Below are 567,876 nucleotides of genomic sequence, written 5' to 3' on the forward strand. Positions count from 1 at the left end.
AATGACAACACTACAAAATGACTCAACACCAGATTAGAAAAATAGCCAATATTTATCTGAACAGAACAAGAGCCAAATGACAAAAAGGTAACATACACAAGTCAAGTTATGAATTTTCAAAGATTAAACACAATAACGCATAGAAACACAAATGCTTCGATTAGGTGATTTTGCAGCGTTGTGGTTGAGTCGTTCCCAACAATCCGACTCCAATGTCGCTTGTCACGGAGTCGCACGGACCCCAGGTACAGTACTTTGTGAAAATGAGGCAGGGGGTTGGAGACTGCATGATGTGAGGGCAGGCAGAGCCCATTCAGGTGTAAGTGACCACTCCTCCCACCACTCTAGCTTAGGTGGCTCATCAGATTATGCAGGCTGCACCCCTGCTCCCTTTGTGTGCCTGTCTAGAGGAGATTCACAAACAGCCCAACTGTCAGTCTGACCCAGAATGGTTAAAGCAAGAAAATGACTACTTTCTAAAAGTGGCATTTTCAAACTAACAATCTAAACACCAACTCCACTGAAAGATGTATTTTTAAACAAACTCCATATCTCTAACTGCTCTCAAAGGGAAACTGCATTTAAAAGATTTTTGAAGGCAGCCCCCACGTTAACCTATGAGAGGGATAGGCCTTGCTACAGTGAAAACCGAATTTGACAGTATTTCACTGTTAAGACATGTAAAACGTATTAGTACGTGTCCCACCTTTAACATACACTGCACCATGCCCATGGGGCTACATAGGGCCGACCTTAGGGGTGCCTTACATGTATAAAAAGGAAAGGCTTAGGCCTGACAAGTGAGTACACTTGCCAAGTCAAATTGGCAGTTTAAAACTGCACAGACAGACACTGCAGTGGCATGTCTGAGCCATGTTTACAGGGCTACTCATGTGGGTGGCACAATCAGTGCTGCAGGCCTACTAGTAGCATTTGATTGACAGGCCCTGGACACCTTTAGTGCACTTTACTAGGGACATACTAGTAAATCAAATATGCCAATCATGGAAAAGCCAATTCCACATACAATTCCACATAGGGTGCACTTGTACTTTAGCACTGGCCAGCAGTGTTAAAGTGCCCAGAGTAACAAAAACAGCCAAAACTGAGACCAACACATAGCAGCAACCTGGGAAGCAGAGGTAAAAAGTTAGGGGAGACCACACCAAGGATGCCAGATCTAACAGTTATCGTTTGTCTAACAGCACTGAGGTAGCAACAGCTAATAAGATATACTGGGAAATGGTAGTGGATTGGAAGGATAGAGGGCTCCTGGAGTGGGAGGAATACCACTGTCTCAAATGTGACCATCCTATAATCCCCATGCAGTATCTCTTGCCTAAACTACACAAAGATCCTGAGAGACCTCCAGGTCAACCTATAGTTTCATCAACTGGGTCATTCATTACTGGAAAATACTTCAAAATATATTGATCATTACCTTAGATCATTTGTATCTGCACTACCCACCTTTCTATAAGATACAACTAATTTTTTGACAACCATAGAAGGTATACATTGAGAGGATGAGTTTACACTGACGACGCTTGATGTCAAGAGCTTTTACACCAGCATTCGGCACCATTTGGGTATTTGAGCATGCAGGCATTTTTTGAAAGGCAAGTCCATCTTTCTCCTCCTACACTCTGAAATGTTACTGGATATAAGTCACTACTGCTTGACTTACAATTTTTTTTTCTTTGATAATCAACTTTACACACAGGCACAAGAAACTGTGATGGGCACCTGCTTCGCTCCAAGCTACGCAAACTTGTTCATGGGCTAGTGGGAGGAGCAGGTAGCCAGCAGTTGGAAGATAATGTTGTATTATCGACCAGGTTAATACCATGAGCAGGACTTTCAATAAACATTGGCACATACTCAAGACTGATGAAATACTAGCTACATACATGCAACCTTCGTATCACATTCAGGAAACGCTGCTCATTACGTGACAGTTTTAGTCACAATCAAATTACACTCACCATGTAGCAGCAGATGGAAAAGGGGTAGATTTTATTGCTGCATGAAATGTAAAGCCTGTAGTAGCAGTTCGAACTGCTCTCAAGTTCAGATTCCCAATACTACCAGACATTGCACTATCAAGAAAATCCTTACATGTAACACTGTATGTGGGTGTAACATACATAAGGCCAAAAAGCATGTCTTAGAACACATATGAGCTATATTCCACAATGACAAACAATACCCAGTGTCTCTGCATTTTGCAGAAACATATTTTCATAATGAAAAACAACTTCCATTTGTAGTCATTGATGCAGCTGAGGCAGACTTCAGAGGTGGCAATAGGGAGAGAAAATTGTGTATCCTTGAATCCAAATTTATCCTTGACATTGATACCTTGACTCCCTATGGCCTTAATTCTAGGGAGGATTTGGGTTAATGCTTTTGGCTTTCAGTATGTTTCATTAATGTCATTTCTATCTTTCTGCTAAGTTCTCTTGGGTGGAGTACTGTGTTGAGTAGTATTTTGATTGATTTTAATTGTGTGTTTTGTATTTTTTCATTCAGGTATCTACATAGGCCAGAATAGAGTGCAGTCAGCCATGCATTCCTTTCTTCATCCCTCTCAACTCACCTCTTCAGGACGAATGTTCACATTAACAGGGAAACGTATTCCCTCATGGGCTAGGGGGTTATTGGTGATGGTTTCACTTGGACATGGATTTGTGAACTCTTTTGCTATCTCGGGTGGTGGACTCATGTATGGTAACAAGCTCCCTCATAGGCGCACCCAGTTATTATTTTATTTTTAGTGGTTATCTCGATGGATATATCTTCACCAAAATGTTTTGGAATACATTCCAGCAATCTCATGGACGAGTCTTCAATATAGACCTGGGTCAGTGTAATGTGCAAAACTTAAAGCAGCTTGGGGTGGAGATAAGCGCAGTATTCACCTCTACATGTTGAATGTACATTTGCAGCTCGCATTCCTTCACTGGATCAGATCTACGATTTGTTGATTGTGGCATGATATACTCTTGTTACAATTTGGCTTCTCGGGCTGGGTGCTTCCAGAATATGCTCTATGATTGTGAGTAGCACTAATTAGACATATTGTCCACTATTTACTGTAGTGGGAGTCTTGGTACGATCTACTCCATTACTTATGGCTGGATCCTTATGTGTAGCGGCTTCTTGATCTTTCAAGAAAGTGCATTTAGTGTGGGACTGCATAATATAGGTGCTAGTTAATCACAGCTGCATGTGTCGTCATGTAGGCAACAGACTGAAATTCGCAGTCGATTTATGGCAGATTATTTTGCTTCAATTATCTGTATAATTACCATTTTGATTTTTCAGTATTTTAAGTTTTCGTGCATTCAAATGCAATATTGTGCACCTTTAAATGAGGCCTCCTATGTGTTTGATGCAAGCGGGATACTTGATTTGATTAGTCTGTTTTCACTGTTTATGTCACTCATAATATGTGCAATGGATGCTTTGATTAACTAGTACCCATGATCAAGGCTTCAGCTGAAACATGCTCCACAAACCTTTGCAAAACTGGTGGGGTCCAAAACATACTTGCAAGCAAATGCATTTTACATAGACATTTTGTATTCGAGGTAGCACAAAAACTGTCAGTCCGATTTTGATGAAATGTTTGTGGTTAGAACGGAAAAGGATAAGTATTTTTAGGGCTATTAGTATTTTAAGCTATGTGATATCTGTTAGCGCAGTAGTTTTGAGGTAGTTCTGAGGTAGTACCGCAGTAAATATCAATGCCAACTCATTCTCTGGTTAGATAATGACTGTCTTTATAAAAATTGTATGCAGCTATGTTGTTTTCAGGCCACTTTGCGGTGTTCTAGCTTAGGGCCTTTACTAAAGGTAAGTATTATGCTTAACATGTTTCTGTACCTATTACCACTTAATTTAAGTGCCAATAGGTAGGGAAATCTAATTGTGTCTATGGCCCTCATTACATGGAAGACCACCAGTGATGGCGGTCTTTCGCCCACTATATCACGGGTACTGCAGGATTTCCACCAGACATTGGGTGGAAATCCGGCAGTAGTCATGCTGGCGGGCAAAGGCGCTCTGGCGCTTCCACCACCGGGCCCACCCCACCATTAGGACACTGCCCGCCATAATGTGGGCCATAATAATACAGCCTGGTGGTGTTTGGCTGGCACACAACAACCCCCACCCTCCAGCCCCCTCCCCTGTCGGACGATCACCTTACCTGTTCCAGGGAGAAGGTGGTCCGGCAGGGAACGGGAAGTGGTGCTTCCACCGCCGGCAGCGCCCCACCAGAAGAACACCACCAGGCCGTATTATGGTCCATAATACGGCAGGTGGTGTCTTACTGGCGGGGCGGGCCAGTGGTGGAATTGCCAGAGTGCCTCTGCCTGCCACCACAACTACTGCTGGATTTCTGCCCAAAGTGTGACGGAAATCCGGCAGTACCTGTGATATGGTGGGCGGAAGACTACCAGCACTGGCAGTCTTCTGGCACCCACGGCTTTGGAGGTCTTCATGGAAGATCACCAAAGTTGTAATGAGGGCCATAATTTAGCAAAGGCACTGCAATACTTATGTAACATTTAGCAAACTACGTAGAGCAACTAAGCTTTACACTACTTTGCTTGGTACATGTACAGAAATGCAATGTAGCACACATTTCTGACTTGCATTACTCTGCACACCATAATCTACAGTCCTCCAAAATGTCAAGTCCATCCTTACCCACTACATTGTATAGCACTCCAGTATACACCACTGAACTCTATGCTATTCCAATTTATGCCACTGCAGTGCACTACAATGGACTCCAGTCCAGTCTACACTGTCTGCAACTCCACTGTAGGGTACTGTACTATACGCTATTCCACTGTTTGCCACGCCACTGTATGCCATGGCATACTACTCTATTCCACTTTATGTCACTCCACTGTATGCTACTCAAATATACACCAAACCACTCTGCTCCACTCCATTTTCTGCTATTCCATTGGACGCCACACCCTCTGTATGCCACTCCACTAAATGGTATTTCAGTTTATCACACTGCACTGTACTCCACTCCAGTCTATCCCACTCAACTGTATGCCACCCCACTTACGCTACTCCATTGTACTCTATTCCACTGTACACCACTCCTCTGTACTCCACTGCACATTGTACTCCATTCCAGTGTATGGCACTCCACTCTACGACACTCCAGTCTATGCTATTCCACTGTATGGCAATCTATTCTTCTACAGTCCACTGTACTCTATTAGACTCTATGGTACTCCACTAAATGATATCCCAGTATATGCTACTCCAATGTACTGTACTCCACATCATGCCACTACAGTGAATGCTGCTGCACTCTAAACGGCTCCACTATGCAACACTCAGCACCATTCCCTAGACCTGCACTCTATAAAGCTATCCTGCACCTTGAGGCACTCTACGAGACTCTACTTAACTCTATCCACGTACTCTCCACTGTGTAACACTACAGCCCAATCTGTGTCCGTACACTCCAATGTACAACATTGAAGTCCACTAGACAACACTTTTCAATACTCTGTGATACAGCATTCCTGTCTACTGTATGAGACACCACCCAAGAGTTACTCGACTACAAGCTATGCAACAGCACTACAGTCCACTTCAAGCCTCTCTGGTCTATAACACGCTAATACACTGTAATATAATTTAATCCACTCTACATTACGCAACTTCACAGAACTCTACTCAACTGTATGAGACTTTACCTCACTCTACAACACATTTTTGTATTCTGTACAACTCCACTCTACAAGACTCTACTACACTGGATTCCAGACCAGTCTACACTTCTCCACTGTACGCAACTCCACTGTAAAGTACTGTACTATATGCTACTCCACTATATGCCACTCCACTGCATGCCATGGCACACTATTCTATTCCACTGTATGTCACTCCACTGTACGCTATTCAAATGTTAAACAAACCACTCTACCCATTTATAGTCTACTACACTGCACTCTATTCCACTGTACAGCACCAAACTCTATGACACTTGACTTAATGACACTCTCCTTCATTTTACTTTAAAATACTCCAATTAACAAGACTTCATAAAAAACATTCAATACTACGATTTGAAACATATTTTCATTAAAAACATAAAATTCATTGAAATATTGAAATTATATGAAAATCCCAAGGGCTAGAGATAAGTTATAGTTAGAAAAACCTTATTTATTCTTTTCATACAAACCATACTTAAACTACACAAACATTAGAAATTCTAAAGGTATAGTTATAACTTAAATTTAGAATTTACACACCATCTTCTAATTACTATAAGTAGTACACCTACATAGACAGAGCTACTTATAACGAATTTTAACTTAAAACTCCATCTTCAATTTACTATAAGCTGTGCACTTCCGTACAGATTAGAGACTCCTTCCCGTACATGTATTCATATCTACTGTAAATGTATCAAGTTAATGCTAGATTGATAAAATCATTGCTACTATTAACAAAATTCCACACAGTAGCCTTTTAAAGAGGAAAACATTATATCTTGCTTATCTATGTACTATCAATATATAAACAGTGTCAAGACATAATAAACCTAGAATCTTTATAGGAAAGGGATGCTGATGAATACAGTGATTGTGGCCTTTCTTGCTCATGACCCCCTTTTCTCCTGAATATGAGGTGACATTAACCTGAGGATCTTCAAACACTAGGCCCTTAAAACAATAACCTCGTGCCCTGACCTGACAGGAAACACATGCATTCAGTGCACCGACAGAGATATTTCGTATGCGACAAATAATATACTTGCTTATCTGTGGAAGCCACAATCTCTCAGCACTGACTCAGTTCAATTGCCACTAATTTGACTGTTGCCATCACATTATCACCCTAGTTGTTCTTTTCCTGTCATCACTCCCCCAGCTATTTAAATGTGTATCTAACTTACAGAATTAAATTTACTTTTTTACTCCAACCAGGAATTCACAAATGAAATCCTGGCAGGTGTAAATCCATATTCACCATTGAAAATTCCACTCCAGAAGTCGGAAGTGGGACGCCCTCGGTGTGGTTTGCCTTGGAAGTTTATGGACATCGACAAACATGTACATTTGTGGGTATTTAAAAACTCCTGTCCGTCCTCATCTCATCCTGAGACTGATCGGAAATTTACACTAGCACAGGCCTGAAGTAAATTCCCCTCCAGAGTGGAAAAGGGAACGGCTTTTCCCCCCAGGTTTGCCGCGGTTGTGAGCAAATGTCTATTAAAAAGCAAAATCTAATTCCATTCTTAGGATCTCACACCTCAATCAGGCCAGTGATTCTGATGTGGTCACATTTGTGCTCCTAATTCGGTAACACCACGCTTTTTGAATTTACAAATTTCACCAGGTAAAATGCTAATTGAATTTGTGACGGGAAATTATAGCTCACTCCATATTTTGCACCTTGGTATAGTGAAACATGCAGTATCACCATACAATTTCTAAACCTAAGGTTCCAGAACTCAGAATGGGGAGATAATGGCAAGCAGAATAAGAATCTACTGGTTACAGTTTTACCTCTCAAACTAAGGACGATCTATAAATACACCCTTACAGTTATCGCAAAGTGTATCTTCCACAACATTTACTTCTTGCTAAATGGGAGTTATGTATAAAATAATCCCTGCTAAATTTGCCAATATTTGAAAATATTCTACATAAACTTGAGTTCATGTAAGTAAAGTCCTTCATCTTTTCACACCTCTACTTGCGCAAAAAGAGTGTTAAACAGTGAAAAACATTAGATACTGAAAAAACACAAATCTTTTTTTGGGATACAGCCTTCGGCTTGAGCCTTTAACGCTGGAGCAGGCCTTTAATGGCCGGTATAGGCTGCTACAGCAGGGTATAATGCTATGGTATACACATAACTTTATTGTATGCACCTTTGCACTTTTTGCGGACAAGAGGACATTAAACTGCATGAGATCACTTAATTGAGCTACCAGAATACGCGGCATTCCAGGATATGTGAGTGTTTTCTAACAAGTGAATTTAGAAGTTTCTATACTGTGTTTTCCTGTCTGCTCATGACAGCATGAACTATTAGGTCAGAGACTCTGTGATGGTTTCCTGAGCAGAAAGAATGAAGCGAGAATTTAACAATGCCCTTGTCTGAAAACACAGCTGAGGCGAAACATTCTTTCTAGGAAACTCACATGATTTGACTTGGCAGCTCTGTTGTGCAAAATCATTCAGGAAACTATTTTTGGGGGTGAGGATCACCGTTTAACTAATCCGCAATGATCCTAGCTGGCAATTGTGAAAGTGGCACGCGAGAAGTCGCCTCATTGAGCAGCCAATGAGCCAATTTTCTCATATCCAAGAGGAGGAAGCTCTGTTGTGAAGTTATCTTATTATCTCAGTAGTGTCCATTAATAGCTGGACAGGCCTAGCAGGACACATGAAAACTCCCTGTTGCTGAAATACAGTGGGCTTCCTGCATTTGTTACTGGGGCATCCACCTTTGTCAGTGGCTAATAAGCTATTAGCTGCTGTGGAGAAATAACGCTGTTGGACAGTATGCAAGCCCCTTGAGTATAACAGCATTTCATGAGCTCCTCTTCTGAAATACTTGTAAAACCTGGTACCACGAATGCATAGTAAGCAACACAGACCCCTAGACTGTTGTGGTTCTGGAACTGCAGATCCAGCAAATCTTAAAAAAGAAAGCAGGCTCTGGATTAAGAAGGTAGTGGGAGTATGCAGCGGCATTTCGAACACCCCCTCAGCCCTGAAGGTGTGGAGGGTCCCTCGGTGTTCTTTACATGAAGGGGGCCACCTTAGCTTATCTGTGCAGTGTGTATCTCTCTAAAGCAGCTGCAGTGTACTGCCTGCTTTGAGCTCTGTCAGCGCTGGCCACCGATTTAAAAGAAACAAAATAAAACGTATTTGTGTCATTTCAGTCCAAGCCTGCCAGGCACTTTACAGGAGTGATTGGGGGGTTTCCTGAGATAGAGCGTTCTCCATAGGGCACTGCACATTGTGGAGGAACGAGGCAACACAGAGCTTGCTCGAGTAGACGTAGGGTTGCCATCTTTCCCAGATAAAAATACCAGGTCGCTCTTCATATTTTAAGAGTCTGGAAAGTCCTACACTCGATTGTTAAGTAAATTGTATATGAAATATTCTGTATTTATTATAGCATTGCCTTTATGTCTTTGTTTGCTTAATTTATCAGTCAGAGGTCATTAGGACTGCTGTAGAACAAAGTCTAAAGTGTTTTTTTTCTTACTTTAGCTTTTTAAGGTGTGTACTGATAAGGGAAAAAGCATAAGCCCAAGATAGTAAATGTTAATCATTACAGGTGATTTCACAGTGTTGCAATTAAAAGATCTGATGCAAACCCTGAGTTCTTATTTCCCTCGGACATACTTTGAATAACTTTGAATAATGTGCCACGCCGAAGTTAAAAGCAAAATGCAATACATACAGTTTAAAAATGATTGACAAATATGTACAATAAAGCAAGGCATTGGAAAATGAAAGTGACCAGCTTTACTGAAATATTTACAAGGGCTTCATGTATTTTTGTAAACCAAAGCAAAACCTTTGTGTTACATAAACTAATTCAGTGAATTCAATATTTAAATAACCACATTAAGTTTCAGGATTCTAAAGCAGAGATCTCAACCTCTCTCTTGTTATTTCGCTTTTCCCATTACAGACTGGCCTGCAAGTACCAGAATGCAATGCATGAACTCCTTATAGCTCAAATGGAAAAAATGTGAGGTCACAGTGTAATGTCTTATTGACAATTTCTTGCACACATTTGGAGCGTGGTAGCCTTTTCCTTCATTCGTTTCCACAAGATACGTTTGTGTTTTCGTACTGATAGCTCCCATAGCAGCAATGTACAGCTGCCTATGTCATTTTAGCTTCTAAAATAAAATCCTTTCTTTGTGTATAACAAGGCAGTCAGCGATACTAAGGCAGTGTCTAATGGGCTGCAAGGATAGGAACCAAGAACATGATTTGATTGGGCAGGTAAGGATAGTGGGAGGTGGTTGTAAGGGAATTCTTGTTGAAACGGGAGACATGATATCGTGAGAGTGAATTGTTAGGTAAAATTCCTGATACAATTAGGGTAAGTGTCAGGGGACTTGAACCTGCATCAGCGAAAATTCCTCCTACATGTGCATAAAAATTATCTGCTCAATTCAAAGACAAAGTTTTCTCTAAGATGTCACTCAGTGTCACATGTGAGGCTTGAAAATGTCACACATTAGCTGCTGTAAACAATGAAATGTCACATATAAACTGACTTAGCTCCTTCGCTGCTTGTTTCCCCCCTCAGGTGCCAGGCCTTTTTTTGGCTATTTGTGGTAGCTGGCTCTTAGGCCCTCAACTTTTTGTCCACATAAGCTATCGACGCCAAATTTGCATCCTTTTTTCCAACATCCTAGTGCTTCTAAAGGTAACCAGAGTTTGTGAGTTTCCCTGGAGGAGACCAAGAAATTACCCAAAATAAAGCTAAAATTAGTTTTTTAGGGGAAGAATTGGAAAAAAAGGTGCTGCAGAAGAAAGCATGTAGTTTTTTTCCCTGCAAATGGCATCAACAAAGGGTTTGCTGTGCTAAAATCACCATCTTCCCAGCCTTCACCGTCCTCCCAGCATTCAGGAATAAGCAGACTTGAATCAGAAGAGCAAATTTTTTAACACAATTTTGTCATTTTACTGGGACATACCCCATTTCACCTATTTTTTGTGCATTAAGCCTCCTTCCAGTTAGTGACAGAAATGGATGTGAAACCAATGGTGGATCCTAGACAGCTAAACATTTCTGAAAAGTAGAAAAAATCATAAATTTAGCAAGGGGTCATTTGTGGAGATCCTTCAAGATTTTCCTACAGAAATAAAACAAATATTGAAATTGAGTCATTTCCGTCTATGTTTTCTTCTGTAACTTTTTCCATCTATGTCATATTTTGTTAAAGCAATATACCATTACGTCTGCTGGGGTTTTCTGGTTGTGGGGATATATAGGGCTTGTAGGTTCATCAAGAACCCTAGGTACCCAGAGCCAATAAATGAGCTGCACCTTGCTAAGGGTTCTCATTGTATACCGGGTATACAGCAATTCATTTAGTAAAAAATTAAAATGGGCACAAGATAAGGTGTTGAAAACCAGTGGTTATTTGCACATCTCTGAATTTGGGGGTCCCCATACTAGCATGAATTAAAGAGTATTTCTCAAATAGACTTCTTTCTTACATTTGGAAGGAAAAAATGTAGAAAAGGACAATGGGCAATAACACTTGTTCTTCTATTCTGTGTTTCCTGAAGTCTCACTACAAAAATGGTACCTCACTTTTGTGGGTAGGCCTAGTACTCGCGACAGGAAATGCCCCAAAAAGCAACATGGATACATCACATTTTTACATTGAAATCTGGCATGTTTTTTGGAAAGTGCCTAGCTGTGGATTTTGGCATCTAGCTCAGTTGGCACCTACCGAAACCTAGCAAACTTGTGCATTTTTAAAAACTACACACCTAGGGAAATCCAGGTGGCTGGGGTGAATTGTGGGGCTCTCACTAGGTTCTGTTACCCAGAATCCTTTGCAAACCTCAAAATTTGGCAAAAAAAACATTGTCATCACTTTTCGGTGATGAAAAGTTCTGGAATCTGAGCGGAGCAACAAACTTCCTTCCATCCAGCATTTCCCCAAGTCTCCTGATAAAAATGGTGCCTCACTTGTATTGGTAGGGCTAGTACCCGCAACAGGAAATGCCCTAAAACACAATAAGAACACATCATATTTTTTTAATGAAAACTGACCTGTTTATTGCAAAGTGCCTACCTGTGGATTTTGGCCTTTAGCTCAGCCGGCACCTACGGAAAGCTAGCTAACCTGTGCATTTCTGAAAGCTAGACACCTAGAGGAATCCAGGATGGGGTGACTTGTTGGGCTCTCAGTGGGTTCTGTTACCCAGATTCCTTTGCAAACCTCAAAATGTGCCAAAAAACATATTTCCCTCACATTTCAGTTGCTGCAACGTTCTGGGATCTGAGGGGAGACACAAACTTCCTTTCACACAGCATTACCCCACATCTCCCAATAATTTTTGGTCCTGGGCTCAGCAGCCACCCAGGGAAACCTACCAAACCCAGACATTTCTGAAAACTAGACATCGGAGGGAGCCCATGGAGGTGTGACTTGTGTGGATCCTCAGTGTTTTCTTACCCAGAATCCTCAATAAACCACACATTTAGCTACAAAATCACATTTCCGTGTGGGAGCACCGCACCGGCACACATTTCCTACCACCCAACGTTCCCCTAGGTCTCCCAATAAAAATGATACCTCACTTGTGTAGGTGGGTCAAGTGCCTGAGACAGGGAAGGGCTAAAAACATGTCAAAATTGAGAAAGAATCAAAGCGGGTCCAAAAGGGCAGTTTGAAAAAAAATGTTTTCAGGCTGACAAGTGGGAAATAATTTTTATTGGTATAGATGCAACAATGCTGGGTGGTAGGAGGTTTGTGAATTCCTGTGGATTCCGGAAGTTTCCATCAAAAAATGTAGGGAAAATGCATGATTTCAAACAAAGTTGGAGGTTTGCAGGGCATAGTGGGTAAGAACATGGTGTGGAGTGCATGTGAAGCACACCACCCTGGACTCACCCAGATGTTCAGTTTTTAGATGTGTCTAGGTCTGGTAGATTTTTCAAGGTGGCAGGTCCCAAAGTCCAAAAAGTGCAGCCTCTCACCATTCCAAGTGGGATGATATTGGAAATTAGCCAAGCTGTCTTGGCCCAAATGTAAAATCAAAACCCAAAATAATCAAATGTCTTCTTGCTTGCCATTGGGATAAGATCCTTTAGTTTGCGGGGGGCTGAAAGACTGTTACCCCCTTCAGCTGCGGTGGGGGGCCTAACCATGCCCATACTGGTTGGCAGCCCTCACCCCTCTATTTATTTTTAATTCCCTGGCTTCTAGTAGGCTTTCTGCCCCTTTTCGGGCAGCGGATAAGGGGTAATTACCTCATCTGCCCACCGGTGGGCAGAACAACTTTGTCCCCATTTATTTGGGGTGGGGGTATGGCCATACCCCCACCCTCTTTTTTTAAAATAAATCTTCCCTGCTGTCTAGTGGGCTTTCTGTCCTCCCTTGGGCCTTACAAAAATAGGCTTACCTGCCCACAGTGGGGCAGAAATGGGCATCAATAATGTGACCCCATGGGGAGTGACCCTTGCCCAAGGGGGCGCCCCTGACCAAAACACACACACACCGGTGCCCAGGGGGTGTGGGTGGGTGACCCACGGGGAGTGCTAGCGCTGCTCCAATGGCCAGGTGCAGGACATAACGGTTGCGTCCTTGGCACAGAAGCACTGCAGCCAAGGACATAACCATTACGTCCAAGGCACCGAAGGGGTTAAGCTTGGTAGCCCTGTTTGACATAGTTAAATGTAGGCATGGTGTCCCCTGAATATGAAATTAACTAAGGCGAGGAGTTCTGAAGGGACATGCTATTTATTTTAATCCAAGGAGATGCATTGAAAAGGTGACCAAACCTCTTCAAGTGAATGTGAACACCTCAACAAGTAATTTAAGTTTGTTACCAGGGCCGCTGGAACTATGCAGCATGGAAAGACAACATAATGTGGCAAGGTTGAATAAATTATAGGGCAAGAAAAGACAAATTACATGATGTGCTGTGTCACATTTTGTGATAGTATTACTTCATAGTTTTGTCATTTACTAATATGTTTATACTGCCTGGGGAAAAGGTTGACCTACTTTGAACCAGTTTAACATACAAGTACAGTAAAAAGCAACAGAAAGGTGGCAGGTCAACATTTGCATAGGACCTTCAACTACATGGCAACACAGCACTTAGATTTTAGGAACTGTTGATCTGTCTAAGTTTGAAATAAATGTTGTTTTGCTAAAATCTGCAGCTTATGCAGCAGATGATGAGTTATGAGGCAATTGCATAATAATGGGGTAAAGGACGCAGTAGAATCCCATACTTCCAGTGGTCCTCTCAATTAACCATATTACCCCTATTTACATGGGCCATTACATACATCTGCATTATGTTCTCTATGCTTTTTATTATATACGATTCTCAAAATACCACTAGCTACACTGTCATTGGTATTTGACTAGATGAACAATATGTCAAAAGTTCAGAGACGTTGTAGTGTCAGTAGTATTTTAGAATGCTCACCGCTCTCGATTGCCTCGCGCTGGGGATTCTGCACGCCCTATGAGGTATTTGAGAACGGTGTGCAGAGAGACGGTTTGGAGTGGATTGAACAGCAGCGCTGTCTCCCTTCTGCGATGTTTATTAGATAAATAAAGAAGTAATTATTTAATACCCTCGCATTGGCAGTTCTTACAATTGGCGACGAGTGGAAAAGAATTCTACTGGTATCTTTCATGACGAGTGTGCTGTGAACACCTGCTTCTCCGGTTAGTCAAGCGCTGGGCAGCACTCACGCTGCAGCAGAAAATCACCTGTTTCTTCAATTCAGTGCTGGGCAGCATTCACGTTGCTGTTGAGGACCGTCTTCACCGGGTGGGTGTGTACTGTCACTGGCACTGCCTTAATGTATACGTCATACTAATTAAGCAGCCATTTTGGATTGGTCACACGTCATTTTAAAAGCGGCGGCCATTTTAAGTTGGGACAGTTCGGATTACAGAGGGGCAGCCATTTTAAGTCTGATGTCAACTATGCGGCAGACATCTTAATTTGGGACAGTTCGTACCAACTTAAAAAGGCAGTTTTTACTGATTAGTATTCTAGCTGTCATGTGAACTCTTTACAAAGATTATAATTCAAGAAAAATTTGAATTTGGGAATTCGTTTATTATTAGTTTGGACACTTTATATAAACCATCTATAACTTACTATTAGCAATTATAGTAATCTTTAGAAGGGAGACAGTGCAAATATATGGCGGCTAACAATCCTTGGAACTTATCACCTCCACAATCATTTATTCCTGTTGCTGGTTCACCAATAATAAAATAGTAAGAATGGAGCGAATTTTTCAGGAATTATATCTCCGCCATTGAGGAGGAAGAATAACTTTCAGCTGAAAAAAATTATAGGATTCTTTTGCATTGTTTAGGACCAGGTGGTCTGAAAATCTTTAAAAACATTAATAAGAAACCTAGGCAAGCAAGGGATGGTGACCTGTATAAGAATGCGCTTGAAGATTTAGATAACTATTACAGACCTAGCGTGTGCATTGCTGTGGTTCGTTATAAGTTTTTTCATCAGAAACAAGGGAAGGAGGAACCGGTAGAGGATTATGTATCTGCCTTAAAGAATTTAGCAATTAATTGCAGATTCTGTGATTTACATGATGAGCTTATTCGTGACCAGATTGTTATGCAATCGTCAAACTCGAATATTCAAGACAATCTGTGGGCCAAAGGAGAAAGCTCTTTGCAGGAAGTCATTGATATTGTAAAAAGAGCAGAATTAACGGGAAGGTGTGCGAAAGAAGTTTTAAGTGAAAATAAAGGTGAAGAGACCATAATTGCAAGAGTGAAGGATAAAAAACACAGTAAAGATTCTAAAAAGAGAAGCATAAGAAGAATAGGAATAGAATCTAAGAATTATCATTCGAATGATAGAAATAAGAGTTACAGATGTGCCAGTTATGACCACTTGGCGAATGATAAATTGTGTCCGGCAAATAAACAGAAATGTTTAAAATGTGGAATTGTAGGTCATTTCCAAAAAGTGTGTCTAAGAAGAGTGGAGGTAGCAAAATCCTGGATCTCGAAGACACAAACTCTTCAGAGGATGATGATTTGAACATGTGTATTTTGTGTGTAAATTCTTCTGATGAAGATACTATTCTTTGCACGAAACAAGAAGAGAAAAATAGAATGAAAAAACCAAGCTGTGAGATTATGCTGGGAGGTGTGACTTTGCGTATTGTAGTTGATACAGGGTCTCCATATACTATTATTAATCAAAATGTGTGGGAAAAGAGTTTCAAGCTTGTTGTGGGTGAAGAGTTATGCTCACCGGACATAACTATCAAGACATTTACTGGTGAAATTATCGAATTGTTAGGCTACAAGGAATTGGAATTCCAGTATAAGGACAGACAAATGACGGGAAAGTTGTATATTGCAGTCACTGGTCCTTCCGTTTTGGGATGATTTGATCAGAGGAAATTGGGCATAATATTGGATCCAAATAATCCTGAACCTGTATTGTCCATAGGAAAGGGATCAGGAATTGATCAACTGGTTCTGCAGAGATTCTCTAAAGTATTTACGGGGAAGATTGGAAAAATTAAAGGCTTTATGCACCTTATTCATTTAAAAAAAAAAGCTGTCCCACAAGTGCATAAAGTAAGAAACATTCCAATTCCCCTAAAGGAAGATGTGAAGATGCAATTGGACAAACTACAAGAAGAGAAAATTATAGAACCCATTGAATCTTCTGAGTGGGTGGCCCCGTTAGTCGTGGTGAAGAAAGCCAACGGGGGTTTACGATTATGTATTGACTTAAGAGATCTTAATAAGAATATACTAGTTGATCAATTCCCCTTACCGCATATTAGTGAAATGCTATCACGCACTAGAGGAATGAAATGGTTTTCTACTATTGATTTAAAAGCGGCCTATCATCAGGTACGGTTACATCCCAGTAGTAGGGACTTGACTGCTTTCATTACACCCTTTGGGTGTTACAGGTTCCGGCGAGTACCATTTGGCTTGGCGTCAGCAGCAGCCATGTTCCAGAGGTTAATGTACTCAATCCTTGCAGGAATAGATAATACGATGGTCTTCCAAGACGATATCCTGGTGATGGGTAGGTCAAGGGATGATCATGACCAAACTTTATTAAAAGTATTGAATACGTTGGATGAAAAGGGTCTGACAGCAGAATTTAGTAAATGCAAATTTGCTTGTGACCATGTCAATTACTTGGGGCATGTTGTATCTGCTCAGGGAATTAAACCAAAGGAAGAGTTATTGTCTGCAATAAGAAAGGCACCTAATCCTCACAATAAGGATGAGGTCCGTGCTTTTCTGGGTTTAGTGGAATTCTATTCCAAATTTGTTAATAACTTTTCCACGAAAACGTATGATTTAAGACAATTGCTTAAAACAAAAAACAAGTTTTTGTGGACAGATGCGTGTCAAAATGCTTTTGACATGTTGAAAAATTATATCTGCAATGCTCCACCTTTGCAAGGCTTTGATTCAAGTCTTAGCAGTGTTATTACAACTGATGCTAGTTGCAAAGGAATAGGAGCAGTTCTCACCCAAATTAATAAGAAGCGGTATGAAGACACCATTGCTTTTGCCTCACGTTCATTGACTACATCTGAGGAGAAGTATTCAGTTATTGAGCGTGAGGCGCTTGCATGTGTATGGGCAATGGAACATTTTAGACAGTATGTGTGGGGTACTACAGTCATTTTAAGATGTGATCACAAACCTTTGGTGAAAGTTTTAACCACGAAGGGGTTGTATAAAGCTTCGCCTAGGCTTGCCAGAATGTCTGTGCGTTTGTTTGATTACAACTATGTGGTACAGTACTTACCTGGAGTGAAGAATACGGTCGCAGATTTCTTAAGCCGCATGCCTTTGCCATCCAATGATATTGAAGAGTTTCAGAACACTGTTGAAGATGGGAAAGAAGACATGTGGGTGTCTATTGTGGAGGAAGGTATATGCAAAGGTATCACGCGAGATGAATGGAATACTGAGCAGAATTTGGATGAGGTAATGAAAGAATTGAGTGTCTTAATTAATAAAGGGTGGCCGTTAAAGAAAATGATTAATACAAATTTGTTACCTTTTTGGGAGGTAAAGGACGAATTATCTATGGAAGAAGGTCTATTTATTAGGAATGGGAAGGTAATACCTCCCTTCACCTTAAGAGGGAAAATTCTTGAGATTTGCCACAAAGGCAATCTAGGCATCGGTAAAACTAAGAATAGAGTGAAACAGTGGTACTGGTGGCCGGGGATAGATAAGGAAGTAGAAAGGTTGGTGAGAGATTGCCCCGTTTGTGAAAATGCAGATAAAACGCATGTGATGCTGAAACCGTCTTTACATCCCATTCCTTCTCCCAACATGTCGTGGGAAAGAGTAGGTATTGATGTCATGGGACCAATTGGTGAAGGTGAAGAGCAGACTTTCTTGTTAGTACTTGTAGATCACTTTTCTAAGTGGCCAGAGGTAGGAATTGTAAAGAAGGCTGATGTAAGCAGTATCATCAAATTTATGGATAAAACTTTTGTAAGAGAAGGTTTACCAAAATGTATTGTGTCGGACAATGGGACACAATTTACGTCTTCTGCTTTCCAAGATTATGTGGGAAGGAATGGGATAAAGCATCATATTACTTCAATTTACCATCCTGCAGGTAATGGTTCTGTAGAAAGTTTCAATCGTGTACTTAAAGGAATGATTCAGTGGTCCAATTGCAATAATTTAGTTTGGAAAATAGAGTTATGGGAAACACTGTGGGCTTTTAGGATTACTGTATGTAACAGTACAAATTCTAGTCCGTTTGAACTCATGAGGGGTAGAACTCCCATGTCAAAAGATAATGTTGGTTGGCTTAAAGCTCCAAAAAGAGTAGAATGGAGTCCAGAAGAGGGAAGACACATATTGGGAAAGCTCAGGATAAATATAAGAAATATTATGATGACATACACAAGTGCAAAGAAGTTAGGTTGTGTGTTGGAGATATTGTGAGAGTCAAGAGCAATAAACACACTATTAAAGGACAAAGTTAATTTTCTTCCCCCATGAGGGTAATTGCTGTGTACAATAATTCAGCACGACTCAATGATGGTAAAGTGTGGCATATATCGGCTTTGTCACTGTGTAAGAATTCCAGAGTTGACTCGGGAACGGTGATTGGTATTCCGAAGAGTCGTATGTGGAAAGAATGGTTGGAAGAGGGGAATGAGGGAAGAGAAGAACATGTTCATCAATATCAACATAGAGTGGACTCAGGGAGCTCTGATGATCGCCATCTTCCATCGAATGACTTGAGATCACCTGGCAGTTCCAGAGACTCTAGTGGCTTGGATAAAATCGGCTATAGGAGTGGAAGGTGTAGTAGATTTGGCAGGAAAATTGTGATACCAAAGAAATTAAAAGACTAATATTCATAGCAATGTTCTATATATACGCGTTTTGGAATGTTCAACTGTTTATTGTAAACCCGAAGAAAAAGACTATTATTTATAGTAATGTTTTACTGTTTATTTGTAGGCAATTGTTTTATTTATAGGAATGCATACATTGTTTATCCTCATATTGTTTTTACTGTAAAGAGAGAAGATATGTAGTGTCGGTAGTATTATAGAATGCTCACCGCTCTCGATTGCCTCGCGCTGGGGATTCTGCACGTGCTACGAGGTATTCGAGAACGGTGTGCAGAGAGACGGTTTGGAGTGGATTGAACGGCAGCGCTGTCTCCCTTCTGCGATGTTTCTTAGATAAATAAAGAAGTAATTATTTAATACCCTCGCATCGGCAGTTCTTACAGACGTACGCTGCCTCTAAATCTGACGTTGGAAAAGTGGTTTTCAACTGAAACTGTGGGATTTCCGGTAGTGTTTTCTAGTTGTTGACATGATATCGCAAGGAAAAATACATACTGACCCTTGCTGTCCAACTGCAAGCTTGCCGATGGCCAGGAGGCCGAATTTTCTCATTATGAATATTCTCTGATACTTAGAAACCTGTTTTGGTAGAGATCTGACTATTTATTCTCATAGAGGCCTTTTAGTTCACAAAGTCAATAGCAGACGTTCTTCGGCTGCATAATGATTGGAAGCTAAAATCTGTTCACATTTTCTTAGAGTAATCAAGTGCACTTAATATTTACCAGTTTAGAGACATTTTCTTATTTCAGCTTATGTGTGATGTACTGTGTATGTGGACTTTTCTAAAAAACTTCAAATATTTTGAGACTTTGAAAATAAGCAAAAGACATTCGTCTAAAGCAAGTTTAAGTTGACTTAAACTAAAGAAATGGCTAAGAGGTGTTCAGTTATTCCTAATTGACTGCTTAGACATTGAGATGTAGCTTATGCATTAAAGTCTGATTCAGTATGTGTTGAAACAAGAGTCGTAAAGTTTCAAGTGCACTTATTTTTTGGTTCAAAGATATTTTTGTTGGCATCTAGACAAAATATCTGAGAAAAAATATCAGGTGGACAAAATATTGTGTCAAAAATATCGAGGGCAACAATATTGTGAGAGTATAGGTATGCAACGATTTTCAGTATATAACTCCACATAAATGTACCTTGACAATATATATATATCTTCAAGGTAGTAGTAGATGTGGACTTAAGAAAATTGACCATTTTTACTTACATTTTCGATAATTTGGTCCTCAATATTTTTGACATTCCTGATCACACAATACTTTTGTTTCCAATCTCCTGTCAGTGATCCATTTTTGTTACTCAGAATGTGTGTGAAGTTCTGTTTATCTGGATTTTTTAAAACAGAATTACAATTTTGAGATTCTGTAAATGTACAAAAGGCATTCGTTGTAAGCATGTTTAAGTTAACTTAAACTAAAGGAATGATCAGGAGGTGTTCAGGTCTTCCTTACAGACTGGTTAAACATCGAGACACAGTTTATGCATGTTATTCTGATTCATCGCGTGTTTAAAGAAGACCCTTAAAGTTGGGAAAGCATATTATATTCGACTGTCGAAAAAAGTAATTTTCTGCATATATGAACACATATTAAACCTTACATTTTGTTGCAGTTGTCATCTGAAATATTTAATGGAAACATAGCTGGGAATGTGGTTTAATAATTAAAGGTGTGTAAATGTCTTATAGAACAGATAGGAGCTTCTCCAGTATTATTGTAGACCTTTATATATTGTTCTCCTTTTCTCTCAAGCTCTATTTTTCTGATGGACTATATTTTTTCTTTGTTAAAAATTACGCCCCTGTGAGTGGACAAAGGTAGCCATTCTGTATTGTGGCACTGGCCATAGATCAGACTCTTTAGTCAACCTAACTGTGGGAGGTCAATGGGCATGTACAGCAGGATTTGGAGCCTACAGAATGAGTGGTTGTGTGCAGTCCCTTACACAGGCCAGGCCCTGCTATCAACCTCTGCTGAGTTCTGCCAGAGGCTGTATCAGCCCATTGGGAGTTGGGTGAAGGGCCTGGCCGAAGACAGGCCCTGCAACAAAACCCTGCTGTGCACTTCCAAAGGTCTTGCACTGAAGGGGTTTGTTGCCAGTTGACTGTTGAGTATAGGATATGGCTGAAGACAAACCCCACCTGCGCCTGGCTATGGGATAGTGAGTTATTATTTGGGTTGGACGAGTACTAGATGTCACACAATTTAAATAAAATAAACCTGTGCTCAATCCCTGGTGACATAACAGAAAGCAGTCAGGCTTTAATCAAAGGTCATGTGTAATGTATTTAAGCAGTGCATACACAGCAGGAAACGTTACACAAACATAAGACAAGTCCACAAACAATTTTTAAATAAATAGAAAAATAAGGGAAAAAATTGACCAAATCCCATACAAGTCCCATGACAAAAATCCCATAAGGGGTATTGGAGATATAATTTTTACAGCTTTAAGTGAAAATACGGTGAAAAAACAAAACAAAGCGACAATGGTTGTCAAAGATCACTATAGATCGGGACCCGGGCATGCTTTGATGCTGATCGCAATGGAACCCTGGTCTGACATATCACGTAGATTGGTCCTGGTTAAAGTCTGGAAGTCAAAAAGTTTGAAAAAGTTTTAAAGTCCCAATCCAAAACCTACTTTGCCATTTTTTTTAAGCCAAAGGGCCTGATTTAGATCTTGACTGTGTTCCAGCCGAACCGCCACGGCGGTGAACCTGAAAAGACCATCAAGTCGACGGGGTTCCACCTGCCATATTTAGATGTATTGCGGCTGAGCTGCTGACCGTCATGACGGAGTGCTCTTCCCAGCCGTTAAGCTGGCCGTATTTAGATGTTACAGTCCTGCAGGCAGCGTACTGACGGGGATTTGCTGACAGAGGGAGGACATTGCTGCACCCAATGGACGTCAAACAATGGCAGTGGCTGTGGAATACCGGTAAGTCTCACACACACACACACACACACACACATACTGTACCATAGCCATATATGTCCCCCCTGCACAACACACCACACAACAACAACAACCAACAAAACTACACACTCATATACACAAACACACTGACATCACAACTACACACAGCACCCACCACACAACAACACTCACCTGACTGTTGCACACAGCAACACAGCAACATCAATGCCATATGTAGGTGGCACACAACCACATCACCCACTACACCTCCCTCTACCTGAGCCAGCCAATAGCATTGCACACACACATACATATACTGACTCACACACAACTCGAAGCACAACACAACAGGTCCCCTCGCAATGTGCACACATGGACAGTGACAAGGGTAATTGTACCGTCATTGTGGTGCCAGCATTCACTTGGCAGTGAAGACTGACACCATAATGATAGCTGAGTATGTGTGCAATATGTGTTGTGTAGCTATGTGTCCCCATCCTTGTCTGACCCACTCGTATCCCCGACATATGCATGACAAAGTAATTTTAAAAAGTTATTGTGCTATGGATATGTCTGCACTGGTCCCAGGCTCATGTGAAGTAACCCCCAACGTACACAGCCATTGTGGGTTCCCTACCTTTGTGTCCAGCGATGGGGGAGTGTTTTCTCCGTGGCCAAGGGGAAGCAGCATTGGAGGGTGTTGTCCAGTCGTCTCTAGCTAGAAACCGAAGTGGAAGCAGAAAAAAAGGTGAGTTTTCACCCATTTCCCCCCCAATTCGCCAAGTCAGAAGTGAAAGTCAGACAAATACACTTTGCTTGGTGGTAAGGCATATCCATATCTGCACGGTGGTATGTGTGACAGGAGTCCCACCGCCAGTCACTATTTGCTAAGGCGCCATGACGGCAGAAGGGAATCCTTGGCTGAGTCAGCAGGACCTGGGCGGGTTATTGTCTGGACCGCCAACATCTAAATCAGACGGGCGGACCGCCAAGCCAGCAGACGGGGTTTCTGTTGAAAAAGTGGCAGCAAACCCGTTACCACCATAACTAAATTAGGCCAAAAATCTTCTCCAAACCGGACGAGGCTGAAATTATAACCATTGCTGTGGAACGGAAGATTAGATATTCAAAGCAAGTTGGTCCTGCTGGATCTCTGGAGCTTTTGAGAAATCAAGTTCAAAAAGTTTTAAAGTCACAATGCAAAAAGAGACTCTTTTGTTTATTAGTAGGTCCTGGAGCTTTCCAGAGGGATGTACCTGAAATTCAATCCAATGCCATGGAACTGATGTATTTGTACTTTTCATGACGGTCTCCTAGGCTCTGGAGCAAAAGTTTTCAAAAGTTTTCAAAAGTTTCCAAAATTACTTGATGCCCACACAATCACACGAGTGCAGTTCTAAGGCCCCCAGGACTTCAGGAGAATGCACTTCGAGAATCTCATGGTATCAGGCAGAGGCCAACAGCAAAGTCCAGTCCAGGTGCTCTTACCACTGGTAAAAGGGGCACTTTACAAAAAAAGGCCTTTTGAAGCTTCTTGTGCCCTTGTAGCCATCCAGAGGGTCAGCGAACTGTCTATTAAAGTTCACTTCCTTGTACTGGGTATTCAAGGGGGAGCATGTCTAGTCCTTCAGGGCTCCTCTCAGGTCACACACAGTCCACTTCTGTTTTTCAGGAGGTCTAGAAAGTGTTTATCGAGAGGTATCCTGGGGATACCCTTTTTATGACTGTCATCAGGTAGTGGCTAGGGGTGACTCCAAGGCACCCCCTAGCCAATGGGGTATAAGTGCCCGAGGGCAACTCTACCCTTTTTTTCAGAAGTGATTGTTTGCCTAACTGCAAACAATCCCACAGTGTATCTTGCGCTCAAAATTCAAGATAGGGAAACTCCCCCCCCCCCACCCCCACCCTTTAAGAGGTTGTGTTTCCAGGGGTGAGGCCAGTGTAATGAGCGGTTCCCTCCTCTGGGGGCACTCAAAATCAGTTCTAGGGGTAGCTTTCTTCCCAATATGCTTAGTGCCAGCCTGGGTAGGGGCCAAAAACTGGGGCCTTTCCAAGTATGTCCTAACATTTGTTTGTGACAGGGCAGGCCACTTTGATGTAATTAACTTCTTGGACCCACCCTAACTGGTCTTTCTGCCAGGGTAAAAAAACACCTCCCTACTCCTAGGACATTGTCATTGCTCTGGGAGCAGTATTCACACTTCTTTCACATCTAATTCACAGGCAGGGCACATGCTGGAGAGCTAATGCAAATTAGTCTCCAGTAGCCTCAGAGAAGGTAAAGATAACATTCTGAAAGTTTAATGTCTAATATATTTAATAAAAAATCTGACTTTACCGGATTGGATTTTTAATAAATAATAAAATAAGTCTTTAAATGGCACCTGTAGCTGGTACAGGTCAAAGGTCAATCTATAATTGGACTTTTCCTATGTGCCAGCTACATCCTAACCAGTAGTGATTCTCATTTTCAGCCTACTTCCTAGGGGCACATGCCATTTCTAATGTCACACATGTGCTACTCGAAAGTTTTATGTATCATACGTTTGGGCAAGCAGGATGTACTTAGGGATGACATATTTATCAAGGGCTTGCAATGGCCTTGCATCACGGAAGGTGACATAATGGTAATGAAAGTCCTTATGTCAGATTTACTGTGCCACACAGAACCACCTAATGTGGCTCTGCGTGGCATAGTAAATCTGGAGTAATGCAAGCTAGTGCAAGTCGCTTCCTTGCGTTACTCTGCACTGGGACTGCATTCTGTAGATGAGGCATGGGTGTTTCCATGCATCCACCTATAGTTTTTGATGCATTCCCAGGTTTTCTAACTCTAGTAAACCTGGGGATGCATCAAAATGCTATGTCTTTCCAGGGGAGGCATAACAAGAAGAGATATCTTTACTTCTCCTCTTCTTTCCTCTTTCTATGTGTGCTGCAGAAAGAGGAAAAAGCCTCAGAGGATTGTTTATGTGCACAAAAGTGTCCCTTCCTGCACAAATACAAACCTGCCTGCAATGCAGGCACCCATGAATGATGGCGCAAGAGTGCCTGCACTGGCCCTGGGTAGCAATCAGTGCACCAGGGCAGAAAAAGAGCAGGAATATTACATATCTTAGTAGATATGGTGCATTCCTGCTCTCTCCATTTGACATAGCACAGGGCAGCATGTTGTTGTGCTGTGTTGCACTGCTTCAAATGTTAGTAAATCTGGCCCATAATATGAAACATCCTGTTTTGCTACCTTTCAAAAGGGTAATCATGACTGGTGTGCTCAGCAAGTTTCAAGATGCTACTGCCAGGCCACACCTGGTAGACCTGAAGCAATATTTTCACTAACAGCATGAAATAATTGGTCAGAGGCTGTGTGATGGTTTCCTGAGCAGAAAGAATGAAGCGTGAACTTAACAATGCCCCTGTTTGAAAACACAGCTGAGGCGAGACATTCTTTCTAGGAAACTCTTATGATTTGACTTGGCAGCTCTCTTGTACAAAGCCATTCAGGAAACTGGTTTGGGTGACTGGAATCACCGTTTAACTAAACCCCAATGATCACATCCGGAACTTTTGATAGTGGCACGCAAGAAGCCGCCTCATTGAGCAGCCAATGAGCCAATGATTCTGATTCCCATGAGGAGGAATCTCCGTTGTAAATTTAACTTATTATCCCAGTAGTGTGCATTCATGGCTGGACAGGCCACACAGGACACAGGGAAACTCCCTGTACCTAATATACAGTGGCCTCTTTATTTATTATAAGGGCACCACATTAGCAAATAAGCAATTTGCTGCTGCGGGGTAAGAATGCTGCTGGGTAGTATGCAAGCCCCCTAAGTATAACAGCAATTCATGAGCTCTTCTTATGAAATACTTGTAGAACCTGAAGCTTTGTAGTCAACATATGATTGATTATCTTATTACAAAGTGAATCTCTCCACAACATTTAATAAATAATTTGACAGAATGAACCTTCTACAGGCTTCCATCCCAGCTGCTTCTCAGACATTTCTAAAAAGTGTTGGACTCAATCATTCATGGCATACCAAAAATAGGAGTATACAGGAGGGGATTTCAAATGTAAGAAAAGCCTGCAGAACCAGCACAAGTGTCACTGCATGGTACCACGAATGAAGGGGCAAGCTAGGCAGTCCCTAATCTATTGTGGTTCTGAAACTGCAGATCCAGCAAATCCAAGTTAAAAGAAAAAGAAAGCAGGCCCTCGATGTCAGGCATAGGAGACAAGTGTTCAGACTAGGTAAAACGGTAGCAGCAATACGTTGTGTTAGTTAATACCTTTACATGAATTATCAGATGATAACTGATGTTAAACTTAGAATGGAAGAAACATGCTGTATTGGATCAGAAGAACAAACTGTGAATAGTTTTGAGACATGTATATTCCCTCCAAATCCCTCAGCAAATGAAATGTCAAGCACTGGAAATGTGGATTTCAAAGTAAACTGTGAGATTTCTGGCATTATGGTCTAATTGTTGACATAGCATCAAACCTTGAAAGACGTTCTGACTTCCTGACTGTCAAGTTTGCTGATGGCCCAGAAGCCGACTTTTCTCGTCCTGAATATCAGTGGTGGCTGCCACTAAATGGGGGTGGCGGGTAGGAGAAAGGGGGGGAATGGGTTAGGTTGGGGGGTTAAAAAAATGAATAAATAAAATATACATTTACCTCCTGGAGACACGTCTGTCTCTACAGCATCCCTTGTTCTCTTCCGAGCAGCACACAGGCTCCCAGCCAATCATGACGCTGCTGTCACCAGCATGACAGCAGCATCCTGATTGGTGTGAGTGCCCTGCTCCAGCGCTCACAGAGGCAGTAAAGGCCTGTGCATTTTCTCCTCCCGGCTGTTCAATACAGCCGGGTGGAGAAATGGAAAGAGCGTATGTCTGTTTCACCGGCCCAACACGGCCGGCCAAACAGACTTCCGCACTTATTGTGCACAAAAAGCTCCACCTCCAGCCCTCCTCCGGCTCCCTCCAGTTCAGCACCGCCCTGCCCAGGAAAAATAAAATGATATAACGGATGAGGTTTCCATGATGCTAGTGTTAGGGGTAATTGAGTTCTCCAGCAGTCTTTGGGCCAGCCCAGTGGTCTTGGTCCCAAAGGCTACTTCCCCCAGTGCCACCTCAGAACTGAGGTTCTGTGTGGACTACTGTGGACTCAATGCCATCACTAAGTCTGACACGCACCCCATCTCCAGAGCAGTTGAGCTCATAGATCGGCTAGGAGCTGCTAAGTTCCTCAGCAGTCTGGCAGTTTGCCTTAACCCAGGGGGCATTTTCCACCTCAGAGGGGCATTGCCAGTTCCGGGTTGTGCTCTTTGGGATCAAAAATGCCCCTGCCACCTTTCAGAGGTTGGTCAATCAGGTGTTTTCTGAGCTGGAGGATTTCAGCGCAGCCTACCTGGATGAAATTGCAGTGTTCAGCTGGGAGGAACACCTGCAACACCTCTTTGGAGTGTTGAAGGCCATGCGGAAGGCAGGCCTCACTATTAAAGCCAGTAAGTGCCAAATACAGCAGGAATCTGTAGTTTACCTGGGACAGGAGGTGGGGAGTGGCCAGGTGGAACCTCTGCAACCAAATATTTACACTATCCTGCCCCCCCCCCCAGACCCAGACAGATGTGAGAGTCTTTCTAGGCCTTACTGGTTACTGCAGAAGGTTTGTCAAGGAGTACAGCACCATTGTTGCCCCCTTGACAGAGTTGACCATCAAAAAGTTGTCCAAGAAAGTGATCTGGAATGAGCCTTGCCGGGCCAGTTTTGATGCCCTGAAGGCAGCCATGTGCACAGCACCCGTGCTGAAGGCACCCAACTTCTCTAAGGAATTAGTTGTGCAGACTGACGCTTCAGAGCATAGTGTGGAGGCAGTTCTAGCACAGCTGTTAGGACTCACACTCACACATGCACGCTTCTTGCTGGACCCTCACAAAATAAATCAGCATGTATGAAGAACAATGAAACGTGTCATGAATGTGTTTACATAACATAACATGTGTATTTGTAAAGCGCACGTTCACCCGCAGGCATCTTGGCGCTGAATAATAGATGTTTATTGTTACCCAACTCAATGGTACTCATTTTATCGACCTCAGAATTTTGGATGAAAGGCTGAGTGAACCTGTGACCATGAGGTCAAACACAGGCCCCTATAGTGGACACATTAGTCCATTAGTCCACTGAGCCACCAGACCCGGTTTACAGCACAGCACTTCCCTGTAACTTGTGAGGAACACTACATTGCATGTTTGTTTATATTTATAAAAGCAAGTGTTGTTCCATTTGTGAACTGTGTGCCAAGTGTTTATGGAGACATCGAATTCCTTCCTATGAATCATCAGAAGTGTTTGATGACTCATCACCAGCATGTGTGTGATGACTCATCACCAGAATTCCTTCTAATGAAACCTCAGAAGTGATTGAAGACTCATCATCAGCAAGTGTCTGATGACTCAACACCAGTTTATAAATAGAACTGCCAAGGTGTTTCCTGTTCTTGACTTTGAGTCTTCCTTCGCTCGCAGGTGTTCCTGGTTCAGATGGAGTTTCCGTGATTCTTTCTGGAGTCGTCATTTCAGTGCGAGGCATCATCGGAGCTTCCCTCTCTGGAATGGATTACTTACACAGCGGCTGGAAAATTTACAAACAGCATTCCTTCGCCCTCAAATAATCGAAAACATTCCAGGAGAAGTTGGTTTGTGAGTAATCTCCCTCTCGGTCTCCTGTTTTCAACCTTCTCGAGATTAGTGATATTTTGGTGCATTATAAAAAACATTTGTCGATGCTGAGAAAACCGTGATACAAGACTATTTTCCAAAGACAGCTTGAGAAGTATTTTTAAAGGCAGCATTGAAGTCGAGTGTTGTGAACTCCTGAAAGCATCGCTCGATATCTATGCAAATTTAGACGTTTATTCTGATTATTTTTGGAGCGAGTGTATTGTGTGAAAACGAATAACAAAAGACAAATTCATAAGTTTGATTTTATAACAATGTTGTTGTGAGTTGCAAAAGCATGTTTAATAGTTGAGCATTCAAGTGCTAATAATTATTGTGATTTTGCTGAAAGGCTTGGTGATTGCTCAATCGAATTATAATAATTAATGTTATGTTGCTGAAATACTCTGTGATATTTGTAGTTCTGTTGTTTTTGATTTTTTTTTGGTCTTAGAAATTCCTGCACCAAACCCTGAGACAACTTTCTTAGAACAACTGTGACGCTCCTTTGTGAACCAGTGTTTTTGTTTCTCTTCCCTTCCCAAATCCCTGTTCCCTATCCCTTTCTCCCAGAGACTTCTCGCTCATTCGCTGTTCAGTTCAGATACAAGAGAATAGTGTTTAGAGGTAAGGGTTTTATTCTCCTCACTCCCACGGAACCTAGAATTCAGGTGAGTGGACATGATCTTGTCAGAAAGCCAAGCACACTAAAATTAAGTCCGCCCAAGCAAAGATGTCTCAGACAGAGGTCAACATGGAGGATCTTGCGCGGGCTCTGACGCAGGTTCAAGCTGAGGTAGCGCAATTGAGGGAGGAAAATTATTCCCTTAGAGAACAACTTGAGAGATACAAGATTAGAGGGGAATCATGGTTAGGTCCAATTCCTAGAACAGACAAACCCTTTCTCAAACCACCAACCTTTGTTCCTAATGAACCTACTACACCTGAAGAATTAACACCCATGAAACTCACTGTAATGACCCCTACACCAGTTCCAATAGCTCCACCAGAAAGACCCACTGGTGATAGTAGTAAATTTGATGTATTCATGAACCAATGTCACGTGCAGTTTTTGTGCAGGCCAGAAGCTTTTCCGGATGATGCCACAAAAGTTGCGTTTGTCCTTTCGTACCTTGCAGGGAATGCTGCTAATTGGTCTATCTCCTTAGTCAAAAATGATGACCCTCTTTTGTATAATTTCCCAGAGTTTCAAGCCCAAATAAAGAAACTTTTTTCTCGACACACCTTTATACAATCCAGTGATACTGAGGTATTGAATTTGAAACAAGGGAATAAAGAATTCTTAACATACGTACCACTTTCAATAGATTAGTATCAGAAACCCAATGGCCAGATAGTAAAAAAACTCATTATCTTATCAGGGACTCGGAGATGAGTTGAAAGATATTTTGTCTCAGATAGTAGAACCCCCCGAAGATTGTGGCAAATTTATCGATTTAGTCGTAAAAATTGATCATCGATTAAATGAAAGAAAAGTTGAAAAAGGTAGAGGAGATAATACACGTATTATTGTTGTATGTGCTGAGAAATTAAGAAGAGACTAAGAATTAGGAAAGTAGTGAACCAATGCAAATAGGGGGTATCCATTCGCCGTTATCCATAGAAGAAAAAGATAGGAGACGGTTTTTGAACTTATGTATCTATTGTGGCAAAGCAGGTCATTTTGCACGAGAATGTCCCATGAGACCCAAGATCAAGGCACCAATACCCAAAGAGACAGTAGCTTCAGTAAACCTTTACAGTGAAAGTTCGGAAAAACTAGATAGCCCAAGGAAAAGTGAGGTCTATCATTTGGGCAAAAGACAAAAGACCTCAAAGGGTTCCAGATATACTCTTCATAGACCTCCACTTCTTTTCCTAATAACAGTGACCAGGAATTTCCAAACCCAATTAAGAAAAGTCTAATCTATTCTTCTTGATTCTGGGGCAACAGGTAATCTTTTGGATATTTCATTAGACAAAAGATTAGGGATCACTTTTCTCCCCGAACAAGAACCTGAGGCCATTCGGGCCACTGATGGTTCTGAATTATCCTCAGAATTAATAACTTATTATTCTGAATCTGTCTGTGACAATGGTCACTCAGAATCTATTAGCTTTGATTTAATTGACACACCTGCTTTCGGAGTTACCTTAGAAGTACCCTGGTTGCAACAACATAACCCAAGGATATATCGGGATTTCAGGACTGTGTTACTAAATTCTCCAATTAGTCTTCAGAATTGTTATCAAGCGGCAACAAGCTGGGATTCTCCCTTGTTATGTTCGGTCTCATTATCCGCTAGTGACAGTTCGCTCTTGGCAATTGGCTTCATTCGCCATTCTACTTCCCCTGTTTCGTCTCCTTTGTTTGTTGTCCCAAAGAAGAACGAGGATCTTATGTTCTGTATTGATTATAGAGCCCTTAATAAGGTGACCATAAAAAACAAGTACCCGCTTCTCCTGACTCCGGTCCTTCTTAACCAACTTCACACAGCCACAATCTTTACCAAACTTGACCTTCGCGGAGCTTATCACCTTATCAGAATCAGCGTGGGCGACAAATGGAAAACGGCTTTTCACACAAAATACGGTCTTTTGAGTATTGTGTGATGTCGTTTGGTTTTGTAACGCCCTGCGGCATTTCAGTTCTTTATAGACGACATTCCTATTGAATTCTTGAATCACTCTGTCATAGTCTATATAGACGATATTTTAATCTACTCACACAATGAAAAAGAGCAAGAGAATCATGTTTCTGCTGTGTTTCGCAAATTATGTGAACATAATTTGTATGCCAAGTTAGAAAAACGCCAATTTCATGTTCCTCAAGTGGAATTTCTAGGGTTTGTTTTGCCAAGACAAGGGCTCCAAATGGATTAAAAAAAGATTGATGCTATTTTAGAAGGGCCACAACTCACAAATGTAAAAGAAATCCAGATCATACTTGGCACTGCTAACTTCTTTTGAAGGTTTATCTCCTTCTTTTGTGACACTGTGGCCCCACTTAAGTGGACTCCTGAAGCACAACAAGCTTTTGACTCATTGAAAGAGAGTTTTACTACTGCACCCATATTAAGGCATCCTGACCCCTCTCTACCGTACTATGTAGAAGCAGATGCTTCACAAGTGGCAGTAGGTGGAATCATTTCTCAGCGAGATACTGAAACTGGGAATATGCATCCAATAGCCTTCTTCTCTAAAAAGCTTTTACCGGCAGAACAAAACTATACAGTAGCCGAAAGAGAACTTCTAGCAATAAAATTGGCCTGTCAAGAATGGAGAAATCATTTGTGGGGAGCACGTTTTCCAAACACTATTTATTCAGATCATAAGAACTTACAGTTTTTAGATCTGCAAAAGCACTTACCCCATGATAAATTAGATGGGTTTCTTTCTTTAATTAATTTGATTTCATAATTACTTATAGACCCGGTACACAACATTTTAAGGCTGGCGCCCTGTCACGTCTCCAAAACACCACAACAGAATCAGATACAAGACAAAAAACACTGCTTCCAATGATTCCCCCAGAAAAAATTATAGGTAGTTGTTCGGACGAGCTCCCATTTCTGGACAAATTAAAACAAGAATTGCAGAAGGAAAATATGGAACAATGGTTAGCACATCCAATCCAATCAATTTCTGACAATCTATTTTATCATGATCAGGCTTTGTTAATCCCTAAGAATCTGAGAGGGCTGGTTATTCAATGGTGTCATTCGTCCTCCTTGAGTGGACATCCAGGAGAGCATAAGACTAAGGACTTCTGCACACGACGGTTCTGGTGGGGTTCCCTAGATGCCGATATAAAGGCGTTTATATATACATGTCCCGGATGTGCTTGTAACAAATCCTCACACACCACCCCCATAGGAAAACTCATTTCTCTGCCAGTACCACCAGCTCCATGGCATATTATTAGTATGGATTTTGCAACCGATTTACCAAAGGATAAGGGGAATATGTGTATACTAGTGGTAGTGGATTTATTCTCAAAGATGTCCCATTTCATTCCTTTCTCTAAAATCCCAACTGCTAAAGAACTAGTTGAACATTTTATAATGCATATTGTCCGGCTTCATGACCTGCCAACAGTAATTATCTCTGATCGAGAACCACAGTTTGTGTCTAAATTTTGGCAGGAACTATGTTCTTCTCTTCATATTGACCATCGGTTATCCTCTGCACATCATCCACAAACTGATGGTCAAACAGAGAGAACTAACCAAACCATGGAACATTTTCTATGTTGTTTAATTACCACCTTAACTAGCAGTTGGTTGCAAGCACTTCCCTTAGCTGAATTTGCATATATTCGGCTCATAACATGTCACCTTTTTATTGTAATCTATTCTATCATCCCAGGTGCATACCATTCCTACCATCCCAAAGGGTACCTGCAGTACATGCACATTTATCTGAATTACAAAACATCTGAAGTAAGACCAAAAAACCCTAATTGACACCAAGGAAAAGATGACATGACAAGCAGACAAACACCGTACATCTGCACCGACATATGCAGAAGGTGATCAAGTATAGCAAAGCACCCATTATTTATCCATACCAGGGGTTCGTAAACTACAGCCTCGGTTCATAGGTCCCTTCACCATCGCCAAAGTTATCACCCCTGCAGCTATGAAACTGAACCTTCCTAGTGAACATAAAATGCATCCAGTATTTCATGTCTTGTTGCTCAAACCATTTCTCCCCACCACTCAAACTATTACCTCACTACCTTCCATACTTAGGGATAATCATGAAGAATTTGAAGTCCATCGCATTGTTGATTCTTGTAGACAAGAAGGAAGTCTCTTTTATCTAATAGACTAGAAAGGGTTCCCACCCAACAGCAGTCGTGGGAGTCAGCCGCCCATGCCCACGCCCCACAGTTGGTACGTTCCTTTAATGTACAGTACCACTCCAAATCACAGCCAGTGAAAAGGTCTTTGGGGGCGGTACTGTTAGGACTGATAGGACTCGCACACTCACACACGCACGCTTCTTGCTGCACCCTCACAAAATAAATCCCTGTTCCCTATCCCTTTCCCCCAGAGACTATTTGCTCGTTCGCTGTTCAGTTCAGATATGAGATAATAGCGTTTAGGGGTGAGAATTTTATTCTCTTCGCTCCCACAGAACCTGGAATTCAGGTGAGTAGACATGGTCTTGTCAACAGCTAAACGAAGAGGGCCTAGACCAGCATGTAGCCTTCATTAGTAGGAGGTTACTTCCCCGGTAACGGAGGTGGAGTGCAATTGAGTGAGAAGCTTTTGCTGTGGTCTGAGCACTGAAGAAGCTGAGACCCTAATTGTCTGGGACTCACTTCCTGGTCCAGACAGACCACAGGCCCCTCAGATGGCTAATTCAAATGAGGGGTGAGTATCCAAAACTGTTAAAGTGGTCTATCTCCCTACAAGAAATGGAATTTACAGTGGAACTCTGCCCTGGTAACAGAACACATTAATGCTGATTGTCTGTCCAGATTCTTCCTCCTTATTGATGAGAACTCCCACGAGGTTCAATAGTTCTCCCCACTTTCAGCTGGGGGGAACATGTTAGACCTGGCAACCTTGGTACAGTTTCCTCTACCTTTTTGCCTCTGCTTCCTGCAGTTTTGACTGTGTGTTGGACTTTGTTTTTGCTAGTTTCGGTACTCTGGACACTTTACCGCTGCTGACCAGTGCTAAAGTGCAAGTGCTCTCCGTGTAAATTGTGATTGTAATTGGTTATCCCTGATTGGCATACTTGATTTACTAGGCAATCCCTAGTAAAGTGCTGCATTAAAATGCCCAGGACCTGTAAATCAAATGCTACTAGTGGGCCTGCAGCACTCATTGCGCCACCCACATGAGTAGCCCTGTAAACATGGCTCAGACATGCCATTACAGTGTCTGTGTGTGACGTTTTAAACTGCCCACTTGCCAGGCCCAAACCTTCCCTTTTTGTACATGTAAGGCAGCCCTAAGAGAGACTCTGGGTAGCCCAAGGGGCAGGGTGCAGTGTATTTAAAAGGTAAGACACATGCTGGTGTGTTTTACATGGCCTGACAGTGAAATACTGCCAAATCCTGTTTTCACTATTGCATGGCCTGTCTCTCCCATAGGTTAACATGGGGACTGCCTTTAAATATCCTTTAAGTGTAGTTTCCCATTGGGAGCAGATAGAGAAGTGAGTTTGGGGTCTCTGAACTCACAATTTAAAAATACATCTTTTGGTAACATTGGTTTTTACATTGTCAGTTTGAAAATGCCACTTTTAGAAAGTGGACATTTTCTTGCTTAACCGTTCTGTGCCACTGCCTGCCTGTGGATTCCATGTCTGGGTCAGATTTACAGTTGGGCTATTGTGACTTCCGTCTATAGAGTGACACAAAGGAAGCTGAGGAGTGTCCTGTACATCCTGATGAGTCTTCTGGGCTAAAGTGGGGAGGGACAAACTGACACTTACACAATGCAGTCTCCAAACCCCTGGTGTGTGTCTGGGGCCAGGCCTGGGCAAGGTAGGATCTTGTGAACAACAGAGACTTTCCTTTGAAGTTTGCCTACTTCAAAGGCAGAAATTAGTATAAGTAGTGGACTCAAAAATACACACTTTTAGAACATGTCTGGATCAAGAGGAACCTCTGGCAAGGAGAAGAGCTGAAGAGCTGGAGGAGGAGTACTGTCCCTTTGCTGTGTGTGCTCTGCTGGGTTGGTCTGCAGTTGTTGCTTCTGCCATGGAGAAGACAAATACTGGACTTTGCTGTGTATCCTGCTTGTGACGTTTCTGCAAGGGCTTAGACTGAGCTTGCCTCCTGTTAAGAAGTTTCAGTGACAGCAAAGACTTCACCTATCAGCCTCTGGGTTCACTTGCTGTGAACCCTAACTTGCCAGGTCGTGCCTATTCCAATTTCTGGGCCCTTGGGAGTGAATCTGGTTAAAAATCAAGAAAAAACAAGTGCACCGACTCCGGATGATGCCAGAACCGATGCCGCTGCATAATCCCACGACACTGCTTGCAACTGAAGCCGTGGTCCCTGCTGGAGTGCGACGAACCCAACCGACACTGCAGGCCCAACGCCGCTAATGCCTCACTGAAGTTCCACGACTGTGAGTCCCGAAGAGCAGTGTAACCAACGTCTGTGACACCTGACTCCACTGTGGCACCTGCAGCCCTGTTGTAGTTTAGTAGCGATTAGATTAAGCATTAGCAGAAGACATCTTGTATTTGTAACTATTGTGAACATTTCGCGGAATCCATTTTGTATTCATGGCAGCCATTTTCTCTGCCACATGCTGCCATGTGCTCACCATGTGCTCTGTCCTACCTTTCTGTTAACTACTCTTGAAATCTGCCTAGTGACAAGTTATATTTAGCATCCCCCACTTTTGCACATGCTCAGTAAGGTCTGCAGCTGTTAGTCCTTGAAAACTGTTAGCTCCTCCTACCTGTCGACTGTGCATTTTCCACATGACCTTACATGTATACAAGTCTTGCTTCTATAATTGTACCACCTCCTTTTAGCCCCTGCATGGGTATAAAAGGACCATGCTCTCTCAGTTCAGTGTGCTACTTCAGACATTACCTAAGGGTGCTGTTTGAACTGTAGTACCACCTCATGAGGTTAATAAACTTTGTCTTTTATTTCAGTTCCTGTGCCAATGTCTTCCTACATGGTCTAAGGACTTTGTGCAGAGAAAGGTGAACCCCTTGCACTAGTAGGCCTTGCTGAGGCTTACTTCACAAATTGGCGCCCGAACATGGACTCATCAGTGACTCGGATGCCCAATGGATTGGTCGCGCGAAGGATTGGGATCTCGCTGCAGACGATCAATGCCTGAGGAGACCCGAGTCTTGGCAACCATGGCGTTTTTCTCTTCTTTCTGATTTGACAATCCAGGTGGCGCCGGTCCTCGACTGAGATCATTTTTGTTCATTCTTCATGCAGTGACCATTTGGTCGATTTTAGAACTTGGCAGTTGAAACCTGGACACCCTGTGATTGGTAAGAGCCGTTTTACGGCACTTGCTGTGGGTTTTGATGCCTTTGTTTGGTAATGAAGTGTAGCACTACTTACTGTGGCTCTAGTGTTTTGGGTGACTAGTCAATTTGTGTCTTTTGAATTGATATAGAAATTGCAATTTATATAGGCAGGTAATGAGGAGAATTTTCTCCAATTTAATTTTGATTTGAACGGCACCTTAAGTGCTACTTTGATTATAATATTGCATATTTTGCACTATTTTTGGCATGCCTGTTTTTAGCGCACTTCGTAGGATGTGTTGCTTTTGTGATGGTACCAATTTGAGACTGGAAGAATCGCAACCGGCACCCCCAGAGGGGATGCCAAATAGAGATATGTATGTTAAACATGGTCTTTCTTCTATAATGTACAGCACGTTATGGAATAAATACACTTGTGCGGATCCTGAGTTATGTTGGCCTATGCATGGGTCATTTGATTTGCGAAAGATTGAGTATGTGGAACAATGTATGTGTAAGCGAAAGTCTAGGCAAGATATGTTTGACTGTGTACGAATGTGGGAGAAAGAAGTGTGTGGACGAGTGAAGCCTGAGCAAGCCTTGCTTGAGAAAGAGCAGCGGAAGAATGTATATGTGAAAGAATTGGAAATGAGAAAGAAAGAAATAAATGAGTTAAAGGAGCTAGAAGAGAAAGAACGTAAATTACAGGTAACTGGCCAATACACCGTTAGGCAACCTCTCTATCCTATCCTTAATAAACCAAATGATGATTTATTGTTACTAGATCGCCCTCCACCTCCGTATGTCGTCCCTTCTGCCCCTCATGAGTTAGCTAAGGTCTCCAGTTCGGAGCAACAGAAGATGCAAGACAGTCGCTCAATGTTGCCTGCTGACCGTGCGTCTGAGCTTAGATCTATTGCTCGTAAAACAATTCGTAGCGTTGTCTCTGCTTCTGAACTTTTAGACAACATGAAAGGGTGGACGGAAAAAGAGCAGCTATATTTTACTGAAGCATTTGGCTCAGAAGTTATTGAACTATATCGGAAATATTCTGATGAGTTAGAGCCCGAAAATGTAGCAGCTGATCATAAGCAAATGCGTGATGGTCTTTTAGTTTTCTCCCAGGTGGCTGATGCAATCAGCCGTTTAATGAAATTATGTGTTACGGCAGTCCATTTGCAAGAGGAGAAAAGGGCTGTGGATGTAGTTGCACGGACATCTCAGACCGATGGGGTGCAAGCTTCCATCTTCGGAACAGATATGACTATGATAGTTCACGCGAAACCAATGCGGGAGGCCGCGCCTTTGTATGTTCCTCCTAAAGGATTGGGTACAAGTGATGATAAAACTTCTGTTGATGCTAAGGGTTATTTTATTTATAATTGGGTATACACTCCTTAGAATAGGGCAGATGTAATGGCACTTAAAACAGCATTACCTGACCTGCGGAAAAATCCAGCCGCCTTTTATGAGGAAGTTGAGGGAGCAATTAGTTCTTGCACTATGACTTTGGCTGACATTGATTTATTTTTCGGATTGATATTACCGCAGATATGTGGAGAACTGTTCGTAAAATTGATGATCGTGCAGTTTTTGGGGCGTCATGGAAAGAATTAGAACAGATGGACGGGGATAGGGAACCTGCAAAAAAGCCATATCAGTTGATTCTAGATCTTCTTGCAGCCATATTAGTTAAGTTAAAAACGATTATTCCCCCTAAAAAAAGATAGATTGGACTGTTTTAGCGTCTTGTAAGCAAAAGGCAGATGAATCGGTCTCTGATTTCTTTACACGCTTTGAAGAAGCATTTCATGATTTTAGCGGTCAGTTATTGTCAGATGATACGGGCAGACATTTGTTTGTTGATAAATATGTTGCAAATCTGTTACCAGGAATAGCTAGTCGTCTAAAAGCTAGTGAAAGTTCATGGACTACCTCTACTCCGGTTTCTCTTTTGACTATGGCTCAGTATTATGAACGTCAGGAATTAGAAGCAAAAGGTAGCGAGGATAAAAAGATTAAAGAATTAAAGACGAAGGTTATGTTGGCTCAAGCTTATGGTCCGCCTTTTAGAGGTAGTGATAGAGGTGGACGTGGATCTTATGGTTCTTCTTACACTCGTTCGAATTTGTCTGTTGATCAGTGTGCGTATTGTAAGAAATTTGGGCATTGGGCTGCCGATTGTCCAGTACTACGTGTTCAGCAGTGTTCACGTGGTCGGGGACAAATGAGAAATCGCTCAGGATATTCAGGACCTAGAAGAAGCACAAATTATCATGCTAGGGTTGATGCTAATGTACGAGGGCAGGATGGGTTTAACACTTTTGATAGACGGAACCAATACCAGATGTCTAACTATGTGCAGCCTGATTACCAAGACTCTGCTTATGCATAGGATTGCCTAGGATGGGGTAAGGAATCAGTTGAAGTTCCAGTAGATCAGAGGGGTCCCTATGTTACAGCACATGTTTTGGGTTCTACTGATCAGTTTCTGGTTGATATAGGAGCTACTCGTAGCGCCTTGTCTAAACAATTGATTCCAAGGGCTCCCCTGTCTGGCTTAACCATTACATCGATAGGTTTCGATGGAACACCTTCCCCTAGCCCATTGTCACAACCACTTGCATTCCATGTTGATAAATTTACTGCTCCATGTCCATTTTTGCTTTCTCCAAATACACCAGACAATATTGTGGGTCTTGATATGCTCAAGTATTTCAGGGCTACAATACGATGCTCTCCTGAAGGAGTGCATGTTATTTTAAATGATAATCATCCTGTGATGGAAAGAGTTTGTCTTGTTAAAGAGGATATTGCATTAGCTTCACTCCCTAGTACTTTGTGGGCTACTTCAGATACTGATGTGGGACAAATGATTATTCCACCGGTACATATTAGTGTCAAGGAGGGAGCTGTATTGCCACGTTTGCCTCAATACAAAATTTCACAGGAGGGCGAAGAAGCATTCACACAAATTGTACATGATCTTATTGCAGTTGGAGTTGTTGAGGAAGTTCTGTATAATGTTTGTAACAGTCCGATTCTTCCTATTCTAAAAAAGGATACTGATACTAGGATTTACTGATTCATTATTGATTTACGAGAAGTCAATAAGATTGTGATACCACAATATCCTGTTTTATCTGACATCACGACTCTCCTCACTTTGGTTCCCCCGACAGTAACTACGTTCTCTGTGATAGACTTGAAGAATGCTTTCTTTTCGATCCCTATTCATCCTGACAGCCGATATTTGTTTGGTTTTACTTTGAATAAATGATCACATAGTTTTTGCAGAGTTCCTCAAGGCTATACGGAGAGTCCAAGTATTTATAGTCAAGCGTTAAAACGACAACTTGATTCTTTTGTTTTGCCTGAAGGTGTGGCTCTCATACAATATGTCGATGATATTTTGTTGGCGGCTGATACCCCTGAGCAATGTGAAAAGTGCACTTTGTCCTTACTTTCTTTTCTTGCTTCACACCATCATAAAGTGTCACAAAACAAATTGCAATATTGTAGACCAAAGGTAACCTATTTAGGTCACCTTTTGTCTAAGGAGGGCCATGCACTTACATCAGATCGTATTCAAGCAATTTTAGACACACCAGTACCCTCTACTCAGAAAGATATTCGGGCTTTCCTTGGTGTTACTTCTTTTTGTAGGCAATGGATATTAGGGTTTTCACACATTGTCAAACCTTTGCTAGCACTTTTGACTAAATATACTCCAGTGCCCCTCCCATGGACAGATGAATGTGAGACTGCTTTCAGGCAGCTGCGACAAGCCCTTTGTTCCGCACCAGTGTTAAGTACTCCAGATTACATGAAGCCTTTTGCACTTTACGTAAATGTGCATTGTCAGTTTTAGTACAGACACATGGCGATAAGCAGCGTCCCTGTGCATATTTTTCAGCAGTACTTGATCCTGTCGCTCGAGCGTTGCCTGGGTGTTTTCGTTCAGTTTCTGCAACAGCTGTGTCAATACGTCAGAGTGAAGGGATAGTTTTGTCACATAAGCTGTTGGTGTTAGTACCCCATGCGGTTGATGCTCTTTTAAATCAAACAAAGACACAACATTTAACTAGCGCCCGTATCACAGGATATGGGTTGACATTGCTGGCTCCTCACATTACACTGAAGAGATGTGCAACATTAAATCCAGCCACTTTGTTGCCATATCCGGTGACTCAGCCTCAGTCACAAGAAACACATGATTGTATATTCCTTACCGAAGAACAGACAAAGGGTCGTATTGATTTACAAGATACGCCCCTTTTAGATGTAGACGGGGAATTGTGGGTTGATGGGTCTTGTTTGAAGTTGCCAGATGGTACAACCTCAGCTGCATATGCAATCACCACAATACACACGGTAGTGGAGACAGCTCGTATACCACAGAAGTCAGCTCAAGCATCTGAACTCATAGCTTTGACACGAGCATGTGAGCTCAGTACTGACTTAAGTGTGAACATTTATACAGACAGCCGCTATGCTTTTGGAGTGGCTCATGATTTTGGTTTGCTTTGGAAGGAGAGAGGCTTTCTCACATCCCACGGGATGCAGATAATGCACGGAGAATTAGTTCATAACCTCTTGACTGCATTGACATATCCAAAGAAACTAGCTATTGTGAAATGTAGTGCACATAAGAAAGTGACCGATAAGATAGGGCAAGGTAATGCTCTTGCAGACTGCGTAGCACGTGAGACTGCGATGCAGCGAAGTACTACTTCTATGTATGTAGTGAAGTCACAAGCTGAACGTTGGCATAATGCTAGACAAGACGTATTAGATATACAGATATCTGCTTCTGTGAAAGAACGTGAGCAATGGTCTGAAGATGGAGAATTGGATGATGAGGGCTGTTGGCGGAATAAGCAGATGGATAAATGGAAATTGCCTATAGCTTTTGTACAACCTATGGTTCAGATGGCACATGGGCTGGCACATGTTGGAGCTTCAACAATAACGAAGTTGCTTACGCAAGTTTGGGAGCATCCAGAAATTTCCAGTACAGCTAAGAGAGTAGTACAGTCTTGTTTGATCTGTTTACAATACAATCCTGGAAAAGGGACACGTACTCCTGCGGGAGGGTTTGCTACACCAACTGCACCTTTTGAAGTTCTACAAATGGATTATATTCAGCTTGAACGCTGCAACAATTTAAAGTATGTCTTGGTGGTGGTTTGTGCCTTCAGTAAATGGATAGAGGCGTACCCCACAAAGGATAATACTGCCATTACCACAGCGAAGGTGCTTTTGAAAGAATTTTTCCCTAGGTTTGGTGTTTGCAGACTTTTATGGAGTGATAATGGACCTCATTTTGTTGGGGAAGTTATTTAGTATGTCCTAAAAGGATTAGGGAAAACAGAAGTTCCATGCGGTTTTCAACCCACAATCAGCAGGGTTGGTGGAAAGGTATAATGCTACTTTGAAGCTGAAGTTAGCGAAGATACAAGCTTCCACATCCTTAACTTGGCCGGATGCATTACGGTTTGCATTATTGTCTATTAGGTCAGTGCCACACTCTCGACTCGGCCTTAGCCCATACGAAATAGTATTTGGGAGGCCAATGAATATTTGGGGAGTTCCTAAGCCAAAATCCGTATATGATGTACCTTGTGTCCTGATGAATGATTATTTGGCACAGTTAACCGACAATTTGGTTTCTATTCATCAACAGGTTCGAGAAGCACTTCCTGACAGATCTACAGGTGAAGGCCATGAACTCCGACCTGGTGACCAGGTGATGATTAAGTCTTTTGAAAGATCAAGCAGCTTGGAACCAAGGTGGCGAGGCCCAGAACAGGTGCTCCTTGCGACAAGGACAGCAGTTCGAGTGACGAACCGAAAGAATTGGGTCCATAGTACTCACTGCAAGAGAGTGCTACCTACCTTGGTGGAACCTGCTGTGCTGACCGATCATCGAGAGATTTTGACTACGGAGAAAGGCCGTGCTATATCACCTGACGAATCTGCAGAGAACTTCCCGGACCATACGACTTCTGGAGTGTCGCGATATAATTTGAGACCGAGGAAAGAATCTGAAAATTTTGGGAAATTAACTGGTTGAGCTACCTCCCTGAGTTAGTGAAACGGAGAGCCAATGTGGCAAGGGGGGAATCAGCCATGCATTAGAGTAGTGACACCCGTATTGGCCCGTGGTGAAGAAATCAGCGGCTGCCCAGGGATAAGAGCTCCAACGATTGTTTTTAATCCATTTCTGAAAGGGTCGATTATCACTGTTGCTAAAATGAATAACAAACTTATCATTAGTACTATGGGGTTTGTTGTTGTTTTGGTGGTTACAGCAACAATCACCTGGTTTGTTGAAAAGAAGGCTCCTGCTCGTGAGTTTTTTGTTGCCACTACTCCAGTACCAGAGGATCACTATTACTTTACGCTTCCCTATCAGGAGCAGAAGCACCGTCAATCGTACTTCAATAATACTTTCATTCAGATGTTGCATCATACTCATAATGCTACAAATACTACTAACTGTTGGGTATGTGGAATGATACTTGCGCATCAAAAGAAAGGAGGAACACCTTTCATTCCTCTTCCTTTTTCACACAATGGTTCTTGTCAAGCTTGGCACACGCTTTTGTTTGCATCTGGAAAACGTACAGAGGGCGGACGTCTTTTTCGCCTTAATAAAGTATGCTACCAAGACAATGATGGGTATCCCCAAGCCAAAGGATCTAAATGGGAATGGGAAGAGTATCATCCGGACAATGTTTCAATACCATATGTCTTCACAAATATAAGAGACTCTGACAAGAAAGAACAATTTGTGATTTCTGTTACAAAAACTAAAGCAGATTTATGTATACCTAGCATTGGGCGAATTCCAGTAGGGATAAGCGATTGTACCTTGATTTTAACTATTGAGGGTGTAAATAATAGTTGTTTTACAGCTTCACATAATACATATTTTGTTTGTGGTAACTATGGATATTACCAACTACCTATTGGGTGGTCAGGTGTGTGTTATGTATCTTTTCTATTACCCCCTGAGTTTTTGGCCCCTGCATCATATCACTGAGATTTAAAACTGTTCAATGACATCATTAACAATAGATATAAAAGGGCAATAAGTACAAATGAGGTAGAGCAAACGGATACTAGCCTGCAACAATATGTTGATTTTAATTTAGGATTGTTCCCCTTTGTGGGTGCTGCGTTAAACAGTAGGAAAGTGAGACGATTGACTAGGGTTGTGGAAGCTGTTACCAATCAGGCAGCTCTGACACTTGGGAATATTACTGAGGAACTCCAAATTGCGAGGATTGTAGCGCTCCAAAATCGTATGGTACTAGATGTGATATTAGCTGACCGAGGTGGTGCATGTCGCATCATCGGTAGTAGTTGCTTTGTTTTCATTCCCGATCACTCACCTTCAGTATATGATGCAATATCTAAATTGCATAAAATTGCTGCAGAAATCCACACAGAGACTGGTACTTTTTCTGGATGGTTTTGGGCTCTTGTTTCCGCCTGGGGCTGGAAACTACTGACTATCCAGTGTGTAATGATTGCAATATTTTTCACATGCTGTATCTGTATTCAGTGTGGTCCAATGTTCTGCTCCATGTGTATTACTGCTTGTATGCCTACCAAAAGAAATATTACAGAAATGAAAGCACAACATATGTTAGATAAGGAAATAGCTGAAATGATGAGCATAAATATACAAGATGAATATTTAGATTATCCCATAAAGACGAATATCTTCAGCTAATGCTGAAAGGGTCGTCTGTTGTAGTTTAGCAGCGATTAGATTAAGCATTAGCAGAAGACATCTTGTATTTGTAACTATTGTGAACATTTCGCGGAATCCATTTTGTATTCATGGCAGCCATTTTCTCTGCCACATGCTGCCATGTGCTCACCATGTGCTCTGTCCTACCTTTCTGTTAACTACTCTTGAAATCTGCCTAGTGACAAGTTATATTAAGCATCTCCCACTTTTGCACATGCTCAGTAAGGTCTGCAGATGTTAGTCCTTGAAAACTGTTAGCTCCTCCTACCTGTCGACTGTGCATTTTCCACATGACCTTACATGTATACAAGTCTTGTTTCTATAATTGTACCACCTCCTTTTAGCCCCTGCGTGGGTATAAAAGGACTATGCTCTCTCAGTGCAGTGTGCTACTTCAGACATTACCTAAGGGTGCTGTTTGAACTGTAGTACCACCTCATGAGGTTAATAAACTTTGGGGGTCATTCCGACCCCGGCGGTCAAGGACCCCCGGGGCCGGGGTTGGCGGGAGCACCGCCAACAGGCTGGCGGTGCCCCGCAGGGCATTCTGACCGCGGCGGTTTGGCCGCGGTCAGAACAGGAAAACCGGCGGTCTCCCGCCGGTTTTCCGCCGCCATGGGGGATTCCGACCCCCTCACCGCCATCCTGTTCCAGGCGGTTCCGCCCGCCAGGAACAGGATGGCGGTGAGGGGTGTCGTGGGGCCCCTGGGGGCCCCTGCAGTGCCCATGCCAATGGCATGGGCACTGCAGGGGCCCCCGTAAGAGGGCCCCACTTTGTATTTCAGTGTCTGCTTTGCAGACACTGAAATACGCGACGGGTGCCACTGCACCCGTCGCACATCCTCCACTCCGCCGGCTCCATTCGGAGGCAGCATCCTCATGGAGGGGTGTTTCCCACTGGGCTGGCGGGGGGCCTTTTGGCGGTCGCCCGCCAGCCCACTGGGAAACCCAGAATACCTGCGGCGGTCTTTCGACCGCGCAGCGGTATTCTGGTGGTTCCCTCCAGGCGGGCGGCTCCCGCCGCCCGCCGGGGTCAGAATGACCCCCTTTGTCTTTTATTTCAGTTCCTGTGCCAACTTCTTCCTACATGATCTAAGGACTTTGTGCAGAGAAAGGTGAACCCCTTGCACTAGTAGGCCTTGCTGAGGCTTACTTCAACAAATTGGCGCCCGAACATGGACTCATCAGTGACTCGGATGCCCAACGGATTGGTCGCGACGAAGGATTGGGATCTCGCTGCGGACGATCAATGCCTGAGGAGACCGGAGTCTTGGCAACCACGGCGTTTTTCCCTTCTTTCTGATTTGACCATCCAGGTGGCACCGGTCCTCGACCGAGATCCTTTTTGTTCATTCGTCATGCAGTGACCATTTGGTCGATTTTAGAACTTGGCAGTTGGAACCTGGACACCCTGTGATTGGTAAGACCCGTTTTACGGCACTTGCTGTGGGTTTTGATGCCTTTGTTTGGTAATGAAGTGTAGCACTACTTACTGTGGCTCTCGTGTTTTGGGTGACTAGTCAATTTGTGTCTTTTGAATTGATATAGAAATTGCAATTTATATAGGCAGGTAATGAGGAGAATTTTCTCCAATTTAATTTTGATTTGAACGGCACCTTAAGTGCTACTTTGATTATAATATTGCATATTTTGCACTATTTTTGGCATGCCTGTTTTTAGTGCACTTCGTAAGATGTGTTGCTTTTGTAATGGTACCAATTTGAGACTGGAAGAATCGCAACCGGCACCCCCGAGGGGACGCCAAATAGAGATATGTATATTAAACATGGTCTTTCTTCTATAATGTACAGCACATTATGGAATAAATACACTTGTGCGGATCCTGAGTTACGTTGGCCTATGCATGGGTCATTTGATTTGCGAAAGATTGAATATGTGGAACAATGTATGTGTAAGCGAAAGTCTAGGCAAGATATGTTTGACTGTGTACAAATGTGGGAGAAAGAAGTGTGTGGACGAGTGAAGCGTGAGCAAGCCTTGCTTGAGAAAGAGCAGCGGAAGAATGTATATGTGAAAGAATTGGAAATGAGAAAGAAAGAAATAAATGACTTAAAGGAGCTAGAAGAGAAAGAACGTAAATTACAGGTAACTGGCCAATACACCGTTAGGCAACCTCTCTATCCTATCCTTAATAAACCACATCATGATTTATTGTTACTAGATCGCCCTCCACCTCCGTATGTCGTCCCTTCTGCCCCTCATGAGTTAGCTAAGGTCTCCAGTTCGGAGCAACGGAAGATGCACGACAGTCGCTCTATGTTGCCTGCTGACCGTGCATCTGAGCTTAGATCTATTGCCCGTAAAACAATTCGTAGCGTTGTCTCTGCTTCAGAACTTTTAGACAACATGAAAGGGTGGACGGAAAAAGAGCAGCTATATTTTACTGAGGCATTTGGCTCAGAAGTTATTGAACTATATCGGAAATATTCTGATGAGTTAGAGCCCGATGATGTAGCAGCTGATCATAAGCAAATGCGTGATGGTCTTTTTGTTTTCTCCCAGGTGGCTGATGCAATCAGCCGTTTAATGAAATTATGTGTTACGGCAGTCCATTTGCAAGAGGTGAAAAGGGATGTGGATGTAGTTGCATGGACATCTCAGACCGATGGGGTGAAAGCTTCCAAATTCGGAACAGATATGACTATGATAGTTCACGTGAAACCAATGCGGGAGGCCGCACCTTTGTATGTTCCTCCTAAAGGATTGGGTACTAGTGATGATAAAACTTCTGTTGATGCTAAGGGTTATTTTGTTTATAATTGGGTATACACTCCTTGGAATAGGGCAGATGTAATGGCACTTAAAACAGCATTACCTGACCCGCGGAAAAATCCAGCCGCCTTTTATGAGGAAGTTGAGGGAGCAATTAGTTCTTGCACTATGACTTTGGCTGACATTGATTTATTTTTCGGATTGATATTACTGCCAGATATGTGGAGAACTGTTTGTAAAATTGAGGATCGTGCAGTTTTTGGGGCGTCATGGAAAGAATTAGAACAGATGGACGGGGATAGGGAACCTGCAAAAAAGCCATATAAGTTGATTCTAGATCTTCTTGCAGCCATATTAGTTAAGTTAAAAACGATTATTCCCCCTAAAAAAAGATAGATTGGACTGTTTTAGCGTCTTGTAAGCAAAAGGCAGATGAATCGGTCTCTGATTTCTTTACACGCTTTGAAGAAGCATTTCATGATTTTAGCGGTCAGTTATTGTCAGATGATACGGGCAGACATTTGTTTGTCGATAAATATGTCGCAAATCTGTTACCAGGAATAGCTAGTCGTCTAAAAGCTAGTGAAAGTTCATGGACTACCTCTACTCCGGTTTCTCTTTTAACTATGGCTCAGTATTATGAACGTCAGGAATTAGAAGCAAAAGGTAGCGAGGATAAAAAGATTAAAGAATTAAAGACGAAGGTTATGTTGGCTCAAGCTCATGGTCCGCCTTTTAGAGGTAGTGATAGAGGTGGACGTGGATCTTATGGTTCTTCTTACACTCGTTCGAATTTGTCTGTTGATCAGTGTGCGTATTGTAAGAAATTTGGGCATTGGGCTGCCGATTGTCCAGTACTACGTGTTCAGCAGTGTTCACCTGGTCGGGGACAAATGAGAAATCGCTCAGGATATTCAGGACCTAGAAGAAGCACGAATGATCATGCTAGGGTTGATGCTAATGTACGAGGGCAGGATGGGTTTAACACTTTTGATAGACGGAACCAATACCAGATGTCTAACTATGTGGAGCCTGATTTCCAAGACTCTGCTTATGCATAGGATTGCCTAGGATGGGATAAGGTATCAGTTGAAGTTCCAGTAGATCAGAGGGGTCCCTATGTTACAGCACATGTTTTGGGTTCTACTGATCAGTTTCTGGTTGATACAGGAGCTACTCGTAGCGCCTTGTCTAAACAATTGATTCCAAGGGCTCCCCTGTCTGGCTTAACCATTACATCGATAGGTTTCGATGGAACACCTTCCCCTAGCCCATTGTCACAACCACTTGCATTCCATGTTGATAAATTTACTGCTCCATGTCCATTTTTGCTTTCTCCAAATACACCAGACAATATTGTGGGTCTTGATATGCTCAAGTATTTCAGGGCTACAATACGATGCTCTCCTGAAGGGGTGCATGTTATTTTAAATGATAATCATCCTGTGATGGAAAGAGTTTGTCTTGTTAAAGAGGATATTGCATTAGCTTCACTCCCTAGTACTTTGTGGGCTACTTCAGATACTGATGTTGGACAAATGATTATTCCACCGGTACATATTAGTGTCAAGGAGGGAGCTGTATTGCCACTTTTGCCTCAATACTAAATTTCACAGGAGGGCGAAGAAGCATTCACACGAATTGTGCATGATCTTATTGCAGTTGGAGTTGTTGAGGAAGTTCTGTATAATGTTTGTAACAGTCTGATTCTTCCTATTCTGAAAAAGGATACTGATACTAGGATTTACTGATTCATTATTGATTTACGAGAATTCAATAAGATTGTGATACCACAATATCCTTTGGTATCTGACATCACGACACTCCTCTCTTTGGTTCCCCCAACAACAACTACGTTCTCTGTGATAGACTTGAAGAATGCTTTCTTTTCGATCCCTATTCATCCTGACAGCTGATATTTGTTTGGTTTTACTTTGAATAAATGATCACATAGTTTTTGCAGAGTTCCTCAAGGCTATACAGCGAGTCCAAGTATTTATAGTCAAGCGTTAAAACGACAACTTGATTCTTTTGTTTTGCCTGAAGGTGTGGCTCTCATACAATATGTCGATGATATTTTGTTGGCGGCTGATACCCCTGAGCAATGTGAAAAGTACACTTTGTCCTTACTTTCTTTTCTTGCTTCACACCGTCATAAAGTGTCACGAAAAAATTGCAATATTGTAGACCAAAGGTAACCTATTTAGGTCACTTTTTGTCTAAGGAGGGCCATGCACTTACATCAGATCGTATTCAAGCAATTTTAGACACACCAGTACCGTCTACTCAGAAAGATGTTCGGGCTTTCCTTGGTCTTACTTCTTTTTGTAGGCAATGGATATTAGGGTTTTCACACATTGTCAAACCTTTGCTAGCACTTTTGACTAAATATACTCCAATGCCCCTCCCATGGACAGATGAATGTGAGACTGCTTTCAGGCAGCTGCGACAAGCCCTTTGTTCCGCACCAGTGTTAGGTACTCCAGATTACATGAAGCCTTTTGCACTTTACGTACATGAGAAAGATGGATGTGCATTGTCAGTTTTAGTACAGACACATGGCGATAAGCAGCGTCCCTGTGCATATTTTTCAGCAGTACTTGATCCTGTCGCTCGAGCATTGCCTGGGTGTTTTCATTCAGTTTCCGCAACAGCTGTGTCAATACGTCAGAGTGAAGGGATAGTTTTGTCACATAAGCTGTTGGTGTTAGTACCCCATGCGGTTGATGCTCTTTTAAATCAAACAAAGACACAACATTTAACTAGCGCCCGTATCACAGGATATGAGTTGACATTGCTGGCTCCTCACATTACACTGAAGAGATGTGCAACATTAAATCCAGCCACTTTGTTGCCATATCCGGTGACTCAGCCTCAGTCACAAGAAACACATGATTGTATCTTCCTTACCCAAGAACAGACAAAGGGTCGTATTGATTTACAAGATACGCCCCTTTTAGATGTAGATGGGGAATTGTGGGTTGATGGGTCTTGTTTGAAGTTGCCAGATGGTACAACCTCAGCTGCATATGCAATCACCACAATACACACGGTAGTGGAGACAGCTCGTATACCACAGAAGTCAGCTCAAGCAGCTGAACTCATAGCTTTGACACGAGCATGTGAGCTTAGTACTGACTTAAGTGTGAACATTTATACAGACAGCCGCTATGCTTTTGGAGTGGCTCATGATTTTGGTTTGCTTTGGAAGGAGAGAGGCTTTCTCACATCCCACGGGATGCAGATAATGCACGGAGAATTAGTGCATAACCTCTTGACTGCATTGACATATCCAAAGAAACTAGCTATTGTGAAATGTAGTGCACATAAGAAAGTGACCGATAAGATAGGGCAAGGTAATGCTCTTGCAGACCACGTAGCACGTGAGACTGCGATGCAGCGAAGTACTACTTCTATGTATGTAGTGAAGTCACAAGCTGAACGTTGGCATAATGCTAGACAAGACGTATTAGATATATAGAAATCTGCTTCTGTGAAAGAAAGTGAGCAATGGTCTGAAGATGGAGAATTGGATGATGAGGGCTGTTGGCGGAATAAGCAGATGGATAAATGGAAATTGCCTATGGCTTTTGTACAACCTATGGTTCAGATGGCTCATGGGCAGGCACATGTTGGAGCTTCAACAATAACGAAGTTGCTTACGCAAGTTTGGGAGCATCCAGGAATTTCCAGTACAGCTAAGAGCGTAGTACAGTCTTGTTTGATCTGTTTACAATACAATCCTGGAAAAGGGACACGTACTCCTGCGGGAGGGTTTGCTACACCAACTGCACCTTTTGAAGTTCTACAAATGGATTATATTCAGCTTGAACGCTGCAACTATTTAAGTTATGTCTTGGTGGTGGTTTGTGCCTTCAGTAAATGGATAGAGGCATACCCCACAAAGGATAATACTGCCATTACCACAGCGAAGGTGCTTTTGAAAGAATTTTTCCCTAGGTTTGGTGTTTGTAGACTTTTATGGAGTGATAACGGACCTCATTTTGTTGGGGAAGTTATTAAGTATGTCCTGATAGGATTAGGGATCAAACAGAAGTTCCATGCGGTTTTCCATCCACAATCAGCAGGGTTGGTGGAAAGGTATAATGCTACTTTGAAGCTGAAGTTAGCGAAGATACAAGCTTCCACATCCTTAACTTGGCCGGATGCATTACGGTTTGCATTATTGTCTATTAGGTCAGTGCCACACTCTCGACTCGGCCTTAGCCCATACGAAATAGTATTTGGGAGGCCAATGAATATTTGGGGAGTTCCTAAGCCAAAATCCGTATATGATGTACCTTGTGTCCTGATGAATGATTATTTGGCACAGTTAACCGACAATTTGGTTTCTATTCATCAACAGGTTCGAGAAGCACTTCCTGACAGATCTACAGATGAAGGCCATGAACTCCGACCTGGTGACCAGGTGATGATTAAGTCTTTTGAAAGATCAAGCAGCTTGGAACCAAGGTGGCGAGGCCCAGAACAGGTGCTCCTTGCGACAAGGACAGCAGTTCGAGTGACGAACCGAAAGAATTGGGTCCATAGTACTCACTGCAAGAGAGTGCTACCTACCTTGGTGGAACCTGCTGTGCTGACCGATCATCGAGAGATTTTGACTACGGAGAAAGGCTGTGCTATATCACCTGACGAATCTGCAGAGAACTTCCCGGACCATACGACTTCTGGAGTGTTGCAATATAATTTGAGACCGAGGAAAGAATCTGAAAATTTTGGGAAATAAACTGGTTGAGCTACCGCCCTGAGTTAGTGAAACGGAGAGCCAATGTGGCAAGGGGGGGGGGGATCAGCCATGCATTAGAGTAGTGACACCCGTATTGGCACGTGGTGAAGAAATCAGCGGCTGCCCAGGGATAAGAGCTCCAACGATTGTTTTTAATCCATTTCTGAAAGGGTCGATTATCACTGTTGCTAAAATGAATAACAAACTGATCATTAGTACTATTGGGTTTGTTGTTGTTTTGGTGGTTACAGCAACAATCACCTGGTTTGTTGAAAAGAAGGCTCCTGCTCGTGAGTTTTTTGTTGCCACTACTCCAGTACCAGAGGATCACTATTACTTTACGCTTCCCTATCAGGAGCAGAAGCACCGTCATTCGTACTTCAATAATACTTTCATTCAGATGTTGCATCATACTCATAATGCTACAAATACTACTAACTGTTGGGTATGTGGAATGATACTTGCGCATCAAAAGAAAGGAGGAACACCTTTCATTCCTCTTCCTTTTTCACACAATGGTTCTTGTCAAGCTTGGTACACGCTTTTGTTTGCATCTGGAAAACGTACAGAGGGCGGACTTCTTTTTCGCCTTAATAAAGTATGCTACCAAGACAATGATGGGTATCCCCAAGCCAAAGGATCTAAATGGGAATGGGAAGAGTGTCATCCGGACAATGTTTCAATACCATATGTCTTCACAAATATAAGAGACTCTGACAAGAAAGAACAATTTGTGATTTCTGTTACAAAAACTAAAGCAGATTTATGTATACCTAGCATTGGGCGAATTCCAGTAGGGATAAGCGATTGTACCTTGATTTTAACTATTGAGGGTGTAAATAATAGTCGTTTTACAGCTTCACATAATACATATTTTGATTGTGGTAACTATGGATATTACCAACTACCTGTTGGGTGGTCAGGTGTGTGTTATGTATCTTTTCTATTACCCCCTGTGTTTTTGGCCCCTGCATCATATCACCGAGATTTAAAACTGTTCAATGACATCATTAACAATAGATATAAAAGGGCAATAAGTACAAATGAGGTAGAGCAAACGGATACTAGCCTGCAACAATATGTTGATTTTAATTTAGGATTGTTCCCCTTTGTGGGTACTGCATTAAACAGTAGGAAAGTGAGACGATTGACTAGGGTTGTGGAAGCTGTTACCAATCAGGCAGCTCTGGCACTTGGGAATATTACTGAGGAACTCCAAATTGCGAGGATTGTAGCGCTCCAAAATCCTATGGTACTAGATGTGATATTAGCTGACCGAGGTGGTGCATGTCGCATCATCAGTAGTAGTTGCTGTGTTTTCATTCCCGATCACTCACCTTCAGTATATGATGCAATATCTAAATTGCATTAAATTGCTGCAGAAATCCACACAGAGACTGTTACTTGGACTTTTTCTGGATGGTTTTGGGCTCTTGTTTCCGCCTGGGGCTGGAAACTACTGACTATCCTGTGTGTAATGATTGCAATATTTTTCACATGCTGTATCTGTATTCAGTGTGGTCCAATGTTCTGCTCCATGTGTATTACTGCTTGTATGCCTACCAAAAGAAATATTACAGAAATGAAAGCACAACATATGTTAGATAAGGAAATAGCTGAAATGATGAGCATAAATATACAAGATGAATATTTAGATTATCCCATAAAGACGAATGTCTTCAGCTAATGCTGAAAGGGTCGTCTGTTGTAGTTTAGCAGCGATTAGATTAAGCATTAGCAGAAGACATCTTGTATTTGTAACTATTTTGAACATTTCGCGGAATGCATTTTGTATTCATGGCAGCCATTTTCTCTGCCACATGCTGCCATGTGCTCACCATGTTCTCTGTCCTACCTTTCTGTTAACTACTCTTGAAATCTGCCTAGTGACAAGTTATATTTAGCATCTCCCACTTTTGCACATGCTCAGTAAGGTCTGCAGATGTTAGTCCTTGAAAACTGTTAGCTCCTCCTACCTGTCGACTGTGCATTTTCCACATGACCTTACATGTATACAAGTCTTGTTTCTATAATTGTACCACCTCCTTTTAGCCCCTGCGTGGGTATAAAAGGACTATGCTCTCTCAGTGCAGTGTGCTACTTCAGACATTACCTAAGGGTGCTGTTTGAACTGTAGTACCACCTCATGAGGTTAATAAACTTTGTCTTTTATTTCAGTTCCTGTGCCAACTTCTTCCTACATGGTCTAAGGACTTTGTGCAGAGAAAGGTGAACCCCTTGCACTAGTAGGCCTTGCTGAGGCTTACTTCAACAGCCCCATGGAGTGACCGTGACCCTGTGAGGTCGCCCAACGTGTCTTGACCCACCGGATTCATCCACCCCAGTGGATCATCAGGAACCGACACTTCGCACCAACACTGTTTCATCTCCCCTGCTCCGCAGCAAGGATTCGATGCTTCACACCGACACCTCTGCTCCACTGCTCCACCGCACCTGATCCAGGATGCTTCGCTTCTCTAACTCCGTACACTGGCTTGTTTCCTTACTTTCAAAAGGTACTGGGGGTCGGTGCGATTCCGTGATCGGGGCATTGCCATCAGTTTGTTGGGAACAACTCCATCACGACGCTGTGATAACACCAAATTGAATCATATGTGTTTCTAAGTGCTATATTCAAGGTTAATCTTTGAAAATTCATAACTTTGCCTCTTTATGTTCGATTTTTGTTGTTTTGGTCTTGTTTTAATCAGATGAATATTGGCTATTTTTCTAAACTGATGTTGAACCCTTTTGTTGTGTTTTCACTGTGTTACATACAAATACTTTACACATTGCCTCTGAGATAAGCCTGACTGCTTGTGCCAAGCTACCAAGGCGGCGAGCAGGGGTTATCTGAGCTGTGTATCTCCCTTACCCTGACTAGATTGAGAGTCCCTGCTTGGACAGAGTGCAAACTGACTTCCAATCAGAGACCCCATTTCTAATAGCAGCCCACTGGTTCTACCCCCACTTCAGGCAGGAAAACGAATGAAAAATATAGAAAGAACGGGGGAGTTGCCACCCTCAGACTGCACCACCCCTCAGGTGTGGCAGGCAAGGTGAGCACTTCATTGCATTTTCCTCCATCTTGGATGGTAGGAAAAATAGCCAATTAGGTACAGGCTTGTGCGCTCCTTCACAGGAGGTGGACGCTTAGGCCCATATTTATACTTTTTTTGTGCTGCGTTTCGTCACTTTTTGATGCAAAAGCGGTGCAAACTTACAAAATACAATTTTATTTTGTAAGTTTGCACCGCTTTTGTGTCAAAAAGCGGCACAAATGCAGCGCTAAAAAAGTATAAATATGGGCCGTAGTGGGTGTAGCCACCCTAAGGTAGGTAGCCCATTGGCCACTACCATGTTCCCCTCTAATGCCCCCTAAATACAGTATTTAGGTGGCATCCCATGACCAAGATCTCAGATTCAACGGACACAAGAAGATCAGGACAAGGAAAACCCAAGGCATAAGAACTGAAGCCCTGCTGCACAATAAAAAAGTCCCCAAATGCTGCCTTCTGCTCCAAGACTCGACAATCGTCGCTGTAGTGTCACCTAAAAACCTGAAGGACTTTAAAAAGAAACAGAGCACCTTCACCCTACTAGAAATCACCAAGAACCACCCTCAGAGTCAAGATATCACTCTCCTGCACCCTGCAGGCAAGGAACCAGTGAAGTTCAGTTCACAGATCTACTGCTGACCAATAAACCAGACGTGCTAGCCCAGCGTAAAAAAAGTACAACAGCTCCAAAGGACCCTATCTGCCTCCCTGCCAATTTGGTGGCACTAGGCCCTTCCAGGGCTGTGGCGTACCTGTACTCGGGGTACCAGACCCCCAGGGACGGACACCCAGAAGCAGAATCCATTCCGGACTCCCAAAAGCACACAAGCAAGCACCTGTCAAGGGACTTCAGGGCACCCGAGATCCAACCCCTGAGTGGCTCAACTGACCTGCAATCCATCCTCAAAGCTGGCTGCTCCTGACCACAAGGACTCCAAGGCTCACAATGCCTGGATGACCTATCTGCTCTGGACAAGGCCTCCCTGGCCCCTGCACTGACCAACCAGCTGCGCTCCCATGGTCCCAAAGCCCTTGTGACCTCCTCCGTCCAAGGAGACCTTTTGGACCTACTTTTAAGTCCCTCTGTGCAGTGTGTTTCCAAGTGGCCCCCTTCTCCTTTGCGCACCAGCTCCTGGATCTTCAGCCGCTGCTCCCCCTCTTGACCCGGCAACCCCCCAAACTTCTCCATTGGACCTCTCCACGACCTCAGACTAAAAATAGAAGGTGACACTTGTGATAGCATTCTCTGATTTTATATGCATTTTTCTATTTGTTCCCTTTGATTCCTATAGTGTGTAGTTACACATAAAAACAGCACATTTTCTGAACTTTAAAAATTCTTAATTTAAAAATTACTTACCTTGTAATAAAGTTCTTGGTCTTAAATATGTTCCTAATGTCTGTGCTATTTTTGTAAATTGGTCTTGAGTTATTCTTCTGAGTGTGTGTCTTCATTTATTGATAATGTGAGTGCAACAAATGCTTAGCACAACTCCTGGATTAGCCTAACTGCCCACCCACACTATCAAAAATATAGAGCATTAGGTGATCACTTTTTACCTCTGGATACCAAAGTGGGGTTTCTTGGACTCTGCCCATAGCATGTCACTTTCATACACTATATAGCGAGACAGCCTCCTACAGCTACTTACACAGTCAGTAACTCAGCCAAACAGCTCTCATACTACTAATCACCCACTCATACAGGAACTTACAGACCGAATCACTCACTTCTAGTTACACACTCATACAATTACTCACACAGTCACTCACCCACACAGCCAGATACACCCCCAGTCACTCACCCTTACAGCAACTCACATACCCAATATCTCACTCATACAACCTCTCTTCTTTATGCATACACACATACAATTTATCTTTTTTTAACCAGAAAAGGTGGTTCTAGCAAGAACTATTTATTTTCTTCTTTTTTATGGAACTGTCTTTTTTTTACTTTTTAAAATTAAATAAAATGGCAACTAGAAACTAAACATTCCAAGGAAAAGGTCAAAAACAGGGTAACAGTGTGAATAGAAATAAAAATTTACAATTTTGTTTTTTGCTGCTTCCAACAGCACAGCAACAGACTGCTCACCTACAGTGAGTATCTTCTTGCAGTCTAAACAAAAAGACCCTACTATCCTGAGTTCTGGAGTTGTTTCTCGGAGGCACCTCTCAACTTCAGAAGGGATTTCTTCACCTGCAGTAGGTGTTGGCACAGTAGATGTTGAAGACTTCCCAGGTCTTCTTTTCCTCTGTGGTCTTAACAGGTGTCTCTCATGGTACATTTCTAAATGGGACAACATGCTTGTTGTCCCACAAAAATATTTTTGGGACGTGCCCCTGGAAAGGGTTTTGATCACACAGGGAGCACTTGACATATTTTGCTACTGTTTTCTTTTCCCCGGAGGGAATTGTAAAAAAACTCCAAAGCAATGGATTGCCTCTCGGGAGCAGGTTCTGCTTCAGAAGAGAAAAGTTCAAAGAAAGTGTTCAACAATAAAAATAATGACAGAAATACAAGTTTAAAAATTAGATTTATAAAATACTAATCTCAGACATTTACTACAAAATGTGGCTATACATATTTTGCACTTTTTGAACAGAACACCGAATTTGCATATATTCACGACACAGGGACATACATCGCACTACATTTTCCGATAAATTTGTGAATAATTAAAACAATTTAAAAAACAAATACACTGAGCACACCACAAAATAAAGTACTCAATAGAATACTTTTGTATCCTCAAACAATTTACAACAATATATTATATACTAATACATCACAACACTAAAAAGATCTAGGAAATGAACCTGATACATATTATAGGCCTGATAATGTTCCAAAATATTTAGCATGGTAATATATACCTTACTAAATTCACAATCACTTGCCTTTCCCTTATTCTCACTGCTTTCTCATCACACTCACTGCCATTATATGCATGCTCACTACGTCTCTTTACCTCCTTCTCACTGCTTTCCCGTCCCTCTGAACCAAGATTTGTGCATGCCTGTTCCTACACTTTTCCTTCTTCTCAGTCCTTTCTTCATGCTTTCTGCCCCATTTTGTATTGCCTTTTAGTTGTCTTACACTCATCACTCACTAGGTCATAAGCAGTGCATTGCGGGGACGTAAGTTATAGTTATGGCTGGTAAATATAGCTGCTGGATTTATATGGTTCTGTGTGAGTAAATTCAGTACCTACCTATAACATCCCTGTCCCTGTAACCTTTGTTTTTTTCAGTGAATTTGTAAGGTTTATTTTTACTATATTTCCTAATTATAACGACCCTGTAACTTTTGTTGTATGTACGTATATATATATATATATATATATATATATATTTATATATATATATCCTTTCATGATTAGAGTGACGCACAAATTATGCAAAAAAGAAGATAGAACTCTGGGTAATTCCCAAGTTTAGGTGGACAGCAGCTTCAGTACGGAACACCCTGCAACATTAGCAACACTCTAGATTTGCTCACCTCAAATGTCTGTTTTTCTAGCAAAGTTTTTAAGAATAGGATTAGCACAGTGCTATCTATGCCAAACTAGAAAGGGACAAAGTCCTATGCCACTTGTACCGCAAAATTGTCAAGCATAGGTTTGGCAGAATGCCATCCTCACTGATGACAAAAGCCTTTTACCACTCCACGCACAGTATTACAGCTTCGGATTGATATAATACCATCCACGCCAACCTGTAATGAGCTATAGAATCCCCTGACATATGTTTCGCTATCATTATAGCTCATCAGAGAGGTTTAGCTTTGTCCAGGCACAAGGGAGCGCCCAGTACAAGTCAAAACAAAACCTTTTCAGGGTTAGAGTGATGCATTAATCCTGCAAAAAAGAAGCAAGAACTCTGGGTAGTTCCCAAGTTTAAGTGGAGAGCAGCTCCAGTAATGAGTACTCTGCAACACCAGTAACACTCTAGATTTGCCCACCTCTGATGTCTCTCTTTCTAGCCTGGTGTGGATAGCACTGTGCTAATCCTAGGCTTAAATTTGCCAGAAAACAGACATTTTGTATATATGTGTGTATATATTTATATATATCGGTACCCATTACAGGGGTGGCATGTCGTACGGCAGAGACAACCATAAAAACATTACTTCCAGCAGCCACAAATGTAACTGAAAGACGGTCACTCAGGCATGCAATGTGCATCAAAAGTTTATTGTGAGACGCGTTTTGACTTCAAAAGTCTTGTTCACTACACACGTGTGGTCATATTGAAAGCATTTATAATACACAAGTAAGTAATAGAAAAAGGACTCCTCTATATCATGTATAGCCTAAGATAGTACATATCTAGCTGGTGCTGCCGTTTTTAATTTCCTTTCTTTTTCTCCTTTCGTTTCAGCTTATGTGCAGGAGTCCTTTATATATATGTACGTATACATATATATATATATATTTAACATGAAGTAACTCCACAACAAATGCGAACCAAGCTTCTCCAGATTCTCTTCACATGTGTGACACCGGCACCACCAATCCAAGTCTAAAGATACTCTTTATTTCATTAAATAAAGTATAAAATGCTAAGTGCTAATTCCAGAAACAATGGCAACACGTTTCGGTCTGAGCTTTCAACTGGCCATATAGAGGTATTTGCACCACAAGTGTATTTAAATCATGTGACCACCCACCATGCACCAATTAAAATCCACTTTTTACTTTTTATTGTTAACTCTATCATTATATCATTATCTCTCATTTATCATTCTACTTGTAATTTCTCCTTTTACCTTTCTTTTGTTATGATAATGTTTAGTTATTTAATGTAATATGACACTTACAATAAATCTTAATTATTCTTGTCCATGTCCCCTTCTCCAATTTTAGCCATTTCTAAAAGAAGGTGAAGTACCAATTTCTACATAATTACATACCACGAGACATGGTAAAAGAATAATTACAATTAATACCTCAACTATTTTAACAGTAATTTCTCATCTTTCTACCTCATATTAAACAAGCTGAGTATGATTTTTTTTTCAAGTACCTATTGCTATTTTCCGTAATATTTAAATCAAGGTCAATGTTCTTATTTCTTGCAGTGAACAGATTATTGTCTTGAAATCTGGAAGTTATGAGCCAAAGATCTCATTAGCCAATGTTTTTCAATTTTTTCTTTTTTACAACTTACATATCACCATCCCACGAAGTGTTACAAACATCCCTGGGAGCCATAGAAAATGCAAAGGCCATAAAGTCCTGATCAAGAGTCTAACTATATCTAAGTGCTCAAACCATATATATTATATCTACCAAATGTACAGTTTGTTTTCTCATGTACTCTTCCCATAGTAAAATTAATACAAAACTATGTCGGTAACATGTCTTTTTCAGAATATCCGTCAATAGAGTACATCTACATCACATGTTTTTAAAGTCACTTCCTATTCTTAAATGATATATTCATAGATCAATCTTTAATCTTTTTTCATTTATCAGTGGCAAATATTCATTTGTCTCATCTGTTGAAATTGACCCAATGGCATATCTTTGATAAGTGTCTGTGCAATTTTGCGTCCATATTAAACCCCAGGGCATTTCACTTCCAACCAAGATGATCCATTTAGATTCCATCCTCCTTAGTGTTAGTTCATGATCTCCTCCTCTAGCTTTAGGTTTGATATGTTGGATACCATAGTATTTTAGCCCTTTTTGTTCACCTTGGTGTTGTTCCCAAATATGCTCTGGCATTGAGTATGTTGGGTCCTGATTGTTTATTGCCCTGAGGTGTTGTAGTATACTTTGTTTCAATTTATTCCCTGTGCTGCCCACGTATTTATTTTACCTCAGATGCACTCCAATACATAAACCACATAAGAAGTTTCACAATTTATCCCTTCCATGATTTTCATTACTCTACCATCAATTGTATTAAACTGCATCGTGTTCTTCCCAAAGGTACATGCTTTACACTTTGTAAATTTCCAAAAACCTTGTAGAATCAGCCAATTTGATCAATTTTTCTTCTGAGGAGCCATATAACTACTTGTTAAGTGGTCACCCAATGAGGGTGCCCTCCTATAGGTGATTGATGGATAATTAGGCAAGGATTTATGTAATGTCTCATCCAATAATAATAGTTTCCAGTTATCTTCTAACAGTTTCTTTCTCACTTCACTGCATGCATCAAAGTGCATTATGTATCTCACATAATTTATTTTTGAGTCACCTTGATTATTTTTCATTTTTGGTGTCAATAATTCATCCCTTTTGCCCTGCATTGCTCTCCTTAAGGCATCATTCAAAACTGATGTTGGATATCCTTATAATGGAATCTCTCATACATGTTGTCCATTTGAATTTTCAATTCCATTTCCTCTGTGCAGTTATGCTTCACTCTCAAAAATTCACTACACGACCACTCCATTTTACAACCATCGGGTATCCAGTATTAGCTTTTAGCAGACTGTTTGCACTTGTTGGTTTCCTATGCATTTTTTGTGAAAACTTTTTCATTTTTAATATAAACCCCAATGTCTAAGAAATTGATCTCTGAATTGTTCATTTCATAAGTAAATTTCAGCTATTGAGGGTTATCATTGAGGGAAGTTATGAATTGCACTAGAGTCTCTTGTCCTCCTTCCCTTATAAGGAAGAGATCATCAGTATAGAGTACCCACAAAATAATGTGATCTAGTATTTCTTGATTGTTCTCTTGCCACACTGTTTCTGACTCCCACATGCCCATCAAAAGATTTACATATGTTGGTGCAAACGAAGTCCCCATAGCCGTTCCTTGTTCTTGAAAATAATATTTTCTATCAAATATAAAGACATTGTGGGTCAAACAGTACTGTAACATTTCTGTTAACATTTCTGTATGTTCCAGGAGTCTGATAGATCTAGATCTTAAAAAGTATTGACAGGCTTCCAAGCCATCTTTATGTTTGATTGAAGTATAAAGGGAAACAACATCAATCGTAGCCATTAAGTAGTTATCTTTCCAGGGTATGTTATTAATTCTATCCATAGAGTCCCTTAATTATGATGGGAGGCTTGAGACATTGAAATAGAAAAATGTCTATAACTCTGGAAGTATTCGCAAGTAATGATCCAATCGAACTTACAATTGGACGTCCAAGTGAATCGGATCGATTTTTATGAACTTTGGCAAGAAATATATTGTGGGAATAATTGGGTATTCAGTTGCAAGATATCTATATTCTTCTTCCTTCAATAGTCCTTTGTCCAGCCATGTTTGTAGTTTCTGATGATACTCTACAATATATGTCTCCATGGGGTTACTTTTCAATTCACTGTAGTTTTCATTATTTCTCAATTGTCTTTTAGCTTCTTTGACACAGTCAATACTATTCATCAGTATGATATTCCCTCCTTTATCTGATGGTTTAATGACAATTGTGTTGTCTTCACATAAATCTTTCAATGCATTCCAATCTTCCTGTGTCATATTCATATATCCACATTTCTTTGATTTCTTTGAAAATCCTACAGCCATCTTTGTTAATCCAGCTGTCATTATTTCATGAAAAATGTCTATCTTATTGCTAGCTGGAAGTTGGGGGCAAAATTGTGACTTAGGTTTACATTGACTGGAAATAGTTGCATTCATTGGTAAACCCATGGAAAGACACAGTTCATGATCAGATAAGTCTTTATAATATATTTCCACTGGATTCACTTCTGATTCTTGTTCTAATGCCGACAAAGTTCTTAATGGTCCCAAATCAGATGTTTCCAGCGGAGATATCCATCGGGATTAAGTTATCTTCTGTCTCTTAGTTTTTGATGCATAGATTTCTTTCAATTTACATTTTCTGGAGAATTTATATAAGTCAATTCTAGCAGCTGCTAGGTCGATAGATGTAACTGGACAAAAACGTAATCCCTTATTCAATAGTTTCCGATGTTTATTTTCAAGACATTTGGAGGAAAGATTAATCACCACATTCTCTTCTACTATTGCTTCTTCCACTCTTGAGCTACTCCTCACTTTTTGCCCCTTCCTCTTCCTCTGGGATCTCCTTGTGTTTTTAGCGCCATCTTGTTTTGTGTTCCTCTTCCATGTCTTCTTGTTTCCATATGATTCAGTCGCATTTCCCCCAAGAAGTCCAATTTCGGTCCTCCCACTGTTGACGACTTGTCCCTCAAGCTCACATCAGAGCTTTCAACACTTGAAGGAGCTTTATCTTTTCCAATTGATCTATCCATATTTTGTTTGCAATAAAAAGAGTCAAAACATTTTGCAAATGTGAATATTCTTCCTGTAGAGTAATCTATCGTATCCCTATTAAATGTCTTTGCTTTTTTCAATTGTATCTCCTTTTCATATTTCTCCAATCTTTTCTCCATTTCTTCTGTCATCTTTCTTACACCTTCCGTGGCTTGTACAGACTGTACTTGATCTTCAATATCCTTAATTTTCAGTAGAGTCTTCTCCAATTTACACTCTGCTTGTATTATAAGAGTCTGCATCAATTTCATAGAGTATTCGGTTGTGTCTGTTTGCCACTGTCTAAGTAAATCCAAGTCCATATCATTTGAAGTGGGTAATAAAAAAATTCTTAGTCCTCTTGCAACTCTTCCATTTTCAATATATTTTTGTAAAGTGGCTCTCTCCCACCATTTATTGATCTCCATTATTTTTGCCTTCGTGTGCATTTGTCTCTCCTTCCTCGAATAGAGTTTTCATAATTTGTTCCTGTTTTAAAATTCTTTCAGCCATCATTAACGATCTATTCATAATTCTATATACAAGTAACTCAAAACTGGATGCACTCCACACTTGTATTTAACATATACTTTTTCGGTTCCTTTTTTCGGGTTTGGAATTGGCATTCTCAATTAGTCATTAAATTAGTCATTAACAATTTATTGCATATTATATTTCACATCTAACGAGATTCGAGGTACACTCCCAATGTTTTAAAAAATCCTTCTGGATATTTTCATTTATTTGATAGCACTGTTCATTCATCTGTTTTTTTTAAACATGCAGACTTTAAGGCATACATTTCTTGGGTTCCATTTTATGAATATTCTTTTATCCTTGTTATTTTAAACAAGCGCAGTCATAAACATCATATCATTTTACGAGAAAGCGACAGAGCGATTGCATTTGTTTTCTATTGGCAACGTTTCCCAATATATATATATATATATATATATATATATATATATATATATATATACAGTATATATTGGGAAACAAGTTAGCCAATATAATAATTTTAATATTGTATTCATTCATTGGCTATCTTCTGTATTATGTGCTATGTATTCATTCTGTGTTTTGCTCTTTAATGTACACAGTTTGTAGTAGTCACTCAGGTTAACTGTTTTTGTAATGTGATGCATGTCCACTTTATAAGTTTAGCAATTGGTTAAATGCACCCAGTGTGCACTCACATAGGTTCAGATCATATAGATTATATATCCAAGCGCATGTTTTATTAATCTTTTATCTATATGAATCCTTGACTCATGTGCTACCACAAATGGCAAGAGTAGCTGCAATAAGTCTGGAGACAGCCTTGGCCCCTCAATATCTTGTAAGGTGGTTACTGCTAAAGCATGCAGTCATCCTGAACTGGCACTAAATGAAAATATATTCATAGTTTTCATAAAAGACACCCACACAAATGTGATCATGTTCACTACAAATTAAGAAACAGCAGATATCTTACACCTTTGACCCATCCAGCTGTCAAACAAAAAAAAAAGGGGCAGATTTTTTAAAAAGTAAAACCAAAGTTGTTGTACTACATTACGCAAGGAGGAGAGAGCCTTGCTGAACCAGATCTGCTATGATGTGCTGCTGTTGTTCTCTTTCTCAGTGCAGAAACACAAACAGTCTGCCTAACACCCCAAACACACATCTTTGCACCATAACAGAAAGGTGTATTTTTTGTTTAGAAGAGGTTTTGGACTAGAAGATTAGCCTTCTAGTCCAAAATAGTATTCTTAGACTTGCTTTAATACTTTTACATGTTACATGTGTGCTGTACAGTGCAGCACACATTCAATTTGTGAGAAGTTAGGAGAATAGAAAACATTTATCTTCGTTAATGCCTACCTCAAGGAAGCATTATTTGTAGATGGAGAGCTCTGTGCTCCATTTTAGTAATTAGGGCATTCCATCAAAAACAGTGGGCAATAGCATGGGAACGCTCATGTACCACCCCCTGGACTCTTCTTGGACAAAAAGCAACACAAAGGAGTATAAACCTGTATGTGCATACCTTTAGGGGAATTTTCCATCACAAAAAACAGTTTGGCACTGGAAAGTAAAAATTTTTATCATATGTTTGTGCTGGTTCATGTCACTGTGTATCACTTTGCCCTATACAAAGTGTTGATAAATCTACCCCCAGAGTGCCTGTTGGAAAACTTGCCATTACTTTAACCAATTTCGTGCTCATGCACAGAAGTCTCCAAAATGTAGCAAAGAGACCTACCCAGCTACATTCTTCTGCCAGTTCATGTACACCGCATCAGTGCTGCGGCTCATTGTCTGTGGACCTAAACACACATCTAAGTATGATTTAAAGGAACTCTATTATCACCCTGATAACAATAATTTAAATGATACACTATAGGAGTAAATGTGCATAGACTATCAAATCACCAGCTACTCCTTTAAGGAAGGGATCTGCACTGTCTTTCTGGCCTTCATTGTGTTGCTCTACAGATGTTTACTCACTCATACATCCTTCAGGCTAGACAAATACTAGAGTGAACAATCTTAGTACTTGTATAGTATATTAGCTACACAAGGAATTGTTTTCTTCGGCGAAGTTTTTTATAGCTGCTATTGGGAAGCCAGTGCTTAATCTGTAAAAGTCTATGTGCTGGGTCCAAAGTCTGGCTTAGAAGCAGACACTCTGATGCTATTGAAGGTCGAGTTCTGAATATCCAGGCATGTGGAGTCCTGATTCCAGATCGCACCTCATTTGTCCACCACCAGACACTCCCTTCCTAATATCTCACTCCTGCATGTTATTTTTCATTACTTTCTCACTTTGTCCCTATTTGTCTGTCTTTCTCTTCATCCTTCTTTCCCCCGTTTGTGTTTTTCTCCCTGTTGCTCTGGAGCAATGTATGTAGGCTGCATCTGCAACCATAGTCTTAAACTGAACACTAGCAGCTACTGCTCAATTTATTTTCCTCCTACCTTAAACTACTGCCTGTATCAGCAATTCAAAGACAAGCCGGTGCATTTGTTATCTGTATGCCCATTTTTTGTACAAAGCAGAAAATAGTTGCTGAAAGCTGTGATAAATGAACATGGGACTGAACCCAAAAACGTTTTTGACTGGTGTTATTTTATGTCCTTGGTGGTAAGTTGCTATTGTATGTCCTTGGTGGTAATTTAAGGCAGACCTTGCAATAAAGGCTGTTCACCACTGCATTGTGGAAACAGGATTTGTGAAGGTACAAGTGTGTAAGAAGAAAACAAGAAGTTTGTGTATATTTGATATGAGGTTTTTTGTTGTGGTGGGCTGTGGTGTTTTTGTGTTGCATTATTACAATGCCGTTGTGTCGTACTGTGGTTGGTGTCCTTCTTTCTCTTAGTTGTATTGGGATTTATCCTGTTATGTTTCAACGTTTGTTATGATACTTTTTGTATTTTTTTCCGTTATGCTTTGTTGCTTATTTTCTATACGGCATTAAAATGCTGTTACATTTTCGGCAAAGAGCAGCCTCTAACTCTTCAACTACTCAAGGCACCAATTAGCACAAAACTGTAGCTTAACTTAATGCCCCAAGCGCTCACTTCCTGTGATAAGGCCCATGATATGAGAACTTGGATGGATGCTCATCGTTTTACGATGTGCAGCTAAGATTTGATTATGACTTGTAATGTGGTTAAGCTTGTTGATATTGTTTTAAAATCTCTGACTCAGTGGCGTAGCAAGACTGCAGAGGGCTTTAGTACAAGCAAACAGAAATGGGCCAACCTTCATTAACATCTCGGCCCCTCCCTGCACAATCCATCTTCAAACACCACTAACATAGTGTTCACCCCCCGCTTCATCACCCTTTACCTCACCTATACACACAACCATCCCTCCACCTGTGCCCTTTCATTTTGAGAGGTAAAGCCATAACTATTCAAAGAGAAGGGACAGTGAAGAAACAACACACACGGTGCTATTGTTTTGACTAGATTAAACAATCAGTATGTACATGGGAATAATAGTTTAATAATTGTAAAGTACTTTGCAGCAGTCTTCACTCTTGACAGTTAAAGTTCCCGCTAATGATCATTTTACTCACTATCATATACATATATGTAGTAGCAGACTGCACAAAAGCAAATAAATATCAGCTAGATTAGCCCGTCACCCCAAAAAATGCAAAGTTATTTAGAACTCACACATAGCGGGTCATTCCGACCCTGGCGGTCGGTGGCCGCCAGGGCCACCGACCACGGGAGCACCGCCAACAGGCTGGCGGTGCTCCTACGAGCATTCTGACCGCGGCGGTTTAGCCGCGGTCAGACGCGGAAAGCCAGCGGTCTCCCGCTGACTTTCCGCCGCTCGTAGGAATCCTCCATGGCTGCGGAGCGTGCTCCGCAGCCATGGAGGATTCCGACTCCCCCTCCCGCCATCCAGTTCCTGGCGGTTCTCCCGCCGGGAACCGGATGGCGGGAGGGGGAGTCGCGGGGCCCCTGGGGGCCCCTGCCGTGCCCATGCCTATGGCATGGGCACGGCAGGGGCCCCCGTAAGAGGGCCCCTAAAAGTATTTCAGTGTCTGCAAAGCAGACACTGAAATACGCGACGGGTGCAACTGCACCCGTCGCACCTTCCCACTCCGCCGGCTCTATTACGAGCCGGCGTCATTGTGGGAAGGGAGTTTTCCCCTGGGCTGGCGGGCGGTCTTGTGAAGACCGCCCGCCAGCCCAGGGGAAAACTCGGAATACCCTCCGCGGTCTTACGACCGCGGAGCGGTATTTCGGAGGGGGGAAGCCTGGCGGGCGGCCTCCGCCGCCCGCCAGGCTCGGAATGAGGGCCATAGTCTTTGTCTTTCCAGATATTGGCATGATGTCTGTGCCTGTATACCAAGGAGAAAGCACACTAGGTAATAATAAGGATCGAGGTGGAGGTCATTTCACTAAGATTTATAGATAATTGTAGCAATACATTTACCTGTCCTTTTCATACTGTCTACAAAGGAAAGCTTGCTTGACATGTTCATAATGCATCGGTCAGGTTCTGTATATTTTGGGCCTCATTTATGAGGCCCTAGTGGCACACTGTGCCACCAGAATGTCATGGTTGTGATGCTTCGGTTGTGCAGTGTGCCAGCCCATATTTACAAAGCCACCTTGTGTGTTTTTTCATGGCCTTCTAAATATGGACCCCTTTGACCCCCTTCACACATAACACTGCATGAAAGGCGCATTTCATGGGTGTTCAACACCCATGGAACCCGAAGGAATCTGACGCATTTCCAGATTTACAAGTCTGGGAATGAGTCAGATTCGTACGCCACGTCAGGGGTGGCGTAAGAGTGATGCAACAGGGAGAAATATGTTTAGTTCTCGTAGTTTTTTCCTCTTTCTATGTGTGCTGCAGGTGCTGCATGCTGCAGCACATACAGAAAGAGAAAACACTTTTTGTGATTGTTTTTGTGCAGGAAGGTGTCAGTGCACAAAAACAATCATCCCCACAACGCAAGCACCATTGCACCATGGTGCAAGCATGCTTGCGTTGGTGAATGGCAGCAATTTGTGCACCACCGTAGGGGGAGAGGACACAAATGCGCCATATCTTGTAGATACAGTGCATTTCTGCCCTTTCCAAGTGGCGCAGGGCGACGCAGCAAAGTGCAGCAAGGCATTTGCTGCGCCGCCTTGTGTCCCTGGCCTCGTAAATGAGGCTGTTCGTTTTTTTAGTATGACTTGCTAAGGTACTAGAAGGCCTCTAACAAGGCAGGTTAAAATGGTTAAAGTCCAGGCTGCAGAATTCCATGCAAAACTTCAAATCATTTTCAGTCTCAAAAATGAAAAGCACAGTTCTCTTTTCAGTTTGTTTGCATTGTGTACAAGGCCGTTAATTAAAAATACTTCCCTTATTTGTCCTAAATCACAAAAATGCCGTCTCACAAAACATATCCCAATACAATTGTGTCGCTTTTCAGCTATATAGCAAGTGATAAATTCACCTATGATCCAGGTAACGTTACAAACCACATCAAACACCACCCACAAGCTATCACTTTCATGCAGTAGCCACTCTGTCATGCTTGCATGTTTTATCTCCCATTTCTTCCGATTACCGCCATGGTCATCTGCCACTTCTCCACTCCGGCCGCCAGGGCGGTGACGACTGCTGGGCTGGAGACTTCGGTCTCCAGCCCGGCGGCCGTCACCAGACCACCGGCGGTATCACAACCCTGCATACCGCCATGGATTACGGGTGGTTTGAAACCGCCACGAAATCCATGGCGGTAGGCACCATCAGTGCCAGGGAATTCCTTCCCTGGCACTAATAGGGCTCTCCCCCACCCCGAGTCCTCCCCCCACACCCCACACACCCCTGCCACCCCCCAAAGGTGGCAGGACCCACCTCCCCACCCCTACCCCCAATATGCACAGACACACACCCTATCCCCACCCCCAACATGCACAGACACACACCCCTACAACAACACATACCCGCACACATACAAACTGACATGCACACAGACCGACCCGCACACATTTCCCATACACAAAACAAACCCCCGCATGCATACACGCACTCACACACCCCCTCTACATACTCACACGCACACCCCCATGCACGCACACAACACCCCCCACCCCTCTCCCCTAACGGACGATCAACTTACCTTGCCCGTTGATCCTCCAGGAGGGGACGGGATCCATGGGGGCTGCTCCGCCACCAACACCCCGTCACCAGAACACCGCCACACCGATTCATGGGACGTGATTCGGTGGGCAGTGTTCTGATGATGGGCGGTGGAGGTGGAGCAACCTCCACTTCCCCACCGACTGCCAGTACGGCTGCTGGCGGCTCTCTGTCCGAAAAAGGATGGAGGGCTGCCAGCAGTCATAATATGCCGTGCGGAAAACCGCCTGCACTGGCGGTCTTCAGCACGGCGGTTCCTCAGCTGTCTTTAAAAAAGACCCCCGAGGTCGAAATGAGGGCCTAAGTGTTCGTAAATCTTTTTGTTCCAGAACATTTCAGTAGCATTTTTAAGTAAAACATATATAATCATACATAGTTACAAGTGACAAGGTTTGATCAAAGCAGTTAGGACAGCTGGCTAAAGTTAAACACAGTGCTCACATTTGTTTATCCTCATGGGGCGTGCTCTTCGTCTCTCATTCATGCGTTGAACTCATGGTTGCTCGAATCTCCCTCCCCTTTTCCCTTCCCTCCCTCTGCCAGCCCTAACTACAGGAAGGTGAAACAGTCACCAGTGTCCGTCTGAGAAGGTAAATTAGTTATGTGTCAATCATCCTTCTCACACTTTGTTTGAGGGCCGTCTCATAGTAAATGCATTGTATAACTGAGTGGCATTGTTCATCCTCGCCTCGTCCGTGAAATAGGTTCATCGTTGTGGAAGGGCCAAACTGGACATCCCTTCAGTCAGGTACCTAACCAAGGGCTTTCATTGGATTTCAAATGCTAAATGAGATCCCTGAATGTTGTTCATTAGGAGCTCTATAAGTAGCATCACCCATTGTCATCGGTGCCATGTGTAGTTGATGGAGTTTCTGTCTTTTTTCAGTGGTGTGCTGTTGTACATTTTGCTGCGCCCAGACATTGCAGGCACATGTGTCATTTTTCTTTAGTCACGCGAGTTAGGGTAGTGGGTTTCAGGCCCACGAGTATAACCTCAGGAGTAGCTGGGATACAGAAACTTAAGACCTTCTATAGTAGTATGGAGACCTCTCGCTGGATCTAATTAGCAGACAATCCCACCACAAATGAAACGATGCACTGAGCATGCCACAGCCCCTCCAGCACCTAGAGGAAGTATTGTGGTACATGTGGGGCAGTCTATGGGAAGTGTAATTCTAGCTGAACCAGACTTTATAGTGTATCTCCCATCCATGAGTAGATGCTGATGAGGTGTGTATGTCCCTGTCTAGTTTTCCCTAGCTCTCAGACTCTGCTGTTGTCCCCAATTCTCGTTCCTATTCTGTGTTATTTCACCACGTCTGTGGTGTCTCATATGCCAGAAGTAGCCTATATATTGCAGAGATTGTGCCCCACATGCTAATTAATTTGGGGAACTAGGGTATAAACGGAGTTTCTGCTCGAGTGGCTTGTGCACAGAGTATGGGGTGTGTGACCCACTGCCGAACCTACACATACTGCAGCTGGAATGCTATTAGCAGTTCTACATTGCTGGAACATTTTAGGTGTACTGAGGTCATATATCATTTTACAGCTTCCCTCTCTTCAGGGAAAGGAGGAGCAGCCATCAGAGCAGGTGGGAAGTCTAGGTTGAATTGCATTGGTGTGTAAGGGTTAGACAGGACAGCAGGCCATGCACTGTCATGTATTCATTACATGTTCTTAACAATGTCACAACAGACCGGATATCACAGGGGTTGACAAACTCTGCATGGTACATCTGCCTCCAGTTTTTCTGAGAGAGTGTAGTGGACCAATCCACTACCAGTAACAGTTGTGTGGCTGCATAGTAGTGTGGGATAATAAGAGTTGTCAACCCTCTTGTCTGACGAGGTTGAATCATAAGGTTTTGGGAAATTATCAGGGCTCTACCATTCCAGATAAAGGCCATCAATTTGCACTGGATGTGCTTTAGGTATGAAAGTTTGAGCCATATTGTGAGAGCTTGAAAAAAGTATAGGAGGTGCTGGAGTATTTTCATTTTTAGAGAATTGATGCTTCTAAACCGGGAAGCATTAAGCTCCCTAGGTTTGGACATCTTTGGATATAGTCAAAAGGAGAGAAGGGTAATTGGCTTCGAAGGGTTGGGACACCTGGCTCATGAGTCAGACTCCGAGACATTTAATATTGGATTGGCCTCTCGAAAAGGGAAGCAAGGTGACAGGTTGGCCATCTCATCACTCTCAAGTGTCAAATTTAGGTTTCTAATTTGTCAAGATTAACCTTATATCCGGCGGGTCTTTGAAAGTCCTCAGGTATAGCCAGTACTGTTGGGTGTGAGGTGTGTGGGGAGCATAGTGTCAAAAACTCTTCATCAGCATAGAGGGACATTTTAAATACACACGAACCACATTTAGAGGGTCATTCTGACCCTGGCGGCCGGTGGCCGCCAGGGCCACCGACCACGGGAGCACCGCCAACAGGCTGGCGGTGCTCCAATGAGCATTCTGACCGCGGCGGTTCAGCCGCGGTCAGAAGCGGAAAGTCAGCGGTCTCCCGCTGACTTTCCGCTGCTCTTTGGAATCCTCCATGGCTGCGGAGCGCGCTCCGCAGCCGTGAGGATTCTGACCCCCCCTACCGCCATCCAGTTCATGGCGGGAAAGCCGCCATGAACAGGATGGCGGTAGGGGGGGTCGCGGGGCCCCTGGGGGCCCCTGCCGTGCCCATGCCAATGGCATGGGCACGGCAGGGGCCCCCGTAAGAGGGCCCCGAAAAGTATTTCAGTGTCTGCCTTGCAGACACTGAAATACGCGACGGGTGCCACTGCACCCGTCGCACCTTCCCACTCCGCCGGCTCGATTACGAGCCGGCATCCTCGTGGGAAGGTCGTTTTCCCCTGGGCTTGCGGGCGGTTTTACTGGAACCGCCCGCCAGCCCAGGGGAAAACTCGTAATACCCGCCGCGGTCTTTTGACCGCAGCGCGGTAATTTGGAGGGCGGGATCCTGGCGGGCGGCCTCCGCCGCCCGCCAGGGTCATAATGAGGCCCTTAATCTCCATCACTGCCTGTGCCTGCTGAGGTAAAATTGTTAGAGGCTCAACAAAGATGGTAAAGAGGAGGGGTGACTCTGGATGAAGCCCCTGAAAAGTTGGATGGGCTTACAGAGGTGGCCAGTAAAGGACTCTCTAACAAGGATTGGCATAGTTGGCCAACACCATCCTTAAGAATGTGGTGGAGCTGGTGTATCTGTCTCTCCCCCAGTTTCCTCCCAAGTTCCCCGACATTATTTTGGAACTAGAAAAAGAAAAAAATCAAGTCAAACAGTAACCAAGAAGTGCACTAGGCATACACAGATGGGAGAAACGCAGAGGGCAGAAGAGTTACAGTGCCCCTACTGCCCTATGCACTGGGGCAAGAGGCCCCTCTCCACACCTTGACTGGGTCCAGCTGATCAGAATGGTTCTGATCAACTAGAGTCCGACCGTCACCAAGAGTTATGGGTCTCCCTCCAGCCTCCACTGGTTGGTTGAATGCTATAAGTGTAAGTGTATGTCTCTTGTGCTTGTCACCATGGGGAGGAGGGAGGGCCTTCATCACCCTCCTCTGTTCATTGAGACACATGGTCCACCACAGAGGTACGCCGCTGTGTCCCCCATGAAGGCTCCCTGATCTGCAAGTCCCCTTCCCGACGTGCCCCCTGCTTGCAAGGCAGCAAGCTGTGGCTCCCCACTGACCAGACTCAGCGGATATGAGTAGCTGGAGCGCAGTGGCCCTGTAAGCCAAGTGTGCAGAAACCACAATCTTTGTAAGCCAAGTTCTGGCAGGCCGGAGCCAGTCATGATTCCCTAGGGCCACTCCATAAGTCTGATCCCAGGCCCTCAAAGTATCATTCTGAGATGTCCCAGGGGGATTACTTGGGGCTTAGGATCCAGCTGTGCCCAGGAGGCTTAACAAGAGGCTTGATCATTTGCACCTGTTGCCCTCTTTCCATCCCCAAGGAGGCACGGGATGCTAGAATGAGTGTCTTTGGCAATGCCCAGTATTGCTGCTGCTCGACAAACTTCTGTTATCATGTGACATTTTTCGCCCAACTGAAAGGAGTAGCCAAATGGATATGTTCACTTGTAGCGGATGCCGTCATCTCTAAGTTTTTTTGTGATGGTCCGAAATGCTGCACGCTGCTGGAGAAAACCTGGGATAGATCTTGAAAGACAGTGCAGGAGAAGTTCTGAAAGGTCACTTTGTTTTTTTCCCTCGCCTGTTGTAGGACCCTCTCTTCTTCTGAGTGATAGTGAAAATTGACAAGTACGTCCTAGAGGAATTGTTGCTTTGACTTTTTCCTAGGGCCCACTCGAGGCACCCGATCCACCATTATTTCGGGGTGGGTGTCCCCCATCAGTGAGGAGAGCATCCCCAACATGAAGCTCTCCCGACATCTAGGATCACCTAGCTCAAGCCTCTGATGTGGAGATGTTTCCATCTTGAGTGGTTTTCTAAGACCTCCAGTTTCTCCAAGGCTATCTTGAGTTGCTCTTCAACAGCTGAGCAGGTCGCTGCCATGGTGCCATGAGAAATCATAATTGATTCTAGGTGTGCTTCGGTCTCCACAATGGCTTCTCCCACTGAGTCCAAATCCCTTCTGTGGTCCATAATTTGGTTGGCCAGGTCTCTGCAGAGTTCCACTAAGCTCTTTGTGAATTCCTGCTTAAGTTCATCACCGAGCTTTGTCTTGAACACCCGGAGGTATATAGTATATTCAGTCCTGGGACACAGCCGCTTTTGAGTTTTGATTATCATACTCACCTACATCACTTGTTGACCTCACCGCACGTACCTTTTACCCACTCTTTTAGGACTTACCAAGGTCCTTACATCCTATGGCGTACTAAGATGTACTTACCTGTTCATGATGGACGAGAACATATCTAACTAATACTGTGTACAAGCTGGGATCGACATACGGAATCAGATCCCCACCACTATTTCTTTTAATACAGGTAGCCTTGCTCTCTTTTTCTCTTACGCACTACTTTTTCCCCTACTACCTTACAGCCAGTCACTTACCTCTCTTTTCCGTTCATCTCAATTGACCTTTTCTCCCGTCTTCTACTTCCCTCTTTCTTTACCCTAGGTGCCTCTTTTACATGCAACGCTCAAGGTACTCCTACCTCATACTGTCAAATTAGGTAGGTGTTTCTACCCTCTTATATCACTACTGTTGAATATTTTATCGTAATCACTGTAGTTCTACACTGGGTAGCCAAGTTTTATTGGGACCATGGACATATAGCTTATAGTGCTTTAAGTCACTTGAAACTCATTTCTTGGTTTAATATATGTTTAGCCTTGTACATCTGTTGTTATTGGGTTCCACATTAATTTTGTCATTTTTTTACGATTATTCTTTACATATTGTTACTACACACTTTTTCTCACTGGTGTTGTTTGCCATGTCTATACACATACGTTCGTTCTCTTTTCTAACAAAAGGTTAAAGAAATGTAAATTTTGGTTTTCTGTTCCAGTCTACATGTACACTTTTCAAACTTGGTACTGTATGTTTTCTACAGCCTTGATGAAGTCACAGTCATGACGAAACACGTGTTGGCTGTACCTGTTACATTATACCTTGGGATCTATGAACAATAATCCAAGTAAAAGACCTACTGGAACACCGAGTTGAAGACTGACTGATTCTGTCACCAAATAGCTACATATGAGCTTACTCTCATACTTGTCTCCATTTTTTGTTTTTTTTTGTACACCTGTTGAGTGCTGTGGTCATTTTCTGTTCATTATATACTGTGTATTTTATACACTAAACTGTGCCTTTTGGCAGTAGGGCACTTGGCCGTGTGCACCTTTTCATAGTATAAATCACCACTGCGGACACTTTCAGAGGTGCATTTGTCTACCATTTACTGCCCATGTTCTTGTTTAATTTAATTTGCGATGTTATGGTAATTTGCACTCCTTGTCCATTGACCCTTGAAACTTACACCAGCTGTTGAATCATTTATTATAGACATGGCTTCTTTCGATGACGACAGAGACACTCTAGCTGCCGAATTGTTTTCTAGCAAACCTAGGCCTACCAACCCTACTCCCAACATACCGACTCGGGACGTCCTTAAACAAATGTTTGTCAGACTAGAACGTTTGAGAAAACAAGAGTTTTCTAGGTGGTGGGACGCAATCACGCTTAAAAGATACATTGACCTGAAACAGGTTCCCCGGGGACTACGGGTGATTATCTTTCCCTTCTTTGACAACCTAGACCCAGACCTTCTAGGCGAATGGGAACATCTCATTTCATCCTCCTCTATTGGGATGATGAACATATTGATTAAACAAGCTGGTAGAAAACGTGAAAAATTGCTGATTGACATAGCAACATTGGAACTAGAGATCAAAAACCTCAATCTACCAGAAGCAACAGAAAAGCACTATGGCATTCTTAGAGAAGTACTTCACAAACACCATCTGTATATAAAGGATAAAAAACAGAAAAAAACTGATTCGAGATTAAAACGATTACCTTAATGGACGAATCTACACATTTGCACGCAAATGTGGCCAGATTAGAATTGATGGTAACCCCAGGACATCCGATACTTACCCCACTGACATCTCAGCCCCTAATAGCTTGACTGACGTGTCCAGCATTTCCAGTAGTGACGTGGACTCTGCTATGGAGGGTACTTCTAGAGACAAGCACACACACACGGGTGCCCACCCGTCTCCTTTTTTAGAGGAACTTGCTCACTACAGGAAGGGCACTCGGCAAAACTACAACAAGGCCAATCCCTACACAAAGCTACAAGGAGGGGAGGGAAAAAACACAGACATGGACAAAAGGGAGGGCGTGACTTCATGCTCAGTAACCAAGAATCAAAGATCATGAGTGCAAATCCATAACACACAACAACACTATAAATAATGACGATATGCAGGTCATCAATCTTTCTACCCATGTTCTCTCTTTTGATGAAATAAACGTTTTGAGCAAAGGCTTGGGGTTTTGTCCTGTTTCCAAACATGATTTCAACAATATCCACATTGACTTATTTAAATTCATCCGTTGACTCAAACTCCCAAAACAATTCTTGGACAAACCAATGTTTGAAAAAAAACTGCTGCAATAGAACTATCAGGGACATCCAAGACATACAAACGATTATGCACCTCGACACCCCTACTTCCTTCACTCCCAATCTTGATTCACTTCTGGAAGATCTCAACATACAACCCAATCTTGACATCAACAGTGGACTTAGACCTACTTCCACCTTCGTGCCTAATCTACCACCAGATAATAACATCAACATCTTCTACAGAGCTGTTAACACGGATATACTGAACCTTGATGACAATCGGGGCGTGGCTTGGCCACCGGGCAAGATGGCCGTCACCCTGTGAGGCTCTGCCGGGGCCAGGCAATTTATCCGTCAAAATCCATCCTAAATGCGGTGAAGGAGCGGACCCCTGGGGCTTCCCCCCGGGGACTCTGCCGGCGTTATTTGAGCTGGGTTTGGCTGCTGTCGGGGCCCGGGGAGCAGAGGAGCATCAGGAGGCCTGGCGCCGGCTGCTCTCAGCGCGCGCCGGCTTCTGTGGTGTGCGAGGGGGGAGTGGAGGCAGCGGCCGCCCCCCCTGATCGAGGGGCGCGGGGACAGGAGTGCAAAGGACTTAGGGAGAGCCTGATCGGCGGTCGCTTCGGTCCGCGGCTCCCCCTCCCCCCCTCCTTTTTTCTCCGGCGATTGGTTCCGGGCGCGTGCCGCGGCTTGGAGCCCTGGCCTCGTGGCCCGCTCCCGCCCCTTGGACGGAGTCTCCCTCGGGGGATCCCGGTTCCCGGACCCACGGCGGAGGAGCGCGGGGCCTGGCTGACGGATAGCGCATATCGAGCGCTGGCTGAGTGCGCCGGGACTGGATAAGGTGCGTGCCTGAGACCTGGGCCTGCTTGGGGACCTGTTTGGAGGACTTGGATACTGCCCCCGGCTGCCTGTACATAAACTTTTCTGACGCCCTGCGGACCGCGCTTGGAATCCTGCACTGTGCTGGGAGCATAGAACCAGGTAGGGGGCGGATTGGGGGCGAGGCGGGGGTCGAGGGTCCTGGCTGGCACGGCGCTGTGCTCCCAGTGCCCCCATGGGCTCGAGGAGCTTAAACATCCTGGACTTGTAATTTGGTGGCTGGCTGGCCCCCTCCCCCCACCCCCCCTGTGCTGTGTCGTGCCCCCTGAAGTTGGCGGAGCTAATCTGGGCTCACATATAGAAATGAATGGACTTGGGAGCGGCGGAGGCCGCTGGGCGCGCCGGGGGCCGCCTGGTAGCTTGGTGGAGTGAGCGAGACAGTTGAACAGTTGTTTTTACCGGCGTTAGAGACTTGTAGTCTCGGGCAGGTGCATCCGGACTGCGCCAGTTGCACTATATGGTAATACTGCAAGATGGGCAAGGCAGATAAGCGACAGGCTAAACTCTCCTTCTCCGGAGGAGAAAAACGTGGCGCCACTTCCGACCCCCGGCCCGGAGATGCAGACGCTGAGGAGGGGTCTTCAGAGATGTCTGTGAGAGCCATGTTCATGGAACTCAAGACCAGTTTGGCCGGGATAGACGCTAAGCTGGATCATGTAACGGAGCGGCTTGACCACATTAGAGCCCGGGTGGATGACCACGACGCTAGATTTGAAACTCTGGAGACTCGCACATCTGAGATAGAGGATGCTCGCAGTGGCGATAGAGAACAGATTGCGCAGATGGAACGTCTTCTGGAGGTGATACGAAACAAGAATGAGGACCTGGAAGCCCGGTCCCGTCGTAATAATATCCGTATCGTGGGGCTGCCGGAGGCAACAGATATGGGTCGCATGGAAGACTTCGTCGAGAACATGCTACAAGAGCTGTTTGCTGGCGAGCTCTCTTGGCTGTTGGTGATTGAGAGGGCACATCGATCCTTGGGCCCTCGGCCTCCGCCTGGCACTCCTCCGCGCCCAATCATTGCACGACTATTGAATTACAGGGACCGAGACACGGTGCTCCGGCTAGCTAGGGAGAAAAGTCCCCTAATATTTAAGAACTCCGAAATTAACTTCTTTCCTGATTATACTCCAGGTGTACAGGCACAGAGACGGGCTTTTCTGCCGATAAAGCGTGTGCTCAGCCAGGCTGGAATAGGATTTGCTCTGTTATACCCGGCTAAATTGAGGGTGCGGCATGAAGGCAAAGTGCTATATTTCACGGATCCAAAGCAGGCGAATAAGTTTGTAAGACGATTGCCTAAACAGCGAGGAGCAGGGGCGCCGGGGGGGGTGAGCCCCGAAAACGCCTCACTTAGTGACAATGATTAAGTGTTAGACCTGGGACCTCGTTGCTTCTGGAACTGTGGAGAAGTGCGGGTCCGCTCCGCGATCTGCCCCTGCTGTATAGCTGATGTTTGCCCGTGACCCCTCTCTCCCATACCTTCTGGGTGGAGAGCTGAACGGCGGGCCTCTGCCCCCACGGATGATTCCGGTTCTCTTTTGTTACATGCCTGCAGTTTGGGCTATAGGGATGGTTGGGTGGGACACTACTAGGGTCCGATTGGGGGGCCTGGGTGGGAGGGGGGAGGAGGGGGCAAATTGGGAAATGATCTTGGTTCTTTTTTTGTTTGGTTTTTGGCAGGTGGAGGGCTGTGTCCATGTGCGGAGCTGCATGACTGAGGTTCTGGATGGGGGATGATGCTTCTTCTACTGTGAGATGCTTGACGTGGAATGTGCGGGGACTTAATGACAACCGAAAAATCCGGCTGGTGATGGCTTATGTTAAACGTCATGGCATTGATATTTGTATGCTCCAAGAAACGCATCTGATGGCGTCGACAGTCGGCAGGCTGAAGGCTGGCTGGGTTGGTGAGGCTCATCATTCGGCATACTCTAGCTACGCCCGGGGGGTTGCAATCATTATCCGTAAGGGGCTGCAGTGGCGCACGCGTGAGATCATTACTGACCCCAATGGTAGATATGTAATGCTGAGCGGAATGTTGTTAGACAGGGCTTGCCGGCTAGTGGCAGTATATGGGCCAAATGTGGATAACTCGGAATTCTTCCTGGAGGTATGGCGCCAAGCAGAGTCGCTGGGAGCTGGAGCTGTGATTTGGGGCGGTGATTTTAATGTTGTGCTGGATGTGTGGCTGGACCGCGAGAGTGTGGCTAGGATGCAACATGTTTCGGCAGCAAGGGCATTGACAGCAGTAATGGATAGTGGCGCGCTGGTAGATTTGTGGAGGCAGAGACACGCAGGAGTGCGGGAGGGCACTTGTCTGAATTACTTTCATAGCAGCTGGTCCCGTATTGATCGATGGCTGGGCACTAGAGATGTGGAGGTCTGGACTAGAACAATTAACCATCTCCCCCGTACACTGTCAGACCACTCACCGGTATTATTAGACCTGGCGATGCCTAGTGAGCTACATTCAATGGTGATGTGGCGGCTGCCCAGTGGTGCTCTCCGGGACGACACCTTTCGAGCGGAGATACGAGAGGCTATTCGGCTATTTTTTGAGGAGAACCGAGGGTCGGTGGACTCCCCTGGCACGGTATGGGAAGCATTTAAAGTGGTGATCCGTGGGGAGTGCCTAGCAAAGCAGCATGGGATAGTGAAGGCACTAAGACGGGAGATGGCATATATTGAAAGGAGGCTTGAGGACCTGGAGCGGAGACTTGAGGCGACATGGTCAAACGAGGTACTTGCGGAAATCAGACGAGAGGTGTCACTGTATTAAGAGGCCTCTCTTAGAGAGGTTTGCTTCCTTGGGAGACATGCGCGGGCTCGTAGGTATGGAGAGGGTGAGAGAGCTGGGAGGACACTTGCGGGGTTGCTGCGCAGCCCCTGGGCCAGCAATTACGTCTCTGAAGTGTTAGACACCGAGAGTGGCAGGGTGACTGGAACTGGAGGCGTGATGCAGGAATTTACTAAATTTTACTCGCAGCTATACGCGCCTCCGGAGGGTCTCAGAGAGGCAGATATGAAGGAGTATTTTGAGAGCATTGCGTTAGTGTGGTTTGAAGAGGCACACAGGATGTATCTGGATATGCCGTTCACGGTAGAGGAGGTGGTGGCGGCGATCCAGAGCCTACCTGGGGATAAGTCTCCTGGCACTGATGGTTTGTCCCCTGCCTTTTATAAAGAATACGGGGACATCCTTGCCCCCTATCTGCTGGAGGTGTATGAAGAGTCCCTGGCGGTGGGCTCCCTTCCGACCTCCCTCCGGGAGGCCTTAATAATAACCATCTTGACGCCTGGTAAAGACCCGACGCGTTGCGATTCGTACCGTTCACTCTCCTAGATAAACATTGACAATAAGATTCTTGCAAAAATGATAGCGACCCGACTACAGCCACTACTTTCTAGAATGGTGCTCCCAGATCAATCGGGCTTTGTTCCCGGGAGATCCACGAGCCACAATCTACGCACCTTCTTTGCGGTGCTGGGATCACTAGAGACAGACGATGATGTGGCTGCAGTGTTTCTCGATGCGGCTAAGGCCTTTGATTCACTGGCCTGGGAATATATGTTTGCACTCCTGAATCGAGTGGGCCTTAGCGCGCGTTTTGTGAATTGGATCAGGTTGCTGTACACTCTGCCTACTGCCAGGCTTCGCCTCAACGGGGGTATATCAGCCCCATTCCTGGTCTCGCGGGGTACACGACAGGGCTGCCCGGTGTCTCCACTTCTTTTTGCGGCTGCTATGGAGCCACTGGCGGCGGGACTGCGTCAGAAGTATAGCAATAGTGGCCTACGGTTCCGGCAACGCCCTGTCTTGATATCTTTATATGCAGATGATATTGCGATATATGTGCGCAATCCCGGGCAAAATCTAGATATCTTATTAGATGAAATTGTTCGCTTTGGGAACTTTTCTGGGGTCACTATAAACTGGCCGAAATCAATGATTCTGCCACTAACCCCTAGTGTAGAGAGATTCGACTCGCGATGCCCTTTGGTCTGGGCGGACGGGCCAGTGCGCTATTTAGGTATACACCTATGCCGTGATGTGGAGACGCTTCGACTTGCTAACTACGAAACAGCGATGACATGGCTAGAGGGCAAGGTGGAGGCCTGGAGGGCCCTTCCTCTCTCGCTGACCGGCCGCATTGCTATTGCTAAGATGGTGGTACTCCCTAAATTTCTGTATCTATTCGTAAATCTCCCCCTACCACTTACTAAAGCTTATTTCCGGTGCCTGAGATCTGCGCTTGTGCGGCTGGCCTGGGCGGGGCGCCAGCCCCGCATCGCTTGGGAGAAATTGACGTTGCCATTTGAGCGCGGCGGATTGGCAGCCCCAGACCTGGAGTTATATTATCACAGCGCTCAAGCACATTTTGCGTATTTTTGGTTGAATCCGACCCGATATATGCCACACCTAGCACCGGAGAGTGACTCTGTCTGGCCTGACGGCTTGGTATGTGTGCTCGGCGGGCGGGTTCTCACCCGCCCCAGAGGAATAGACACGGTCTCCTGCACTGCGGGAGCATGGAAGGCGTTGATGCGGCGGGCTGGGTTGTTGGCTCCTTTTGCACCATCACTACCTGTTATGGTGGTGGCAGATGGCCAGATGTTCCGTGATGGAGGGGTGCGCGGGTTTCTACGGGACGCTGATTTGCTGGTGCTGGGAGACTGGGTGGTGGATGGCCGGCTGTTGGATGTCCCTGACGCACTCTCGAACTGTGACGGCTCTCCGTTGCGGCGCTTTTATGCTCTCCGCGTTCGCTCCTTGCTGCGGGATCGGTTCTTTGGAGAGTCGACCGCTCCCTCTGAGTTCCGGGCTTTGGAGGCACTCTGTAGCACGAAATCCCCCTCCAAGCTGATAACCAAACTGTATAATGCTGCGCAGGAGCAGGGTGGTGACTTGGTGATGCCCGCCCGGGCTGCATGGGAGAGAGACGTGGGGGAGCCTATCCCAGATGCGATGTGGCGCAGCTGTTGTGCTCATATGAGGACATTGTCCCCGAATTATAGGCTGCGCTTGCTGCACTTCAAGTTTCTACACCGAATATATTATACACCTAGGAAGTTACACTCCATGGGATTGGTGGTGGACACTCGCTGCGTCCGCTGCGGAGCTCCGGATGCGGGCTTTTTTCACCTGGCATGGGAGTGTGTGGAAGTATATAAGTACTGGGAAGAGGTGCGACGAGCGATTGCTGAAATGATAGGGGAAGAGATACCCCTCTCTCCTAAGATAGCGCTGTTGGGATATATGGACGAAATGCAGAGCCCGCATAGACCTTTAGTGAGCCTGCTTATGCTGCTGGCCAAGCGAAGAGTAGCAATGTGTTGGGGCAGAGGGAGAGCCCCGCGCAGATCGGACTGGCTACGAGATGCGGCTTTCTGCCATGACCAACTGTTAGTATTTTGGGAACTCATGCCAAAGAGATCTCGTCCCAAAGATATTTAGAGCCCTTTAAATGAATACTTGGCTATGCAGACTGTGAGTGCTGTGTGACTGATGTCCCCCAACTGAGTGTTTCAATCCCCCCCCGAGTCATGCGAGTTACCTTGATGTGCGATAGCCCTGCGTGACGTGGTTATGCCCTCCACCTGCCTGCTTTTAGAGGTTTTTGCAATTGGTATCTAGTTGCAGTTCTTCCTGTACGACGGTGGTTGATTAATATCATTGGCGTGTTTCTGTCGTTCTCCCTACATGGTGCGGTGGAATGCTGCATCTTTCCGATATGGTGGGCCTTTTTTCTTTATGATTTCCTCTTCTGGAACGGACCCCTGGATACTGGCGGATGGCTAGAGACGCCGGTAGAGTCATACTTGAGATATGTGACACCACTGTAGTTATATGATGTGTAATGACTCTCACATATCCTTATCCACTCGTTTGGAGCTCTGCTGAATTAATGTATGTTTTTTCTTGGTTTGTGCTTAACTGAATAAACAATAAAAAAAAACAAATTTTTTTTTTTTAAAAACCTTGATGACAATCACAGAAGTAAGGGTCTCAACTATAGGAATAACTTGAGCTCCACTGAACGCAGGGCTCTCAACCTACTTTCCGCCCAAAATGACCTTGTAATAAGGGAGGCTGACAAGGGAGGGAACGTGGTAGTTACGAATAGGACCGACTACATTGCAGAAATAAACAGACAGTTAGAAGACACACATGCGTATACACGACTCACGGACATCCCCTGGCTGACATAACCAGAGTTATAGGTGACAGACTCTCAAATTGGAAACATCTTTGTCTTATCTCAGACCTCGAATACAGATACATGTACAACACAACACCTAGGGCACCCTGCATCTATGTACTTCCTGAAGTCCACAAACCAGGTTTGTTCCCTCCTGGTAGACCTATTTTCTCTGGTATTGACTCACCCACTGAACACATCTCAGAGAACATTGATCATTTCCTTTAACCTCTGGTACGTAACTTACCCTCCTTTATCCAGGACACCAAGGGTTTGTTATGCCAATTACAAGACATAGATTGGAATGAGGATTGTTGCTTTGTTACCCTAGATGTCAACTCTCTCTATACATCCATTCCGTTAGAATGGGGTTTGGAGTCCTTATCAATAGCACTGTCCAACAGGGATGCTACTCTCTATGAACATACCAAGATGCTCTTAGACCTCACAAGATTAATTCTTGAAAACAATGTGTTCTTACACGATGGACACTGGTACAAACAGTCCCAGGGGGTAGCAATGGGTTCCAAATTTACACCATCCTACGCCAACCTCTACATGGGTCAATTTGAGAAACGCCATCTGTGGCTTAATTGCCCTGACAATATTACCCAGTACATCCTCTTCTGGGGTAGATACATTGGCGGAATTCTGACCATTTGGACGAGTAACAGGCAGGATCTGAGCAAACTCATTGAACATTTGAACACCAACGATTACAACCTGACTTTCACTCACAAAATTGACAACACTCACATTGAGTTCCTTGATCTGTGCTTATACATTACAAACAACAAAATCTCCTCCACAATTTTCAGAAAACTCATTGCATGTAACTCCATCCTACATGCTCACAGTGCACACCCCAACGCTCAGATTAAGGCCATTCCCTATGGTGAAATGATCAGGACTAGGCATAACTGTAGAGACAACGAGATCTTCACACAGGGAATGAATCTACTGACAAAGTGTTTTCTCAACAGGGGCTACTCAAAAACAACTATTGACATAGCTAGGAAACGCATACTTTCCAAACAGCAAAACTTCTTATAAGGGGTCAACAGAAACCCCAAAAGAACCTGAAAAGGACTATCTCCTTTATCACCAAATATAGTCCAGTTAGTGGGGTTCTGTTCAGTATACTGAGAAAACATTGGCATTTACTACTTCTGGACTCCAAATTGGGAGGGATCATTGGACAGACACCATCCATCACACATAGCAGGGGGTGCACCCTGAGAAATATTCTCTGTCCTAGTCTTCTGACACCCCTCTCCCCGGCCAACTCCCATATGTGGCTACCTAACAAACCATGGGTTTTTTTCAAATGTGTCTGTTGCATTTCCTGCCAATTTGCACTAAATAAAACTTTGTCCTTTACATTCAATACAACGACCACCTTCCATATTAGGGAATTCATCAATTGCAACACTAAGTACACTGTCTATGTTATCGTCTGTGTATGCAGATTAATCTATGTGGGCAGCACTTCAGGCCCCCTCAAAGAACGCATACAGGAAAACATCAGGGTCATTAGAAACTGGACCCCAAGCTATCTGTTGGCTGTCCATTTCAACTCTTCACATGATGAAGCAGACTATCCTGAAATCAGATTCTTTGGGGGAGATAGGACCAAGAAATTATGTAAATGTGAGGCCAGATGGATACTTCAGTTACGAGCGGTTGAGAAGGGCCTTAATACTGATAAGGAGCTTCACGTTTTCCTTTCGTGAAGTGACTTCACCTTTTCAATGTATTCTAACTGTTGTTGGTTTAATCTGGTCACATATTGTACTGACTGATCCTTTATTGTTCAATGCTTATGATACACATATACGTCCAAGTATGCTCTCTATATGACTATTTGACATTATGCTCATACCTTATCTACTCACTTAACCACTTGTACTTGTACAATATTTTCCAGTGGATTACTTACATATTATTTACTGATCAGATAAATGTATATCACTTAGCAACTATAATCTCCTCTTTGCTGCTCAAATTCTTTTCCATTAACTCCACTGGTGCTTTATTACTATATGCAATAGTAGTGATTACTCTGTGGGTTTAACTGTATTGGTTGTATAACATATCTGTTTTATTATTTCTATTGTCAATTTTATTTTCCCTACATGTTGCAACTACCGATTTTACTTAGTGTGTTTCACACCATAGACTCATTCTGTAAGATGACCACTTTTCTCACTTGGGGCCCTTCATTTTCAAACGTTTTTCACCTCTTTACACCGGATTCTTCCACATACTCTTTATCCACATACGTTCTTCCAACATTGCTACCGTTTTTGGCCCTTCTTCGGCCTCCCAGACTTACGGTTGACATTCAATGCCTTTTTCGAGACGTTCGCGACTCCATTTTTTATTTAAATACCGCCCGATCCACTCACTGCAGCTTCGCCCGCCTTACCACTAGGAAACTCACTTTGGAGCTAACGGTAAGTTACTTTTAGCTCGATGGTTGCACTACGCCCCAAGCACTAGCACGCTTGCCATTTACGCCCTAAGCCCCAGCACTGTGGTTCTCTCCACCAGTGCTATCTACCGCACAGCACTGCTACTCTGACACCAATTCCTAAATGTTACTGAGTATTGGCAGCACGCCGTGGCCTTTTAGCTTTTCGGCCCTTGCGCCAGTATACCGTTATTTTAGTTGTCTTGATACAGTTCTCACTGCTGCACTACCTTTAAACCTATGAAGTTCTCCATTTCGGGATATGGTACGGCAACACGCCGACTTCTGCGCTTTTAGCGCGTTATCCCTACCCTTCTGTCCCTCAATTATTGGTTTCATGCCTCGTGTCCACTGGGCCTTTCATCTTTTCATATCGTATATCCAGTCCTGGGACACAGCCGCTTTTGAGTTTTGATTATCACACTCACCTACATCACTTGTTGACCTCACAGCACATACCTTTTACCCACTCTTTTAGGACTTACCAAGGTCCTTACATCCTATGGCGTACTAAGATGTACCTACCTGTTCATGATGGACGAGAACATATCTAACTAATGCTGTGTACAAGCTGGGATCGACGGAATCAGATCCCCACCACTATTTCTTTTAATACAGGTAGCCTTGTTCTCTTTTTCTCTTACGCACTACTTTTTCCCCTACTACGTTACAGCCAATCACTTACCTCTCTTTTCCTTTCATCTCTATTGCCCTTTCCTCCTGTCTTCCTCTTCCTTCTTTCTTTACCCCAGGTGCCTCTTTTACATGCAACGCTCAAGGTACTCCTACCTCATACTGTCAAATTAGGTAGGAGTTTCTGCCCTCTTATATCACTACTGTTGAATATTTTATCGTAATCACTGTAGTTCTACACTGGGTAGCCAAGTTTTATTGGGACCATGGACATATAGCTTATAGTGCTTTAAGTCACTCAAAACTCATTTCTTGATTTAATATACGTTTAGCCTTGTACATCTGTTGCTATTGGGTTCCTCATTCATTTTGTCATTTTTTAACGAGTATTCTTTACATATTGTTACTACACACTTTTTCTCACTGCTGTTGTTTGCCGTGTCTATACACATACGTTCGTTCTCTTTTCTAACAAAAGGTTAAAAAATGTAAATTTTGGTTTTCTGTTCCAGTCTACATGTACACTTTTCAAACTTGTTACTGTATGTTTTCTACAGCCTTGATGAAGTCACAGTCGTGACGAAACACATGTTGGCTGTACCTGTTACATTATGCCTTGGGCTCTATGAACAATAATCCAAATAAAAGACCTACTGGAACACCGAGTTGAAGACTGACTGATTCTGTCACCAAATAGCTACATATAAGCTTACTCTCATTCTTCTCTCCCTTTTTTTTTTTTTGTACACCTGTTGAGTGCTGTGGTCATTTACTGTTCATGATCTCCAAGACCCAATCAGCTGGACCACACTGCTTCACCCAGTGATTAGGTGATCAATGTGGCAGGGTGGTGTTGTCTCGCTGGAGTGCAGTGCTACTCTCTCCCCATAGTACCAATTGTGCTTTGCGCTCTCTCTTCACCCACCTCAAGAGGCCTCACCTGTTTGCTTGTGTGCTGGGCTGTCTATCGGCATTTGGGCATCAGTGTTTCACGCTCATATGGTGTCTCGCTCTGGCCTGCTGCCTGTGTCTCTCAGCCCGCCAACTCCAGCTCATTGCTCCTCCAAAGGGGTCCCAGCAGCTCACCATGGTGGTGTCAAGACCCCAATGGGCCGCAAGGATGCCAGGCTGTGCCGGGGCTTATGGATGCGCTGTCAGGCCTCCATGGCACTGGAGTCTCACTCTCAAGGCCGGGGCTGCATCTCACAGGCGGACACACTGATCGCAGTGGCCAAACAGCTTCACCTCTCTGCCAGTCTTAGGGCTGGCTGCAGGAGTTTAATGCTCCCCTAACTTTGTCCGGGCAAAAGCATGGGCATTAGGCATAGTTCGGGCACAGGAAATGCCCCAAATTCGAATGACCAGCAGGAGTGATGGCAAAGGGTATTTCACTGCTTCACCATCTTGGCCATGCCCCCGAGTAAAACTTCCTATTAGTGTACAACCATGTTTAATAAATGGTAAAATATGGCTGTACATTTATAAAATGTCTACAGGGTCATGTCAGTAAAATTAATTCTGTAAGTAGCACAGGAATTGGGCAAATAGGGCCTGATTATGTGTGCCCGGAGGGATATTCATTATTCATCAAGCCCAATAAAATTCTACAACTCAGGGTTCAGAATTTCATCACATGTAATAAATACCACCTGTTCCAAGATTTTTCTCTTTAATGGAAATAACATACAGAATTAATTCCATGTGTTCTGATAATTACCAGGCCTTTTCCCCACATTAAACTCTGGCAGGATTGACCTGACAACAGGTTCTGGCAGGTTTGTCCAGCTGAAATTTAGCAGGGGTTCAAACTTTATCGTACCCAGTAATTATTGTGGCCAATAAACATCCCACCACTTACAATTGTGATCCCTGTGCAAAATACTCCAATTATCAAGGCTTTCATGATCAGGTCCATAGATTCCATTATCACTTTCATGAATTATCACTCCCCACTGCTCTGACCAAATATTTGTATCAAGCAAAACTTCACACATTATTTCCCCTTTACACACACTCAATTACAGAACTAGTCCCAACACCAACACGCTCACTGCACTCTTTGAACACGCAGTCTGTGGAAGTGCCTTTAGTGAACCATTTTTATGGGAGACTAGAAAGGCCTGGGGCTAAACACAGTTTATAAAACATTCTTACCTCTAGAAATGCTAATGAGGAATGTGGGTACCTACAGCGTAACTGCCCAGAACCATCTAGGGTCCAACCTATAAAACGCTGATATAGTTGATCCACTCAGCATTAGCTCAGAACCCTGTAAAATCAATGGATAGTCCATCCTTGTGCACGGCTGGTGTTGAAGGCAGTCCTGACATCAACAATGGTGCTCCAGGTTTTCTCCCTGCTGCCTTTAATACAGGGGAGAGGCCTTAGAGTCCTTATGAGTACAAATGGAGAAGGAGAAGGCATTACTTTGCAACTACTTCTGAGTAAAGGGTCTCACATGTTTAGAAACATTTTCACTCTCTCAATATTCAAAATGGTTGCCATTGACCTAAATAGGGTCACCCACCTTTCAACCATATCACCCTCAAAAAGGGTTTATCTTCATTGATTGTTATGGCATCACTTGGCTGAGGACGATGTGACACATGCATAGAGCACATGTACATTTTTATGTCTACACAAACATGCTCCAGTCACCCAATTAGATTTGTCTTCTCCCCTGAAAAAGCATTATGGAAACAACAACAAACACAATGTTCAAGGAGCCCTTGCAAAACCACTGTGTATAGTATACAAAGCAGGGCCAACTTTAGTGTTGGTAACGTCCAGCACAACAATCTTTGTTGGTACCCCACCCCAAAAACCTCCCATTCAACAAATTCCCTCACTGCCATGCTATAGCACTACTCATACCAATGTAGGGTGTCAAAGCACTTTACATTACACACACATTTTACAGAGCCAATGAATCAACGTGTGTAAAGCAGTCTATAGGAAATGTTGCACAAGACAATGAGGATTATAAGGTGTAGGCAGTATATTTTAAGAGTACTTGGTCTGAAATAGCACAAAATCAGAATTTAAAATGTAACACAGTGGTTGGGTTTACTAATAAGAATGTAGTTCTACCCAAATTAATCATTTTTAGCAACATTAGGATAATGAAAGACTGGGGAAAAACATAACGTTCTAACCTACACCATGCAGCTTGCAGACAGCTCTTTGATGACAGTTCACAGCTCACTATGCTATATCAGGTTTGTAACTTATGAAAACAGTAGTAACCGATGCAGCGATATACATAAAATACAGTTCTGTGATCTGTATAGTACACGTTCTTTGCAGCAGGCATATTAACCCTTTAAACTTTATCACAAGTGGATACTGCCACTAAACAAAACTCAGGGCCTTATTTATACTTTTTGGTGCAAAACTGCGCTAACGCAGTTTTGCACCAAAATATTTTGCACTGGCTTCCACTATTTTTTAGCACCAGCTGGGCACCATATTTATGGAATGGTGCAAGCTGGTGCTAAGGGTAGGCTAGCTTAAAAAAAAATTACGTTAGGCAGGTTTGAGTCAAAATAAATGATTCTGACCAGATTAGCATCATTTTTTGACGCTAAGGGGCATATTTATACTCTGTTTGCATTGAATTAGCGTACATTTTTTTTTACTCTAATTCAGTGCAAAACTAACTCCATATTTCTACTTTGGTGCTAGACCCATCTAGCGCCAAATTTATGGAATTAAAATCATTTTTTGGAAGTGGAAACCTAACTTGCCTTAATGAGATGCAAGGTAGGCGTTCCCGTGCAAAAAATGACTCTATGGCCTTAACGCCATATTTATACTCCCATGCAAAAATGGTGCAAGGGAGGGAGGAGGGGTCAGAAAATGGGGCAAAGCTTGCTTTGCCCCATTTTTTAAAGCCTGGGTCAGGGCAGGCGTTAGGGGACCTGTGGGCCTATTTCCATGGTGGAACACCATGGAATAAGCCCACAGGTGCCCTCCCCAGGCCCCAGGGGCACCCCCACCCACACCAGAGGGACTGTGGAGGATGGGGGACCCCATCCCAGGTAAGTACAGGTAAGATTACATTTTATTTTTGAAAGTGCCATAGGGGGCCCTGAAATGGGCCCTCATACATGTCACAGGGTGCAATGGCCATGCCCAGGGGACCACTGTCCTCTGTGCTGGCCGTTGGAGTGGTGGGTATGACTCCTGCCTTTTCTAAGGCAGGAGTCATGTGGCATGGTAGGTTGAGCACCATAAAATGACGCTAATCTGGTTAGAGTCATTTTTTTTACTCTAACCTGCCTAAAGTCATTTTTTGGTGCTAAACCCTCTTCTTCTATACTGCCAGCCCCACCCGACTAAAGTCATTTTTTTTTACTCTAGCCTACCCCTTGCACCGGCTTGCACCATTCCATAAATATGGTGTCCGGCTGGTGCACAGAAATGGTGCAAGCCGATGCTAAACTTTTTGGTGCAAAACTGAGTTAGTGCAGTTTTACAGCAAAACGTATAAATAAGGGCCAATATTTTGTACGTTTGCGCCACTTTTGCGTCAAAAAATGACGTTAATGCGGTGCAAAAAAAGTATAAATCAGGGCCTTGGTGCTAGACGAGTCTAGCACCAAAGTATAAATATGGAGTTAGATTTGCACTGAATTAGAGTATAAAGAATGACGTTAATTCGGTGCAAGCAGAGTAGAAATATGCCGCAGAGTATAAATATGCCCCTAAATATGGAGTTAAGGCCATAGAGTCATTTTTTGCATGGGAAGGCCTACCTTGTGTCTCATTAAGGCAAGGTAGGTCTCCACTTTCAAAAAATGACTTTAAATCCATAACTTTGGCGCTGGAGGGGTCTAGCACTAAAGTATAAATATGGAGGTCGTTTTGCACCAAATTAGAGTTTAAAAAAATGACACTAATTCGGTGCAAACAGAATATAAATATGCCCCTCCATCTCTCTCCAGCAGAAACATTAACCACCAGTTATCTTGAAATTTTTATTGTTGATGGAAAACTGCTAGACACACAAGGAACTCTGCATCAGATGCTTTTTAAACTTGTGTTATTTCTAAACACAGCGCACCCCCTATAACCTGCCCTGATACGAAGTACTGAGAGCAGACAGCATGTTGAAGATCATGTCCTCTTCAACAATGTATTCACATTTTTCTTTTAAAATCTTAGAAAATAAATGATGTGGTATTCAGTGCTTTAAATGGAAAAAAAATAAGTGCAGGTACTCATTACATTGAGCTGGGGGTGTGGCTAGTGGGCGGGGTTAGAGGTGGGTGAGATATGATGACATGAGGATGCTTCTATGGAGTATGCATTTTGCCCATGCATTGCCCTTGATAGTTGTCTCAAAGGTCCCCATTCCATTGGTTATAACTTGTGTTAGTACAGTAGTGGTGCAATGTTTTTGCACAGTTATGTTTTGTTTTTATGTGCAGATTTACCATCGTTATCAGCTCTGTTGTGTTCATGGTTCTTATCGCCATCTGGCCCTTTCTGCCACACCAAACACCCCAAGATTCCCCCAAATGCACCTTGGCTCGCTTAACAGTAAAATACTCTGGAATGAGGACTCAACGAGCTGTGACTGCTGGTGAGATCTGCTGAGACCTGGACGTCACAAATGTGAATATTGGTAAAGAAAAGGTCAGAAAATTGAGTGATATTAAATTGGGTATTACTGGTACAGACAGTGCTTAGATTTGGCAAACATGAAGCATGAATTGATATCCAACAGTAACTTATATATCTACTCATCCATTCTCTACAAAAACACACTACAGATAAGCAGGTGCGCACATCAGGCAACGTGTCAGCTGTAAGACATGCTTCACAGAAAATGAATGTAGAGCAACTCCACAGCCCCTGAAAAGTGCAGCCAGTGAGGCATATTGCTTTGTCCCTTTCTCTCTTATTTCTTACTTATTATCATACAAACACATCTCTCTTTCTCGTTTTTGTCGCTCTCCCTTTTCACCATCCCCTTTAGTTTATTCACATCTCTAGTCTCTCAAGCCCTCCCCCACACACTTCTGCTTCTCTCCCATTGTCTCTATTTCCTCTCGCTGCCCCACTCACTACATATGTCTCTCTATCTCTTGTCCCATTAAACTCTCCTCTGCTCCTTCTATCTCTACCCCCTCACTCTTCAAATTCTCTCACCTTCTTCTCTCTTCTCTCCCATGGGCAGAAGGCCCCACGGTCGGAGAGCTTGGAATGGCAGATACTGGGTACTGCAGGGTCCAGCACATGTGCAGAGTCCAGCAGGGTGGAGGTCAGGAGAAGAGCAATGCTGTCCTCTGGTGGAAAGGTCATTTGACCTCAACCCAGCTCACCCCGGCTCAAAGGAGGCGGCTTAGCCACCTCCAACACCTCATCAATGTCCCAGCAGGTGGGCGGAGCGGGATTTGCAGGGTCAATTGAGTCAGTGGAAAAATAGTCAGACCACGGTGAAAATGGACCTGATTACCTTAGTTCAAACGTGGTCACTCATGCTCAGTCCCTCTCCCCTCCCACTCATTCAATCTGCACACATCAGTGTGCCCCGGGTAGCCAGTGTCCCATAGCAAGACGACCCAGCATGGAGTCCTGGAAGGGGGCTGGTGAGGACAATGAGAGCTTCCATCTGGGTGGGTATGGAGCAGAGGTCCACTTGCCCATGCAGCAGACCTCCAGCAGACCATTCAGGCTCCCTCGGGCGCTTGCCACAGATAAATGATACACATAGGAAGCCCTCAAAGCACGGCCCATTGCTCAGTGCCCACCTTATCAATCTGGCCCTTGGGGCCGTGGCCAAGATGGCGGCCGGAGCGGACGCTTGAGCAAAGAGCTCCGCTCGCGGCCCACCTTCTTGCTGATTATCCTGGTCCCTGCCTGGCACAATATCGATGAGGCTCCCCCCCGAACCAGGGGTGACCCTCAAGTAACCAGATCTGCCCGCAGTTTGCCCTGCAGCGGACTAACAGGTCCGACGGAGAGAGGTGTGCCTAGAGCCCCGGACCGGGAGCCGAGCCAGCCCGTCCGAGGCTGAAACGGTGTGCACGCGGCGGCGGAGCGGCTCCGTTTGGCTTCCCCGTGGGGCCGCCAGGAACTTCAGGGCAGGTGAGCCCGGGTTGCGGCGCCACCATACGTTGGGCTTTCTGGCCGGGGAGCGGCCGCGGGAGCTCCGCAATACCCGGCTTGGCCACGGCCTGGCGGAGCGGCCCTTAACCAGCGGGACGCGCGGAGGAGGAGCACGGCCTTCCTGCTGGTGTTTGGCGCCCCAGACACCTCGCAGGGGCACTCACTTCACCCGGAGTCACCGCGGTGCGTGTACTGGACCCCATTCCTCGTGGGCTCGGCCTTCGAGCGCGCCGGCACCAGGATCGGGCGCTGATCCCACCACATCGTTTTGCCCCTAGCCTGGGGACACAGACAGAGTGCAGGTACCTGAGGGGGACTGGGACCCTGACACTTCTCCTTGGCCCCCCCGCTGTCAGCGGGGGCTGGGGCCTTCCATGAGGGCCAAAACACATTGAGCGACCGCCCCTCCCCCGCACTGAGAAACGGAGCAGTAACGCGCTAGGCCCTCAAGGTATTAACCAGCCACGTGCTGCGGCTCGGGAACCAGGCCTGATCCAACAAAGGGGGAACAAATTGAAACAAATTAATGCAAGAGGTCGGTGCGTTGTGCAGGAAGCAAGACAATAATAATTTGAAGGCTTAAAACGATTGCATCGGGCCGTCATAGCAAGCCACAAGCAAGTAAAAGTAGAATCTACTGCACCTGCTCCGGGCCAAAGGCGGCCAACTCTCAACCCGACACAGAGGATGGGGCCGAAAGCATAATTACAAAAGGGCCTCAAGCAGCAAACAACTACACCAGACTTTGAACAGCTCTAAAAGAACGCAATCACGTTTGTACTACCGGTGACACTAAAATCACCCACTCTTAAGGTGCAAGGCCCCATCCTCGCCTTCCCAGAGTACGCAGCTGGCTCCTCGCGGCCTCGTCCTCCCTGGCCACACAAGAAGCACCATGGTCAAACCTAAGCACCCCAAAACAGGGACCTCCTCGGAGGGAGAACTCCCCCCTTCCGCAGGCCACTCGGACATGCAATCTGAAACTCTGCTCCAACTGAACGAAACACTAGGCACGCACTCTTTGCAGTTCGACAAAATCATGCAGGCAATAATGGAAACCAAAACCTCGCTGGAAGGGAAAATTGATGCAGCGGTGCTGGAGGTCTCCCTACTCCGTGCTGACCACTGCAAGCTGACAGACAGAGTGCACAACACTAAACTGTCGCTAAAAACTGTTCAACCGGAGATGGCAGACATGAAAAACAAATTCAAACAAATGGAAACTGAGCTGGCGCAGCTGCAGCGCAGGGCTGAAGAGGCTGAGGGACGCTCAAGACGCAACAACATCAGATTCCTCTGCATCCCTGAATGATTGGAACTACCAAATACCGAACACTTCTTAGAAACCTGGCTGAAAGAAATAATGAAAATTCAGGATGCCACGAAAATGCCAATGATAGAGAGAGCACACAGAATCACGGGCAGGCCCCCGCGGCCCGGAGCTCCACCTCGACCCATGATAGCTTGGTTCCTTAACCATAGAGACAGAGATTCTGTCCTTCAACACTTTAGAACCTCTAATCAAATCAGCCTGGAAAACAGTAACGTGTCTGCCTACCCGGACTATACGATGGAAGTACAACGCAGAAGAGCAAATTTCATAAAAATTAAACAACTCCTGCGACTAAATAACATTAACTACTCTCTTATGTTTCCAGCCCGCCTGCGTATCATCAAAGACGAGAAAACGCTCATGTTCCCTACCCCAGAGGATGCATGGACATGGATTCACGCCAAAGGCCTGATCAGCCCTCCAATGGAAAAGACAACAACTGAGGAGTGGATAACCCCCAGTGCCAGGAGGAAAAAACAAAACAAGGCAACATCGCGTCCAACGAAGTCGCAAATGGAAGCCGACCAAGCACAAATACTAAAGGAGACCAGCACCTTCACCCGATCACAAACCGACACCGGAAGCGAGACAGACGTCACTGACAGCGGATCCCCTGGAGGGGAATCCAGTGCATCCTTCTCCCCCCTTCTGGCCACTCCTGACTTCACCCCGCGCTCTGCGGACGAACTCTAGACCCCAAGTGCGAATTCGAACGGTACCGCCAACGCGACCCTGGTGGAGATTCATGCGCCCCCCCCGCCTCCCCTGTGGCCACGCGGGGAGCTTGGCAATCTCTTCTGGACGGGCCTGACCGCCTGCCACCTCGGCCGAGAATTAAGCGATAACTAAAGCAGACGAGACCACAACCTGAACTACGCAGGGACAGAACTATCCTGGAGACGGGCCTTTCGTCGCCCGGCTACCATAAACCCACGCCACCCGACACCCCATCCACTCCTGAATGGAACTTAATCTTACAGACTGCAGTTTAGGCACCGGTTGTGCCACTATGTTCACCTCCGGATTTTACCCGAAATATCCTTTTGCTTGTTATTTTTTCCCTCTTCACTTTCTTTATTCTCTCTCTATAATGTTTTTTATTAGACCAGAGGGGGCTTTCGGGATGGGGCGGGTGGCGGGAGGGATTCGTGGGAATGATGCGCATACTAGACTAGCTGCAATTAGCAGACGTGCTTCGAATTGGGTCCCCGAGTCCACAAAAGCAGGTGCGCTACAACCTAACCCAACATGATAAACAAGGAACCAATATACAATATAATGACTTGGAACATTAAGGGAATGGCGGGCTTAAGAAAACGCAATAGGATACACGCACACCTAAAACGTCATCATATCCACATTGCACTTCTCCAAGAAACACACATCACCCCGGAGATGTCCCCTGGCTGGAAAGGAGGTGGGGCGGACAGATTTATGGATCGGGAAATTCATCATTCGCCAGAGGGGTCCTGATATGGATAGCCCCGGGGGTCCCGTATATTATACAACACAGCGTCACTGATGTGGAGGGAAGGTACAGACATTTAATAGGCCGCTTGGACGGGGAACTAGTGACACTAAACGGACTGTACGTCCCGAACACCAGACAGAGTGAATTCCTACAAAGAACGATCTCACACTTATTGAATGACCTTCCCTCTACATGTATTTGGGGCGGTGACATGAACTGCGTTTCACAAACAGACATGGATAGATCACCCCCCCCCATTGCTGCCTCTCTAGTAACCAAAAATTTGCAGATGTTACGCCAATGGATGTCAGATCGCCGTCTCACAGACATTTGGAGACATATACACCTTCATGACCGCGAATACTCCTACTACTCCCCGGTACATCTCCTCCACACCCGCATACATCTTATCCTCACCTCTCAAGACATTACCCATAGGATCACAGGTGTCGAGTATACTGCCAGGGTAATCTCCGACCATTCCCCTCTTGTCGCCCATATTAGATGGGGCAGACCGCGCGCATGTATACCAACCTGGCGCCTCCAGACCCAAGTACTACAAGATCCCCCATTTCGGACAGAATTAGCCACACACATTTCCTCTTACTTTACCCAAAATAGGGGGACAACGAGCTCCAGATCAACAGAATGGGATGCACACAAAGCAGTCATAAGAGGAGCATGCATTTCAGCAATAGTCGTTGCACGTCAAACACTGGTACGTGAGCTCGGCAAACTGGAAAAGGAAGTACACTCTTTTGAGAGTGACTTCGCCAGGGGCGAGATTACACAAACAGAGCTAGCTAGGAAGCACTCGCAATGGTACGACGCTGACAAACGATTAGGTCTGTTCGATTATCGCCACTACCTGACTCGCACACATGCTGACGGCGACAGATCGGGTAAACTATTGTCATGGCTCATACACAACGACCGCCGGAACTCCCCTATAGGAGCCACCCGACTAGATACAGGTCTAATTGTAAACACCCAGGCCGATATCAACACAGCTTTTAAGGAGTATTATAGCACACTATATAAAGCTCCCCCCACCCCACCAGAATCACCACTGAATGAGTTTTTCAGCGGCATTGAGCTGAATTGCCAAACTGCTGCACAGTTAGCGGACCTGGAAAGACTGATTGATATCACCGAGATACAACAGGCCCTAAAACAATGGAAAAGCACCCGGTAGCGATGGACTACCCATTGAATACTACAACACGTTCCCGACTCAAACACTAACCCATATCTAGAGATGTTAACCGAGGCGCTAGAACGGGGCCAACTACCTGACACATGTCGTGAAGCACTGATAGCAGTGCTTCCTAAACCGGGGAGAGACCCTCTGGATGTATGCTCATACAGACCACTATCGCTACTGAACACAGACTGTAAACTACTCGGTAAACTCCTAGCCAACCGCTTACTCCCATGCATGTCAAACCTGATACACCACGATCAGTCTGGCTTTATACCTGGCCGGAGCACATTTATCAACATTCGAAACTTACTGCGCCTAATGGCAAATTCACAAATGGATGACTATGCTCAAGTAGCAGTCTCTCTGGACATAGAAAAAGCATTCGACACGCTAGGTTGGCCCTTCCTGATGGAAACACTACATCGCATTGGATTCGGACGGATATTTATTAGTTGGGTTAGAGTACTCTACACTAACCCAACAGCGAGAGTCAAAACAGGCAACATGATTTCTCAATCGTTTAGTATCGAGAGAGTCACCAGACAGGGCTGTCCATTATCCCCACTCTTATTTGCCCTCGCGGTTGAACCCTTAGCAGCTCGACTACGGGTGGCAGCCCCTATGTGGGGCGTCCGAGATGACCACATATATTGCATAGTGTCTCTATACGCTGATGATGCACTCATTTTTCTCCGGGATTATACAGAATCCCTGCCCGACTTGCTGAAATTACTACGCAGGTTTGCCACGCTGGCTGGACTGAAGGTGAACTGGTCAAAATCGTGCATTTTCCCCTTGTGCCCTGTCCCCGAAACACATAGACTGCCCTCTAACCTGGGAGATCTGAAATGGTGCTATACCACCTTCAAATACCTGGGTGTAAACACTTACCACGACGCACAAGACCTCAGAGACGGCAATTTAGGACAAGCGATCAGATCAGCTAGCGGCTCCCTGCCCTTTTGGTGCTCACTCCCACTATCACCGATGGGCAGAGTAGCCATGGCGAAGATGATAATTCTGCCCCGACTGTTGTATTTCTTCCTGGCCCTCCCACTGGTTCTCCCAGCCTCCTTCTTTAAGCCACTTAATAGCTTATTGATAGATCTCATATGGGGCAACGGAAGGCGACGAGTGGCACTATCAAAAATATACCAGCCACTAACATCGGGCGGAATGGGAGCACCAAGATTTGAACTGTACTACGCAGCTTCCCAATTACAATGGATATCCACTTGGCTAGGCCGCCCAGATGGCGCTGAATCACAAGTGATTCTTACATCATTAGGAAATATGGGTTTAATACAATACTTGATGAATCGTGAATCTCCCAAACACCCACGCAACATTTTACTGAATATTGCGCATTGGATATGGGGCCACCACGTGCTTACTGGCAATAAAACACCACAGTATTCCCCCAGATTGCCAACTTGTCAATATAACAGCTGGGGTTGGCCTGAGGGGATGGCTTGAAAGGGGAATAAGCACCATCGGTGACATCTATAACGAAGGCCGCCTCCTAACCTTTAATGCCCTAATCGATAAGTATAACCTGGGTCGAGGAGGCTTTCTAGCATTCAGAGCAGTGCGGCAGATACTATGGTCCCACTGGAATAGCGGAAACTCCGAACCAAATATTTCCCCCAGATTGCACGAGTTGCTAGGAAGCATAGAAGACCCAATAAATGTATCAAGAGCATATAAAATCTTAACTTCCTGCCTGGATAATAAACAAGAACAAGCAAAGAATAGATGGGACGCAGTACTAGCTGAACCCTTGTCGCAGCCAGCTTGGAACCAGGCTTTAAAAATGATAAAAGAGGTATCACGCAACCCGCGCTTTCGTTATACCCAGTTTAATTATTTACACCAAACTTACCTATCACCTCATCGAATAACCCGCATGTTCCCCCAATCGATGCAAGCATGCCCCAGATGCGCCACTCCCGAAGCCCCCTTTTATCATATGACATGGGAATGTCTCCCAATCCGGAAAGTATGGTGCGACATAACAGAATTGCTTGCCGACTGGACAGCTGTTACACTGTCCCCTACCCCAGAGTTATGTTTGCTGGGTATAGGCTCAAGTCTTAAAAATCGGAAACACACACTCAGATGCATAGCGCTAGCGTTGGTGCTGTACAGACGCCTCATAGCCATGCACTGGAAGGCCCCAGCCGCACCGGGTATCGAACAATGGCGAACTGAACTACTGCGCTGGGCCAGGGCCGAGGCCGGTAGGCTGCAGCTCTTAACAGTAAAAGGCATTCCGGTCAAAGGTCTTGACACCTGGAACTCTTTCGTTGCAATAATAGAAAGCAAAGACGACGAACGCCCGCCCTGAATACTCTCTCATAGTACTAAAAGTCACGAGACAACTGTACCATATACCCCCAAATAACAGCACTCCCCCATGAACAGTACGCAACCGCCCCTCACTAGCTCTTAAGCTAATTAACATATAGTGGAACCCAACAACGGCGCAAGTTCTTGAACTAGTAACACAAAACAAAATAGGCCGGAGGCGTGCAGAGACAAAGCACTGAAGGGATACATAAAAAAAAAAAAGAATAATACAAATATATATATATATATATATATATATATATATATATATATATATATATATATTTTAAAAAAAATGGAGACAAGGACTCATAGCAATTGCAATAAGATAGTACAACCTTACAGGGGGACCTCCCCCAATAGCAACACCAGACCCCCTAATGACCCCCGACCCTCCGCTCTTGCGCCTTGCGCTCCCCCCTCACTGCCCTCGCCTCCCCGTCCCCCTGGGCCTCCTCCGCCCCGACACTCCCTCTCTGTATCTTTTCACTATCCCCGCCCCATTAGTTGATTCTTAGTGCAACTGGGTGCGGTAGTAAGATGCTTTGCCCGAGCAGTGCCCCCTTGCCCCGGCTCGCAGCGGCTCGGATTCCCCGGCAGCGGCACAGGCGGAGGGCACATTAGCTCGGGCATGGTAAAAACAGCCGCCTTGCGCAACGAGATGAATACACCCCCTTGCAAAATGTTATTCCCCCTGTTATGTTTCAGTTGTGTAATTCTGTTGTGTGATATAACAATAAAAACACATTTAAAAAAAAAAAAAATCAATCTGGCCCTTAGTCACCGGTACTCTCTTTGGGAGTTGAGAAGTGCCGGTACTCAGCTCTGTAAAAATAAGAAGTGCCGGTACTCAGTGTCTGTGAGTACCGGCCCATTTAAAGCACTGGTGGTATAAGGCTTGCTGTTGTGAATTCATAATAATGACAAATGTAGTAAACTAATCATTGATTGTTACTACAAACAGTTACAAGAGGTTGTCTTCTTACAGAGATAATTGCTGTCTTTTTCATTAACCTCTGAACCCCTGAGATTGAGCTGGGTGTCACCCTATCCCTCACAGATCTTATTTATCCTCTGCTGGCTGAGTGTGCGAGTGGCGCGTTCTAGACTCGATCAAGTAGAATGCTGGTGACATGTATCTCCACTTCTCTGCTGCTGGGACTTTGCGCAATAAAAGCACACTCAGCACTGCTGCAAACTCAGCCGAAGATTTGAAGATGTGAAGTTCCTTTGGAAATGGCAAAGCGGAAGAGATGGATTAATATGCATGGCATTCTCCTGCTATTAAGTCAGTCAGTCTCCTGAAGGTTTAGGCTGTGTGACAGCCTTTTCTTGTCTGAGAAGTGGCATCTAGAGCCTTCCACCAGCTGCACCAGCAGTACCTACACCACTGTTCTATGAAGAGTTGCAGTGCTTAATTTGAGCCGGTGGTTTTCGGTGCAGGGCACCAGCCCTTATTTTTGAGGGCTGGCACTTATTTTTCTGATTCAAGCATTTATTGCGACCAAAAAAACACATATGGGAAAGGCGGAGTAAGAGAAATTTGAAAAAGTGTCAACAGGGAGAAAGCAGAAAGCTGCAAGAGTGAGTTGAAGGGGCAGGGGGTGGCTGTAAATAGATTAAAGAGGCCGGAGGTGGTTTAGCTGCCTCAGTATTCTGTGCTCTGATACTGAATTGTAGTAGCCGCATGTTTCAGAGCAGAGCTTTGGACACCGGCATGTTTTTATTGACAAATTAAGATCTGAAGAGTTGACAATGTATTGTCTTTTAGGCTGTTGTGTCTTTTATGCTTTGTAAGATATTATAATTTTCGAATATATATAAGGGAGAAAGTACCCCCTACCATACATTATAAGAGTATTGAAAGTCACCAAGTAGTTCCATGACCTTATAGAGGAATGAGGCCAAAGACTGAGTTCCATTATAAAATATGGAACTCCTCAGTGATTTGCAATATCCTTATCATGTATGGTGAGGGATCTCTATTCCATATAATACATGGTCACACCATAATTTTTTCCACAAACGACTTAAATCCTTTGTGCATAGCTCTTTTATATCAAAGAGTGAGCATTTTTGCAAACACGAAGAATAAGAGCCTCTAATGCAAAATTAAAATACGTAAAAAAAAGTTTCGATATTTATTGCAAAAAGATATTAGAAACAAGTCAATACAAGTTAGTTTTTGAAAAAAGCTGCAGTAGCTTGAATGTGTGGAACATGCAGAAAGATTATAACTTTTCTATAATTATCTAAGGAGTGCACAAAAAGAACATGTTATTTCTGCGTGTCACAGTAAGCTAGAAAAATAAAGCATAACAATGAAAACAAACTTTTTATTTTATTTTCTGTTTATTGCTGCTCCATTACCTGATCTGCCTCGTTTGTTGCTGGAAGCAGGCATTATGTTGTCACCATTGAGTTCTGCAGTCTATTCTTGATAATCGTCATTTGGGTGTGTCATAACTCACAGTTTATAAAGAAATTAGGGATTTGCATTTATACAGGAATTGCAGAATCCCATGTATTTTATGAAACATACTATTTTCTATTATAAGCCAACTCTGTGATTAATATTGTTTTTAGTTTTTGTACAATAAGCTGGTGTTTGACTTTTGATAAGGTTTTATTTAACCAATCAATAACCTTTGGCTGGACTACTTAGAAGAGTACCTATTATGTATTGAACATGCCCAAATAGCATTGACCTAGACCCATATTCTGAATATGACAAAGCTTGACTTGGATGTATCAGCAGACTTGCAACACCACTGTAAGAAATGTGGGTGTCGGTTTACTGGGGTGTGGGACCTAGTCAAGCAGAAACCACAATCTTTGTCAGGGTGAGGCACAAGACAACCCTAAATTAACCTGTGTTCAACTCTCTTGTAGCTTGGCACAGAGCAGTCATGCTTAAATTAGAGGCAACGTGTAAAGTATTTGTGCAATACTTCAAACAATAATAAAGTGAAAACGTCACACAAAACTGATCTGACACCAAGTTGGAAAAATTGAACATTCTTTAATAAATAAAATAGGACCAAAACGACAAAAATCCAATTAGTAGAACCGATGGTTTGTAACTTTAAAGCTTTTAGTGAAAATATGCCAAAAAGCACAAAGTGCAAACTACGGATATCTGGTCACACCGTACCAGGACCAAGTCACAAGTTCAGGCCGACCTTCATGGAGTGTGGGCAGGAGACAGGCACAAAGGCTGCTGATCAGAGTACCTAAAGCCTGGTTTGCAGAGGGTTGAGAGGATCCGCATCGAAAATACGCCCCACAGCCAAAACAATACATCGGTTCTAAGATGTTGTGAGGCTGCAATGCAGAGGTATGCACCACTGTCGAGGATCTCGTTGAAGAGGGCTTGCGATAAATGTGAAGGCCAGCATCAAGGATGCATCACACAGTTCTGAGGCTGCAATGCAGAGTCTGGCATAGTAGTCAAGGCTGCCCTCGAAAAGGGATGTGAGGGCCTTTGCTTACGGTGCTTTACACAGTGGCAAATTCAATGGGGCTGCGAAGGCAAATCAGGATCAATCCACGCAGCAGGAATATGTTCTGCTCAGGTTTTGCTCCACACAGCAAAGGGATGCATTGGTCCTGCTGGATCCAAAGGAGCTGGCCGAGCACCTCAAGCCCACTTCCAAGGGTCCACGAATAGGGTTACACTACTTAGCAGAGTAGACTCACAGATAGCAGAGTCCAGGTGCAAGAGTGTTGGATGCCTATTGTGTCCCTGAGGCTTCAGATCAGGAGAACAGACAACTAGCCCTTGGAGCCATTCTGGGTTCTGGATTCATGAGATGCAGGTTAAGTCCTTCTCGCCCAGGCAAGATGGAAGCAGATATCAGGTCAACATAGGAGGGCAGCTGTCCTTCACATCATCAGTCCAGCAGAGTGGCAGTCCTTTCAGCAGCACAGTAGTCTGTCTTCACGGCAGAGTATCCAGTGGTCCAGGAGTGTACTCAAGTGGTGGTGTTTTGGGTCCAGCATCTACACCTAACTGTGCCTTGTAAGTGGTCAGAAACATCTAGAGGAAGTCCTTTGAAGTGAACAGATGCCCTGCCATCCTGGCCCTTGCTTTAGACTAACTACAGGGATTATGCAGCCCTTTGAGTGGAGATAAGACACAGCTACTGCAAGTGTAAATAGGGCTAGGCCCAGCTCTTACCTCCCATTCTGTCAATGAGTGGACACCTAAGCTCCCCATTCTGTGTGGCTCTCTAGGAGGAATACACTAATTCCCACCAGTCAACTATACCCAGTCATGTGACTCACAGACAGACTGAGGGTACTAAATGGCTAAGGCAGGAAAATGGCAGCTTTCTAAAAGTGTCACTTTCAAAATTGTAATTTAAAATCCAACTTCACCATAAGTTAGGATTTTCTATTACAATTCCAAATACACCATGAACTGGGTACCAGTTCCCATTTGGAAATTACAGCTTATTAAATGTAATAAGGTAAATCCAATTATCCTATTGGAGTGGTAGGCCTTGCAGTAGTGAAAACCAAATTTAATATGTTTTCACTACTTGGATTTAGGTGCAGAGATGCCAACTGGAATCAGGGATCCCATCGCACTCAACCCCTTGGTATTCCTAAATCTGGGATTGCGTAACAAGGCTGGAGGTTGCACACACATCCAAATGGCTGTCACAGACATTACCCTGGATCAAGACTTTCTTCAAATAAAAACAGGGGTATCTTAGCATGTAGCGTGCATTTGTCAGGGACCACTAATTTATACTAACAGTAAACCTGTCCTTATTTCCCACCTCCTCCTGCTTATTTCCATAGATTTCTACACAACGCCAACTCCAGCCATGATCCTCATTACACTGATAAGATCATTATACGTCAGGTACTGAGATCTCCTTTCACTGTACCAGGTCTTTCACACCATGTCAGTTGTCTAACAGAATGTAATGCTGCAGAGCAAACAGTAGATCTAGTTATTACAAAATTATATATAGATATTTTGCCAAGCACTGCTAATTACCCCAGACATTACGGCACTCATTACATCTTTTATAACATCATTGATAATATCACTGTAATATTTTTAGTAACATTATTGATGAGAGAACTGTGCATGGTGAGGGCACGAGTTATAGGTAACTTAGGGCACAAGTTATACTTATTTGAAATAACTATAACAGCTTAATTCCTATGGATTTGTATGTTTGAAATGTGACCCCAACTATAATGTCCCTATAATCTTTGTTTTTTTAAGTGAATTTCTAAGGCCCTCATTACAACCCTGGCGGACGGTGTTAAAGCGGTGGTAAGACCGCCAACAGGCCGGCGATAAAAAATGAGCAATTACGACCGTGGCGGAAACCGCCAACAAAGACAGCCACTTTAAAGATAAACAATGTACCGCCCACACTATTATGACAGGCCAATCCACCACCTTTTCCGGGGCGGATTCACCGCGGATAAAAACACGGCGGAAACAGGAATTTCGAAGGGAAAACGCTCACCTCATCACACTCCACGAGGAACGAGGACACCATGGACCCGGAACTGCAAATTCTACCTGCGATAGTCTTCCTGCTCCTGTACCAGGAGCACGAACGCCGGTGGCGAAGACCAAGGTGAGTACTTCACCTACGACACAGGGGGGGGGGGGAAACAGGGACACGCAACACCCCCACCCTCACCCACTACAACACACACACTAATACATGTTGATACATTACAGTTACACCCCTCAAGCCCCCCGGAAGAATGCAAAGACAAAAGGAAATGATTGTAACCATTGTAATCTATTAAAATACAGTACTACAAAATATATATACACTATAAACAAATATATACACCAATATTACAAGTCCAGGTATTGCACCATTTATAGTCCGTGGACCACTGGGCCCAAAATGCATGGGCGAGGCCCACACTCGATACCAGATCAAAACAGAGAGACCACTGCAGGGGCATCAGATAGAAATACAACAGGCACCTCAGCGGGAAGGGAAGGGGGGGCACCTCAGCCGGATGAGTGCACGACGCCAGATCCACTGTTCAATCCTGGGGAGTGCAAAGCCACAGTCTCTCAAGTCTCTACATTGGGTGGGTTGCCCACTGCCATATCCTGGGGAGTGCAAAGCCACAGTCTCTCAAGTCTCTCCAGTGGGTGGTTTGCCCACTGTTCAATCCTGGGGAGTGCAAAGCCACAGTCTCTCAAGTCTCTCCAGTGGGTGGTTTGCCCACTGTTCAATCCTGGGGAGTGCAAAGCCACAGTCTCTCAAGTGGATAACAGTCTCCACTGGTTCTGGAGGGGGACTGGTGCCCAGAATGCTTCATCCTGTGAAGGACAGAGGTAGTGGATGGATGTCTCCACTGGTTCTGGAGGGGGACTAGTGCCCAGAGTGCTTCATCCTGTGAAGGACAGAGGTAGTGGATGGATGTCTCCACTGGTTCTGGAGGGGGACTGGTGCTTAGAGTGCATCACTCACCCCGTGACGGACCCAGTTGCGTCAGTGCCCCTGCCGCTCATGGGCTAGCGGTGCTTGAGTTGGCGGTGCCCTGTTCAGCAGTGCTTGAGTTGGCGGTGCCCTGTTCAGCGGTGCTTCATTTGGCGGTGCCCTGTTCAGCGGTGCTTGAGTTGGCGGTGCCCTGTTCAGCGGTGCTTGAGTTGGCGGTGCCCTGTTCAGCTGTGCTTGAGTTGGCGGTGCCCTGTTCAGCGGTGCTTGATTTGGCGGTGCCCTGTTCAGCGGTGCTTGAGTTGGCGGTGCCCTGTACAGCGGTGCTTGAGTTGGCGGTCCTTCATGGCACAGCGGGCTTGTGCTGGCGGTCTTTCATGGCCCAGCGGGGCTTGTGCTGGCGGTCCTTCATGGCCCAGCGGTGCTTAAGTTGGCGGTGCCCTGTTCAGCGGTGCTTGATTTGGCGGTGCCCTGCTCACCGGTGCTTGAGTTGGCGGTGCCCTGTACAGCGGTGCTTGAGTTGGCGGTCCTTCATGGCCCAGCGGGCTTGTGCTGGCGGTCTTTCATGGCCCAGCGGGGCTTGTGCTGGCGGTCCTTCATGGCCCAGCAGGGCTTGTGCTGGCGGTGGCCTCCTGGGTAGCTGGGCTGGCGGGCCCTCCTGGGCAGCTGGGCTGGGGCTGGCGGGGCCCTCCTGGGCAGCTGGGCTGGCAGGGCCCTCCTGGGAAGCTGGGCTAGGGCTGGCGGGCCCCTCCTGGGCAGCTGGGATGGGGCTGGCGGGGCCCTCCTGGGCAGCTGGGCTGGGGCTGGCGGAGCCCTCCAGGGCAGCTGGGCTGGGGCTGGGGCTGGGGCTGGGGCTGGCAGGGCCCTCCTGGGAAGCTGGCATGGGGCTGGTGGGGACCTCCTGGGCAGCTGGGCTGGGGCTGGTGAGGCCCTCCTGGGCAGCGGGGCTGGGGATGGCGGGGCCCTCCTGGGCAGCTGGGATGGGGCTGGCGGTGGCCTCCTGGGCAGCTGGGATGGGGCTGGCGGTGGCCTCCTGGGCAGCGGGGATGATGGCGGTCTTCTCCACCTTGCTGCTCTTCCCAGACTTGCCGGGTTTCTTGTGGCCCTTCCCCACCTTGGGAGGTGTAACAGCTGACTCCATACTCCCACCGGGACCCCTGGGAGCAGCTTTGGTGGCTGGAGTCTTCCCCCTCTCCCGCCGGGCACTGGCCAACTTCTGATGCTTCACAGGGGGGGGGGCTGGCTGTGCTGTGGCTCTGTGCCACACTGGTTGTCCTGGTGGCTGGTGCACTCCACATACCTGTGACTACATGCACCACTGGTCCCGGAGATGTTGTGGCTGAGGTGCTACTTCGGGACCTATGAGATGGATGGGGTGGGGGAGGTGTGGGAAAAAGGTCAAGGCTGGACAGGAAAATTCTTTTGGACACACTGGGACGGGTAGCTGGAGGGGGTTTGGGAGTGGAGGAAGAGGTGGTGGTAGCAGGAGGTGTACGTTTGGTGACTTTGGGTGCAGGTGCATGCGCTGGAGGCTGTCGTGAGGTGGATGGCTGTTGGGTGGGTGTGTGCCTGCGTTTGTGTATCTTGGGAGGGGGTGTCACAGACACACTGGGAGAGGACACAGGGGATGTGTGAATGGTAGTAGGGGTGGTGACTGCACGTGAGCGGGGTGTGCTGGTGGGTGTGCTGGTGAGGGACGTAGTGGCTGTAGAGGTAGTGCATGCAGGTGTATGTGTAGACGAGACTGGGAGGGAGGAGGGAGACGACGACGAGGGGGACACAGTGGAGGCAGTGGATGTTGGTGTGTCTGCATGTGTGTGATGCTTGCGTGAGTGCCTGTGGGATGTGTGGTGCTTATGTTTGCCTGAGCTTCCCTTGTGTGGCGAGATGTGTGCAGGCTGGTCTGATGGTGTGCTTGGGATAGGCAGAGGTACAGGGGATTGGGTCTGGGTGGAGGAAGTTGGAGGGGCGGAGGCTAGACACAGGGACAATGGCTGCCATCAGTGCTGAGGCCAGAGTTTGAAAAGCTCGGTGAAGGGCCGCCTGACCAGAATCAATGCCCTCCAGGAATGCATTAGTTTGTTGCAACTGCCTTTCTACACCCTGGATGGCATTCAAAATGGTAGACTGCCCAACAGCGAGTAACCTGAGGAGGTCAATGGCCTCCTCACTGAGGGCAGCAGGGGTGACGGGGGCAGGGCCTGAGGTGCCTGGGGTGAAGGTGATGCCCACCCTCCTGGGTGAGCGGGCACGGGGCGAAGGCTGAGGGGCTACTGGAGGGCAGTGCTGGTGGGGGGGTGGCGGCTGTACCTGTAGATGCGGGGGCACAGATGTTGCCGCCACCACAAGGGAGCTCCCATCAGAGGACGAGTCTGTGTCGCTGGTGTCAGCTCCTGTCCCCGCCGTGGAGCTCCCCTCGCCCTCAGTCCCACTGGTGAATTCAGAGTCCGTAGTCTCGCCCTCCAGAGCCATGTGGGATGCAGCTCCCTTGTGCTCCGGGCCACTGCTCCTCCGCCTGATGATGCTAATGCACACAAGAACAGGGAGACCACAAAAAGGGGGGGGGGACAGAATAAAGACATGTTGAGTGCATGGATTACCGCTTCTGTTGGCGGACAAGACAGACACAGAAGCCCCCTGCACTACGCTGCGCTCTTGGGCTCTACAGTGCAATTCCTGGGAAATGGCCTACAAGGCTATGGACGACATCTGCAAACATAGATGACACAGGGGCATGAATAGCTGTATTTGGCACTCTACAGAGGAGGGGTGGGGGGCCACAGGGCCATGCCTTATGGAGGGGCCTATCCTACGGAACTCGCCCTGGCCTAGGGAAACCCACAGCCCTCCTCCATCACCCAGACACCTCCACTGCGCGCAAAGTCAGCTGAATGAGTGTACTCACCCCCTTGTGTCTGCTGTGATGCCCTCAAGCGCCCATCCAACTCCGGGTAGGCCACCGCCAGGATCCTGAACATTAGGGGGGTCATGGTTCGAAAGGGCACCCCTCCCACGTTGAGAGGCCATCCTTAGCTGAGCCTCTGCCGTCTTCTTGCTCCAGCGGCGAATGTCCTCCCATCTTTCCCGGCAGTGGGTGCTCCGTCTGTGGTAGACCCCCAGAGTCCGGATGTCCTTGGCGATGGCACGCCAAATATCTTTCTTCTGGTGGGCGCTGACCTACATGAAATGTACAGGGGAAAAAGAGAATTCATTACCAACTTCACCATAAAGTGAGTGGCCCCATCCCTACCCTTGCCATGTGGCACATGCACCCACCGTCTTTCATGCACGCAGCACTCTGCCCCCTTCCTTCTTCCATCCAGCCCTCTCCACACAGGCATAGCCCATACAACATGCTCCCTGTGTACTTACCTGTTTGTCTGGAGGACCGTAGAGTAGCGTGTACTGGGGGAGGACCCCATCAACAAGCTTCTCCAACTCCTCCGATGTGAAGGCAGGGGCCCTTTCCCCAGATGCACGAGCCATTGTCTCTTCCAGACTGAGGTCACAGCAGCACTTGCAGTGTAGGTCCTCTCCTGTTGAAGATCAGGTATCGAGTGATTGAACAGATAGAAAATGGCGGTCACGTCCGCGGCGGTCATGTCCGTGGCGGTGCGTACCATCACTGCCGGCGTACATCGTCATTGGCTCCTGGGACCCATAGGGTCCAATGTTAACCAATGCAGCATTGCGCCGCGGTCTCCGACCGCCTAACGCGGCGGTGTACAATGCCAGAGCAGTTACCTCACATCCCATTGTCCCACTTTAGAGGTCAGGCAGCCGCCATTTCAGGGGCCCACCTGACCTCATTTTATACTGCGTCACACATACCTAGGCCTAGTCTCAACACACATACAGGCCACCTTTTGTGTATGATTGGTGTTCTTTGTAAACTGTGGGTACGTACCTCTGAGTTGTTTGACTCTGTGGTCGCTGTTGTCCTTCATAGGCACCGGCCGCTGGGAAATGTGAGGAGATGGCGGCATCCTCCGGTGTACCGACCGTTGGTGGACCTGTCGACAATGGAGGAGCGACATTTGATAATCACCTACAGGTTTGACCGTGCCACAATCCACGAACTGTCTACCCAGTTGGAGCCAGACCTGATGTCAGCAATCCGCCATCCCACAGGAATTCCCCCTCAAGTGCAGGTGCTGTCAGTGCTCCATTTCCTTGCAAGTGGGTCTTTTCAAACAACTGTGGCAATGGCATCAGGGATGTCCGAGTCTATGTTTTCCAACGTATTGTCCAGAGTGTTGTCTGCCCTTCTGAAACACATGCGGAGCTACATCATTTTCCCTCAGGTGTAGGATTTGCCTACAGTGAAAGGTAATTTCTATGCCCTGGGACATATCCCCAACATCATAGGTGCCATTGATGGGACCCATGTGGCTTTGGTCCCCCCCCACAGGAGTAAACAGGTGTACAGAAACCGGAAGAGTTATCATTCTATGAATGTACAGATGATATGTTTGGCAGACCAGTACATCTCCCATGTGAATGCCATGTTCCCTGGCTCAGTGCATGACGCCTACATCCTGCGGAATAGCAGCATCCCTTATGTGAGGGGTCAACTCCAGAGGCACCGTGTGTGGTTAGTAGGTGAGCCCCTGGAAGCATGGTTGTCTGGGGTTATCCCTACAGGTTAGTGTGTGTCTAACAGTTGTCCCTCGCTATTTGCAGGTGACTCTGGGTACCCCACCCTGTCATGGCTACTGACCCCAGTGAGGAATCCCAGGACCAGGGCAGAGGAACGCTACAATGAGGCCCATGGGCGAACTAGGAGGGTGATCGAGCGGGCCTTCGGCCTCCTGAAGGCCAGGTTCAGGTGCCTGCATATGACAGGTGGATACCTATTCTACTCACCAAAGAAGGTGTGCCAGATCATCGTGGCCTGCTGTATGCTTCACAACTTGGCTTTGCGGCGACAGGTGCCTTTTCTGCAGGAGGATGGTCCAGATGGCGGGGTTGTGGCAGCTGTGGAGCCTGTGGACATTGATGAGGATGAAGCAGAGGAAGGAGACATGCAGAACAGGGATTCAGTGATCCAGCAATATTTCCAGTGAAACACAGCTGAGAACACATTCCTGCCTACTACATGTACTTTTACACTACTATCTCTATCCTGTCTGTCGTTTTCACCCAGTGTATGGTCACTGAGTTGTCACTTTCCCTTACGGTTTCACAGATGTGGGTACCAACGTGTGTCATCTGCTTACATTCCTCCTGGACTAGAGCTGTGTGACATAGGTATGTTGACATTACTATTTCAAGAACATTTTGTCACTGTAATTGCAAATACACTATTTCGAAATCACAGACAGACTCCAGATAATTTTGTGCTTTAGGTGTGTTTATTTAAATGAAAAATATTGGAGGGGGAAGTTAAATGGTGAGGGGTGATGGCGAAGGAGTGTCCATGGCAGAGACCAGTCTATTAGTCTCACAGGAGCATTGCCCATATGGGCATAGGAAGTGGAGCTGTGGCAGTTTAATTATGGACAGGGTGACAAAGTGGGACAGTGGGATGACAATCAGGGTGGTCTCATTTCTTGGCGGGGGTCTTGGCATCGTGCTCTGACTTTGTCCTGGATCTCAGGGACCGTTTGTGGGGTGGTTCTCCCTCTGCAGGGGGTGGGGTGCTGGTGTGGGGGTCCTGTGGCGGGGCGTCCTGTCCACTAGTGCCGGCGGAGGTGGTGGGCAGTTCATCGTCCATGCTAGTGTCAGGGGCCCCTTGGAGTGCCACAGTGTCCCTCCTGGTGTTGAGTACTTCCTTCAGCACCCCTACCATGGTGCCCAGGGTGGAGCTGATGGTTCTGAGTAACTCCCTGAAGCCCATATACTGTTCCTCCTGCATGCGCTGGGTCTCCTGAAACTTGGCCAGTACTGTTGCCATTGTCTCCTGGGAGTGATGGTATGCTCCCATGATGAAGGAGAGGGCCTCGTGGAGAGTGGGTTCCCTTGGCCTGTCCGCCCCCTGTCGCAAGGCAGCCCTCCCAGTTCCCCTGGACTGTGTGCCCACTGCCACTGCCCCCAGGTCCCTGTTGTTGTTGGGGTGGTGGGTTATCCTGGGTTCCCTGTAGTGGTGGACACACAGCTGATTGACGTGTCCTGGGGACGGAGGTATGGGCCCGCTGGGTGGGTGCTGTGCTGGTGTTTCCAGAGGGGGAAGGTCTGTGGTGGCCTGTGCCTGTGTGAGGGGAACCGACTGTCCCGAGGTCCCCGATGGTCCGGGCTGGTCATCTAGATCAAGTTGGACAGAGGTGCTGTCATCACTGTGGGCCTCTTCTGTGGGTGGATTGGACATGTCTGGACCCTCCTGTCTGGTGACGTTGGGTAGGGGTCCTGCAGGGGTGGAAAGGCATGATTATTGCATCTGTGTGTGGCATGGTGAGCAATGGGTGGGTGACTGTGTACCCCAGTGCTGGCATTCCTGTGTGGGAGCTTGTGTGATGATGGTTTAGGAAGGTGTATGGCTATGTGCAGTGTGCATGCTTTGGTGATGGGTGTCCATGCTTTGTTGTTGCATGCAGGGCTTGGAGTTGGGATGGCTGGTTTGTGATATTGGTACATTTATGAAGAGTCGGAGTGATAGGTGTGAGGGCGAGGGTGGGGGTATGTGATAGCATGCAGATAGGGTGGGGGATGTAATAGTTAAGATTTGACTTACCAGAGTCCATTCCTCCACCTACTCCTGCGAGGCCCTCAGGATGCAGAATCGCCAAGACCTGCTCCTCCCATGTTGTTAGTTGTGGGTGAGGAGGTGGGGGTCCGCCGCAGTCCACTGAACCGCCAGGTGGTGTCTTGAGACCACGGAATGCACCTTCCCCCGTAGGTCGTTCCACCTTTTCCTGATGTCCTCCCGATTTCTTGGGTGCTGTCCCACTGCGTTGACCCTGTCCACTATTCTTCGCCATAGCTCCATCTTCCTTGCTATTGAGGTGTGCTGCACCTGTGATCCAAATAGCTGTGGCTCTACTCTGATGATTTCCTCCACCATGACCCTGAGCTCCTCCTCCGAGAACCTGGGGTGTCTGTGCCGTGCCATGAGGTGGTGTAGGTGATGTGTGGGGTGGTGTGTGTGGTGATAAGTGTGGTGATATGTAGCGGTGTGTTGTGTGAGGTGCGTGGAAGTTGTGTGGGTGATGGTGTTATGTGCCTGTGGATGCTGTTGTACTTGCTGGTGGTGTCTCTCTCTGTGCTTCGTTCTAAATTTTTGTCGTAGGGGTTTGTGGGTGATGTGGGTGTGTGTTTTATATTGTATTGGGTGTGTGGGAGTGGTGTGTGTATGTGTCTCAGGTGTGTGTATTTCGAATTGTCCAATTTGGTTGTGTATTGTAAATGTGTGTGTATTTTGAGCGCGGCGGTGTGTACCGCCAATGGAATACCGCGGTTGAAAGACCGCCGCGTGGATTCGTGTTTCGTAATAGTGTGGGCGTATTTCTGTTGGCGTGACGGTGCAGGTTTTGTTTTCGCCAGTTTGTCACTGACCTTTGGTGTGGCGGACTTGTGTGGGTGTCTGAATGTTGGCGGGTTCCGAGATGTGGGTCATAATAGCTGTGGCGGAATTCCACAGCCGCGGCGGTGTGTTGGCGGTCTTCTGCACGCCGGTAAGCGGCTTTTACCGCCAATGTTGTAATGACCGCCAAAGTCTTTTTAAATTCTGTTTCCTAACTATAACGTCACTGGAACATTTGTTTCTTAAGCGAATTTCTTTGTTTTTTTAAATTCTGTTTCCTAACAATAACGACCCTATAACCTTTGATTTTTTCAGTGAGTTACTATGTTTTTTTTTTAAAGTTAAGTAATATTAATTACTTTACATTAATCTAACCACGGCTGTGCCCAGCCTTCAGCCTGTGGAGAACCCCCACAACCACCCAACCCAACTGAAGCCACGTCCCAAAATTGCTGCCAAAACATCCTGGTTGAAATGTTTGCAGCCAATCAGATCTCTGCACGAGAATGCGGTGATTCATTAATTATATGCACTTCTTGATATACAAATATGTATTTTCTGCAAAATCTTGGACGTTGCTGAATGGATTTACACCAAATACCAAAAAGTGTGCTTTCTGGACCATGAGCTACCTTTCTGCCAAATTTGTTGTAATTCCGTTCAGCGGATCAGGCTGTAGTCATGTCTGAAATCTCTATAGGAATTAACATGGGAAACCCACTTTTTTGGATCCCCCTTTTTCTCACCCCCTGGCTTGATGGATCACCCCCAAAACTTTCCATGCACAACACCCAAATTGACACTTAAAAAAAATGTTTTATGAAGATTAGTCAAACGGTGCCAACGATATAGCCAAGTAAAAAATGATTTTTCTACGGAAACTAGGTCCTAACTTCAACTACCTACTGGCAACCGCAAGTAGGATATATATATATATATATATATATATATATATGTACATATCGCCAAGCACTGTTAATTTCCGCACACATTATGCCACTCATTTCTTCTTTTATAACATCATTAATAATATCACTGTAATATTTTCAGTAACATATCTGATGAGAAAACTGTGTGTTAAGAAACACTTTTTCTATGGAAACTAGGTCCTAACTTCAACTAACTACTGGCAACTGCAAGTAAAATATATATATATAAATACACTTAAAAAAACAAATGTTACAGGGATGTTATAGTTAGGTTCTGAATTTACTCCCACAAAACCATAGAAATTCAGCGTTATGGTTAACTCAAGTAACTATAACTCGTGCTTGAAGGTAATTATAACTCACGCTCAAAGCTTGACAACATGATCAAGATCACACGTCGTGTTTATATGAAGCTAGTATAGCTAGTATCTTATCCCAGAAACTCATTGAAAACTATCAATAAAAGGTTTTCTAATCCCATTGTGCCTATAAGGACCAGGTATTACTGCCTACTAAAGTTGACTGCCTTCACTTGGGCTGTCACAGTTCTCAGACAACATTATCTCAAGGCAGAAGGCAATCTGCTTGCTTCTCCTTAACTTCCTGAAAAGGGGAAGACTTATTTCATGATACCTCCTCCGCTCTGCCATAACATACACCCTGATTAAAAAAACATAAATAAATAATGAGGGAGTCTGCTAGCCCATGGCGAGCTCCCAGTGTGGCGGGCTACTAGACTAATGGGCTTTTACACACAGGTGACCAGGGAAGTAACCAGAAAATTAGGATACGCCCAAGCTCTGATGGCACCAAACAAGTGAGGGAGGTGAGCCTGAAACTCCCTAAAATGGCTCCATTGTCTCTTGTCTCTTTTAACCAAGACCTGATCTAATGATCATTTCACTCATCCATCCACCTCTAATTCTTTCATCCATCATTCAATCTTTCACCATTCCATTTATCCATAGGCCATTCTATCATCCATCCATACAAACATTCATCATTTATGCGAGCATCCAACTATACATCCATCCACCTACCCATCCATCAGTGACTTATCCATCCATCAAAAAAAAAACTTCAATACATCAAATGATCCTTTTGTCCATTCATTCATCCATCCACATTCCATCTTCTGTGATTTCCATTTACTTTGCTGTCCATCCTCTCAGATTTCCATTTACTATCCTCTCAAGTTATTAATTACTCAGCCATCCATTCACCCACCCATCCTCTTAGAATTCCTTATTCGCTGCCATCCTTTCATCCCCCCATTCGTACTCTCAGATCTGCATTTACTTTTCTATTCTTCCATCAATCCAACCTCTCATATTTCAATTTTCTGCTGTAGCTGATATAGTGGGGGTGGTCTCACGTTGCCCCTGGGTAACCTGTTAAAACAGGCTACGTGCACAAAAACTGTTCTACCCTCCTGGGTTGTACTAAGTAACCACAGCCTCAAAGTACCACCACATTAACGAATGAGGGTAGACTCAGCGGAAAAAATGGACTTACATGCACTGGTCAGCAGCTTATCTAATGCCTATGACCACTTCTGGTATTCTTCGGGAGAAGATCTGTGGGAAGCAAGATAATGACCTTTGCACAAGATGTGTTGAAGTAGTCTCCAGTTCAAGCTGATAATCCCTTCCTACGCTATTTATCACATCTCATATTGATAGGCGTCTATGTTAACCAGTGCAATAGACGAAACCAGGCCCTTATAGGACTTTGGGGCAGGCTGAGATGTACAACAGAAGTCGGTATCTGGCTTAAAAGAAATCCCCTCCCCCTTTCCAATAACCAAACCCGCCTAAATACAGAAGGATAAACGTCTTGGTCAGCCCTTCAGAGCTTCAAATCAGTCTGTACTCGCACTTTCTGCAGCAGCTACATTAACCATTGGGGTTAGAGAGTAGTATAAAAGAGGAATGACTTGGATTGTATACTCATTTTAATTGCTCTTTTGAAGAAAAACACCTAACCTCTTGCAGACGTGCAAGAGACCTGCTTGCTCCCGGTCGCCTTTTGCCTTCCCTTCTCCCTTGGAAACACACACAGGAGGCGTTACTGGCCACATTTATAAATGGCAACAGTTTATTACAACACAATATAATCACATGGTTAAAAAAACATTGCACACGTGGTCATACATATGCCCCATGTTCAGACATTTCTTTCCTATCTAATTTCTTTAGTCCAATCCTTCCTCTCAATCTGCTGGTCATCCGTTAAATTTCACAATCTCTTATGTGTCATGACCCACTGGGGTTTCAGGGTTTCAGCGTATGCCGGCAGCTAGGCTTCTCTTGCTGCCAAGTCCCTGTGGGTGCCTCCCGGCCTTGCCCGGGCTGCAAGAGCTGTGTCCGCCCACTACTGCCTCTTAACCAGTCATTGATTGCACCCCTCTTGTCCTTGCCCTTAGGCATCCCAAGGGCACTGTCAGAATGACTCTTGATCTTCGATTACTGTGCTTCAATGGGCTGACTGAGTGTCTCTCCCCTCCACAGGCATCCTGAGGTGAGGATGGGACACCTGCTCTTAGATGTTGGGTGGTGGGTTGCTGTTCGGGTCCATTTGTGTGTAAAAGGGGGCAACCTGCCCCCCTTTTGAACTGGACCTGCTACTTTGTGATTGGCAGCTTTCAAACATGCCCGCCAATCACAGCCAAGCCCGTTCCAGGCTTTCTCAGCCTCCTGCTCTACTGGCCCCCACACCCAGGTAGGCGTTTGCTGTGGACCCCCATCAGCTCTGGCTTTGCCTACCCAGCCCACGCACTAACCACTCCCAGACGTGCAAGAGACCGGCTTGCTCCCAGCCACCTATTGCTTTCTCTTCTCCCTTGGAAACACGGACAGGAGTCGTTAATTATACCCACTGGGGTTTCAGCACATGCTGGCAGCTAGGCTTTCCTTGCTGCCAAGTCCTTGTAGATGTCTCCTGGCCTTGCCCAGGCTGCAAGTGCTGTGTCCACCCCTGCCGCCACTTTGACTGGTCATTGCTTGCACCACTGTTACCCCTGCCACTAAGCATCCCAAGGGCCCTGTCAGAGTGACTCTTGCTCTTAGATTACAGTGCTTCTATGGGCTGAGTGATGTCTCTCCCACCACACCGCACATAGTTCCACCATGGTGGGCAGCTCCCCACTTCGTATCCATAGGAGAAATCGAATAGTTCCAACTCCCCTACTATGTTGAGCAGTAACAAGTCCATCCCCACTCCTGACAGATGCCCCCCATCGGCCACGTGATACCCTAGTGTCTTTAAGTTCATGAGCCTGTGCCTAAGGGAGCCCCACAAGTATGCCCTGCAAAGTTTGGACATTAAAATGTTCTGTTTTCTCCTTGACCGTTCCACCACCCTGAGACCCTTGGCCCCTCTCCATTCTGCGCTAGCTATGATCTCTGACTGTAATATGTCTGCTGGGCGCAACAGCCTTCCTTCCACCATACGCCCTGAGGCCATAGCACCGAACAGATGTTTCCTACCTAGGAAGGTGAGGTTGTTCCTGCTGAGGTGTATTACTACTGAGTCGGGTATGCTTTCCTTGGCAAGCATGTTTTGTGAAGTTGGTAGCAGCTCATTGCATCTCATACCTGGGCGACCCAGCCATACCACTTTCGCGTTTCACAAACACAGCTCCCAGTAGCTACTTCTCGCCTCTGCCCACTGCTTTGCTCTGGTTATAAAGGAGTGGCCTAGGATCCAAACCACGCGGGGTCCCTCGCTTGGGCCTGGCTTAGAAAGAAATGACACTTATGAGTTTGTGGGTCTTACGTACCTCTTGAATGCCCCAAATTCCCAGCGCTCTATGCGCTTCATGCACTTCTTGCTCAAACCAAGTGCTGCCACGGAGGTTGCCGCCCATACACAGAATGAGTAGGACCCAAATGAGTTGGTGTGTAGGCCCATTTTGGCTAAGGCCAATCTTATGACGGCGATTAATTGGAAGCAGCCTAGATAAGAGCAGCCTTTGTTCCCAAACAGAGGCTGCCCAGGTGAGATTCCTCTTGCAGTGTAGTCGCGCAACCTACAAACAGGGCAGATGTCCCCCCTTCTAAGCAATTCAGGCTTGACGATTTCCCCTTTCACCCTGATCGGCTTTGGACCTCGGCGGTGTACCACCACGTACCCCTGACCCATGATCACATCCTCCCCCAGATGCATGCTGTGCCAGGGTGTTTTATGGACGGAGCGATGAGTTCACTCACCATATATGCTCCAAAGAAGGCTAAAGTGAATGCTGCTTTGAACAGCGTTACCTCATAACCCCGATTGCAAACTTCAGAGAGGGTTCACAACGGGCTTTTGAGTACTGAAAAGTCAATGGGGCATCTCTGATCCTGCTCTCTGGGTGTAATCTTCCTCAACCTTTCATGGCTGCGCTGCATGTGAAGGAGTTGTTAGGGTCCTTTCCTCCGGCCAGCTTGGCATAATATGTCACCGCACTGAGGTGTGCTTGGGCCCAGGCTCTGGCTTTTCTCACAGAGTATGACCACACTATGAACCCCAGTACATCCCGGTGTAAAACTACACTCTGCGTGGACACCCTCATTGCCCTCTGGAAGGTTTCCCACCACTTACGATTCTTCATGTTTGTCTTTGGGGGCGAGTGTGATGTTCACTAAGATCCTCAGGACTGCTCCACCAGGTCCCACAGATAACCGGGTATCGGTGTCATTTCTGGCTCCGCTTGTGGTGATAGCTCCCTGAATCTCTGCCATTGAAAACAAGACAGCATGTCAGCCCTGCTGTTCTCACTTCCAGGGATGAGCCTAACTCTGATTGCTATATTCCCCTGTAATTGGCAGCCCACCATGTGTCGTAACAGCCGAATCACACCGTGCATTGTGCTGCTCCCAAGTTTATTGCCTGCACTACTGCATGGTCATCTGGCCATAGAGCGATCTGTTTGTTAATTAATTGCGTTCCCCGGACTATGAAAGCTACTATGATCGAAAAGAGGTCCAGGAGCGTGATGTTTTTTGTTCACCCGCTGTCATGCCAGCTTGGGGCCAGCTCGCAGTGGTTCACGTGGGGCCTAGAATTGCACCAAAGCCTTTGCCACCACTGCATCCGTGAGATACTGCTGCCGGAAGGATGCCCATGGGTCCCTCCAAATCAAGATCCTCTTAAAATTGACAAGAAAATCTAACCATTGCTCCAAGTCCTGCCTCACCTCTGTGGTCAATCTGACTCTGTGGTGCTTCTTATTCTGGCCCTGATAACCACGCTAGATACCTGGTGAAGGGCCTGCCTGTGGGAATTTCCCTGCTGGCAAAGTTGAGTCTACCTAACAACTGTTGTAATTCACGCAGGATGGCCTTTTTCTTTCTGCTGAGTGTCCCGACGCAATGTTTGAGCTCTGCTACCTTTGCCTGTTGGAGCCGGATACCTTCCATGGTGTCCAGTTCACTTCCCAGAAATATCAATTTTGTGGCTGGCTCTTCCATTTTGTCGCTGGCACCCACAGCTCATGTGTCAGCTCTTTGAAAGACTGCAGCAGTGACCCACATTCAGAAGTGCCCCCCCATACTAATGAATAGGAAATCATCTAAATAATGTGCAGACTCCACTCTTGGGATCCACGACCTGAGGACCCATTCCAGGAACCCACTGAAAGCCTCAAAATACACACAAGAAATAGCACAACCTATTGGTAGACACTTGCTGTAGCAGAAGCCCTCCCCCAGTTTGAACCCAAGGAGGTGAGTGCACCGGTAGAAGCCGAAAAGTGGCTTCAATGTCTGGTTTTGCTCAAAGGGCCCCCTATCCTGCATCCTTTATCAGGTCAATAGTATCATCCACTGTTGCGTAAAAGACAGAGCAGCTACTCTGGCCTATCCCATTGTTCACAGACTCCCTCCCCGCTGGTATGATAGATGATATTTCAGTCTGTATTTCTTGTGTTCCTTCTTGGGGACTAATCCCAGGGGTGGGAGCTACAAAACTGTCCATAGGAGGGTCAGGGAAGGGGCCTGCTACCCTACCCAGAAACACTTCTTTTCCACCTTCTGTCTTGCTACCTCTAGATTGTCCCTGACTGGGTTCAGATTTTGGCATAAGCGTTGTTTAAGTGGGCCCTGGTATGGTGAAGCCTGCACTAAAGCCTTCGGCTAGCAGCTGTCTGTCCCCCTTCTTTGGATAGTTGGCTAGGGTCCTTAGCAGTCTGCTAATCTTGATAGGAGTTGGGAGGTGAGGATGCCTGTTTCTGCCCCTCCCAACTCCCTTCTTCCCTTGGAGGGGGGCTATTTCTTGGTGTCTCTGTGGTCTCCTGCCCATGTTTGTTTCTTACAATCTACTGCTGGGTGCCCCCCCACATCTGCTACAGCAATGTCTGAACTTACAGGCCAGCCCCCACTTGCACTCATCCTTGTTGTACCTGAAGCATGTTGCTGGCCCGTTCATGTGAGGCTTAATCCCTGCTGGGGTCCTGCTTTTTGTTTCCTTGAGAAATTATACCTTCCTTTTCCACCAGGTGGACAAAAAACAAGTTCTCGATTGGTCACTGCTTCCCTGGCAGCTACCATGTGGTTGGTGAACCCTTCTGCATCCTGCTGGTCCCGCGGCCAAATACATGTGCTGGCTAGCTTCCCCTGCTCTATTGCTTGTGATGCACCCTAAGACCACACCTTCATGGGGTCGTCTTCCTTTTCCTTGGCAGGCCCCCCAGTCCCTGTTGTTCTCTTTGTCCGTGCCTTACTCCCTCCCGCTAGATGGCCAAACTCACAGAGGGCCAGTCCCACCAAGGGTCATTCACCAGTGGATTTTTATGGTGTGCCTGCAGCAGCCAAGGAGCCACCCACCCCAGCCGTGGGCCTGCCAGGCTAGTGGTCACTGGGTTTTGCCCATCCATGTGTGCCTGAGACCTCTGCTGTGTCGTGTTGACCACCCCCACTTGTGTCCCAAAATTGTAATCTCCTCGCTGGCCCCCCACGCCGTTCTGTCCACTCCCATCTCGCTGCGCACAAGGCTTACCATTCTTATGCGCCTTATGCATGTTTTCCCGAACTGCGTCAGCCGATGTACAGGCTTCAGGCGACGTGGGTCCCCCTGATGTGAGGACTTCCTCGTCACTAGTGTTGCCACTTTCCTTGTTGCTGCTCCAAGCAGCTGTTGGTGTGAGGTGCTTGAAAGCCTCTCTGTCTCTCTTGGCTTTACTCCCCTGCATTGCCCTGTCGCTCCCTTTCCCCCATTCCTGTGGCACTACGTCTTTCTCTGGGGCCGCCGTTCTGCTTCACACCCCTTGTGCCTCGGACCAAGGGTGGCACTGTTGAGCGCAGGTCGTCCTCTATGGGCTTTATGACTTGCACATTTAGCCATTCTTTGCCTTGTCTGGCCACCAACTGCCTTGCTGCTGCTAACATCTCCTGCAGGCCATCATCCAGCTCAGGTGGTGTGGTCACATGTGCCCTGGCCTTCACTTGTTGCTTGGGTAGTCATTCTAGCGAGGCTGTGCCCTTTCTGAGCCCACCTGACCCACATGTCACTGCTCTTAAAATGCAATTCCTGCTCTCCTTCTGGTGTCCTCCGCCACTGCGGCAGCACAGGGCCGGCTGCCAACGTAGGCCCAGGCAAAATCCCGCAAAGGAGAAAGGCAAAGGGTCAACAGCGATCCTTGGGGTTAAAACCCAAACAGGCAACGAGTCTTGCAGCAATCCCTTACTGATCGGGTCAAGTTGTGTGTGAAAGCGGGACAACCTGCCCCCATTTGAACTGGGCCCGCTACCTTGTGATTGGCGGCTTTGAAACATTCCCGCCAATCACAACTGAGCCCTTTCCCGGGCTTTTTCCAACTCCTGCTCTGCGGGCCCCCTGCTCCCATCAGGTCCGACTTTGCCTTCCTACCCCCCCCCCTTTCTGTAACAAAGTTCTTTAGGAAGGACATTGAAAATGGTTGCTATAAATTTTGTTTTTCATAGTCTACAAGGAATCTATTCCATTATCATTTTATTTGCAAAAGGAGGAAAACTTATAAGGTCACCATTGAATGCCAGGGTAGGATAGACAACAAGGATGCTACATTGAGTACGGGAGTCGCAACGAAGTGCTACTTGCTGTAAGCTCTTCAATGCCTCGTCAGGGGTAGTGAGTAGTATTTCAATGCAATTTCCCGCTGACCTCGCAATACCAATAGGCACTACACTGGGGGTCGGCAAAACTCAATATCCCATCCAAAACTCTTTCATACACATTGCAACAAGAGTCCACCTGACAGAACACCCAAACATCCAACTTACAAGTAACAGGTCTCAGGCATGACTTACAGATAACTCTCATAAACAGCAGTTCTGCCAACCAACTCCAAGCCCTGACTACCGCTAACCACCAGAAAAAGACACATTTATGCCACTCCCCCCTTTAATAAAAGCTTGCACTGACTCCAGTATCACCAAACACGCACAGACCAGGTAAGGCAGTTCCCTTACAAACCGTCCGCAGCCACAACGTGTTCCTTCTACATGTTAATCCAACTAATAGTCTCACACCGCACCAGTGTATGGGACAAGAACACTGTAGATGTCTCAGGAACTGCAGCCTCTGGAGAGCGACTGAAAACTCGAAACAGCATGAATTGCATGACAAGTAATGGCGCTGCAAAGTCACACTGCTAGTATAATGGGCTCTATGAAGGAACAAAAAGTTATTTCCCATGCAACTGCCTTCCAACAACAGACATCTGGAAAATGTGCACATTATGGAACCCCTAATTTGCAAATCTGGCTCTGCTTGAAACCTGATGTAGGGGTCTGTGGGCAGCACGAACAGGACAGGCTCCAAGCAAACTAGCTACCAATTCCATCAAGCAGACACGAGAGCTAGGAAGCCAGGTCAGCACTAAAGCGAGATGTATGCAGGAAGCAGTTGTCCATCAGCTGCCGGACACTTACATGGTCTTCCTCATGCAGCCCCTCTTCTTGCTCCCCTTCTGCTGTAGGCCGGTGCTGGAGGTATGCTCCAGAGGGCCTCGGTTGTGCTGAAGGGCAAAGAACATGTCACTCTGCATACTGAACCCAAAGGATCCAATGAGTAAAGAGAGGGACAAGGGTGGGTGAAATTGGTGTCATTTTTTATAGATAGGAGGAATGTACATGTATTCTCGTTTGTTTTGACTGAACGAATGAAATGCATTCGCCCTGAAACCAGTGCAGTGCTAGCAGCCCGTCTGTGCTGAGGTACCTCTCACTTCTCCCGATCTCAGCAATTTCACCCTGCACACAGGCCACCTTCACTGCGCAGCCTGCGCACATCACAGTGCTGCTTCCCAGGTGGCCTGCGCTGCACCCAATCCGTGCACTGAAGTGCACCGAGGTATAGTGAGGCCAACAATGCAGTCTATACTCAAATGTACTGATCCTGGAATTAAGCGATTTATGAGACTTCATTTGCATCTTCCTAGTGCTGTGTATAACCTCACCTGCAGAACAGGGCCTATGTAAAATTCAAGTGGTGTAAGCTGCAGTTTATCACTCGCGGTAACCGCTCTGAGAGGGCTTTCACCGCTGGACATTTAAAGTATTGATATTTTCACATGTGCTAATTGGTGAGTTGTAGGTTGCAGAAGCACTGGCCTGTGGCACATGTAAAGAAACCATCCGGGAGACTGCGCTTGTTTTTTTTTTTTTCTGCGAAATCCATGAATCCACCACAGGTTTTGCTGAAAATTAAGAAGAAATTACTTTTTTGTCCTGGTGGATTCCTAGGGAGGTCCCAGAACAAAGGCTAGGGGCTTGAGGTATGCCTACCCTGGCCCTTTTTCTTTTTTTGGACTCAGCTGAAGCCGACTCTCAAAATGGCTGCCAACACTTCCTGGTTGAAGTGCTGGCAGCCAATCAGATTTCAGCACAGGGACTGTCGGATCCACAGAGAATTTGCATCCCTAGATATCTATATTTTTTAAACTTTAATAACTCTAAAAACCACTGAACGGATTTACACCAAATAACAAAAAGCACAATCTGTGCACCAAGATCTAGCTTTCTGGCAAATGTAGTGTAATTCCGTCAAGCGGTTCGGGCTGCAGGCTTGTATAACGACCCTATGGGAAAATGCATGGGGAAAATGCATTTTGCCCCCCCCCCCTTTTTCTCGGCCTCTGCTTGATGGATCACCCCAAAATTTTCAAGACAGTAGCTGAACCAATTGTTGTAGTATGTTTAAAATTGTTGTGAGAAGTCGTCAAAAGGCGCAAAAGTTATTGGCAAAACAAAAAATGCTTTTCCTGTTGAAACTAGGTCCTAACTATAACTACCTACTGCAACCACCAGTAGGAGATCTATCTATCTATCTATCTATCTATCTATCTATCTATCTATCTATCTATCTATCTATCTATCTATCTATCTATCTATCTATATATCTATCTATCTATATATCTATCTATCTATCTATCTAATAGATTATATAGTATACATACACAACTATATGTAGGTGAAATGTGAACCTTACTATAACGTCCCAGTAACCTTTGTTTTTTTCCCAGCAAATATATATATATATATATATATATATATTGAGTGAAAAAAACAAAGGTTACAGGGACGTTTAAGTAAGAAATAACATGAAAAAAACATAGAAATTCACTTAAAAACCAAAGGTTACACGGAGGGTAGGCTCAAATTTATAAATGTACAAAGCCCTAGAAATTCCCCTGTTAGAGTTATTTCAAGTAACTAGAACTCATGCCCCTGCCTTGCACAGTTTTTTATAAGTCATTTTACAGTAAATGTTACAGTGATATTAGCAATTATGTTAGAAAAGATGTCATGAGTGCTCTAATATTTGTGATAAATAGCAGTCCCCACATACTTAATTAGCATAGTCCTGAGGAGGTGGTGGTCACCGGGACATTTGAAAGGCCTAGGATGGGGGGCCCCATGCGCTCCTCCTTTTTCTGTGCACACAATGCTCCTGGACCCTGGCCCACCCAGGGACAACATTACAGAGAAAACGGGAGACCACGTTTTTGTTTTTAAATCATGGCGAAATTTGCAGATCGGCCGTGATTTTCACTGTGATTTTAATTTAAAAAAATGTTAATCCTTGGCAGAGTCCCAGGGGGACCTCTGGGCAAAGGCTAGGGGCTTGGGGTAAACGTACCCTGCCCCCTTTTCTTTTTGTTTTTGAGACCCGGCTAAGCTGTGTCCCAAAATGGCTGCCAACACTTCCTGGTTGAAGTGTTGGCAGCCAATTGGATCTCTGCACGAGATCTGTAGTCTTCGAGAAGCCTTTGCGCCTCTAGATATACAAATTTGGTTTTCTGTTATATATGAAAAATTCCTGAAGGGATTGACACCAAATAAGAAAAAGCACTCTTTCTGGACCAAGAGCTATCTTCCAGTCAAATTTAGTGTGCTATCTTCCAGTCAAATTTGGTGTAATTCCATCCAGCAGTTTGATCTGCAGTTGTGTCTAAAATCTCTATGGGAATTAAAATGGGAAATGCACTTTTTTTGACCCCCCCCTTTTCTCAGTCCCCATTTGACAGATCATCCCAAACTTCCCATGCACAACAAGATTATTGAGCAAACATTTTTTGCTTTTTTGGGAACATTTTGTGAAGATTTGTCAAACGATGGTAAAGATCTGTGCAGGTCTAAATTGCTTTTTCAAAGGAAACTAGGACCTAACTGTAACTACCTACTATAAGTATACATTACAAAAACCTACTGGCAGTGGCCAGTAGGTAGTTATAGTGAGGACCTACATAGGAAAAGCACATTTTTTGCCAATAACTTTGGCGATGTTTGACAAATCTTTACTAAATTTTCAAAAAGAATACAACAGTTGGTTCACCAGCTGTCTTGAAATTTTCATGATGATCTGTCAAGTGAGGGCCGAGAAAAAGGGGGTATCCAAAAACATGGTTTCCTCATGCATTTTCCCTTAGGCATTTTGAATGCGACTCTAGAATAAACTGCTGGACGGAATTGAACCTTTAGGTCCAGAAAGAGTTCTTTTTGTGATTTGATGTAAATCTGTTCAGTAGTTTTAGATATATTAAAGGATAAGGAAATATAGATATCTAGGGATGTAGATCATCCGCGGATCCAACAGTCCCCCTGCTGATATCTGATTGGCTGCCAACACTTCAACCAGGAAGTGTTGCCAGAATGCAGCAAATGAAGTATTTGAGAAACGTTTTTGAAATCCTTCCTATACAAAGGAGAGCTCTTCCACTATTCATATGGCTGTGTAACGGGTGCCGCGACTGGAGAATCATTGTTACCGGTGCATAACTTTTCTTCCAACGCAATATGTAAAGTTGTATGAAGTTGTAATAGTATCTTCAAAAGGAGGACAGCCTTGAGAGTAGAATGATGTCTCCCTCCAGAATGTTTGTCTCACCTGTGTGTTAAAATAACTTATACGTCTGACTGGTTGGTACATACACAGTGCCATAGCAGTTTTGTGAACACAACTTGAGGTTGTTGACTACTTTTTCTCGGTAACCTTCTAATGTGAAATTTGGTAACCAACATTTCTGACGATTTTGCTCATTGCAATTTCTATTTGCAAGATCACATACTAACTAAATAAATACATAAATAATAAAACTGGGCGCTGTGGAGGGAGCCTATTAACTGTAGGCACAAGGGAGAAACAGATTCAAACCAGCACACGTAGACTATTTCTTTTTATTGTTTGCAGTCGAATAAACCTTTTCGAGCGGCTTAGGTATCCGGGGGAGGACAGAACCTCCTTAGAGCTGTGCAACCAAAGAAAGGGAAAATAAACTATTCCAAATATTTTTTAAAAAGTTACAAAACAGGATGGCACTTAAGCAGTAAGCAGTTTAAACACATACTTTATCATGTCATTTTATTATGTTCGTAGTGTGTGTCTAAAATGTATTCAGCATCCATCTAACCCCGAAAATCCGCCTTCGGGACACAGTGCCCTGAGATACTTACATTGCTATGTCCCTCGTCACAATGCTTAAGGTCTAGATTACAACTCAGGTTTAGCAAGGAGGAAATGGCAGGCCTAACTCGGCCTCATGCAAATGGCGAGCTTGCATTTGAGGTTTGTTTTTACAGCATTAAAACTGAAATTCCTTCAGTGATATAAAGTGTCAACAATATTGTTCGTATTATTTTTTAAAATGCAAATAACGCCCCCCGGTCTCCTCTCCCCTCTTCGACGCATGGATTCTTTTAACAGGTTCTGTAGCACTTGAAATATTTTTCGCCATTGTTCAACGCTTCTGTATTTCGAAATGGCGTTCTCTGATATCATTGGTTGAAAGTTTATGCACAGGTTTATTCGTGATAGCGCTTGACAACACAGTCATGGGGAGGGGGGGTGATGTGTGTTGTACAAGCTGCAAGGTCACAGCTGGCATCGAGTTCGAAGGACAGTCTGTTGTAGATCAGACGGATGATATGTCTTCTGAAAGAAACTAAAATATTCACGTGCCAATATAAAAGTCACCTTTGCTGTTGCATAGCAATCCTGCTGTCTTGATGATCACCAGGTCACTGGTGGAAGGCCGGATGTGCTGGGATATCGTGTTAAGATATGAAGTTTCATCTTTTGCAACCCCAACATTATTATATGTCCTTTTATGGGTTACTTGCCCTATATCCAACAACTCTACCTCAGTGATGGTCCTCTTGGTGTGTTGCCACAGTAGTTCATCCATTGAATACCGCTGCGCTATGCATCCAGTATGTGCCTGATCTGTAGATTCCTTCACCGTGAAGGAGATCCACCACCAGCCAGTGATCCTGTGTCTCATTAATAACGTGGATTTATGGGAGTGGAAAGCGGGAAATCTGCCAAAATGTTCAGTCGATCCGTTCAGAAGATTCTGCGTGGTGCCGCTTGCTGCACCCGGTCACTACTACAGTCTACCTCATTGCCCACTTTCATTACCCTGCACCTTTCAATGCCATCTCTTCAGAATGCCCTCAATACCTAATGCTGCTTGGGTCACCAAACATGTATTACCTTTCCCATTCTAGTCCGCACCAACATGTCAAGTCACATCCTGCCCCCAGGGAAGTTTCTGCACACTCAACCATTTCCATATCACAAAATTCTTTAAGAAGGAGACAATTTCCACTGCTTACTTGTGATACAATATACATCAACTTACGCACCCCAAATAAAATGGCTGTTGTAGAACTGCCCTACAACATGCCTACTTTTGGAGTCATTTTCTTTAAATTTATGAAAATTAACAAATGAACAATGAATGACATATGAACGTAAAATGCCATATAAATTCCACTGGATGTTAATGTGCCTCATTGAGTCTGCCCATTGAACCAGGAATTCATGGGTGATAAACCAAGGAAAGTACGTAAGGGATCCTAGGGGAAGAATGAGGGTGTGACATAATTTTAGAGACAAGCACCACCATGATTTTTGGGATTTCTGGGTGTTGATATATGCAATCCTTTGTTGATTCAGTCCAAATGGTCAGGATCAAACTTTGATCCATTGGCCAAAATACCAACTTACTTCTAAAAAGGATAAATATAGTGCTGAACAGGGAATTGTTCTCACTTCTAGATCAGAGATGTTCATTAATGCTTACTCAGAAACAGAAATGCAATGGAGAAAGCATCTCCTCTCATTACGGAGCAGATTTTAGGGCAGTGCAAGGCTTCTTTCAAGATCAGCTTCTTTTTCGTTAAGAGCTCAAACTCCCAGGCAGTGTTTTCTTTTATCCGGGCATCAAATAAAGTGTGAAGTATAGTGGAATACAACATGGCCTCTAGGGTTATAACTGTAAAAACCTCTACACGAGATCAGTAATCCCTCTGTATTCGTGAAATTGCCTTGTGGCTATCTACATTGAACCACTGGGGAATGACATGATGGGTGATTAAGTGAAAAAAGAAGCCAGTTGTAAGTAAAGCAGGCGTGATATGCATCCCCCCACAAAGTAACTCTGACCATTTGGTGGAAGCCCTTCACATGCTATGTCCCACCATGCTTCTAAAACATTTTAGCAGAGGAAGTTATCGGTCATTAACGCTATGGCACAGTGAAAAAAATAATTCAATCATATATGAATTCAAATTCAGTTAGAAGTCTGTGTAAGGCACATCTGTTAATAGTTAAAAAAAGACCAAAATTAGTTCATGAAGTTGACAATATTCTGCATTTAGTTTCTGTCTTCAAGTAATCCTTTGTTCTCATGTACCCCCTCTTTGGTTTCATTGGGAAGAGTTCCGTTCTCCATCTCTGCCTGCTGGATAAAGTCTGACAAAATGGCGGTCTCCGAGTTGCATATGTTTCCATTCTCCTCCTCCTTGTTTTCCTCTAAGTTACAGAAGTTCTCGTAGATCTTCCGCACATCTTCAGGGATGTTCTTCTTCAGGTCTTTGTTTTTCCGCTTTGTGAGCTTCACCGAGTTCGAACCAAACTTGTTGATGATGTTGTCCTCTGAGGCCCCCTGCCCATGCTTGTTCAGCTGTTCCATCCCTTTCAGGCGCAGGTTGTTAGGCCGGTTGTTGATGCTCTCCTGAGATGCTGCTTTAAAGCGTCCAGCATCCAAGTCAGCAAAGACAGACCGCTTCTCTGGAGACAACATGTCCAACGAGTGTGCCCGCTGGTCCAGCCCCAGTCGTCGGCGCTCCATGCTACGGATGGTAGCAGCCCTCTGCAGCTTGTCATGAATCTCTACACTCAGCCGTCGACGTGTTTCACGGAACTCAGCAGTCACGTTAGCTTTCCATTCAGCAGCATGAGCTTTGATTTCTCCCACCTTAGAAATACAAAAAAACATACATGTAAGGCAGTTAAAATTAAATTGTAACAAATACATTCATAAACCATACCTTTATGGGCAATAAGGGAAGGGCATCACATTTTGTAATAGAAACCAGACTTCTCCCTCCGAAATAGCACCTACTCATATTTGTGTTTGGTGTCACTTCCAGGTGAGAATCAAGAATTTGAAATATTATTACATACACCTTCACAAAAAAAGCAGAAGGAAGTAAAATAAAGAAGTCACTGTCAGCCGCGGCCTGCCTTATGGGTGGAGGGGCCCACCCCTCCCCATCTTTTTTGCAGCAAGAAGAGTGTCTGGCAGGCTTAGCAAAGGTCAGCCTGACAAGTATTCTTGTTCAGGTCAAGCAGCCAGGTGCTGTACTTGGCTTAAATGCACAGGTGCCTACTGCCTAAGCTGAACTTTTCCATGCTGAGGATTTTGCAGCCCTGTGGGTATGACCTCCTCAGCCTGGTAAAAGTGCCTTGGGACCCTCCTTCTCATGACAAGGGGGATATCACTGATAGCCTTGGACCAGAGCAGTTCAGTTTTAGGCCCTGAAGTGCCCTAGGTCGAGTGTCCATCACTGGCACCTCATCATAGAGTGGTGTGGGGTCAGCTAGTCTTATTGTCCTCATCCCACACTATGATGAGTCAGGGACCGCCGCCTCCTCAAAGGTCAGCCAATGAGAGAAGGTCTGAATCCTAACCATCCTGGGACTCTGAGGCTTCCTTCTCAGAGCGGTGCAGTAGGTAAGTGTTATGTTTTTTTTAATGTTTGGTGTGTGCATATGTATGTATGGATATTTGTGAGTGAGTGTTGTGAATGGGTGTGTGCATGTGTGGGTATAAGTGAGTATGTGTGCATGTCTGGTACACCCACTCCCCTTGCTTCTCAACTTACTGGCCCCCACTTTTCATTGTAATAATGTAATATTCTTGCTGATGTGTGTGTTGTTTTATTGAACAAGTGGATTCTAGTCATAGATCACTGAAGAATAGTCATGCACACCTTTGAGAGTGGAGGGCAGGAAAGATCTTGCTGACATCGTCAGTTGGCTTAAAAAAGACTATGCATTTGCGAATGCCATGGGATTATTTGAAATCAATTCACCCAATTGTCTTTAGCAGTGGAATTGACATTGTGCACTCTTTAACCCCTCCCAATGACATCACACACACGCTTTATTCCATAATCTATCTAATAACCCTAAAAGAACAAATGATTGAGTTAAAACCTTCACGGGTTCAAATTTATGTATTGCATGTTCTAAAGAGATATTTGAAGAAGATACATAACTCTAAAGCTATTTTACCAGGACTGTGACTTGCAGTCGGTATATAATACAAGGGTCCCTGCAACAAACATGGTCTACCCTTTGTCAAAAGATGGGCAAACATTATGTAGACCAATTTAATTTCAAAGTTAATTCAGGTTCAGTTATACTATACCTCTTCTTTAGTTTTCTTAGATATCACGCGAAGCCAGTCTCCAATCATACTCAGGACAGCAGCGAAGTAAGCAAGGCCAACTAGAATCCAAAACCATACCAAGGGCTTGTACCACTCTCGATAATTGATGTTGGAATTTCCTCCTAAAACACAGATAAGGACAGTGCATATCAGTATTGTAAGCAGGTATTCATCAAGGAGGACTAGACTTGCGATGCCGAATGGTCATGTGGACAAGCCATACATTAATATTACTCAATTTTTCCACACAAGTGGCAGAGACCAAAGGAATCCAATATAAAACAGAGTGCCGGTGGCATTTGGGATAAAGTACTGTAGCAGATTTGGCATTCATTATGAAACGATTTTTTCCTAAAAACTGTTTCTACCCTTCATCACTATGCAAAATAAGCCTATATACTAGCAGGAAATTAGGCATGGACTTGGGACAAAAATAGTTGAAATAAAATGTTTTATGGAGAAAGTTGTATATAGCCATATAAATTGCATTATGTAAGGAACTTGGGTCAAGCACATAAAAAAAGTAGTACTTAATAAGTATATCCCATTGTATATCCTCTAATATGTTTGTGGACAAAATGGATTGTGTAAGGGGATGTCACTAAAAAACATTGATCACTTAATAATATAGGAATATCCCACTGTACAACCATTAAACGTTTGGGGATATTATGGTCATTAATGCAATCAACGTGCTTTGCTCACTAAAAATATGTCCATGTTCCATTGTACAAATTGCTTATTTCAGTGCACTAAGGCTATTAAAGCTACAGATCAGGACACTGTACTTCAACACTAAGGGAATTATTTCCTTTTGCCATTGTCATGACTACTCCAGATCCGTGTTAAGTTAAACTCTTACCTCACTGTGCATTGATTATACACATTAGATACAATACCTTACACCAGCATTTCCACAACAAGGATTCAAATCATTGCTGGTTAAGCACTTGCCTCCTCAATAGCAGATTCCTGGTATTATATTCATGCTTCACAATACACCCACTGTTCATATTTGATACAAACATGAGCACCTTTATACCCACAGCATTGCTCCAAGATATATAAGTTGGTGGCTGCCACATCAGAAACACAACCACATTCTCTCACAAAATCAAAATATCAAACATCTATTAGATGTTAATTTAGAGCCTGATTTAGAGTTCAGTTGATGTGTTACTCCACCACAAATGTTACGCATATCTTGTTTGCCCTATTACAAGTGCATTGTATTCATGGCACTTGTAATACAGCAGAGGGGATATCCAGCACGTTTCTGACAGAGTAGCCCTTCCAGCTAACCCTATATTTAGCCTTTAGTTAATACAGCCGTGTGCATAAAGCACCGAAACAAAGCCACATAATAGGCAAAGATGCCTTGATAAAGTACCAGCCACCAGAAGATTAAGAGCAATGGATACACATACAAGTATTGCCTGTAGATCTCAGCAGAATGAAACAAATGGCAATGACCATCGTCACTCAACCCCTGGATTGGTGTACATAATTGTCAGCATAGATCTATAATAAAATCTAGCCATTATAATCTATCAATAAACAATAAATTATTCTACTGTAACATCCTGCTAAACAGACGGCGCTCTAATCAATACAAAACCAAACAAAGACAAAGTCAGTAGACCACTTTAACTCCTGTTGATGATTATCCCACAACCGTAAAGCATCAAAGCACTACCGGATTATACAAATCATAGTAAAATGTTATACATATGCCTATAACAGTAGAGAACGTAATCCTTATGTGTTCAAATTGTTCAGATGAGATGCATTTGGTAATTTTGGAGCACAATTGTTTGGAACAAAAGCAACTGGACATGAACTCGAAATTACCTTTTCGAGATTGATTTTTAACCGAACGGACTGCATGGGTAATTTTTTGAGTGGAAGATGCATTTCATATAATTATGCATAATTTTGCCATAATTTTGCGTAGTTAATTAGCACACAATTATACGAGTTACCACACCGCTAGTACACATGGAAATACTGACTTTCAGGACACCCATAAGGGATTTTTTGCCGTTTTTAATGCCACCATTTTTTAACAGAAAACTTTGTCTTGGAAAAAACCTGTGTATATGCATAAAAGAGAACCCAGAAGACTGAGGAAGATTTTAAAAACATAACAAAAAGTTTTGGGCAAGGGCTTATAATTTGCACACATGATGGGATCACTTTGCCTACTGGCCATCATCTGTTTATCCTAGAAAGGCCTCTAATCCTGTTATTTTTCTTGACTATTATTATTAGGGATTAAAATTAATATAATAAATATTATTGTTAATACTTTTATTGTTATTATCTCAAGTGTCTGTAGCAGAGAACGGACTGAAAGTATGTCCAAAACAGCTAAAAGATAGCAACCGGGAGATGGAAAAGTTAGCAGTCTGGAATATGGAGAGGAAAAATGCTGCATGCTTGACTTTTTTACTTAGGAAACCTAATCGGTCACATGTGGGATTCTGGAGACTGACAGTGGAAATCCATGTAACAGAACTTGGGAAAGCCTGCAATTTTCTTTCCCCACGATGAAGGCCTAAGGCATGGTACACTTTATGTGAATTGAATCTGCAAAAAACGGTCTTCTAGTAGCTAAGCAACTTATTTGACATTTCTTTGGGCAATCCCTTCATCTGGTTCAAAAAGTAACATCACTTGGAGGAATTGCCAGGGTTTGGTGTTGTGGGAAGCATAGATTTTGTGGTTCAAGGGGTCCCTTCCAGTATAAAAACTATGAGCCTGACTTAAAAAAGTGGCGCTGCACCCAGTTCAGCTGCACTTTTCTTGCACCCGTTAGCACCCCCCCTAATGCCACCATGTGTGTGCCGTACCTAAGATATGGGGCGCGATGGCGGAAGTTAGGGGAACTAGTGTCAAAATATTTGACGCTAGTTCGGAACTTTGCAGGATTAGCATAAAAACTGTTGATGCTAATCCTGAAAAGCCCATTGAGGCCCATTATAAATAATGGTGCGCCTCCTTTTAACGCCTGCTCTGAGCAGACATTAAAAGTGCCGGAAAAATGGCGCAAAGAAATCTAAGAGATTTCTTTACGCCATTTTTTCGGCCCCCCTAACGGGGTAATGCCCCTTTGCATACATTATGCCTGATGAAGGCATAATGTAGTGCAAAGTGTTACAAAGCGGCGCAATGCATGCATTGCACCTGTTTGTAAATTTGGCACATTGATTTTGGCCTCGGTCCACATTAGCGTCACTAAGGTGGCGCAAGGAGGCGCTAGGAGCTCTTAAATCTGCCCCTATGTTTTAAAACATTTCCTACTTTGTCTCCGTGCTGTACAGTGCAGCTCAAATGCAAAGGGGGAACAAAAGTGGAGAAATGAAAGCATTTCTCCTCGTCACGTCTGCCCCGAGAAGGGGCTGGATTTGGTGAAATCCCTGTCCACAACACCCATGTACCACCAAGGGAACACCCCCTTGACTCAAATTTGCTTTACTCTCGATTACATTTAACACAAAGGTGACTGGGTTTACATCAAAAAAAGTAACGGGAACCTGACACAAAGTCTTGGTAAATTTGGGCACTAATTTTGAACCCAGAGAAATATGCTTTAAAACCACAAACTACAGTGTCATTGTCCCCTCCCTACTTTAACTGTGGGACGCCTGTGCAGCAATAACAGCAATCCGTTTAGTCTATTCGTAGCAGATCACCCTTGCAACGTCTGTAGAGTGAAAAACAGAAATATCGCGCCTGTTTGTGTAATGAGGTTGCCGGGCAGTTCGCGCCCCGCTGCGCACTACCTCTTTTCGTCCAGCTCACATCCTAAGCGACCGACATTCTGCCCGCAGAGCTGTGAGCCGCACGGTGTGGGGAAGGAAAGGATGAGCAAATGGGCTCTCTATTGTTATCATGTGGCCCAAGCAGACTTAGATCATCGACTGCTGGCACTGCAATGCAGTACATGGGAGGCGCTGCACTGTTGCCAAGCAAGACGCGATGTACTGTGCGAGACAGGGGACGTGTCAACTGTGACTCGGTGTGCTAGACAGTCCATCCACTGGAGGACGGGGGTGCAAACACGGCTGGGAGACAAAACAAGAATCTTAAATAAGGCCACTTACTGGGCAGCCAACTTCCACGGATTGCAGTCCCTGGAAAATGCAGCAGTGATGTAATGCTGTGTGAATATTCATAGGCAATTCTTATGTCTGCAGTATAGAGTGGGGGGGCATGGGAGGGGATCAGACTTTCAAAGCCTAGTTGGTCCTGCATGCTGGACTATGAGTTGTGTTACCTTTTCTATCATTCAAAGCTGTGTCTTAATAGAATGACTGCAATCTTCTTAGGTCAGTCCAATTGTTCACTTAGAATAGAACATCTATCCCACATGTAACCTCGGTTATGCCTTAAAAGAGGTCTCAACAGCACTTTAAATTAACATAACGTCCTACAGACACATTAGACAGAACTGTCTACAAGCAAGCACAACAGTGGAGAAATATCATCTAGTTGATTGCCAATGTGCTCGCAACAGCACTTATCCTTAAATATCAACACACACACACTATCGGCACAACATATTACAACATTTTACACACATCCAACACAGTATCTATATGGTATTTAGGTAGATAATACACACACAACATAATTCACCCATAATTCACCCCCCTTAGAAAATGCACATTAATACAGAAGCCATAAGACCCACCTGACATTCCAGTTAACCCAACAGATGGATATTAGGGCTCATCAGCAGCACACAATACCTCCAATTCATTCTCACCAACACGCTCGTTGGGATATGCATAAGCCAAGTTAGCCACAATCAATTGACCAGAGCTGCAGCTGTCCTCAAACATCTTATAATGCGTCTAATTATCAACCACAAACATGCTCCTACTCCCTGCTACATTGGACAACGAACTGATCTCAGTCTGCTTTGAAGTCCAAGAAACGTGAGTGTGAAGGAACCACACAAAATGAAATTACAAAGATATGCAATGGTTAGCACACCAAGTTACTTCATATAATGTAACATATATCGTGCGGTATACTGATTTCATTAGGTGTGTCTGCATACCAGTCCTCCGGTGTTGTAAAACATTACTTTGTGGCAGGCGGGTAAGGGTAGCTCAAACATACAAAAAGCAGAAAAGTGGTGAGTGGTGAGTGGTATGTGGAGTGGAATGAATCTCCGTCATTAGTACATATCGAGGGGATTATACGAAGTAAGCAAAATGCAAAGCTGAAGACTAGATACTAGTTTCCAACAGGCCCAGAGATGGACCAGGCTGCCCTTTTGCCATCAATACCTACAGAGCTATGCATAACTATGCCTTGGTTTTTCAAAACCTCAGGCATGGTACCAAAGGCATTACAAGTCTGTTATGCCAGTGCTAAGCCTTACCCTTGAGTTGGGTGTTGCTCTGAAAGCACATCATGCTCTAGGTTTCTGGCTCATGGGTAGGGGTAAATGAGTGCCTGTATGCATTAGGAGGACAGAAATACTGAATGTGATGAAAGTCACTGTGTGGTATGTGCCTGCGTTTTCCAGGTACCTTGATGTGGGATTGATTTTTCTTGCGAAAACAAGAGTGTTACAGATCAGATGGACAGCCTCTCGGCTATATCAAGGCTCTTTGATACTTTTGCAACTACATACATTTTGGGACCATGGCTTAACGGGTGTGCTCTTGAGTGTTGGTTAAGCCACTTAATGGCTCTTAACTGTCTTCCTCTGCAGTTGTAGAGGACCTTTATGGTGGCCTCATGGGTTTTGGATTTGTGTCAGTTTTTTTGTGATACAGTAGACAAAAGAAAACGGAGATGGGTTATTGGAAAGGATTGTTTGATGTTGAAAGTAGCTAGGCTCGATCTACGGCTGCTCTTGAGACCCATTCATGGCTTCCGTCAATCATAAGTCCTATGATCTCACCTCACACCTTGGAAAAACAAGTGCATTGGCCCTAGCATTGTTTTTAAAACTAGTTAGCTAATGCCCAAATCTTCCTCATGCTTCCTAGGTGGGAGATACATTTGTGTTCATTTATTCTCTTCAGCACTTACAGGGTGTGCAAACTACAGTGGCCTTCCATTAAATATATTGGACCTTAGAATTTATGTTATTTTACAAATTAAGCACTAGCTGGAGACTACCCTCAAAGACTGGCTTCGCCAAAGGCAAGAACGTCACACTCCCAAGCAGAAGAAATCCAGTCAAAAATGGTTTACGTCACCACATTTTGCCCACACATGGAAAACATTGTAAATAACTATTCAGAATCATGAGGAGTCACCGCAGATAAGAGACCTTGCACATCACTTAGTTAACAATTGTTATAACAAAGCAAAATTAATTCTGAGAGGCTTGTTGTTTCATAAAACAGCCATCCGAGGGATTAGGCTCACTAGGTGCTCCATTAAACTTGATTAAATACCTCGTACTGGGGATCCAGTTTAGCTTTCATTGAGGTTATGCGGGGTTCTTCCATTGTGCGTCCGCATGTGTACATAATGGAGGAGGATTGGAGATCCACAAAGACAGGCCGTTCCCTGCTTCTTCCACCAAAGAAATAAGGCCCACCAGGTCCCATCAAACCAATGCATAGTGGCAGCAGGACAAGCCTGCCTAGCCCAGGTTTAACTCATTCTTCTTCCAGGCTGTCTCAGAGATTACCCTAGAATCTAGCTCCTAAAAGGAGGGAAATGTTTGCAAATCCAGGCCACGCCTGGTTGTCTCGCATTCAAAACAACAGCCAAATTGTCATGGACTTAGAATAAATACTATAGCCTTAGGTTACGGAAGAACAACAAGACCTGTGTGCACCTGTTATTGCTTACTGGACATCATGAGATGTCTTCTCATCTTTTCCGCTAGACTGTGACAAGTCTGAATCTCCTCCCAAGACCATGCTTTCATGCATGACCCCTGCCTGATGTCATGCTTGCTTGCTTCACCAAAGACAGCCCAAGGAGCTTGGTTGATGTGACCCACTGCACTAAAATGGCAACCAGGCTCCTCTTCAGAGATGGGGGGTACCTGCATTGAATTTGTCTGCAACTGCTGGTGAGTTTCCTCCAGAAGCACTTAGCATGCCTTGATGTGACACGCCCGTCCTTTGATGTTTACTTGATGGATTGTGGGGATGCTTGTTACCTCTCAGTATTCCCAGTGCCCACTAGACTCTGCCATGAATGCCATCAGTATGGCCTTATCACTCACCGCAGCACTTTGCAAGAATGAGTGTCACTGAGGCACACTTGGGAGTGCCCCAAGCACTGTCCATTGGTTCAGAACTCTGTTGATGTCTGTGTCTGCTGGATCCCTCTGCTTGGACTGTATAATTCTCGATGTTAAGGTTTCTGTGACCTGCCAGCCAGTAACTTTATTTGGACGTGGAGCCCTCCTGATCTACATCCAGCAGCAAGAGTGACTCCTCTGAAAATTGGAAACAATGACCTTTTGTCATTATCTCAAATGGACCCTGTGACATACAGGTTGTAAAGTCTCCTGGAGTTCCAAGCTATAAACGGGAGAACCCATGTCCCCCTGTTCCGCTCCTATATTTACCCGTGTTGACAAATTCCAACCATACTCAGCGGTTTAGAAATGCAGACTTTTGAACTTTGTGGGCGACCAAATCTAGTCAGGTGGCTGCCCCGAGACCCCCACTGGTCACCAGAATCAGAATTTTTTGACTGAGACCTGTAGATTATCTAATATCAGCCATGGTAGTTCAGGTACCCTCCTGGTTCTTTAGGCAACCAACTGGGGTGAGTTGAAAACAAAACAACTGGACTTTTATTATCTTTTAAATTAACACTGACAAACTCTCAAACTCTGAATTTGATTTGGGGTTGCTTCTCAAAATAATCCTTTAAGAAGACACAAATTTAAAGAGAGAATTTGTAGCAGGTTCCAACATAAATTTTTGAGTAATCCCTAAATGGTAACCGAGAACCACTGCAACCAACTTCAATGCAGAACATTTCAGCACTCCGACAGCCTAGAAGCTCTCCGTGGTACTGAAACTCCTTTGGATATCTTCAGCCCATTGTTGTCTATGACAGATGCCCAAACGAGGCCATAATTCATTGGGGTGAACCAGATCGCAGACCAGTACCCATTCATGAACCACACATCATAAACATTGCTAAAAATAAATTCTTTATTTTAACTTTTTAACTGTTGCAACTAAAGTCGATAGACTACCACCACTCTTTCTAATGTCACAGTTCTACAATTCTAGTATGTGTATTACTATGAACACAGGCAGCCTTCGAAACCGATAGGTGGCCCTTAGAAGTATGCAGATCTGCAAAATGTTATCAATCAATCAAAAAAATGTATAGAGCGCGCTACTCACCCGTGAGGGTCTCAAGGCGCTAGTGGGGGGGGGGGGTTTACTGTTCGAACAGCCAAGTCTTGAGGTTTTTTCTGAAGAGTAGGAGGTCTTTGGTTTTGCGGAGGTTGGTAGGGAGGGAGTTCCAGGTTGTGGGGGCGAGGTAGGAGAAGGCCCTGCCTCCTGTGGTGGTTCAGTGGATGCGGAGGACTGTAGCTAGTGCGAGGTCGGCTGATCGGAGGTTGCGGGTGGGAGTGTGAAAGTTCACTCTCTTGTTGAGGTAGGTCGGGCCGGTGTTGTGGAGGGATTTGTGGATGAGGATCTTGAAAGTGATTCTCTTGTCTATGGGGAGCCAGTGAAGAGATTTGAGGTGTGGTGAGATTCGTTCATGGCGGGGGAGGCCAAGGACGAGGCGTGCGGCTGTGTTCTGGATTCTCTGGAGTTTGCGTTTGAGTTTGAGTGTGGTGCCGGCGTACAGGGCGTTACCGTAGTCAAGTCTGCTGCTGATGAGTGCATGGGTGACTGTCTTCCTGGTCTCTGGGGGAATCCATTTGAAGGGTTTTATTACAGTGAGAGTGTGTGGAAGCAGGAGGAGGTTAGTGCATTGATTTGTTGTGTCATGGAGAGGGAGGGCACCAGGATGATGCTGAGGTTGTGTGCGTGGTTTGCGGGGGTGGGTGCGGGTCTAGGGCGGTGGCCCACCAGGAGTCGTCCCATATGGTTTTGTTGGGGCTGAATATGATGCTCTCTGTTTTGTTGGAGTTAAGCTGAAGGTGGTTAGTTGTCATCCAGTTGGCGGTGTCGAGGAGAGCAGCGTGTAGGTTGGTTTTGGCGGTGTTGGGGTTGCGGGTGAGGGAGAGGATGAGTTGGGTGTCACAAATATGACAAAGGGAAAACCAAATCAGAAGAGTGATCAGTAAGTACCCCTCAAACATAGTGGGCTTTTACCCTGCATTACTTGAGAAGACATTTTGAAACACTTGGGGCAAAAACATTCAAATACACCCAACACTTTCATAAAGGTAAAAACGAAATAACCTAATTAACTGTACGGCCTTTCTAGCACAGAAAGATAGAAAGCGAGGAGTCACAAAAGAAATAAATAGGAGCTGAATATGAGGAAAGCATGTGATTGTTCTCTTGGGGAACCCGTATCCTGTATCCCAATGGTTACTCTTTGGTGGTAGTGACGTTTATTGTGTATGATTAAAATCGTAAAATAATATTTACATGACAAAAAAGTAAACATTCGATTTTGATTGACAAGACGATGGAGGACGGAGGTAAGGTATACAGAAACTAGAAACAGAAATTAATCACAACATCCAAGGTCAAATGAAACAATTATGGGAATGATGTAGAGTAGTACAATCAAAAGTTTTGCAATATATGCAACATAATTTGTGAAGCGTTTTGGCAGTGTCCCTTCTAGACTTCATTGCAGTACTAAAGATGCAGTTACTTTTTTCAGCTGGTGATTTTATTTTCCTGTTTGATTCCTCGTTAAGAATTAGCCACTTGTATTTTTACCCGGTCTAACAAAAAGGATAAATGTAAGTTAGATGTTCAACTTTTTCTCAGCAAACTCCACATATGTGTCGTAGATGATTTTGTTTGGATATTTCCCTCCTGGAGCTCTGCAGTCATAGAATGGAAAAATACAGTAGCTGAAAATATATCGCGCTTTATCTCTCCTCTAAAAAGTAAACACCCATCCGTGAAGGTAAATATTAAATAATGTGAGTATTGATTCTCTAATGACTTCATTTAGTCAAACTCAGACGACCAGTGCCTTCTATGGTCCTCAGCCGTTGTCTACATTCAGCATTGAACAGTATTAAAAATTAGTCCCAATGGCACTGACTGCCTTTCTTCACCAGGAATCTAGCTGTCAGAGAATATCAGGAAGCTTAGGGAACAGACAGAACGCTAGACTCATGGCTGGTTCTCAGGCAAGGATGGTCTAAGCGGCTGGCTGTGGCAACCACAGCAGCCCTACTTACAGGGGAGTGTGCAGTAAATTAAGGCCCATATTTATGAAGGGCCTAGTGCCAACTATCGCCATTTTTTTAATGCTAACATGGCGATAGTGTGGCATAAACACAGCGCCATACTTACACAGTGGTGCAATGCATGCATTGCGCCACTTTGTAAACACTTGTGCCACATTATGCCTGCACCAGGCATAATGTATGCAAGGGGGCCCGCATAAATGGCGTAGTGGAATCTCTGAGACATTTTTAGTGGCATTTTTAATGCCTGCAAAGAGCAGACATTAAAAGGAGGCACACCATTATTTTTAATGGGCCTCCATGTACTTTGCAGGATTTGCGCCAACACTGTTGGCGCTAATCCTGCAAAGTACAACAAAAGCGTAAAAAATTATGACACTATTGTCCCTAACTTGTACCATGGTGTGCTGTATGTTAAATAAGGTGCACACATAGTGGCATTAGGAGGGATGCAATGGGGCACAAAAAAAGTGGCGCTTCATTATTTGAAGACCCACTTTTCTTAAATCTTAAATTTCTTAAACAGTTCTACTAGGACGTCAACAACTCCTTACATCAGCCTTTACTATCTTGAAAGGTGATGGTTTTCAGGTCTACTAGAGGGCTTTTCATAATCCATGGAGATCTCCACCATATATCTGAGCTATACTTACTACAAATACTTTTCCATAGTTGCTTATGTATTAATTATTTTATTTTAGAGCCCTCCCCTTATTTGAAGTGTTCATGGCACTCTTAACTGATTAAACCAAAGAGACACCTACGTAGCCTACAAACACCCATATATTTACTACTTTTTTGAATGTCAAATGGCGCGTGTGTTGGCACTGCAGAAACAGGAGAACATTTCAATGTAAGAAAATGAGCCATTAGTTGTGTGACCTGCACAACTAATGGGTCTACATTTGTCCTCCACCGAGGACTAAACACCCCATTGTAGTGACTGACTCTTTCAGGGTCTGAAGCAGAGCAGTCCAAGGCCTACTCAAGGGAGGTGGTCTGGGATAGTAATCACCATTCGAGGGCACACAATAATAACACTCAATGAATGATTGTCCAGTCTGTGCCTTTTCTTTTGAAAAAGGAAAAGGACACTTATTACACCTACAATACTCAGGACTACACAGTAATTTACAAATATACATAAGACTGATGGAAATAATTCTTGATGGCATTGAATAATCACTATTGACTCTCAAAAAGGGGTCTAGTTCAACAAACCACATGTCAAAACATTCACTTAAATGCAATAATTAAATATAACTTGGACTAAACACACTTAATACTTGCAATAAAGCAAGTATACTTTGCTTACAAGTGGCTGCCAGCATCATTATTCCATTAAAGTATTTGCAAGAAGAAGTTCTATGCATGTCTGAATGATTTGTGCACTCATAGTAACTTTTAACATGAAAAACACAACTAAAACATAGCTGCTAGAGGGCATCACACTTTGACTACAATAGCTCCAACTGTAGATTTTGCCCCTATTGAGTGTTGCGCATCATGAAAACTCATGTTAACCAACTTTAGGTCACAGCGACTGTAGCCATAGACATTGCCCCTAGAGAGAGCTGCACCCCCAGCTGAAGAACACATGTCCCAGCTTAAACTGTCTTTGAAATCCTTGGAGGTTATTCTTTTGAAGTTCCACACACCTTAGTGTGGGGATTCCTAAAATCCTTTTTGGGGGGAGGCTGTGCTGCCCCTGCACCTTCCTCCACACTTTTTAAATATTTTGGTTGGTGACCCAATAATCCTGGGACCACTGCAAAGTGAAATTTTGTACAAAGCTGGGCTGGTCCTGCAGGGCATTATGGGGCGCTCCTTGGAATGCATGCAAATTAAATTAGCGTCTCTCCCACTGCCCTCAGGGAGAGCCTTTGTGTTTGATCTTTGCCACGTGATATCATTCTATGTGGCCCTTTGCATTGTTTAGGGGTGCCCTGTCCCCCCAGGCACCCCACACTGCCCTGTTATTGGGGGCCAGCTCAGTGAGCCCATCCCTCGTGATCCCTGCCAAATACCCGTAAGGACAGCACTCCTTTGTGCTGCCACAGGAGCCAGCATGAGTCTTGCTTTGCCCCCTTCTGTGGGCAAGGCTCTGCAACATGTGGCAGCAGCACGCCCACCACTGAGCATACCAGGATCCCTGGATGGGGTCCTAGTCTCCTCCTCCTGCTCCTAATGCGGGTAAGCATAATAACACTTCCCCACCCTTTTCTTGAAGTCCGGGGCCTGGAGATGGGGTCCCGAGCCCCCAGATCGTTGAGCCATCCTAGGGGTTCATTAGGTGCTGGGGAAGGGGCCCCACGCATTCCCCCTCCCAGCTAGGCATACACCGTACATCCTTCATGCAGCGAATGAGAGTTTCTTCATGAATGCTGATACCACTGCCTGTTTGAAGGTTACAGTAACCTACAGTAGCCTTGAGAGGTTATTGACGAAAACTGTGCCAATATGGCTGATGATGTATGACACTTCTTTAAAATATTCATATACAGAATCCAGGACTCTGAGAAAGGCTTGGTGGCCCTATCACGTACTCATCCAGATAAAGTAGAAGTGTGATGAGTGTGTGTGTGTGCCTGCATGCATGAGTGTGTGTGTTTGTCTATGGTCAATAGTAGGGAACAAGGCCCATAAACGACCAGTTTCCACCAAAAGCACATCACCAGACATGTTTCAGAACACTTAAAAAGTCAAAGACCAACATTACACAGTAAAATGTCCTACCTACTTAGGAGCAGATTGTACTAAGTTTCAGTCTTTAAGGACACAGAAAGCTTCCTGTTTCTCCAATGTAGGCAGCGGGAGTGCATGTGCCTAGTCACAACTGTTCCTCTCTTCTTAGGTGTGGTAAACAAAGCAAAAATGTCTCAAAGTAAAGATAAGAGCATAGAAAAAGGGAATATAAAGGGTAGAGAAGTCTTCGTAATCTTCCAACATCATGAGACCCGGCTCTTCTTCAGTCCTCATTATGAGTGCCCCGGGTGCTAACTCCTGTTACCGCAAATACTGCAATTCTGAGTTGGAGACAAATAGCACACAAATTACTGGCCACTTGAAATGAGAGGCGGTTGTTGCAAGTGTAAAACACTTGTTTTACTTGCCTCAAGTTGTATTAGTTGCATTCTAAAACTGACATACAAGACAGATGATTCAGTTTTTTTAGTCTTTTTGAACCTTTCACTTATTCCAAGACAAGCACTGAAGTTCATATCCATCAATAGTGTGGCAGGTGCAGTGGCACCGGGGTCCAAGCAGTGAGGGGCCTCTGCAACTCTAATATGTCTGCATTTCAATAGAAACCAGGAATAGGAACGCTAAGTTTACTTGCTTGCATTAGGGCACCTGGCTCGCTTGCTAAGCCAATGCAATGCAAGCCACTGCTTGGTCATGATCAGATATCCTTTTGTTGTCGTCCTGTTCCATAATTCTTTCGCTCTGCCTTTAGTCTAATATCCATGAAGAATGTATCTGATCCTCATGGAAGTCCACTTACTATGGCTGAGCACGAGCCGGCGCGAGCAGGTAGCCAGACAGCTCTAAATGCTAATCACTCAACAGGGTGACTCATCCTCCCTTTAGGTCCTTAACTGTGTTCCGACTGAATAGCTATGCAAGGTACACGGTTTATATGTCTCCTGGCAGGAGTGAGGGCTGTGACTCAGTCCCTATCAATCTCGCTCCTTCACGAGTCCGTGGTTTATGTTCGAAATAAACCTGGTGCTAACAGCATCTTTTATTTTCCCATTAACTTTCTGCAGATACGTGTCTCAATATGGGTACGGAAACATCCATTCTCGGTAGGCAATCCCAGAATATTGTATGTCTGTGTCGATACCTACTGACGGCAAGGTTGCTGAGAACACCAGGCTTTAAGTTTACTGCAATACGTTAAAGTGATGAAGAGTTCAATACATGTGTCGTCTATCTAGCATTACTGTTAGAAATGGGGTCTTTGGTTGACAGTCAGGTTACCCCCTGTTCAAGCAAGGACCCTCACTCTAGTCAGGGTGAAAGAGAATCACTCTCAGCTAATCCCTTCTTACCCCATTGGAAGCTTGGCAGAGCAGTAGGCTAAAGTGCTAGGTGTAAAGTATTTGTACCAACACACACAGTAACTTAATGAAAACACTACAAAATGACACAAAACTAGTTTAGAGAAATAGGAAATATTTATCTAAACAAAACAAAACCAAAATAACAAAAATCTGACATACACAAGTCAAGTTATGAATTTTTAAAGATTAAACTCAAAAATAGCGATTAGAAACACAAAATGCTTCGATGAGGTGTTAACACGACGTCATGACGGAGTCGTTCCCAAAAAGCCGACACCAGCGGCGCCGGAGACTGAGTCACGTAGACCCCCAAGTACAGTTCCTTTGGTGAAGAGTGAAAACAAGTAGATGTGCGACGTCGGGGATTGTGGCGTCTGTGCGAAACGTTGGATCTGCGCACTTCAAGCGGCGTCAGTCACAACGAGGTGCGACGACTTCCACGGAGTCGCGGACTTCAGCGGGGCTGCAGCGGCATCGGGCCTGCGAAGATCATCACGTTCCAGTGAAGATCACGGAGTCGGGTGCAGGCGGCGTCACCGGATTCAGCAGCGGCGTCGGTCCGAAGTCGATTTCCTTGGATTTCCACCAGCTTTTCTTTCAAGGGCCCAGGGACTGGATAGGGCAACACTTGTCAGAGCAGGAGTCTCTCCAGAGACAGAGTGCTGACAGAGAGAAGTCTATGCTGTCCCTGACACTTCAAACAACAGGAGGTAAGCTCTAAATCAAGCCCTTGGAGATTTCTTCACAAGATGGAAGGCACACCAAGTCCAGTCTTTGCCCTCTTACTCTGGCAGAAGCAGCAACTGCAGGATAGCTCCACGAAGCACAGTCACAGGCAGGGCAGCACTTCTCCTCAGCTGTTCAGCTCTTCTCCAGGCAGAGATTCCTCTTCTTTTCAGAAGTGTTCTAAAGTCTGTGGTTTTGGGTGCCCTTATTATACCCAATTTCTCCTTTGAAGTAGGCCTACTTCAAAGTAAAGTCTTTTGAATGTGAAATCCTGCCTTGCCCAAGCAAGATCCCAGACACTCACCAGGGGGTCGGAGACGGCATTGTGTGAGGACAGGCACAGCCCTTTCAGGTGTAAGTGAGCACTCCTCCCCTCCCGCCGAGCACAGATGGCTCATCAGGAAATGCAGGCTACACCCCAGCCCCCTTTGTGTCACTGTCTAGTGTGAGGTGCAACCAACCCAACTGTCAAACTGAACCAGACAGGGAATCCACAAACAGGCAGAGTCACAGAAATGTTATAAGCAAGAAAATGCTCACTTTCTAAAAGTGGCGTTTTCAAACACGCAATCTTAAAGTCAACTTTACTAAAAGATGTATTTTTAAATTGTGAGCTCAGAGACCCCAAACTCCACATGTCCATCCACTCCCAAAGGGAATCTACACTTTAATCAGATTTAAAGGTATCCCTCATGTTAACCTATAAGAGGGACAGTGTAAAGATGAGGACACACGTAATCTTGTATTTCTTAAGTTTATTTTCTCAAGCTGGTCCACACATCCTTTCTCAACCATCTCCCATATCAGAATGCCTCAACCTCCAACCCCCAGGTTCCATCTCCCCACATTCTACATTCCACCCCTCAACCTTCCACTATACTCCTAAGTTTCTGAATTACAGGTTTGGCATTAGCCTTGACTTTAATTCTGTGGCTGTAGTTGATCAATTTGCCCAATTTACTAGTGAAAACTTGTGGAAACTTAGAAGTAATCCACTCTGTTGCCTCCCTGGACTCTATCACTAATACAGGTTCACTACACCGGGGATTCAAAATTACACCCAATTTTCCTTGGTCCCTCCATCCTAGGACATTAACCCTCTTAACTGCAACATACAATTTAATATTGGCACGTCTCTCTTTAAAAGTGATTCCAGTTTCAACAAAACCAGTCACATCAATAGTCCTCCCTTCAAAACTTTCAGCAATAATATCTGGTTCCTTCAAATCTGTCAATTCCCAAATTCCCTCAAAGACTTGCTTAAAATAATCTTGTGTAACAATTGTCCAAGGTGACCCCGAATCTGCCATTAACTCCAGCCTCCTCCCAGCTATTTGTACCTCACATCTAGGTCGTTTTATCTGTTCGCACCGTATTTCATCCCCATGCTTGAGTGACAACACCATGCCCTTTTGCTCATTATCACCCTTCAGCCAATCATGACCATCTTTACCACTACTAACACACGCCATCTTCCCTTTGGCTACATAGTTACTTTTCTTGAAATCTTTACATACCCGAGCAAAATGTCCCAACCTTCCACATTTCATACATTCTTTTCCAACTGCCGGACATTGGGGCGACGATGCAAGATGGTTCACACTACCACAACGGAAACAGGATAGTTTCTCCATCCTATCTTGTCTCACCCATTTCTTACCCACACCAGTATTCTTGAAACCAGGATTACCACTCGAATTACCACCCATCATTGCACCCACCACCTCAGATTCTATATTATTAACTTTATCGACATCCTGTACAGATCTCATCCACTTCTCAGATTGCTCTAGAGCTTTCGCAGTAGAGATTACATCTTGCAATTTAGGATCCCCCATAACCCACAGATGTTCTTGGATCTTCCTGCTTTTCACATGCACTATAATTTGATCCCGAATCATCTCATATCACCAAAATTGCAATGTATAGATAATCCTCGTAGTGCTGTTAAAAACTCATCAAATGTCTCATCAGAATGCTGTGCCCTAGTATAAAACTTGAATCTATTTAATGCCAGACTTGCAGTAGGTTTGAATCTCTTCTCCAATCTCATTAGTGCTTCCATGAAAACGTCCACTTCTCCCTCCGTATGATCTGGTAACAGTACTGGTGGTAAAGTTCTGAAAACCATCTGCCCCTCAGAGCCTAAACAATGTAATAAAATATTTTTTTTCCTATCTTGTGACATTTCGACATCATCAATAGCTTTCATATAAGTCAAAAACTCTTCCTTCCACCTAGTCCAATGCAATGGTGGTTCTCCCTTGTTCTGTAAAAACTTTGCAGGAGGTTCAAACTGCATCTTTTCTCCCTTTTCCTTTTAATAAGTATACTTATATATAAAAAGGGGGAAGAAAAAAAAAAATAGGAAAAAACAAAAAATAAATAAAAATAAATTTATGTAAGTGACTTTAGTTGTTCATAAAGTTAATGAATATTTGTCACAACGATGTTCCTTTTCCGCATTTTTCCTTTAAAGACCTTCTTTAGTGACAATAATAGAAGAAACCATCCGATAGTCCTCTGTTTATGTCTAGAAGACAAAGTCCCGGCTCCGCCCAGAACAATATGCAGAGAACAGCACAGACGGCAGGAACAGCAAGAAACAGGTGTACTCCAAAACAGGGCTGCGCAAACAAGTAAGGTATATTGCTAATGTAATCCTCATGTAATCCTCAACACAGCAGTCTTCCACTTAAATTCAATCCGGTACGATGCGAAGATTCGCTACTGCGCGTAGAGCACAGAATGTACAGCACGCTCTAGGATCCAGAAAAGGATGTCGCGCGGCGCGTTGTTTAAATTAGGCCGCGTGACCAAACCCACAACGGCAGTTCAAACTGGCAGGCAAAGGCAGCGAAGAAGGAGGAACAGAAAGCACTAAAATAAAATAAAAACTGAAAGCCCACCTTCACTGCCGTGCCTCCATATCGCGCACTCGTTCAATTCATGTGTTTCCTTCTGTTGAAATTGCGTGAAGTACTACTCCTTCACCTCCTCCGTAGTGTGCGCCTGGAGTACATCCTGTCAAACCTTTAAAAGTCCACTACTTCTTTCATTGAATCTTCCTTTCCCTCGTCGCCAAAATGTAAAGATGAGGACACACGTAATCTTGTATTTCTTAAGTTTATTTTCTCAAGCTGGTCCACACATCCTTTCTCAACCGTCTCCCATATCAGAATGCCTCAACCTCCAACCCCCAGGTTCCATCTCCCCACATTCTACATTCCACCCCTCAACCTTCCACTATACTTAAACATACAACAGACAGGTCTTGCAACAGTGAAAAACGAATTTAGCAATATTTCACTGTCAGGACATATAAAACACATTACTATATGTCCTACCTTAACCATACACTGCACCCTGCCCTTGGGGCTACCTAGGGTCTACCTTAGGGGTGCCTTACATGTAAGAAAAGGGAAGGTTTTGGCCTGGCAAGTGGGTACACTTGCAAAGTCGAATTTACAGTTAAAACTGCACACACAGACACTGCAGTGGCAGGTCTGAGACATGATTACAGAGCTACTCATGTGGGTGGCACAACCAGTGCCACAGGCCCACTAGTAACATTTGATTTACAGGCCGTGGCACCTTTAGTGCACTTTACTAGGGACTTACTAGTAAATCAAATATGCCAATCATGGATAAACCAATAATATACAATTTACACAGAGAGCATATGCACTTTAGCACTGGTTAGCAGTGGTAAAGTGCTCAGAGTTCAAAAGCCAACAGCAACAGGTCAGAAAATATAGGAGGCAGGAGGCAAAAAGATTGGGGATGACTCTGCATAAGCAAAAGAGTCCAACAATTACCATTTGCAATAATCTCTCGTAAACAAAATATTGCTTGCATGCCCATACATTCAACACTTTAACACGTTTTTCTTTAACAGTTTGTGCTTGGGCACACATGTTTTAACCCCTTCAATGCGGGCGTCGGCCACTGGCTGACGCCCGCACTACCTCCCTGGTGCGGGTCACGACCAGTGGCCGACACCAGGGAGGGGGTCGCACCCGAGGATTTTTTTTTTTCTTACCCCGGGAGACACGGAAGCTTCCGTGTCTCCCCACCGGCCTCCACCCGCCCCTTTGTGACGTCAGCGTGCCGCGAGGCGCGCTGACGTTACAAAGTTGTTTTCCCCATCGGAGCAGGAAGCAGCCTTGCGGCCGCTTCCTGCTCCAATGGGGAAAACGGTCTTCCCCGCGTTCGGGGGCCAGGAAACACTTTCAGGAAGGCCTCGTAAGAAAGCCAGGAAACACTTTCAGGAAGGCCTCGTAAGAAAGGGTCCCCTTTCTTACGAGGCCTTCCTGAAAGTGTTTCCTGGCCCTCGATCACGCCCCCCCCAGGGGATTTTTTTTTTTCCCCCCACAAAAATGAATAAAAATAAAAATAAATGGACAGGGGGTCGCCCGTGGGCAGGGCGACCCCCTGTGGGGGCAATATTTTTTTTAGATGTTGTAGGGTTTCCCTGGGGGCCATTTTGGCCCCCAAGGAAACCATACAACACCTAAAAAAATAGATATATATATAGATCTATATATATAGATAGATATATCTATGTAGATATATCTATGTACATCAGAGGTCTTCAAACTGGGGGGCGGGCCCCCCTTGGGGGGCCCCAAGTGATCTCAGGGGGGGTGCCAAACTCTGGCCAAAAGAAATATTATACAGATAACATGCCTTTGTTTTAAGCAGAAGCATGTTATTGCAGTTTTAAAAAGGTAACAGTACTTAACTGCAATGTTTAAATAGGTTTAAACCTATTTAAACATTGCCATCTTTCTACAATAATAGTAAAAAATTCAGAGGGGGGGCCCAATGATTTTTTTTTTTCAACTGGGGGGACGCGGCATTAAAAAGTTTGAAGACCACTGATGTACATGGATATATCTATAGATATATCTATGTAGATAGATATATATATAGAGATAGATCTATATATATATCAAAGAGATTTATAAAGCGCGCTACTCACCCGTGAGGGTCTCAAGGCGCTGTGGGGGGGTACGGGGGGGTAAGGCGCTGGGAGGATCACTGTTCGAAAAGCCAGGTTTTGAGGCCCTTCCTGAAAAGAAGTAGGTTTTGGGTCTTGCGAAGGTGGGTTGGGAGGGCGTTCCAGGTTTTGGGTGCAAGGTAGGAGAAGGATCTGCCCCCGGTGGTGGTGTGTTTGATGCGGGGGACAGAGGCGAGAGAGAGGTCAGCTGAGCGGATGATTCGTGTGGGGGTGTGGAAGGTGACTCTCGTTGAGGTAGGCAGGGCCTGTGTTGTGGAGTGATTTGTGTGAGAGGATGAGGATCTTGAAGGTGATCCTTTTGTCTATGGGGAGCCAGTGGAGGGATTTGAGGTGTGGAGAGATGTGTTCGTGTCGGGGGAGGTCGAGGATGAGTCGTGCTGCTGAGTTCTGGATGCGTGTAGTTTGCGCTTGAGTTTTAGAGTGGTGCCAGCGTAGAGGGCGTTTCCGTAATCAAGTTTGCTGCTGATGAGTGCGTGAGTGAAGTTTTTCTGGTCTCTGTGGGGATCCATTTGAATGTTTTTTCAGTATACGGAGTGTGTTGAAGCATGAGGGGGTGAAAGCGTTGATTTGTTGGGTCATCGAGAGGGAGGAGTCTAGGATGATGCCGAGGTTGCATGCGTGGTTGGCGGGGGTGGGTGCAGGGCCTAGCGTGGATGGCCACCATGAGGGGTCCCAGGTGTTTTTGTGTGGGCCAAAGAGGATTATTTCGGTTTTGCTTGAGTTGAGTTTCAGGTGGTTGGCTGTCATATATATATCACTTTTGGCAATATGTGTGTGGTTTCCCTGGGGGGAAAAGGGTCAGACTTGTCTAGTGGCCATAAAGAAGTGCAGAAGGTTTATATGCCTACTGCAAAGAGCAAATCTGTATTTTATGTAAATAGCTGAGTACATTAGCAAAGTCAGCCATTACCTGCGCTATAATACCAATGAAATGTATGTGCGGGGTGGAGGGCGGCTATGGAGAGATGAAGGGCACTTTTGCTGGGTGGTAATGAGGGAATCCGAGGAGGAGGGAGTGGGAGCACCAATAATGATTGTTGGACTGGGCGCAGGAGGTGCTAAAGACTGTGACGAATGGTATGTGACAAGGTGTTTTTTGAGTGTCTTGAAAGAACGTGCTGATTGGGGGAAGAAGCGCAGGTAAGGTGGCCTCTACTGTTGCACGTATCTCACACACACCATCGATTTTGTGACTGTCTACGTAGGCTGGTGTTTTAGAGCAACAGTTTAGCCAATAGCAGAGATGGCATCTTGATGGATGACTGCTGCCTGCACTCGGGTTATAGAGGACAGCTCTGACATAGGATCAGGGACTGAGACATCAGATACTGAGACAGCATCTGAAGGATAGGACAATGGCGCAGACTCTGGGAGTGATTTTTCAGTCGGAGGAGTCCCATTCGATAACTCCTCTTCCAGTACATTATGAGGGAGGTGATGGGGACAGTCCTGCTGTCCCTTCGCAAGCTGTTTGTGCAACGGGGTAATAGTGGGTTAGCCCAACCCAAAGAGCAGGTGAATGCTGCGGCGGTAAGCAGAGAGAGAGAGAGTGCTCTCTTGGGAGCTCCCTAATTTAGTTCAGCCCCAAATTCCACCACCCAAATCGTATTGTGGAGACATCAAAATTATCTATGTCAAAACAAACTGGTTTTGTAAGGCAGGCACCTGTGTTTTTGGTCCTGGGTTCGGCGGCCATATAGAGAAACACACTAAACCCAAACATTTCTGCAAACTAGACATTCGGGGGAGTCCACAGAGGTGTGACTTGTGTGGATTCCCCAAAGTTTTCTTACCCAGAATACCCTGCAAAGCTGAAATGTTGAATAAAAACTCTATTTTTCTCGCATTTCTGTCACACAAACTACAGGAATATGCTGGGATCCACAAAATTCCTACCACCCAGTGACTCCTCACCTGTCCTGATAAAAACACTACCCCACTTGAGTGCCTACACCTAGTGCCTGCGTCAGGAATGGATCACCCCAGGGTCAACAGCTGCCTCATGTAAGGACCAACATTGACCGTTGTGTGATCTATTCCTGTCGCGGGCACCAAGCCTACCCACACAAGTGAGGTATCATTTTTATCGGGAGACTTGGGGGAACGCTTGGTGGAAGGACATTTGTGGCTCCTCTCAGATTCCAGAACTTTCTGTCACCGAAACGTGAGGAAAACGTGTTATTTTAGCCACATTGTGAAGTTTGCAAAGGATTCTGGGTAACAGAACCTGGTCAGAGCCCCACAAGTCACCTCATCTTGGATTCCCCTGGGTTTCTAGTTTTGAAAAATGCGCTGGTTTGCTAGGTTTCCCCAGGTGCCGGCTGAGCTAGAGGCCAAAATCCACAGGTAGGCACTGTTTTCTATGAAAAAATGTGATGTGTCCACGTTGTGTTTTGGGGCATTTCCTGTCGCTGGCGCTAGGCCTACCCACACAAGTTAGGTATCATTTTTATCGGGAGACTTGGGGGAACGCAGGGTGGAAGGAAATTTGTGCCTCCTCTCAGATTCCAGAACTTTCTGTCACTGAAATGTGAGGAAAACGTGTTTTTTTGCCACGTTTTGAGGTTTGCAAAGGACTCTGGGTAACAGAACCTGGTCAGAGCCCCACAAGTCCCCCCATCTTGGATTCCCCTAGGTCTCTAGTTTTCAAAAATGCACAGGTTTGGTAGGTTTCCCTATGTGCCGGCTGAGCTAGAGGCCAAAATCTACAGGTAGGCACTTTGAAAACAACAGCTCTGTTTTCTGTCAAAAAATGGGATGTGTCCACGTTGTGTTTTGGGGCATTTCCTGTCACGGGCACTAGGCCTACCCACACAAGTGAGGTATCATTTTTATCGGGAGACTTGGGGGAACGCTGGGTGGAAGGATATTTGTGGCTCCTCTCAGATTTCAGAACTTTCGGTCACTGAAATGTGAGGAAAATGTGTTTTTTTAGCCACGTTTTGAGGTTTGCAAAGGATTCTGGGTAACAGAACCTGGTCAGAGCCCCACAAGTCACCCCATCTTGGATTCCCCTAGGTCTCTAGTTTTCAAAAATGTACAGGTTTGGTAGGTTTCCCTATGTGCCGGCTGAGCTAGAGGCCAAAATTTACAGGTAGGCACTTTGCAAAAAACAGCTCTGTATTATGTCAACAAATGTGATGTGTCCACGTTGTGTTTTGGGGCATTTCCTGTCGCGGGCGCTAGGCCTACCCACACGGGTGAGGTTTAATTTTTATCGGGAGACTTGGGGGAACGCTGGGTGGAAGGAAATTTGTGGCTCCTCTCAGATTTCAGAACTTTCTGTCACTGAAATGTGAGGAAAACGTGTTTTTTAGCCACGTTTAGAGGTTTGCAAAGGATTCTGGGTAACAGAACCTGGTCAGAGCCCCACAAGTCACCCCATCTTGGATTCCCCTAGGTCTCTAGTTTTCAAAAATGCACAGGTTTGGTAGGTTTCCCTATGTGCCGGCTGAGCTAGAGGCCAAAATCTACAGGTAGGCACTTTGCAAAAAACAGCTCTGTATTCTGTTAAAAAATGTGATGTATCCACGTTGTGTTTTGGGGCATTTCCTTTCGCGGGCGCTAGGCCTACCCACACAAGTGAGGTATCATGTTTATCGGGAGACTTCGTGGAACGCTGGGTGGAAGGAAATTTGTGGCTCCTCTCAGATTCCAGAACTTTCCGTCACCGAAATGAGAGGAAAACGTGTTTTTTTAGCGACATTTTGAGGTTTGCAAAGGATTCTGGATAACAGAACCTGGTCAGAGCCCCACAAGTCACCCCATCTTGGATTCCCCTAGGTCTCTAGTTTTCAAAAATGCATAGGGTTGGTAGGTTTCCCTAGGTGCCGGCTGAGCTAGAGGCCAAAATCCACAGTTAGGCACTTTGCAAAAAACAGCTCTGTTTTCTGTCAAAAAAATGGGATGTGTCCACGTTGTGTTTTGGGGCATTTCCTGTCGCGGGCGCTAGGCCTACCCACACAAGTGAGGTATCATTTTTATCGGGAGACTTGGGGGACCATAGAATAGCAAAACAAGTGTTATTGCCCCTTATCTTTCTCTACATTTTTTCCTTCCAAATATAAGAGAGTGTGTAAAAAAGACGTCTATTTGAGAAATGCCCTGCAATTCACATGCTAGTATGGGCACCCCGGAATTCAGAGATGTGCAAATAACCACTGCTCCTCAAAACCTTATCTTGAGCCCATTTTGGAAATGCAAAGGTTTTCTTGATACCTATTGTTCACTCTTCATATTTCAGCAAATGAATTGCTGTATACCCAGTATAGAATGAAAACCAACTGCAGGGTGCAGCTCATTTATTGGCTCTGGGTACCTAGAGTTCTTGATGAACCTACAAGCCCTTTATATCCCCGCAACCAGAAGAGTCCAGCAGACAAAACGGTATATTGCTTTCAGAAATCTGACATCACAGGAAAAAGTTACAGAGTAAAACATAAAGAAAAATGGCTGTTGTTTTCAGCTCAATTTCAATATTCTTTTTATTTCAGCTGTTATATTCTGTAGGAAAACCTTGTAGGATCTACACAAATGACCCCTTGCTAAATTCAGAATTTTGTCTAGTTTTCAGAAATGTTTAGCTTACCGGGATCCAGCATTGGTTTCACACCCATTCCTGTCACTAACTGGAAGGAGGCTGAAAGCACCAAAAATAGTAAAAATGGGGTATGTCCCAGTAAAATGCCAAATTTGTGTTGAAAAATGTTGTTTTCTGATTCAAGTCTGCCTGTTCCTGAAAGGTGGGAAGATAGTGATTTCAGCACCAGAAACCCTTAGTTGATGGCATTTTCAGGGAAAAAACCACAAGCCTTCTTTGGCAGCCCTTTTTCCCCATTTTTTGGGGAAAAAACGAAATTTTCACTGTATTTTGACTATTTTCTTGGTCTCCTCCAGGGGAAACCACAAACTCTGGGTACCATTAGAATCCCTAGGATATTGGAAAAAAAGGATGCAAATTTGGCGTGGATAGCTTATGTGGACAAAAAGTTATGAAGGCCTAAGTGCAAACTACCCCAAATAGCCAAAAAAGGGCTCAGCACTGGGGGGGTGGGGGGGAAGGCCCAGCAGCTAAGAGGTTAAACTTACCAGCCTGTACCGCATTAATAACATGAAAATAAACAGACTTCCATATGCTACACGTCACATGTTCATTATTTGGTCATAAGAAGGAATAACAAGGACGAAATGCACAAACACCTTTTCAACTTCACATTGTAATCTTTCTCTGACAGTAACAGTGGTAGAACGTGTGCACACCAACACACACACATACATGTTTTTTAGGGTTTAGCCTGCGTCGCAAGCGCTTTGGCATGCGTATCGCTAGCGAGACGCTTTAGGAATTAGAAAAGGGCTCGGAGCCCCGACCACGTCATGTCAGTCTCTTTCATTGGTTCGTGGGCTTGCCGGTTAGAATCTGCTTGCTTTGATTAGTGGAAGCCACACATACGTCATGCCTTTTCTGGTGGTTAGCCCTCCTCGAGCGCAGCAACCAAGTACAGAAAACATGCGAGGCTCGCTGTTTCCCATCAGGTTTGTGGACTACTTTTTCTCTATTTTCGCAGCACGATCTCGCTTGGCAGAAGTCGAGCGATTTGCATAATATCGACCCTGTTACACAGTTAATTGCACTTTTGCCGGTTACGTACATAATTGCACTTTTGCCGATAGGTTTCATTACGAGTGAACTATAGCAGTGCGATTGTGCTGTTTTTATTTTTTTAACGTGGCAAGAAAAATCTGGCTGGGAGTTTACAACTGGTAAAAGCTGTAACTCGGACAAATGCGAGACCCTAGTGCATAGCAAATGCTTGTTTCATTTACTTTTATGGTGAACTAGTTTAAAATGCACTTTGATTTACACACTTATCGTGTGTGTATTTAACTCACATTGCCCACGGCTGCGCTGCACATGCATGTGCTTGACTAGGACACAGGGGCGTAACAAAAATCCCCCCAGCCCCCAAGCTCCAGGGGGCCCATTAGCACAACACCTGGCCAGAGTGAGTCCTGAGGGGGGCCCTCTCCATGTTCTGGGTGGGGATTCCAGTTTCGTTACGCCACTGTTAGGACAGGAAGCTGGTGGTCCACGGGTAGCCAACCAGGGGCTGTGTTGAGAGTCAGCACTCAGACCCCACAGCGGTGTCTCAGTGAACAAGTGGCTGCAGGGAAGCAGCAAGCTGTATTCAAGCAATCCAAGCCTCACAATCATTTAGACTTGGTTGCTTAGAAACGCCCACAAGTAGGAAGTGATGTCTTTAGCACCACTGACTTCCTGGTATTTTGGTGTGGGCTAATATGGAGACTGTGGAAGAGGTAGCTGTTGCTCTTAGGGTTAAGGCAAAAAAGACAACATGTCCAGAAGTTGGTGGATGAGGATCTGTTACAGATTTGAAGAACAGATTTTAAGGATTTAATTGGCAAAGCTGTTGAACCTGCTTTAAATATGTTCAGGGGAAAGAATATTCAGATATGCTGGCACATATTCGTGATATCCTTGGTTTGGATGCTAAATCCCTGAATGAACATGGGTTTATTCTCAGTACAGTACATCTGTTGTGGATGATCTGCCATCACATGACATTATTAAGGACATCGTAGTGGGAGAGTAGAAGGATGTTGATAAACAGAGTATTCCTCGTTTTTTGAACAAGCAATAGCTCCTTGCTCAATTTGAGAATCAGTATCTGCAAATTATGAAGGTGAATTAAATTTTTTCATCCATGGCCTCTTCCTGCTTCTTGTCATTGTAGGAGGCAACCCTTTCTGATCCAGTTGAGAAAAAGGTGGAAGCTGCAAATCAAGAGGGTTTACGTGGTCTCTAATTTTGGGATACGGGCCAGCACATATTCCACCTATGCCTCCCAGGTTCTCCTTACAGATTTTGAAAAACTGTTTGTCTCCGGGAAAAGGGTGATCCAACTCCTATTTAGGCTCAGATCCAGATATTTGCCCACTTCATCTCAGATGTCACTGAGACTTGAACACCATGGTTCAGATATCTGTTAAGGAGAAGAAAATATTGAAACCGTTTCAGTCATTTTGAAGAAAAAATCCTTCTTGCAAAGACACAATTTTCAGGATGCTTTGGAGAATTCGTGTTCTTTTCGAGGTCAGGTTCGTGATCAGGGGCTACATTTGCCAATAAGTCATGACCAAAGGTCAACAGTCCCAGGTAATGATTAAAAAATGACTATCTCAAAATTGGGGCCAGATTGTTTCCTGCACCAGTGACTCAAGCAGATATCAGATCAATGGGTTCCCTCTGTCTTCCACCATGGATATCGAATACACTTTGTGGGCCTTTCACCTGCTGGAAATTTTGAAGCTACTCCATTTTCCAGAGATGTACAAAACAAGGATGTGATGTTGACAGCAGTAGAGAAACTGCTTCTCAAACAAGCAGTTTTATGAGCAATACCAGCCAAGGAGGGAATGGGGTTTTGCTCTATTCTCTTCTTAGTCCACAAACCAGATGGTTCCTTACACCTGATCCTGGATCTGAAAAACCTGAACACATTTTTAAAGTTAGAACCATTTCAGATCAACACTTTAAAATCCATCATTCCCGTTATTCAGTAGGGTGATTGTTTAGCAGCTGTGGATTTAGAGGAGGCATATTGTTATATCCAGATCCACCCCAGCAGCCAAAAGCTTCTGAGATTTTCAGTGAACAACATTAATTTTCATTTCCAGGTTTTGATATTCAGTCTGTCAATGGCTCCTTGGACCGTCACCAAGGTACTGGGTCCGGTAGTAGGGAATTTGCAACTCTAGGGGCTTTTAGTGTTTCCATACCTCGAAGATTGCCTGATTTGTGCTTTCTCTCTTCCTAAGGCACTGATGGTAGTGGAAGTGACAATTGTCCAACTTCAAAAGTTGGGGTTCAGACTGAACTTTTTGAAATTGCAACTGACCCTGTTCAATGGTTGCAGTTAATCAATGCAATTTTCGACACAAGGATGGGGCAGTTTTTCTCTCATCAACATGAATACACACTCTACAAACGCACCTGAGAGCACACTTGTCCCAGTGGTCAGCCCCATCAAGGTGTTGGTTAAAGGCTCAGGTTCTAATGGCATCCACTACGGGTCTTTGGGCTCATCTACACCTCAATCTTCTCATCAACCACTTATTGACCCACTGGGATCTATCCCTTGCCAGTTACGACTTACTGGTCCCCCTTTCTCTGGCTCTGACTCAGGAATTGAGTTGGTGGTTACAAACTCCCAAGTTAGAAAAGGGAGTCAGATTTCAACTCCCTGTCCCAATATTGTTGACAACAGATGCCAGACTATGGGGTTGTGGGGCCACTGTGGGGTCACTCGAAGCAAAGGCTAAGTGGTCACTGTAGGACAGAGTTCACTCACCCAATTGGAGGGAGTTGGCAGCAATTTGGGAGGTGATCAAGGTTTTTCATTCTTAGTTGCTGGGTGCAAATATAGATTTGCTCTGCTTTGCTCTTGGGCAGAGGTCAATCTCATTGCCATGAGGGCAATTTATATCTAGAGAGAGCTCAATTGTCATGCCGACAGTCTGAGTTGCAATCTGCCCTCCTCAGTCCTTTACCATCTTTCTCATTCAATCTTTCAATGTTCTCCTTTTTGTGGAACCTTGGATTGATCTCTCTGTAGCACCCCACAAAGCCTCTTGTTTGCAATCAAGCTTGGGCAGTGGATGCGCTTTTGCTCCCTTGGCCCGCCTGTTGTCTGTATGCATTCCCTCTAATTCCCGTCCTCCCCACGGTGCTGCAGAATATTCAGGTGAGAAGGTATCAGTGATCTTGATAGCCCCCTTTTTGGCCTCATTGTCTTGGGTTCCTGCTACTGTTTCAGTTGTCCCGGGGGAGGTTTGTCAGGTTACCAGTGACTCCCTCCACTTTACAGTTTCCAGTTCTGCCACTGGCACAGCTTCTTCAGCTAAAATTTAAAACTTGGCTCATTAACAGTTAACAATAGAGAAAATGGGTTGTTCTTCACTTTTGGCAGCCGATATACAACTGTCCCAGAAGAAATCCACTTTAGCATCCTAAGAAATGGAGTATTTTGTGAAGTGGTGTGTATTCACTAGGGAGATCCAGTCGGTGGGGATCCTTTTCAAATTGTTGAGTTTCTTAGGGATGGGTTTGTAAAGAATCTAGCCCGGTCTACTTTGGCAGCTCAATAGGTGGCAATTAAAGCCTGTTGTGGGTCTAAAGGGGAATTGGATTTAATTGTTCCTTTAGTTCTTCATCTGCTTTAAAACATTTGGCTTCATTGCTCAGTGACACCGGTAATTGTTCCTTCATGGAAGTTGTCTATAGTGCTGCAGGGAATACAAATTTTCCCTTTGTAACCCTTTGTTGGGGCAGATATGATGTGGGTATCGGCTAAAACTGCTTTTCTTCTGGCTATTACTTCTGCCCGGAGATTAGGTGACTTAGGTGCTTTGTTGATGTCATATCCCCATCACAGATTCTTCTTGATAAGATCATTTTGCAGTTGGATCCAACCTTTGTCCTTAAAGTGTCATCTAGGTTCCATTTGCAACAAGAAGTGATTCTCCCGATTTTTAAGGAGGAAATAAATTCTCTGGTGCCATCCTCTTTGGATGTTAGGAGGGCCTTCCAAATATACTTCCAATGCACAAAGGATTTTCAGCTTACTAATTCCCTAGTTATTTCCTTTGGTAGTGCCAATAAGGGAAAAAGGTAACTACTTCTGCGCTCAGCAGATGGGTGCAGCAGGCAGTAAGTTAGACATACAAATCCTCGAGTTTGGATACTCCAGTTCAGGTCCAAGGGCACTCTACCTGGTCTGTTTTGGCTTTCTGGACTGAGGCAGCCGGTACATCTCTTCAAGAAATTTGCAGGGCAGCCACTTGGCAGTCTCATCATACTATTCTTAAGCAATATCATCTTGATGTGTTGCATTCTTCTATGGATGATTTTGCTGTCAGTGTTGTGAAGCAGCAATGAAATGAGTATGATTAATTAAACTTGATTTTCTTGCAGTTTTGGTGTCATGCTTATTCTTGTTGGATTGTGTAGTCCTCATACAGTTTTGACTGGGCCAAGGAGGACCTATGAGGGAGTAATGAAGTTTACTAGCAAGCAATGATTTCATTACCTTTTACATGCCCTGTCATTTTATACTTCATATTCTCAAGTTTCTGTAACAGCATGTAGGATTACTAACATAATGAAAGGAAGCATATAGGCCCTTGCAACGAGAGTCCAGAGAAATGATTACGATGGTTGCAGCCAAAATAAGGGCCATATTTATGAGGGGTGTTCCATTGCACTTGCACCATGCAACATGATACATGTGCGATGCAAGACCAAAATGTGATTTATGAAGCCATGCTAGGCCCTGAGTGGTTTCATAATCTGGAGTAATGCAACGCACAGCAAATTTCTGTGTTGCATTACTCTGCCCCATGGAATCGCTCCATGGGTGTTGTGCGTGTTCCCAAGCAACATCCATGGATTTTCACATATTCCCAGATTTACCAAAAGTGGTAGACTTAGGAATGAGTGTGCCAAAATGCTACACCTTTCAGGTGAGGCGTAACAAGGATTAATATCGTTATTTCTCCTCTTTACTTCCTTGCAATCTGTAGCACACGTACAAAGAGGAAAATGCCTCAGGGGATTGTTTTTGTGCAGGAAGGTGACCCTTCCTGCACAGAAACAATCCTACTTACAAAGCAGGCACTCATGCACCACAGTGTATGGGTAACTACATTGGCACTAGGCAGCCGAAGCGACACCAGCGCAGGGAGAAAGACAGGAATGTGCTGTATTCTTTTAAATACAGTGCATTTCTGCCCTTTCCCTGTGATATAGCTCATCAAGGTGCACTGCATCACTTTGCGATAAATATGCCTCTAAGGGCGTCATTTACAAGAAAATGACGCATCTGAATCGATGCACCAGTTTTCTTGCACCAGCCCTGGACCCCTTAACAATGCCATGGTAGCGCTGTATGGATGATACAGCACCCATTGGCACTCTTTCCACAGATGCATCAGTAATTCTGACACATCTGTGGCGCCAAATCTTGCTGGACTAGTGTCATGAAATGACACTACCCCAGCAATGCATGGAAGGCCCCTCATGTTAAAAAGTCCTGCATCAGTTAAACACCTGCCCTGCCTGAGCAGGTGTTAAAATTTCGACTCAATAAATTTCACTTCATCAGTTCTGTATGGCTTTTAATGGGGGAACGCCCACTCTGCATACATTACACCTGGTGCAGGTATAATGTGGTGCAGAGCTTTACAAACTGATCCAATAGTCTCATTGTGCCAGTTTGTAAATGTTGCGCAATGTAGGAAACTGCTTCCGCTGCCACGGAGTCAGAAAAAGTGATGCTTTAGCTGCGCAAGGGGCTTGTAAATAAACTCCCTGTCTTGCAATGCCATAATTTGTTGGCACCGTTCCTGCTGCACTCGCAGCACTGCAGCTTTTGGAGGTGGAAATGAGAAATAACGTCGCACTGTGCCTGCTTTAGGCCACAAGCGCGCATATTCCTTCGCAGCTTTGCCAGCGCAGACAGGAGGGTTTTCTTTAAAGTACGGCACGTAAAAGATTGACTACTTACGCATATTTTACATTCCTTTTTCCTGCATGGTTATTTCTTGTATAGCTGCTCACTCGGTTGATAGGTTGCTAGTCCCTAGCGAACAAGGAGAAAACTGAGCTGCAAACCGTTTCAACACATATTCAATACCTCTCAATTAGCGGAAAAGCCCGGTCGTGTCTGGCATCGCTGAATATAAGAAAAATAATGTAATTCGAACGAAGGGATACAGACCCTGCCAGATTGCTCCAAAGGTTCAGCGACAATGGAGGGCCCTATACAATATTTCTGTTCATGTCAACAAATAAGATATGGCTTATGAGACACCGCCCATGAACCATCTAGGAAAAAGCAACGTACACAGCTGTCATTTCCGTATTATTTAAGGTACTCGATACGTTTACTCTATAACAGCATCTGTCTCTTTTGTCATGACAAGAAAGTGCTTTGAATTGTATTACATGATTGCTGCAGTGTATAGAGTGGGCATTTCAGAAAAAGTAACTCAGGATACTAGTCGGCCTCCAAATTCAGGTTGAGCCTTCAGATGTCACTCAAAAGGACAGGGCAGCGGCGAATCCTCCGCTATGGCAGAGCAGTGTCAGTCACCCCCGCCAGCAGCAGCTGCAAACCTTTCACGAATAAAAGATAATAAACTATGGGGCATATTTAAGAGCCCTTGCCCCCACGGAGGGTCACTTTTAGTGATGCTCCGGTGGCGCTAAGCCCTGTGCTGTATGTACAAGGTGGCGTTAAGCCACTTTTTGTGGCTTACCACCACCTTGTAAATATGGCCCCTTCAGCACGCAGCCTTTTGTGTTGAAGGAGCATACAATGCAACATCCATTGCATTTTGACATTGCCTCAGATTTACAAGAATTTGTAAACCTGAGGCCGTGTCAAAATCTAACGCCACCCCAGGGGTGGCGTTAGCAAGACACGATGAGGAGGAATACTTTTATTCCTCCTCGTTTTTTACTTTTTCTATGCATGCTGCATTCTGCAGCACCTAAATAAAGAGCAAAATGCCAGACATGTTTGTTTATGTGTGGGAAGGTGTCCCTTCCTGCACATAAACAATCATTTCAAAATGATGCTTTGGCACTGAGGAAGTGCCAAAATCTAATGCCTCCCCAGAGGTGGCATTAGCAAGGCGCAATGAGGAGGAATACTTTTATTCCTACTCATTTTTTGCTTTTTCTATGTGTGCTGAATTCTGGGCACCTATAGAAAGAGCAAAATGCCAGACATGATTGTTTATGTGTGGGAAGGTGTTCCTTCCTGCACATAAACAATCATCTCAAAATGACGCTTTGGCACTTCAGTGTGTGCTGCATTCTGCACCACACACAGAGGTGTCAAATCGCCATTAGTGACAATAAAACCCCCTCAACGCAGACATCATTGCACAATGGTGCAATAATGCCTGTGTTGGTGCAGGCAGCTTAATTTAGCACAGGGGACAACACAGGGGTGCGCCAAATTCCATTAAATATGGCACATTCTGCATTGTGAAAATGACGGAGAGCGGCCCTGGCAATTTTGGCAGTGTTGAGCTCCATCATTTTCTTCTAAATATGGACCTATGTTGCTTCATTGTAAAAGGGGCGAGCCATGGGGTGTGACAGGTATGGAATGCTGCGCATGTATGTTTGGCCAGCCATCTCCGGCCAGCCAAATGCACATGCGCACTGTTCTCTCTCCAACCCGGCACTGTGTTGCTGCGTTGGAGACAGCAGGCAGAGGCTCCCACTTTGCCTCGGAGCGCCAAGCCAGGGCACTCCGGCATATCCTAACGCTGCTTTCATGCTGCCAGCAGCATGCAATTAGTATTAGGACTGACCGCAGGCTGGGAGCCTGTGCCTACTGTGAGGACCGAGGAGCAGCACAACTGAGGCGGCAAGGGAGGAAAGTTTTTTTTTTTTAAATGATCATTGTTATTCTTTGTTTGTCCTTCCCTTCTCCCTCCCACCTGCCACACGCCACCCCATCCCACCTTTTTTCCTCTCCCTTGAGCCATGAGTGGGAGAGAAGAGATGATTTCAAAATAATGTTCTATTCTTTTCCTGAAAACTTGTCCTTCCTCTTGGTTACGATTTTCTTGAACATCGAAGACCTTTTCAGAAATGTTCCCATTCACTTTGAATTAGGTATTTTGTTCCATCACAGACAGACAACTTTTCAAGGTTTCAAAATTGTGAATCTTTTCGATGGCTTATGGACCAATTTTAGTGCACTATAGAAATAGGATGGATGTAATCTGGAATTTTGGGAGGAACTATTTTTATACCTTAATGTCGTAGCCAAAATATAGAACACAAAAATGTCAGAGGTAAGTGCATATAGGGAAGTTTAGATTTACTCTTCTTAACTCCAGGGGCAGCTCCTCCGCTAGGGTGGAGGAGCGTCACCCCCCTCGCCAGCAGCAGCAGCTGCCAAACTTCTGCAATACAAGGATAATAAACTGTGTTTATTATCGTTGTATTGTAGAAGGGGCAGGCCCTCGGGGCTGACGAGCCCAGAGGGGGAGAGCTCAGCACTCCCTCTCAGTGCGCATGTATGTTTGGCCGGCGGTCTCAGGGCGGTCGAACATACATGCGCATTAGCTCTGTCCAACCTGGCACCGCAGTGCCGGGTTAGAGAGAGCAGGCAGACTCTCCCAGTCTGCCTGGGAGCACCCTAGCAGGGTGCTTCGACCAATCGGCACGCTGCTGTCATGCTGCCAGCAGCATGACAGTGGAGCCTGTGCCTGCAGCGAAGGAAAGAGGAGCTGTGTGATGGCAGCAGCAGATTCAGGTATGTTTATTTTTGTTTTAATATTCATTTTTCTCCCCCCCCCGTGCCGCCACACCCTACAAGCCGCTCCTGCTTAATTCTACATTTACGTACCTTAAAGATATATATACATAGTGTCTCTGTACATATATGGAGAGGTTAGGCACAGAAAATCTATACCTACTTAACTGTCAACACTTTTGTCTTTGATATTGGGGCTATGATATTAATGTTTGACGATGTTACCTTCTCACTATTCAGGACCCACATTCAAATAGGGGACAGATTTACCCCAGGAAATACCAATTTGTGCATGCTATTATTAGTTCAATGTCTGCGCATGCCACGGTGGAATGCATGCGAACAGAAAAAAATGTCCTATAGAAGTACTTCAAGGAAATTGTGAACACTTTCCATAAAACGCTGTCATTGTAAAAATGGGTTTAAAACACGTTTGCGGTTGGCTTTATTTTTACTATGGTACCCGTAAATAGGTCATTATTATGAAGGACACACAGACACACATACACAACACACATTAAGCACACACATATACATACATTCACATATCTATAAACATACAGAAAGGACCTTATGGGCAGCACCTTTCAGATATTGGCTACTTTGGTCTAGCTAGTTTTAGTCATAATGGCTAAAATGGCTGTCCAGTGTGACTGGTATCATTCCATGGATGTAAGAACCATATAATTAGCTCCACACATTTATTTTGCCTCTCCCCACCCTCCTCATCCATTTCTTACCAACCCCTCATGCACAGCTCTTGTTTTTTTCTAGGATTTTATTTTTTTCAACGAGCTGCACCTGCAAAGTTCTGCCTATCCACTGGCTTCACTTTTCGCACTTTTGTGTCCTTTACTTTTCAATTTTTAGTTCACTATTGTAAAGGTGAAACTCATTGGCTTTGCCAGTGCTTGTGTTTTTTAGGACCCTTGACCTCCATGACGAACCCCAATCCTCTCATTTACTGTAGCAAATGATTTCAGCTACTTTTGTGTGTCTGGGCGTCATTTCAGGGAGCTTCTCTCAGATGAATCGGCACAAGGGCTAAAGATGATCTCAGGGGGTCAGCCCACCTGGGACGTTCTGCTATGAAGGGAGGTGGGACCCATGGACACAAGGCATGCACCGGGCTGCTGCGATATCGCGCGTCACATTTAAAACAAAGGAGAGTTTTCATCCAATAATAAAAAAATGTCACCCTGGAGGAATGAAATCACTTCACATACAAATGCCGTTGCCCTCACCACTCAATGACGTATATTGGTGATTAGGACACTTTTAGGGTATTGGGACACCTCGAGTCATCCAACCCTGCTACAACTCACTGCAGTAAATCTACTGTGCGAGGTGGTGTGCACAGTTCATGAGCGCAACAGTACTGCTATACCCGTATTTAAACTCCTGTTTAGGCCAGCCCGCCTCTGACTTTTTCCTGAGCGGGTAGAGCCCAAGAAAACGACAATGACAGTTAATGCCAAAGAAGATCAACATTTGTTAGTATTTGTGTATTTGGTACTCTTCAGACCTGCCATCACTCAAGTCTGTTTACTCCTGCACAATGCTCATTGTTCATTCAATAGAAAAGATGCCAATGGGGTTTTTCTTCCTGGGGATGATGCTGTGGCCATCCCAGAATGGGAATGGAGTGGGCCCTTGCATCTATAACCTGGGTTACAGATATTTCATCGCAGAAGTTCTAAATCCACCTATGCTCTGCTTTGCGGTATTCTGAAGTTAGACATTCACTAGTTTATGTGTGTTTGATTGTAGAACTACTACTTTAGAATCATCATTTTGAATGCATTTAATTTACTTGGCGCTCTTAGATAATTCACCCGAAGCGTCAGGTTAGTTAGTGACCTCTGCTTGGTTATTGCAGCCTTCATGAACTGAATCAGTGTCAATGCTACCCAGATTTTACATCCCTTCCAGCAACTGTAAAGGTAGGATATTTTCTCATGAATCCATATACACACATGAAACTGCTGTACACCCCCTCAGAGGTACACACGTTAAGGAGTGCCACATCCCCCTAATATAGTTTTAATATTGTTTAACAGTTTGCCCTCGATTTCACTCATGAATCGCTCACCTGCTACAAAGTCACCAAATCCGATTGTTGTCAGAGTTACAACCACATAGTATAGGGAGTCCAACGCCGTCCAGTCTTCAATGTGCTTGAAAATGAATGCGGGTATGGTCACAAACAGCACGCAGCCCGCCAAGATGAAGAGGATGGTAGAAATCACCCGGATCTTAGTCTGGCTCACCTGCTTCTTCTAGAAAAATAAAGATAAGGACTTAGACACCTGGGGTCTTCTTTACAGGAAACTTTTCAAGCATTGTTCTTACCATTAAAAGCCAGAAAATTGAACACGCACATCATGCACTTCACCTTACACATCCACAGGGGTCTAAAGTAATAAATACATTTGTACCATTGCTAGTGAGTTCTAGGATATATATATATATATATGCCACCATGCTGTTCCTGCACTAGAGAATTTGATTAAATAAAATACAATTAGTATGGAGTCTGGTTGTGCTGCCAGTTCTCTTTAAACAGACCAGGATTCTTGAAGTTGAAACTGTGTGGCTTTGAGACGTTATTGGGAAAAATGTGTTTCTGCATATATAGAATAGCAGTCGGCTGGATTTCCCTTACAAACAATCCAGGAACAGAAAGAGGAACAGAAAGAGGCCACGGCCACTGCAACCTGCAAAAAAATTAATTTTATTCACACCAGCAAAAATACCCGCAGCATTTTCGAAACTATGTTTCTTTGTTCACTGGTAGCAAGAAGACCAATCAGATCTGAGCATGAGATCAGGAGGGTTCACGGAGCCTTCGCGTCCCAATATATAAAAAATTCAAATTTCTTTAATATCTCAAAAAATACTTAATAGATTTACACGAAATAACAAAAACCGTGCTTTTTGGACCAAGAGCTACATTTCTGGCAAATTTGGTTTAATTCCGTGCAGCAGTTCAGGCGGAATTCTTGTTAAAAAAAAACCTATGGAAAAATGAATGAGGAAAACGTGTTTTGGGACCCCCTCCCTTTTTTTCTCAGCCCCCACTTGATAAATCACCTCGATTTTTCTAGATAGCAGCTGAAGTGACTATCAAATTTTTGGGGAAAAGTTAGTGAAGATTTATCAACTGGAGCCAAAGATTTAGGAAAGTAAACAAATGTTTTTTCTATAGAAACTAGGGGCCAGATGTACCATCACGGCCCATTGCGATTCGGTAATAGCGATTTTTAAGAAATCGGTATTACCGACTCGCAAAGGGCCATGTATCACATTTGCGAATCGGTAATAGCGATTTCTTAAAAATCGCAAACGCTATTACCGAATCGCAACTTGCAATACCGGCCCCATTCGCAGCTATGGGCCTGTTGGCCCAGAGCTGCAAATTTTTTGCATTTCCAAAATTGCGATTTCTGAAGCAGAAATCGCAATTTTGGAAATGCAAAAGGCCAGGGTGCTGGGGGCCTAAGGTCCCCTCTCCTGCACCCCGAAAACTTTTTTTTCAACATGTAAGGTACACACATGCCAAAAGGGCATGTGTGTTTTACATGTTAAATTTAAAAATGCAGTTTAACTGCATTTTTAAATTTTGCACCAGGTTACCACCTGGTTGCAAAGCATGGTAATTTGCAAGTGCAAAATGCCATTTTTGGAAAAATGCAAATTTGCGATTTTTTCCAGCATAGCCTTGCGACCTGGAAATTGCGAATCGCAAATTGCAACTTGCAATTTCCAGGTCGCAACACAAGAAATCGCAATTTTACCGATTTCTTATTTGTGGTCTGCGAATGCATTTCATGCATTGCAGACCACTGTTTTGCACTCGCAAACGGCCGAATTTACCGATTCGTACCGTTTGCGAGTGCAAAACTTTTTGATACATCTGGCCCTAGGTCCTAACTATAATATATATTTATATATATATATAGTTGAAATACTATCGCTTAGCTTACCTTATGGTCACTTATATGTGCACATATTTGTTTCCTTGCCTTGGGCAGTATTTCAAAACACACTAAGACGGAACACAGAACTATACAATTGAGCGAGTGTCGTGTGTAAGGGGACTGTTAGGGCAGTACAGATTTAAGACTACTTCTTGTACTAAAGAACCATTAACAAATCCAATAGTGTGCCACGTAATGTAATGTAAGGTGGATTTGTAGGAGCTGTTTGTCACTCATGAGTGTATCACATTCCATGCAAGATTTAAAAAACAAAAGCACTGCTGTGTGGGATGTTTGATTTCCACACAGAATAAAAAGCATTGCACAGCTCTGCTGGGACTTTTCATCACTAATATAGCTTGAAAAGCTGTAGAGGAATAAGCTAGCCCGTGTCCAGTGAGCTGGCTATGGTAGGGGCAACCAAACGAAAAAACAGGAAAATGTTACATCACCAAAGGTACCTGTGCCTGGCCCTAATATGGCCTGGACACTGGACATAAACGTTTTTTCGGTGACGGATGAACTTTTTTTGGCAGCTCATAGTATGTGAGGATAAGCGCTAAATTGTACAGGCCCCTGGAGTCTGAGCCCCAAAACTATTTCTATGGGATTAACAAAAAAGTGGTGGCCTAGCACTTTATTAATCCTTGCTTGACCTACGCAAAAAGGGCTATGAAGTCAGAGACATTTAAGGCATACCCAAAGTGGGCTCTGGCCAATGGCCCTCACCTTCAAAGGGGCCCCTTCACCATCCTTTCAGGACAGCTTCCACACTGTCTAGAGTTAAAAAAGAACCCAGTCTGGTATCTTAATTTTTTTGAGCCAGTCCAGGCTGTCTTGTAAGTCTGAGCCCTACCTGAGAGATGTACAGAGGTAAAGAATATACCTGTTTTTATATGGGTTTGATTCAGCAAGCACTTTAACCTTTGTAAGTGCGAAATCCCAGCCCTGCTGCACAGGCCTTTACCTTTATTCAGCATGTGCCACTGTGCAGTAGAGCTTGTCACGTTGTGTGGTCCCTCTGTGACTACAACGTCCTTGTGGAGCTGCTGCTTCCAGCCGGTGTGATACCAGCTTGCTGACTGCTGACACTGAACACCCGTCACTCACAGCACAGCCAGTGCAGTAAACAAAAGCGCCCAGGAGCACCAAGTGCCCGAATGGGACTTAACAGACTACCTACAGTGTAGACTTTGGGTAGAAGGCTTGGTCGGCTGCTTTTCTGACAGGTAGAAATGTGCTGTGCAGAGCAGGATAATATGATCCCTCCATGATTGCACCATCCACGTGAAGCTGTTGTTGGGCCCGGTGCGATCAATTCCGAGCACCACCTGACTCAAAGTCTCTGCTCCTTATATAGTATGGACTGGCGTGCAGTAAACAACAAGCATTTACAATGCATCGGGTCTCGCGTTTGCTCATGTTAGAGCTGATCGCGTTGTAAACTCCTAACCCGACTTTTCACCTATCGGGCAAAAGTGCATTTATGTACATAACCCGAAAAAAGGGAAATCAAGTACGTAAAGCGCTCGACTTCTGCCAAGCGAGATCGGGCTCGTAAATTAGAGAAAAAAAAGTCCACGAGCCCGATGGAAAACAGCGAGCTTCGCATGTTTTCTGTACTTGGTCGCTGCGCTGGAGGAGGGCTAGCCACCGGAAAAGGCATGCCATATGCGTGCCTTCGACTAATGAAAGCAAGCGGATTTTATTAGGGAAGCCCACCAACCAATAAAAAACACTGATGTGAAGTTGACAGGGCTCCGAGCCCTTTTATAAATACAAAAGAGTCTCCCTGCTAAACGCATGCGCAAGCGCATGCAATGCAGGCTCGACCTTAAAAAAGATAACATCCTCCTTATTCTCAGGCCCAAAAGATGAGACTCCAGTCCTCTGCAAAACATGAGCGGGCTTGTTTCCGCTAATAATATTTATGATTCTCTGGTGCTTTCCAGCCAGGTAGATACTGTTTGCTCTAGGGTTGGGCCCTTATGTAGGATGTCCAAGGAAGAGGGCTGTCAATAATTCGGCTGAAGTCAACAAGGGTTTGAATGAGCTGAAAACGGATAAAAAGTTCATAGTTGTTCTGAGTGAGGGACCCAAAATATGTTTGGCCCTGGGTCGCCCAAATCCTTAAAATGTCCCGGTATGTTAATTTGTTCAGAGGTAAGGAGTTTTATTTTCGAATAAGAACAAAGTGGCCATTTTGTGGTATTTGTTACAATGATACAATTGTTTTTACTGATTAATGAATTAAGAATTGTTTTGACTGTTTAAAGAAATAGGAGCCCGCTCGGAATCTATTAGAGGTACTCCCACAACATAAAAGTGAATTGTTTATAGGTTTGTCCTTCCAAGATTACAAATCGCCAAATAATGGCAGTTATGAAGTTATCTGTGAGCAAATAAGATGTATGTAGGCATGCTACCCATTAGAAACAGAAGCAATTAAACCTTGTAAACATAGTTACACTGAATATTCAGATAATTTAGGAAGAAAACACTTTCTAAGTTTAAAAAAGAACCTGCGGTTAGGTGCAGATCAGATGCAGGAATTTATCACAGTGTTGTGAAACGCTCTTGGCTTCATAACATGAAGTCTTTGGTTTGACTACCGGTTTCCAATTTAGTCACAGTTGTCCATGCTAAATAAAACACTTGATACCCCCTGTAACATTAGCTCGCTTTTAACGTGCACACTGCAAGAAAATATTGTAATATATTCCGAGGCAGTATGAACCTTCCAACCTAATTTGATCCTTGATTTGTCCATCTTCCTCGAAATTACCTGCACAGCTCTCAAGCAAACTGCTTCCCATTAAAATGCACCTGGCTAGAAGTGAAATGAAACGAGGACTCATTGACAGCAACAAATACATTTGGATTCACTTCACGTGAAATTACTTTGCTCTGGGAATTAACAGGTGGGAGTTCAATTAAGCAGCACCTGCTCGCTTCCCCCCTCCCACCACCACCACACATACCGAAAGGGAAAGGCAGATTCATCCAAAGGTTAGAAAAAGAGCTTTAGGAAAGGGGAAATGTATCCTCAGGACAGACAACCAAGAGATAAAAAGCAGAGGGAGGGGGAAGGGTGTAGAAGGGTGTAGCAAGAAGGAGCTAAAAAAGAGGATGGTGGAGGAAGAGAAAGTAACTGAATAGAAAAAAGGATGAGTAAGAGAGGGAAATGTAAAATGAGTATAGAAAGAGCATGAGATGTTAGAGTGAGAGAGTCGAGCAATGTGGAGTAGAAGAGATGTTATAGAAGGAGGCGGAGGCATGCTAGGTCTTAATTATGAATAAGGTTTAGCCATAGGAAGTAAACAGGTGTAGAGGTGAGGAGCAGGTTGAAAGTAGCCCTGCCATAAGCGGGTCAAACAGAGGAGATGAAGCTAAAGAGAGACATAAGGCTATAGAATTAGTAAGTAGAAATAGAGAGGGAGGGAAAAGCAGAGAGAAGGGTGAAGTGTGAGGAAGAATGAGACAAAGAAAAAGAGAGAGGTTGACTGGAAAACGCTGACAATGAGAAACAAATGCGGAGAATGAACACATTTGTAGACAATCTCACTGAGACATATTTAGGCAACAGGCCAAACAAATAGTCATAGAGACACGAAATGCAAACATCCATGACAAGGGGCATTCATCATCCTGCAACTTTGCTTGCTTATCCTAGCGTTACCAACCAGCAGCAGATGGTTCCCCGCTTTGAACAGCCAGCCTAACCAAGCATCGTGGACCTTTGACTATACTGACCGGAGATCAGCAGCAAAGACTGACTTAAGGCTATGTCTTCCAGCCAAGCCACTTTGGATGGCCCTGAAGGGAGTAGCCATTTATAGAGACAAGTTAGTTTTTTTACTGTTGTTAATAGTTCTCAGAAGAGTCATGTTTTTTTTTTGTTTTTTTAGGAGGAGTTTTGTGTTTTTTTGGATGAGTTACTGTTTTCTAACTTTTGTGGCATGTATAAAAAAAAAAGTCTTTACTGATTATATTTCTGGAAATATTTCCCCATATGTCATTCCCAATGCTGGGACTCTACCCTGCACAGCAGATGGTAGTCTTGCACCACATGCAATACAGAATCAAAATGGTCATAAGGGGATATCGTTGCTCCTGTAGCACCACTTATGGCACATGCTGGTGAATTTCTGGTTCCTCATCTTAAACATGCTTTTTCTTCTGATCCTGCAGGAAGCTTCCATACTCCCTCTCGTGCATTGACTATAAGAGTTGCATCATTGTAGAAGTGCCAAAGAAGTAGACTTCAGTCTGTTCCCTACTGAGCTCCTGATCACAGAGCTTGCAGGTAATGACATTGGCAATCAATTTCATCTCACCAGGCCAGGTAATGGCTAAAGAACTGACTTTTTCTTCACCTCTCTACTCTCCCCGTGTCATTGAACTTATTATTCATCCTCCTTTAGTGCAGCAGAGAGGGTCCTGTACTATCCTTGGACCTTTCCTTCCCCCGTCTATACCATTTCTGCTTCAAATTGAGCAGTGAATATTAGTATCCCCTACTCAGGTCTCGTGCTCCTCAGAAAATGGTGGATGTTTCTGCTGTTGTCCGGGAAAATGCATGTTTTTGTGGTGGAAGGTTAGTTGAACTTTCAACCAATGAATTCAAAGTCTGTGGGCTCATTCTGAAGACGAATGACACGGTGCATCACAAAAAAGCTGAGCTCACAATATTTGCACCCCATTTCTGCAACTGATTCTGATGTTAGCCCGTGTCTAAGTGGAGCTTTTTATGAAGAGGATTTTTACTTTTTAAAATTTTTAAATCATCAAAATGTGTCAATAGTTTGCTAACTGTTTTTGAGGCTGTGAACTCACCACATGGAAAATGGTGCCCCACCTCTGTGGCCTCTGTACTAAACCTGCTGAATGTGAATAGGTCTTATTGCTGGTCTGCAAGTATCATTGTTCATGGACTCAACGGTTATCGCCATGGGTCTGGCAGCCACAGAAATCCACAAGATAAACCAGATTTCTTGGCGGGCATTGTTTTTCATCTGCACACCTGGACTAAATGGCACTTTAAATGCACCTCCCTGAAGAATAATACTGATATACAAAGAATGTTACAACACAAATGAAACCGCAGAGAAGTGAATTGCTAGACACTTCAAATGAAAACTCTATCAACCAATGCTCAAAAGCAGCACACTGAAAAGGAAAACACTTACAGGAATTGTCCAGTAGAATACAGGTTAAATCTTTAAAATTTTAACTTGCTGTAAATTAATAACATGCCATAACAAATTAAAATAACTTTGCTGCATATTTTTAAACTTCTCTGGGTTCAAGTAGTTGCATACCAATTCATAGATGCTTCAGTTAGATGAAGGGTACACTGCATGCATGATTAATGCAACAACTGCAAAAAGCTACTCAGCAGTTGCCTTTCAACGTTTCAATTAGAAATTGCAGCAGAAAGGAGAAGTTTAAAGAACATTGGAATGTTGGGGTCTCCATTGCAGACAATGGAGCGCTCATGGCTTTTACCGGCTGGTAAAATCCCAGAGCGTAAACATTCGGCTCCGTGAGGACTTGTTTTATTTATAAGAACATTCTTCCCTCTAGTGGCAAAATTTTCTAATAGACTTAGAGCCTACCGTAGCGGGCTCTACTGGCCATTAAAGGCCCGCTCCCTTGTTAAAGGTGCTCGCCTTCGGCTCCGGCCTTTAACGCTGAAGCGGGCCTTTAAAGGCCAGTAGAGCCTGCTGCGGCAGGCTCCAGGGCTATATTAAATGTCAGTCTCAGTACACATCCTCAATCTCCTAAACGGAACTCAGAAATTGCACTTCCGATGATGATGACCTCATCCCTTCTATTATCGCTGAAGTAGTCCACACCAAAAATTGAACTACCTAAATATTATGATTATTATTATTTTTATTATTATGATTATTATTATTATTATTATTATCAATATTAATATTACTATTGTGGCTACTACTAATACTAATACTACTACTATTTTCATTATTATTATTATCATCATCATCATTATCAGTATTAATATTTTCATTAGTATTAGTATTATTACCTAACATAATAAAACTCACTTGTCTGGCATTCAAAGGATCAAAGGTTGTACCTCCTCAGTTAAGGTAAGAGCTGGTGTACTTGAACTAATATACATCTATGTGCAACAGGTGATCAGTCCACAGAGCCATCTTGTCTACCAGACAGGGTGTACTCAGTCTTAAACTGGGAAGGAGTTTATCACAGAGACCGGGACATTTGTATATGTTGCTCAAAACCTAGCTGCTCCAGGCAAGGGAATTGGTGACTTACGTCCTGATTACCACTAGGCTAATAATTATCACATCCAATAAAAGCCCATCACCTAGGTGTTCAAAGAGTATCTCATGCAGTACTGATCAGCTATTATGACATTAGCAACCAATATGCAGATTCTAGAGTTTAGCACAGCAAAATCTGCAAATCCCTTGTAGATTTTTCCAGGTTTGACGTGTTCAAATAAATGTTACAATCTTTAACACACCTGGTAGTTAGTGGTTGCAACAAACATCATGCCACTTACAATTATGATCCCTCCGCAAACCGGTGTTTGAGTAGGAATTGAAATTTACACCTGTAATCAGGACCAAAGACTAAAAACCATGTAATCTGGTAGCACACAGCCAATCTTGAAGACATCTGCTAAACCAACAGGGGGGGCCAATGGACCAAATTCAAAACCTTGGGGCAACAAAATCAAACATACTCAATTAAGGTAGCTCCTGGTTAAAATTGACTCTTACTGAGTGCCCGTCTACAAACGACCTTCCATCTCTTATGGGATCTCCATTGATAGTCATAAGCAATGAATAGTCCCGCCTAGGTGCGAGGGACCCAGAGCACTGTCGGACTCTATCCAACATTTCTTTATGTTGGTTCATCAAAAAAGAGTTGCTTATTGTCAGTAGTTTTCTTGACACACTGGGGAATAAGACTCACTCTAGTATCGCCATTCATAAAATTACACCTTTACATCAACTAGATTTTGTACTTCACTTATGGTAATGGATTCAACGGTTTTCTGCCATTATCCATAATCGGTTCACCACAATTTGTTATTTGCTTTTGCAGTCTTGAGAAAGCCCAGGGCTATCAAGCCGCTTAGGGGGTAAAACACATTTTGGCTGTCATTTTCTGATAAATATCCTTGGAAACAGTTACATTGAATGATTTAAGGAACTACTGACAAGAAACAACTCTTTTTGGATGAACCAACATAAAGAAAATGGACTGATTCATTTCTTTGGTTGGACCCACTTATTTCTTGTTTACAAGAGTCAGGAACTTGACTTGCTGGAAGGCAGGTGATACAGACATCGAGCAGGACATTTGTCAAACAAAGACGTCATTTTCTTTGACAAAATACCTCACTTTTCTGTCAGCGAAAGGCAGAAAAGGTCAGGGAGCGATGAAAATGTTCAATTGAATTGGTTGCCACCAAATTCTACTGGTAAATTCTGATGAGAAAAAGCCTAAAAGGCCGGGCTCAGTGCTCCAGGATCCTGTCAGCAGGAGCTGGGGAAAAACTGAAGTAATTACCACCTGCAGGGCTTGATGGGATACTGGTGGTACCTGGTGTCTAAAAGGTACAGGCTTTGTTTAAGCTCACATAATGACAGCCTATGGTGCTATACTTTCCTGCTATCCTTCGTTTCTTTACTTTTACAAAAAAGGGTTTGTGTAAGAGATTTAAGCTGTTTTCACAAAAGATTAACTTTAAATTATACATTTATATGATTTTCGTGGCCCTTTTTTGAGTACAATCTCAAGAACTGGACCACTGTAACCTGTTCTTACAAGCTGCATAATGCTTTTTCTCTTAAAGGACTCTGCAGGCCTTCCCGAAGAAAGATAAACATCTACACTTAAGAAGAAATACTATTGAAAAGTGCTCTGAGGTCCCCGCATGTGGGTGGGGCTATTCAGTGCGTATGACTTCAATGGGGATTCCCTTGAGGGAGAACGAGTATTACAGGTAAGAAATATTTCCTTATCCGCAGTATCAACAAGAGGCGGACTGGACTATTAAAAACCAGGAGATTTCCCTCTGAGGTTTTCTAAAAGCATTGAGACAGCCTTGGTTGGAAATCTGTTTCAGGCACCTGAGAGCAAAGCAACTACCTTGTATTATATTCTGTGGCACCCAATGTGGTGCTTAGTAAAAGTCTGCATGCTGTATTCATATATTTATATGTGATAAAAGAAAACTGCAGTAAATGAAGATGGTTAAATAAAATGTACCTCAGTATATTCCTTCTTTAAAATGAGCATACAAGAAACACTTTCACTACACCATACATGTTAACAACTACTTTTTGCAAGAGGCACTGTGTGGTAGGATGTGAAGAGTAGACTACCATAATACTAACACTCTAAAAATGGCAGTAAAAATCTGAATGTTATTTGCTCCTCCGTGCTCATTATTGTTTTGGTCTGGTTTTCTTTTTCCTGTTTTTTAGGTTTTGCTTAGCCAAGACCTTCTGATTTTACTAAAATTATATAAGAATTTTCTTATTTTTAGTTTGTTTTTTATCCAACTGTCTTTAACCATCATTCTGTTGTTTGTGTCATTCACATTTTCCTTCTGACTAATGCAGCACATAGTACGAGACAATGGTTCAGCCTACTTTAAGCATTGGCTCACTTCAATGTGAGTGACAGATTTCTACTCTTTCGCACGGAGTACATCCACACACAAAGTAGTTCCCTTAAATTCTAGGAATTACCATGGCAATGTGTGTTTTATGAACCTAAAACATATATTTGTTTATTAGTCATTGTTTTTATATTGGCATGTACCTGGCAACTCCAGACTGTGTATCCCTTCTTTCCATGTTCTATTGCCACTTGTATGCCCTTTGCCATGCATGGATAATTCTCTAGAACTTCATATTTACATTTGTTCTTCCAATGTATCCCTTGTCCACCTCTTCTATCGTAGTTTAGCAGCATTTATTCAATTTGAGTTTCTCTCTTTGAAACTAAAAAAATGGCATCTCAGGAATTCTTCAAAATGTTTTGCCTGTGCAGTTTTCACATGGGGTATTCATTTCAAGATTCCTTTACCGTATGTTTCCTTTGTCAGACTTTGAGCCATTGCAAGCGAGAGAAAAATATAAAGCAATGAAAGGAGGGAGAGAAAGATCTTAAAACTTGCTGAGCACTATTATTCGGCTTCTGTGTACGGCTGTGCTTACCCAACACAGCTAGTGGAACTGTTATCACTGTCAAGTTGGAGGGTAGCTGGCCTTGTCCTAAACACATCCGCTATTACATTTCATTTAGCAGGTTCACAAACTTTTGTGACAATAACTAAGGAAATACTCTGAGGTCGGTGTTATGAAGAGTAAGAGGCCCAGTTCATTCGTGAGGAGAATTATTTTCCTGTGTGTTAGCCTATTTCTGGCATGCCAAGTAATTGGGGGCAATACTGGTGACTGGCATAACTGTGCCTTCCAAAACGATATGCACCGGCAAAGTCAACATTTTGCTTTGCTTTGCCAGTGCAGACCTATTTCTGCTGATGCTGTTCAGCATCGGCAAAATAGGGGAAAAAATGTGTATTGCTGATGCTGAACAATGAAGTAAAAAAAAAAGAAAAAGGCGCGATGTGGTGTTTGCAGACATTTGGATGCTGACCTGAGTCATGATGCCTAGGGTCGATACGTGATGGCATGCTTGCATCACTAATCATGCATGTGCATAAAACGTGATGCAGCGACTATATTTTTTCTAAATGTACAATTCCAAGAAGGAGGACATTAATCCCAGAGTTGTATATTTGAAAACAAATGAGTGACAATGCATGAAAAAGAAAGGGGTGGCTCCGATGGCTTGATGGAAAAAAAGAAAAGCAGCACGGACTGGTGTGAGAAGAATGGAGCAGATGGTGGAGGCTGGGGGCATGTGGGGGTATAGAGTGGCGGGAGCAGGCGGGGGACACGAAGAGCAACAGAGCATCAGGGAGTGTTAAAAGTTTGAAAAAAACAGGACGAAGTAATTGAAATTGTCTGGGGAGGAGAAGTAACATGGACAGTAAAAGAGATATTTGACAAAGGCCAGGCAAAGTGTGAAAAGAAAAAGTAGTTCCCTGTATACAAGCGGTGGAAGGACACAACATACATCAGATTAGTACAGAAAAAATGCTCAAGAGGTAGGACCAATAAAGCATTTAGAGGAAAACCATTGAATAAGAATCAGATAAATTATTAAGAAGCAGAGGAATGATATAGATAGGAAAGCCATCCAATCAAAATCAAGGGGCTCACCAAACCCCTACTATTTGTATACATTTTAATGTGTTAGCAACAGTTGGTCTTCGAACTAGCTCTAAGGCCAGAAATGGTGAAAAGTAAAAAAGTGTAAAGTTACAACATGGTGTAGTAGTAAATGTACACATGAGTAAATTTACATCTGTATATTTACCTTTATGAAAAGGGCCCATAATTCCTGTGTTGATAGGATGTTGCAAAATGGACTACAGAAACATAGAGAAACTTTTTAACTTGCCATTAAAATTTGACCAATCTTTGAAGTGTTGTTCCTCTTTCTTATTGTTTCTTATGGACCCTGGGCTTCTTTTCTTGCTGAAACTTAGGCTTGTGACCTGAGGTTGACAGGCATATATTCTCAGAGACTTGCTAGGGATAGCACTAATCAATTGCATGAAGATTCAAAGTCTGCTCAAAGTTAGTGGAACTCAGGAGTGAACAAGATGCTTTATGTTAGAGGAATACTAGTTTTAATAAAGCAATAGTGTAGTATTATAATCACATGATTTGATAAGTGACACAATGTCTAGGTTAGGTTATGCATGGAGTGTGCAAGGTACAATGGAAATGGACACAAAAGCTACATTTTATTTAAAAAGGCATCCCATTTTCTTTTGCTTGAAAAAAACGTTAGACTAGAATCAGAATTATTCCTTTTGTTTTTATATTGGCCTTTGAATTTTGTTCTTGGTAACTAAATTGTTGTATTTCTTAATTTTAATCATATTTTAAAGTTCTCTGAGTAAAGGCATTGCTACCAATGGTAAGCTCAGGATTCCTCCCTGGAACATTTTTATTTGGGGGGACTGTTTGACTATTGAGGGAACTCAGCCACAACATACATAAAGGCTGATCTCTCTCTAGCCCAGTGATACTCAAAGTACGGCCCGGGGGGCGCATGTGGCTCTACTGACATTTGCACGCGGCCGCCAGGTCAGGTCAGCAGCAGCACTGTGCTGCTGTTTACTCGACTCAGCACTAACATAAAAATGATAAATAAATGAGCAATTCGTTATTTAAAGGCTAATTGAAGATGAAGAAAGGGGGTAACTATGGTATTTTGCACCTCTTAACTTTAGAAACACCTTCTTTAATAGACATCCTTCAGCAAAAGTGTAACGTATGATAAAGTCCGTTCCGAAATTCAAAAAGTGCATTTCAATAACATGCACAACCGTTTCACCTTAGTACTCAGGATTGTATCAGAAGCATTGAGAAGCATTTTTTTAAGTTATAGTTTTCAAACATGAATTTAGAAACTTTTCATTCACCCTCCCACCCTGACAACGTGAATTGTGAACTAAGAGGCAAGTCAGTTGGTATGTGAACTCTTTGGGATGCTTGGGTTTCTATTTTACATGATCAACATTATAGTTTACTAAATCTGACACAAAAGGTTTTGTACAGCATACATCCTGAAGTCACAACACAGACCATACTGTGTGGCCCCTGGGAAAATGTTTGTGAGTACCCATTCTCTAGCCCATAGTTTAGCAATCCAGTTCAATTCACTGAAGAGTGTAAAAAACCGACATTTTCTATCTTGCTTTCAACAGACGTCCTTGAACCCATGGCCCACAATCAGGTGTATTCGAATTAAGCCCTCTATCTCCCATTGTACTCCAATACGCACCCTACTGCTTTAAACATATGCTTTGTTAAAGCCAATTGTGCTGGGAACTGATGAAAGATTTGTTAATCAGTTATTTTAGTGATGGTCAAAAGATCCAACTATAATGCCTAAACAGAAGCGCAAAAGGGTACTGATTTATACATAAACATATTATTGAAGTTCCATAGGAGCCAATACATCAAAACAACGAAACAATCAATCAATGAAAATCGTATTAATCAATCAACACTGTTGCCCCCCATAAAACAAGATTATCCATTGATATAATTCATCAGGCTTGAATCCAAGGATCTTGGAGAGGCATGAACTTCTCTCAGCTTAAATAGTCCAAACAATATGTCCTTCTTCTTACACAGTATTAAGGCCTGATCAATGAGCGTAATGCTTCGAGTGGTGTAAAGGGGGAGAAACCATTGACATTTCAGTCTCAAGAGGCTCCCAGGTCCGCGAGACTATCATCAGGACTCAGTGTTGATATAAGCAATCCACCAAACAGTTGATCGGCCACTGTTGCTGATCAAAGCTGATGGTTGTAGCCCGGACAGGTATACTGCACTGGAACAAACTTTGAGGCAGCGCTACCTGTTTGGGGCAGTCTTATGAAAGGTGTAGTTTGTTCTGTTGGCTAGCTTTCTACATTATTTATCACTGTTTGGTTTATCTGTGTGGTCTTTATGACCACACTGCATTAAATATTGGGGAGGCAGGAGACATATGTAAGCAGGTGGTCACCCTTTGTGCTCGATCAATCCTTGATCTTTCCGACTGCTGGAACTGACAGCCACATTGTGAACTAGTGCCTACAGAGATGGGACTTCTGCTGTGTTGGGACTTCAGTGAAATGTATAATGTAACCTACCCACCTGAAAGATGTTTCGAAACATACTGTTCAAAGGGGCAACTTGACTAGCCACAGACAGGAATCATTTTTGAACAGTAGCCAATTCTGAATTCTGACCTAAGACTAAGAGCCAAAATAAATTTGGACAATTCCACACATCAAGACAGTGGAAAAAAACGAATTAGTGATTTCTAAAAAGAAAGTCAAAGTGTTAGCTGCTTATCACAATCACAGAACAAGTATGGGGAGTCCTTTGTACATCTGGAACCAACCATTTTTTTCCTTTATTATTTTGATGACAATTAGGTGATAAGACCTTTTTTTAGCACTCCACACGAGTCCATGTGCTCCATCCCAAAAAAACCTTGCTGTCTGTTTTGTTTTCATTAGTAAGCCCCCCCCAGATTCTCTGTCGCTCCTCTATTCATTCCACTGCACCCGGTCTATCTCTGCCCTCCACTAGCTGCTCCATTCTTCATACAACCATTAGTGTTGCATTCTTTTTTTTGCTACCAAGCCATTGGGTCTCAGCTTTTTTTTTTCATGTGTTGTCACACATTTTTCACATACGTACCACTCTGAGATTAACGTCCTTCTTCTTGCAGTAGTACATTTAAAAAACTAATTAGTTGCTGCATCGTTTTGTATACACATCATGCCAGTGGAAAACAAAAGAATGAGTGATTTCTGAGAAGAAAGTCAAAGTGTTAGCTGCTCATCCCAATCACAGAGAAAGTATGGTGAGTGCTTTGTTCATCTGGAACCAACCATTTCCTTTTTTTTAGTTTGATGACCATTTGGTGCTAAGACATTAAAATATATACAAATAGTAGGCGTTGGTTGAGCCCCTTGATCTTAATTGAATGGCTTTCTTATTTAGTTAAGTCAACTCCTTCTTAATCATTTCTCTGATTCTTATTCAATGGCTTTCCTCCTTATTCTTAGTTTGTCCACCTCTGGAACATTTCTTCCTTATTAATCTGATGGATGATGTGTATCCTTTCACTGCTTGTATACAGAGAACTAATTTTTTCCTTGTTTTAGTACTCCACCTGTGTCCACGTTCTCCATCAAAAAAAACCTTGGTGTCTGTTTTTTTTTTTAAGGTTAAGCCTTGACAGCGCTTGTGCTGACTCTCGGTCTGTTGTATACAGTTTGTGGGCTAACATCCTGACCATTGGCTATTTATTGGTTATACTGCTTGTCCCTTACAAATCCTTGCCTGCAATTGGTTAGTGTCCTGTCTTTGCCCCTCCTTACTGTCCTTTGTTTCCTCCCACGGAGCAGTGCCCATCTTCTCTATTATTCCGCTTTTGTCTTGATCCGTTCGTTTTCAGGGACTTCTTTTCTTCATATTTTTCGTGCCCACAAGTTGTCCACAACTTGTCGACTGCTGTTCCTTGTTAGTTGATTGTTTGTTTGTTTCTGCCTTTTCTTACCCTGTCCTCTTTCTATTTCCAGTTGACCCAAGACCAGTTCCAGGTAAATGAGTTATTATTATTGGAGTCCGCGCAGCTTTTATTATAGCAGCACGACACCCGCTTCACGGACTTCATGCTTCTGGCTTCATATTCATTTTTTAGGTCTGTCCGGCTTCCTCTTACCCTACCACCCACACAGGTAGAAGAAGTTATTATCGAGCAGAGCTAACCACCAAGAGAGCATGGATCCCCTCAAGCTGCCTCTCTTCCCCCACCACCTTCGTCCGCATTTATCATGGTGCTTCCTCAAACACTACTCCCAGCTTGGCCACAAACACATCATGTAGCCCTTTTAGTACCCCCGAGACTGCATGCGGTGTCCGGGTGTCCGTTGAGCAGAGGAATGCAGTCTGCAGCAGATCCAGTTTCACTAGTATTTAAGCAAGCTTTAATCGTTGTTCAACATATATGAGCTATTCCTCTGTGTGGTTTGAGTTAACTTTGTGTGTGTATGTTAAATTAACCTTTGCCTTGCCTTTGTTCTGGTCTCCGCCACAATGTTCTTAACACCCATTAACTGCTTATGTGCTCCTTGAAACCTGCCTCGTGGCTTTTGGGCACTGAGATGCTTTGCTGCCACATCATTGGGAAACAATATGAGCAGTTTGCCATTCTCTGTTTGTCTGCATGTACGGAGACGGTGGGTAACCATCGGCTTACAGGCTCCAGAACATTACCATACCTAACTCAGAGAAAGAACTGATTAAATGATGATTGACATGTTTTCATTGTCTCAAAATGTTCCGAAATGTAGATAAACGTGAGTAATTAGCGCGTTCAACTTCTTTGTCGACACTGTTTTCAAACAGCCTTTAAAGCTGAAAAATATATTTAAATACAATTCTTGGTTGTCAGCTCACGTGTGAATTTTAGTGCTGACGTGCAGCTATGGGCAGGCTCGGACAATTCCTATTGCACGGATCTAGACTATAGGGGAAATAGAACTCTGGCATGAGTCTCAATTCTGTAACCCTTCATGTTACTTGGCTTTGCACTTGGTGCCTCTACGCTCATTTTCTTTTTAATTTCAAACATATAGTTTGAAGCGTTGCTCTGCTTTGCACATCAAAGTAATGAGAAATTCAGAATTTAGCTGCAATCACCAGTGGCGAATAGGTTCTCATTTGATGCTAAAATTCATGACAGGGAGTTACAAGTTTAAATAAATACAAGCGGCTAGTTTAGTAGGATAACTCTCTCTATCCTCAGCATGCCACCAACCTGACTCGTTGTTGCATTGTCTGAGCATTTTTTCTGAGGACTTGCCTATAAGCTTTCAGTTTGCTCAACTAATTAAACCTGGGACCTTTTTTTCCATTTCTCTGCTTGTAGCCAACTAACTGTGATAGGCAACACTGTCACTCTTTCTTGTAGTTACTTTTGATCCACTTCGATTAGAAATTAAGGGGGTTATTCCAACTTTGGAGGAAGTGGTAATCCGTCCCGAAAGTGACGGTAAAGTGACAGATATACCACCAGCCGTATTACGAGTCTATTATATCCTATGGAACTCGTAATACGGCTGGTGGTAAATCCGTCACATTTGGGACGGATTACCACCTCCTCCAAAGTTGGAATAACCCCCTAAATGTGCTTTGCTGAGTACTGCAAACGATAAGGCAGGTGCTATGTGGCAAGTGTAGTTATTCAATTATGATTTAGAAAACCCTGCAGTAGCATGCTCTAGTAGTTGCATTGGCATTTGGTTATACCAAGGTCCACTGGATTTATCCGGCAGAAGAGGACCAAATTAGGTGGCAGAGTTGACATAATTATACAGAAAGAAAAGGCAAATTTGGTGGCATATTTTGCAACAGTATTACTACATTAAGTTGTCATTTATAAACATGTTAATATTGTTATATCAAAGGTTTCAACCTATTAGTATTTCTTTTACATTCAAAGATAGCAATAAACTACTGAAAGGTGACCAGTCAACCTTTGGGAAAGGCCGTACACTGTGTAGTAGCCCATGCATTTTTTTTAGTAAATTTTTATCTGTTTGCACGAGGAGCATTCTCTGATAAAATCTGAAAATTATGTAGCAGGTGATAGATTATGTGGCAAGTGTGGCAAATCCATAATCATGCAAAAAGCACCACAGAATCGCATAATCTCGATGGCCCTGCTTATAATCATCCTGCTGTACACGCTGTACTTCATGTAATGTCACTGCGCACATATAATATTATGCACCATGTATTACATAACTGCATGTTATATTGATATTGCTGCACACAGTGCAACACTGTGACACAGTGAGGCCTGCCAGGCATGGTGACTGTAACAAGGCCTCCAGCATCTCCATCATGCATAAGCCCCTGCCAGCATGGAGATTCTGTGCAGTGACTCCAAACCAAAACACATAGGTTAAAGACATTGCCCTTCAGAACGCCAATAGCTTTAACTCTCACAAATGTGAGACCTATTGGCATTGCCAATGCTCGTCATTATTAAGCCCCCCAAGACCTCTGTCACTCCTCCATTCCTCCCACAACTCCCCCCACTCGGCACCCCGTCTATCCTTACTCTCCACCAGCTGTTCCATTCCTCCCACTACTCCCCCCACTCGACACCCCATCTGTCCTTACTCTCCACCAGCTGCTCCATTCCTCCCACTACTCCCCCCACTCGGCACCCCGTCTATCCTTACTCTCCACCAGCTGCTCCATTCTTCATACACCTGTCAGTGTTGCATTCTTGTTTTGCTACCAAGCCATTGGGACTCTTTTTTTCATGCATTGTCACACATTTTTTACAAATGTACCACTCTGAGGTTTACGTCCTCCTTCTTGCAATGGTACATTTAGGAAAAAATGTAGTTGTTGCATCATATTGTATGCAGGTGTATGTGTAGTGATACAAGCATGCCACAAGCATCGTTCCTTGCCACCATGACTTAAATTGCTTTTTAGTACCCATGCGTGCAGAAACCACATTGTGCCTTTTTCCATGTTTTTGCCTTTATTGTTCAGCATCAGCAAACACATGTCTTCTCTGCTTTTTCCCGATGCTGAACCGCATCAGCAAAAATAAGTCTGCACTGGCAAACCCCCCCAAAAAATATTGGCTTTGCCAGTGCTTATCTTTTGGAGGGCACAGTTATGTCAAGTTACCTGGTTTTAGAAATTGTGTTTTTGGTTGGCAGTCAGGTTACCCCCTGTCCAAGCAAAAGCCCTCACTCTAGTCAGGGTAAGTCACACACAATCCAAGATTATCCTGTGCCCACCCTCTGGTAGCTTGGCACGAGCAGTCAGGCTTAACTTAGAAGGCAATGTGTAAAGTATTTGTGCAATAAATCATACAATACCACCATATAGCACCACAAAAATACACCACACAGTGTTTAGAAAAATATATAATATTTATCAGGATAATTGTAGGTCAAAACGAATAAAGTTGCAATGTGAATTTGTAGAGATATCACTAAAAAGTGATATAAAGTGTCTTAAGTCTTTAAAAAGCAAACAAAGGGGGTCATTCTGACCCTGGCGGTAGACTACCGCCAGGCCAATGACCGCGGATGCACCGCCAACAGGCTGGCGATGCATCCCGCCGGTTTCCCGCTGCCCTGGGGAATCCTCCATGGCGCGCTGCAGGCAGCGCCGCCATGGGGATTCCGACCCCCGTACCGCCAGCCTGGCTCTGGCGGTTCTGACCGCCAGAACCTGGATGGCAGTAACGGGTGTCGCGGGGCCCCCTAACAGGGCCCCACCAAGATTTTCAGTGTGTGCCAAGCAGACACTGAAAATCGCGACGGGTGCAACTGCACCCGTCGCACCCCTTCCACTCCGCCGGCTCCATTCGGAGCCGGCATCCTCATGGAAGGGAGTTTCCCGCTGGGCTGGCGGGCGGCCTTCTGGCGGTCGCCCGCCAGCCCAGCGGGAAAATCAGAATTACTGCGGCGGTCTTTTGACCGCGCAGCGGTATTCTGACGCGGTACTTTGGCGGGCGGCCTCTGCCGCCCGCCAAAGTCAGAATGACCCCCAAAGTCTCTTTCAAGCACAAAGTACCTGGTTTTTAGTGGAAAATCTCCTCAGAGGGCCACAGAAGAAGAGATACGTGGAAAAAGGGTGTGTGCGTCGATTTCTCCCCAGCACACACGGACTTGCGTCATTATTTTTCACGCGGGGAAGTCGTGCGTCGTTTTCCGGCGTGCGGACAGTCTCTTTCTGTGGATCGCGGGGATTACCAGATGTCCCGGGTCTGTGCGTGGATTCTCCTGCTTGTTTACCGGCTGCGTGTCGTTCTGCGGGGCTGTGTGTCGGAGTTTTGCTCTCACAGCAGGCGTCGCGTCGATTTCTCCTCTGGAGGTCGGGCGGCGTTGTCCTTGCGAGACCGTGCTTCAAAGTTCCGGTCGTCCCAAAGGCGTCGCGTCGATCAGCGTCGGTGTGCGGCGTTTTTCGCGCCGCAGAACAAGCTGTGCATCGAAAATTTTGGCGCACGAAGCGTCCAAGTGAAAAAGAGAAGTCTTCTTGGTCCTGAGACTTCAGGGAAGAGGAGGCAAGCTCTATCCAAGCCCTTGGAGAGCACTTTTACAGCCAGACAAGAGTTCAGCAAGGCAGCAGGGCAACAGCAAGGCAGCAGTCCTTTGTAGAAAGCAGTCAGGTGAGTCCTTTAGGCAGCCAGGCAGTTCTTCTTGGCAGGATGCAGGTTCTGGTTCAGGTTTCTTATCCAGCAAGTGTCTCATGAGGTAGGGCAGAGGCCCTGTTTTATACCCAAATGTGCATTGAAGTGGGGGAGACTTCAAAGAGTGGCTAAGAAGTGCACCAGGTCCCCTTTCAGTTCAATCCTGTCTGCCAGGGTCCCAGTAGGGGGTGTGGCAGTCCTTTGTGTGAGAGCAGGCCCTCCACCCTCCCAGCCCAGGAAGACCCATTCAAAATGCAGATGTATGCAAGTGAGGCTGAGTACCCTGTGTTTGGGGTGTGTCTGAGTGAATGCACAAGGAGCTGTCAACTAAGCCTAGCCAGACGTGGATTGTAAGGCACAGAAAGATTTAAGTGCAAAGAAATGCTCACTTTCTAAAAGTTGCATTCCTAGAATAGTAATATTAAATCCAACTTCACCAGTCAGCAGGACTTTATATTACCATTCTGACCATACTAAATATGACCTTCCTACTCCTTTCATTTAATTTACTTGTAAGTCCCTAGTAGAGTGCACTATATGTGCCTAGGGCCTGTAGATTAAATGCTACTAGTGGCCCTGCAGCACTGGTTTTGCCACCCACTTCAGTAGCCCCTTAACCTTGTCTCAGGCCTGCCATTGCAAGGCCTGTGTGTGCAGTTTCATTGCCACTTCGACTTGCCATTTAAAAGTACTTGCCAAGCCTAAAACTCCCCTTTTTCTACATATAAGTCACCCCTAATATGTGCCCTAGGTAACCCCTAGAGCAGGGTGCTGTGTGGGTAAAAGGCAGGACATGTACCTGTGTAGTTTATATGTCCTGGTAGTGTAAAACTCCTAAATTCGTTTTTACACTACTGTCAGGCCTGCTACGTTCATAGGCTAACATTGGGGCTGCCTTCATACATTGTTGAAGTGGTAGCTGCTGATCTGAAAGGAACAGGAAGATCATATTTAGTATGGCCAGAATGGTAATACAAAATCCTGCTGACTGGTGAAGTCGGATTTAATATTACTATTCTAGAAATGCCACTTTTAGAAAGTGAGCATTTCTTTGCACTTAAATCTTTCTGTGCCTTACAATCCATGTCTGGCTAGGTTTTGTTGACAGCTCCTTGTGCATTCACTCAGACACACCCCAAACACAGGGTACTCAGCCTCACTTGCATACATCTGCATTTTGAATGGGTCTTCCTGGGCTGGGAGGGTGGAGGGCCTGCCCTCACACAAAGGACTGCCTCACCCCCTACTGGGAGCCTGGCAGACAGGATTGAACTGAAAGAGGACCTGGTGCATTTCTTAGCCACTCTTTGAAGTCACCCCCACTTCAAAGGCACAATTTAGTATAAAACAGGGCCTCTGCCCTACCTCATCAGACACTTGCTGGAGAAGAAACCTGAATCAGAACCTACATCCTGCCAAGAAGAACTGCCTGGCTGCTCAAAGGACTCACCTGTCTGCTTTCTACAAAGGACTGCTGCCTTGCTGTTGGCCTGCTGCCTTGCTGAACTCTTGTGTGGCTGTAAAAGTGTTCTCCAAGGGCTTGGATAGAGCTTGCCTCCTGTTCCCTGAAGTCTCAGGACCAAAAAGACTTCTCTTTTTCATTTGCACTCTTCATGCGCCGAAATTTTCGACGCACAGCTTGTCCCGCGGTGAAAAATTCACTGCACGCCGATCCAGAAAGACGCCGCTCGACGCAACGCCTGCGGTGTGACCAGAACTTCGATGCACAGCCTCACATGGACAACGCCGCCCGACTTCCAGAGGGGAAATCGATGCGACGCCTGCCGTGAGAAAGAAAATTCCACGCACAGCCTCCCAGAACGACGCGCAGCCGGATAACAAGCCAAAGAATCCACGCACAGACCCTGGGACATCTGGTAATCCTGCAATCCATAGAAGGAGACGGTCCACATGCCGAAAAACAATGCACGTCTCCCCGCGTGAAAAATAATGACGCAAGTCCGTGTGTGAAGGGGCGTAACCGACGCACACACCATTTTTCCACGCATCTCCTCTTCTGCGGCCCTCTGTGGAGATATTACACTCCAAACCAGGTACTTTGTGCTTGAAAGAGACTTTGTTTACTTTTTAAAGACTTAAGACACTTCATAGCACTTTTTAGTGATATCTTTACAAATTCATATTGCATCTTCTAAGTTAAGCCTGACTGCTCGTGCCAAGCTACCAGAGGGTGGGCACAGGATAATTTGGATTGTGTGTGACTTACCCTGACTAGAGGGAGGGTTCTTGCTTGGACAGAGAGTAACCTGACTGCCAACCAAAAACCCCATTTCTAACATTAATACTTTCAAGACAAAAATGTTTCCTCATTAGAATTATGTTAACACCCGAGTGAAGCAATCAGCAAACAAAAGGTGAGCAGTTAACCCTTGAAAATTATCTGTTGCGCACTGAGCCAAGTGTTCTGCATTTTTTATCAACTTTTGAGATAGAAGCAGTATTTAGTTGATCCTCGATTTTCTTTTCATGATATTGTGTGACCTCGATATTCCCTCTCGATTGTCAGAAACCACAACTGTCACTTCCATGGCATGACTGTCTCTGTCCCAACTGACCATCCATGAGAGGTACCAGCCCACCCAATACCTCTTTTATAAAAATTAATTTGTTAGAGGATAAATTAGATGTTGCAATTAATCCAGAAAAGCCTAAATGTTAATACCTCTGAAAAAATACAAAATCTATGGGCTTGATTTATGGTATGGTGGTTCCTTACTCTGGCACTAATATGACGGATATCCCGTCCTCTTTATTACAAGTGTCATGGGATATAACACACTTGTAATAAGGCAGCGGTAATCTGTCCACCAAACTCTAAATCAGGCCTCTGGTCATACATAATGGCATCATTACCCACCATGAATCAGTGGTAACAATTTGCAGCGGTTTCCATATTGTAACATATTTATTCTGATTTGTATCTTCCTTAAAAACATACCTAGTGCTCAAAGAAACTCGTAAAATCCCTTAGTCACCTATTCCAGTTAGGGATATATTTTCCATTCTTAGTCATTTTCTTTTACATGGTCGATTTCTTTTTAGTAGCCTAATACTACAAGCAAAGAAGGCTGACCAAACTCAAACATGGAGTTAATACAGAAATCAGCTACCTAAGAGAATCACTTTCGCATCTAAATAAATATTTTACCCACCGACCCTATAATGAACCTGCAATAACAAATCTTTCACCTTTCTTACTTGCGCAATAACCCAGCTGCCCATGGCATGGTCTCATCGCAGTCTGCAGACACGAATAGCCACCACTCCAACGGCATAAACTTGAGAAGCAGGGAGTTTTCAATGCAGCCCTAAATATTATAGGAATCCTCTGTCTGGGTAGGCTTAAAAGGCATTTTGTGGGCAGAAAGGTTCATCCATGTACCCCTGCAGCAGACTTGCTACCAACCAATGTGTAAGTGTATCAGTGTGTCCCTTGACTTCAAGTGGGTTAATCACTCTGCCCTTTAAAGCCTACTACTAATCCTACAACCACCATCCGGACAATCAATCCAAACATAGCTAACGAAAACTCCACCCAGTTTCCTCCACTGCCCACCTCACTAAAGCCTGCCTTCAGGACAGGTGAAAAGGAACATGAAAAATCAAGAGAGGAAACACAAATCCAGCAACGCTAAAAAGAAAATGATACTTGTCAATCAGTGCCTAAGCACTGATCAGGCGCACTCGTGTGCTGCATGAGAGGAAATAACTCCTTAGCCTGTGCTTCAGTGGCAATACCAGTGTTGGTTGGCCCGTGCCAGCGGCAGCTTTGCCAGTTATTGTAGAAAAGCTTGTCCTCTTTTGACTTGTATTGGGCCTGTAAAGAGAGGTGTCCTCCACATCCTCCCCACATCGCAGTATTTTTCGCAAAGCTGCAACAGATGAAATATGTGTGGCCCTCACAGCTGATGGAGTTAGAGAAACTGGAGAAGAAGTAGAGTTTCTCCTTTAAGCAGAAGCTCCCAAGATAGATGGCCCCTGCTATTTTTTTCCACTTGTATTTCTTTTCTGTTCTTTGAGTCAATGGCTTGATGTTACTTTTACGTGGCAGAGAGACTTGAAAAAAACTCATTGGTGTCTTGATATCTGTAAAAATATGAAGATGATCCGCTTGTCAGTAAGGACCTTCTGTTGGGCCACTGAATAAATCATCAAACTGTTGAAATGACTCTGTGACCCATAAATATTGTGACTGTATGGTGATTTATTTCTCAATCATGAGCGACAGAAGAATGTCTACTTTTTGAGTGAAGTCACAGTTGACTATTCCTGAACTGTCACTGTTGCATCTACTCATGGCCGGAAATCATAATACCTATAACAATTCAGCATTAGGTGGGCTTTAAAGCAATGAACTACTAGTCTAAACAGCCAGTTTTCATGGATTAATTGAATTTTTGCCTGATCTGAGTTCAGGCAGCCAGGTTAAAAAATCAATCACAAGCCTGCTAAGTTTGACTTTGGATTCCCGCTGTTTTTATAGCATGGTGTGGGGGCTAGACAGACCCAGGGAAGCCCCCCTTGAACCTACACGTGAGGTTGCTATATGACATCATGATAGTCCACCAAAAAGGAATTAGGATTGCCCTGAAAAAAGCTCCACCCCGATTGACGGTGGTTTCAGTCACTTCTCTGTGACTGGCATTCTCTCAGGGGACAGACAGCATTAAGACAGCTCTGTCACATGGACAATGAGGACATCCTCAAAGCACTTCTAGGCAGGTAGTAGCTGCTGTTGCATTTCTTCCACCCTGCATGGTGTTATCTCAACTTGTTCCTGTTTTGTTACCAGCTGGTTTCCCCTGTACAACTGAAAATCCGTGTTGAAATCAATGGCCTTGCAGCACCATCACACCACTGGCCACCATTAGGCATCCCTCGATTACATCGTTCAGCCTTGATGGACTATGATTGAAACACCATACACCAAAATTCCTCCTCTGAAAACATCAACCATGCCACCAGGCCTCAGCACCAAATCATCATATGAGCCCACTCCATGGGTAGTAAATGGTACAATATACTGGACCATTTTAAATGGAGAACACTCCTTGCTTCGTCACTACCTGGGAAAGTCCTGCATTATTCTTTATGTATTTGCATGCTCCAGTTATCTCTTCTTGTATGTGTAGTAAAACATAATAACATACATCCTCATATTAGGAATGGTTGCATTTACATAATGATGTATTGCTCAGTTGACTTCATGTTGTGTTATGTTATATCATACTGTGCTGGGTAAGATGGCAGGTCGCGTCTTCTACTTGATAGAATCCATACAGAGTTCTGCACCAACTTGGTTAATCTATCTGTTTTCAGGATCATCGTTCTTCAATAAGTGCACTTTGTTGTGCACCATGAGAGGATCCCTAAACCCATACTGACATTGACACACACTGTTATCGCATACTACGCCTGACAACTAGCCCCACCCTGTGCATATCATCACAAGAGAGGATGGAAAGGGGTTAAAATGAATGTTCTGGAACTCTACTCACGTGATATTGAAGCAAATAAACGATCACCTTGCATTATTATACAGTTAGACTGAGGGTCATGCAAGGCAAAGCTCAGTTAATCATCACTGCTTAGAAGAAAAAAATGTTGCATGAATTACCGATTAAAAAAATTAGAGTGCTAACTAATGTTAAATCGAAAACATTTAATCACAGCAAAATATTGTATGGCTTAATGTTACTGCTGGTTTAAAGTACCTTTCAGTGTCCTCAATTACAACGGTAAGGTGACTCCACATTAAAAGCAATGGCGCTTTAGAGAGACATCGGTGGCAGGTATGGATTGCCAGAAGACAGACGTCCCCTTTTGGATGCTATCCAGTGTGCTAAGCCAAGTCGCATTACCGGATTTCATTGCATTTAATCACAAGACGGAGACGGATAGAGTGAAGAACACACTGTGTTCAGGGTTTTACAACTTTTATTAAACCAGCATTAGCAAAGCCAATAGGCCTGGCTTTAAAGTACTGACACATCTGCCTGTAGATTGCTTATACCTTTGTTCAGCCTGACTCTTTGGGTGCCTTCCGTGCCTATTTTTAAACTTACAAACTTGCTCAGCACAAGGTCAGGGGAAAAACAGCAACAGCTCTCCTACCTCAGAGGGAAAAAAACAGACTGACATCACAGAAGAACTGCTGAGGCCCTTAGACCAAAATCATTCCTTCCATACTGTCAGCTGTCTGGTGATCCGATTACAGATCGGCTGAATTTCGGCGGAGGGATACTGTGTCCTCCCATAATGACACGGCCAGTAACCCAGCACCGAAAACCCGCAATTCCTAGTTGTTCCCGCAAAATGGGAACAACATGCGGACCCAAATTGAATGGGTCGAAATCCGAAAGGTGGAGTCCTTTTTCTGGGGGCAAATCTGCTTCCGTTAAACACCTGCTTTCGCCAAGTAGTAAACGAGAATAGGAGGCGGGAATGAGGAGTGTCAGAGGGCTGGATACCATTGGATCTGGCGGAGAAAGCATTGTGCCCCCCTGTGCTGTAGAACAGATCGCGCTTGGAGACTGATCTGCACATATTTTAACTTGGTGAGTTTTCTGGCTGGTAAAATCAGGACCTGTAGCCTCACACTGTGAAAATCCGGCGACAAGAACACTAGGGGCCTGATGTACAAAGCAATTTTGCTGTCGCAGAAGGCAAATTTTTCAGTTTGTGACTGCAAAATAGCCCTGTACAATTCACGATTCCTATTTTGCAAGTCGGTATCCAGTTACCGACCTGCAAAATAGTTATTGCGACTCGCAATTAGGAAGGGGCGTACCAAAGACATCCCTTCCTAATTGTGACTCGCAGGGGGATGTACAATTGTTTTGTGACCGTGAATGTAGTTTCAAAACAATTGCAGTTAACACCAATTTCAAACTGGCGCTAACCCATTCGCAAACGGGAAAGGGTCCCCATGGGACACCATCCCATTTGTGAATGGTAGTGAAAATGTTTTTTTCAGAGCAGGCAGTGGTCTGTACTCTGAAAAAAATGAAAAGAAAACTTTTCATTTTTATTTTTGAAAAGCAAGGAAAATAAACTGCATTTAAAAAAATCTGCTTTATTGAAAAGCAGTCATAGTCATGGTGGTCGGCTGATGCCACCAGGCCACTATCTCTGTGAGTGCAGCCATTCCCAAATGGGTCACTGGGCCCTGTCTCATGAATATTCATGAGGCAGGTCCCTTGCGATCCATTTGGGAATTGCAAAAGGTGTGGTTTACACTGTTGTACATTTTGTGTTGTGACTTCGAAAATGGATCGAAAATTGCAAGTTTTAAAACAAAAGGTTGTATATCTGGCCCTAAGACTCCTCTGATCAGGTGCTAAATTTCTGTCTGCCTGCATGGATACCTGGGGACCCGCACTGAATGTCCCAGGCAAAGAGAGGCGCAGCAGGCCACACTCACGGAGAAAACATATTTTGTTTCCAAAAAAAGACAATGAATAACATTTCAAAGCCACAAATATAGATAGACAGGTTTATAGACAGCTCAAGAAGATATTGTGGTCCAGGACGTTACATGGAGATTGTTTTGTGGTTTTTAATTGAACAGTTATGACTGTAAAACATTTTGTGCTTGTGAGATATTTTTGGAGTGCATTGTTTTTTCCAATGCTATCTGCCAACTTGCTAATATCTCACTAGATACAGTGGTAGGTGCTTTTATAGAAAAACACCTAACATCAAATCTCTTAGATTGTTATATTTGGTTTATCTAGTTATATTATGTTTTTCTATAAGCACATAAAATGTTCATAATGTTAGAATAATTAAACAGACATTCTTACATCAAATGAATGAGTAGTGGCAAGTGATTTATGCTGTAGTGGTCCTCATTATAAGGTTCAGATTATTTTGGCTGGCCATTCCACCTCCAGCGATGCCGTTTCTAGCTTCTATGGTAACTGAGAGGCCCAGAAAAGTGCATTATTCTTCCCCGGTTGTTTTTCGTTCACTGCTGCATTGTCGCCTGCAGATTTTGGCCGCTTTAAACAGCCTGAAACCCTGGGCTTTCGGGTTCACCATGTTATTCATGACCTCCAATATGCTCAGTAACTCGCATTATAGCCTATGGGACTTGCATTACGTTAGACAAGAGATCTGCCAAGTTTGTGAAAGATTATACCATCCGCCAAACTCTAAATAAGGCCCTTACGTCTCGTAATATTAAACTGGAACATCAGGTTGAACAGCTAATAGATTGGTTTTTTTTGCAAAATATGCAGTAGGTTGGTTTAAGTGTATCCTGGAAATGACCGAGGGAGAAAATGTGCAGCCATAAAAAGATAAAAATCTGGGGGTAGGCTGGCACGAGTTTTACTTGTTGTCATAAATGATCACACTGGTGCAGGAGCACAGAGGAACGTAGGTAAAGAGGAGGCATTGCTGAGATGAGCACTCTTGTTAAGGCTGTTAGGAGGGCAATTGGTGGAATGGGGAGGAGTGCGATTGCAGCAGTTTATGAGAAGCACAGATTTATGGTTACTGCTTGCAGTGTTTGGCAAGAGAGGAGCTGTGGTGTCTGCAATGTGTGGCTTACTACAGCTTGTTGTTTCCTCCATGCGTGAAGACTGTGGATTTTGTTATTACTATTCAACAATGATTTGTTTTTCCTATTGTGCATGGCGAGCAAAGGCTTGTGGGTTGTGTAGTGCATTGTGATGGCTTGTAGTCCATAACCTGCATAGTGAGTGATGCCTCGCAGAGCTTGCAGTGCATGAACAGAAATGGCTTATTGTGCTTGAAGAGAACACTACATTAAGAGTTTTATTATATGCAGTGACTGGCTAGCAACAACTTGTGGTTCAGTGTTTCATGGGTCATGCTTGCAGTTCTCACGTGAAAGAAAAGCAAATTGTTGTGATGTCTGGGAAGCCCGGTCAGGTGCAGTGTATGAAAATCACAGGTTTGTGGTTTCTGCTGTAAGAAAGGTGTAGACACTTGTGGTTCTATCAGATTCACTAACGATTCTCTGCCACTTTGGATACCAAGTATGTGGTGTACAGTGCTTAATTTGAGCCAGTGGTTGCCCGCGGGGGACACTGGCACTTGTTGTTGGGGAAAGGCACTTATTTTTCCTGTATCTGGTATTTAGTGCAACAAAGGGGAAAACAGAGATCGAAAAGAAGGGAGTACGAAAAAGACAGCAAAACTGTCCAAAAAAGTAAGCAAGAGCCACCAAGTGCAATAAAAAGGACAGGAAGTGTCTAGTGATGGATTAAAGACTACCGGACTTGTTATTTTGGTGCGCTGAAGTTGAATTGCGCGGGCCACCAGCTTTTGCCTAAAGCTTCGGGCACCAACATTCTTTCTTTCACAAATTAAGCACTGGTACTGCACATATTATCTACAATCTTATTGGCTGCCTGGACAGCAATATTCTACTCATTGGCCATAGCATCATCTATGTTAGAACTCTGGAGCATATTTTATTATTTGTTTTGATAGTTCATACTCACAGGAACCTTTTGTAGTAGAAAGTAACTAATCTAAAACATCACAATAATACCTCATATACTTTTCACTGCAAATTTATAGTACATTACACTGAAGTAGAGTTGACAGTCCTAAGCTACAAACTACTTTAGCAGCATCATTTCAAAATACATATAATATTTGGAAATACCCATATGTAACCGCATGGCAGAGAATCACAAAAAAAGCAACCAAGTGTTTGTTGATTGTAGTGTAATAGGTTTTCGAACCCTTGTATGGGCACGAACAACAATAAATAAAAATTAAAACACCCTTCACTCTAATAAATTCAGCAGCTATGCTCCCTAGTGCCATCAGTGAGGCCCTCACAGCGAGCGGCCAATAATCATTCCAATAACTTTGTCCCCTGGAGGTATCGACATTGGAGCTACAGGCAACTATGCATGTGTAGTCAGGGGATTAGAGATTGTATCCTGAGGGTCTCCTTAGAAATGAACAATTTCCAGGGAAATCAGCAATTCCAGGTCCGTTTCCAGATAATTCCCCATTTCTCCCTACATTTTCACACAGAGTTTTCGGCTGCTTCAGTATTCCCGCGGAGCTCATAATTCTGATAGATCCACTAACTGTTGCTGCCTGCCCCATTGGAATTAAGAGGTTACCCATAATGAGTCCATTAAGCTTGAACCGCAGTGCAACTCTCATATTAAAAAGTAACATTTACAGAGTAGAAACGAGAGTGCTATACACAATCCAGTTTCATATCTCAGCAATGGTGGATAAAGGAGAATGTGGAACATCTATTTTTAAAGATGTATGTTATCCTTCCTTACTGTCATAAATGGAAAGAAAATGGAAATATATTTTTTCATAAATTATTGAACTACTTGATAAACTGAGGAGACATTTCTAAATAAAAAAGTTTTAAAACAGGCTAACAATCAGAGACAGTCAGGATTGCCAACTTATCTTTAGGTCCCCTTGCACAGCCCTTGACATCCATGGTTTCAGGCGTCATGAAGGCAGCTACAGGAATAGGAGGTAAACAGCTATAGGATCCCTGTTTACTAAGCCCTTGGCAACAAATGAGTAGCTGTTGAGTGGCTATAGGTGAGACAACGTATCAACACTGTGATGTTAGTGGTGGTCAACAAGTGTGTCATAGCACTTTGCATGAATTTTTAAGAATTCATGTCCATCAGTAAAAGAGGAGCAAGATAGGTGTGTCACGCATAACTATAAAATAAGGTTACAGAAATTACGAAGTACCACAACTTACTCGGAAAACCTTCTCCACTCTAGCAATGCTCTTCCCAAAGATTGTTCCAAGCTGGTCTCCAATCCCGGCCAAGAGGAAACCAAAAAGGGGGATCCCAAAAATGGCATACAAAATGCAGAAAATCTTTCCTCCCATGGTGCTTGGAGCGATGTTTCCAAACCCTAGGTTGACAAAGACAGAATAGTGTGAGAAATGTTATAAATAAATAGAAGTAAGCATGTGAAGGGAAAGCATGGGTTAAGCAACCCTAGATAAATAACAATGTTTTCTGAACACCACTGATGCCAAAGTCAACAAACCAAATCCCTCAGATCACGTAAATTCACCTGATGTTAGGTTTATAGCTCCTGAACATCAAATGGTTAAAATCCCTCATTTTCGTGGTGGAGTCATTGAAATACATTGACATGACGCTGGGATATGCACCATCAGGATGCATACCTTACTAGCAGATTCAAGCATTGTAACCAGGTTAGGAGAACTCAAGATCCACACAGGTTTCATTAATGGACCAAGTTACCAAGGGTAAGTTGTTTTCCTTTGGGACACCTCCCCTACCTCAAAGATTAAGGTCATTTTTGATGATCCTTATCCAAACAAATTCCCTGATAAATATATATATATATATATATATATATATATATATATATATATATATATATATATATATATATATATACATGTCCCGGGCATATTACAAATAAAGGAGGGGGTGCATGGGGCTCCCCTCTTAGGGCTGATTTATGCCTTAGGGACCAACACCTCCCTAGGGCTTATATTTAATAGTACGCAGGGGACCACATGGCTCCCCCCAAGCCTGGGAGCCACCACCTCTGTGGGGCAAAATTGCTTACCCCAGAAATCCAGGGACCGCCACCTCCCCGGGGCTAACATTCAATTACATGTGGGTGTAACTGCCCCGGGGACCACCACCTCACCGTGGTTGAATAAGATGATGAAGGCGGTCCGTTGCAGACCCCCAGCCTTGGGGGGTCACCTCCTCCCTGGGGCAAAGTTAAAGGCTGGAGGGGGCAGCATGGCACCCCTTGAGGAGCCAATAATGGTCCTAGGGACTGCCACCCACCAAAGCTGGTTCCTGCTATGTCTCGGGGTGACCACAGAGATGTGGGCAGGGAAAGAGAGGAGATGATTGCTCTCACAGACAGGGAGCTGCATGGTTAGCAGCTCCCAATCTGTGACAGCAATGCTGGCTCCCGCAGGAGGCAGGGAGCCGGCTGGGACAGCGGGGGCCATAAGACCTCCCCAGTCCCACTGCACAGTGGGTGCCCTGGAGGGCCCTGGAGGGCACCCAGGAGAGATGGCTGGGCTCCAGTACCAAGACTGGCCAGGCCCTGGGGCCAAAATAGGCCGGGGAAGGGCTGCGTGGCCCTCCTCCTCAATTAAATACAATATATGTTAAGGCTGGGCCCAACTGGATGGGGACCCTGGGACTGAAATCACCCGGAAAGGGGGGACCATGCGGCCACCTGCCCAAAAACAATAAAACATATCATAAGGCTGGTCCCAGGGAATGGGGACCTTGGGGCCGAAATCAGCCAGGGGAGGGGTCCACACAGCCTCCCTCCCCATAAATCTAAAATATTTAAGGACAGGTCCCAGGGGATAGAGTCCCCAGGGCCCTCGGCCGGTTGGGTGGGGCATCCGCTGTTTAATTAGGGCCAGGTCTTGGGGGATGGGGTCCCCAAGGCCAAAATAGGCCAGGGAAGGGGGGCCCCTCCTCAAAACAATAAAATATATTATAAGGCTGGTCCCTAGGGGATGGGAACCCGGGGCCGAAATTGGCCAGGGGATAGGTCAACTCTCCACCCCCCACAAAAAAAAACAAAATATATTTAATAATTAGCGGGTTCTGTGGTAGGGGGTCCCCAAGGGCGAAATAGGTGGGGGGGCCTCCCCATTGAACAGAGCCAGGTCCCGGGGGAAGGGCTTCCCGGGGCCAAAACATACCCGGGGAGGGGGCTGTGCGGCCCCCGCTCCTTCATTTAATTGAGGCCAGGCCCTGGGGGGTGGGGTCCCTGGGGCCAAGATTGGCCCATATAGGGGGTCCACAGAGCCCCCTCCCCCATTTAATAGTGATGGGCCCCAGGGGATGGGGTCCCCGAGTCCAAAATCAGCTGGGGGACTGCACCCAATGAGGTAGCGCCCACAGCGAGGTAGCACTTACTAACAGACTAGGAGAAAGTACTCCAGTTGGATAGATATTTTGTGTAAAACTGTGGACTCTTGTTGGATAAGCGAGCATGTGATGTTCCATTCTGGCCATGATGCTCATTTCACAGAAATGAAACCTCAACAGGAGGCACTTACAAATATAAACGTAGCAGGTGACCCAGTTGAAGCTCTGCTTCTGGAAATGAAAATTGATCCTAACTCTTGGTGTGCTTACTTTGTGATTCCATATTGAAAAATTATCTCAAATCCTATGTGGAAGTGAATGCATCTTACATCTATTAGAACATATCACTCTCACACCCACTGTCACACCCACATAGACCCTCTCACACCCACTCTCACACCCAGATAGGCACTCTCACAGCCACTCTCATACCCAGAGACACCCTCTCGCACCAGTTCTCATACCCAGTGAGATAGACCCTGCAGACAACTCACACGGCCTTTGGCGGGGTGGGGTTGTTAAGGGGGGTTGGCTGCAGGGCCTTGCTGCAAGCCAGGCCCTGCGGCCAACCCCTGTTGTGCACGGCCAAAGGCTGTGCACAGCTGTGGTTAGATTGACATGTACTAATGAAAATTACTTTACTTTTAAAAAAACATATAAATTCATTGAAAAAAATCTAAGGTTACAGGAACATTATAATTAGGAAATAGAATTAAAAAACATAGAAATTCACTTAAAAAAACAAAGGATACAAGGATTTTACACTTAGGTTCTGAATTGGCTTGCACAAAACCAGTGAAATTCAGCAGTAATAGAGTTATTTCAAGTAACAATATCTTGCGACCTAAGGTAACTATAACCTGCGCCTTCACCATACACTGCTGTTTACCCCAGATATTAGAGGACGCATGATGACTTTTACAAGACCAATAAAAATATCAATGAAACATTATCAGTCAAATTATTGAAGAAAAAACTGTGCATAGCGGGGGCACGAGTTATAGTTACCTTAGGCCGCTAGTTATAGTTACTTGAAATAACTCTATTTATAACTGCTGTATTTCTCTGGTTTTGTGAGAGTAAATTCTGTGAGTGTGTATAAGAGTTTCTTTTGTTTTACACAGTGTTATAAGACTGGGTTTCCAGGGCTACAAAGGCAGCTGTGGCCTTTAATGTGGAAGCAGGTTGGTGGGGCTATGAATATATACCTGGAAAGTGGTCATCACTTTTTGACAAGTGGATTCGTATCTGTGGCATTCTCTCTGGTGTAGAAAGGTCAGTCTTAAACAAGACTATAGCCACCATAACAAGAATTTTAAAAGAGATTTAGGCCTATATTTAAGAAAAGTGGCCCTGCATTATATGCAGCGCCACTTTTCTTGCGCCCATCAGCACCCCCCAAACGCCACCATGTGTGCGTCGTATTCAACATACGGTGCACCATGGCACAAGTTAGGGGCAACAGCATCAACATTTTTAATGATATTGTAGGACATTGCAGGATTAGTGTAAAAAAAATTGGCGCTAATCCTGGAAAGCACATAGGGGACCAATATAAGCAATGATGTGCCCCCTTTTAACGACTGCTGTGTGTAGGGACATTTACTATCACAGTCTGCAGAAAAGGTGTTCAGTGTAGGTCCAGGAGGACCAGTTCCATGCCACTTTCTTAAGATATCCAAATAAGATAACTTTTATGTACAAAAAATCTAAAGAGGACTCATTTACTCAGTGGGTATCTTGAATTCTTTTCCTCTGACACCAATATTAGACAACACTGGTCGCAGCTTTTTTTTTGTTCCCCTCTCTATTTATATGTGATTGCTTTTCATCGTATGATTGCAGCATGAACCTAAAAATGTGAAATTTCACATCACTTTTCTTTTACATTTACGACTCCTATCTTCCCAAACACCTTATATAATGACTTCAGTTCTGATCTCACGTTATATTTGTTTTCAATGTACAATAAATATGACACTGAATCCTGCTTCTGGCGTCCCACCAAGTGATTCATATTGTGTGTGAATCACGTAAATATTTGAGATCAATGAGTAACATTGAGATTGTGTTCTCCGGACGCTCTTCACTTAGCAGCCATCGCACCTTCAGTCCTTCCAAAATGTAACCTATTTCAGACTGGCAAAAAGACATTAACAGCACAGCAGGGGGCTACAAGACTGTTGGAAATTTCTTGTGTGACAACACATTGCTTGAAATACCTGTCTTGAATGTTATCAGCAGTGGAAGCACATAAACTGTAAATAGGACTTTTTCATCAGCATTGCAGAAGCAGCTAACTTGAAATACTGCTTGTAAATTGTGTTTACTGGATGCTCCTCTGAAACCTTACACTAAAAACAATTGTGTCTATTAAATAGGAAGCTCTTTAAAGCACTTTCATTGATAAAGTGAGTCCAATTCACAAATACAGTACTACTATTTACGTTCTATAAAATGTAATTCACAAACCTTTGGTACAAGGCCTCCTCCTCCACCTCTCCTACATTTTCTGTGCCGAAATCTCCTCCATGGTGGTGGAGATCACGGCACAAGTGTATGATTTAGTAATAAACAAGGAAAGGACCAGGTGGAGTAGTGGAAAAATTGATAATAAATACTACTAAATGGGGCTGGATACAGACATGTAAGGACGGGTTTGAAAGGGGCAAGCTAATACAAAACACAAACCCACAAAAGAGCTAGACAATTGCAATTCACAAAATACACTTCGGAAGTAACAAAAGTCCTAAAGGGTCATAGACGAGCTCAAATGTACTTAAGCCCAGCGGTAGTAAGTGAAGCAGCACACATGGCCTACCGCTTCTACAGCACAACACTCACATAGAAAAAAGTCGAGGTAGGGAAATAAAATAATACCACTCAGGAACTAATGTAAATTAAATTAAACATGATTAGTTAGTTTGACATATAAAATGATATATAAATAGCTAGAGAGATAGATAGATAGATAGATAGATAGATAGATAGATAGATAGATAGATAGATAGACAGTCACATAGATAGATAGATGGATAGATAGATAGATAGATAGATAGATAGATAGATAGATAGATAGATAGATAGATAGATAGATAGATAGATAGATAGATAGATGATCCTTCTAGTTCACATCATCACTTCACACAATATCAACATCCTCTCCTAAGCTAATGACACATGACTCATTCTCTACCTCATGGATAAAACACCCACTACCTGGATCAAGTTCACTGCTGCATGACTAAATGGCCCACCGGACAAAGACCAACTGTCTGAAGCTAAACACTGACAAGACCGAAATAGTGATCTTCAGGAAGAGCACATCACTGTGGGACTCCACCTGGTGGCCAACAGCACAAGGAACGACTCCCACCCCACCACTCTCATCAAGAACCTCTGGATCATCATCAATAGAAGGTCGACATGACTGCCTAAATTAGTGCCCTCACCACCTCATGCTTCCATACCCTGAAGAGGCTGAGGATGATTTTCAAACTGAAAAGAACTGTCACACACGCCATGGTCGCGAACAAGTTGGACTATGGGGAAACACCCTCTATGCCGGGATCAACAAAAAACTCACCAGAATGCTACAGACCATTCAGAACTCGGCGGCTAGAATCACTGTCAACCTCCGATGCCGCGCTGACATCAGCCTCTAGTGGCTCCCCATTCACAAACAAGCGCAATTCATATTCCTTACCCACACCTTTCGAGGTACTACATATCACTGGCCAGCATACCCTAACAATAGTATCTGCTTCATAAACCTTCCAGACACCTCCACTCACCTTGATTCCTACTTGCAAAAATCCCAAGCATGCGTAAAACCTGACAGTCGAGCCTTCTCCTTCATTGCTCCTACAGCATTGAACAACCTGCCTCTGCATATAAAAGCCTCCTCCTTACTTCTTGAATTGAGCAAGAAGCTGAAGAAATGGCTTTTAAAGTAGTCCAACTAGGCCCTAGGTCTGCCTAGACTAACGCCTGCTCAGTGCCAGCTAGGATACCCTCCCGGGTGATAATTCACTCCACAATTCACAAGGAAGTGTTGGCAGCCATCTTAGGGCTCAGCTTCAGGTGAGTCCTAGAAAAAAGATTAAAAAAAGAAAAGGAGCCAGAGTAGGTACACCCTGACCCCTTAGCTCTGGTGCTGCCCCTCACCACAGCAAAAAATCATTTTTTTTTACATTTTCGCCAAGAGTCATGGCATATCACTGGATCGGACAAAGGGGGTCATTCTGACCCCCGCGGGCGGCGGGAGCCGCCCGCCTGGAGGGAGCCGCCATATGGCCGCTCCGCGGTCGAAAGACCGCGGAGGCCATTCTGGCTTTCCCGCTGGGCTGGCGGGTGACCGCCAGAAGACCGCCCGCCAGCCCAGCGGGAAACCCCTCCCCACGAGGAAGCCGGCTCCGAATGCAGCCGGCGGAGTGGGTATGTGCGACGGGTGCAGTGGCACCCGTCGCGTATTTCAGTGTCTGCAAAGCAGACAATGAAATACAAAGTGGGGCCCTCTTACGGGGGCCCCTGCAGTGCCCATGCCATTGGCTTGGGCACTGCAGGGGCCCCCAGGGGCTCCACAACACCCCATACCGCCATCCTGTTCCTGGCGGGCGACCCGCCAGGAACAGGATGGCGGTATGGGGTGTCAGAATCCCCATGGCGGAGGATTCTGCAGGACAGCGGAAAACCGGCGGGGGAGACCGCCGGTTTTCCTGTTCTGACCGCGGTCAGAATGTCCTGAGGAGCACCGCCAGCCTGTTGGCGGTGCTCCCGCATCCCCGGCCCCGGCGGTCCTTGACCGCCGGGGTCGGAATGACCCCCAAAATGTTTTAAAAAATAACGTTGGCTTGTCTTATAAAACAGCTTCTGGGTGGGCCAGGTCCAGGGGGTACTGAAAAAGGAGGGGGGGTGCACAGGTGCCCCCTCCTAGGGCTAAGATGAGCCCCAGGGACCACCACCTCCCCAGGACTATCATATGTTAATGTGCATGGAGGACCCATGCAACCCTGGGGACCGCCACCGCCCTAGGGAAAAGTGTTTATTTAAAATGAGGGAGGACCATATGGTCTCCCCCAAAGCCCTGGGGCTTCATTCACAATGAATGTGGGGGGCCTGTATGGTCACACCACATCCCCGGGGACCACCACCTCCCCAGGGCTATTAAAATTGTGAATACAGAGAGAACCTCCTGGGGGCCAAACAAATTATGAGTGCGGGGCTGCATTCCCCCCCACAACCCCAGGGATGGCCACCTCTCCGTTGCAAACTTATAATGAAATGTGGAGTGCATCCGGTCCCTCCGCAGCCCCGGAGACCACTTCCTCCCATGGGCCAACACAGAATGAAATGCAGGGGGACTGCATGGCCCCACACAGCCCTAGGGAATGCCACCTCCCTGGGGGTAAATTTAAAGAGATAGGGAGGTCGGTTGCGGACCCCCAACCCCAGGGACCACCACCTCCTTGGGGCAAATTATGATGTTTGAGGGGGCATGCGGCCCCCCTCGTAGAGCCAATAATGGCCCTAGGGACCGCAATCCCCCCAGGGCCAGCTCCAGCTATGTCCCAGGTTGCCCACCCCGGGACATAGCTGTTTGCTTTGACTCGCAGGGGCATGGAAAGCTCCCACCAAGGCAGAGCAAACATTCCAGTTTCAGCAAATGAGAGCTGTCAAGCTCTCACTTGCTGGAAGAAGAGGTTTCCTCTGTTTCCCTGCCTGCAGAGATGCAGGCATGTACATAGAGGAAACTATTTGTTTCACAGAGAGGGAACTGCATCTTTAGCAGCTCCCTCTCTGTGACAGCAATGCCAGCTACAACAGGAGGCAGGGACCCTCCTCGGACCATGGGGCCTTTATGCTACCCCCGCGGTCCCCAACCATTTTGACTGGGTGCCCTTGGGGGCCCCCAGGTGATATGGACAGGTCCTGGAAGATGTCCTATGGCCATCTCCCACTGTGCATGGCCAAAGGCCATGTTCTGCATGTGGTTGGGTGGTTAGGGAGATTAGCCGTAGGGCCTGGATGCAAGCCAGACCCTGTGGAAAAACCACTAAAGGCTGTGCGAAGGCCATGCAGGCCATCTGAAGGCTTTGCAGGCAGTGGTTGGATTAACGTATAGTAATGAAAATTACTTTACATTAAAAAAGCCATAGACATTCACTGAAAAAACAAAAGTAACAGTGACTTTATAGTTAGGAAATAGATACTTTTTAAAACATAGAAATTCACTTAAAAAAAACAAAGGTTACATGGACGTTATAGCTAGGCTCACATTTTAAACATACGAAACCATAGAAATTCACCTGCTATAGTTAGAGTTATCTCAAGTAACTATAACTTGTGCCCTAAGGTAATTATAACTCGCATTCTCGCCATACACTGCTAGTTACCCCTCAAATTACAACACTCATGAATCTTTGATAACATCATTGTAATATTTGCAAAATATTTGATGAAAAAACTGTGCATGGCAGGGGTGCGAGTTATAGTTACCTTAGGGCACAGAATATAGTTATAGTTATAGCACAGGTTTTAGGTTATGGGATAACTCTAACTGTAACATGTGAATTTTCATGGTGGTTGTACTTTTTTAAATGTAAGCCTAACTATAACGTCCCTGTAACCTTTGTTTTTTTAAGGGAATATTTATGAATACATTTAAATTAGTTCATTATTTAACACATACTTGATTTTATGAGTTAAAGTTTTGTTTAATATTTCCTAGTTTATTTTAAAATGCATATATATATTGAAAGAATAATATGGTTTATTGCATTTCTTCATACTTTCTCCTAGGGAGAGCTCCACCAATAGGTCAGTATTTACTAGTAGTAACTTTACACTCCTATATTCTGTTGTTAGGAGGCTTCACTCCCTCATTTGAGGAAATGGAGTCATGTAAGTCTACACCTAGGTGTAAATCTCCACTAAGAAATGGTGAATCGTAAAAAAGTGGAGAGCCACACGAAGGAGTAAATTACCATATGAACAAATATAAATGTGTACAATTACTTCTATGAACCTAACCCAATATATTTAAATATCTCTATGAATGAAAGAAAAATTACAAAATGTGGCATTCCTTTGTAGTACATACTCACTAAGCAGCACCTCATGAATACTCATTTATAGTTCTAAAGGCGGACTGCCACAGCCTGCTGCCAGCTTACCCTCCCGCCATATTTAATCTTCTTCATTTCAAAGGCAGGAAGTATTCCCCAAAAGTCCTGATGCAGATGCAGTGGGAGCACTTTCAGTGACAACATCAGGTCTTTGCTTCTGAGAAATGTACATAAAGAATACCCCTGATATCCTGTAAGCTTCCTTTCAGCAGGTGGGGACATTGTTGGATTTTTCCTGTTCACAAAATTGTCAAATGTAGTGCCAGGGGCCCCACCTTAAACAGGGGTGGCCTTCTGATGCAGTTGACGGAGTTGTCAGGTCACAGCTGGCATGCAGGCAGTATGTTTCAAACAACAGTGCCAGTAAATAGTCTACTATGCGAAACTAAGAAGTCTGCTGACTTCTACATGAAAAAGTGAAACCGGAGGATAGGTGGACAGGGTGTCTGCCAGCATTTGAGGAGCATCCCATTAATGCTGCTCCCCAAATAAGGCCTTAATCAGACATTTCTGACTTGTGACTCTCCAAACCTACCAGCAGTTCTTGGCCACCAAGAAATGAGCATCCTCTGACAAAACAATACTCATTGAAGAATGGAAGGCTGTATCAATTGTGGCTAGCAAGTGAATGAGCCGTCCTAGCCCTACCCGCTGTTCAAAAGCACTTGTCGCCCTCTAATGGCCTCATTTACAAGTCCCTAGCAACACACTGAACATAATTTTTTTAAGCTCCGATGGCGCAGTATGCTGTCCCATATATACAAAGCCATACAAAGCCACCTTGTGTGGGTTTTCATGGCCTTGTAAATATGGCCCCATTTCACATATGACACTGTGTGAAAGGGGCGTTCCATGGGTGTTGCTGTGGGTGCTCCCGCGTGACACCCATGGAACTTGACGGAATCTGATGCATTCCCATATGTACAAGGCTGGGAATGCGTCAGATTCCTACGCCAACTCAGGCATTGCGTTAAAGTGGCACAACAAGAAGAAATAACATTATCAATAACATTATCAATCCCCTACAGTGGTTGCTTATCAAAACCAAAGCAGATTCTTTTTAACCTTTCAGAATGTGAAATGATGATTTTTTTAAACTCTGATAAGCAGAAAACACCCTCTCGTTCATCCTCTGACACTGCATAAGGAGAGTGATAGCACCTCATGCAGCAAAACAAACATTCTCTCCCTTCACTTACTAACAAGAAAATGCTGTAATTCTATATAAAATCAAAGTCAAAAGTAACTTTTACCCATTACTACTGAACATGTAAGATCTTCGACATAGATCCTGTAGCTAGAAGGAAAACAACAAAAGTAGAGAGTAACAAATCAGAAGTAAAGAGGAAGTCTGTGATGGGAGACTGAACTCTGCATACTCCAACCGTGTGACAATCGAGACCACCAGAGGTACTAGTGCTCATAATATTTTTTTTAATTTTTAAGACCCTGACCATTATCCTACTGATTGCATGTTGAAGTATAAAAGGCTCCCATTTGCATGACAGCAGCCTCCACAGTAAGGCACACCTGCCTTCCCGCTTCTCCCCTGTCTGCCGCCTCCTAAATCACATCTCTCACCTTTTCCATTTACCACCTGTAGGTGACAAATGGGAGCCCAAGGAGGCTCGTTATTCCACAGGGCAGGGATCCGTATTTGGATTTTTACCCAATAAAGCCAACTGTTCTTTTTATTTTCCAATCTAGGGAGACCAAATCATCATTCGACAGTGCAGGGGAGAAATTACAAGTCAGAATCAGTAATTCTGGTTCCATAATTCCAGCCCCCAGCACTGCTCAACTCATAGTTAGGCCCTTAAATTTAGACTGGGGGTTATGCTTATGGTCAGTACACTTATCCGTGTACATGCTCAGAAGATTTAGACTGGGGGTTATGCTTATGGTCAGTACACTTATTCTTGTACTTGTTCAGAGGTGGACATTTTGATGCAGTAGATTCTATGTAGTGGGTTAGGGGAGCCACGTGGTTTCCTCCCCGAAATAAAACAAAGAAGGCTGAAATCGGCCAGGGGAGGGGGGGCACGCAGATCTGTGCGCAGCACCCACTGCGCATGTCCAAAGGCCATGCTCAGTGCATGGTTGGGTGGTTAGGGAGGTTGGCCACAAGTAGTTGTTTTCTATATAGTAACATACAAATATTACCAACAGTAATGAGATATTATTGTTGGTGGTAATAGCCTCATGGGTGGAAATGGTTATTTATTGGTCCTGGCCTCATTTCCAGCAGCTAACAAAATACAACTGACAAATATAATAAAACCCGTCAAAAATCACCTATGAACTACAAAAGCAGTGACACGAATACTGCAGCAAAACACTGTTTTGTAATTACCTGACATTTAGTGATCATTCCTCACCAGTGCTTCAGGGAGAGACAGATGGTTCAGATTTTAGCACATTAAGAGACCGCCTCCGGGCTAATTTTATTTTGAATGGCAATTACCACCTTAGCTTACTGAAATGTATATTTCCAGAAGTAACATAATTACCACTAGGCTAATGCATTTATCACTGATGTTCATTTCACCACCAGACATTACCCAGAAGAGTGGGTTTTACAGGCTGTAGTTTTATCCGTTGCAATGGGCACTAGTGAGGTTATTCATCACATCCTTTCAGTAATATGACTCCATTTGGTTTTCCTTTTTTCCTACTTGAGGGGTGAGGCAAGGGGGTGGTGTGTGTGTGTGTGTGTGTGTGTGTGTGTATAGCCATTTTGCAGCACATTTGAAGACTCATGGGGTTCCTTGACCTTGTGATCTAACCATTCACGCAGACTAGAAAGACTGATTTAACATGGTAAGAAGGCAGCTTTTGTGTTACTTGTGAAACTGTTGATGATAAATATATTGAAAGGGGAGATTGTTCCATAGGATTGGAGTGAGAACTCAAAATGAGGAGGCCACGTATGAGCTAATAAAATGAGCCCAGGGGCAGACAGGATAGATAAGGAGAATGCTTGTTGTTGATCAACTTGGCCACCATTGTTTCTTCTGATCACCGCTTGACACATGACTTTAAAGGTATTTCTAACAATGAAAGAAATCAGTCCAAACCAGACTTCTGCAACAAGTAGCTATTCAGCTACTGGCAGCTCTTCAGCTTTATGTGTGTAGCTCTCTTGTGTGCAGCCCACAATACTAAATTTAGAAGATTTTGCTTGGTTGAATTAAATTATGTACACCAAAATTGAAAAGTGTGTATTCGAGACAAAAATTCTTAGTATCTTCAGAACCCATAATTTCCAAAATGTATTTAAAACAGATTTTTCAATGATAAATCTTGCAGCAGTGGGGAGACATTAGTAATTGTACTTTTACTTTGGTGCTAGGGGGATTACAGCTGTGGCTGGTGTGTATTAACATTGTAGAGGCATTTCTAACTGACAAAGCCTTTTTAGTGTCAAGCCTGCGAGAGGACGTGCTAGTGCATGGTTCTTGCTTGCGAGACACTGTTGTAAACAATAAGGGTTTGGATCCGACCCTTTGTATATCCTTTGTTGGCTTGATAGGTACTCTTCTTTGCAGCCTCATAATTCATCACTGCAGACCTAGCATAATTTCTGTTCCTCTCTGTGGAACAGGGACGAAGCGCTGACCAATTCAATTTACTCAGTGCCCTTCTGCTTCTCCCCACATGATTGAGGTACTATTTTGTTCTTTTTAACTTTTAGTGTCATGCAAACAATAATGTGCCTAGCAGGACAAACAAAACTGCAAAGATTTATTTTCTATAGTTAACTTTCCATTATTTTGCCTAGTCTTCTTTTCTCACTTTGCACTCATGTTTTCTTTTGTTTTTTTCTTGTGAGCTCTCCTCTCAAAATAAAAGGATTATCTTGTTCTAAATATTGCAAAGCTACATTGTTTCTTTCTTATGTGTAATTTCTGAAATTATGCTTTAACACATAAACGTGCACTACAACACAATCCACCCCACTCCAGTCTGCCCCATTCAATCCAGTACTACCCAGGCCAAACAACCCCACTCCAGTCTAAACCACTCACCCCAATCCACTTCACTCCAAACCACCACACTCCAATCCTACCAACCCACCCACTCCAATCTGCCCCACTACAATTCACCCCTCTCCAGTTCAAAACAATCTGCTCCAATCTAATCTTCCACACTCCAATTGCCCTACTCCAAAACAATCTGCCCAATCTCAATCTGTCCCATTCCAATCCAAAACAATCTGCCCCACTCCAATCCAAATCAACCTAAACTTCTCCAATCCAAAACAATCTGCCCCACTCCAATCCAAAACAATCTGCCCCACTCCAATCCAAAACAATCTTCTTCACTCCAATCCAAAACAATCTGCCACTCCAATCTACCGCACTCCAATCTAAAACAATCTGCCCCACTCCAATCTCCCCCATTCCAATCCAAAACAATCTACCCCACTCCAATCTGCCCCACTTCAAGCCAAAACAATCTTCTCCTTTCCAAACTGCTCCACTCCTATCCAAAACGATCTGCCCCACTCCGAAATCTTTCCCACTACATTCCAAAACAATCTGCCCCACTTCCATCCAAAACTATCTGCCATACTCCAATGCAAAACAACCTGCCACATTCTAATATGCCACACTCCAATCTACCACACTCCAATCTGCCTCACTCCAATCTGTGCCACTCCAATCCAAAACAATCTACCCCACTCCAATCTTCCCCACTTCAATCCAAAACAATCTACCCCATTCCAATCTGCCACACCCAAACCAAAACAAGCTGCCCCACTCCAAACTGCCCCACTCAATACAGTCCACCTCACCCCAAACCACCCACTCTAATCCACCATAATCCACCCCACTCCAATCCAGTCCACCACACACCAACCCAATCCACCACATCCAACCTACACCACTCCAATCCAAACTACCTCACCTCAACTCAATCCACACCAGTCTCTTCCCAATCCACCCTGGTCCAATCAACCCCACTCCAATACAAAACAAGCTGCCTCATTCCAATCTGTCCCACACCAATCTGCTCCATTCCACTCCAAAACAATCTGCCCCACTCCAATGCAAAACAATCTGTATCACTCCAATCTGCCCCATTCCAATCCAAAACAATCTGCCTCCTCCAATCCAAAACAACCTACCCTCTAATCAGCCTGACTCCAATCCAAAACAATCTGCCCCGTCCCAATCCAAAACTATCCACCCTATTCCAATCTGCCCTACTTCAATCCACTCCACTCCAAACCAATCCACTTTACTCTAATCTAATCCTCCCCACTCCAATCTAATCCACTTGACACCAATCAAATCCAACCCACACCATCCAGTCCACCCCAATCCATCCAACTCATATTTACCCACTCCAATCCACCCCACTCCAATCCACCTCAATCCAATCGACCCCACTCCAATACAGTTCAAACCACCCCAATCCAACCCACCCCAATCCAGTCCACCTCACTCCAGTCCATCCCACTGCAATCCAATCTACTTCAATCCACCCACCCCATGCCAATCCTATCCACCCCATTCCATTTCACCACACTCTTTCCCACCCCACTCCAGTCCAATCCACCCCAATCAATCAATTTCACCCACTCCATTCCACCCTACCTCAGTGCAATCCACCCCACTCTGACCCACTCCACATCACACCACCCCAATTCAACCCACCCCACTCCAATACAAGCCAATCAATTATTGCACACTAATCCACCACACTACAGTCCACTCCACTCCAATCCAATCCACCGCATCCCACTCTATTTCAATCCACCTCACTCCAATCTAATCCATCCCATCCAGTCTACCACACTTCATTCTACCCCACTCTACTGCATTCCAATCCACACCCCTTTACTTCAATCCACCACACTCTACCCCAAGTTAGTCCACCCCACCCCACCCCATTTCAGTCCACCCCACTCAGTCCAATCCATTCAGCCCGCCACACTCAAGCCACCCTACACCAATCCAATCCACCCCATCCCAATCCACCCCACTCCAAACCATCCCACTCCACTCCAGTCCAATCCACTTCTCTATAATCCACCCCATCCTACTACAATCCAACCCATCCCCTCCAGTCCACCTCCCTCCAGTCCAGTCTGATCCACCCCACACCAATCTACTTCACCCCCTCCAAACCATCCTACTCTAATTCAATACATCCCACCCCACTCCTATCACTCCAATATAGTCCACCCAACCCAAACCAATATAATCCACCCCTCTCTAATCCACCCACTCCAATTCACCCCAATCCAATCCACCTCAATCCAATCCACCTAACCCAATTTCAATGAAACTCACCCTACCCTATCCAATCTACCCTATTCTACTCCAATCTAATCCACCCCACTACCTAAATTCACTCCACCCTATACCACCCCCTCCACTCCATGCCACTTCACTCTAAACAACTCTACTCTACTACAATACACTCTACAACACTGCACACTTCGACACTGCACTCTACGACACTGCACTCTAAGACACTCTGCCACCGAACCACTGAATTCCACTCCCCTCTACTCAACTCTACAACACTCTAATCACCCTACTCCATTATACGGCACTCCACTCCAACAAATTCAGTCTATGACACTCTACTCCTCCTATTCCAGTCTAGGACACTCAACACCACAAACTTGTAGCCATGCTCAACACCAGCCACATTGGTGTACAACATGGCAAAAACACATTCCCAAAGCCAATAGCCAGACCTATTGGCTTTGCCAATGCTTGTTCACTACTGCTGGCAACCCTGGAAGGAGTTGATCACAGCCGGCAATCTTGCATTGAATGACCCCTAATGTAGTCTTCTCTGATGTGTACAACACTAATAATATTAGTAGTTCGGAATAATTTTCATTGAACTTATGTAGCTTGTATTACTGAAAAAGTTGCAGGTCGCCTTAGCCAAGGGTAGGCATGATCACATTTTCAAGCACAGAAATGACATCTGCTTTCTAGGTGACCTGGTGGTTAAAAAAAAGAATGTTGGCAGTAAAAAATAGAGGTCATTACCATACTGCAGCCAATAGCACTCAACTGTAGTAACTACAGAACCTCTGCTGCACTACAAGGGTTAAACTTTAGAAGGATCAAGGATAGTGCTTTAAGCTAATGGAAGTGATAGAATGATCCAAGCCCCAAATGAGGGTCCTAGATAAAAAGCTGAGCCCGGGCTAAAATCAGTTTTTTTACACTTTAATAGACGTGTGCAAATTTCTCTCATTCTGAAGTTTAAAGGGTGATCACTACAGGGTATTGCTGCCGCACAAGATGTCCAGTGTCAATATACTTAAGAGTTTTGTTTGTGCCGCAGGCTCACCGCCCTGTCTTGAGCTTACCTCGAGCAATGTTTGAGCCATACCAATGATTTCCCACTCCATCGTAAGGGTTGTCCCAGTGTCGGCAGCTCACACATTATAGAAGTATGCGAGGGGCATCCTAGGGCAAGAATGATACTCAAGTGTGATGTGAAAGAAGCCCAGTGACAGCGAAAAGCCCGGCGAGTTGCATCCATTGAGGATCTGGGGTAAATAGCCTGCATTGATTAGTAAAAAAAAAAATGGTATGAAAAGCCTCATTGCAAATCTATCTAATTTGGTCAATTCGAGGCGCACTGTCAGGATGACATGGTTAAGGATGCCATATGCTACTCACAGGTCCAAAAAAGATGCATGTCTGCGGCGTCACTGCATTAGCCACCAAACACAAATCATCCTACCCTGGATTTGACAGTTTTAAACCCCAATTATCCAATCGATACATACAAGAGTGTTCCTTTTCGCAGCATGCCTGAGGCACTCGGTCAGCATGCTATGGCAAGTCCAGTAATCGCAGCTACGTAATATGCTATCTCCTATCGACCCTCAGTTGTTGCCAACTCCAAAAGGGCCTTACTTCTGAAAGGAAAGCAGATCTTAGGTCTTAAAAGCAATTTCTGCATAGGTTTTAAAACAAAATTAGAGTCGATCTATCTCACTTGGCAGCAATCTGTGGTAGTGCGCACTTTCTGCTAAATGTGCTTGGGGATTGTTTACCCTCGGCATTAAATGTCAATGCGCACTGACCGCTCCAAGCTAATGTACTGCTCAGCGTTGCCCATACCACGGCTGTCTCGCAGGGCTTTCTGCTCCCGAGTGATTATTCCTCTGAAAACGTATTTGTGATAGCTTACATCGGATTGGCTGAACAGAATTTCACAGCCTGCTGCCGAATGAATTTGATAACGTCGACCGGTCTTCCTTGTATGGCGGTTAAACAGCTTTCCATGGTACTGCACCGGTGAGCAATCAGAGGCCGATCAAAACCTCCAAGTGACCAGTGGTGGTTGAAGGATTTCAAAAGTGGTGGGGCAGAAATTTTATATTTATTTAAAAAGTGCGAGCGATCTCGAACATAAAAATGTGGGTGCGGTGCATTTCCCCCCCCCCCCCTTAAGAAAACTTGTAAAAAAATGATTAAGCCTCTGGAATTTACAGCACGCATTAACTAAAGATCTTGAAAAAAGGATCTAAATTGGGATCTTACTTCACAAGGGTCAGGAAAGCGTTAGAAATAAGTAGAAGTAATCCATAAATGTGCCCTAGGAATAATACCTTATTGATGGCATCTTATGAGGACCAACAGACCAGTGCCAATATACTTACCCTACACTTGTTCAAACGCTGCTTGTGGATATTTAAAACTAGGATTGCGAGACGTTCTTTGGGAATTACATACATAGCTATAGATAAGTTAAAGAACTGATGTGCCAATATTTATTAGTGTTGGAACAGTAACCAAGTTGGAGAGACGTGTGTACATTCTACCTGTAAGCTGTCCAGTAATTGACATGCCCTTCTAGATTGGTATTGCTTTTTGAATTACCTGTCCAGATTGTCATGTTTGGTAGTAAGAACATTCGGCACAGATGCAGTAGCTGATGCTATCTTAGCATCAAGGTGGTGACTTCAGCAAGCTATGAAAACATGCGCCAGTGGTTAATGATGCCAATGGGGCTGCCTACCTAGCAACTACCGAAGGACAGGAAAACTTTCTTGCAGCCTTTTTCTGTTTTGGAAGGGTCTCATTTTTCCAGTGTGGTCTTTAAGCTAAAAATTAAGAAATATTGCCCGAGCTGGAGCACTTTCTGTCCCACAGAGCATTAGAGTGAAGGTTTGATGGCTTCCACCTCCACCTCCACTGCAGGCTGGTATTAAGTTTGATTTTATTTGGATGATAATAAGAGGGCATAACAACTGGTCACACCTGTTCAGACTAACAATGAAGAATGGGTTCTCAGCATGGAATTGGAGATGGTGGAGAAGAGTAGTAAAATAAGATGAGTTAGCGTACAGGTTAGGGGCACGTTTGTCAAGTTTTTTCAAGCCATGCCACATGTTATGTGGTATGATAAAGCATTAGGAGCATGCTCCCAATATATTAGAAGTAAACGCTCTTGAATGCCGGTTCAAGGCGAGAGCAGGGAAGTGAAGTCACCCACACAGAGATCTCAGGCTAGAACAAGAGAGCATGGAAACCCAAACAGGGATCACAGGAGCGGTAAAGACACCCTCACAAGAATCTGAAGGAATGGTACAAGAAGATGCATACAGGCAGCTATAATAAGTTCTCATTTCTTGACTACATCCTACCTGTGCTGTATGCAGGCCCTCCTTTGACCTTTCAGTCCTACAGAGAATCCTAGGTCTCACGTGTCACTCTCACACTGTACTACTCACATATGATGTGAAAACTCACTCTTGACATGCACGTGCCCCAAACACATGTTTCAAACACCATTGTCCCCTGCACTCCTGCTTCCTAGGGGCCATACATATGCACTTCTGGTATCCAAGAGCCATTAAACCACTTGTCTCCGAATGCTACACTGACTCTCATCTGGCATCTTACAAACTATGCTTCTTTTCTGACGAGCTACGTGCAGACGCTTTTGCTATCCGTATGCACTGTCAATTGAGAGAGTGGTGTAGCACCTTCTGATTGGGGAAAAAAGAGAACTCTGGATTCACTCATGGCTTAAGAACAATCTCAAAGGAAGGATGATTCTAGGGGCACATGCTTCTTCTCTCTATGCGTATAGTGCTCCCTTCTGCCCCTTCACCTGCCCCCCAGTGTATACACAGGGGTCCTCATCTGCATGCCAGTCTCATGCACTTCAGCAAGTGGGTCACAGTGGGGTCTATGATGTCCTCTGTGCCAGGGTACACTGGTCTAACCTCCTGTAGGAAGTGTGTGGACAAAGTTTGTAACCTCACTATGGGACTGGTGACCAATGGAGGCTGAGGGGGAAGACAGTTGCCAGTAGCGACCCTGGATGATGCAGTTTACTTACACCAGGTGCCAAAGCATACAATAGCAGCCTGTCTGTCTTGCTTTCATTTTCAAACTGTCAGACAGGCAATAAGAACAGCCGACTTGACTGATGCTTGTGTAGGTTTCAATCTCAGGGCAGGAGTCTCAGTCCATGGCCAGGGGGATTTCTTGATGTTGCTGCTGACCTGGGCACCTTGAGTGGAAATGCTCCTCTAGTCATGGGTAAACAGGTGGGTCAGCAAACAAATTAACAGGGATAGCTGGGCCAGACACAAGCCATGCCTTGAACATTTTTGGCATGTAAATCATGCAACAATTATCATGTTAGAATCTGATAAGATGTCTTTAAAATCCATAAAGCTTACTTCTTTAATATGTGGGAGTGTTTCACCTTATTACATCAGTATTTTGAAATACACGTAGAGGTTTACGTAAGCCACACATCCTGGACTCACATATTTGAAGGCGCTCTCATATGTGATAATGAGCGAAAAGGAGGCTCGAATAAATTAAGCATTTGCACAGATTCACAAAAATGTGTTCTATTAAGGAACCTTGGATTGATCCCAGATTTTCATGTTTCACCCTGTGAAATTAAGGCACTAGATGTCTGACATTAAATGTTAATGCTTTGTCCTGGAGGGTGATATTAAAGTGTGGGTGACAGACCAACTCTATGTTTTACTTCGGGCAGATTTGCATATCACAAATCTTACCCAAGGACATGGAGCACTTCACAATAAATACAGGCTACTTTACAAGTGCTTTTTCAGGCACACGGGTATTTGGTGGCATTCGCAGGTCCCTGTTACATGGTTGGCAGCTGTGGCCACTGGCACACATCGCCTTCGTAAAAACTTGACTTGTTTGCTCGAGGTTCCAAGAGGCCCTCTTCCAGTTACAGGTGTCTGGCTCGAGCATGTTGCACCTACTTCTGTCTTGTGGGCCCAGTCTTCTGACTGTCAGTAGTCCAATACTGCAAGAAACGAGGAGAGAGAGGCAGGAGCACTGTGAAGTGGCAGCTCCATAACGTTTCTATTTTAAAGCAGTTGTATGTGTGCTTTTGTAACTCACACACGCCATCCAGTAAGACGTCACTGTTCTGGTTTGTGCCTTCAGGTTGAGGAAAACCTCGCCCTGCTGGCACATGCGTAGCTCCACTTTCAATACCAACCCACCAGGAAAACAACAAATTTATTCAACACACTTTATCACCGAGTTGCCATTAAGACATTCCTCTCAGTTGCTCGGTGTTTTTACTCTTCTTTGCTCTTCCTTCATGGTGGTAGGTTGACGTCCATCATTCCTGTGAACATTAGCCCTCCCTGCAAGTGAGGTTATGGTTTAGACCGCTCAGTCTTCTCCACAAGAGATATGATGCATTGCAGAATATTGAAATATTGGATGACCCACGGTATCCTCAACTGAACATGACAAGGAGATTATAAATCAACCAGGAGTTACAGATCAGATAGAGACAAGAAGCTGAAAGTGAAACTTTTTATATGGGTAAAAAAGTCAGAGGAGACTGGCTATATACTTTGGCCATATCCTTGTAATGTACCTAGTTGAGGATGTATAAACAGTGGTCGAAAGGAGTCTTGTAGTGTTACTAATGCTAGTGTTTTCAATTCTGTTCTATATTTAAAATAAATAAATAAAATAGATATATTGCACTGTACTGTACTGTAGCATTTATATAGCGCTTACTACCTCTATGTGGGGCACTGAAGCTCTTGCCTATATGGGTAGCATGCTACATAATTTCGGATATGAAGCTGGAGGGCTGTCATCTTTCTTTTGGCCCTTTTGTGGAAGTGTGTCCATGTATTTTAGTTATTATGTACTTTTATTTATTTATTATGTTTTACAAATTACAAAAAGGTATGTATAGAATTTAAATTAATGGATTTGTTTTTTAATTTAAGAAGTAATTGCAATATTCTATCATCAAATATTATATATATTTATATATATATATATATACTTATACATACATAAATATATACCGTAACTTTATACTACATTTACATATATTTAAAAAAGTTGAAATAAATTAATTTATTTTAGCATTATTTCCTTCAGTATTCTATTTTAAGTCCCTGTCTTAATTAATTTCTATGGGAGTGTGTTGCTGCACCAATGTGTGGTGCTGGACATACTCCATGTCTGATCCACTATCAGTGGCAGCCGGTTATTCGAGCGGGGGGGGAGGACAGACCACACACGCACACATGCGCACTCAGTCAGATCCATGCATCCACATGCATGCACACACCCACACACCCATTCACAACAAGCACTCACAAATACACATACATTCATTCATACATACACACAGGCACCAAATATTAAAAAACATAAAACTTACTTGCTGCAGCATGTTGGGAGGGAAGCCTCCTCAGTGGTTCCTGACTATTAGGGCCTCTACCTCCTCTTAGGTCAGCCAATAAGAGGAGGCAGCAGTTCCTTATTCGTCACAGAGTGGGATGGAGGTCAGTGACAGTTGCTGACCGTCTCACTCTGTGATAAGGTGTTAGTGATAGACACTCAGCCCTAGGAACTTTAGGGCTTAAAACAGAAGTGCCCTGGTCTGAGGCTATCAGTGACACACTCCCGGGGTGACTGACACCTCATCACAGAGGCTCAGCAACTCTCACTGACCTTAAGACACTTTGATGAGCTGAGAAGTCCACACCCACAGGGCCGTGACACTTTCAGCCCAGCAAAGTTCAGCTCAACAGTCAGGGCCTGCACATTCAGCACAAGTATAATGCCTGGCTACCTAACCTGAACATAAAGAGTGTTTGTCAGACTGACCTTTGCTAAGCCTGACAGACACTCTTTATATCTGTAGAAAAGTGGGACTCCTCCGTTCTTAAGTATGTGCTTTTGGCTAATGCTGTTTTTGTTTCTATTGGCTGTAGTAACTTTATTCTTGTTAATTTGAATCCACCACTTGTTTCAAGTCTAGGCTTTGCAGTAAATTTACACCTGTAAATGATGAATAGCCAGAAGTAGAACATTTACTACAAAGTTTAGGAGTACATTTTAACATATAGATTTACACACATGCATATATTTACCTATGTGATTAGCCCACCACAGTTTTTTTACAGAATATTATGTATTGTAGCAAACCCCACATTAATATCTACTTGTGACCTGAACATATAATGAAAAATATGAATATATTTTCATGTTAACAAAGTTGATGAATATGTCTGCAGTTGAGCAATAAATGTGGGTTTCCCTAAGGAATGTATACTGCATAATCAACTGTGTAGTATTAGTGCAGATCACTAAAATACAACCTAATTACTTTTTAATATGCACTGATAAAAATTAAATTCAGGACAATATGAAGAATATAAAATCTATATATTTTCGGATTTTATTTTGCATAATAAGTCTATTGATGCGGGCCAAATCCTTCTCGCCCTTATTGGGTGACACGTTAAACATGCAATTTTTCAGAACCCCATCTGTGTTTATCTGGGCCTCCTGAGAGTGGGGTAGCCAGACACATATGGATTTTCTATTGGGTTCGGGGTGGCCACAGTTGATAAACTGGCTGCAGTGCCTTTGGGAAATTTTGAGAGCAATAGAAAGTGAAACAGCAATTTAAGGTACCTGTCTTTTGTCAAAAATATCACCCCTGGACTGTATAGAAAAATATGACAAAGATATATTTTCTTCATCTGCACAGTCTAAGGGTTACATTGCTGGATGCGAGACCTCGCTTATCATGACTGGTTGGTCAGTGAAATGCAGTGAACACGATATTCATCAGATTTTTAGCTTTTTTTAAATCATGGTAATTCCCACTTGTTTCCATCTGGCCTATGCAGGCTTGTCCCCCAGATTTGTTTGTCTCAGCATTCTGAACATGTGGGTACCAGACATGAATGGATTTTCTATTGCTTCAGTGTGCCCACATGCAATACTGGGGACAGTGTATTTTGGATATTTGGAAAACAACTGAAAAAGCAACGCCAGTTTATGGTGCATGTCTATTAGTCCCAGATACATTTATTTCATACATCTATACATCTAAGGTTTCAATCACTGGTTGATTAGCTGGTAATGAGATCACACTGAATATGGCATATGTTAGATTTTCAGAATTTATTTTCAAGACATGTTAAATTCCCCCTAATCTCCTTCATGCAGGATATACCACTGGCAAGGCCTGACCCCCAGCTTTGTTTCTATGGGTCTTTTATGTGAGCACGAACCAGACACAAATGTGTTTTCAGTGGTTTTAGGGTGCCTGCAGGCAATAAACTGGGAGCAGTGCATTTGGGAAATCTGTAAAACAACTGTAATAAGAAGTTGGCTATTCACCTGATTCAGTTGGCAACATTCAATGCATATATTGTCTATTGGCTGACCATCACAGGAAGACTGATGTCCTTCCTTGAGTTTGAGGTGGGTGTTATTAAAAACCTTACTGCAGTAGAAGCAGTAGTCTCTACTTTGTCTGTTATGGAGAACATTGCAGAACTACAGGATTGGTGGTTTGCCTACTACATTCCTGCAACAGACCAAAATAGGTGCTAATATTGTTGATGCAGCGTTTGTGCTCGGCAATGAAAGAGATAGGTGAGTAATGCACATCTCAGTCTGACACTTTGTAGCAGACAACACTGAAGTTCTGGGAAACTGACTGAAGTGGTGCACATAGGTTAGGAGCTACCATCTGGTCAAAATGACTGTTCACGGATACATAACCTTCCATGGGCCATTACTGTAGTAGCTATGTAGCTTTTAAAATCTGTCCATTTAATTTCAAAAGAAGGACTCTAATCCGAGATATTTTCTTTCTAAATTAGATTTGAGCCACCGTAACTTTACTGACTCCAGTAAAGAGGTACACACTGTTCGAAACTGCAGAAAGAGAAACAGTAAGAACATGGAATCAGGAACAACAAAACTGCTCCTAGTTATTCTGGAAAGAGATCCAGAATAACTGGGAGCAGGAACGAGGATCAGCACCAGGACAGAAGTGTTTGGAGCGCAAGGAAAAGAAGACCTTCTGAGCTTTTATACTACCAAACAGGAAGTGACATGCAGGAAGAACTAATGATACCATCTTGGATTGGGAAAGCCACATAGAGATGAGTAGAGAAAATATCAAGTCAGAAAAGGAAATAAGCAATGCGTACAGGGAAGGAACCACAGACACCTGGGAAAAAGAAAATATGGCCACAAGAAGAAAAGAGAAAAAAGAAAAAAGAAAAAAGAAAAGGCTTTCAGCATAATAGGTAAGAGAGAAACTTACAGGGGCCACCAACGAATATGAGCGCAGCCCGGAGCCCAAGAGAGGACCCACGGGCCTCGCCACAGCCGAGAAAACAGGTCGCGGCCCGCAGCAGGATTGGCCGCCCGAAACACGGACTCCGATCTGACCGTGGCCCGCGGCGTCACATGAATAGGTAGTTATGGCTTAGCCTAGGTTTGTTCTCATAGGAATCTTATGAAGGCAGCAGGCAGATGATCATGGACCAAGTGAAACTGTGGTCAAGGTACTTGCCCAACAGAGGCTGGCGGTATGTTTGTTGTGGCAAGTGTGTGGCTGTCCGCAGGCAAAATATGTGGTAGGGAATTTGAGGAACCCCACAGATTCTCTCTCTCAGAAATCTTAGGAAAATGTTTGAGGTTTACAAGAGCTTCAACAAAGGTAAACCACATGAGAAACATACAAGCCATATCATCCTGGATATCGCCTTGTGTCCAGTTTTCAGAAATGTCTAGGTATGGTAGATTTCTCTGTGTACCAGATGAGCTACGGCTCAAACTCTGCAGTAAACCCACATTGTAGAAAAATGCATCAATTTTGCTGTGTTTTGAGGCTGTGTTTTGGGGTGTTTTGTGTTGCAGGGCCTCAGCTCAGCCGCAAAAGTCAGGTACCATTTATTTTGGGAGCCATGTGTAAGCACAGAATAGTGGAGCATCTGTTATTATCAATTGGATTTCTCTGAATCTTTGCTTTCCAGATGTACGCCTGTGTTCAAGAAAGAAGATATTTTGCTAAATGCCCACTAAATTGTATACTATGGGTAACCACAAATTCAGAGGCAGATGAATAACCACTGTTCCTAAACGCAATATCTTCTTTACATTTCAGAAGTAGGTTTCATTGTTGCCCACTTTTTCATTCTTTATATTTTACCATAGGAATTTCTGGATAACGTTGCCTAGAACCATTATATATCACTGTGTGCCATAAAGGTCTGTTGAACGTAATAGTGTATTTCTTTTGTAAATTGGCCATGCTGACAGGAAATTACAGATGAAAATGGTGTCGCAAATGGCTGTTTTTTCCTACCCGTGTTCTTTATTTTTTTTATATATCAACAACTAGCTTTTTCTTGGGAAAACCTTAAGGGATCTACAGAAATGACCCCTTGTTCAATTCAGAAGTCTGTCTCCCTTTAAGAATTATATAGCTTTCTGGGATCACCTATGTGTTTTGCACCTGTTTAAACCACAAACTGCAAATAGGTTGAAACCACAAACATGAGGAACAATGGAATGTCTTATAAAAAGATGCAACAACTCTGGTAAAATATTGTTTTTATACATATATGCTTATTCCTAAATTGGGAAGATAGTGATTCCAGCACAGTAATTATTTCATTGGTGCTATTTTAGGGAAAAAACATGCTATCTTGTGCAGTACAATTTCCATTACGAAAGAAAATCATCCCCAACCACCCAAAAGCACAAATTAGATATATTTTGGCTTTTTTCTCAGTTCTCTACAGGGGAATCCATAAATACTACATACCTTTAGAATCCTAAGATGTTGAGGGAAAAATGTAAACAAAATTGGTGTTTATACCTTATGTTCAAAAACGTTTTAAAGGCATAAGCACAACGTACCCCAAAAAAGGAAAAAAGGGGATCAGCACTAGGGGTGGAAATGACTCAGCAGCAACAGGGTTAAAGAAAGATAAGTTTATTCTAAATTAAGGTTAATTTGACATCAAGCAGTGCACCACCACCCTGAAAAATATCGCACTTCTGAACACACATACAGTAAAAACAAGTTCATGTCACTTGGGGACAAGGTTTGCTTGTGTTTAAAAATGTAACGATCTATAAAGAATTACAGCAAATGTTATTCTTTCAACAACAAAGCACTAGATTGTCAACACCAAGTTTAACTGTAAAGGAACTTCCTGGACTTATGTTTTGACACAATATGAAGCTTCTTTGTAATTGCATTACCTATAGTTGTGATGACAGTTCCAGCAAAGAAAAAGGCACTTCCAAGATCCCAGTGGCTGCTGTTGTTCAAATCATTTCCGATCGGGTTGACTCCCGCGTTGTCAGCATCTATGGCGTGCTGAAAACAGAGATTAATACCTTGAGCCATCAAAACCTCCATACATTAATGATCAATTAGCACATATTGGCTCATCAGGGTAACCAGGCATGCAGGTATCAACATAAAACACACACAAGGCCATGTTAATGAGCATCACTGACTCAGACAGGTGTTAGTCACAAAGGAAAAGGGGAAAGCTTCAAAGGATGCTCATGGGAGCTAACAAGGAGGAAGCCTGTCTGCTAAGGGACCTAGGGAACCTGCCATTGCATATAAAAGCCACAATCCTACTAAAAATCCTCCCAAACTTGAAACCTTACGGAACAAACATTCTCCCTCGTGGGTTTGTTACACAGTCGTGGCTTCTTCTTACCTCATGCACTTTAGATTACCATTAAATATAGCAAAAAATGATTGTCCTAATATTTAGGCCCCAATGCAGAGAGGTAGATTCTGAGACCTGTGCAAAAGGAAGTTTGAGGTTAGTTATCATACCTTAAAGATTTCCCCTGACAAAATGCAGGTGAAATTTTTGGGAGGAAAACAGATGGAGAAAAAACTAAAGATTCAGAATTTGTAGTGTTAAACATATGCTGAACGTAGGTTCTTTATGTTATACTTCATTACTGTCTGGAAAACGCAGAATAGGAAGTATTTACTGTACTGAGGCCCATATTTATACTTTTTTTGCAATGCATTTGCGTAATGTTTTGGCGCAAAAGCAGCACAAGCTTACAAAATATAATTGTATTTTGTAAGTTTGCGCCACTTTTGCATAAAAAAATTACGCAAATGTTGTGCAAAAAAGTATAAATATGGGCCTGAGTTTATCACTCACCTCATGTAATCAGTATTTACCAACTGTGGTAAATACCACCTCCTCTTCGCCAATAGTCAAAAGCAGGACCTTATTATTGTCCAGTAAAGGGACAGCTAGTACATTACTCCACTTGCCAATTCTCATTGTAATTATCGAAGCATAATCTTTGAGGTAATGGGTGCTATAAAGATGTTATCTACGAACAATTAAAATGAGTTTGACAAAGTGGTAATCCTTGTAGCATATATGGTAGAGAAGTAAAATGTGGCCTACATTTACTTAATGATATATTTACCATATACTGGTCTGCAGATGTATTATATATTTCTTTCTACTTCACTGATTTGTAATTCTAGAGTTCCACTAGATGACTAAATGTCAAATTACATTATCTGTCAACAGGATTTTCACTCTCAGTGAATTACACAGCCCTTCTTCAAATTGTGGTCTTGGGCGAATCATCTACTGGAGAATACTTGGGAAGGAGACACATTGGTAGCTCTATATCAAAGCATTCTCGATTTGATTTTCAAGGCCCCCTCTGTGAAGGTTTATGCCTTGCCTATCATCAGCTTTAGCCGTCTGCAGTCAAGGACATATTTTGAATAACACAAGCATAGCGTGGGGCTTCTGCCAACTGAATGGCTTTCTTGTATATCTATCTCCCCTGTTCCTGATTTAATGGTTTTCCTTCCTGGTATTTTGTTTCTCTCACCATGAGGCATTTCGGTCTCAGTGTGTCGTGGTGTGGTGGCACATATTTTTCTTCTACTTATATTATCAACGATTGCAGTGCACATAAGGGAAATGGTTTGTCTTTCTCTCAACCACACCCCCTCTCACTGCTCCCTCCTCTTCCACCATCACCCTTTCTTTATTCCCACATTTCTACGTTCCTAAACAATAACCCCTCACTTCCCTACCACTTTGTGATTTGATTCTTGCCCACCATGCTATTGGTAAATATCAATATTAAAATACTGTTTTATCATTCCAAGATGACCATTTGACTGTACATGCACATGCTCGGTGGGCATCTTTGAATGTAGTTAGTTATCTTATTAAGAAACCCATGAGCCACCATCTTTCAACAGGCTTGCTTCCTAAAATATAACTAAATACATTCAAAGATGGCGACCGTGGATTTGTGAACTCTCCATCATGAGTGTAGTTTTTTAAAATATAAGAAAAATCATTCAAAGATGGCCACTGCAAAGGTGTGAGCATCCATGATGACCAAAGGTGAATGGCTTTCCTTACATTTTAAGGAACTCCATTCAAAGATGACCCCTGGAAATGCACGATCATCAATGTTGCCCATACAGAAGAAAAGAAAAAGCACTGGCAAGCCAACGTACATTTCATGGGCATAATCTATTGGCTTTGCCAATGCTTGCTTATTTGTTGTTGAGCCCATTCCCGCCAGGGGGGAAAAGGGGTTAGGTCAGGTTTCATTTGCAGAATGTAACCACAGCTTTCCATTGTTAAAGATGTTGGTTTCTGGATTCCTGCATTGAAAATTAACCATGCGAATAGTGGCTACAAGGCATGTTGAATAGGCAAGGGCTACATCATGTAAAGTGCTCAGCAGCCTTTTAGCTCAAGGAGAGTGATAAACAGTATTATTGACAAATACATAGGGTGTACAGAATGTGCAGCCACCACAGCAGACCATGTGCAGCAGGTAGAATGGGCATGGGCAGTGGGAACAGGGCTATAACCAGTATCTAATAGGAGCACTGGGTGGGGGTACTGGGCCTTTGACCATGCCTTATGTCAGTGCCTATTAAGCATAGCCACAGGCTCTAACCTACAGGCAGTTAGGGCAGAATTTCTTGGCCCAAGTAATTCAATAAAAACATTATTATTGGCTACTAAGAGAGCAAGCCAATATTGAATATTTTAAAAAGTATAAAATTGACCTAAAAAAAGTTTAAGATAAAGGGATGTCATAGCTGCAATCCAAACCTAAAAACTACTGATGTTTTCTAGTTATTGACGGTTCTGCAGTTATATTGCCTCCCAATGCCTACACTTCTTTCCTCCCTGCATTGCTCTGTGAGGACATCTAGTGGTTGATAGTAGAACTATAGTCAGAGAGATGTATTGCATATCTGTGAGGATACCCATCACTTGTGCATTTACTGCTGCAGCCTTTCTCCTTTAAATAATTACATAACAGGTGTGTTTGCAGAGCACACATTCACCCTAACTTGTCCTTTGGCGCTACAGACAGATAATAGAAGTTTAGTCTTACCCAGCTCAATATTACTTATTTTATTGACCTTGGAAGATAGAAAGTCTGAGTGAACCTGCTGGGATTCAAACTTGACAGTATGGAGTCAAACAAGCATCCCTGGAGTGGATGCATTACTCCTTTGAACCAACAGACCCAGTGCAGTATATTTCAGTATATCTGTTACTTCAGAATGTAACTGCAGTAGTGCTTTTTCTTATGACAGTAGTATGCAGGCTCTAATTTTTATGCAATGAGAAACTAATAAATTACAACCTCTGGTCCTTTCATAAACTATTGAGGACATGTAGGACATGATTGTTGTTCATGTTAATGTGGTGTTACTGGTTATGTAATCATTGGTGTCAGCTGTAATATAATCTATGAGTTCAAGAGCAGTTCATTCAAGGGACATCATGTTTATGTAGCTAACCATAACCAAAGTTTTCAAATAGTTTTTAGATTTTGAATTGTAGTCATTACAGCTCTTAAAACAGGTTTAGAATGTGTGCTTGTAATTATTACAGTATAAGCATTATTTTGTTATCTCAGTAGCCGCAAATATCTTTCATTTAAAAAAACATAGGGGCAGATTTACAAGGCCTTAGTGCCTCCTTGCTCCACACTAGCATCATTTTTTTTACACTAATGAGGCTCAAGGAGGCACTTTTCGCCATGCCATATCTACAAAGTGGCACAATGCATGCATTGCGCCACTTTGCGACCCCTTTCACATGATGCCAACGTCAGGCATAATGTATGCAAGGGGGGCGTTCCGGCATTAGGAGGCCCGCAAAAATGATGCAGTGAAATCTAAAAGATTTCACTGCGTCATTGTTGACATAATTTTTAACACCTGCTCAGAGCAGGTATTAAAATGACACACCCATATTAACTTATGGGCCTCGTTGCACTTTGCTCCACCAGCAACAACATTTTTTATGCCATTGGCGCAAAGCACCACAATAGCGTAAAAAATTCGGATGCAATTGACAACCACCGTGGCGTGTCATTTTATAAATACGGAACACACATAGGGGGTCATTATGAGTCTTGACTGCCAGACTCGCGGCGGCAGTCAGACCGCTGCCAATGCAGCAGTCCGAACGTCACATTATGACCATGGCGGTCGTGCCACGGTTGGGCCACCAGCACTGCCAGGATCAGAGATCCCTATGGTCTGGTGGTTGCGGCGGTCATAATCTGCCAGGCAGCTATCGTGGTACCACTGCCATGAAAAGGCTGGCGGAGATCAGGTTCAGGGGTCCCCCTGGCCTGCACTATTGCAATGTTCACAGTCTGGTATGCAGAAAGTGAACATTGTGAGGGTGCTGGTGCACCCTTCAGCCTACAGCATTGCCGCCAGCTCGATTACGAGCTTGAGACAATGCTGTAGGGTGTTTCAAGCTAGGCCAGTGGTCGGAAACTCAGGTTTCCGACCACCGACCTTGCGGGAAACTCATAATGGGCCCAGCGAGGAGGTAGCCACTATGGCGGCAACCTCCCCGTCGGAAGTTCAGCAGACGGCCAAAACCGTCCATCGAACTCGTAATGATGCCTATGGTGTTGTTAGATGGGGCAGGGGCGACGCAAGAAAACTGGCACATCAGCAATGATGCGCCAATTTCTTGTAAGTTTGGCCCATCGTCTTGTGGTCACATTACATAAGGCTCCAGACAGATGTAAAACACAGTTCCACATAGCAAGAAGCACAGTAGCAAACTATTTCACCTGAATTTAAATTGGTGGCCCAGTTGGAAGGGCTTTCAACAATGTAAAGAGCTTATTTGTACTTGAGTATGAAATGGTGAAATGTCAAATCTGTGTATTTTTTTCAGAAAAATGTGTGTGGGGGGGTGTTAAAAATGTTGCTTAAACAGCCACTCAATTGGATTATATGGGAAGGCACTTCATGTCTTTGTTGAGCAACGCCTGAGCTTTCAAAAAAGGACAGCTTTGTACCAGTCACACATGAATGAAAAACTACCCATTACAATATCTGATTATATGCAGCATAGTATGCAAATGTGAGAAAAAGAAGATCCCTGTGCTAATGATCTGGCAACTTCGTACTATAAGGACACCATTCTCCCTTCCTTAAGTTTTTCATTACAAATGCTTGTAATCCTGTTCTTTAGTCCACGATTCAATTAAAGTGAACCGTTCCGCAACAATCAGAACGTCCTGGTATTTTTTAATAATGGAAATGAACTAAAAACCTGTCTTCTTATTGACATTAAATCACATGTTGAACCAAGTCCTCATTTCTCGTTTGAAAGAAGCAGCAGGAAGGTATCGAGGCTGTTTTGCCCAATTTATAAGCCTATTGTGATGTCCATCCTTTTGTCATTATATTCCTATGCTATCATACGCAGTGAATAGAACATCAGCAAACTCCCTGTCAATTACATTCAACGACTGATTCACATACTTTGAAGCCAGACCTTGGGGGATTCTAAATTGGGGCAGGGAGAAAGGGGATTTAAGAGCTTAATTCAAAGTTGGATATTAGTTAAAGTGGTTGGTATTGCTGTCATGGCAGTGGCTGATATATGATCAAGAAAAATGCAACATATGATCCAAGCTTGTTGCCTCAACATCAAGTTAACACGAGTACATTTAGAGCCTGCATGATGATGAGTGGTAACAAACATATCAACACACCCAGGGTAACACTGCTGAAACTGCATACTGTCATTATTGAGCATACTATAAAACTTTACTTTTCAGATTTCTACAATTTCATGTAATAAATAACACCGTGTCAAAAAAGTAACATGTCATGTTTACTGAAACGGCTTCGCAACCAAAGCATGTTCAATTGGAGCCCCAGAAGTTAAAAAACAAAGTTCTTCTCCATAAAAATGGAAGGAATTTAAACTTTGCAATATCATTTCAATTTTGCCAATTCGGTGATCTTAAAGTTTGACATAGAGAGAAAGGGAAATTTAACGTTATGAAACAAAGAAACCGGCACAAAGTTATTGGGAAATCAATAATAACGGACACTCAAAAAACATCAGAAAAAAGTAAGTATTAAGGGGAAGAGGTTATGACTAAGAAATAAATATAAAATAAAAGTAGGGAACAGTTATTTAAAAAAATAAAAGCTAATCGGGGAATGGAAGAATTCCACTCGAGTAGATACAGTTAAAATGCTTATCTAAAGAAAATGGCAACCACATTTAGAGAAAAGGGAACGGTGGGACTCTACCATTAAAACTGTAAAAGAACATTTAATATAAAGAAGAATAAAAACAGCAATCAAAAAAACTCGAAATTAGTATTCTGAAACTACAGAAAAAACAATAAAAATAGACAACCGATAATAATCACTCCAAAATTAATATTCTTCCGTTACTATGAAAGTTATTAATTTTTCCCATCTATAACACAGCACCCCATAAAATGTTTCCTTTTAAAACGCTTTTTTACCAAAGCAGTGTTTAAAGTTATTTCTGAGCGTGGCAATTATTAAAAGTACCCATATTGACTATCGTCTAATGAACATGCATTAGTACTAATGTGAAAGCAAGTCACTGCACAAAAAGACATTATTACAGTAAAAGTTGCAGACCACGCCTAGTTTATTCAGAGAAAAGTTTACACACAGGATTTGCACCAGACCCCACATACTTCACAATTCAGAGCAAGAGACTGAAATGTGAGAACAAACACAGTGGATGCACATTGAACTGCCCACAGTTGTGTCCTCACAATTTTAAACAGTAGGGGAAAATGAATGAAGATAATTGAATACTACATGTAAACTGTATTATGTATGGCACAGCACATGTGTGAACCTCTCTCCTATTATTACTGGTGGGCTTGACTACACAGAACATCTAACTGCCCGGTACTCCCACAACCCACTTGTTATGCATATCACACAATTTGATTGGCAAGGTGCCTAATACAGAGCAGGATATTTTAGAAAATGGGCATTTCCCTGCTCTTGCTGTTCTTTGTGACTGACAGCCTGTCTTCAATATAGTACAATAGTGTGCTGGGTGACAGCTACATTTGTGCATTCCTTTCAGACAGCCACAACAAAGGACACACAACAACATCTGCATTTATCTGCTTACTGATGGGTCTTCCTGGGCAGGGAGCATGGGAGAGGTCCAAACTTACACTTCAAAAGATATTGGCCTGACCCCACACAAAGGGCTGATTGCCCCCAAAGATCACCTGGCAGACAGGGATGAAGTGAAAGGGAACCTTGTGCGCTTTAGAGAGTTCCTCTGAGGGTATCCCCTACATCAAAGACACTTTTGATTATAAGTGCTGGGTCTCTGACCCCTTCAAATCAGACCATTACTGGACTTGGGAAGAGCTCTGCTGGAGTAAAGACTGCTGAGCTATAAGGATTGCCACTTTGCCTGGATTGACTGTTCTGAGGATCTGCTTCTCTGCTTTGCTGAGCTACCTGCTGATCTTTACCCTGCTGAGGACAATGGCTGGACCCATCTCACTTGATCCCAGAGTGAGTAGAGGGGCTTCCAAGCTTGCCCCCTGTTCTCCTGCATTCTCAGGAGCACCAAGGAATGCCTGAAACTCTCCTTGTGCTTCTGGGCTCTGCCATTGGTGAGTCCTACCCCTTGAATGAGGTGCCCCCAAAGTCCTGGGCTTCTGAAGTGGGTTCTGCAGCTGCTTTCTGCTAAAAAAGCGATGCATTATCAGCACTGCACTGTTCGGAACCAGCTCAATGGCCTTCGACACTGACACAGAGGCTGTTCAACGACAGCGGATTCACAGCCTGCGCAGCCCAATGACAATGCTCGGTGCGACTGTGTGGAAAAGATCGACACAGCGTGCCCTCGACATTGATGCTTTGCTCCATCAAAGGTACTTTTTCAGTGGACCCTGCATGGGCTCTGTAGCCGGCCTACCCTCTATCGCGGTCGGCCTGAACTTTGGGTTTGCAATGGTACCTAGTGACCTCAAGTAACCTTTTGACTGCTGGTGACTTCTAAGCTCTACTTTGAGTTTGTGTACACATTGGATTTTTGTTACATTTGTCTTGTTTTACTCAGATAAATAATCTCGATTTTTCTAAACTTGTGGGGAGTCTTTTTTGTGGTGTTTTCATTGTTTTATTTTGCGTGTGCATGTGTGCGTGTGTGTGTGTATGTTGCAAAAATACTTCACAGATTGCCTTTTTATATAAGAGTTACTGCTCTGTGCCAGCCTACCAGAGGGTGAGCACAGGGTATCTCTAAGGGCGTATCCAGCTTACCCTGACCAGAGTGGTCATTCCAACTTGTAAAAAGCACCTGCTCTGATAACCTGAACCCCCATTTATAACACTCAATAATTTGGAGGTGCTTAAAAGTATAATACATCCTCCTAGATGTCTGAGCAATGGGCCATCAGGGGCTGACAACATTGTTGTGAGACTTTGCACTAGTGCACACAAAGAGATGAATACTCATGCTGCAGCAACGTTTAGTGAATTTACAATGGCAGACAACCGCATTTTAATATTTCCAGATCTGAAAAGAAATACTCAAATGGGGTGGCAGGAATTGTGGGCTGTAAAAAAGGAACTCTTTTATGAAGACCTTTCTGCCTCATTGTAGTAACCAGTTCAGTAGTGAGTGAAAGAAAGTGAAAGACTCCATGTCTTCATATAGGTGCAATGTGCACAAGACAGATCCCTGAGAGTGATGCCTACTGACTGTACTATTCATTGTTGAACTGGTGTTCAGCGTGATTTTCTTCTTCCTGAACTGGCAGGACTGTGGAAGGGTATGTTGATATGTTTCACGTGTTGGTGATGATGGTTCCTTTCTCACAATCCCCCTTATCCCTCCTCCTCTATTTTACCTTTTATCGCCACCAAGGGATCCTGGCATTTTTTCTGTATCATAATTTTATGATATTTGGTCAGGTTGATTATATGTGTCCTCGTATTAATTCCTTATTCTACTCAAGAAAAAACTGTTAACCTACAAAAGCAGACCAGATGTGGAAGTATTTTAGGAGTCATAGTCCAGACAGACAGTGTGCATGGTTAGTATGGTACTGATGAAAAAGTATAAAATACCACAATAAGTACAAAATAGCGTCTGAAAAAATTGTTGTGTCCTAAATATTGTTTACAAACATATTGCCACTTTGGAGGTAATAACAGAAAACCTGCATTCAATGGGATGATATTTGTGTATAAGGCATTTAGGACATTACATGTATGCCAGACAATATTTTTGTTAACACTGTTCTGGCAAGCAACCACTGGAGAGGTCAGATAAGTGTTACTGTTCCCACACTGGCAGATTGAGAAACCTGTGGAAATTTCTGTGGATACGATAAGTAATTTTCTCTCGGATCCAGTGAAAGTAAACGATCAAAGCCACAGAAGTGCTTTGTGCCGAGTTATCTTGACGGTGCATGGTGGACAAATTGTATTGTATTGTGGCACTAAGTCATACACCTCTATTGAACGATTTCACTACACCAAATAGGATAAGTGTGTTTGACAACAGAAGACAGGCCAATGCAGAGCATTGCCTCCCAAAATGATACTTAATGGTGCTCTATTTCTCTAGAACTGATGAATAATTGTATTTAATGAGGAGCTTTTGCTTGGCTTTAAAGAAATCAGTCTCTGGCTTCCAATCTATAGAGAAAGCTTTGAGGATCACACCACTTGGACAGCATACTCAATAACAAATTGGCTCATTCTGCCCAAAATAAGTGATAAGAGTTACTTGAACCCGTAGATTAACAAGGTCACCTGATGTGGACTTGGAAAGAGTCAGCGGCCAGCACTGAGCGGCAAAACTGCAGGAACACTTCGGAATACAGCTTAATTCGTTGGCAAACCAAGAGACCCCAATAAATATTCATCAGTCCCACCTCCGACCAAGTAGACATTTACTAAGTGCTCGCCTGCTTGTCGTGCGGCCTTCTATGGACTCCAAATCCAGGGTTCAATATATCTGTAAATGTAATGTGAGGTGAATAGATTGACTCGACGTTGTAAATGAGGTAGAAAATAACGATAAATAACGGGCCTGTCTTTCTATAGTGCTGATGCATTAATCGCGATGAACATTCGGCTTATCACACGAGGATCGAGGGTCTTCGTAATTCATTCTGCTCCAAAGCAGCATGATAATTTATGGCAGGCAAAAATAAGCAAATTCGACATGCTTCAAAGAGGCTGATATTCAAATGTATAAAGTATAGCTCTAGTAAATAGAGCCTGCTTTCCACTTGGTGCTCCTGAGAAGTCTATCATTCTTTATTGACGCTAGCAATAACCCTGGAGTAACTTACTGTTCCGAAAGGGAAAGCATGGAAAAATCAATGTTCACCTATGTGCAGTGCCTAATTTGAGCCAACTACACTCATTTGTGGGGGCCAGCGCTTATTTTTCGAGATCGGATATTTCCCGAGTCAACAGGGAGAAAAACACACAAACGGGAAAAAAGGAGGAAGAGAAAGTCGGAAAAACCATTACAAACAGGGAAAGCAGGAAACTGCAAGAGTGAGATAAATGATAAGCGGGTGTCAGATAGCCGATTAAAGAATCATGAGGATAACTGAAGACAACACAGCCTTGGTATTCTGTGCGTCCATATTTAATAGCTCCATTCGCTGACTTTTGAGAAGACCTTTGGGCACCGGCACTCATTCTTTAACAAATTAAGCAGTGTCTACGTGCATCGGCTCAGCACTTCACTGTTCTGTCCATGCATGCAATCAATACATGTTGTTTTTGGTCAAGCACATAAACCACTGTTTGGGCTCCCCTGAGGGATTGACTTTTGGCTGGTACCATCCTGAGAGCTCTAAGGAATAGGATAGCACTTCCTTAACTGTCCTGACTCTTCCATACTGCTTCTGTCTTTACTCCACTGCTGGAACCCTAGAGCAACAGTATCCACACCGAAGTCTTTACTCTGCATAGCTTAAGATCCCTCAACCAAAATATTCATAAAACAAAGTCCAAACAGAAATATCGGTGAGTCACGTCACGATTACCACCCACAGACAAATTGTTACTCTTCTAAGTGGTTTATGATTTTGAAAATGTAACAATAAATGATAAAGGTTTTAGGTGTCTAAGAATAGCCCTTGCCACCTGCCACCACATGGCAACAGTCTTCATAAAGTGACAATCCAAACTTAAGAAATCTGTTGTCAGGGATGCTGACGGGAAAGAGAACATGGTGGTGAGCTAGGAGCGGGCCAAGGGGATCACCCTGCTGGGTTGCGCACCATGGGGGAAGTGTGCATGGCCGGGGAGAAAGTGTGGCAATGATGCGTACCTGAAGCTACAGCAATAATGCAGTGACACAGAAGGGCCTGAGTCACCAAAATTCTCTCTGATTGTCTCCCTGTCTGTGCTCACCATGACCGGCACCCATTGTACATAGAAGACACTCTCGGGTGGCAGGGGCAGTGGAGGTTACATAGAGCACCCTGAGTCAGAGCGTTGGTCGAGAGCCACTTTCAACCTCCGACGCAGAAGGAACACGGCAGCAAGAATACCATTCCGGGAGAGGGGAGGAAGAGACAGCATGAGCAGTAGCGGTGGCTGCTGGAGTAACACAGAAGAGGAAGTGTGTAGTGCAGGGAGGCCCGTTGAGCCTGGACATGGAAACTCTGGTGGAGCAAATGCAGGACGGCTCCGAGAGAACGAGAGATGCATAACTTCATGGGTAAGGGGATGGGGGGCAAAAGCTTGGTGGGAGCTTTCAGGAGCAGGAAAGAGGGAGAGGTAGTGGTCTGAACAAGTAGAGCAGGAGCCCAGTATATGCACTGAGAAGCAAGAATAAAGAGACTAAAGAGGAGTTTAAAGTCTATAAAAAGACGTCTGTTTTAGGCCCTGGAAATAGGGTATGTGAGCTGGTAGTAAGCCCAGGAGAGAGGGACGAGGGGGAAGGTTACCTAGCTATAAGTGCACATAGTGACCGTAAGGTTGGTATGGGCGGGCAGACGAAGGTGCTAAATAAGAGACTCAGGATTACCCCCTGACTAAGGACATAAAACACAAATTTTAAGTGAGGAAGCAAGAAAGTCCTCCCTGGAAAGATCACAGGAGGCAAAAGGTTTGCAGAGGTCAGGATGGATTTAGGAGAACATGAGCTTGCAATCAGCCCCAATAAATATCAGGTGCTGGAGACATTGAGTAATGGAGATGATGGTAAAGATGAAGGTAGGGCAGTGGAGCGGAATCCAGGCAGCAGGACTTAGTGATGGGTAAGTTAGGAGAAGACATGCTTCTGAGCAAGAACCCTACGACCCCCAGCTTGAGCAATCTAACCCTCCTCAGAAGAGGTTGGATGTTGCAGCCCAAGGGAGGTTTAGGCTAGAATCATGCCCAGAAGAGGAGAGTGAGACAGATGCGAGGCCCTGAAGGGGATCTATCATGCCAATCTATCACCGATATTCTACGGTCCTTGTCCACAGAAGTTAGGAGCAACTTTTAAATTTCTAAAGTAAATCAAAAAGAGATAGGAGGTCTGTGTGAAAATGTTGAAAACAAGTTGGACGATCTTCCAAGTAGGACAGCCATTCTAGAAGAAACGATGGGGGACCTAAATTGGCAGTGGAAGCAAACAAGGAGGAAATCCGACAACTGAAGGTTTGTGAAGAAGGTAACTTGGCAAAATTGGAATCTCTGTAAAATAATCAGAGGAGTAATAATTTAAGAATAATAAAGATCCCTGATTGGATGGAGGGTGAAGACCTGAAAGCTCTGGTGGTACAATTGATCAAAGTAGGGGCTCAAGTGGAGAAATCAGAGGAGGTTATTGCGAATGACATTCAAAAAGTCTATTGTGACCCCTTTAGGAGGGCCCCTAATAGAGATAAAATGAGGAAAATCTTGGTAAATCTTCACACATACACTATTAAATAACTCATTCTCTTGGCTGCTTTGAAGCAGAAGGTATTAACTGTGGAAGGTATGTCTTTTGAAATCAGATTTGATGTTCCAGTATAACTCTCAACAGACAATGGAAGTTGAGGAAGAGGATCGATTTGTTAAAAAGGCTAGGGGCCACAGCTCAGTTCAGTTGAAGTTCCCCTCTACCTTGAGAGTCAGGCACATAGTAAAATGTACAACTTTAGAGACTGCAAAAGGGGGGAATATGATCTAATCAAGCATTGGAGATGGGCAATCAAGAGCAAAGATAACTGTCCTCTCTCAGATTTCTTTGTTGGTGATTTGGTCAAGGGTTGATGTTTTGTGAGCTTTTTTTTTATTTTGTTAAATTTTTCCTGGAACTTTTTGCTAGCTTTAGTGTTGAGATGAAGCGGTGATTGCGCTCAGTTGGGGGTCCTCAAATTCGGTACACCATCAGGAAGGCTGGGAGGCTTCTCCTAGGGTGTGGGTTTGGGTTGGGGGTAGGTGGAGAAGAGTGTAGACACAGGATAGGGAGCATGTGGGAAAAAAATCTACAAATATATGTTCTCAGGAACTGACAAGATCTTGCGGGTGTAAGGAATGTTGGGTTACCCTAGGGGTGAGATACAGGGCCAATGGGGATGGTAAATATATTAAGAATTCTGTCCTGAAATATTAATGGGGTAGAGGTGAAAAGTAGGCGGGGAAGCTATTGCAGTATTTATGGGATTCCCAAGTGAATGTAATTGTCCTACAGGAAATGTACCTGACTAAGTTTAAATGCATGGATGTTTTCAGGTCTTTATGATGGATGCAACAAGTTGAGTGCACAAGTTAAAATGTGGGAACCTTTTGTTCCGGTAAAGTGTGGTAGATAAGGCTGGGAGGTGGGTAATTTTGAAGCTGTTGGCATATGATTGTGCATACACCCTAGTAGGGTATTAAATATTAAGGGCCAAATATTGATGACACAGGTCCACTGATACATATGTTTTAACTTCTGTTGCAATTTTCTGACCCTATTATTTTGATGGGGGATTTTAATGTTGTCTTGAATTGCGATTCTGATAGATCATAAGCAGTAGGTCAAGGGTAAATTAGAAGATTAGACAGGTAAAATCCATGATGAATCATTTGGGGCTACGCGATGGGTGGAAAGAAAGGATGGGGTTGTTACGTGAGTATACCTTAAGCAATAAAAAATATAGGCATCAGTCAAGCATTTTTTATTTTCTGGTTGATCGCAGGTTGAAGGACTCTCTTCAGAATGTTGCGCATGTGAGAGTTCATCTGTAAGATCAATCCGCGGTAACCTTGGAAATTAAACTAGCTGGGAAAGTAGAGCAGAGTAGGTGGACACTAGACAGGAGAGTTGTTACTTGATGAGAAGGTGATAATGGAGCTTCGATCAGACACGGAGGACTTTTTCCGTATCAATAAAAATTCAGCCTCTCTGGGGATGGTGTGGGATTCTTTTAAAGCCATTTTAGGGAGCAGCCCCATCAGGTCGGCTGCCTTCAAAAGAAAGTCCTATAAGGTGGAGATTAATAGGCGGGAATCACAGAAGAGAAGCTATCTCGACATGGCCTTGGCTCCAAGGAGATAGATCATCTGAGGGTGCTACTTCAGGCAGCAAAGGGTAAGCTTACAGCAGTAATCGAGGGGAGAGTCAGAAAGAGATATAAGGTGAACAGAGTAGTTCATTTTGAGTATGGGGAAAACCACTGAAAGTTACTTGCATGAAAAGTGAAGTCAGACTTAGCTAGAACTACAGTAAGTGAGTTATGCTGCAAGAGAACTGGGGCCATCAGTAGGAGTAGCAGAGAGATCGGAGATAGCTTCCAGAGGTTTTTTGAGGAATTATAGACAGAGGAGTTGGACGTTACAGTACAGATGGTGAGGAGTTGGATTAAAGATTTAGAACTCAGTGCTCTGAGGGATGAGGAGAACATTCTACTTAAAGGATACATAGGGCGGCTGAAAGTGGAACATGCTATTAAGTCTAGCAAAAGTGGGTAAAGCACCAGACGGTTTTCCACTGGAAGTTTATAAGGTCCTGGGTGAGAGCATGATACCCGTCAGGCCTAAGCCTTTTGGTGAAATTTTGGAATCAGGTACCATGCTTCCCCCATCCTGGAATGAAGCCGTTCTTACACTAATATTAAAGCCAGGGAAGTACCCAAGGAGCCGTGACTCTTATAGGCCAATATCACTCTTAAATTTTGATTATAAGATCTTTGCAAAAATTCTGTCTGATAAATTGAGCGGTGTGATTGGTGGGCTCTTACATGACTATTAAAAAGGGTTTCTTAAGGGCAGGTACATGCACGAACTGATGCAAGGGCTAATTGGCTCAATAGGCTTAGCTACGACATTTGAGGTACCTTTAGCACTAGCTATGTTAGATGCCACAAAGGCGTTTTACAGAGTCAACTGGACATACTTACATATGCTGTTTGAGACCTTCAACCTTGGGGGAAATTCTGTCGGGTATTAAAAAGGATGTATCAGAACCACTATACTAGAGTTCTGGTTAATGGCTCTCTAACTCCTCCTTTTAACATAGTGAGGGAAACGAGACAGGGGTGTCCACTGTCCCCATTGCTATTTGATTTGTATATAGAGCCTCTTGCATGCAAAATCAGAAAGGAGCAGATATAGTACCCCTTAGGTGTAACTGTTGGAAAAGGAAAGTTGCTCTCAATGCTGATGACCAAATGGTATATACGTCTGATCTGAGGGGCACTTTGCCGGTGCTGGAGAAGGTAACAGCAGAATTTGGAAAGGTGGCGGGAATTTAGTTAACAATGATAAGATGGAAGTCAAGGTCTTGAATATGCCAAGGGATGGTGCCCTTATTAAAAGTAATTAGGTATTTGGGTGTTGCTATTACTCAGGTTATTAATAAGATCACAGAAATTAACTTTGCAAATGTTAGGAGGGATACTTGCAGGTTAATGAGGAGCTGGAAACACTTACCACCTAATATTTTTGGGAGAGTCAAACTGATTACGATGTGTATTCTGCCTAAATTTTCTTTCATCTGTAATTTAGTGCCACTGATGTTCAGGAAAAAATGGTTGAGCAAATTACAGGGCAGGATAAACAGCTTTGTCTGGGCCTCAAACGGGGCACATATTGCTTAGAAAAAGTTGAGGAGAAAAAAGAGAAAGAGCTGGCACTACCTGATTCTTCAACACTATGCATGGACATTCCTTTTGAAAAATGGTAAATGGTTGTTGAGCAGCACAGGGGAGTCAGGAGTGGGAGCTATAAATAGAATAACGATAAATGACATCCAGGAAGAGGACTCTGGCTTCTTATACAAATTTGGTGACCCGTAGTTTTTTTTTTAAAAAGGTGAGGTTCAAGCTGCTGCAAGACCTCGCAGAACTTTGGTATCAAGTCAGGAAGGCAACCAACCTCCCGTATTACAGCTAGCATGCACCTAAATGGGACTCCCTAGGTTCTCTGGAGTGGACTGGTGACAGCTTGGCAATCCCCCTAAGGGAGGCCGGACTTCCGGAGTGAGGTCAACCTTGCCATGATGGGGTCTTGATGTCTTCGGAGGACTTTAATTCAGAGGTGGGTGGAAAAGCATCTAAGTTTAAATATCTCCAAGTGAAGAGCTAAGTGCAGAGTTTAAATGAGAAGGTGGGGGGTTCGAATGAGCTGGAGGAGCTGTTATATCAGAATGAAGAAGGAAGTCAGAAGATGGTATTGGTTGGTGATGGACCTTACAGATGGAGACGTCCTGTTACCAGAGGAGTAATGAGGAGAATGCTTGCCATGGATGCAGATAAGAGACTTATGGCAAGTATTTACCACTCTTCTGTGTGCCACAGTTAAACCCACCTATTTAAGGAAAAATCACTTGTTTTCCATCCACAGGGCCTTTTGGATGCCAGAAAGGTTATCCAAAATGATGAAGCTTGGCAATGTGCACTGTTGTAAGAAACGTGAGATTGATGGTGCTAATGATTTGTACGTGTTTTTGGAACGCCCAGTAATCAGCAAATTTTGAGAGGATGTATGCACTGCAGTAAGTGAGATACTCTCTATAGCATTTCAGATGAGCCCCTCTCTTGTTAGTTTTGGAACCTTACAAGATCAAGTCAAGTTGAACAATGACCTGCCAAATTACTCTTCTACATAATTCTATTAGCCCTGAGAGAGATATATAGGAGATGGCTCAGTAACCGTCCTACTTTGTAACTGTACTGGAGGGGGTCACTTATTCATAATTTGAATCAGGGTGCAAAGGATGCAGAAAAAAAGGTATAAGTTCGGGCTCCCATTAATGAAGTGGTTGGAAAGATAAACTTTGGAAATGGTTTGGGGAAAACTGCAGAGAAAGTCTCAATGTGGTGGCTATTTAAATACATATTGTCCTGTGATTACACCAAATAGTTACATCAGGCTGCAAGGCCTGGGTGCATCAGAGAACTGGGACCTCCAGGCAGGAGTTTTGCCCATCTGAGATTTCAAATAAGGGCAGTTTTGTATAAGAAGAGCTCGAGGGGATTTGCAGTGGTGGATTGTACCATTTTAAAGTGGTGGGGGTGTGAAGGTTCCCACCACTTTGCAAATAAAAAATAAAAAAACACGCCCTCTCTCAAAAACCCCAATGTAAACCACCCCCACCCTAAAGCCCAAATAACACTATAACGCAAACACTTAACGTACATGGACTACACACTTACATTCACTACACACGTACATAACATTACACATATGCATTAAACAAACATTACACATTTTTTTTTTTAAAGGCACTTACCACTTAGCTGCACGTCCTCCTATGTGTGCTTCTGCTCTCCGATGCCGGAAGAGCTGCCCTAACCAATCCAGGGGCTGCTCTTATGCTGTTAACCAGCATGAAAGAAGCACCTGGGTTGGTTGGAGCTTCCTGGCTGGACGCTCCTTCAGGCCCTGAAGGCCTCTGTCTGGTCTCCACCCAGCTGTCTTAGACAGCTGGGTGGAGAGCTTCAATGTGCGCAGGTCACTTTGGCCGGCGCAAAGCAGCTGGCCAAAGTGACATGCGCACTTTGAAGTGTATCTGCCAGGCACTGCTCCAGCCCTCTGCTGCCGGAAGGAGAGTCAGTCCTCTGTTGCCGGCAACAGAGAACACACCCAGCATGTTTCTGGGCTGGTGCGCGCTGCGGGAGAAACAATAAAATGGCAATGAAATCTTTTCATTGCCATTCTATTTTTTCCTGCGTGGCTCGCAGTGGGCAGGGAACGACACTCCCCCGCCCTCGAGAAGAAACCACCACTGGGGATTTTCCTGGAGGTGAATGAGGACAAAAAAATAAAAATCTCTTGTCAGTCTCTCATCCCAAAGGGGTTACTTACACCTGAATGGCACAAAACACACTTGCCGACTTTTAAGATGTGGCTGAATTGTAGAAAGGCTTCTACGTGGGGCACACTCTGCACTCTAGGAGCGTCATCTAGGGCCGCTGGCTGTTCGTATACCACAGCATTCACCTGCAGACCCATTCTGCACCTCACAATTTGCCAATGACAAGTGAAGGCAGGATGATGCTCCCCTAAATTATATAAATAGCTTCCTTAGAAGGTAGTGAGAGGACATCGCGGGTTTTGCCATATCTGTGTCTGCGCATTCTAACATTTTCAGTGTCTTCTATGTGGCCTTTTTCCCCAAGCTTGCATTCATGCAGTGTTTTTATTCCCTGAGCTTGTGGAAGTGGTGCCAAGCAGCACAACAAGCTTTGTAAATAAAAGGTGGGGCACAGATACAAGAGGCAGGTTGCACAGACAAAAAACACTGAGTGGTTGTGCACAGGTGTACATGCCTGTGTCTGCATGTATTAGCACATTAAAGCCAGTCCTATTAATTTTGCCAAAGCTTGTTTGCTAGTGATGTACTCTTTTTGCAAACCAGATAGGATACAAGTTTACCTTTCCAATGTCAGAAGGATTCTTTGTACCATGAATTTCACAGCCTGATTTACATGCACGCCAGCACGCCAGCACGCCAGACGACAATAGAGGAGTCTAGAGACCTAATCAAATCTGCATGTTCATTCTTGTGCGATGAAAACAACCTACATTAGCTATGAATTCACAGTGGAAATACTTGTTTGATCATAGACTATCACCAGCTCAGAGAAGTACATAGAGATGCTTTTAAGAACACTTTTGGATTCGTTATTTCACATTGATAAACCTGCCTTCTACAAGTTGGCATCGTACCACTGATAAGTATATATTCAGATTTCGCATTGCATCTTGGTATTGTAAGCGACATTGCATCATTTCACGTCATATCAAGTTATGCTTTTCAACAACAAACTTTGGGAGCTTGTCTTTGAAAAATCAAAGTGTTTATTGCCCAGAAGCCTGAAAGATGGCGGCCCCACACCAAACTTGCAGTGCCTTCAGTGGAGCTGCCATGATGGCGTTTCCTCAGAAGGCACAGAGGTTACCGCTGGACAGGCAGTGATCTCCAAAGATGGTAGGCGGATTCCACCAGTGGGGCTGGCCTAATGTTCTTTGCTGTGTTTAATTTGTAAATGAAAACGTTCTGGTGCCCAAAGCCCTCCTTTTAAACATGTGACTGCTGCAATTAAATGTGCGAACACGGAATATTGAGGCAGCTCTAAACCTAAAGCCATCTCGGGCCTAGTTAATCCATGTAAACACACTCCCTGCCCCTTCAGCTCACTCGTGCAGCTTTCTGCTTTCTCTTTCTAACGCTTTTTCGTTTTTCTCTTCCTGCATCTTCCCCTTATGTGTCTTTTCCTCGCAGTAAATGCCCTCAGAAATAAGAGCCGATGCTCTGCACTGGAAGCAACAAGCACAAATTAAGCACTGGTTCTTTGCCATCCCGATGGACAGCGGTCTGTCCTCCAAGGTCAAAATCAGGCTCTTTGCAACCAGTGTTTCATAGGTGTCCATATTCCCACAATACTGAACGACGGACGACTACGGACAATTCTAAATAAATCAATTTCTAGATTGCTAATGTACTTCGGAAAGCCTTCTAGCATTTTTTTTTTACAGTTTAAGGCCGGCAACAAAGTGGCCAGCAATTGATTAAAATAGTATGGAAATTATAATCAGTAATGATCAGTTAGGGTACATGTTTCGTTTCTGTTGCATAAGACTTTTCTTCGCAGAAATTAGGAGATCCTGTGTGAGGATCTCAGAAGAATCTGCTCTTTCGCTTCTGATAAACCTGCCATGCCATGTTCTACTGTGTGTGCATATTGAGGGGAGTTTTTCCAAGGACTCAGTAGGTGCTTCAATTCAATTTTGAATAGCCGTGCTTCACATATGCAGAAATGCTGCCGGTTAGTGAACTGTTTGTCATCTTTATACACGACATCCTATTTCATCTGAGAGATCACCTAATTTTGTCTAGTAGTTTGTCTTCTGCCAAGTGAACAATTACAGAGATAAATCTGGCACACTTTATGGTTTCGTCGTTATTAAGAAATATCTGTTTCTCCTGCAGATCATGCCTCCATATTTTTTACATAGGTTCCTTTCCCTGCTTATTGCCTCTGCTTTGATAGATCTATCAACAATTTCTTTAGTTATAATAGTTTATCTGCTACAAATAAGCATCGCAGAGTCACATCACAGCAGGTGCAATTAAGCCTGATCACATTATTTGTATCAAACAAGATCGAGTTAGTGTCCACCACACTTTACACTAAGTAGTGAAGTCTAATATCTGTCATTGTATCAGTCTCTAGCCAAAATGTTACGTTTTTTTAAAATCTGTTTTTACTCTTTAGAATTCAACAAAACCAGGAAGGGGAAGAGAGACAAGGAACAAAAGCAATGTAAAATCATCGTACAATTATAAACTTAATTTTTGATGTGATCAGTTTCACATGACCTTAACATTTTCAGGAATTAACTGGAGAGTGAATATGTTTGTGTGGTGTATTGGGGTGCCTACACCAATGTCGGAGGGGTAAGGCGGTGGAATATTCAGGGAATCTGACGGGAGGGGGATGAACAGGCCTCCTGACATAGACAACTAGAGAGATGGTGCTATAGTGATTGGTGGCTACTTGCTACATTGTACTGGGGTAGGAGCACGGGGAGACTGGGGTACAGTCCCCTGATGTGACATGAACAACCTGCAGCTCATGGTGCACGAGTGGCGTGCTACTTTAACATGCGGAGTACATGTGTGGAGGCCTCTTGTCCTTGGTCAGGGGGGAGGGGTGACATTCCTGGCATCAATGCTGATTGTTTGAAATGGGGTCTTTGGTTGACAGTCAGGTTACCCCCTGTTCAAGCAAGGACCCTCACTCTAGTCAGGGTAAAAGAGAATCACCCTCAGTTAACCCCTGCTTACCCCTTTGGTAGCTTGGCAGAGCAGTAGGCTTAACTTCAGAGTGCTAGGTGTAAAGTATTTGTACCAACACACACAGCAACTTAATGAAAACACTACAAAATGACACAACACCAGTTTAGAAAAATAGGAAATATTTATATAAACAAAACAAGACCAAAACAACAAAAATCTGACATAGACAAGTCAAGTTATGAATTTTAAAAGATTAAACTCAAAAATAGCTCTTAGAAACACAAAATGCTTCGATGAGGTGTTAACACGGCATCGTGACGGAGTCGTTCCCAACAAGCCAACACCAGCGGCGCCGGACACAGAGTTGCATAGATCCCCAAATACAGTACCTTTGGTGAAGAGTGAAAACAAGTTGATGCGCAAAGTCAGGGATCGCGGCGTCTGTGCGAAACTTTGAATCCGCGCACTTCGAGCTGCATCACGTGGTGCGGCGACTTCCACGGAGTCGCGGACTTCAGCGGGGCTGCAGCGGCATCAGGCCTGCGAAGGTCGTCGCGTTCCACCGAAGATTGGTTGCAGGCGGCGTCACCGGATTCAGCAGCGACGTCGGTCTGAAGTCATCCGAAATCGATTTCCTTGGATTTCCACCAGCTTTCCTTTCAAGGGCCCAGGGACTGGATAGAGCACCAATTGTCAGAGCAGGAGTCTCTCCAGAGAATCCAGGTGCTGGCAGAGAGAAGTCTTTGCTGTCCCTGAGACTTCAAACAACAGGAGGCAAGCTCTAAATCAAGCCCTTGAAGATTTCTTCACAAGATGGAAGGGAAAACATAGTCCAGTCTTTGCCCTCTTACTCTGGCAGAAGCAGCAACTGCAGGATAGCTCCACAAAGCACAGTCACAGGCAGGGCAGCACTTCTCCTCAGTTTTTCAGCTCTTCTCCAGGCAGAGGTTCCTCTTGATGTCTGGAAGTGATCTAAAGTCTGTGGTTTTGGGTGCCCTTCTTATACCCAATTTCTCCTTTGAAGTAGGCCTACTTCAAAGTAAAGTCTCTTTTGAATGTGAAATCCTGCCTTGCCCAGGCCAGGCCCCAGACACTCACCAGGGGGTCGGAGACTGCATTGTGTGAGGACAGGCACAGCCCATTCAGGTGTAAGTGACCACTCCTCCCCTCCCTCCTAACACAGATGGCTCATCAGGAAATGCAGACTACACCCCAGCTCCTTTTGTCTCACTGTCTAGTGTGAGGTGCAACCAGCCCAACTGTCAAACTGACCCAGACAGGGAATCCACAAACAGGCAGAGTCACAGATATGGTACAAGCAAGAAAATGCTCACTTTCTAAAAGCGGCATTTTCAAACACACAATCTTAAAATCAACTTTCCTAAAAGATGTATTTTTACATTGTGAGCTCAGAGACCCCAAACTCCACATGTCCATCCGCTCCCAAAGGGAATCTACACTTTAATCAGATTTAAAGGTAGCCCCCATGTTAACCTATGAAAGGGACAGGCCTTGCAACAGTGAAAAACAAATTTAGCAATATTTCACTGTCAGGACATATAGAACACATATGTCCTACCTTAACCATACACAGCACCCTGCCCTTGGGGCGACCTAGGGCCTACCTTAGGGGTGCCTTACAGGGAAGAAAAGGGAAGGTTTAGGCCTGGCAAGTGGGTACACTTGTGTAGTAAATCCTAGTTCGTTTAAATGGGAGAACAGGAGTTAGCTTAGCCTCTGGCTTGTAGACTCGTGCCCCCGTCACCTAGTGACTTTTAACCTACTTAGCTTGCTCTGTCTTAGCCCATTTAATTATTTATTTCTTCTAAGATGGCTGCCTTGTTTATAGTTAGGCCACTTGTTATGGGTAACATTATCAGTGTCACTGCGCCAAGGCGTCAAGATCAAGCACCAAAGACAAACAGTAGGTGTTCACACTTAGGGATTTTCCCTCTCTATACTTTCGAGGGATTGTTGATATTAATTGCCATCCCAAGCATGTCTGTTATATATTGTTTAGGAACACACCTACGTCAGGGGACCTTGTAGATCTCTATAAATACATCACACTTTAGACAGATAATCAGAGGGATTCCGACCAGAGGGCATCGCCACCATCGCTGATACCAATGCTGCAGTCGTCTTGACGCTGACCCAGTCTTTGTGTCCCAGCAGAGTCTGAGATAGAGACCTCATTACAAGGCAACGAGGGTTGGGGGCTCCTCCCATGGACATGGCATTGGCAGATTAGGTTTAACAAACCCAGCTCTCCTTTAGGTAGGAGGTTAGTCCTTTTCACATTAGGGTAATAGGGCATATTACATCTCATATATTTTTCCTACATATTGCAAGATGGTGGGGGTCTTTATAATAATGACTCTTGTCTTCACAATTCTGTTTCTTGCATTATTCATTATCCTAATCATTGCAGCCCATGCAACTTATCGCAAAATGCAGTTATGTTAAATAAAAACTATTGTAACTCTACTGCATCTGTGTCATTGCCTGTGTTTGTATGAGACATACTATATCTGTGAGAAAAGGGTAATCTCCGTTTAACCACAACACTCCCTGAGATATCTTATTCTCGAGTCCGTGCGTAACGGCTGCCATTAATCACCTTTTACTATTGTGTTTCTGGTGAGGTGCTGCTAGTGAGCCGGTAAGGTTGGGACAACAGTTGCAAGTTGTTGTAGGAAAGACATAGGGGGTCATTCCGGACGGAGGAAGCACCGCCAACAGGCTGGCGGTGCTTCAGGGGCAATTCTGACCGCGGCGGTAAAGCCGCGGTCAGAAAAGGGAAACCGGCGGTTTCCCGCCGGTATTCCCCTGCCCCAGGGAATCCTCCACGGCGGCGCTGCAAGCAGCGCTGCCATGGGGATTCCGACCCCCTTCCCGCCAGCCTGTTTCTGGTGGTTTCCACCGCCAGAAACAGGATGGCGGGAACGGGTGTCGTGGGGCCCCTGGGGGCCCCTGCAGTGCCCATGCCACTGGCATGGGCACTGCAGAGGCCCCCTAACAGGGCCCCATTAAGATTTTCAATGTCTGCAAAGCAGACACTGAAAATCGCGACGGGTGCAACTGCACCCGTCGCACACCAGCAACTCCGCCGGCTCCATTCGGAGCCAGCATTATCGTTGCGGGTGCTTTCCCGCTGGGCGGGCGGGCGGCCTTTTGGCGGTCGCCCGCCAGCCCAGCGGGAAAGTCAAAATGACCGCCGCGGTCATTTGACCGCGGAACGGTCTTTTGGCGGTCACCGCCTGGCGGGCGGCGCCCGCCGCCCGCCGGGGTAGGAAAGACCCCCATAGTCGCCTACAAACAAAAGTACTGTCCTCCTTCAACCAGCAGTCTTGCTCAGAGCAGGAGTCCAAGCTACGACACTTGCCTAGTCGAATTTTCAGTTAAAACTGCACAGACAGACACTGCAATGGCAGGTCTGAGTCATGATTTCAGAGCTACTTATGTGGGTGGCACAAGCAGTGCTGCAGGCTCACTAGTAGCATTTGATTTACAGGCCCTGGCACCTCTAGTGCACTTGACTAGGGACTTACTAGTAAATCAAACATGCCAATCATGGATAAACCAATTACATACAATTTTACACAAAGAGCATATGCACTTTAGCACTGGTTAGCAGTGGTAAAGTGCTCAGAGTTCAAAAGCCAACAGCAACAGGTCAGAAAAAATAGGAGGCAGGAGGCAAAAAGATTGGGGATGACCCTGCATAAGGAAAAAAGTCCAACACTGATTATAAAGGCATCCCATATCTCGTGCGCCCCCAGAGCCAGGCCCCTATCACTCAGAGAGCGGAGTACCTGTAATTCAGCAAGAGCCTACTGCAACAGCCCACAAAGCCATGTTTTAACGTCCAGGGAGGCGGGTACCTTCCGCTGTCTAACATAGCTATAAGTCATTTAAATAGAACGAAGGCCAGGTCTATGAACCTTTTGAGATGTTTATCCCTGTTGGCCTTTGTGTGGAGGCCTAGGAGACAGGATTCAGGGTTAGGGAAGAGCATGTATCCAGCTAGTTCACCTGTTTTTCTTGGACATTTTTACCAAGTACGCTGTGGGGGGGGCAGTCCCATACCAGGTAGTAACAAATAGTGTATGGTGCCACGCAGCATGGGCATTCCTGAGCTGTTAGAGGGAACATGGGTTAAAGCCGTTAGGGGGATAAGTATGCTTGGTGAAGGTAATTAAACTGAGTGAAGCGGAATCTAGGGTTGCAGGAAATATTCTTTACATGTTGTAGTGCCTTAAGCTATGATTTTGGGGTAATGGGGTGGGAAGGATAGCATCCGATTGGGCATGTACTCCTAGCTGTCCAGTGCCAGTGAATTTGATGAAGGTTTTGTACAAATGGGATATGGCTTTCGTAGTGCCCAGTAACGATAGCAGTGTATGAAGGATAGGCAACATTGGGGGCTCTGTACCGCCCTCCCGCCAAGTGGCACGTATGAACTGTTGAGTGGCACAATATGGTAGGAACCATCCGGGGTCAATGTTATAGGTGTCTGTTATATCATTGTACGACATAAGGGAGCCATTTCTGAAAAAGTCTCACACTGTTGTGAGTCCCATTGCTGTCCATGGGTTGGTCCTGGGGTGTGTATAAATCCCTTGCGCCATGTAAGCTGAGCACTGGGATCTGAGGCGAGTAGGGTGGTGTGGCACTCCTTCCCTGTACAAATCAGCTCCAACAGGTACAGGCTGTATCCATCAGGTTAGGGCCGTGAGGGGGTGGGGGGGCATGTGTGGTCTGTTAACCATGTAAGTACATTAATCGAGCCCAATCTGTCAAGTACTGTTGCTCTCTCTGCTGTGGGGGAGTTCTGTAGCCAACTAAGCAGTCACTGCAGCTGCATAGCTGCATAGCTGCATAGCTGCATAGTACAACTCAAAGTTGGGCACACCTGAGCCCCCTGCCTCAAGTGGGAGTTGTGAAGTGGTTAGGGCGACCCGATATCAGTCGCTCCCCCACAATAGTTCTAACATTAGGCCATGTAGTGATTGGTAAAAATGATCTGGGCAGCACCAGTGGTAGCGCAGTAAAAAAAAAAATAGTTGGGAAGTATCAACATTTTGGGGATCGCCACACATCCCAAGGTTGATAGTGGTTAGAAACACCAGAAGGGGAGTAATCCTCAGATTAAGCAAACTGCTTGGTCCAGGTTACCATCTCTGAGGTCTGCGGCGAGGTGGTAAATTTGTATGCCAAGGTACTTAAAGGTGACATGACATCATTGTATGCGATGTGTCGGAAGAGCAGTCCACAATTGCTCTAACATGGGGGCCAACAGAAATAGTCAGAACTTCACCCAGTTCACTTGTAGGCCTGATATATCTCTGAAAGTAGTTGCATGACCTTTGGTAGCGAGCATGTGCTCCTGCGTAGGCATATTAGCCCATCGTCAGCATATAGGGATATAACGTGTAATGTACATAAGTCCGAGAACTCCCTTTGTTTTGCATGTAGGCACAGTTGGGAAGCTAAGGGCTCCAGTGCTATTGCAAACAACAGTGGTGAGAGTCCTGCTGGTGCCACGCCAGATAGGGAAGCTGTCGGAAATAATGCACCCTGTTTTCACTCGAGCTGTTGGATTCGAGTGCAGTATACTAATCCAGGTCAGAAAGCCCAGGCTGAAACCGGTGCAGCATAGTACTTCCATTATGTATGTCCATCCAAGGGTGATGAAGGCTTTTTCTATATCTAAAGATACCGCTGCCCTTTCATAGTCCTCGCGCAGGGTGTCGTGGAACAAGCGTAAGAGGTGTCTAATGTTTAAAAAGGTATTGCGCCCGGGAATAAAGCCAGAGTGAACTTCATGGATCAGCTGGCTAATCAGGGGAAGCAGTCTGTTGGCAAGCGCTTTGTCCAGTAATTTGCAGCTTAGATTAAGTAAGGACAGTGCCCTGTAGGACTGCACATCCTGGGTGCCGCAACAAGGTTTGGGCAGGACCACAATGAGCACCTCGCGCTGGGAATCAGGGAGGTGGCCCTGGGTCTTTGCTTCATGGAGCACTTCTAATAACGGTTGGGTAATTTGAACAGAGAATGTAAAGTAGTACTCCCTGGCAAGCCATCTGTGCCTGCCATCTTATTACAAGGTAACTGGCGCAATGCGTTCCAGATATCTTCAAGACTTATGGGCTCGTCTAGGTCTTGTTTCTGTAGTGGGGTGATTTTGGTCAGAGGAAGGTCGTCCAAGAAGGTGGTCAATTGTTCAGGAGATGGCTCAGGCCCCACAGTATAAAGCTTGCTGTAATAATCTCGAAGGCATCATTGATGGAGGTTTGTGTTTTGACTATGTTGCCAGAGTCCAATTTAATAGCACCTATGAGAGTGTGGTGCTGCTCATCACGGATCAGCCACACCAGCAATCTGCTGGAGCGGTCCCTCCCTGCATGGAGTTGAGTAAGGTAATGGCGGGAGTCATGTCTGTGAAGGTGCACTTCCACTTCCCTGTGTCGGGTAAGTAGGTCAGATGGTTTTGGGATGGGAACTAAGTTGTGCAACCTCTTGCTCTAACTCAAGTAAATTGGCCTCTATCAGGGACAGTTCACAAGACAGGGTGCGTCTGACTCCCCTGGAGGCCAAGAGGTAGTGGCCTCATACAACCACTTTGTGGGCATTCCATTCCATGGCTCGTAATGGAGTAGTTGCCGTACTTAGTTCAAAGTACTGGGATATGCAGTCTGCAAGTTCTTTTGGGAATGGGAGGTCTGCAAGTGTTTCGGGTTGCAGGCACCACATTGGGGTGCTCAAGTGTAGCCTGCCCCGTTGCAGTGCTACTTGCAGTGGGCAATGATCAGACAGAGTTCTGGCCAGGTATTCTGCCTTTACAACCTCATGGACCAGTTGAGCAGACCCCAAAAGTGGGTCTATTCTAGTGTGCAGACCATGTACAGGGAAGTAGAAGGAATATTCCCACTCCATGGGGTGTTTTAGGCATCATATATTGTGCAGTCCTCTGCCAGACATTCAGGAGCAGAGCTCATAGGATGTAACTCTACTGGGTGCCTCTAGTAGTAGTGTGTGGGACCTGTCTAGGTCTATGTCAGACATGTAGGTAAAGACCCCTACACAAGCAAGTTGTTGCAGAATCTTGGAAGAGTGTTTGTGTGAGAGATGCTAAGAATTTTCTGTGACCGAGTTTGGCCCATATATGCCGGCTAGCACCAGGGGAGTGCCATCCAGTAGCCCTCCATAATAACATAGCGGCCCTCTTTATCTATATTAAGGTGCTCCATTGTGTATGGGTTGCCATCAGAATTACCCCCCACAATTGCCAATGATGTTGTGCCATATGCCTAACCCCCTCAACTTAATTTTGAGTCTTTGGAGTTCCCTATCTGTGAGATGCATTTCCTGTATTGTAGCTATGTGTATATGGCGATGCTTCAAATAAGTGTGCATCCGGTAGCTCTTGGTGTTTGTTGCCATGTCCCTCACGTTCCTTGTCAACACGTTGTACTGCATTGCAGCTGTGGAGAAGCAGGAATTTTTATTACTTTATGTCAGGGAGCTAGTAAGACAGGGGCAGCTGCCTGAAGTGTGTGTCTGTTAGCTGATTTGTTGCACAGACAAAGACCAGGGGCATAAGTGATCTCCAATCCCACGTTCTCCCTCCCAGTCCATATAGTGCCTGCAACGATAAACATGTAGTAATATACAAAACAGTGCTAATGATTGACCCCTCAGGCTGACGGCCAATCAGCTCATGGACAATAATACCGGAGTACAACTAGGACCATCTGTGGGGTAACATTTGTCCATTTGGAAGACTATGCTTGGGGCATGAATGCTCAGATTGGAGTGTATTTGGCCGCCCGTCCATATTGAGAACATTCTTACCCCAGCCAGATCTCCTATGACCGATGGCCCTTGCATGTTTACTACAGGTCTGCCAGGGCCGTGAGGTGCAGATGTTCCATATAATGGTTATAGCATCCAGGATTATCAGTGTTTCGAGAGCCTAGGTAGGCAGTGATTCAACTACCTTGAACACGAACTTCAATGCCAAGCATGTTGCCCCGTCACATCCATAAGGTGGGGCAAACGCATCAAAAGTGTCAAATAGCACAAGAGAGTGAGACAGCCTTAGAGTTAGTCTTTTGCGCTGGGGTGATGTCCGGTCCCTTGGTGGAGTTTATGGTCATATCACTAGATCGTCCCATGGATGAATAGGTGTCTGATGTGGGCTCCTCGTGAAGAACAGCAAAAGAGTTCTGTGTGTTTTGAGTGACTTTGAGTAGGACCTTAGCCCAACACTCCGCAGCTTGGGCCTTGATTAGATGTGTTCCGATTCCATTACACCATTGTCGTCGAGAGCGAGGAGTCAACCACCCCTCAGACGTAATTTCATTCTGGGATCACGGGGCTAGGCCACTGGCGTGTAGCCATGTCCATACATCTTCCAGAGTTGAGAAGGTGTGAGATTTCTCACCATCTTCCACTGTGAGTTTTTCTGGGAATAATAAGGCATATTTAATAATGTGTTCACAGAGATGTTGTTTAACCTTGACGTATGAGTTTCCTTTTCATTGTACCTCCATCATATAATCAGGGTATGCCGAGATGGAGGCAGTTTTCTAATAGCCATGGTCGTTTGGTCCATGAACACTGAAGGATCAAGTCATGGTCCTGATAATTGAGGAGACGGGCAATCAGTGGTTGGGGGTTGTAGGAAAGTACCATCTTGCCTGGCATGTTACCCCCATATTTCACTGTATATATGTTGTTTTAGTTGTATGTGTCACTGGGACCCTGCCAGCCAGGGCCCCAGTGCTCATAAGTGTGCCCTGTATGTGTTACCTGTGTTATGACTAACTGTCTCACTGAGGCTCTGCTATCCAGAACCTCAGTGGTTATGCTCTCTCATTCCTTTCCAAATTGTCACTAACAGGCTAGTGACCAATTTCACCAATTTACATTGGCATACTGGAACACCCTTATAATTCCCTAGTATATGGTACTGAGGTACCCAGGGTATTGGGGTTCCAGGAGACCCCTATGGGCTACAGCATTTCTTGTGCCACCCATAGGGAGATCTGACAATTCTTACACAGGCCTGCCAGTGCAGCCTGAGTGAAATAACGTAAATGTTATTTCACAGCCACTTAAGTAACTTATAAGTCACCTATATGTCTAACCTTTACCTGGTAAAGGTTGGGTGCTAAGTTACTTAGTGTGTGGGCACCCTGGCACTAGCCAAGGTGCCCCCACATTGTTCAGGGCAAATTCCCCGGACTTTGTGAGTGCGGGGACACCATTACACGCGTGCACTATACATATGTCACGACATATGTCTAGCGTCACAATGGTAACTCCGAACATGGCCATGTAACATGTCTAAGATCATGGAATTGTCACCCCAATGCCATTCTGGCATTGGGGAGACAATTCCATGATCCCCCGAGTCTCTAGCTCAGACCCGGGTACTGCCAAACTACCTTTCCCGGGGTTTCACTGCAGCTGCTGCTGCTGCCAACCACTCAGACAGGTTTCTGCCCTCCTGGGGTCCAGCCAGGCTTGGCCCAGGAATGCAGAACAAAGGACTTCCTCAGAGAGAGGGTGTTACACCCTCTCCCTTTGGAAAAAGGTGTCAGGGCTGGGGAGGAGTAGCCTCCCCCAGCCTTTGGAAATGCTTTGATGGGCACAGATGGTGCCCATCTCTGCATAAGCCAGTCTGCACCAGTTCAGGGATCCCTCAGCCCTGCTCAGGCGCGAAACTGGACAAAGGAAAGGGGAGTGACCTCTCCCCTGACCTGCACCTCCCCTGGGAGGTGGCCAGAGCTCCTCCAGTGTGCTCCAGACCTCTGCCATCTTGGAAACAGAGGTGCTGCTGGCACACTGGACTGCTCTGAGTGGCCAGTGCCAGCAGGTGACATCAGAGACTCCTTCTGATAGGCTCCTTCAGGTGTTGCTAGCCTAGCCTCTCTCCTAGGTAGCCAAACCTCCTTTTCTGGCTATTTAGGGTCTCTGCTTTGGGGAATTCCTTAGATAACGAATGCAAGAGTTCATCAGAGTTCCTCTGCATCTCTCTCTTCACCTTCTGCCGAGGAATCGACTGCTGACCGCGCTGGAAGCCTGCAAAACTGCAACAAAGTAGCAAAGACGACTACTGCGACCTTGTAACGCTGATCCTGCCGCCTTCTCGACTGTTTTCCTGGTGGTGCATGCTATGGGGGTAGTCTGCCTCCTCTCTGCACTAGAAGCTCCGAAGAAATCTCCCGTGGGTCGACAGAATCTTCCCCCTGCAACCGCAGGCACCAAAGAACTGCATCACCGGTCCTCTGGGTCTCCTCTCAGCACGACGAGCGAGGTCCCTTGAACTCAGCAACTCTGTCCAAGTGACTCCCACAGTCCACTGACTCTTCAGTCCAAGTTTGGTGGAGGTAAGTCCTTGCCTCCCCACGCTAGACTGCATTGCTGGGAACCACGTGTTTTGCAGCTACTCCGGCTCCTGTGCACTCTTCCAGGATTTCCTTTGTGCACAGCCAAGCCTGGGTCCCCAGCACTCTAACCTGCAGTGCACGACCTCCTGAGTTGTCCTCCGGCGTCGTGGGACCCTCTTTTGTGACTTCAGGTGACTTCACTCCACTTCGTAGTGCCTGTTCCGGCACTTCTGCGGGAGCTGCTTGCTTCTGAGAGGGCTCATTGTCTTGCTGGGCGCCCCCTCTGTCCCCTCACTTAATTGGCGACATCCTGGTCCCTCCTGGGCCACAGCAGCATCCAAAAATCCTAACCGCGACCCTTGCAGCTAGCAAGGCTTGTTTGCGGTCTTTCTGCACGGAAACACCTCTGCACGACTCTTCACGACGTGGGACATCCATCCTTTAAAGGGGAAGTTTCTAGCCCTTGTCGTTCTTGCAGAATCCACAGCTTCTACCATCCAGTGGCAGCTTCTTTGCACCCACAGCTGGCATTTCCTGGGCATCTGCCCACTCCCGACTTGATCGTGACATTTGGACTTGGTCCCCTTGTTCCACAGGTACTCTCGTCAGGAAATCCATTGTTGTTGCATTGCTGGTGTTGGTCTTCCTTGCAGAATTCCCCTATCACGACTTCTGTGCTTTCTTACAGTCCCAGCGACCCTCTACAAGGTCATATAGGTTTGGGGTCCATTCGTGGTTCGCATTCCACTTCTAGAGTATATGGTTTGTGTTGCCCCTATCCCTACGTGCCCCCATTGCATTCTATGGTGACTATACATTTTTTGCACTGTTTTCTATTGCTATTACTACATATTTTGGAATTGTGTACATATATCTTGTGTATATTTGCTATCCTCATACTGAGGGTACTCACTGAGATACTTTGGCATATTGTCATAAAAATAAAGTACCTTTATTTTTAGTATATCTGTGTATTGTGTTTTCTTATGATATTGTGCATATGTCACTAGTGGTACTGTAGGAGCTTCACTCGTCTCCTAGTTCAGCCTAAGCTGCTCTGCTAAGCTACCTTTTCTATCAGCCTAAGCTGCTAGACACCCCTCTACACTAATAAGGGATGCCTGGGCCTGGTGCAAGGTGTAAGTACCCCTTGGTACCCACTACAAGCCAGTCCAGCCTCCTACAGGGGTGGAGAACCAGGTGACGGAGGCCTGCCTGGGATACTGTGTGCCCATTCTATCGAGAAAATAAATTAGGCACACTATTTGCTAGCACAGTGTCCTTTAGCCACTGTTCAAGAAACAGTTCAGCATTGGGGTCTTCGGCTCATTCAGGAAACCATTGGAAGTGGAAATTATGGTGTCTCTAGCAGCCCTCTGCATCTTCTACTCTACGATGAAGGAAGGACACCTCTGCATGCAGTAGTGACATCTGAGTCTGTAGTTCCTGTGCTGTTGGTTGCATGATTGCTAGGGATGACTCTGTTTCATCTACTCTGCCTGCCAATTTGCAGTGATCCGCTCAAAGGAGGTTAACTTTCTGTGAGACTGTGCCAATTTTAGTCTCCAGAGTAGTTTTGGTATCTAGGATGGCTTGCAGGATCTTCTCGAACTGGGTGAAGTGAGTGTGGAGGGTAGCGTTCAGTTGTTCAAGAGTGATGGCGTCATCCATGGGAGCTCTGGAGGAGTTAAACAGGGTCCCAAATGATGGCAAGGAAGATTTTGCGGCTTTAGGTATCATCCTTATGGTGTCTGGTGGGTGTGATATACACCAAGAGGCCTAGAGGTATGGGGTGTGGCCCCCACGTGATATTAATGATGATGGGCACTGAGCCTTCTGTGGCATGCCCCAAGTAGCATCACTCAGGGAGATCAGGCTGAACTGTATGAGTTGTGCCATTTATTGTCTGTGGTTGTCCCAGGAGGTCAGGGCCAGCAGGGGGAGAGCGGGCTCGCTGGGGGCCCAAAATCAGGACACCTAGTTCCAAGTGGCGTGACGTGGATGCCATGGCCCAGAAAGCAATGACAGTGTTCCTAATTCGTGCCCCTCATGGTGGTATCAGTGCCAAGTGGTCAAGGTCTGTCCTGTGGGGCAGCCGTTAAGAGACTGCGCGCAGGTCGCCGTGTTGATAGGCAATCGTGATTGGCATGCGCTGTCATCTTACCTGCCAGGGAAATCTAAGGTTGTCTCATGCAATGAAGCGCCCCGGCGGTGTCTCAGCTGGGTCACAGATTTAATTAGTGCCTAGGTTTCAGGTTGTGGGATTCCTGCAGTGGAGCTATAGTACAAGGCTCCAAGGTGGAGGTGTTCAGCCACAGGGCCCCACTGGACAGCCGAGTCCAGGAAGGCAATCCTTAGGCTCATAATCTCAAAGCGAGGTCTCGTGGGACGTGTGGCTCCGACCGGGAGTGTCCCGGCAGGCTGGCCTGGAGAGGCGCGGTGAGCCGCCTTCGTGCGGTATGCCATGTCGCACTGAAGTTGGAACCATCAGGGGAAGAGCACCAGTCGCTAAGCAGTGTCCGGTCCATGCCAGCACTCAATTCGTAATGTAAAACTGCAGGCGAAGGCAGCAAAGTCCTCTGCTGGATGCTTTTTTTAAATTCTGTTGTCTCGCCCCGTCTCCTAGTGAAGACTTGTTTTGGGCCGAGGTAAGGCGCAGCAGCATGTGGGTAATGCTGGCCGTGCTCCACGAGGTGTGTCACGGCTCGGACTCGTCTCCATCACCCGAGCCCGTGAGGCAATCTCTGCAGGTGCCTGTGTCCTAGGGAGCTCCAAATGGAAGATGATTGTCAGGGAACTCGGCGAATGCCGGACGCAGCTCCCAGCATGAAGGGGTGGTTGCGTGCTCAGGGCAGGCCGCCGCAGTGCATGGTCGATTATTGGGAGTTTCGTGGCGAGGTTGAAACACTGGAGGGCTGCCCAGCGGTGGTAGGCACCGGAGGCCTTCCATTCAGTCAAACTTTGAGGTCTGGGTGAGGTGATTAATGATAGATAATTATGGGGCTGAAGCTGAGCTGAGTATTGGACGTCCACTCCGATCGACATCTTAGCCACGCACCGCCAATATTTTAAATTAATAGGTTGACACTTTAAATGTTAAGATGCCAATCATAATTTTAATTTTATTTAACATTGATTAATAACAGTTTAATAAATAAATCATACAAAGCTGTGTGACATTCATAAATGATCCAATTTACAAGTTATATTGTCCTACAATCCCACTTCTTTCGTTTCATTTATATAATGATAAAAAATATTTCACAAAACGCCTGCCATCTTGTAACTACTTCAGTTTATTCCTTAGGCTCATAATCTCAAGGGGAGGTCTCGTGGGACGTGTGGCTCCCACCGGGAGTGTACTGGCATGCTGGCCTGGAGAGGCGCGGTGATTCCTACTCTTTCTTCCTTCCAGCCAGGGGATGGTGGAGTGTGGTGTCACTATATTTAGCATTTGTGGAGAACAGTCACAAACATCTACGCACCTGGCTGAAACACTATCTGCAGTGTGTTTCTTCGTTGACTATATCAAGCCAAGATCACTGCACCATTAAAACTGAAAGATGCTCACCCAAATACTTAAGTATGCCTTATGAGAGGTGCACGCACACAGTTTCAGCTATAATGGAATATAGGAAGGTGGGTATAGTTCAGATGCCATTAACCATGCAAAGCTTACATCCAATGTGATACCTAAGTATACACATGGCACCGAATCCACTTGTTGCCAGTGATGAAGCAGAAAATGAAGGTTTTGATTTACTAACGCTTAAACGTAGTGCTGAAATAATCATGTGTGACTTTAATCTAACTAATAAAGATTGTACGGGGACAAAATGTGCCCTCAGAGTAGTTTGCCATCATTTATACGCGTGCTTTATATAACGTGGTGAATTAGAATTGCACTAATCCGACATAATCATAAACGTGTGCTACGATTTGCTTGTTTGAAATGCTTTAGCTTAGCATTACTTTAGCGGAGGCTTTGGCCTAGTTGCCTGGTCTCACGGTTTAGATGCTCCTATTTTTCCACTGTGCTAATAAACGTGTATTTCTGCTTGAAGCTGTATTTTTCCACAGAAACTGTTCACATGCTTATCTTAAAGTTAGTGCCAGCCTGGCATATTTTCTCTTTAATTCAAGGTCGACTTGCAGGTGCGGACAATGGAGGCTCTGAAAGTGAGCTAATTGGGAGACAATGTTGCGATTTGCGTACCCATCTCCAAGGATAATGTATGCTTAAGTAAAAGCTTGAGAACTGTTGTTTTTGATTGGACAATTTGAAGCTAACCTATGAACCCTCCAATGGAGACCCTACTGGATTCGAACTGTTGTCTATAAAAACCAGGTGCACGAGAGGAAGGCTCTGGCTCTCTCATCGGACATCCCGCCATTTTGACTTCGTAGCTATTATGGCCCACTTTGCTGCGACGCCATTTTGAGAGACTTTGATGCTTTCTCTAATCGAGAGAAAGAGACTTTGATGATTCTTGCCCTAGAGACTTTAACTTTGATTTGTCCCTTGGCATGAAGTAGTAGTTTTACCTTGCCGCCGTGAGGCAATCGCCCCGTCCACTCTTGCCCCTTTGTCCCGTCCCATGCCGATCGAAACGGTACCCATGATGACCGAAGAACGGTACCTGTGAGACGAAGACTTCCTTGTATGCTGATCGTAATTGGTAAATATGAAAGGAAATTGTAAAATTGCATTGTGTTTCTTTTAGGTAACCAACTGCTGATTTTGATAAGGGCCCTAGCTAGGAGTTTTCTAAATTTATGTTGCTAAATTGTTTTTGCATGAAGTCCCACATGCTGATGCTAATTTGGGGTTAGATGAGGATTCCATAGGTCGCACGATGCAATTTGAGATCTTGTTATGCTGACTAAATGTACGCAATTAGCCCATTACAGATTATCGTATTAGTGCTTTGCATTGCCATTATCGAATGCCTGGTGATTCAAATGCTTCATAGATTACACTTGTTTCGACGCTATGGACAGCTATTAATGTTCATTTACGTTTATCATTTGGTGTTGAGACACATTTATATTGTGCTAGCTTTGTTAATATAGGGAAATAAATTCACTAACTTTGCAATAAACTGGTGTGGTTATTCCTGGCTGAGAGGTCAGGGTTCGCCGAAATGTATTCTGGACTAATTGTTAAGTGTTATGTTTGATCAGGGTATTGCTTATGTACGTTATTGATTATTGATTTAATGAAATTGATTGATTAAGAGTACAGAGAGTTCCCACTAAGTCAAAAGATTCATCGGCCTAAAGAGCGTCCGAACACAGGTAAAATTATTACTACGGACCGCTCTATCAGTAGATGGTAGCAGAGGACGGTTTCGTCTTTTGGGACCTTGTACTCTTAAAGTACATGGTGTTGAACTAACGGTTACGCATTTTGAGACCCCACTTGAGAAGTTGAATTAGATTTTTCTTGGATAAAACTGATTGACAGAATGATGATGGGCTAGGTCCACCGCGACTTTCCCGGGATCTCGGAGCTTGCGAATGGAGAGAACGGAGGTGTGGAATCAGCGTTGGCGGTACTAGTGATGGTGTGAGTGAAGTTAGGGTTTTGCGCTTGCACAGCTTATTGCCGCAGGGTGTGTGAAAAGGTTGTGAGGATTTTTTTTCTTTTGAGGATAGCGGAGGTGCGACTCCGAGTGTAGAAGTAGAGAAGTCGTCGAACTTCATAGAGATATCGGAGGTGCGGCTCCGAGTGTGAGAGTAGGGAAGTCGTCGAACTTCATGTGCGTGTGGCGCTTTGTGCATAAAAAGGTCCACGTGGTTGTTGTTGTTGAGACGGGCCCTGCGAGGTCAAGAGACTCCGGAGTATGTTGATCCATGTTGTGGTCTGGGCGGTTTAGTAGGTTGATCGGGCGTGGTCAACAAGTCAGTACGTGTGTTAGGGAGCGAAAGGAACTTCGACTTCGGACTTTGACAAGATTCTAAGTGCACTAGAACAGATCATTGACAAGTTGAGAGTAGGTCTGCGGGTCAGATTTGCTTGCGAATGTGGGGACTAAGAAAGACGGAATAGCGGCCAGAGGCTAGTGAAAAGTCCCGAGGCTAGTGAAAGGTCCCTAAGGTCCTGAAGCGACTGTGTTACCCTTCCTGTAGTAAATCGACAGATCTGTTTTATTTTTGGTAGCTCGCAATATATGCAAGAAGTTGTTACGAGAGGAGGTGAGTGAAGGAAGACTAGCCGCAAGGCTTTGTCAGCCGCAGTGTGTGTGAGTGTGACGTCACTAAGAGCCGCGCTGGGATAGGTTGGTTGCAGAGAAGGGTCGCGCACGGATTGGACGCAGTCCGTGGGACTCGATTGGAAGGGGAAAGGCAGGTGAAGAGTATTCCGGGAATTAAAGTCACCTATTGATTACAAATTTTGTGGAATTAAAGTCACCCATTGATTACAAACGTTGTGAAATAAAAGACGCGAAAAATGAAATTCTTTAAAGCATTCAGGAGCGCGATGAAGGGGGAGTCTTACATTAAAGCGAGCGTAGGAGAGGAGACGCCGCCCGAGGGCACACCAGCTTACATTGTAATGGAGGAAAAGGGGGTAGCTCCGTGCCTTTGGCTAAAGCAATGGCACAAACTGACAGAGAAACATGGGAGCGTAGCATTCCCGATACATGGGACATTCAATATAAGGATCCTAGAGAATTTGAGATTCACGATGTATGACATGAAGGTGCCTCCAAGGCCAGCCCAGTTTGAGGCTCTAGCAATCTGGGAATTAATGGCTAGACAGCAACAGAAAAATAAGTTTGAGACCAGAATGAGAAAGGTAGAAAAGAAACTAGCGGATGCTAGGTGGGATAATGCACAGAAGGTGTGGAGATCAGATGTATTGCAGGGGATAAAATTGTTTCCAGCAATTACTAAGGAAGGAGAGGAGACAGGTAAGAAAGCTACCTGTAAGACGGACAGGAAGTGTTCCAAGGATAGAGAGGACGAGGAAAAGTTGAGAAGAGAAGAGGAGTTAGAGGATGAGGAGTTGATAATGCAATTGCTGAATGACCGTCCACCGCCTTATGCAGAGAATGGACAAGGTCCAAGTACCAGTTCTGCCCCTCCGGCACTGGTACAGAACAGTGAAAACCAGAGTTCAGGAGAGTCATCGGGATCTAAGGACCCGAGTCTGCTGTTCACCCCGCAGATACCGCAGGTCAGGAGAATATATCCAGATGTGCCCATAATGAAATCAGCAGAAAATTATCAACCGCAGATGCCAGGGTACTACAGCAGTGACAATAGTGGAGGAATGGTTCTAGAACAAACAGTAAGAGGAGTACAGAATGGTCACAACCCAATAATGACACAAGCTGAATCAACTCAGTTTTTGATGCCTCAAAAGCAGATGCAGGGAGGAAACGCACATGCTCAGATGACGGGGAGTCAGATGGGCATGCCGGCAATGATGACTCATAATATGGGGATGAACATGCCTCATAATATGGGAAATGGACAGAATCCAGATGCGATATCACTACCCATTACTGTAGGTCCACCGGTACCTTCGTATAGTCAGCCTAACTTAGGTATGAGCAGTCAGGGACCAATGCTGCAGAATGGGACAGAAAGAAGGTGCATAGAAAACACCCCAGGGATAACTCCGATAGCGACTCAGCCAAATGGGTCTGGATCCTTGATGGAGTTTAGTCCCATATGTGCTCAGTCTACACTGGTGAGGTCGAGCCCCCCACTGATAATACCTTTAACATCGAATACTGAAAAGTTGCCACAACCATCAATGGCAGTCGATGTGAATGCTACACTGATGGGGGTAAATGCGCAACAGCTGACCCAGTGGTTCAACAGTCTAAATTCCACACAAAGTTCAGACAGTGGGAAAGGAGAAGATTACTTGAATAGGATGAGGCTGAACATGGAAGCACAAGAATTGGTGGAAGGGAATATGGGTGTAAATAGGTTAGAGTCCTACACGGAAGAAGAGCTGAGGTATCTATGTCCAAAGATCACGAAAGAAGTGAACAAGGTACATAAAAGTTTGCAGGAAGTAGCGGACAGAAATGGGATTGACATAGGCAAGACGAAACACTTGGGCAGGAGCTATAGGTTGGATTTTGGGACCACAGATTTTGAACACATGAGGTCAGCAGGCATGAAGGCACACCTTAGAGAATTGTTGCAGAGTGCACAAGTGTGGAGGTGCTTAGACAAATGGGAAAGCAGGTGGGTAAAGAGGAAGGAAAAGAGGAGGGACAGTGCTACAGAGCACAATGAGAAAAGACCGCAGAGTAGTGATACAGTAACAATGTTACCAATGAGGGAGACAGCAGGGGGAAAATTAGTACATGTACCATGGTACAGAAGCGACATTCAGTCATTCACGGATGATTTTCCCAAACTGAGAGAGAAGCCGATTGAATGGTATCAACAGACTGATAGGTTTGTGAAGCTTGCAAAGTGTCTCTGGGAAGACCTGAACACTCTGTTTGAGATTGTGGTTCCGGCAGACTTGTGGGAGGATTGCAAAAGAGCTGTAGGTTGGCCGACAAGTGAACCAGAGAGAGACAGAGAGACGGGTGCACCATCACCTATGGTGATGAGCTTGTACTATAAGGTGATTGAGCATTTGAAGACGAAGGTTGCCGCGAAAAATGTGGATTGGCAGAAGATTGATCGAACTGCCCAAGAGGCTAAAGAATCGATTCATAGTTACTATGAGAGGTTGTTGAAGGCGTTCAAGAATTACAGTGGCACGGAAACGATCGAGGCGAAAGATATGCTTCATTTTGTGTTCAGATTTGTGGAAGGGCTGAGACCAGAGATAAGTCAGATGATAAAGTCGCATTTGATTTGCAGGCAGTCGAAACCGATTGATGAGGTCTTGACTTATGCGAAATACTGTAGCGACGAAATTGAAGTGAAACAGAAAAAGCTGAAAGAGAAGGTGATGATGATGCAGCTTAAGGCAGCTCAGACAGGTTTGCAAGGTCTGCAAGGTTTGCAAGGGATGCAAGGGTTCCAACAGCAGGTACCGCAGCCGCAGCCGCAGTTGCAGGGAAACATGGCGTTTCAGCCACAAGCGAGAGGCAGAGGCAGAGGAGGTTTTGTGAATAATGGTCCGGATTTAAACACTGTTGTGACGGGTGTGCAGGCAATGAAGAAGGTGATGCCGTGTCACGTGTGCGGAATCGTAGGTCATTGGAAACGCGAGTGCCCGATGGTAGTGCAGGAAGGTGCAGGTGGAGGTGCAGGTGTAGGTGTTGGTCAGCAAAACAATGATGTCAATGCATTTCAGACAATGAGGGGACCGAAAATGAGAAGTCCAAACCCAAATTTTCAGACCATAAATCAATTGCAGAGATTACAACCTATGCAGCCGCAGCAGATGCAGATGCCTCGTATGCAGATGACGCAAATGCAGCCGATGCAACAGCAGTTACCCATGGTACCTAATCAGCAAATGCAAATACCCTTGGCACCAATGAGTCAGCAACAAGTGATGGTTCCTCCACAGGTCTCGGGTCAGGTAATGAGTACAAATGGCACCGTACAACAGTTCCCATTACACAGTGAGAGTGGAATAAACAATGTATGGGAGAGCGAAAGCTCAGAAGAGGAAGGAGATTGTGTGCTTGCGGCATCTTTGGAAGTTGATCAAAGGGGTCCGTACGTAGAGGGAAGGGTAATGGGTCATCGTGTCTCATTCTTGGTTGACACGGGAGCCACACGTTCAACTGTTAAGAGCAGTGAAGTACCAAATTTGCCACTCTCAGGGAGGACAGTTCAAGTGGTGGGAGTAGCAAACAGGCACCTGACAAACCCAATAACAGATCCGGTACCAGTCAGCATCGGTAACTATCAAGGGGTACATCAGTTTGTGGTATGTGACTCAAGCCCGATAGCACTGTTAGGGAGAGACCTATTGTGCAAATTGGGATGTTCGATCATGTGTTCAAACGAAGGGATAACAATACAGACGAGCAGTGATGGGGAAGAAGAGGACAGTGTAGAGGGGGATGAAATGGAAACGGTCGATGAAGAGTATCCTCTGATTTGTCTTTTCCCGATGATAACTGAAGAAGATATCCCAGCAGAATTACGAGAAACAGTCGGAAAGGAAGTGTGGGACATGACAGGGAAAGAGGTGGGATTGATGAAAGGAGTGGAACCAGTGAAAGTGGCTGTAAAGCCCAATGCAATCTTTCCCCAGACCCCACAATACCACATGCCACAAGATACTCTCATGAAAGTTGCTCAACTCATTGACGAATTCGTAAAGCAGGGAGTACTGAAAGAAGTGTTAAGTAGTCCATGTAATTCACCGATAATGGGACTAATAAAGCCAAGTGGAAAGGTCCGACTTGTGCAGGACTTGAGGAAAATAAATGACATCATAGTCAAATGCTGTCCTGTTGTACCGAATCCAGCTGTGATAATGTTTCAAATTCCTTGCGATGCTGAATGGTTCTCAGTCATCGATTTGTCACAGGCATTCTTCTCGGTGCCTCTTCATGAGGACAGCCAATTCCTCTTTTGTTTCAAATTCCTAGACAGAGTGTACAGTTGGTGTCGAATTCCTCAAGGGTTTTCTGAGTCACCGTCAATATTCAATCAGATTCTAAAGAAAGATTTGGAAGAGTTAGAGTTGCCATTCGAGTCAACTCTAGTACAGTACATTGATGACTTACTGGTCGCATCAAAGACAGAAAGTGGCTGCACAGCCGATACCATTGCTCTGTTGAATCATTTGGGAAGGAATGGACACAAGGTGTCTCCTTCCAAGTTGCAGTTCTGTCAGAAGAAAGTGAAATATTTGGGTCACCAGATAGAGAAAGGATCACGGAGAATAATGAAGGAAAGAATTACAAGCGTACTTCAAATGAGTCTGCCTAAGACGAGAAAGGAGGTGAGGAAGTTCTTGGGAATGGTGGGTTACTGTCGCCAGTGGATTCCCAACTTCTCGACTCTAGCGAAGCCTTTACTGAAATTGACCCAGAAGGATGCTTTGGATCAAATTGAGCTGAAAGGAGATGAGATGGATGCCTTTGTTGAATTGAAAGAATGCATGTGTAGGGCTACAGCTTTAGGTATGCCTGATTACACGAAGCCTTTCACATTGTTTTGCCATGAACGTGATGCATGTTCTTTGTCTGTCTTGACTCAAGCCCATGGTGGCGTAAACAGACCAGTAGCGTATTTTTCAGCTACTTTGGATCCGGTCGCAGCAGCACTCCCAGGGTGTTTGCGCGCCGTAGCAGCAGTTGGTATCAGCCTCACTCAGAGTGAAGGAATAGTGATGGGACACCCAGTAACAGTCATGGTCCCTCACTCAGTTGAGATACTTTTGACCCGCTCCCGAACACAGCACATGACAGGAGCAAGACTTACAAGGTATGAAACGATTATTCTGGGCTCACCGAATGTGCAGCTGAAAAGGTGCACTACGTTGAATCCAGCAACCTTGCTTCCTGGAGAAAATGCCGAAATTGAGAACGCTGAAGACGTCGAGCATGACTGCCTTCAGGTGACTGAATTTTGCACAAAACCTCGACCGGACATCAAGGATACCAAGCTTGATGAAAATGACCAAATTCTTTTTGTTGATGGTTCATGTCTAAGAGATGGGATGGGGATTTTGAAAGCAGGATATGCTGTATGTACTGTAACAGGGGTCTTGGAAGCGGGATGGCTTCAAGGAGTCTATTCTGCACAAGTAGCAGAACTTGTAGCCCTTACCAGAGCATGTCAACTGTCTGCATTGATGAAAGTCACCATTTACACTGATAGCCAATACGGGTTTGGGATTGTGCATGACTTTGGACAACTATGGTCACAGAGAGGTTTCCTGACTTCTTCAGGATCCCCTGTGAAAAACGGGGAAAGAATAAGGGAATTGTTACATGCCATTCAAGTGCCAGCTGAAGTTGCAGTGGTAAAGTGCAGTGCTCACACGAAAGGACAGGACTATGTTTCTCTGGGAAATGCATATGCTGATCAAGTCGCAAGATTTTGTGCCTTGAACTGTATATTACTGAGAGATGAATGGAACTCAATAAGTGAACCAGAACTCGAACCGGCTGAAGCATTTGCTTTGAAGGTCGTAGATACAATAGAGGAACTAAAAGCATTACAGAATAATGTCAGGGAGGATGAAAGAGATTCCTGGATCAAATCACAATGTATAAAGAGACAAGACGAGTTATGGGTTTCACATGAAGGAAAATATGTTTTACCAGATAGTCTCTTATCACAGCTTGCGCGGTTCTATCATGGGTAGGCTCACCTAGGGAGAGATGCCATGATAAGATTGTTCAAAACTGATTGGTTTAACCCCAGATTTCGTCAAGCTGCAGAAGCAGTTTGCCATCGATGTGTCACTTGCCAGCAGATGAACCCAGGAAAGGGAACGGTTGTGAACGCGAGTCACATTGGTAGGGCAAGCGGTCCTTTTAGTCGAATGCAGATGGACTTCATTGAGATGCCTGTGCATGGGGGTCTGAAATATGTGTTGGTGATTGTGTGCATTTTTAGTCACTGGATTGAGGCATACCCCACACGTAGAAACGACAGCCTTACAGTTGCCAAGCTATTGTTGAGGGAGTTGGTACCACGTTTCGGATTCCCGATCTCTTTAGAATCAGATAGGGGAAGTCACTTCAACAACGAGGTGATAAAGTTACTCTGCGAAGCACTGAACATTGAGCAAAAGCTGCATTGTAGCTATCGCCCTGAAGCATCAGGACTGGTGGAGCAGATGAATGGTACGCTGAAATCGAGAATGGCAAAAATATGTGCATCGACAAATTTGAAATGGCCTGACGCATTGCCCTTAGTGCTAATGTCAATGAGAAACACTCCTGATAGAAAAACTGGATTGTCTCCACACGAAATTCTCATGGGCAGGGCTATGAGACTTCCTGCAGTTCCCGCAAACATGCTTTTGAATATTACAGATGATATGGTGTTAGACTACTGCAAAGGTCTGGCTGACGTGGTTCGCTCTTTCTCTCACCAGGTGGAAGCAACCACCTTGCCACCGATCCAAGGTCCAGGACACGCACTGAAAGCAGGTGACTGGGTCGTGGTAAAGAAGCACGTGAGAAAATCGTGTCTGGAACCCCGTTGGAAAGGCCCTTTCCAAGTGATCCTGACGACAACTACCGCTGTGAAGTGTGCGGGGGTTCCCAACTGGATTCACGCCAGTCACACAAAGAAGGTGCTGTGTCCCACCGATGAGGAAGTTGAAGCGCTGAAATTGCCAGTGCCTGATAAAACAGTGCCGAGTGCTGAGGCAGAAAAGAAGCGAACTGAAAGCGAACAAGCAGAAGCAGGAGAGAAAGAGATATTATTGGAGGGCGAAGAGTCTGACTCACTTGGGGAAGACCAAGGAGAAAGTTCAGACAGCGACGAAGCAGCTGAAGATGACAAAGAGCCTGAAGCAGCTGAGGGTAGCAAAAAGCCTGAAGCAGCTGAAGGTGACAAGGAGCCTGAAGCAGCTGAAAGTGATACCGAGCCTGACGAAAGTAACGGTGACGAAGGGCTCGAAAAAGGTGAAAAAGCAGGAGAGCCTGATCAGAGAAGGGCTTTCCCAGAAGCAGACGATACAGAAAAAGAAAAAGAGAACGTGATTGATTCCCCAGAAGGAGGGAACGAGGCAGAACAGAACGAAAAAGTCCAAGCTTCCACAGAAAAGACAGCAGGTCCATCAAACGGACACGGTGCAAAAAGGAGATTAAGGCGGTCATTCTGACCCTGGCGGTTAAAGACCGCCAGGGCGGAGGACCGCGGGAGCACCGCCGACAGGCCGGCGGTGCTCCAATGGGGATTCCGACCGCGGCGGTAAAGCCGCGGTCGGACCGGCAACACTGGCGGGCTCCCGCCAGTGTACCGCCGCCCCATTGAATCCTCCAAGGCGGCGCAGCTTGCTGCGCCGCCGAGGGGATTCCGATCCCCCCTACCGCCATCCAGATCCCGGCGGTCCGACCGCCGGGATCCGGATGGCGGTAGGGGGGGTCGCGGGGCCCCTGGGGGCCCCTGCAGTGCCCATGCCACTGGCATGGGCATTGCAGGGGCCCCCGTAAGAGGGCCCCTAAATGTATTTCACTGTCTGCTGCGCAGACAGTGAAATACGCGACGGGTGCAACTGCACCCGTCGCACAGCTTCCACTCCGCCGGCTCGATTCCGAGCCGGCTTCATCGTGGAAGCCTCTTTCCCGCTGGGCTGGCGGGCGGCCTGAAGGCGACCGCCCGCCAGCCCAGCGGGAAAGTCAGAATTACCGCCGCGGTCTTTCGACCGCGGAACGGTAACCTGACGGCGGGACTTTGGCGGGCAGCCTCCGCCGCCCGCCAAGGTCAGAATGAGGGCCTAAGTATCTCACCAGTAAAAGAAAAGGGTAAAGAAAGTTTGAACGAGGGAGGAAGGCCAAAAGTGAAAGAGAAAAGAAAGGAAGTGACTGTCGTGGAACAATCGTCAAGTGAAGAAAAAGACTTGGCAAAGGAGGAAAGTGCCAGCGAAGCAGAGTCGAAAAGAGAAGCAAAATTGAAAAGGAAAAGGATACCAAACAGGAGGTATTCTGGTCCTGAATGGGCATATGCAGTCAATGACGATTGGACTGACGAGTTTGTATCTCTAAGCATCGAGAACGAAGAAGAAGAAGAGATACCAATAGAAAAGAAAAGTTTCATGGACTCTGTTGATTGAAAGAATAGTAAATGATATTGCTTGCTACAATCTAACGTAAAATAAACAACCAGCTGAGACATTGCTAAACCGGATGAGACATTTGCTAAACTGATAAAGACTGAGTTATTGCCGAATTGAGACAAATGCTGCTAACCGATAAGTGACTGGCCTTTTGAAGAAGACGGTGTGAACATTGTGCTCGTTCAGCTTTGTAACTGAATTGCTAAGTAGTTTCATTTATAGGTGCTTCTAGCTCTCTGATTCTATACAGATCATGACTAGGTACGCTACGCAAAATAATAGAAAGAAATATTGTAAATATGTGTGTATAGGCTTGGTAGTTACATGTGTACTAATAATAATGGCAATTGTGTTTGGAATGCATGGAAAGGGTGAGAATGAGAATATTGAGGCTTCTACTTTTGTTCCTGTTACTGTCACTGAACTAACCCCATTGAAAAGACTAGCATTGGATGAGAGGCTCTTGCACGATAAGAAGGAGCTTTCGTATAACGTTTTCTATCGCTTACTAACAGAGTATGTTGAGACTATGGATGCGAAAGATTGTTATGTGTGTACCCAGATACCGACATCAGTAAAGGAAGGGGTGACTTATCACCACATGCCTCTTACATATGGGATTACATGTAGTATAGTAATGTCTAGGTTTTACGGTCAAACTAACATACAGTATTTTTACTCGAATTATGATGTTACCTTTGCTTATGTTCCTATAATAGCGCAGCTAAGCCAGACTGCTAAAGATTGGGATGCTAAAATTATGAGGGAATTTTTCGAGCCAATGCTACCTTTTGAAACGGCTCATACTCATAGGGAGAACCTTACTTGCTCAGTCTCTGCTGTAGAAATAAGCTTTTTAGATCGCACAGACGATAGAAGGGCACAAATGAAGGCAAAATTAGAAAAGGAGCTACATAAGAGGACTTCAGTAGATAATTATGATTTTGCTGCTATAAAGACACAAGGGAAAATAGCTTTAGATGCTTGGCATGTAGGGAAATTTTGTATATACCGAGGTGAATCTTATTATGACAACATTTTTGTAGGAGCGAGTGAATGCAAACATACGTTTATTTTTAAGGCCAAATGGACATTCATGATGAACGGACTTGACCCTGTCATTCCAGGGGTATATTACATTTGTGGGCATAATGCCTATTATCGTCTTCCAAAGGGATGGTGGGGAAGATGTTATTTGGGTATAGTGTTCCCAAAGGTTTATCAACTGGATGACGTATCGATGATTCAAAAGACATCTGGATCCCATCGTATCCAGAAAAGAGAGACCGCAGCTGCTGTGGTAGGTGATATATTTGGAGCCATGATTCCTTCATTGGGAGTTGTGCTGAATTCCATCAAAATAAGAAAGTTGTCTACTATAGTGGATAACATGCTGACAAAGTTTTCAGGTGCTATAATCCTGATAGATGCTGAACTTGCAGCGGAAAGAGCTATGACTCTTCAAAATAGGCTTGCTTTAGACATTCTTTTAGCAAAGGATGGAGGCGTTTGCAAAATGATTGGTGCACGCCACTGCTGTACCTATATACCCGATAATAGTGTGAAAATTAAAACTATGCTTGCTAATCTAACAAAAGAAAGTGCAGATTTGAAGGAACTGAAAGAACCAGGAGTGTGGGAGAAGGTTGGAAAGGGACTTGCTTCAGTGGGACATTGGATTGAGGGAATTTGGAATGGAATATTATTGAAAATAATAGAAGGAATATTAATAGTGATAATTTGTGTATTTGGAATTTGGGGAATAAAAAGGGGAATAATAATGATTATGGAAAGAATTAAAAGAAGAAAAGAAGAGAAAATTATGAAAAGAATGGCAGAAGAATACAAAGCGCAAACTAGGGGAACTAAAAGGAAGAGGGAACTGACAGAATTTTAATGGAATAAAATTTGTGGGCTAAATTTTTGTGATGACAAGTAGTCATCAGAGGAGGGATTGATGAAGCAGAAAATGAAGGTTTTGATTTACTAACGCTTAAACGTAGTGCTGAAATAATCATGTGTGACTTTAATCTAACTAATAAAGATTGTACGGGGACAAAATGTGCCCTCAGAGTAGTTTGCCATCATTTATACGCGTGCTTTATATAACGTGGTGAATTAGAATTGCACTAATCCGACATAATCATAAACGTGTGCTACGATTTGCTTGTTTGAAATGCTTTAGCTTAGCATTACTTTAGCGGAGGCTTTGGCCTAGTTGCCTGGTCTCACGGTTTAGATGCTCGTATTTTTCCACTGTGCTAATAAACGTGTATTTCTGCTTGAAGCTGTATTTTTCCACAGAAACTGTTCACATGCTTATCTTAAAGTTAGTGCCAGCCTGGCATATTTTCTCTTTAATTCAAGGTCGACTTGCAGGTGCGGACAATGGAGGCTCTGAAAGTGAGCTAATTGGGAGACAATGTTGCGATTTGCGTACCCATCTCCAAGGATAATGTATGCTTAAGTAAAAGCTTGAGAACTGTCGTTTTTGATTGGACAATTTGAAGCTAACCTATGAACCCTCCAATGGAGACCCTACTGGATTCGAACTGTTGTCTATAAAAACCAGGTGCACGAGAGGAAGGCTCTGGCTCTCTCATCGGACATCCCGCCATTTTGACTTCGTAGCTATTATGGCCCACTTTGCTGCGACGCCATTTTGAGAGACTTTGATGCTTTCTCTAATCGAGAGAAAGAGACTTTGATGATTCTTGCCCTAGAGACTTTAACTTTGATTTGTCCCTTGGCATGAAGTAGTAGTTTTACCTTGCCGCCGTGAGGCAATCGCCCCGTCCACTCTTGCCCCTTTGTCCCGTCCCATGCCGATCGAAACGGTACCCATGATGACCGAAGAACGGTACCTGTGAGACGAAGACTTCCTTGTATGCTGATCGTAATTGGTAAATATGAAAGGAAATTGTAAAATTGCATTGTGTTTCTTTTAGGTAACCAACTGCTGATTTTGATAAGGGCCCTAGCTAGGAGTTTTCTAAATTTATGTTGCTAAATTGTTTTTGCATGAAGTCCCACATGCTGATGCTAATTTGGGGTTAGATGAGGATTCCATAGGTCGCACGATGCAATTTGAGATCTTGTTATGCTGACTAAATGTACGCAATTAGCCCATTACAGATTATCGTATTAGTGCTTTGCATTGCCATTATCGAATGCCTGGTGATTCAAATGCTTCATAGATTACACTTGTTTCGACGCTATGGACAGCTATTAATGTTCATTTACGTTTATCATTTGGTGTTGAGACACATTTATATTGTGCTAGCTTTGTTAATATAGGGAAATAAATTCACTAACTTTGCAATAAACTGGTGTGGTTATTCCTGGCTGAGAGGTCAGGGTTCGCCGAAATGTATTCTGGACTAATTGTTAAGTGTTATGTTGATCAGGGTATTGCTTATGTACGTTATTGATTATTGATTTAATGAAATTGATTGATTAAGAGTACAGAGAGTTCCCACTAAGTCAAAAGATTCATCGGCCTAAAGAGCGTCCGAACACAGGTAAAATTATTACTACGGACCGCTCTATCACCAGTGAAATGTGTACATTCCGGGCCTGATTATGACCTTGGCGGAGAGAATTACTCCATACCAGACATGACGGATATCCCACCAGCTGTAATACAAGCCCCATTATATCCTATGGAACTTGTAAAACAGCAGACAGGATATCCATCACTTTTGGGACGGAGTAATACCCTCTACCAAGGTCGTAATCAGGCCCTCAGTCCACCAACTCTATAATCTGTGCCACCTTATAGTTGACTAACAGTACATCTCTAAAGTTGTGCCAAGGGTGAATTGTCCAGAATGGGGGTGGTTAATGAATTATAACTAAACGTAGCAGAAACGCCCAAACTCGTTGGAGGACTTGCGCAAGTCTAATATATGTAGGTTAAATAGGAGCAAGCCAGCAGACATACTTTCATGGCCCCATTGCTGATGATCAATTTCCTTGAGATTTTCTTCATCTAGACCAAGGATGGCAATGAGTCTGTAGTTTGAAGGAAGACCCATATGCCTCCTGTTAAACCAGGGAAATGATACCCAATATCCCTATTATTCTGGCATATTTTGCTGAACTACAGACTACCCCAGGCAACATGTTTAAAACATACCAAATAACCTTCATGTTTAGAATCCTATTTTTGGCCAGCTGCTCGGGAAGGACACACATTTTATTAATACCTAACTCGAGGCTTCCTTGATTTCATTTGACTGAATGTCTGACTTTGATGAATTTAGCAGGATCAACGTCATTCCTCAGAAACCTCTTTGGCCACCACTTTTAATTATATTCAATAGTAAACTTTCATAGTACAGTTAGTGTCATTGGATGTCTACTGCCAAGCATGTTGCAAGTGGAGTATTTTCAATTGGGAAGGACGTAAAGCATTTCATTCATGATGTAAATAGCATCTCACCAGGTACAGGGGGTGTCTGTTGTAACTAGATGTGGCATGGTTTTTTTCGACACCTAATGAACTAATTTGGAGACATCCCAGGTGATTTAAGTGTCATTATGTACCTACATTTCTATTAAATGCAGTCAGTTATTTTCAGTGGGCACTACTGAAGTCGGTTTGAAGCCAATATTCCTCATTGGTCTACAGTTAAAGTCATTTTGTAAGTGATAAGATGGTACTTACATCAACAATGCATTGTATAAAGTTTCAGACAGCTTGGCAAGTTAATTATGTGCCACTCCTTCCTATACCACAGTCATTTGTGTCGGTTCTATGCAACTATTCAAGGCAATCTGTTCGACTGATCTCTTGAAAAAGAAAACAACACATCCAGGTGTGACCATTAAAATCAGTTCCCAGTCATTTAGGGACAGAACATTTCAGCCCCAAAGGGCACAATTAAAATCTAGTAGCACCTGCTTAGCCAGCCGGCAAAGTCACAAGGAAAAACTCCCTTGTTGATGCCTTGCATCAAACTTTCCTTTTGACTTCCAGTCAGGGTCGGACTAGGGCAGAAAATAGTCCCAGGCACCAGAATAAAAATATCCCTCCCCCATCCCCCCCGCCATAGGTGAATCAGTCAGATAGCTAAAAGAATGACCCACATCTGCAAATCGAGGTAGTCTTGAACTTGTAAAGATAGGGTGTATAAGTGTTTTACAAGGTATGGAAGAATGTATGTATTTCTGCTTGCTGCAGTCTGTTGTAATATAAGGGCAATTAGGAGAAAAAGCCATTCCACCAGATGATAAAACAGGGCCACAAGTAGCCAAAAAACGGGCCCGCACACTGGCCTGTCAGACCAACCCTTCAGGAGCTTCAGGTCAGGCAGGTCACTCCTGGAACACCACAGTCCTCACATGGCTATAGGCATTCTGCTGCTCTCAATGACATCTCTCTGGCAGGTCAGCAAATTGCATGGACTCATCAATAAGTGGATAAAGTTGCTCATTAATTTTGAAAGAGCTGTGCTGCCCGGGATCCATCTCCCCAGGTATAGATTGTGAACTCAGCTATGCTGGAATCACATGTGAACACTGGTAATTGATGACCTTCGTGCAAGAACCTAGCTGGGATGAATAAGGAACGGTACTTGCATCTTGCCAACGCTGCAATCAATTCCAGAGTGGTATTAACTATATTTAAGACTAGCGTCGTTAATATCAAATAGCTATGTACTTGGCATACAGAGTAATATAATAATAACTGCCTGGCTCTCTGCCCCAAAATAGATGCTAATGAGGTTTTCGGTGCAGTAAGCAAGAAACGTTAGGCATTAAGATCAGCCGTTACAGACTATTTCACCCAGTGAGAGACAAATGTATATCAATGTAAATTCTCCCAACACTTAAGTATATGTATACTTATATATGCATATATATATATATATATATACATACAGTACATATATATATGCACATATATTTATATATATGTTTTATATGTGTATATATGTATATATATGCACACATACATATATGTGTATACACACACACATATATATTATTATATATTACATAAATGCAATTAGTCGTCCCTCTCACCAACATCCTCCCACTAATTCATCCAAGGGGGGTCGCAGAAAGAACCAGCAGCACCATCAAGTCCAAAATTCATAAAGTCTTTATTTCAAGTTTTAGTAATAGAGTGCGGGGTGCGATGAAAAATGGCAACACGTTTCGGCCAGAGCCTTCAACTGGCCATAGAGTTTAACAGTTGTAGAGTATCCGTAAACTGTGGATTTCATCCCACCACCAATTAAAAAAACAGCTGACACTAGACCACTAACCTTTCACTGATTAGGTTTCCAAATGGCTGCCATTTTGTATATATGCATTAAGAAACTATAGAAATGTTGACATATTGATTGCTAAAAGGAAAATTAAGAGAACTTGCAAACAGAATCATGGTAAAGTACCAAATCAACATGTGTGACTCCATATTCTACTCATTTACTGTGTTAATATTATTTTGCAATGGCATTGTTCATAAAGGGAAACCACATTACAGGCTGATTATGGGTGAAGTATCCATGTCATCCCTCCATTTTCCCATAATAATGCAATTCGTTTTCTACTGCAACACCAATGCCTTAGAACTATAGAAATGTTGACATACTGATTATTAAAAGGAAAATGAATGGAAATTACAAATAACATCATGGTGAGGTGCCCAATCAACGTGTAATTCTAGATTCTAAGCATTTCCTGTGTCAATATTTATTCATAATGGCATCATTCAAAAAAAGGAAACCCCAGAATACATATATTCATATACATATATACCCCTTAAAAGCTAGCGTTACCCTGGCAAATGTAACACTCCTTTACCAATACATTGTAATGACCTTACACTTGAGGCCAACCATCCATGTGTATGATAAATTGACACACCATCAAAAATGAATGGGAACCAGTCGATAACAACTATTATTTGCCGTTCCCTGACTTAAAAGCAATGAGCCTAGTAAGCATCTAAAGAAACAGCACCCTCCATAGCTGTACTAAGCAGGGCTTTACCTGGGATCTTCCGGTATAACATGTTTCTGAAACCGTTTTGCTGCACCCGGAATGGCATTACCGTCCGGGAAGTGCTTTCTCTTTCAAACCAAAGGTGTCAGACTTCAAATTATTAACACCACAAGCAGATCATTCTCCTTCCATACTACTCACAGATCTCCTATTTGTCTTCCACAGTGTAGAGATGCCAGGAGCCAAGTGCCTTTGAGACACTCCTTTGTGCCTGTACGTGAAGTGGATGCCTCAATGTGTCAAGACGCTTGACTTCATCGTCATCTCTGTGAGTTAGCTTCAGTGTTCTGGTGGCTCCGCTCTGGGGATTGAATAGGCCAGCAGTCCCTCAAAGGAGTCTTTCCCACTATGGAACTATGTTTGATCCCAGTCTGCAGTTCCTGTCAACTAAACCCCCAAAGAATGTTAGATTTATCACAATTTTTTCCAACCAGACACACAATGTTTGGAAAATCCTTAACGAATATTGGCACATTTTGGAAACTGAAGATGTACTCCACAGATATGTAGGCACCTCTCCACAGATTACAATGAGGACAGGTCACTCACAGAGGGACAGTTTGAGTCACAACTGTGTCACAGAACTTTATCCTAGGTGTACCACACTGCAGGGAGGAGGCTTTTCCTGCTGCTGAATTTGCAAAGCCTGCAAGAATAGTTCTAACATCTCCACGGTTATCATCCCCAACACATCGAGGGAATTTGTGATTAGAAAATTGATGACTTGCAACACTGGATATTGTGTCTGCTGCTTAATTTGTCCACGTAACATGATGTACATAAAAAAGAACCATACATAAAGTCAGAGAACGAGTGCTAGAACATATCAGGGAGTTACGTCACATTGATTAACAATGCCCTGTGGCAAAGCATTTTGCAGAGATGCATTTCTGCAATGAGAACTTACTCCAATTTAGAGTATTGGAGACCATTGAGCCCTGTGGCAAAGCATTTTGCAGAGATTCATTTCTGCAACAAGAACTTACTCCAATTTAGAGTATTGAAGACCATTGAGCCTTATACTGGAGAGAGGAGGGACAGAGAAATGGCACTACGCAAACTGGAGTCAAGATTCATTTTGGATATTGACACATTGGTACCATTTGGGTTGAATGCTGACATGGAAATGACAGTACATTTGGGCTAATGCATTATGTGTTATGAATTATGCTTTAGCTTTTTTGGCTTCATGAGTGTTATGGGTTTAACCCATTTTTAATCACTATGTTTTGTGTTTTTTCACGTAGGATTGTGTAAAATGCCAAAGATGAGCATAGTCAGCACTCACGTATTTGCAATTCATGAAGATAATCCCAGACTTGAGACACAGTGTGGCCACTTTGGTGTGTTTTCGACCAAGTATTTGTGATCTACCCTTCATTGTTTTGAACAGTTGGGACATTTTCCTAGTCTATACTGCTGTATAATGGATGTGTTATCTCTGGCATACTGCTGCATATATTTGATAATTGTAAACATCACTGACCTAGCTTTGCCCACTGGTGCTTGATTGTGAGCAAATTTCTCATAATACATATTTTTCACAGGGGTTACTCCTCATTGTGAAATATACCATTATGTTAGACCAGTAAATTGTAATCTTGGCAGTCCTTATGCACCCCAATTTACAGTGCATTATAAAGCCACAGGGTCGCTTGATAGCAGTTACCACCCAGTACGGCAGCATCCTTGCTACAAGCAATTGATCTTATCGTGTGTGCCCTGCACCCTAAAATTGACGTAATAATAATTTTTACACAGCTTGAGTGCTATAGGGGCACCCAACATGGTGGCATTTTTTGCCATTACGATCAAGGGCATTGTGCACGCCTTGCGCTGAGTAGCATGTAACGTATTTAGGCCCATATTTATACTTTTTTAGCACCGCATTTGCGTCATTTTTTGACGCAAAAGCGGCGAAAGTTGCAAAATACAATTGAATTTTGTACGTTTACGCCATTTTTGCATCAAAAAGTGGCGCAAATGCGGCACTAATAAAGTATAAATATGGGCCTTAGTATATTTAGAATTGCATAATCACAGCTCTTGCACCTGTTTGAAGAAAATACTCATAACATGAGCTATTTGGCGGGAGCAGTGTGTGACTACTGTATGTCAAATAATTCTTTGTGACTAGGGATGAGATGCCCTTGCACATTCCAGTTAACACATACCGAATTGCAAATCAATACTATTCAGTCTATCAATGTCTCTTGCACAGGATGTGTTTCATGAATAACCAACGTACATCAAAATGAATCACATCTAGAGGCTGTGGTCTATATTTCGTACTCCTAGAAGGTGAAAATTGAACATGGTACAGCAATCCTCGCCTCAAAGCTTTCCTTGTGAGATTTACACGATGGAGACACAGATACAAGAGCACAATGTAAGGGAAAGTGAAGAGACTATGTTAATAGCCTAAATGAAAAACATGAGACATAGGCATTTAGAAGGATAACTTCACTGACTTTAGCTTGAGTTTTCTTATTTGCATAAGCCGAGAACTGAAAGCTCCAAAAAAATCGGTCGGGAAGAAGGCTGGCTGGGAACACTTTTATGAATTAAGTGAGATTTAAAGTGATACTGTCAACAAAACATACAATTTCTTTTCTTTAAAAAAAATATGTATTCCAGGCAGGGAGATGAGGTTCTCGAAACGCAGTGGAATGACAATCAGATAAATAATATGAAGACAAATTAAATTATATTTAAGGTGAGAAAATATAAATGAATACATTATAATTAATTTTCTCGCAAATTTACTTTGAACAGTCATAAAAGAACGAGAGCTCATACCAGAGCCATGTCTGAGCTTGAGAGGGTAGGCAGGATAGTATACACACTATTTACACGTCCTGAATGAGTGTCTGAAAACTGCTAGATATTGGTCTTTTCAATGAGGAATGGTCGGTTGATGTTTGATTAATTGCCTATGCCCTATTAGTTGAAACAGGAAAGTGCTTCCTGTTCCACAAAGTCTTTGATTTTAAATTTTAAATAGTGTTTTGAAGTCTCTGAGCATGTGGAGAACATTTCACATTTTAGACAGCAAACAAACCACCATAGGTTCTGGCTGGACCGCTCCTCCTCCTCTTAAAAAGAAGAATATTTGTAATGCTAACTTCAGACGTCAGTAATGAAAAATGCCATCAGGTGTAGATTGTATTATCCTGGATCGCCAGATAATTTTTCTCCTGGATTAGGGACATACTATATCATTTCAGCAGAAATGTGTAGAAATAAAGTGTGGTATATTGTATTGGGAATCTTTGGAATGCCAGGAAAAACGGCAAAAGTAGTAACATAGATGGGTAAATGCACACTATACTGAAGGATTTAAAGTCGGAGAAAAATATATTTTTCTAACACCTGAACCAGGTCTATACACAGTATGCTGACACTGACACTTTGTGTAAAGACTCTTAGGGCCAGATGTATCAAAGCTTTTTGCATTCGCAAACGGTGCGATTGCCCGTTTGCAAATGCAAAAAGCCATTTCAGAATGTATCAAAGGCATTCTGAATGCAATTTTAAGGAATCGCTTAAAATTGCAAGCCTGTTTAGAGAGTCGCAATGTGACTCTCTAAATAAGAAATCGCAAATAAGGATTCCTTATTTGCGATTTCCAAGGCACATATAAGAAGCAATTTCATAATGCGAATTGGGCATTAAGGAATCGCTATTACCACCAAGTTGAACTTGGTGGTAACCATGTGCAAATTTTAAAAATGCATTTAAAATGCATTTTTAAAATGTACATGTTAAGCACACATGCACTTTTGGCATGTGTGCACCTTACATGTTGTAAAAAAATGTTTTGGGGTGCAGCAGAGGGGGCCTTGGCCCCCAGCACCCTGGACTTTGCATTTCCCAAAATTGTGAATTCCAGTTAGGAATTCGCAATTTGGGACATGCAAAATATTCGCAAATATGGGCCGACAGGCCCATAGATGCGAATGGGGGCTGTATCGCAATTTGCGATTCGGTAATAGCATTTGCGATTTTTAAGAAATCGCTATTACTGAATCGCAAATGTGATACACTGCATTTTGCGAATCAGAAATAGCGATTTCTTAAAAATCGCTATTTCCGATTCACAAAATGCATTCTTGGTACATCTGGCCCCCAGAGACTTAGAAAATAAATTGAAATTCCAATACAATTATGTTCTTGCACCAGTGGAAGGACAAGCATTTCTGCCACAGACGTGGGATAGTGCATGTAATCCAATGCATCGTTTGCAAGAAAATATTGTGTTCTGTAAACTACTCACAAAATACATGCTTCTTTCTCATGAAGGCTTAAAAGAAAAGTGTATGAAGTGAAAATTTAGGATATGGAGCCCCCTAAAAAAAACAGGACCTCACTCCTCATAGCCACAAGAGGCATGATCAGCGGCATCACTGGAGACATCACTGGATGTATTATCGGTGGCATAGGTGACGCTATCACATCAAAGATAATGTTCTAAAAGTAAGCTGTGCTACTGAACCAGGGTGGGTAATTTGCACACATACACCACCCACAGCAGGCAGATGTAGCTCCTGGTACACCACGTCATGCACCCATCTCTGAAAGGTGCCCATCCTGCATTTTCAGCTTCAATTATGCCATACAATGCTGTAACTCACAACATGAGGTCGCACCTGCCGGTGGACGTGTGTTTCTGTGTGTGTGTGTGCGCACACATTCTGATGTGGAAATTTGGCCCAATAACCTAACAAGTTAATAACAAATTATTCATAGTCAATAAAAGGATCTAAGCAACCCATGTATCACTCAGGTTGACACAACAACTATTACCATGATCAAAGTGCTCCTAATGTCTCTCTGACCCAGGAGGGAGGTTCCTGGTTAGAGTAGTTGTGCTTCACTCTTGGAAAAGGCCACATCAACACTCTGTGCAAGCTCTAAGCAGTTTTCTCTTCCTTCCTGGGGATTAAGCATACAAGGGAGAAAAATAGTATAGAGAGTCAGTAGTGGAATAAACCTGCCTCAGGTATCCTGGAAAGTCTACACTTCCTATCCAAGAGCTGCAGGCACATTCCCAACTGGGCGCCAGGACTAAGTCCGCCCTCACACTCTTGACAAAGAAGGTAAGTCTCATCTAAGCTATCCTCACCGACCAGTTTAGTGGCCCCGCATTGGTAACCCACCAAATATGCAGATCCTAGCATGCTGTGGAATCCAAATTTCAAAGCCCCCTTTCTGAAGTCACCCATGTAGTGGCTGCAAAGATGATACACGATTAGCCTGACCAGCAGCAGCTTGAGTCATCTAATGCTGTTCTGTCAAGGCCTCAGATCTCAGAGGGTCCTGTCCAATCTTCTGGACAAGTCATTCCAGTCAAAGCCACTTCATCCTAATACTCCACAGCCCCACCTGGGGTTTGCAGGGCCAAAGCCAAGCACCATAATGCCACTTATTTCACAACTCCTCTACAACCATCTGCCATGCATTTTATCTAAACGTTCTCTCTTCAAACATGTGGAGTCATTCACTACAGTGAAACATCTAGTCTTGCTTTACCCTTTACACATTGCACATTCCTCCTGTCACTGAGCCATGAAAATATCCCTCTCTCCATGGCACTCTGTGAAGGTCTTGCAAGGGCACCACACTCCCACAGGTACACACACAGGCAGAGGATATTGTTATTCTAGAAACACACACTCTGCCTTAAGGAAATGTGCCTTTGACCAGTTATAGACATTTTAAAATCCACGTGTTTCTATACAAATCTTTGGTATCCACATACTGATTTTAAGGTGTCATGCACAAAGTCTGCACATCATTGCTCTGTTTTCACACTCCCATTGCAAACATTTCTCAACTAGCTAATTAATCCTTGACATTCAACTGGAAAGCAGATTCCATTTTCAGACTTTGATATCGCCTCCACATAACTCATCCATTTTAACAGCAACATATTTCCCAACCACACTTTCCATATTTTAATACACTGAAATGAACATGACTTTTCTGCACACTCCTCAGTCTTTGTGACCTTACCAATGTGGATTTGAATCAGAAGTATACAGTGGCGTAACAAAACTTGAGGGGGGGGCCTGCAAAGTACATGGAGGGGCCCTGCTCCAAACTCACTCAGGAGCTCTCAGGCCAGGGTACTGTGTTGAGGGGGCCCCTTGAGCTTGGACCCCCTGCACCTCGGGGGCTTTGGGGACCTTTGTTACACCACTGGAAGTATATATAACTTCGATTTAGACGGATGTATAGGACAGTGGCGTCTCCAGACATGAATTTTAGGGAAGCACACATTGGCTATAGATAAAACTGATGAGGCTATCTACAGGCCATTTGCAGTGGTTTTACATGTAAATATATGTTTGTGTGTGTGTATATATATATATATATATATGATATATATATATATATATCTATGTATATATATATACATATTTGCTTAAAATATTTAAAATGTACTTTGTTACTATATCTACATATATAAATATGTGTGTATATATATATATGTGTGTGTGTGTATATATATATATATATATATATACATTTCTCCTATATTTCCTCTGCAGAGATTTCCGCCAAAGTGGTGAACCTCTCCATAACTGTAATTATACACTTTTTACCATTTACCACAAAATAGGAGGGGTTTAAGGTGGAGTAAGGATGTATTTGGGAGAGGCATGCTAATACAAACACCTAAACAAAAAAGAGTAAGCCCATTGCTATTCACAAACTGAATTTCTAAACTTAATACAGGTCGATAGGCCACAAAATGTAAATGTAATCGAAACCAGCCATGGAGTAAGTCTAGCACCACACATGGCTGCTAACAGCTACTGCAACACATTCCCACATAAGATAATGGAGGCAGGGACCTAAAATAAAACCCCATTAAAAACTATAGGCCTGATTACAACTTTGGCGGAGTGTGTTAATCCGTCCCAAATGTGACGGATATTCCACCCACAGTATTACGAGTTCCATAGGATATAATGGACTCGTAATACAGCAGGTGGTATATCAGTCACATTTGGGACGGATTAACACCCTCCGCCAAAGTTGTAATCAGGCCCTATGTGTTAATACATTAATTAAATATTTTTACTTTAATATTAAATATATATGTTTTGTATATATGTGTGTGCGTGTGTGTGTGTGTGTGTGTGTAAACGTTTGTTAGTATTAAAAAGAAAAAGATATATTATACTAAAAATTAAATAATCTAAAAATTTTAAAATAATAAGTACACTTTATACTAAAAATAATTATATGGAACTTTCAAACTTTTAATAAAAAAATAAATTATTTATATTAAACAAATAACGTTTAATTGAATCTAGTCAATATTAATCAACTATTGATGTACTGGTATGATTGGGATGTCTTTACATTTCATTTTAAAATACTGTTATACCATAAATTAACATTATATAATTTTGAGTGGTTGTAATGTTTTATTTTGTGAGTCTGTCAATAGTAATCTTTTCAAATTAATTTACCATTTTATTTTATATTAAATATGTGCTATATGTTTTATAAAATTAATAAGGTTTATTAATTTTCCCCATTCTTTATCAAACGGAGATCTCTTTCCCAGTGGTCGTCTTCCCAAATCCTGCAATTTTAAACCCCCTAGAATCCCATAGCTCGGTGAATCATTTCATCAGGTAATAATTACACAATGTACCCTTCTAGATGATTGCAATCCCTCATTTCACTAGAACCAGTGTCCTTGACAAGGTGACAAGGAGTAGATTCTCTATGCATGTTCACACTTAACTGCAATCAGGCCTAATAAGCATAAACAAAGTGTGCCTGCCTCCTCCACCCTAGAAACCTAAACAAGCATTCCAGGACCCCTAACAGAGCAACTCTAGTGTAGTAATGTGCATTGCATATGGTAGTGGTCAACTGCATCCAGAACACATATGGGAACATGGTTAAAGATGGATTGATAATTTGATTTTAGATGCGACAAAAGGTATATGAAAAACACAAACCTAAAGCTCATAAAATGCTTGTGTGCACCACCTCCGCTAAAGAAAGAGCAGTGACTACGATTTCCCTATGTTTTGTACGTGCATGAAATGTGCAGGTGCTTCCCAGAAGTACAAGCCGTTGAAAGCTACATACTCTCCCCCTCATAGCAGTGTAACCCTTTTATTGGTGAGATGCTGCCAAGACAGGGCTGAGACATGCTTTTATACACCAGCAGCCTGACCAGCAAATCAGATGCAACCCTTAGCATACAACTGCCTCACAGAATGAACCCCAATCCCAAGGTACGGCTATTCCTACTGGATAACTTCATCATCCCACTCTTGCCCCCCCAAAAAAATAATCCTCGATTGTGTCTATTGGTAGGAATTCTGTCGTCATTTTGTTCCAGAAAATAATCCAAATCTTCACATGTTGTAGCGAATGTTCCCACTCATGCCCTTGGATATGCTTGAATGCTGAGTGTATAAACCTGGGGCCTAAACAATTAAGTTGGGCTGCCCTACAGTAATTCTAACAAGGCTGCACTTGCAGATATACGAATATTTGATTGGCTGCCTTGGTACTCGTGTAAGATGGGGACTCCGCCACTAGGCTGAGAGTGAGGGCTGAGGAGAAATGCCTCTTCGCTTTCTTTCCTTTTTGCTACACTGGCTCCTGTGTTTCGCACCGAGCAGAGCTTCTGTGTGCGGCCCTGGCCTTTAAATACGGCTGAAATAAAACCCAGCTACTAGGCTCCGACAATTGCCAGAAAGGCATACTACGTTCCGCTTACTTCGTGCCACGTTCCTCGAACTTCAGGTTTCTTTGACCAGAGACTTATCAGGGTCCATTACTACCATTGTCCTCCTCTTACTTATTCACTACCTACCCAGGTACACTAGTGACAGATCGACTCATAGAAGCTACAATTGACCTCTGGAGCCCAGCTAACTGAACACGAGGCTCCCGCTCCACTTACCTTTGTTACTTACCACTTTGGCCTGACGGCCCAGCCTTGAGGAAGTCACTTGTGTGACGAAACACGTGTTGGCTGTATCTCGTTGATGACACAATGATCTTTGATATCTACAATTAAAGGCTACATCTGCAAAACAAGAACTTGGACTCCAGTCTACTTTACATTTCAACAAATATACTTTCAGGAACATTTTCCCTGTCACACCATTGAACTTTATACTCTGTGTGCTGTGGCCATCTTGTTCTAAATTGCCAGATAGGCATAAAAGCATAGCACACAGCAGGGGCTAGTGGCTGAAGGTCAACAGGATGATTGATGCTGCCAAAGACCAGCTCCGGCTCCAACTGTACTAAAAGTGTTTCTTTTATTAAACAAGGAAGTGGGTGTATATCGAGGTCGAGCGGTCATTACAAGCACCGACGAGAAAGAATGATGTAATGTGAAATGTTTCCACTAAACAAAAAAGTAATAAACACATTTAAACAATAAATTAAAGAAGATAGTGGGTTACCTTACTGGTGATCTGCTCATCTAATGTGCCATTAGTAACCAGAAATGTCGATATTCTGGTGCTGAAATATATTTTGGCGTTTGCTCGCAAAGAATCTGCAAAGGATCTTGGATGACACCCACCAGGCCTCTGATGTTTACAGTGTCAATGCTGTGGATTTGGAGCTGTCTGCTGCATTTGATAGGGTCAGCCACTCTCTATTATTACTATTACTGTAACGTCAAAAGGCATTCATATGCGGTACTGGTCTCTCTTGGTTCTGCGCATTCTGTTCAAATCAGGAACAAAAGATTACTATTATAGCTTTCTCCTCATTCCCTCTGCACAATTCCTGTATGGTACCCCAAAGCCCTGCACTTTCACCTACCCTTTCAGCCTTTATTTTCGATCCTTTCTCATTTGATCTCAAAGTCTATTCGTATGTTGACAATACCTAGATTCTGTTTATCTTATCCACATACTCTAAGAACAAACAGTTCCTGCAGCAGTAGTTGCTCAAGGTTAAAGATAAAAGAATAGATGGCTCAAACGTAGCAAAGACAAAACAGAAATCGTGGTGATTGGTGGAAACCTTGAACTATGTGTTCTGGACATTAAACCTACCCCCTGCCCTAAGCCTTGCCCTGCAGTTAATAAGTCTGATATCAAGACTGACAAAAACTTATAGATGTCCTCCCAAGTTTTGGCTGTTGCTTTCTCCTCCACCTTTCAGTTGTGAAAACTTTCGAGAATTATCCATCTTCTCACTCTAGAAGGAAGTTATGCTTCGGTAGCCATCTTGATAGGCTCACTCCTTGATTATTGTAACAATACCTATCTCAGCAGCGACACTTCCTTACTAAACATTTCAAAACTATCACAACCTAGCTGTGGGGTAGATTGATTATTTCGACTTCCATGTTTTTCTTAGCTTATCCACTTCTTCAACATCTCCACTGGCTATCAATCCATGCCTGATTCACTGGATGTCAATCCATTCCAGGATTTCTTTCAAAACTATGTGCTTTGTTCACTGTGCTGTTTCACAGCCTGCCTTTTGCTTTATCTCAAAGCACCTCAACTATTAGTCCTTTTTGGCATCTCCACTCTGACAGTCTTAACCTACTCTGCATTCTTAGATTTAGCAAAGTCAGATGTGTCAGCTTCATCTCTTTCATGCGCGCTCACTCTCTCTGGAGCTCACTACCCCACATCCTTTAAAACATTTCCTCCGAACTTAAATTCAGACACTACATAAAGACCTGCTTCATTTTAACAACTTCCCCCTCTCCTTCTCCTTTTCAGGTATATTTTAGTGCCAAGAGATATTTGTGGAGCTAGCATTCTGTATAAATGGTTAATAACATAACACAAAAGGAAGAGCCTAGGAGGCTCATGATCTAGGTACACCCCCCAATTGTGCTTAAATGTAGTGTAGAGGGAGTGAGTGGCCGTGCTAGCCACTGCATTCTTATGTATTCCCTGCAGCTCACAGAGAGAAGAAAATGTATAACTTGGTAAGTGTAATCTATATTTGATGTGCCTGAGTAATAAATAGACAGTTTTAGTACATAGTTGATGCACATGAGAAGTAAATATTTATCTCACCCAAGGACAATCATTTATTATATGAACTTATTTCTAATACATTTCAAAATATGTGATAAGGATATTGTATCACAGGAATCAAAATGTGTTATTATTATGAAGAAATATTTTTTTTCTCTTAATGCCAGAATCTTTCATTTTTGCTTAAAACTGGCTTTTTGTTGGGGCAAAGGGTGTATCCCTGCTGGTGTTTCTATAATTGGATAAGGCATGCCTTCCAGACCTACCGATCCATTTGAATTAGTCAAGCAAGTAGTATAGTGTTCAATAAAGAGAGCAATGGCTGACATTTACTGATCAATTAGTTTGCTGCCAAAACTAGGTATATGTAAGGAGGTCCTCTATTAATATCACTGCTAAAGACCATTGGCAGAATATCATTGTACAAAAGGTTTGTTGGTTAAATATTGAGTATAAAAATATTGTGAAGATAAAATTAAGATAACCTACATAAGTAGAGGTTTACTATATTTAAATCCACATACATGTGCCTACATTATATATTGATGTGTAGAGTGTAATATACTATTTATTGCCGTTGTTGAGTGTGGGATGGGGCCAAACCTATGAGAGGCAAAGCCTAGGGTGCATCATGATGCCCCTCCCTCCCTCAACGATGGTAATAAATAGCATAGTATACTGTGCCCATCTGACTAAATGGTTTATGCCATGGTATTTTCTCATGTGCACTTGGTTTAATAAAAGATATTTAACCAAAAACAGGATAGTAAAATTACACAGAAGAGACATTGTGACTAGTAGGAGAGTTGGCTCCCTGAGTTAAGTAATTGTTAAACACAATCTGTGGGGTAGTAAAAAGTGTTTTTCTGGTGTCAATTTTGGTGAACAGTGGCTATTAACTCTAACATGACTTTTGTGCAGTAGTAATAAATGTGTGAGTGCAAGTTTATTACTACAATTGCTCCAAACAGCATGAGCTAATGTGTCACATTATCTTTTTTAAATCTTTTGGAGGTCCCCGGAGTTTCAATTGGATACTGGGCTGCTCATTTCTTCTATTTCTTCTATGTAATGTGCTGTTGTCCTTATTTTTTTACATTTACAACACCATGATTGGTGTCGTTCATCTTGGAACCATATATTCAAAGTTGAGAAAGAAAAGAAATGGCTGCTGCTGCATGATGCAAACATGTGCATGTTTAGTGGGACATGCGCACATATTCTTCATCAAGCTGTAGCAGCTTTTTAGTTTTTGCTTATGCTGTTTTCACATTGGCAAACAAGCATTTTTTCTTTTTGCTGACATGTGAAATTGTCTACAAAAATCATTGCCATTGAAAGGTGAAACCTGATGCCTTCACTACTGTTGCACCTTTTGCTCTCTTCCCTACCCTCTTTCTTCTCAAAATCTTTATTTTGTCACTTTCTGAAGGTACGTAATGGTTTATTCACAAAACGTTTGACTTCAAACTGTGCTGCCTGATGGTCTGCTGTACTTCATAGCCCACTGTGCCTCTAGTTTTTATTTTGTCAATTAATTTCTTTGCCTCTGTACTGTAAGTCTATAGATAGTAATAGGACCACAATCACATCTCCCTCTGAAGCTAGCCCTTTTTTTTACTGTCCTGAACAGGCACCCTTCTCCTTCCCATGTCTCTTCCCTAAAATTATGAACTGTACTTAGCAGACTTTTCAATTACATCTTTTTGCCATTAAATGTATTACAGAGTTCTAGTTACATCAGTTCGTCTTGAGAGTCAACCTCTTTGGCTCCTTATTTCCTTTTGAATCATTCTGTGCTCTTTCAAAAGTCAGGAAGAATGTATAGGTTTAAATCTGCTACTGCAAGGTGCTATGTAAGTAAATACTGGGTTTCCTCTGGTGCACTGTCTAGGTGTAGAGTGCATAGATGATAAGCTGTTCCTAAAATTAACCTCATTTTATTTGTATTTATTTTTATTGTTTAACTTCTCCACATGCAAATTCTTTTTTATTATGCTACAAATGTTAATGACGTTTTACTAGTTGTGGATGAGTTGCGCTTTTTAATGATATGCTCAATGCAAAGCATCATTTTTAAATATCCTGTTGGTTTACATTCTTGTTATTTAATTTAATCAATTAAGATAATTTTAAATAAAACTTAGAACATTGGTGGTTCGTTAGTTTCTTATCTTCATGTATGACTTTTTTGGGGGGGAATTGGGGGAATCATGTGGTTATCTTATTATTATTATTAGGATGAGACATTAGTATGTGTACTTTGTGATTTTACTGATTTTTTTGTCTAATTAGAAAGTTAAACTATTACTTTTTAGATGTATTTATTGTACTGTTTGTGTAGTAAATAACATTTTAAAAGTACATTTATAGGATAACTTTTGATTTTTTTTAAATATTTAAAAAAAATATATTGTTAGTCTTAAATGATCACTATTTGTGGTTTCACCAATTTGTGTTGCATTGAAGTTAGAATACTAATTCTGAACCTCAAGATATATGTACTTTCTCTAATATTAGTAGGACAAGGGTTAGACTAGTACATCTCCCCCTCCCCTAATTAGATGCACTTTCCACAATATTGTTTTGACTGGAGTTATAATAGTAATTCTGCACTCCCCAAATAACACACTTTGTGCAATGGAAGTGGGACAGGAGTTAAAATAATTAATCTGACTCCCCCCACAATTATAAGGTCTTTATTGAATATTAGTTTTACTGGATTTAAAATAGTATTTCTGACCCCCAAACCCAATGTACAATCCTTTTCCAATGTTAGTAGAACTGGATTTAACATAGTAAATCTGAACACTCCATTCCCTTAATTATATGCATGTACCCCAGTGATTATAGGACTGGGGCTAAATTTGACATCAAATTATATGCACTTACCCAATGTCCGTTTTCCTTGAGTTTGGAATAGCAATTCTGCATCGTCCCACCACCATAATAAATAGTATAATGAATCTGACATTTCCCAATTAAATATAATCTAAATTACATACTGATGTATCAACTTAGAGTATTTTTGAGATATATGAATTTAATTTCAACTTTTATATTTGTTAACTATGAAGTGTTTTTCTTATTGTTAGTGTTTTTTTTAAATAAATATTCATTTTCAGTTTGTAGATTACTATTATTGCAACTATGCATTTTATTTTATAAAGTGGCAAATGTTATTTAATAGAGTGTGGTCAAAGAAAGTTGTGTTAAATGTAAATGTGCTTTTTTCAAAATATTGATTTCATTTATACTTTTTTAATAAATATGAAACATACATCTAAAATTATAGTTTATAAAATATATAAATATTGTTAATGTATTTATGTCTGCTTAGAAAACTATTTTAAAATATATATATTTAAATAATGAACATGATGTATATTTCTGAAAAACGTAACTTTAATTCAATTCAATACTTTATTTCGGCATCCAGTGCCATAAAAGTCACACAGGACGACAGTAAATAGCAGGCTTCATAAAAATATAACAATAGAAAAGTATAAAACATGACAAAGGAGAATAATCCAGTATGGTATGCAATTCATAAATTCAGAGATAAAAACTAGAAAGTGCGGGTGCATCTGCAGGGTGAAATTTGAAGGGCTAATGGGTCTTAACCAGCTTCCTTCTGATATGCCACATGCCTCCAAGAAACTTAGCAACAGCAATAGCAATAGGTAGACTGGGATCTGATCTTAAAATCCTCATAGCCACGGCATGGTCACGAGTCCCCAACTGTTTGCCGGCTGGGACAAACCATTTCCTACATGAGAAAGCATATGAGGGGCAGTCAAAGAAATCATGAACAGTAGACTCCTGGCATAGCTTACAACTGGAGCAATGTGGGTTAGGGGAAGCCCTGTTCTGCCATCTGGAACTGAATGTATTAAGGGGCAGGCAGCCTTATCGAAATTGCATAAATAGCTTCCTATGGCTCGGCTCTGTGATGCCATCGAGTTAGGGTTACAAGAACCTGGTGGATTTGAAGTCCAAGAACTCAGTGGTTAGTCGTCCTGAAGCAAGAGGGAGAGGCACAGACTGCGCTACCCAATCCCAATAGCAGGGCTTCACTCTTTTTTAGAAGGTCGAGGTACGTGCCATGTATCGTCTTCCTCCAGGTAATCACCCATATTGCTCAAACCAAGAGATTTGAACGTGACATTGAAATTCCCCACTACAATAAGAGCGTGGTTGGTGGGATCTCTCACCCAACAAGTTCTTGAGAGACTGCAGGGTGGCACAGTAGTTACCCCCCTTTGTTCCCCTGGCATAGACATTAAATATGTCAAGAACTGTTGTCCCAGGCCACTTGAGGCTAATGCCTAAAATATAAGGGCTGTCCGTATCCAACGGATTCACAGAACACAGTGGTGCATTTTTCACCCATATTAAAAGGCCCCCTGAAGGATGGCCCGCTTTACTGGAAATAGCAGGAAGATGGTAGGTTGCATAGCCGGTTTAAAGGCTGGTTCGACAAGCCAGGTTTCCTGCAAAATGCATATGTCAAAAGATTCCATACAGGCGTTCCAGTGGGGCAACAATAATTTGGAGTTAAGTTCTGCTACGTTCCAGGAGACAATATTTACTTTTGGTTGAGTACGCATGGCATTTGGCGTGGAAGAAGAGTTGACTGAGGAATCTACTCGAGCTGCAGATGAGTGTAGATCAATGGGTGTAGATAGGACTGCCTCGGATGGAATAGTGGAAACCTTCCTGCTGCTGGGAAGGCCCAGACACACTACAGTAGATGGCCTGTGCCAATATAGCAGATCTCTCAGAACCTACAAAGCTGCCTGGGGAGGCCTGTGCCTCGTCCGGCTGAGGTCAATTTAGCTTGGTACAGACAGAACCATTGTCAAGGGCACGTCAGTGGGGAAACACAAGGAAGGCAAAAGGCAGATCAAATTTAAGTGAGATAAAGGACCCACCCGGGGGATTAGATCTTTGGTCCAAGGCCACTAAATCTTCGACTAGCTGCCCATTCGCTAAGAGGAGTTCAATGAAGTCAAAGGGGGAGCTTGGGGGACTGTGCCGTCTGGCCCTCAGAATGTCTTTTCTGATTACAGAGAGACATCCTCTGCTGTGACGAATCCAGTGTGTAACCTTGTTTATCAGTGAGTCTTCCCCTTCTGTCACTCCCGCGAGTTACATTTAGGAACATTTATCATATTTTGCAAGAGGAAAGAGCGGATACTAGCCTCACATTGTCTACAAAGATGACAGACATCCCTAGAACCAGAATGTAAAGTGCTATGGCCTTTGCTCCGCTGGTAGCTAGAGGCTATTCCAACTGGCACGTCTCCGGATTCAAGACGACCCTTGGAGCAAGCGCCGGCTGAGATCCTAGGGATTGTGTTTTCATATGGCAAGCCTATATGTGCCACAGGATAACTTACGGGAGGACATGGAAGGGTCGATGGATACAGGAAGTAGAACATTGGTCGTAGCAGATTTGACGGTGCCCTCCTAGCATTTTCTCCCCCTCTCTTCCATGAGGCACCCCACGGAGCCACAAGATCACCAATCATAGGCTTGAGGGCTGCTATTTCTGACCTAAGTGCATGGATGCAACTGGGTAGATCATCGGATACAGGGGAAGGATGTGCTTGTTGGTTAAGTAAGCAGCCTACCCCAACTTGAACAGGATCGACTGCGGATTGCTGGGATGTAGATATATCTGGAGGGCTTAGGAGTGGTAAGAAGCGATTGGTGCAAGTGATGGGAGAAGCAGGGGGCACTAGTGCCGAGCTGTTTTTAGGGTCAGTATGGAGGGTGGGTCTGCAGAATTCTGAGATGTTGCATTGGTTTTGCTCCGCATCCAATCTCTAGCTTTAAAAATATTAACTATTCTTTCCTGTATATGTGGCGCCACTTGGAATGCTAAACACTGAGTGGAACCCGTAGGTAATGCAATAACAGGTGATGGTACTAGTATTTCTTCGCAGTCCGCCAGGAGATTATCAATGCGAACAGGCACATCATTAGCACACGGCTTTTTGATGTTTTTCTTATGCTTTTTCCCCCAACCCCAGGCCTCCTTCAGTTGCCTTTCTTTTACCCATCACTTCAGAAGTGTACGGACTGGTTCAAGTGGACCAAGGAAGTTATGAGCAGGAAAGAATTAAATAGGAAAAACTTCAATGACCCAAGACAACACTCTGGGGGGGTGGCCTAGCCCAGTCTCGGCTGGCCACGGATGGGTGCAGATGGGCCTACCCTTGACCCAGGCTTTGCCCGGGTGCATCCTGTGCAGCGGTCATCTCAGTAGCACTTTATAGTGCTTGTTGTTGGTGTGAATGGGAGCAGCTGGGAAGGTAGGGTTGCCGCTTTAAGGGGCCTGGAACAGTCTGGGATGTATAGTCCCCCAGACAGAGTTTAGTGCGTCCTGCGCAGCAGTGATCGCAGTAGCGCTTTATAGCGCTTGTCGTTGGTGTGAGTGAGAGCAGCTGGGCAGGTAAGATGGCTGCCTCCAGGGGCCAAGAGCAGTCTGGGATGTGTAGTTCCCCAGGCAGAGTTCGGCATGTCCCGCGCAGCTGTGCTCTCCGTAGCGCTTTATAGTGCTTGCCGTTGGTGTGAGTGGGAGCAGCCGGGCAGGTAGCATGGCCGCCTCTAGGGGCCAAGCGCAGTCTGGGATGATTAGTCCCCCAGGCAGAGTTAACTTTAATTATTTTAATTCATTTTTATGAAAGCTACACTATGTTTAATTAATATAACCATATTTTGCTACACAATATTTTTTAGTATTTTTTTGGTTGATTATAAGGTCATTTTTAATGTATTGTTGTAGTAGATGGAATTAGATATTTTAACACTCTCTACGTTATTTAGAGTAGACATTTTAATATTTTTTTTTAATCGATATTCTGACAGTAGATATTTTGGCATGTATATTTTGCTGTATAGATTTGTTGCGGTATTTAACTCTACACCCACCTAAAGCACATGACACACCATCAAATCAAGAGACTGAGAAGCACATCGGAAAGCAACCAGTCTTCATGGCAAATCTCCAAATTTAATGCCAGCCATGAGAAAGGGCTTAATTGCAATCGTAAACCCAGGACAGCAGTCTGCGGTTTGCTAATCTCTCACTTGCAGTCTAAAACATTCTGATTTTTGCTGTGATGCATGATTATTCAATTGACACTAGCTAGACAATTTGCAAAGCTGGTGCTGTGCTGCAAGAAGAAGGAACCTAACCAACTCTATGGTGTCGAAAGTTATCACTTTGATGAACACAGATTAGGTCATGCAGATTGACGGCTTTTGCCAGGCAATAATTACTGCTCTGGCCGAAGGAGGAGACATAATTTTACTTAAAGGAACAGTTTGCTACATTTACAGGATTATGACTGTTTAATAATAATGTGCTTAAAACTAGGAAGTAGCAACTTTAACTATGTGAAGTCTCAGGGCTCAGTAAATGGAGGCCAATGAGACAGGCAAATAAAACAGAGAACATATCACCATCATTCTTGGTTTCTTTTGATTTAAGTACTCTGGAGGCCGCAGTGTACCCTCATATGTCATTCATCAGGTCATTTGAATGTCTACATTGACTAAATCTGTTTTTAGGAATATGCTGGCATTTGCATGCCCACTGAAAATGCAACACAAAACCAGCTGTTTTTCCTTAAAGTGGTGAATTTAAACCTAGACCAAATTCTTTATTGCTGCAGCTGAATATTATTTCAGGCATAAGAAGCCAAATTCACAAGGACATTTCCAGTTATAGAGGGATTTTTTCAATTCAAAATGTCTACATCCACGACTGCTCTCTATTTACAAAAGGTGATCTGGCAGTCACAAAGACTTTTACTCCGTGGCAGAACATTCCCACTGAGTAAAACCTATGCATAGGATGGGGAGAGAATGTTTCAAAGTGTGTTTAGTATTGAATGTTTCTGAACGCCTACAAACATGTCAGTTTGTGGGCATTCACAAACTGCTCTCCTATTCTTCTGTCCTTTTCCACCACATAAATTGTCAGAGATTTACTCCAGGTAAGGGCACGAATAAATATATTAATCTGTTCCAGGGTTATAGGAGGAATGAAACACTTTAAAGTTCGTGGAATGTTATTTCTCCAAATGGATAAATAATGAAACGAAAGAAGCATCAGTTGTCCTAGAGATTCCAGCTTTCCCAATGCATGATTTTACTGTTCATAAAATTCTGCATCAGGAAAATCGTAGTGCCAAAAACAAAGATTTGGGTGACATATGCCTTTTCTGGGAATATTACACAAACGCTGTGAATGAAGCTACTACTGAGCTGGAAATAGTAAGGTATGTGAGAAAGAATGGAGGCAAACAGGGCCTAGTGTGTGGTAGAAATAGGATCCCAGTCCTGCTCATGTGCACTAGTTCCCCAACAGCAGTCCTGGCACTACTCAGTGGTTCCTGCATACAACATCCATCAACACACTTTAGAGGGAACATTGGACACGCACCAAGAACAGCACTCACAACACGCTCACAACGGCACTACAACAGACCATGCTCCATCATACAACCAATTATGTGTAGACATACCTCTTGACATATACGTATCCAATGTGGCCCATACAAAGTTTAGCCATTGATTAGTTTTTTGTTGGCTGCTACAACCTTCTGCTTTACACATGCGCAATTCTGCAGGGCAATTGGCCTGCCTCGCATTCTAGAAGGTGTGCAAGCGATTCACTAAAGCTCTCCAACACCACCCATCAATTACTAAGAACATTCACCCACAACCTACCCAGGCTAAGGTATTCTTCTGCCACAGGAGCACTTGCTTTCTCACTACTGATAGCACAGCGCTGAAAAGCCGAGTCAGCTATTCCTCTGCATAGAGTACAATAGTTCAAAATAAGATAGATACATTTTACTGAAGAAGAGTCAATTAAAATCTCCAAAGTAATCGAAAGTTAACATGCAGGGTTTCATAAAGCTCAGAAATATAATGGAAAGATTGAAACAGAGTATGGTTAATTTGAGTAGAGCGAACGAATATAAAATACACTTTACCATTGTAAAACAGACTTTAGTAATCTTCAGTAGGGTGAAGGGAGGGAGAAATGAGTAGGTCTAGTTAGACCAAACAGAATGATCAGAAAAGAATAGAAGATGTTGAAATGTATTACACCTAAACATACTAACATGAAGTAAAATGAATAAGATCAGGGTATTATAAACGAAAAAGGGCTCAAGTTAACTGGAAAAGTAAGTCAACGAAATGGCGTTATAAAACGTGAAGTACTGTGAGCCAAAATGTATATAGTCGATTAGATTTGTACTGAGGAATGTGGTGTGGATTAGATCTGAATATCATTCAGCAGGGCAGGGGAGACTTGAGTAAGGCACAATTAAAAAGACACGCATTCTGAGTTTAAAATTAAACTTTTAGAACAATTTTTACGAGGACGAGGTCGATACAATATAGTCAATGGCTACAAACCGAACTTCTAAAGGATACTCAATGGCCAGCTGCTTCTTCCTTCTTGGGCGGAAAACAACTACATAGGAGTTTAGATAAATATATGTGTTCGTGTTAGGCCCTTGTGTTGATTATAGAAAAGTCAAACAATGAACCAGGTACAATCTGACAGCTGAAGCTTGGCCCAAGATCCGGTGGCTACTTCATTGGATTAACTCCTGTGGATATTCCCGGATATGCGCTCTAGTAAATGGTGTGAGATCAGATGAGTTTAGAGAGCTCATTCCCGGGAGTGTCACTTAGTGGGGAGTGCTGGTGATGTAATGTGTGCAGTCCAGCTGGGCCTTCAGATCAGGAATGAACATTTTGAGACACCTCCATGACTCATCTTGTTTTTCATATTATACAGTATTATATCTAAGAAAGAGATAGGAGGAACGGTGGTGGTGGAACGGAGAGAATGAGATTAGAAAAATATGGAAAGTACAAAAGAAACGAAAGAGAATGATGTCACAGAAAGGAACATTCAGAAGTGAAAGACAGAGGGTGGAGAAAAATAACAGCTAAACGACAGACACGCAATAACTCTAAATACAAAAACACTAGACAGTCAAGAAGACAGTACCAAATTCAAGCCAATGAAACCAAATGGGGTAGGCCAGCAGAGACAGGAACAATGAAAGACATACAGACGGTAAACATCCTTTATGCCAAATTTTTTATACCGAAGTCCTGGTTAACGAAAGCGGAACAACGCTTTCTTTAACCACGACTTCGTTATTTTGTGCCTTAACCACGCATGTCCTGAACAACGAACATGCATGGTTAAGGTACAAACAAGGGAGTCAGCTGAGGAGGACGACGCAGATGACAAGGTGACGACTCAGGTAAGTGGGGGGTTTTAGGTTTTGGGGAGGGGGTGGGGGTCAGGGTGTTTTAGGTTTTGGGGTGGGGTTGGGGGGGTGGGGCGTTTTTGGTTTTGGGGAGGGGGTGGGGGGTCGGGGTTTTAGGTTTTGGGGTGGGGTTGGGGGGTGGGGCGTTTTTGGTTTTGGGGAGGTGGTGGGGGGTCAGGGGTTTTAGGTTTTAGGGTGGGGTTGGGGGGGTGGAGCGTTTTTGGTTTTGGGGAATGGGTGGGGGGTCAGGGGGTTTTAGCTTTTAGGGTGGGGTTGGGGGGGTGGGGTGTTTTTGGTTTTGGGGAGTGGGTGGGGGGGTCAGGGGGTTTTAGGTTTTGGGGTGGGGTTGGGGGGGTGGGGCGTTTTTGGTTTTGGGGAGTGGGTGGGGGGTCAGGGGGTTTTAGGTTTTAGGGTGGGGTTAGGGGGTGGGGCGTTTTTGGTTTTGGGGAGTGGGTGGGGGGTCAGGGGGTTTTAGGTTTTGGGGTGGGGTTGGGGGGGTGGGGTGGGGTGAGGGATGTAGGGTGAATGGTGCCTATTGCTAATGATTTTATCAGGAATGCCTTTACAACGAAATATCGTTGTTAAGGCATTCGTGGTAAAATCATTAGTAGTAAAGACGAGGTCGGTGTTCCGACCTCGTTGTTAAGGTTAGTAGTAGTTTAAGATTCGGTGTTCCGTCATATAACCCATACAGACAAGCAAGTAGGCCTGGCGGGATTTTATGGATTTGCATTATTTCCAAATATTAAACATTTCTTGCTAATTTACCAGAAACTTCAATGTATCTAAGCCTGTGAATGAAATCAGCACTCTGTCTGTTGTCGAGATCAACCATCATTTTTTTGTATTAATAAAAATAATGATGATCATCATCATTTTCATCATTTTAACATCATTCATTTTATTTTTTCCAGGCCCTGCAAGATCTAAACATTTTTATCTTGTTTTTTGCACAACTAAAAGGATGGGGCACTTTCTGGGTTATACAGCAAGATATTCGAGTTACACACCAATAACTTTTGTTATTGAACAAAATGAATCAAAACATCAGGCTTTTATCAGTACTGTACTCAGGGTCATAATGCAAGCTAGACCTATTGAGTTTGCCAATGCTTGTTCGGCCTGCTGGCCAACACATGAAAAAGCGGGTCACTTTTTTAGTGGATACACAACTATATATTGCTCTTAGAATGAGAAATTGCATATTGTTATTTGTACTTTGGCAATTAGGATTTATGGATGTATGGTGTATGCATTTTTCTGGTAATGCCTTTTGGGTACGTTTCCGTTCAAGTCATGCGTTTTAGATTTCAATGTTATGTTTCCATTAAATGGATTAAAGGAACATTTTCAGTTGAAATCTTGTGATAATTTTTGCAACTTTAAGTAAGAAGTGTAGGTCAAAGCTTTTTAACTCTGTTAAAAATTGTAGTTCTACCCACCGCAAGCTCATTAGGTCTTGCAGAGGTATCGGTTATCAGCCTATCTACAGGAGAAAAGTCCGACCTTGAGAAGGCGGTTACATTACTTAACAAGCATTTGCAATGCAATGAGTCTCGCGTTCCCTCGAGTTAAAGCTATTAGCTTGTAAAATCCTATCGACTTTTCTTGCCACATAAATTGAAAATGAAAAATAAAACTGTTGACAGAAGTAAGCCAATTCAAAGCGCCGCTGCCGCCATAGGCATGAGAGTTATTGGCTCCCTGCGTAAATGTCTAGAAAGGATTGCGGCTGGGATGAAAGGCAAACCGAAACCGAAGGACGGGCCATCACATGCCGTAACAGGAGGAATCGTGACGTAGTGTGATGGCCAACAAAAATGTTCACTTACTGAAATTGTCTGTGGGAGGGACCCCAGCACACAACGGAGGGACATTTCACAAAATGCATCAATAAAAATGAAGCATTTAAAACAAGCACAACAAACAACTAATACCAAGAGTGGGCATGGTTAAAAGCCCACAAAGAGATTACAACAGGCCAGAGCGATTGCGAGCTTGACCCTAATAAAAACTACAAATGTATTGTTATATCAACAATGGGCATTGAAAAATACTATCAAAATAGGTTATCCTTCTTTCTGGTGTGGCAATGAAATCAGAAGTGTTTGTTCCCAATGAGAAAAAAAATGTGTTTTTTAAATGAAAGCAATATAGTGGGGAGGATAGAATGATATCAAGAGATGCAAATGGATTGTAAACATATAATTCAGAATGAGGAGGTTAGCATGATTGGGCACAGCAAATAAATCACACACTAATTTATTATGATTTTGTGGTCTTTTCTTCATTGTCAGTAAACTCCTAAAGTGCAGCCAGTTGTGCAGAAAGGCTTATATACACGTGTTCTTGTTCAGGAATATAAAGTTACACACAGTTTCCTGAAATGTCATACTTGAAGGAATTGAGGACTGGATAGTGCGACCTAGACACAAATCTAAGACCTACAAGACCAAATAAAAAAATGATTTGGAACTGGGCCCTTATATGGCTAGGTCTCAGCCACACAGGAACTCCCTCACACTAATTGACATTGATAATTTTTCCTGCATGGGACATGGTGTGCGTAGGGGAAACGTCCTCAACCACGTGTGGTAAACAACAAAGACGTTTATCACACAAGCGTAAACACGCTTGCTGAAACAACAACCGCCTTTTTCTGTGCCTTAACCACACATGTGCCAAACTACGTATATGTGTGGTTAGGGCGCAGAAAAAGGCAGAGAGCCAGAGAGGACGTGGTGAAGTAAGTGGGCTGGGGCAGGGTTGGGGGTAGTTTTTCGGGGTGGGGGTGGCTTAAGTGCTTTGGGTAGGTATTTGGGGGGGTCGGGCTATTTTTTTTATAGGGCAGGGGTGAAGGGATTTAGGGAATTTTAGTTTTTAGGGCTTACGGTAGGTGGGGGGACATAGTAGTTTAATTTTTTAGGTCCGGGCTGGGGACTCTGGGTAGTTTTTTTTAGGCTGTGGTGGGGGTTGGGGTAGTTTAAACTTTTAAGGCTTTTTGTGGTAGTTTAGCTATTAGGGGTAGGGTAATTTGTAGGGCTCAGGGCTGGTGGGGGGTGCTGGGGTACTTTAGTTTTTACGGCGGGGTGGGGAGTTCGGGGTAATTTTCGATGTGGGCTTAGGGTGGGTGGGGGTAGTTTAGCCATTAGTGATGGGGGTAGTTTTGGGCCTCAGGGCAGGTGGGGGTGTCAGGGTAGTTACGTTTTTTGGGGTGGGGGAAGGGGTCAGGGTATTTTTTTTAGGGCTTAGGCTGGGTGGGGGGCGGGGTAGTTTAGCTATTAGGGGTTGAGGTAGTTTGGGGCCTCAGGGCAGGTTGGGGGGTTTATGACAGAACCGTGATGCCGTTGTCACATATGCCTTTACTAGGCAGCTTTTATAACTCAATTCATAGTAAAGGCATTCATGGTAAAGGCATGAGCGGAAAAGACGCGGCTGTGGTTACGACCACGTTTTTAAGCCGTGCGTTGTTCCAGCATGTGTAGTTCTGTCATACACCTGTGCGTAGCAGCCACGGAGTGGAAAACATGCAACAGAAATGATTTTGCAGCTCCATCTTAGGAAGTGTCTGTCATGTTGTCAGCTGTATGGCAGAAAACCTTCAATTAATAAACAAAATCGAAGCATTAACAACAGAAACTCAAGGTATTCACAACGGAAAAGCCCAAATATAGTAACCTTTTTGCCTTAGTGATTGCAAAGTATGCCTCGTAAAAAAATGATTCCACTTTAAGATGACTTTTTAGGAATTGGAAAATAATTCGTAATCAAAATGCTATGGAGACTAATTTAAAATGAGTGACTGAACAGAGTCTGTGGGTTTAATTTGAACAGCCACATTGCAGTGTGAAAGAAAGTGTGTTTCAATTCAAGTTCTCTTTCCACCTCACTTATTCAGAGGCTGAAGAACCTCTGGGCTTTTGGTGTTTTATTAAGGGAAGGCATTAGAGGCACAGTGGGAGAAAGGAAAAGATATCCTTGACAGAATTGGGTGATCACTATTCCGCAAGGATACTCTACATGTCTCACATTAACATAGAGATGAATATTTTTGTGCAACCGGGACTCCAGTTTAGACATTAAAAATTCCTTACAAATGTGAGAAGTCACCACAGTTCAAGTTACACAGAGCTTTCGTAGCTGGCCCATGTTGGCTGTTACTATCAATAATAGCGCACAATGAATATGTGCAATTTCACGCATGCAGTTCTTCGCTTTCAGTCATGATTTTTTATGTGTGCTCAGTGTATCACGAGTTTGCACAGCCCCACCATCACCAAGGAGTCCATCTTATCCTATCATGTATCATTCTATCCTCTGGCATCGACCATTCCTGAAACATACATTACAAACTCAACATTGTCTTTGTGATTTGTGGTGTATTTTATCAGTACACAATTGTTCTCATATTCAAGTCAGAATTGGTATTGCCTCCAAGATGCTGCCTCTTTGGGGAAGCAAATTTCCACACTGTATTTTATTACGGATTTAGCATTTCCTAAAGGATAACGCAGGATTATCCGTTATTACTCAATTCACAATCAGGCCCTAAGGGGATAGATGCAGAGAATGATGGGCAAGATGCCAGACTGATAGGGTGATGGAGGCACCACCTCTGCCAACCCAGGGGCAACTATATTCTCCCTTCCTACAGTGTTGGTGGAGAATTTTCACTGAATGTGTTCCCACCACCACAGCAGGAGCACATTCTTCATGTTCATGCACAAGAATGCTAGGGCATGCACACAAGCCACAGGACAGAAAAAACATGGCGGACATGACGTTGGGCGGTTGGGCTTCCTGCCTTAAAAAGCACTGCCATTTCAACAATATGTCAGCTGCCAAATGCCAGCAGCTGCTCTTCAGCGAGGGTGTTTCCGAGTGCCCAGTAGCATCGATCTGGAGTATTCTTATCTACGTGCCTGGTCGATGGAGGTTTTTGTGTAGAAAGAGACTCTGATGACAAACACCACAATGCTGGCAAATCCACCATGGCAGACCACTCGGCATTTTAAATATTTTTTAAAGACAGACTCCTAAAGTGAAAGTCTGTGTTTATGAAAATGCTAAAACAATGTTCTATATGCGTTGAGAGATTTCTTCTAGCGCAGGGCGGATACTGATAGTTTATTTCTATTCAGGACCATCCTGATGTGTATGGCTGTTTGTGATGGAAGAAATACAGTGGACTTAGTGTTGAAAGGCCCACCCTAAAAAGGTGGACGTTCTGATGCCATGTTGACTGCCAGATGCCAGCAGCTGACCGGCACTGAAGGTGTTTCTGATGGCAGAGCCAGGGATTCAGTCTGTGATAGCGCAGCTGGCAGAAATACTGCAGTTCCACACCGCTGAAAGAGGCAAGGGAACCAGGATTTTGGTGGCCATAATGTATGCAGATATATGGTGCATGTTTCATTGCGCCCAACTGTAAAAGAGGTCTTGGGTCTTCTGTAGGTCGATTCAAATGTTACCTGTAAATTACACTCTACAGCAGGTATTCCAACCCACTAAGCATTCTTACCAGCGAAGGTCCCAGGTTTGGAGAAAGGGAAACTGAGAGCTCATTAAGGATGATATTGGGAGGGTTGTGCACCAGGAGCTTTAATTAAATTTGACCATGATTTAGATCTGTGCCCTAAATAGGAAAAATGTGGTTAGATGAGGTAAAATGGCATGTGATGCAGTAACCCCACACCAGTGATGAGATAATAATACATAACAGCAACAGAAAATCTATGCTTCTTTGCCACCAGCAAATGCAAAATGCTGATGGTAATGCCATGCAGGGAAATGTACAAAAATGTGCTGTGAAGATTTAACATGATCTGTTTGCTTATATTTTATCCAAAAATCAAATGCAGGAGGATAAAACATTATTACCACTGCAGTGTGTTTCCTCTTGATTTTGAGTGGGATTCTACATAAGCTTCAAAGAGTTTTCAGGACAGCTATATTTGGATATCTCTTGTTCAAAAACCTTCGGGTTGCAAAGGCAGGTTAGTGTCTGAAAGTGAGTTGAATGAATGACCATCTACAACACCGAGTTGTTATAAACGTCAAATGCAATTGTTTCACCTCTACCTTATATAGGCCACATAGCAAGACCTAAGGAATGGTTTCAGCTCATACTCCCCTTTATTTAAAAAGAGACTTATCTTCCATTTGCTTTTGTGACAAAGAATTCCTTGAAGATGCCGACCATTTGGAATGTCATCAGAAACATATAACAAAAGGAGGTCAATATCTCATTCAGATGATTCAATATTTGATAAATATTTTTCTCTCAAACTGTAATAATATAAGCTGAATCACAGCACTAATACAAATCTTATCACATTTAGGGCCATATGTACGAAAGCTTTTTCCCAAAGACACAGAATGGGTAAAATCCTTTCGTACATCTGGCCCTTAGTTCCTAAGATACGTATCTCAAGCCCCTTCGGTACATGAATTCAATTGGAGAAAAATGGTAACCAAATGGGAGTTTCATATATCAAAGCCAGATTAGCTTTAGCGAAATACAGCTTTTTAGGTGTTAAGCATGAAGTACCACAGTTCTTTTCAAACTTAATGTCTGTCTCAAAATATCTAATAATTTGTTTTTCAGGTCAACTAACGGGATCAAATATATATTTGTGTCAAGGAGAATATCGGGGTAGCAATATTGAGACATTTCAGTGCCTCGACATCAAAAGCTAACCTTTAGCGCATGCTATAGAGGGTCACAAGTCAACTCCACTGTCTTATTCAAAATCATTATAAAGTAATTCATTTGAAATTTAAATTAAGGGAGGTCAAAGCCTTTTGTAGATCAATAGTAGCAGTAGAGCCAAACAAGACTATAATGTCCAAGTAATAAAGAGAATGTGTAGGAAATGTTTCGGAAGGGTTCTATTTGAATTGTCCAGCCCTCTATCAAGATCAGTCAAGATGGGATTGATAAGCGTGAGGACACTTTTTAACCCTTCTAAACTCCTGTGGCTCAAGGGATCCTTTTCTAGGTCAGACTTCCTACGTCGGTTCTTCTCTTAAGTGGGGCAGTAATGTATATTTCATTATTTATTATTGACAAGTGACTTAGAGCTCACCAACTAATAGCTTGGACAAAGGTAGTAACTGATTCACCTTGCGAATAAGCATGGAAATGTCAATAAAAGCATGCCACGGTGGCAAGGACCCAAGCTGATTAACCTCCATGCCATGACTGTAACAGCAATTTTGTGGAACATTATCATCGTTATATTGTAAAACTTACCATGAGTTAATGGAATGATATTGTGCTCGTTTGCTCAAGCAACTCATTCTTGTAATCAATTTGTTAATTCTACAATGGAAAGAAGGATCAGTTTCCAGGGACAGAAATAATTAGAAGGGGTGGGCTTGGGTTTTTTAATCCACGTTTCAGATTAGCACCAGGAGTGGGCAAAATTGCGTAATTTTGTCCATGAGTAATACATCACAGCTATTATGCATATTATGTGTTACGATTGGATGCTTGCCAGTGAGAAAATTGTACACAAGGTATGCTCGCACATAGAAATGTATGTGGGCTACTTTCATAATGCATAGCACATTTGAATGTCTCACGATAGCACTTGAAGTGTGCCCTTGTGTACAAAGGTAATTTGAGATACCTCCTCAATGTATTAGGTGGTCTTCTGCATGAAAATGTTACTTGAGCCACCATGCTTCGAGTACAAAAATCATGCAAAATACTGCCTCATTTATTGGGAGTAAAATGAGGAGAGAGGGACAACCCAGGAGCGGGTTGGAGTAGGTGTGGTGAGGAGGAAGGGAAATGAAGCACAAGGGGGAGGGAGAAACTAGAAGAGTCAAGGTTACTCACACAAGAGAGAGAACAACACAGGCCAAAGAGAGAAGTAGACAGGCAAGATTAACATGGAGCACAGGAGAGAGAAGCACACAGTTGTGACTGAGCAACAGGGATTGCAGGGAAAGGGGAAGCACACGGACCACAGAAACTAACATGGAGCACAGATGCAACAAGCGCATTAGGAAGACAAAAGGAAAACACATGCATTCTCATGGAGTACTTAAGAAAAAAGAAAAAGTTAGGGGCCAGATGTAGGTAGCCTTTTGCGCCTCGAAACTGCGAAAAACGCCGTTTGCGAGGCGCAAAAGGCCTCACGCGATGCAGAAACACATTTTGCGAGTCGGAACTGACTCACAAAATGTGTTTCCGACTCGCAAATAAGAAGGGGTGTTCCCTTCCTATTTGCGACCGCATCGTGATGTAGAGTTGATTTGTGACCGCGAAAGCGGTCGAAAATCAACTCGCAGTTACCATTCACTTGAAGTGGATGGTAACTCATTCGCAAATGGGAAGGGGTCCCCATGGGACCCCTTCCCCTTTGTGAATGCAAACAAAAATAATTTTTCAGAGCAGGCAGTGGTCCTATGGACCACTCCCTACTCTGAAAAAAAACGAAACAAAAAGGTTTCAGTATTTTTTCTATTTGCAGCTCGTTTTCCTTTAAGGAAAACGGGCTGCAAAGAGAAAAAAAAAAACTGCTTTATTGAAAAGCAGTCACGGACATGGTGGTCTGCTGTCTCCAGCAGGCCACCATCCCCGTGAGTGCCTAGACTCGCTATGGGGTCGCAAACTGCGACCCACCTCATTAATATTCATGAGGTGGGTCTTTGCGACCCCATAGCGAGTCGCAGAAAGTGTCTGAGACACCTTTCTGCATTCCCTTTTGCCAGTTGCAAATTGCGAGTCGCTGGGACCCGCAATTTGCAACTCGCAAAAGGGAACCTTCCTACATCTGGCCCTTAGTTCCCTGAAAGTGAGCACCAGTAAAGGCACAAGTACAGAGGCTTTGCACCAGGAAAGGGACAAACACAAGATGACCAGGGAAGCCATCAAACTAAAAACAAGCAAATGAGAAGGAGAATAAAGTTAATTATTGGTAAACAAAGGACAGTAAGTAAGTAAACAAGAAGTTCTTGGTAAGCTAACAATAGGTCTTTCACAGCCAGACAGGTCAGAGAGGCTCTACCTAAAAATGAATCTCATGTCAAAAATGGGCCTACGGCACTCCTCAGAGATTTACACTGTATACAAGAAAACCCTACAAAGACAGATGTTCTTTGCTAGAGGTTGTGAGTTTCCTTCCCAGCTGCATAAGGCCAGCACATAAGAGAGACTCGTCAAGATGACTTTTGCATACCCTGGGCTGAGTTGGCCAACTGTTGTTAGTAAGCTGCGATCCTTTAAGGTATGCTCAGCTCACTAAGGGACTTATTTACAAGCCTCTAGCCCCACCGAAGCATCATTTTTAGCGATGTGCCATTTTCCATATTTACAAGGCAGCGTTAAGCGGTTTAGCATGGTTTAATGCGTTAAGCGGTTTAGCATGGTTTAATGCCCCCTTGTAAATATGGACCTTCCCCAATGCAGATTTCTGCGGCACAGAAGCGTTCAATTAGTGTTGCTGTGGATGTTCCACTGCAACACCCATTGTATTTTGATGCTGCCCCAGATTCGTGAGGATTCGTAAACCTGAGGCAGTGCCAAGGCGTTAGCATGACACAACAAGGAGAAATACTTTTATTTCTCCTTCTTTTTTGCTTTTTCTATGTGTGCAGCATTCTGCAACACCCATAGAAAGAACAAAATGCCACAAATGATTGCTTATGTGCAGGAAGGTGTCTCCTCTTGCACATGAACATCAATGACGATTTGCTACTTATATGCATGCTACCTTCTGCAGCACACATAGAAGTAACAAATCAGCATTATTGATTGTTTATGAGCAGGAAGGGGCACCTTCCTGCACATAAATAACAATTCCCTGCAACGCAGGCACCCTTGCACTATGGTGCTAGGCAGCTAAATTTAGCGCCAGCGCTAGGAGAAACACAAGAGTTCTCTGTATGTTCAAAAATACGGTGCATCCCTGCGTTTCTGAAGTGATGTGGTGCTCCCAATTTTGGCACAGCTCCGCGCTGCACCACTTTCTTCTAAATGTGGCTCTAAGTCTGGCCATGGACTACAAGACATAATATAGGAATTGGAAATACTTTTGTTATTTAGGGTTTCTTTACAGCTTAAAACATATAATAATTTTTTTTGTAAGGAAGAACTGAGACCATCACTCACCTGAATCAACGCCTCCAGCTCCTGCATGGTTACACATGAGTGGCCACTCAGAAAGTTCGCCTTCTCACCAGTGATCCGGTTTTTCTGACTAATCTCAAAAGGCTGTTCGAGAGCGCGGAACACCAGGCCCCCTATCACTAGGTAGACTACCACCACCACGAAGATGGCGAGCACCGTTTTCCATTTCATGACCGAATACAAGCCGGAGGAGGTGTTGTCCATGCTGGCGACCACTGTGACCCTCGAGGCAACAGAGAGCCGGTGGGCAGGGTAAAGCCCATTGGTCTTGGGGTCAGAGGGGGGCTCTGACGTAGGAACAGCCACTGCAAGAGAAAAAAAGAAAGAAGGTATCAGATGATGTCATTTAGAAATTTTTATATTTCACTCTAGCCATTATGTTTTACCGTCATATTCTTTTCAAATTTTAGTTAGTGCTTTCAATACTATGTGGAAAAAAGAATTATTAGAATATCAACAAATGCTTTGCAGTATTTCATGTTCGGAAATAAGTGGCCACTTTTTTTTTCTCCGTTTTAATTTTTCATCACGTTTGGGTGTTACAAATGGCAGAAATATTCCCGTAAATTTACTTGTGGGGTCAACAATTTCTGCCAGTCTTTTCGTGGCCAATAGGAACACCAAAGGATAGCATTCCCATAGTCTTGTTCTTTATTTCATAACGGGATGCCCAATAAATCATGTTCATAAGGCATGGCAAGTGATGTAAATAAATTGCCACACAAAATCATGAAACGTACACAAATATAAACTTGCACACTGGGCCAGACTGGCTTTACAACATTGTTCTGCTCCCTCTTATGGGCCTGGTTATTGATTTGATCCTTCGGGGGGTCTCCCCATATTAAGGTAAATACTGAATGTGGTGCTACGGGGCACACGCCCAGCTGCAGATTTTTAAAATCTGGCCGCTGTGTTTACTTTGTAGCTGCTTCGGCGGCGCATGTTTTTCATACACGTAAAACAAAGCTACACGGCTGCCGCCCTCACACTCACAGTGAGGTTAGGCTCAGCGCTCACAAAGCCACGAAATGTATTCGGAGCTGACAAGGCAGGCGGCAGCAGCAGGACTGCTGTGTATATTAATGCCACAACAGTTTTAGGTTGCTGAACAATTGTGGAGAAACTCCCACAGAAACTCCCCTCAGTGAGAGACTCAAGGGGGGATGTGAAAGTATTGACGAAGTTTCCCCCTATAATCCCAGGTGGCAAAAGTGATAGAAATCCATGGAGAATCCGCCTAATGCAAGTCAGGTGCTGCCCCAGAGGACATGACCAGCCGGGGGCCGTGATCCACCACAACATGAGCAGTTGGGAATCTTGAGAGAGGAAGATAGTCCAAGCCTCGTCGTGGAGGGATGCTGCATCATGAGATTAGCCTTAGAGGCTTGAACTCACTGGACACTAATTTGCCACCAGGCTTAACGGCTCTTAGAGGTTTGGTGAATAGATGCACTATTGATATTTTCTTGCCAGTGCCAATCACAGACACTGGTGTGGGGGTGAAAATACACTGCACTGAGATCCCAGGTATCCACTTGCAGGCAGGTGCCGCCACTCACAGCAAGCCAGCAGAAGAGGGATTTCTGATCTCCTTAGAAAAGAAGGCTGTGTTGCAGAAGGTATTGGTAAAGCCAGTAGGTCAAAAAGGTCATATCTATTGGCTTTGTCAATGCTTGTTTTTGTTGTGATGCATATTGTACTTCTATCATTCATGGTGAATATACCGAATATTATACTTATTTTAAGGGGCTTTGGTTTAGTCTTCTTCCGACATTGGCTTCTGATCCAGAATCTCCAGCCATTCGCTTCATGCACTTTAAACCGCATCTTGGATGACCCCCACATGAGTATTTTAGTCTCACTGTTTTTAATGGCTATTTGAGTTTGCCCTACCACCTCTGATGGAATGAATATAGGGTTATTTTAGAACTGATAGCAGTCCACAGGCAGCCCCGTAGCTCCGGAGAGCGAGCACAAAAGGAAACATATGAAACTGCATGCTCCAGAAAAAAACACTCCTTTTTAAGTCTTGTCTAACAGACAGACAATATCCAGTTATTTAGTAGGCAAGTACATGCATGGTACCTCATGAGAGTAGTTTCATGATAATGCGTGTGTGCACATATGTCATCACTCGGGCACTGGACAATGTAACCTTGTCATTGCACCTTTTTGCATCATTGCTCCCAACAAGAGGCAAGCAAGGACAAGACCACTCCATGCAAACTGCTAATATTTTGGCTTTGCCAGTGCCTGTTTGTGAATCAGTCTGCACCAAGCCATTATAAGTTTTTGGAATCCTGAGTCTGAAGCACGCACATGCACACTACTTTTAGCCTAAGGTTTATGTGCATAGGGCAATTAAGTGACTAACCCACTGCACCACCTGAACCGTACTATTATATGTATATTTCATGGTGCGCATAGAGATGTGCGGACAGGCGTCTTTCTTGAAAATCAGACATGTGGCAAGAGGTATTCTAGTAGCACTTGTAACATGAAGTCCATTGTCTGGTGGAACTGTGAGAAGTACTCAGGCCCGCTTGCTCTAAAAATGCCTTTTAACTAGTTCACACCTGATTGTTTGCTTGTGTTCTAGAATATGGTTATGATCAGACCTTGGTGGAATTTCAAGTTCGCCAGAGTCACTGGATCCGTTTTGTTAATTCTGGGTTTCTCTTTCACTTGGAACTACTGGTAATAGTGTGTTTATGCTGGTTTGCATAATTCCGAGCAATTTAGTAATTTGATGAAAAAAAATCCTGCCACGAAAACACATTTAGCGAGCTGCTGCTTGCTCTATTTATGTTCTGTCACATTTGCACTATATTCTTAGCATGAAATGCAACCTTGCGTCCATTTTGGACGTGAGGGAGAATGTTTGCCCTAAGAAAATAGCTCCAAAGGCGGACTTACTCTTTTCACTTAATTCTGTGTAATCTCTTTGAATCGTTGGATAATTCTGCATGATTATGCTATATGGAATTATGTATTTACGCTGACCCCTAGATAAGATGTGTACTGTTAGGGAAAGTTCCACACTTGTGGCACCTACTGTGCCTTTGAACTCCTTCCTTCAAGTGGGGAAAAGTAAATAATAATACATTGTTTTTTAATAGCACTTGATATCGCATTTCTGTGGTTTCCAAGAACTGTCGCAGTACCTAACTTAAAGGTGTTCAAATAACCGACCTCAGAACGAAGTAATGTTGAGTTGACCTAACAATGTTGTTAACTCATGACCTGCTGATTCATTTCAATGAGCCATTTTACTCGCTCAAAAAACTACACATGAACATTAAGGCTCTCAAGGCGAGGGGTACATTCAACTCTAACACACTTACTGTGCTTTCCCTTGCGCTCAGTAGCTTAGGATAGATCATGAAGCAAAGGCAACCGGAACTAGGCCTCGTCAGCATTCGTCGCCGCAAGTGATCAATTTTTACCGGAAGTTCAAATGTCAGATCCACCTGGCTGTGTGTTTCTGTCCGCCTGAGCAGCCCAGGGCGTTGTTCCATCTTGATGCCAACAGTGAGGCATGGAGGAGCCCTGCTCGCCAGGGCGGCCAGCTCAGTGGATACACGGGGCTGACGAACAATAGGGCGCGGTGGCCGGCTGCATAGCACGTCAGTGTACGAATACACCGCTTCAGCTGGATAAACAGGTGCACAAAGGCGCCCTTTAGGGGAAACTGTACTCCGAGCAAGGCGCATTAAAGCAGCACTTTCACTTGGTGCGCATTAAAGGAAAGAGTCGGCGTCTACAACAGCCGTGGCATTTTTAATCCATTAAGACAGCAGGGAAATAATTAAAATACTAGTAAAGCTTTGTAGTCTTTGTAGTTGGCAATTGCTTTGTGTTCAGAAGACATCTTGCTTCTGCACGAAGAGTTCCCAACGATTGTTTATTTTCCATGTTAGCTTTTCCTCTTAACTTTTTTGGAATGGTGGCATCACCGCTGCCCTGGACTTTCATGAAACCTTCTAGTGCTCAAGGTCGGAAGCATGGAGTCCTGATAAGATAGTAACAAATGGACACCATAGTGTCATCGCTTAAGCATATGAAGGGCCACCCTTTGTCACTACTCCCCACCCCTTGACGGCCGTGCAGTCTCTGACTGCTCCCGCCCACCAGCTGACAGCTTTTTAGCCCCTGTGATTGGGTATTCCTAGTTTTTGGCCCTGAGCTGCACCCTCAGGACGGCACTTTCTCCCATTCAAAATTACTACTTTTCAGCCATTCCTAAAATATTTGGGGAATGTAGAACTTTCCTCAAAATATTCCTGGACTGGAGTTTGAATATTAAACAAGCCCACTGGAATACTTGGGGGAAAGTTGCTATTTTCCCAAATATTCTAGGACTGGAGTTAGAATACTAATTTTGACTTTCCAGTGTCTGACACGCCCACTGCTACCCTGAGGGCGTAGTTCAGGGCATCCTACTTTCATTAGTATGTTGTGCATGTAAGCGCTGTTATGTCATGTTATTGCTATTTGTAGGGTCTCGTAATATCGCTTCTTCTGATGTCACTCCTGGTTTCCACAGCTCCTGCTTTGTTGCATTCACTGCATGTGTTTCTGTCAGTGACACGCTGACAATTACACCGGTGCCATGTTTATAAAACATGTTATGCATATATTTAATTATGTATCACTGTTATGATAAACATATGTTATACAGGTCCCTACACAGGGCTTCAACAACATTGAGTGCTGATTCCCACTGAACAAACATATAAATAATAAAATAAACATCCCAGACTTGATGGGGATTAAAGGGTCGGCATGTCTCTTTCCAAACTCATATGATACTAGTAAAACAACGCCCATTGTTTAGAGATCCGCAGATTTGTGCGTGTGATGAGATCAGCTCAGTTAGAGCCTCGAAGCCAGAAGTGATGACAGCACTTGCAGGAGTGGACTACTGGGTGAGTCCTAGGACCGGACTTCAAGGCGCACGCGGAGAACAGAGAGAACAGTAGTTGCCAGTGTCTGGCATTTCAGCACACAGGACTCCAAGTGAGATTAAGGTGGCAGGGCTAGACCCGGATCTGTTTGTTTGCAGAAGCTCTTCATGAAACTCTAGTTCAGAGGCCAGCAAACTAAACAAAAAACACATTGCCTCAAAAAGCTCTCTGGGAGTTCCAGGAACAGAGACAACACTGAGAGGTTGAATGGGACATTTCTTGTGCTAGCTTTAACCCCTTCAGTGGAGGCAACCGAGAAAATGGACAAAATATGGATACATTTTAATTTTAGGGGGAAAAATGGGAAAAAAGGGGTTCAGAAGAAAGTGTCTGTTTTTTCCCCTGCAGATGGCATCAACAAATCGTTTGCAATGCTATAATCACCATCTTCCAAGCTTCTAGGAACAGGCAGAGGTGAATCAGAAAAACACATTTTTCAACACAGTTTTGGCATTTTACTGGGACATAGTCCATTTTTTCCTATTGTTTGTGCTTTTTACCTTCCTACAGTTAGTGGCAGACATGGGTGTGAAGCCAACAGTGGATCCTGGAAAGCTATACATTTCTGACTAGTAGACAAAATATTAAATTCAGCAAGGGGTCTTTTGAGTAGATCTTTCAAGGTTTTCCTATAGAAATTGACAGTTGAAATACTAAAATATTGAAATTGAGTTAAAAAAAACAGCCATTTATGTCTACATTTTGATCTGTAACTTTTCCTAACAATGGCAGATTTTTTTACACAATATACCGCTACATCCACTGAACCCTTCTGGTTGTAGGGATAGGGCTTGTAGGTTGACCAAGAACTCAAGGTACCCAGAGCCAATAACTGAGCTGCCCCTTGCAATGATTTGTCATTGTGTACCAGGTATACAGCAATTCAGATGGTGAAATATAAATAGTGAAAAGTAGGTATCAAGGAAACCAGTGTATTTCCGAAATGGGCACAGGCTACTGTGTTTAGAAGCACATCTCTGAATTTGTGGGTACCCATAATACCATCTCTGAATTTGTGCGTATCCATACTACCATGTGAATTAGAGGGTATTGCTCAAAATTACTTCTTTCTTACACATTGTCTTACGTTTGGAAGGTGCAAATGCAGAGACATACAATTGGTAATAGCACTTTTTCTACTATTCTGTGTTCCCTTAAGTCTCCCAATAAAAATAATTCATCACTTGTGTGGGTAGGCCTCGTGCCCGTGACAGGAAAAAGCCCAAAACGCAACATGGATACATCACATTTTTCCATGCAAAACGGACCCGCTTTTTGTGAAGTGGGTAGCTATGGGGTTTGGGCCCAGCCTCAGCTGGCACCTAGGGAAACCTAGCAAACCTATACATTTATGAAAACTAGACACCTAGGGGAATCAACGGTGGTGTGACTTGTGTGGCTATCACCAGGTTGTTTTACCCAAAAGCCCTTTCAAACCTCAAACTTTGACTAAAGAACACATTTTCCACAAATTTCTGTGATGGAAAGTTCTGGAATCTGCACAGAGCCACAAACTTTCTTCCACCCGGCATTCTCCTTAGTGGTCTGATCAAAATGGTACCTCACTTGTGTGGGTGGGCCAAGTGCCTACGAAATGTAAGGGCCAAGAAAGTGTATAGTTTGAGCGGGAACCAAAGTGGGCTCCAAAGGGCAGTTATTTAAATACATTTTTAGGCTTACTCTAGTTTGGGCACCCACACAAGTGAGGTATCATTTTTAATTGGGACACCGAGGGGAACACTAGGTGGTAGGAAATTTGTTGTTTATTTCTTTTTTCGACATAATATTGCACAGAAATGAAAGGAAAATGTGTGACTTTAGTAACATTTTGAGGTTTGCAGGGCATTTTGGGTAAGTAAATGGCGTGGGATGGCTGTGACTCACACAGTCTGGACTCCTCCAGATGTCTAGTTTTCTGTCTTGTCTGGGTCTTGTAGGTGTTTTCAGGTGGCAGCCTACCCAAGCCCAAAAGGTGACGCTGTTCACTATTGCAAGTGGGATGCTACCGGGAGTTAGCCAAACTCTCCTGGCTTAATTTGTAAAAACAACATCCAACAAAATCAAATATTGTCTTGCTTGCCATTGGGGTGAAATGCTTTAGTCAGCAGGGGAGCAGAAAGACTGATTATGGCACAAAATTAAGGAGGGAGCAAAAGCTGTTGCCCAAGGGGCTGCTGCCCTGCCCAATGTCAAGAATGTGGATCCCTGCTTGGGATTCGTACTCCTGCAGTGATACGCAAGCAGGGATTCACTAGAGAAGGTTACCATTGGAAAGGGTAGATTCTCTTTTTATATATATTTTCATATATATAATACAAAATAACCTTGCTTCACATCCAATACCATTATTGCCTATGCATATAATGAACATGACAACCTAACCTCTCTTGAGTTACTTGCAGCAAAGACCTCTGGGCATGAGGGTATTCTTTTTTTTTATAAAGGTTTTATTGGTTTTCCAACCATAGTGTGGCATATGACAGTGCATATACTGTCAATACATATCAACATTTAAACCATTTGAACCCAGCAGGCGAAATCTGGAATAAACACCAAATCCTTATCCTCAAACCCTTCCATTCTCAGCATTGTAATGACCCTCTTTCCTAATGTTTTCAGGAACCCTCAATGCCCCCCTTGGTCTCTTAAGTAACCATGGTACATTTCAGCATGGTTCCAAGCATATTCCCGGTGCATCCGACCACCCTCCCCATACCTTAGAATGTTTCCTGAGGCACCCTTGTGCCTAATAGCTGGGGCACTCTAAGCCCATACTGTTATCCATGCTCATAAGCAACCCCTAAACTGACGGCACAATGACATCCCTCCACGTTGTCACAATATCTCTTTTTGCCACCATGAGACCCAACCATAGGAGTGTTCTGATAACGTTTGCCCCCTAATTGTTCGCGACATGCATTAGCACTAGCTTGGGTTCCCTCAGTATATTCCATCCTAACACTCCCTCCAATCTCCCTAGAACCGCCTCCCAAAAATGGGAGAGAGCAGGACAGTGCCAAAATGTGTGGGGCAAGTTCCCTGACAAAGCACTTGTCATTATAAATCAATCCAATTTGGTAAAGTCAGGTTCTAGTATAAAATATTCGGTGTAGCATTTTAAGTTGATTATGTCTGCGTTGTGAAGCTATGATTGGCTCTCTGGGTGTCTCCTGTGCCTCTCTACAATTCTCAACCTCAAATTCTCTAAGCTCCATCTCCCAGGCCCTACGTACTGCCCCCATTGGATCAAGCATGTTTTGCAGAAGCATCTTATGTCTGTGGCAGTTTATGTTTGCCAATATTTGTCAGAAGGAACTTAGGGCCAGATGTAGCAAAGGTTTTTACCCTTTCTGTGTCTATGGGAAAAAGTGTTCGTACATATGGCCCTTAGCCTCTAATGGAAAAAATTCTGGAATCTCTTTATTCTCCCATAGCACCGGGGTCAGCACATGTCAGAGTTGCAGGTACTGGAACATTTTTGAGGTGTAGATCATACTCCCCCTGCATCTCCTGGAATTATTTCAATATTCCAGTTTGTACAACATAACTGTTAGAAATTGGGTTTTTGGTTGGCAGTCAGGTTACCCCCTGTCCAAGCAAGAACACTCACTCTAGTCAAGGTAAGTCACACACAATCCAAAATTATCCTGTGCCCACCCTCTGGTAGCTTGGCACGAGCAGTCAGGCTTAACTTAGAAGGCAATGTGTAAAGTATTTGTGCAATAAATTATACAATAACACAATATAGCACCACAAAAATACACCACACAGTGTTTAGAAAAATATATAATATTTATCTGGATAATTGCAGGTCAAAACGAATACAGATGCAATAAGAATTTGTAAAGATATCACTGAAAAGTGATATGAATTGTCTTAAGTTTTTAAAAAGTAAACAAAGTCTCTTTCAAGCACAAAGTACCTGGTTTAAAGTGGAAAATCTCTGCAAAGGGCCGCAGAAGAAGAGATACATGGAAAAATGGTGTGTGTGTCGATTTCTCCCCTGCACACATGGACTTGCGTCGTTATTTTTCACATGGGAAGTCGGGCGGCATTTTCCGGCGCGCGGACAGTCTCTTTCTGTGGTTCGCGGGATTACCAGATGTCCCGGGGTATGTGCGTGGAATCCTAGGCTTGCTGCGCGTTGTTCCGGTGGGCTGTGCGTGGAATCTTCTCCCTCACGGCAGGTGTTGATTTCCTTTCTGGAGTCGGGCTGCGGTTGTCCAGGCGAGGCCGTGCTTTGAAGTTCCAGTCGCACCGCAGGCGTCGTGTCGAGCGGCGTCTTTCCGGATCGGCGTGCAGTGAATTTTTCAGCGCACAAGGCATCCAAATGAAAAAGAGAAGTCTTTTTGGTCCTGAGACTTCAGGAAACAGGAGGCAAGCTCTATCCAAGCCCTTGGAGAGCACTTCAGCAGCAAGGCAAGAGTTCAGCAAGGCACCAGGGCAACAGCAAGGCAGCAGTCCTTTGTAGAAAGCAGTCAGGTGAGTCCTTTAGGCAGCCAGGCAGTTCTTCTTGGCAAGATGCATTTTCTGGTTCAGGTTTCTTCTCCAGCAAGTATCTGATGAGGTAGGGCAGAGGCCCTGTTTTATACCCAAATGTGCCTTTGAAGTGGGGGAGACTTCAAAGAGTGGCTAAGAAGTGCACCAGGTCCCCTTTCAGTTCAATCCTGTCTGCCAGGGTCCCAGTAGGGGGTGTGGCAGTCCTTTGTGTAAGAGCAGGCCCTCCACCCTCCCAGCCCAGGAAGACCCATTCAAAATGCAGATGTATGCAAGTGAGGCTGAGTACCCTGTACCCTGTGAGTACCCTGTGTTTGGGGGTGTGTCTGAGTGAATGCACAAGGAGCTGTCAACTAAGCCCAGCCAGACGTGGATTGTAAGGCACAGAAAGATTTAAGTGCAAAGAAATGCTCACTTTCTAAGAGTGGCATTTCTTGAATAGTAATATTAAATCCAACTTCACCAGTCAGCAGGATTTGGTATTACCATTCTGGCCATACTAAATATGACCTTCCTACTCCTTTCGGATCAGCAGCTACCACTCCAATACTGTATGAGGGCAGCCCCAATGTTAGCCTATGAAGGGAGCAGGCCTCACAGTAGTGCAAAAACGAACTTAGGAGTTTTACACTAGCATGACATGTAAACTACACAGGTACATGTCCTGCCTTTCACCCACACAGCACCCTGCTCTAGGGGTTACCTAGGGCACACATTAGAGGTGACTTATATGTGGAGAAAGGGGAGGTTTAGGCTTGGCAAGTACTTTTAAATGCCAAGTCGAGGTGACAGTGAAACTGCACACACAGGCCTTGCAATGGCAGGCTTGAGACAAGGTAAAGGGGCTACTTAAGTGGGTAGCACAACCACTGCTCAGGCCCACTAGTAGCATTTAATCTACAGGCCCTAGGCACATATAGTGCACATTACTAGGGACGTATAAGTAAATTAAATAGTCCAATCAGGTATGATCCAAGGTTACCATGTTTAAAGGGAGAGAGAATATGCATTTTAGCACTGGTTAGCAGTGATAAAGTGTGCAGAGTCTAAAAGCCAGCAAAAACAGTGTCCAAAAAGTAGAGGGAGGCAGGCAAAAAGTTAGGGGTGACCACCCTAAGGCTGTCAGGTCTAACAATAACCTAAGGTCGAAAGCCTCTCAGGGCATGCACACTGGGGAGGTAAGTTCCTTTCTAGAGTGGGGTTTCCAGCATCAGACTACCCGCCCAACCAAGGGCTTTTTTGTCTGTCTCCCAAACTTCCAGCACCACCTGAACACCCTGTGGCTAATATTCCTGAACTTCAATCCCATACAACAGATGTGGCAGACCTTGCTGTCCAGTGGCTTTCCCTTGAAGGGCATAAGCCAGATCTGTAAACCCCCTGAACCACCAATCATTGATAATGAGAAGATGTGCTGGCCAGTTTAAGAGGTGAACATTTGGTGTAGCTATGCCACTTTCAAACATCGGTCAGCAGCACTCTTCCAGTGAGATGGTGGCATCCCGCTCCCCCAGACAGTGTCCAGAGATGCACATTCACTTTCATGAAGAAGGATTTGGTGATTGGGAAAAGGTGATTTTGCAATTGGTAGAAAAATGTACGCAGAGCACCCATCTTGAAGATGGCTGACTGTCCTAACAGTGACAGTTGTCCACAACCTAACATCTCTCGCTAAGGGTTCCAACTGTGGTGTCAAGTTCCTACCAAAGGAATCTTGAGCATTCCCCATAACAAACAATTCCAAGTATCTAAACCCATAAGATTGTATCTTCAGTCCCAATACCCATGCCATATCAACGGGGCATGAGGCTATGGGATAGATCAGTGACCTCTGGGGGTTAATCTGGAGGCTCGAATACATAATGAACACTTCTTGCATTTGCAGCATCCTAGGACTGGATGAGTCTGGATCCCCGAGGTACAGAAGTACATCGTCCGCATACAGGAAGATCCTGTCACTCACCTCATCCCCTCTTGAAAGCCTCAAAACAGAGCATCAATTTCCACCCAGGCTGCCAGTGGCTCAATCACAACCGCAAATAGAAACAGGGACAAGGGACACCCCTGACGTGATCCCCTTCTTACCAGAAACCACTCTGAGACTACTCCCCCCACACATACCCTGGTTTTAAGGTCTGAATATAAGAGACAAATATAGGTGATGAATTTATGGCTGCACCTTATCCGGCCAAGCAGGGCGAACAGGTATGCTCAGTGTACCGAGTCGAAGGTCTTTTGGAAGTCGATCAACATCAGGGTTGCACGTTCTCCCACTGATTTGCTCAAAGCTATTGCATAATGCACTTGTCTCAGGTTATGATGGGTAGCTCGTTGTGGAATAAACCCGGACTGGTCCAGATGTACTAGATGTTAAATGACTGTCCCCAGGGGATTGGCCAACACCTTGGCCGATACCTTCACCTTACTATTTAATAGTGAGATGGGCCAGAAATCCTCGCAGCATGTGCCTTCCATGCCCAGCTTCGGCAATACCACAATATCTGCCACTCTAAGGTCTGATTGCAGTACACCCTTTTCTAGCACTTCCTTGAACATATCCAGCGTTGGCTGGCCAGCCTTAGGCCACGTCAGGTGCCAATATTCAGATGGAAATCCATTCGTTCCAGGCATCCTGCCTAACTATAGGTGAGTCAGAGTTACCCCCAGTTCATCACCTGGAGCATTGGCTTCTAAAGATTCCCTATCTTGCAGAGATAATCTGGGGATCGGCAAGTCATGAACAAATTGGTGTAGGCAGCAAAGGTCCCGGCCACATGCTCACTGCCCATCACCCATCACCCATCTGGTAGTTGTAGATATGCCACATGTGATGCCACCATCCTCGGGGTGCGAAGCAAATGCAGGGTCCTGCTGACCTACTGCATGTGGCATTCCAAGCAGTTCGTGCCTCTTGCGTTAGTTCCTGCTGAAGCAGGCCTTGTGTGTGCAATGACTTGCGCAGTGAATCTTTGTGACCAGAGGTTAAAAAATGGTCCTCTAGATCGAAAATATGTTCTTCCATGTTCTGGATCCTCTGCCTACCCCTTTCCTTATGCCCTTTGGCATAGTTAAAATGTGGCCTCTTAGTGTTGCCTTTTGGGCCTCCCACATTACTCCCAGTGAGGATACCAAGCGCCCATTTTCAGTAAAAAATTGCATGCTCTAGTGCTGGCACATGTCCCTAAACCCCTCCTTTTGGCAGTACCATCTGTCCAGTTTCCAACCAACTCTCCCCCTCTCTCACCCCAAAATAGAGTTATCTCCACTGGTGAGTGATCGGATAAGCCTTATGCGAGATGACAAACCTCCAGCACTCTATGGCACTCTCAGGCTGGCATAAAAAGTAGTCTAGCCTGGAAACGGTACAGTGAGCGCCAGAATAGGAAGTATAGCCCCCGCTCGAGTGATGTGCCCTTCATACGCCCACCAAATTCAGATTGTGAGCAAAGGCGGCTAGTTTCCTACTTCCTCCTCCCCCTCATCCAAATCACCAATCAATCCATGCTTATGTCACACAATCCCTTCAGGTCCTCCAAGACCCACGTGGCCCCGATAACTCGCTTATCAAATTTCCCAAGGTGGACAAAAAGCCCATAGCAAGTGGGAGTGGAGCATACACATACAGCACAGATATGCTAGAGCTCCAGTGATTGCTACATAGCACCCCAAGATATCTTGCCACACCTTAGAGACCACCAGTGGGGTGCACATCCATGTCAGAATGGCCATGCCCCTGGAACCTGTAAGAAAGCCAGCGTGATAGACCTTGGAGTACCCCTTCTGGGCCAAGAAGGAACAGTTATTACCAAATAAATAGGTTTCCTGCAGGAGAACAACATTGCAGGAAAGTCACTCTTTCTGGCATTGTTACCCCTACTTTTTGCCTGTCTATCAGTGTGTTTAGACTGTATTCACTGGGATCCTGCTAACCAGGACGCCAGAGATTGTGCTCTCTCCTACAAATTTGGTTACTTTGGTCCCCTTTACACCCCACAATTGGCAAACTGGTGTATCCCTGTAAGTCCCTAGTATTTGATACTTGGGTACCCAGGGCATTGGTACACCAGGGGTCCCCCATGGGCTGCAGCATATATTATGCCACCCATGGGAGCCCATGCAAACTATGTCTGCTGACTTGCCAGTGCAGCCTGCGTGAAAAGGTGCATGCACCCTTTCATTGCTGGTCACTGTAAGTCATCCCTATGGTAGGCCTGCCTAGCCCTGTAGACAGAGTGCAGGTTCCTGTGTGTGAGGCAGCCCTGCATGAGAAGAGGTGCCCTACGAACTCCAGTTCCAATGCACTGGACTTCATATGTGAGGGGAATCCATTTTACCAGTGTACTGGCCACATACATAATGGTAACTCCAAACCTATGCATGTCAGAACCTCTGACAAGACTGCAACTCTCCAGATGACCTCGCCTTACAACATTGTTTCCCCGGCTCCTTCCAGTAACATGCCCCAATACTAACGCCAGTATTGGTTGCATGATTCAATGCACTCTGGGGGCTTCTTCGAGGACCCCCAGTATTGCGCCTACCTGTCTTTCAGTTTTTGCGGGCAGCCCGTGCTGCTGCAGCCCCTCAGACATGTTTCTGCCCTCTTGCTGCTTGACCAGCTCAGGCAGGGTAAGGCAGAACAAAGGATTGTTTGTGGGAGAGGGAGGGAACACCCTTTCACTTGGAAACAGGTGTTACAAGGCTAGGGAGGGGTAGCCTCCCCATGCCACCGGTTTGCTTTGAAGGGCCCATTTGGTGCCTTCCTTGCATAAACTGGACAAAGGAAAGGCCTGTCCATCACCACCCCGGGGATGGTTCCCAGAGCTCCTCCAGGTGGCCACTTGATTCTGTCATCTTGAAAACAAGATGTGCAAAGGCCCCTGGGAGCATCTGAATGGCCAGGTCAGGCAGGTGACATCAGTGACCCCCTGTGATAGGCGGTCACTGTGCAAAGTGACCAAGCCACCTGTTAGGGCTATTTACAGACTCCTTTGTGGGTGGGTCCCCAGATTCGGCATGCAAGACTCCACCAGGACTCCTGTGCATCGACCTCTTCTGCTCCAGGCCACTAGAACCATAACTTGACAATTTAGGAACTGACAAGACTTCAACTCCTGCGGTGACCTCACCTTGCCACTTTGTTTGCCCGGCTCCTTCCAGCAATTGCAACATTTCCACAGCTGTGCATCCTCTGGGGTTGGCAAGACTTCAGCTGCACCAAGAATCAATAAGGAATCTCTCTTCGAGTGAAGGAGTCACTCCCCTGCATCTGGAGGCATCTACAGCATTCCTAACTACCAACCATCTAGGACCATTGACCAACATGGGACATCATCTGCATGACTCCAAGGACTTCTCTGCAGCTCTTGGTCTCCACAGCTGATCTTCTTCTTCTACCCGGATCTACATCCACAGAAGGGTGGGTAGTGGCTCCTGCCACATTGTGGACTGGACTCTGTCCCCTTCTTTCGTAGGTCCACATTTTCCAGGATCCTCCCTTGGGTTCCTCTGGTCTGGTCCTGTTCTTGCAAAGTTCCTTTCCTAGGTCCTCTTGTTAGTCCTTCGGAAGACCAGGTACTTACATCTGCTCTCCTGGTCACTGGGGGTCACTTAGGTACTCACCTCCTGGGATCCTGAGTTCTCCCAGCTCCCCTCTAACTACTCCATACCCTTGGGCAGAGGGCTTCACTTCTCATTCCACTATTTTAGTATATGGTTTGGCCTTACCGTAGGGCCCTAGCTATTTTCTACAATTTCTTGCCAGTGCTTGTTGTTTCCTATGCTAATTCCTAATTATTACTGTATATATATATATATATATATATATATATATATATATATATATATATATATATTGTGTGCACTTATCCCCAGCTACCTCTAGAGAGCCCTGGCTTCCTAGACATTGGGGGTCATTCTGACCCTGGCGGTAATTACCGCCATGGCAGAGGTCGGCGGTAGCACCGCCAACAGGCTGGCGGTGTACCGCTGGGCATTCTGACCGCGGCGGTTCAGCCGCGGCCAGAAACGGAAAGTCGGCGGTGTACCGCCGACTTCCCGCTGCCCTTGAGAATCCTCCATGGCGGCGGAGCGCGCTCCGCCGCCATGGGGATTCTGACACCCCCTACTGCCATCCGGTTCCTGGCGGTTCTCCCGCCAGGAACAGGATGGCGGTAGGGGGTGCCGCGGGGCCCCTGGGGGCCCCTGCAGTGCCCATGCCAATGGCATGGGCACTGCAGGGGCCCCCGTAAGAGGGCCCCACGAAGGATTTCAGTGTCTGCTTTGCAGACACTGAAATTCGCGACGGGTGCAACTGCATCCGTCGCACCTTCCCACTCCGCCGGCTCTATTCTGAGCCGGCGTCCTCGTGGGAAGGGTGTTTCCCGCTGGGCTGGCGGGCAGACTTTCGGCGGTCGCCCGCCGGCCCAGTGGGAAAGCCAGAATGACCGCCGCGGTCTTTCGGCGGGAACCGCTTGGCGGGCGGCGACCGCCGTCCGCCGCGGTCAGAATCACCCCCATAGTCTTCATTCACTAATAGGTGTTGCCTGGACCTGGTATAAGGTGCCAATACCATAGGTTTCCTCCAAACACCAGGCCAGCTTCATACAAACTTTTGCTTGAGTTCTCATTTCCGCTTTTAGGACCGCCCCATCTTAATCTTGTCCGGTAACCCATTCACATTCCATGATAACACCTTAGGGGTAGCTAATTGAGTGAAAGCTAGACTGTTATTCCCAGAAAGGGTTGGATCCGCCATAAGGAAACTAGTCTAAATATTGTACCTGCCACCTTTGTAGGTATATATTCTGTCTGTTCTGAACTTTCACACCTAAACAAAAGGAAAAAAGTCCCCCAAACATTCTACCCCTCCCCCTCCTTTAGCCCCCCATACTTCGCTAGCTAGAAGTACCTGTCATAATGTGTCTAGTGACCTAGCCTAAAAGGCTAACTTGTGACAAATATCACCCCTAACACCTGACCCTCCCTCACCAACTAAACTTAATCCCAACATGGCTGGGGTGTGGCTGTTCATTCAATTGCTTCCTAACTCCCCACTACATGCAAATAAACAGTATGAGATACCCCCATTGTATTCAGTCTTTTTGCCATGCGGCAGATAATGGCCCCTGCTCCTGGTCCATGGTGTCCTGTCTGGGTCCTGGGGTGACCGGCAAGGTGACCACATCTTTCCTCTCTCCCAAGAATTCTGGCCCTGATGAATGCACTTGTTTCCCTCTTTTCCTGGGCCTCTGGCATAATGCCATATGTCATTACCTCTGCCTACCATTGTTCACAGCCCACAGGATAGAGGAAAGTGTCTGAGCAAACACTCTTCGATCCAGTTACAGACCACCTATGGTGTGTGAAAATAGAGCTATTTTCCTTGAAAAGGAACTTATCAGCAGTCCTGAAACACGAGCATGTAAGGCCCATGGCCCTCAATTTGGTCTTGGTCTACAAAATGGAGCGGTACTGTTGCTGAACTTTCTCCATATAGTCTGAGAAGACTATCACAGGCGTGAATTGGAATAACATGGTTCCGTTCATCAAGCCACTCTAAGGATCACATCTCTGTTGGGAAGTTAAGCACTCTTACAATGAATGGTTTTGACTGGCCCCCACTGTAGGCTTCACTGTTAAGGCCATATGAGCACAATCCACAATGAAACATGCAGGGACATCGTCCTTTGGACCTCAGTTTGCCATTCAGTCCCACATAAACTTAGTAGGGGGTGCCCCCTTCTGCTCCCTCGGAGATGCCCACCACTCTGATTATTTCTTATAGACCTCCCCTCCGCATCCTTGGCCCTGGCCTTGAGATGACTCACCAGTCATCGTAGTTTTGCTAGGAGTTCCTCATGCAATTTGACTGTGTCCTCGTTTTGGAAACTCGGCCTTCCACCTCTGTTACTCTATGCGTGGTGTAGAGTATGTCCTGGCGGAACAATGCCAGATCCACCTTGAGTTCTCTCACCTAGCCCTCCATGGTGATCTTAAGGTCTTGAATAGTCTATAGGATGGTCGATGTGTGGGTGATCTCTTCCACTGCGGGTGTAACTTGCCCCCGCCTCACTTGCAGGAGCATTGTGCTTGGCGTATTTGCCGATCCTCTGCTGCCCAGTTGTGGATGAGGATTTGTCCCTCACCCTGTTGCAATTGTGTTCACTGCCCAGCGCTGTGCCAAGGAAAGCACCAAACTTCAGATTTCTAGTTCCTACACCTGGAGGTACATGCATCCACTGACCACCGGTCCCATATTGGCCTCTGTGCCTCTCTGACCGTCAAAGGGCCAGAGAGATAAGCCAACACCCTCCATGAGGACCCACTCAAGAGAAGCTCCCCCCACTCCTTACCAACTCTCACATTATTTTGGGGCCCCTTCTGTGCCTCACCTGGCTATATTTCCAGTCTTTAGGCCTCTTCTGAGGTCAACGCCCCTGTGGTGGTGTTTGCCAGATCGAGGGAAGGGAAGCAGGGAAAGAGGAGTGGGGAGAGAGGGCCTCAAGATGGCAATAACCCACGTTGCGCCACCCTTAGCTGCTAGCAGGCTACTTCGGGTACCTTCATCACTTCATCCAGTAACACAGGTGACAGGGCAATTCACAGGCTGAGAGTACCCCGTTTTCACAGTGCTGCAATATTAAGTCTACCCAGGTTCACCTCCTCTTGGCCACTTGGGATAGCACACTGTCAGGCCTCTCCGCGCAACACTTGCCAACTGCAAGGCACTCACTTTTCTTGCCGGTTTCACCCACATCAGACCCGGGTCATTACACGTCCATGAGGGCAGTTCCCAGGCCAAGAGCACCACTCCTCCAAGTTGCAACGACGTGGAGCCTGCCCAGATTCACTGCCTCGCGGCCACCTGGGTCAATTCACTGCCAGGCCTCTCCGCTTGGCCCCTACACCAATGGGACACTCCCTTTTTGCTTAGGCTTCACCCGCTTCAGGCCTGGGTCACTGCTCAACCGTCTCACTCATCCATGTCAGTTCTGGTCTCTGGGCCTCCCAAGATCGAGAAGCAGCCAGGGGTGTTCAGCCTCAGCCGCAACTGCCAGCGAGAAAGGTGTCTCCTGCGCACAGGAAGTCTGTCACACTCCTCTTTCTCGCTGCCGTGTGGGCACAGTCGAGGCCACCAGCTGGCACACGGGTTGTGCGCCTGCCGGCCGAACGGTAGTCTATTCGGGCTCTGTGTGGGGCATGTGCACTGAACGGGGCTGCAAGGAGCTCTACCTGGGTAAAAGGCCCCTGGGGAGCAGCAGCTCTGATTAGACGGCCTGCATGGAATTGGAGCTCTAGCAGAGAGCATCCACCATGTTTTGAGGCATAGCCACGCCCCCCATGAGAGTACTCTTGAATATTTCTAAGTTCATATTGTAAGCTACTACTTTTAATAAATATTACTGAATGCAGTGATGTAGTCCTATGTACTTCAATGAGAAACTTAAACATGTTGACACTAATGGGGTGATTTATATGCCAAACATTTTGACGGCTCTTGCTTTGTCTTTCTCTGTGAATTTGATGGTTGGCCCTCCCCTACTAATAATAGTTTTTTAGTCTTCTATGACATATATATGTATTTGAAATGGAAGTTAATTAGTTAAAAACTGTTTTCGAATGTTTCGGCATTGCAGGTCTATACTACATGTTTGGCTACATCTATTACCCCAAAAGCAAATGGTTTCAGACACATATTTCATCAGTATGATGTCATATACGTTAATTATCTTAATGAGAACGAAGGATATAATTCCCTTTATTATGGATTTCATCCAATGCACCCCAAGCCCAGTCAGATTTCCTTCGCTGCAGTTAGTCTCTAAGCATGACAGTTAATTCAGATAATGAAAGCATTAAATATACTTCCCAGGTTTTCCATTGTCTTCTGTGTAATCAGTTTTCGTTACATGAAAGGTAAAAAAAACGGAATATTTTCATTGCAATCAAGACCTATTGGTAGCTAAATTATAGAGAGTGCGTTATAAATACCTGATTTCTACAGAAAACAGTACTTCTTAATAGCACAATAGACAGTTTTCCATCATTTGTGCCACAAAAAGAAAAACAGTATTGTACTGCACTTTAATGTTTTCAATAAGCATTTTAGCGTTTTACCTTTAGCAAAATTTATATTTTCCTTGCTTACTGCAACAAAATAAAAAATAACAAAAATGCAGTGGAGGTAATATGGAGTTTGTCAATGATCCCATCTCGCTGTTCTGGTGACAATTATAAACCAATCAACCTTCGGGCTGGTGGTCTATTTTGCAGTTACCATTAGGGGAGGCTCCTCCGCTATGGAGAGAGCAGGCAGAGGCTCCCACTCTGCCTCGGAGCATCCCGGCTGGGACCTACGTCCAATCCTAATGCTGCTTTCATGCTGCCAGTAGCATGAAAGCAGCATTAGGATTGGACGCGGGGCAAGCTGGGAGCCTGAACCTGCAGTGAAGGACCGGAGTGAAGGGGTACAGCGTGACGAAAAAGGTACATTTGTTAAATTAATATGTATATTTTTGGGCCAGTTCACCCTACCACGCGCCGCTTCGCCCGCCCCTTTTCCCTCCTGCAAGCCGCTTCTGCTTAGCAGATCTCCATGATGCCTTTGCGAACTGTGATTTGTGGTTATGTATCTTCTATATAAATGATGAGAGAGATATACATTAATTGCAGTGAACCCACTGAAAGGCACACTGACCTGTAAGGAAATCTCCTATTTTCTAGAATGTGAATGCCTTAGACAGGTTGGCAGGGGCAGATGAGGACCTATTGAAAACTTCCTACATGGATAACTTTATTAACTGCTGGAATATGATGTGACCAGTTATAATATTTCCTGCTAGATCTAGTCGTTGATATATCAGTTTCATACAGCCGCTCAACAGCTCCATCCATTTTGTTGCAGCTTCAAACTGTTTTTTGAGTAATTATAGTGGGTGACATTTGGGTTTAGATAGTATTTTTGGTTAAAATGCGAAAAATATTGATTACACAGCCTTCTCAACCCCAAACTGGAGGGTACGTCCTATGAAGATAACCATATTGACATGACCATGTTGTACTGAGGAAAGCAAAGGCAGCAACCAAGGAATCAAAATAAAGGCTTAATCAAAAATATTGACCAGAATCGCATACCCACATTTGGAATTTCACACTCGTAAAATCTAAATCACATAAAATCATGGGGCATATTTATACTCCGTTTGCGCCGAATTTGCGTCGTTTTTTTTGACGCAAAACTAACTCCATATTTATACTTTGGCGTTAGACGCGTCTAGCGCCAAAGTTCATGGAGTTAGCGTCATTTTTGGGCGTGAACACCTACCTTGCGTTAATGAGATGCAAGGTAGGCGTTCCCGTCTTAAAAAATGACTCCCAGGCATGTGCGTGGTATTTATACTCCCGGGCAAAAATGACGCCCGGGAGTGGGCGGGGCAAAAAACCCCACATTTGCGCCTCTTTTTAACGCCTGGGTCAGGGCAGGCGTTAAGGGACCTGTGGGCTCAGAATGAGCCCAGAGGTGCCCTCCCCTGCCCCCAGGGACACCCCCTGCCACCCTTGCCCACCCCAGGAGGACACCCAAGGATGGAGGGACCCACCCCAGGGACATTAAGGTAAGTTCAGGTAAGTATTTTTTTTTTAAAAAAATTGTGGCATAGGGAGGCCTGATTTGTGCCCCCCTACATGCCACTATGCCCAATGACAATGCCCAGGGGACAGAAGTCCCCTGGGCATGGCCATTGGGCAAGAGGGCATGACTCCTGTCTTTGCTAAGACAGGAGTCATTTCTATGGGGGATGGGCGTTGTAAAAAAATGGCGCAAATCGGGTTGTGGCGATTTTTTTGCCTCAGCCTGACTTGCACCATTTGTGGACGCCCATACGCCATTTTCCCCCTACGCCGGCGCTGCCTGGTGTACGTCATTTTTTTGAACGCACACCAGACAGCGCCGGCGGCTAACGCCGGCTAACGTCATTCAATAAATACGGCGCCCGCATGGCGCTTCAGAATGGCGTTAGCCGGCGCTAATTTTTTTGACGCAAAACTGCGTTGGCGCAGTTTTGCGTCAAAAAGTATAAATATGGGCCCATGTTTTACTAATAAACATAGCAAAAAATAGCCAAAAGGTGATTCAAAATTAAAAAGGGGAAAACAGAGAGAGGGTAGTGATAAAAACAGCATATATATTAAGGAAAGCAAATACATAATGCAATATAAGCCAGAAATGAACACTAATAAATCAAGCTCACAAATTACAAGAGCAGTAACCATCTTGAAGTGTCTAAACCTTTAAAATTACAACAATCGCTAACTAGGCCACAAACTAAAGCACAGCTACAGACACACATTCACACTTTTCAACTCCTTAAAAGTATAGATGGTATCACAAACCACACTAAACTCTGAGTAGGAGAATGGATTGGACCTTTCCAATGATGAGAATCTGTGAGAAGAGTCATACCTCCTGGTCATGCAAAATCAAATAGCACCCATACCTATGAGAGACGTGAAGGAAAGTCCACTTGAAAAGAGAGTTGTTGCAAGAACAACATTTTTGTGACTGTTCTGACAGTGGATGCTTACAAAGTCAGACTCAACAAGGACATTGTTTACTACTTGCTACATTTTGTCATGACCTCTTAGAAGTGGGGTCTCTAGATGGCAGTGGTTTGCACCCTGTCCAACTAGGGACTGTCAGTTTATGTTTGGGGTGTAGGCTGAGGTTTCTTGTGGATATGAGTGGATCATTGAGAAGATAATTATTCCTTGCTCGAAGGCTAGGTGGTTTAGAATGGTACTAATAAAGGTGGAAGGTTCACTCAAGATGGATTTGCGACTAGGCCATGACATTTTAAAGATAAGTCTGATTGTTGTGAGAGAATAAGAATTTAGGGCCAGATGTAGCAAACCATTTGCGAGTCGCAAACGTCGGAAAATCGCCATTTGCGAGTCGCAAACGTGTGTTTGCTATGCAGAAATGCATTTTGCGAGTCGGTCCCTTCCTATTTGCGACTCGCAGTGGTATGCAATTCCATTTGCGACCGCGTACGCGGTCGCAAATGGAGTCGCAGTTACCATCCACTTGAAGTGGATGGTAACCCACTCGCAAACTGGAAGGGGTCCCCATGGGACCCCTTCCCCTTTGTGAGTGGACCCAAAAATATTTTTTCAGAGTAGGCAGTGGTCCAAGGGACCACTACCTGCCCTGAAAAAATCCGAAACTAAAGGTTTCGTTTTTTTTTTCTAAGTGCAGCTCGTTTTCCTTTAAGGAAAACGGGTTGCACTTTGAAAAAAAAAAATGCTTTATTTAAAAGCAGTCACGGACATGGAGGTCTGCTGTTCCCAGCAGGCCTCCATCCCGTGAGTGCCCATAGTCGCTATGGGGGCGCAAATTGCGACCCACCTCATTAATATTAATGAGGTGGGTCTTTGCGACCCCATAGCGACTCGCAGACGGTGTCTGAGACACCGTTCTGCATTGCAAATTGCGACTTGCAATTTGCAAGTCGCAGGGACTCGCAAATTGCAAGTCGCAATTTGCTACTTTCCTACATCTGGCCCTTAGTGCTTCACAGGCAAGAACAGATGTTGCAGTTTTGTATATTGCCTGGGGTAGAGAGGTGGAAGTACATGATGCCAGTTTGAGCACCAGAAGATATCTGATTGGAGTAAAATGGTGGAATGTGAGAGGATTGTGTTGTCTAAGTGAAATGCTAGTGGAGGTAGAGGACCAAGGGGTGAGGGTGGATCAAGTTGTTTTGGAAGTGACTTTACTGACTAGGTGAGAGTGGAGGCTTCCTGGAAGAGTGGAGAGGGAAAATGGTGGCTATAATATGGGTGCAGAGATATATTTATTTGTGAGGTGGGGCTGGAAGTGTGGCAATAGAAAACTGTTAATGACAGCCTGTGAATGCCCTGTTTACTGTTTCTGCTTGTTGCAATCAATGTAGTCTGTTCTATTATTTCTTCCAGTGTGTCTTTCAGTTTATATCTCAACATTTAGAATTGTGATCAAGTTCAAATATGAACTACGTTTTTGTTAATTTTGTTGTGCTACAGAGAGAGACGTTGTGCTACAATGTATGCTGTGTACATGTTGAATTTACACTTGAACTGGGCAGAGGTCCTAGGAATAAACATGATAGGTCAGTAGGGGTTGGAATTAGATGGTGTGGGAAACAGTGGGGTATATTGCTGCAGGGATGGCTGTGCTGGTGGAGTGGTGGCAATTAAGATATGTCTAGTTTGCATAAACTTTCGGTTTTATACTAACCTTAAATAGTAAGGCATTCCAAGGATGACGTAAAACACAAAACAGTTCATACCGTGTCCAGCTTAATCATTTCTTTCCCACATACCAACAGTCATTTCTGTCCTACATACCGACTTCAGCCCATTCCATCTTTCACCCTGTACATTTAGAAGTCTCCTTTTGACATCACACTTACACGCAAATGAGACACAATGCACCATTCAATATGTAGAAACTAAGAACAGCAAGACTATAAGGAAAACACCTAGAGTGACAACACAGACTATTAATTAAAATAAACTAGAGGCAATAGGAAAAAAACTAATTTCAACACCAAGTTATTTCACTTCAAAGATCGACACATCACAAGAATCACCTCAGGGCAATTGAAATAAGGGTCGACTGAACCTAAACCTAATCTATATTGAGACAGAAAACTATTAAATGTTTCTACATTACCAAATACAGTTTTCTTCCAATCAGTTTCTAGCTGACCCATTGAAGTAACAGGTGGCACAAGAGTATTCAAGAATTTTTACTACCTCCACAAAACCTGTCTATCTCCAAATCCATTGCTTGCCACAACAATATTCCCTCAGTCTTCTCATGGCTACTGACTTCTCTGCATAACTGATTTGGGCATGTTCCAAACGATTCCTTCTATTCCCCATGGCACAAGCATATGTTGTATGCTTCAACTGTAAATACCAACCTACAGCTAACTAAAGGCTTTAACTAATTTTCTTTTTTAAGGAAAGGTATGCAAATTGAACTCATATGTTAGCTTTCTAAATAATCTTCTAATCTTTGTCAGACATTTCCCATTGCTCAAAACATACTTTTCCATAGTGCATTACATCATTAGGGGTCGATGCTGCCAGGTTCAAGCCTCTTCCTCATCTTCAAACTTTCTCACTTGAATAGTCCTTGCCATGGACAAACAACTCACCATGGATATTTCTCAGCACTTGCTCTTCCTCCATCATGTACTAAAATGTTGAACAGCCCATGTATGTGCTAATAGCTCCTATATGATTACAGCATAATTTCTTTCAGAGAGATTAAGAGTGTGCGAAGCATATGCTACAGTCCACTCCTTTCCTTAATCCTTTTGCATGAGAACCACACCAAAATCCACACTGCTCGCATCCACAGCCACTATACAATCTTTTCCAACAATGTAAAGTTTTAAGGAAGGAGCATGAACAATTTCCTTCTTTAAAAGATCAAATGATCTTTGCTGTCCGATTCAAATTTCTCATTTTTCTTGAGCAAAGCTCTGAGAGGATCAACTTTCAGAGCATAATCTTGCATGAATTTTGCATAAAATTCTGTCAAACCAAGAATGGGCAACAATTGTTCCTTAGAAGTAGGTGCAACAACATTAACTATTGCACCTACATGATTTGTTTTGGGTTTGATTCCCTCCTCTAAAATGTCATGGCCTAAATATTCAACAACTTTTCTTTGGAAACAACATTTATCCATTCTTAACAGTGAAACCCTTCTCCTGTAGTCTATTTAATACTACATGTAATTTTTTATTGTGTTCTTCATACGTTTTCCCAAACACTAGAATATCATCCTGAAAAGCCACTGCACCAGTGACCCCCTCTAAAGTAATCTTCATCAAACTTTGGAACACCGAAGCCACACTCACTAAACCAAAAGGCATCCTGAGAAACTGATACATTCCTTCCGGTGTTATGAAAGTAGTAAGATGCTTGGATTCCATCTCCAGTTCAATCTGGTGGGTGGCATTTGCTAAATTAATAGTTGAAAACACCACTGCACCTGCAGGAGTAGAAACCATCTCATGCAAATTAAGTAAAGGATGTCTATCAATCCAGATCTCATTATTTAGACTGCGCAAATCCAAACATAAGCGTAACTCACCTGAGCTTTTAACAGAAATCACAACAGGAGATACCCAAGGAGAAGACTCTATTGGTTCACTCACTATTTTGAGGCATAAGTCATGTAACATCTCCTTTAATCTGTCCCTATATGCCAAAGGTGCCTTCCTGACTTTAAGTCTAACTGGAACAACCCCTTCTGTCAAAAGAATCTTATATTTGAATCTTTAAAATTTCCCTAACTCATCTTTAAACAAATTTGGAAATGAACATTTTAAGTCATTCACAAAACCAATGTTGTCTGCCTCTGATGTGATAACTGACACAGCTGGGAAGTCATTTGAATCTAACTTCATTCCCAATTCTTGCTGATGTGGCCATCCCCAAATGGAATTTCCCTTCTTGGCCACATAGACCTTTCCTTTAGTTCTCCTACCATTAAATTCAATGTCACACCAAAAGTATCCTTCCAAATCAATTTAGGGCCCAGAATAACTACTAGGTTGTACATCTAGAGGATATAACTCTCGACCATCCCTTAAGTCACTGAATTTTGATTTCCCAATTATACTATCCCATGCACAAGAATCTGCAAACAAAGAAATGCTTTTCCCGTTCATTTTCAAAGTACATTTAGGAAACCCTTTGGTTTGTTTATCGGAAACACAAAGTACAGAACCACAAAATAATGTTTCTGAATCAAACTCATCACATGTAATACAGTTAATTTTGTTGGACATAATAGCTCTGAACACTCTTCCAAAATGTCCTTTTTTACATCCTAAACAGATTTTGTCTAAAGCTGGACACCCTTCAAAATTGTCTATATGGTACTGACTACCACCTCTGTAACATAACATGCCATTTGCCTTCCTAGCTGTACCTCTAAAGTCTAAGTCTTATTTTCTGTTTAACATTGACTTCGCTTTTTATTACATTAACTTCTGCACTGACATTGACAGTCTTTTCATATTGGCCTCTGATCCCACTCACAAACATTTCTGATTGTTCAATACCTTTTGCAATATTTATTATAGCGCTCAATGAAGTATCTGTACCAGCCCATAACCTTTCCTGTATTTTTTTTACTTTTTGTCTTCATCATTATCTGATCCGGAAGCACCTGAGCCTATGTGATTGGCTCAAATTCACAAAGAACAGCCAGCGCTATTAATACTGAAACATAGTCTTTAATATATTTATCTTCTTTTTGAGAACGAGAATAAAATTTGAATAGTTCCATCACTGTATTTATTTTTTTACCAAATCTTTTTTTAATTTCTCCACTGCTTGCATGAATACATCAATTTCACCTATGTGTTCTCAAGGAGGAAGTTTATTAAATTCTTTCAACCCCATTCCTCCTAAGCAATTCTTGAATAAAGCGAGTTTTCTTTGAGGAGAGCAATCTTCATCCTCTAAAACATCCACATATGCTTGAAAAACTGGAAACCATTATTCCCATTCCATAGGAGGTTCACCTGCAACTTGCAAAAATTGATTAGGAGCCGCAATGTTTGACATTTTGGCATGTAAATAGTCAAGTGAACAAACGGTTTCCAAATCAATAAACTCAAATCCAAACTGTGGAAATCAGAGAATTAATATGGATTTTCAAAATAGTATTGAATAATACCCAATCCAAGATGGCTGCCAAAAATTTCAACAAAACATGGCCCATTAATGTCCCTTAACTATAATGTCACATTTTTCTAAGATGGCCGCAGTGGATCTATCAATCAGCGATGGGGCTTGTTTCTGTAGAACATGAGCTTATTTTCCTTAAATTTTAAAATGGCCGCAATGAAGAAACACTCACTGCGTTTTCTAAACTAAATAGAGCTTGCTTAGAAACATAGGGCCACATGTACGAAATTCAGTTTTGCGACTCGCAATTTGCGAGTCGCAAAACCTGATGTACAATAATGTCAATGACACTGTTTGGGATTCCCAATGGGGTCCCAAATGACCTACCTCATGAATATTCATGAGGTAAGTCACAATTTGCGACCCCATTGGGAATGGCCGCCCTCACAGGGATGGTGGCCTGCTGGAGACAGCAGACCACCATGTCTGTGACTTCTTTTAAATAAAGCATTTTTTTTTTATTCAGCCGTTTTCCTTAAAGGAAAATGAGATGCATTTCAAAAACAAAAAATGAAAAGTTTTCTTTTCATTTCTTCAGAACAGGCAGTGGTCTTTAGGACCACTGCCTGCTCTGAAAAAATATTTTGGCATGCATTCACAAAGGGGAAGGGGTCCCATGAGGCCCCTTTCCCGTTTGCAAATGGCTTAGCACTAGTTTGAAACTGATGCTAAATGTGATTGTTTTGCGACGTGCAATTAGGAAGGGACTGTACATCCCAAACAGCACTTTCCACATCCCAAACGGCCCAATTCGCCGTTTGCGACATGGAAAATGCTTCGTACATCTGGCCCATACTCCTTTGTTTCTAAAGGAGAGGGACTTTGCCAGTTTCCAACTGTCACATTGAGACAGAGAAACGCTCCTCAACCCAAATATGGAGAAGAAGCATTGTTCCTCACCCGGAAGATTGTTCTTGTCAATGTTCCACTCCAACTCCACTGTACTGCAATTTACAGTGGTCTCCGTCGCTGAACTTTACCAGCCATGCAACAAGACAACATGCAGTGCGCTGATGATTGGACGAACGCTGCCTCCCGTCTCCTGTTAGCCGCCAAAATAAGTGTGGTAATCCGACAATGAAGAGATTAGACCAAGCGTTGCAGGTAAGATTATTGTAAGACAAGAGGCAGCTTCACACCCATCCGTGTCCACCACTCATCCATCCAGGCTCAGCCAACCATCACCCCCAACATTCCAACCTTCCACCCCCTAACATTCTATCCCATTACAAGCTTCCCACAAGGTGCCTTGTGAAACATTCTTCACTTCTCATTAATATTCAGCCAGGAATATTGAGAAAACTCGGCCTGCCCTGGTATCCTGGTCACTTTCTCGGTCTATGGTTTTGACCTTGCACTGTGGATTTATCACTACTAAACAGGACCAGCCACCTCTGGTGGGCCAAATAGCTTAAATTTGTCTCTGCAGGAAACACTACATATTTGCAACAATTGTGTTCATTATGACAACTATGCGTAGGCGGCTGCCTGCTTGAAAATGGTGTATGCGATATGCCCTTGGGGAGAAACGTCACTTGCAATATCTGCTCCATACTTTGGACAGTCTATTTGCATGAAAATTGGAAGTAGCCATGCAAGATACATGCTTAATGTGTTTTACGTATAGAATCAACAGTCTGCCTATTTTTGACAACTAAGGAAATATTGGTATAAGCGCAATAAAAGCATGCTGACATGATGATGTGATATGTCAGAGTCTATTACAGACATTTTGGAGAGAAATGTTGTGTTTATATTTCATGCAACATCCATAAAAACAATCCTTTTAGATCCAAACAGGGCCTAACATATGAGAAATGAGATGATGCTACAGAGATTATTTTCAGTAATATTAGTGAGTTGGGGCTGTCTTACAAAATTGAAAACACATGCAACTATCCCTAAATATTAGATGTAACTACATTTAAAATTTGGACGAGTGCACCTGTGAGCTGTTAGTGACATGGACAAAGCCAGGTGAAATTGGATCATAAATTCAAAGCTGTTCCAAAGGCCCCTAAAATACATTTGGCCCATGTCCCTGAAAATTCTTAGGATATCCCTGAACCAGGGACGTGTTCCAAAGAAAAATATTGGGTTTCTGCACTTACGTTAATTTTTATATGCATTCGGTACTGAATATATGCTACATTCTACTGAAAATGCACACATACATCGCACCACCAAATTTAAATTATAATTGTTTTTAATATCAAAATCCATGGTATTCCTTTAGTCTTGGAAGTGTGAAGCGCTGAGTTTCAACCTGTAAATCGCAAGATACAGAGCCACTTTAGCAGGAGGCACAAACTGCAACCCAATGAGCTATTTAAGTCTGATTTATCTAATTGGACTACTTACTCGAGCTGTCCAATCAATGTCAATATAAAAGCAGTGATTGTTGTGTTTCTGTGCTTTAAGGTAAGCGTAGGTCTGCATTTGATCCAAAGCGAGAACCAGAATTTAAAAAAAATCAGAACAGGATCAGGTGAGAAGCACAGGATATGAGCCAATGCTGGATCGGTGCAACTATATGCTGCGCAGGCTGTCTCAAGGCCTTAACAATCTTCATTAAACATGATCTCTATTAGTAACGCTTTCTGAACGGAAAAGGTGGAGCTCGGCTGACATGATGAACATTTGTGCACAAGTGCTTTGCGACGGCAGCCCTACTTGTATATTGCCAGTGCGTTTGTCTATGGCAGTGGTTTTGTCTTCAGCATTCCCGTATTTAATACCGAACACCCTCACTCCAAAATGAACATAAAGCATGGCGCAGAGCTGCCAGGAGAAAGGATTGCTTCTCAGATTAAAGGGAAAACCGAAACCAGATGGGAGGAGAGAGGCGGGCCATCACATGCTGGAACAGGAGGAAGCATGATGTAGTGTGATGGCCCACAAAAATGTTCTCTTAGTGAAAGCTCCCTGGGCAGGAACATAGCACGCAAAGGAGGGACATTTAGCACAATGCACCAATAAAAGTGAGACATTTAAGATAAGTACAACAAAGAACGCATAGCAACAGTGAGCATGGCTTAAGCCCCTATACGGGACACAGTATGTCTCGCAGAGACAGCGCAGGCACTGCCTAGGCTCAACCCAAAAAGAGGAATTACAAGAAATACACAAAACTCAATAATTGAGATTTATGCAAGATTAAGCTTCCATAGAGAAGTATTTCTCTTGGGCCTAATAATTAGCCCTGTGCAGTTAATTATACTGTTGGTGTGGCACAAGGTCTGCCACTGCGTCTGAAGCAATAATTTACAGCCCTCTGCTGAAAAGGCATAGGCTCTGTTTTTTTGGCACCAGTTTGCTAACAGAGTGATCTGCATAAACTCTGTAAGCAATCTAAACCTAGCATGTCTGATGGTCTGAGCAAGGATCACAGGCACATCAGGCATACACTGTCCTTATTCCATTGCCATGCGAAGGGTCTTGACTCTATTCAGCATAAGGTGTTCAACCTCCTTTGTGACCTTAAAAATGGGACGTGAGCTTGGAAAAACAAGTTCAGCACCCTGCTATGGCAGGTGTGTGGATTCTGCTGCAAATCTGTAAACTTGCATCATGGAAAGGCATTCCTTTTTGCACAGTAAAGATTCTCACTGGGCCAGAAGTCCATTCAGTATGGTCAAACATGGCTCTAGAGAAGGCTAATGAGAAGACAGAGTAAAACAAGTGTTAGCAATGCCAAAAATGTCTGGTATTCCCTTCAAGCCTTTTCCTTTGTCTATGCTTGTTATGTTTTGTCATGGTCTTTGCAAAGGTTTATTGCTGGTGAAGCAGCGAGCCTTTGATAATCTTAAAAAAACATAGCTTAAAGGAAAACAATATTTTGTTTGAAAAAGCACGCTTGCTATAGTCATAAAAGACACTGGAAGGAACTGCATTGTGTTTGGATGCGCTCTTTGTGAAAGGGAAGAATGCCATCACTCACAGTGCAGTTAGCCAATTGCAGAGCATTGCCCCATGTGGCATGCTGCTGTGGGTGGAAAAAAAATTAAATGACACAGTAACAGACCAATGAATGAAGACGTCTGGCTAAAGCCCATATAAGTAATATACTATAAACAAATTCAAGAGGTTGGCTAAACCAGACATAAAAACTGAAGGAAATCTGAGATTAATGCCACCAATACAAATAATGTACTGAGCTGTTACTATCTAACCTTATTAATCAGTCGACTAGAGAAAAGTCTAAAGCATTCTTTACTGCTGTGGCCACTTGTTTTCCATAGTCATTGTTATGCTGTACTTTAGTGGGAGATTATCATAGCACAATAAACCAGTACTGTCTGCACTGCTCCAGAAAATACATTAACAGTGTTTGATGTCTTGTCTGAAGTCAAAAAAAGATATTAGAGGATGAAACAGACTTTATCCGGCATCACTGTGTGGCTCGGGGATCATTTCCTCTATCACAAATGGCCTAATGTAGCGTAAGTGCTGCCACCATCAGTGAAGGTCTGGTTGCCAGGGCTGAATTCAAGATAAGGAATTAATTTAGATGAGGAGATAATAGCTAGTATAAAAGAAAAGGAAAATGAATTCTGACATTGAGCAGCAGCGGTGCCATTCCCTTTGGCACACTGTCATCTGTGTACCCAGCACTGCATATTATTATAACCGACTGACAGGTTTTGAAAATAACTGGGAAGTTCCTTTAGGTGCCACAGAAATAGTGGCAATATAATAAGAATGGGTGCCAATTGCATGTTTTCATTGAATTCTAACAAATGTTTAAAAAAATCACACTAAAGTAGATAAAATTTTCATGAAACACGTTCAGGGTGTAGTGGGCAAAACTTCAAAGCAAGATCATACCTCATGTTCAAAAGTCATTTGACATAGTGGCCTGGCATAAGGAGAAAATGTCTCTGGCATGACATTTTGTGCTCAAACAAGTTCCAAATGAAGAAAACTTTGGTGAAATTTTGCAACTGCAAAACTTTCTACATTTTGTATTTTTCTAATAAGACAACATTTTCAAAATGTTGCTCATTTTGCAACAGTAACAAAAACCTTACCGGGCCGAGAAAATATGTGAGTGCTGCTATATTTCCATAGAACAGGAGAACTCCTAGTCCCATGTGGGAACTATGGGCCAGATGTACGAAAGGATTTTACCCATTCTGTGTCTATGGGAAAAAGCTTTCGTACATACGGCCCTATGTCCTTGGGCCTGTCCCTGAAAGGGTGCAGCATGTTCTTGAAGTCAAGGGATGCATAAGACACATGGGGCTTCAGAGAGCTTTTGGAGATGGCTGGCTGATGATGAGGGACCACTTTCTCCCCGTTAACGATGAACAATTTGTTACGCTGGGGCCAAAGTAGGGAACCAAACGCAGCCTTGACAAAAAAGATGCTCAAACCAGTCGATTCCTTTGTCTCCTTTGCATCCATCCTTTAAGACCTTCCATCCATCCATCCACACTCTCTCTCCTTCTCTTCTCTTCCCACGTCCTCTCTGATCTCTTTCTCTCTACCATTCCCCTCCCTACTTTTCTTTCCCTCTTTCTTCAGCTTCCTGGTGCCTGTTACAATCAACCTTGGGGAGCTGGGAAACGTGACAGAGGCGCCTGTAAGACTCCTTGCCTTTCAAAACTGGGCTAAGGTGGCTACAGTCCACTGGGAAATGGCCAGCGGAATAAAAGGCTTGTCTGGCCGAGGTCAACCCTCCACCCCCCATTTCTTTCTTACCCTGTCAACTGTGCACCAATTGAATTTAAAACATTCATGTGAGGATTCAGCAGAATGGCAAATGCTATTACTGTGGATCAATGATAAGGCCGGAACTTGTTTCTGTGGGTAGTGTCCAGAGAGCAAAAGCTTTCTAGGGGTAGCTAATGCAAGCAGCTGTAAAGCACTTGCAATATCACAGTAGTCATAGAGTAAATTACTCCAGAGAAAGAACCACACAAGTGTTGCAGATATAAAGGATACTTTATTACAGCACTACTACTAAACTGACATTGGTATATCTCCCTTAGGAGATATTGCACACAATATATGCATACAACAACCATCAGAAATAGCATAAAAATGCACAGGGCCAATGGGAGGGCTAAACCATATAATAAAAAAGTAGAATGTGAAACAGTGACCCCAACCAAGGTAAGTGTGGTAGTTGGCTAGGACTGGGAACAGTTAGGAACACCAGAGGTAAGTACATTTCATGACACCAGCAATCAGGAGTAAGGTAATTACCCAACCAGTTGTCCCAGAGTCTAACACAGAGAGTAGTAGTTGGAGTTTGTGGAAATCAGGACCGTTCCCAGTGTACCACGAGGAAATCAGCAGGCTAGAGGATGGATGGAAACTGCTCCCATCCTAGGATACCCAGAAGAGAAGACAGGAGAGTTCTCCCCCTACACCAGGGACCCAGCTGCAGGGGGGAGAAGGGACTCTCTCTGAAGACTGTAGATGCCTCAGATTGTCCAGCCGCTGTCACGGCCCATGGACCAGGCCGTTGGAAACCAGGGACGGATTCCAGAGATGGAGAACCTGCAAAGGAAGGGAACAGTGTCCAGAACCCTTGCAGGTGCCCAGGTGGTGCAGGTGGCATTGCCCATTCTCCTGAAGGTGAAGTTCCTGCAAGTCAGTGGAAGGAGAAGTCTAGCTGTTGGGTTTAGGAGCTCCAAATGATCCCAGGAGTCACCTACAAGCTGTCCAGCGACAGTTGGCGATTTGCAGAAGGGTAGTGACCAGCCAGGTCACTAGCAAGCACAGGCAAATGCAAACAGTATTTACAGAAAAGTTTTCTAATTTCTGGGGGCCAGCAAGGTCCAGGACACTCTACCTAGGAGGGGAGTCAGGGCTCGCCCTCAGCATACAGCAAGGCCAAAAAATGTCAATGGAGCCCCCCCCCCCAAGGGACCCATAGGCTTTGGACAGAGGGTGTCACAAGGAGGCCTTATCATCCCACGAAATAGAATTCCCACGTCGCAGGACTTGCAGAAAGGGGCTGATCTTTAGTTTGCAGAGGGGTAGAGGCCGGGCTTTTTGGAGCCTGAAGATCTCCCAGAGGAATAGTCAACAAGCATTGGCAAGCTCACAGTTGTGGTGCACAGGGGTACCAGTCCAGTGGCAAGAGCAGGGACCCACAAGTTGGTTAGAGGACAAGCAGGACCCAGAGAAAGCCACAGACTCACTGCCTGTGTCTCAGGATCTTCAGATGTTCGTGGACAGCAGACCCCTTCAACTGGTTAATGTTGAGGGGCCTGCAGTTGCAGGGGCGTGACTCCTTCGTTCCAAAGGAGGTTCCTTCCTGCTTCCTGGTGCAGAGTCATTGTGACACTGGAGGATGCACACCCTTGGATTTTGCAGAATTCTTGCAGGATCCAGAGAAACAATGTTGAAATGGGAGCCTTCCCATCAGAAAAAGGCTTGTTTGGTTCCAGTGAAGACCAGCAGCGGTTCCAGAGGCCAGGAACAGAAGATGTCTTGCAGAGAGTTCCTTGTCAATTCCTGCTCAACTAATCTGAGGACCCAACCTGCATATCCTGATGACCCATCACCAGGCTGATGGGTCTTCCTGAGCTAGGTTGGTGGGAGTACCTGACACTTGCACCTGAATAGGGCTGTGCCTGTCCTTACACAACGCAGTCTCCAGGGAGCCCTTAACTAACCCAAAAAGGTGGTCGGTCATTCTCTGCAGTGGCCCACCTATCAGACGGGGTCGGGGATGTCCTCTACCTTGCCTATTCAGTAAGATATTCCCAGGGACTTCTGCACATCTTATTCTCAATATGGCAGAATCAAGTGGCCAACTGGCAGAGCTCTGTGCACCGCCCTATGGGAGGGGCTGGACATGGGGGTGGTCACTCCCCTGTTCTTTGTGTAGTTTCACGCCAGAACAGGAACTGGAGGTTCCTGAACTGGTGCAAACTGGATTATGGAAGGAGGGGACCAAATGTGCCCTTCAAAGCAGTCTGGTGGCACTCAGAGGCCACCCCACTCCGGCCTTTCGACACCTAATACACATGGAGAGGTGGTCACACCTCCCCCTTGCAGGAAATCCTTGGTCTCCTCCTCTTGCCTGAGCCTGGCTCACCAGCAGGCGGGAAGAACAGTGTCTGGGGTCAGCAGCTGCGCGGGCTGGCAGATGTACCCCGTACGACTGCACAGGCAGAATTGGAGATCTTCTAAGGAACCCCTAGAGTATATGGTATCATGCAACTAACACTGGAATCAGTGTAGTTGCATGATTCCAACATGTTTGATATCACACATGCCCAGGTTCGGAGAAGCCACTATGTTGTTGGACCACTTGTGTTGACCAGTGTCCACTATATACCTGAAGATAGCTTCCCCGCACTTAGAGAGTCCTGGAATTGGCCTGGGATCTACAGGGGTACCCTTACACTTAGAGACATGCCCTTGCTATCACTGGAACCAACCTGAGAGCAGACATTGAGTACCTCATGCCTAATCCAAAAGTAGTCATCCAGCATCCGTCATCTGTCGCAGCTTGGGTAAGGAGCTTTGCATTAGGGGCTGAAGCGGAGACCTCATACTGAGATTGGCATTTCAAATAACCACCATTAAGTAAAAGACAGGGGCCATTAAGTAAAAGACAGGGTCCCAGGAACATTCAATCAGTCTTGCTGGCATTCGGTTTCACATCACTGACATCTATCTACTTCTTCACAAGTTGGAGGCTATTTGACATCTTTGAAGGGAACTCTTGGGGTCCACTGACACGCCAGCAAATGTGCATGTCCTTGGGGTAAAGAAAAGACTAAGTTTGTGATCCTTAAATCAATCAGGGATGTCTCAAGTAAATATTCAACAGCTGCAAGGACATGGGGCAGCCCTGAGGGATATCACTTTTCTTGGCAATGCTATTAGCTTTGCATGTTGTTCAATGACTGCTAAAATGTGATAGAATTACTTAGACATTGTTTCAGAGACCTGGTCCATGTCAGCAATGTATTGGAGCATACAGATGAGACCCACAGTTCAAACTGTTGCAGAAAGACTATGGCCCTCATTACAACCCTGGCATGGTGTTAAAGTGGCAATAATACCGCCAACAGGCTGACGGTATTTTCCGCTACATTATGACCATGCAAGAAAGATCTTAGATAGACAGCCACTTTACCACACTGACCCCCAGGGCAGAAACAACAGGCACCATGGCGGTAGCCGTCTACAGCCAGGCGGTAGTCAATGTTCTGCCAACCATATTAAGGCCCTGCAATCAGCCACCTTGTCCGTGGCGGTACCAACGACATCAAAAGCCTGGCAGAAACAGAGTTCAGAAGTGAAAGGACTCACCATTGGAGACACAGGGAACAACCACACCACCATTGAGCCCGAGCTGCATGTCTACCCCATGCTCTTCTAAGTGCTGCTCCACCACGAACACCAACAACGGCGAAGAAGACGACGGTGTGTACAGCCACCTTGCACACAAGGGAGGGAGGGAGGAAAATGACAGTGACACACACACATACAACACCCCCCCAACACCATACACACAACCAGAGGCACCCGAAAACAAGTTAACCCCCCTAAATTGGCTGAATAATGCAAGGACAACTGGAATTTACTGAAGTGAGTGTAATAAGATCAACACAGTATAAAAATAACCACATTTTACAGATATTTACAATTGTACAGTTCAAGGGACACTGCCCAGTCCTCAGTTTGCGTGGCCAACATGGCCACAGGGCAAAGTCCAAGGCCCCACTTGTCACCTGCATCAACACAGAAAGAACACTGCAGGGGCATCAGTTGATAAATAGGCAGGCACCTCAGGAGGACGGGGGTTGGGGCACCTCAGCCGGGAGATGGAACAACACCACTGGTTCTGGAGGGGCAACATGCCCTGTGCTTGATCCTGGGGAGTGCAAGGCCACAGTCTCTCAGGTGGGTTACTTGTCCACATGCTCTGGAGGGGGCAACATGCCCTGCGCATGATCCTGGGGAGTGCAAGGCCACATACTTCCCCACTGGTTCTGGAGGGGGCATTGTGCCCTGTGTTCTTGATCCTGGGGAGGCTGGGGATGGTGGGTGTCTTACCCACTGGTTCTGGAGGAGGCATCGTGCCCTTGTTCTTGATCCTGGGGAGGCTGGTGTTGGTGGGTGTCGTACCCACTGGTTCTGGATGGGGAATCGTGCCCTGTGATCTGGATCCTGGGGAGGCTGGGGTTGGTGGGTGTCTTACCCACTGGTTCTGGAGGGGGCATTGTGCCCTGTGTTCTGGATCCTGGGGAGGCTGGGGTTGGTGGGTGTCTTACCCCCGGTTCTGGAGGGGGCATCGTGCCCTGTGTACTTGATCCTGTGGAGGCTGGGGTTGGTGGGTGTCTTCCCCACTGGTTCTGGAGGGGGCATCGTGCCCTTGTTCTTGATCTGGGGTGTGCGAGGCCACTGTCTCGTAGGTGGGTGACATACCCACAGGATTTGCAGGGGACAGGCCACACACCAGCCCATGGAGGCATGACTACATACCGGCTGCCAGCAATGACGGCTGCTGAGTGGTGGAAGTGGTGCTGCTGCATCCGTGGGTGGGGGGAGGCTCCAGCCCATCCCCTGCAGCCTCGGATGGCTTCCTACTGGTAAAACTGTAAAAAACATCGTACTTGTATAGCGCACTACTCACCCGTTAGGGTCTCAAGGCGCTGTACACATACCACTGTGGAACCCCTCCTGGCTTTTCCCTGTGAGGTGCCCACTCCTGGGCAACCTCCAAGGTAAAGCCAGGCATCCCAGCGCTGTTGGGGCCATTGTGGAGATTAAGCAAGCTATTGCCCAGAGTTACAGAGTGGGACCCATGAATTAGATTAGGCACCGATGCGAGAATTATCAGGTCCGAGGAAATTGAGCCCAAGATATGCCGAGGCGGGAATTGAAACCTGGTCCCAGGCCAGATTTCTGCATCAGGGTCTGACGCTCTAACCATTGAGCCACACTTGTCCTGCTGCTGCTGGTGGGGGGAGGCTCCAGCCAATCCCCTGCAGCCTCGGATGGCTGCCCACTGGTGGTGGTTGTGCTGCTGCTGGTGGGGTAAGATCCAGCCCATCCCCTGCAGCCTTGGATGGCTGCCCACTGGTGGTAGTGGTGCTGCTGCTGGTGGGGGGGAGGCTACAGCCCATCCCGTGGAGCCTCAGATGGCTGCACAATCATGGTTGGTGGTGGGAGTTCAGTCAGAGTTCCTGCCCCAGGCCCCTTGCCCTTCCTGCCTACTGGTGCTGGTTCCTTGGTCTTGCTGGCAGCAGCTGATGCAGGCTCCTTGGTCTTGCTGGCAGCAGCTGAGACAGGTCTTTGCTTTTCCTGGCAGCAGCTGAGGCAGGCTCTTTGCTTTTCCTGGCAGCAGCTGGGGCAGGCTCCTTACCCTTGAGGCTGCTTGGTGCAGGCTCCTTGACCCTCAGGACATGTGCCCTGGATCCTTTCCCACCGCCAGTGGGTGTGGTGACTACTGGGCCCGTGGATTGGGTGGCTGAGGTGCTTGGCTGGGTTCGTGATAGCCTGGCCAGTCGTGCAGGATGGCGGAGGAAGGGGCAGGGAAGAGGTCAATGGTGGATAGGAAAAGCTTTTTAGGGACATTGGGGCAGGAAGAGGGAGAAGGAATGGGAGTGGAGGAAGAGGGAGTGGTTGTAGGAGGTTTATGTCTACTGATTTTGGGTGCAGGTGCATGAGTTGTATGCTGTTGTGAGGTGGATGGCTGTTGTGTGTGCTTGCGTTTGTGTACTTTAGGATGGGGGACAGACACATTGGGAGAGGACACAAGGGACATGTGGATGGCTGTTGTGGAGGTGTCTGCCAGTGAGGTGTGTTTTCTGCTAGGTGTGGTTGTGATGCTGGTAGTGGATGAGGATGTAGTGCATGCAGGTGTGAGTGTAGACAGAACTAGGAGGGAGGTGGAGGAGGAGGAGGAGGGGGAGACAGTGGAAATTGTGGATGTTGGTATGTCTGCATCTGGATGGTGTTTGTGTGAGTGCCTGTGAGATGATGTGTGGTGCTTGTGTTTGCCTGTACCACTCTTGTGTGTTGTCTTGTGTGCATGCTCGTCTGCCTGTGTGCTTGGGATGGGTTGGGGTTGAGGGGAATGGGATTGAGAAGAGGAAGTTGGAGGGGGGAGGGTGGAAACCGGGACAATGGTTGCCATCAGAGAGGAGGCCAGAGCCTGGATTGATCTCTGTTGGGCCGCTAAGCCAGAGTGAATGCCCTCCAGGAATGCATTAGTATGTTGCATCTGGGCTTCACAATGGTTGACTGCCCCACAGAGATGGATCTCAGGAGGTCAATAGCCTCCTCACTCAGGGCAACAGGCATCACTGGGGCAGAGCCTGAGGCGCCTGGGGCGAAGGAGATGCCCACCCTCCTGGGTGAGCGAGCACGGGCAACTCAATGAGGGGCTGTTGGGAGGGCGGTGCTGGTACAGGGGTAACAGTTGTACCTGTAGCTGGGGTGGTCACAGAGGTGTCGCCACCACCAGGGAGCTTCCATCGGAGGAGGTATCAGAGTCTGAACTGTCCCCTCCTGTCTCCGCCATGGTGCTCCCTTCGCCCTCCGTCCCACTGGTGCCCTCAGCGTCGGTGGACTCTGCCTCCTGGGTCCTGTGGAATGCAGGTCCCTCGGTGGCCGTTGCCTCTGCTCCTCTGCCAGATGATGCTAATGCACATAAAAACAGGGTGACAAAACAAAAAGGGGGGGAAGAGACAAAGGATACACTTGGTCAATGGCTGCACCAACACCACTGTTTGCGTACAAAGCACACTCACACACAGGGGACAGGCCTACGCACTATGCATTGCACTACCAGTGATATTACTAGCCAACAAGGCATGGGGAGGGGTACACACCGCCAAATCAAGCACACCTGTGACCCACACATCCTTGACCAGTAGTGGATGCCTACGAGATATGTAGCAGGATTATCCCTTCTGGACCCTTGCCACAAGGGGACCTATGCTGCAGTGTCAGGCCTGGCCTAGGGGCACCCACTGACACACATCCCCCACTCAGATACCACCCTACTATGCGTAAGTTATAATGATGGGCACTATACTCACCCCCTCGTGGCTGCTGTGATGCCCTCAAGCGCCCATCCAGCTCAGTATAGGCCACCGCCTGTATGCGGGCCATCAGGTGGGTCAGGGTTTGACGGGCAGCCCTTCCTCATTGGGAGGCCATCCCCAGCTGGGCCTCCGCCGTCTTCCATGCCCAGCGTCTCAGGTCCTCCCACTGTTTCCGACAGTGGGTGCTCCGCCTGCTGTAGACCCCCAGGGTCCACACTTCCTTGGCGATGGCACACCATATACCCTTCTTTTGATGGGCGCTGACCTGCAGAGGGAATACACACAGGGAAATAGTATTAGTCAGACAGTCCTGCCTGTTACATTTATGGCCCACCATACCCCTTCACGTCACGATTTACACACACATGGCCCAGCACACAACCTATACGACGCCCAGGGGACATCCACCCACCCCCTTACACAATGCCTTCACACCCCACTCCATGCATTCATGCCACATGCATCATGCCCACAGTGTACTCACCTGTTGGTCTGGAGGCCCATACAGCAGTCCGTACTGGGGTAGGACCCCATCCACCAGTCTCTCCAACTCTGCTGAAATGAAGGCAGGGGCCCTTTCCCCAGTCACACGGGCCATGGTAGGTTCCAGACACAGGTCACAGCAGCACATGTAGTGTAGGTCCTCTCCTTTTGAAGGTCAGGTAGCAAGTGAGGAATATGATAGAAAATGGTGGTCACATTCGGGGCGGTGCATACCGTCACCGCCGGCGTACATCACCATTGGCCACTGTAACCCATAGGGCCCAATTATAACCAATGAGGAGTTGCCCTTCTGTTCCCGACCACCTCCCACAATGGCACACAACGTCAGCGGAATTACCTCACTTCCACCTGTCCCTCCACACAGGACAAGCAGATGCCATTTCGGGGGGGCCAGGCCCTGGATAATTACTGTGTCACTGTTTAATTTTGTACATACAGGACAATTCTTACTAACTCATTACTATTTGACAGCATGCATCATACTGTTGTAGCCCCATTATTCAGTTTGTGACCGGCTTCTCACTCCTTTTTCCCTTAGATTGCTACCGCTGCGGATGAATAGGAGATGGAGACATACCCCAGTGTACAGCCCCCTGATGGACTTGGCAACAATGAAGGACAGGCACATCATCCTCATCTATAACCCTGACAGGGCCACAATCACAGAGCTGTGTGCCCAATTGGAGCCTGACCTGATATCTGCTATCCGTCACCCCACTGGGATCACTGCTCTATTTCCTGGCAACTGGTTCTTTCCAAGTGTCAGTGGTCTTGGCAGCAGGAATGTCACAGCCAATGTTCTCAATTGTGCTGACCAGAGTGTTGTCTGCCCTGATTAAACACATGTGCAGCTACATTGTATTTCCCCAAGTGGAAGATTTGGCCACAGTGAAGGCTGACTTCTATGCACTGGGACATATCCCCAACATAATTGGTGTGATTGATAGAACACATATTGCTTCTGTCACCCCTGTCAAAATGAACAGGTGTACAGAAATCGCAAGAGGTTTCACTCAATGAATGTCCAGACGGTGTGTTTCGCGGCCCCGTACATCTCTCATGTCAATGCAAAGTATCCTGGGTCGGTGCATGATGCCTTTGTCCTGAGGAATAGCAGCATCCCAAATTTGATGGCCCAACTACAGAGGAGCAGTGTGTGGCTAATAGGTGAGCCTTAGTTCCCACCCAGTAGATGTTGGTGTATGGGTATGGTGTGGGCCATATGGGATAGTGTGTGGCTAAATGTTGTCTCTCAATATTTGCAGGTGACTCTGGTTACCCCAACCTATCATGGCTACTGACCCCTGTGAGGAATGCCAGGACAAGGGCAGAAGAATGTTATAATGAGGCACATGGGTGAACCAGAAGGATCATAGAAAGAACCTTTGGCCTCCTGAAGGCCAGGTTTCGGTGCCTCCATCTGACAGGTGGATCCCTGTGCTACTCACCCAAGAAGGTCTTCTAGATAATAGTGGCATGCTGCATGTTGCACAACCTTGCCCTGAGATGCCATGTACCTTTTCTTCAGGAGGAGGAGGCTGGAGATGCCCGTGTGTCAGCAGTGGACCCTGTGGGCAGTGAGGATGAGGAGGCAGAGAATGAGGATGAGGACAACAGAACAGCAGTGATCAGACAATATTTCCAATGACACACAGGTAAGACAGTGTTACTTCACATTTCATTGTCATTATTTTGAAATTATTTGGCACTGGCATGGTGTTATTTCCCACTTCTGTCCCCACTTACTGTACCCTTTAGCAATGCATTTTACAGATGTTTGTGCCTCACAATAGCTCCTGGTCTGATCACTGCAGCCAACTACAGATCTTTCATATGTGCTCATTTACTGTACAGTTGAATTGCAATGTTTGTACATGGCTAAACATGTATACATACTTAAATATTGTGACATACTCCATACTTCTATTTGTTTCAAGGGTGTTTATTTAAGTGCTAAGATATTGAGGGGCAAGTGCAATGGGATGGGGTGATGATGGAGGAAATACCAAGGTATTGTCCCAGTCTGTTTATAGCACAGGTGCATTGTCCAACGGGACATAAGAAGCGGTGAAATGGCAGTTCAAAGTGGACAGGGTGACTGAGTGGGACACAAGGGTGGCAATCAGGAGAGTCTCATTTCCTGGTGGGGGTCTTGGCAATAGTCTCTGGCTTTTGCCTGGATCGCAGGGAACGTTTGCAGGGTGGTTCTTCTTCTGCAGGGGGAGGGGTGCTGGTGGCCTGTGAGTCCTGTGGCGGGGCCTCCGGGCCACTAGCTGCAGCGGAGGTGGAAGGCAGTTCAGATGTCTGGCTAGTGGCAGGGGCCCGCTATTGTGAGACTGCCTCCCTCATAATGTTGGCCATGTCTGCCAGCACCCCTGCTATGGAGAACAGGGTGGTGTTGATGGCCTGCAAGTCCTCCCTGATCCCCTGGTACTGTCCCTCCTGCAGCCACCTGTTCTCCTGCACATTGTCCAGGATCTGGCCCATCGTGACCTGGGAATGTTGATATGCTCCCAGGATCTCTGCAAGTGCCTCCTGGAGAGTCAGTTCCCTGGGCCTGTCCTCCATGTGAGACACACAGCACTCCTCCCAGTTTCCCTGTTTCCTGTGCCTCTGTCCCCTGAACCCTGTGCCCACTGACCCCAGGTCCCTGATTGTCATGGGTTTGAGGTGTGCCCTGGGGTCCTTGCAGCGGTGGACACACTGCTGATTGACGTGTCCTGGGTACAGAGGTATGGGTACACTGGGTGGGTGTTGTAGTGGTGTTTCCAAATGGGAGAGGCTCTGTGGTTATCTGTGACTGGGCTTGGGTAACCGACTGTCCAGAGGTCCCTGATGGCCAGTTTGGTCATCCAGATCCAGACTACCAGAGTTGCTGTCATCACTGTGGGCCTCTTCTGTGGGGGACTGGATATTGCTGGCACCTCCTCTCCGCTGACATTGGCTGGGAAACCCGTGGGGATGTAACTGCTGTGTTATGGTTTATGTGTCTGACATATTGTACATCCGTGGCTTCCCCTCTATGGTTGGATTTGCCCTGCCTGCTTTCACTTGTGTATGTTAGTGTATGGTGGGATTGTTAGTTCTCTCTGCTATGCATGCTTTAGTGATGAGTGTCCATGCAGGGCTGTAAGGGGTGCCCATGCATTGGTTGAGCATGCAGGGCTTGGCATTGGGATGAGTGAGATGTGATGGTGAGGTGTGTGGGAAGTGGGGGAGTGATGGTCATGAGGGTGAGGGTGGGGGTATGTGATGGCATGCAGGTAGGGGGGGTAGTAGTAGTATAGAGTTGACTTACCGGAGTCCAGTCCTCCTCTTACTCCGGCCAGGCCCTCAGGATGCATGATTGACAAGACTTGTTCCTCCCATGTTGTTAGTTGTGGGGGAGGAAATGGGGGTCCACCGCCAGTCCTCTGTACAGCGAGTTGGTGTCTTGCTGCAATGGAACGTACCTTCCCCCGTTGGCCGTTCCACTTCTTCCTGATGTTATCCCTGGTTATTGAGTGCTGTCCCACGGCGTTGACCCTGTCCACGATTCTCCGCCATAGCTCCATCTTCCTAGCTATCGATATCTGCTGCACCTGTGCTCCAAATAGCTGTGGCTCTGCCCTGATGATTTCCTCCACCATGACCCTTAGCTCCTACTCTGAGAATCTGGGGTGTCCTTGTGGTGCCATGGGTGTTGTGTGAGGTGTGTAGGTGAGGGTGTGTAGGGTGATGTGTTAGGCTTGTGTGATGTGGGGTGCGTGGGGGGTATATAGGTGTAGGGAGTGTGTGGCTCTGTTTTTTTCTGTGGTCGGGTGTCAATCTCCTGCCAGTAATTGTTGTTTGTAAAGGGTTGTGGGTAATGTGGGTGTGTGTTTTATAGTGGTGTGGGTGGGGGGTTTGTATGGGTGTCAGGTGTGTGTTATTTAAATTGACCAATGTAATGTTGTTTTGTATGTGTGTGTCCATTTTGAGCGTGGCGGTATGTACCACCAATGGTCTACTGCCATTGAATGTCCACTGTGGTGATTTGTGGGTCATAATGTGATGGGCGTAGTTCTGTTGACGCAACGGTGTGGGTTTTGATACTGCCAGTTTATCACTGCCCTTTGGTGTGGTGGATTTGTGTGTGTGGATAAACAGTGACAGATTGGTGTGTGTGTGTGTGTCATAATATGGTGAATGGGTATCCACCCCGGCGGAAGTATGTTGGCAGCAGTCAGCGTGGCAGTAAGTGGCATTTACCGCCAATGTCATAATGAGGGCCTATATATGCTGAGTTACGCAACCTTCATCACCCTGGGCCAAATTAATGTGTGCATACATATATGCATATATACATCCTTTCTCATCTTGAGTTCCTCTTCTTTGACTCCTTCCCCACCATTCATTTCCCCATCTCTCTCTTTTACTTTTTTCTCTTACTGTCCCTCTCTCGCTATTTCTCTCTTGCACTCTTTCTCTTTATCTTCCTCTTTTAGACATCCTACATATAATACTGCAAATGTGGCCTTGTGCCACCTGTTCAGCAACTGTAAAGCTGCCCTTTCCTCACCTTCAACTTGACTAAGGTCTTCGTTAGGAGCCCCACGTTTTTTTACAGATTGCTGTGCAAACACTGGAAACACAAGTTTAGCAATGTTTACAGAATTCACCACAGGTTTCTCCAGGTGAAGTTTGGTAGTTCAAATCGGAAATAAAAAGGGCAAAAATGCTTAGAAAATGTCAGTGCATGGCGATTTTGGTGCAAAAAGCACCCAAATCCACATTATCCCCCAATTGTAGGAGGTAGGGTGCAGGGGCACTGCAGCACTCCCAAAATATGTTGTGTATTCAAATGCTGAGGTCAAATGTCAGGTTGCTGTCCTATGACAAATCTTTAGCTCACTTTCATCTTTTGAGGAAGTGTTGCTTTTTCTTTTAACATGGAGATTGGTGTAAGGACATCAGCAATTAAGAAAACAAAAATGAAGCACTTTTTTGTAATTTTGAAGTGTGATTGAAACAAAAAATTTAGGATCAAAACAAATCAAAACACTTTACTTGGTGATGCGTAAATAAATATTTCTGAAACTTGATTTCTACATCTTATTTTTCGTGCACTATATACTTTTATCAGTACAGCTGTATATCTTTGTAAATTCTTTGGGCGTTTAAATAGAAAATGTGCTATCTGTAAATAACAGCGCACGTCCACACCATGTTTAACAATAAATTTCTGACAGTGTGCTCCAAAATGCACCATCAGCTACATATACTACACCCTTACCACAAATGGGTGTGGATCTTTTGCTACAGTTATCCTTGTGTAAAGCTTGCATTTTTTTACAATCGCTATGAGTTCCATGATGTTACATTGAAGGAAGCACCCCCCACTCTGCAAATTGTCCCAGCAGCACTGCTATCCCCCATTTCAAGTAAAAAACCTTATGACAGCAGTTATTTTTTTGCCTGGTGAGTACCTAGAAATAGTATCAGTTTTATTGGGGCGGATAAATAGCCCATCCTCCACTGGACAGCCAGTTATGAGGGCCTAGGTAGGCCCTTTTATTAACGCTAAAAACAGCAGCAATCTGGACTATTGTAATAGGCTGTTTTCTGGACTTTATCACTGCTCTGTTTCTGTATTTTCACAAAATCATATACTTTACAAACATAACCCTGGCTTAACCAGCACCTATCCACCTACTCTTCCAAGAATCAAAAGGCAAGCCCATCACCCACTGGGCAGGGTCTGGGACTTTCATTAACACTAAAAACATCACCAAATTTGACTACTTCAATAGGCTCTTCCATGGACCTCACCATTTCCCTGCACTTGTCCTTCCTGTTGGCAAATGTATAAACTGTACAAACACACACTAAAATGGCTTAACCACCGCCTATCCATTTAGTCTAATAATAGTATGGCAAGCTGGTCAACAAAGTGCCTTTCTTATATGTAAATCTCTCCATGCCCTCATCCTAGATTTAAGTAATTATAGATAACTTTAACAAGGACATATTTTAGTATCACAGTTCAATAGCCTAAAATGATAATAAATTATTTTTAAATTTCTGCAATAACAAAGTTACATTGGCACTATTTTTTGTGATAACCCAATTTTAAAAAAAGGGATAAGTGTGTTTGAAAAAGGTTATGATAAGCATAGGTGTTAGGGTGAAGGTTCATGTTAGGGTTAGGGTTCCGGTTAGGTAAAGGATCAGTGTTGGGATTCAGGTTAGGATTAGCACTAGGATTAGGGTTAGACTCACAGCTAAGGCTAGGGTTCTGGTTGGTGTTAATGTAAGTGTTAATGCTAAAGGCAGAGTTAGATTCAGGATTCGTTTTAGGTTCCGTGTGGAACAGACTGCAAAGCATTTTCATTTCATAAGATTTATTATAACAGATTTAATAAACCATAACATGGACTGTTAGGAAGCGTTTAATTGCTCAGGCTTTTTTCCCAGATGTTCTCCACTGTCATTTTCATTTATTTTGACAGGATTCTCAGTGAGCACATAGACCCATTACACCAGTATCCTACAAAGGAAATCTCCTGTGTCATATATACTAACAGTAATATGTGATTATTGACCTATGTACCTCACTTCATTTCAATGATGGTTGATCTTAAACACTTATTGATCGTGTGGCCACGCATATCATCAATTTGCATTCCTTCATGTCATTGCCTAGTCATATCGATGTCGAAAACAAGTTAAATGAACTCAAATCATTTTGATTGAGATCCAAACATTTTTTGGAACACATCAACCCTACATGCCTATGGCGAGAGGGGCATTTAGATGGACGTTTAGATGCTACCCCCGATTGCCTATTTTAAAATCTATTGAGATTGTATTGTACATTTAAGACTCTCGCTTTCTCTGGTGTGGAGCCTGGTGGCCCATAAGGTGGCTTCAACTGTGGAAAGAACCTCACTGGATGGCATCAGGCTCATTCTCCATGCCATCAACTTTGTTAAGATGGTCAATGCATTTCCATTAAATAATATTATTCTGGATTCCTACTTCTATAATGTAAATATTCTGGCTGTCACAATGCCACAACTGAACTGAGGACGTTCCAAGTTACCAAGTCTTAAACATGAATATTTATCCTGTTTTATCTCCCAACTGTCTTTGGCACAGTGAGCAATCGGAGCTATTGAATAGGTAAATATGAAAAGTAATTCTTTTGCCATTTTTATATGAGACAAAACTGAAATAGTGACTATATCTCTGTGCTGCCCTGACTCTGTAATACGTGTGAGTTGTCCAAATCTATTTTATTCTCATCCAAGCATTAAATGTCGTGATTTCGATTTTTACTGTACAATATTAAAAAGATCTGTACTATCAACTTTGGAAACATTGCATAATTACTGCTGTCTGAGGCAAGAGGAGTAGGTGTACGATCAGGTTCAAATTTCCGGAAATAGGTATTGCTTAAAGATTTTCCGCGCACAATGTTTAATTTGTAGGATGGAAGAAAAGTGCACGATTTTGTGTCATGGGTTTAGTGGCATAAACTATATCCAGACTCTCGAATACATTAGTGGTGGGGGCCGTGGAGAGGCCCCATTGGGTCAAAATAAACTGGTAACAACAGGGGAACAAATGTTTAGTATCAGTACATTCAGGCTCACCAGGGTTGCGATGTGCCTATGTTTATTGACCTGTAAGGTGCACACAACTAAACAAATTAACCTAGGCACCGTCAGTGGGTTGTTTTAAAAGTAACACTATCAAATACACAAGGAACCTAGTATAGTAAAAGCATTACATTAAAATGCATAATAAAATTGTACAAATCACGCTGAAGCAAAAAAAAAAGAAAAAGATTACGAACATGAAAGGCAGAAGAAAACAAACTAAAAACCACAGTAAAAAAGTGTTGGCAAAGTCAGTAGGTATCGCTTTTGGGCCCTACTGATTTTATCAATGCAGTTTTCTGATGCTTTGTAGCATCGGCAAAAAAATATATACTTTTGGTTGAAGCAATGACATTATTCTGAAGGCGCGCACATCCTTCACCACAGATGTGCGCACATGAAAAATGACATCGGCTCCATTTTCCATTTTATACTTATTGATCCAAAATGGCGTATTCCACCCTGGCAAAAAAATCAAAGCAAAAGCACAAAATAAAAACAAAATAAGACCCGGTGTGGGGTAGTGAACAGAGGAACGGGTGAGGGAAGGAGGTGAAAAACAGTACGTGAGGGAGACAGCAACACCTGGGCGGTTAGAGAAGTACACATGGAGGGAAGAACATGGAGTGTGCGGGCTGGGGAAGTTTGGTGATGTGGAGAAGCGCACACATGAGAGAGAGCAGCACATGAGAGAGCGAGCACCACTGGACAGTGAGCAACACACGAGGGAGATGGTAGTAGATGCAATGATATTGTCTTGCAATAAAATGCATGTGACATACTGGGGTATACATTACAGAACCAGTCCTAGTTAAGTAACAATAACCTCTTAGAATTCCTAAGTGTTTCCCACAGAAGCAGAATTGTCTTTCGACTGACATCCGGAGCAGATTGTCCTACTTTAACCGCCAAGCGTGATAAATATATAACCTGATCCGGTTTTTCTCATTCATTAATTTTGTGGTTTAGTCCACACTAAAAGTTAACAGGGATTCTGTCAAATGAGGCACAGCTATCTCTTTTGAAAGTAATTTCTGTTTATGACGAATCCTTGTATATTATGTAACATCGTCATTATGTTTTTTACGCGAACATGGGAGGATTTAAATGTATTCAAGAAAGGTTATATGTCACCGCTTCACAGTCAAATTATCACACCCACTACACTGCGTACCATTATGTAATCAAGGAAAGTATATATTTACTATTCTTAGTTCTCCCACACCTTACCCAAACTTATCTTGCGGTGCAGAGGTAAATCAATCTAGTGGATAAAATATTTTATATGTGGCTATTTCGCTCCTCATGTAGTGGTTGAACACCGCAGGAAACTCGGCATCTATTGAAAAGTAGCGAGACTTATGCTGGCTCTTGCAGCTAGACGTGGGGGTGGGCAATGCTTTCCCCTTGTGCAAGTTCTGGAGCCTTGATGCTGGTCAAACGAGATGTGCAGCGCTGTTGTTCTAAGCTGAAGACACCGTCTTCATCCGAAATGTAATAGCTTAATTTTCCAGGAGACTAAAACCTTTTAGCAACTTTAAATTTAAAAGAGGGGGCTTGGAACGACAAGGAGCCGAGAAGCTAACTCAACTTCGGTGAAAAAAAAGAAACTGACATCAAAGTAACCTCCAGTGAAGTCACTGGAGCTCGGTCTTTCAAGCCTTCATCCCACGCCCTCCCCTACACACTTCCTTCTGCATTCACATTGTGCGAAATATTAAAATGAGGGAGATCTGGCTGCGGCTCGTCGGTAGCCAGGGGTGGCTGATTGTGTGATCTCGGTGGTTTGTAACATAGCATCAGGATTCCTTTTAATCAGCCGTAATTGAAAGGCGGTTGTTAACGGCTGTTGGAATTACCCAGGACTTAATTGACTTGCAATCCAATTGTGGAGAGTACATGAAAGAACATCTGTTAAGAAGCGCTGATTTGTTAAGCGTACATGTTTGACATAAACCGACTCTGTAATCAATCTTTTTAGCTCTTCTTTCAGTATTGTTTGGGAGCCCTCGCGCGAGACAAAAGTCTCCCTGTTAGTGACCACCGGGTAGGATCACCAGACGGCCTCAGTTGGGGCATGAATGCGCCCGAGCAAGTTTACTCACTGTAGGCAGTGCACAGCCCATGGCCAGAACCCTGAGAAGGAATAGTGCTTCATCGGCTGCTCTGTGTTTGTGCTGGTTCACAGGCAAGCCTTTGTAGTGCAGGGGGCCCCTAACCCTTCAAGGGGCCCCAACCCTTCAGGGGCCCCATCAGCTCTAGACTAATGAATATTTGCGAGATATGGGAGAGTCAAGGGCCCCTCATCACAATATGCAGGGGGTGGGGGGCATCATTTTCAATTGCACCACTGCTGGTGCACCCTGTCCCTGGTGTCCTTCATGAGAGTCGATCAAACTGCAAATAGAAATTGATTTACAAATGGTTATTAATCAAATAAACTAAGATTTCTTCAGGAAGTGGTAAATTTGAAGGAAAATTCAAGGGTGGAATTTATCTACCACAGGAACACTGTGGTGGAGGAAATTCCCCCACTGGATTATCTTTCAGGTCAAGATTTCCTACATAAATCAGAGACTTTCCATTACCTTCAAGTCTAAAGCAGCATCACCAACTGCATCCACTCTTGGAGGCCTTCATGGTCCACCTCTAGGCTGAGATGACAGGGAGGTTGTGAGCATCTGTTGACGGCATGAGACCTGAGCTCTGTCTTTACCTGCACAGGGAGTGACACACAAGCATGCATTTGGATAGGGGCATTCTCTGATGTAACATGGGTAAGGTTTTCGATATTCCTTCCCAAAGAGTGCCCTTGAAAAAGGTTAAATGTGCACTACCTAGCTAATGGAGCAGGTTCAGCCATCACTCTTGCCCCATGCTTAATTTGTAAATCAATCAGTGTTGGTGCCCAAAGCTCTGCTCAGAAGCCCACGGCCTGTGCAATTAAAATTTGGTTGCCCAAATCAAGATCAGGTAGTCCTGAATCCATCTCATGTCTTTTTAATCTACCAGACATTCCCTGCCTCTTTATTTCACTTTCGCGGTTTCCTGCTTTCTACATTTATGATGTTTTCCCCGAATTTCCCCTACGCTTCATTTGTTATTCCCCCCTTGCACATGGTAAATGTCTGATACAGAAAAGTAAGTGCCAGTCCCCAAAACATGTGCTAGTGATCCCCACCGGCAACCATGGGCTCAAATTAAGCACTGCCCTTGCATTGTGTCGTCTTGCCCCTCCAAATGGTCCAGTAACATGGTGCCTGAGGGAAGGGTCACATTGCCAAACAAGCTTCCAGGTATGGCAAATAAATGGCAGTATTAGCCATTCAGCAAGGCACACATTTTTTTTGCAAATGCATCCCAAAACCTAATTTACCCTTTGCTGGTCTAAACAGTGTGAAAGGGATCCGTGCATTCCAAAGCAAGATCCATTGCCAACTCCTAAGGGTCTATGTGATGATGCCAGGCCTGCATATTTCATGCAGACAAGATGCTTGTTATTCCCTAGTCTTCTCATGCAGTCATGCCTCTGCTTTGTAGCCGCTGTTGATAATCCACAGGGAAAGAGGAGCATACTGATTTTCAGAATGCCCCTCAGGTGATGTAGCAATGCATTGCTAAAAGATTTACCACACATTTAAACAAGGGAATGTAGAAAGTTTGTTGTTAATAGTGGTGCCAACCAGTGTTGTAATTGTTCATTGAAGCTTAGTTATGAACATTTCAGTGCTGCAAGGAGTACAACAGCTGTAATTCGCACCTCACTGCCGTGGACACCAGACCATCAGTGACAACTTGTGCCTCACTGATGTCTTTTTAGCTCTGTTTAGAGGCAATTCAGCTTTCTGCAAGTGCTCATATCATTACAAAAACAAAATACAGAAATAAAGCCTTTAGGTCAGGCTTGTTGTTGATGACTCTCTTTACGGAAGCTCAGCATTTGATTGGTCAGCCGTTGTCTTAGTCTACCCTACTGAAGGAGCGCTTCCATTGCACTGCATGAACCTTGAAGAATCCATTCATTACAATGGAGAAACATTGTTAACAGAGCTCCCGCCATTTAGCAGTAACAGTCAGTTTAGACATGCAGGTGTGCTGGCTCCAGAGATTCTTTCACATAGGGTCAATCTCTAATGGCCTGCGGAGAGAATAGATCCTGCGGCCCTCTTCATCTCACTAAAATGGTCAGTTCAGCCATGTGTGCTGATCTACCTAGGATTGGCTCAAGAGGACTTTCTGCTGTGTCCAAAGGACCAAGAATGCCATGTGTACTTATCTTCAAGAGAGATGAGAGATGTCTCCTGTTGCCTTCTGGTTCCACAAAAAGTCAGTCTAGTCATGTGTCTTGCCAAGCAGAGAGTCTGTCCCCTGAGCTCTTTCTTACTCAAATAAAAGGTCAGTCAAGCTATGTGCATTTATCTTCTGCGGGTCTGGCTTCTTCTCTCAGAAAGGTTGAAAGGTGTTCAGGTATGCGGTAAGGCTAACCCCGGAGCTCGCTTCAGTGCACATAAAAAGACAATCTTGCTATGTGAACTAGTCTGCAGATGGGCTGGTTTCTGAGGTCTCCTTCATCTCAAAAAGGGTCTGTCAAGCCTGGTGTGGTGGTCTGCAGGATGCATGGCATCAGAGCACTCCATGTCTTGCACAAAGGATCAATTTAGAAATTAAAACTGGTCAAATTAAGGACCTGGCTCCTGTGCACAAAAAGTCAAAAGGCCTAAGGGCCTGCAGTGGGGAGCTGGCATTTCCTGCAACTGTCATTCCCTGTTCCACATTAAGCCAAATGCCATCTTTTTGTAGATTTTAAGTGACTGTCATAGGTAAATACTCAGAAGATTGAAAATCAAATAGAAAAAACTCAATTAGAACAGCTAGAACTAGATGACAAACCAATTGAAAAAAATTCCCATAAATGGTTACGAATTTCATCTAATTCCCACGAAACGGTACCAGTTATGTCAAAAAGTCATTCAAAACTCACCCCCACAGAACACTTAGTTCATTTCTATTGACCTCACAGGTGACATTACAAATGGCATCACTGGTGACATCACATATCTCCTCACCAGTGATCACAAATTGGAGGTGTTTCTGCTACCAACTACCTCTAAACATGCTCCTCTGTGTTCACTTCACCCACACATTCTGTATTTGTTTCGCTATGCAGCAAACACATTGGTTTGATAATGTCTCTTCATTTTTTGTGTTCATGTCGATATAATCAAAAAGAGTCATGTGAAATGTCCTACGAACGTTTGAAAATGGGATCAGTAAATGAGCATTCCAGTCATCTAAGCAAAGCTTTTTAATAGAATCAGAGTTCAGTCTTTCATGGTCAAGTACCCCTTGATTGGTTACTGATGTTACATAAGCCCCTATTTATCAACTCTTTTTCTCTTGAACACAGAATAGGTAAAAGCCTTTCATACGCGCATCAGGCCCACAATTCTTAGCTGCTTCTACTACTTTCAGAGAACGCTGCCAGTTTTAACAATGATGATTTGCAGGCATTCCATTGTCTGCTCAAATAGTCAATTTCAGATTCATGTGATTGGACCATTAATGTACCTTTTCATGCGTATTCTATTTTTTAAGTCGAAATAAAATAAGCTTTTTATTTGGAAATTCTACACAGACGTTGTCATAATTGCTTTTACTCGTGTTTAGATTTTTTTTTTTAAATATCTCTGAAGGAAAAATGGAACAGGGAGTTGCCTCGTTAATTGTTTAATGTGGCTGCTAATTTTGAAGGAGATAATTATGTTAGATTAACCTACCTTAACTTTAAGGAGGGAGCATTTTGGCGACAAAAGCATGAGCACGAATAACAGCCTTTTTGTCAGATGCCCTCATTTCTGCCACTGTGTTTCTCTATCTCAGATTCTGAAAAAACGAAAGAGCATTCATACTTTTTTAATATAACTTTATAGTAATGCACTATTCTGCAGTAGCACAAGGCAAAATGAGGGGCTTCCTGTAGAATGTGATGAAGGGCTCAGAGTCTCACAGGCTCACAGATATTCATTGATCTTAGGCTGGATGGGGCTCTGTTTAGGGGTTGGGCCCTCCTCTGGAGAGCTGGGAACCCCCTGCGCCACGAGGGCTGAAGGGAGGGGCCTGAATTACGCCCCTCCTATTCTGATCAGGCTAAGCCTCAAAGGTTTTTTTGATATTCTGTAAAGTATCGAAATGTACTATTTTATACTTGTACCATTCCACAATATTTTTTATTGAAAAATATATCTGTGCATCCTAATAACCAAAAATCAGTTTCAGTATAATGGGCTCCAAAACGTTTTCTAACAAACGTGGAAGGCTCACAGCTCTTTTTATGCCAGGCTCTGACTCGCCCGTTGCGTGCTGCTTGAGAATAAATATTTTGCTTTGTGCCGTTGCCACGCAAACTCACGCCACTAAGTAAAAACAAAATCTATCTAAAGTCCGAGTTTACCTGTAGGTAAAAAAAAAAAATGTTATTTTGGAAAAAGGAGTAGGATATGGTTCCCTACAGTTGCTAAAAACACATTCCATAAAGACATATTCAATGTTTGCTGGGGTGCTGCAGGCTATCCGTCCGTATGGCTGGATAATTGGACCGGGGTTGCAGCCAGCAGTAGCCACAGTGAGCTCTGATGAATGGAGACTAGCTAGGAATATATAGTCAAAGTGGAACGCTAGTAAAATAACTTGTAATCTTACTCTGATCATGAGGTTTCGTTTGGTGTCTACATCTGAAATAAAAAAGAAAGCTTGGAATGCAGTGACCAGGTATTGAAAAATGCCTAAAAAAAATCTCAAGCCTAATATCCAGGTCTAGCATTGATTCAAAACCTTTATAATGAGGTCCACTTGTCATACACTCATCACATATCTTCTTTAAATCTGACCTCCTATATTCAGTATTTACAAATTGGGTTATTGGTTGACTGGGATGTGAGTTACGGTCAAGCAGCAACTACAATCCTAGTCAGGTTAAGGCACAATCAAACCCCAAATTAACCTGTGCTCAAACTCTGGTAGCTTGGCACAGAACAGTCAGGCTTAACTTAGAGGCATTGTGTAAAATAATACTGCAGAACTTCAAACAGTGTAACAGTTAAAACACCACACAAAAAGATCCCACACCAGGTTAGAAAAATAGAGCTTAATTTAATAAATGAACTAAAACTAATAAAATCCATTCAGTAGAACCAGAGTTCTGAACCTTTGAAGGGTAAACTGCAAAATAGAGCCTAAAAGCAGAAAGAGCCAACCACAGCAATCTGGTTACATTGGATCATAAAATGAAATTTGTCAACGTCAAAAGTTCAGGCCCACTGCAATGAAGCAGGGGTCGAATACAGTCCCACATTAGTCTATTGAGGTCTTATCTTCTTAGTTTTTGTGCCAAGAATCCAAATTCTTGTTGGAGAGCCTCCTGAGGAGGAAGGAGAGCGTCATGGGCAGCAGTTGGTGTGGTGCGAAGAGCAGGCCAGGTGTCGCGGATGTGTGGGCTGAAGCTTCGCGTTGGGGTCCCCTGCGGGCTGTTGATGCTGCTGTGCAAAGAAATGGGCTAGCTCAGCAGCTTGCACTGGAATTCAGTGGGGACACAACAGTTCCAGTGCAAACTTGCCCATTTGTGGTCATGAAGATCCCAAAAGCTTAAAGAGCCTCTGAGCCACACCAAGGGTCCATGACCTGAGAGGCATCTCTTGTTGGTAAGGAACTCACTGGAGACGGATCGAAGAGCTGTTGGGGAGCCTTTTATGTCCCTGATGCTTAGATCAGGAGGCCAGCAGATTAGCACTTTGAGTCACTCTGAGGTTCTGAGTTCAAGATGTAGTTAAAAGTCCAGTTCTTCTTCTTCACCAGGGAAGAGGGCAGCAGGCCACCACAACAAGGGAAGCAGTTCCTTTAGTGCAGCATTCCAGCAGAGTGGCAGTCCTTGTAAAAGCACAGCTGTCCTTCTTCTTGGCAGAGAATCCACAAGTCCAGAAGTGTACTCAATAGTTGGTGTTTGAAGTCCTTCTTTTTATACATAGTTCTGCCTTTGAAGTAGGGAGGTGGTTCTAAAGACATACCTTTGAAGTGTGCAGATGCCCTGCTTTCCTGGTCCTGGCTGCAGGTTAATTAGAGTGGGTATGGAGTCCTGTTTGGAGGCAGGACATAGCCTATTCAAGTGTAAGTGCCCAGCTCCTCTCTCCCTTCCTGCCAGCGATGACCCTTCCAGTCACACCTATGCTCCCAGTGTGTCTAGCTCTCTAGGAGGAATACACAAAGCCTACTTATCACCCACACCAAGTCATGTGACCCAGAGACAGATTGCAGGGACTAAATGGCAACAGTCTGAAAAGTGGCATTTTCAGAACAGCGACAGGAATGGAGATTCCTGCCTCCGGGATACAAGATTGCCAGCTTTATCTAGCAGTGCGACGGCCAGAAAAATGTTGGTGGGTTTCCATGTCATAATACCGTTAGCGGTATTACGGCATCCACCGGGCCGGAGGTGCTCACTTTCAGCCCGGTGGACCATGGAAAAGCAGCAGAATGGGCGGAGTATCGGCGGTTTGGCTTAGGCCAAACTCATAATTTGGCGGTCTTCACCACCGGCCCGTCGGCGTTGAGACCGCCACCGCCGATCTGGCGGTCTTAAGAGTAGTAGAGTTATGTCAGCCAAATCTTTGGGCCTTCTCAGGGACGTATGGCACTCCCAACCAAGGGGCCCTTATTTCTTTAATGCCTTCTTACCTGGGAATCCTTTCTAGAAAACGTTTCATTGTTACTTAGCATGTACATATAAAATTCTTACAGTCAAGCCCATTTTGTGTACCACAGATTTGTCATCATAATTCTATTTATTGCTGTAGCATAGAGTTTCATCAGAGATTGATGTCCTACTCCTTGAGAGATGAATTTGCAATACCCAAAGCTGGATGCATATCAACTTCTTCAAACTTCATTCTTCTAAGAATAAGTATGTATGATTCTCTCCTCTTTCTCATCCCTCTATTCATGGTTGGCTACTCATTTTCTCCCTCAGTAGGACTCTCCCCTACCACTGCCTTCAACAAATAAGACCCTCTGCATTCCTCTCTTAACCTCAAATCCCACCTTGACAAACCATGCAAACCCTGTGTCTTACAACTCCTCTGATAGACATAACTCTGCACTAGTTATTCTTGCTTCACTGACGTCTTTTCTGTGACCAGGCCAACATCAGCCACAGATTTAACTCTGAGAACTGCTGTCATTGTCAATTGGTCCCTTTCTCTCTTTATAGCCATTTTTTCACTTAAGCCCAACTGATTGCTGATTTTGATCACATGTCTGAGGCCTTGAAATCTCCTATGTTTCTCTATAATAAGACCCATTGCACTACTCTGGGTAGTATTTGTATGTTGCAAATTCTTTATCTACATTAATATGTTGCTCCATATGTAGAACTTTATCACATACAACACACTGTTCTTATCTAAAATACCATCAGTCATATATGTAATAAGGTGTCCACAGTCATTTGCAGATCATAATCTGAACTAGTGCAGCGAGCATTTTCATATGAAGAAAATCACCAGGGATGACTCAAAGCCCACTGTAAGTAGTTGTATTGTCCATAATAGGTCTTTGACAAGAGACAGCTAAAAGCTGCCTGCGGGGAAGAACAAACATTGGTTATTGCCAGTGCTGAACAGCATCTGCAAAAAAAGGGTGCAATCTTAAATATGTGTGCATTTAGTTTTTATTTACAATGACAAGCAGCAATAAACATGCATTTGTAGATTGTGTCAGATGCTCCAAAGATTGTCCCAGCACTGAAACTATAGGGCAGTGAATTGACCAAATAAAAAAAAAAAAGTTTTCACATTTTCTTAAATGCCAGTTCAGAGATTTCAAGACGCAGTTCAAGAGGTAGTTTGTTCCAGGCAGTTAGTGCTAGACTGCCTTTCCTTGAGTGATTTATCCTAGGCACTACCGCGAAGACCAACTGAAAGAAGCAAAGCTCCCTCGTGGGCGAGAAAAACTGTACTCTAGCCTCAAGATATTGAGGGTATACATGGCATAAGGCTCTATGGATCAAGGCAAGTGCTTCAAACAAAGTCAGTTTCCTGAAACAGGGAGAGTGTACATAGAGTGAAACTGCAGTTTTTAAAGGAAGCTTAAGAAGAAGTCTTGCAGCCTGCTTTTGTATGGCCTGAAGCCTGTTAATCAGGTAGTCTGGCAGGCCTAGGTAGAGAGCATTCGTGTAATCTAATCTAGAGATGATTAAGGCCTGAACCACCATCTTCCTAGCAGGTGAAGGAAGAAAATTCATTTTTTTTAAGTACGAAGCAGCCCAAAGCATGTCCCCATTAGTGCCATGATCTGAGGCTGAAAAGAAAGCTAATTATTGAGCTTAATCCTTATGTTTTTGTCCTCTTCAGTATGAAAGGCAAAAGGAGAAGCACACTCCGGCCAGCATTTGGACCTCTCCAAGGTAGACAGCAGCCCAAAAAGGAGGACTTAATTCTTATTTGCATTGCATACAAGCTGATTCTGTTACATCCAACTGAAAACTGCTTGCAGACATAATTTGATCCAAACTGAGTCGATCTCTTCACCTTTATTGAAGGAGAAAGGCAGCTGTGTGTCATCAATGCATGAGATTATCTTTGCTCTGAAGGATTCTATAAGCTATGCCAAAGGGGCCATATAGATATGGAAAAGTGTAGGGCTCAAAGCAGAGCCCTGTGGCAGCCCCACTGCTAGAGCCTTCGTTCCTGATGAAAAAGGAGGCACCAGACCTTTTGGCATCTAGGGGGTCATTCTGACCCTGGCGGCCGGTGGCCGCCATGGCCACCGACCACGGGAGCACCGCCAACAGGCTGGCAGTGCTCCCACGAGCATTCTGACCGCGGCGGTTCAGCCGCGGTCAGAAGCGGCAAGTCGGCGGGCTCCCGCCGACTTACCGCTGCTCGGGGGAATCCTTCATGGCGGCGGAGCGCGCTCCGCCGCCATGAGGATTCTGACAGCCCCTACCGCCATCCTGTTCATGGCGGGAAACCCGCCATGAACAGGATGGCGGTAGGGGGTGCAGCGGGGCCCCTGGGGGCCCCTGCCGTGCCCATGCCAATGGCATGGGCACGGCAGGGGCCCCCGTAAGAGGGCCCCGCAAAGTATTTCAGTGTCTGCCTTGCAGACACTGAAATACGCGACGGGTGCAACTGCACCCGTCGCACCCCTGCAACTACGCCGGCTCAATTCTGAGCCGGCGTCCTCGTTGCAGGGGCATTTCCTCTGGGCCGGCGGGCGCTCTTTCGGAGAGCGCCCGCCGGCCCAGAGGAAATGTTTAAATGGCCGCCGCGGTCTTTTGACCGCGGTGCGGTCATTTCACGGCGGTACGGAGGCCGTCCGCCAAGGTTAAAATCACCCCCCTAGTCTTTAGAAACAATTTTATCCAGTTCAGTTCTAGGCAAACTAAACAAATGGCCTGTAGATGGAGACGAAGCAGAGCGTAATACATTATCAAATGCTGCAGATAAATCTAATGAATCTAATAGTAGCTACACAACTTTGCCACCCATATCTAGGATACTTTTTCAAGATAGAGGACACCTATCTTGGAGCCTTAAATTAAAAACATATTTATAAATGAGACAAAATAACAGAAACATGAATATTTTTGCAGGACTTCATCGACTTGGTTGTGTTTTATTTCCTGTGTACCACAGATTGTTTGAAAACCAGGGTCTTGATCCCCCTCAAGGGAAGCATTTTTTATTATTGGAGGGGGTGTGGACTGCTGCAAACGTGCTCCCCAGGCTGCTGCTGAGCACCAAATGACTAAAGCTTTCGTTTCAGTTCCAATCCCAGTAGGAAGTAAATCAGACCTTTGAAAGTGTTTTCATTTAACTTTTGATACATTGTTAATGTTTTTTAATTCTGTTCAGAGTTTTCTGTGTGAAAAGTATTGGAAACATTACCCATGCTATTTGTAGAAGATTGAAAATATTCAATTGAATGGACACTTTCAAGATACCTTAAAATATATATTTGCTTTTCCTCCAGTATTTTGATTTGTTTTTCTTACTTCTTTTTTGTACAATACTCTAAAAACAAGATTTCACATTGCCAATTGCTTGGTACTTGCATTAAAAAGGCGAAATTGGCTTTGCCAAGTTTTGTTTTAGAAAAGAGTGGCCCAAGAGCAAATTGCAGCTGTCGAGCCATCTAAAAATAAAAAAAGAGTTAGAAACAAAAATAAAAAACATGGGACGAGGGAGCAGGTAGGGTGTTGTGGTGGTGGGAAATAAACACTGATGCGTGGCAGGAGCAGTGGAGGGAGCTACAGAGAGGAGGAGGAGTGAATGGGAGGGGTTAGCAATGGGGGAGTAACACGCAGAGTGCAGGGAGGGGATGAGAAAGAGGAAGAAGCATCTGGGAGAGAAAGATAGAAAACACAAGCACTTCCAGTAAGTGCTAGAAGCAGAAGAAAAATGTAATTCAATGATGTGGGGCTGTGCAAGAATATACGTCATCCAAGCAAAAGGATGGTAATGAAGCTATGTCCCAGGGGAGGGACAAATGCAAGGAGATAAAGTAAAGCTTTTGCATATGAGATTGTAAAAAAAAAACAGCCAATGGCAAGCAATGAGCGACCCAGCCCCTCCTTTAAATGTTGATATTGTCCACTTTAGGTCTTCAACGACAAACAGCTAAAGGTTGTCTGTAGGCGAGGCCTGAATACACTTGGATGCAGTCAGAGAGCAGGGAAGCGAGTGTAGGAAGAAAGGAATTGCCATGAAAAGTGAGGATAACAAGGGATCATAGTGGGGTCTTCCTGTAAAAGAACCACTTTGTAGAATACAATGATGTCAAATTGGATTGTGTAAAAAAAAATCAATAAGTCCAACGTGCCAATGCATGGCCTATTATCCATTACGCCAGAAAGGATTAAGAACATGATCTTAAGTGAAAATTATTGCTTCTTACTTTGAATTCTCTCCTCCACATCACCTTTAAATTGGTACTTAAGAAACGTGGCATATACGTTGCTCTTTGATGAATTAAGTGTCACCTTGCAGCTGTTTTGGGCTGCTCTCTGTACCTATAAAGTATACAGAATATTGCATTTTACCTTTTGGAGAACCTTAAAGGGTGAGAGCTTCAATCTATGTATCATGAATGATAAAATACCCACAACCCCATGTGTATTCAGAATCTGACCAGTTTAGTAATCAGCAAATTTATGAAGACATTGGTAGCCACTATGGGCTTCATTACAAATTGGATCCCCCTAGGGAATATCGCCCCCAGCAGCTGCTGCCACAAATATCAAAAGGAGGGGTGGGAGGTGCGGAACAGGGACAGAAGGGGGAACAATTGTGAACTTTCACTTCATTTTTCTGCTGCTGGCTCAGCCAGGGGAGTGACGCTCCTTCACCATAGCAAAGGAGCCGGTGTAAAACCTAGTGAATTCCGGTATACATTTTCCTCCTGCTGAACGCTAGAGGAAGCAGGAACATCAGGATATGTACACGGAAATTGGATCAGACTTCTGGAAATCATGCAGAATAGTATCCGGTCCAATCCAGGTTCCCTTTATTTTCCCCTTTACAGGGCCATGAACTCATAATGGCTGGCACCTAGATTGTGATACCGTTTGGAATCTGTATCTCAAGCCCCGGTAACGCCACCTCCAATTTCCGGCTGACTTTTAATAAAACCCTATACATATTCAATTGTTTTTTTACAGTTAATTCTTGGTGACTAGCAATATTCCGATTAGGTGATTTTGCAGCGTTGGAGGCACTGTAACCCGGTGGTTAATTTCTGATGGTGGCTGTCAGTGGGCCCCACGTGCACTTATTGAGACGCTTTTGACGCTGTCCAGTTGGCAGCAGCCCCGATCATTAACTAGAAAACGTCCATGGCTCAGTGGCTGACCGTCTTGACCATGAGTTAGAGTCAGACGTCTCAAAACCATTTGGTGTGTCAGATGGCAGGTCACACAGTGGTCTTTCATCATCAGCATGCTCGGAGCTCATGACGTGGACACTTTAGGACCCCCTTATTCAGGATGCTGTAGCAGCAGGCCACGGTCATGCGCACTAGGACACGTTTTTAATCTAATAAACGAAGAGACATGCGTCCTTCTCGAGGACGGGTGGTGCTGCCAGTAAAATGATGTACTGTGCCCGAACCAAGTAGCTCGAGCCAGAGGCGGAGTGAATCACCCTCTTTCACTTAAGTGGGCATCGTCTCTGTGCCACATAAGCTGGTGAACTGTGATCCTCTGAAACAAACATTAGCTGTTGACGGCCCTCTTCTGGCTGCAGACAAAAAGCTAAAACATGTTACACTAAAGGAAAACAATGGCAGAGAGTTGCGCACTGTGGGCTGATCTCAGATGGGGAAATAGAGAAAGAAATAGAGGGGTAGAGGAAGGAGGGAAGGAAAAAGGGGAACGTGAAACGAAAGAGGAAAAAAAGATACAAGCTGTAATGTAGGGGTGAATGGAAGGGTGTAAGAATGAATGAATTAACGGATGAAAACATGGCTAGGTGGAAGTGTAACGAGCATTGGCATAGCCAATAAGTCTCGCCTATTTACCCTTATAAAGCCACACCCCATTAGATAGTTTACAGGGTCATTGTACTTGCTGCAGAGAGAAATGCGCGTAACATGCACGCTATGAACTCCACACCCCATAAGATAGTAGTTGACGGGTTGTTGTACCTGCTGCAGAGATCTGTGTGTAGCATGCAGATCACAGGCTCCACTCCCCATGAGGCAGCTTAAAGGGTTTCTGTACCTACTGCAGATATCAAAACCATTGAAACATGATCACACACTCCATCCCACATGAGACAGCTTATAGGGTTACTGTAGCCACTCCAGAGATCGGTGTAATATGCAGATGATGGGCTGCTCTCCCCACCAGACATCTTATGGGGTTACTGTTCCAGCTGCAGAGACCACTGTGCAAAATGCATACCAGAGGCTTCACTCATCATTAGAGATGCTACAAACGGCAGGCACCAGGCTCCCCTCCAAGCACAGCAGGTCAGGGCAATACTGTAGCAGCTCCAAAAATCCAAGTGCAACAGGAAGATTAGAGGCAGCATTCCCTGTGAGGCAGATGAGAGGGTTTGTAACTTGTTAGCAGCCGGCTGAAGCCCCAATAAAGTCCCTCCAGCAGTTAATGTACCAGCTGCCTGCACCTGTATGCACCATGCAGATCACAAGTTCGAATTGAACTAGAATAAACTCTGGGGTTGAGAATGTGCATGTAACTTACATGCAGGATTTGGTAGTAGCTGATGAGCGTATATGGAACAAGCAACAGCAGTGAGTGCATTTAGCTAACCATTTGCTAGAGTGATCTCCTGCCACCGCAGCCAATTACAGTCCAGGCAACCAGCTCCCGGAAGTTGAAGCAACCAATAGGACACTAAAGGTTTTCAGTGCCAAACTTATATATAACAAAAGAAATAGAGGAAAGAGAAAGCTGTAGCACCGGTTTCCAAATAAATGCAGTCCCTATTTTGAATAAGTCATAAATGGTATTATAGGTTGTAAAAATGATAAATTCCAGAAAAAAACATGGGCAAAGGCACATTTTTAAATTAATTCAACCTATTTACTTCAATTAAGGTGCGTGCAGAAAATAATACATTTATCAAAGATTTGAAAATATAATTTTAATGGAACTCGGCAGTGCTCACATTTTCTTTTAATAAACTGCACAACATTACCACAGACATGATTAACATGTTTTGCCATTAATAGGTGCTGTGTTGTCACCTCTCCATAGGCAAAGGCCTTTCTAGGGAAAAAATACTCCAATTTCAAAACAATCAATGACAGAGACAGTAATCATTGTAAGCTAGTGCTGTGTAGGCAGACCCCCAGGATATTGAGTGGATGGTGGGTGTGCTCAGGGAAACAAAAGGAGACCAAAACACCAAATCATGCCAATCGTTTTAGTGAGAGGATGTGGCATGACATCAAGAGCTGCCGACTATGGAACTGGAAAACCAGGTTGAGTCTTGACATCGGCTCTCCACATGCCTACAAAAAAAACTAAGACAGGAGCATCTCTGTTGCCATTTTAAATCTGAAAATGAGCCATGCGGAACATACATTAAGAGGAGAGTAAGCATACATGTAACAGGGGCAGTCTCCATGGGAGGAAACCAAACAACAAAAGGAGGGACAAATACAACGAAGTGACCTGTAAAACACACATTTACGAGAGGCACTACAAACAACCAATTAAAAGCAATAGGTGTGCACTTAGCCCACAGAGTAGAGCATGTCTCAAAGAGACAGCACATGCGCTGCCTAGGCGAGACCTAAAAAAAGGTGGAAAGATGGATGGATTGATTAATGTATATACTCATGGGTGGATTGGTTAAAATATGGATATATAACTGAAAGAGTAAACAGAGTGGTGGCTGAAGGGATGGATAAAAGAAAGCATGGCTGTTTCTGGATGGATGTATAGTTAAACGGATAGGTCAGGACTGGAGGGACTGATGGATGGATAAATAGATGGAAAAGATTAGAAGGATCAAATGGTAGATGGAAGGAGGGTGGATGGAAGGGTGCCGAGCCATAAAGACTGGAAATAAGAGGAATTCTGGAGGCGGGGGGGACTGGGTTTCAGAAAACCATAATTATTTTTCTCACTTAAAGAGCTTAGATACGTTTTTTAATGAATAACGTGCTGCTCATGTGAATTCCATGCACAGACAACACCGCCACTGGTGACATCAACAGACGACTCCACAATGAGCCCTTTCAACTTTTACTTTGTGACAAAATCACTTAGTAGCCAATGTCAACTAGTCCCTTTACGACATGCAGGCCCCTGGCCTGAGAGCTCTTAACTGGGTGGGGGTAGAGAGCGGGCGGGGGCACCTCCATACTTTGCAAGGGGCCCCCTCAAGTTTTGTTACACCAGCACTCTTTATTTTACGAATTAAGCACTCACCCCTCCTTTGGCAATTCTTTGTGGATGAGTGTCACAGTGTCCTTTAGGGTTCTGCTGTATGTCAATCTCTGTCAAAGGAGCTTTGAGGCAAATAGCCTCTCTCTCAGCCTGCATTTCAAATTCAGCCTAAACATTTTGGGAACCTAATTTTTTATATATTTATTTTCTTTCCTTTTTTTGTTTACAAATTATGCACTTCTGTATCCAGTATATACCAACATTTATCTAGCAGTTTGAAAAGGAGTCCAAGATCTAAAGAAAGGTGTACTTTGGTAGAGCGCCCCCCAAAATGGGGGGAGTGCGGCCCCTTAGAGCTCGGGCCGCCGTCTCTCAAACCTGGTGCACTAGTCGTGCGTCGGGCTGGCCTTGCCACTTCTGCCCCTAAACCTCGCGAGGTGTGGGGGTGAAAGTGATTCACTGGGAGTCACGTGGGGGCCGTGTCACTTCCGGGCCTGGCCGCCGCGGCTCATCGGATGGGGGGCTATTTAAGCGCCTCCCCCCCAGAAAGGTCTCGACCTTATTGTTGCGGCGGCAGTCAGAGCACCAGGAACGTCGACGAGCCCCCAGCGGTCGGAGCACCAGAAACGTCAAACCTGGTTATTGAGAATCTGTGTATGTCGGGCGTCGGAAGACGGAGTCACTCTGTTTCTGGACCCGGTAGAGCCTGTGCCCGGCGTGGCCCTTCATGCAGCGTGCACGCTGCCCAGACCCGTGCTCCTTGGCTCCCCATCCTCCCCCCATTTCTGGTAGTCACACATGCTGCTAGAGAGAGCGCAATACCAACTTGTCCTGTTTAAAGGGGAAGCTCCCAATTTCTCTGCCTGATTTTCTCAATCCTTGTCAATTGCAGCATCGACCATCAGCGCTGCTTGAGGCAGGTTTACTCATCATTGGGCTGGTGCTAGATCCTAAGTAGCAGACCTTGACCCCCAACACCCTTTTTCAAATTAATGTCGATCATACTCTTCATTGATTAAATATTGTTTATGCCTTCCTGACCTGACTGGGTGACTACCAGGATTTTCAGCTGTGCTACATTGGCCCGGTCTAGGCCAGGAACGCTCATCAGTACCCAGGGTAAGTGGGGAAATTTTGGGGGGGAGTGAACAAAGTAACGTGTTATTGTTTATTACGTATTATTTGCACAGATGGGTAGAGAAATTGTGTAGTCACTACAGTAGTACTGTGTTGTTTACCTTTCATTGCACATTTAGAGATTGAAGGGAATTGGTGCATAATTAATCACATCGTGTAACAAGTTTGATTGCGCATTAAGGGTCATGACTTGCAATCGCAGTAAGGTTGGTAAGACAAAGGGCAAGGACCCTGAATTGTCGCAATTGTCGAAATTGGTATTAGCCAATTTAGGGAATTAGGATTCAGACAGTGGGCACACCGCATCAGATACGGAAAACAATGGGGCAGAGAGCAACCACCCTGTGCGCTCTCATGTGCCCCCTCCTGCAGCATTCCCTCCTGTGAACCACTGAAGTAGGAAACAGGTTTCAAACATTACTGTGGGCAGGCCAGAGATGGCAGCATAACAGGTTTCTGCTGCCCCTGCATTAACCCCCCCCGCACAGTCTCCTAGAGCGAATACATTGGCCGTATCTTTATGCACTACTCCAGAGGTCCCTCTGGTAAAGCAGAGAGCAGTGCCTGTGCCGGAGTTAGGGGTCATGACCGTTTTAACGGATATTTGGCAGGAATTGGCAACCTTAACGGCACCCCCTGTGATATACAAGGATTTCAGACCGCAGTGCAAACGGTCCCTTCCCCCGCTTCGCAAGTACAGGGCAGCGCCACTTCCAAGGTAACTAAGCAAGATGCGACCACGCAAGCGCTGCTGTCGGCGGTACAGCTTTTGTCTAGCCTTGATACTCCCACTGCCCCTGTTCCCCCAACTTCTCTGTGGGCCCTAACAGATACCCTAAAGAATACAGTACCGAAACTCAAACACCAGATCGAGGCCATTGCTGTAGCGCGCATTGTTAAACCAGTGGCTACTGGAACTACAGGCCCGAGTGACATCACGTCACCGGGCATGCAGTCTCCTATCCCCAACAACGTGGACAAAAGTAAGATCACTGAGACCAACAAAAATAAGTCTGGGGGTGGTATTGTGGCACTGAGCGCCGGGCAAGACACTCTATTATCTCGGCAAGGTAAGCTCGGGGCCCACGTTGTGGCAGATGTGAAAGAAAAGATTTGGAAAGGGGATTTTGTAGACATTTTTTCGCTCATCAGAGCTAAAAGAAGGGAGGTAGAATTGAAAGATAAGGAGGGGAAGGCATCAACTTCCAATGACAAAAAAACCAGGGTTGAGGAGAACATAACAAATTGGCTGTTTGGGTTTAATGTTTACAGTATATGTCTGTCCTGCTTGAAAAGAAACCGGACTTGTCAACCTCTATGATTTACTATGCTAATAAGATTTTGAAAGCATACCATATGTATGGTGGTAATGCTTGGATGGAATATGATAGGGATTTCTGGTGGGCTAGGTTTGAGGACCCAGAAATAGGTTGGGACTAAACTGAAGTGAATTTATGGCTGGAATGCGTGAACAGCAAGCTGACTGGGAAGCAGCCCTTTTGCTCACAATAGTCCAATGAGAAAAAAGGCCTGTGCTGGGCATTTAATAGACACGTGTGTTCTCGCCCAGCGGGTTCCTGCAAATTTAAACATAACTGTTCCTTCTGCGGACACCCTTCCCACCCAGAGTTCAAATGCATTAAGAAATCCAAGGAAAAGGTTAAGAAGGGAAGTAAGCCCTCTAGCTGAATAAACTTTGCCATCACCCGTACAGATTAACGCTTTCCTCCCATGGCTACAGTCCTATCCTAACAAAGACTTTGCAGATTTATTGTTTAGAGGCTTCTCTTGCGGTTTCAGGATTCCCGCCTTAAAAGTGCCCCCTATTCCATATTGCAATAATTTACTGTCAGCCCGGAGGTGGTTGCAAAGAAGGTTGAGAAAGAAAGGTTGTTAGGAAGGTTGGCAGGCCCCGTCTCCACTCCTCCATCCAAGAATTTTGTCTGTTCTTTCTTGGGAGTGGTCCCTAAAAAAGAGCCTGGGCAGTTTAGATTGATACATAACCTACCAGCCCCATGTGGATTTTCAGTGAATGAAGAAATCGACCCCCAACTATGCTCAGTTCGATATCCCACTGTAGACCAGGCTCTTGAGAAGTTGCGCGACTTAGGACAGGGGGCCTTTCTGGCAAAAACTGACATTGAGTCAGCTTTTCGGCTCCTTCCAGTATACCCAGAAGATTACCATTTATTAGAACTCCAATTTGCAGGGTCTTATTCTTATGATAAATGCATGCCAATGGGTTGTAGTGTGTCCTGCAGTTTCTTTGAACAGTTCAGCTCCTTATTGCAATGGATTTTCACCAAGCGCACTGGGCACAGGGAGGTGATTCACTTCTTAGATGATTTTCTGGTACTGGGCCCTCTGGGATCTGTGAGGTGTCTGTGGGCCTTATGGGCTTTGACTTGCAAGTTTGAGGAATTTGTGTTCCACTAGCCCCAGACAAGACAGAGGGCCCCACAAATGCATTACATTCCTGGGGATTGAGATAGACTCAGTGGCGGGTGAGTGTCTCCTACCCATAGAAAAGTTGTTGGCTTTTAAGAACTCTATTGACTCAGTCCTGGCGCAAAAGAAGGTCATGCTACACCAGCTCCAAGTATCGGTACAACTGAATTTTGCTTTACGGATTATTGCCATGGAGCGCCCCTTTTCCCGGTCCATCGCTAGGGTGATGGCAGGGTTGACTGAGAAGCATCATCACACCAGACTGTTGTTAGAAGTCAGAGAAGATTTAAAAATCTGGGCTTCCTTTTTACAAGATTTCAATGGGCAGTCATTTGGCTCCTCATCTAATCCCTAGTTCTACCCTGGGCCTCTTCACCGATGCAGCCGGCAATGTAGGTTTTGAGGCCATCCTGGGTAACAACTGGTGCAGAGGGGACTCACCAGTTGAATAGCAGGATAACGGGATCACGAGGAATGTGGCATTCCTGAAGCTATTCCCCATTGTGGCAATTAGGGCCCTTAAGTTCAAAGATAGATCTGTGATATTTTGGTCGGACAACATGGCGGTGGTGGAGGCCATTAATAGGCAGGGTGCATCATGCAGGCTTGTACTCCGACAGCTAAAGCACCTAGTCATAATGTGTTTGAAACTGAATATTACCTTCCGAGAATGACATGTCCCTGGTGTTCATGCAGCTAATGCTTTATCTCGCTCATTGATGCAGGATTTTCTAAGGTTTCACCCACAGGCGGCAGAGAAGATGATGGAGTTCCCAGCATATCTGTGGAAGATTGGAGTCCCGCCCTCTCCACTTTAGTAGCAGCGTTCCTAGTAACCCGCACACGGGTGGCATACGAAAAATCATTCCAACAATACAGACAGTTTTTGAATTCTTGCAAAATTGCTGAGTGGTTTTCAACGCAGGCCATTTGCTGTTTTTTTAAGTCATCTAAAGCAACTTGGCAAACCAGTTTCCTGTGCAAAAGCTCACCTTTCCGCCATTTGTTTTTTCGCGGAACTACATATTCAGGAGACTCATCTTAACGCTTTTATCATTAAGAAGGCGGTGGCCGGGTGGGCTCCTCTAGACTGCACAAAGAAGGACACTAGGAGCCCCATAACTGCTCACATATTGGGTGGGGGCTCCTGGACAGTCTACTGAATGTTTGTTCCTCCCCTTTTGAGGTGACTTCTTTGCCGCTGCATTTTCTACAGCCTTTTATGGAGCTTTTCACGTTAGTGAATTAGTGGGATCATCCAAGGGTGACTACACGGGAGGCCTCCAGTGGGCCGACGTTCAAATCGTCCCGGGGTTGGTGACAAATCAATTACAAAGGTTTAAACTGGATCAACTAAGAAAAGGGTCGAACATTGAACTTATAGTGGCTCAGGGATCCCTGTTATGCCCAGTGGGTCACTTGGGCTCATACTTAGCAGCACGCCCAGTTTCTGGGTCCTCAGCTCTTTTTCTACATGCGAACGGGAAGTGCTTATCCCGTTACCAATTTTTAGCAGTAATGAAGGCGGCTCTTGGGGCTGCTGGGGGTCGACTCTCAAGGGTACTCATCACACTCATCCAGGATTGGGGCGGCAACCCTAGCGGCTGGGGCAGAGATGTCCCCGGCAGAAGTAAAGTCCATCGGGAGATGGTCATCCAATTGCTATAAATGATACATTTGGCCTGAGTTGCAATGATGAGTGTTTCACATTCCTATTTTTTTATTTCTCCTGTTGGTTACTCATGCAACTTCCTTTCGTTTCCTTTCTATGCCATCTCACATGGTTTGGGTGTTAGGGCACTCTTTTGTCCGGCGGGCAGCTTACAGGCTGCAACTGTGCCGTAAGCCCAAGCCAGCGGCGATTCAGGATGTGGCTTTTAGTTGGTGTGGGATTGGTGGGCTGGGAGTCACGCAGCTACAGCAACTGGTGGAAATGGCGAGAGGGTGCGACCCGGACCTCATTGTTATCCATATTGGTGGAAATTACCTGGTGCGACTGGGCCACAAGACTCTCAGGGAAACTATTTTCACGGAAATGACCCGATTATCCAAGGAGTTCCCGAACGCTGCCATCGCATGGTCACACATAGTACCTCATCGCAGCTGGGGTCCAAACGTTAAATCAAGGACCATGAATGTGTCTGTTTGCAGACTTAATGTGGAGATATCAAGACTGTGTCCTGGTCCAGGCCGCTTATGGAACATCCCACACAAACTACTAAAAGGGCCAGATATGTTCCACCAGAGATATGGTGCATTTACCTGACGCAGGAACGGATACATTTACTGCGGACATTTGTTCCTTCTCTCACAGCTTGTTTGGGGATGGGGAGGGTGAAGGACCTTTGGGCCCCTGGTCGCCCTCGTGGCAGGAGAGGAAATACTAAAGTCACCATAACCAACAGAGGGGTCCCCAAGGCTGGGTCCCCTGGATAACACCAGAGGTAGGATCCTGAATTCCTGAACCAACCTGCGGATGTACACACTAACTTGGGGTAGGGAGCCCTGATCGCTGGGGTGGCCTGGGGGCTCCCGCTCCTGGCCGCCCCGTTACACCCACATGGCAGATTGGTGTTTTGGGAGGGGGCGGAACCCAGAGCATGAGGACAAGGGACGGTGAAGTCAGGGGAGCCACCCCCCCCCCAGGGATACAGGTGAGGTATGGTTCACCTGTGTGGTCCAAAGGAGGTTCAGGACAGGAAGGGATCCTGTCACAGTGATTTATGGTTTGATGAGTAAATTGAAATGATTTAAAAATATTTTAAGTATTGTATTGTTTTTCAGGTGAAATATTGACTGCGTGTGTTTTCTAAAATAATTCTTGAATATACAAATAAATTCCTTCCAACAAATAAGTCTTGTCGGTCTGCATGTGGCAGGTGTCGGGGTGAGGGCTTTCTGGTGGCCTCTGGGTTCTATTTGTGCATACAACTATGCTTCCGATTAGAGCTTCATTTATTGATCTACCTGTAATGGAGTTAAAACAACACACTATGAATTTTGTATGACCAAAATTAGCACTTTTCAACCATTCCTCCTTTTCATCCATGTTGTATATGTAATGCACCCCAGTACTTTAGGGCCGAGTTTGCACTATATAAAACTGCAAAAAAAGACAGCTTCTCAAGACTCGAGCAGCAAATCAGCGAGACAACATGTTTCGTGACATGAGTAGTGCTGATTTCAAACAACCCGCAGCTGCAGATTCAAGAGTTTTCCCAGTGCGCATGGCAAGCAATTTTCTATCGCCGGAAATAGATGGCCTCACCTATCAAAACCTGATTATGAAACCCAAGCAGCTAGCGTACTCGAGCAGAGCATGTCAGATTTCATCTCAAGCATGTAATACTCTGATCATCTTACCAAGTGTTTACCATTGGTATCTCACAGCTGAAACCTGAACACCTATGGACTCCTGAGGCAGCAGCGCAGCGTTCTATGGTGCATCATGTGCAGTGGTACTGGAGCCTAGAGGCCTGACGAGCCAACTGACCCCGCTTATGATTGTATTGTATAACTTAAACCACAGCCATGAGGCCCATTCCTTCCTTGCTTTAGAACCCACAACACATTGGTTATGCTACTGCAGGCAGAGGCGTAACACAAACCTCCACACCCCCGTGGCAAAGAGGGCCCCCACTCTTCACAGGGCCACCATTCAGTCCAAAGCCTATGAATAACTGTGAGACATAGAAGCATCTGGGGCATCTCATCACATTCTGCAGGGGTTCCATCATTTTGCATTATGTCACTGTCTGCAGTAATGGGATCTGTTACATCTGGTTCAGATGCACATTCATTATTTTCTAAAACAGTTCCAACCTCTAAAGATGGTTCCAACGATTTATCAGAGATGACTTCTGAAAAATGAATCTAGTAAGGGAGCATTCATACCTGCCAAAATATGCTCATATTATCTATTTGTAAGAGATGTCGTCCGTAGCTGAGGAGTCCAATGTAGGTCTTACAGGTAGCGCCGGCTTTTAGCATGGGTGAGCTGGGCTCAGCCCAGGCCTGCGGCGCCCACCTGTCAGAGGGGAGGAAAAAACTGTCTGCATAAAGGTCCTACAAACAGCAACACCCTTCTTCCTTGGCACTAGTGATTTAATTGAGGGTGCGCCTAATTGTTTTCAACATCCTGCAGTCGGAGTTTTTAGCACTCTATCAGGCCCCTACCACGCCCTCCCATCTATCTTTAACCCCTTCCCCGCCAGGGACGTAATGGTTACGTCCATGGCAGCGCCCGTGTGGCGCCATGGACGTAACCATTACGTCCTGGGACTGGCAGTTGGGGGAAGCGCTAGCGCTTCCCCCGAGGGCCACCCCCCAACGCCCCCAGGCCAGGGCTGAAAGGGGAATCCCTTCCCCTTTCACGCCCACCCCTCCCCCGCCCCCCCCCCCCCTTGACGTCAGCGCGCGATCGCGCGCTGATTTCATGGAAAGGGGGAAAGACGCGCTGGAAGCCATTTGCTTCCAGCGCGTCAAGGGAGAAGGTGAGTATTTCACCTTCGTGCGGGGTGGGGGTGCTCTGAGAGAGGCATCGAGGGAAAGGAAAGGGTTTTCCTTTCCCTCGATGTCTCTTTGAGCATTCCTGCTGCCCGATCGCGATGCGATCGGGCAGCAGGAATGCCCACTAGACACCAGGGATTTCTCTGTTGAGTGCTTAGTGTAGGGGAGCGACCCCTTGGGCAAGGGTCGCTCCCCTTTGGGGGCAAATGTATTTTACGTCGTTTCTGCCCCCCCTGAGGGCAGATTGGCCCTATTTTTAGGCCGATCTGCCCCCAAGGGGGGCAGAAAGCCACTAGACACCAGGGATTTTATTGTTGATTTTTATTTTTTGTGTTGGGGGGCGGCCCCTTGGGCAAGGGTCGCCCCCAGGGGCCCTCATGTATTTTTGGGCAGTTCTGCCCCCCTTGGGGGCAGAGAGGCCTATTTTTTTTAGGCCTTTCTGCCCCCAAGGGGGGCAGAATCCCAATAGCGCCAGAAATAGTATGTATGTATGTGTGCTTTGTGTTGGGGGGCGGCCCCTTGGGCAAGGGTCGCCCCCAGGGGCCCTCATGTATTTTTGGGCAGTTCTGCCCCCCTTGGGGGCAGAGAGGCCTATTTTTTTTAGGCCTTTCTGCCCCCAAGGGGGGCAGAATCCCAATAGCACCAGAAATAGTATGTATGTATGTGTGCTTTGTGTTGGGGGGTGGCCCCTTGGGCAAGGGTCGCTCCCCCCAGGGGCGCAATGTATTTATTGTCGTTTCTGCCCCCCTTGGGGGCAGATTGGCCCTATTTTTAGGCCGATCTGCCCCCAAGGGGGGCAGAAACCACTAGACACCAGGGATTTTATTGTTGGTTTTTATTTTTTGTGTTGGGGGGTGGCCCCTTGGGCAAGGGTCGCCCCCAGGGGCCCACATGTATTTTTGGGCAGTTCTGCCCCCCTTGGGGGAAGAGAGGCCTATTTTTTTTAGGCCTTTCTGCCCCCAAGGGGGGCAGAATCCCAATAGCGCCAGAAAGGTATGTTTGTATGTGTGCTTTGTGTTGGGGGGTGGCCCCTTGGGCAAGGGTCGCTCCCCTCGGGGGCGCAATGTATTTATCGTCGTTTCTGCCCCCCTTGGGGGCAGATTGGCCCTATTTTTACGCCGATCTGCCCCCAAGGGGGGCAGAAAGCCACTAGACACCAGTGATTTTATTGTTGGTTTTTTTTTTTGTGTTGGGGGGCGGCCCCTTGGGCAAGGGTCGCCCTCAGGGGCCCACATGTATTTTTGGGCAGTTCTGCCCCCCTTGGGGGCAGATATGCCTATTTTTTAGGCCTTTCTGTCCCCAAGGGGGGCAGAATCCCCATAGCGCCAGGGATACTATATGTGTGTGTGTGTGTGCTTTGTGTGGGGGTGTGGCCCCTTGGGCAAGGGTCGCCCCCCCCAAAGGGTGCAATGTAATCTGGGCGATTTCTGCCCCCTCCCCTTGGGGGTAGATTGGCCTATTTTTTTTTAGGCCCATCTTCCCCCAAGCAGAGAAGACTAGACACAAGGGAAAATGAAAAAATGGTTAGTGGCGGAGTGTTTGTCAACTGGCGAAGTATTTGCTTTTATGATAATAACAGCTTTTCTCCTTTTTGTTCTAGTTCAAAGCTTTTGCTGACTTTGCTGTGGCTTGTTGCAGTTTTGGCAGTAGTTGTCCTGCGGTTCGCGTAGTTGCATGTTTTAGGTAAGTAAATAAATTTACTCCAAGTGAGTATTGTTGCAATGCATGAATGACATGTTTGTAGGTGGTGTACTGAATGCAGGATTGTGTGTGAAATTGTCCTTAGAGTTATGCACAATGATTATTGTGTTGTCTTATGTCTAATTTGCTTTTTTTTTTCTCTTTTTAGTGGGGTATCGTTGGTGATTGCTGTGGCTGTGCAGAGTAGTTGCTGGTGAGTCAATCTTTTTCAGGCAAGTGAGCAGTATAGTTTTTGAGTTTATAATTCTTAGTGATAAACCTATACTTTGTTACTTATCTTACACAGTGCTGGTTGTTGGTGGTGTATTTGTCCAGTTAATTTTTGTAGGAAGGATCATGGCCAGCCGTAGGATGACCGCTCAGCAGGTTGTTAGTGTGCTTTTTGAGTCATCTTCTGACCATGAATATGAGACTGACTCTGCATCTGAGGCAGAGGAGGAAGTGCAGGATTCTGGAAGTGAATTTTCTGTCAGAGATGAATCATCTGATGATGAAGCCACTCTCAGTGCTGATGAAGGGCCTGTTTTAGAGGAGGACAGTGATGTGCCAATGGTGCAGGAGCCAGCGGCTGAAAGGCTTCCCATTGGAAGACCTGACGCATGGGTTGCACCAAACATGGAGCAGCCACAGTTGCCTGCGTTTACTGGTTTTCCAGGGTGTCGAGTTAATACGGAAAACTTTTTGCCCGTCAACTTTTTTGAGTTGTTTATGGACGATATATTTTTGGAAGAGATTGTTGAGCAGACTAATTTGTATGCAGAGCAGTTTTTGAGGGACAACGCTGCCAGACTTAGGCCACACTCTAGAGCTAGCCGGTGGATTCCCACATATCTGGAAGAGTTGAAAAAGTTCTTGGGTTTAACTTTTTTGATGGGGCTGATAAGGAAGCCGTCGCTGTCTTCATATTGGTCTACTAGTCCCTTGATGGCAACTGCTATATTTCCTGCCATCATGAGTCGTAACCGGTATGAGCTTCTTCTTCGGATGTTGCATTTTGTAGATAATGCTTTAGCCTTGCCACGAGATCATCCTGATTCTGACCGTCTTTTTAAGATTAGACCTGTCCTTGATCATTTGGTAGATCGGTTTTCAGAGATCTATGTTCCAGGGAAAGAAATATCTGTAGATGAGTCTTTGGTCCTGTTCAAGGGTCGTTTGGTTTTTAGGCAGTACATTCCTAGCAAGAGGGCACGGTATGGAATTAAATTGTATATGCTGTCAGAAAGTAGTACAGGATATGTTTATAATTTCCGGGTCTACACTGGTAGGGATTCCAATATTGACCCCCCTGGTTGTCCTCCCACTTTTGGAGTTAGTGAGAAAATTGTGTGGGAACTTGGTAGACGACTGTTTAACAAAGGTCACCATTTATATGTAGATAACTTCTACACTGGAGTTCGGTTGTTCAAGGAGTTGTTCAGAGTGGACACTGTTGCTTGTGGCACAATCCGCTCTAATCGGAAAGGCTATCCAAAAGAGCTTGTCTGTAAAAAACTTGAGAAGGGACAGTGCAGTGCTTTGCGGAATGATGAGCTGCTAGCTCTGAAAATTGTAGACAAGAGGGATGTATACATGCTAAGCACCATCCATGATGAGAGTACTTCACCTGTGGCTGTTTGGGGTCAGGTTGCCGAAGTGCGCAAACCTGTGTGCATCTTAGACTATAATAAGCACATGGGTGGTGTTGATAGAGTAGATCAGAGGTTAGAACCTTACACTGCTGCTCGTAAGTCTTATGTGTGGTATAAGAAATTAGCGCTTCACTTGTTCCACTTGGCAACTTTTAATGCTTTTGTTGTGTTTAAGGATAGTTCTCCAGAGTCAAGGATGACATTTGTGAAATTTCAGGAGTCTATCATAGCTAGCCTTGTTGTGCTGCAACAGGCAAGAGTTCCTAGAGAAGCAGTGGTGGAGGATGTGGCTAGATTGAAAGATCGTCACTTTGCTGAGCACATTCCTCCCACGGCCAAAAAAAACTTTCCTGCTAAGAGATGTAGAGTCTGTGCTCGAAGAGGTATCAGGAAGGAGACTAGGATGTACTGCCCTGATTGTCCTTCAAAGCCTGGGCTGTGTGTGGGTGGCTGTTTCAGGAGCTACCACACACAGAAGAATTATTGGGAAATTCCGTGAGCGTAAACTGGTGTTTTATATTTTTATATGTTCGGTTTCACGGTTGGCATTAGTCATGTATTCAGTTAGAGCTTTTGTGTTTGTAGTTTTGTACTAATTTATGATTAGTGGTTTCTTTGTTGTTTAAAAACAAAAAAAAGGGGATGGCATGTGTAGAGTGGCGCTTGGCTGGCGGTGTGGGTGGGGTGGCGCTTGGCTGGCGGTGTGTGTGGGGTGGCGCTTGGCTGGCGGTGTGTGTGGGGTGGCGCTGGGCTGGCGGTGTGTGTGGGGTGGCGCTTGGCTGGTGGTGTGGGTGGGGTGGCGCTTGGCTGGCAGTGCCGGCCAAACGCCAGTCCACACACTCATCAGCTGGTGTGATTGCTGTATCAGGCGTGTGGGCGTATGAAAGTGATGGGCCCTTGACTGGCGCTGTCTGTGGATGCGAGTCTTGTAATGTGCTGGGCCCGTGGCTGGCAGCGTGAATGGTCTAGTGCATGTCATGTATGAAAGGTGTGTGAATGGACTGTAAAGCAGTTGGTGCCTTGTCGTGGCTTTACAGCTCACGAGCTGTGAATCATTGGTTCAGTTTTTTGCCTTTCAGTTATTACCAGTGCATTTCACTTTTGTGAAATCTCTTGTTAATAAAATTTGATCTACTGAACCATCACTCACCCTCGTGCCAAATCTAACCAGTATGTGTGGTACAAATGACAAAACCTGCTCCGCTGTAATCAGGTGTCGCAGCACACTTGAGACACGCTAGGTGCCTCGGGTGGGACCCCGATGATGAAGCATGCCACCAACTTGGTTGGTGGGTGAGGGGTCTCCTTCACATAACCTAAGTGTGTTTCTTTTCACAATTTTAGTGTTTGGCACATCACGGACGTATGTGCACACATCAAAGTGATATATTCCAAAAATACCTGTGTTTGGGGGGGAGGGCCCACCTATGTTTTTGGTCCTGGGTGCGGCCGTCATGTAGGGAAACCTACAAAACCCAGAAACTTCTTAAAACTAGGCACCCCAAGGAGTCTAGGGAGGTGTGGCTTGTGTGGCTCCCCCAACATTTTCTTACCCAGACTCCTCTGTAAACCTCAAAATTTGCATAAAAAAGCATATTTTCCTGATTTTTCTTAGTAGGATCACCGCTCCAGCACAAAATTCCTACTCCCCAGTTTTCCCCTCAGTCTCCCAAGTAAAATGACACGTCACTTATGTGGGTCCCCAAAGCAGAGTCCGTCTAAAGATGTATAAAAGAATATGCCCTTATAAACTTGCTGTGCTATCCCTTCTATCCCTTCAGGTTTTGGGCCTTATTCTGTTGCAGGCACCTGGCCCACCCACACAAGTGAGGTATCATTTTTATCGGGAGACTTGGGGGAACGCTGGGTGGAAGGAAATTTGTGGCTCCTATCAGATTCCAGAACTTTCTGCCACAGAAATGTGAGGAACATGTGTTTTTTTAGCCAAATTTTGAGGTTTGCAAAGGATTCTGGGTAACAGAACCTGGTCCGAGCCCCGCAAGTCACCCCTCCTTGGATTCCCCTAGGTCTCTAGTTTTCAGAAATGCACAGGTTTGGTAGGTTTCCCTAGGTGACGTCTGAGCTACAGGCTAAAATCCACAGGTAGGCAGTGTTTTCTTTCAAAAAATGGGATGTATCCACGTTGCGCTTTGGGGTGTTTCCTGTCGCCGGCGCTAGGCCTACCCACGCAAGTGAGGTATCATTTTTATCGGGAGACTTGGGGGATCGCTGGGTGGAAGGAAATTTGTAGCTCCTCTCAGATTCCAGAACTTTCTGCCACAGAAATGTGAGGAACATGTGTTTTTTTAGCCAAATTTTGAGGTTTGCAAAGGATTCTGGGTAACAGAACCTGGTCCGAGCCCCGCAAGTCACCCCTCCTTGGATTCCCCTAGGTCTCTAGTTTTCAGAAATGCACAGGTTTGGTAGGTTTCCCTAGGTGCCGGCTGAGCTACAGGCCAAAATCTACAGGTAGGCACTTCGCAAAAAACACCTCTGTTTTTTTCCAAAATTTAGGATGTGTCCACGTTGCGCTTTGGGGTGTTTCCTGTCGCCGGCGCTAGGCCTACCCACGCAAGTGAGGTATCATTTTTATCGGGAGACTTGGGGGAACGCTGGGTGGAAGGAAATTTGTAGCTCCTCTCAGATTCCAGAACTTTCTGCCACAGAAATGTGAGGAACATGTGTTTTTTTAGCCAAATTTTGAGGTTTGCAAAGGATTCTGGGTAACAGAACCTGGTCCGAGCCCCGCAAGTCACCCCTCCTTGGATTCCCCTAGGTCTCTAGTTTTCAGAAATGCACAGGTTTGGTAGGTTTCCCTAGGTGCCGGCTGAGCTAGAGGCCAAAATCTACAGGTAGGCACTTCGCAAAAAACACCTCTGTTTTTTTCCAAAATTTAGGAAGTGTCCACGTTGCGCTTTGGGGTGTTTCCTGTCGCCGGCGCTAGGCCTACCCACGCAAGTGAGGTATCATTTTTATTGGGAGACTTGGGGGAACGCTGGGTGGAAGGAAATTTGTAGCTCCTCTCAGATTCCAGAACTTTCTGCCACAAAAATGTGAGGGACATGTGTTTTTTTAGCCAAATTTTGAGGTTTGCAAAGGATTCTGGGTAACAGAACCTGGTCCGAGCCCCGCAAGTCACCCCTCCTTGGATTCCCCTAGATCTCTAGTTTTCAGAAATGCACAGGTTTGGTAGGTTTCCCTAGGTGCCGGCTGAGCTAGAGGCCAAAATCTACAGGTAGGCACTTCGCAAAAAACACCTCCGTTTTTTTCCAAAATTTAGGATGTGTCCACGTTGCGCTTTGGGGTGTTTCCTGACGCCGGCGCTAGGCCTACCCACACAAGTGAGGTATCATTTTTATCGGGAGACTTGGGGGAACATAGATTAGCAAAACAAGTGGTATTGCCCCTTGTCTTTCTCTACATTTTTTCCTTCCAAATATAGGAGAGTGTGTAAAAAAGACATCTATTTGAGAAATTCCCTATAATTCACATGCTTGTATGGTCACCCCGGAATTCAGAGATGTGCAAATAACCATTGCTCCTCAGCACCTTATCTTGTGCCCTTTTTGGAAATGCAAAGGTTTTCTTGATAGCAATTTTTTTACTCTTTATATTTCAGCAAATGAATTGCTGTATACCCGGTATAGAATGAAAACGCACTGCAGGGTGCAGCTCATTTATTGGCTCTGGGTTCCTCGGGTTCTTGATGAACCTACAAGCCCTATATATCCCCGCAACCAGAGGAGTCCACCAGACGTAACGGTATATTGCTTTCCATAATCTGACATTGCAGGGAAAAGATACAGAGTAAAACGTAGAGAAAATTTTTTAAGTTTTACTCTGTAACTTTTTTCTGCAATGTCAGATTTTCGAAAGCAATATATTCTATGTTCCCCCAAGTCTCCCGATAAAAATGATACCTCACTTGTGTGGGTAGGCCTAGCGCCCGCGACAAGATATGCCCCAAAACACAACGTGGACACATCACAGAAAACAGACCTGTTTTTAGCAAAGTGACTACCAAAGCGCAACGTGGACACAGCCAAAGTTTTGAAGGAAAACAGAGGTGTTTTTTGCAAAGTGCCTACCTGTAGATTTTGGCCTGTAGCTCAGCCGCCACCTAGGGAAAACCTACCAAACCTGTGCATGTCTGAAAACTAGAGACCTAGGGGAATCCAAGATGGGGTGACTTGTGTGGGTCGGACCAGGTTCTGTTACCCAGAATCCTTTGCAAACCTCAAAATTTGGCTAAAAAAACACATGTTCCTCACATTTCTGTGGCAGAAAGTTCTGGAATCTGAGAGGAGCCACAAATTTCCTTCCACCCAGCGTTCCCACACGCCTCCCGATAAAAATGATACCTCACTTGTGTGGGTAGGCCTAGCGCCCGCGACAGGAAACGCCCCATAGCGCAACGTGGACACAGCCAAATGTTTGAAGGAAAACAGAGGTGTTTTTTGCAAAGTGCCTACCTGTAGATTTTGGCCTGTAGCTCAGCCGCCACCTAGGGAAACCTACCAAACCTGTGCATTTCTGAAAACTAGAGACCTAGGGGAATCCAAGATGGGGTGACTTGTGTGGGTCGGACCAGGTTCTGTTACCCAGAATCCTTTGCAAACCTCAAAATTTGGCAAAAAAAACGCATGTTCCTCACATTTCTGTGGCAGAAAGTTCTGGAATATGAGAGGACCAACAAATTTCCTTCCACCCAGCGTTCCCCCACGTCTCCCGATAAAAATGATACCTCACTTGTGTGGGTAGGCCTAGCGCCCGCGACAGGAAACGCCCCAAAGCGCAACGTGGACACAGCCAAAGTTTTGAAGGAAAACAGAGGTGTTTTTTGCAAAGTGCCTACCTGTAGATTTTGGCCTGTAGCTCAGCCGCCACCTAGGGAAACCTACCAAACCTGTGCATTTCTGAAAACTAGATACCTAGGGGAATCCAAGATGGGGTGACTTGCGTGGCTCGGACCAGGTTCTGTTACCCAGAATCCTTTGCAAACCTCAAAATTTGGCTAAAAAAACACAAGTTCCTCACATTTCTGTGGCAGAAAGTTCTGGAATCTGAGAGGAGCCACAAAATTCCTTCCACCCAGCGTTCCCCCACGTCTCCCGATAAAAATGATACCTCACTTGTGTGGGTAGGCCTAGCGCCCGCGACAGGAAACGCCCCAAAGCGCAACGTGGACACAGCCAAATTTTTGAAGGAAAACAGAGGTGTTTTTTGCAAAGTGCCTACCTGTAGATTTTGGCCTGTAGCTCAGCCGCCACCTAGGGAAACCTACCAAACCTGTGCATGTCTGAAAACTAGAGACCTAGGGGAATCCAAGATGGGGTGACTTGTGTGGCTCGGACCAGGTTCTGTTACCCAGAATCCTTTGCAAACCTCAACATTTGGCTAAAAAAACACATGTTCCTCACATTTCTGTGGCAGAAAGTTCTGGAATATGAGAGGACCAACAAATTTCCTTCCACCCAGCGTTCCCCCACGTCTCCCGATAAAAATGATACCTCACTGGTGTGGGTAGGCCTAGCGCCCGTGACAGGAAACGCCCCAAAGCGCAACGTGGACACAGCCAAATTTTTGAAGGAAAACAGAGGTGTTTTTTGCAAAGTGCCTACCTGTAGATTTTGGCCTGTAGCTCAGCCGCCACCTAGGGAAACCTACCAAACATGTGCATTTCTGAAAACTAGAGACCTAGGGGAATCCAAGATGGGGTGACTTGTGTGGCTCGGACCAGGTTCTGTTACCCAGAATCCTTTGCAAACCTCAAAATTTGGCTAAAAAAACACATGTTCCTCACATTTCTGTGGCAGAAAGTTCTGGAATCTGAGAGGACCAACAAATGTCCTTCCACCCAGCGTTCCCCCACGTCTCCCGATAAAAATGATACCTCACTTGTGTGGGTAGGCCTAGCGCCCGCGACAGGAAACGCCCCAAAGCGCAACGTGGACACAGCCAAATTTTTGAAGGAAAACAGAGGTGTTTTTTGCAAAGTGCCTACCTGTAGATTTTGGCCTGTAGCTCAGCCGCCACCTAGGGAAACCTACCAAACCTGTGCATTTCTGAAAACTAGAGACCTAGGGGAATCCAAGATGGGGTGACTTGTGTGGCTCGGACCAGGTTCTGTTACCCAGAATCCTTTGCAAACCTTAAAATTTGGCTAAAAAAACCCATGTTCCTCACACTTCTGTGGCAGAAAGTTCTGGAATCTGAGAGGAGCCACAAATTTCCTTCCACCCAGCGTTCCCCCACGTCTCCCGATAAAAATGATACCTCACTTGTGTGGGTAGGCCTAGCGCCCGCGACAGGAAACGCCCCAAAGCGCAACGTGGACACATCCACATTTTTGAAGGAAAACAGAGGTGTTTTTTGCAAAGTGCCTACCTGTAGATTTTGGCCTGTAGCTCAGCCGCCACCTAGGGAAACCTACCACACCTGTGCATTTCTGAAAACTAGAGACCTAGGGGAATCCAAGATGGGGTGACTTGTGTGGCTCGGACCAGGTTCTGTTACCCAGAATCCTTTGCAAACCTCAAAATTTGACTAAAAAAACACATGTTCCTCACATTTCTGTGGCAGAAAGTTCTGGAATCTGAGAGGAGCCACAAATTTCCTTCCACCCAGGGTTCCCCCACGTCTCCCGATAAAAATGATACCTCACTTGTGTGGGTAGGCCTAGCGCCCGCGACAGGATATGCCCCAAAACACAACGTGGACACATCACAGAAAACAGACCTGTTTTTAGCAAAGTGCCAACCTGTAGATTTTGGCCTCTAGCTCAGTCGCCACCTATGGAAACCTACCAAACCTGTGCATTTCTGAAAACTAGAGACCTAGGGGAATCCAAGATGGGGTGGCTTGTGTGGCTCGGACCAGGTTCTGTTACCCAGAATCCTTTGCAAACCTCAAAATTTGGCTAAAAAAACACATGTTCCTCACATTTCTGTGGCAGAAAGTTCTGGAATCTGAGAGGAGCCACAAATTTCCTTCCACCGAGCGTTCCCCCACGTCTCCCGAAAAAAATTATACCTCACTTGTGTGGGTAGGCCTAGCGCTCGCGACAGGAAATGGCCCAAAACACAACGTGGACACATCACATTTTTTCATAGAAAACAGTGCCTACCTGTGGATTTTGGCCTCTAGCTCAGCCGGCACCTGGGGAAACCTAGCAAACCAGCACATTTTTGAAAACTAGAGACCTAGGGGAATCCAAGATGGGGTGATTTGCGGGGCTCTGACCAGGTTCTGTTACCCAGAATCCTTTGCAAACATCAAAATTTGGCCAAAAAACACTTTTTCCTCTCATTTCGGTGACAGAAAGTTCTGGAATCTGAGAGGAGCCACAAATTTCCTTCCACCCAGGGTTCCCCCACGTCTCCTGATAAAAATGATACCTCACTTGTGTGGGTAGGCCTAGCGCCCGCGACAGGATATGCCCCAAAACACAACGTGGACACATCACAGAAAACAGACCTGTTTTTAGCAAACTGCCTACCTGTAGATTTTGGCCTCCAGCTCAGCCGCCACCTAGGGAAACCTACCAAACCTGTGCATTTCTGAAAACTAGAGACCTAGGGGAATCCAAGATGGGGTGGCTTGTGTGGCTCGGACCAGGTTCTGTTACCCAGAATCCTTTGCAAACCTCAAAATTTGGCTAAAAAAACACATGTTCCTCACATTTCTGTGGCAGAAACTTCTGGAATCTGAGAGGAGCCACAAATTTCCTTCCACCGGGCGTTCCCCCATGTCTCCCGAAAAAAATGATACCTCACTTGTCTGGGTAGGCCTAGCGCCCGTGGCAGGAAACGCCCCAAAGCGCAACGTGGACACAGCCAAATTTTTGAAGGAAAACAGAGGTGTTTTTTGCAAAGTGCCTACCTGTAGATTTTGGCCTGTAGCTCAGCCGCCACCTAGGGAAACCTACCAAACCTGTGCATTTCTGAAAACTAGAGACATAGGGGAATCCAAGATGGGGTGACTTGTGTGGCTCGGGCCAGGTTCTGTTACCCAGAATCCTTTGCAAACCTCAAAATTTGACAAAAAAAACACATGTTCCTCACATTTCTGTGACAGAAAGTTCTGGAATCTGAGAGGAGCCACAAATTTCCTTCCACCCAGGGTTCCCCCATGTCTCCTGATAAAAATGATACCTCACTTGTGTGGGTAGGCCTAGCGCCCGCGACAGGATATGCCCCAAAACACAACGTGGACACATCACAGAAAACAGACCTGTTTTTTGCAAAGTGCCTACCTGTAGATTTTGGCCTCCAGCTCAGCCGCCACCTAGGGAAACCTACCAAACCTGTGCATTTCTGAAAACTAGAGACCTAGGGGAATCCAAGATGGGGTGACTTGTGTGGCTTGGACCAGGTTCTGTTACCCAGAATCCTTTGCAAACCTCAAAATTTGGCTAAAAAAACACATGTTCCTCACATTTCTGTGGCAGAAAGTTCTGGAATCTGAGAGGAGCCACAAATTTCCTTCCACCCAGCGTTCCCCCACGTCTCCCGAAAAAAATGATACCTGACTTGTGTGGGTAGGCCTCGCGCTGGCGACAGGAAATGGCCCAAAACACAACGTGGACACATCACATTTTTTCATAGAAAACAGTGCCTACCTGTGGATTTTGGCCTCTAGCTCAGCCGGCACCTGGAGAAACCTAGCAAACCAGCGCATTTTTGAAAACTAGAGACCTAGGGGAATCCAAGATAGGGTGATTTGCGGGGCTCTGACCAGGTTCTGTTACCCAGAATCCTTTGCAAACATCAAAATTTGGCCAAGAAACACTTTTTCCTCTCATTTCGGTGACAGAAAGTTCTGGAATCTGAGAGGAGCCACAAATTTCCTTCCACCCAGCGTTCCCCTAAGTCTCTCCATAAAAATGGTACCTCACTTGTGTGGGTTGGCCTAGCGCCCACGAAAGGAAATGGCCCAAAACACAACGTGGACACAACATATTTTTTCACAGAAAACAGAGGTGTTTTTTGCAAAGTGCCTACCGGTGGATTTTGGCCTCTAGCTGAGCCGGCCCCAGGGGGGGGGAAATGCCCTAAAATAAATTTGACCCCCCACGCCCCCAAACCCCTCCTGCCCAGGAGCGACCCTTGCCTACGGGGTCGCTCCCCCTGCGTGACATTGGCGCCAAAAAACAAATCCCCGGTGCCTAGTGGTTTCTGCCCCCTTGGGGCAGATTGACCTAAAATCGACCAATCTGCCCCCAAGGGGGGCAGAAATGGTCTAAATACAGTTTGCCCCCCAGGGGAGCGACCCTTGCCTGATGGGTCGCTCCCCATCTCTAAAAAAACAAACATACAAAAAAAAAAAACACACAAAAAAAATTTGCCCTGGCGCCTAGAGGTTTCTGCCCCCGCCTGGTGGCAGATCGGCCTAATAATAGGCCGATCTGCCCCCAGGGGGGGGCAGAAATGGCCTAAAATAAATTTGCATCCCCAACCCCCACCCCCCCACCAGGAGCGACCCTCGCCTACGGGGTCGCTCCCCCTGCGTGACATTGGCGCCAAAAAAACAAATCCCCGGTGCCTAGTGGTTTCTGCCCCCTTGGGGGCAGATTGACCTAAAATCAACCAATCTGCCCCCGAGGGGGGCAGAAATGGTCTAAATACAGTTTGCCCCCCAGGGGAGCGACCCTTGCCTGATGGGTCGCTCTCCATCTCTAAAAAAACAAACATACAAAAAAAAAAACACACCAAAAAATGTTGCCCTGGCGCCTAGAGGTTTCTGCCCCCCCCTGGTGGCAGATCGGCCTAATAATAGGCCGATCTGCCCCCAGGGGGGGCAGAAATGGCCTAAAATAAATTTGCATCCCCAACCCCCACCCCCCCACCAGGAGCGACCCTCGCCTACGGGGTCGCTCCCCCTGCGTGACATTGGCGCCAAAAAACAAATCCCCGGTGCCTAGTGGTTTCTGCCCCCTTGGGGGCAGATTGACCTAAAATCAACCAATCTGCCCCCGAGGGGGGCAGAAATGGTCTAAATACAGTTTGCCCCCCAGGGGAGCGACCCTTGCCTGATGGGTCGCTCTCCATCTCTAAAAAAACAAACATACAAAAAAAAAAACACACCAAAAAATTTTGCCCTGGCGCCTAGAGGTTTCTGCCCCCCCCCGGGGGCAGATCGGCCTAATAATAGGCCGATCTGCCCCCCGGGGGGGCAGAAATGGCCTAAAATAAATTTGCATCCCCAACCCCCACCCCCCCCACCAGGAGCGACCCTCACCTACGGGGTCGCTCCCCCTGCGTGACATTGGCGCCTAAAAACAAATCCCCGGTGCCTAGTGGTTTCTGCCCCCCTTGGGAGCAGATTGACCTCAAATCGACCAATTTGCCCCCAAGGGGGGCAGAAATGGTCTAAATACAGTTTGCCCCCCAGGGGAGCGACCCTTGCCTGATGGGTCGCTCCCCATCTCTAAAAAAACAAACATGCAAAAAAAAAAAACACACAAAAAAAATTTGCCCTGGCGCCTAGAGGTTTCTGCCCCCCCACCTGGTGGCAGATCGGCCTAATAATAGGCCGATCTGCCCCCAGGGGGGGCAGAAATGGCCTAAAATAAATTTGCATCCCCAACCCCCACCCCCCCACCAGGAGCGACCCTCGCCTACGGGGTCGCTCCCCCTGCGTGACATTGGCGCCAAAAAACAAATCCCCTTGGGGGCAGATTGACCTCAAATCGACCAATCTGCCCCCAAGGGGGGCAGAAATGGTCTAAATACAGTTTGCCCCCCAGGGGAGCGACCCTTGCCTGATGGGTCGCTCCCCATCTCTAAAAAAACAAACAAACAAAAAAAAAAAAATATTTTTTTTTTTTTGCCCTGGCGCCTACAGGTTTCTGCCCCCCCTGGGGGCAGATCGGCCTAATAATAGGCCGATCTGCCCCCAGGGGGGGGCAGAAATGGCCTAAAATAAAATTGACCTCCGAACCCCCCCCCCCACCGGGAGCGACCCTTGCCTACGGGGTCGCTCCCCCTGCGTGACATTGGCGCCAAAAAACAAATCCCCGATGCTTAGTAGTTTCTGCCCCCTTGGGGCAGATAGACCTAAAATCGACCAATCTGCCCCCCAAGGGGGGCAGAAATGGTCTAAATACAATTTGCCCCCCAGGGTAGCGACCCTTGCCTGATGGGTCGCTCCCCAACTCTAAAAAAAAAAAAAAAAAAAAAGACAAAAAAAAAAATGTGCCCTGGCGCCTAGAGGTTTCTGCCCCCCCTGGGGGTAGATCGGCCTAATACCAATAGGCCGATCTGCCCCCAGGGGGGGCAGAGATGGCCTAAAATAATTTTGCCCCCCCTACCTCCCCCCCCCCCAGGGAGCGACCCTTGCCTACAAGGTCGCTCCCCTTTCGTGACGGCGCAAAAAAAAGATCCCTGGTGCGTAGTGGTTTCTGCCCCCCTTGGGGGCAGATTGACCTAAAATCGGACGATCTGCCCCCAAAGCGGGCAGAAATGGCCTAAATACATTTTGCCCCTCCAGGGGAGCGACCCTTGTCCAGCACTGTGCCGAAGGACGTAACCACTACGTCCTCGGCACAGAAGGGGTTAAAATTAGTCTAAGTGTAGTATTTTGAGCTGGAAGAGTACCCTGCAGTGCAGAACCTATGCTAGACTTACGCAGACACCTTTGCACTATGGTGCACAGGAGTGTGCAAGTTTCTCTGTAGCTTTATTGTGCACCAGCACTAGGTAGCGAGGGGGAGAGTGTCATATCTGTCTAGATGTGGAGCTGTCTTGCTCTTTACGTCTCACGTAACGCAACGCAGCATTTTTTACTGCTGCACTGCGCGAGAATTATGGAAATAGACCCCCACAAACATCTGAATATATTGCTAAATATTCTCTTAGTAAAGTGTGCCATCTCTCCTTGTTCATCATACAGACGCTGTACCAAGTTTGGGATATTCCAGACTGATTAAAAGGGTGGTCATAGGTTTGGTACATAAAAGGCTACGGGCTCTTCATGTGTAAATGATGTGCACAGCAGGATCGCATGCTTAAGCTGTCTGCCTCTGATATAGAGTACTATGCATAATTTTGTTTCTTTCTACAGCTTGCATCCTCCGATTTGCTTGCTATCTCAGAAAACTTTCTCCCACTATACTCCTAAAACCCTGCATAAAAAATGTACCTAGACTTACTTCCACTTCTTTTTTCAGAGTGACCCTCTTCTTCCCCTCCATCTCTGCAAGCCTTCTATTTCTGAGAATAGCATCCTCTCAGTCTCATGCCTGTCTGCCTCAATCTTTCACACTGCAATTCTGCAATTGGCTGAAACCTAATTTCATAGATTGCAACCTCTCCTCTTTAAAACTCTATCCCTGTAACCTAACATTGCCTAATCTCTGCCAGCCTCCCCCACCGACCGTTCATCTGAAACCACATAGCTCCCACTAATGATCACACCTCCCTGGTATTTATATAATCTATCACAAAGTAATTGGAGTAAATGTATGCATTTTTTCTTGAAAGCACATGGCTAATCACAGTAACTACTGGATTAACCGCTAAACTTGGGTTCTGAGTAGTGTGCAACTCACCGTAAAGCACTTCAGTGCCTCATGAGGGGTAGTAAACACTGCATCTCTGGCTCTATAGAAGACCAATATACACCTCAACTATAGTCATTATTCATAACTTGGTGCCTGGCAGCAATCAGGCTCCAGATTCAATCTGTCAATCTAACCCCACTCTCAAAAAATGAGAGTCAGCATTCTCCGATTGTTGAAAATGTATGACTAATGAGTTCCATGCATTAGATTATGGTAATAGTTGGCATAAATTGCAATAATCTCTTGAATAATATAACATTAATATGCAAGGGAATACATGGAATTAAATATATTAATCACACAATATTGGTTGGTATATGATTAATCACTCTTCGTAATAAATCCCCAAAAATCAAATCAATCATTATTTTTAAACATAAATACGGCTATATGTCTGTAGACAAAGGCTAAAGTGACATTATAGTTAGGTATGGTATTAAGATCATAGCTTATAATAAAAACCCTAGAAATTATCTAAATGAGCGGTTGCAGTAACGTTACAGTTAGGTTCCGAAATGAGTTATAAACTAATGTTTAAATATGAAAGAACACTGAAATTCTCCAGTTACATTTCAGTAAGCTAACTGTTAGAAATGGGGTCTTTGGTTGGCAGTCAAGTTACCCTCTGTCCAAGCAAGGACCCTGACTCTAGTCAGGGTAAGGCAGAATCACCCTCAGTTAACCCCCGCTCACCCCCTTGGTAGCTTGGCACGAGCAGGCATGCTTAACTTCAGAAGCAATGTGTAAAGTATTTGTACCAACAAACACAGTAATTCAGTGAAAACACTACAAAATGACACAACACAGATTTAGAGAAAAAGATAATATTTATCTAAACAAAAAAAGACCAAAACGACAAAAGTCCAACATACACAAGTCAAGTTATGAATTTAAAAATCAAAAGAGTCTTAAATCCTTTAGAAAACAGTGAGAACATTGTTAGCGTACAAAAGTACCAGGGTAGCATGAAAATAAAGCAGCATGGGCGAGTATGTGTCAGAAAAGGCCAGAGATGCGTCGATTTCTCACGTGAAAACATGCGTCGTTCCTCCTCCGGTCTGGTGGGCGTGTGTTGTTTCTTCTCTCCCGCAAGACAGCAATGCGTCAATCTGGATGGGCACCTCGGGCCGGGCAGGTTTTGTGTTGATTTTCCGCGCCCAGTGATGTTGCATCGAAATGCACGCTGCGTGGGGCTTGCATCTTTAACAGCAGCCGCTGCAGGTGTTGCGTGTCGTTTCTACAGCCACGTTGCGTCTGTCTCCCAGCCGCATGGCAGGTGGATCATCGATTTCAGCCGCGAGGCCGGCAGCAAATCGTTTTTCAGCCGCAAAGTCGATGGTGCATCAAACGTTTCCCCGCATGGCGGTCTTTGCGTGGATTTCTGTCCTTTTCCACCTGCTGCACCTATCAAGGGTCTAGATACAGGTTAGGGCACCACTTGGCAGGCAGGACTCTCAGCAGAAAGCCAAGTGCTGGCAGAGAGAAGTCTTTGCTGTCCCTGAGACTTCAACAACAGGAGGCAAGCTCAGTTTCAAGCCCTGGGGGATTCTTCACCAGTGGGAAGTCACACAAAAGTCAGTCTTTGACCTCTTTCAGGTAGAAACAGCTACTGCAATCCAACCCAGCAAAGCACAGTCACAGGCAAAGGGGCCGTACTCCTCCTCCAGCTTCTCCAGCTCTTCTCCTTGGCAGAGGTTTCTCTTGGTTTCAGAAGTAATCTGATTTTCAGGGGTTTTGGGTGCTCTTCTTATACCCCTTTCTGCCTTTGAAGTAGGCCTACTTCAAAGAAAAGTCTGTCTTGTTTGTAAGATCATGCCTTGCCCAGGCCAGGCCCCAGACACACACCAGGGGGTTGGAGACTGCATTGTGTGAGGGCAGGCACAGCCCTTTCAGATGTAAATGACCACTCCTCCCCTCCCCTCAGCCCAGATGGCCCATCAGGATATACAGGCTACACCCTAGCTCCCTTTGTATCACTGTCTAGAGGAGAGGTGCAAACAGCCCAACTGTCAAACTGACCCATACAAGGAATCCAAAAACAGGAGGAGACACAGAATGGTTGAAGCAAGAAAATGCCTATTTTCTAAACGTGGCATTTTCAAACATACAATCTAAAAACCAACATCACTAAAAGATGTGTTTTAAATTGTGAGTTCAGAGACATGTCAGCCTGCTCCCAAAGGGACTCTGCACCTTAATCATATTTAAAGACAGCCCCCATGTTAACCTATGAGAGGGATTGGCCTTGCAGCACTGAAAACCGAATTTGGCAGTATTTCACTGTCAGGACATGTAAAACACATAAGTACATGTCCCACCTTTAACATACAATGCACCCTGCTCATGGGGCTACATAAGGCCTATCTTAGGGGTGCTGTACATGTATAAAAAGTGAAGGTTTAGGCCTCGCAAGTGGGTACACTTGCCAAGTCGAATCAGCAGTTTAAAACTGCTCTCACAGACACTGCAGTGGCAGGTCTGAGCCATGTGTACAGCGCTACTGATGTAGTCTGTGCCAGGGTGGTGTTCCATTGTAAAGTCTATTCCCTGTAGGGAGATGGAGCACCTCAACAATTTAGGATTCTCACCCCTCATCTGCATTAACCATCTGAGGAGCCTATTTGAACCCGGAAGTGAGTCCCAAACAAGTAGGGTCTTAGCTTTTTCAGTGCCCAGACCACAGCAAAAGCTTCACACTCAATTGCACTCCACCTACGTCGCCTGGAAAGTAACCTCCTGCTAATGAAGACTACAGGTTAATCTAGGCCCCCTTCATTAAGCTGTGAGAGTACTGCTCCAATACCATGCTCTGAGGCATCTGTTTGCACAACAAATTCCTTGGAATAGTCAGGTGCCTTCAGCACAGGTGCTTTGCACATGGCAGCCTTCAGGGCATCAAAAGCTGTCTGGCAGGGCTCAGTCCAGATCACATTTCTGGGCTGCTTTTTGGAAATTAAATCAGTCAAGGGAGCAACAATTGTGCCATACCCCTTAACAAACCTCATCTAGTATCCTGTGAGACCTAAAAATGCTCTCACCTCAGTCAGGGTCTTGGGGGGCTCCCAAGCCAGAAAAGTTTCAATCTTAGGCTGTAGGGGTGCCACCTGGCCACTCCCCACTTGGTGTCCCAAGTACATCACAGAGCACTGCCCTATTTGGCACTTGCTTGCCTTAATAGTAAGGCCTGCCTTCTGTAGGGCTTCCAACACTTTGCAGAGATGTTGCAAGTGTTCCTCCCATGTGGAACTAAAGACAGCAAATGTCGTCCAGGTAGGCAGCACTGAAATCATCCCATCCAGCCAACACCTGGTTGACCAACCTCTGAAAGGGAGCAGGGGCATTCTTCATGCCAAAGGGCATCACCTTAAACTGGTAGTGCCCATCTGCTATGGAGAATGCAGACTTCTCCTTAGCCCCCTCAGTCAGGGTGATCTGCCAGTACTCAGAGGTAAGATCAAGCGTACTTAGGTACTTGGCAGCTCCCAACCGGTCAATGAGCTCATCAGCTCGGGGGTTGTGGTGCGCATCAGTCTTAGTGACCGCATTGAGTCCCCGGTAATTCATACAGAACTGGAGTTCTGGGGTGGCACCAGAAGCAGCAGGCTTCGGGACCATAACCACTGGACTGGCCCAAGGGCTGCTGGAAAACTCAATAACCCCCAAAACTAAAATGTTTTAGATTTCCTCTTTAATGTTAGCCCTTGCCCTGTCAGTCACTATGTAAACCTTGTGTTTAACAGGAGGACTGTCCCCAGTGTCCACATTGTGTGAACACAAGTGTGTGACTCCTGGAATCAGGGAGAACAGTGAGGCAAACTGACCCAACACCTGGTGACAGTCCCTCTGCTGCTCTGGGGCCATGGAGGGGAAGGGGGAGAGGATCACTCCCTCCACAGACCCATCTTTTTCTTCAGGAGACAAGAGGTCAGGAAGAGGCTCACTTTCTTCCTCCACTCCATCATCTGTTGCTAGGAGCATAGACAATTCAGTCCGCTCAAAGTGTGGCTTGATCTGGTTCACATGTAGGACCCTTAAAGGGTTCCTGGGAGTCCGCAAGTCCACCAGGGAAGTGACTTCACTTGTGCACTCCACCACCTGAAATGGCCCAGTCCACTTGTCCTGGAGTGCCCTAGGCTCCACTGGCACCATCACCCACACTTTCTGACCAGGTTGAAACTCAACCAGAGTGGCATTCTGACCAAACCAGCGTTTCATGTCTTCCTGGCTTGCTTTCAGGTTCTCCTGTGCGAGACTCCTGAAGCGGACAGTCTGGTTTCTCAGAGCCAGCATGTAACTGAGTAGATTCTGGGGGGTTTAATAGGGGCTTTCTCCAAAGCCTCCTTAACCAGACTCAAAGGTCCCCTCACAGGGTGGCCAAATAATAGCTCAAAAGGACTAAAGCCAAACCCTTTTTGAGGCACCTCCCTGTAAGCGAACAGAAGGCATGGCAAGAGGACATCCCACTTCTGCCTCAAGGGCTCTGACAGGCTCATTATCATGACCTTCAAGGTGCGGTTAAATCTCTCAACCATACCATTGCTTTGGGGGTGGTAAGTTCTGGTGAACTTGTACGTTACCCCACACACGGTCAACAGAGACTTCATATTTGTTGATACGAAGTTGGTACCCCTATCAGACACCACCTCCTTGGGGAACCCCATGTGGGTAGAAACCCCCATCAATGCATGGCCCACCACAGGAGCAGTGATTGATCTCAAAGGAATGGCTTCCGGGTACCAGGTGGCATGGTCCATCAAGACCAGGATAAACCTGTTGCCCATGGCTGTCTTGGGTTCCAGAGGCCCCACAATGTCAATACTAACCCTCTCAAAGGGTGTGCTAACCATAGGAAAAGGGAGGAGGGGAGCTTTACATTTCCCCCCCACTCTTGCCATTTGCCTGACAAGTTGGGCAAGACCTACAATGAGCATCAGAGTGGCTGAACATTTGGGGCCAATAGAAGTGGGTGACAAGCTGCTCAAAGGTCTTGTCCTGCCCCAAATGACCAGCTAAAGGCACGTCATGAGCCGGACCTAGTAGGAAGGCTTTGAAGCACTTGAGTACCACCAGCACACTGGCTGACCCAGGCTCAGGAACCTTAGGCTTGCTATATAGGAGGCCATCCTCCCAGTAAATCAAATGTGATCCAGGCTCCTTGCCAGACACCTCATCTGCAGCCTGCTGCCACAAACCCTCCAGAGTAGGTCATGACTTCTGTGCCTCACAGAATGCTTTCCTGGTGGACCCACCTTCCATCTGCCATTGTGACAGCTCAGGGACCTCACCCAGTTCAGACACCTCTTCCTCTGTAGGATCCAGGGCCTCCCCATCAGGTTCAGCCTCCTCCTGGACTGTGGAAACTTCTGGGGCCGGTTTCCCACACCCTTTACCCGTCCTCCTTCTGGCAGACACCTGGGCCACTATTTCAGGCTCCAGGGTCTCCTGATCACCCTGACGGGCTGCCATACACCGGGTAGACACACAGGCCCACCCACGCAGACCCAACATTTCCAAGTGTGACCTACATTCCACCTCCTGCCAAGGGGAATCCTCCATGTCATTACCAAGCAAACAATCTAGAGGCGTAGTTGGACTCATAGATACCTTCAAGAAACCTGAGACCCCCCCCATTCAAAGGGAACCTGCACCTCTCTGCACAGGTGCTCTGAGTTATCCACTGCAACTACAAGTGAGAAGTACATGGGGATCTATCTACTCTTCAGACACCAGGTGACTCCTCACTGTAGTCATACTGGCTCCTGTGTCTCTCAGAGCCTCCACCCTCTGCCAATTGATGGTCACCCACCACCTGTACTTCTTAGTGTTATCAGGCACGAGGGTCCTCTGGACCATCTCACTGTCCCCTAGTGCGACAAGGGTCATCTTAGCTGGCTCCCACCCACCTGGAACCAACTCCTCCCCAAGCGCTACACTGACCAAACCCTGTGACTGAGCACCACTGGGTGTCGGTGTCCACTTGGGACATTTGGGATCCCCCTTCATGTGACCCTCCTGAACACATGCAAAGCACTTGCAGGACCCCTTCTCTGCAGGTTTTCCTGTAGAGACCCATGGTTTCTTTTCCACTGGGGTTGGGATTCTTTACCCTGGGAAATAGGTTGGGGCCCTTTTGAGAACTCCCCCTATTTACCCTTACCCCCCACATCTTTAGATGGGGACCATATCCACCCTTAGCATGGTCTCCCCATACCACTTTTGGACCCTGGTGCTCTCCCAATGGTCTGCTTCCTGCGCAAGCTTCCTGGGGTCAGTCAGCTTGCTGTCAATTAGGTGCTGGCGCAGCTCTGGAAAACATAAACTGTACAAGTGCTCCCAAGCAATCAAATTGTAAAGCACCTAATACTTTGTTACCTTACCATCCTTCACCCAACCATCCAGTGACCTGCAAAAAGAATCAACACTTTCCAACCATGTTTGGGATTCCTTCTTCTTATAGGACCTAAACTTGTCCTTATACTGATCGGGTGAGACCATACCTAGTGATCAGGGTGTCCTTCATGAAAGGGTAAGTGAGCCCCTGGGGATCCCCTAAGGATGTCAGAGTATCCCTTCCCTCTACCTCGAAGTGCTTCCACAGACCCACCCCCCAATGAGCTTCGGGAACCAGATTCATATGGAGAGCAGACTCATACACTTAAACCACAATAGTATGTCATCCTCCCTCTTGTTATCCTTCACAAGATCCTTAGGAATGTGCACCTTCCTCTCAGGCTGCCCTGTGTTATTGCTGCCACCATCCCTACTAGACTGGCTCCTCTGATCCAGCTCTCTCAAGCTGAGCTCATGACCTAACAATAACTTTTTCTCTTCTATGGTCATCCTCATTTTCTCCAACTCCAACTGGTGAGCCCTCTCTGCCTGCCTGTCCTGCAACTCTTCAGGAGTCAGATTCTTGGTTGACACACTGCTACCTGCCCTGGAGACCCTCTCCCTGGACATAACAGGCCCACCCACTACACCATTGTGGATGGATTGCTCCTCCTCGTCTTCCTCCTCCTCTGTGTGCCCCTCAGCCTCCTAGGCTGTTACCCGGGCCCTCAGTGCCTTTTGCAGCTCCTCCTTCCTGGTGGAGCTCTTAATGGGGCAAGCAAGGTTTTTGCAGAACTGCCTCAACTGGGCAACTGTATCGCTCTCCAGTTTCCCTCACTCAAAGGCAGCTCCAGCTGATGCACCTCCAGATTGAGACATGATGAAGAGTTAAAAGTGCAAAGTTCCAAAGGCAGAAAACAAGTTCCCAAATGGAGTTCAAAAGTCAATCAAGGATTATCACAAAATGGAAGTAGAAAAATCCAAAAAAGAGAAAAAAACAAAAATCACAAATACAAGTAGTATGTGGTCACACAGTGGTCTGCACTGAAAACAGTAGTTTACACTTAATCACTGTATGTCAAGTACAAATACAAGTCCAATCGCAACCGCTGATCACCAATGTTAGAAATGGGGTCTTTGGTTGGCAATTAGGTTTCCCCCTGTCCAAGCAAGGAGTCTCCCTCTTGTCAGGGTAAAGGAGAATCACCCTCAGTTAACCCTGATCGCCCCCTTGGTAGCTTGGCATGAGCAGGCAGGCTTAACTTCAGAAGCAAGGTGTAAATAATTTGTACCAACACACATAGTAATTCAGTGAAAACACTACAAAATGCCACAACATAGGTTTAGAAAAAAAGATATTTATCTAAACAAAACAAGACCAAAACGACAAAAATCCAACATACACAAGTCAAGTTATGAATTTAAAAAACAAAAGAGTCTTAAATCCTTTAGAAAACAGTGAGAACATTGTTACCGTACAAATGTACCTGGGTGGCATCAAAATAAAGCAGCACGGGCAAGTGTGCGTTGAAAAAGGCGAGCAATGCGTCGATTTCTCAATCACAAGCGAGCGCGTGTGTCGTTCCTCCTCTGGTCGGGTTGGCGTGCGTAATTTCTTCTCTCCTGCAAGAGAGCGATGCGTCGATCCGGACAGACACCTCGGGTCCGGTCAGGTTTTGCGTTGATTTTCCACACCCTGCGATGTTGCGTCGAAATCCGATGGCACGGTGTCAACTAACCGCGTTGCGTGGGGGCTTGCATCATTAACAGCAGCCGCTGTTGGTGTTGCGCCTCGTTTCTCCAGCCATGTTGCGTTGATCTCCCAGCCGCGATGCAGGTGGAGTGTCAACTTTAGCCGCGAGGCCAGCGGCGTGCAGTTTTTCAGCCGCGAAGCGGGTGGTGTGTCAAAAGTTTCCCCGCACGGCGGTCTTTGCTAGATTTATGTCCTTTGCCACCAGTTGCACCTTTCAAGGGTCCATATACAGGTTAGGGCACCACTTGGCAGGAAGGACTCTCAGCAGAAAACCCAAGTGCTGGCAGAGAGAAGTCTTTGCTGTCCCTGAGACTTCAACAACAGGAGACAAGCTCAGTTTCAAGCCCCTGGAGATTCTTCAACCGTAGGAAGTCACACAAAAGTCAGTTTATCAGGGGGTTTCTGCCTTTGAAGTAGACTTACCTCAAAGAAACGTCTCTCTTGTTTGTAAGATCCTGCCTTGCCCACACCAGGCCCCAGACACACACCAGGGGGTCAGAGACTTCATTTTGTGAGGGCAGGCACAGCCCTTTCAGGTGTAAGTGACCACTCCTCACCTCCCCTCAGCCTAGATGGCCCATCAGGATATGCAGGCTACACCCCAGCTCCCTTTGTGTCACTGTCTAGAGGAGAGGTGCAAACGTCCCAACTGTCAAACTGACCCAAACAGGAAATCCATCAACAGGAGGAGTCACAGAATAGTTTAAGCAAGAAAAATCCTATTTTCTAAAAGTGTCATTTTCAAACACACACAATCTAAAAACCAACTTCACTAAAAGATGTATTTTTGAATTGTGAGTTCAGAGACCCCAAACTCCACATGTCTATCTGTATCCAAAGGGACTCTGTGCTTTAATCATATTTAAAAGCAGCCCCCATGTTAACCTGGGAGAGAGATAGGCCTTTCAAGAGTGAAAAACGAATTTGGCAGTATTTCATTGTCAGGACATGTAAAACACATAAGTACATGTCCCACCTTGAACATACACTGCACCCTGCCCTTGGGGTTACCTGGGGCCTACCTTGAGGGTGCCTTAAAAAGGGATGGTTTAGGCCTGGCAAGTGGGTACACTTGCCAGGTCGAATTGGCAGTTTAAACTGCACTCACAGACACTGCAGTGGCAAGTCTGAGCCATGTTTACAGGGCTACTAATGTGGGTGGCACAACCAGTGCTGCAGGCCCACTAGTAGCATTTGATTTACAGGCCCTGAGCACCTCTAGTGCACTTTACTAGGGACTTACTAGCAAATCAGATATACCAATCATGGATAAGCCGATGTGCACATATAATTTATACAGGGAACACTTACATTTTAGCACTGGTCAGCAGTGGTAAAGTGTCCAGGGAAAACAAAAACAGCAAAAACTGAGCCCAGTGCACAGAAACAACCTGGGAAGTAGAGGCAAAAAAATAGGGGAGACCATGCCAATGATGCCAAGTCTAACATTAACTATAACTTGCGCCCCGCCATTCACTGTTTTTGCCCCACCCCCTTTTCTTGGCCCACACTTGATGGATCAAAGATTCCTCAAACAACGCAAAAGTTATTTGAGAAACAAAAATGCTCTTCCTAGGGAAGCTCTGATCTAATTATGACTAAGGCCTACAGTTAATGTTAGGTTCAAAAGAAAAAGAAATGTATTAAATTAATCTGAAATTTTAAAAATGGAAAACAACATGATAAAACTATGTTTTACAGGTACAATTTTTTAAAATGGTTACTTTAAGACTACTTTAAATTAGTTTAAAAAAAAATCAAAAAAGGCAAAAGCATGGACGTCATTTGAGGTTTGCCACGGGTCGCAACTGTGACCCCTGGCTTGCCACTTGCTACCCCTGCCACTTCTCTTGCGACTCCTGGCACTTCTCTTGCAACCCTTGGCGTCAGAGCCTGCAAAGGCAGCCCCATTCACAGAGTAGTTAAACTCTCTGATAGCAGAAGGTACATAAAAATATAAACTTGGAATTACTTTATTTCTTCCTCGTTTTAATAAATTTATAAGCAGGTGCTCTAGGGTGCAGCTGGCTAGGACAGGAAACAGATGAAACTTTTTACTGTTTTAAATTGTCTGCAAGCAATATGCCCTTCAAGGCCTTGCAGATGCCAGTTTCGCTAAGCACTGTGTATGTTGTCCTGCTGATTAGAATTTTTTTTTTTTTTCCACTAGTCTTTACTAGAAAAGGTAGGAATTAGAAGGGCGTGTATTTTCAGTAGGCTTTTCTGGATTTCCATTTCTGTTAGAGCCTACCTACCTCTCATTTAACTTGAAAAAATGAATCTAAAATGGAGGCCTCCCAGAACTCTCAGCATGCCTTTGTCATGTAGTGACTGTATAGGCAAATCTTTTGTATCCATAAATGAAACAGAAGGATATGTCCTTGTTGAAATGTCCCCTAAATGAACACACTCACAAAAGAACAAATACAAATGATACAAGCCACTTGTGCAAGGGTTTTAGAAAAAGATTATTCTTGAATCACTCGAAGGCACCAATCAACCTGGCACGAACCTGAACCTAACAGAACCCTTCCAGTATTTGAGGAGCACAGCACTCTTCAGGACATTACGTGATATAATCGAGTAATAATGCATTTACAAGGACATAATTCCATTAATCGTAACTGGTCCTTATAGTTAATCAGACATTAACTTCAAGAGTAGGTGTAAGTTTTCACACATTTTAAGATTCTCCTGATTTTCACTCTCCAGTCATAAAACGAGATTTCATCTGAAGGAAGCATCTCATTCTAGAACCATTGCAGTGATGAAGTTAGGTAAAACCTAAACACAGCAGCTCCGACATCATTCTTGAGTTAAAGCAAAGTATGTTAGTTTAGCACTTGACCCCTCATTCCATCTTGGTTGGACTTATTGGGAGGTAAAACCACTCAAATAAATACATCTACCGCTGTCCACTACATTTACCAAGGAGTTTTACCGCTCTGAGGTTCAAAGTTTGGATTGGGAATGTGGTATTGTTTTGCCTTCAAGCGCATTTTTCCTTGCAAACCTGTTTACCAACTCAAGTTCCATCAGGTAAATCCTGGTGGCGGGACTGTTTGGGGGAATACCATGGTCAATGCACAATTTGTGCCAAACTCAGAATGTAGGATTAGGTTCAAATCTTACTGTTTGTGTCAAATTCTATATATAGTAGAGTACTCGGAATGAGCCGTGTTGCCCACACCAGGTTGGACGCATATTTAATGAGTTGTATGCAGAGATTTTTCAAAAAGTTACAAACATTACGTCAGCCTTTTCTTCTGCAGTTTGTCCAAGGCTCGGATGGTGTTGCTACCGAACTTAGAATAATTGAAGATGTACTTTTTTCAAGGACTTGATGTGACCGAAATATTACTAACGTTTTACATATGTTTTACTTTTTGTGCCTGATTGCTCCTAATTTGTCATCGTCTTCTGTGTAATTTTATGATGCATGTTTGTACTTGGAGGTGAGTCCACACTGAAGTTGACTTGGCACACTTACGCAAAACTTGGAAATAAATGGAAATATGTTGACGTTTGATTCAGGCGAAGTCCATCGAAAAGAAAACACATTGATTGTCTGGCCTGTCTGTGAGTTTAAATGTCTGGTGTGAGGGTTGGTGAGAACTCAATTTATTGTTGCTACTAGTGAATACGTAGAAGGAAATTTCGCTCCACCTGACTATGGGTTGCTAGATTTCTTCAAACCCAGTTTTAAATAGCAACAGCCAAGCCTCATCCCTCTGTTTTTTTTAACAGGAGGGAGCATACAGTTCTCACCACTGCTACAATAAAAACCTATAAAAACGTATCCTCTTCCCATACCTACATCCCCTCTCCCACGGCCTTACACATACATGTACACCTGCTAAGAGCAGATGGAAAATGTATGCTGTAAAACCCCATGGAATGGCGCATTGTCTGTGGTTATACAACTGTAAAAATCGGTCCCACGCGGTAATTCCTTGTTCCATGGAGTTTAACTTGAAAATACACTGTACCGGGGGAATTTTACTGGGTGGTAACAGAAAAATCACTTGCAATTTACCAAGGCCCATAGCGGACCGCACTATAAAAACCTCTCTATTCCATTTCCGAAAGCCACTGAGGGATGACTCTTCCAGACCTTAATTGGAGGATAACTCGATCTCCATGTCAAATGAAATCTTCACAAAAACTTCAGAAAAAACAGCAAATAGTCAAAACCCTGACTATTCTCTTAAGCTACCCACTCGTGCTCGCTGCTCAGCTTCAGACCTCAGTCAATGGCATGACCAAGAGCTTTCCATCCCAGGGGTACCACGCTATCCGTAGCAAATTACCGCCATATGTATTTCATATCGTATTTGTTTGATGGCAAAAAAATACAGTGTGCATCTCGGTATATAGAAATTATTGATCCAAGCACACGTCCGTTAAATCCGTTTCCAATAGTTGCTGATATATTTTAAGAATTTCCCATCATTAATATACATGAATCTTAAAATAGTGAGAACTACACTGTCAAACTCTAATGTACAGGTAAATATTATTCATGGCGTGCAAGGTCAATTGTTTTTTAGAAATGTCTTTCCTATGGGCCCAGTATAAGGAAACCAAAAAGAATAAACAAGGGCTAAATCTCCCTTTGGAGTAGGGGTTATTTAAAATATTTTATTGTCTGAGAGTGCACATAGCTAAGAGGTAACTATAAGAGTAAGAAAACCATTAAGGAGATGCATTCAAAGATCAACCTGGGGTTGCATAGTGCTTTATTTGTTGAGTGCATGGCTCTTCTCATGTGTAAAATGCACAGATAATGAATTATATTCCACCCATCGCTGTGCAGCTGCAACTCCGTATTGGTCTCCAGTACCAACACTGTAGTTACATTGCGCCTCTGCTAGGCTGTTAAAGATACTGGGCATTGTTGTATGTAGTTATTCTACCCCCAGAGTACTGAACGCCCTCTTTGGATACATTGGAACACATTGCAGTCCACAGATGATGACATGGGCACATGCGAGACAGATCCCGATTTAATTCAGAATGTAAGACTTAAAACACTTCATACCACACATTCAGAGAAGGAGAAGAGAACTACCTGCTTGAATTGTCATTTGAGCATGCTTATCTACTCCAGGTTCACTCCTCTGCCAAGATGACCACATCCAAGTACAACTTTGATTATGAAAAAATCACAATCAATATCACAGAAAGTCCCAAGATTCAATGTATTCCACAACCAAATCTCATTCCCATTCTATGTTGCTAGGCAGTAAACTTGATAAAAAAAAAAATGTATTCTGTATTTTCATACCTGCAACGTGAAAGGACAGAAAAGTCAACATTATCCTCATTCGATCACCCGCATCATCTTTAGGACTTGGGCAAACAGCCACAGCTCATCAGCAAGATCCTGGGTTCCAAGAGCAGTCCACCTTTGCCAGCCTGTTGCGTGGCCATGATGCCGGAGAAGCTGAAAGCAGCGTTTGTGGGCTCATCAAGCTGTGATGTGGTGAGAAGCATCACGGAGTTCGATTTATGAAAAGCATTTTTCCATTGCACTGGCCGGAGGCGGACTGTCTCCAACTATGCTCACGAGACCGGACAAACTGAAATAGACTAGCACAGCTCCTGCATTAATATTTCAAGAAGCACGCGGTGTACCTTGCATGGGAAGACTACGGCACACATGGGAGCATGAAATGGTGCCTTGGCCAATCAAAGACAAGGACCATCAGTCTTTATGTGACAGAGCCTAACTGTTAGCATGAGTGTGGTCGAGCTTCAGAGTATACCCTTGCTTGGTTTTAATACTGGGCTCGGCTGTTGTAAATGATTTAGTCTCTCTATCAGTGACACTGTTTTGCAAGGGTAGCAGCCGTACTTGAAAATATTGTGCCCGATTCAGGAAATGTACTTCTTCGCCTTTACATTCATTTTCTATTTACCAACAATTGTGGCAATATCCCTGGAATGCTCCACCAGGCACATATTTCCAGGCGTAGTACTGGGAATTTGAAGTGACATGTCCTACAGGCTCCAATTCCTGGTGTGCTGATTTGTACATTGCACAAATGTCCCTATAGCGGGTGTGGGAGCCCTCATGAAAATACCATTTATCTTCCATTATGCTTTCTCCAGGTGGAAAACATTTTCCCTCCTAAGAAAGAAAGCCCTCCTACACCCCTAACACAATTGTTGGGGGGGGAGGGTCATCTGCTCCCATTTCCATCCATAAAGGGGAGTGTTGGAGTACATCTCTGACCATTTCAGGGCTGGAAATTTGTTGGATCACAGTTTGGGAATGCCCACTATTATACATGTTTGTGGGTGTTCCAAATCATCCAAGGCAAACAATGATTTGGAACACCCTTTTTCCATCCCTTGAACAGAATTCACAAGTACAGACTTAACCACATTCATGGTGTAGATGTCCCCTGCTAGACCTGACAGCCTTAGTTTGGAGTTCCTCTAAACCTTTTGCCTGAATTCATTTTTGTTGGCCCTAGGACTCTGTGCACTTTTTTCACTACTAACCATTGCTAAAGTGTTTGTGCTGTTTCCTTAAACACGATGAAATTGGCTTAACCCAACTTAATTTAATTGTAAATCCTTAGTAAAGTGGTACTAAATGCTACTAGTGGGCATACAGCACTCATTGTACCTCCCACTCAAGTAGCCCTTTCAAGTAGAACTCAGGCCTCCCAATGTAGCCTGCGCGTGCAATTTGAAAGTGCCATTTCAAACTAGCAAAATAAACCTTTCAGGTATCCATTCCAAAACTCAAAGCTGTCCATAGCAAAGCTAAATTGTGGCTGTGGACCAGAGGGGGGCAATGCATTCTCTTGTCATTATTAGCTGAATCCCAACGTTAATGTTTAAAGCAGCTGCTGTCATTCAAGTAAAGGGGCTGCTTTAACGAAAATGTCGGCATTCAGGGAATGCAATTGCAGTGATAAAAGTCTTCTTTCCTCACAGTCCTCCCTCCCTGAATTCACATCCTTTCCCAGCAGATGCAAGCTGCCTTCTACTTCAAGGTAGTAGTTTTTACAAGCTCCTCAGAGTATGCATTTTGTGATGTAAATAAGTAGTACATCAGCTGAATTTCAAATGGACCCCAAGTCACAAACCAACCAGTGTGAAGAATACACCAATTGATAGGCAACCAATGGTTTTTTTACATCGAACAATATATCTTCTGTTTTGTCCTTCTAAAATATTGTTCAGTTTGATTTGTTAGCTTTTAAGTGTGTTCATGGGTGGCCAGCACCTAAGACAACTGCATTCCAGTACGACCCTGAGATGTGGCCCAAACATTAAGGTCTATCGAGGTAGAAAGAGTGTTATGATACATCATGGTGCCGAGGAAGCCATTGAGGGTCTACTGTAAACATGAAGACTATTGGGATGGTGACTGGGGCACCTGTGGTGGAAGGGCTGGGCTGTTGCTCTATGCGTGAAGTTCAACCATCCCCCTAAATTCACCTGCTCCAGATTGATACCGAACGATTTCGACAAGTTGACCCTGGAGGATTGATTTAGAGTTCCATGGCAAGTCAGGAGGCGGGCCAAAACTGGCCAGGTAGACTCTTATCATAGAATCTGACAACATCAACAATTATGATAAGGTGGTCAGAAATAATAATGATTAACATAACACTTATAATACATATGAATGTTCTAAGTGGGCGATAGTAACAAAAATGATATCTATGGTAATATAAGTGCAATCATACTATTGCTGATGAAAATAAGACCCGCAATATGAATCGTAATAATAATAGTAATAAAACTGAAATGCTCCTCGTAAGTGGATGAAAGATAGTATTGGTGTAAACGGATCAATGTTTTCATAGGAAAACACGCAAGTCACAAAACTGGTAATTGAAAGTGAACAGGAATGTTTAATGCATGCATAACCTGTTTTCATCTTTCAATTTCTGCTGCAATACAGCCAACCTTCCACATAAAGACGAGGATGGTTGCTGAGCTGTCAATTTCCGGTGCAGCCCAGACAGCCTTGAATAGTAAAGAGGATGTTGAGTGCTGAGCTGTGTCTGGTCCAAGGCAACCGCTTTTTAAAATGCATTTATTAGCTCCTATTCTGAAGCTCTGCTGGGTTTCCTTGGCGTTGACAGGAAAGTGACACGAGGTGTAACGCAAAATAATTGAGCCACTTGAAAAATATCCCTAAGCCTGTTCTACTTCCAGTGACATAACAAAGGCCCTTACAGCCACCACGGTTCCGGGTGGGGGGGGGGGGGGGGTTTCTCCCAAGCTCCAGTGAACCCCTTCAGCACAACAGCTGGCCTGAATGAGCCCGGAAGGGGGGCGAGGCTCCATGTCCTTTGCAGGGGTGTGGGCTCCAGTTTTGTTACGCCAGTGGCCTCCTCGTGAATTTATAAAAGTTTTGGGCTAAGAGGGAGCACCCTAGCATGGCCCACGTACATTACTGGGCCATGACACGTCATTTGCAAGTCAAGAGAACAGTGCCTCTCCTCCAGGCCTCCTCCATTTTCTTTGTGACTGAATTCGTGACCGCTGTGTTTCTGCAAGGGGACCATAAGATGGTCAGGGTGTTCAAAAGTCTTTGCAGTTTCAACAATTTACAAGTAACTTGAAAGTGTTTTTCAGAGTCCCTATCTTATTGTATGAACTGTTTCTGATTATCAAATAATGTTGGTTTAACATCCTGAATGTTTGACATAGGAAATGAAACGCTGCCCTTCACAAAATCGTATTTTTCTGTGCTTGGCTAAACCAGGCCCAACTAGCTAAAACTCCATCTTGAATCTTAACACAGCCAGGATGTGTGTGTCTCAGGGGCGGCTCCTTTGCAACAGTGAAGGAGCGTTAACCCCCTGTCTAAGCCACGAGATGAAAGATAAAACAATATTTAATTATCGTTGTATCTTTCATCTGCTGGCTCGGCCAGCAGTGTGTTAAGGGTAGGATGGGGCTGGGCTGTGGGAAGGAGAGAGAGGAGGGGAGAGTGCATTAAGGCCCTGATTTATACTTTTTGGTGCAAAACTGCAAAAATGCAGTTTTGCACCAAAATGTTGAGCCCCTGCTTGCACCCTTTCTGTGCACCAGCTAGGCACAATATTTCTGGAATGGTGCAAGCCGGTGCAAATGGTGGGCTACCGTAAAAAGAATGACATTAGTCGGGTGGGGCTGGTGCTATAGAAGAAGGGGTTTTTGCACTAAATAATTACGTTAGGCAGGTTAGAATAATTTAAAAAAATGACTTTAACCTGCCTAGAGTCATTTTCTGACGCAAAACCATCCATACCACATGACGTCTGTCTCAGAAAAGACAGGAGTCACGCCCATCACCCCATTGGCCAGCACAGGGGACCAGGCTCCCCTGGGCATGGGCATTTGCTCAGTGCCATGTAGGGGGGCCCATTTCAGGGCCCCCATGGCACTTTAAATAATAAAAGGCAATACTTACCTTTACTTACCTGGGATGGGGTCCCCCGTCCTCCTCAGTCCCTCTGGTGTGGAGGGGTGTCCCTGGGGTCTGGGGAGGGCACCTGTGGGCTTATTCTATGGTGTTCCACCATGGAAATAGGCCCACATGTCCCCTAACGCCTGCCCTGACCCAAGCGTTAAAAAATGTGGCAAAGCAAGCTTTGCTCCATTTTTTGACCCCTCCCGTGCACCATTTTTGCACGGGAGTATAAATATGGCATTAAGGCCCTAGAGTCATTTTTTGCACGGGAACACCTACCTTGCATCTCATCAAGGCAAGGTAGGTTTCCTCTTCCAAAAAATGACTTTAACTCCATAAATTTGGCGGTAGATGGGTCTAGCGTCAAAGTATAAATATGGGGTTGGTTTTGCATCGAATTAGAGTTAAAAAAAATGACGCCAATTCAGTGCAAACAGAGTATAAATTTGCCCCTAAGTGCGCATGTGTGTTTGGCCAGCCATCTCAGCACGGCAGGGCTGGAGAAACAGCACAGACCCAGGGTTGTGCCTGAGCGGCACTCAGAGCCGCCCAGACCAACCCTGACACTGCTTACATGCTACGTTTAGAGTGTGAGCAGTGTCAGGATTGCTGGGGAGCCTGTGCTGGTGTCCCAGCATTTGCTGGGACACCACAAGAAGACCAGAGGAGCAACACGGCAGGAGGCGGCGGTGGTGACTGGAAAAAGGTACGTTTTTTAAAATTATTACATATTTTTTTATTTATCCCCCTTCCTTTCCCTCACCCCTCCCCTTAATATTTGTGGCGGCCGCCACTGGTGTGTCTTCATTTCTCTTTTCAGCACACGTAGCAAAATGTGCACTAAAGTAACGCTCTGTATTGATATGTTCTTGTTTAACTAGATTTGTACTTTCACATCCATTGACATTACGTCAAATAGGGATAAATTCATATTTTATTTAGCTCGATATTGCTCCACATTACTGTATTATAACTGGATGAGCCAATCAACAGTTAGTTCATTTAAGACTGTGAATTTTCCTGTGAATTTTGCTATGAAAGACCCCCAAATTAGAGGCAAGCTGGCCTGATTTGCTCCTTATTTGCCAGAATCTTTGAAAGTGATCCCTTCTTAGTTGGTCTCTTGCTTAGGGCTTAGAATATTTCACCCTGAGACTTGACATGTCACACTCTTTCCTGCATTTGATTGAACCATATGTTAATTCCCTATATTGATTTACCATGCATTTTTTCCTTCTGTATTGCACTTTGAATATTTAATAAACCTTCCTGGTTTCTAACTTTTACTGGCCTCAACAAGTCTTTTTTAATTGACTATGCTGATTTATTAGCTATCTAATCCCCTGAGGGACATATTGCCTCATATGTTCTTGAAGGCAACACCGCCCTGATCCTGCATAGGCGCTTTATCTCAGATTATCTGATAAAATAGTGTCAACATCAACAGACCATTTTCTAGGAAATTAGTAAATGGTAGCAGGAGACCTCCCACTTGAAACCTATGATGCCAAATTGATACCTGAAAAATGTGTTTTCACCTTGTCTCATAAGCCAAAGGCAGATGATTACCTAAAATGAATAAATAAATAAATAAAATCCTGTCATTTTATATATGCCCTCTCAGATTACAAATTTGATAGCATCTGCATTCAGTGGTTACTATCTGAAATCTTAAATTGTCCTATGCTTTTTTTGGCAATCTTATACTTGTATTTCTGCTTTCCCATTATATGTGCTGCACTACTAGTAGACCACCAGAACACCAGTACAAAAGAGACATTGCTTAACTCTTCACTCCTAAATGATGACTGCATTTTTGCACTTTAATGAAGGGGTGTGTATGGGATTGTGACGAAGGTTAGTATTCCTATACACTTAGTTTAAACATGTCATCTGAGGCAGAATCCAAATTGTAATTCTTTACTGAAGGTCCTCATCGAGTTCTCTGCCTTAGGTATATTTTTGTACACTCTGACAATAAGCTGCTCTACACCTTTAGATAATATAAAATCGAGGACATACCTGAGCTGTGAGCTTGTTGGTGCGGATTTTGCACTGGTTCATCAAGCCCACAGATGCTTGTTGATTGGCATGATATTCCATCAATTACTGTGCTGTTTCCTAATGTATTTGTATATGCTGGAGCCTTTTTTGAGCAGGTCGAGGGTACCTTTCCTTTTGCATGTGAGGCACTCTGCCCCAGATTACACATGGCGTGGTGAATTGGTATAAGTGCAATACCTCCTGTAACTGCTTATTAGGGCATGGGTATGTCTTGCATGGTTTACAGTAATGTTCCACAACTGCAAGTATCCAGTGTCCTGGTGTTTGATATTTCACCTAAGCCTCACACAAATATAGTGTGCCTGTCTTTTGACATGAATTAGGTCCTAGGCATGTTCTGCGAAGTGTTGTGGGTTTAAACTGTAGAGTAATGGTGTCAGCAAACTGTGTTTAGTGAATTCACAGCTATGCCCACTCATGTGAAGTTCGACTTCTATTTGGTAACCCAGATCCTAGTGCAAATATCCAAAGTGTATGTTGTGCATTTTTGTTTGTGGGTCGTATGGTGCTTACATTGTCTGGATGAGTGAGCCACAGTAATAGAGGCCTGTGGGCCACTTACTAGTCTACTTATGTAAAGTTCCACTTCTATTCGATAACTCAGATCCTAGTGCTAATATCCCAAGTCTATGTTGTGCATTTATGTTTGCGGGCTGTATGGTACATACATTGTCTGTATGGGTGAGCCAGATTTATAGAGGCCTGTGGGTTTGATTCTGAAAGCGACTGGCCTGTTCCTGTGCACATGACAGAGGTGATGTTTTTCCCTGCAAGTGTATTTCTGACATCCCTGAAGTTGGAGAGAGTAGACTTTGGGCTTGATTTATAATTTGGTGGAGGTGGTTACTCCTTCACAAACACAATGGATATCCCATCCTCCATATTACGATCCCATAATAGCCTATGGAGATAATAATATGGTGGACGGGATATCCATCACATTTGTGATGGAGTAACCCATCCGCCAAACTCTAAATCAGGCCCATAGACACTGAAGAGAGAAAAGAAGAGACAAGGCTCCTTTTAGTAGATCAATTGGATCTTTTGCTGAGAGGACCCACTGGTGAGTCTTCCTGTGGCACTGCCATTTGGATAAGGGTGAGTGTAATGGATAGGACTGCATTGTCCTGTTGTTAAAATGAAAGGGATCTCTTTATACGAGGCCAGCTTTTCATCACATCCCTGATTACGGCTCAATATGGCTCTTCAAAGCCTAGTGCAGAAAGCTCACATCTCTTTGTATCATTTCTGCGTGTAGATATTGGTGTACCTTTTAATGCATTCTAGGCAGGGAGACCTATTATAAAAATAGGGAGATGTATGTCAATCCCATTTTTTGCACACGATCCCAGTTGATGCACATTTTGTTCCTGCTTATGACAGACAGGAAAAGCCTGTGGTTTCTGGGAGAACATTCCAAATAAATCAAATTCCCACATTGGGGCATGAAAACGGAAAAAAACAAGGTTATTGAGAGCCCGCGTGAAACCTTGTGCCCACTCAGCAAACTTACAGTGCCTTCAGCTTAGCTGCCATGGCTACTCAGGCAAGAGGTGGTCTCTAAATATGGCGGGATAGAGTTCACCAGAGCAACAAACTGCAAGCCTTTTCTACCATAACAGAATGGAGTACAACCTGTCAAAACCTAGATGACCCCCTGGGTTATCATATTAGTGTCTTTACCAAATATGCATAACATATAAAAGAAGATATGAAAGATTGCATATTATATTGTGTTATAAGTTAAAATAACATAACATCAAATTTGTATTTTACTTGTGTGGTTTTAAGCTGATTTATTTATTCTATATTTTACTGGGGGATTTCAGTTGTCTATCAGGTAATGTTACCATTTGTCTTAATTAATATTGTATTGTATTAATTAAAATTGACTAACGTTGTACAGCTCACTGCTTGTATTGCTATCAGGCTCTACCACAAAGGAAATATCCCACCTTTCTTCTTCATTGTTGGTCTTCCTAAATTGGTCCGGATTGAATCTGTCAAACAAATGGCTTTTTGAGCCTTTATTCCTGTTTACACCTGGTTGCATAACCGCAGTTTATGCAGCACTAGATGTCGTTCCAGGATGAGTACCAAGCTTTTTCAAAACGTTTCTGTTCTGGGATATGTGATATTTAAGAATCACCCACAAGGATACTAGAGTACTTTTGTGTAATTAACATTTCTTGGCCCAGAAAAAAAATAAAGCTGTTCTTCACCTAATAAAACCCCTCCCAGACGTATGTATATTAGAAGTATGATCTCATTAACATTCCTTGTATGTCTCTTAAATTCACACATACATCATTTAAAAACCCCATCTAGGTTTTAGTGCATGCATTAAAGTCAAGAAATATTAGATTAAGGTAAAATCAAGCATGACCATTAACCTTTAACCTCAACCTAAGCTCTGGTTTTATAACTTCAATGTGCTCGACATCAGGACTGAGGATGGAAGGTTGAGGTTGAAGGCTCCGGATCTAATGCATGCATCATGGTTGGGTTTCAATCCTTGGGAGGACATACCGGAGGCATCAGAGGATTCAGACGTCACAGGAGCAATCAGCGAGGCTGTGGCTTCGGCAATGGCATCCTTCAAAACTGAGGAGACACTGGACTCCCTCTTGGGGAGACGGGACGGGAGAGCTGAGAAGGAGGAGGGGGAGACAAGAAGGAGGCTTCATTTAAACCACTCTTCAAATTGGTGAAGGAATGGATGAATGAAGAATGACTGAACCACGTATGGTGTGCTAAATGCCAGTGCTTCCTTGGGCAGGATGAGGCGAATGATACAGTATTGAATATTGCATTTCATAAATGAGCTTTCTGTGTTAGATGATAAAGCATACAAATGAGTACAAAACCTTCAATCTGAAGTTAAAACAACGATTAAACAGTTGGAATTAGTGAGACTCAAATACCAGGAACTCTATCAAGGTGAGTTCTAGGGCCACCAAAATACAGACAGTGAAACCAGATGAGCCAAGAGCTGAGGATCTAAAGCAAAAGAAACAATTTGCAAGTTAATCGAACAAACCAGTCACCCTTCTTTCTATGAAAGTGACATGGAGGGAAATGTTTAATATATATTTGATATTAAGGAGTGGTTTGACAAAGTCAGGTCTTCATGCCAGATGGAGGTCTCACAACAGCAATGCATATTTTGTAACGTAGTACGCTATCCAAGACATAGACAAAATTGATTCAAAGTTGTTTTTTTCTCCAAAATTGACCCTGATAGAGGATCAAGCTCAAGGCATTCAGAGACTGAAACTTTTCCCTCATGTAAAATAGCGAGACAGGGAAGGAAATACCCATGTTAGAAGATGCCATAAAGGAGAAGGGTGGAATATGTAATTATCTGCTTTTCCGTTGTGCTGTTCTATTATATCTTATGCTTGGGATGAAAACTGTTGAGAAGTGGCTGAAAAAGGGCATGCAAATGATTTGGGCTATATTAAATTCTACTGCCTACTACGCAATGGATGAGCCTTCCAACTTTCTTTAAAAACTTGCTGTCGAATTAATATTTACTGGTAGGGGTCTTTTCATTTCCAAACTCTCAAAACAAGTCTATAGTACAACCCTCATGGGTCTGAAACTCAGTAAAATGACTGTGATTATGAAGCATGCATTCGTTTAACCGATAATTCTATATCATAATGGAAGACTACATACAAATGGAAAAAGTCATATTTTAATTAATGCAATAAAAGACAAAATATTAATTGTATTCTGTCCAGCATTGGATCAAAGACTACGAGAAGCACCTTTGTTTTTTAATTGGTAGAGCCTGTAGCTCTGAAAAGAGTTTCAGAAGTAAACAATGTGCGAAATTTGGGTTTCAGTATTGATTCTTACCCTAGTTGCTTCATTTAATGGAACAGGTACTCAGACGCTGCATTGAGTGTGTGGAATGTATTTGGCCAAGAAGAATTATTTCTGTCTCTGCCATCTCATCTCCATCTCACCTTGATGGTTCCTCTTCTTGCAAGTTCTTTCCTGAAAACATCATCTGCTCTTTAACATATCCCTCACTTTCACTTTTCATTCCTCTCCCAAATCCCTGCTCATTGCTCAATTAATACTTTTCTGAACTTAACTTATTTGTTTACTAAAGTACTCCGTTTTGCTCCCTTGCTGACACAATGATCCCGCTACTGTCCTCTCTGTGATTAATCCCTAGCTGTAATGTACTCCCTTGCCCTTCTGCACTAGCATGGGAACTGCCATCCTTTCACCCTTTTTGAAGTTCAAGGACAAGTTTTCTTAAAACATCTTCCAGTAACAGTCTTCCAGTGCATCAAACATGAACACCTACAACCATACAGGTAACGGATAACGGGAAGAAAACACAAAATAAAGAATATACAGTATTAATAAAAAACAAATTGATTCAATAACAGCTTACATGTTGCTTACCGGAGACCAAAGCTCCTACTCTGTAGAATCAATTTGTGGATATTGTGGTATAATGTACCAACACCTCTAATCTCACCTTGCTGGTCCACACTGTGCCATGGCCAGTCCTCTCAAAATGTCAGGTCTTAGAGCGCCTGAGCCTTTCATCAATGGCAAAAAAGGTCATTCATGATGCAGGGTTCATCACAGAGTGCTGTGGAACAATGGTTTTCTCTCTTTACACCAAAGACTGAGGTATGTATATATGTATGTATAAATGTGCTATTTCAATGGCAGGAGCCTAGCCAAATGGCAGCGCTGTACAGGGTCAAGGACAAGAGAAACATCATTGAGTCATTTGAGAGGTACCGGATTTCTGGGCTGTTAGTACAGTGAGATGTAGTAGTCTTTCAGGTGATGCCTCTTCAATTATTTCCTGAACTGAAGCACAAGTGGAGGGTCGAATGCATACGGGTATGTGTTCCAGTTACTGGGTGCACAGATGGATAGGTTTGCTGTCTTGTTTTTTGGTGCTTGGTATTCAGTCTAATGATGTCCTGAAAGCGGGTATGTTGAAAACCACCAGCCCTGGTTAACATGTCTGCAAGGGGTCATGATGGCTTTGGGAATGATGCAGGTGGTTTTCAAAATTATCTGCAATTTCAATAGATCAGTTGCGCCTCAATGTCACCCTACAGCAGAAAATTACAGTGAAAACTATTATGGATAAACAGTAAAATGAATCTTAAACATATCTCTAGATATACCGTAGAACCTGTTGCTATGCAAGCTGGAAAGTGAATCCTACCATCCAGAGACTACCTGTGCAGCCATGTCTGCACTGCCTATGCCTGCCCACTGAGAATCATTTCCATAAGGAAATTAATCCCTCTGCCATTGCATTGTTTGTTCCTGCTCTCCAACCTCCTCAGTTGAAGTATGCTGACACCAGATACCCCAAAATCTGGTATTTCAACCTGTTTATAGTTTTAAGAGATATTTAACAATTCCTATCCCAACAAGCCCTATTCCCGAAACATCAATACCTTTTTTTATTCACCTACAGCAAAAAGATACAAGGATATATGCTCTAAAGCGATCTGGGCCATTTACTTTACCAGTGAGTTTATAATGATTAGATAAAGTCTGCACCATTTGGCAATGCATGTTACTTTCAATATCAGAAACTTGCTGGACCTACTGCAATAGTAACATTTATCATTTAATTTAACTAAGCCAAACCTATTGGGTTTGTCATTGCTTTTCACAAATTTACACTCATCCCAACCGCATTTGACATGAACATTTCTGTTTTCTATCACGCTGCTTCCCAATATCAGATAACCCCCTCACAGAATGGGCACACACTCCCAGTACTTTCACAAAGGCTCAGCCCTACAAATAGCTTGAAAACGAGAAGAGCTTCCTCTTAACCCATTGATTCCCCCACCTGAGAGTGTTACGGTGAGATTGTTTCCCTGCCTTATGTAGGCTTGTGGAGGATTGCTGCTGCTCAATGTCCGCCATCAAAACGTTTTGATATCTGGCTGGTGCCACGGTATCTCCGGGCACCATCCAGAAATATGCAAATTAGCTTTTTTCTTACTGCCAGTGATTATTAGACACCTACAGGTTAGCGGTGGGCCCATTTGTGACGCATTATGTCCCTTCCCTTTGGTTTGGGTACCCGATGCACTGTGAGGCAACCAGTGAGGTGTCCCCAGGCATAATGTGGTAGTTCCTCAAGCCATAAGGTTTGTTATTTTCCCCATACCTGCCCCTCTGTATTTCTTTGTATGCTGGCCACCTCCTCTCAGGAAGCTTGAGACTTACTGGAATGTTGTAAAGAGGTGGGCATGGATAGGAGGTCTGTCTGGAGCTGATACCTAGGGAAGGAAGGCTCCCACTTTGATAGGTGGAGCTCCTGTGCCCTCCCTATTTGTCACAAGTCCCAGTGCTTCTCCAAAGCAGGGCGATATGTCCTCCATCCCCAGTGTCCCAGGATGATGATCAATCCAGGCCATAGCAGAAAGGCCCAGGAAGAATCTAGATACTACAGGAACCTGCAAAGCCCACACTACTTTGAGCACCATTTACATACTACAACAATGTAGTACAGAGTCACACTTGCTGATTGATGGTACTGCTGGAAAGCCACAAGCCTCGGGACAGCCATGCTCAACATTGAACTGCCAACCACCAAGTGGTTTCTTCCAGAGAGGCTATCTTGAGGCCTTTTGGGACTATTTAATTTGAGCCAGTTGCATTTTGCGCCAGGCAGTACCACCATGGATAGTTTTCTTGAGGATTTCCTTGGCCTTGCATGTCCTCTTCTACTGCTGCTTCATGTCTCTCACATCAGCTTAGTTCTAAGACTCTGGACTTGTCCTCCTAGTATCTATCAACATAGGGACTTTTTAGCTGTCTATCGGCCCTCACATGCCCTCCAAACCTGATCCAACAACTGCTCTGGCTTTCCCAAGCAATCATGGTCTTAATCACCCTCTTGCACGGTGACAGTGTCACAGCCAGATGCAACAAAGCCCCCCTCCTTCAGAAGTCCCCACCTTTAGGGTCACCATTAAATCCACCCTCTAATGGGCTGCGAGAGAGTCAATAAGCTGATGCAAACAGCCTTAGAGAAAGACCACAAAAGCCCAAAGTACAAGCCTGTGGTCTTCAGAATCCAGGCATGTGCACATCAGTCCAGTCTTTCCCTGCCTCCAGCTTTCATAGGCTCTCTCTCAGATGATACTGTGCAGGGATTCAAAAGGAGTGGTGGTGTTTCCTATGATTGGGGGGGGTCATCCACCCTTACTAGTAGTGCCACATCATCTCTCAATCTCTTAGTGTCACTCCCGGGACTCAATCTACTGTCTGCCTCACCCCTGTGCTGGCCCAGGAAGTCTTCAAGGCAGCTGCTCAATACAAACGTATGGCACAACTCTCCCTCTGAACCAAGCTCTGTCCACTTTGGACTGCTTTCATCCCTCCAAGATTTTAAAGAAATCCGTGGTAACTTAGGCCACAACCCTCCTATCCTCCCCTTGTCCAATGTAGAAACTTCCTTCAAGTAAAGTAACAGTTAGGTGCTGCTGACTTCTATGAAGATTCCTACCAGCACCCTTCTTCTAGCAGGTGAAGCCTAATCTCTTTGGGATGGGCCTGTGGTGACTCGAAAGATTTGATCTGTCAGCCAGGGCAGAGAGCTCTAAGTTGTACTTTATTTAGGGCTGTCTCAGAGAAATATGTCACATTACTAAATATGTGAAGAGCTCCAGGTATGTCCAATCAATCCTTTTATTTGGTTTAAGGGCCCACTAATTTATTTGCACAGCAGTGATTCTCACTATAGCATCACAGTTCAATCTGGAATTCCATTTAAACTCAATTTACACACATTGTGCACAGTGAAAGGACGTACGTGTGTTACAAACTAAATAAAATGGGATGGGGCAGCCCCTTTGAGTCTGCAGTCCAATCATGTTATTTTTTGTGAGCCCATCTGTCACCATGCTACCTTGACACAGATGCAAGGATGAGTTTTATTAATTCAGACTGCACAAATGCACACGTCTGCATGTGTTCATGCACAACATTCTTGAAGCCCCTTCCCCCTGCTTCATGAAAATATCTCACTGGAAGTTTCTTCTGGGTGCAAGGAGTGTTATTTGAAGATTTTTGGGTGGAGATATCGAGTAGGGGAGGCATATGGGGCTTAGCTTGAGCACTCAGTGCTGACAGCTCAACTCGTGGGACATGTGGCATGGTAAGTCAGTAGGGTCTTGAGGAATGATGAAGGGGCGACTATGAGGAGGAGCAAGCTGGATTGAAGCAGGACAGACAACCTCAGCAACCAGGAAATGATAGGTAGATGTTGGAAATGGTGGCTGATCAGTAGGTACAACAAGAAGGGGTGAAAGGACAAGGAAGACTTATAGGACTGCTAGGGTGAGGTTAATTTAGCAGCAGAGGGTTAGGGAACATGGGATGCCACGATGGCTTGGGAACATAGGGGAGCAGTGAACGGCAGGAGTTGAATTTTTTAAGTTCTCTGGTTAGATTTAGTTTGTAAAGCTTGATTACCAGATCCCACATTTTTGCTTCAGTATGCAGAGGTATTTCATTAAGGGAACCTGTGTCTATAGTTAGTTGTCCAGTTCCGTGTTCATTTTGGCAAATGGCGTGGCCTTTGAGGGACATCGCTGCATACAATTGTGTGGGCCTGGTCAGTGGGCATTCAGGAGTCATTTTAAGTTCCATCTTTTGCCCATTCTCATATGTCCCCCCCAAGACTACCAACTTTGAGTGTATATTTTTCCCCGCGTTTTTTGCAGAAGCCCCGTGTTTTGAGTGAACTGTTCATTTAGGTGTGTCTATGGGTGAAGTTTCTGGTTGTAATAATACAAAGTGTGTTTGCCTGAATAGAATAGGAAAGCCAAGTTTCAAATGCTTACATGGTTGCTAGAATTCTTTGTTAGAGTAGGCAAGTGGGGATTTTTAGGACAGAGTCATCAGGGAAGGATGGCTTATGGGGCTGGTCTGATGACTGTGTGCATCAGTCAGCTTGAGGGCCATGGGTGCACAGTACGTTGGTTAGACTAAGGAAGAAAAATAGTTCCTTAGGGGCTAGGAAGTTGAGAAAGGTCAAAGGGAATTAAATGTAAGACAGATGAAGTTAGAAACTGGAAAATTATTAGGGCGTTTTTGGGAGGGAAGGGCCAACATCGCAAGAAGGAGGAAAAGAAGGGCATATTGGACTAGTAGGAGAGATTGTTTTGGTGCTGAACGCTGAGGGAAGCTAGAATGTTTATGTAGGTGGGGCACTTAGGGCAGAAGGGGAGTTGATTTACAGCTGATTAATTGTCAAATTGCAACACTTTGAAGCCAGGTAATTATTTTTTTATTGTAAAATTAAAAACGTAGCTCATTAAAGCATCCTTCTCTACAATAGGTGGAGGATACGAGTATAATCCTCACTGGAACGGAAAGTTGATTTTTCCCCGATTCTGCCTTGCATTCTGTGGTTGGCGTGGACTGTTTACTCCAAAATGATTGACCAAAATGCCAGCTATTCATGTGGCGCTTCTTCAGTGAAATGCACAGAATTCACAAAATGATTGTTGGTTCTGTATTGTGGGTGCTTTGTTCATCAGGTGCCAACTACCAGGGTATTATGCCCGGTAAAAGCATATTCCAAAAGTGCTGGCACCCCGATTTGTTCAACTCTCCCTAAAAGTGAACAAAGGCATTCCATCTGCGCTACATGCTGTCCCTAAAATTTGAAATGTGTACCACTTCACTGTTGTCTACACTTTTTTGGGAGTGCGGTGAATGCTAACTAAAGTTTTTTTCAAATGCAGCACCTATGGATTAAACAGCTACTTGGAATGCTGAGGGATTGTCTACTGCAGTGGTCTTCAAACTTTTTAATGCCCCCCTAGTGGAAAACAAAATCCATCGGACACCCCTCCGAAATTTTAACAATTATTCTTTAAAATTAGCAATGTTTAAATATGTGTAAACTTATTTAAACATTACTGTTAAGTTCTGTTCCTGTTTTAAAAATGCAATCAAATGCATAATGCCAAGCATTCTGTTCTGGTCAGGCAGGCCTTACTAACGTGTAGAAGTATCTACAGCGTGATTATTAGAAGTGGGAGTGGGGGTTTTGAAGAGTATTTGGTGTCCCTTTCCTTTTGTCACATACTTCCATCTTGGATGTAAATGACAAAACATGTTAGTGATGGCCCATTACAGAGCAGTTTACTGCGGCTCATTTTTTTCAGCTTAAAACAAAGCCCTGCTATTAGCATAATGCTTCTTTTAGCCAAAGCCTGTTGACCCCCCCGCCCCGGAACACTTGAGGCCCCCCTAGGTGGTCCCACCCTCCAGTTTGAAGACCCCGGGTCCACTGGAACCAAAGTATTTGTAGTAAGCATTTTTTATATATTTATATAACATGAACAAAGATGGCGACTAATAGAAGACGAGCTGGATGATCCTAGACAGACTGCATTAAGTGGTGATGGCCATTTTTAAGTTAAACAATTCCATTACATATGTGCCATTTCATTTCACATATTTACATGTTTAGGTGCAGGGAGATTAAGCGAGTTGTAAAGAACCACGAGTTTCAATCAAGTGGCAAGATCAGGATTTCAACCCAGGCCCTAAGGGCGGCAGTTTAGCCATCATGCAATGCATTATCTTAGTTGAGTGTCCTTAGGACGATAACTTCATATATGTACATTTTTAGATGTAGGGAGATTAAGTGAGATGCCCTGAATCACATGAGTTTCAGTCAAGTGGAGAAATAAGGTTTTGAAACCAGGCCTTAAGTGCGGCAGCTTAGCCATCAGGCAATGTATTATCTTTGATGTGTCTGTCTAGGTCGATCCTGGTTGCAAAAGACCTGCAGTGGTCTTCAAACTTCCTAATACCATGCTCCTCCCTCCCATTGGGGGAAAAAAGTAATCAGGCTTCCCCCTCCAAATTTTTCACAATTATTCTATTAATTTGTCAGTGTTTAAATATGTCTGGACTTAAATAACATTGCAGTTAAGTTCTGTTACTGTTTTAAAAATGCAATCAAATGCATAATGCCAAGCATTCTGTTCTGGTCAGGCAGGCCTTACTAACGTCTAAAAGTATTTACAGTGTGATTATTAGAAGTGGGGGTGGGGTTTTGAAGAATATTTGGAGTCCCTTCCCATTTGTAAATATACTCCCAATTTGGATATAAATGACAAAATGTTAGTGATGGCCCATTACAGAGTGGTGTGCTGTTAGTCATGATCTTCAGCTTAAAGCGAAGCCCTATTAACAGCATCATGCTTCTTTTAGCCGGAGTCTGGTGCCCCCTTGGAATGCTCTCTCCCAGGTTTGAAGTCCCCGGTATTATGGGCTTATCAAGTATTAACAGGGGCTCAAATTTGCCCATTGTTTACCATTGGTTGGCTTTACTGTCACTCTAATTTGCTTGCTTCTCATTCAATGGCTTTCATTGTCCATCTTGTGTTTGTCCCTCCCCTCAAGCATTTCTGATTTACCATCTCTCTGACTGGCTTCTAGCCTTCAACAGCTCACTTTTAGTAAATTACTTTTTACTTTTTTGCTCAAGCACTCAGTTAGAATGCATGTTTTCTAGCTCTCCCTCGTACATGCTAGTTGTGGCTCGCTTCGCTTTGAAGGTGCGGGGCGGCGCGGGGGATGGAACAAAAACATTAAATTCGGAAATAAAATTAAAACATTCAAACTTACCTGCACGCCGCGCCGCCACTCCTCCGTCTCCTCAGCAGGCATAGGCTTCCAGCCTGCCCTGCAGCCAATCCTGATGCAGCTCAGAGCAGTGTTAGGATTGGCTGGGCGCACCCAGCCAGGGTGATCCCAGGAAAACTGGGAGCCAGTGCCTGCTCTCTCCAGCCTGGCAACACAGTGCCAGGTTGGAGAGAGCACAGTGTGTATGTGTGTTTGGCTGGTCCAAGACGGTCGGCTAAACACACATGTGCACTGAGGGGAGTGCACAGTGCACTCCTCTCATCCTCGTCATCCCACAAGGCCTCGCCCCTTTAACAACAAAAGGATAATAAACATGGTTTATTATCCTTTTGTTGTAAAAGGTTTGCAGCTTCTGCTGCTCACTGGCGAGGGGGGCGACATTCCTCCACCAAAGCGGAGGAGCGCCGCTGGTATATGCTGCTCCATACCCTGCCAAATACCTGCCCCCATGAAATCTGTGCTGCTGTCTCCTTCATGTTGCAGGCTCTCCCTCATATGTTTTTCTCCCAACCTCCCTCGCACTTCTTGCTTATTTCTGGCTTGCTTGCTACTCCCCAATTCCATGTGTTGTTCTCCTTTGTGTGCTGTTTTTCCACTCCCATGCCCACTTCACTATCGCACTCCATGCCCACCGCCTTTTTTTGCTCAATTTTTATTTTTTTATTTTGGCGAGGAAGACAGAGCAGCAGATTGCTACTGGCCTCACTGCCTTAAAAAATGCTTTAGTCACACATCTTTTTATTTTTTTTTATTTACTGAGCTTACTTGGATCGATAAACAAAAAAGGCACTGTGTCATTTTGTAGGGGCATGCCTAATGACACAGGCGCGCATACATCATCACATATGTGACCGCCTACAAAATGATGGGGCTTCTGCGGCTGTACTATGGCGCCTTCTTTTAGGTCGAGTGCACAAGCACTAGGGCCTGTTGTAATGTATCTGTGAGCTTTTAACCACACCCACCTCATGCCCATCACTATCACTCATTTATGGGCTTGCCTCTCAAAACTCCTTTGTTATCATTGGTAAATGCTTTATGTATGTCACTCCTTGGGGCAGTTTTGTTACCGCCTTGACCACTGACTCTGCTACACGGATAATTGCACAATTGCAGATACGTTTGACCATGAGCGAACTTCCTTTTCCTTTTGTGTCTCTCCTTTGCTCTCATGCTCATGCGGGCCGTGGTGCTTTGAGTCCACTCGCTTATATTAACTGTTTTACTTTTCGTTTTCAATTTATGTGGCAAGAAAGGTCCAGTTAGGAATTTTCAACGCTAATAGCTCTAACTCGAGAAAACGTGAGAGCCATTGCATTCCAAATGCTTGTTTTGCATCCTTTCACATTTGACCTTGCTGCACAACATTTTGCCAATGCTATGCAGCATTGCCGAAAGACACTGGCAAAGCCAATAGGACCGAAATGTGAGATCTACTGACGTTGCCAATGCTTGTTTTGAATATCCGTAGCTATAAACCTCTGCAGAGTATTTTACCTCACTGCGAGCGGCAGCTCATTTCCATGAAGCTGCGCCAGCCGCCATACGAAGCAAACAGTTGTCTTTTCTGTTGCCATGGAACTGTGTACAGCGCTACCAGCCGTCTGCATATTGCTCTGTTCTAGGTGTTACGGGCAAGATAACCATGTGACGCTCTCTCTGCAGAGGGAATACATCGAGGGGAGCATGAGTCAGCCTTCTTCATGAGTCAGCGAGTTACCACTCTGTGAAGAGTCGGAAAACATCAGTCACTGTGCAGGGAAAACACAAAAAACATTGGATATGTGCCTGCATTTCTAAACAAGTATAATGTGAGGGTGTCTGGACGTGGAAGTTAGATGCCCCATTAAAGCAGACGCCTTAGGGACACAGTGGGCAGCCGCGGGGATAGTAAGGACCGGAAATGGTGAAAATAGGATCATTTCATATTTCCACCAATAGTAAATAGAAGGTTCAAATGAGGGAGGATGTGTGGTGGGAACAGGGTTCCACACACTTGCTGTAAGAATGCACCTAGGTGTGTGTTTCATTGTGTTTATAAAGCACTGTAAGCATCAGAAGAAATCTAGGCATTGGCCACGCTTCCCAATTTAAATGATGGAATAAGAGGGAATGCAATATATATATAAATATATATATATATATATATATATATATATATATATATATATATATATATATATTATTATTTTTTCCACAAAAGGAAAGAAAATCAATGCTTATACTTAGGCCCAACAGGAGACTTGAGACCCATAACAAGAAGGAACGCTCCTCACAGTTCAGCTCTGCAGAATCCGCAGTGCCCTCACGTGACTGGCGGTGCAGGTCAGAGACGCAGGCCTGGCTTTGTCCAGAACGGTGCTCCGGAACCATGAAGAGGACGGTGCCGTATTTATATATACCTCTTTTGAGCTTCTCCACTGGCAACCCAAAAGGATGCCACAGAATTGCTGTGCTCTTCAACCGATGCATTGACCCAATGAATGCTTGAGAAAAACCACATAGGAAACCACTGTATGGTCCACAAAGAGAGTGGACTATCCCCCTGAAGAAGAAGAACTTTATAACAATAAGATAAGAGTTAACCCCAGGTGTGAACCACGTGGCAGTGGGGTGAAAAGACATCGAGCCCACGCACGTGCTACGCAGGATTAGGCGCTCTGCTGGATGGGATTACAATCCGTAACATGCAAGTAAGGGCTCTTGATAGGAGAATTTAGGGCCCCACTGGTAGAGTCAAGTCTATGCTACCAATGTAGTCAAAACGATATGACGTCTCCTTTTGGCAGGATGACGAGAGATGAGAGCAAAGTAATCCATCTGCCTTTGCTTCGGGTGCAGGCGTCTGTTAGCTGGTTTTCATTAGGTTGGCAAACATGGGTTGAATACTGGCACTTAATCAGAGTGGGAGATCCAGTGAAAGCAGAGTACATAAGTGACATTTAGGAGAGGATATAAGTAGCGCCTGCTATTCCTAAACTGCAACTTGAAACCCTTTTGGATTGCTTTGCTAGTCCTGTGATTTAACTAATCTGATTACTGATCTTTTAAAGTGGTGTCTTTAGCTTGTGGTACCTTTTGTAGGGAGTCTCTTGTGCCTTTTGGCAATCATTGTTTATCAACAAGAGGAAGCACTGACGTTTCAATAAATATAGTTGAAAAATACCATTGTCCGTCATCCGGAGTTAAAGGTCATATAATGCCATTTCTTGTGACGTTATCTATGTGTTTTATGTCTCTTCTTTTGCTCCTGTAGTTTGAGTGAAATTATCCACATATGAAGAATAGAGAAAGGCTGGTGGTGTGGGGGTCAACCTTGTCAACCTTGTTGGCCTTGCGATTTAAATCAAGGAAACACCAAGAACAAAACTGCTGGGTTTGAAATGATGACAATGGGCAAATTAAACTGGTTGTGAAATAGCAAGAGATGAATGGATGTCACAATAGGTTATGCAGCACAACAACACCTAGAAAAACGATTGCTAGATAAACTTCACTAGTTCATCTGCCCACATAGAAAGGCCTGAAAGTGTACCTGATATACACTTTCCCAGTACTAGGGTTGAACCTCCTCAAAGGTCTCCTTTCGCTAAATGGAGTTTCAACTAGAAAAGTCCAAGAAGGAAGGCAGATCTTTCTTCAGACTAGGTCTTAGCCTGAGGAACATGGGCAGCAAAATCCAGAAAGCACTATTGCAAGGGCCATGCAGGGCTAAATCAAAGGTGAGCAAAGCATCGATGTAATGGTTTAATGGGGAAAGTATTTTCCAGTTCTTGGCATAGATGGTCACAGGTCTAGAACCAAAAAAAAGTCAGGAGCAATATTTGACAATTTAGAGGCCTGCTAATCAGTAGTTCCTACTTTAGCCAGTAGCGGAATGTGGATTCCAGCTACCGGATTAGACACAAAAAAACAACTTCTTATATTCTTATATAGAGTTGTAGATTCTGGCAGGGCATTGTCACAAGTTTCCACATACTTCCTGAAAAGGGTTTTTTATGAGTGGGGAGTTTGTGTATTCTCCCCAGCTAAGCAAGAATAGTGAAAAAAGACATGATGCTGCAGGGAGAGGGACTGTTGAGTGATCATGTCACAAAACTTGCCCTTATATGGCCGGCATTCAGTATTTTAGGCACACAGTACTCTACAATGTTGTGGAAGGATTCATTGATTTCACATGAGGGGTACACCTTGACCTGGGTGCGCCCAAAGGGGGCTGAACCAAGCTCAACCAGGCAATCGACTCTTGATTGATTGACTGTGGTACTCCATTAAAGTCAGATATTCATAAACTTTAGGGGGTGCTTTTTTTACATTAGTAACATAGGGCTCTGCCCAGGGAGCAAATGGTCTTTTAAATAAAGAGCAACATGATACACCGAACGCAGGCAAACCAATAGTGGAACATTGAAAAAGCAATGGATGCAACAGTTGCAATGAATCCATACGATTGAAATGACGAACCAAAGAAGAGCCGTCGTAAAGTTGACCCTGGAACTTTAGGATGATTCCGCATTAATATAAAACTGGGACTTACAATGATCCAATAGAAAAATACACCTGACATACAGTAGGAGATATAGGAGTTTATAATAGGAATTAGGAGGTGCCATTCAAAAGATTAATGTAAGATTTCACAGGCGCTTGAAAAAGATAACCCTGTGACCAGAAAGCTAAAAGAGATACTTTGGAACTGCTTAAGCAATACACCTGGTATATATTACAATACATATTTATGAATCAGACAATTCATACTCAAGGGAAACAATAATGCAAAAACACTTCTGCCAAACAGTTTTTTTCTCTGAAGACAATTTTTGTAGAAGTAGATGGTGTTTGAAAGGGAAAAAACGAATAACACAATGCACACAAATGACAGTGCATAGTGTCCCAATGAAGAGAAAGTACATTGAAGAAAAAAGATCACATCATTAAAAACAAACATCTTTTGGAAATGTATCTCCGTGAGATTGTTGGGTGACTGGTCACTTCTGGGGTGGTATTGTACCAAGTGCTTCCCCAGGAGATTCCACCCCAGGCTTGAAGCCCTAGAAGCTAGGCCTATGTCCATCGGCAAAATTAGCAAAGCAATAGGTTGGATTACCCCTAATAAAGCACCAAGGCTAGATAAGCTCCCCGGGGAGCTCTCTAAGGCTGAAAAGGATATCTGGTTCCCCTACTTGCACTGATGTTTAATGCCATAATGAGCGGAACTCCCATGCCTCGATCATGGACTGGGACAGAGATAATCCCGATTTATAAAAAGGGCTCTAGGGAGGGTGGCCAGTCATCCCGTATTTTCCAGGACAGTCTCCGTTTTCCAGCAGCTTTCTCAGCAGATTTCTGGAAATTTGGGACAAGTCTCGGTTTTTAGATAGAATCTAAAGGTAACTATCAGCTGCTACTGAAAGCAATTTAATTAACAGATATGATACCTTCTTTAAAATACTGCATCTTATTTATTTCCTTAGTTCCTTAGTGCCTTGGTGTGCGTATTTTTGTGTTGATGAGCGCTGTCATTGTGCCCTTCGGTTGATGTAAGGTTGTAGTCCCTTTTCTATTTTTGCAAAATGTCCCAGGTTTTAGATTTCACAATCTGGCCACCCTGGCCACCTTAGTTCTAGGTCACTTCCATCTACCTACAGGCCCATTAGCCTTATTGATAGTTCCCAGAAACTCTTTAGCAGGATCATACTGGAAAGGCTGTTTAACTGGCAAGCTTCTGTGGGAATTTTGTCTCCATTCCGAGCTGGTTTTGGGAATTGTATTAGCACCATTGACCAGGTGTTTAGTCTTCAATTGTTTTATTGGAAATACATTACCCTCTTGGGCGTGCCCTTATATTTGATCTTTGTGGACCTCTAGTCCACTTCTGATCTTGTACCCAAGAAGTCTTTGTGGAAGTCATGGTGGAAATAGGTATCCTGAAATAGCTTCTTAATGTTACTATTAGGCTAAACACTAACAACTTCGCTTAAGTCAGATGTGGACCTCAGGGTATATTGACAGCCTGTGTCCCAGTCAATCGGGGTGTGAAGAAGGGATGTGTGCTAGTCTCAACCCTATTTCTTCTATATATTAGTGATTTGGTGCTCCAGCTTGGGTTGTCTGAGAATGGTGCCCTGAATTTAGCCAGTGGAAAGGTTCCGGGCCTTCTGTTTGCAGACGATACTCTTTTCATTTCAAAATCTCCAATGGGGATACAGAAGCTCCTAGACGAATTTGCGATCTTTTGCAAGCAGAGGTGCCTGGAGAATAATCTCAGTAAAACTAAGTATATGGCTTTTAATCCCTGCCCATCAGCTAGTTCCCATCCAACTTTAAATGGTGCCTTCCTCCCTAGAGAGTGTACACATGTTTGATTATCTAGGGGTTATGCCTAGGAGCAGTTTGGCTGGTTATCCCTCATTCAAAAGTGTACACTAAAGCTGGAGAAAATCACAGGGGGCATTGTGAGGTTGCAATGAGGCTTCTTATTTTGCGCAGTATCTCCAGCCCTCCAAATATATAATCTTCAAGCCCACAAGGATTTAAGAAGCCTGGAGATGTTAAAAAAACACTTCCTGCGACTCCCTATTAACGCCCCATTTGTAACCTGCTTATTCCCCTACAACTTGACCTGGGCCTCAGATTTTTGCCGTTAAAGCATGTCTTAAACTGATATTGTATTGGTGGATGATTTGGACGACCCCAGAACTACTGTCATACCGACGGGGTCTGGATGTTGTTCTGGGGCTTCTAAGTTCCCGTAGCTTAGGTTTGTAAATCACCGTCGGACCAAGATTGGGAGTAGAAAACTTTGGTCCACCCCCACAGAAGCTACTGGGGTCCCGAAAGAATCACTAAATGTTATATACAGGGCTATTTTGATTATGTGATTATACGGCAGGCTAGGATGGGCAACCTGACTTCCTTCTTTCTTGAGTTCAAATATGTTGACATGTGTGGACAAGATTGAGCCTTCTGTAGCCAAAACATTACATATGAAATTTCGGGTAGGGACCTTGCCCATATGTTCCGTCACCGCAAAATGGCTACGTGCACCCAAAGGATCTATTGGTTTCTGTCCCCAGGTGATTGAAACCATAGATCATGTTGTATTTTTTGTTTGGTTTACCATGGGTTCAGAAGGAAGTGTATTCTACTGCTAAGCTGTAACCTGGCAATCAAGGACTGGAGATCAGCAATTAGGATCTGGAGAAGTGATGCCAAACAATTCATTGTATTGCTGTCCCACGCTTTTTTTTTCATATGTGGCGGCTCAGGCAAAAATGATTAACCTCCTGAAAGGTTGTCAAAGGGCTGTCCCTGCAGATTATCCTTGCTTTTTAGATCTGTGAGATAGATATGACGGGGATATCAATTATTGAATAGGGGTTCTATTCATCATTAAGGGATATGGCTGGTCTGTATTCATTGCATTGTTACTAAATTCATTTTAGAAAATGTTATCCTTTTTATTGATCCTTGCCATTTTGATCATTTTTATACTATTGTACATTGTGATATTCTTTTATGTTCTTTTATGGCAAATAAAGATTTGTGATTCTGATTCATATCTCTGTAACACATTAATAAATTTGATGAAAACAATTGAATGCAGTTTGTATTAATTGGTGTGCCAAGCTCTTGACAACGTTTCAAACTCTTTAGGGATATTCTGTTCTTCTCAGGACTGTATGATGTCAGGAGCAAGGAGAGGAACAGTAAATAAATTACTGAATGTTCCAAATATCAGGCAGCTACCTACTGTAACTGTGGAGACCCATCTGAAAATTCAACATCTGTCTTAGGTCAAAGCAGCAAAACATTATGCCTGTACCCAAGGAAGAGTAATATGAAAGATCAATCTAGAATACTGTCAACCAACCAGAAATATAAATTTGTGACCTGGGTGAAGCAGTCAGAGGTAAGCCGAAAAGATAGGTGGACAAATCAGACAAACCTGTGCCTAAAAAGAGCAATCAGAACGGTAAGGCTATTTCATAAGGTGATGTACTGGAAAAAATCATCATGTTACTTGAGAGGCTCAATCGAAAAGGGAAACCTCAGACTTTAATGAAAGTTCGGAATGATCAACTTAGAATTTTGGAGGACTCATCACGAGAATAAATCTCTGTCTTTGAAAGAGTATTTAGAAGGAAAATCTTTTGAATTAGGAACAGTAATCAGAAAGGTAAACCTTGGACTTAGTCCGTTCCACCAGAAACCTAAACCTGGAAATGGGTGGAGTCATTTCAAAGACACATCTAGAATCCAAAAGGGCACTCTGGAATTGAAACATGCCATTTAAAGTTTTAAAAAAATAGAGATGTGGAGAATGCTATCATCAAGAGAAAAGTGAAAATGAAGAGTTGTCAGAATGAAAAATGATGGATTGGAAAAGTAATGAATAAGAGAAACCTGAATTCATAGAGAGCCTTCAAGAAGTAAATCTGAATTTTTTCACAGTATCTGGAAGAAGAATCTGAAAGGAAAGGACATCAGAAACCCATCCATAGATGACAAAAGTTGTCTTCAGTTAGAAAACAAGTGGTCTTTGGAAGAAGCACAAGTAAAGTATTAATGTGACATTGCCAGTGAACTACAGGAATTTATCAAGTGACTGGAGAAAATGGGTTGGAAACAACTATTAGAAGCAGAAACCTCGGTAATGGCAAAAGTCACCATAAGAAAAACCTGAGACCTAGGAAGACCATCATATATTAACATGATATGTTTGAGAAAGGGGCCTGAAGATTGAAGTAAATATCCAAAGAGGAAAGGAGGAGACTGAAAAGGTAGTGTTAAGTCTCTGGCGAACCCCGCAATCGATCTTCAAATTAATACGTGATAAGATGCAAAATAGGAGGGTGGAAATGTTTTGTACTGAAACTGAAAGTAGAAATACTGTTTTATGTTATGAGTCAAGATGATAACAGTGGCAACCAAACAGCTCTGAGCATCGTGAAGAAGTGCTTTTGACCTAAAGACAAACATCAGTGTTGACTACAGTGCTTAGAAATGAGAGACTATTCATCTAGACGTCTTACATTTACACTGCTGTGCTAAGGTCATTTACTATGACCTTCAAAACGTTTGCTTCTGGACAACCTAGGAAATATTTCCCTTAATGCTTAATAGTTACCTGTACTTATTTGAACATTTTTATAAAAATGTTTTTTCCCAATTTTCGAACTCTGAGATTTTTGTATCTAGAGACAATTAACCTGGAAAAGAGGCATCTCTCCATATGGAGACTGTCTAAGGAAGCAGCCTTCTCATTCCACACTGCAAGCGGGTGTGCATGTATGCTATGTTTTGTGCAGTAGAGTCCATGGATCCCCAGGAATCAGTAAGTGCTGCGGAATCCACAACACTCACAAGTATATTGGACCCAAAAATATTGTGGGTCAAAATATCATGTCAAGAATATTGAGGTCAAAAATACTGTAAAGGTATGTTTGTATAAGTAAGTAAAGTTTTTCTATATATAACTCAACATATATATACCTAGGCGATATGTGTGCATGTGTGTGTGTGTGTGTGTGTGTGTGTGTGTAAACCAAAGATTGGCAGTGCACTCCATCAAGGTATCAATAAATCTTGTTTTATTCCAAGACTTGAAACAAACGAACAACCCGTTTCGACCGTAAGGTCTTTTTCAAGTTCCACCGGTACTGCGAGCGCGACGCCATTTGAACGAGCCGTTTTTCATAGTATATATATATATATATGTATATATATATATAAAAATATATATATATATATATATATATATATATATATATATAAATCAAACCCAGTGAAAGGTAAATCACTGGACGGCTGCACAATGTCCCGGGGATCGTATTCGGTTGAGAGAAAGGAATCCAAGAAAGTCTCAAATAAGAATCCTCTGTCAGCAATTTATTGTAGTAATAAATTCAGAACAAATACACCATATATATATATATATCTTCATGCTACATAGCTGTGAAGTTAAGAATAGTAAATCTATACTTACCTACTTGCATTTACCATCTCGATATTTTGGTCCCAGATATTTTGGACAGGATATTCTGTCCACATGACATTTTTGGATCCAATATTCTGTCAGGGATCCCTTAGTTCACCAGGGTTAAGTTTACTGCCTGAAGCACTACTAAAATATTGCTTGATTGCGGCTAGCCCCTCATACACTTCCTGGGTAGGTGCAGAGTGCAAGGGCCAGCTGATAGATACGGTCAAACTTCAACATCCAATAACGAGCATCAAGCATTCGCGGAGACTAGAAGGTTGACGTTGCCTAGCAACATAGTAGAGTTCTTATTATCTAGCATAGAGTAGCATTTGCAGAGCCGTCAGCAACATTTTGATGAGATTGGCGTCTCAGCCCACTGGAAATTATCGATGGTGGCTTCCTGTGATGTTTTTTCATGGCATCAAGATTCTATCTATACGGAGAATGAGCAACAATGGCGAAGGCATAATGTAGGCTGAAGTGACTGACAGGGAAGGGGGTTCGGATTTGGGCTGCTGTGACTTCAACGTGGGGTAGATGGTGCTTAAACTTGACTCTATGAGGAAATGCATTGATTATATATGTGACCCCACCACGTATTCAACAACCCTTGTTAGGTAAAAGCAATGTCGTTTGGCTGTTCTTAGTCAAACATAAAACAGATTTAAATATGTCTCTTTACAGATAAATCATTGGTTCTGCTAAGCGCTATTACCATGGGTGAGTCAGTAACCCGTTCTGCGATTTAGTGTTTTCTTCATCATTGTGCTTGAAAGGCCGTAATCAGATTGCATTTCCCAACGTTATTATTTTGTTTCTGGCACAAGGAAAGTAAACAGTTTATCGATATGTCATTTTGTATTTGCGGAATTTGATTTTGCAGCAAATCTTGTTGCCGCATTCCAGCACTGGAGCTGGACTCTCGATACATCATTTCCAGTCTCTCATAAACGTGAGCATCTCAGCCACCCCATAGACGCTGAGTACTGTTTTATGTATTTTTAGGATACTGGGGACCATATTTATACTTTTTTAGCGCCGCATATTGGCCGTTTTTTGACGCAAAAACGGCGCAAACTTACAAAATACAATTGTATTTTGCAAGTTTGCGCCGTTCTAGCGTCAAAAAATGACGCACATGCGGCGCTAAGAAAGTATAAATATGGCCCTGAATAGCTTGGTATCTCATGCGCGCATCTTTCTATGTAAGTCTAAGAACAGAGTCTCGTTGGTTGGTTTCCGTAAAGGGCACTTACACCCGCGGAAAAAAGAAGCACTATATAAAAACCGCAGCTAAATAATCAAATAATGACCCTCCAATCTTCACTCTTAGCGTTGCATGACAGCACTTTCTTACCTTGTAAGAATATTCAAGTGGATTAATAAGTTTCAAGTGGTCTAATATTTCAGGTCAAAGGTTCAAACTCGGCCTTTGACCCTTCTGAGGTCGTAAAGAATGTAGATTAGGCTAAATAAAGGTAACAGGGAAAGGACACGCATCAGGGGATGGTGTGGGTGGTGTGGTTAATCCGCATGAATAGACATTAAGGGGGTGATTCTTACCTTGGCGGGCGGCGGAGGCCGCCCGTCAAAGTACCCCCGCCAGAACACCGCACCACGGTCGTCAGACCGCTGCGGTGATTCTGGGTTTTCCACTGGGCTGGCGGGCAACCGCCAAGAGGCCGCCCGCCAGCCCAGTGGAAAACAACCTTCCCACGAAGACGCCGGCTCTGAATGGGGCCGGCGGAGTGGGAAGGTGCGAAGGGTGCAGTTGCACCTGTCGCGAATTTCAGTGTCTGCTGAGCAGACCCCATACCGTCATCCTGTTCCTGGCGGCAGAGCCGTCAGGAACAGGATGGCGGTATGGGGTGTCAGAATCCCCATGGCGGTGCAGCGAGCTGCGCCGCCATGGAGGATTCTTTTGGGCAGCGGAAAACCGGCGGGAGACTGCCGGTTTTCCACTTCTAACCGCGGCCAAACCGCCGCGGTCAGAATGCCCTGCGGGGCACCGCCAGCCTGTTGGCGGTGCTCCCGCCAACCCTGGCCCCGGCGGTCCATGACCGCTGGGGTCAGAATGACCCCCTAAATGTAGGTGACATAAGCGACATAAAGATGTGACACGGTAACATTACAAACTAAGAAGAAAACTATGAAAATGTGGATAAAGCGCTCAGTGAAGGGTAAGAAATTGAGAAAAAAGTACTGGAGCCTTTTAAACATATTTGGGTGACATTATTATTATAATTTCACCACTGCATGCAGTCGTATATTGTTTAGGACAGTGGGTCCCAACCTTTTAACTTCTGTGAACCCCCACTTTATCATTACTGGAACCCAGGGACCCCCCCTGAATTATTAATGGAATCAGGGGACCCCCAAATGAGTCATTACTGAAATCTAGGGACCTAATCTGTTAATATTATTTAATATTCTAAGCAGTCGCAGACTCCCAGTGGAGGCTTTGCAGACCCCCATGGGTCCCCGGACCACAGGTTGAGAACCACTGGTTTAGGAGGTTTCAAGTAGAAGATTATTCCTTATTAATGGTGCATCGTAAAACTGTGCATAAAAGTAAAAAAAAGGTGGTGTAAAACAGGTACATCAAATGTGGGAAACTTATAGTTAGACAGGAGAGGGGCTAAAAGAAGGCTGTTTTTGAGAGTTCCTTAAAGTGCTAGAGCCTCCAGGCACATGTGAGATCCAGCAGAAGAGAGTTCAACACACTAAGGGCTAGATGTAGGAAAATCCGATTTTGCGACTCTCAAATTGCGAGTCTGAGCGACTCTCAATTTGAGAGTCGCAAAATCGGATGCTGGATGGTGGCCCTGACGCCATCTGCGAATCGAAAGGGGGTCGCAAAGACCCACCTCATTAATATGAATGAGGTGGGTCGCAATTTGCGACCCCCTTCCGATTCGCAGCACTCACAGGGATGGTGGCCTGCTGGAGACATGTGACTGCTTTTTAATAAAGCAGGTTTTTTTTTTGTATTGCAGCCCGTTTTCCTTAAAGGAAAACGAGTTGCAATACACACAAAAAAATGAAACGTTTATGTTTCATGTTTTCAGAGCCATTCACAAAGGGGAAGGGGTCCCATCGGGACCCCTTCCCTTTTGCGAATGGGTTAGCACCCATTTGAAATGGGTGCTAAATGTGAATTGCTTTGCGACCGCGTTCGCGGTCACAAAGTAATTCTACATCGCGATGCGAATCGCAAATAGGAAGAGGAACACCCCTTCCTATTTGCGAGTCGCATTCCCATTTTGCGAGTCGGTAACCAGGTTACCGACTCGCAAAATGGGAATGAGCATCGCGATGTGCGTTTGGCATGGCGCAAACTGCGAAATTCGCTGTTTGCACCATGCAAAACGCTTGCTACATCTGGCTCTATGTAACAAGCTGAGAAGGTTTGTCCTCCTCTAAGGATCCAACCTGATAAAGAGCCTGATTTCCATGGGAAGGTAAAGCAACAGGTCCCCCTGGGAGACAGTGGTATCCCCACCTGTGTCCTGTTAGGGCATTCACTATCTCTCCTCTTCCTCTGAACAACTGTCTCACAAGCCTGTACTACACTTTCAGGTGGTAGGGTCAGCATGCACATCTGGCCTTATTTACAAGAACTGACACATCAGCATTGATGCGTCAGATTTCTTGCACCTGCTGCAAAGGCCCTAACCACGCCATATATGCGCTGTATTTACAAAACAGTGCGCCATGGCACAAGTATTCACAGATGTGTCAGAAATTCTGATGCATCTGTTGGCACTAAAGTGACACATTTCTGGAGTAGAGTCATAAAACAGATGCAACTCCAGAAATGTGTCAAAACACAGAGGAGAGTCCTATGTTAAAAGCCCTGTGTCAATCCTTATGCCTGGTATGAGCAGGCGTAAGAATTTGGATGCAGTTACGTCAGCAAGTGACACAGTGAAAAGTTGTAAATTTCACTGCATCAGTCCTGCATGGCTTTTAATGTGGGAACCCCTTCCCTGCATACCTTATACCTGGTGCAGGTATAATGACTCAGGCCTGTACAAACTGATGAATTGGGCCCAATTCATCAGTTTGTAGATCTAGAGCAGTGTAGAGCACTGATTGTTCCACTACTGTGTCAAAACAATTATGCAACAGTGGTGCAAGCTCCTTGTAAATGAGGCCCTTAGTGTTTTGGGTTGCATAAAAGGGCTACAGCTAGGACCAGTGGTGCCCTCCTCTACTGATCTTGCAATGCACCGTAAACACCTGATCCCCAAGAAGGTCAGACGGGATCAGCAAAGGCTCAGGAAGGCTTCATGTTGCCGTCCATTGTCTGAATATGCATAACTGAGGGGCTGGGAGTAGGGCTGTGTGGGACTGTGTGTACTCTTTCTACCAGGCCAGGCAGCAACAGCCAGTTGTTCACATCTGGAAGGCCAGGGCTGGAGCAGTGTGCTTGACAAGGATTTATTTTGCTTCTTCCCAGTACAGCTCACGCTAGGAGAACTCTAAAGCCAATGACGGGTGCTCCTGGGTGGCAGACACTACTAATCCAGGTCTTGGCTTACAGACTTTAGTAGGCCTGCTTGTTGTGTAATAGGAGAACCGTAGTGGTCATTAAGGGAGCACTGCCATGAGGTCATACTTAGGTCATGGACATTGATGTGTAAAAACACGATGACAGTCCAAGGGCAGTGAGTGTTTCCTGAGGTAACCACAACAATGAATAAAGCTAATTTCTCTCCTTCGGAGTTTGTTGAATGCACTTCACAGTCACCCTGAAGAGGAAAGGACACCATGAGCTTTTAGCCCATGGCTCTGGTGCTTTTCGAGAAGACCTTCAAAGAGGGAACACTTGCTTCTGAGTTTCCCCTAGCGTGAACATGGAGGTATTGCATTGTTTCAGGATGGTTGGGAAGGTCTGGATGCTGCTGCTACTTCACACCCCTTTGTCTCAGAGGCCTCAGACCACGCCACCTCCCCATGAAGCTCAGAGGGCCTGTGTCCACTGGTCAAAGGATCATCCAGGACCCTAAGAGCAGCTGCTTAAACTAACTGTAAACTCATTCAACCCCTTCTCCACTGTAATTAGAAGACTCAGTAGGGTGCAGATGCACAGAGGAATGAGGACTTTGGCAGAGGGAGTAGCCAGCTCACCTTTTGGATGCCAGAAAATAGTTCAAAATCCAATTTAAATTGTTTCTACTGAACTAGACCAATACAATTCAAGGTGCTTACTATGGTGTTTATAGACCTGGGCACAATAAGGATGCACGACAGAAAAGACGTATATTAGGGCCACCAAATTTTGAAATAGCAAACATTCACACTGATTTTGAAATACTCAAATACATTGTTTGTGGAGAAGTGTGGCTCAATGGTTAGAGCGGCAGACCCTGAAGCAGAGATCTGGCTCAAGACCAGGGTTCAAGTCCCGCTTCGGCAGGTCTTGGGCTCAATTCCCCTTGACCAGATAATTCTCGCCTCTGTGCCTAATCTAATTCATGGGTGCAACTCTGGGCAATAGCTTGCTTAATCTCCACAACGGCCCCAACAGCGCTTGGATGCCTGGCTTCACCCTGGGGGTGCTCAGGAGTGGGTGCCTCACAGGGAAAAGCCAGGAGGGGTTCCATAGCGGTATGAGTACAGCGCCTTGAGACCCTAACGGGTGAGTAGTGCGCTATACAAGTGCTAATTTACATTTACATTGTTCTGCACTCGCTTACAGGAAAAAGCATTTCATTGTTTGCTCACGATGCTATGCAAAGAAAAGAAAAAGAGTGGGTCAAATACTTTTCATCTATTCAGACAGCCATCATGAGGCACAGAAGATTTGAAAATGTTCAGAGATACATCAGTGCCATTTTCGGGTGCGAACTATGCCATAAACATCTTCTCTACCACTGCTTTTCACCACGAGTGATGTAGCCCTGGCTTATTAAAGAAATTCGTAAAGTGGAGAACTGAATGGTGTCAACAAAAAGTAACATCAATAGCTGCCTACACCTAATGTAATTGTCAAGAAACAAATCCAGGGCCTCATTTACGAAGAAACGACGTAGTGTGGCACTGCAAGCCAGCTTCCTGTGCCACACTGCGTCATTTTGAAAGTGCAGGGATGAGTCGTGTTTACAGAAATATGACCCATCCCTATACTTTGATCAGTGCTGGCACACAAACTGCTGCCTAAAGCCAACGCAGGCACCCTTGTGCCATGGGGCAAGGGTGCCTGCATTGCAGGGATAATTGTAGATGTGCAGGAAGGGACACCTTCCTGCACATAAACACTCATTAATGGTGTTTTCCTCTTTCTATGTGTGCTGCATAATGCAGCACACATAGAAAGAGGAAGAAATGGGGATAAATAATCTTATTTCTCCCCTTGGCACCACTTTAATGCCACCCCTGACGTGGTGTAGGAATATGACGCATTCCCAGCCTTGTAAATCTGGGAATGAGTCAGATTCCGTCAGGTTCCATGAGTGTTGCGTGGAAACACCTAAAGCAGCACCCATGGAATGTTCCTTTCATGCAGCGTTATGGACGAAAGGGGGCCATATATGCAAGGCCATGAAAAGCCACGCAAGGTGGCTTTGTCTGGCCTTGTAAATATGGGCCCGCACACTCTGCCACCGGAGCATTAAAAAAATGAAGCTCAGGTGGGGCAATGTGCAGCTAGGGCCTTGTAAATGTGGACCCCAATGTACTCACTATCCATTAGAGAAAGAGAGTAAACATTTTTACTGTCATCAAGTACTGGTCATGTAGTTATTTACTCCAAAAATGGTTACAGTAAATCCATAATCCATAGTCCATTGTCTAATGGATTGTGAATACGTTGGCTTTGTTTCTTGAAAGTTACATTAGTAGTAGGAAGCTATTGATATTATTTTTGTTTGACAACATTCAGTGATCCACTATACGAATTTCTTTAATAAACCTGCGCCCGATCTAACGATCTGGCTCATTACACACATTGGCAACAAGTGTGCAAATAGCATCTAAGCACATCTATAAAAGTTTGACACATCTTTGCTAAGGGATGTGCAACATGACATAACCATTGTTGCCAATTTATATGCGATATAGCCTAAGCACTAGATCCTGGTGATCAAATAATATTTTAGCATTATTTATGGTTACCTTGAATGAATCTCTTACGGGGAACAACAGAGGGGCTTGGGCTCAGCCGCCAGAGCAAAGTTTTTAGCTCAAACCAAAAGGTGAAGAGAGCATCATTCGTTTTTTTACCAGGCCATCCAGAGCAGGAACACATTTTGGTTGAAAATGAGGAGGATTGTATTGGTCCTTTGTCAGAAAACTACCAAGAATCATGCCTATTACTGGCCAGAAGCAGGAAACACCGCTGTCTGCTTTTATTGGCTCACGCTTGGAATACAGCAATTGCGTGCACCCTTGGTCTCGATCCTCCTATCAGAATAAATTGCAGGTAATTCAAAATATTGCGGCCAGGCTAACTTTGAGAACACCATAATTTAGTCCTGCAAAATCTTGGTTGTGATCTCGTTGCCATCTTCCGATTGAAGCCCATATTACATTTAAAGGATTGCGCCTGGTGCATAAAAAAGTCTAAGGATGGATCCATTCTTTATTAAATATCATTTTAGTCCCTATGTTCCAGGGAATTAGCTTTGCTCTTCCAGTGGCAACCTGCATATGTTTCCTTAGTTCAGGATGTCAACGAGACAAGGCAGGTCCTTTCCAGCACTGCACCGAAGCACCAGACCTATCTTCCATCCCAGGGTAGAGAGCTCCTGTAGCAAAGGACCTCTGCCCATTTGAATTCGAGCTGGATTTTCTACTTATTGACTAAACACCTTTTGGATTTTTACTGTGAGTGAGTCTCCCCAACTTAGTCTCACTTACAGTATATTCTGTGGAAATAGACTGTGCGCAACCACCAGTGTCCCATTTTAAGGTAAGGCTGATGGTGCATAGCAAGAGTAAAAAAGGCTCTGAGCTGGATAGACACAAATGATGTGTGGACATGTGTGAGCTGCATGTGAGAGGCTTCCATTTTGTGCAGCCCAGAGCCAGGAGCCCAGCCAGAAAACAGGTCTGGCAAGTGAGAAGCAAAACCGGGCTCCCCAATGGGGACGCCAATTTGGAGGCCAGGAAACCTGAAGAATATGCACATGGTGGCTAAGGCTGAACACAAGGAGGAGCATAGAAAGCCCACGATAAGTGAAATTGAGCTTGTGCAGTTGGATAGTTCACAGTAACAAGCTCAGTGCCCTATGGGCAGCGAGAAGAAACAGAACGTGTAGCGCTCCAAAGACATCTCTGAATTTCCCCCAAGGGAGGTCCTAGCCCAACAATTCACTACATACTCTATTCCATATTGAAAAAGGAGAGGGGTAAGAGTGGGGTCCCCTTCCTGGAAAGAACAACAGCGCTGGCAACCACTCCCCATGGTTTATTGCAGCAGAATATACCCTAGAAGACCCCATTTCCCTGGGACATAATACACCAAGAACTGGTGTGCCACTGTCTTCCCACATTGCTAGGTGTCCTTCAACACTCCATGTGCCAGTGTCAGGGAAGTGGGAAGCACCCAACGCACAGCCCCAGCCTGCACTTCTCAAAGACTAGGAGACAGAAGAAGCTGGCTTCTGGACTGGCACCGGTAGCAGTGATGGCCATTGTAGTGATGGCCTGGCAAGGAGCCAGCTGAGCAGCATAGGGGTGGGCTCCCTGCACTGCTCTAACTAAAAGAGAGTACCTGGATGCCAGTGGGCACAGAAAAACAGGTATCCAATAAAACGACATGCAGCATGAGACCACATTTCATAAAGTAAAACATTTTCAAAACAGAGGAGCAACCACTCATTTCGCATTCAAGCCCAGAGCCTTAGAAGTACCAGTAAGCCCCCACAAATTAGCACTTTGGCTTTGTAGTGCCCCTAAAAAGGGCAGGGGCACCACATAAAATTAAGGAAGAATGCTTTGGGGGTGTAGGAAGGCATTAGCACTCCAGAAATGTTTTCTGAGAACTCACCATAACTCTTCCAGGGGATTGAATTCTTGACCATGGGAGAACTTTCAAGTTGGTTCAAAATGCTTCTGGAGTCTGTGCTTTTACATTTAGACTCTGGATCGTAGGGACCACTGTTGGTTGGTCCTAAAACTGTAGTGGCAACGTAGTGAACGCAGAAATAAGACTCCGGGTTCATGTTTTCAATAAAATGCTTTATTGGCAGTGTTGATGATTGACAATGCAAAGTTTATATTATCGTGAAAAGTATTGAATGTTGATACTGTCCCTATTGATTGAAATGGTGGACTGCATCATGTTTCTGCTTTTACTGATGTGGTGAGAGGATGCACAGCCACTAGACCTGTCGTAATGATAATGACATGCCCTTACACTGTAATGTTGCATCTTGTATAGGTCGTGGTATTGTAGCAACATGTTTCGCGGACGTAACGTGTTCTGAGGGTGTCACCAGAGGTATTTCCAGCTATCTGATAGTACATATTTACAATTAATGCATAGTATTTAATAGTGTGTGCATAATGGAAGTACTTTTCCTTTTTAATGTACAAGGCACTTACTGGACAATCATTTATTGTGTTTAGTTGTTGCATCTCTCAAGAGGCCTCGGGTGCTACAATGGGGTACTTTTTTTCCAGGAAAGAGAACGTTGCAGATTTATTATTTGTGAAGGACTCACATTCTTTGCAACTCATTACCCAAGTTTTTACAGCTCCCTAATCTTCTGCCTCTTGAAAACCATTAAAGATGTGACTTTGTAACAGTGTCTTGGGTGTGCAGACTCATAATAGTTCTCAGTTCCTGTTACCGTCCTATGAACTCAACGTATATTTATTAACAAAACGCATTCAGGGAGGTGTAGGACTTGATTGAGGGAATCCAGGTGATGGAAATTTGGGATTCGCTGAAGGCAACTTTTAAAAACAAGCACCAGAAATATTGTGATTAAATTGCACAATATCACATACAGTCCTGCCCTTAGACTTTGGTCTCTGTGTCCAGATGTTCTGCATGCAGATGTTTCTACATCCCTAGGGTGGTAATCACTGTCTGAGGTTGTAGAGAAACCAAGTGGCCAGACTAAGGAAGTGATTGAAGTTCAGGGGAGAGAAGCTGCACACTGGTGCAGCAGTGATCAATGAAGGCATGCCATTGGTGGGGGCCCAAAGCCAGAACTTGTTGCTATATCAATGAAACCAAGTGGAACTAGAAAGGATGGGTCTGGTTGAATTACTGAGCACAACACATACAAGCTGGTGAAACAGGGACACCAAGTGCAACTTCCGCATTGGCTGAGCTCCTGGAGAGGTTATGTGCACAGTGGAGTGGTGGAACCACTAACTAAGACTTCCGACTATGGTACTGGCTGAAATGCTAAATGCGACATGTACATAAATGTAGTGTTCCCTCAGGGGAAGTTATTTTAATGAACAATGTTTTAAGAAAGCAATCCTGAATTAGTCATTGCTCTCCTTTTTTTGTGTTCCTTAAATGTATGTCTAGGTTTAAGTATAACTAGAGTATTTGTTTGTTCATAAAAGTATCATGTACCGGGCAGGTATGCATTCAGAACTACTTATTATTGCATTATACAGTGAATAATGGTATAATTAAAAAATATATATTATCAGTGAATTCTGAGTTTTTCATGTGCTCAAAAAAGATGGCAACTGAATTAGTACTCACCATACTAAACGTTCAGAATTATGAATTGTTGATGGAAGCTAAGTTTGAAGCTTGAAGATTTGTCGAGTTGAAAAAACACAGATTTCTTATGTAATAATAAGAAAAGTTATAATTATATGTTTAATCACTGTAAATTAATATTATAAAAAATTCTATATACATATGTGGCTGTCACATGACACCTTTATGAGAGAACAATGAAAACAAAAAGGAGAGCAATTACGTAAACAGTAGTGTGTTTAAAACAAAAACCAAAATAAAATACATTTTCCTGCGAGTACACCATGATTAAGTATATATGGTGCTCTATCCCCAATTCCTTCAGCCTTGTGGCTAAATATGGTTCTGGAACTCCTCGGTGACTTGCAATATCCTTTTAATGTATAGCAGTGGGTACTTTATCCATTATATCCTGTCAGAATATCCTATGACATAAATATTGTGTTTCAAATATCATTGATAAAAATATTGACACATTTGAGTTAATAATAGAAAGCCCACACTCAATAAGGCAAGAATTTTGTAAACAATGTTTAGGACACAATACTTATGTCATGCAATATTTCTGTAGGCAACACTCTGACGTAGAGGCCCTGATCCCTTAGTAACAGTGTTTGTAACTTCAGAGGAGGGTACTGACTAAGCTGCGGAAGGGAACACATGCAGTCTGGAATTTCAGTGACATTCAGTGTAAAGTCAGCGGAGGGCACTTGCTAAGCTGCTGATGGGCACACATGCACTTCAGTGACATTCAGTGTAACGTCAGTGGAGGGCGCTGGCTAAGCTGCTGATGGGAACACATGCACTTCAGTGACATTCAGTGTAAATTTGGAGGACTAATGCAGGCTAAGCTGCTGATGGGCACACATGCCCTTCAGTGACACTCAGTGTAACTTCAGAGGAGGGCGCCGGCTAAGGTGCCGATGGGTACACATGCACATATCTAGTTCAGTGAGATTCAGTGTAACTTCAGAGAAGGGCGCAGGCTAAGCTGCTGATGGGCACACATGCCCTTCAGTGACACTCAGTGTAACTTCAGAGGAGGGCGCCGGCTAAGGTGCCGATGGGCACACATGCACATTTCTAGTTCAGTGACTTTCAGTGTAACTTCAGAGAAGGGCGCAGGCTAAGCTGCGATGGGCGTACATGCATATTTGTATTTCAGTGATATTATTTTAATTTCAGAGGAGAGTACTAAACTACTGATGGGCCCATATGCAAATATGTATTTCAGCGAGAGGATGTGGTGCAACCACCAGGGCTCCCGACTTCGGATCTGAGAGAACCAGGGGCCATATGTACGAACACATTTTCCCATAGACACAGAATGGGCAAAACTGCTTGCTACAACTGGCCCCAGGTCAGAGACTGGGCATCTGCTCAACATCCTGTGATTCTGGGAGAAACCGCTTTGGGGCATATTTATACTTGTTTTGGGCCGAATGTGAGTCTTTTTTTTTTTACGCAAATTTGGTGCAAAACTAACTCCATATTTATACTTTGGTGCTAGACCCGCCTAGCGCCAAATCTATGGAGTTAAAGTCATTTTTTAGATGTGTAAACCTGCTTTGCGTCACTGAGATACAAAGTAGGAGTTCCCGTGCTAAAAATGACTCTATGGCCTTAGCGCCATATTTATCCCCGTGCTAAAATCAGGCATGGGGGGAGGGGTCAAATAATGGTGCCAAGCTTGCTTTGCACCATAATTTAACGCCAGGGTCAGGGCAGGCGTTAGGGTACCTGTGGGCCTATTTCCATGGTGGAACACCATGGAATAAGCCCACAGGTGCCCTCCACAGGCCCCAGGGACACCCCCTCCCACACCAGAGGGACAGCGGAGGATGGGGGACCCCATCTCAGGTAAGTAGAGGTAAGTACACGTAAGTATTTTAATTTGTTTTAAGTGACATTGGGGCCATGAAGTGGGCCCCCCTACATGGCACTGGGTGCAATGGCCATGCCCGCTGACCATTGGGGTGGTGGGCATGACTCCTGTCTTTTCTAAGGCAGGAGACATGTGGTATGGATGGTTTTGCGTCAGAAAATTACACTAGGCTGGTTAGAGTCATTTTTTTTTACTCTAACCTGCCTAACGTCATTTTTTGGTGCAAAAACCCCTTCTTCCATACCGCCAGCCCCACCTGGCTAATGTCATTTTTTTTACGCTAGCCTACCCTTTGCACCGGCTTGCACCATTCCATAAAAATGGTGCCCGGCTGGTGCACAGAAATTGTGCAAGCCGGTGCTAAACTTTTTGGTGCAAAACTGTGTTAGTGCAGTTTTGCACCAAAAAGTTTAAATCAGGGCCTTAATCTCCCTGTGCCCATAATTTAGCTTTGTGAAACCCTCACATGTGATTTACCGCGCATAGCAGATACGCTTGTAATTCAGTGTAACTTCAAGGGAGGGGTTACTGGCTGTGATTCTCAAAGAAACTTGTAAACACTGATGCACCTGTAACATGTCTTGGGCACTCAGTGCATGGTGCTGATGGCCATTGTATCGGCCCAAGGGCTTTGGAACCGCAGTGAAGTACATTAACATTGCCTAATCCAGATGCATGTTCAAGCCCAAAATCTTCGTTAGTATTGCACCTGTCCAATAATTGAATCCACAAAGGAGACGCCTCCTTTTTCTAGGTTTTAGTTTGCAGGATCCATCGAAACTCTGGCTGATATTTTTTTTAAAAATCAACAGGTCTTCTAATGGATCTCTCAGGAAGAATAAAAATCCAGGCATTCTTGACGGGGCTCAGACCTCCTGTGGTAGTAGGAGAGGTCTCCAAGGGCTTCTCGAGGTGGTTCTACATGTAACAAAACCACCCTTGTACGGGACAGTGCTAGGATTAGTGTAATGGTGAGAAGAAATAAGGGTGAGAAGAAAAAACTAAGAAAGAGCAGACAGGGTGAGAGAAAGCAGAAAAGAGAGGCGCAAGATTGTGTATTAAGGAATATATAGGGTCCTTACGACAGCATATGTCACTCGCTTCGTTGTCAGAGTGGCAACGATCCCTGTGCAAGCGCTATTAGTGCAGGCAAAACTGGCGCAAAACTAGCGCAAAACTGCAAAACCTTTTTACGCATGTCGTTGCGAAATATTTTAACACAGAGGTATACTGATACTGATACTTTCCCTCACCAAGGACCCCACCAGCGCCAAGACCAACCTGCAAGATGGAATGAAAGACGTCGCAGATTGGATGAAACTCAGGCGCCTGAAACTGAACTCAGACAAAACGGAAGTCCTCATCCTCAGAAACACCCCGACCACCTGGGACGTCTCCTAGTGGCCCACGGCCCTTGGCACCGCACCGACCCCCTCTGACCACGCACGCAACCTCGGTTTCATCCTGGACCCACTTCTCACCATGACCAAACAAGTCAACGCCGTATCATCCTCCTGCTTCCTCACCCTCCGCATGCTCCGAAAGATCTTCCGTTGGATCCCCGCCGACACCAGAAAGACCGTGACCCACGCCCTCGTCACGAGCCGCCTGGACTACAGCAACACCCTATACGCAGGAACCACCGCTAAACTCCAGAAACGTCTGCAACAAATTCAAAACGCCTCCGCCCGCCTCATCCTCAACATACCCCGCAACAGCCACATCTCCGCCCACCTGAGACACCTGCACTGGCTTCCCGTCAACAAAAGGATCACCTTCCGACTCCTCACCCACGCACACAAAGCCCTCCACAACAAGGGACCCGAATACCTCAACCGCCGCCTCAGCTTCTACACACCCACCCGTCCTCTTCGCTCCGCCAACCTTGCTCTCGCCGCCGTCCCTCGCATCCGCCACACCACGGCGGGTGGGAGGTCCTTCTCCTACCTGGCGGCCAAGACATGGAACTCCCTCCCCACCATCCTCAGGACCACCCAGGACCACTCCGCTTTCCGGAGACTACTCAAGACCTGGCTCTTCGAGCAGCAGTAACCCCTTCCCCCTAGCGCCTTGAGACCCGCACGGGTGAGTAGCACGCTTTATAAATGTTTATGATTTGATTATTAATTGGGTGCAAAAATGCACTTGATACCTAGTGCATTGCACTTTGCAGCGGGTTGATTTTGCACCAGTTTCAAGCACAAGCGGTACAAATGACACCTTGGTTTAAATTCACCATGCAAGAGTCAATGTGCAGCATAAGCGAAATGAATACAATAAATTAAAAATGGGAACTGTGCATATTGAGATTACAAGATGTATAATACATAAGTAAACACACGCGTGGTAGCAGAAAGCAATACAAGCAACCGGCTTCCGGTGAGAAGGTCCCTGCTCCTTGCTGTCACTTGGTGTGATCCTCGGCATCTCACATGGTTGATCGGTGTTATGTGTAATTAGTTATGTGGCAAGAATAATGTAAATAAGGGATAGCTTAAAGATAGCTCTGGGGTCTAAGGCCTTAGGCTGCCAGATCGGCATGTCCCATGAAATAGCTTTGATATCTGAGGCTTGGATTTGTAAGTGTGAGATAGCTCTGCTAGCGAGCCTGTAACTATAAGGATGGGTAACCTGGTGGATTGTTCTGCTATCCAAAGCCAAAGTATGCATGTACTCTTTCACCTAAGGGCTACCTGTGCTCTGTGACGCCTGACACTGTAGGTTATTTACAGAGAAGCAGGTCCGCCATATGCAAAGAAGGAGCCGATTGGCCTGTGTAACCTGGGCTACGGCCCTGCTGTCAGATACATCTCTGTGTCACTAAAAGCATCGTTCGCGGTACGAGGCCTGGAGTTCTACTCTAATATTGTGTGAAAGGGAAAGCACTGATCCTTTTTTCCACAGGAGGTCCCATGGGGTATGAGAAGTTTTTTTCATGGGATTGCATTTTTTTATGAAAAGGAAGGGGGAACACGTATATCTAAAATGTTTGATTCGCCCTGTTACTCCACAGTCTTCTAGCACCAGAGCTCCTGAACTCCCAGTGTCAGAATGGTACACATACATTCAGCAACTCTTCCGATCTACTGTAAATGGTCTGACTGTGGCCCCAAATGCGAGGATGTAGGTGCTGGGGGGCAGTACAAGTGACGAGTCCCATCCTCTGAAACGTGATACCCAGAAAGTAAGGTAATATTAAGCTCGTGTTTTCAAATACTAAGAGTGCCGCCATTTTCAGTGAGATGTGTGTTTCTAGGGGCAGCTTTCTGAACTTTGTGTGCAGCACATGGGCAGGTCCCCGCTGCCTGCGTTCCATTCCTCAAGGTTGGAATGAGCCTTCTAGCTAACGGTATGCAGCGGGTTTTATATGAAAAGTGCAGTGCAAACATACATACGCACATACTTTCAAACATGTATGCATCCATGCACATATATATGGGGTATGATGTTGGCTGAGGTTAAAAAAGTTGAAGTCACGCTAATCAGGCAGTAAATACCTTCAGTGATGGCTGAAGGAATGAAAAGAGCAAATACAGATTGTATAGTGATATCAAGATGACGTTTTGGGCTTTGGTTTAGCCCACTAGCAGAGCAGGTACATGCCCTATCAGTTACGCTCCAAGGTCAGTCGAAATATTGCACGCAGTAGTCGTTAACTAGAACGGACACCATGTAGTGTAGCAGTGACCCCGTGTGGCCAATTGAAGTATTATTACAGGGGTCACCCTTTCAAAGGGACCGATATTTTGGGGGCATTTTGACATTTCTTGCTTCACGACAAAGAGAGAGAGAAACAGATTCATGGTCTACCCGCGAATTCAGTCAACATTTCCCATAGATCGTTGCTTCCAATCTTTGGACTGGAAATATGCAGCTATTAAAAAAAAAAAATGTTTGAAGTTCTAACGTTTGTTAAGGAAAATAACCTACGACGATGCTAGTATCCTCGTTTCAATTAGTCCGTTATTTCAACATTCCACTGAACTAGCAAAACGCCGTTGGCTGAATCTAGGACCATAAAAACCTAAACGTCGTCATATCATGACATTGTGTTACAAGTGACGTGTTAAAATGAAAAAGGGTGTAATATGTGTGTCTTTACTGATATGATGTTTGGTGCGTTAAACGATTATAAAGAGAAGATTTGATAAGATAATCTAATGGTCCTGTCGGTGTGGATGGTGCGCGCGCAGCAGTGTCAGAGATGAAGCTCGTGTGAGAGGCTTCGAAGGCTTGGTTTCCTATCTCACGTGCAACACAGTGGTATAACAAAGTCCCCTGCTGGGCTGGGGGTGGGGGGGGGTGAGTTACAGGGGGGGCCCTCAGCACCAGTACCCTATTCTGAGAGCTCCTGAGTGAATTCGGAGGGGGAGAGGGGTGAGCTTAAGTTTTTTTACGCCATTGGGGCAACAGGCACCGAATTGTCTAAAGGTGATACTGTTTGAATTAAGCACTTACTGCAGCCCTCAGAACACTTAAGGGTCACTGGTCGAGGCTGGAGGGGGACAAGTATGTCTTTGAAAATACATGGATCTGCCAACAAGAGAAGGAAGGGGATGGATGGATGGAGGACAGTTGGGTGGAGAGTGGACGGGTAGGTGGCAACCGCGGCCGGTCCTTTAGGGCGGAGGGGCCACGCCCCCCCACCTTTCACCCCTCATGAAGAGTGTCTGTCAGTTCATGTTCAGATCAGGCAGCCGGGAGCGAGACATGCCCAATTTGCGCAAACTCCATGGGTGCCTGAGCTGAACTTTGATGGGCTGAAGAGGTCACAGCTCCTATGGGCGTGACCTCCTCTGCTCAGCAAAGGTGCATCGAGGCCCTTCCCCTCGATGACGAGGGGAAGTGTCACCGATTGACTTCGACCTGAGCGCTTCAAGTTTAAGCCCTGAAGTGCCCAGGGCAAGTGTCAATCAGTGACACATCGTCACAGAGTGGGATGGGGTCAGAAGTCTCACTGAGCCCATCCCACTCTGTGACGAAGTTGGGACTGCTGCCTTACCTCTCTGGCAGCAGACCTGGTCTGCTCCGAACTGGGACCTCCAAACTGAAGGTAAGTGTGTGTGTATTTTTTAAATGAATGTTTTGTGTGTGTGTGCATATTTGAATGTTGATGAATGGATGTGCGTGCGTGCGTGTGTGAATGAATAAGTGTGAGTGTGCTTCCCACCCGCCCCCCCCTCCTAAAATTACCGGCCGCCACTGGTAGCTAGGTGGGTTTGGAAAGAAAGATGGGTCGGTTACCTTGCTGGATCGATGGATGGAACAACAGGCAGGCTGACGGACGGATTAACAGGTACAAGGGTGAGCAACTGGATGGATGAATGGATGCTTTCTGGATGCATGGACTGGCGAAACAATAGGAAGAAGAAAGAGAAGGTGGATGGATGGACAGTGGGAGAGGGACAGATGAATGGATGTGCAAAAGGATGGGTGGATGGATTAATGAAGGAATGAAAAACGTTTTAAGAACAGCAGTCTGTCCAATAAAAAAAGGTAATTGGAGACGGCTGGGGCATGCTAGTAACTCTTCAAAAATATTAAGACTATGGGTCCATGGATCAGCCAACCAGGATTAATGGATGTATGGACAGCGTGATGCATGATGAATGAATGGATGGATAGATATGTTGGCCTGATGAGTTGACTGGTTTGCTGGAAGCATGGCTGAATGAATAGATAGAAAGTCATCCAGAGGAGCAGGTGGATTGATAAATAATGAAGGAAATAAGAACTTTCAGAATGAAGCTGCCCCAATTGAATTCCCAGCTGTGTTCTCTGACTAAAGAAAAGAAGTATACTGATTGTTAATGGAACCCAGTCCTTGTCTGGTGCAGCTCCAGACTTCTAGAATTCCCTACATGAACACCACCAATGTCCGGAAGACCTCCTTCAATTCCATTAAAAAACTAAAACCTTACCTGTTAAACGCTGTCTTGATCCATAACGCCTTCACTATTCTCATTTTTCTCCTAATCCACACTATTCTCCTTGTCAAAATCTATCTCTTTCTTTTTTATCTTCCCTTCTGTCTCTCCCCATCTACCTTCCCACTCATCTCTTTATTCTAACAAGACATCTGATAAAGCGCCCCCCCAAAATGGGGGGGGAGAGCGGCCTCTTAGTACTCGGGCCGGCGTGGCCCAAACCTCCCACACTAGTTGTGCATCGGGCTGGCCATAGGGTCTTCCACCCTCACACCTCGTGAGGTGTGGGGGCGGAAGTGAGATTTGGGGGTAACGGGGGCCATGTCACTTCCAAGCCCGGCCGCCGTACACAGGAGAGGAGGGGCTATTTAAGCACCCCCCCCCAGAAAGGCCCTGCCTTTTGCGTACGGCGGTTTGAGCACCCGGGAACCAGCGGTCGGAGGAGTTGAGGAACGTCGGATGAGCCTTTGGATCGGAGAGGCCGGATTCCTTCTTCTCCTCCTGTCGCTTGCTTTGCGGACCTGAGGTTACTCAGCGCCCTTGGTGAAACGTGCCCCATACGGGGCCCCTGGACATGCGTTGCCCCGACCGGCACCCCCTCTGCCTCCCGAAGCCTGGCACCATTTACCTCCTCCTGCCGCTTGGTAGTAATCGGACCACCTTACGGGGCCCCCTCATTGCCCCACTCAGCACCCAACTTTGGCGTGAGCTCCTCAATCGATTAGCAGTACTTGAGTGGAGCCATGCTGAGGTTGTGAGTTCGGGCCTAGACCTAGAGCTGCTGCATATTCTTTCATGGAGCAAGGCCCTCTTCACCTTCTCCTGCCCCTTGGTTTGCAGGCTGGAGGATACACAGAGTGCTTTTTAGCGAGCGCGCGCTCCATTGTTAACAGATAGAGCGCTCTGTAAATTAAGATTTGAGGCTCTAGTTGTTTAAATTTGCAATGACAAACACACTTGCCTGTTATATCTGTAATGCTTACCTAACCGAGCCGAGATTATCTCCCCTGGGAACAGTGACCGTTGTTGTGAGGGGTAATTTTATTAAAGGGGGCTTCATGGGCCTCATTTTCTGTTGTTACCTCTGTTGTTTAGCTAGTCAAGGGGGATTTGTGACCTTTTGCTGAATGCCAGACTAACTAGTGTTCTTTGCTAGTGTTGTGATCAGGTACGTTCCCACCAGGTACACAGGCCCTTTGTTCCCTTGTACCCCCCTTCTTTCATGGTGTACTCACCTCCAGATCTTACTTACTGCTAGGCCTTCCTGACATAGCTGGGTGACACCCGGTTTTCTATCACGCAGCATTGGCCTTGTCTGGGCCAGGAACGCTCATCATTTCTGGGTAAGTGGGGGTCATTGAGGGGAGGGGTTGTATTGGTGGTAAAGACGCTGTGTAATTGTTTATTAGTATTATTGTGCGCATAAGGTTAGAAAAGTAATTTAGACTGGGATTCTAGTAATACTGTGCTGTAATTTATCTTTGTGCATTTACAAATCATACGTTATACTGTATTGTGCCAATTTTGATTGCAATTTAAATATCATAGCTTGTAACGGCAGTAAGGTTGGTAAGAGGAAGGGCAGGGACCCTGAACTGTCACGGCTGTTGAAATTAGTGTTGGCCAAATTGGGAAATGGGGATTCGGACAGCAGGAACTCCGCATCCAATGGGGAAAACAACTGTACAGAGAGTGACCGCCCTAGGCGCTCACATGTGCCCCCTCATGCAGCATTCCCCCCTGTTAAGTGCAGAAATAAGAGGCAAGTTCCAAGCACTCAGCTGCCGCTATAACATCAACCCCCTTCCTGTGCAGTCCCCTATGGCGGATACATTAGCAGTATCATTAAGTGCCACTACAGAGATTCCCCCAGTGGAGCAAAGAGCAGTTCCTACACCCGAGTTAGGGGTCTTAGCAACAGACATTCATCAGACACTGTCAACCTTAACTGTAACACCTGCAATGCCAGTAGTCCAGACTGCAGCACCAGTCCAGGCCATAGCACCAATTGTCCCTTCCCCAGCATTACAAGGGCAGGCCAGTTCCACTGCCCAGGTACCTATGCTAGCACTGCTGGCGGTGGCACAGCTGTTGTCTAACATTAATGCTCCATCTCCCCCCGCTTCACTACTACTCCATGGGCCACAAATGACACTCTAAAGAACTCAGTAGCAAATCTCAAACGCCAGGTTGAGGCAATTGGGCGGCGCGCAGTGCTACAGCAGCGCCTTCTGGGGCTGCAGGTCCGAGTGTCACTCCGTTACCGGGCATGCAGTCTCTTACCCCTAACAGCATGGACAAAGGTAAGATCACTGAGAACAACAATAACACATCTGGGGGTAGTACTGCGGCAGCAGTAGCCGGACAGGACACGCTATTATCCTGACCAGGTAAGCTCACAGCTCATGTTGAGCCAGGGGTAAAAGAACAAATTTGGAAAGGGGACTTTGTTGACATTTTTTCCCCTCATTAGAGCTAAAAGAAGGGAGATAGAAGTCAAAGACAAGGATGGGAAGGCATCATCCTCTAGTGATAAAAAACCAAGGTAGAAGAGAACATAACAAATTGGTTGTTTGGGTTCAATGTTTATCTGTCCGTCATGCTGGAGAAGGAGCATGGCTTAGCAATATCAATGATTTTCTACGCCAATAAGATTTGAGGGTGCACCATATGTATGGGGGTAATTCTTGGTTGGAATATGATAGGGACTTCAGGTGGGCTAAAGTAGAGGACCCGGAAACCGAAGTGAAAGTATGGCTTGAATGCATGAATAGCAAATTGCCTGGGAAGCAGCCCTTTTGCACACAATATCCCAGTGATAAAAAAGATTTGTGCTGGGCATTCAATAGAAAAGTATGTTCTCGCCCACTGGGGTCTTGCTATTCAGACATGCCTGCTCCTTCTGCGGGCACCCTTCCCACCCAGAGTACAAGTGCATTAAGAAATCCAAGGAAAAGGTTAAGGAGGGGAGTAAGCACTCTATCTAACTCTACTTTGCCATCACCCATACAGATTAACGCATTTCTCCCATGGTTACAGTCCTAACCTAACAAAAACTCATCCTATTTAATGGCTTCTCTTTTGGTTTCAGGATCCCTGCTTTACAAGTCCCTCCTATCCCGTATTGCAACAATTTACTATCAGCCCTGAGGAATCCTGGGGTGCTTGCAAGGAAGATACAGAAGGAAATGTTGTTAGGCAGGTTAGCGGGCCCCTTTTCCTCTCCTCCAGCCCAAAATGTTGTCTGTTCTCCTTTGGGGGTGATCCCTAAAAAAGAGCCAGGCCAGTTCAAGTTGATACATAACCTCTCAGCTCCGCAGTGATCTTCTGTGAATAAAGCAATTGACCCTCAACTATGCTCAGTCCGATATGCAATTGTAGACCAGGCCATGATGAAGTTGCGCAACTTAGGTCATGGGGCATTTCTGGCAAAGATGGACATCAAATCAGCTTTTCGGCTTCTTCCAGTTCACCCAGATGATTACCATTTATTAGGATTTCAACTTGGAGGGTCTTATTTCCATGATAAATGCATGCCAGTGGGTTGTAGTGTGTCCTGCAGTTACTTTGAACAAGTTAGCTCCTTGTTGCAATGGATCTTCACCAAGCACACAGGACACAAAGAGGTGATACACTACTTGGATGATTTCTTGTTGCTGGGTCCTCCGGGGTCGGCTAGGTGCTTGTAGGCCCTGCTGGCTTTGACTTCCATGTTTGAAGAATTTGGGGTTCCAGTAGCCCCTGACAAAACTGAGGGCCCCACAACCTGTTTCACATTTCTGAGGATTGAGATAGATTCAATAGCGGGTGAGTGTCGCTTACCCTCTGATAAATTGCTGGTTTTTAAGAATTCCATTAGCTCAGTACTGTCACAAAAGAAGGTCACTCTACATCAGCTGCAAGTTCTGGAAGGTCCACTGAATTTCTCCTTACAGATTATCCCCATGGCTCACCCCGTTTCCAGGTCTATCGCTAGGGCAATGGTGGGTTTGACTGAGAAGCATCATCACACCAGACTGTTGCCGGAAGTTAGAGAGGATTTAAAAATCCGGGTTGCCTTTTTACAGGATTTTAATGGGGCATTCATTTGGCCTTCTCCTCCAGTTACTAGTCCTACTCTGGGATTATTCACCGATGCAGCTGGCAGTGTAGGTTTTGGAGTCATTCTGGGCAACAACTGGTACAGAGGTGACTGGCCAGTTGAGTGGTTGGAGAATGGGATTACAAGGAATGTAGCATTTTGGGAACTGTTCCCCATTATTGTTGCTGTCACCATCTGGGCCCTTACGTTCAAAGATAGATCAGTAATATTCTGGTCTGATAACATGGCGGTGGCAGAGGCGATTAATAGACAAAAGGCAAACTGCAGTATGGTGCTCCGTCTTCTAAAACACTTGGTTTTAATCTGTTTGAAACTGAATATTACCTTTCGTGCAAGGCATGTACCTGGGGTCCATAACAATGCAGCTGGCGCTCTATCGCGCTCATTGATGTGGGATTTTCTGAGGTTCCACCCGCAGGTGGCAGAGAAGATGATGGAGTTCCCAGCAGATCTTTGGAAGATTGGAGCCCCGCCCTCCCCTCTTTAGTAGCAGCGTCCCTACCAACCCGCACAAAGGGGGCATATGAAAAATCATTCCAACAATACAGACATTTTCTGAATTCTACAAAAATTACAGAGTTGTTTTCTACACAGGCCATTTGTGGCTTTTTATGCCATTTGAAAGAAAGGGGCAAACCAGTTTCCTGCACAAAGGCTCACCTGTCCGTTATTTGTTTCTTTGTGAAACTACAGAACCAGGAGTCCCATCTGAACACCTTTGTCGTTAAGAGGGCAGTGGCTGGTTGGGCTCGACTAGATGGCGCAAAAAAGGACAGAAGGCACCCCATAACCGCTCCCTTATTGTGAGGGCTCCTGGACAGCCTCCCCAATGTTTGTTCCATGCCTTTTAAGGCGGCGTTATTTGCCACAGTATTTACTACAGCTTTTTATGGCGCTTTTTGAGTTAGCAAATTAGTGGGATCTTCCAAGGTTGACCACACAGGAGGCCTTCAGTGGGCCTGCGTGCGAATCGTCCCGGGCTTGGTGACAATTCAATTGCAAAAGTCCAAGACAGATCAATTGAGAAAGGGCTCACACATTGAACTTAGAGCGGCGCCAGGGTCTCCATTATGCCCGGTGGGTCGCTTGGGATCATACTTGTCGGCCCGCCCACCCTCTGGGTCATCTGCCCTTTTTCTACATACAAACAAGGAATGCTTATCACTGTACCAATTTTTGGTAGTATTGAAGGTGACTCTTGGGGCCGCAGGGGTTGCCCCTCAGGGGTACTCCTCCCATTCTTTCAGGATCTTAGTGGCTGGTGCAGGGATGTCAGTAGCAGACATAAAGTCCATCGGGAGAAGTCATCCAATTGTTATAAGCGCTACATTAGACCTGAATTGCAATGATGAGTGTTCCCCCACTCATGATTTGTGAAATGTTGTGTTGGTTACTCACACAATTTTCTTTCGTTTCAGTTCAATGCAGTCTCACATGGTTTGGGTACTAGGGCATTCTTTTGTCCGGTGGGCGGCCTACAGGTGGCAACTGCTCTGTAAGCCTAAGCCGGCGGCAATTCAGGATGTGGCTTTTTGTTGGTGCAGGTTTGATGGACTAGGAATCATGCAGCTCCAGCAACTCGTGGAAATGGCAAGAAGGTGCGAGGGTCTTCAGTTCCTGGATCTCATTGTTATTCATATTGGTGGCAATTACTTGGTGCGAATAGGACGCAAAGCACTCAGGGAAGCTATTTTCACAGAAATCACCAGGTTATCCAAAGTGTTCCCGAATGCAGCCATCGCATGGTCGCATATGGTGCCTCGCCGCAACTGGGGTCCAAACATTAAATCAAGGACAATCAATGTGTCTGTTCGTAGGCTTAACGCTGAAATGGCAAGACTGTGCCCTAGTCCTGGCAGCTTATGGAACATTCCACATAAACTTCTAAAAGGACCGGATATGTTCCACAGAGATATGGTACATTTATTTGACGCAGGAACAGATCAATTTATTGCGGACATTTGTTCCTTCTCTTGCAGCTTGGTTGGGGGTGGGGAGGGCGAAGGACCTTTGGGCCCCTGGTCGCCCTCGTGGCTGTAGAGGAAGTACTAAAGTCACCATAACCAACAGAGGGGTCCCCAAGGCTGGGTCCACTGGATGACACCAGAAGTAGGATCCTGGTGTCCTGAACCAACCTGAGGATGTATACACCAGCTTCGGGGTAGGGAGCCCAGATCGCTGGGGTGGCCATGGGGCTCCCGCTCTTGGCCACCCCGCTAAACCCCCTTGGCAAGATTGGTGGTTGGGGAGGGGGCGGAACCCTGAGCATGAAGACAAGGAACGGTGAAGTCGGAGGAGCCTCCCCCCACCCCCCCAGGGATACAGGTGAAGTACAGTTCACCTGTGTGGTCCAAAGGAGGTTCAGGACAGGAAGGGATCCTGTCACATTGATTTATGGTTGATGAATAAACCTTATTGAAATGGTTTTTATAAATGCTTTTATAAATATGATTTGAAGATTGTTTTTGCAGTTGAATTATTACGGTTTGTGTTTTATGAGATAATTGGTAAAATATATAAATAAAATTCCTTCCAATAAATAAGTTTTTGTCGGTCTGCGTGTGTAGGTGTTGGGGTGAGGGCTCTCTGGTGGCCTCCGGGTTCTATGGTCCACCTCCATGTTTCTGCTCTTATTTTGAATGCATACTTATAATTTGTCAACAGAGGTTCTTTATTTCCCATGCCCTTGAAAAGAGGTTTTGGTTACAGAGGCACTGAATATCCTGAGCCACAGCCATTGTTCCCTATGTAAAACACACTGATTTGCATCTTAGGTAAATGTGTACTATAATATAAATAAATAAATAAACGTTTTCTCATTTATTTCATGGGTTTTAACACTCGTAAATTGGAAAAAGACATCATTGTTAAAGATAGTTTTTAAATGACTAACCAGTATCTGCATTTTTATTTGAAAAAGATGCTGTCCTGTTCTTAGTGAAAAGGCCCATTGCAGTGAAAAGAAAGTTACACACAGATTAGACATGATTAGTGGTGGATGGGCCACTGAAAGCTCGAGCCAGGCTCAGGCCAGAGGCTGACTCTGGCTCTGCTCAAGGTCCTCTTTGAACCTCGAGCACAAAAGGAGCCAAGCTTTCACTGGAGTGAAATAGTCTATTAACTGGAACTGCTGAACATGTATTGTCAGTAGGGGTGGGCAAAATATTCCATATTGGCCGAAGAATTTATGGAATTTGCCGACTCTGCATTCCTGTTGAAATACAGAGTCCCTGGCAAATTTTGCCAATCACTGTGTGATGGAATTTTTCCCACACGTGGCTCCAGAATGGTAAATCGGCAAGTGTGAGAAAAGTTTGGCATCTGGTTGCTAGGAGGACATCCGGCGAGATTTTTCTAACACAGGTGGTTGCAACCATTAGCAGTCAGAAGGCTGCTGCTTGAGCAGAAATCTACTAGAGTGTCAGCAAAATCAGCTCAAGTAGCTGCGCCCTCTAGCATGCCCTTGGGTGTACCACACGATACAATTCCTGCAGATTTTTCAGCATGGAACACGCTCCTAGCGCTAAATCACAGCACGGGCAGCGCACTGTGCCTATTTCTGCCCGCTGGCAGAACTCTGCAGAATCTCGCAGAGCTATTATGTAACTCTGCAGAATTCCACAGAGTTGAATTTTGAGAATTCTGCCCACCCTTAATTATTGCCAACCAAGTTCAAACCCAGGCCTCAGTTCGGCATCATGTCAATCCTGGCAAATCTCCCCGCCCTGAAAAAAAGTGTTAAACAGCCCCAAAAAAAATTTGGAATCTGCCTATCACCCATGATCTAATGTAATCCTTCAAGAATTATGGACATAGCATTACTTTATAAAATACCCATCTTGAGGCTGAAATATGCAGTGTAAAACTGGAAATATAGGCTCAATCCCCGCTTCCCTGCTTGACTAAATTGTGTGATCCGAGGCAAATTCTTATTACTACTGAGCCTTTTATTTTGTTCATTATCACATATGAGAGCACCTTTAGATATGTGAGTTTAGGATGCGTGCTGAACGAAAGCCTAGCTTGTGTTTGTGTTTGATTAATAGACTACAATTCTGTTCCATCTAAGTCTACGCAACATTTAAGGTGTACTTGAGAATAGACGTGTTTAATTCACTAGTAGCATTGGGTGGGGGCAGCATGTTTTTCAGGTCATGTTGAAAAATCCACTTCATTAAATATTTTTCAAATAATCTGACGTACAAAGGTAAAACACTTCCGTGCGCATTCAATAAATACGGTTTCTTGAATTTGAAGACGTCTTCTTATACGACCATGCTCTGTGTGGCATGGTTTAATGCCAAAGATTGTCAAGGCTCGACTCGTGCATAGGCGACCCTTGGCTCGGCTCTGGTTCCGCTATCTCAGCGCGGGTCATATCGTGTCAGCAGTGAAAGGGAGGGCGTAGGGGAGTGAGAAGGGAGACAATACAGGCTTCAGTTTAGGACATATTGTTGCTGGCGTCTGCAGGCATATTTCAAGGATATGCGTTTTCTTAGCCAGCCGGTTGCACGGGTCATTAGGTTTTTTTATGTTTTTCCTTCAAAAAGGAAAAACAGACTGCAGTGGCGGGGTAGATGGGAGGTAGACGGAGCCTGAGCGCCTCAGCAGTGAGGCTCTGCGGCCACAGTGAGGGGCTGAGGCGAGCGTCAGGGCGGGGTCCGACTGCAGGGGGCGGGCCGGTCCCACCCTCGCTGACAGACACTTGTAAATAGGCGCCACACAAATCAAGTGCGATACAATCTTAAAGCATTGGGTTCCATATTCATGCTGTGTGCATTGCATCGACTCAGACCAGCATTGTGCCAGAAGGGTAAAAAAATAGTACTTCAATGATAACCTTCCTTTCTGTATGTCAGTCCACAGACCTTTGTGCATTACCTCAAATATATAAAGCAACTATGGCAAATCAGCACAGCACAGCAGCCAGCCTTAAATATTCCAAATGTAGAAAGACAAAACAAATATATGTATTTTGTCTATCTATAGGTGCAATATTTAAGAAATGTATTTATATGTGTGCGTGGTCACATGTATCAAAGTTAAGCAGATAGAAAATCTACTATACAAATATATGAACGTATATGTAGATGTGCAAATATTCGTACATTATATACTATATGTGGATAAAGACACACATAAATACGTGTTTATGTACATACATATATAAATGTATATAATATATATTCTATGAACCCATATGTAGATTGTTCTTTGTATAGATTGCATAGACAAACGGGTATCGGATAGATAGATAGATAGATAGATAGATAGATAGATAGATAGATAGATAGATAGATAGATAGATATACCAGTGAGTGCATTTCTGTACGAGTGGAGCTCCCTTTCTTCCTGTCTGTATATTATGTGTGTCTGTTTGTCTTTGTCGGTCAATCTCCCAACAGCCTATTAATTCATTGTGTCTCCCTTCTCTGAGGTATTGATTTTCCTCGCACTGCATACAGGTAACTGGAAACTGCCTATTACATCATACTTATCCAGCCATGCCCGCGATTAGCTCTCTGTCTGCCCCTCTGCTCCTTTCCGTGACACTCACACGTCTGCCTGTCTATCTGTCCGACTTTATCGCCATTCGTGGGGTTTATTACAGCGCCTGGTAAACAGTGGTCTTATTTCTAGGCGCTGTACAACAGAAACACTGTAAATCACAGATCGCTCTTCAGTAAGGGCACATGGGTGGACAGACAGATACACCTGGCACTGCTGCACACGGTGAAGTGCCAGGGACCGCGGGAATTCAGACACCACATAGTCACTCCAAGCAGTTGTCCCTCCATCGACGGGTAGGATCACCCCCACCGCCCAGGGCTAGAGCAAAGGTCCGCCGTAGTGACCGGACCCTGCCCCCTCTGAACACCGTCATGACAAATCACACCTAAGCTTGTGTTTTATTCTTAGTGCATGTTTAGGCTGGAAGGAAGACGAGCAGGTGGTTCGAAGACCATATACAACAATCAATTAACAGTTCTTGTGATCGATGTGGCAGGAGCTGATCTGAATCGCAATCTGTCTCGGCCGCCCTTTCTCGCTCTGTCTTTGTTACTCGCCCTTTACACGGCTCTGCGAGTCGGGGATAAAGCCCCTACCGCCCCCATGCTGCGTCGTAGCTCGTAAGAGGTCCTTGCGCTCATCCTTATGAGAATTTCATGGCACGCGTGAGTGCTGCTGTTCTGAGCGAGGTGCCAGAAGCGTAGCCCCCTCCCCTCCGGTATCCTAGAAACCACAACCTCCACAAAATAACACAGCTTGGGAGGAAACCGGAAGTCCGTCTAATAGCGCTTTGCATCGTGGAGGGCAGAGCTGCCACCTGCGCTCAGCACCGGCGGCACGCATTTTAACAATACAATGCTTGTGCATTAATGCCTTCCCCAACTGCTGTCCTAATGGGGCTCCGATGGGTCCCTTGTCTGTGATGTCATTAAACTGTCTGCGACCTAGGGCCTCGCTCGCGTCTCATGCCTACCGATGGAGCAGGGAGAGCGCTCCGCTTTCCCTGCAGTGCTTGCATCCCTAAAATGCGCAATTCCCACCATAGATGAAAGATCCGCGGAGGGTCAGGGGTGGGTGGTGGCTATACGCACTCATCCATGTGCCCTTCACGGAAGCTCCAAAATCTGCCCCACCTTAACCCCCCCCCCCCCCCCACTCCCCCCGCCCTCGCCCACCTCCACTCCAGGGGCAGCAGGATGAGACAAAGCTTGGCGAGTTCACCAAGCCACCACCTACGAGGACAGAGATAGTCACTGCCAGACACAACAAGGCATCCCCTGAGAAGAACCCACAGGGCTGACAGTCTTCGGTCAGCCCTGTGCCCAGACATCACCTTAGGTGCCCCTATCTGGCAGGACATGTCCGCCCTCAGGGACATCCGCAGTCTCCGGGGCAGGTCCAAGGTAGGGTGAACTGCCAGAGCTCAAACTGCAGCCATGATAGCGAGGCGTCGACCAACCTGTGGCTGTGAGCACCCATACAGTGCCCACCCCCGGGGCCCAACCCACTGAGGTGCCAAGAGCGCCGAGAAGCAACCCACCTTGAGACGGGTCCCAGTTGACCTGTTTCCGCGGGTTCTCCAGCGGGAACTTCATCCTTCCTTTTGGCGCGTGGAAAATAGAGGTAGGGCAGGTCAAAAAACGCAACCTTGACCTTCTCGGCGCTGCAGTCCAACATGAATTGGGGAGGGGCGAGGAGGGGACTGCTGGTGCTCGAGTGGTTGGAGGGCGGCTGGGTCTGCAGCCAGAGGTGTGGCGCAGGTCTCTGGGCGGTGAGGTGCCTAAGCCGAGCCCTCGGGGAGTTGTGAGGAGAGAGACGCGTGTGTGGGAGTGCCGGGGTGGTGAAGATTTGTCGAGGTCTGGGCAGGGATGGGGAGCAGAGCTCTGCCCACTGGTGCTGGACCACTGCAGTATGAGCAATGTGAGTGGTGCAGATACGTCAGCCTGTGCGGAGCTGGGGGGAAACCTGACCGCCGCCTCACCGCTGGTGCTGCCCAAAACAAACACGCCCGGCGGGCACCGCCAGGAGAATGGTAATCAGGGTGGGGGGTCAGGAGGGGCGATCCCTGCTGCCTGCGAGCGCACACGCCACCAGCCACACGCCACTGCAGTACTCCTGCTCAGCGGAGCGTGGGACGCCTCCCCCCGCGCTGCATACCTCAGCCTACTGCACACTTCGCACGCTGTTTTTTGTGTTTGCGTTGTGTGTGTGTTTAATGGTAGTTAATGTTAGAAAAGAGATGACCAGAGAAACGAGATTTGCCTTCCTTCGACTCCTAAAATGTCACTTTTTTGACTCTAGAGGTTTGAAATCCCCCATTTATTTGTGGGAAAGGGTTTGTGCATCTCTCCACTCCAGATTACCGGCACGCTCTCTTTAATTCTGTTCTGCTCCAAATAGGAGACAACTCACAGACCACATCTAGTCTCCTGGGTCTCAGTCACTTTCAAGCCCTCATTCAATAATCAGTTGTCTCTGGATATTAAATTGTATTGTAGCAGCACATATATATATAGTGCTTCACACTACTGGTGAGGAGCCTTGAAACCAAGCACCACTACAAATGCATCCCCTACCTAGTTACCATATGCTAACTGCTTCAGCAATTAGTAAGGGGTATGAAGCGCTATACAAATGCAACTACAATACAATACAGCTACTACCAACACGTTGCTCCACATAGACCTAAATGGCATCTCATTCTGCCTTAGAAAATCAACTCGTTCTGTAGTGACCTCAAACCCTCTCTTCCCCATAGAAGAGATCTCCAATTTACCGGACCAGCTCCTTAGCTATCTCAATACCAGAAGAGAAGACCCCCACACCCCATTTCCCCAAGTATCTATCATTGTCAATAACATCAGAATCCCCCCAACACACACACACCAAAAGGAAATGCTATCAATACTTTCGCCTTCACCTCTACCCAGAAAATCAGACCTCATTAGAGCAGACTGGCACCCATCTTCACTCCCAAAAGAACATAATTCCCACTTGCCAGACCCACATCCTATCCATCTCAATACTAGAAGATCTGAGTTCCTCCACCACTCATGTATCCGGCTATACCAAGATCAGTCCCCCAACAAGACATCAATCCCCTTCAACCCAATATCACTCCTGAATAAACAATTTATCTTAATTCCAGAATGTAAACTCTCACTCTGAGAAATTCATGTCTTTCCACCACAGAAGGTTGTATTTCTCTCCTTTGTCTTAGCCCCCAAGTGCATAAATTAAATACAGATGTCTTTCTCTGAGACTCTTATTGTTTAACAATGCAAAAAATAGGACTGCCCAATGGAGACCTGGTTCTCTCTTGTCTTATGATATCAGATCTCCGTGCATAGCCGCCAATTCCTCTACAGCACAGAACCTCCCTTTTCATAAAGCCCTGAACTAGGACCCCCCTCAAAATCAAATATCTCTATAGAACATACAAGAATGCTGTATCCCAGAAGGTCAGATCTTTTTCTAGAGCCTCTATTCCTCTTCATACTAAAATATAGGGTCTCTTTCTAGAGCCATCTATTCCTCTACAATCTAGAACATACGCTCTCTCATTAGAGCCTAAAATCCTGTTGCAGAAAGTCAGATTTTTCTGTAGCGGCCTCAATCCCTCTACACTTTGGAAAATAAGCTCTCTCTGGAACATTTAATCCAGTTTTAACTCAAAAAGCAATTTCTCTCTTTATACCCCTTCATTTTTCTACAACTGAGAAAACTGGATCACTCCCTTTTAAGCGCTTAGTCACCCCACTAGAGCACAACTGATCTAATCAGTCAGACGTATTAAATCCCCCCAAGAGCCCTTTATTTACCAATCCCCTTTCCCAGTCCCTTTCTTTCTCTATACCTCATAAGAAAAGGTCTCTCTTTCAGCCTATCTCTGTCCAGCTCTCTTTCTATCTCTCTGTCTTATCCTCTCTCCTGTTGTTTGTGTCTCTGTCCCTCTCATCTTTGTTGTTTGTCTCTTGCTCTTAATATATGGACCTAGGTCCAGGGCTCTCTCGCTCCCCCAATCCACATCTCAGGATATAAGAACGCTCTAAATGGATTATGTCATTTACAGAGAAACCTGGACAGAGAAACACCTTAACCCAGAAACTTCTGCAGAGCATATACAGCGGTCTCCAACCTTTTCCATAAAGAGAGTTACTTTTTATCAATGAAAATCACCCTGGGCTACTAATAAATTTGTCACTGATAATAGCGACCACGTCATGTATGGTCATCAGAAGTGACCACTGTAACATTTTAGGCAGGTTACAAACAGAAAAGTTAAGAAAATGCTTAGCAATGTAAACGTCCTCTTTGTGAATACTGAATTAATAGCCAAAGCAGCAAGTGCCCTCTTGTACAAACAATAATAACACCAAAGGTATGCACAACACAACATGAATTATCTTATCATTTAAACATCACCTTTATGTGGTTTAGAAATGCAGTAATTTTGTCTTCAAAACATCAAGATGTCAGTTTCTGTTTTTGACACATTTTTCAATAAAATATCCACTTCTATTGTTTTTAAACAAAACCATAACTTTTCCTTTGCATCAAAATTCCATTTTCTAATTTTGGTAACAATATTGTCTCTTAACTATCACCTTGTCATTTCCACCATGTACTCATATGCACAAATTCCTCAAATATAAATGTTCTGCATCACTTGCATAGATATTGACATCACAAGCCAGGGGTGCCCCCCACAAAGTCAAGAATGCCTACAAAATGCTCAGAATAAACACCACTCTTTCACAGCCACAGTTTAGCCAGAGCTGGAAACCATAATGATAACGATGTCCACGGTATTGTAATAATGAACATTATATGCCAGGAAGGGCCAATTATACTCACAATATGGCAAGTTTGACTCCCAGTAAACCACAACAATACAAAATTGTGCTATTTAGCCCTCATGATGGGAAAGGGGTGTAATCCAGTAATTCTGTGATACCTGACAGCAAGGATGGATTTCTTTCAAGGAGTGCGTAATGCCAGACACATACATAGGCTCACAGAACATGCCCATAAGTGAACATATATGCACACACAGACACATGCACACACGACCACACACCGCAAGCGAGGCTGTTATTTGCTCCCACTCCCCATCCAGCCCTTGCACTCCTCAGTTTCTGGGCTGCTCAGCAAGCGGCCTCGCAGTCTTTCACTCTGGCTGCTGCAGTCACACACTGCAGCAACTCTCCTCTGGCTATTTCTGCTACAATTCACTCTGGGACCGGTATTCATACATACACAATCTGACTGATAATGAGGGGGCCTGTAAAAGTACCAAACTCCATGTGACTTTACTCGAGTGAAACTGGAGATAGGTGGTTACGTTGCAGGCTGTCACGTTGTGTGTGAGTGTGTGTGGGGGGTGGTTTGCATGAGTGAGTGTTATCATGGGGTGCTGCCATTGATTTGGCTGACTGCCACTTCAAGGGTCTATATTTGAGCCACACTGTCTTCTTCAAAGTGCCCATACTCTGTGAATGACATACTTAACTGGTCTTCAATCCTGCAAGCTGCTGCTACAGAACAGACAAACTACCAGTATCTCACAAACTACATGTTGGAGACCTCTGGCTTAATTCTTGCATAAACATTCGTTTTGGGAAACAATCAGGTAGAAGTTATCACAGAGGTTATAGGTTCCTATATTGAAAACTACATCTCATTCAAAATATTACTTTTGAGAGTAGTTATATAAAGGATTTAAGCAAAGGTGTTAAAGATGCTAGAAACGGATACGGTAAGTGTTAGTTTAAAGCAAGACATTACAGATATGTGTTTAATGCAAACATTGGGGGTCAATTATGGCTTACAACTAGGGACAGGATTGGCGTCAAGGTAATGGTTAGTCTTAGGGATCAGGTTAGTTTTAGTGAGGATTATCATTATGGATAATGGTAGGGTATGTTTAGGAGAGGGTGGACAAAATAAATGTTCATTGTGTAGGAATTTGTTGATGCAGTTTCATCAAGTCTCACCTAAGAGACAGCATTTAGCTGTCTGTAGATGAAAGTCAATTGTGGACTGTACGAAAACTTCCAGTGTGCTTGTTGCCTGCCCATCGATCACCACTGGTTGGCTTTATTGTTAGTCTCCTTTGTTGCCTCTTCTTCCGTGGCTCGTCCTCCTCTCCTTATGTTTGTCCCTCCCCAGGAGCATGGCATTTTTACCATCCTTTTGTTTAGCAGACTTGCATCCTTCCATTGCTTAATTTTAAGGAAGTGTTTTTTTTTTTTTTTCATTAGGCATCCCTTGAGATTGCATGTGTTTTCCAGTTGTCTCCCTTTTGTACGTCTTCACTTTGCCAAATACTTACTACCCCACAAGCTGCATGTTGTGTGTTGCTATCCCCCACACTTTGCGTTGCTCTCTTCCTCATGTGCTGCTTTTCCCCTTCTTTATCGCTTATCTCCCCGTCTGGTTTCATTTTATTTTCATTTACTCGTCCCCTCCCGCCCTGTCTCTCTTGCTGCCCTCTCCTGCTACTCTGTTTCTGATCCACCTTACCCAATCCCTTGAAGATTTACTGTTTTATATTTCTTGGAGGGCTCAGCGGTCCCATTTGTTGCTGGACTGTTCCGCTTGTTGAAAATGCCTAAAAGTCACTTTAGAGCAACTGAAAATATTTTGTATGTAACGCGACACGTGGGGACCACCATCTTGGATTGATAAATAAAAAATCTTAAAAAATTGTGTCCTGCATTAGTCAGTAGGCATGTGCATGTGTGGTGACGCTGTACATGCATCCCTCATCAGGCAGGCATGCACACACCTACTTAATGACGCAGGCGCAGGTACGACCATGAAGTATGTACCCTATTTGCACAATACATCATGATGTACTTTTTCATTGGCCTACGCTGCACAGTATCTGCAAAAGGCATTATGCTTTTTACCATTGCTATACATCATGACCAAAAAGCCTCTCTCAAATTCAATACGTCTAAAATCAAGACCTATTGGCTTTGCCAGTGCTTCTTTCCTGTTAGTGTGAAAACAAATCGTTGTTAAGGATGATTTTCTTTGGTGGTTTCTCTGTAAACCTGTTTCTTTGGCATAGTGGCACTAACCCCCTTAATCAGAAGGTAAGATCTACATCTGTCTAGAGCCCACACTCTTTCCAGATGCTGAAGGACCCACCGCTCTCTAAACCCACTCTCGCTCTTCAGCTCAGGAAAGGACTATCTCAGACTCTCTCTCGCCCCCAATCTCGCTTCAATGTACAAGCGAAAGATTTCTCTGTCGCTGTCTCTCAATCCCTTTAAACTCGTGAAGAAATTACACCCCATCTCTCTCTTTCTCCCCTTTTTTTCTTCAGATTGGGGTCTCTCTCCAGACAGAGAGAGACCCCAATCCTGTTACACCCAGCAGATCTCTTTCATGTTCCTGAGCACTGATTCCCTCTACCATGGGCGTAGGAAGTGTGGGGGACGCGGGGGATATGTCCCCCCCAGATTTTGGAGTGGGGGGGGACACGGGGGACAAGGATGGGGGGGACGAGGGGACAGAAGAATTTTCCCTTCTCCTTTAATTCGCAGGGCCATTAGCGCATGAAAGCGCTACCTATACTGGCCCTGCACTTGACCTGTGACCTGGCTCCAGGACACTCGCCCTCCTCCCTTTTGTTGTGCTGCAGCACACAAGGGATTCCTTCTCACCTTGCCATCAGCTGCCTGCAGTCTGCACTTCTGAGAACAAAGGGAGACGAGAGGCCCTTTGTTGATTGCTGTCTGCATCCCGTCCCTCCTGAGCCAACCCTTCGTGTCCCTTGAAGATCGAACCCTGAAGACAGCAGCAAGATTTGAAGAAGATAAGGAGGTTTGGGTAATGAAATAAACTATTTCTAAATAACTCCCTTTCTTTTTAAATACAGTGCTGTGTTGCAGAGTATCTCCCTTTCTAAAAACAGTGTTGTTGAGTTACTGTGAGATATGAGCAGGGCAGGCTTTAGCGCACTAGTGGCACCCTGTGCGCCAATGTTTGTTAGGGCCCCCTTTCTGTCGCCTCTCTCTCACTCTTCGCTCCTCTCTCTCCAGCTTGCCTGTCCCTTTGCTAATTATTGTCCCCTAAGTTGACATCCTGCCCCCCCAACATTTCGGTCCCCTGTCTCTCCCTCAGCCTTCCTGGTATTTGTGAAAGCCTGCTCTGAAGGCTAAGGGCCGTCTGTAAATCTCATTTCCTGCCAATGGCCTGTGGATGCAAAGCCAGCACTGTGGCAGCTCACAGGCTTTACAAGGACTTCACAGGCCGCAGTGGAACAGAGCCTGACACTGCTGGATAGACAGCAGAGAGACCAGCACAAAGCATGGGTCCCAGGAAGAACCAGATGGCCAGAGAGATGGACAGGGCTAGGTAAGGCACCTAGGGCGATGCAACCGCTGCTGCTGCACTGGGTGCTGACTTAGGATGGGGGTGCTATGTTTGCAAGTATATTGTGACTTTAAATGCACCTGCTGGATGTTCCTTGCCACCAACAGTTTTCAGGCAACAATAAAAATCTCAAGTTAATTCAGGTGATTAATGGTCTTTCTGGAGAGAGATTGAAGTTTTGTCTAGTAGAAGTTTTGACTTATCATAACGTACAGGCTTACTATGCCTGCTACAAAGGATGTCTACATGCAGATCACAGAGTGTATATAATGTGAATATGTCAGTGGGTTACTGCTTTTGTCAGATACAGGAAAGTACCCTTTTTTTGGCATGGCTACCCCACTTTTTGCCTGTTGTCAGTATGTTTTGACTGTGTTCACTGGGATCCTGCTCACCAGTACCCCAGTGCTCTCTCCCAGTAAATGTGGTTGCTTGGACCACACACCCCACACTTGGCATACTGGTGCCCCTTATAAGTCCCTAGTATATGGTACCCAGATACCCAGGGCATTGGGGGATCAGGGGTTCCCCATGGGCTGCAGCATTTATTATGTATTATGCCACCTATAGGAGCCCATGTAAGCTGTGTTTGCAGGCCTGCCATTGCAGCCTGCGTGCGTGAAAAGGTGCTTGCACCTTTTCACTTCAGGTCACTGCACCAGGTCACTGTAAGTCACCCCTATGGTAGGCCCTCCTAGCCCCGATGGCAGGGTGCAAGTGTCTGTGTGTGAGGGCACCTCTGCAGAGGTGCCCCCACAAACTCCAGCTCCATTTTCCTGGACCTCTTGAGTGTGCGCGACGCCCTTTTACGCTTGTACTAGACATAGGTCACTACCTCTGTCCAGGTACATAATGGTAACTCCGAACCTGGGCATGTTTGGTAACAAACATGGCAGAATCATACCCGAATACTATTGTCAGCATTGATTGTATGATTCCATGCACTTTGGGGGCTCCTTAGAGGATCCCCAGCATTGCTCCTACCAGCTTTCTGGGGTTTTCCGCGCAGCCCACGTTGCTGCCACCCCTCAGACAGATTTCTGCCCTCCTTCTGCTGCTTGAGCAGCTCATGTCCAGGAAGGCAGAACAAAGGATTTCATTTGGAAGAGGGAGGCAACACCCTCTCCCTTTGGAAATAGGTGTTACATGGCTTGGGAGGGGTAGCCTTGCCAAGCTTCTAGTATGCTCTGAAGGGCACATTGGTGGCCTCCTTGCATAAACCAGTCTGTACCAGTTCAGGGACCTCAGCCCCTACTCTGACACAAAACTGGACAATGGAAAGGGCGTAACCACTCCCCTGTCCATCACCACACCGGGGGTGGTGCCCGGAGATCCTCCAGGTGGGCACTTGATTCTGCCATCTTGAATCCAAGGTTGGCAGAGGCCTCTGTGAGCATCCGAGTGGCCAGGTTAGGGAGGTGAAGTGTCAGGCCCCTCCTAGGTGGTCACTCTGCTAGGCAGTGGCGTAGCGTGGGGGGTGCAGGGGGGGCCGGCCGCACCGGGCGCAACATCTGGGGGGGGGGGGGCGCGCTCGCACTCGCGAGTGCTAAAATCCACGGGTTAGGGGGCGCAAATTACTTGCCTTGCCCCGGGTGCTGACAACCCACGCTACGCCACTGCTGCTAGGTGACCAATTACCCCTTACTGGGCTATTTAGGGTTTCCCTCCTGGGTGGGTCCTCAGATTCAACGTGCAAGATTCCAGCAGGACTCCTCTGCAACGTTTACTTTGACTTCTGGCCACTGGAACCGCAACTGGACTTCACAGGAAACTACAATCTGCAGCTCCAGCAACAACTTCGACATTGTTTCTCCGACTCCTTCCAGCAACTGCAACATTTGCCCAGCTGTGCTTCCTCGGAGGGCAGCAAGTCTTCAGTCTGCATGAGAAGAAAGAAGGAAAATTCCTTGGAGTGAAGGAGTCACTTACCTGCATCCGTAGGCACCAACTGCAACAACAACCGGCTGCGTGGATCTCCTCTCCTCCTGAGCTGCGTGGATCATGCATCAGAGGTCGTAGTCTGAAGTGGTCCCCTTGGTCCTCTCTTCCATCTGTCCAACTGTGGAGTAGGTAGGTCCTGCCATCACATGCAGGACAGTACCCCCATGCACTGCATCTCTTGCAGCTACCAAGGCTTGTTGTTATCTCCTCCACGGGATCTTCAGGCTCCATGTAGCCTCAGCCCCCAGCACTCTTCTCTGTGAAGCACAGCCCTCAACGTGCTTCGCCTGCAATGTGGGACCTCTCTTCGGGTGTGCTGCGTAGGCCTCTCTGCAGCTCCTGGGCTCCTTGCCTATAGGTCTTCCGTGGGGGCTGCCTCTCATTCTCCAGACTCTCTGCCTTGCTGATGGTCACCTGGGACTCCCCTCCATGGGTTGAGTCCCCCTGGACCTTGCTGGTCCCTGGAAGCTCCACTTTTCTCCTACTGCGACATTTGCTTTTGCCAAGGCATTTTGGTGGGTTTTCCACACCCCAGACTGACTGTAATTCTTCATCCGGTGTGGGACATCAACTGCATCACCTAGGAACTCTTCATCTGCTCCATTGTTGCATTGCTGACCATCTTCGTCTCCCTGTCAACCAACTCCTGCATCCACAGATGGGTGGGTAGTGGCTCCTGCCACGACCAGACACTCCTACGTAAACTGGACTTGGTCCCCTTCTTTTCCAGGTGTTCCTCCTCCAGGATCCACCTCTAGTCTCTTGCAATCCTGTCTGCGTTTTGCAATATCCTTCTCTGAGGTCCTTTTGGTGGGATTGTACGACGGAACACCGACTTTAAAAACAACTACTGCCTTAACAACGAGTTTGAAACACCGACCTACTTATTACTACTAATGATTTTACCACGAATGCCTTAACAACGATATTTCGTTGTAAAGGCATTCCTGATAAAAGCATTAGTAATAGGCACCATTCACCTTACATCCCTCACCCCACCCCCCCAACCCCACCACAAAACCTAAAACCCCCTAACCCCACCCCAAAACCTAAAACCCCCTGACCCCCGCCCCCTCCCCAAAACAAAAAAACGCCCCACCCCCCCAACCCCACCCCAAAACCTAAAACCCTCCACCCCCTCGCCCCCTCCCCAAAACCTAAACCCACCACTTACCTTAGTCGACCCCTTCTCACCTGCGTCGTCCTCCTTCGTCAACTCCCTTCTTTGTACCTTAACCACGCATGTTCGTTGTTCAGAACATTTGTAGTTAAGGCACAAAATAACGGAGTCGTGGTTAAAAAAAGCGTTGTTGCGCTTTCGTTAACCACGACTTTCGTAAAAAGAAAGTTGTAAAAAAGGATGTTTCCCTTTTGGTGGGTTGGGGAAAAAACAGTAACTTACCTCTTTTCTCCTGGTCGCTGGGGGGCACTCTGGTACTTACCTTTGGGATTTCCTAGTTCCTCCAGATCCCCTCTACCGATTCCACTTCCTTGGGTGGGGACCCGGCTTTTGCATTTCACTTTTTTAGTATATGGTTGGTCCCCTCTAGGCCTTCAGTATTGCCTATTGCTTTTCACTGTTTCCTATAGCTTTTTATGCCAATTTCTGATTGCTGCTGTACATATAATAGTGTGTTACTTACATCCTATTGGAGTATTGCCTATCTAGTGTTTTAGTGTTTGTGTTACTGTGATAAGGAACCTTTATTTTCGTAACACATGTTTCTTTCAGGTGTGTAAGTGCTGTGTGACTACAGTGGTATTGCATGATCTTTGCATGTGTCCTAGATAAGTCTTGGCTGCTCATCCACAGCTACCTCTAAAGAGCCTAGCTTCTAGACACTGCCTACACTTCACTAATAAGGGGATACCTGGACCTGGTATAAGGTGATAATACCATAGGTACTCACCACATACCAGGCCAGCTTCCTACATCAGAGAGCTCCTTTTTTGTGCCCTGCAATTTATAAATTAAAACTGAATATAGAACAGTGAACAATGAACTCCTCAAATAGCTGCATGCAAACATCAAGGTGTAGATTAGAGCATTATGATTTCCCCCCACTTTTTGATTAACTTAATGTTGCAAAACAAGTTAATTTGAGCGCAAATCAGTTCTTATTATTAAAGAGAGCCCCCAACCATGGTGTTATTTTTTAAATTCTGAGTTTGCGCTTCTCCAGATGAAGCACTCTTAAACTATACCTGCTACCAGTATGGATGACCTGTGACACCTACACCTTGTAGTCCTCTGTCTTATGTAACATTTCATATGCACTGATTTACACATATATGATGAATGTCTCTGCGTAATATCTGTGTGATGTAAAGTGCTTTGACACCCTAGACTGGCATGAGGGATGAATGATGGAACAACACATGCGTATATCGTGCATGCCTTAACATTGCGCTCTCAACAAAGACTGTGTCTTTACTACTATGCCTGCTTTACAACGAATTTCATTATAAAAGCATGTTTGGTGAAGGAACATGCGTGGTCAATTCTCCCTACCCTGCCCCCTTACACCTGATACCGTACTCCACCCCTCCAAGCACTTAAAACTGCCCCTGCCCTAAGCCCTAAACCCGCGTGCCCTGTCCTAAAAACTACCCTGACCCCCACTCTGAACCCTAAAACCTACCCTGAACTGCTCTAAAAACTACCTTGGCGCCCGTGCTACCACCCTGAACCCTAAAACCTACCCCACTCTGTCCTAAATACTACATGACCCCCAACCTATACCCTAAAACCTACCCCACACTGTCCTAAAAGCTACTTGAACTCCACGCCCTCCTCCTGAACCCTAAAACCTACCCCACCCTGTCCTAAAAACTACCCCGACCCTACCCTGTCCTAAAATGACCCCAACCTCCCACCCTAAACCCGGCCACAGCCCTACTTACCTTTCTCTCCTCTGCTTCTTCCTGTTCCACCCGGACAGCTAGACCGCTTTCTATGCTGTAACCACGCATATGCGTGGTAAAGATATGTGTGGTAAAGGCATGCGTGCTAGACCCATATTTGTGGTAATGGCAGCGTGGTCAATGCATTGCATTAATTGCGTTGTAAGGGATATTTCCCGGTATGAGTGGTGCTATAAAACTAATGACATGCATCTGAGAGAGAGTGGTGACGGATAGTAGTGAAGGAATCCGTGGCGGAGGTGGTCACTAGGGGGCGCCAACAAACAATGTCGCACAGGGCGCCACCAGCACTAAGGCCAGCCCTGTCAGACAGCACAGCAGTTCACAGGAAGGGGGCAGCACAGAGACTGCCACTTGACAGTCAGACAAGGACCTAGCAGCAATCATAGGCCTTACTGACCTTCATAGGCAGGCAGGGGCCCAGAGACTGACACAGCCTGACTAGAAAGAAAGCTCCCAACAGGCACCACAGTGCATGGCAGGCAGCACAGGAATCAACGGGTAGAACTGCGCCCAGCAGGCAGTACAGGCCTCTTAAGACTTCACACAGGCAAACAGCATCACAGAGTCTGTTGCTGCCTAACAGGCAGCAAAGGGCCCAGCAGACAGGGAATTGCAGGCCACACAGGACTCGACTGGAAGCGACCGCCTTCCCCATCTCCCCCCACCACGGCAACCCTTCTGGGTGAAAACTTTGTGCAGGGGGCCCACCTCAAGGTTGTCCCTGTCCCCCCCAGAAATTTAGTGTCTCCTACGCCCCTGCCCTCTACAGTCCAAAAGCACTTTTGCGCTGTCTCTCTCTTGCTCACTCTGTCGCACAATCACAACCCCTCGCTGTCTCTTTCGCTCTTCCTTGTCTCTCTCGCTCTCCCTTGCATGTTCTCCCTCTCTCTTTTTCTCTGTCTCCCTTCAATCCCCTCCCCTGATCTGTCCCACTCCATCAAAGCGGTAGGTACAGTAGGGCAGTGGAGAGAAGGGAATTCCGGGAGTGCGTTCGGGGAAGGGAGCAGCAGACAGTCAGAGCTTCATTTGGGCTGGTGGTTGGCACTGGGGTCCAGCAGCACTCATTATTTTTGACTGGCACTTCTTTTTCTTCACTATACATTGGTATTCGGCGCGCTGGCATGGAATAGCACCGGCCGTGGGATTGTGTGCGGACTCATTATTTTACAAATTAAGCACCGCGGATAGCCCCTGGCTAGCTCTGTCTTCGCTGGTGGGCGCTGCTGGGAGGTGAAGGACTGGCACTCAGCGGCAGCGCCGAAGGAGTCACTGTTGCGAAGGGGAACGTCTGTGTCAGACATTGCCGTCTCCCCTCCCAGGCAGCACTGCACACAAGCGGACAGCGGCGACGTCCAACCCACGCAAGCGTAGAACCCGAGAGGGCATCGCACAACCCATGGAGCGCGTGCAAGCACTTTATGTATTCTTCGCGCTTCAGTATCTTTCAATATATATACAAACAATGAATACAGCAGAAATAAACCCGAATACTGATATTGTAACAGTTCATGACTTGCAGGTGCCGAGACTTTGTGAGGACGCGAAGGCAAAGGGGAATGACATCGAGAGAGCGTGGAGTGGATGAAAACAAGTGCAATCACTGTTGCACTGCTGTTAGCATCTCAGTGTGAGCACATGCACAGTGCAAGCTTTTAGCAAGGCAGTAAATCAACTATAAACGGTATGGCACGATGCTCACGCAACATCAATCTATCCATGATATACGTGTACGCAGCTATATGTATACGCACATGTATACAGAGAAGGAAAGAGCGCGAAATGCGTGCACAGCCACACCCACGCATACACCACACACCCACGCGCCCTTGTTTATGTGCGCTGGCCCATGTCACAGGTACCGTCCACTCCTTCAACCCTCTGCCCACCTTGGGGCTATAATATATTGACGATCTCACCCTTACAACAAAGCGCGCAGGTATCTCACCCATGGTGAAGGATGTCCCTGCGGCGTGCGCCGGCTCGGGCAGCAGCACTCAGTCCTTTAGCCTCCCTTGAACTTGCTATTTATCGCGACAGGAGGCAGCAGGCAGAGCGGGGAAGGCATGCTGCACCGGGTTCGGCCAGGCGGCGGGGTGCTGCCCCGCTGGCCCATTCCGTGCCCCTTCGGTCTTGTTCCAAGCGGGCCTCTCTGCTGAGCTGCATCCAGCGCATCCCCGGGCCCAGCGCCCTCGGCTACACCCTCTGTGTCGGGGGCCTCCGCCCAGCACGCCGGCGCAGCGGTGGTCAGCAGGAAGGGTCCGCAGCCCAGGTGCCTCCTGCTCTGCTCATCTCCTACCATGGCTTGAGCGTGCACCCGGAGCCAGGGTGCGAGGGCATCTTGGGGGGCGGGAGAGGGCTAGAGGCGGTCCGGGCTCCGGAGGGCACAGGTGGCGGGAGGCTGGTTTCAGATCCGCTCTCGCAGACGGGTGCAGCCCTTGATGGAGGCGTTGCTGCCGAGGAGGAGGGAGGAGGGATTTGCTTCCCCGCTGTGGTACCCAAACCCGGGCTGGCGGGGAACGAGCCTGCTCCTTTGGTTATCTGTGGTACTGCTTGTTTGAACCCGCGGGAGGGGTCGTTCTGCAAGAACAGCACCCGAAAGACCATTCTGCAGATTTGATTATGTGTGTGTTCATCCATTACGTGCTAATTTGTGTATTTGTTTGCTTATTTATTCATTCATTCAGGTAACCTTTTGTATTTGATATATGGTTCATTACTTCCTTCCCCTTTCTCCCTTTTTGCACCTTCCCCTTTCTTTCTTTCTTCTTCCTCTTTCTTTTCTCCCTTTGCAAACTTTCTTCCTCTCTTTCTTTCTTTCTTTCTTTTTTCCCTTTTTTTGTCACAGCACTATCTATAGGGATGCTTGTATCAGGTACATATTGGGTTGATGTTTGTGGGTGTGGGAGGATTGTCTGTCTGAAGCCAAGAGGGAGAGGCCAAGGCATTGGTTAAGCTTTTGTTTTTTGTTGTTTTATTTGCTTATTCGTTTATGTAGTTTTCTTTTTGCATAAACACTGACAGCTTACTTATTGCAATGGGATGAGGCATTTGTGTATATTATTTATTTATTTAGTGGGCATAACCAGTGTTTGTTTTAAGGATTTTGAAGGTCCCAGGCAAAATATATTTTGGTGGGCACTAGGTACGGAACACGTTTATATTTTATTATGCCTTACAATCCCACATGAAGCCAAACAATGCTAAATTATATGTTATATTTTAACGCAGTGAGGTAAAAGTTGACATTTGTCATGCCCTGATTGCCAAAAACCCTTAGGATGACACTCGGTTTGAAAGACAGAGTTAGGGGTAGCAGTAGACAGAGAGGGAAAAAGGTTTAGATAAAGTAATAGAATAGACAGAGGTCAAATAGACAGACATTTCAGTTTCCTATGGGGACCCATTGGAAGGTCAAGGCTCTTGGCAACTGTCCACTTTGCCCATGCCTTAAAACATCTCCGGACATAACATTTCAAATTGAAATGCTGTTTATAGAGCAACACTCAGCTACACACTCAGATGTCCTTACACTTCCAGAACTTAGCTTCTACCTGAGGGTGAACCACACTTCTGGGTGTTCCTGTTACTTCTGTTTCATGACCTCACTACTTGAAGCAAATACTTCTGGGTTTAAACAACTATATCTGAAATGTTATCTTCTGGGTCAGAGAGAACTGCTGTCCTCTCTGCACCCTGGGTACTTTGGACAGCTCCATGCTAATGTACAGTGATTTTCAAGCTTGACTACCTCTGTTGTATTTTTGCTTCCAGGAGAGAGGTCACTGGTGGCCCCTTAATAGACTCTTAGCAGATAGGAGATGACAGCTTTGTGAGTGCCACACAAGTATAGGTGAGTCTTTCTCTTTCCATAGATAGGTGGGAAGACAGACAGGCTATGCAGTCTACAGGAATGTATGACTGCACTCTCTGGCCCTCATTTACGAGGCCCTAGTGGCACGCTGCACAACCAGAGTGTCATTTTTGTTTAAGGTGGAGCAGTGTGCCAGCCCATATTTACAAGGCCATGCAAAGCCATCTTGCGTGGCTTTTCATGTCCTTGTAAATATGGACCCCTGTCACGCATACCACTGCGTGAAAGGGGCGTTCCATTGGCGTTGCGTGGGGTGTTACCACGCAACACCCATGGAACCCAAAGGAATCTGATGCATTCCAGATTTACAAGTCTAGGAATGTGTAGGTTCCTATGCCATCTCTGGGGTGACATAAGAGTGACACAACGGAGAGAAATATCTTTATTTCTCCCCGTTTTTTTTTTTCTTTTTTCTATATGTGCTGCATCCTGCAGCACACATAGAAGGTGGAAATCGCCTCCATTGATTGTTTTTGTGCGCGAAGGTGTTCCTTCCTGAACAAAAACAATCATCCCCACAACGCAGGCACCCTTGCATCATGGAGCAAGGGTGCCTGCATTGGCGCATGGCATCAATTTGTGAGCCAGCACGGGGCAAGGACAGAAATGTGCTGTATCTTGTTATGCCCTTTCATGGATTCAAGATAGCCTGTTTGATGAGGAGTAATAACCTGAAAATGGTTCCAAGATGCTTGATTCCGATCCAGGGAGGACCTGGCCTGGCAGTTTGGGCTGGACTGTTCTTATAGGAAACAGGATCAAGACTGTTTTACATATGGGTGGGTCCAAACTGGGGTGGCGTGGTGGACAAAAAAAAATGATGGATTAAACCCAGATCTCTGTGACTGGGGGTGAATGTTTGCATTGTTCAGCGTTCCGTCCATCATCTGTTCTTTTTGCTTTCCTGGTGGCACAGGGTGGCACAGCAAGGCACTTTCTGTGCAGCCCTGCCCCACGGGCTTTGTAAATGAGACCCTTTGTGTCTGTTCAAGCCCTCTCTTCTATATTGCAATTGGGGAGTGCCAAAAACCTAGCTCACACGTAGCTGTGCAGTGAAGCATGTCAAATCAACTTCAAATCCAAATAGTTTCAAGGATACACTAATATTACGATTCTACATGTCGTACTTCAGATCATGAGAACAGAAGACGCCGGTTGCGGCTACCACGTTTTTATTAAAACCAAAGTCCACTTACCTTGTTCCTAACAGTTTGCACTTGGGCGGCGCCATTTCCGTGCTTAAGAAAAGCTTCACTACTGTTGCCCATGTTGTGCCTCCGCTGCGTGTTAGTGGGGGGGATGCAAAAGTCGAAAAGATAGGTACAGTCGAGGCTTGTTACAGCTTTTAATATTCAGTCATTTTAAAGCTCACCTGCGCCCTTCTCATGAGTCCCAGTTATGCACAAATTCAGCACCATGGACAGAGCAAATAGAAACTAGCAGCACCAGCCCTTTTCAACACGGAGCGCATGGAACGTGCACATGAAGCAGGAGTTGCTTGCAGGTTCTTTTCCTGAGGGGCTTTCGCTCTTATTTCCCTATAGTTTCCCTCAGTGCTAGAAATGGGCAGGTGCTGTCCGGTGGTGAGTACTTGCACTTTTTCAATTTGAAATGGAGAGCCCCTGCGCTTCTCAGCACTCCTGTTCCTTGCCCTGTTCCGTTATTTAACTCGTGCTCCTCATTAGGCAAGGCTCGCGCCCCCAGCCTGTCTTCAACTTAGAGTGTTCATCGCCGAAAGTTCCAAGCCGTTGAGGCAATTATTGCACATATGAGGACCCCTTTGTATACTTCACTGTCGCTTTTCAATGTAACCGCACCCTGACGCTGGGCATCTTCTTTTTACAGGAAGTACCTCCTTCCAACTAGGTGTGTGCGAGGATACACACGCCACTTTCAATACAATGCACGGGGGGGGGGGGGGGGGGGATTGGGGGAATCGCATTTAACAATATGTAAAGAATCTTAAATGATAAATAGCCACACGTGCATACGTATGGAAGCGTGTGTCTCTGTTCATGGAGTCCAGACGTCATATTTAAGTCACCACCCCAAAAAGGTAGCGGCTAAGTGTCGGGGTACTAGCAGGAGAAGAACAGGAAAGTGATGGGATATCCAGAGAGCCAAATCTCAGCACCTCCTTAGAGTCTTTTTTCTTAATTTCCTACTAGCATATTATGAATTTTCCTGGATGAGTATTTCATGTCGTCGATGTCATCAACAATGAGTAAAACAACACTGAACACGAGATGTGTTGTTGTAGCATGTGTTTGTGTGTGTGCGTGTTAACTCGTGTACCCGCCATGCACAGTGTTGGCATAAATTATGTCATTTCGGATGTCACTAGTCGTATTATTAATGCTGTCACTTGAGCATGACATCAGTGATGTAATATGTGAGGGTATAAGCAGAGCATAGTGAGGGCGCGAGTTGTAGTTACTTCATGGCGAAAGATAATATCATAAACTAGTGTCTGCATTATTGCCCAGGACAGCACACATAAGTTTTGGTTAGATAGATTGAGAGAATGTGAGACTGAGAAAGAGATAGATAGATATTGGTATCAATCACTTTCTGCCCACCGATTGGCCATTTTCTCCAGGAAAAAAGTCAGACGAGGCATTCTGCTGAATTACACCATTCCAAAATAATTAAAACTGTTTGAAGAATACTTGTTCAAAAACATTTTTGTGACACTCTGCCTGGTCAGTATGCTCACTCAGTATTTGCCACAGAGGTGCACTTCCGAAATCAATTATTACAATAAACAATGGTAGATTTTCCCTTCATTTAAAATACTGCAGTATTTCTATAATTGCGAATGGCCTATTTGTAATGCCATGTAGAATATGGAGATTTAAAAAAAACTTAGTCACATTCTGCAGATCTTTAAGGGTATTGGTGAATAAATCTAAATCATTTGTTCGAAAACAGATTTTAAAATATTGCAAAATGGCCTTCCGGTCTCCTCCAAAGTGCTAAATAATTTAGCACACCAAGCATCACTCTTTCATTGAATGTGTCATTGAGCGCATCATGCTGGGCCTCACCTTTAAGCAACGATCCTTTGAAATCCACAGAGAACCCACGCAGGGGAGACCTTTACTTTCAAAAAAAGGCTTGGCCATTCCCTCTTCCAGCATCTTCCTCACTGCAGTCTTTACATATATCTGACATTATTCCACCTCACGAGATACACAAAGACAGCCACCAGACCTCTAGATCATTGCCATCGTCCAACGGAATAGGTGAGCCTTGATAGGTCATGTACCACAAGACACCTGTCCTCTCATTTGCCGCATAGATAACCTCCTGGAAATCACCTCACAAACACGTTTTGCCAAAGGTTGAGTTTTTCATTTTTTTTTCTTTCAGGAATTTCCTCCTTTAGTGGGTCCCCTGTATCAAGCCCCTAGCCCTGGAAGGAGAAGATCATAGAGAAATAAAGACACTTACTGGGATCTTCCAGTGGCAGGTGACCGAGTGTGCTGAGGGGTCGTCCTTTAGACTTTGTGGTGCTGGAGGCCTGGTGGGAGCTGACAACAATGTGGTACTGGCATCTTTGGCAACGTGGGGAGGTCATTCTCGTGAAAGACACACTCCGCAACCCTTCAATATGGCCAAGACTATGCAACCCTTGGAGTGGGGTGTAGGATTTGATTTTCCACTGGGGCCTTTAGACTCTATATGAAGTTATCAAGGTAACCAAACCCAGTGTGGAGATGTCTGGCAGCCATCTTAGTGTGAGCACCTGTAGTTCATGGAGCTACAAGTAAAGTCCCCAAAAGCACTTCTTTGTATGCAGAATGGCCAGTGTGTCGTTAGGCTCCTATCTCCACAAGATCATCACAGGTAAGTTTTATGGCCTGGAGCAAAATAGTGTAGAGTTTCTTTATTGATAAAATAGGTAATGCACTGTTGATACTAAGGCCACATAAACATCGAACATAAATACTTTTTGCTGAGCATCTAAAACATAACTCTGAAATCCTTAAAACCACATCAGAGAATAACATTCATTTATATTGTGGTTTATGTGAAGTGCTTAATTTGTGATTGAGAGAGCGTAGCTTATATAATCTATATTAACATGAAATGTTTATGAATTAAGGTGTGATACTGCCGCATAGAAACTATAATAATAGTAATTTGCTTTGATATGTACTTGAATTATGACCACGGAGAGTGGCCACCAATGTATACGCAGACTAATAATAATGACCAAAATGTTTATGTTACATTCAAATGAGCTTATACTAACATTTACGTTATTAAATCTGTATTGAAAACCTCATAGGCCTTAAATTAGCATGAGCTGCAGCTTAGCTGCGTAACTCTCATATTAAATGCATTTTCTATTTTTCAGTGTGCTGACTCACAAAGGGCCATGACCCTGTTTATTCTTTTTCCTTCCACTTGGAAGATGTATGTAACCATGTAGATCCATTTCCCACTGCTTCTCATCGTCTTGAAAAATAAATGTTAAAATAATTTGAAATAGTGTAGATTAATGTAATTTACAAGGTCATTCAAACCGATGAAGACAATGGAACTGCTGACCAAAAGATGTTCAAAGAATTACAAAGGGATGAAGTCACACCAGACGTGCCACCTCTGAAGACGTCAATTACGAAGACCAATCAAAGACTTGTAAAATAATATGGGGTGAAGATTAGGATTACCTAATGCTAATTTGATAGGTTAAAGATAGTGGGGTATAGCAAATGTCCAATAGAATTTTGGGGGAATGTACTACGAAAAAGGGATAAAAACCCATGTCACAGGAAGTCATCGGAGAATTAGGTAGGGAATGCTATTGATTTTATCCAGAAACTCTTTTCACTCTGTTTGGTGACTTGAGATTTTATTAAAACCATCCTTGCCCTTAGTTTGTCCATTTACACTTTCCTCCTTATGAGGGAAATGCCCTTTGCCCCTTAGCTGAGTTCTGACTGTTGGCGATTTGACTGACGTCCTGAAGGCGAAGACTGAGCCTGTGAGCTGACTTAATCCTTGGAGGGTAATTATGACAATGCATTTGTAATTTGTCTGTTTGCTTTTCCTTTCTAGGTACCAACTGCTTGCTTTGACAGAGAGTTTAGTTAGATGTTTTCCAAATTGTTGTTCTAAATTGTTTTTCATGAAGCCCAACATGCGAATGCTAATCAGTGGTTAGGACAAGTGTTCACCAAAACTGACGCAAATAGACAAACGACTGACATTATGCTATGATGAACTGACGCGTTATTGACACTGCTAAACTTGATCTATGTTCAAGTGACTTCTGGTGACCCACATCCCTTAACGACCCCCTGCACCGACTGAGCATGCCCGCAACTTAGGAATCATCCTTGACTCTTCGCCTCCTCCTGCTGACACACACTCCGCAAACTTCGGAAGATCTTCAGATGGATCCGAGCAGACTGTCGCAGGGCAGTCACCCACGCCTTAGTCACTGGCAAACCTGACTCCGGCAAAGCCCTCTACGCCGGCACCTCAACCAGGAACATAAAAAACTGCAACTCATCCAGAACGCCACCGCCGGACTCATTCTGGACCTCTCTCACCGGGAACACATCTCCCAAGACGCAAGGACTCTCCACTGGCTACTGGTCGAGAAGCGAATCACCTTCAAGCTTCTCACCCACACATACAAGGCCATACATAACACAGGACCAGCCTACCTGAACCACTGCGTCTCCTTCCACACCCCGCCAGATCCTTCCACTCTGCCCAGATGGCCCTGGCCACCATCCCTTGTATCCGCAAAACCACAACCAGAGGACGATCCTTCACCTGCACAGCAGCGAAGAGCTGGAACAACCTCCCCCTGCACCTCAGACAAAGCCAGTCGCTCACTATCATCAGGAAAAACCTCAAGATGTGGCTCTTCGGATGAGGCCCCTCCCCCATGCTTTGAGACCCTCACAGGTGAGTAGCCACGCTTTACAAATTCTGATTGATTAATTGAGTTACCTCATAGTATCATTGAGATCCAATGAATGATAGCGGGTGAATGACATACTAATCCAAAACCCCTTGAACTCTGAGTCAGTGCAAAATGTTTTGCAGGATTATACTGAGTTAACCTACGTGGCGATGTTAGGGACTGGTGTGAGGTGTCATAAAGGCAACCATAAGGGAATATTTGATCACATTGGCTGTGAGTACTAAATATAAGTAAATCAAGAGCAGCATTGAGGCTAAGCCAACCAGAGACTTTTAGGCACACATGTCATTGTGCCCTTTCCCTGACCACGATGAAGTTACTATCCTGACAGAGAGCACAGAAGTTTTGAAAGATCTCAAACTGCTGGAGAGTAGTGTGACTTTTAATAGGAAGGTCAGCAGGTAAACTACTGGTTTAATACCTGCAACTGAGAAGTGAGGAAAGTAGTATTACTTGTGAATGAGGATGAATCCCCAGCTGGCATCAACGCTGTGGATTCCATACTTCAGAGCAATAATCCTAAACTCTACCCAACCAGTCTGGTGAAGGATCTCAGAAATTGAGGACTACATGGCGCAGTCTGCACCCCTCATGGTTTCTGACCAGGTTAGTTTACTGTTAATATGACTGATCAGTACCCCTGAAGCATCACAGTGCATGGATTCAATGGTAGACTGCAAGGGCCCCTACCGAGAATGACTTTCAAAACGTTTTCTATGAAACCTATAGAATACCCCCTTATCCCAAATTTAGTTAAGACTTTTAATGAAGCCCTCAATGGGCGAACTCTGCAGTGCACAGAGAAAATTGTATATGTGGAAGTCGTCATTGCTCTAGGTAAAACTGAAAAGGTTTGGCTTGGTGTCTTTCATTACCTCTTAGATTAAGGTAATATAGTCTGAAGCAATGTACCCTACTCAGTTTCTGCTGAAAAGAAGTACTGATTTAGGTAGTCCCTTCCCTCCACCCACTGCCAATAGTGCTTGTCTTGAAGCCATGTGCAAGCCAATCTGTCAAGGGTTCACAGTTGTTTGTGATGTTTATTGTCTCGTAGCTGTTAGTTTAAGGCTAAATACCAGTGGGCTGAGTAGGTGGAGTACCCTACTGGTGGTCCCTGCTGGAAAGAAGCACGGGCTAAGGTAGTCCTTTAACTCCACTGCAAATAGTGCTTGTCATGGAAACATTTGCAAGTCAAAACGCCAAGGGCACAGGATTGGGTGAAGGAATTGATAATTTAACATTTTTTGCTGATGACACACTTCATCCCCTTTGGTCTCCCAGCCCTCTGCTCAAAGAGTGGATGGAAGAAACTGAGATTTTATTGAACCTCTTTGAAGGTTTATGATTCCTCTAACAAAGCAGGCGCTTCTCCCATATGCAGTGATAGAGGAAAAAGCATGTAGGATCAGAGGGCATTTCAGTGTAGAGCTGGACAGGCCAATCTTTTAAGTGTAGAGGAGTGCTTATCTGTCTCCTTGAGCTTTCCACCTGCTACTCTGCCAATGCCCCATGTAGGAAGCTGGCTGTGTATATACTATAAAAAAATGAGGTATTGTATGTACAGAGTCCAGGAGTTGTTCAGAGGTTTAACAGTGGCTAAAGTAGATAATACTAATGCTCTCTTTTGTGGTGATGTGGTTGAGCAGTGAGCTTATCAGAGGGTAGGGAAAAGCATTTGTTTTACACACACAATCAATAAATGAGGCACACACTTAATGATTAGATCTAGGTCAATTGTTTTTATATACCAAAATATATTTTGTTACATTTAGTACTAGAACCAGAAGAACTTTGTTGCAGGTAAGTACTCTTGTCAATAGGCATCAAGCATATGTACCAAATGTACTTTGTCTTTTTGCAGATAAAGCAGTTTAGTAAGTAACACTTTTCAGTTTCAAAAGTTGACACAGTGCAATTTTTCATGGGAGTCAATAAAGTCCTGGGAAGGGGAAGTGTTAGCTCAGAAAACAGGTAAGTACACAACTTACGATTCCAGTCTTCAGAGGTTAGGGTGTACACAGGTCAAAGTTCAAGTTGACCCCCAGAATGCACCACCAGCAACATTGGACTGACTGGGTGCAGAGGTGAAAGTTGGCATCGAGTTTGCAATGGAATACTATAAGGACTGGGGGAATTAGTAGAAAAGAGATTGCAGGTAAGTACCTGTGGTTTCAGGACACAGCCCTGGGGGGTTCAGCTCACCACCAAGTCAACATCAAACACACACCGTCAGTGTCACACAGGCGGCCGGGGGCAGGCTGCAAATACAGTGTCAAGAGCCCAATGCTTTTCAATGAGGGAACGCCGGGGGTCACGAAGATGCTGCAGGCTGGGTCTAGATGGTCGGTTCCAGGAAGCCAAAGGCTGGACTGGAAGGAGAGTGCCCGCTGGACGTTGCTGGACCATTGGTCAGAATACCCCGGGCCGTAGATTCAGTGCTACCTTTAGGTGTCAGGAATCTTCGTCAGATCTGGTTGCAGTCAGGCAGTGCCCCTAGATTCAGGCTGCAGGCATCGTCGTGTGGCCAGGAGTTGTCAACCCAGGACAGACTCAAGGTCGGAATCCCCTTGAGACCTTCCATTGACTGGTGGGCCCTCTGGACTCGGGGCGTGTGCATCTGGTGCAGAGTGGACAGGACTCGCGGATCCAGGGAGGTTCTGGAGTTCTTTCAGTGATATCTTCTGGACAGGGTCACTGTCCTTGGGAGTTCTTGGTCCTCTGGGGGCAGGAAGTCCTCTGGGAGTTTGTAAAGGTCGCTGGTCCTGCACGATGTGTTGCCTTCTGGAGCAGAGGCCTTTGAAGCTGCAGACAGGCCGTGGGGGTAGTGCCAAGTCAGTTGTCATCTGGAGTCTTCACTGCTGGGGTCAGCTTAGAAGCCCTTCTTCTTCTTTTGTCTTCTTTTTGAGGTTTCCAGGAATCTGGTGAGTAAGGTTCAGGGGAGCCACTAAATACGTGATATAGGGGTGTTACAGGGTCAGAGGGCAGTAGTCAATGATGGCTGCTGTCCCTGAGGGTGGCTACACCCTTCCTGGGCCCACTCCCTTTGAGCCATATTGGTCCCTACCATCCAAAACAAGATGGAGGATTCTGCAGGGAAGGGGCCACTTCAGCTCTGGGCACCTTAGGGGTGGTCCTAGTCACTCGTCCCTCTTTTACCTAATTTTGACACTAGACCTGCTGCCAAAAGTGGAGCTTGGTCTGGGGGTAGGCATCTCCACTAGCTGGATTGCCCTGGGGCACTGTAACAGAAGACCAGAGCCTTTGAGCTCACCGCCAAATGTTACAGCTCCTGCAGGGGGGAGGTGTGAAGCACCTCCACCCACAGTAGACTTTGGGGGTCATTCTGACCCTGGCGGCCGGTGACCGCCAGGGTCACCGACCACGGGAGCACCGCCAACAGGCTGGCGGTGCTCCCGAGGGCATTCTGACCGCGGCGGTTCAGCCGCGGCCAGAAAAGGGTAAACCGGCGGTCTCCCGCCGGTTTACCACTGCCCTTGTGAATCCTCCATGGCTGCGGAGCGCGCTCCGCAGCCATGGGGATTCTGACACCCCCTACCGCCATCCTGTTCCTGGCGGGTCTCCCGCCAGGAACAGGATGGCGGTAGGGGGTGCCGCGGGGCCCCCGTAAGAGGGCCCCGCAAAGTATTTCAGTGTCTGCTAAGCAGACACTGAAATACGCGACGGGTGCAACTGCACCCATCGCACCCCTGCAACTACGCCGGCTCAATTCTGAGCCGGCGTTCTCGTTGCAGGGGCATTTCCTCTGGGCCGGCGGGCGCTCTTTTGGAGAGCGCCCGCCGGCCCAGAGGAAATGTCTGAATGGCCGCCGCGGTCTTTTGACCGCAGTGCGGTCATTCAGCGGTGGTACCTTGGCGGACGGCCTCCGCCGTCCGCCAAGGTCAAAATGACCCCCTTTGTTTTTGACCCCAGAGAGCACAAAAGCTCTCACCCCATGGGGTCAGAAACTTGTTTGTTAGTGGCAAGCTGGCACATACTGGTCAGCCCAGCACTAAAGGGTTGGTTAAAATACAGGGGGCATCTAGGGGCATAACACATCATCAGATGATCTGGACAGTGCTGAAGCTTCCAATCCATAAAACATTGTAAAGCGCTACTTTTGACTTTAATATACCTCCGGAAAGGCACTACCTGAACATTGATTGTAACATGGAGATGGAGTCTGATACGAGAAAAAGGGGACAAGGGAGGGGTTGTTTAATTGGAATGTTGACTTTCCATATGTTTGTTGTTAATATACCAATAAATATATTTTCAAAAAAAATACAGGGGGCATCTGTAAGAAGCCCTCTGCTTGCATTTGATAATAAATTCAACACTGGCATCAGTGTGGGTTTATTGTGCTGAGAAGTTTGATACCCAACTTCCCAGTCTTCATTGGAGTCATCATGGAGCAGTGGAGTTTGTAATGACAAACTCCCAGTCCATGTACTCAATATGGCCAGACTGCACTTACAATGTCTAAGATGGACTTAGACATATTGCTCGTGCAGTTATGCCCTTACCTGTGGTATAGTGCACCCTGCCTTAGGGCTGTAAGGCCTGCTAGAGGTGTGACTTACCTATGCCACAGGCAGTGGGTTGTGGGCATGGCACCCTAAGGGGGATGATATGTCGACTTTACCTTTTTCTGACCACCAACACACACAGTCTGCAATCTGCAATTGCAGTGTGCTTGTGTTTGGTAAGAGGCCCCTTAGGGTGGCACAATACATGCTGCAGCCCTTAAGAACCTTCCATGGTCACAGAGCCCTTGGTACCATTGGTACCTTTTATAAGGGACTTAACTATGTGCCAGGGGTGTGCCAAACGTGCAAACAATGGTACAGTTTAGGGAAAGAACACTGGTGCTGGGGCCTGGTTAGCAGGATCCCAGCACACTCTCAGTCAAGTCAGCCTGAATATCAGGTCAAAAAGTGGTGGGGTAACCATGCCAAAAGAATCACTTTCCTATATCCCCAATATACACACTAAGATGTGCTTAGAAGGAGGACTTCCACTGTTTCACGGTTTTATATGATGACCACATTGAAAATTAAAGTCTTGCTCCATGTGCTTTTTATGTTCTCTACACTCCAGACTGTGGTTCCACATTGTTTCTTGAAAGTTTTTGCTAAGTCGATTCACAACTTTATGTTGTGGGGTAGATGCACAAGGTTTGCCCAACAAAATATGCAAGCCAAAGACCTTGGTGGGTTTGGTTTTCCTGACTTTTACCTCCATTGCCTCGTAGCACACCTGAGGGCAGTAGTAGCCCCCTTTCTTCTAGCAGAGAAGAGATTTGGGTGAAATAGAGAGTGAAATAGAACGGGTTTTGAGTTATTATCTTGTTGATCTAGTGTGGTCTTTCCTCTGTTTGACGTCCAAGGAAATGCAAAACCCATGATTCCTGTGCACACTGCATTGTAAACTCTGTAGTACCACTTTGCAGAAAACAGGCCAGGCATACCTTACCCCTTATCATCATTGTATCATGCTCCATTTCCATTGCAGAGATAATTTTAAGCTTTCCCAACTCACGTGGTTTGGCCTCAACACAGTTTCACAGTTATGTAGGAAAGTTCTTGTCAGGGGCGTGGCCAGGCGCCCAACATGGCGGACGTATGATTTGAGGGCTCCGGACCAAGGTCTCACCATTTACCCTTAATCTGCCTCCTACGATGATACCGCACCACACAGTTCCCTGCGCAGGCCCGGAGAGGTGGTGGGGCGCTGCACAGTGGTGTAACGAAGCAGCGACACACACACAGAGGCGGGTACAGACGGAGATGACCGGTGGTGTGGCCTGTCTCCCGCCTGTCATCTTATACTCCCACCCCCGTGAGGCCTGGGGTTGCTGACCGCTCCAGCCGGAGCAGACGAAGCTGAAGGGCGCTGGGCCCAGCGGTCATGCTGTGGCTGGCTGCCCCCGGCCACTGGAGGATGGAGGCGGTCTGTGCGGGGCCTTCCTCCCCAATTGATGTCTCCTGCTCCTGGCTGCGGCAGAAGGTGAGCACGCAGGGCATGTGCCGGAGTGACAGGGCCGGGAGAGATTAAGACTGTGCCTGGGGCGGCTCCTGATGGCAGAGTCACCTGGGGGGGTGTGCCTAGGAGTGTGCCAGCTGGGGCGTGACCCTCCCTTGGGCCTGGGAGTGGGCGGCCCGCTATTACGTTGAAGAATGGCTGGTGCGCGGAGGAGGAGGCCAGGCGCCAGCTGACACAAGAAAGGACTGGTGAATAGGCCCGCGTGGGCCTGGCCCGAATGTGTGGCATGGCCCGCAGGTAGCAGTCCGGTTCTGTGTAGCCTGCAGCTGATCCATTAATGGCAGAAGGGCCCAGAAGATGCGCAGCTCCCAATATTAACACCCAGATAAAACACTACATGAGCGCGCTGGGATCAAGGCACTGAAACACCTAGGAACACTCTTGACAGACCAGGCACTGGAGGCTAGGAACAGAGGCAATGACTGGGGGTGCGCAAAACGGCCTGCCCTGGAGGTTGCCGCTGATCCTGCCCCCATGGGAAGACACAGAGCGCAAAGATGACTAGTGGCTGGCTTTGGGGGCTGCTGCTACGAGGCTGGCCCGCTTGGGGGTCGGGCTGGGCCCTATGTGACAAGTCCATCTGAAGCTTTGAGGAACGGCGGGCTGTTGAGGCGCATTCTGGGTCACTGCAGACAGAGAGCTGAGGTGACAGATTCCACGCACACCTACTGAAAGTGAACATTTGGAAAGGCAGGTGCAGAAATTAGGCCTTATGCTGCCAATCCCTTGATAACATTGGACGAAATAAGAATAAGGCCCTCAGGATGGAGGAATATGTGCAGCGCCACTCCCAGCCCTTGGACGACTCGCCCTCTGCTACACCGCAGGATGTGTTTCCCCAATGAGATCAGAGGCATCAGCAGACAAGCTAGATCTTATCTTACAGGAAATACGTGACTCCAGAGAAATCATGGAGCAGAAGCTTGGCGCTATCACTACAGACCTTAACCTGCTGAGAGACGACCAGCACAAACTGGCCGATAAGGTCAAATCAACAGAACATGCATTGGCTATCTTGACTCCAGGGCTGGTGGAACATGGTTCTATGCTACAACAACTGTGCAAACAGGTGGAACAATTCCAAGACAGAGCTGAGGATGCCGAAGGAAGAGCGCACAAGAATAATATCCAAATAATGGGTATGCCGAAGGGTGTTGAAGGAGATCAGCCCACGCAATTCGCTGAGAACTGGTTGCAATTGATTGTGTCCCCAGAGGGCTTGTCCGCTCTCTTCATACTCTAAAGAGCACACCGAGTACCCTCCAGGAAACCTATCCCTGGGGCCCTGCCGAGACCCATAGTGGCTAAAATTCTGAAATACAGACAAGAGACCTTTTGCTGCATGCTGCACGGGAGCGGCCGCCGCTTACTGTTGAGGGCACCAGAGTATCTCCTTACCCGGACTATACACTTTTGGTGCAGTGGCGCCGGGCCTCCTTCTAGAAGGTCAAGAAAAACCTTAGGGCACATGGCCTTGTATACGCATTGATCTTTCCTGCAACACTGAAAGTGATACATTACAACTGCTCCCACTTCTTTGACTCTCCCGCGTCAGCCAGGGAATGGCTTGATCAGAACTTTCAGGGACCACAGAATGGGCAGCGGCGGGACTTAACATCACAGAGCTCGGATCGGCAGTCCCGGCATACCTGTCATAGGTGGCACACAGTGCAGGAGGGGGGTGGGGGGCCATCCCCGAGGCAGGCACAAAAGAGTCAACTGGAAGCCATCTAACTTGCAACTAATCTACGAGATCCTAACTGCAGCTCATCACGAATCGTCTGTAGCTGGGGATTCTGACACTGAGACTGAAGACAGTGTGACATTGTCCCAGTCTGCCACGCCGCGGACCGCACACAATCTGTGATGTGGGAAACCTATTTGCACTGCTCTTCGACCACGCTTCCCTGGAAACTGTGGGCACCGCCGGAGTGCCCGTTCAGATCGTTGGGCAAAAAAGTGGACTGTTGCTTTGATAGCTCCATAATGTTTATCTGTTTATCACCTATTTCTAAACTGGTCATATCCCCATATATATGTCACAATTTTATGTAATGTACTAACATCGGAGATGGATGAATAAGAGACCAGTTACTGATATTACCTGGGTCTGGACCAGGTTTCGATGGTGTGCATGGAATACAAATGTATGATTGGGCGATGGAGCCATCGCACCCCACTAGCGTAAGCCTTACTATTTCTCTGCTGTTACAATTGTTTATGTTAGTTAAATTGGTCGAGCTTAGTTGTTTCCGCTGGACCGTGCATTGGGTAGGGTGGGTACTTGTTCTTCATATGCTTCAGTCACCACAGTTAGACATGGGGAATGTAGTAGGATCATGGGACTGGCAGTTATACCTCTTACATCCAGTGCAATGACCTTGGTTACTAAATCATACAACATACTCACTTGGAATATCAGAGGCCTGGGGACGCATCACAAACGTCACTGGGTGTTAGCACAATTGCATAGACGTCACGCTCATCTTGCCTTCCTGCAAGAAACCCACCTCACCACACCAGAAGCCCTAAAATTACAGCGCGGATGGCGGGGTCAATTGTTCCATACCTCCTTCTCAACATATGCTAGGAGAGCCGCTATTTGGACAAGGGTGGGAATTCTTTTTTCTGGCCAAGATACTAAAATTGACTTCTAGGGTAGATATGACCTAATCAAGGGAGTCCTGAATGGGGAACGGATAGTAATGAGCTGTTTGAATGCCCCACACCAGGAGAAGGACGCGTTTTATACACTTTTGTCCAACATGCTAGCAGAATGGGCTCATCTCCCCTGGGTGTTGGGGAGCAACTCTAATGCTATACTAGATGTGCAACTCGAACGCTCGCACCCGGTCCTCCCTAGTGCCACTCTGGTTCGACAGGCCAGAATACTGCGACAATGGGTTGAGGGGTGGGACTTAGTAGATGTCTGGCGGCACCATAATGCAAATGCAAGGGAATACTCCTTTTACTCCTACTCTCATGTGTTCCATTCCCGTTTAGACCGGTTTTGTATGCACTTCCAGCTTGCAACCCCACATAACTCATGCTACATACTTAGGCAAGACACTGTCTGACCACAATCCGCTAGAGATCCAATTAACCTGGAGAAGGATACCCACCCGATACCTACATGGCGCCTTTAGCCTACTATCATAGACACATATTTTTCAGAGAATACTGGCACAACAACATCCCCACTGATTGAATGGGAGGCCTTCAAAGTAATTATCCATGGGAAATCCATATCTATGAGGGCAGGAGCCCGGACTGAAATTGTATCCGAGCTTACACAGTTAGAAAACGAGTTGGGATCGCTAGAACGTGAGATGATATTGGACGACAACAAAACTGAGAGTTTGCAAGAGGCGCAAATTCAATATGCAGAACTTGTAGAGCGCTTGCGAGTTGTAGATTATAGATCATACACCCAGAAGATGCAAGCGGAAGCAGACAAACCGGGTGCCCTGCTGCCTAAACTAATCAGACTGCAGCAGTCTCCCACACCTATTTTAAGGATACAATCCCCTCAGAGGGGTTTATTAACTAGCCAAACTGACATTAATGAGGTCTTTCATTCACACTATGCGGATTTGTATGCAGGGCAGCCACCATGTAGACACTCTCCACACACGTTCCTGCACTGCCATCCGCTCCCACAAGTGTCAACACTAGAAAAGGAAACGCTGTGTGCCTCAATCTCAACTGCAGAGATTGATGAAACATTAAAAGAGATGGCGCGCAATAAAACTCCTGGCTCCGATGGATTGCCGGTGGAGTTTTATGCCACATATCCCATGCGCTTGCTTCCCCACCTAGAGAAATTATACAAGAGTTCCCTCACGGGAGGAATACTTCTAGCTACGACTCGCGAAGCAGTAGTGACATTGCTTCTCAAACCAGATAGACCTCCCTCACATAGGCCCCTGTCTTTATTAAATACTGAATATAAACTCCTCATGAAAGTTTTAGCACGTAGACGGCTCCCACTACTCTTGCGGCTGCTCCACACGGACCAATGTGGCTTCGTCCCCCGTCGGGGTACATCCATGAATATCCGCTGATTATTTCAGCTAATGGACGAGTCAAAACACAAATACCAATACGCCGGCTGCATCTCTTAAGACATGCGGCAGGCCTTTGATACCCTCAGCTGGCAGTATCTCTGGGCATCGCTAAAAGCCTTTGGAATTCATCCTGAATTTATATGGTGGACAAAGCTCCTGTACTGCCAGGGCCAAGACAGGATCCGCTTCTTACCCTATATACCGCAGAACTAGATAGGGCTGCCATCTGTCCCCACCCTTGTTTGTATTGGCATTGGACCACTGGCACAGCACCTCCACCGCGGTGCGGTGGATTGGGGGATTACTCTCAACTCCACTACACATGCTTGCTTTTTATATGCAGATAATATGATACTTTATTACAGAGATCTGCGGCAGGGCACAGAGACGGTGGCACAGATTTTCACCCGCTTTGCGCTCCTTTCTAGGCATTGAATGAACCCTGATAAGTTAAATGTGTGATGCTATTAATTGTGTTTGACCAATGACTTTGTGTTTCACCATTGCGCATATTAGTTGCTCAATGTTCACCAGTAGCACATTACATGTTGTGTTCAGGTTAGCTGCCTATTGGCTTTAACATGGAGTTAGCCATTACATTCTGTATTCAGTTTAGCTGCCTATTGGCTTTAACATGGCATTAGCCATTACATTCTGTATTCCGGTCAGCTGCCTATTGGCTTTGACATGGCATTAGAAATTACATTCTGTATTCAGTTTAGCTGCCTATTGGCTTTGACATGGCATTAGCCATTACATTCTGTATTCAGTTTAGCTGCCCATTGGCTTTGACATGACATTAGACATTACATTTGATATTTAGGTTAGCTGCCTATTGGCTTTAACGTGGGGTTAGACATTGCAGTTGAGACATTGCAGATGAGCTGTGTTTTTCCAAGCTGTGTTTTTCCACATGATAGACCAAGCTGTGTTTTTCACACCAGACTAGACCTGATAAGAGAGAGTACATTTGGTGTTTTCCTTTCTGCTCAGCCTTTGGAAGAGGAGAAGTCTAGGAGATCTGACCAGTCTCCAAAGGCTTGCGTAGTTTTCCCGAGTCTGAGAGGAGGGGGCACGTTTTTGGAACGATGGCTCTGGACAACGGCAGAGTTAGTTAGATTGAATCTGCTTTGACTTCAGACAGGAACGGAGACGTCAGTTGCCTGTCTCCCGTTTGGGTAGAGAATCTCTTTCTCGCAGTTGACTGGAGTCATCAACTTGCAGACCCCAGAAAGTTGAAGCTGAGTTATAGGCCCTACAGCCTTGCCCTAAGGTGATGAATTTTGACTTTTATGCTTTGCTTCGAAGATACGCTATAATATAATCACATGTATTTGCTGTGTACATTGCAACTGAGAAGTACTTTGATATATTTTGCTTTCATTGCTACGACTACTTTTGAAAGTGTGCTTCCAATCTACTAATTATGTCTCTCAGGAACCTCGTGGTGAACAATAAATGTCTTCTTTAAACTCAGAAGTGCATTCCAGAGAGGTTCTGTAAGCTCGGTTGTGAGATAAGAACAGGAAAGCAGAACATTTTGGCGTAGTCCTCAGTTTTCAGAGTCGTAAAATAGAGATTTCGAAGTGCACGATTTAAAAGTGTAATTGTTATTTGTTGTTTAGAGAATTAAAGAAGCACGGCAGACCATGTTTGAAAATGCATGTGAAGTTAAACTGCCTTATGGTGCTGTGAGAAACATGTTTTCTTGTTTATCAGGCCTGTGTGAGTCTTGGGATGAGTGCTGTGATAAAGCATATCTACAAAATGTGCCTTTTGAGAGAAATAATGTTCCTTTTTTTCTTGACAGAAGGGTTTGGATACTTTTATCTGCTTACAGAAAAATGCAAGATGTAGGCAGTTAGAGCATGAAAATAAGAATTTACGTGAGCAAATTAGCTATAACACATTAATGCAAGATAATGATGAAATCTATAAAACTGCTGTTTTGGAAGAATCTGGCTTTTCCCATTCCAGTAATGAGGGGGTTAAGACTGCTGTGAGCCAGTCTGAGCCTCAGCATAAGCAGCGCATAGCGCAAAACACCCCACAGTTTTTGGCAGTTGAAGAGCATTCCTTAACAGATAACACTGAGAACAGAGCTCGGAATGTGCTGCTTTTACAAATTAATTCGGACAAGGCAGACGTACTGTCTCAAAAGTTTACTGTTTGCACTAAGCAAGAGACACCGAGTTTCATGAGCTTGTTTGATTTTTGGAAACAGTATAGCCCTCATCTGAGTGAAATCCTAACACTTTGGTATAATGTAACTAGAAAAAAACATGGGCAGCTGCGCGCTTCCAATGAAATAATTCAGACTTCAGGTTTCTGCGCAGTGCAAGAGGGAAACACTGATTTACATGTAAATCAGGAACAGGGGAGGACAAGAGTGCCCCTGGAACTTTGGTGTAAGCTTTTGACTTGTTATCAGTGGGTGATGAATTCACCTAAATCTCACAGTTTAGGACAGGCACAGGAGGCTAGTATCGTACACTGGATCTGGTACATGCAAGACAGGGCTAGAGTCACTGCAGCCCTACATGAACAGGTGTCACAAGCCCCTTTTCAGAATGAGGAGAGGGTGCAGGGAGTACCACAGGTAAAAGAGTCACCAGTGAAATTGAGTGCACCATTTGAATTCGTGTCCCCTGAGGATAAAAAGCGTGTGTGTTTGACTAATGATTACAATCCAGTTACTGAAAAGTTGTTTTCTAGCACAGGAGAAGGAACAGCGTTGTACAATGTGTGTCAGACTTTAAAGCAAGAGCTGCTTGAGATGTGTCATTTTTACACTGATTCTTAGTTCACTGACAATGGTTTAGCCATTTGGTTTTCCACATGGCTTGTACCTAACTGGTTTAATTCCCTTGCAGATGTTAAAGAGAAAAAATCAGAGTCTGAAGTGTCCACCCAGGATTCTGACTTAGTGGGAATGGCTAAGTGGGTGCACCAGAAATGTGGACAGCTGGGAGAAAAAGCCACTTACAGGTGGGCAGAGATGAGAGGGATGCACATTCCCCTAGATTTTATAAAAACTGTGATTCAGTACGCACAACAGCAATCTGTCCCACAAACAGTCAAAGATCAGTTGGAGAGAGGAAAGGTACCAGGACAGATATGGCAAATTGCTCAGGTTTTAGGGGGAGTGATTGTTGCAGATTACCAAGTCGAAATCAAAATCATGCTGATAACTAGAAAATAATCTGATTCATTCATACATATTGGAGACAGAATGGCCCAACTTGTCAAAAGTGCAGTGAATGGAGGTTTGGTAAAGAAGGAGTCTGCCCCAGCCCTTCTGACAGTGCAAGGAAAGGGAAGCTGTGGTGCAGCAGATAAAAACCTCAGTGCTGAGGTGTGGGTTGAAGCCCCATGGAGCATCCAGAACCTGCAGAAATCATAACAAAGGGCCCCAAAAAACGTCCTGCAGATTATAAAACAAGGAAAGGAAGAAGAAGGGCACATTTCAGACGACAAATGTTATTTGCAAGAAAAGTCATACTTTTTTCATTTGCAGATCCTACCACGTTTCGCCACTGACCATGAGTGTGCAGTGTGGTCTCCCTTCGGGTGTGGGCGTGTGGGGTTAGGGGAGGGACCGAACCCCCAACCTGAACCTGGTTGATTAAAGTGCAGACCCCATGGATCCATTTTGCGCAACTGGCGCCTTCAGTTCAAGATCAACTTGTTTGAATACATTCTTCCACTGGAACTAAGCAACCTTATCAGTTAACTGTCTGTGTTTTTTCGTATGGAACTCTGACTTTCGCTTACATTCCAGCAAACCTTTCAGGTGGACCGTGCACCTTTATATGAGTAGAACTCATGCTACATCAACTTGTTATTTTAGAGACACTGTTCATTCAGAATATATGTTTCAGTCTTTTCTGTGTAGATGTATCTGATGTGAAAGGTTATGAGATCAATATGTTAATCCACTTCCATTGCTTTACAGTGATTGCTTTTATCATTCAAATCTGATTTGCTTATAAATTTTATTTTTGTGTTGAGGTTTTTGTTTTTTGTTTTTTGTTTGAAATAAGAAGTATGAAACAAAAATTCAATGGTCATAGGGTGGAATGTGATGCTATTAATTGCGTTTGACCAATGACTTTGTGTTTCACTATTGCGCATATTAGTTGCTCAATGTTCACCAGTAGCACATTTCATGTTGTGTTCAGTTTTGCTGCCTATTGGCTTTAACATGGAGTTAGCCATTACATTCTGTATTCAGTTTAGCTGCCTATTGGCTTTGACATGGCATTAGACATTACATTCTGTATTCAGTTTAGCTGCCTATTGGCTTTGACATGGCATTAGCCATTACATTCTGTATTCAGTTTAGCTGCCTATTGGCTTTGACATGACATCAGACATTACATTTGATATTTAGGTTAGCTGCATATTGGCTTTAACGTGGGGTTAGACATTTTCAGTTGAGACATTGCATATGAGCTGTGTTTTTCCAAGCTGTGTTTTTCCACATGATAGACCAAGCTGTGTTTTTCACACCAGACTAGACCTGATAAGAGAGAGTACATTTGGTGTTTTCCTTTCTGCTCAGCCTTGGGAAGAGGAGAAGTTTAGGAGATCTGGCCAGTCTCCACAGGCTTGCATAGTTTTCCCGAGTCTGAGAGGAGGGGGCACGTTTTTGGAACAATGGCTCCGGACAACGGCAGAGTTAGTTAGATTGAATCTGCTTTGACTTCAGACAGGAACGGAGACGTAATTTGCCTGTCTCCCGTTTGGGTAGAAAATCTCTTTCTCACAGTTGACCGGAGTCATCAACTTGCAGACCCCAGAAAGATGAAGCTGAGTTACAGGCCCTACAGCCTTGCCCTACGGTGATGAATTTAGACTTTTATGCTTTGCTTTGAAGTTATGCTATAATATAATCACATGTATTTGCTGTGTACATTGCAACTGAGAAGTACTTTGATATATTTTGCTTTCATTGCTACGACTACTTTTGAACGTGTGCTTCCAATCTACTAATTATGTCTCTCAGGAACCTCGTGGTGAACAATAAATGTCTGCTTTAAACTCAGAAGTGCATTCCAGAGAGGTTCTGTAAGCTCGGTTATGAGATAAGAGCAGGAAAGCAGAACAATATGCGTATTCATTCCAAGGCACCTGGTCGGAGCCTACGATTCCATTTGAGCCTATTACCATTGTGATACCCCCAGTCTCCCTCCGCTATCTTGGTATCCGTGTGCACCAGAATCAAGCAGACCTGCTAGACAGGAATCCACACCGGGCAATTACATCCCTCCGATCCCAGGTCGACTTTTGGATTACACTACCCATTTCAGTGGCCGGAAGGGTGACCCTGGCGAAGATGGTAATGCTACCAAAGGTTCTATATCATTTTGTGAACCTGCCCCTTATAGTACCTCCTTCTGTATTTTGGACATAGAACTCTTTATTGATGGGTCTCATATGGGGGAAAGGTTGCCGCCGAGTCGGACTGATGAAACTACAATTACCCCCAGACTTGGGTGTCTTGGGCACTCCAGATGTTAAACCCTACTGTATTGAGGGCCAGTTATAATGGCTGGCCTAGTGGTTAGCCAGCCACAATTTAGACAAGATAAACTGTACAAAAACTATGTGGAAGAGAGGTTTTGTTCACCTACTGCTCTGTCCCAGGTCGACTAAAATGCCCCTTGGGGCTACCTTACAACTACGCGCAGCCGTGGCTTACTGGAAACTAACTACTCGGTACACTGCTTCACCAACCCCCTATGTGCCTACTATACCATTACGTGGGCTCTCTATCCCCTCCGGAACTCTAACAACAGCGATGCTCAGGGTTGGGGAACAGCGGGGTCCCCTCACTTTAGGAGACTTGTTCGAAGATGGCATGTTACTCTCACATTCTGATTTTGTGCAATTGCATGGTTTATCAGAGATTTTTTTATTTTTACACATGCTAAGATACTATCATATGTTTGCACTTATTGGCCACCACAGGATACTGAACCAGTAGCACATGAAACCCTCCAGACTCTCCACACAATGGGACATGGTAGACATCTTGTACGATGGATATATCGCAGGATCCGGGCACAGCTTCACATATCATTGGATACTTTGAAGGCCGCGTGGGTAACTGAAATAGGCAGAGACATTACCGACAAGGAATGGTCCTTTTCATTACAATATGCCAAGCACTAATCTCGTAACACTCGGTTTAAGTTGATCCAGTTTTACCTCTTTCACCGGGCATAGCTCACTTCACATAGACTCAATAGAATCAATCACACTACAACGACGCACTGTCCTCGGTGCCACACAGCTGACAGTGATCTTCTCCATATGCTTTGATCATGTCTGTCCCTCACACAGTACTGGAATGCAATAGGAGCCACTCTGGCGGAGATCATAGGAGAATTAGTAGAATTGTCATTCGCTTATGTCCTCCTGGGACTGCACCCTCGGAAACGTGCCTCCAAAGTACGTATGAGTGTCATGGACCGGGCTCTGCTGTTGGCAAAACGCTGGAAATTACCCCATGCCCCATCTCTCGGGAAGGAGGATGTGTTGCGCTGGAGCCAGGCTGAAAGCACTGCCCTCAGAATAGAGGAGTATAGAGGTCTGAGGAGGAAACCAATATCTCTGAGTGGGACTCCATGGTGGAAGTGCTTAGGACACAGATGGAGACATAAGGTGGATTGTGGCGGAGCAACTAGCGTACCTTGTGAGGTGCTGGGGGCAAGTCTGTGTTACACACCTGTGGCTTCCACATATTCTGTCCCATAGGGTCCATACATTGCTCTTTCTCACTGATGTCTGGCTGGATCAATATGTTTTAAGAGTGACTATATAAATTGGTCCCCCAGGTGAGGAATGGTATTCCTGAAGAACTTATTAACAGATCCATCCCCTGTGTCCTAACGAAGGTGCTAATAGACGGAAGCTGGGTAGGGTGTGGGGTGGGTGGGATATGGGGCAGTTATGCAACACCATTGTTACATACTACAAGAATGTTCTCTCCCAATTGTAGCCTATTGTATGGAATGTATACTCAACTACTGTCCATATGTGTTGTTACTTGAAATGCCCTGTAGGATGGAACAGTTGATAATGGAAACTAATAAACTTTTGTGTTAAAAAAAAGTAGGAAAGTTCTTGTCCTCAACTATCAGTTATTCATTTGTTTCCCCTTGCTCCATCCTTCTTCTTTCTCTGTAAAAGTATTAGAAGACTCAGTAGGATCAAATGATATGTGTTCCAGTGCTCAACATTCATTTAACACCACAATGCATTCCTAGAGTAGTATTTCAGTTTCACCCCAATGGCTGTGGGTCCAATTTAACTTAGCAAAGTCTACCCTGTGAACAAGTAATGGAACACTAAGAGGAAACTAAATCTCCCCACAGTGCTCTTTTACTTGCCCGCATGGTAGGTAGCACTTAGTGGCTCACTTCATGTCAACCACTTACTGTCTATACAGGATTCACAGGTTTGACAATACCTCTCTATCCTCTAAATTGTGATGCACCTCAGTAGGACAAGCTGCACAGCATGGGGAACCTGAGAAATCTGCTCAGCAGAAGCTCGACAAGGCCTAGTATCTGGCAGTCAAGACTTTGTTCCCTTAGATCTGTGCCACCAGACTGAGTCCCTTCCCTTAGGGTTGATGTCAGGTCCCCGCCACCTAATCATCTCTCACCAAAATCCTACTAGAAAATGTCATGCACACATGTATTCAAGTGCAAATACAGCAGTCAATCAGACAACAGCTCTCTCCCTCCTAGGATCCCAATTATCATCAGGTCTTGTATGTTTCTTCCTTTCTGGAGGAGATACATTGTCAACCCCCTTCAAAGCCACCAAACACATGGTTTGTGCTTCACTCACTTACCAGTGCTCATGCGGTAGACACACAGCTCCCACATGCACACTGACATTTACCTGTAGGCAAGGTACGCTTGCATGTGGACAATTTGATTTAGTGTTGTTTGGGTCTCATATCAGAATGTGTATTTACATATACAGTTTACATAGCATCCACTTCGATGGAGGCTGTACTTTGAGGAGGCATAAAAGGAATGGGCACTGCAACAAATTACAACGGACCACGTAGAAAGGCCATCCAGATGCCATGAGAGTCCCTTAAAAGATTAGTTTTTCCTACTCTTTCACAAGAAAGTACATTCAAAGGGAACAACAAGTTAGGTCAAACATTTCCTAAGAGTCAATTGTAAACCTGTAGGAAGGAGCATTAGACTTATGTGGCATAGGAGTTCCAAATTATGAAGCAAGGTCGAGTAAATCATGCAAAATGGAATGGCAAATTATGCAGCAACAAGGCACCACTTTGTTCCCTAAAAAACGGCTATACAGTACAGTGAATTTCATATTGATTATGTTTGTGTCTTACTAAGAGGTACTTTGGCATTCATGACATGGATCCTTATAAAGACATGCAGCATCTTTGTAACTCTTCTAAAGTCTGAGTGCTTTGTTGAAGTAATTAGACTTCAACGATAGTTTGCCACTTCTACAAGAAGTGTTGCCAAAAGTGAAACAAATGAAACATTTATGACAAATGAAGACTTATTCTACCCATCCCGGGTGAACAACATTTAAGTATTAAACTTTCTAGTTCCTGCAGCAGATAAACGTCCTTCCCCCAGTTGATCAAGCAGGGATGTTTACACTGTCAGGGCAACATTGTCTGTTCTCTAAATGGGTGATGTTAGACCTGTCAGCTCTTGGCGTGGTTTCCCCTGTTATTTTTGCTTCTGACCTCCTGTTTTTGATCATGTGCTGAATTTCTTTTTTGCTGGCTTTAGAACTCTGGGCACTTTACCACTGTTGACATGTGCTAAAGTGCAAGTGCTCCCTGTGTAAACTGTATAGGTGATTGGTTTATCCATGATTGGCATATTTGATTTACTAGTAAGTCCCTACTAAAGTGCACTAGGTGTGCCCAGGGCCTGTAAATCAAATACTATTAGTGGGCCTACAGCACTGATTGTGCCACCCACATGAGTAGCCCTGTAAACATGTCTCGGACCTGTCAATACAGTGTCTGTGTGCACATTTTAAAATGGCCATTTCAGCCTGGCAAGTGTATCCACTTGCCAGGGCCAAACCTTCCCTTTTACTACACGTACCACTTGTCAGGCTCAAACCTTCCCTTTTACTACATGTACGTCACCACTAAAGTATGCCCAAGGAAGCCCCTGGGCAGGGTGCGGTGTATTTAAACGGTGGAAGTACTTGTTTGTTTTACATGTCCTGATAGTAAAATACTGCAAAATTCATTTTTCACTATTGCAAGGACTATCTCTCCCATAGGGTAAAATGGGTATTACCTTGAAATATCTTTTAAGTGTAGTTTTCCATTCGGAGGAGATCGAGATATGGAGTTTGGGATCTCTGAACTCACACTTTTAGAAACACATATTTTGGTGAAGTTGGTTTTTGAACTGTGAGTTTGAAAATGCCACTTTTAGAAAGTGGGTGTTTTCTTGCTTAACCATTCTGTGCCTCCGCCTGTCTGCTGAGTACAATTTTGGGTCAGGATGACAGTTGGGCGTGTGCATTTACTCTAGACAGTCAAGCAAGGGGAGTCAAGGTGTGCCATGCATATTCCTGATGGCCCATCACATGGCTGATAGGTCTTCCTGAGCTAGTGTAGTAGGAGGAGATGACACTTGCACCTGAATAGGGCTATGCCTATCCTCACACAAAGCAGTTTCTAACCCGTTGGAGTGTGTCTGGTGCTAGAGCAGGGAAAGGCAGGGTCTTGTGCACTACAAAGACTTCTCTTTGAAGTCTGACTACTTCAAAGACAGAAATGGTTATAAGTACTGGGCCTCTGACACCACATAGTTAGAATCCTTCTGGATTGAAGAAATGAAATTCTGCTAGTAAGAAGAGCTGGTTGGTGCAGGAGGGACTGCCTATCTGCCTCTTGCTTTGTTGTGCTGGCCTGCTGCTTGCTGCTTCTTTCCTGGGAGTGAAAGGACTGGACTTGGATTTCTACACCCAGCTTCCAAAGGTTCTCCAAGAGCTTGGACTGAGCTTGCCTCCTGTTAAGAACTCTCAGGGACATCAACGAATCAATCTGCCAGTGACTGGGCTCTTCTGCTGAGAGTCCTAATTGCCAAGTGGTGCCAACGTCAGTCCTTGGACACTTGGAAGTGCAAGCTGATAATCTGAAGGAGAAAATCTACGCACCAATGCCCAGCACCAGAAGAATCAATGCAGAGCCTGTGTTGAGGACTGAATAATCGACACCATACCTGTCCCGCAGCTCGAGAATCAATGCAGTGCCTGCTTTGCAGCTGCAGAATCAATGCAGCGTGGTCCCATCAACACAGCGCATCTGGATTCTCCACGCATCACCCCTGGGTACCAATTTTTCATCTACCCCGCAACGCAGTAAGGAACTGAGGATGCGTGTCTGGAAATTGACGCATCACCTTTCCTGAGAGGAAAGAATCAACACATCACCTCCCCTGCCATTAAGGAACCAATGCACTGTCTCACGTGGGAGGAAAGAATCAGCGCATCACTTCCCCTATGCAGTAAGGAACCAATGCATCAATTTGCTTTTCCGGTGCCTCACCTCTCCTGTGGTCGCGTCGTCTTTGTTTTTGAAGCATCCCAGGTACTTTGTGCTAAAGAGATACATCCACTGATTCCAATGGATGAAGACTTGTTTAAAATTCTAAAAAGTGATATCTTGACTTTTGTTGTTTTGGTCTTGTTTTACTCAGACATATATTGGCTATATTTCTAAACAGGTGTGGAGCCTTTTTGTAGTGTTTTCACTGTGTTGCTGTGTGTGTGTGTGTGTGTGTGTGTGCTAGGCCTGACACATGGTAGTGGTTCCCCCAAAGGTTTTTTTTTCAGGATGTTTTGCTGGTTCTCACAAAGGGACTACTGCCCCAGGGCACTTCCCCATTGGAAGCACTGTGTGTTAAAGTGCTGGCGCCATGGCCTGGAAGTGACACTCACCTGGGTGTGCAGCTTGCCCCCTAGTGGTTTTCCTATGTAGGAACTGGAGCTGCCATTACTTGCCAGGGTAGGTGTAGGAAGGTAGCCTCTTTCTAGCCTTGTTACCCCCACTTTTGGCCTGTTTGTGAGCATATGTCAGGGTGTTTTTACTGTCTCACTGGGATCCTGCTAGCCAGGGCCCAGTGCTCATAGTGAAAACCCTATGTTGTCAGTGTGTTTGATATGTGTCACTGGGATCCTGCTAGCCAGGACCCCAGTACTCATAAGTCTGTGGCCTGTATGTGTTCCCTGTGTGGTGCCTAACTGTATCACTGAGGCTATGCTAACCAGAACCTCAGTGTTTATGCTCTCTCTGCTTTTCACAATTGTCACTGCAGGCTAATGACTATCTTCACCAATTCTCATTGGCACACTGGAACGCCCTTATAATCCCCTTGTATGTGGTGCCTAGGTACCCAGGGTATTGGGGATTCAGGAGATCTCTATGGGCTGCAGCATTTCTTTTGCCACCCATAGGGAGCTCAGACAATTCTTACACAGGACTGCCACTGCAGCCTGAGTGAAATAACGTGGACGTTTTTCACTGCACATAAGTAACTTATAAGTCACCTATATGTCTACCCCTCACTTGGTGAAGGTTAGGTGCCAAGTTACTTAGTGTGTGGCCACCCTGGCACTAGCCAAGGTGCCCCCACATTGTTCAGGGCAAATTCCCCAGACTTTTTGAGTGCGGGGACACCATTACATGTGTGCACTACACATGGGTCACTACCTATGTGTAGCGTCAAAATGGTAACTCCGAACATGGCCATGTAACATGTCTAGGATCATGGAATTGTCACCCCAATACCATTCTGGTATTGGGGTGACAATTCCATGCATCCCCGGGTCTCTAGCACAGAACCCGGGTGCTGCCAAACTGCCTTTCCGGGGTTTCCACTGCAGCTGCTGCTGCTGCCAACCCCTCTGACAGGTTTCTGCCCCCCTGGGGTCTGGGCAGCCCAGTCCCAGGAAGGCAGCACAAAGGATTTCCTCTGAGAGAGGGTATTACACCCTCTCCCTTTGGAAATAGGTGTGAAGGGCTGGGGAGGTGGAGCCTCCCCCAGCCTCTGGAAATGCTTTGATGGGCACAGATGGTGCCCATCTCTGCATAAGCCACTCTACACCAGTTCAGGGATTCCCCAGCCCTGCTCTGGCGCAAAACTGGACAAAGGAAAAGGGAGTGACCACTCCTCTGGCCAGTACCTCCTTGGGGAGGTGCCCAGAACTCCTCCAGTGTGTTCCAGACCTCTGCCATCTTGGATTCAGAGGTGTTGGGGCACAATGGACTGCTCTAAGGGGCCAGTGCCAGCAGGTGACGTCAGAGACCCCTCCTGATAGGTGCTTACCTCTTTCAGTAGCCAAGCCTCCTTTCTTAGTAGGAAAACCTCCTTTTCTGGCTATTTAGGTTCTCTCCTCTGGGCTATTCCTTAGATAACGAATGCAAGAGCTCACCAGAGTTCCTCTGCCCTTCCCTCTTTGACTTCTGCCAAGGATCGACTGCTGATTTCTCCAGGACGCCTGTAAAACCGCAACAAAGTAGAAAGACGACTACCAGCAACATTGTAGCGCCTCATCCTGCCGGCTTTCTTGACTGTTTCCTGGTGGTGCATGCTCTGAGGGCTGTCTGCCTTCACCCTGCACTGAAAGCCAAGAAGAAATCTCCTGTGGGTCGACTGAATATTCCCCCTGCCAACGCAGGCACCAAACTTTTGCATCACCGATCCTCTGGGTCCCCTCTCATCCTGACAAGCGTGGTTCCTGGAACACAGGAGCTGGGCCCAAGTGTCTCCCACAGCCCAGTGGCCCTTCTATCCAAAGTTGGTCTAGGTAAGTCCTTGCCTCCCCACGCCAGACAGCAAACCTGTGTACTGTGTGATTTGCAGCTGCTCCGGCTTCTGTGCACTTCTCCAAGGATTCCTTTGTGCACAGCCTAACCTGGGTCCCCAGCACTCCGTCCTGCATTGCCCAACTCGCTGAATTGGACTCTGACGTCGTGGGACCCTCCTTTGTGACTCTGAGTCGACTGCTGTCCTCAGATCTTCTAAGTGCCTGTTCTGGTACTTCTACGGGTGCTGCCTGCTTCTGTGGGGGCTCTCTGAGTTACTGAGCGCCCTCTCTGTCTCCTCTTCCAAGGGGTGACATCCTGGTACTTCCTGGTCCCCAGCAGCATCCAAAAACCTCAACTGTGACTCTTGCAGCTAACAAGGCTTGTTTGTGGTATTCCTGCCTGAAAACACTTCTGCAACCTCCAGTACGCCGCAAGACATCTTCCATCCAAAGGAGAAGTTCCTAGCCCTTTTCGTTGTTGCAGAATCTTTGGCTTCTTCCACCCAGAGGCAGCCCTTTTGCACCTTCATCCGGGGTTTTGTGGGCTCCTGCCCCCCCTGGACACTTTCATGACTCTTGGACTTGGTCCCCTTCCTTTACAGGTACTCAGGTCCAGGAATCCGTCTTCAGTGTTTTGCTGGTGCTTGTGGTTCTTGCAGAATCCCCTATCACGACTATTGTATCTTTCTGGGGTACTAGGGTAACTTTACTCCTACTTTTCAGGGTCTTGGGTGGGGTATTTTGGACACCCTTACTGTTTTCTCACAGTCCCAGCGACCCTCTACAACTTCCCATAGGTCTGGGGTCCATTTGTGATTCGCATTCCACTTTTGGAGTATATGGTTTGTGTTGCCCCTAGACCTATGTCTACCTATTGCATCCTATTGTGATTCTACATTGTTTGTACTACTTTTCTTACTGTTACTTACCTGTTTTGGGTTTGTGTACATATAATTTTTGTATATTACTTACCTCCTAAGTGAGGGTGTCCTCTGAGATACTTTTGGCATATTGTCAGTAAAATAAAGTACCTTTATTTTTAGTAACTCTGAGTATTGTGTTTTCTTATGATATTGTGCTATATGATATAAGTGGTATAGTAGGAGCTTTGCATGTCTCCTAGTCCAGCCTAAGTTGCTTTGCCATAGCTACCTTCCATCAGCCTAAGCTGCTAGAAACACCTCTATTCTACTAATAAGGGTTAACTGGACCTGGGTGTAAGTACCACAAGGTACCCACTATAAGCCAGGCCAGCCTTCCACAGTATGCACTATTGTGTATGAGTAATCTAAGATAGGAACTGAGCCTGATAGAACAGGCCAGTATTGGCGCACTTGCACCTTTGTAGTGGCTTTAACCAAAGTGTCCCACATGCCCCAGCAGGCATGGGTGTGCACCAGTGCATATGTGCCCATGGAGTGCTGAACACCCATGCATGTTCTCTCTACCTATAAGCGCTGCTCTACCCATAAGGTAAAATGGGAGAATGAGTCCTATTAATTCTGGCTGCAATAGTGAATTACAGGGGAGCAGCCTCATTATGTTTGATATCATTGAATTCAGAATGGCAACCCCCTTTGGATGATATAGGTAGTTTTGTCATTGGTGCCCTAGAAATGCCACTTCCATAAATGCTACTTCTGAAATGATTCTGGTGCCTTGTAATTTAAGCTTTATTCTACGGGTGACAGTGGTAGAGCACATCTATGCATTCCCCAGGTGAACGCTATAAAACTCACAAATTCTGTACAACAGATACCTACCATTTGGGCCTGGATAAACAGATTGGGGCGGAGAGGTTTTTGACACTTGACCTCTCAAAGCCAGGGCATGGGCACACTAGAGAAAAAGATCTACAGTCCAGAGCTTCAGGGCAGATAGGGAAGAAATTTAGGGGGAGACATCTGTGGTTCAAAGGAGAACCCTTTGAACCACCCCCAGCTTCAAAGGAAGCATCTAGTATAATTAGGGGTACTCAGCATCTGCAAGGAGAGTAACCTATACGACGATACAGGACTGGTGCTGTTGAACCACGTGATCACACTGCCAGAGGAATCAGTTGTGCCCAGAAGGATAACTGTCCAAGGAGAAGATCTGTGCTGCCCTCCTTGCTGAAAGATTGGCTAGGGGCTGATTGCCTGCTGCTGTGTAGCATCCCGAAGGGCAACTCTCCAAGGGCAGGTTGGCTTGCCCCCTGTTCTCTGAGAAGGTCTCAGGGACATCAAAGACCTCCTGAGAGGGACTTACATAGATGACCGGTAATATCTGGAGAGCAGTGCCTTCTGCTGCATCTACATCGGACGTCACCTGGCATCAGCGCCATTAGCGTAGCCTAAGTATTGTGTGTGGAGACCAGAATTGCTTGGTGCAGACCTTGCCTAAGACTGCCTTCCTTTGAGGTGAGTGGCCCTTCATCATAGGGACCACTGCACGCCGAAATGTCTTGCCGGTGTGAACAGGATCACCTGGTGTGGGACAACGTCTGGCCCACTATTGGCTTCCCCACGGTGAGCACGGTGAGCACAGGTTATACAATAAGTGTAATCACCCCCCCCTTGATGGGAGCAATGGGTTCTGCATGGTTAGGGTCCTGCCTCAGCCAACCAGAATGTGCCGCCTCTAATAGTGTGTATGTACAAATACTATTCACATTGCCTGTGAGAGAAGCCTGACTGCTTGTGCCAAGCTTCCAAGGGGGTGAGCAGGCGTTATGTTAGCTGTGAGACTCCCGTACCCTGACTAGAGTGAAGGTCCCTACTTGGACAGGGTGCAAACCACTGCCAACTAGAGACCCCATGTTAGAAATGGGGTTTTTGGTTGGCAGTCAGGTTACCCCCTGTCCAAGCAAAAGCCCTAACTCTAGTCAGGGTAAGTCACACACAATCCAAGATTATCCTGTGCCCACCCTCTGGTAGCTTGGCACGAGCAGTCAGGCTTAACTTAGAAGGCAATGTGTAAAGTATTTGTGCAATAAATCATACAATACCACCATATAGCACCACAAGTGTTTAGAAAAATATATAATATTTATCAGGATAATTGTAGGTCAAAAAGAATAAAGTTGCAATGGGAAATTGTAGAGATATCACTGAAAAGTGATATAAAGTGTCTTAAGTCTTTAGAATGTAAACCAAGTCTCTTTCAAGCACAAGTACCTGGTTTAGAGTGGAAAAATCTCCTCAGAGGGCCACAGAGGAAGAGGTGTGTGGAAAAAGGATGTGTGCGTCGATTTCTCCCCAGCACACACGGACTTGCGTCGGTATTTTCCACGCGGGGAAGTCGTGCGTCGTTTTCCGGCGCGCGGACAGTCTCTTTCTGCGGATCGCGGGGATTACCAGATGTCCCGGGTCTGTGCGTGGATTTTCCTGCTTGTTCTCCGGCTGCGCGTCGGTCTGCGGGGCTGCGTGTCGAAATTACGATCTCACGGCAGGCGTCGCGTCGATTTCTCCTCTAGACGTCGGTCTGCGGGGCTGCGCGTTGAAATTACGATCTCACGGCAGGCGTCGCGTCGATTTCTCCTCTAGAGGTCGGGCGGCATTATCCTTGCGAAGCCGTGCGTCGGATTTTCGATCGTCCCCAGAGCGTCGCGTCGGTCAGCTTCGGTGTGCGGCGTTTTTCTCGCCGCGGAACAAGCTGTGCGTCGAAATTTTCACCGCACGGAGCGTCCAAGTGAAAAAGAGAAGTCTTTTTGGTCCTGAGACTTCAGGGAACAGGAGGCAAGCTCTATCCAAGCCCTTGGAGAGCACTTTCACAGCCAGACAAGAGTTCAGCAAGGCAGCAGGGCAACAGCAAGACAGCAGTCCTTTGTAGAAAGCAGGCAGGTGAGTCCTTTGAGCAGCCAGGCAGTTCTTCTTGGCAGGGTGTAGTTTCTGGTTCAGGTTTCTTCTCCAGCAAGTGTCTGATGAGGTAGGGCAGAGGCCCTGTTTTATACCCAAATGTGCCTTTGAAGTGGGGGAGACTTCAAAGAGTGGCTAAGAAGTGCACCAGGTCCCCTTTCAGTTCAATCCTGTCTGCCAGGGTCCCAGTAGGGGGTGTGGCAGTCCTTTGTGTGAGAGCAGGCCCTCCACCCTACCAGCCCAGGAAGACCCATTCAAAATGCAGGTGTATGCAAGTGAGGCTGAGTACCCTGTGTTTGGGGTGTGTCTGAGTGAATGCACAAGGAGCTGTCAACCAAGCCCAGCCAGACGTGGATTGTAAGGCACAGAAAGATTTAAGTGCAAAGAAATGCTCACTTTCTAAAAGTGGCATTTCTAGAATAGTAATATTAAATCCGACTTCACAAGTCAGCAGGATTTTGTATTACCATTCTGGCCATACTAAATATGACCTTCCTGCTCCTTTCTGATCAGCAGCTGCCACTTCAACAGTGTATGAGGGCAGCCCCAATGTTAGCCTATGAAGGGAGCAGGCCTCACAGTAGTGTAAAAACGAATTTAGGAGTTTTACACTACCAGGACATATACCTACACAAGTACATGTCCTGCCTTTTACCTACACAGCACCCTGCCCTAGGGGTTACCTTGGGCCCACATTAAGGGTGACTTATATGTAGAAAAAGGGGAGTTCTAGGCTTGGCAAGTACTTTTAAATGCCAAGTTGAGGTGGCAGTGAAACTGCACACACAGGCCTTGCAATGGCAAGCCTGAGACAAGGTTAAGGGGGCTACTTAAGTGGGTGGCACAACCAGTGCTGCAGGTCCACTAGTAGCATTTAATCTACAGGCCCTAGGCACATGTAGTGCACATTACTAGGGACTTATAAGTAGATTAAATAGTCCAATCAGGTATGAGCCAGAGTTACCATGTTTACAAAGGAAGAGAGCATATGCACTTTAGCACAGGTTAGCAGTGGTAAAGTGCGCAGAGTCTAAAAGCCAGCAAAACAGGGTCCAAAAAGTGGAGGGAGGCAGGCAAAAAGTTAGGGGTGACCACCCTAAGGCATGTCAGGTCTAACATGTGTCCCCCCCAGCTGAAAGTGGGGAGAGCTACCCGACCTCCTGGGAGCTCTCATCGCTAAGGCGGAAGTATCTGGAGAAACCATCAGCATTGGTGTGGTCAGCCCCTGGGCGATGCTCCACCGTAAAGTCCATCCCCTGTAGGGAAATGGACCATCTCAAGAGTTTTGGATTCTCACCCCTCATCTGCATGAGCCATCAGAGGGGCCTGTGGTCTGTCTGAACCCGGAAGTGAGTCCCAAACAGGTAGGGTCTTAGCTTCTTCAGTGCCCAGACCACAGCAAATGCTTCTCTTTCAATAGCACTCCACCTTTGTTCCCGGGGTAATAGTCTTCTGCTAATAAAGACTACTGGTAGGTCTGAGCCCTCCTCATTCAGCTGTGCTAGAACAGCCCCTATGCCATGCTCTGAAGCGTCTGTCTGAACAATAAATTCCTGGGAGTAGTCAGGGGCCTTGAGCACGGGGGCCGTGCACATGGCTTCCTTCAGAGAATCAAAGGCTTTCTGACAGGCCTCTGTCCAATTCACCAACCTAGGTTGTTTCTTGGAAGTGAGTTCAGTCAAGGGGGTCACAATGGTACCATAGCCCTTGACAAACCTGCGGTAGTATCCAGTGAGGCCCAAAAAGGCTCTCACCTCAGTCTGTGTTCTAGGTGGTTGCCAGGCCTTGATAGTTTCAATCTTGGCCTGGAGCGGCTGCACCCTTCCACCACCTACGAGGTGTCCCAAGTACACCAGGGAACCCTGCCCAATCTGGCACTTACTAGCCTTGATAGTCAGGCCTGCCTGTTGCAGGGTCTGAAGCACCTCCTTGAGGTGGAGCAGATGTTCCTCCCAGCTGGAACTGTAGACAGCTATGTCGTCTAGGTAAGCTGCACAGAAGGCATCTTTACCAGCTAGGACCCCGTTAACCAACCGTTGGAAGGTAGCGGGGGCATTTTTCAGCCCAAATGGCATCACCCGGAATTGGTAATGGCCATCAGGGGTGGAAAAAGCAGATCTTTCTTTAGCCCCCTCAGTCAGGCCAATCTGCCAGTACCCGGAAGTAAGATCGAACGTACTCAGGAACTTGGCAGCGCCTAGCCTGTCAATGAGCTCATCAGCTCGGGGGATGGGGTGAGCATCAGTCCGGGTGACTGAATTGAGACCCGGTAGTCCACACAGAACCGGAGTTCTGGTTTCGCACCTGGGGCAGTAGCCTTGGGAACCAATACCACAGGGCTGGCCCAGGGACTACTGGATTTCTCAATAACCCCCAAAGTCAACATCTTGGAGACCTCCTCCTTGATGCTGGCCTTCACTTTATCTGACAACCTGTAAATGTTGTTCTTTACAGGAGCACTGTCACCTGTGTCAATGTCATGCACACAGAGGTGGGTTAGTCCAGGTGTAAGGGAGAACAGGGGGGGGAACTGCTCTAGCAGCTCATAGCAGTCCCCTCTCTGTGTTGGAGTCAGGGAGTCAGAGAGAATGACACCACCTACTGACCCATCCCCTTCTTTGACAGCGAGGAGGTCGGGGAGAGGTTCACTCTCCTCTTCCATGCCCTCATCGGTGACTAGGAGCATACTGACCTCAGACCTCTCAAAGTGAGGTTTGAGCCGGTTGTGATGGAGGACCCTTAGGGGTTGCCTAGGGGTCTTGTGGTCCACTAAGTAAGTGGCCTCCCCTTTACGCTCCTTGATCTCAAAGGGGCCAGTCCAGGGGTCCTGGAGAGCCCTGGGCTCTACTGGCTCCATCACCCAAACTTTGTCTCCAGGTGAGAACTCAACTAGAGTGGCCTTTTGGTCGTACCACTCCTTCATCACCTCTTGACTTGCCTCGAGGTTACTCTGGGCCTCCTTCCAGAAGCGTTGGGTTTGTTTGCGGAGGGCCAGCATGTAGCTGACCACATCCTGGGGAGGGGCCTGGGGAGCTCTCTCCCAGCCCTCCTTAACGATGCTTAGGGGTCCCCTGACAGGGTGACCATAGAGAAGCTCAAAGGGGCTGAACCCCACCCCTTTCTGGGGCACCTCTCTATAAGCAAACAACAGGCAGGGTGAGAGAATGTCCCACTTACGCCTCATGGCCTCAGTCAGGCCACCAATCATGCCTTTCAGGGTCTGGTTGAATCTCTCAACCAGCCCGTTGGTTTGAGGATGATAAGGGGTGGTAAACCGGTAGGTCACCCCACACTCATCCCACAGGGTCTTCATGTATGCAGACATGAAGTTTGTGCCCCTGTCAGACACGACCTCCTTAGGGAATCCCACACGGGTAAATATTCCCATCAGGGCTCTGGTCACCACCTTTGCAGTCACTGTTCTCAAAGGGATTGCCTCTGGATAGCGGGTGGCATGGTCCACCAAAACCAGGATAAACCTGTTGCCCAGGGCAGTTTTGGGGTCCAAGGGACCAACAATGTCGATGCCCACCCTTTCAAAGGGGGTGCCAATGACTGGGAGTGGGATCAGGGGAGCTTTAAGCTGTTTCCCTGCCTTCCCACTAGCCTGGCAGGTGGGGCAAGCTCTGCAGAAGTTATCTGAGGCTTTCCTCATTCTGGGCCAATGAAAGTGGGTGTTAAGCCTGTCAAAGGTCTTGTCTTGGCCCAGGTGTCCTGCCAGGGGAATGTCATGAGCCAGGCCTAGTAGGAATTTCCGGTAACACTGGGGGACCACCAGCACACGGTGTGGCCCAGGACCTGGAATTCTACGCTCACTGTAAAGGAGATCATTCTCCCAGTAAATATGGTGAGCGCCAGAGGCGTCACCTGCTGCGTGGTCTGTGGCCTGCTTCCTCAGACCCTCAAGGGTGGGGCATTCTCTCTGCGCCTTGCAGAATGCTTCCCTGGTTGGGCCCCCCTCTACTTGCCAGCCAGCAAGTTCAGGTAGGTTACCCAGGGCAGCTATGTCCTCCCCGGTTGGCTCGGGGGCCTCCTCTACCACCGTGGGAACATTGGAGGCGGGTTTCCCGCGCCCCTGGCCCCCCTCTTGGGTGGCTGTCTGGGCCATTTTTCCAGGCTCCAGACGCCCTTGACTCCCTTCCCGGGCAGCCATGGACCTGGTGGTCATGCAGACCCACTCAGGTAACCCTAACATCTCCAGGTGAGATCTGAGCTCTACTTCTTTCCAAGCAGTGTGCTCAAGATCATTGCCTAACAGGCAATCTACAGGCATGGCAGGACTCACAGCTACTTTCAGAGTACCAGAGACCCCCCCCCACTCAAAGGGAACCAGAGCCACCGGTAGGTGACTCTCACGATTGTCAGCGACTATGACCTGGTGGAATGTATTAGGGACTATCTGCTCTGGGGACACCAGCTGACTCTGGATAGTAGTCATACTGGCTCCTGTGTCACGCAGAGCCTCCACCTTCTGCCCATTAATGGTGACCCACTGCCTGTACTTGGAAGTATTTTGGGGCATGTGGGCTTTGGGCACCATTTCTCTTTTTCCCAGGGACACTAGGGAAATCTCTACTTGCTCCCCAAAGCTATCTGGGTCCATCTCCCCTCCAAGCGCTACACTAGTTCTCCCAGGTGTCTGTCCGGTAGTGGACAGTGCCCTTTTGGAGCACTGGGGGTCGCCTTTATAGTGACCATAGTGGTAACACTCCATACATTTGGGGTTGGATTTCCCTGACTTATCAAATGTCCCTGGCTTATTCCCAAATCTAGAGAAGGAATGGTTGCCACCCCCTCCCTGGGAATTCTTTTGGGGGCCTTTTGAGAGTTCCTTATCTGTAAGTTTATCTCCCCCCCTTTCTTCTGTTGGGAACCCTGACCACCTTTGTGTGAGTCCCCCCCAGGTACCTTTTTGGACACTCTGGTGCTAACCCAGAGGTCCGCCTCCTCAGCAAGCTTCGTGGGATCAGTCAGCTTACTATCTACCAAGTGCTGGCGCAACTCTGTAAAAGTAGTATTAAGCATATGCTCTCTCAGAATCAAGTCATATAACCCTTTATAGTCATTTACTCTGTTGCCCGCACCCATCCATTCAGTGCCTTACTGGAAAAGTCAAAGAAATCTACCCATGTTTGTGTGTGTTGTTTGGTGCTGTCCCTGAACCTCTGACGGTATCCCTCAGGGGTCAGCCCAAACTTGGCAAGTAAAGTGGCTTTCTGAAGTGGGTATGTGTTTTGATCAGGTTGATCCAGTGTGAGAAGTGTGTCCCTCCCCAAAGGCGGCACATAACCCCACATAGCTACCCCCCATTGCCCTTCAGGAACCTCATGAGCCCTTAGTGCAACTTCATAAGCAGCTAACCATTTATCTATGTCATCTCCCACCACAAAACTGGGCACCACATTTTTGGGTATACGAACCTTCTTTTCTCCAGCAGGTCCTGTTTGTATGCTGCCACCATTATTGCTGGATTCAGACTGTCTCGCCTTGATCTCCAGCTCCTTGAGACTCAGTTCATGAGCCAACAATAGTTTCTTTTCAGCCAAAGCTCTTTCAGCTTCCACCTGTTTGGCTGCTCTTTCAGCTTCTGCTTGTTTGGCTGCTCTTTCAGCTTCTGCTTGTTTGGCTGTTCTTTCAGCTTCAATCTGTTTGGCTGCTCTTTCAGCCTCAGCTTGTTTGGCTTCTCTCTCTGCCCTTCTCTCCTCCTGTTGAGCCTCAATTTTCAGTTTTGCCATTTGCAATTGGAACTCCCTTTCCTCTCTCCTTTCCTCTGCGGTCAGGCTTTGCATAGAAACACTGCTCCCTGGTCTGGAAGGGGGCACAATTGCAGTGGTAACACCATCCACAGATAGTGAAAATTCCTCTGATGTGCCATTTTCTGGCTCCTCTTCCTCATCATCCTCTAAATGGGCTTCTGCACCGGCCCTCTGCGCCACTTGAAAGTCCTCCTTTCTAGAGGCCCCTTGGGTGGGTACCCTCAGTGCCCTGCAGAATCCTCTTAGTTGTTTGACCGTATATGTATCCAACTGGACTAGGTCAAAGTCCCCTGTCTGAGACCCAGTCAGAGACATGTTGAGTGAGGATTTAGTTTTTGAAAATTGTCAGGAAAAAAAACGGATTTGAAAAAAGAGATAAAAAACCAAGTTGACCTTCAACTGTGGGTAGGTAGTGAAATACTTAGCTACTGTATGTCACTGCACAAATACAAGTCCTATCCTCACCGCTGATCACCAATGTTAGAAATGGGGTTTTTGGTTGGCAGTCAGGTTACCCCCTGTCCAAGCAAAAGCCCTAACTCTAGTCAGGGTAAGTCACACACAATCCAAGATTATCCTGTGCCCACCCTCTGGTAGCTTGGCACGAGCAGTCAGGCTTAACTTAGAAGGCAATGTGTAAAGTATTTGTGCAATAAATCATACAATACCACCATATAGCACCACAAAAATACACCACACAGTGTTTAGAAAAATATATAATATTTATCAGGATAATTGTAGGTCAAAAAGAATAAAGTTGCAATGGGAAATTGTAGAGATATCACTGAAAAGTGATATAAAGTGTCTTAAGTCTTTAGAATGTAAACAAAGTCTCTTTCAAGCACAAGTACCTGGTTTAGAGTGGAAAAATCTCCACAGAGGGCCACAGAGGAAGAGGTGCGTGGAAAAAGGATGTGTGCGTCGATTTCTCCCCAGCACACACGGACTTGCGTCGGTATTTTCCACGCGGGGAAGTCGTGCGTCGTTTTCCGGCGCGCGGACAGTATCTTTCTGCGGATCGCGGGGATTACCAGATGTCCCGGGTCTGTGCGTGGATTTTCCTGCTTGTTCTCTGGCTGCGCGTCGGTCTGCGGGGCTGCGCGACGAAATTACGATCTCACGGCAGGCGTCGCGTCGATTTCTCCTCTAGACGTCGGTCTGCGGGGCTGCGCGTTGAAATTACGATCTCACGGCAGGCGTCGCTTCGATTTCTCCTCTAGAGGTCGGGTGGCGTTATCCTTGCGAAGCCGTGTGTCGGATTTTCGATCGTCCCCAGAGCGTCGCGTCGGTCAGCTTCGGTGTGCGGCGTTTTTCTCGCCGCGGAACAAGCTGTGCGTCAAAATTTTCACCGCACGGAGCGTCCAAGTGAAAAAGAGAAGTCTTTTTGGTTCTGAGACTTCAGGGAACAGGAGGCAAGCTCTATCCAACCCTTGGAGAGCACTTTCACAGCCAGACAAGAGTTCAGCAAGGCAGCAGGGCAACAGCAAGACAGCAGTCCTTTGTAGAAAGCAGGCAGGTGAGTCCTTTGAGCAGCCAGGCAGTTCTTCTTGGCAGGGTGTAGTTTCTGGTTCAGGTTTCTTCTCCAGCAAGTGTCTGATGAGGTAGGGCAGAGGCTCTGTTTTATACCCAAATGTGCCTTTGAAGTGGGGGAGACTTCAAAGAGTGGCTAAGAAGTGCACCAGGTCCCCTTTCAGTTCAATCCTGTCTGCCAGGGTCCCAGTAGGGGGTGTGGCAGTCCTTTGTGTGAGAGCAGGCCCTCCACCCTACCAGCCCAGGAAGACCCATTCAAAATGCAGATGTATGCAAGTGAGGCTGAGTACCCTGTGTTTGGGGTGTGTCTGAGTGAATGCACAAGTAGCTGTCAACCAAGCCCAGCCAGACGTGGATTGTAAGGCACAGAAAGATTTAAGTGCAAAGAAATGCTCACTTTCTAAAAGTGGCATTTCTAGAATAGTAATATTAAATCCGACTTCACAAGTCAGCAGGATTTTGTATTACCATTCTGGCCATACTAAATATGACCTTCCTGCTCCTTTCTGATCAGCAGCTGCCACTTCAACAGTGTATGAGGGCAGCCCCAATGTTAGCCTATGAAGGGAGCAGGCCTCACAGTAGTGTAAAAACGAATTTAGGAGTTTTACACTACCAGGACATATAACTACACAAGTACATGTCCTGCCTTTTACCTACACAGCACCCTGCCCTAGGGGTTACCTAGGGCCCACATTAAGGGTGACTTATATGTAAAAAAAGGGGAGTTCTAGGCTTGGCAAGTACTTTTAAATGCCAAGTTGAGGTGGCAGTGAAACTGCACACACAGGCCTTGCAATGGCAAGCCTGAGACAAGGTTAAGGGGGCTACTTAAGTGGGTGGCACAACCAGTGCTGCAGGTCCACTAGTAGCATTTAATCTACAGGCCCTAGGCACATGTAGTGCACATTACTAGGGACTTATAAGTAGATTAAATAGTCCAATCAGGTATGAGCCAGAGTTACCATGTTTAAAAAGGAAGAGAGCATATGCACTTTAGCACTGGTTAGCAGTGGTAAAGTGCACAGTCTAAAAGCCAGCAAAACAGGGTCCAAAAAGTGGAGGGAGGCAGGCAAAAAGTTAGGGGTGACCACCCTAAGGCATGTCAGGTCTAACACCCCATTTCTAGCAGGCAATTGTAGCAATCAACAACTGAAGGTCACCAGCTAACTTTGTTAGAGCATCTGGTGCAACTTTACACACCTGTATGCAGAAATGTTAATATTTTTTATCCATTTGAGATAGAAACATGTTTTCCTAACATCTGCTAATAATACAATAGGAGATGACTCATGAGAAGAGTGTGGTTGTTGGAAATGGCCTTTCTGCAGGGTCACCCCTAAAGTTTTTGACTTCCTCCTTCTCTTTTTCTGACCTCATTTTTGCTGGCTTTAAGACTCTGCGCACTTTACTAATCAGTGCTAAAGTGCATATGCTCTCTCCCTAAAACATGGTGACATTGGCTCATACCCAATTGGCATATATTAAATTTACTTGTACGTCCCTAGCAAAGTGTACTACATGTGCCCAGGGTCTGTAAATTAAATTCCACTAGTGGGCCTTCAGCACTGTTTGTGCTACCCACATAAGTGGCTCTTAACCATGTCTCAGGCCTGCCACTGCAAGGCCTGTGTGTACAATTTCACTGCCACTTTGACTTAACATTTAAAAGTAATTACCAAACCTTATACTACCCCTTTTTTCTACATATAAGGCGCCCCTAAAGTAGGCCCTAGGTAGGCCATAAGGCAGGGTGCTATGTAGGTAAAAGGCAGAACATGAACATGTGTGTTCTATATGTCCTGGTAGTGCAAAGCTCCTAATTTCGTTTTACACTGCTATAAGGCCTGCTCCTTTCCTAGGATAGCTTTAGGGCTACTCTTAAATACTGTTTGAGTGGTAGATTCTGATCTGAAAGAAGTAACCAGGTCATATTTAGTATGGCTGGAATGGTAATAGAAAATCCTTCTTATTGGTGAAGTTGGATTTAATATTACTATTCTAGAAATGCCACTTTTAGAAAGTGAGCATTTCTCTACACTTAAATCCTTCTGTGCCTTCCAATCCACGTCTGGCAAGGTTAGTTGACAGCTCCCTTGTGCATTTCACTCAGGCAACCCCAAACACAGGATGTTCAGTCACACCTACACACATCTGCATACTGAATGGGTCTTCCTGGGCTGGGAGGGTGGAGGGCCTGACAATACATGTCAGAGGACAGTGGCCACAAGGGCCACAAGGGCTTGGATTGAGCTTTAATCCTGTTTCCTGAAGTCTCAGGGCCAAAAAGACTTCATCTCTGCAAAGAACTCTTTGTGCGGCAAATCGATGCACAGCCTGCCGAAATCGATGCACAGCCTGCCCTACGGTGAGAAAATCACCGCACACTGAAGCGGAATGATGCAGCCGGCTCCCCGAGTGGAGATCGATGCAGAGCCAGGATTGCAACCGGAACTTTGACGCACGGCCCACTGGATTAACGCATCGCCGACCCGGAACAACGCACCTCAACTTCCTGTGAGAAGAATTGACCCAGCACCTGCTGTGTGACAGAAATTTCTCCGCATTGCCCACTGGATCGACGCAGGTCCTGTGACTTCATCCTGCACGCCCAGGATTTCTCCCCACCCAAATACCCAAAACCCGAAAAGGATCCAAGCCTGCGCGCCGGAAATCAGCGCAAAGTCCTTGCTGCGTGGAAAAACATCAATGCATCGTCTGTGTGCGCCCGGAGAAACCGACTCACACCTCCCCGTTTTCAATGCATCTCCTCCTCTGCGGTCCAGTGCAGGTAATTTATACTTGAACCAAATACTTTGTGCTTGCAAGAGACACGTACTGCTTTTTAAGAACTAAAGACTTTATTGATCATTTCAAAAGTAAATTTCAACTTGTACTTATCAAATCTTGATCGTTTTGACCTTATTTTAACCAGATACATATTCTATATTTTTCTAAATCTGTGTGGTGTATTTTTGTGGTGTTCATACCGTGTTATTGCATGATTTATTTCACAAATACATTACACATTGCCTTCTAAATTAAGCCTGACTGCTCAGTGCCAAGCTACTAGAGGGTGGGCACAGGATAATTTGGATTGTGTGATTTACTCTGACTAGAGTGAGGGCGCTTGCTTGGACAGAGTTATACCTGACTGCCAATCAAAGACCCCATTTTTAACAGTGGTCATTTTCATATTTAGGTGGAAACGCTGCAGTGGCCTCTTGGTGTTCAGTTCTCTTTGATATAGCACATCCAGAAGTTCAAGAAATTAATGTTATCAGCTCTGCGACATAACTTCACTCACTGAACAGAGCAGATGTGCTTCCTAAGCCCATGGAGCGCTCCGGGCAGGCAGCGCAGCGTGGTGCGTGTTCTGCAGTTTCCACAGTGAGCTCGCGCCTGCCTGGCGGCCGCCGCTCGCTGCTGCAGTGAATACTCGCCAACGGCTCCTTACACACAAGGGTGCCTTATGTTTATGTTCCATCCGTAATGCGCATAAGACACCGACGAAAACCCTTCAAGGCGCGAAAAGCAAACAGAAGGAAATCGAAATATGGCGCAGAGCGGAACGGGAAGTAGATTAACTAAATAAGAAGGAATTCACCTATTCGCAGAAGGCAAAATGTGAAGGAGTGATTGAGTCGCGATGGGAGGGCCGTTCCACGATTTGGGGACCTTTTCGGCAGGCCTTGCGGCCCGCTGTGTTTCTGCTTTGATATAGAGCTGCGAGGCCAACCGTATTTAGCCCCCGTTTTCCCAAGGGAATTGCCTGAATATACATATTAAGAAGGGGACATAGACGAGCTACTCTGGTTCCGGCTCTAGGTCACATTTATCAGTCAGAGTGAGTTATAGGTAACTCATCTCGAGATGGAGCCCATAGATCAATTTTATGAGAAATTATACCTTGTGACCTTGTGGCAGGCCATAGATCGCATATTCCGTCAAAGCCCTAACTGGTGCACTGAAAGATTATTCTACAGTGTGCTAGGCGCGAGCAGTCGCAAAGGCATTTTGACACCGTAGTCTAATATATTTGGCCCTTACCTTTAGCTTATTTCCAAACGCACTACCACAAACATGCAGCAAAACACTTCAGGGTTAAACAGGGGAGTTCACCATTGCCCCCCCCCCTTCGCCCCCTACATCAGTGGGTGTCAAAGACGCCGACTGTGTGGCCTGTTTGGAAAAATGGCTTTTGAGTCATCAACATAATGTTCGCTGAGTTGAAAAAGGCCTGGCATTAATTTATTTCATTTAGTTTATTTTTTAGATATTATATAGTGTGCACCAAGCCCATGAATTTGTTGGAGCGTGGCACGTTTGAAATAAAGTACCTAGAAACTGATCCCCTAAAAGGTGGTGGGTCAAATCAAACGACCCTCCTGGCCAGTTTCCGAACCTGGGATAGTTGGCAAAGTTTGGAAAAGTGGACATCTCTGTTTCTTCTAATACCTGCAAAAGCAGTTCTCTTTAGCTCATTCTCAATACTACCAATACTTACAACTCTGTCACACACTCTCCTACCACCTACGAGACTCAACAAACATACCTGAATTCAACCCACTTGAGGCCAAGCTTTTAATGGGTCACCTTGGGAAATCGGCAATATCCTGTATATACAATACTTTGGTGATTCATGCACCTGATGACTTTCCTAAACTGAAACAGAGATGGAAGAACTTGGCAGGTCCTCTTGATGATGCAGAATAGCAGGATGCCCGTCTGGTCCCTTGGGAAGTTGTCCCTCCAAGATGTGGTTGATCCAACTCCATTACCTCCATATCTCATATCTCACGCCCAAACGCATGTGACATGCAGGAACAATATCTCATCCGTACTGTTTTTGGTGCACCCAGACCAAGGTGGACTTATTTCATATGGTGTAGTCTTGCCCCAGGCTATCAGGCTTCTGGCGCAGGGTGGAGAGAGTGCTATCGCAAGTCCTGGATTGACAATTGGAAATGACCTGATGGACATATTAGAAGACTTGGGTGGTCCGACATGTGAAATGATTATGGTGAGGGTGGCTTCAGTTGTGGCCAAGAGGGACATCACTCACACATGGAAGTCTCCTCACTCGCCTACCCTTGCAGAGTAGAGTCAGGAGGTGAACTGGTTTTCCAAAATGGAGCAGCCGCTTTATCAAGCACAGGGCAGCCCGCAGAAACCCCCTATGATCTGGGGCCTATGGTGGAGCACTATGGACTTGAGGGAGTTGGACGAAGGGTCAATGGTGGAAATGTGATGCATTGTAACATGCATGTTACTATTGTAGTTGATACAAAACGATTTGTGTTACTAGTTGTGTTAATGGCTGTGAAGAAAATAAAAATTAGTTTATCAAAAAAAGGCTGGCAATCAAAGGCAATATATCACACAGTTGTGATACTGCATCCTCTAATTCAATGCATCCACTTCATTGTGAAGTACATTTAAAATTACTGTTATTATCTCCACTTATACTGCCCTCCTGAGGTAAGTGTGGGTGGAGTTCATATTAGTACATACATACCTACCTTACAATGTAGGAATAGGTTGATGTTGTGGGTGCAATATTATTGTAGGTCTATATTGATGGCCTTGATATAGTGACATACTGCACCCAGGAGACATTGCTGTCATAGGGAGCCTAGAGCAGAATAGTCACACAACAGATTTACAGCTATAGATTTTGGTTCACCTCAGGCACATTCTAGTGAATGGAGAATAGAGACCAGAAGAATGCATGACATCTATACATCTATCGTTCAAAATAATTTTGGGGCCAGACCAAATAAGCCACAGCTATAAGGAAGTCCAGAAAATGATAATATTAAATATGCACCACAGTTTTCTAAGAAATGCTGGGCCAAACAGAAAAATAAAGAAAAAGTTAAATCACAAGGCATATCTCTGCAACCGAACACCTCAGAAAAATGTCATAAATTACACAGCAATGATACATTAAAGCAGCCTGATAGGTATAAGTATACTGAAACATTCTCTTCTCATTCCTTTAAGGACTCATCTGACAAATGGTCTGAGAGAACCGGGCAGTCAGAGCGCAGAAAAGAAGAGCATGTGAAACCGAAAAAAGACTCACAACGCACATCTAACATCATCATAAAAAAGGAAGAGAAACGTCCTCAATAAAAACCCCAATTCAAAAACAAGACGTTTGCGGGAATTTCGGCTGTATATGCCACACATATTAAAAACACAACTTCAGAACAGGACATGGGAAGTGACTGATAGACAGCGCAACAGAGATCACTATAGTTTGGCACAATCATTATGAGTACTGATTGGGGGTGACATAACACGAACAATTAAAGTAATTGTTGCTCGAAATGAGAATTTACCTTAAAAAACAAAAGACAAGAGGCGACTGGCAAAACAGGAAATGGTTCATATAATTAAACATTGTGGCCGGGAGAGCAGTTACAGAACTGGGATCTGAGGAGTGTCTCTCATTGTTCATTGAATTGAAACATGTTTTATACATGTCTCTGGGTGCAGTAAAGTCATAAAAAACATTCCTTCCTTAGTAAAAAATGCAAACAGTTGTCAAGGAGTCAGAAATACAATTCTAGATAGTGATGCAGGTGGGCTGTGACCTGGCATGGACACAATGTGGGCCAGAAAGTACATATCCAGATGTCCGGCCTGAGGGGCGCATGGTCACTGCGTGTGCTGCGTGCTGGGTCCTGATTGGCTAAGTGTACCTAACTACATGTGTCATCTTACTCTATGGCGTTTTGGAAATGCATGTATCCCTCTGGTCATGTGTGCTTTATTGGGGCCAGTCTCCAGGGACCATTGTAGTGTTGCTGCCTAGCGGTGGGATCTGATCTAAGTTTTCATGTTTGTGCGTTTGGCTGTCGTCTAAGTGTTACCCTACCTGTGACCTGTCAGTCATTAACCATCAGGCCTAGGTCACAGAGCCTGCCTGACCACGTACCTCTGAATTTTATTTTTGTATACCATTGGGGGTTGGAGTGTCGTTCGGTGACCCTGCGTCTTTGATTTGCATAGTGCGATATTGGGACCATTGCTCCCTTCAAAAAGTGTGAGGCCTTGCGTGTCACCCTATTGCTAGACCTGTTGCAGGGGTTAGCTTACTACTGTGTTCTACTCTGCTTGGACCTGCGATGGATGTTTTGGACTCTCTTTCCTGGCACCCGCCATCCTGCTCGGACCATATCTTTTTGGGCCTAGGGTTCCCGAGCACATGGGAGGCCTAGCTTCCGACACTGGAGGACAGCTTCATTTTGGAATAGAAATGGGGGCACCCTTTTGGCTAGGGGGCTGCTGAGGGCACTATTGCTGCGGGGCTACATGAAAAAGACATTCCAGTCCAGACTGGGGACCTGGGAATGGGGACCATTTTATTTTGTAATAGGAAAATGTCCCATTTGTTTTGAGTGTTCAAGGACTTGGGTGCCTACCTTTTAAGCAGTGGTTGGGGAGCCGCCCTGCTGCCTCTTCGTCAGACTGCTCTCCCCCTAGTGTGTGGCTGACTAGCCCCACTCTGGGGGACCAGCAGCAGTGTGGGGTCCTAGGCTCCACCAGGCACTCTCAATGAAAAACTGCGGTGAGTATTCCTGATCGACAACCACACAGCAATCCAGAATGACAAACTGTAGTGAGGCCACGCAACAACCCTGAATGTCCCCAAGTGTGAGTAAAGGTTGAAATCCCTGATGTTATTCTTGTTTGCCTTTTATTTTGAATTCTACTGCAGTGAATTTTAAGGTGTGTATGAAATGTATGCTTTGTACCGGAGATGCTAAAGCTTACTGCGCAGTTGTGCTCTGTGTTTGCGCGAAGGCAATGTTTCCCCTCCCTGCTGCGCCTGTGGCCCTGGTCAATGTTGGGCTGGGTTCCCAGGCTGCAGCTGCTGATGCCATGCGCTGGTCCAACTACCTGACCCCTGCTGGTGGTGCAGTAGTTGACTGATGTCCTTGCGACTGAATATAAGGTTTGACTAAGTTTCCCTGGGCTTGATTTTGTGGATGGGAGTTCTGTGGGGCATGGCCTTGGCTCATTGACTCCTGTGCGTGGTGTGCCCCTAGTCGGCACCTGTTGGCCACATGGCCCATTCTATGGCAATAGTAGCGCTGTAAGGATTTGGCTGCTGCCAACCACTCAGGTCTCCATCACAGTAGCCATTTTGGAACCCTCAGGGGTCCTGTGGTGGAGTACTCTTCATAACTGGTGCCATTTGCATGCTTGCAGCCAATGTGGCCCCCTCGAGGGCGGTGTTCCATAGCTTATGTTGGATTAACTTAGCTTGTCCCTCTGGGCCTGCTCCTGTTTCTCCTTATCCTTTTCTTGTTTCCTCTTGTGGAAATGCAGTATGTGCGCTTGTATTTGTGGCCAGGGTTTAGTGTCTAGCCCTACTACGCTGTCCAAACAACTTTGTATTTTGGTGGGCAGCCCCTTCTTGCAGATGTTGCAAAAGAAAGTGACTTGAGGACCTGTATCTGTCTGCGGCTGTCCTATCTCCTGTCCCCACTACTCTCTCATCCTGCCTAGGAAGTCTTTTATGATCTCCCCAGTTTTCATGGTTTCCACCATCAACCGAACAACATCTGGTCAGGGAACATTTCCCTCAGGGCCTTCCATATCTGGTGACTGTATGACTTAAATGCAGCCCATCGTGCTCTGAGTTCGTCAGAGTGACCATTAGTATGCGTACATGGGCGAACATTGTGTTGGTCTGCTCTCCAATAATACTGCTTAGCAGACTCTTGGCATCGCCTATTGCTAGGGTGATCTCCGCGGTGCTCTTCTCAAATCATGATATCCATTTCCTGGCCCCATCCAACAAAGGTGGCAGCTTGGCTCTCAGCCTCTCCTTGTCCATCTGAGCCCATGGCACATAGTTGGTCCCTGATGTGCCCTTCTGTAGTATCGGGTATATTCTCGTTTGGACATTTCCACTGGTTTCCCTCTACATAGTGTTACCTTATCCTCAGACATTCCTACATGTAAGGCAAGTTCCACTTGGGATCTTTCCCTCCGTGCCAGATGCAGTCTTTTGCAATCACTGTGTCTGTCGTATGGAGCACTTTTCTTGGTCCAGTGGCCTAGCAAGTGGCAAAAGGGTCGGGCAAAGATTTTGTCTTCCTCAGGAATTACTATGTCCTTTGGGGTTAGTTTATCCATCCTGTGCGTTTGGGGGGAGTAGTGGATGTCCTCGTTGGTGCTCTCCTCATATTCACATATAGGTGCCATCTTAGCCCTCCTGTTTCTAAGTTGGGTCTGCACCAGGCTGCCTTGCTCACTAATTTCCCAGTCAGCCCTTATCCTTTGCTCATGCTCGGGTGAGACACAGACCCAGTCAAAAGCGTCCCTTCTGGCTCTATCTCAGATTCGTCCATGACTGAGGCTCTGTACCTACTCCGGCTCTCCTCAGGTGGAGGGCGCGCTACTCTACTCTCTCGTTGGGCTTCCAGGGTGCAAGCTCTCTCTCTCTGCCTCCTCAGTTCACACCTTCCCTCTGACTCCCATCTAGATTGCCTACATCACTCAGAGCTATGCACTGTCTTTCTAAGTTGGAATTTGCTCTCATGCTCGCTCTGTGGTTTCTTTGGCTACCTGAGCATACCCTGTGACCCCTTCCTCACTGCCAGATCTCAGAGGTCTGGGACCTCTTCCCTCACTCTCACTAGCTGTCTCGATATCCAAGACTGATATGATTCTCCCTTTCACCCACGTTTGCTCCCCGAAACTAGCAGGTGTACACGTTTTCAATGCGGCTGAGGCTCAGTCCGTTAACCATGACGGACGGGGGGGTCGAGCTTTGGAGTGCTCTAGTGCTGGACTGGGGTGATGCAGGGAGTGTTGGGGCCAGTTGACCTGTTGGTCCACCATGCCTAGACCTAACTAGCCTGCTGTTCAGTAGGGGCCACTTGAGCTCCCTCGACTTGTGGGTTAGTGTATCCTAACTCAGGGATAGCAGGCATTGGGGAGAGCACGTCCGTACTTACATATGGCGGGTAGGTGCAGATGCCTGGCTTGCAGCTGGTGGGTCAATGATGTTGGTCTGAGCTTCTTCAAAGATGGTCCCTAGTTCAAGCAATGCTTCCCTTTTTTCCTTCTTTTGCCCTGTGAATTTGGTTTGCACATATGTTCTTGTGTAATCAATAATGTTGTTGTCGAAGGTTCCCTCTTTTGGCCAGGGGAACATGTGTGTCTCAGTGTGTGTGTGTGCAACTCATGGCAGAGTTTGCTAAGCTTTTTAGCCTGAGTGGGGAATTTAGGGGGTCATTCCAACCCTGGCGGTCAATGACCGCCGGGTTGGAGGACCGCGGGAGCACCGCCGACAGGCCGGCGGTGCTCCCAAGGGCATTCCGACCGCGGCGGTAAAGCCGCGGTCGGACCGGCAACACTGGCGGTCTCCCGCCAGTGTACCGCCGCCCTTTGGAATCCTCCAAGGTGGCGCAGCTAGCTGCGCCGCCGAGGGGATTCCGACCCCCACTACCGCCATCCAGTTCCCGGCGGTCCGCCCGCCGGGAACCGGATGGCGGTAGGGGGGGTCGCGGGGCCCCTGGGGGCCCCTGCAGTGCCCATGCCACTGGCATGGGCACTGCAGGGGCCCCCGTAAGAGGGCCCCTACAAGTATTTCACTGTCTGCTTGGCAGACAGTGAAATACGCGACGGGTGCAACAGCACCCGTCGCACCTTCCCACCCCGCCGGCTCGATTACGAGCCGGCATCCTCGTGGGAAGGGAGTTTTTCCCTGGGCTGGCGGGCGGTCTTTTGGCGACGGCCCGCAACCCAGGGAAAAACTTAGAATACCCTCCGCGGTCTTTCGACCGCGGAGCAGTATTTCGGAGGGGGGAACTCTGGCGGGCGGCCTCCGCCGCCCGTCAGGGTCAGAATGACCCCCTTAGTCTGCATATGCTCTAATGAAAATACCATGGTGGAATTTGAATAATCTTTTTACAGTATAGGTATTCTTCTAGGTTTATATTTTTAGGTGATTTTTAAGTTATACGCTTTCAAACTTTCTATTTTTATAGAATTTTCATTTCTACATTGCTACTTTTCTGTTTTTATAGATTTCTAAATTTTACTCTGGTGACGGGAAATATATACAAGAATATTATGTGACCTACTCTGGTTGTGGGAAATATATACACTATGGGTTATCAAATCTAATCTGGTGGAGGAGGATATACACAGGGGGATTCCTAGATCTAATGAGCTCAACGTTATTCACAGATGCATCAAAACAGATATTTAACAAACAAATGCATGAAGAATCACAATCCTAGGAAAAAGTGCAATTGTTAGTTCACAGCAACTTGAAATTTGGTGACAAAATAGCGGGCCTTACATTGGCATCAAACAACAACTTGAGAAAATTAGCAATATCTTCATTAAAACTTTAACCCCTTCGCTGCCAGGCCTTTTCCCCCCTCCTGTGCCAGGCCTTTTTTTGCCTATTTGGGGCAGATCGTGCTTAGGCCCTCATAACTTTTTATCCACATAAGCTAACCAAGCCAAATTTGCGTCCTTTTTTTCCAACATCCTAGGGATTCTAGAGGTACCCAGACTTTGTGGGTTCCCCTGAAGGAGGCCAAGAAATTAGCCAAAATACAGTGAAAAGTTCGTTTTTTTCAAAAAAATTGGAAAAAGTGGCTGCAGAAGAAGGCTTGTGCTTTTTCCCCTGAAAATGGCATCAACAAAGGGTTTGTGGTGCTAAACTCACCAGCTTCCCAGCTTTCAGGAACAGGCAGACTTGAATCAGAAAACCCAATTTTTCAACACAAATTTGGCATTTTACTGGGACATACCCCATTTTTACAATTTTGTTGTGCTTTCAGCCTCCTTCCAGTCAGTGACAGAAATGGGCATGAAACCAATGCTGGATCCCAGAAACCTAAACATTTGTGAAAAGTAGACAAAATTCTGAATTCAGCAAGGGGTCATTTGTGTAGATCCTACAAGGGTTTCCTACAGAAAATAACAACTGAAAAAGAAAAATATTGAAATTGAGGTGAAAAAAACATCAATTTTTCTCTACGTTTTACTCTGTAACTTTTTCCTGCAATGTCAGATTTTCGAAAGCTATATACCGTTACGTCTGCTGGACTCCTGTGGTTGCGGGTATATACAGGGCTTGTAGGTTCATCAAGAACCCTAGGTACCCAGAGCCAATGAATGAGCTGCACCCTGCAGTGCGTTTTCATTCTATACCGGGTATACAGCAATTCATTTGCTGAAATATAAAGAGTAAAAAATAGCTATCAAGAAAACCTTTGTATTCCCAAAAAGGGCACAAGATAAGGTATTGAGGAGCAGTGGTTATTTGCACATCTCTGAATTCCGGGGTGACCATGCTAGCATGTGAATTACAGGGCATTTCTCAAATAGATGTCTTTTTTACACACTCTCCTATATTTGGAAGGAAAAAATGTAGAGAAAGACAAGGGGCAATAACACTTGTTTTGCTAATCTATGTTCCCCCAAGTCTCCCGATAAAAATTATACCTCACTTGTGTGGGTAGGCCTAGCGCCCTCGACAGGAAACGCCCCAAAACGCATCGTAGACACATCCCATTTTTTTGAAAGAAAACAGAGGTGTTTTTTGCAAAGTGCCTACCTGTAGATTTTGGTCTCTAGCTCAGCCTGCACCTAGGGAAACCTACCAAACCTGTGCATTTTTGAAAACTGGAGACCTAGGGGAATCCAGGATGGGGTGACTTGTGGGGCTCTGACCAGGTTCTGTTACCCAGAATCCTTTGCAAACCTCAAAATTTGGCTAAAAAAACACATGTTCCTCACATTTCTGTGACAGAAAGTTCTGGAATCTGAGAGAAGGCACGAATTTCCTTCCACCCAGCGTTCACCCAAGTCTCCCAATAAAAATGATACCTCACTTGTGTGGGTAGGCCTAGCGCCCGCGACAGGAAATGCCAAAACGCAACGTGGACACATCCCATTTTTTTAAAGAAAACAGAGGTGTTTTTTGCAAAGTGCCTACCTGTAGATTTTGACCTCTAGCTCAGACGGCACCTAGAGAAACCTACCAAACCTGTGCATATTTAAAAACTAGAGACCTAGGGGAATCCAAGATGGGGTGACTTGTGGGGCTCTGACCAGGTTCTGTTACCCAGAATCCTTTGCAAACCTCAAAATTTGGCAAAAAAACACATGTTCCTCACATTTCCGTGGCATAAAGTTCTGGAATCTGAGAGGAGGCACAAATTTCCTTCCACCCATCGTTCCCCCAAGTCTCCCGATAAAAATGATACCTCACTTGTGTGGGTAGGCCTAGCTCCCGCGACAGGAAATGTCCCAAAGCACAACGTGGACACCTCCCATTTTTTGACAGAAAACAGAGCTGTTTTTTGCAAAGTGCCTATCTGTACATTTTGGCCTCTAGCTCAGCCGGCACCTAGGGAAATCTACAAAACCTGTGCATTTCTGAAAACTAGAGACCCAGGGGAATCCAAGATGGGGTGACTTGTGGGGCTCTGACCAGGTTTTGTTATCCAGAATCCTTTGCAAACCTCAAAATTTGGCTAAACAAACACATTTTCCTCATATTTTGGTGACAGAAAGTTCTGGAATCAGAGAGGAGCCACAAATTTCCTTCCACCCAACGTTCCCCCAAGTCTCCCGATAAAAATGATACCTCACTTGTGTGGGTAGGCCTAGCGCCCGCGACAGGAAATGCCCCAAAACGCAACGTGCACACATCACATTTATTTAAAGAAAACAGAGGTGTTTTTTGCTAAGTGCCTACCTGTAGATTTTGGCCTCTAGCTCAGCCGGCACCTAGAGAAACCTACCAAACCTGTGCATTTCTGAAAACTAGAGACCTAGGGGAATCCAAGACGGGGTGACTTGTGGGGCTCTGACCAGGTTTTGTTACCCAGAATCCATTCCAAACCTCAAAATGTAGCTAACAAAACACATTTTCCTCACATTTTGGTGACAGAAAGTTCTGGAATCAGAGAGGAGCCACAAATTTCCTTCCACCCAGCGTTCCCCTAAGTCTCACGATAAAAATGATACTTCACTTGTGTGGGTAGGCCTAGCGCCCGCAACAGGATATGCCCCAAAACGCAACGTGGACACATCCCATTTTTTGAAAGAAAACAGAGGTGTTTTTTGCAAAGTACCTACCTGTAGCTTTTGACCTCTAGCTCAGTCGGCACCTAGAGAAACCTACCAAACCTGTGCATTTTTAAAAACTAGAGACCTAGGGGAATACAAGATGGGGTGACTTGTGGCGCACTGACCAGGTTCTGTTACCCAGAATCCTTTGCAAACCTCAAAAGTTGGCTAAAAAAAAACATGTTCCTCACATTTCTATGACAGAAAGTTCTGGAATCTGAGAGGAGGCACGAATTTCCTACCACCCAGCATTCCCCCAAGTCTCCCGATAAAAACGATACCTCACTTGTGTGGGTAGGCCTAGCGTCCGTGACAGGAAATGCCCCAAAGCACAACGTGGACACCTCCCATTTTTTGACAGAAAACAGAGCTGTTTTTTGCAAAGTGCCTATCTGTAGATTTTGGCCTCTAGCTCAGCCGGCACCTAGGGAAACCTACCAAACCTGTGCATTTCTGAAAACTAGAGACCTAGGGGAATCCAAGATGGGGTGACTTGTGGGGCCCTGACCAGGTTTTGTTACCCAGAATCCTTTGCAAACCTCAAAATTTGGCTAAAAAAACACATTTTCCTCATATTTTGGTGACAGAAAGTTCTGGAATCAGAGAGGAGCCACAAATTTCCTTCCACCCAACGTTCCCCCAAGTCTCCCGATAAAAATGATACTTCACTTGTGTGGGTAGGCCTAGCGCCTGCAACAGGAAATGCCCCAAAGCACAACGTGGACACATCCCATTTTTTGAAAGAAAACAGAGGTGTTTTTTGCAAAGTGCCTACCTGTAGATTTTGGCCTCTAGCTCAGCCGGCACCTAGGGAAACCTACCAAACATATGTATTTTTGAAAACTACAGACCTAGGGGAATCCAAGATCGGATGACTTGTGGGACTCTGACCAGGTTCTGTTACCCAGAATCCTTTGCAAACTTCAAAATTTGGCTAAAAAACATATTTTACTCACATTTTGGTGACAGAAAGTTCTGGAATCAGAGAGGAGCCACAAATTTCCTTCCACCCAGCGTTACCCCAAGTCTCCCGATAAAAATTATACCTCACTTGTGTGGGTAGGCCTAGCACCCGCGACAGGAAATGCCCCAAAACGCAACATGGACACATCCCATTTTTCCAAAGAAAACAGAGGTGTTTTTTGTAAAGTGCCTACCTGTAGATTTTGGCCTCTAGCTCAGCCGGCACAAAGGGAAACCTACCAAACCTATGCATTTTTAAAAACTAGAGACCTAGGGGAATCCAAGATGGGGTGACTTGTGGGGCTCTGACCAGGTTTTGTTACCCAGCATCCTTTGCAAACCTCAAAATTTGGCTAAAAAAACACATATTCCTCACATTTTGGTGACAGAAAGTTTTGGAATCAGAGAGGAGCCACAAATTTCCTTCCACCCCGCGTTCCCCCAAGTCTCCCGATAAAAATGATACCTCACTTGTGTGGGTAGGCCTAGCGCCCGCGACAGGAAATGCCCCAAAATGCAACGTGGACACATCCCATTTTTTGAAAGAGAACAGAGGTGTTTTTTGCAAAGTGCCTACCTGTAGCTTTTGACCTCTAGCTCATCCGGCACCTAGAGAAGCCTACCAAACCTGTGCATTTTTTAAAACTAGAGACCTAGGGGAATCCAAGATGGGGTGACTTGTGGGGCTCTGACCAGGTTCTGTTACCTAGAATCCTTTGCAAACCTCAAAAATTGGCTAAAAAAACACATGTTCCTCACATTTCTGTGACAGAAAGTTCTGGAATCTGAGAGGAGGCACGAATTTCCTACCACCCAGCATTCCACCAAGTCTTCCGATAAAAATGATACTTCACTTGTGTGGGTAGGCCTAGCGACCGCGACAGGAAATCCCCCAAAATCCAACGTGGACACATCCCATTTTTTGAAAGAAAACAGAGGTGTTTTTCGTAAAGTGCCTACCTGTAGCTTTTGACCTCTAGCTCTGCCGGCACCTAGAGAAACCTACCAAACCTGTACATTTTTAAAAACTAGAGACCTAGGGGAATCCAAGATGGGATGACTTGTGGGGCTCCGACCAGGTTCTGTTACCCAGAATCCTTTGCAAACCTCAAAATTTGGCTAAAAAAACACATGTTCCTCACATTTCCGTGGCAGAAAGTTCTGGAATCTGAGAGGAGGCACAAATTTCCTTCCACCCAGCGTTCCCCCAAGTCTCTCGATAAAAATGATACCTCACTTGTGTGGGTAGGCCTAGCGCCCGTGACAGGAAATGCCCCAAAGCACAACGTGGACACCTCCCATTTTTTGACAGAAAACAGAGCTGTTTTTTGCAAAGTGCCTATCTGTAGATTTTGGCCTCTAGCTCAGCCGGCACCTAGGGAAGCCTACCAAACCTGTGCATTTCTGAAAACTAGAGACCTAGGGGAATCCAAGATGGGGTGAATTGTGGGGCTCTGACCAGGTTTTGTTACCAGAATCCTTTGCAAACCTCAAAATTTGGCTAAAAAAACCCATTTTCCTCATATTTTGGTGACAGAAAGTTCTGGAATCAGAGAGGAGCCACAACTTTCCTTCCACCCAGCGATCCCCCAAGTCTCACGATAACAATTATACTTCAACTGTGTGGGTAGGCCTAGCGCCCGCGACAGGAAAGGCCCCAAAACGCAACGTGGACACATCCCATTTTTTTAAAGAAAACAGAGGAGTTTTTTGCAAAGTGCCTACCTGTAGCTTTTGACCTCTAGCTCAGACGGCACCTAGAGAAACCTACCAAACCTGTGCATATTTAAAAACTAGAGACCTAGGGGAATCCAAGATGGGGTGACTTGTGGGGCTCTGACCAGGTTCTGTTACCCAGAATCCTTTGCAAACCTCAAAATTTGGCAAAAAAACACATGTTCCTCACATTTCCGTGGCATAAAGTTCTGGAATCTGAGAGGAGGCACAAATTTCCTTCCACCCAGCGTTCCCCCAAGTCTCCCGATAAAAATGATACCTCACTTCTGTGGGTAGGCCTAGCTCCCGCGACAGGAAATGCCCCAAAGCGCAACGTGGACACCTCCCATTTTTTGACAGAAAACAGAGCTGTTTTTTGCAAAGTGCCTATCTGTAGATTTTGGCCTCTAGCTCAGCCGGCACCTAGGGAAACCTACAAAACCTGTGCATTTCTGAAAACTAGAGACCTAGGGGAATCCAAGACGGGGTGACTTGTGGGGCTCTGACCAGGTTTTGTTACCCAGAATCCTTTGCAAACCTCAAAAGTTGGCTAAATAACACATTTTCCTCATATTTTGGTGACATAAAGTTCTGGAATCAGAGAGGAGCCACAAATTTCCTTCCACCCAACGTTCCCCCAAGTCTCCCGATAAAAATGATACCTCACTTGTGTGGGTAGGCCTAGCGCCCGTGACAGGAAATGCCCCAAAACGCAACGTGCACACATCACATTTATTTAAAGAAAACAGAGGTGTTTTTTCCTAAGTGCCTACCTGTAGATTTTGGCCTCTAGCTCAGCCGGCACCTAGAGAAACCTACCAAACCTGTGCATTTCTGAAAACTAGAGACCTAGGGGAATCCAAGACGGGGTGACTTGTGGGGCTCTGACCAGGTTTTGTTACCCAGAATCCATTCCAAACCTCAAAATGTAGCTAACAAAACACATTTTCCTCACATTTTGGTGATAGAAAGTTCTGGAATCAGAGAGGAGCCACACATTTCCTTCCACCCAGCGTTCCCCCAAGTCTCACGAAAAAAATGATACTTCACTTGTGTGGGTAGGCCTAGCGCCCGCAACAGGATATGCCCCAAAACGCAACGTGGACACATCCCATTTTTTTTAAAGAAAACAGAGGTGTTTTTTGCAAAGTACCTACCTGTAGCTTTTGACCTCTAGCTCAGTCGGCACCTAGAGAAACCTACCAAACCTGTGCATTTTTAAAAACTAGAGACCTAGGGGAATCCAAGATGGGGTGACTTGTGGGGCTCTGACCAGGTTCTGTTACCCAGAATCCTTTGCAAACGTCAAAAATTGGCTAATAAAACACATGTTCCTCACATTTCTGTGACAGAAAGTTCTGGAATCTGAGAGGAGGCACGAATTTCCTACCACCCAGCATTCCCCCAAGTCTCCCGATAAAAATGATACCTCACTTGTGTGGGTAGGCCTAGCGCCCGCGACACGAAATGCCCCAAAACGCAACGTGGACACATCCCATTTTTTAAAAGAAAACAGAGGTGTTTTTCGCAAAGTGCCTACCTGTAGATTTTGACCTCTAGCTCAGCCGGCACCTAGAGAAACCTACCAAACCTTTGCATTTTTAAAAACTAGAGACCTAGGGGAATCGAAGATGGGGTGACTTGTGGCGCACTGACCAGGTTCTGTTACCCAGAATCCTTTGCAAACCTCAAAAGTTGGCTAAAAAAACACATGTTCCTCACATTTCTGTGACAGAAAGTTCTGGAAATTGAGAGGAGGCACGAATTTCCTACCACCCAGCATTCCCCCAAGTCTCCCGATAAAAACGATACCTCACTTGTGTGGGTAGGCCTAGCGTCCGTGACAGGAAATGCCCCAAAGCACAACGTGGACACCTCCCATTTTTTGACAGAAAACAGAGCTGTTTTTTGCAAAGTGCCTATCTGTAGATTTTGGCCTCTAGCTCAGCCAGCACCTAGGGAAACCTACCAAACCTGTGCATTTCTGAAAACTAGAGACCTAGGGGAATCCAAGATGGGGTGACTTGTGGGGCCCTGACCAGGTTTTGTTACCCAGAATCCTTTGCAAACCTCAAAATTTGGCTAAAAAAACACATTTTCCTCATATTTTGGTGACAGAAAGTTCTGGAATCAGAGAGGAGCCACAAATTTCCTTCCACCCAACGTTCCCCTAAGTCTCCCGATAAAAATGATACTTCACTTGTGTGGGTAGGCCTAGCGCCTGCAACAGGAAATGCCCCAAAGCACAACTTGGACACATCCCATTTTTTGAAAGAAAACAGAGGTGTTTTTTGCAAAGTGCCTACCTGTAGATTTTGGCCTCTAGCTCAGCCGGCACCTAGGGAAACCTACCAAACATATGTATTTTTGAAAACTAGAGACCTAGGGGAATCCAAGATCGGGTGACTTGTGGGGCTCTGACCAGGTTCGGTTACCCAGAATCCTTTGCAAACTTCAAAATTTGGCTAAAAAACATATTTTCCTCACATTTTGGTGACAGAAAGTTCTGGAATCAGAGAGGAGCTACAAATTTCCTTCCACCCAGCATTCCCCCAAGTCTCCCGATAAAAATGATACCTCACTTGTGTGGGTAGGCCTAGAGCCCGCAACAGGAAATGCCCCAAAGCACAACGTGGACACATCCCATTTTTCCAAAGAAAACAGAGGTGTTTTTTGCAAAGTGCCTACCTGTAGATTTTGGTCTCTAGCTCAGCCGGCACCTAGGGAAACCTACCAAACCTGTGTATTATTGAAAACTAGAGACCTAGGGCAATCCAAGATGGGGTGACTTGTGGGGCTCTGACCAGGTTCTGGTACCCAGAATCCTTTGCAAACCTCAAAATTTGGCTAAAAAAACATTTTCCTCACATTTTGGTGACAGAAAGTTCTGGAATCAGAGAGGAGCCACGAATTTCCTTCCACCCAGCGTTCCCCCAAGTCTTCCGATAAAAATGATACCTCACTTGTGTGGGTAGGCCTAGCGCCTGCGACAGGAAATCCCCCAAAACGCATTGTACACACATCACATTTTTTGAAAGAAAACAGAGGTGTTTTTTGCAAAGTACCTACCTATAGCTTTTGGCCTCTAGCTCAGCCGGCACCTAGGGAAACCTACCAAACCTGTGCATTTCTGAAAACTAGAGACCTAGGGGAATCCAAGATGGGGTGACTTGTGGGGCTCTGACCAGGTTCTGTTACCCATAATCCTTTGCAAACCTCAAAAATTGGCTAAAAAAACATATTTTCCTCACATTTCTGTGACAGAAAGTTCTGGAATCTGAGAGGAGGCACGAATTTCCTACCACCCAGCATTCCCCCAAGTCTTCCGATGAAAATGATACCTCACTTGTGTAGGTAGGCCTAGCGCCCGCGACAGCAAATGCCCCAAAACGCAACGTGGACACATCACATTTTTTTAAAGAAAACAGAGGTGTTTTTTGCAAAGTGCCTACCTGTAGATTTTGGCCTCTAGCTCAGCCGGCACCTAGGGAAACCTACCAAACCTGTGCATTTTTGAAAACTAGAGACCTAGGGGAATCCAAGATGGGGTGACTTATGGGGCTCTGACCTGGTTCTGTTACCCAGAATGCTTTGCAAACCTCAACATTTGGCTAAAAAAACACATTTTCCTTACATTTTGGTGACAGAAAGTTCTGGAATCAGAGAGGAGCCACAAATTTCCTTCCACCCAGCGTTCCCCCAAGTCTCCCAAAAAAAATGATACCTCACTTGTGTGGGTAGGCCTAGCACACGCGACAGTAAATGCCCCAAAATGCAACATGGACACATCACATTTTTTTAAAGAAAACAGAGGTGTTTTTTGTAAAGTGCCTACCTGTAGATTTTGGCCTCTAGCTCAGCCGGCACAAAGGGAAACCTACCAAACTTATGCATTTTTAAAAATTAGAGACCTAGGGGAATCCAAGATGGGGTGACTTGTGGGGCTCTGACCAGGTTTTGTTACCCAGAATCCTTTGCAAACCTCAAAATTTGGCTAAAAAAGAACATTTTCCTCACATTTTGGTGACAGAAAGTTTTGGAATCAGAGAGGAGCCACAAATTTCCTTCCACCCAGCGTTCCCCCAAGTCTCCCGATAAAAATTATACCTCACTTGTGTGGGTAGGCCTAGCTCCCGCGACAGAAAATGCCCCAAAGCACAACGTGGACACCTCCCATTTTTTGACAGAAAACAGAGCTGTTTTTTGCAAAGTGCCTATCTGTAGATTTTGGCCTCTAGCTCAGCCGGCACCTAGGGAAACCTACAAAACCTGTGCATTTCTGAAAACTAGAGACCCAGGGGAATCCAAGATGGGGTGACTTGTGGGGCTCTGACCAGGTTTTGTTACCCAGAATCCTTTGCAAACCTCAAAAGTTGGCTAAATAACACATTTTCCTCATATTTTGGTGACAGAAAGTTCTGGAATCAGAGAGGAGCCACAAATTTCCTTCCATCCAACGTTCCCCCAAGTCTCCCGATAAAAATGATACCTCACTTGTGTGGGTAGGCCTAGCGCCCGCGACAGGATATGCCCCAAAACGCAACGTGGACACATCCCATTTTTTTAAAGAAAACAGAGGTGTTTTTTGCTAAGTGCCTACCTGTAGATTTTGGCCTCTAGCTCAGCCGGCACCTAGAGAAACCTACCAAACCTGTGCATTTCTGAAAACTAGAGACCTAGGGGAATCCAAGACGGGGAGACTTGTGGGGCTCTGACCAGGTATGTTACCCAGAATCCATTCCAAACCTCAAAATGTAGCTAACAAAACACATTTTCCTCACATTTTGGTGACAGAAAGATTTGGAATCAGAGAGGAGCCACAAATTTCCTTCCACCCAGAGTTCCCCCAAGTCTCACGATAAAAATGATACTTCACTTGTGTGGGTAGGCCTAGCGCCCGCAACAGGATATGCCCCAAAACGCAACGTGGACACATCCCATTTTTTGAAAGAAAACAGAGGTGTTTTTTGCAAAGTGCCTACCTGTAGCTTTTGACCTCTAGCTCAGCTGGCACCTAGAGAAACCTACCAAACCTTTGCATTTTTAAAAACTAGAGACCTAGGGGAATCCAAGATGGGGTGACTTGTGGCGCACTGACCAGGTTCTGTTACCCAGAATCCTTTGCAAACCTCAAAATTTGGCTAAAAAAACACATGTTCCTCACATTTCTGTGACAGAAAGTTCTGGAATCTGAGAGGAGGCACGTATTTCCTACCACCCAGCATTCCCCCAAGTCTCCCGATAAAAACGATACCTCACTTGTGTGGGTAGGCCTAGCGTCCGTGACAGGAAATGCCCCAAAGCACAACGTGGACACCTCCCATTTTTTGACAGAAAACAGAGCTGTTTTTTGCAAAGTGCCTATCTGTAGATTTTGGCCTCTAGCTCAGCCGGCACCTAGGGAAACCTACCAAACCTGTGCATTTTTTAAAACTGGAGACCTAGGGGAATCCAGGATGGGGTGACTTGTGGTGCTCTGACCAGGTTCTGTTACCCAGAATCCTTTGCAAACCTCAAAATTTGGCTAAAAAAACACATGTTCCTCACATTTCTGTGACAGAAAGTTCTGGAATCTGAGAGAAGGCACGAATTTCCTTCCACCCAGCGTTCACCTAAGTCTCCCAATAAAAATGATACCTCACTTGTGTGGGTAGGCCTAGCGCCCGCGACAGGAAATGCCAAAACGCAACGTGGACACATCCCATTTTTTTAAAGAAAACAGAGGTGTTTTTTGCAAAGTGCCTACCTGTAGATTTTGACCTCTAGCTCAGACGGCACCTAGAGAAACCTACCAAACCTGTGCATATTTAAAAACTAGAGACCTAGGGGAATCCAAGATGGGGTGACTTGTGGGGCTCTGACCAGGTTCTGTTACCCAGAATCCTTTGCAAACCTCAAAATTTGGCAAAAAAACACATGTTCCTCACATTTCCGTGGCATAAAGTTCTGGAATCTGAGAGGAGGCACAAATTTCCTTCCACCCAGCGTTCCCCCAAGTCTCCCGATAAAAATGATACCTCACTTGTGTGGGTAGGCCTAGCTCCCGCGACAGGAAATGTCCCAAAGCACAACGTGGACACCTCCCATTTTTTGACAGAAAACAGAGCTGTTTTTTGCAAAGTGCCTATCTGTACATTTTGGCCTCTAGCTCAGCCGGCACCTAGGGAAATCTACAAAACCTGTGCATTTCTGACAACTAGAGACGCAGGGGAATCCAAGATGGGGTGACTTGTGGGGCTCTGACCAGGTTTTGTTACCCAGAATCCTTTGCAAACCTCAAGATTTGGCTAAACAAACACATTTTCCTCATATTTTGGTGACAGAAAGTTCTGGAATCAGAGAGGAGCCACAAATTTCCTTCCACCCAACGTTCCCCCAAGTCTCCCGATAAAAATGATACCTCACTTGTGTGGGTAGGCCTAGCGCCCGCGACAGGAAATGCCCCAAAACGCAACGTGCACACATCACATTTATTTAAAGAAAACAGAGGTGTTTTTTGCTAAGTGCCTACCTGTAGATTTTGGCCTCTAGCTCAGCCGGCACCTAGAGAAACCTACCAAACCTGTGCATTTCTGAAAACTAGAGACCTAGGGGAATCCAAGACGGGGTGACTTGTGGGGCTCTGACCAGGTTTTGTTACCCAGAATCCATTCCAAACCTCAAAATGTAGCTAACAAAACACATTTTCCTCACATTTTGGTGACAGAAAGTTCTGGAATCAGAGAGGAGCCACAAATTTCCTTCCACCCAGCGTTCCCCCAAGTCTCACGATAAAAATGATACTTCACTTGTGTGGGTAGGCCTAGTGCCCGCAACAGGATATGCCCCAAAACGCAACGTGGACACATCCCATTTTTTGAAAGAAAACAGAGGTGTTTTTTGCAAAGTACCTACCTGTAGCTTTTGACCTCTAGCTCAGTCGGCACCTAGAGAAACCTACCAAACCTGTGCATTTTTAAAAACTAGAGACCTAGGGGAATCCAAGATGGGGTGACTTGTGGCGCACTGACCAGGTTCTGTTACCCAGAATCCTTAGCAAACCTCAAAAGTTGGCTAAAAAAAAACATGTTCCTCACATTTCTATGACAGAAAGTTCTGGAATCTGAGAGGAGGCACGAATTTCCTACCACCCAGCATTCCCCCAAGTCTCCCGATAAAAACGATACCTCACTTGTGTGGGTAGGCCTAGCGTCCGTGACAGGAAATGCCCCAAAGCACAACGTGGACACCTCCCATTTTTTGACAGAAAACAGAGCTGTTTTTTGCAAAGTGCCTATCTGTAGATTTTGGCCTCTAGCTCAGCCGGCACCTAGGGAAACCTACCAAACCTGTGCATTTCTGAAAACTAGAGACCTAGGGGAATCCAAGATGTGGTGACTTGTGGGGCCCTGACCAGGTTTTTTTGTTACCCAGAATCCTTTGCAAACCTCAAAATTTGGCTAAAAAAACACATTTTCCTCATATTTTGGTGACAGAAAGTTCTGGAATCAGAGAGGAGCCACAAATTTCCTTCCACCCAACGTTCCCCCAAGTCTCCCGATAAAAATGATACTTCACTTGTGTGGGTAGGCCTAGCGCCTGCAACAGGAAATGCCCCAAAGCACAACGTGGACACATCCCATTTTTTGAAAGAAAACAGAGGTGTTTTTTGCAAAGTGCCTACCTGTAGATTTTGGCCTCTAGCTCAGCCGGCACCTAGGGAAACCTACCAAACATATGTATTTTTGAAAACTACAGACCTAGGGGAATCCAAGATCGGATGACTTGTGGGGCTCTGACCAGGTTCTGTTACCCAGAATCCTTTGCAAACTTCAAAATTTGGCTAAAAAACATATTTTCCTCACATTTTGGTGACAGAAAGTTCTGGAATCAGAGAGGAGTCACAAATTTCCTTCCACCCAGCGTTACACCAAGTCTCCCAATAAAAATGATACCTCACTTGTGTGGGTAGGCCTAGCACCCGCGACAGGAAATGCCCCAAAACGCAACATGGACACATCCCATTTTTCCAAAGAAAACAGAGGTGTTTTTTGTAAAGTGCCTACCTGTAGATTTTGGCCTCTAGCTCAGCCGGCACAAAGGGAAACCTACCAAACCTATGCATTTTTAAAAACTAGAGACCTAGGGGAATCCAAGATGGGGTGACTTGTGGGGCTCTGACCAGGTTTTGTTACCCAGAATCCTTTGCAAACCTCAAAATTCGGCTAAAAAAACACATATTCCTCACATTTTGGTGACAGAAAGTTTTGGAATCAGAGAGGAGCCACAAATTTCCTTCCACCCCGCGTTCCCCCAAGTCTCCCGATAAAAATGATACCTCACTTGTGTGGGTAGGCCTAGCGCCCGCGACAGGAAATGCCCCAAAATGCAACGTGGACACATCCCATTTTTTGAAAGAGAACAGAGGTGTTTTTTGCAAAGTGCCTACCTGTAGCTTTTGACCTCTAGCTCATCCGGCACCTAGAGAAGCCTACCAAACCTGTGCATTTTTTAAAACTAGAGACCTAGGGGAATCCAAGATGGGGTGACTTGTGGGGCTCTGACCAGGTTCTGTTACCTAGAATCCTTTGCAAACCTCAAAAATTGGCTAAAAAAACACATGTTCCTCACATTTCTGTGACAGAATGTTCTGGAATCTGAGAGGAGGCACGAATTTCCTACCACCCAGCATTCCACCAAGTCTTCCGATAAAAATGATACTTCACTTGTGTGGGTAGGCCTAGCGACCGCGACAGGAAATGCCCCAAAATCCAACGTGGACACATCCCATTTTTTGAAAGAAAACAGAGGTGTTTTTCGTAAAGTGCCTACCTGTAGCTTTTGACCTCTAGCTCTGCCGGCACCTAGAGAAACCTACCAAACCTGTACATTTTTTAAAACTAGAGACCTAGGGGAATCCAAGATGGGATGACTTGTGGGGCTCTGACCAGGTTCTGTTACCCAGAATCCTTTGCAAACCTCAAAATTTGGCTAAAAAAACACATGTTCCTCACATTTCCGTGGCAGAAAGTTCTGGAATCTGAGAGGAGGCACAAATTTCCTTCCACCCAGCGTTCCCCCAAGTCTCTCGATAAAAATGATACCTCACTTGTGTGGGTAGGCCTAGCGCCCGTGACAGGAAATGCCCCAAAGCACAACGTGGACACCTCCCATTTTTTGACAGAAAACAGAGCTGTTTTTTGCAAAGTGCCTATCTGTAGATTTTGGCCTCTAGCTCAGCCGGCACCTAGGGAAGCATACCAAACCTGTGCATTTCTGAAAACTAGAGACCTAGGGGAATCCAAGATGGGGTGAATTGTGGGGCTCTGACCAGGTTTTGTTACCAGAATCCTTTGCAAACCTCAAAATTTGGCTAAAAAAACACATTTTCCTCATATTTTGGTGACAGAAAGTTCTGGAATCAGAGAGGAGCCACAACTTTCCTTCCACCCAGCGTTCCCCCAAGTCTCACGATAACAATTATACTTCAACTGTGTGGGTAGGCCTAGCGCCCGCGACACGAAAGGCCCCAAAACGCAACGTGGACACATCCCATTTTTTTAAAGAAAACAGAGGAGTTTTTTGCAAAGTGCCTACCTGTAGCTTTTGACCTCTAGCTCAGACGGCACCTAGAGAAACCTACCAAACCTGTGCATATTTAAAAACTAGAGACCTAGGGGAATCCAAGATGGGGTGACTTGTGGGGCTCTGACCAGGTTCTGTTACCCAGAATCCTTTGCAAACCTCAAAATTTGGCAAAAAAACACATGTTCCTCACATTTCCGTGGCATAAAGTTCTGGAATCTGAGAGGAGGCACAAATTTCCTTCCACCCAGCGTTCCCCCAAGTCTCCCGATAAAAATGATACCTCACTTGTGTGGGTAGGCCTAGCTCCCGCGACAGGAAATGCCCCAAAGCGCAACGTGGACACCTCCCATTTTTTGACAGAAAACAGAGCTGTTTTTTGCAAAGTGCCTATCTGTAGATTTTGGCCTCTAGCTCAGCCGGCACCTAGGGAAACCTACAAAACCTGTGCATTTCTGAAAACTAGAGACCTAGGGGAATCCAAGACGGGGTGACTTGTGGGGCTCTGACCAGGTTTTGTTACCCAGAATCCTTTCCAAACCTCAAAAGTTGGCTAAATAACACATTTTCCTCATATTTTGGTGACATAAAGTTCTGGAATCAGAGAGGAGCCACAAATTTCCTTCCACCCAACGTTCCCCCAAGTCTCCCGATAAAAATGATACCTCACTTGTGTGGGTAGGCCTAGCGCCCGTGACAGGAAATGCCCCAAAACGCAACGTGCACACATCACATTTATTTAAAGAAAACAGAGGTGTTTTTTGCTAAGTGCCTACCTGTAGATTTTGGCCTCTAGCTCAGCCGGCACCTAGAGAAACCTACCAAACCTGTGCATTTCTGAAAACTAGAGACCTAGGGGAATCCAAGACGGGGTGACTTGTGGGGCTCTGACCAGGTTTTGTTACCCAGAATCCATTCCAAACCTCAAAATGTAGCTAACAAAACACATTTTCCTCACATTTTGGTGACAGAAAGTTCTGGAATCAGAGAGGAGCCACACATTTCCTTCCACCCAGCGTTCCCCCAAGTCTCACGAAAAAAATGATACTTCACTTGTGTGGGTAGGCCTAGCGCCCGCAACAGGATATGCCCCAAAACGCAACGTGGACACATCCCATTTTTTTTAAAGAAAACAGAGGTGTTTTTTGCAAAGTACCTACCTGTAGCTTTTGACCTCTAGCTCAGTCGGCACCTAGAGAAACCTACCAAACCTGTGCATTTTTAAAAACTAGAGACCTAGGGGAATCCAAGATGGGGTGACTTGTGGGGCTCTGACCAGGTTCTGTTACCCAGAATCCTTTGCAAACGTCAAAAATTGGCTAATAAAACACATGTTCCTCACATTTCTGTGACAGAAAGTTCTGGAATCTGAGAGGAGGCACGAATTTCCTACCACCCAGCATTCCCCCAAGTCTCCCGATAAAAATGATACCTCACTTGTGTGGGTAGGCCTAGCGCCCGCGACACGAAATGCCCCAAAACGCAACGTGGACACATCCCATTTTTTTAAAGAAAACAGAGGTGTTTTTCGCAAAGTGCCTACCTGTAGCTTTTGACCTCTAGCTCAGCCGGCACCTAGAGAAACCTACCAAACCTTTGCATTTTTAAAAACTAGAGACCTAGGGGAATCGAAGATGGGGTGACTTGTGGCGCACTGACCAGGTTCTGTTACCCAGAATCCTTTGCAAACCTCAAAAGTTGGCTAAAAAAACACATGTTCCTCACATTTCTGTGACAGAAAGTTCTGGAAATTGAGAGGAGGCACGAATTTCCTACCACCCAGCATTCCCCCAAGTCTCCCGATAAAAACGATACCTCACTTGTGTGGGTAGGCCTAGCGTCCGTGACAGGAAATGCCCCAAAGCACAACGTGGACACCTCCCATTTTTTGACAGAAAACAGAGCTGTTTTTTGCAAAGTGCCTATCTGTAGATTTTGGCCTCTAGCTCAGCCAGCACCTAGGGAAACCTACCAAACCTGTGCATTTCTGAAAACTAGAGACCTAGGGGAATCCAAGATGGGGTGACTTGTGGGGCTCTGACCAGGTTCTGTTACCCAGAATCCTTTGCAAACCTCAAAATTTGGCAAAAAAACACATGTTCCTCACATTTCCGTGGCATAAAGTTCTGGAATCTGAGAGGAGGCACAAATTTCCTTCCACCCAGCGTTCCCCCAAGTCTCCCGATAAAAATGATACCTCACTTGTGTGGGTAGGCCTAGCTCCCGCGACAGGAAATGCCCCAAAGCGCAACGTGGACACATCCCATTTTTTTAAAGAAAACAGAGGAGTTTTTTGCAAAGTGCCTACCTGTAGCTTTTGACCTCTAGCTCAGACGGCACCTAGAGAAACCTACCAAACCTGTGCATATTTAAAAACTAGAGACCTAGGGGAATCCAAGATGGGGTGACTTGTGGGGCTCTGACCAGGTTCTGTTACCCAGAATCCTTTGCAAACCTCAAAATTTGGCAAAAAAACACATGTTCCTCACATTTCCGTGGCATAAAGTTCTGGAATCTGAGAGGAGGCACAAATTTCCTTCCACCCAGCGTTCCCCCAAGTCTCCCGATAAAAATGATACCTCACTTGTGTGGGTAGGCCTAGCTCCCGCGACAGGAAATGCCCCAAAGCGCAACGTGGACACCTCCCATTTTTTGACAGAAAACAGAGCTGTTTTTTGCAAAGTGCCTATCTGTAGATTTTGGCCTCTAGCTCAGCCGGCACCTAGGGAAACCTACAAAACCTGTGCATTTCTGAAAACTAGAGACCTAGGGGAATCCAAGACGGGGTGACTTGTGGGGCTCTGACCAGGTTTTGTTACCCAGAATCCTTTGCAAACCTCAAAAGTTGGCTAAATAACACATTTTCCTCATATTTTGGTGACATAAAGTTCTGGAATCAGAGAGGAGCCACAAATTTCCTTCCACCCAACGTTCCCCCAAGTCTCCCGATAAAAATGATACCTCACTTGGGTGGGTAAGCCTAGCGCCCGTGACAGGAAATGCCCCAAAACGCAACGTGCACACATCACATTTATTTAAAGAAAACAGAGGTGTTTTTTGCTAAGTGCCTACCTGTAGATTTTGGCCTCTAGCTCAGCCGGCACCTAGAGAAACCTACCAAACCTGTGCATTTCTGAAAACTAGAGACCTAGGGGAATCCAAGACGGGGTGACTTGTGGGGCTCTGACCAGGTTTTGTTACCCAGAATCCATTCCAAACCTCAAAATGTAGCTAACAAAACACATTTTCCTCACATTTTGGTGACAGAAAGTTCTGGAATCAGAGAGGAGCCACACATTTCCTTCCACCCAGCGTTCCCCCAAGTCTCACGAAAAAAATGATACTTCACTTGTGTGGGTAGGCCTAGCGCCCGCAACAGGATATGCCCCAAAACGCAACGTGGACACATCCCATTTTTTTTAAAGAAAACAGAGGTGTTTTTTGCAAAGTACCTACCTGTAGCTTTTGACCTCTAGCTCAGTCGGCACCTAGAGAAACCTACCAAACCTGTGCATTTTTAAAAACTAGAGACCTAGGGGAATCCAAGATGGGGTGACTTGTGGGGCTCTGACCAGGTTCTGTTACCCAGAATCCTTTGCAAACGTCAAAAATTGGCTAATAAAACACATGTTCCTCACATTTCTGTGACAGAAAGTTCTGGAATCTGAGAGGAGGCACGAATTTCCTACCACCCAGCATTCCCCCAAGTCTCCCGATAAAAATGATACCTCACTTGTGTGGGTAGGCCTAGCGCCCGCGACACGAAATGCCCCAAAACGCAACGTGGACACATCCCATTTTTTTAAAGAAAACAGAGGTGTTTTTCGCAAAGTGCCTACCTGTAGCTTTTGACCTCTAGCTCAGCCGGCACCTAGAGAAACCTACCAAACCTTTGCATTTTTAAAAACTAGAGACCTAGGGGAATCGAAGATGGGGTGACTTGTGGCGCACTGACCAGGTTCTGTTACCCAGAATCCTTTGCAAACCTCAAAAGTTGGCTAAAAAAACACATGTTCCTCACATTTCTGTGACAGAAAGTTCTGGAAATTGAGAGGAGGCACGAATTTCCTACCACCCAGCATTCCCCCAAGTCTCCCGATAAAAACGATACCTCACTTGTGTGGGTGGGCCTAGCGTCCGTGACAGGAAATGCCCCAAAGCACAACGTGGACACCTCCCATTTTTTGACAGAAAACAGAGCTGTTTTTTGCAAAGTGCCTATCTGTAGATTTTGGCCTCTAGCTCAGCCAGCACCTAGGGAAACCTACCAAACCTGTGCATTTCTGAAAACTAGAGACCTAGGGGAATCCAAGATGGGGTGACTTGTGGGGCCCTGACCAGGTTTTGTTACCCAGAATCCTTTGCAAACCTCAAAATTTGGCTAAAAAAACACATTTTCCTCATATTTTGGTGACAGAAAGTTCTGGAATCAGAGAGGAGCCACAAATTTCCTTCCACCCAACGTTCCCCTAAGTCTCCCGATAAAAATGATACTTCACTTGTGTGGGTAGGCCTAGCGCCTGCAACAGGAAATGCCCCAAAGCACAACGTGGACTCATCCCATTTTTTGAAAGAAAACAGAGGTGTTTTTTGCAAAGTGCCTACCTGTAGATTTTGGCCTCTAGCTCAGCCGGCACCTAGGGAAACCTACCAAACATATGTATTTTTGAAAACTAGAGACCTAGGGGAATCCAAGATCGGGTGACTTGTGGGGCTCTGACCAGGTTCGGTTACCCAGAATCCTTTGCAAACTTCAAAATTTGGCAAAAAAACATATTTTCCTCACATTTTGGTGACAGAAAGTTCTGGAATCAGAGAGGAGCTACAAATTTCCTTCCACCCAGCATTCCCCCAAGTCTCCCGATAAAAATGATACCTCACTTGTGTGGGTAGGCCTAGAGCCCGCAACAGGAAATGCCCCAAAGCACAACGTGGACACATCCCATTTTTCCAAAGAAAACAGAGGTGTTTTTTGCAAAGTGCCTACCTGTAGATTTTGGTCTCTAGCTCAGCCGGCACCTAGGGAAACCTACCAAACCTGTGTATTATTGAAAACTAGAGACCTAGGGCAATCCAAGATGGGGTGACTTGTGGGGCTCTGACCAGGTTCTGTTACCCAGAATCCTTTGCAAACCTCAAAATTTGGCTAAAAAAACATATTTTCCTCACATTTTGGTGACAGAAAGTTCTGGAATCAGAGAGGAGCCACGAATTTCCTTCCACCCAGCGTTCCCCCAAGTCTTCCGATAAAAATGATACCTCACTTGTGTGGGTAGGCCTAGCGCCTGCGACAGGAAATCCCCCAAAACGCATTGTACACACATCACATTTTTTGAAAGAAAACAGAGGTGTTTTTTGCAAAGTACCTACCTATAGCTTTTGGCCTCTAGCTCAGCCGGCACCTAGGGAAACCTACCAAACCTGTGCATTTCTGAAAACTAGAGACCTAGGGGAATCCAAGATGGGGTGACTTGTGGGGCTCTGACCAGGTTCTGTTACCCATAATCCTTTGCAAACCTCAAAAATTGGCTAAAAAAACATATTTTCCTCACATTTCTGTGACAGAAAGTTCTGGAATCTGAGAGGAGGCACGAATTTCCTACCACCCAGCATTCCCCCAAGTCTTCCGATGAAAATGATACCTCACTTGTTTAGGTAGGCCTAGCGCCCGCGACAGCAAATGCCCAAAAACGCAACGTGGACACATCACATTTTTTTAAAGAAAACAGAGGTGTTTTTTGCAAAGTGCCTACCTGTAGATTTTGGCCTCTAGCTCAGCCGGCACCTAGGGAAACCTACCAAACCTGTGCATTTTTGAAAACTAGAGACCTAGGGGAATCCAAGATGGGGTGACTTATGGGGCTCTGACCTGGTTCTGTTACCCAGAATGCTTTGCAAACCTCAACATTTGGCTAAAAAAACACATTTTCCTTACATTTTGGTGACAGAAAGTTCTGGAATCAGAGAGGAGCCACAAATTTCCTTCCACCCAGCGTTCCCCCAAGTCTCCCAAAAAAAATGATACCTCACTTGTGTGGGTAGGCCTAGCACACGCGACAGTAAATGCCCCAAAATGCAACATGGACACATCACATTTTTTTAAAGAAAACAGAGGTGTTTTTTGTAAAGTGCCTACCTGTAGATTTTGGCCTCTAGCTCAGCCGGCACAAAGGGAAACCTACCAAACTTATGCATTTTTAAAAATTAGAGACCTAGGGGAATCCAAGATGGGGTGACTTGTGGGGCTCTGACCAGGTTTTGTTACCCAGAATCCTTTGCAAACCTCAAAATTTGGCTAAAAAAGAACATTTTCCTCACATTTTGGTGACAGAAAGTTTTGGAATCAGAGAGGAGCCACAAATTTCCTTCCACCCAGCGTTCCCCCAAGTCTCCCGATAAAAATTATACCTCACTTGTAGGGGTAGGCCTAGCTCCCGCGACAGGAAATGCCCCAAAGCACAACGTGGACACCTCCCATTTTTTGACAGAAAACAGAGCTGTTTTTTGCAAAGTGCCTATCTGTAGATTTTGGCCTCTAGCTCAGCCGGCACCTAGGGAAACCTACAAAACCTGTGCATTTCTGAAAACTAGAGACCCAGGGGAATCCAAGATGGGGTGACTTGTGGGGCTCTGACCAGGTTTTGTTACCCAGAATCCTTTGCAAACCTCAAAAGTTGGCTAAATAACACATTTTCCTCATATTTTGGTGACAGAAAGTTCTGGAATCAGAGAGGAGCCACAAATTTCCTTCCATCCAACGTTCCCCCAAGTCTCCCGATAAAAATGATACCTCACTTGTGTGGGTAGGCCTAGCGCCCGCGACAGGATATGCCCCAAAACGCAACGTGGACACATCCCATTTTTTTAAAGAAAACAGAGGTGTTTTTTGCTAAGTGCCTACCTGTAGATTTTGGCCTCTAGCTCAGCCGGCACCTAGAGAAACCTACCAAACCTGTGCATTTCTGAAAACTAGAGACCTAGGGGAATCCAAGACGGGGAGACTTGTGGGGCTCTGACCAGGTTTTGTTACCCAGAATCCATTCCAAACCTCAAAATGTAGCTAACAAAACACATTTTCCTCACATTTTGGTGACAGAACGATTTGGAATCAGAGAGGAGCCACAAATTTCCTTCCACCCAGAGTTCCCCCAAGTCTCACGATAAAAATGATACTTCACTTGTGTGGGTAGGCCTAGCGTCCGCAACAGGATATGCCCCAAAACGCAACGTGGACACATCCCATTTTTTGAAAGAAAACAGAGGTGTTTTTTGCAAAGTGCCTACCTGTAGCTTTTGACCTCTAGCTCAGCTGGCACCTAGAGAAACCTACCAAACCTTTGCATTTTTAAAAACTAGAGACCTAGGGGAATCCAAGATGGGGTGACTTGTGGCGCACTGACCAGGTTCTGTTACCCAGAATCCTTTGCAAACCTCAAAATTTGGCTAAAAAAACACATGTTCCTCACATTTCTGTGACAGAAAGTTCTGGAATCTGAGAGGAGGCACGTATTTCCTACCACCCAGCATTCCCCCAAGTCTCCCGATAAAAACGATACCTCACTTGTGTGGGTAGGCCTAGCGTCCGTGACAGGAAATGCCCCAAAGCACAACGTGGACACCTCCCATTTTTTGACAGAAAACAGAGCTGTTTTTTGCAAAGTGCCTATTTGTAGATTTTGGCCTCTAGCTCAGCCGGCACCTAGGGAAACCTACCAAACATATGCATTTTTAAAAACTAGAGACCTAGGGGAATCCAAGATGGGGTGACTTGTGGGGCTCTGACCAGGTTCTGTTACCCAGAATCCTTTGCAAACGTCAAAAATTGGCTAATAAAACACATGTTCCTCACATTTCTGTGACAGAAAGTTCTGGAATCTGAGAGGAGGCACGAATTTCCTACCACCCAGCATTCCCCCAAGTCTCCCGATAAAAATGATACCTCACTTGTGTGGGTAGGCCTAGCGCCCGCGACACGAAATGCCCCAAAACGCAACGTGGACACATCCCATTTTTTGAAAGAAAACAGAGGTGTTTTTCGCAAAGTGCCTACCTATAGCTTTTGACCTCTAGCTCAGCCGGCACCTAGAGAAACCTACCAAACCTTTGCATTTTTAAAAACTAGAGACCTAGGGGAATCCAAGATGGGGTGACTTGTGGCGCACTGACCAGGTTCTGTTACCCAGAATCCTTTGCAAACCTCAAAAGTTGGCTAAAAAAACACATGTTCCTCACATTTCTGTGACAGAAAGTTCTGGAAATTGAGAGGAGGCACGAATTTCCTACCACCCAGCATTCCCCCAAGTCTCCCGATAAAAACGATACCTCACTTGTGTGGGTAGGCCTAGCGTCCGTGACAGGAAATGCCCCAAAGCACAATGTGGACACCTCCCATTTTTTGACAGAAAACAGAGCTGTTTTTTGCAAAGTGCCTATCTGTAGATTTTGGCCTCTAGCTCAGCCGGCACCTAGGGAAACCTACCAAACCTGTGCATTTCTGAAAACTAGAGACCTAGGGGAATCCAAGATGGGGTGACTTGTGGGGCCCTGACCAGGTTTTGTTACCCAGAATCCTTTGCAAACTTCAAAATTTGGCTAAAAAACATATTTTCCTCACATTTTGGTGACAGAAAGTTCTGGAATCAGAGAGAAGCTACAAATTTCCTTCCACCCAGCATTCCCCCAAGTCTCCCGATAAAAATGATACCTCACTTGTGTGGGTAGGCCTAGAGCCCGCAACAGGAAATGCCCCAAAGCACAACGTGGACACATCCCATTTTTCCAAAGAAAACAGAGGTGTTTTTTGCAAAGTGCCTACCTGTAGATTTTGGTCTCTAGCTCAGCCGGCACCTAGGGAAACCTACCAAACCTGTGCATTTTTGAAAACTAGAGACCTAGGGGAATCCAAGATGGGGTGACTTGTGGGGCTCTGACCAGGTTCTCTTACCCAGAATCCTTTGCAAACCTCAAAATTTGGCTAAAAAAACATATTTTCCTCACATTTTGGTGACAGGAAGTTCTGGAATCAGAGAGGAGCCACAAATTTCCTTCCACCCAGCGTTCCCCCAAGTCTCCCGATGAAAATGATACCTCACTTGTGTGGGTAGGCCTAGCGCCCGCGACAGGAAATGCCCCAAAACGCAACGTGCACACATCACATTTTTTTAAAGAAAACAGAGGTGTTTTTTGCAAAGTGCCTACCTATAGCTTTTGGCCTCTAGCTCAGCCGGCACCTAGGGAAACCTACCAAACCTGTGCATTTCTGAAAACTAGAGACCTAGGGGAATCCAAGATGGGGTGACTTGTGGGGCTCTGACCAGGTTCTGTTACCCAGAATCCTTTGCAAACCTCAAAAATTGGCTAAAAAAACATATTTTCCTCACATTTTGGTGACAGAAAGTTCTGGAATCAGAGAGGAGCCACAAATTTCCTTCCACCCAGCGTTTCCCCAAGTCTCCCGATGAAAATGATACCTCACTTGTGTGGGTAGGCCTAGCGCCCGCGACAGCAAATGCCCCAAAACGCAACGTGGACACATCACATTTTTTTAAAGAAAACAGAGGTGTTTTTTGCAAAGTGCCTACCTGTAGATTTTGGCCTCTAGCTCAGCCGGCACCTAGGGAAACCTACCAAACCTGTGCATTTCTGAAAACTAGAGACCTAGGAGAATCCAAGATGGGGTGACTTGTGGGGCTCTGACCAGGTTCTGTTACCCAGAATCCTTTGCAAACCTCAAAATTCGGCTAAAAAAACATATTTTCCTCACATTTTGGTGACAGAAAGTTCTGGAATCAGAGAGGAGCCACAAATTTCCTTCCACCCAGCGTTTCCCCAAGTCTCCCAAAAAAAATGATACCTCACTTGTGTGGGTAGGCCTAGCACACGCGACAGGAAATGCCCCAAAACGCAACATGGACACATCACATTTTTTTAAAGAAAACAGAGGTGTTTTTTGTAAAGTGCCTACCTGTAGATTTTGGCCTCTAGCTCAGCCGGCACAAAGGGAAACCTACCAAACCTATGCATTTTTTAAAACTAGAGACCTAGTGGAATCCAAGATGGGGTGACTTGTGGGGCTCTGACCAGGTTTTGTTACCCAGAATCCTTTGCAAACCTCAAAATTTGGCTTAAAAATAACATTTTCCTCACATTTTGGTGACAGAAAGTTTTGGAATCAGAGAGGAGCCACAAATTTCCTTCCACCCAGCGTTCCCCCAAGTCTCCCGATAAAAATGATACCTCACTTGTGTGGGTAGGCCTAGCTCCCGCGACAGGAAATGCCCCAAAGCACAACGTGGACACCTCCCATTTTTTGACAGAAAACAGAGCTGTTTTTTGCAAAGTGCCTATCTGTAGATTTTGGCCTCTAGCTCAGCCGGCACCTAGGGAAACCTACAAAACCTGTGCATTTCTGAAAACTAGAGATCCAGGGGAATCCAAGATGGGGTGACTTGTGGGGCTCTGACCAGGTTTTGTTACCCAGAATCCTTTGCAAACCTCAAAAGTTGGCTAAACAACACATTTTCCTCATATTTTGGTGACAGAAAGTTCTGGAATCAGAGAGGAGCCACAAATTTCCTTCCACCCAACGTTCCCCCAAGTCTCCCGATAAAAATGATACCTCACTTGTGTGGGTAGGCCTAGCGCCCGCGACAGGAAATGCCCCAAAACGCAACGTGCACACATCACATTTATTTAAAGAAAACAGAGGTGTTTTTTGCTAAGTGCCTACCTGTAGATTTTGGCCTCTAGCTCAGCCGGCACCTAGAGAAACCTACCAAACCTGTGCATTTCTGAAAACTAGAGACCTAGGGGAATCCAAGACGGGGTGACTTGTGGGGCTCTGACCAGGTTTTGTTACCCAGAATCCATTCCAAACCTCAAAATGTAGCTAACAAAACATATTTTCCTCACATTTTGGTGACAGAAAGTTCTGGAATCAGAGAGGAGCCACAAATTTCCTTCCACCCAGCGTTCCCCCAAGTCTCACGATAAAAATGATACTTCACTTGTGTGGGTAGGCCTAGCACACGCGACAGGAAATGCCCCAAAACGCAACATGGACACATCACATTTTTTTAAAGAAAACAGAGGTGTTTTTTGTAAAGTGCCTACCTGTAGATTTTGGCCTCTAGCTCAGCCGGCACAAAGGGAAACCTACCAAACCTATGCATTTTTAAAAACTAGAGACCTAGGGGAATCCAAGATGGGGTGACTTGTGGGGCTCTGACCAGGTTTTGTTAACCAGAATCCTTTGCAAACCTAAAAATTTGGCTAAAAAAGAACATTTTCCTCACATTTTGGTGACAGAAAGTTTTGGAATCAGAGAGGAGCCACAAATTTCCTTCCACCCACCATTCCCCCAAGTCTCCCGATAAAATGATACCTCACTTGTGTGGGTAGGCCTAGCTCCCGCGACAGGAAATGCCCCAAAGCACAACGTGGACACCTCCCATTTTTTGACAGAAAACAGAGCTGTTTTTTGCAAAGTGCCTATCTGTAGATTTTGGCCTCTAGCTCAGCCGGCACCTAGGGAAACCTACAAAACCTGTGCATTTCTGAAAACTAGAGATCCAGGGGAATCCAAGATGGGGTGACTTGTGGGGCACTGACCAGGTTTTGTTACCTAGAATCCTTTGCAAACCTCAAAAGTTGGCTAAACAACACCATTTTCCTCATATTTTGGTGACAGAAAGTTCTGGAATCAGAGAGGAGCCACAAATTTCCTTCCACCCAACGTTCCCCCAAGTCTCCCGATAAAAATGATACCTCACTTGTGTGGGTAGGCCTAGCGCCCGCGACAGGAAATGCCCCAACACGCAACGTGCACACATCATATTTATTTAAAGAAAACAGAGGTGTTTTTTGCTAAGTGCCTACCTGTAGATTTTGGCCTCTAGCTCAGCCGGCACCTAGAGAAACCTACCAAACCTGTGCATTTCTGAAAACTAGAGACCTAGGGGAATCCAAGACGGGGAGACTTGTGGGGCTCTGACCAGGTTTTGTTACCAGAATCCATTCCAAACCTCAAAATGTAGCTAACAAAACACATTTTCCTCACATTTTGGTGACAGAAAGATTTGGAATCAGAGAGGAGCCACAAATTTCCTTCCACCCAGAGTTCCCCAAGTCTCACGATAAAAATGATACTTCACTTGTGTGGGTAGGCCTAGCGTCCGCAACAGGATATGCCCCAAAACGCAACGTGGACACATCCCATTTTTTGAAAGAAAACAGAGGTGTTTTTTTGCAAAGTGCCTACCTGTAGCTTTTGACCTCTAGCTCAGCTGGCACCTAGAGAAACCTACCAAACCTTTGCATTTTTAAAACTAGAGACCTAGGGGAATCCAAGATGGGGTGACTTGTGGCGCACTGACCAGGTTCTGTTACCCAGAATCCTTTGCAAACCTCAAAATTTGGCTAAAAAAACACATGTTCCTCACATTTCTGTGACAGAAAGTTCTGGAATCTGAGAGGAGGCACGTATTTCCTACCACCCAGCATTCCCCCAAGTCTCCCGATAAAAACGATACCTCACTTGTGTGGGTAGGCCTAGCGTCCGTGACAGGAAATGCCCCAAAGCACAACGTGGACACCTCCCATTTTTTGACAGAAAACAGAGCTGTTTTTTGCAAAGTGCCTATCTGTAGATTTTGGCCTCTAGCTCAGCCGGCACCTAGGGAAACCTACCAAACATATGCATTTTTAAAAACTAGAGACCTAGGGGAATCCAAGATGGGGTGACTTGTGGGGCTCTGACCAGGTTCTGTTACCCAGAATCCTTTGCAAACGTCAAAAATTGGCTAATAAAACACATGTTCCTCACATTTCTGTGTCAGAAAGTTCTGGAATCTGAGAGGAGGCACGAATTTCCTACCACCCAGCATTCCCCAAGTCTCCCGATAAAAATGATACCTCACTTGTGTGGGTAGGCCTAGCGCCCGCGACACGAAATGCCCCAAAACGCAACGTGGACACATCCCATTTTTTGAAAGAAAACAGAGGTGTTTTTCGCAAAGTGCCTACCTATAGCTTTTGACCTCTAGTTCAGCCGGCACCTAGAGAAACCTACCAAACCTTTGCATTTTTAAAAACTAGAGACCTAGGGGAATCCAAGATGGGGTGACTTGTGGCGCACTGACCAGGTTCTGTTACCCAGAATCCTTTGCAAACCTCAAAAGTTGGCTAAAAAAACACATGTTCCTCACATTTCTGTGACAGAAAGT

General features: G+C 44.9%; 1 protein-coding gene across 3 annotated transcripts; it reads right to left on the bottom strand.

The window, feature by feature from the left end:
* Nucleotides 1-128,099: 128,099 nt before the first annotated feature.
* On the bottom strand, nt 128,100-486,950 carry KCNK10 (potassium two pore domain channel subfamily K member 10). 3 transcript variants are annotated; one of them, XM_069208134.1, is made up of 8 exons: nt 486,340-486,926; nt 423,897-424,016; nt 312,498-312,820; nt 227,636-227,753; nt 200,817-200,977; nt 169,291-169,477; nt 132,660-132,802; nt 128,100-131,201 (listed from the first exon to the last, which is right to left on the bottom strand). In XM_069208134.1, the coding sequence occupies exons 1-8, from the start codon at nt 486,341-486,343 to the stop codon at nt 130,599-130,601; spliced, it is 1,659 nt and encodes a 552-aa protein (XP_069064235.1). In that variant the 5' UTR covers nt 486,344-486,926; the 3' UTR covers nt 128,100-130,598. The 3 variants fall into 3 exon arrangements, with proteins under 3 accessions (XP_069064235.1, XP_069064233.1, XP_069064236.1); XM_069208132.1 differs by lacking the exon at nt 486,340-486,926 and adding an exon at nt 472,678-473,258; XM_069208135.1 differs by lacking the exon at nt 423,897-424,016 and having other exon boundaries at nt 486,340-486,950.
* Nucleotides 486,951-567,876: the final 80,926 nt, after the last annotated feature.

Source organism: Pleurodeles waltl, chromosome 9 (assembly GCF_031143425.1).
Source record: "Pleurodeles waltl isolate 20211129_DDA chromosome 9, aPleWal1.hap1.20221129, whole genome shotgun sequence".
Taxonomy (NCBI): Eukaryota; Metazoa; Chordata; class Amphibia; order Caudata; family Salamandridae; genus Pleurodeles; species Pleurodeles waltl.

Coding starts and splice junctions, on each gene's coding strand:
- KCNK10 (XM_069208132.1), bottom strand. CDS start 472,732: ATGAAGTTCCCGCTGGAGAACCCGCGGAAACAGGTCAACTGGGACCCG. Junction 424,017..472,677: donor CAACTGGGACCCGTCTCAAG/GTGGGTTGCTTC, acceptor CCTCCTTCTCAG/CTCTCCCGTCCCGTCTCCCC. Junction 169,478..200,816: donor GAGTGGAGAAGGTTTTCCGA/GTAAGTTGTGGT, acceptor TTATTTTTCTAG/AAGAAGCAGGTGAGCCAGAC.